At 41.7% G+C, this 576,716-nt stretch overlaps 1 protein-coding gene, 2 long non-coding RNA genes and 1 pseudogene across 4 annotated transcripts; 1 reads left to right on the forward strand and 3 right to left on the reverse strand.

The window, feature by feature from the left end:
* Positions 1-67,298: 67,298 nt before the first annotated feature.
* LOC124871116 lies at positions 67,299-72,865 on the reverse strand. The gene is made up of 4 exons (XR_007038952.1): positions 72,781-72,865; positions 72,434-72,594; positions 71,526-71,575; positions 67,299-67,467 (listed from the first exon to the last, which is right to left on the reverse strand). It is a non-coding gene; the product is annotated as an uncharacterized LOC124871116 (long non-coding RNA).
* A 50,071-nt stretch (positions 72,866-122,936) lies between these two features.
* Positions 122,937-422,858, reverse strand: cntnap5a (contactin associated protein family member 5a). 2 transcript variants are annotated; one of them, XM_047371007.1, is made up of 24 exons: positions 422,348-422,858; positions 361,379-361,489; positions 357,680-357,873; positions 319,337-319,484; positions 305,040-305,243; positions 303,351-303,535; positions 301,801-301,944; positions 295,572-295,839; positions 264,848-264,991; positions 264,565-264,724; positions 247,183-247,289; positions 240,896-241,015; positions 237,630-237,830; positions 226,917-227,073; positions 218,068-218,195; positions 213,677-213,847; positions 212,732-212,950; positions 196,324-196,563; positions 193,059-193,280; positions 177,769-177,902; positions 168,099-168,186; positions 167,720-167,920; positions 149,972-150,040; positions 122,937-126,567 (listed from the first exon to the last, which is right to left on the reverse strand). In XM_047371007.1, the coding sequence occupies exons 1-24, from the start codon at positions 422,418-422,420 to the stop codon at positions 126,374-126,376; spliced, it is 3,882 nt and encodes a 1,293-aa protein (XP_047226963.1). In that variant the 5' UTR covers positions 422,421-422,858; the 3' UTR covers positions 122,937-126,373. The 2 variants fall into 2 exon arrangements, with proteins under 2 accessions (XP_047226963.1, XP_047226964.1); XM_047371008.1 differs by lacking the exons at positions 357,680-357,873; positions 361,379-361,489; positions 422,348-422,858 and adding an exon at positions 342,173-342,391.
* Positions 331,087-331,630, forward strand: LOC124871585. The gene is made up of 2 exons (XR_007039047.1): positions 331,087-331,485; positions 331,570-331,630. It is a non-coding gene; the product is annotated as an uncharacterized LOC124871585 (long non-coding RNA).
* Positions 422,859-504,638: 81,780 nt separating the features above from the next.
* LOC124871370 lies at positions 504,639-507,723 on the reverse strand (annotated as a pseudogene).
* Between the last annotated feature and the right edge of the window lie 68,993 nt (positions 507,724-576,716).

Here is a 576,716-nt window from a genome sequence, read left to right on the forward strand (position 1 = left end):
TGCCGACCTGACTGCTGTCCAGAAGGCCACTATTGACACCCTCAAGCAAGAGGGTAAGACACAGAAAGAAATTTCTGAACGAATAGGCTGTTCCCAGAGTGCTGTATCAAGGCACCTCAGTGGGAAGTCTGTGGGAAGGAAAAAGTATGGCAGAAAACACTGCACAACGAGAAGAGGTGACCGGACCCTGAGGAAGATTATGGAGAAAGGCCGATTCCAGACCTTGGGGGACCTGCGGAAGCAGTGGACTGAGTCTGGAGTAGAAACATCCAGAGCCACCGTGCACAGGCGTGTGCAGGAAATGGGCTACAGGTGCCGCATTTCCCAGGTCAAGCCACTTTTGAACCAGAAACAGCGGCAGAAGCGCCTGACCTGGGCTACAGAGAAGCAGCACTGGACTGTTACTCAGTGGTCCAAAGTACTTTTTTCGGATGAAAGCAAATTCTGCATGTCATTCGGAAATCAAGGTGCCAGAGTCTGGAGGAAGACTGGGGAGAAGGAAATGCCAAAATGCCAGAAGTCCAGTGTCAAGTACCCACAGTCAGTGATGGTCTGGGGTGCCGTGTCAGCTGCTGGTGTTGGTCCACTGTGTTTTATCAAGGGCAGGGTCAATGCAGCTAGCTATCAGGAGATGTTGGAGCACTTCATGCTTCCATCTGCTGAAAAGCTTTATGGAGATGAAGATTTCATTTTTCAGCACGACCTGGCACCTGCTCACAGTGCCAAAACCACTGGTAAATGGTTTACTGACCATGGTATCACTGTGCTCAATTGGCCTGCCAACTTTCCTGACCTGAACCCCATAGAGAATCTGTGGGATATTGTGAAGAGAACGTTGAGAGACTCAAGACCCAACACTCTGGATGAGCTAAAGGCCGCTATCGAAGCATCCTGGGCCTCCATAAGACCTCAGCAGTGCCACAGGCTGATTGCCTCCATGCCACGCCGCATTGAAGCAGTCATTTCTGCAAAAGGATTCCCGACCAAGTATTGAGTGCATAACTGTACATGATTATTTGAAGGTTGACGTTTTTTGTATTAAAAACACTTTTCTTTTATTGGTCGGATGAAATATGCTAATTTTGTGAGATAGGAATTTTGGGTTTTCATGAGCTGTATGCCAAAATCATCCGTATTAAGACAATAAAAGACCTGAAATATTTCAGTTAGTGTGCAATGAATCTAAAATATATGAATGTTAAATTTTCATCATGACTTTATGGAAAATAATGAACCTTATGCTAATATTTTGAGAAGGACCTGTACTCCTTTCTTTTCCGACTGATTGCAATATTTAAGACAAACGAAACTTCCTGCAGGAAAGTTTTAACTCTTTAACACCTTAATTGATGCACTCTGTGCTTTTTAATCTTTTTCGTATGTTTTTTATTTTTCTCATCTCCATCCATCAACTTTTTTACTTTAAACAATTGTTTTTAACTATTTAACTTATTTACACTCAAACTTCAACTCTGTGAAAAACCAAACGTATCTTCCCAAATTAAAGCACATTTAACACAATCATCCCCACCTTTTCCTTTCATTTTTTAGAAGATGATGGTTAATGTGTAATAAAAAAAAATATATATATATAGATTATATCATACAGAGCAACTTCTCACCCAGATATATTTGTAGACAAATTGTTCGGATCCAATCGACCAGAAGCCGCAGGCGGGCACCAGGACTCCTCTCCCGTATTATGGAAGTGGACTGAGAACAATGTCTCCAGGCTGGCCAGGCGTCCGTGTCCCCTCCTGTGGTTTCCTCTGGCACGTTAGATCCTGTTCGTGACGCTAAATTGTTGTGGAATTTTCTTATCAAAATGGGGTAGAAATAACTCATTAAAAGAGCACCAGGCTTTGTCTTTATAAGTTTTATTCAAAGGCAATCAGGATTTGAAGACCCTGTCACTGAGCTTAGTCAGTGAAACAGAGCCCCGATCGACATTTAACTTCATTCCCTTCCGGCGGAATGCTACCAACCAAATTATCCAGTTCCCTTACGGCGGAACTACCTAGTCGTTTCTGATCTCCTTGCAGCGAGATCCTACCTAATTTTATTGCTATCTCCTTTCGGCGAAATAATACCTTTCCAATTGCTGTCTCCTTTCGGCGAGACACTACCAGCAACTTCCAACTGTCTTTAATATTAAACAAAACGTCTCACCTGTGAGCTGACGTCTAGGTGACTCTCCGGACCCCCAGAGTCCCCCGGCGTCGAGCGAAGCAGTTAACCTGTACCGGCCTGATGCGAATTTACACACCTGGGCTTTCAGCCACCAAGCCTAGGTGCGGCTGTGCGGTAGCGTTTCCTCGGCGTCGGCGGTCCCCAGGGTCCTTCAGTCACTGCACAAAAAACAAGATTAGGTTAGTTTAAAAAATTATCCGGCGTCGAAGGACCAAGTTAATGTTAGGTATTAATTAGTCAACTCAGAGGAAAGAAGTAATGACACAGAGTCTCTGTTTTTCTTCCGCAAGAGGTAGCTCACACTTTGCAGTGCAAATCTACAAAGTGTTGGCACCCTCTCTCTTTATTTATACATGCTGGTTCACACATAGTTCAACAAACATTCAGGGCGTGTGTGTGTGTGTGTGTGTGTGCGTGGGGTCAGAAAGGTTAGGGTTCATGTAAACAGAGAGGGAGAGGGAACTTGGTACGAGCAGCCCCTAGATGTTGCTGATAGTAACATAACTCACTCCTGTCCCCAATCTCCCTTTTTGTGGCATGTGGGAGAGAAAAGCACTTTGTCCAGACATGAGTGATAAACATGTCTGGATGGGTTAGGGTTAGGGGGTTAGGGTTAAGGCATCTGGATGTTTAGTTGAAAATAGTTCTATCCATTTAGAAAATTCATCTATAATGACTAAACAGAGCCTTTTCCCTTCGCTGTGGTTTAGTTCAATAAAATCCATATGAATTGTTCGGAAAGGGTATTGTGGTTTTGGAAATTGTTCCCTTCATGGTCTCAGATTCCCTTGTGGATTATGTTTTGCACATGTTAAACATGTTCTACAATAAGAGTTAAATCCAAATGTTGTATAATATTGATGTATCTGTCCTACCATTCCTCCCTGTTGAGACATGTGAAACACGATGGCTCAATATTGCCACCCATTTATAAAGGTTCTTTGGTAAGATGGGCTTATTATCTGGTCAAATATAGATTTCATCTTTTAATGCAGCTCCAAGTTTTTTCCACATTTCTATCTCCTGTGGTGGACTTTGTTGTTGCATTTATTTTAACACAATATTGTCTATATTATGCTGTTTTTCCATAACTAATATTTTGATTTGTCCTGATGCAGCTGCTTTTGCTGTCTTATCTGCAAATGCATTCCCTTTTATGACATCATTTTTGCCAGAAGTGTTAGCTGCACGCTTACAGGCTGCTAATTTTCTAGGGAGGTGTACTGATTTCAGTAATTTTTTAATAAATCAGCATGTGTTACTGGTTTCCCAGTAGATGTTACCATGCCTCTATTTTTCCAATATTGAGCGAATGTATGCACTGTTGCAAATGCATATTGACTATCAGTATAAATAGTTACTTCTTCATCTGCAAATAGTTTGCAGGTCTCGGTTAGCGCAATTAACTCTGCAGCTTGCGCGGAATATTGTGAAGGTAATTGCTCCGCTTTTAACACTATATCTTTCGTCACCACTGCATATCTTATTTGTGTCTTCCCTCCTCTTTTCTGTAGGAACCATCTACATAGACTATCTTGCCCTGTATCAGGGGTTGATCCTGCAAATCACTTCTTGTTTTTGCTTCTTTTTCTGCTAATTCTTGACAATCATGTTGAATTCCATCTTCAGGTGCGGGTAACAGTGTTGCTGAGTTTAAAGTAGTGCACCTTTCTATAGTTAAGTGTGGTTGTGACAGTAAGGTTGACATGCAGGACAGATGTCTAGCAGGTGATAGAAAGGTCAAATTTGTTTGCAGTAATAATGCTGAAACTGCATGCGGAACTCTTAAAGTCAGTCAGTCATTTTCTACCGCTTATTCCATAGTGGGTCACAGGGGAGCTGGTGCCTATCTCCAGCAGTCTATGGGCAAGAGGCAGGTTACACCCTGGACAGATCGCCAGTCCATCACAGGGCAACACACAAACAACCATGCACACACTCATACACCTAAGGTCAATTTAGAGTGACCAATTAACCTAACAGGCATGTCTTTGGACTGTGGGAGGAAGCCAGAGTACCCGGTGAGAACCCACGCATGCACAGGGAGAACATGCAAACTCCATGCAGAAAAACCCCAGGCCAGGAACTGAAGCCAGGACCTTCTTGCTGCAAGGCAACAGTGCTACCAACTGCGCCACCGTGTGAGTTAAAAGGTGAAATAACACTATTGTGGCACTGACTTCAACTGCCATGGAGGCAGCAATTACAGCTCTCACACAATATGGTTGCGCACACGCAACACTATCTAGTTTTGAAGAGAAATAGGCAATTGGTTTCATTTTATCTCCATGTTGTTGAACCAGAACTGAAGTCATAAAATGTCCCTTACAATCTACCATCTGAACAAACGGTTTACTATAGTCTGGTAATGCCAAAGCAGTACTGGAAACTAGAACTTGTTTTATGTTGGTAAATGCTTCTTCAGCTTCTACACTCCATCTTAGTTCAGACGTCATTTTCAGCTCTTCCTCATACATTAATTTGTTCAATGGAGTTACTATTTCTGCATAATTTGGCAACCAGTTTCTACAATAATTAGTTAGTCCAAGGAAGGACATCATTTACTTTTTTGTTACTGGTTTTGGAACTTGTAATATTGCAGTCTTTCTTTCTTCTACAATTGTGTGTCCCCCTGCGCTAAGATTGTGGCCTAGGTTTTTAACCTCATTTTTACACAACTGAAGTTTCTTTTTACTGACTTTGTGTTCCTCTTCTGCTAAATGTTTTAATAATGCTATGGTGTCATTTTTACAGGTCTCCTCATCAGGAGAGGCTAATAGCACATCATCAACATATAGTAAACCTGACTACCTCCTGGAGGGTCAAACTTGGCCATACTTGCACTCATTACCTGAGAGTATATAGTTGGACTTTCACAGTAGGCTTGAGGTAGTCTGGTATAAGTATATCTTTGTCCCTCAAAGGTAAATGCAAACCAGAACTGACTATCTTTATGACCACTTTTCTGTTATTTTTGAAAGCATCATCTGCAATGACTCAGTTTGCCAAAGAGACATGATAAGAAAACTTAAGGACGGTGCTGCTGAAACCTTTAACCAGATTTACTCTTCTACCTCCACTTTGCCCTGTAACACTGTAGATGAGCTGGTAGAAAACTTTCATTCTAAAATCTCAGACATCATTGATTCAATTGCTTCAATTAAAGTGAAAGTTGTTTCTGGGAAGAAAATGTCTCCATGGAGAAGTGCTCCAACAGTCAGAAGTGAAAAAAAGGAGTGTTGAAAAGCTGAACGCAGGTGGAGAAAGACTGGACTCCAGGTTCACTATATTAACTATAAAGAGAGACTATACAGATATAACCTACAACTGAAAAATGCAAGAGAATCTTTCTTTTCTGAGATCATCAGTAAAAACATTAACAATGCTCCAGCATTATTTGCCACGGTCGACAGGTTAACAAACCCTCCTGTAACTGTAGCATCTGAACTCCACTCTACCAGGACCTGCAATGAATTTGTTAACTTCTTCACTGAAAAAACCCAAAAGATCAGAGAGGCAGTCAGCACATCCACATCAACTCCAGGACCAATGTTGTCTCCAACTAGAACTGATTTTGACTAAATTTCCCAATTTCACCAAATAAACTACAAAATCTTAGAAGAAATCGTACAGCAACTAAACTCTTCTTCCTGCTGTCTCGATGTTTTACCCACAGCTTTCCTTCAGAAAGTTTTACCTGTAATAACATCTGATTTAACACAAATAATAAACACGTCCCTTTTGTCAGGTGTTTTCCTCCAGGCCCTGAAAACAGCAATTATCAAACCTCTATTGAAAAAGAGCAACTTGGACAAGCTGCTACTACAGAACTACAGGCCTATATCAAACCTCCCCTTCATCAGTAAGATAATTGAAAAATCTGTGTTTCAGCAGTTAAACAACTTCCTAACAACGACCAACCGCTTCGATGTCTTCCAGTCAGGCTTCCTGCTCACCACAGTACAGAGACTGCTCTTGTCAAGGTGTTCAATGACATCCGTATAAATACAGACTGTGGAAGAACCACAGTGCTGGTAATATTGGACCTTAGTGCAGCATTCGACACTGTTGATTACTCCATTTTAATAGAGCGCCTGGAAAAGTGGGTCGGCCTTTCTGGATTGGAACTCGATTGGTTAAATCCTACTTGAAGGACAGGGACTTTTTTGTGTCAAAAGGTAACTTGTGTTGGAGTTGTTTCCCAGAAACTCCTGCGCATTCGTTTGTTTTGGTAAAGCTAAATAACACAGAGTCTGCACAGTTTCTTTTACCCCGGCCGGAGGAGAGGTGTTCCAGATAAGTCACCAGAACACTTCTGACTTTTCCTCCCCAAAGACAGGGTTTTTATTCAAAAACAAGGCGTGTACAATTACAAAGAAAAAACACATATTTTTAGCTGAGTGTCTGGTTAAACTCTTACACCTGGCATTCAGCTGTCTGTTCAGACCTTCACAACATTCCTGTTATTCTACTTTTGGCTGTTATCTGAGACATGTACAGAAATATCTTCACTGGTGCCGGGCTGACCACAGCCAAGTCAGACACACACACACACACACACACACACACACACCTGTTTTGAGCAATCCACTAAGTTACACAATACATTTTATTTCACACATTATTAAACCTAACTTGAGCATAGCAATGCAGACCCTATTAAGTATTTTAAATATTTTCCAACATTTCCCCCTTTTGAAGTCAATAAGACTTCACCTTAAAATGCCCACAGATTATATTGGAAGCAACTTTAAATCTTCAGCATGCCTTCCTGCTCCTCATCATCACCGTCTACCTCTAACAGTGGCATCATGATGGGATGCTGAGAAGCCTTCCCTTATTGATTGCGCGTTTAAACATTTGCTCAGTTTGGCGGCTGTCAGAGCATGTCTGGAATGGAAGTTCACAAAACAAACCCAAAATCACTGTAATAATGCAAAAAGATATGACACACAAACATCCCATGACCCAACCCTTAGAGGGTTTTGGTCCTACACTTTGGCTCCCCATGATTATTCCTGGTAATACTTGTGAGTAATATAATCTTTGATACCTGTAAAAAAAGGAATTAATAGAGATACAAAAGTTTTAGTTCAGTTTTTTCAGTATTTTACAAGTGGGAGGGAAAACTCTACCACTTTCAGTGAGAGGGAAACTCAATCACTGCCGCCTCTTCTTCTGATGTTCTTTCTTCTCTTCAGCTCCCAGGTGTAGACTGACCTGGAGCCTTGCGTTCTCACCGCTGGGGATTATTCTGCCCCTTCAGTGGGGTGAGAAATCTGATCTTCTTTCCCGGTGTTTCCTCTTAAGTTTTCCTGGACCTCAGCGAGGGATCTCTGTCTCTGTACACTGACTCCAGTGGTACCAGGTGTCGCCTTTACCCTTGAGTCTCACCGCATGTGAGGTTCTTTCTGTGACCTGGAATGGACCGGTCCACCTGGGTTCTGACCACTTCCTTTTGATCACCTTCAGCAGGACCCACTGAGCTTCCGAGGTGGTGGTGGAGTTTCTGGTCTCTGGTTCTGCTGGGACTTGTTTAGAGAACGCTGCAACAAGACTGTGGAGAGATCTGTAATAATCACGGTGAGACATAGATTGTTCACACTCAGTGAGAAACGGTAACCTTGTTTGTGGGCCTGGAAATGGCCTCCCTATTTGCAGCTCATGTGGGGTCAAACCATGCCTCTGATTCACGGAGCCTCTTACAGACATCAAGGCTAACGGCAAGGCTGTGACCCAATTCATTTTGAGGGTCTGATTCATTCTTTCCACCTTTCCCTGGGACTGTGGATGGTACACTGTCCCAAAGGAATGTTTAAGTCCCAAAAATTTCTCCACTTCTCTGAGCTCCTCGTTTTTTAAGTGGGTGCCATTGTCTGATCTTATTTTGGCTGGAAAACCATGTCTGTGGTCCCTCAAGGGGGCTGGCTTCTAAATCTGATCTTATCTTTTCTGTCCTGCTAACCAGCTCTTCACATTGATGTGGTTCCTCCTGTGTTATTCCATCTGCCATGTTGATTCCCTCGTGAGTGTAGGTTATGTTGCTGCCTCCAAGATTTTGCTGAGCCTGTGTTGTCTCAGAGCTGTCATGGTGAAACTTTGAGAGTTCACATATGCCACCACACTGTGAGTTGTTAAAACATTCAGAGGGTGTCCCATCACTAAGTGAGCTGTTTTTTTTTATTAATTTTGCCAACCCCGCTGCATGTTGCGTGCATTGTGGGTGGTGTTTTTCCATGTTATCCATCATTACTGAAACGTACATCAGCACTCTCCTCTCCCCCCCTTTTCTCTGAAACAAAATTCCATTTACTGCCAGTTTTGTTACAGAAATATCCAAATAAAATGGTGTGGTGTAGTCTGGGAGCCTAAGTTCTGCCGCATTGGAGAGAAGCTACTTTAACACAATAAAGGCGTCCTCCGCTTCCTGTGTCCAATTAAGGACATTGTTGAGATTTCGCATGCCCTGTTCTCTGACTAGGTCTCTGAGGGGCTGTGTGAGATCAGTGTAACCTGGGATTTAGGTTCTGCTGTAGCCTGTAAGGCCCAAAAATGACCTTGAATCCATGTTTATGCAGATGTCTCAGCATGAGTTCTGTAGATTGCAAACAGAGCTCCGCTGTGGATGCTGCCAGTAGTACGTCATCCACGTACTGAATTAGAGTCACATTCTGTGGTAGGGGGCAAGTCTGTAACACATCTTTTCAAAACCTAGTTAAATATACCTGGGGAAAGGGCGAACCCTTGTGGCAGATGGGTGAAGCGCAGCTGCTCCCCACAATAGGTGAAAGAAAAAATGTCTCTGCACTCTTCTGCTAATGGCAAACAGAAAAAGCATTAGCTAGATCAATACATGTGTACCACTGATGTGAAGGTTCAAGGTTGGAGAGAGCAACATAGGGATTAGGGAGAGGAACAGTAGGAGTCACCAGAACTGAATTTATTGCTCTTAAATCATGTGCCATGCGGTATTTTCCAGTACCTTTTTTCTCTACAGGAAGAATGGGTGTGTTCCATGATGAGGCTGAGGTTTCTAACACACCTGCTGCCTTCAGGCCTTCAATGGTGTCTCTGATGCCTTCCTGAGCCTGTTGTTTGTGTGGATACTGTGGAACCCAAATAAGCGAGGGAGATGCAACCTGAAAAGAAACTGGGGCACAGGGGGTTAATCCTACATCTGTGGGCCCTTCAGCCCATAACTGATGAGGTAAGCTCTGCAAAAGAGCTGCAGCTTTGGGTTGATCTGTTTTTTCTCTTCCAGGATGATGTATGTGCATCTCACGCTGCAACAGGACTTCATCAGTAGCTGTACATTTATACAGTATGTGTCTGTGCTCTTAGAATACCTTACATTGGTGACTGAGGTGTCCTGCCAGTCCCCAGCTGCCAGAGAGCGCTTTACCACTCCTCCCAATTCCTTAGCTTGATGCTCAGGATGCAAAGAAAGAGAAACATGAGGAACAGCTTCATCTGACAGTAAATACCATTCTGCTTGGTCAGGTGTTAAATCAACTGCTGCAGCCACACCCTCAGGAGCCACATAAATATGTTTGGATGAAATAAACCATGTCCTACCTTCTACTGTTTCATTAAACAAATCCTGGTACCATTCAGTGTGACAACGGTCATAGAACAGAGTGACATGGGGCGGCGGGTCAGGCGGAGAGGTGTAGGGGCAGAGACTTTGAATCCAGGGTTTCCACAACTGATACACAGAGAAGATCCTGCTTGGAGGTTCGGTCAGCAGTCCCCAGTAGATGTCAGCATATTCCTCTGCAATTGGCTGTAAAAAATATTGTCCATGCTGATTTGTCCACATGCCAAAGAGGAACCATCTGGAAAAGTTACTGTTAACCTATCAGTACCACACAACACTGATGCTCCCAGCTTCACTAATAAGTCTCTGCCCAGCAAATTAACAGGTCTGCTGGGTGAACGCACAAAAGGGTGAGTTACTTTCTGAGTCCCAATCTGAACAGGAAGTGGTACAGTCACAGGCAGAATTTGTGCAGCCCCTGAGAAACCCATCACAGAAACAGTCTTGGTAGAGAGCTGTGGTTTGGGAGGTTGCTGTGTTACAGTGGAATAAGTAGCTCCAGTGTCCACTAAAAAATTCAGACAATTCTCTCCCACCTTTGCAGGCAACATGGGGTCTGCTGTGCCCATGCTGCCTTGGTCCTCCTCAGGGGCGTCAGTATGGGCCGTAAGACGGGTGTCCACCCATCTGTGGATACTGGCCCTGCTGGGGTGGTAGAGGTGCCATACCTACATTAGGAGGGACCGTTACTCCCTGCTGTTACCCCCCAGGTGGGGCAGGTGCGTGCCCAATGTCCAGACTGACAGCAGTGCCCTGCTGGCTCCACCTCTTCCTCTGGGTGTTCCACACCATCCACCACGACCAGCTGACCACCAACATGCCATCCGCCTCCACGACCGGGGCCACTGTACCTGTAATTATAAAATAAATAGGGTGGTGGAGGGGGTAACCCCCCTCCTGGCCACTGATCAGTCACAGACATTGGGGTGTGTGCTGCTGGAGATGCAGATGCAGCTGGAGGAACAGGTTGAGCTGCAGCTAACATTACATTTTCAGTTTTAGCAATTTTTCTCTTATTTAATTTATCTTTGGACTCTTGCAGCTGTAATTTAAGGAGCTGATTCTGTAGGTGCTCTTTCTCCTCTTTTCTTTTTCTCTGCCTCCTGAGCTGTATGTAAATGGTGAATTAAATGTTTTTCCCGCTTTGTGAAGTCTGCTCCCTGCAAATCAGGATTATTTTTCATCTTTTGACACATGACAACAGGAACTCCTTTTAATATGGCTTTTTAAACAGCTGTCCCATTCCCATGGCAATACAGTTTGTAATATAATCACTGCTTCTACAGTCACTCACACTGAAGTGCAGCCATTCGCAGCCACTCATTTGTAATCTCTTCTCATTCATATGCATAATAAATCCAGTTAGACAAATACGAAAACACAACAGGATAAATAGCTTGTGCGCGTGGAGGGCCTCAAACCCTTCCACTCAGCTGGACTTTTTCAATCTCTCCTGGTCCGACCGCTATGATGCCAAACCCGGTTTGACACCTAGGAATCAACCCTCCGTTGACTCCCTGGAATTCCTTTTACTTAATCTTATTATTACAGTTTCACCATTTAAGTATCTCAACTGTCTTCCCTCACCTGCCAGTTCAGGGTCTCGGGGTCCTATCCCTGGCCACTTTGAGGCGTCCCAATCCCTCGGGGAGGCTCTTACTAACCCCAGCCTAAATACCCCAGTCCTTGTCAGGACTGAGTTTGGATTGCCAAATCCGGAACTTATTTACTTCAACACCGTCACCATTTAAGTATCTTCGGTGAAAAGTATGTTACAGCTTCAACATTCAAGTATCTCGGCTAAAATTTATCTTGTCTCAATAAACAAATATTTTTACGCAGTATATCATTTCTTTACCGTAATACATTATTTCAACCAACAAATATTTTACCCAAAACTGATAAAGACTGTAAATTTAACAGAAAACAGATATCTATTCCACAACACCACCTACACTATTAGCAGGCAAAAGGAGAATAAATATAGATCTCCTTACCTTTTGCTTTGGGTCGACCCTGTGGTGTTGTAGAACGACGTCTGCCTCGTAGTCAATTAATTATCCTTTAGTTAGTGCCAAATCTGGGTCACGGCACCAACTGTCTGCAGGGCGTCTCCCCTTACACACTCTCACCCACTCCGCCTAAAAACGTCTTGTTTTCCCAGGTTATTTCTTCTGTGAACAGCTCATGTATTTTATGTGTTTGTGTATTATGTACTTTTCTCTGGAGTCCACTAAATGTCCTCCAAGTCTAACTATTCTTGCTGAATTATCCTATTCTAGCTCATAGTTTTCTCATGCTGGTCTTGTTACAAATGTCATTTTTAACTCACAGTCATGCTCTCACTGTTACTGGTCTTACAGATTCATACAAACTGTTCACAGTAACTTATTTTCTTCACAGGACTTATAGTATGTGCTTTATGTATTATTACATCTGTAATCTGGTTTTATCGAGGCAGAACTCGCATAAAACAGCATTCAAACCTTTGTGTTTTTGCCTGGTCTCAGCTTCTGACTCCTTTATACAATGAACAACCTTCCTAGGGACTCTAACCCTATTTTTTAAAGGCCTCAAACCTCAAGAAAACTGTTTACACTTCGGAGGTCCCCACCCTCCGGGACTTCAACCCAGCAAAATCATGAATTCTCGTCAGAAAACATGTAGAGTTGCCAAACTCAGGAAACACACTCGGGCCTCGAACCCTTATCTAGAGGGCCTCTAACCCTTTAGTTCAAAAAACATTTCTCATTTTGCTTTTCTTGACCTCTTTTACAGTACCATAATGCATTACTTTACACGTGTTAAATTTAGCAGAACATTTCACTTACTCAGACATCTGACACCAAGAATTTAGGCCTATCGACAATGCCAAAAGTGCAAAGTTCGTTTAAATAGGTTTCTGCTTACCTCGTAAGAAGTGCGGGGGTACCTCAGTGTCAGAGTCTTTTGGTGAAGTTCCGATTTAGTCGAAAGTCCTCCCTTTTCCCAAATCACGTCGGGAGTCACCAAGTTGTTGGAGTTGTTCCCAAGAAACTCCTGCGTGCTCGTTTGTTTTGGTAAAGCTAAATAACACAGAGTCTGCACAGTTTCTTTTACCCCGGCCGGAGGAGAGGTGTTCCAGCTAAGTCACCAGAACACTTCTGACTTTTCCTCCCCAAAGACAGGGTTTTTATTCAAAAGCAAGGCGTGTACAATTACAAAGAAAAAACACATATTTTTAGCTGAGTGTCTGGTTGAACTCTTACACCTGGCATTCAGCTGTCTGTTCAGACCTTCACAACATTCCTGTTATTCTACTTTTGGCTGTTATTTTCAGACATGTACAGAAATATCTTCACTGGTGCCGGGCTGACCACAGCCAAGTCAGACACACACACACACCTGTTTTGAGCAATCCACTAAGTTACACAGTACATTTCATTTCACAGATTATTAAACCGAACTTGAGCTTAGCAATGCAGACCATATTAAGTATTTTAAATATTTTCCAACACTTTACATCAGAGACCACAAAAATCACGTGGCGTTCCCCAAGGGTCCATCTTAGGGCCCCTCCTATTCAATATCTACATGCTCCCCCTAACTCAGATTTTAATAAACAACAACGTAAGTTATCATAACTATGCAGACGACACACAGCTTTACATTACGATGTCACCAGGTGACCATGAACCCATTCAAGCGCTGGGTAAATGCTAAAGAAGAAATCAATGGATGGATGTGTCCAAATTTTTTTAATCAAAACAAAACCGTAGTAATAATTTTTGGACCAAAGGAAGAGCGTTTAAAAGTTAGCACACAGCTTCAGTTAATACAGCTAGAAACCACCAGTCAGGCTGGAAACCTGGGTGTAGTGATGGACTCAGACCTGAATCTTCAGAGGAACATAAAGACAGTAACAAGGTCGGCCTTCTATCACCTAAAAAACATCTCCAGGATTAAAGGACTAATGTCTCAGCAGAACCTTGAAAAACTAATTCATGCGTTCATCTTTAGTAGAATTGATTACTGCAACGGTGTCTTCACAGGTCTGCCTAAAAAGTCAATCAGACAGCTGCAGTTGATCCAGAACGCTGCTGCCTGCGTCGTCACTAGAACTAAGAAAGTGGAGCACATCAACCCGGTTCTAAAGTCCCTACACTGGCTCCCTGTAGTTCAGAGAATAGAGTTTAAAATACTTCTGTTAGTCTATAAATCACTGAATGGCTTAGCACCAAAATACATTACAGACTTGTTGTCAGTGGATCAAACACCCAGACCTCTCAGGTCTTCTGGCTTAAATCTACTCTGCACAACCAGAACCAGAACCAAACATGGAGAAGCAGCTTTTAGTTCTTATGCTCCACTAATCTGGAATAAACTGCCAGAAAACTGCTTTAAATCAAGATTACAAACTTATTTGATTAGAGTTTTATTTCATGTACAGCACTTTGAATTGTCTTGCTACTGTCTTGCTATAAATAAACTTGCCTTGCCTTGCCTTTCCTTGCCAATATTCAAGTATTTGCTTACAATTTCCATTCAAATTTATGTTTAGACTTTGACATGAATTTGTTTAATCTGAACTCTTCTATTGTAGTTCTGACATTATGTTTTAGATCACTGTCCTGCTGGACATGGTTGCATCATGCTTGTCTAAAGTCTTTTTTAGTATCTAACAGCCAGGATTGGCCATATCCACCTTCCCATTAACCCTAATTAACTTTCTTGTCCCTGGCAGAAAAAAGCATCTTCACACCATGATGCGTCCCTTAACGTCTTTCAATGTAGAAATTGTCTGTTCAGAGTGTTAGTTTACAGCCACACATGGTGATTTGCATATTGGCCAAAAAGGTAAAGTTTGGTCTCACCTGACCAGGGCACCATCCTTCACATGTTGTGTTTGTTGTATGGCTAGTGGAATACTTAAAAATAGCTTTCTTATTGCTTTCTTTAAACGACGGCTTTCTTTTTGCCACTCATCCATAAAGTTCAGATATGTTGGGTGCACAACTATTAGTTGTCCTGTAAACAGATTCTCTGAAGGTAATTGCAGTAAATGTTTTTAGGGGTATCAGAGCAAAAGTAGTGAATATAAATGCAAACCACACCTTTGAGCTTTTTACAATATTTGCAAAAAAAAGTTAAAACCATCATCTTTCCTTCCAATACACAATTACACACTATTTTGTGTTGGTCTATTTTATAAAATCCCAACAAAATATACAAGTTTTTAGCATGACAAATGTGAAAACGTTCACACCTTATTAATATAATTGCTGGGAATTGTATAAAAGATGTAGTCTTCAAAATGTAATTTTGACCTTTACTATAATTCTTTCATGTTAGTGAGTTATGAACATGTTTATTCTCTGCATAAAGAAACAACTGAACACTCGTGATTAGTTTTCATAACAGCTTCACTTCATCGAACCAGCTTTACCAAAGCTGTCTCTTCATTCTCCCTATTTGAGCATCAACTGTGTTTTAAAAACATCAAAATTGTTTTTCACCAAATGTGAAAGTTGCTTTGCCAACGAGAAAGGAAAGGGCAGGTAAAACAACAGCAGGATCAGTTATGACAGTCTCACTGCAAGGATTTACATTTACATCTACACATTAGTAATTTTTTTATTGAAGTTGTTGGGACCACAGCCATGGTTACAACAGGAAATGCGGTACGGAGTTTTCCAGAACTTTCAAAATAAATTGCATTAACCTACTTCCGGCACAACTTAGTAATTGGGGGTAACAGCGAACTTCCCATGATGCCACTGGCCGTATAAAACCCCTATCTTTCCAAGGAATTGATCTTTTCTACGCGGGTCACCCAGGGGCCTGGACAGAGAGACACAGCGTGCTACTGTCTCTTTGCTGGCAAACAGACATAAGTCTTCAAACTGGATCCAAGGGTGTCATACAATCAGCCAATCATATGCACTAAGTTAAGTACGAATGAATTGCTGTTTGTGTATGCGGTATTCATTCATAAAAAGGGGTAATGAAGGTACAAGTGTTGCTTAAATTTCTCTCTGAGATCTGCAGAAGCAAACTTTTTCCAGAGAGTTCCCAGCAACCCGAGTGAAGCAGTTTCTGAAAGGAGGACAACAGGGACCGCATCACCGTGGTTACAGTAACTGTGCAGTTGGCCGGCCGACAGAACGAGCCGCCCAGCCAAAGCTACGGAGGTTAGCTGAAGCTAACCTTTTGTTCACAGAGCTTCTACAAACTTCGTTGTCGCCCGGACAACTTCTCCTCAGCACGGTTCATACAAGGTTAGGGGTTTGGGCAGAGAGATTTAGGATGAATTGATCTGAACGTTTTCATTTTATGAAGTTTGGTTTTGTTAGTGCTGAACTCAGCTATCTTGGTGCTAGCAGGCTTTATGCTCAGCAGGTGCTCAGTTTTGTGTTCTGTGTTTTTAAATTTAAGACAAACTTTATTTAAAGGGTGATTTTAAACAGAGAAGATTGATCATATACATTTGAACCCTTTTATTAACCTTGTTTTAAAGGTGTGTGTTTGATTCTGGTGTTAGTTCAATTCAGTTTATTTATATAGCGCCAATTCACAACACATGTTGTCTCATGGCACTTCACAACAGTCAGGTTCATACATTCCACTTTTCTGTCTAAGGAAACCCAGCAGATTGCATCGAGTCAGAGACTTGTAGCATTCACTTCTCCTGGATGAGCATGTAGAGACAGTGGACAGTCACTGGCGTTGACTATCAGCTTCTTTTGTTAGCTTGAACTGCTAACAGCTTAGAACACGTGCTTGCTGCTAAAGAATATTTACCCAGAAAGGTTGGTAGTTTTCAATCCAGTAAATGATAGTTCCCTAAACATTATTTTACTAAACTTGATAACTAAGCAAACACCATTAAGCCTCATTTCTCCAGAAAGAGTTGGCTATTTCCCAAAATATTTCCTTAAATATTTTACCATTTCCTTAATAATATTTTTTAAAATATTATTTCAATAATAAAGGCAGCTAATGAAACACCGTTGAGAATTAGTCACCCAGAAAGTTGGTTTTATTCAGCAGATCATTCTTTAAAACATTATTTTATTAAAATAATATTTTATCTGATCTTTCATTGTGAATGGTTGTCTAAATGTTTGCTGATTATTGCCTAAGTTGGTTCCAAGACTAACTGAACTTCACTTCCAGATTCTTCAAGATAATCCTTGGTTTTCAAACATAAACATTGCATGGTAATGTTGCATCACTCTTTTGGTCATAATTATCAATCATCTTTAATCAACCTGTTTATATTGTACATAGTCCATTAGTCTTCATTATTCTTTAATTCTGCTTGATAGTTTAATTGGATTGTTTTAGCAAAGTAAAGAGTTTGTTGATTGAAATATGTTTGACTTTGAGTTGACTTATTTTTGTTAATAAATTCTTGTATTTTAAGAAATTGTGTGAATTCATTCCATATATGTGCAGAGTTTATGCTGTTCAATAATGTCAGAGCTCGTCTCACACCTTTTTATTTTGTCCTAATACCATCACCTTACTGGGCTGGTATTCACAGGACAACCCTTAACAGACCGAAATAGTTTTTGATGAAATATTAAAATATTAATATTAAATAATATATTCATAATCATAAGTCAAATAAGAAAAATCTTATTGTTTTACTAGTTGAAAGAAATGTCTGTATTTCAGTGTAAGAGGATACTGTAAAAGATGGGAAATAAGCAGCACCAGTAATGCATTTTGGCATTGACAGTTTGTTGGATTTGCCTACAGGCAGTCAGGTTTGAGTGCTTCCGACTGGGCTTCATATTTATACATGAATATCTATCTTCATATATATATATATTTCATTACTGAGAGAACCAAGTCTGTCACTTTTCCTGTTTCACTTTCCTGTTTCACTTCTCCAAGTCTGCTGATTCCTTTCTGTTGCATGTATTTTTGTGTGCTGTAATTAATTAACGTCAGTGTCCCCCTCAATCCTGGTGGTCAGTATGTCTACAAATAAACAGAAGTGTTAAACAGCAGCATCTCTGGAGTTCTGCTCTACTCCACACCTCTACACCAGATAGATTATAAATGGTCAAGCTGAGGAGACACAGCAGCACTGCACTCATTATAAACATCTTAGCTTTGAAAAGTCAAATTATTTAGTTTGCAAACTTCGTCAAGCAGCTTTCGCACAGGTAGATATATAAGTGCTTAAAAGAGCATCTTCTACCCCACAGCTCATTGACTCTGAGGTTCAGTAAATGTTACCTGCAACTTTGCTTGATACTAAAAACAGCACCTGTACTCCCTGGAGTGTGTGTAGGTGGCCCAGAAGCCAAAACAGAAAGCTGTGAATCTAATAAAGATGCAGTGGAAGGGATTCTAACAAACGCATTTCTCAGGGATATAAGGTTTGTGTGTGTGTGTGTGCGTGTGTGTGTGTGTGTGTGTTTCGCTGGATGTATCTGAAGGAAGAATTTCAATCACTCAGAGGACAACAGTTGGTAAATGGGACACATGTGAACCCATCTGGGAGGATTTAAAATGAGCACCAGCTGTGAAGCTCTCCCCAGCATGGAGTCATTACATTACTTTATCAAACTGATAGACGTTCACTCGTCACAATGTGTGTCTGCTACTTTGTGCCCAATTTACCATGATTGGTATAGATGATTATGCGCAGGAATCTGTATAAACACAGATGGCGTCCTGTCACATGGCTCTGTAATCTACAGAGCCGCTCAGCTCAGGCTGTATGACAACCATGGCCACTGTGATATATGTGGCCTCAGGACACAAGCATTGGCCTCTGGCTTGGAGATGTGAGCAGAGGCAAGACCAGCTTCAGTGGGTTATTTAAGGTTGTATTTAAAAGAACAGCTGGAGCACCAGCAGAACAACAGCAGGCACAAAAATAGTACACACGAGAAATAGGCAATGCAAGTATATTGGTATAGCAAGACAGTTCAAAGTGCTTTACATAATGAATCCAGAAAACACAGAAAAATACACTGCAGTCATAATAAAGGAAAAAAAAAATTAGACAACCGTCTGAACAATGGCAGGCAGCTCTAAGCAAATGGGTTTTTACCCAGATTTAAAAGAATTAAGGGATTTTGCATTTGTGCCATTTTCTTGAAGTTCTTTCCAGATCAGTGGAGCAGAAGAACATGTTTGGTTTTGATTCTGGGGATGCAGAGTGAACTTGAACCAGAAGACCTGAATGGTCTGGAAGGATGATCCAATGACAAGAGATCTTTAACATATTTTGGTGCTAAGCCATTTAGTGATGTACTCTCCTTTCTAGGTTTTGGTGAGGATGCAGGCTCCTGGGGAGCATTCAGGGGCTAAGAGTCTTGCTCAGGGACCCAAAGTGGCATGCTGTGGGATTCGAACCAGGGTACTTGTGGCCTCTCCAAGACACGAATGCCCTGCTCACTAACCACTAGGCCACCACTTCCCATTGAAGCTGTGTTCTGACTCTTGATCGCTCCATCTTTGGTCCAAAAATGAATACCTCAGTTTTGTTTTTATTCAACTGCAAAAAATTATGGCAAATCCAAACATTAATTTGTACTATACATCCACCTAGTTCTTGAATGTCACCTGGTTCATAGCCACCTGGTGACATTGTGTGTCATCTGCATTGTTATGGTGACTTCTCTTGTTTCTAATAATTGGAGCTAGTGGGAGCATTTAAATATTAGGTTCCAAGATAGAACCTTGGGGCCCCATCTTTATCCTGAGTTTATTTTTGTCACCTCCAATGTAAAGTTGCCTATTGACGCAAATGTTGGGTGTTATGATTATTGATTGATTAATCTTGATCAGTAATCATGATTAAAAATCATAATTTGACAAAATCAATTTCTTAACCAAAATCCTCATTTATGAATCGAGACCAGAGATGTTTCTGGTGTTGTAATTGTGGCTCAACGCCTTTGACTATTACAACTGTCAAATACTCCATAATAATTAATAACTATTGCCGGAGATGTCACTGTTTAATCAACCATTTCTGCCGAAACGTGTGGAACTCTTAACCTTATCTTGACTGACGAATCACTTTTTGCACACAATAAACACAAAACGCTCTCTTTTTATCTATGTGAATATTTATTAATCTTCACCTACTCAACATGCAAAATTCTACATAACAAGGGTAACACATCTAACTAAGCAAATAAAGCAAACAGCAGTGGGTGTGTATTGAATCAACCAGCAGTTATGGCAAAAAGAAGGAAAGAGAATATGAAAAAGGGGTTGTGGTGGTGAGTGGAGAGTGGGGGGCACAGCTCCCTTGTACTCATTGATGTCCGATCATATAACTTCCCCCAACTCCTCAGCAGACAAAGCGTTATAAAACTTTTTGGCGGCAAGCTATCGAGCAGTGAGATTGGAGACAAAAGAAAATGGTGAATTTCACCATGAGGTTATTTTAACAGTCCAGTCTTACCGCGCACCTGCGTTGACTCTCAGATGGTAAAACACGCACCAAACTAGGAACGCAGCGGCTGCAGACATTAACACAACACATCAAAGTTTCAATAAACAAGGTTATATGCACATATCGTTCAGAACACATGAGATCCTAACTAGCGATTCTGATCGCTCTACAACCTCTGACCCTGCCCAGGCCTTCTAATAAAGAAAGAAAAGATTAAAATAAAAGATGGGTTTTACTTGGTGAAGCTTCCTTCTGGGGCAGCGAGTGAGAGGGAAAGAGAGAGAGGGGGGGGGGGTGTTTAAAGCGTTACTGCCCGTCTGCAGTTAAACTCTAAGAAAGCGGTCAGTCCCCGTCCTTTGGCCTTCTTGACGAAAAAGAAAAATAGGATCTGACCATCAGCAGTCGACTAGAACCAAGCAAGGAGGGAAAGTTGCATCTCCTTGAAACTCCGTGGTTTTAGTTACGTGTTAAACTCACGTCTTCGATCGGCAAAGTGAAATTTCTGGCCTTCCTAGTCCAGAAACCTCAGTTATGAATTGTTCGTTGGCCAACGAGAGAGAATAAATGAAATCCACTCAGGACTCTTCTCCAGGTGATGCTTCAGATGTTGGTGATCGGGTCACGATCTCCAGCTGAAGGCGGCGTGTTCAAAACGGATGCCTTCCTATATAGCGTCTTGTGACGTCAGACTTGGGACGCTCGTCATATCTATCGCAATGCTCGATGGGATATGTAGGAGCGGCTGTCCTGGATACCAAAATGGCCGATGCCATTGGAGAGGCACAGTGACGTCCAACAACGTGCAGATAGTCCAATACTCAGCAAACAAGTGGTCCAACACAAAGAAGTCCCTGTCCTTCAAGTAAGACATAAACCAACCAAGTACTGCCTAAAAGACAGATCTAGTTCTCCAGTTGCTCCAGTAATATATCATGGTTAACAGTGCAGAATGCTGCACTGAGGTACAGTAATACCAGCACACTGGTTCTTCCACAGCCTGCATTTATATGGACTAAACACCTTGAGGAGGGCCGTCTCAGTGCTGTGGTGACAATGGAAACCTGACTGTAAGATCTCAAAATGGCTGATCATTGTTAAGAAGGTATTTAGTAGTTGAAACACAGCTTTTTCACCCCCTTCAAATGTTATCAGCTCAGCTTCCCCTAAAATGTCAAAAAATAAGTGATCAAATATATACTGTTGTGTGTACATGTCATTGACTAAATATATGCCTAACTTTTGTTCAGAATCAGCTTCTTATCACTCGTAACGACGCGGCTTTCCTCTCACTCATTCCCGCAGCTTCACAGTGCTTTAAACAGTGGGTTCAATTGCAGCGAAACGAGACGAGACATTGGATAAATGCTGGGCTTTGTTTCCTCATTATCACAGAAAAACACAGTGGAGGGCAATAATTTTGTTTCTTCCCCTTCACAAATTGATTCTCTTGTTCATAGTGTTACTTCATCGGTGCGTGGGGCATTAGACATTGCAGCCCCCTTGAAAACGAAGGTAACTATTCATAGGAGGCTAGCTCCCTGGTTTAATTCAGTGCTGCGTACTTTGAAGCATAATGTTAGAAAATTGGAAAGAAAATGGTGCTCTACACACTTAGAGGATTCCTACTTAATCTGGAAAAATAGCCTACTGTATAAAAAGACACTTCACCAAGTTAGAACAGCTTATTTCTCATCATTAATAGAAGAGAACAAGAATAATCCTAGGTTTCTCTTTAGTACAGTTGCTAAACTTACACAGAGTCATAGCTCTGTTGAGCCATCCATTCCCTTAGCTCTTAGCAGCCATGACTTTATGGGATTCTTCTTAAATAAAATTGATTCTATTAAAAATAAAATCTTTGACATACTCCTGAAGATGATTACTTCATCCTCAGCAAGTGAGACAACATTGGAAATGACTGCATAACCTGATTTTGTTTGGACTGTTTTAATCCTGTGAAGCTTCCTGAGTTATCAGAAATATTAGCTTCATCTTCAACTTGTATGTTAGACCCAATCCCAACCAAATTATTTAAGGAAGTGTTCCCTCTGATTACCAGCCTCATTTTAGATATGATTAATCTATCTTTAGTAAATGGATATGTACCACAGGCTTTAAAGGTATCTGTAATTAAACCTTTACTTAAGAAACCTTCGCTTGATCGAGATGACTTGAAAAATTACAGACCTATATCCAATCTTCCGTTCTTATCTAAAATTCTTGAGAAAATAGTTGCTAATCAAATGTGTGGGCATTTACACAGCAATGACCTGTTTGAAGAGTTTCAGTCAGGTTTCAGAGCTCATCATAGCACTGAAACAGCTATGCTGAAAGTCACTAATGATATTCTTATGGCCTCAGATAATGGACTTGTGTCTGTTCTGGTTCTGTTAGATCTCAGTGCTGCATTTGATACAGTCAATCTCAATATTCCCTTAGAAAGGCTGAGAAATGCTTTAGGGATCAGGGGAACAGCGCTAGGCTGGTTTAAATCTTATTTGTCTGACAGATTCCAGTTTGTTCATGTAAATGATAAATTATCTTTAAACTCCAGGGTTAATTGTGGTGTACCACAGGGTCCAATCCTTGGGCCAATTGTCTTCACTATATACAGTTTATGCTTCCAATTGGTAAAATTATCAGGGAGCCTAGGATACATTTTCACTGTTACGCTGATGATACTCAGCTTTACTTATCCATAAATCCAGATGAGCCCAACCAGTTAGATAGACTACAAGCATGTTGTTATGATTTGGGGTTGTTTGGTTTTTGGTTTCTGGTTTTTTCCTTATGTTTTTCACTTCTCCAGTCTTTAATCATGTCTCTGTTTAATATTTTCCTAGTCATGCTTTAGATTTTGTCTTCTAGTTCATGTGCGGTCGAGTTAAGTTTTTGGATCTGGTTATGCTTTCGTTTCATGTTTTTCTAGTTATGTTTCTATTAGTTTGTTTCCTTGGATTTGCGTTCTGTTCAAGCCATGTTTTGCTCCAGTCACGTTTTGTTCTGTCAATTAAGTTTATTCGGTTCACCTGCACCATGTTAATCAGTTTTGTGTTCCACCTGTATCATGCTCCATTTAAACACACCTTGTTCAGTTAGTCGGGATTGTCAACAATTGTGAATCTTGCATGGTTCCCGAGATGATCTCTGAAACCAGAGATCATCTCGGGAACCATGCAAGATTCATAATTGTTGAACAAAGAGGTGATGACTTTGAAACTGTAAAAGCTGAAATGTGTGAGCAACCATGCTCAGCACAACTAGCAGAATTGAAAGCATTAACTGAGGCATGTAAACTGGCAAAAGGAAAGGTGGCAAACATTTTCACAGACTCCGCTTATGCTCATGGAGTTTGTTTGTTTGCTTCTCTTTGGAAGCAAAGAGGGTTCAAAAGAGCAGATGGAAGTCCAGTTCTACATAAAGAGCAGCTTCAACAGTTAATTGATGCAATGATGCTCCCCTCAAAACTGGCAGTGATAAAGTGTTAGACACACGCAAAGGTAATGACGTAGTCATAAGAGGTAACAACGCAGAAGACGAAGCAGCAAAAATGGCATCCCGATGCCAGATGGCTATCTTGGCACCTGTAGTGTCATTGGAACCTTTGGTTACGCCAGAAGACTTGATACTGATTCAACAAGAGGCCAACAGCAGTGAGCGTGACTTCTGGGCAAGAAGAGGCACAACAATGAGTGAAAATGGTTTGTGGAGATCACAGGAAGGCCTACTGGTGGCACCAGTGGCATTGTTAACAATGCTGATTTCAGAAGCGCATGGAGCAGATCATTGCGCCAAACTAAGGTGTTAGAGAAGTTGAGAATTCAAGGTTTTTGGTTCCCACATTCACGAGCCATGGTGGATGAAAATCTCAGTCAATGTGACATATGTGCTCAAAATAATGTTCGCAAAGGCCTAAAATCACCCATTGGACACATTCCAGTCCCTGAGGGACCATTCAAACATCTTGTGATAGATTTTGTAGACATGATCAAACCAGTTCGGGGTAAACAATACATGCTGGTAGTGATTGATCGTTTCAGTCGATGGGTGGAAGCCGTCCCATCAAAAACACTGGGAGCAGATACCGTTATCAAATTCTTAACAAGAGAAGTAATTCTCAGATTTGGGATCCTGTCTGAAATAAGTTCGGATAACGGTGCAGCATTTGTGCAGAAAACAGTCAAAGATGTTTTGCAGCAGTTAAGGATCAAACAAAGGTTTGGTGCAGTCTACCATCCCCAGAGCCAGGGAATGGTTGAGAGAATAAATGGAACCTTGAAAGCTAAGCTGAACAAAATATGTGCTTCAACTAAGCTAAACTGGGTAGACACTTTGTCGCTTGCACTAATGAGCTATCGCATGCAAATGCATAGGAGCACGCATCTAACATTGCATGAAATGCTGACTGGCAGACCTGTGCCTCAGTGGAGGCCACCATTCAAGGGACCAGCCCTTGAGCAGTTGCAAACAGAGTTGAAAGCTTATAGGGAACAACTAACTGCTATCCATAGAGCCATCTACTCGTACTCGTACTCGTCGTCTTCCGCTTATCCGGGACCAGGTCGCGGGGGCAGCAGATTCAGCAGAGACGCCCAGACGTCCCTCTCCCCAGAAACCTCCTCCAATTCCTCCGGGTGGAGCCCAAGGCGTTCCCAGGCCAGTGGGACGTGCCTGGAACACCTCCCGAGAAAGGCGTCCAGGAGGCATCCGGTATAGATGCCCGAGCCACCTCAACTGGCTCCTCTCGATCCATCTAGAGCCATCTATTTGCAGGAAAAAGCTAAAAGTTCCAGTCCAGAGACACTGGTGAACAAACCAGTGGAGCCTGGAGATCTGGTGTACGTGAAGGTGTACAGACGCAAGTGGCACGAACCAAGATGGGAAGGGCCGTGCAAGGTCAAAAGAACCACGTCAACGGCCGTTCAGTTAGAGGGAAGTGACACTTGGCATCATCTGACTTATTGCACAAAGATTCATAAAAAAGAGAAAGCAGAACTCAATTGTACGGAGAATGAACACAAGAGTCGCAATGTTGAAACTGATACAAATAAGTGTTCAACTATGGATGCTAACAGAGGTGGTGTACCAAGCAGCAGCAAAAGTGGAAATGGCCTCTTACAATCTTCAGCCGGCACTATAAGATACATCATTGCAACGAGAAGCGCAGTCAAGTGCAGAGAGGAGCAGCAGCGTGAAAGAATGAGACCATCATCCCAAGGAGACGAACAGTGACCTAATGGCATCGGTTAAAGGCAAAAGATTCACCTCCAACAAAGATGAGTACAATACAACTTATTATTACCCAGACCAGTACACACCAGTGTCCTTGCCAGCAGAAGTAGAAATAGTAAACCATATGAATGTTAAAAATAAGTCAACATCGAAAATTGTAAAACTTCGTAAGGTTAGACACGTGCATGCAGAATGGAAATGGAGAAGTAGCATTACAGATACTGAATTCAAAACAGGGTTATAGCAACAGAATATGAAGTAAAGGTAAACTGGGATGTAAGAATATTATATGGCAGAAATGTCAAAGAAAAAAATACAGAGTATGGTGCAGATCAATGTACAATTACAATGAACATAAGGGATGACGTTTTTGACGTGGAAGTGAGATTAGAAACCCATTGGAGTGAAGATAGTAATTATGGATACAACATGGTCATGAGAAATCCAGACACAACCGCAACAGTAAGAGGCGAAGGGGATTTGGAGCATATAGAGGATACAACATTAAATGCTAAAGTAGAAATGATAGGAGGAAGGATCAGGTTACACACCTCACCCCAAAAAATTAGAGATAACTATAATAAGCATAATTATTTCTAGATTAGGACTCAAAAATGACAAACGGCGAATGTGCAGTTGGTACATGGATTCAAAAGATCAGATTACAGTAAAAAATCAGGAAAATGTAAAATGTGGTTTACAAGTTGTAAAAACAACCTGTGGATGGACTGTGGAAATGGACATGATAGCTCTTAGAATAGAGAAAACGTATGAATTGAGGCTCGAAGAAGCTACAAATGGTGAAATAGTACAGTCAATTATGTTTTGGAAAGTTCCAGACAAAGAAAGCGTATTAATTGAAAACAAGTGTTATTCGCTGTTTACGGTTACTAGTAAAACTGCCACGATTGAGACAGATAGAGACGAGCAGGATGACATAATTCTACCCCAGGTACATACCACAGAAAAATTAATTGCACCCGCTACAATAGTAAGCACAATAGCAAACCCTATAAACAATACAAATATTATGCCCTCATTGGCACCCACTAAAACAACATTAAGTGCATTGATTGTTAACTGGAGAGTTGCCTTAACTAACTCCAGTGGAATCGAGGAGACCACTAAGTATGGTAAAACAGTAGAACAGGCTAATAACACTACACTTCTAAATAACACAGAATTAATCATGTTAGCAGAATTTGAAACCACAACTATATCACCAAGAACGACTGGCACTACAAACGAAACACATGCATCGGGTCTAAATGATTATGTCCTGATCAAGGTTAAAACCACTTATGCAGAATGATTCAATATATTTGCCAGAGCCTAACCAAACTAAGTACGGATGCTCTGAAAAAGGAGGTGTTAGGTATTAATTAGTCAACTCGGAGGAAGAACGATACAGAGTCAGATTTACGTGCAGCAAGGGTAGCTCACACTTTGCAGTGCAAATCTACAAAGTGTTGGCACCCCTCTCTCTTTATTTATACATGCTGGTTCACACACAGTTCAACAAACATTCAGGGTGTGTGTGTGTGTGTGGGGGGGGGGTCAGAAAGGTTAGAGTTCATGTGTCTTGATTTTAAACAGAGAGGGAGTGAGGACTTGGTAATCATAACTCACTCCTCTCCCCATCTCCCTTTCTGTGGCATGTAGGAGGGAAAAGCACTTAGACCAGACATGAGTGATAAACAATACAAACGTTTTCAAACCCTAACAGTCCCTCCTTTTTTATCACCAATAACTCATGATTAAATACATGTAAAAGAAAACACTCTTTGTGAGTGAAAAACCCACGGATGGAAAGCAGATTATATTGTGGGGAAAATACTCACAAGCCCCTCCACCCAAGGCGACCATCAACCATGGTATAGTACAATAATAATATAATAAATCAAAGAAAACAAAATGTAATAAAAGTAAAAAATTAAAACAAGCGTTGTTCATATCATCATTGTACTTTTTCTCATTTCACTTAAATAGAAACTTATTTCGATTTTCTGCTATAAAGTCATTTTATGAAAGTACAATTATGAGTACACTCAGGCGTCAAAGATATTTTCATTTACAACATGTCATCATAGGAGTAGTGGTCTTTATTTTGTAGCTCGGTAAAATAAACCTTTTCTGTGTCATCATAGTCATCTGTCTTTGGGTTCAGTGTGGTGTCAACATTTACACACAGTATTTAAAGAGTATGTGGGTGTTATCTCAACTTAAAAGAGTTTGTGCTTTATGGTCCTAGACCTTCCTCGAGTCAGGGGTAACAAAGTTATCTATGAACAGACCATCTGCTTTTCCTGAGACATCACCCAAAAGGAATGGGTTTTAACCATTAGATGTCTGATACTGGTTTTTACAGCTTCCTCCTCTAACACAGATGTTCTGAAGAAAGAGAGGTAACCTAAAGGTCATACACTTTGGAACACCTTAGAGCACTTAATACAAGAATTTCCATTACAACTCCTTTCTTCTGATTACAAGGTAATCACAATTAAAAAGAAAATTCTTCAAAACCATCACCCCTCTCAGCTAACAGATAATCCAAAGCCATTCTACTTTGCAAACTCATGTTCTAAGAGCTTGCTGCTCCTTGGTCAGAACAGTGAACCCTCTCTAATAATGGGCTGATTGAATTATAAGTTGTGACTGTTGGTAGTAAGTGAGCTAGATAACATACTCCAGACCAATTAGCAGGCAGATACAGATATGATCTATTTCCACACATCCAAACCATGTTCTTAGGACATGAGTACCCATCTCTACTAGGAAAAGTAACAAGAACCCTGGTTAATGTACCTGCCTGGTCATACAACTTTACTTCCATTTGGTACGGCTGTAAGATTAAGAGTTAACACAAAGAGATCTGGGACCAAAGATCCTGAAATAGTATGAGCAGCAGTTCTGATAGGACATGACTCAAATTTATGTCTGTTGATTAAAGCTCATGAAACAGATATAATAGTTTTGCAACCTTCTGTCTTTCCAAGGAAATAAGGTGTGTTTTCCTCCTGTGCGATACAAATATCTGTACCTATATCTGGATATCCAATTGATTCCTATTACCCCAAAATCTATAAAGAATTCCTGTAGTAGCACATATTAAATTAGTCTCACTAGAAAATCTACTAACATTTCTGCTTTGCCTTACAATATAATTCCTCACCCAAGGAAAAACAACCTCCACCAGCTGGTTATGTTGCCTATCTGGAAAGAAAGTAGTATCAATAGGAACAGGTACTAAAAATGGTTGATCATTAAAAGCACGTGAAATCAGACAACAAACATAGCAACTGTCCTTTCTTATCTTCCTCACAATTTGATGCATCAGTTGCCACCAGACATTATCAGCATGATCATGGTAGTCAGAAAAGTGATGAATCTCTCTTTGAATCAGCTGATGAGTATTATTGGTATAATTACTCAGATTAGCCACAAATTATCTTTGCTGCACCTTTCTTCAAATGAACACAAGAGTTATAAAAATACTTGCAATACCAATCATTAGTATCAGAACAGACCATCTTCCATTTAACTGCATCGTGACCTTGAAGTGGAATGTCCTTTCTTCTGATACTGAAAGCAAACAGTTTTTCTTTTCCAAAGAAAACAAATCATAAACAAAACTCAAAAATCCTGCTGCCTCTCCTGAGTGGCTTCGGCACTTCAAGCTGCCCTGTTACCAGTCTGGTACAGATGGGCGGTCGTAGGAAGCTCCTCTAGAAATATGTTTAGAAACAGGAACTCTAACCTGCTGGACGTTAGGCTTACTTTAGGCTACTTTATTGTGAACACACATCCTTCACACATGCCGGGAGAACACTGGCTAGCTCTGACATTGGATGAGAATGGTCAATCCAGCTTTTTTGACTCTTATGGATTCTCTCCGGATTTCGAGTTCTACCCGTCAAGCATCGTAACATTTTTAGAAGACAGATCCTCAAAAATATTGTATCATAATAATCAGCTTCAAAACACTCTGTCCACTGTGTGCGGTCACCATTGCATTTTTTATCTATGTCATAGAGCGTGCGGATTATCAATGCAGCAAGTGTTGTCAAAATACACCGGAGATGTGATTAAGAATGATTTAATGGTATCTAACTTTGTGAAAAAATTTGTACAAAAGTTGTACATTTTATACTCACGGAACATGCTCTTTGGAGATGTTTCTGGATTGTTATGGAATTTAAATTGTCATTTGTTTTTCATTGTTTGTTTTTTCTTATGATTTAATATTTGTGTAATGATATCATTAGTTAGTGTGTGAAGTAGAGAACGAAGCTAGACTTGAAAATATAATCAATAAATATTTTATTGAATAAAAGAAATAGGCTACATGTTTCATTTTCTTGTAACGGTTTATGGTGAAAATGTAATCCATCGTAATGTCGTCTTACGAAGAGACTTTTTTGACTTCCCATCAGCATTTTTTGGATCTTCCAGCTCAGATCTCGACCAATGGGGAGAATGAGTTATCTGCCTTCTTCTTCTTGCTCTTCTCTGCTTAACGCTGGGGGGTGTACCCCCATTTTCAATAGATGTACCCTCTGTTTTGAATCGTCTATATTCATCACGAGCATAAGGGTTAATGACTGAAGATATAGGGATGTTTACCTCTGACGAGGTATGCAGAAAGTCTGACTATCCTCGGGGTAGCCATGCTCCAGATTTTTTAAACGGAAGCATGAGATTTTTCAACAAATCAATCATGTGGGACCCTTTTACAACATTTCCTTTAAATACAAATTCACCTCGCGAAGTCCAACTCTCACTTCTTTCGGATAATTTCATCAAAATGTACTCAGCATTTTTTCGGTTATGCTTCGGTAGGCTTTTCAGTACATCCGTAACAACCTGATCCTTAGGGGCCTTGTCCTGCCCCGGGCCTTGTTTTTCTTGGGACTGCTCATGCTCAGGAACCTCTGTGTCATGCTGCAGCATCAAACTTACCCGCTGTTCTTCTTTCACACCTTGCTTGAGGAGAGTCAGATACCTCTGCAAAAGCGCATCGTATTTCTTGATTTTTTCATAAGAAGTTAAACCGGGCTCGTTTATTATTGCTCTCATTTCAGCATCCAAATTCTCCTCCGCCGTCTGTCTGATAGACGTCTCTGACTGGGTCAGACACTTGAATTGATGAGGGGAAATGAGAAGCATCTTCTGTGATGTTCTGAGAGACATTGTCTCCTGATTATACCACCCACTAGATCACCGATCAAGGGTGCAAGAGCCGTTAAGATGGGGAGAATAAAGCCACCTCCTTAACTTTTGAGAGCCAGCTGTTTCCGCTTGATACCAGTTCTTTTATCAGCCAACAATCTGATGATTGTTCTTTGCTTCTTCAATTTCCCGTGTTGAGAGGGTGATAGTTTAATGTTACCTTTTAAAATATTCAGAACAATCTAGCACAGAGCCTGAAGAAAGTCGGGTGAGCAGTGTGCGAGAATATCTTTGCGCTTCTGCGGAGTAGCCTGGTACAAAGCTCTGAATAATGGGGCATTCCTTTTTATACGTGCAGACATGATGACTTACTTTGTTTTGGGCACGTACACAGCAGGCCACTGCTGAGGAAGTATGCCTGTTCTCAGTCTGAAATGTTCTGGGCAGGTAGGCGTGAAATCGATGATTAAATAACCATGAGCTTCTCTCGTCGCATCTTCAAAACTCTCCAAGAAGAGACCCTTTTGAGATGGAAACATATGGTGGGCCAGTATATTCAGCTGGAGTTTATCTCTCGGGTTTTTAAACAACACCATATAATTAGCGTTCAGGCTGATGGTGCGACTGAACTTTCCCTGATGAAATACATTCTGAGTCAACATCATGACGCTCATATTACAATAGTGACGAAACTGGGTAAAGACTTTCATCACGTTTTCATCATCTGAGGCTTGAGCAATAACATCGTCTAGAATAATCAGATGATTCTGATCAGGAGGAAACAGGTTTTCATCTTCAAAAGAATGAGGCAATCCTTCCACAAAGGTAATATTTTTATTCATCTTCTGCAATTCAGCATACATGGGTTGAAAAGATGTGTAAATCCATACAATATTTTCTGGAACAACATCCATGACATGATTACAATTATGTAAAATACTTTTTACAAAGAAAGTTTTCCCGCAGCCGCTGGGTCCAACAATCAAACATGAGAAAGGCGCTCTAAATCTAGGATCAAAATCAATCTCCTGTAAATCCATGGAACTTTTTTATTTTTTATTATTATTATTTATTTTTTCTTCTTCTTCTTCAAATTGACCCTCTCGCTGCATTCATGCATCTGAGTGATGCCTTTAGCACGTATCACTACTTTTTACGGTTTTTAGTTTGGTATGCATAACTCTTGGGTCCTGTTGATGCAAACTCCAAAATGCTGTCAGCATCCAGCTCGTCAGTAAGATCACCCAGATCATTTCCGAGCTCCAGAGGAGTTTCACCACTTTTTGTCACATAAATCAAACTGTCCGTGTCGATATAAATCAATCTGTCCTGTAACTTCTCCATGCTGCTGAGAAGTTTTAAACGTGCATAAGCGGTGGTGAATGCTGCAATAAACACATTGTTTGCCTTGTTTGGAGGAGAGATGACACGTTTACTGAAGTTCCACTGCACTACACACATTTCAGGGTTGAAAAAATGAAAGTAGTTCACTCTATATTTACTCGAGAACATGAAGCTGAAAAACTCATCAGGGTTAGTGATGACTGTGGTCTGAGACAGATCACTTCTTTGCGCAAATTTCCCCCAAAAACTGCTTAAATACAGTTTTGCAACCTGCCTTTTGGCAGGGTTCACCTCGGTTTTCTCAGGGTCTAATTGGATACCCTGATGGAGTTTGTAGTCTCTTACATACTTTGATTTGCTCTTCTGATCCACTGCTTCAGACGGGTAGCCTGAAGCCTCCTGCTTACCTTTCAGGAAGGTGTTGATATACCCTTTAAAGATTGTGTCACTGCTCTTTTCAAAATGCCACACCTTTGTGATTTTAGCAAGGCGGTAACCACACTGCAATGCTTTACTAAACTCTACACTCACCCACACCCGTCACAGCTCTGTCCTCATCATTATGCCTGCAGGGACATGACTGGTCATTTATTTCAGCGCATGTGCGACAGAGAGTGAACACAAGTTTACCTCGGAAAGTTCTGTAAGGTAAAACGGGGAACAAGAGCCCACGTGGTGTGTAGACCACACCTTTGATTATTCCGAAGTAGCTGCTGGGGTCATCAAAATCTTTGCATATGATAGTGGGGTGACCGAGGGGAAAAACGCAGTTGGCGTTTACATAAGGGTACAGAGATGTGTAATCCACATAGTGTACAGTTTCACCCGGCCCCGCTGTGTACCACAGTCTCATAGTGCAGGTGCGTCCACCATACAGAGCATCCCGGGGTGATAACGGTTCGGGTGCGTTAACTTTCTCAAGAAAGCTGATCACCCCTTTAAGCATCCTTGAGAAAGAATTTTAACGTCATTTTTACAATAACGAATAGCTTCTTTCTTAAAGTCAAAGACCTCTTTGCTCGCTTCTCTGTACCAGCTGCTAAACACCTGTTGTTCTTGAAGACTCATGCGTTCTACAGCGTAGCAGGATGGAGGAGGAAAAGGCCCCACATACTGGAGACGTTGTTCAGAGGAAAATAGGTGGGGAAAAAAACCCTTGCTTTGATCGGTAAAGCCTAACGCTTTCGGCATGGCACTAAGCTTCATACACATGAAGGACAGGCTATCAATGTATTTTAACTTGTAATCAGGGTCGATTAAACAGATAACTTTCCTTCCCTGCATGATGAGATGAGGTTTAATACCTAACTGCAGCATAGCTGTGAGAATCAGGTAGCTGTCATACCAATGCGCGTTATGAGCTATTAAAGTGAATCCTTTGTAGATCGGTCTCCTGAAATGTAGAAGAAATTTTTGGGTGCAGTCTAACCCATAAGCGTGCCATTCATCACCTTTCAACGTTTTAGCACAGACCAGAAAGGGGGTGTGCACACCGCTGTCATTGACGAGGCATTCAAAATCATAAAAAAATCAGTTTATCATCAAGCTGATTAATTGCACTGCAAGGCTGAATGTAACACTTATGATCATCACAGGTAATGTCTAGGCCGGGAGGTACATTTTCACCGCAAATACAGCATTTTACATTACACACGTGTGGTTTATTCGGTTTACTGATTAGAATAACGTATATCCTTTGGCACACCTTGCACAGTTTTACCAACTCACAGTCACTCATAGGTCTGTTAGCACTATTTCTGTTGCGCGGTTCCCTGTGTCTGCTGAAACATGAGGAATTACGACAGATTCTTTGACAGCCTGCACAGGTTAGAGGATTGCTAATTTCTTGCATACATTTATATGTTTGACACACTGGACAATAACCTTCACAGTGGTGTGTGTTTGTATTCTCATATCTGGTGTAACAGTACCCACAGACATACCTGCACCCTATAAAACCTTTGAGATTTTTTATCCCATAGTAATGACCTTGAAATAACAGCAGAAACAGAGGGTTTGAACGATCAGGGAAACTGGTCTCAAATTTACACAGAGCAGTAGAGCCCGTGGTTCTGTGAAACACTACAATTTTTCTCTTCAGAATGTTTTCAAATTGACCAATATCACTAAAAGTAACAGCTGTCTGCTCATCGAGGCCTGCCTGGTCCTGCCATCTCCTCCTTAGTTCTACAGCACGGTCATCCGTAAGCTCAGGATCAGAGACGTGTGCGAGGCAGATTGCAAAGCATAACTGATTACCGGTATTATCTACAACATACAGGTGACGCATTTTCTTATTAATCAGTTCACAGTCTAACGTTCCTGTAGCCTTACGTTTAGACCCTACTGTTGGATTATTAACTACCTGAAGAACAAATTCCAGGTTATTATCTACAGGTACATCTGCATTCGATTGTACTAAATCATCTAGAAAGTTCTCAAAAGCAGGCAGGATCATATTTCCATCATCGGTAACAGTAAATGTGACGTGACGATTGAGATTTTCACCCACTAATTCCAGCTGCACAACGTCGTTACGTCTGGATAAAGATCTTGCGGCGTCGGCTAATTCAATGAGAATACGCATGATGTTTGTATAGAATGCCGCTAGATCTGGAACGTTACCCAGACAGGGTGGCGGGATGGTATAAGGTCTCCTTATTTCATGGTTATTAAAACTTTCACGTTCAACAACCGCTGGAAGATCTCGCCCTATTTGATCAGAGCTGACCGCTACCTCCTGATTGAAATAACCCCCATGCTGATCAGCATGTGTGATGTTGAAGGATTTTGATTACTGTCAGGTGGAGACGGTGTATTTAAATTTTCATGAATCTGGTCTAATAAGTTTAAATTTTGGTGAGGTGGTGACGGCCTGTTTAAATTTTCAATAGCCTGATCGATTAAGTTTAAAAAGTCATCGTGCTGATCTTCATTGTGGTTGTTAACAAGAGACGATTCATCCTCTAAAACATGTGCATGTGGGATTTTGTTAAGCTCAGCTACTACATTTTTTATTTCATCCAGGGCAAGTCTGATTCGGTTATCCATTTATATGAGCATAAGAAAAATCAAACAAGCCAACAACAAAAAAACACAGTGATCAGTTCAGTTTAAAATCACATTGATGTCACCAAACTGCTTCTGTAACAGAATCTGACATGCAGCCAGAAGCATTAGGGATGAGGCTTTATTTCGACGGTTCCGTGTGGCCGTAGAAACTTTCTTTCTGCGACGTTGCTGTCCAGGTCTGGAACGGATCTGTCCTACCATTAACGTTACCACTGTAAAGAGAATGAACAACAAAAAAAATATATATTGAAATAAACAAATTAAAGCTGAAAAAAAAGGGGGGAATTCAAATTAATTCAGTAGGTATGAATTAAAACGTACCGCTCATTAAGGCTCTCACTAACGTTGCTCTGGTATGCAGAGCAGAGAGTCGCTGTCTTTTGGCTGGTGTTAAATATTCTGTAAAAACAAAACAAAATAAAGTTACCTTACGCTGCGCAGCACAGCACTCATAAATAAACGAAAATAATAGTTTTAAAATAAAACAAGTTTTTTTTAAGGGGGAAGTGAACTCCTATAACATTATTACTTGTAGGTTTATAAAGGAATTTTGAAATACTATAACTGTCTGTGCGATAAAACCTCCAGATTTTGCTTCTTGTTGTACTGGACTGATGCGCTTGTGTGAAACGCTGCCTTGATCTTTGAAAAGCGACCTTCTGGTGGGCGGCTTCAGTGTCGCATCTTTGGGTGCATCTGTAAACAGATTTATATGATATTTTATTGAACTATGCTTAAAATACATATATATATATATATTGTTGTTTTTTATTTATTTTCACCCACCTTGCTGCTCGACAGCTGATGGCTGTATTCCAAGTTCGGCTTTAGCTTGCTTGATCAAATCAGCAGGCTCTTCCAGAGAGTTCTCTGTCGAATGTGTAAACAGTTTTTATCTGAGGATTAAAACAAGTCTCTAATAATACACATTCACTCTCAAAGAAAATAAACAGTTTTTAGGGCTTACTTTCAGGCCCGGGAGCAGCTGGTAACTTATCCGGTGTGTTTTCAGGGGAAATAATGATAATTTGCGGAGGCGTATTTAATGATTCAGATTTTAATTCTTTGTTAGAAGAAAGTTCAGATGTTGTCGGGTTTTCTTTTTTGGAGATAATCCGCCTTCGCAACTTTGACTGTCGATTCCTGCCGCTGATCCCTCCAACTTGATCATTCAGGTTTACCTCTCTCATCAAATCTATAAATTTGTTCAATGTTAGCTGATTTATTCGTTAACTATAAAATATTGTTGCATTTAACATTACTTACCATATTCTGATTGAGTCAAGATGAAATCCTCAAGGTCATCAGTGGTGGGTTCTAAGACAAAGAAACAGTATATATATATATATATATATCAACAATATTAGAGAACATTCACATGCATTTAATGATTTCTTAAAGATGAATACTTACTTCTAAAGATGGCATTGTACTGAGAATCATTAGAAGCAGATGCAGCAATTTCTTCGTTTCCTGAAATATGTACCGACATATTTTTCTTGTCAATACTGGTATTTTCAATGTAACAAGTTTAAACCTTTTTTAGCTGTAGCAGACTTGACGCTGATGAGGATGTAGGCAACTCTGAGGTCTCTGGGACTACTGTGAAACTAAACCTGTTTTTATTGCCAACACACTGAAATGCAAAAAAGAGGTCCAATTACCATATTAGCTATTCATTGCACTGTTTCTTGTGGACAAAACTCAGTGAGCTCTGACATGGGAAGCTGTCTCTATAAACTTTACCAAAGTGAAAAACAAGAATTTCCTTTCAGAAGCACGTATTAGCAATGAGAAACCAGCAAACTTTGATATTCATCAGGCCCTGGGGGTCTCACCTGTTCATGAACTTATGTATTGACTCTTTTGGAGCGGGGGGTTCAGAGAGTTCTAATTACTTTATTGCCTTGTGTCACACACTTGTTCAGGAAATTGAATCAGAAGGCTGATGTTGACTGGTATTTCAGTAAGTCTCTCAATAACATTAGAGAATTTAAGTACACCCTTTTGTCAAACTTTTTGACAGGTGGGCGGGACTTCCGGTGAGGGTGGGACTTCCGGTTGGCGCCATGTGGGGGCCATGTGGGCGGGAGGTCACGTGGTCAAGCAGGGGGGTGTGTCCAAGGGGCGTAACAGTGGATGCTGATTGGTTGTCATCATTAGGGGCGATACCTTAAGTGAGTCAATTAAAACACAGGGGTGTGTTTAAGGGTGTTACGGGGAAGGCCTTAAATGAGCCAATTAAAACACACAGGGGTGTGTTTAAGGGTGTTATTAATAATCTGTATGTTTTTCAGGCGTTAATACATCTAAAAACAAAAAGACATGCATCCTTTTATATTTTAAAGGTATAATCAACTTAATGTTGACCTATCACATGAAATCCTAATAAATGAACTGTGTAACCTGACAGAATTATAAGTTCATTTTGCTTTACAGCAGGACCTATTTGTTGAATATATGAGCCAGTCTAAATCAGTTCAAAATAGAAAAGACCTAAAAAAGTAAATAAAAGATTGTGCTTCCCTACATCGATGGAACGAGAAAACCTTCAGCTTCTGCGTCAACAGACAGGAAAGCAGATGAAAGAGGTAAGACGAATATGAGATTAACAGAAAAAAAAACAACAAACTTTACAATCCCTCAGTATACTGTTTCCAAGTTATAAATTGACTCTAGCAATGATGTGTTTGTTTTGAATCATGAGAGACTCCATTTTAGGAAAAAGGAATGATAATTTTAGTTACCTGTAGCTTTTCTAAAACATTTACTTTTTCATCTTAGAGTAAAAGGTTATTCAGGGAGTTACAGTTATTCTATATCCAACTGTTAGGGGCGATGTCAGGAAGGGCAGTTAGGTCTGTTCCTAGATAACCATATCACCTTTGAACTCAAGAAGGGTTTTGGTCTTAAAACATAGAGTCTTTGCAGTTGAGATAACACATGAACATTAAATGTGTCCTCCATTCAAAGTAGGCATCATAATCCGGTAAATTATGCCATGTATGAGGATATGAAATCTCGGCTAATGCAACCATCCATTGGCCTTCTAAATCAATATGTTGAGCTAAATTTACACGGAAACTTGAACTGGTATTATTTATAAACACTTCCATGCTAGCATTAGATGGAAGAGTAACGTAAAAGCCATCATCCTCTACCTGACGGTTCATGATGCTGTGTCAACTGTGAGGTTTAGTGCAAACCTTTTTATACGTTTCGAAGTTCATCAAACTTGATCCAACTGTTGAATTTCTCAGGCCAGTTTTTCCAGCTTACAAAAACCTGTTTGACTCCCTTAACCGTACGTCGTTTTAATATTTTTTCCACTTGATACATCTTGTCGTTAAATATTTTTACTTTTTGAAGTTCCTCAGCGTAAAAGGAACCCTCGATAGGTTCTCCGTCCAAATCTTTGAGTTTGTATACAGGAGGAGATCGGGGTATCCGCTCATACACTGTAAACACTTCATCCGTAAAACTCTGTTCATATTTTTTGTCAAACACTCCACGGACCTTGGATATTCTGACAAGATCCCCTTGTTTAAACGTTGTCACTGAGTCCTTGCAATATCTGTTGGACTTGACATCATACAGATTCTGAAACACTTGAAAGGCATTTTCTGAGGTCACTTTCATAGGGCTCATTTTAATGCTGGAGTGGTAGGAATGGTTGCAGCTTCTAGCTAGGTTTTGCAGTACATCAACGTACCGCCGGGTATTGTTAGCTGTAAAATATCTCCACATCCTTGTTTTTAATGTGCGGTTAAATCTCTCGACCACTGAAGCTTTTGCTTCACTCGCTGTGGCAAAATGTTCAATACTGTGTTTCTCCATTAAAACCTTAAATTTCTTGTTAAAAAATTCTTTACCGGCATCAGTCTGAAGTTTTTTGGGGATCTGACTTTCTGTAAAAACTGATTCAAATGCCTTTACCACCTCAGCGGCGGTTTTCCTCTTCAAAACTCGTACATACGCCCTTTTTGAAAAGATGTCAATGACTGTTAATAAATAATTATAACCATCATTTTCCTTGGCCAGAGCTTGCATGTCACAGAGATCAGCCTGGAACTGCCTCAATGGTCTGGTGACAAAAACTCTGTTTCTCGGGAACTTTATTCTTGCAGGTTTATGTAGAGTATAGGTATCTTCTCCTGATAAAAAATCTTTAACTTTTTCAACCGCAACCTTCTTTCCCGTTTCATCTTGCATAACCCTCCTCAGCCTATCTACACCCCCAAAACTTCCCGGATTTGAAGGGCTATAATATACTTTCTTCATCAGCCGTCTTCCTGCCATCTCTGCCTTATGCTCACTCTGCCGATTACTTGTTAAATAATGAGAAAAAACACACAGGAGGGTAGATTTATCCTTATTTTTTTATTTTTGTATTTAATATTAAAAAACAAAAACAAAAAAAAACAAAATTAGATAAAATGCAGATTAATGTAGATGAATTCAAACACTACTAGCTTTTAAACAACACTTTTGGGAAAGGTTACTATGTTCCTACTTTAATTGTATTTAATAGTAAAAAGAAAAAAAAAGAAGAAAAATCATTTACAGGTCCTTCTCAAAATATTAGCATATTGTGATAAAGTTCATTATTTTCCATAATGTCATGATGAAAATTTAACATTCATATATTTTAGATTCATTGCACACTAACTGAAATATTTCAGGTCTTTTATTGTCTTAATACGGATGATTTCGGCATACAGCTCATGAAAACCCAAAATTCCTATGTCACAAAATTAGCATATTTCATCCGACCAATAAAAGAAAAGTGTTTTTAATACAAAAAACGTCAACCTTCAAATAATCATGTACAGTTATGCACTCAATACTTGGTCGGGAATCCTTTTGCAGAAATGACTGCTTCAATGCGGCGTGGCATGGAGGCAATCAGCCTGTGGCACTGCTGAGGTCTTATGGAGGCCCAGGATGCTTCGATAGCGGCCTTTAGCTCATCCAGAGTGTTGGGTCTTGAGTCTCTCAACGTTCTCTTCACAATATCCCACAGATTCTCTATGGGGTTCAGGTCAGGAGAGTTGGCAGGCCAATTGAGCACAGTGATACCATGGTCAGTAAACCATTTACCAGTGGTTTTGGCACTGTGAGCAGGTGCCAGGTCGTGCTGAAAAATGAAATCTTCATCTCCATAAAGCTTTTCAGCAGATGGAAGCATGAAGTGCTCCAAAATCTCCTGATAGCTAGCTGCATTGACCCTGCCCTTGATAAAACACAGTGGACCAACACCAGCAGCTGACACGGCACCCCAGACCATCACTGACTGTGGGTACTTGACACTGGACTTCTGGCATTTTGGCATTTCCTTCTCCCCAGTCTTCCTCCAGACTCTGGCACCTTGATTTCCGAATGACATGCAGAATTTGCTTTCATCCGAAAAAAGTACTTTGGACCACTGAGCAACAGTCCAGTGCTGCTTCTCTGTAGCCCAGGTCAGGCGCTTCTGCCGCTGTTTCTGGTTCAAAAGTGGCTTGACCTGGGGAATGCGGCACCTGTAGCCCATTTCCTGCACACGCCTGTGCACGGTGGCTCTGGATGTTTCTACTCCAGACTCAGTCCACTGCTTCCGCAGGTCCCCCAAGGTCTGGAATCGGCCCTTCTCCACAATCTTCCTCAGGGTCCGGTCACCTCTTCTCGTTGTGCAGCGTTTTCTGCCACACTTTTTCCTTCCCACAGACTTCCCACTGAGGTGCCTTGATACAGCACTCTGGGAACAGCCTATTCGTTCAGAAATTTCTTTCTGTGTCTTACCCTCTTGCTTGAGGGTGTCAATAGTGGCCTTCTGGACAGCAGTCAGGTCGGCAGTCTTACCCATGATTGCGGTTTTGAGTGATGAACCAGGCTGGGAGTTTTAAAGCCTCAGGAATCTTTTGCAGGTGTTTAGAGTTAACTCGTTGATTCAGATGATTAGGTTCATAGCTCGTTTAGAGACCCTTTTAATAATATGCTAATTTTGTGAGATAGGAATTTTGGGTTTTCATGAGCTGTATGCCAAAATCATCCGTATTAAGACAATAAAAGACCTGAAATATTTCAGTTAGTGTGCAATGAATCTAAAATATATGAATGTTAAATTTTCATCATGACAATAATAAATTAACTTTATCACAATATGCTAATATTTTGAGAAGGACCTGTAATGCAGATTAATTAAAGTACTGGAATACTAAAAAAAAAAAAAAAAATGATACAAGTCATCAAACATGTGAGATCAGTTTGTCAGTCCATAGCACTCTGAAACAGAGTTAAGTTGTTTGAGATGTTTCTCATCGACCATGCGATCATAAACGTGCGCTATTGCACTGTGGATGCCTTGTACCGATTTCAGTTGATATAAAACCGTCTTGGCAATCGTCTTCACTCTGAAGTCATCCGCTTGTATGCGTCGAAGTACCAGAAGGTTCTGAATAGCAGGAACGAGTTTGGGGGTTACGAGTCGTCGTACGATGCGTTGAAAGTTGACTTGGTAATAATCCTCCTCCAATACCTCCAGGCAATGGTGCTGACGCTGGCTCGGGTGGTTCGTTATACACCCATAGCAGGTTTCTCTGAGATAGTTCAAAGAGGTTATGTTGAATAAATGAAGTATCGCTGTTTTCACCATATTGATGAGGGTGGTTGAGAACCAACCGTCAATTTCGTCCTCCTGGTTACTCTCATCCTCTGCTGAAGGCTGAGCGTCCTCCATCGGTTCCAGAGTTTGTGTAGGGGCTTCGGTAGAGGGTGAGTAGCCGGTGGCTACCTCCTCCTCCACGACCACCTTCATGTCTTCAGGCAGGACATTCGCGTCTACAGACTCAGCCATGAATAGCGGTGATGGTGAGCAGAGGTCTGGAGAAAGCGGTAGATATTTCATGTTGTATCCTGTAGATGATGCAGGACTGAAGTGGTTCTCTGAGAATGAGGACGTTGAGGTGGATGGTGAGAAGAGGTCAGGGGAAGGCGGATGATATGGTCCAATGTTGAAGCTTTTATCGTGCTCAGGAGAGAAGTGGATCTCTGCTCGGTGGTTGTAGAGATCCCTGTATGGTGTCGGTCCACTCATTCTCATGATACGATTCTCAGTGTCTGTGAGCTTGCAGTTATCCCCCCGTATATATATCATAGGAAGGGGCGTGTCCTCAGAAGAGGGTTCGTTCTAAACGTAAAACAGGAAACGTCAGGGTTTTTTTCACTGACATGACATCGATCCAACTTCGTGACTTGTGGAAAAGGTCGGAAAGACGATGTCCAATTTCACTCACCTTCTCTGCCCAAGCTTCAAACGGCAGAGCCAGCATTGTCTTGAATATGCCGCAGTCCTGATTGAAAGCCTCCAACACAAACAGATCTGAGGGACTTGTCCGGTTGTTCCTGCGTCTGCTTGCCCGAAAAGACCAGCGGCCATTTGCTGTGGTTTTTGACCCCCACACTGCGCTAAAGAGAGGTTCTCTCTCAGCTATTTCAACATCGGACGGCATATAAAACATTCTCGCCCGTTTTACAGGTCGAGGAGACAGTTCATTTTCTTCTTCTTCTTCCTCCCTCTCCTGCCTTGAGACTGTTTCAGGGGTATCATTAAGGTGCGGGATTGCAAGCCTTAACACAGCCCAGTCGCTGTGGGTGAGAGTACACAGAGCCAGTGATCCATTAAATACCTCATCTTGATCCAATTGATACAGGCAAAGCTCTCCTATTTCATACATGAAAATATAACCCCAGCTGCCAACCAGGCCATATGGCTCCAAAGACCATTCTTCCTGCAGAGTGTCGAAGGGGGGTCTTTGTACCCTGCAGATGTAATATGTTGATTTCTTAGGAGCATTCAATTCACGGGATGAATGCTGGTAGACGGTCACTGGGGTTTCGCACAGAACTGAGATACCTCTTGGCCGACCCGAGGTCTGATTTTCAACCATGGTTGTTGAAGTTGATGTTGGATCCTCATCATCGGTAGAGTATGTCATGACGGGAATTCTGATAGGTATCTCAGATGAGGAAGTAGATGATGCAGTTGCTTGTTCATCATCATCTTGGCATGCGTTGCATTTCTCCTCCGCTTGACGATAAACTCTCTTAACTCTAGCCATTGTTGAACGGGTGTTCTTTTTCCAACGAATGCTGCATGTAAAGTGCAGAGTTTTATCTCTGTATTTAAAGTAAACACTAAAGCACGCCCTATTGTTTTCATTGGGTTATTCAAGGTTTAACGATGCTTACAAACACACCACTCTATTTTTAATTGGTGCTGATGCCAAACAGTTTCCGATAATACCATATTTGTCTTGTTCTATTTATAACAAACACACCTCTGTGTTTTAATTGACTCATTTAAGGTATCGCCCCTAATGACGACAACCAATCAGCATCCACTGTTACGCCCCTTGGACACACCCCCCTGCTTGACCACGTGACCTCCCGCCCACATGGCCCCCACATGGCGCAAGCCGGAAGTCCCGCCCTCACCGGACGTCCCGCCCACCTGTCAAAACGTTTGACGAAAGGGTGTACTTAAATTCTCTAACATTTGCTCTAAGAAAAAAAAAATGTTTTAGAAAAGCTACAAGTAACTAAAATTATCATTTATTTTCCTAAAATGGAGTCTCTCATGATTCAAAACAAACACATCATCACTAGAGTCAATTTATAACTTGGAAACAGTGTAGGGCTCATAAAGTTTTTCTGTTAATCTCATATTTGTCTTACCTCTTTCTCCTGGTTTCCAGTCTGTTGATGCAGAAGTGGAAGGTTTGCTCGTTCCGTCGATGTAGGGAAGCACAATCTTTATTTACTTTTAGGTCTTTTCTATTTTGAACTGATTTAGACTGGCTCATATATTCAACAAATAGGTCCTGCTGTAAAGCAAAATGAACTTACAATTCTGTCAGGTTACACAGTTCATTTTATTAGGATTTCATGTGGTTCACAGGTCAGCATTAAGTTGAGTATACCTTTAAACATTTAGATGCATTAACGCCTGAAAAACATACAGATTATTAATAACACTCTGAAACACACCCTTGAATTATTATTGGTTCATTTAAGGTATCGCCCCTAATGACAACAACCAATCAGCATCCAGGGTTATGCCCCTCGGACACACCCCTGTTGACCCCATGACCTCCCCGCCCCCATCCCCCATGACCCCCTTAAGGTCAAAGGTCACCTGTCAAAAAGTTTGATTGAAGGGTGTATTTTAGTCTCTGTGGGGTACATAGTGTTTCTCTGACAACCACCGTGTTGCACCATCCTTTATTAACGTAAAGACATAAGCCTCCACCAAGGGATTTCCCTGTCACTTTGTGTTGGATGGGTGTGAGGACTTGTTATCACTCATGTAAAAACCTTGGGTTGCAAGGCACCTGCACTATGCCTTCCTCCCTGTGTGTGTGAGATCATTGTTATCTCTGTGTGAACCAGCCTCCTTTCCGTCTCACACACATACACCCTGTCTGAACTGTCTGTTGAACTGTGTATATAAATAAAGAGATAGGGTGTCAAAACTTGGTAGTTTCACTGCAAAGTGGGCTACCCTTGTCACAAGTAACTCTGACTGTATCGCTCTTACCTCTGAGTTGACTAAATAATACCTAACATTTATTGGTCCTTCGAAGCCGGATTAATTCAATAACCTTATTTCTCTTTGCTTTAACAGTGACTCTGGGATCCGTGGGGGAAGCCTGACGTCGAGCGAAGCACCGCTGCACAGCCTCCTTTAGCCGGAGTGGCTGAAAGTCCCGGTGTGTGTGAATTCACACCTGGCCAGTGGGTTATTGCCTTCCTCTGCGCGGGGTGACTCTCACAGGGTCCAAAGAGTCACCAAGAAGTCAACTCCGAGGTGAGACAGTTTTAAAATACAGTTCATAGGAAAAGTACTTAACAGTCGTTGGTAGTGCGTCGCCGGTAAGGACGCTGCATTAGGATGGTTTTATTCCACCGTGAAAGGGATAGTGACAAATTTGGTACAATTCCGCCGTGAAGGGGATTAAAGAAAACGACTGAGGATTATTCTCCTGAGAGGGAATAGAGTAAGCGCTATATAAATAAAAGAAGAAAAGTACTTAAAAGTCGTTGGTAGTGCGTCGCCGGTAAGGACGCTGCATTGGGATGGTTTTATTCCACCGTGAAAGGAATAGTGACAAATTAAGGTAGGGCCCCGCCAAGAAGGGGGCCAAATAAAACGACTAAGGGTTATTCCCCTGCGAGGGAATAGAATAAGCGCTATAAAAGTAAAAAGAACGGAGTAAATTGAGCTCATAAAATAACACCAAGTTAACTTAGAAAAATTACAAGGTACCTGAAACTAACTGTGTGACTGTGTTGTGTGTATATGGAGGACTAAGCATTTTAATAGAATCATAGCAGGATTCTGCTAGTCCTGTGTTTTCTTTTGCCCAGATTAAAACTACGTACTGGTGACTTTGGAGATTCAGGTCGGATTTCATTCCAGAAAATTAACACCGCTGCGAATTAGTCGCAGTAGAAGGCCGTGTTAATGTCCTCTCCATAAGTCTCATGCCAGTGACCTTTTATCTGGGACATTTATACTATAATTAAACTAACATAAAACATAATGGGGAAGAAACAAAGTGAACTAATTGACTTAGAAGGGGAGGTAAAGTTTATGGAGAACTATGTAAAAGGAGCAGGTATGATCTGTCATAGATGGAATAAAAAATAAAAAACATGGGTTTTTGGGCAAATTAGATACAAAGGATGTCTTAAAATTACAAGGGGATCTAAAATTAGCAATAATGAAAACTAAAAAGAGAAAAATAACAAAGAACAATGGGGAAGAACAGAGAAAAAGCTCTGATTTAACAGAAATATGTACACGATGGCATAAAAATACGGATTTTCAGGTAACTTAATTATCACTGAAATCCTAAAACTACACGGGGATCTTAAACTGGAGATTATGCATTCAAAAGATTCAAGAGACAATAAAAAACCTTGCCAGATTATAATTTCAAAGGGGACTTTTCAGTCCCTGAGTGCTCACAGTTGATAAACAGATTAAAACAAAAAGATGAATTAAAAAAACAACAATAAGAGCAGCTTTTAACTGACATAGCCATAATACTGAGGCCTTAAGAAAAGCACAGGAAAAAACTTTCAGCTTAACTGAAAACAAATAAAGGGGGGGCGGACTGCCACCCATCCCAGGTTAGAATACCAAGGTAGCCCCAAATTATAAAGACTAAGAGGTGGTTTTAGAGGACGTGGTAAAAGAAGTTAAAAGAGGAGGTGACAATGTGGACAACATGGAAACTGTCCAACTGGACAACCCAGTGAACAATGACTAGAGTTGTTAAAGAAGTAATCTGAGAGTAAAAGATTTTGTAGGCAAGCATTAGTGAGAAACAGGTGCTTTAAAAATCATTCTATGGTGTTATACTACCAACAATATCATGATAAAATGCAAAAGATTCATTTTACAGGGAAATAATTCCATATTTGGCTCAGATTGTTTGCATTCTTGATTTTTCCTCTTTGAGAGAAGTTCAATTTCAGCTCTGTGAAACGACCTTGATAAAGAGATGCAGCTGCCTGAAAACAAAGATAAAACTTCTGCAAACAGCAGAAGTCTGTCTCTGCTGAAAGCTCTGATGAAGATTGTAACTCTACCCTGCATGTGTCAAACTCAAGGTCCGCGGGCCAAAACCGGACCCCAAAAGTTTAGTGATTCTCTAGAAGTAGAGCCTTTTAATATGGTGATTGTGTGCTTGAATGTTATTTTGTCAATCAATAAGCAGTTTTGTCTACATTCTGCCACAATCTGCCTTTTGAAAATGTTTTGAATCTTGCTCTTTATGTATAAAAAAAAAAAAGAAAGAAAAGAAAAATTGGCTAAAGTCTGCAGACACAAAATGAACTTGGATTGAAGCTCTAACTATGTTTATTTAATCTGAGATCCTCTCCAAATGCAACAGTATATGTCAGTCTACATGAGATACTAACAACTTCACCTACTGGTATAATATAAAGATCTGAGTGAATATGTGAAACAAACAATGATGAAAGTTTTTCAACAGGTGATGCTCATCCAGGAGGAAGACAGTGTTCCTAGGAAATGCAGCTCATTCATTAACAATCAATTTTTCTCCTATAGGTGGAAGTTTTGCTGACTAATCATAGGCTGGATCTATGAAACATTATGTGCACAGAACAAATGACCAAGGTTCTGACTGACTTATGAACCTCACTGACCTGACAATGATAACATGACACCCAACAGACAACACCTTTAAGGTGGACCCACTAAGAACACCTTATTGATTCTTGGTGAATAAAAAAAAAGAATTGAAGCGTTCAAAACAGACCTTGTGGAAACAAAAGGGGTTATGAGGAAACAATGTGCATTTTAAGAATAATAGAAGTCAAATTATGTTCAAATTTTTGCAAATAAAAATTACTCTGACAGAAAAATAAGTAAGTAGTGTGTGAATGTGTGTGAATGGGAATGACTGATTTCATTGTAATGCATCTTTGAGGGACCTTAAAAGCGCTAATAAAGATCTGATGTTCTGATGATCTTTGCCAAATTTATATCTTAATAAGGTTTCCAGAATCTTTTCCGAAAAATCATATAAAGATAGCAAAGGTTCTACCTGTATTAAAAATACTGATAACCATAGGAAAGTTCATAGATCTGTCTTCAATTTTTCCTAATTCTTTTACAAACAGGTTATTTAAACTTTCATGTGGCCAAATGTCTGTGTTTGACTTTCTGTTTTTGTGAAATAAATGTCTGTTTCATGTTATGTAAAAATTAGAGTCCTCAACATACCATAATAATATTAGGTCAGTTCTCTATGGTAGAACAAAAAGATTTTAACAGATGTTTAGACTTTTTCCAGTCAGGTTCAAAATGATTGAATTAGACTCAAACTTAACATAAGATGAAATGAACCTTAACAGAATTACTGAACTGGACTGAAATAGAGAAAACGTGAGTTAATTGAAACAAACTTTAGTTACTTGAACTAAATACAAAGCTGACTGAAACTGTATGTTGTATCTATAAAACTGGGTAAGATAAACTAAGATTATAAGATATAATATGCCCTTCATTTTTTGTGTTCATCAGTGAGTGAGTTTTTATTTTTTATTTTTAATAAGAACTAAACCAAGCATTATTTATAATAATAGCAACTACCAAAAATATTGATCTCATTTTTAAATGTAATAAGGACTTACTTTATAAAATATGATAAAAAAGAATAATAAGAATTTGGAAAAACAGAGGCTTTAAACCTCTGCAGGAACAGCACTGACACTGTCGACAATAGATCCTAATACAGGAATCTGGAAGCTCATTCTGGCATGGATAGTCAAAGTCCATCCAAGGATACATTTAGATGAGGCAGAGGGACAAATACAGGGCTTAGCTGAGAGCAACATGCATCCTGCCCTATCTGCTGTCCCACCTGAACTGTGGTCCCAATCATCAACTGATGTAGGGCTTATAAAGGGGTTCCCACCATACAAGGTTAAACTAATATCTGAAAAAAGGCCATTAGTCCGTCAATACCCCTTAAAGCCAGAAGCTGAAGAAGGTATTAAGTCAATAATACAAGACATGTTGAAGTCAGGAATATTAAGAGAAGCACCTGACGCTACATGCAAGACATATCACACTGACATCGCTATTATTATCACAGCCAAACATAACTCTAAAAAGATGTGCCCTTTAAATCCAAGTACTCTAATACCTACTGCAGAAGATGGAAAACCACATTCTTATAAAGCAAAAGTTGAAGAAGACACAAAACCCAGACAAGACATTTCTCAAACCCTTATACCAGATTCATGTGTTGTGTTTGTAGATGGCTCAGCATCTAAAGATGAATATGGAAAGAATAGAGTTGGTTATGCAGTAACAACCATCGATAGGATAATAGAAGCTAAATCTCTACCCAATACATGCTCAGCCCAAACAGCAGAATTATATGCTGTAGTAAGAGCATGTGAATTACATGAGGGACAAATACTTACTATATACACAGACAGCCAATACGTTTTCGGATCAGTACATCACCATGCTAAGATTTGGCAAAATAGAGGTTTTAAAACATCATCAGGGACAGAACTAACTCATTTCAACCTATTAAAGAGAAAATGTCAGATCTGCTATTTATAGACACAGACGTGCTGAAAGACGCCCAACAGTCAGCAACCAAGACAGAAATAAAGGCCTGGCTAAAGAGAGGAGCACAGAAAAAAGATGACATCAATCAGATAGAAGATAAACCAATCCTCCCAAAAAGTTATACAACACAGCGGCTACAGTGACACATTGGGAAGACCCACGTGTCAAGGGGGGAATATGTCACATCTGGTAAAGCATTAATGCTACACTATAAATATTTCTGACTATGCAAATCATTTTTGCAGATCATGCATAATTTGTTGCAAACACGGGGGAAGAAATATTGCCTAATTGTAATAGATGAACCTAGTGACACATTTCTTCCCCACATATGGTATCCCACAGATTATAAGGTCAGATAACGGAACTCATTTTGTAAATAAATTAATAGAACTAAGTTCTAATGCATTAGGGTTTCAGTTAAAGATTAAGGAAAACAATGGAAGAAACAGGGAGGCCATGGCCCGAATGCCTATCCCTGGTTAATTATGGATGAGAATAACTCCAAATCAAACTGGTCTTACTCCATTTGCCACCTACTGTACATCATTGTATGGCTCCACCCACTGTGTTCTGAGTCTGAGATCACGTGACACCAAGTTGCTGATGTGAATTTGTATTCTCAAAGAAATAGTACATGGCAGACCGTTTTCTCTGCCCTCTGACATGAATGAAATAGAGAAAGCACAACAGGAACCTTCATTAGCTGAGTGGATGAATAAAATGTTGCAGACAAAAGAAGAACAAATGTCCAGTGGTCTGCCGATAATCTCTGCTCCTATCCCACAGAATGAGGCCTGGAGACCTGGTCCTGATTAAGACACTCCACCGGAAGGATTGGAGCACTCCTTGGTGGAAATGGCCGTTTCAAATACTCCTGACAACGCCCACAGTTCTGAAAATAGCAGAGAGGCCTTCCTGGATCCATAAAAGCCACTGTAAGCCAGTTTTGCCGTTACAGGAGCCAAACCAACCGACGGGGTAGCAGAGGAAGTCCGGGTTCAAAGATGGCCCAGCGTCTCAAACCGGTGAAGAAAACAGCTGATCTGCGCCCAATTATAAAATGGCTCTCTGTAACTTGTGGACAGGACTGATAAGCCTGAGCTTAATTCTGGTAGCAGGACTCTTTCTCTATCTAAAGCAGGATCCACAGGAGGTGATACCGAACCAGAAGAGATGGACATCAGACGGGACCCATCTCAGAACACTGACGGAAGAACATGACGCACATCCATTCCTACAGAATTTCTGGTATTGTTCATGGTGGCATATGCAACACTGAACTAGGTAGAAATGCACAAAAATGAAGGGGACGATTATGATGACATGTTGTAAATAAATCACATCAAAAGCCTGAGTGTACTCATACATTGTATTTCATAAAATGACCTTACAGCAGAAAATCGGAAGAAGTTGTTGCTTAAGTGAAATGAGAAAAAGTACAATGATGACATAAACAGGGCAGATTTTGAAATTCCTTTATTATGTTTCACTGTTTTCATTAATTAAGTATTATTCTTTTATTTTTATGATTTCAAGTATTATTCTTATTCTTTTATTTTTATGATTTCAAGTATTATTCTTATTCTTTTATTTTTATGATTTCAAGTATTATTCTTTTATTTTTATGATTTCTAGTATTATTCTTATTCTTTTATTTTTATGATTTCAAGTATTATTCTTTTATTTTTATGATTTCAAGTATTAATCAACATTTAACTTTTAATGGTCGCCGAGGGCGGCGGGGCCGTATGAGTATTTCCCACAAAATATAATCTGTTTACCGTCCGTGGGTTTTCGCTCATACAAAGTATTTTTCTTACTCGTTTTTATATTAAATGTTTTTACTTGTGATAAAAGGAGGGACTGTTGGATGGGTGCAAAAACTTGTTATCACTCATGTAAAAACCTTGTGTTGCAAGGCACCTGCACTATGCCTTCCTCCCTGTGTGTGTGAGATCATTGTTATCTCTGTGTGAACCAGCCTCCTTTCCGTCTCACACACATACACCCTGTCTGAACTGTCTGTTGAACTGTGTATATAAATAAAGAGATAGGGTGTCAAAACTTGGTAGTTTCACTGCAAAGTGGGCTACCCTTGTCACAAGTAACTCTGACTGTATCGCTCTTACCTCTGAGTTGACTAAATAATACCTAACACTTTGCAATCTCCAAACAAACGTATAGGCTGCCCAAAGCCTTCGACTTTCAAGTTCGACTGTAAATCATGCTCTTTTAACCATGTTTCAGTTAATGCAAATATACACGCGTTCAACTTTGCTGCGTAGTGACTGTACATTTGCCACGATGATGGTAGGAAGCGTCATTCGACAGTGACCCGGCTGTGTAATTCTCTGCCGCACGCCACCTAGTCTGCCACGCCTTGCTGAGAGTGCAAGTCATCATTGGTTAAAAAAAAGTACAGGCACACAAGCACCACCCGCTCCACTACTACTGCCTGTCGCCATAGACCAAAACGTTGCTGGAGCTGCTGGAATTCTCAAAGGGGCACTGGGGAGTGGCATGAAACCTGAATAGCCCTTGACTGAGCCCTGGAGAGCAGCGTGGAAGCTGGGAGAACCCTTGATGGAGCTCTGGATGGTGGCAATGAATTCAGAAGACCTCTGGTTGGACTACTCAGGATCAGGAAAATAAGGCAGGTCCCCCTGGACATCTTTGTTGAACAACGCAGGAACAGGAACATGGGGCACATCCAGAGCAAACTGCTGCTTCTGCATATAGAGGAAGCGCTGCAGCTGCAGACGAGAACATGGAGGCTGCTGCTGCAGCAGAACAGGACGTGGAGGCTGGCCTAATCCTGAAGGCTGCTCAGTGGTGGCAGGAGGAGGCTGGGAATAGACTCATGTGCTCTGAAGACACTTGAAACTGCTCAGCTGCACTCAGGAAACTTGGAGGAGGCTTGGCTACTGCTGCAGATAGCACAGAGGAAGTCAAACAATCCATTCTTTGCTGTAGACTACAGGACTGTGCAGGATAATTCTCTCTCGGGAATGCGGAGTCCCTTGCACTCTACTGAGGGAAGAATGGAGAAAGGCATTGAGTGCAGTTGACAGCAATAGGGTGAAAATGTGAAACAGCAGAGACAATGAGAAGGCAGGGAGGTGAGGGAGAGGGAGAACAATTAACACGGGAGCTAAACAGAGATAAAAGGAAAGACTAACTAAAATGTGCACGGAATGGATAAAGAAATATATAAAACATAATGGAAAACAGGGAAATTACAAAAAAAAAAAAAACATAAAAATGAGAACCTAAACCTAACACCTCATTATCGTGACACTATCATCTAAAAAAATTACATTGAAAGTTTTAAAGGTCAAAATTCAAGCACCCCCACATTACCTAAAATAAATAAAACTGCCATTAATCAGTTGTGCTTCATTTGTGCTGCTTGTTCAGCAAATATTTTGATTTTGATGTTTCCGTTTTAAACAGATCAGTAGGAAATTTAAGTCTAAGTAAGGATTCTGAAAACAGTTAAACGGATGGATGGCATTACCATATCATGATAAAAACTTGGAGAAAAAATGCCAACCATAATTGTTAACTTTGTTATTAGGTAAAATCATTTATCCTTAAACGGTCATCAACAATTTTCTCCAAAACCTTGAATGATGCAAAGAATAATGTTTTGTACTTAGTCTACTTTCTGCAAATTGAAAACAGAACATCAAAGCTGGAGAATGTGTTAGTCAAATAAACTGACCAATCAGAGTTGGTGGATATTCTGCTGCCTTTTTAGTGGATGTTTGCCTAATGTTTGCACAAACAAAACGTTTTGCCACACAAATAAAGCAATTGCATCCATTCCACATAATGCTTTTAGGTTTGTGAAGAGAAAAATCTGTTTTTTTTCATTACTATGATAGGTTTTCAGACCGTATAGTGCATTTTCATTATCTATATATGGACGTTCTTAGACGGTTTTGAAAATGTGACTGAAAAGACCTTTTTTTTATTTCAGAAAATGGTATTTCATAATTCCGTATATACATTAAAACCTATTCTAAAGGCTGTCTGATTTATTTATGTTCCATACTTTCACGATTTTAAGGTTTTCTGGTTTTAAACATTGATATTTGTCCTTAACCATAAGCTGCTGACAACATGTTCTAGCTGATTACAGTGGTTAGTCATCTGAGTAAAGTTACCCCGCCCAACCATCCGTCACCTTCTTCAAATCTAACAAAATTGGTGTGAAATGCGACCATTTTGACTTTCAGGGTGTCCTCTGTCTGCAGATGTCGTTATTAAATAAATCAACAACCACTCTCTTCAAATTATTCCCCTGCATTTTTACCAATATTAGTTAGAAATCTAATTGTTTTTTTCTCAGTCTCTGAGCCAAAGAAAGGAGCAAATCTTTGACTTCAGTTCCTTTCTTACTGAATCTCAGAATCCACCAAGTGTGTAGCATTACACTTAAGTGACCTTTTAGGCCTAACCAACATGGTGATGTGCAGAAACTAACTGTAAATGCCTTATAGAGTTTGAATGGCTTGCCCAGAAGGTCTCATCAGCAGAATATTTTTGATTGCTTCATGACTATTGATTATATGAAGAAAATAAAAGTTGTAGAAAAACTATCTGGCTCACACACAATAGCCATTTTGGTGACACAGCTGTTGGGAAAACATTATCACTATTCTGCGACTTTTGGTGGTGCTCTCAGTAGCCTCGTGCTCTCCATTTTTTCTTTCATACTTTTTTTTAAAATTTAAAGTCATACCTGGAAATAAATATTTAACTAATGGATTTAAAAGGAAATGTTGTAAAAATAGTGACATATGCTTTAAAATTATTCAAATAATCAAGGTCATTCAATATCATCATGACAGGTTAGTAACTTTGTAAGTAACCTGGGTTGCGTGAGCATGTAAGGTAGAGGGATCTGCGCTCACATGACCAAACACAATATTAGATTTGAGTAACAAAACTCATCTTTCAATGCTTAAAATGAAAAAAAGTTGCAGTTAATTTTTGTACATTTGGACTGTAATTTGAAGAGTTTCAGAGCTCATCATTGCACAGAAACAGCATCAGTGAAAGTCACTGAAGATATTCTCATAGGCTCAGACATGAGGCTATCAATCATTAGATTGATGTCAGTCTTTCAGTTTTCTGAAGGTCATTTAAAGTGTTCTTTTACACAGACTAGCTACTCATTTCCCCACAGAAAGCATGGAGAAACACTCAGCCATGGCTACTTTTTATATTTAGAATATGTTTTGTCAATAAAACAACACAATGTGAACATGATAAAGATGTTCAAATCTAGATTTTCAGCAGAAACATTCTGTAATGATAATCAGTCTAACATTTATTTTGTAAACAACCACACAGTGAGACAACACTGAGCCCCCATTGTTGCATTTAAGAAAAAAACGACACTGATCAAGACTGATCAAGCCAGAGGCGACTGTGGCTCAGTAGGAAGAGTAGTCGTCTTGCAATCGGAAGGTTGTGGGTTCAATTCCAGCTTCCTCCTGCTATTTGTCGATGTGCCCCTGGGCAAGGCACTTAACCTTAAGTTGCCTACCAATCTGCATATCGGTGTATGAATGTGTGTGTGCAATTGGGTGAATGTGGCTCTAGTATAAAGCTGTATGTATGACTGGAAAGGTGCTATATAAATTCAGTCCATTTACCATTTAAAAATACCCATGTTAAAATGCAATCATATGCACCTAGTGTTAACACAAGTTGATTAATTGAGTGGACATCAGACCAAGATGACAATAAATAAATGAGCACTTCTGGCTGAAGCTGATCCTTGTTTTTTTAGTTCTTCTCCTAGACCAGTTAGAATGAATATATCACCCATACACAGATTATTACACTGATTAATAAACTGTCCAAGAGGATAGTGATTAAGTATCACAACCCTACAATTTATACTGCGGCCCTTTTGTGAATGGTACAATGCACACAAACTACTTAACTGCTGTGTTCTTACTTGTTTCATAGTGCGGTTCTGACTGACCCCTTATAGAGTCAGTCATTATGATTAATACAGATGTGAGGGTTCACAGAGATGAGCAATCTCCTCCAGTCTTTTCATACAGTTGCTTTGCACAACTGCTTTATTTCCACACCAGATTCACAATAAAGACTGCACTAAATACATGGAAATTCAAACATATCCATCAAGTCCATAAGATGGGAACAATTTTAGCTTTTTTTGAAATTGTTAAATAATTTAAATCTTTGGAAAAAGACCAGGCCTAACAACATCTAATGCTGAATCCTCACACTGACTTTAGCTCTGCTGAAATCCTACTTTCTATTTCCCTATTGTATTGTCTTGGTCTTTTAAACACAGACCTCAAAATAAACACTTTCAGACCAAGATCAGCCTTATTCACCTACCTCTCTCCAATCTACCATCTACAATCCGTCGTCTCCAGACCTCATCACAATTCCCCCAGAACCTCTCAGCATCCATCAAACAGCACCTATCCTTCCCAACTAGTTTTTCCTTCTGACTCTCTTTGTTCTTCCTTCAGGCGCTGCTTCAACCTTCAATCTGCTTCAGCCAAACCAGATGTCTCTTATTTCGTAGGTAAAGAAGTTTTGTAAGATTGTTGTATTGATCTTTTTACTTCACCAACCATTCCATTGTTTTGCATCTATCCTCTATGCATAGCTATCTGCATGTAATCTGGCAAAAAGCGGATCAGTATTGACCAATAGTATCAGCTCCACACTATTTAGCAAACCCTACTGTTAACAGGCTTTTACCCAGAATTAAGTTTTATCTTCAGTATTTTACTACTGACCATACAATGTTTTTGTTCCAACAATTTATTCCAGCAGATTATAAATACCACAATTTTTGATTGGCCCGCCAAAGTTCTCTGCCAGATTCTTGTTAACAGGTACAGTCTTTACACTTTAACATTTCTTTCAGTCTTTATTCAGTTCAGTTTTATTCAATTCAGGTTATTTATGTAGCCCCCTAGTCACAACTTTAATGTCTCAAGGTCTTTACAAAATAGAAAGAAAATTCAATCGAATTGTACATATTCCAAGTCAAGTACATGCATTCCAATCAATACTAGATCACAAACAATGTATTAAAAATTAAGTTTATTATTTAAATTTGTTAAAAAGTTCTATAACAAAACCCAACAGATTGCATTGAGTGATTGACTTGCTACATTCACTCCTAATATATGAGCATGTAGCAAAAGTGGACAGTTGCTTACATTGTGTTGTTGACTTTGCAGCAAACACAGCCAAACATATAAGCCAGTTTCAAATCTAGAGTATGAAGGAAAGCAAATAGAGTTAATTGCAGTAAAAGCTCACCAAGGAGGCACTGCCAGGAGACACAATTAAATTATTTATCTTTAAAATGTAAAGTTTTGTCTACAAAACATGTCAGGAATATTTGGTTACGGATCTGAAATTTTTGGTTTTGAAGCTCCCTTTTTTTAGTTGAACTCAATGAATTTTGGGGGTGGGGCGGCTAAAGAGGAATGACGTAAGATGTCTCCCTATTTGCTGGTGCTGACTGTAGCAACAGCCTGTGATGGCTCTGCAGGTTAAGGCTTTAGGTTTTGGCCATACCAGAGAAGACCAGGCTATAAAGGCAGCGAGTGGCAAGTACTCTTCACAAAATCACACCTTACAGAACTCATGAGGACAGATTCTTTGCTTCTCTGGAGTTGTTGATATGTTTATCGCCATGGTCCAGCCAGTTAGCATAGCATGCTGGCTAAAGTTAGCATCAGATAAAGTACAGAAACTAGATTTATGTAATGTTCGTCTGACTTTATATTCCCGTTCTCGTTCTCGTCGTCTTCCGCTTTATCCAGGACCGGGTCGCGGGGGCAGCAGACTCAGCAGAGACGCCCAGACATCCCTCTCCCCAGACACCTCCTCCAGCTCCTCAGGGGGGAGCCCAAGGTGTTCCCAGGCCAGCCGAGAGACATAGTCCCTCCAGCGTGTCCTGGGCCATCCCCTGGGCCTCCTCACGATGGGACATGCCTGGAACACCTCCCAAGGAAGGCGTCCAGGAGGCATCCGGTATAGATGCCCGAGCCACCTCAACTGGCTCCTCTCGATGTGGAGGAGCAGCGGCTCTACTCCGAGTCCCTCCCGGATGACCGAGCTCCTCACCCTATCTCTATGTGAGTGCCTGGCAACCTTACAGAGGAAGCTCATTTCAGCCGCTTGTATCCGGGATCTCGTTCTTTCGGTCTAACCCAAAGTCCATGGCCATAGGTGAGGGTAGGAACGTAGACCGACCGGCTTTTCGGCTCAGCTCTCTCTTCATCACAACGGACCGGCACAGCGCCCCCATTACTGTGGCAGCCGCACCGATCCGTCTGTCGATCTCCCGCTCCATTCTCCCCAAACCAGACCCCCTCCTGCCCTTGGCTGCGCCTAGAAATCCTGTCCATAAAAGTTATGAACAGGACCGGTGACAAAGGGCAGCCCTGCTGGAGTCTAACATGCACCGGGAACAGGTCCGACTTAGTGCCGGCAATGCGGACCAAACTCCTGCTCCACTTGTACAGAGACCGGATGGCCCCTAGTAAAGGGCCCCTGATTCCATACTCCTGGAGCACCACCCACAGGTATCACGAGGGACACAGTCGAATGCCTTCTCCAAGTCCATAAAACACATGTGAACCGGTTGGGCAAACTCCCATGAACTCTCGAGTACCCTGTAGAGGGTACAGAGCTGGTCCAGTGTTCCACAGCTGGGACAAAAACCACAATGCTCCTCCTGAAGCCGAGGTTTGACTATCGGCCGGACTCTCCTCTCCAATACCCTGGCGTAGGCCTTACCAGGGAGGCTGAGGAGTGTGTTCCCCCTGTAGTTGGAACACACCCTCCTGTCACTATTTTATGTAGGGGGACAATCACCCCAGTCTGCCAATCCAGAGGCAGTGTCCCCGTCCGCCACGCAATGTTTAAGAGTCGTGTCAACCATGACAACCCCACAACATCCAAAGACTTGAGGTACTCAGGGCGGATCTCATCAAACCCCGAAGCCCTGCCACCGCGGAGCTTTTTAACCACCTTGGTGACTTCAGCCTGGGTGATGAAAGAGTCCAACCCCGAGTCCCCAGCCTCTGTTTCCACCAGGGAATGCGTGATGGCAGGATTGAGGATATCCTCAAAGTACTCCTTCCACCGCCCGATAATGTCCCCAGTCGAGGTCAGCAGCTGCCCACCCCCACTGTAAACAGTGTTGGCGAACCACTGCTTCCCCCTTCTGAGGCGCCGGACGGTTTGCCAGAATCGCTTCGGGGCCAACTGGTAGTCCTTCACCATGGCCTCACCGAACTCCTCCCAGGTCCGAGTTTTTGCCTCTGCCACCGCCCGGGCCGTGGCACGCTTGGCCCCACGGTACCAGTCAGCCGCCTCAAGAGTCCCACAAGCCAACCACACCCGATAGGACTCCTTCTTCAGCTTGACAGCATCCCTTACTGCCGGTGTCCATCACCGGGTTCTGGGATCGCCGCCACGACAGGCACCGCAGACCTTACGGCCGCAGGTGTTGTTGGTTTTATGAAAGAAAGAGTAATTTATTTCTTTTTAGTTCAGTTTCCGTTATTTTTAACAAAACAAACAAAAGGAGGATACTTAACAAAGTACAAACCGTTTGAAAATAAAAAGGGGTAAAACCCAAAATGCGTTCAGGCAAACAGGTCTTAAACTCCTCTAACAAAATTAGCTCTTTTAAGCTGAGAAAGTTTGAGACTTTACAAGAAGAACACCATCTGTCAAAAAGAGTTCCCTTTTCCCTAGTGAACTCAACATAGGTTTGACTGGGATTTTTCTTAAAAGACCTAAATTTTTGTCGGTAAGCCTCGGGGACAGGTTCATAGGCTTTTAAGATGGCAGCCTTTACCTTTTCAAAATCTAGGGTGTCTGCAAGAGGGAGAGTTGCAACAACCTCTTGAGCTTTTCCATACAGTTTGCATTGCAACAGAAGTGACCAGGCTTCAGGAGGCCACTGCAAAGCTTGTGCTATTTTTTCAAAAGCTGAGAAGTAACAATCTACTTCCGCTTCTCAGAATTCAGGCACTAGAGCAACATACTTGGTAATATCGAAAGGTCTAATTTGAGATGAAGTAGTGGAATAACCAACAAAAGAGGAGTTAACTGCAAAAGCAGGAACATTAATTCTAGTCTGAGATTCAAGCTCTAACTGACGTATTTTTATGGCAGTTTCTGCTTCAATTTCCAACCTTTTCATTTCTAGTTGGAACTGCCTTTGCTGTGCCTTCTCTTGGGCCTCAAGGTGCAGTCTAGCGAGTCGGATTTTAATCCGAGCATCAGCCTTTGACCCAGCCGAACTACTGGCGTCAGAGAGAGGATTAAACCGAGGGAGTGTGTAAGGAGTCTTAATCCCCACACCCACCTCAGCATCCACATCTGGAGAGACTGCTGGAGGTTTTCCCAAAACCTTCTTACCACCTTCATCAGAAGAAAGGGCCTCGGACTGAGCTACAGCAGCAGAAGTCAAAGCAGGTTGAGCCACAGAACTCACAGATATCTCAGAACATACAAGAACTCCTAGTTCTACCAATTTCTCCACTACAGGATTCCTTAGTTCCTTCTTAAGGAGCTGTTTAGAATAATAAATGCAGAAATGTGCTGCAATTTGTGCCAAATCATCCTTTCGACATGACTATTAGTTCAAGAGAGGGACTTTCCAAAAACTGTTTTAAGTTAAACTGTGCCATACTAAAATTTTGCACAAGTGACAACAGGGGCCTACCAAGACCTTGTCACTTTCTGAACTGACAAAGCTAAAGTTTACACTTTCAATCACAGGATTCATTTAAAGATATCCCGGACGAGCCCCCATTAAATGTTACGACCCCACTCGGTCTAGGGGTAGGGGGAAGTAAACATTCAAACCAGGTGTTGTTGGTTTTATGAAAGAAAGAGTAATTTATTTATTTTTAGTTCAGTTTCCGTTATTTTTAACAAAACAAACAAAAGGAGGATGCTTAACAAAGTACAAACCGTTTGAAAATAAAAAGGGGTAAAACCCAAAACACACAATAACCATAAATTTAACAAAATACACAACCATCAGTAATTTAACTAAAAATAATCCCCCAAAAAGAGGGACAAACTAATTCAACAGTTTCCTAAATCAAAAACGTCCCTGCTAACAACAAGCAAACAAACAAATCAAGACAAAGCCCAATCAACTTTAAAGAGACTCCTTTGAGCCAAGATGGAGTCATCAAGCGGGTGAGCACACAAAAATAACCAAGCTTCCCAACGAGCAGGTAAGCATACAAAAATAACCAAGCTTCAAAATTTTACAACACCAAAGTCAGAAGTGGCGAGCTGTTCTGTCCAAATACCAGCTGCCTTTAGTGGCAGGTGCAGAGAGTTTATATAATGTAGTCCCTTCTTGATTGGCGGCGAATTCAGAAGAACCAGGAAATGAATAGTCCAACATGAACTCCCGGAGACGTCCAGCAGGAGGAGTGCAGAGCACACAGGGAGATCAGAGTCCGTCAGGAACAGCGAAGAAGAGGGTATCCAGCGAAGAAGAAATCCGATCCTATCAGAAACAGCGGTACCGATAGCACGGAGGAAAACGGTGCTTTTCAGCGACATCGGCTGGCCAGTCTGTTGATGAAGGTACAAAACAAACACACATTTTGGCCACCAGCCGTAACAGAGGGGAAGCCTTGAAGCTATTTTAGCAGAAATATCAGCAAAGGTGTTCCCCTTTGTTTCCATGGTTTCATCAGATTGATGCGCTTTACATTTACAAAGCGCTATCTTTGCAGGTAGCTGGATAGCTAACAGCAGTCGTTTTAACAGATTAAAATGTGTCAATTCTGTTCCAGCTGATGTTTTAAACCCTCTATTTTCCCATATTTTGGCAAAATGGTGAACAGAACCGAATACATATTGGCTATCTGTGTAGATGGTTAGGATTTTTCTTCATATAATTCACAAGCTCTGATAACAGCATACAGCTCTGCAGTCTGTGCTGAGCATGTATGGGGCAGGGCCTGTGATTCTATAATTTTAGTTTCAGTGGTTACTGCATAACCAACTCTGTTTTTTCCATATTCATATTTTGATGCTGATCCATCTACAAAGATTATTTGTGAGTTTTCCAGAGGTGTCTGAGAGATATCTTGCCTAGGTTTTGTATCTTTCTCAACCTTTGTTTTGCAAGAATGTGGTTTTCCATCTTCTGCTGTTGGAATTAAGCGTGCTAGGGTTCAGTGGACCACATCTTTGCAAAGTTATATTTGGTTGTGAGAGTAACAATGAGGTCAACGTAATATGCCTTGCATGAGTCAAGAAAGGAAGTGATGTTTGTAGCAATACAGGTGGCAAGAATGAGGAACTTTCAGTGTGAGCGGGTGGCACAACACAATTTCAGCTGTCTGTTTCACAGCTTCTGCTGCTGCGATGCAGCTCTGCAGACAATTTGGAAATCCAGATGCCACAGAGTCCAGTTTTTTTAAATAAAATGCTAAAGGTCTGTTTTTGGAGCCAAATGGTTGGGTTAATACAGCTTTCATATAACCCTTACATGCATCTGCACAAAGTGTGAAAGGCTGGCTATAATCCAGCAGAGCTAAGGTGACTGTTGTTTGAAGCAGATTTTTTAGCTCTGTGAATGCTACTTCTCCTTCCTTAGTCCATATGATTTTGTCTTTTAAAGTCATGTCTTTGCCATAGATCATAGATTGCAAGGGTTGTACAATGGCTGCATAGTCTGGTAGCCATTCTCTGCAAAAATTACACAGTCCCAGAAAGGACATCATTTGTTGTTTAGTTCGTGGTTTTGGGGCTTCTTGTATGGCTGTTTTTCTACTACTTAGGAGGGAAGGACCATGTTGTGATAACATATGTCCCAAATAAATCACTTTCTCCTTGCAAAACTGCAGTTTATCCCTAGAGGCTTTGTGCCCCGTCTGGTAGAGATGTTTCAGAACTGTTATAGTAGCTTCCTCACAGTGTTGTTGAGTGTCTGAAGCTATAAGAATATCATCTACATACAACAGGACTTGACTATGTTCAGGCACCTCACAGGTGCTCATAGAGTATCTTAAGGCTTGTGTATATACATGTGGGCTTTTGCTGAAGCCTTGTGGTAGTCTGGTGTAAGTGTATTTTTTCCCTTTAAACTGAAAGCCAAATAAATGCTGTGACTCTTCATGCAGTGGTACTGTAAAGAAAGCATTGCTAAGATCTACACTGAGAAATATTTTTTATCTGGAGTTAATGAATGCAGACATCGCATGTCACACTATTTTATTTATCGGTCTAAGATCCTGAACCATCCTCCACTTTCCTGTGCTGGCTTTCTGCACTGGAAAGATAGGTGTGTTGCCTGTAGCATCAGGTGCTTCCCTTAATATTCCTGATTTCAACATATCCTGTATTACTGGCTTAATACCCTCTTCAGCTTCTGGTTTCAAGGAATACTGGCGAACTACTGGCCGTTCTTCAGATATTAATTTAACCTTATATGGTGGAAACCCCTTTATAAGTCCTACATCAGTCGATGATTGGGACCACAGTTCAGGTGGGACAGCAGCTAAGGCAGGGTGCCTGTTGCTCTCTTTACTTTCAGCTAGGCCCTGTATCTGTCACTTTGCCTCATCCAAATGTGTCTTTGGATTAACTTTGACTATCCGCCCTAGAGTGAGTTTCCAGATTCCTGTGTTAGGATCTACGTTCCAGTCAGAGCTTGTTAATGCCTCATATCTCCCTCTTTCAGCACGCTGTATAAAGTTTTCTAATTCTTTCCACTGACCCCCCACAGGTTTAGTTAATGACAGATGAGGTGTACTGCCTTTAAACTGTTGAAGCTGTCTTCCTGACAGTATGATTGAGGTGGAGGATTTCCCTGTTTTGGGGTCAACATACAGGTGCTGTATGGTAACAGTCTGATTATTTTCTCTGTGAAAAACAGTATCATACTGATAATCTGGCCCTGCAGTATTTTTATATCTCATGGTAACATGGATTTCAGTATCTAGCATGTACTGTGCCTCCTGGGAAGTTTGTTTTTCTCTGGTTCTCCTCAGCAATTCTCGAGCTGTTGGTGTGGGGCCTAGATCGAGGGACCAGTAATAATGTGGCTGTGATAGTTCATTTAGGACTAGGGCATCTTCTTCTACTACAGCTTTCATACCTGTTTCTGTTGATACTATATTTATATGCAACTTTTGCATAAGATCTCTTCCCAACAGGTTTACTGGACATTTTTGACTTATCAGAACGGGAGCCTGACAAGTAAGTTTTGTCTCAGGTTCTGTTATTGTTACTGGTGCACTTAGGTAATGTACCTCTGATGTGCCAGCTGCTGATCTAACATGCACTGCGTGCGGTGTTAGAATATTTTATTCCGGGTGGAGGTTTAGTTAGCACAGTTCTACATGCCCCTGTATCACACAAACAGCTATATCATTTGCCATTTATTATAATGTTTTTATATGGCAAATCTTGCGTCCTACTTAGTGCTATAAGTTCCAGTGCTGCTTGTATATCAACCTCCTCCATTTCACCATTGTTTTTCTCTGTTAGTGGGGGAGGAGGTGGGGGCTGTGGCTGTAATTGTCAATTCTGGGTAGAGTTGGGATTATACACCCGCTTTTCATTACATTCTCTAGCATAATGCCCTATTTTTCCACACCTCAGACACACATTGCTCTGTGTGTAGGTGTGTCGTGGCCTCCCTCCTCCTCCTCCTCTGTGACCTCTAAATCCCCTCCGTCCTCTTTGCTCACTTGCCCCTGAGCGATGCAATGCTATTAAACTGTCTTGCATTCCAAACGTATCTGTCTTCCTATCTCGTTGTGTTTTATGAGCGTGCTCTGCATATTCTAAAGCTTGTGTAACAGTTCCTGTATTTTGATGAACCCAGTGTTTATCTATATACCGTCTGAGTTCAATTTTAAGGCGTGGCAAAAAGGCTCTCTTCAACTGTTGCTGATAGGCTCCTGCCTCTGCCTCATCATATGGTATAGCAGAGTTTGCTCTAAAAACACGTCTCATCCTATCCAAGAAATCCTGTGGGTCTTCTTCCTCCTTCTGTTTGCATTGTGAGATTTTACCATAATCTGCTGTCTGTATATAAACTCTTCGAATTCTTTCAAAGAGTAAGCGTAAGGCGTCCCTTAAATTTAGTGAATTATGTGCTAGTACGTCACCATTATCATCGCATCCAGTGAAACCTCCTGCTACTCTGCACCAGCAATGACCAAACAGCTGGGTAAAACACTGGAGCATCTCTCTGCCATTAAGATGAAAACTTCCTTTGAGTTCTGTAATAGCTGCTAGAAACTCCTCTACTCCTTCCTGTATCGGTGGGATACCTTTTAAAGCAGCAGTTCTGTCTTCCTGTGTCCATGGTCTATATACTAGAATAGTTCACTTCATCCTCCGGCACCTGGACTCCACAGGAACCTACGCCAGGATCCTGTTTGTGGATTTCAGCTCTGCCTTCAACACCATCGTCCCAGTTCTGCTACAGGAGAAGCTCTCCCAGCTGAGTGTGCCCGACTCCACCTGCAGGTGGATCACTGACTTCCTGTCTGACAGGAAGCAGCGCGTGAGGCTGGGGAAGCACGTCTCTGACTCCCTGACCATCAGCACCGGTTCCCCCCAAGGCTGTGTTCTCTCTCCTCTGCTCTTCTCCCTGTACACCAACAGCTGCACCTCCAGTCACCAGTCTGTCAAGCTTCTGAAGTTTGCGGACGACACCACCCTGATCGGACTCATCTCTGATGGCGATGAGTCTGCGTACAGATGGGAGGTGGACCATCTGTTGGACTGGTGCAGCCAGAACAACCTTGAGCTCAACGCTCTAAAGACAGTGGAGATGGTTGTGAACTTCAGGCAGAACCCAGCACCACCTGCCCCCATCACCCTCTGTGACTCCACAATTGACACTGTGGAATCTTTCCGCTTCCTGGGAACCATCATCTCCCAGGATCTCAAGTGGGAGCCAAACATCAGCTCCCTCATCAAGAAAGCCCAGCAGAGGATGTTCTTCCTGCGGCAGCTGAAGAAATTCAACCTGCCAAAGACTATGATGGTGCACTTCTACACAGCCATCATTGAGTCCATCCTCACCTCCTCCATCACCATCTGGTACGCCGCTGCTACAGCCAAGGATAAGGGCAGGCTGCAGCGTGTCATTCGGTCTGCTGAGAAGGTGATTGGCTGTAGTCTACTGTCGCTCCAGGAACTGTACACCTCCAGGACCCTGAAGCGGGCAGGGAAGATTCTGGCTGATCCCTCCCACCCCGGTCACAGACTCTTTGAGACTCTCCCCTCTGGCAGGAGGCTGCGGTCCATCCGGACCAAAACCTCACGCCACAAGAACAGTTTTTTCCCATCTGCCACCAGCCTGGTTAACAAAGCCCGGAAACCACCCTGACACTGTCCCTTTCCCCCACACCCCCCCTTTTTTTGCTGACAGGACACTTGTAACTTGTAACTCTATGCGTTACATTAACGCTCAGCTTGGACTCCTGCTTTACTTGCACTGCTTTACTTGCACAATGATCACCTGCACTGTTGTATTGCTCTTGCATCTTATACTGCTCTACATTTACTCTCACTCACTTAAAACTGTGCACATATATTTATATTATATTGTAGATATGTTTATACTGTTTAATTTGTACTGTATTGCACCGACTACGCCAAAACAAATTCCTTGTATGTCCAAAAACGTACTTGGCAATAAAGCTTTTCTGATTCTGATTCTGATTCTGATTCTGATTCTAGTTGGCGGCTGTCGGTGATTAGCGTCACCTATGTTTGGATTTGCTACCTCAACTAGAGGGAATGTGTCTTCCTCTAAATGTATTTCAGATGGATGAAATTTCTGTTCGTGAGCCATTAAGGCTTCGCCTGGGTATATACTGGGGGTAGTTTTCTTATTTTGACTCCTAGATCGCACTCCTGTGTCCCACCAGGAATTAGGAGACCAGGGCTCACTAGAAGAGCTCTGTTCTTCTGTTTTAGAAGGATTACTTAATTTTTCTTGCTTACTTATAGGAGTTTTAGGAACAGCTCCTTTTATCTCTCCTCCAATTTGCTGTGCTCCAGCTGCCTGCCCTGCAGCTGTCTGCACGGCAGGGGGCTGAACACCTCGCTGTCTGGATGCGACCACTGTTTCCTCATGTGGGCACGCACCAAGACTGCAGCTGTCAGCTTCTCCTGTCGTTTCTCCTCCTTTTCTTGCCTCTGCATGTTTCTTAATTTACTTTGTTCCAGCCATTTGTCTGAGAATTTATACTCGACCTTTCTCTGTTCCTTTATAGTTGGTTTCTTGGTATTCATTATTTCTAATTTTAAATCCCTTTGCAATTTTAAGATATCGTTAATATTTAGTTTACCCAAGAAACCATGTTTTTTATTCCATCTATGACAGATCATACCTGCTCCTTTTACATAATTCGCCATAAATTTTACATCCCCTTCTAAGTTAGTTAGTTTACTTTGTTTCTTCCCCATGATGTTTAATTTTAGTTCACAATACTATAAATGTCCCAGATAGAAATTCACTGGCATGAGATTCAGGGAGAGGACATTAACACGCCCTTCTACTGCAACTAATTCGCAGCGGTGTTAATTTACTGGGATTAAACCCGACCTTTATCTCCAAGAATCACCAATACGTCTTTCTATTCTGGGCAAAAGAAAACACAAGACCAGCAGAATCCTACTAAGATTCTTCCAAAATGCTTAGTCTTCCAAACACACACAAAACAACATTCACACAGTTAGTATTTTAACATATTTACGTCCCTTCAGCAATATGTATGGTCGACCTAGCTTAGTTTATGAGCTCTCTTTATTATTTAACACTTAATTTCATTCCCTTCCGGCGGAATGTTACCAACCAAATTATCCAGTTCACTTTACGGTGCCTAGACGTTTTTAATCTCTTTACGGCGAGATAACTACCCAAATTTATCACCATTTCTTTGCGGCGAAATAAAACCTTCCCAATGCAGTGTCCTTACGGCGACACACTACCAAACGACTTGTAAATACTTTTCTTCTTTCATTTATATAGCGCTTACTCTTATCTCATGTACTGTATTTTAAAAATATCTCACCGCGGAGTTGACTTCTAGGTGACTCTGTCGGGCCTCCAGAGTCACCCAGCGCCGAGTAAGACAATAATCCACCGGCCAGATGCGAACGTCACACACCGGGACTTTCAGCCACCAGGCCTAAATGCGGCTGTGCGGCAGAGCTTAACTCGACGTCAGGCTGTTCCCGGAGATCCGCCAGTCACTGCAAAGAAAGATAAAATCAGTTTAGTTCTTATAATATCCGGCTCCAAAGGACCAAATTAATGATAGGTATTATTTAGTCAACTCAGAGGTAAGGAACGACATAGAGTCAGTTATACTTGCGGCAAGGGTAGGTCACACTCTGCAGTGCAAAACTACAAAGTATTAACACTCCTCCCTCTTTATTTATACATGCTTGCTCACACACAGTTCAAACAACATTCAAGGTGGGTGTGTGTGTGTGTGTGTGGGGTCAGAATGGTTAGGGTTCATGTGTTTTAGAGAAAGGAGTGAGGATTGGTGCCAGTCCCTAGATGTTGCTGATAATAGCATAACTCACCCTTCTCTCTTATCTCTTTGTCTATGGCATGTGGGGGAAGAAAGCACTTAGAGCAGACACAAGTGATAGACAATATGAAAAGTCATAAAAACCCTAACAAGGTGTGTCCGTGGCAAAGCAAAAAGGCAAATAGAAGCATACAGATACACACATCCTTGAACCGCCACCTTAACGTGTTGGAGGGGTTTGAATGCTCAAATGACCCTAGAGGCTATGTTGTCTGGGGCTTAAATGCCCCTGTTAGGGTCTCCCATGGCAAATAGGCTCTAGGTGACGGGTCAGACAAAGAGCGGTTCAAGGACCCCCCATGACAAATACCAAATCAAGGGACGTGACGTCGCCCGGTACGGCGGAGCCGGGGTCCCACCCTGGAGCCAGGCCTGGGGTCGGGACTCGTCAGAGAGCACCTGGTGGCTGGGTTTCTCCTCACGGGACCCAGCTGGGCCAAGCCCGAACGAGAGACGCGAGACCATCCCCCAGTGGGCCCACCACCTGCAGGGGGAACCGTGAGGGACCGGTGAAAAGAGGATTGGGCGGTAGACGAATGTGGAGACCTCGGCGGCCCGATCCCCGAATGCTTAGGCTGGCTCTAGGGATGTGGAATGTCACCTCGCTGGGGGGGAAGGAGCCTGAGCTTGTGCGGGAGGTCGAGAGATATGGACTAGAAATAGTCGGGCTCACCTCCACGCACGGCGTGGGCTCTGGAACCCATCTCCTTGAGAGGGGCTGGACTCTCTCCTACTCTGGAGTGGCCCACAGGGAGAGGCAGCGGGCTGGGGTGGGTTTTTTTGTCACCCCCCAGCTATGCCGTCTAGTGTTGGGGTTTACCCGAGTGGATGAGAGGGTCGTATCCCTGCGCTTTCAGGTTGGGGAGAGGTCTTTGACTATCATTTCAGCCTACGGGCTGAGTGGTAGTGCGGCGTACCCAGCCTTCTTGGCATCCCTGTCGGGGATGCTGGATAGTGCCCCTCCCTGGGACTCCATTATTCTGCTGGGGGACTTCAACGCCCACGTGGGAAACGACAGTGACACCTGGAGTGGCGTGATCGGGAGGAATGGCCTCCCCGATCTGAATCCGAGTGGTGTTTTGTTATTGAACTTCTGTGCTAGTCACGGATTTTCCATAATGAACACCTTGTTCAAACATAAGGGTGTCCATCAGTGCACTTGGCACCAGGACACCCTAAGCAGGAGGTCAATGATCGACTTTGTTGTCGTATCATCAGACCTTCGGCCGCATGTTTTGGACACTCGGGTGAAGAGGGGCTGAGCTGTCCACTGATCACCACCTGGTGGTGAGTTGGATCCGCTGGGGGAGGAGAAAGCCGGACAGACTTGGAAGGCCCAAGCGCGTAGTGAAGGTCTGCTGGGAACGTCTGGCGGACCCCTTGTCCAGGGATGTGTTCAACTCTCACCTCCAGGAAAGCTCTGACCAGATTCCAAGGGATGTTGGAGACATAGAGTCCGAGTGGACCATGTTCTCTGCATCTATTGTCGATGCCCGTAGCTGCGGCCGTAAGGTCTGCGGTGCCTGTCATGGCGGCAATCCCCGAACCCGGTCGTAGACACTGGCAGTAAGGGACACTGTCAAGCTGAAGAAGGAGTCCTATCGGCTGTGGTTGGCTTGTGGGACTCCTCAGGCAGCTGACGGGTACCGTGAGGCCAAGCGTGCCGCAATCTCCTCAATCCGGCCATCACGCATTCCCTGGTGGAAACAGAGGCTTGGGGTTGGACTCTTTCATCACCCAGACTGAAGTCCCCGAGGTGGATAAAAAGCTCCGCGGTGGCAGGGCTTTGGGGTTGGATGAGATCCGCCCTGAGTACCTCAAGTCTTTGGATGTTGTGGGGCTGTCATGGTTGACACGCCTCTTCAACAATGCGTTTCGTATGGGGACAGTGCCTCTGGATTGGCAGACTGAGGTGGTGGTCCCCCTACAAATGAAGGGTGACCGGAGGGTGTGTTCCAACTACAGGGGGATCAGACTCCTCAGCCTCCCTGGAAAGGCCTAGGCCAGAGTATTGGAGAGGAGAGTCCAGCCGATAGTCGAACCCCGGCTTCAGGAGGAGCAGTGTGGTTTTCGTCCCGGCCGTGGAACACTGGACCAGCTCTATACCCTCTACAGGGGACTCGAGGGTTCATGGGAGTTTGCCCAACCGGTCAAAATCTGTTTTGTGGACCTGGAGAAAGCATTCGACTGTTTCCCTCGTGATGCCCTGTGGGGGGTGCTCCAGGAGTATGGAATCGGGGGCCCTTTACCAGGGGCCATCCAGTCTCTGTACAAGCGGAGCAGGAGTTTGGTTCGCATTGCAGGCACTAAGTCGGACCTGTTCCCGGTGCATGTTGGACTCCAGCAGGGCTGCCCTTTGTTACCGGTTCTGTTCATAACTTTTATGGACAGGATTTCTAGGCGCAGCCAAGGGCCAGAGGGGGTCTGGTTTGGGGACCAGAGGATTTCGTCTCTTCTTTTTGCAGATGACGTGGTCCTGCTGGCCCCCTCTAGCCAAGACCTACAGCATGCACTGGGGCGGTTCGCAGCCGGGTGTGAAGCGGCTGGGATGAGGATCAGCTCCTCCAAGTCCGAGGCCATGGTTCTCGACCGGAAAAGGGTGGCTTGTCCTCTTCAGGTTGGAGGTGCAGTTCCTGCCTCAAGTGGAGGACTTTAAGTATCTCGGGGTCTTGTTCACGAGTGAGGGAAGAATGGAGCGGGAGATCGACAGGCAGATCGGTGCGGCTTCCGCAGTAATGGGGGCACTGTGCCGGTCCGTTGTGGTGAAGAGAGAGCTGAGCCGAAAACCGAAGCTCTCGATTTACCGGTTGGTCTACGTTCCTACCCTCACCTATGGCCATGAACTTTGGGTCATGACCGAAAGAACGAGATCCTGGATACAAGCGACTGAATTGAGCTCGACTATCCTGGAGGGGCTCGGAGTAGAGCTGCTGTTCCTCCACATCGACAGGAGCCAGTTGAGGTGGCTCGGGCATCTATACCAGATGCCTCCTGGACGCCTTCCTCGGGAGGTGTTCCAGGCACGTCCCACCGGGAGGAGGCCCAAGACACGCTGGAGGGACTATGTCTCTCGGCTGGCCTGGGAATGCCTTGGGCTGGAGGAGGTGTCTGGGGAGAGCGACGTCTGGGCGTCTCTGCTGAGTCTGCTGCCCCCGCAACCCGGTCTGGGACGAGTACGATTACGAGCAGATACACACATCACTAAAAAACTATAGAAAAACTTACAGGAAGAAAAAAAATCACAAAAATAACAGGAATCAGATAACTAATAAAAATTTTGATTTAGACAGAAAAAAGTCACCAAAACATTGCAATTACCCTTGTCTTGATATTTATAAATCCATCCAAATAGTTAACAACTGTAGCCTTGAACATATTTCAGGATAAGTTGGTTTGGTCTGTTTGGTTCAGTTGACAGCTTCAGGTCAGGGTTTTTGATGGTAACTATTCTATTACAGACCATTAGTGCCACTAACCATGTACAATAGATATCCGTAGTTATACAATAAATTGGACTGACACTGGGAATATCAAATCTGATGTGTTTAACTGATCCTAACAATACCCATACAATCCAAATACAAACTGTATGATTAAGGCAGCCCAAAAATAGCCCATTATTATAACAAGCAAAATGTACCCTGGTATACCTGAGACCTTTACTAAAAGATGAAAAACATTATGTTTATGTAACATAATCTCAAGACATACCATTTGCAGTCATCACCACGATTGAACTCCCTCCTCAACACTCTGTACATCTGAAGAGAAAAGCAGAGAGACAGTATTCTGAAAATGTAACCCTAAAAATTGTTGAAGAATCTGTAATACCAAACAACCTAAATGCTACCCAAGTGTTGAGTTAATAGACCTGTGCCATTTATAAAAAAGGAGATTTCTAAAATATTTCAGGTAAAAACTTTGTGACTTATGACTTCAAATTTTCATTTGGTTTTCAACTAAATGAAGCTATGAGATTTGATTGTGCAGGAAGGATTCTTCATAAAATGAGCATCATCTTCATCAAACTGTCCTACAACAACAGAGTGTCTTCAGTCAGAGGCTTCTTCAGATCTGCTGTAAGACGGAGCGCTACAGGAGATCCTTCCTGCCCACAGCCATCAGCATCTACAACGACTCTTTGAAGAAACCTGCAGAACATGAGCTACAACAACATTTAATGTCCCTTTAGGATTAATAAAGTATTTCTGAATTGAATTAAACCAACAGACATAGCTCTCGATTATATTCTGTAGAATCTGTTAGCAGACAACAATTCCAGCTTTTTCCCAAGAGGAACAGGTGGTATTGACCACCACCCATTAATAAAACAAAATAAACATTTATAGATGCCAATATGTTAGAGATGAGTTGACTATTACATTTCATATCTTATATTAAAGTGTAGTTATTTACTAGTTAGATTTAATTTTATTGTATGACAAATTGTTGAGGTGATTATGAGGCAACTAATAAACTTACAATGTACTTTTAATGTCATGTAAAATCTCTCATAATCCAACCACCCACCAGATGCTTAAGTACCTTTAAAATTAGATTACTTATATAGACAATATGTCAACAGTATGCCTGTCAAAATTTATGTGCAAATCACTCACCTATTTGAAAAGAAATTTGCTCTGCAGCTTTTAAAATGTCTTCTAACTGTTTTCTTCCATAGTGGGATGGCTTTTTCAGGGTCAGGCCGTTAGGTAGTCCAGAAGCATTTATGATGATGCTATGATTTTGAAGAGAACGGTACGGTAGCCTCCCACTTCATCTGAAATGAGGGGCAAATGTTTCAAAAGGTTAGAAATATTTGCAGTTAAGCAGACAGACAAGTGAATGATCACTGCAGACCTCTGATTTTATTTTTTACTTTAATTAAAGGCAATGAATAAGAATACCTCAATTTGGTCATTTCTTTTGACTTTAAATTTATTATAGTGTTATAATGCACCCTTACTGTATTTTTAGTTGAATACCTCCTGCACCTTCTTCACTAGGGCAACAACTGGCTCTTTGGCAGCAGAAGCAGAAGAAGAGCTTCCTGAAAACACAGTGGAATAAAATACTGTAAATAGTGAGTTAACTGCACAACTTGATTAGTTTGAGTTATCCATGTTAATCGGTATGTCTCAATCTTTAAAATGCAAGGCAAAACTGCTGAGGGTCTCAGTTGAATCCCAAAAAGCAGCAGCTCCTTTGCTGCTTACTTCAAGTACTTCTAAGTTGGGCTTCAACCCAAGTTGGGGCTCCACGAAGGGCTTGACCTGAGAAACGTGGAACGTGGGGTGAATCCTCATGGAGTTGGGTAATCTCAGCCGTACAGCGACAGGGTTGATGATCTTGGAAATTGGGAAAGGTCCAACAAATCGGGGTGCCAATTTCCGGGATTCTACCCTTAAAGGGAGGTCCTTGGTGGAGAGCCAAACTTTCTGCCCCACATGGTACTTAGGGTCAGGGGTCCGTCTCCGGTTGGCCATTCTTGACTGAACCAGTGTCATTCTGATCATCGACCTCCTGGCCTTTCTCCATATTCTTTGGCACCTAAGGGCAGCCGCTTGGGCGGACGGAACATTAGCCTCTCTCTCTCCTGAACCAAAAACATGGGTGGCTGGAAACCAAACACAACATGAAAAGGGGACAAACTAGTGGCACTTGATTGCATAGAGTTCATGGCAGGGCAAATTTTGTGACCACTTGGTCGGGTCTGACTCACATAAAATACAAAGTTTGGTTTCTACTTCTTGGTTGGCTCTCTCGGTTTGGCCATCAGATTGAGGATGAAACCCTGAAGAGAGACTAACAGAAATTCCCAACAAAGAACAAAACTCCTTCCTCAAACGTGACACAAACTGGGGTCCTCTATTGGAAACAATGTCATTAGGAATTCCATGGAGCCTAAAAACTTCTCTGGTCAATATCTCACTCATCTCCTTTGCAGATGGAAGCTTCTCCAAGGGCACCAGATGAACCATCTTAGAAAATCTGTCAATTATGGTTAGTAGTACAGAGTGACCATTTGAAACCGGTAAACCTGTCACAAAGTCCATCGCAATGTGCGACCATGGGCGAGGGGGAATGGGCAATGGGTGCAACAACCCCGCAGGGGGACGACGAGAAGGCTTGGCTTGACAACATTGAGTGCATGTAGAAACAAAGTCTTTGACACCGGTGATGGCCACCAAAACTGAGTTTGAACTGTCTGAATAGTTCTGCTGATTCCAGGATGACAAACGAAACGAGAGCAATGACAAGACTCCAGTACCTTAGGCACAAGGCGTTCAGGAACAAAACAGCGGTCCGGTGGGCATGACGGTGGGATAGGCAGATCCCTAATGGCCTCCTGGACCTCCCTTTCCACCTCCACTCGGGACACAGACAACCTGACGGGTTCAGGAAGGATAAACTCCTCTTCACCCGCAGACTGAGATTCTTCAGGCTCTTGAATCCGGGATAGGGCGTCAGGTTTGCCATTTTTACTCCGTGGCCTGTAAGACAGGGAGAAATTAAAACGACCGAAAAACAGAGCCCACCTAGCCTGTCTGGGGTTTAGCCGTTTTGCTGATTTCAGGTACTCCAAGTTTTTATGGTCAGTCCACACCATAAATGGCTCCTTAGTCCCCTCCTGCCAATGTCTCCACTCTGTCAATGCCAACTTGACGGCCAGCAACTCTCTGTCTCCCACGTCATAATTCCGCTCAGCCTGTGACATAGTCCTTGAGAAAAAGGCACATGGGTGAACACGATCATCCTCACCTCTTTGGCTTAATACAGCTCCGACCCCAGTGCTTGAGGCATCCACCTCCATGATAAACTGTCTTTCTGGGTCAGGAGACTAACACTGGTGCTGACGTGAAGAGTTCCTTTAACCTATTGAAGGCCTTCTCTGCATCCTTATTCCACACAAATTTCACTTGGAAGAGGTAAGAGCGTTTAGGGGAGTAGCAACCAGGCTGTAATTTCTAATAAACCTCCTATAGAAGTTTGCGAAGACCAGAAATCTTTGAAGCTGCTTGCGATCAGTTGGAACAGGCCATTCCAATACGGCCCTTACTTTGGAGGGGTCAACAATCACCTGATCTTGGGAGATGATGAAGACCAAAAAGGAAGTGGTAGTTATGTGGAACTCACATTTCTCTGCCTTGACAAACAATTGGTTTTGGAGAAGATGCAGGAGAACAGCTCTGACATGTTTTCTGTGGGTTTCCAGATCTTGAGAATAAATCAGTATGTCATCAAGATAAACAAATACAAATTGACCCACCATGTCTTAGAACGTCATTGACCAATGACTATTACTAATGCAGGAGCATTAGTAAATCCAAATGGCATGACCTTGTATTCATAATGGCCCGTAGGCGTGTTGAAAGCCGTTTTCCACTCATCTCTTTCTCTGATTTAGACCAGATGATATGAATTCCTTAGATTCAGCTTAGAAAATATCTTGGCTCCCTGGATCTGATCAAAAGCTGTGTTCAGGAGTGGTAAGGGATATCTATTTTTAACTGTTATCTCATTAAGGCCTGTATAATCAATGCATGGTCTCAATGTACCATCCTTCTTCCCAACAAAAAAGAAACCAGCACCTGCAGGAAAGGAAGTGGGTTGAATGTGCCCTGCCTTTAATGCCTCATCAACATAACTCTTCATGGCCCTGTGCTCTGGACCACACAATGAATAGGTTCTGCCTTTAGGGGGTGATGTGCCAGGAAGCAAATCAATAGCACAATCATAAGGTCTATGGGGTGGCAGAGCTGTGGCCTTGATTTTCTTAAAAACCTCCTTTAAATCATGGTATTCTTGCGGTACCCTGGATAAATCCGGATAGGTCTCCTCAACCTCATTCTCCACACTGACCTCCGTAGCAGCAGACAAAAGACAGTCAGCGGAACATGACTCAGACCAACCCAGAACTTCTTTTTTCTTCCACTCAATGTGAGGGTTGTGTTTCTGCAACCAGGAAGCCCCTAGGACTACAGGAAGTTCAGGTGAATTAATGATCATGAAAGTTACTTTTTCTTGATGATTACCTCCAACTGTTAAGGTAATCTCCTCCGTCCTGAGGTGTGAATTGTTCATACTGTGACCATCCAAAGCTAGCACGTTTCTTGTGTCAGCTGACGGAATAAGTTTTATGCCGTTCTTATTTGCGAATGTTTCGTCCATGAATTCAGTATCTGCTCCTGAATCAATAAACACGGCCCCCTGGAGAGACAAAGAAGAGGTTTGGAAATGGGCAGGAAACTAGAAGGAGGAGGCAGATAGTTGACTTCGGCTCAATAGAGACCTCCCTTCCTCTGCTGAGCCTGTCCTTTTAATGGACACCTGAGTGCTAAATGTCCATTCTCTCCACAATAAAAACAGAGCTTGAATCTTCTCTGACAATCTTTCTCCTCAGGGGTAATCTTGGTTCTGCCCAATTGCATGGGCTCACAATTATCATTTTCCTCAGTGAGAGGTGACCGACTCCTTCTCTCATACCGGTGTACAGAAACCTGAGGTAATGATGAGCGACCCTCCTCATGGCGCTTCTCCTTCCTTCTCTCTGCCAACCGAATATCAATGCGAGCAGCCAAATCCTCGAGTTGTTTCAGGGAAGAAGGATAGTCACGGGTCGCTAGCTCATCCTTGATGTCTTCGTTTAATCGTTTCATGAATGCATCCATCTGTGCTGCCTCATTCCAACGGCTCTCTGCAGCCAACAAATGAAAGTCAATTATATAGGTCGAGACAGGCTGATCACCCTGTTTGAGGGACAATAATCCTCTTGCAGCCTCACGACTTGGAATGACCGGGTCAAAAACTCGAATGAGTTCCTTGGAAAAAGTTTCATAAAGATTACAAGATGCAGACCTGTTATGCCATTCAGCGGTTCCCCACTGTTTTGCCTTTCATGCCAGCAGAGATATAACAAACGCCACCTTGGAACGTTCAGTGGGAAAGGATGACGGCTGAAGCTCAAAATGAATTTCACACTGAGTTAGAAAAGCTCGACATTGGTCTGAGTCTCCCCTGAACATCTCAGGCAGAGAGAGGCGTGGCTCCCTTACCTCTGCTGTTGTCCGTGTTCCTTGGGCATGGTTTCTTTGTGACGGTGGCGGCTCAAAGACAAGATTGCCAGAACGTAATGTGGAAATTATTTCCTCCATGCCGGAACCCAACCAGGAAAGGGTCTCATCAACGTGGGTACGCCACTGTTGTGCTGGCGATGGGTCCATTTTTGGCCAGATTTTTCTGCTATGAATCAGAAAAAGGCGGACCCAAGATTCAGCCAGACACAGTACTGAAAGTTTAAAAGGTTTATTCAGCCACAGGAAAACGTCACACAAGTAACACTCCTCACAGCTTTCAGGAATCACTGAGGCAGAAAGAGGGATTAGGGACTTGTAGTCTCTTCAGATTTTGCAGGGATCAGAAAAGTCACTAACCTGCTTTTGTCTTGAGTGGAACTTGAAACCCAGAGAGGAATCCTCAGTGGGCGGCAGGCGGTGATCTCCACAGCACAGGTAAGAAGTGACTCCGGGCTGAATAATCCGAGGGCTAGGCTGGCTCAATAATCCAAGGACAGAAACAGGGTCAACGATCGGAACAAGAGGCGTCAGGCAAGGGGCAGGCAGAGGCATAAACCAGATGCAGGAAACAAGGTCGACAACCAAAATCCAAATAGTCCGACAGGGAGCAGGCAGAGGCATAAATCCAAAAGGCAAGGCAAGGTCAAGAACAATGATCAGACAGGAAGGAACGCTGGATATCTACTGACACGATGGCTTTCAAAAATCTGGCACCGTCTGCTTGTCAGAGTCAGTATATATCAGGGAAGACACAGGTGCTTGGCATTCCACAGATTGCAATACACTGCAGCAGCCACCAGGTGCATCTAATCTGCTGATTGCAGACAGGAGACAGGGTAGAGCAGACGTGCCAGAATCATAACAGATGTGGTTTTCTTCTAGTACAGGGATAAGCAAACTTTTTGATTCATGGGCTACAATGGGTTCTAACATTTGACAGAAGGGGGTGAGCCAGGAGCGGATGAATGTAGTATTTGTGTGAACTAATATAAATGACAAGTAAAAGTAATAACATAAAAAAGGATTTCTCCTTTAATAGATAGTAAAGCATGGATATGCAAGGCTTATTGTTCAAATTATTTTCCAAATGCATTTTTTTTAACTGCAGGTCAGGATAAAATCAAGCCTGGGTTTGGCTGGTGAAACTGATCTTAATCACATTTATTTCATAATTTAACAAGGGGTTACACTGCAGTTTCACAGAGGACCAGGTTGGTTTAAATAGTTTTTTCCCTTAATGAATAAAACCAATATTTGAGAACTCGTTTTCTGTTTACTCTGGTTATCTGGTTAAGTGTGACAGAAAAGTAAACACAGAAGAAATTTGAAAGGGTACAAATACTTTTTCACAGCAATTTATATCAAAATGGTTAAGAAACATCCTTAACTATACATGACTAAAGGGTCAGACTATTTATGACAAAACTCTAACTTGAGCTGCTTAAGGTGCTTTTTAACTTTAAGCTCCCTCATCTCAGGAGTTTAGGAGTGGCGCCTAGTGCAGTATGTGGTCCAAATATCAAGTCGTCTGAAACAAACTAAAATTAAAATACCCTTTACTCATTCGGAATAGAATAAATATTTTATGTGAGATACAGTTCTGAGAGGGTTATTACACATACAAAATGTACACTCAATATTAACTCAAGCAAAATCATTATAATGTAATTATCAGTGGAATGAGCAGATAGTGTACCTTGAAAGTCAAAACTCAAGGAACCTCTCTCAAATACCATTGTATCTTAAATGATTTTATAACATAAGCTACAAAATCCTGGATGCGTTGTAAAAACACTGATGAATTCCCAGTGTGACTAGAAACTAGGCCAGACAGAAAGTGAATATAACACAGAACAATATATAGTTTACAATAACATAAGCAAGATATGATTATTCTACACACATATTATATATGATAAAAAGAACAGTGAAAAATATGTTACTTTACTCCTGATATTATCCCAAATATATTGATATGAACATGTTTCTGGTGCAATACAATAATTGTCAAAATGACAGCTTTAAAAAAACCCTTCTCTCACCCTTGTTCCACAGGAGATCCCTGCAAAAAAGATTGTAAGCTGAAAGTTCTCAAGTGTACAGTTTGGTCTTCTGTGGTTTAGGAAAGGCCGGCGTTTTTAGAGACCTTCTATAATTTCCAATCCAGTTCTAAAAGACAAAAAGAAAGAGCAAAACAACATAATAAAGCAACTTATTAAAACTGAATCACTTTGATTCTATTTTCATACATATTACACTTTTATAATAGAAATGCCAAGAAGTATCTGTAGTAACAGCATGAATAAACTTACGTCTATAACAACTGGTACCAAACCAGTGATCTCCACCGCTGCAGCTATCATTGGTGAGCCCACACTGGTCATTCCTTCTTGGAACGCAGATCTGAGGGCGTCTTTTTGCTCATCTGATATGAAAGTTCTTTTTTATCCAAAAATAATGAAAACAAAACAAATGATCATTGGCAAAGATAATACTGAGAACAATCAAATAATTTGCTCCATCTTGTTATATAGATCACCATTTAGGCACTGATTTAGGGCTGTTACACGTACCTCTTCTTGACATTGAGCCTAAAAGAAAGACAAAAACATGACTATTTCTAAAAAGAAGCTAACATGTTTTTCAGGTAGTGCTGCATGAATATTTGCAGACATGGTGCTATTTTGACAGAAAGGGTATTGAATTATGAGAGTGACCAATCACCCAGTTGTTCTAACATGAATTATAAGACAGCTCAGGTGACGGTGCTTTGTTAAGGTTATAAGGCTATATAAAGCAATTCAAAGACAGACGTCAAATCGCTGTGAGCACAGGTATGTAAATTTAATGCAGGTCCGTAGCCCAACTCATCTAACTAAAATGCTAGCAACAATTATCTTGTAAAACTGAGAATATTATTACTCAATGAAACCTAAAGGGTAACTTAGCGTTAGTTACGTTATTCGTTTCTAAACAATCACGTGGATTTGATGTTAGCATCACTCTAAATGTACCACTGTTGCAGCAATTCACCTTACTAATTGGTGATAACGACCTACTGAGCCCACTAGGAGGCACAAGACAGTAGGGACCATTTGATAGCATCCAATGGGAATGATAACTACTAATAACGGCCATTTAATGAGTTGATAACATTCGAAGCAGGTGAAATTGAACAGCGATTGCAGTCAGGAATAAACTTGCTTCTGTCATTAATACATAACCTATTGAATACATGAGTCCTGTTTGTTTTGTTTTAAAGAGCTGCAGTTACTTGGAGCTTGAACAGCTTATGTTGACCTTCCACAGAGTGTGGTAGTGTGTACAAATGATGTCTGGGCTTATCATTTCGTACCTTTCGCAGCTGTAATTATATAACATTTATATGAACAAGAATTAACAAGGGGTATGGCTCTGAATATAAATAATACCCTAAAATATAAAGTGGAAAACATCGTTCGTTCGTCGTCTTCCGCTTATCCAGGACCGGGTCGCGGGGGCAGCAGACTCAGCAGAGACGCCCAGACGTCCCTCTCTCCAGACACCTCCTCCAGTTCCTCCAGGGGGAGCCCAAGGCGTTCCCAGGCCAGCCGAGAGACATAGTCCCTCCAGCGTGTCCTGGGCCGTCCCCTGGGCCTCCTCCCGGTGGGACGTGCCTGGAACACCTCCCGAGGAAGGCGTCCAGGAGGCATCCGGTATAGATGCCCGAGCCACCTCAACTGGCTCCTCTCGATGTGGAGGAGCAGCGGCTCTACTCCGAGCCCCTCCCGGATGGCCGAGCTCCTCACCCTATCTCTAAGGGAGTGCCCGGCCACCCTACGGAGGAAGCTCATTTCAGCCGCTTGTATCCGTGATCTCGTTCTTTCGGTCATGACCCAAAGTTCATGGCCATAGGTGAGGGTAGGAACGTAGACCGACCAGTAAATTGAGAGCTTTGCTTTTCGGCTCAGCTCTCTCTTCACCACAATGGACCGGCACAGCGCCCCCATTACTGTGGCAGCTGCACCGATCCGTCTGTCGATCTCCCGCTCCATTCTTCCCTCACTCGTGAACAAGACCCCGAGATACTTAAACTCCTCCACTTGAGGCAGGAACTCCCCTCCAACCTGAAGAGGACAAGCCACCCTTTTCCGGTCGAGTACCATGGCCTCGGACTTGGAGGAGCTGATCCTCATCCCAGCCGCTTCACACTCGGCTGCGAACCGCCACAGCGCATGCTGTAGGTCTTGGCTAGAGGGGGCCAGCAGGACCACGTCATCCGCAAAAAGAAGAGACGAAATCCACTGGTCCCCAAACCAGACCCCCTCCGGCCCTTGGCTGCGTCTAGAAATCCTGTCCATAAAAGTTATGAACAGGACCGGCGACAAAGGGCAGCCCTGCCGGAGTCCAACATGCACTGGGAACAGGTCCGACTTAGTGCCGGCAATGCGGACCAAACTCCTGCTCCGCTCGTACAGGGACCGGATGGCCCCTAATAAAGGGCCCCCGATTCCATACTCCTGGAGCACCCCCCACAGGGCATCACGAGGGACACAGTCGAATGCCTTCTCCAGGTCCACAAAACACATGTGAACCGGTTGGGCAAACTCCCATGAACCCTCGAGCACCCTGTAGAGGGTATAGAGCTGGTCCAGTGTTCCACGGCTGGGACGAAAACCACACTGTTCCTCCTGAAGCCGAGGTTCGACTATCGGTCGGACTCTCCTCTCCAATACCCTGGCGTAGGCCTTACCAGGGAGGCTGAGGAGTGTGATCCCCCTGTAGTTGGAACACACCCTCCGGTCCCCCTTCTTATAAAGGGGGACCACCACCCCAGTCTGCCAGTCCAGAGGCACTGTCCCCGACCGCCACGCAATGTTGAAGAGGCGTGTCAACCATGACAGCCCTACAACATCCAGAGACTTGAGGTACTCAGGGCGGATCTCATTCACCCCCGAAGCCTTGCCACCGCGGAGCTTTTTAACCACCTCGGTGACTTCAGCCTGGGTGATGAAAGAGTCCAACCCCGAGTCCCCAGCCTCTGTTTCCACCACGGAATGCGTGATGGCAGGATTGAGGAGATCCTCGAAGTACTCCTTCCACCGCCCGATAATGTCCTCAGTCGAGGTCAGCAGTCTCCCGCCCCCACTATAAACAGTGTTGGCAGAGCACTGCTTCCCCCTCCTGAGGCGTCGGACGGTTTGCCAGAATCGCTTCGAGGCCAACCGGTAGTCCGGGAGAAGTGGAAAAACATGACAGCTTGTATTTATGTAATGTGTATATACAAAAATTTACATGCAAAAGTTGTGTGTACAGTACTACAGCATCTAACATAACTTCATAAACATAGAAATATTATTTGCCAATGTAAAGCAGTCATGCTTATTTGGAGATTTTATTATCTAAATCCAAAAGGACAAAATTATTTCATTGTGATGTACAGTTGCGCTATTATCCAGATTACTAAACTCAAGGGAATAACTCGCATAGCCACACTTAGTATATTCACTAATTATCTATTCAGTTTTCAATTCAGTTTATTTATATACCACCAATTCACAACACATGTTGTCTCAAGCCACTTCACAAAGTCAGGTACATACATTCCTTCCAGTCAGTCATTTTCTACCGTTTATTCCATAGTGGGTCGCGGGGGAGCTGGTGCCTATCTCCAGCAGTCTATAGGCAGGAGGCGGGGTACACCCTGGACAAAGTCGCCAGTCCATCGCAGGACAACACACAAACAACCATGCACACACTCATTCATACACCTAAGGGCAAATTTAGAGTGACCAATTAACCTAACAGGCATGTCTTTGGACTGTGGGAGGAAGCCAGAGTACCCGGCGAGAACCCACGCATGCACGGGGAGAACATGCAAACTCCATGCAGAAAGACCCCCGGACCCAGGACCCTGGATCTTCTTGCTGCAAGGCAACAGTGCTACCAACCGCGCTACCGTGCATACATTCCAATTAATCCTAACTGAACAGTGCAGTCAGTTACTTATTCAAATTGGATAAAAAGTTTTTCTGACTAAGGAAACGCAGCAGATTGCATCGAGTCAGACTTGCAGCATTCACTCCTCCTGGATGAGCATGTAGAGACAGTCACTGGCATTGACTTTGCAGCAATCCCTCATACTGAGCATGCATGTAGCAACAGTGGAGAGAAAAACTCCCTTTTAACAGGAAGAAACCTCCAGCAGAACCAGGCTCAGTGTGAGCGGCCATCTGCCACGACCGACTGGGGGTTAGAGAGAACAGAGCAGAGACACAAAGAGAACAAAGAAGCACTGATCCAGGAGTACTTTCTATGGGAAGGACAAGTAAATGTTAATGGATGTAGCTCCTTTAGTCGTTTCATCTAGAAAGAAAGAACAGATAAACTGAGCCAGTCCAGTTTTCAAGGTTAGAGTCTGAAAGAGAGCACATAGAGTTAGTCACAGTAGAAGCTCAGTCAATCACCATGTCTAGGAGAGAGAAAGGGTTAAACACTGAAAGACAGGGCCATGCGGATCATCGGTAGAGGGTGAGTGTTGGTTTGCGACGAAAAAAATCAGACAGAATCCAGGAATTGTAGAGCTCTGACTTTTTTTTAATGCCGTTCTTCAAACATTTCATTCCAGTTCACAGCATCACATACATTCCAACCACAGGAGGGAGAGCTTCCTCACTGATCTAACACACCTGGTGTTTAAAGCATTGGCTCCTATCTGGACTAATTAAGGGGTGGAGTCAACCTTTACATTTCCAGATAGAAAAACATTTGTACTAAACTATATTCCTAGAAAAATATTTACATAATTACAAATAACAACTTCAAAACTAAAACAAAAACAATCTGGGCCCAATCAAAATCCAGAAAACATCTCCCCTCTCTCTCAAACAATGGATTTTCCCATTGAGGCTGATTGAAAACACCAGGTCCTTGTCAGCACTGCTCATGGGCGTGCTTCCATGGCAACACAAGACCAGGTGACCTCAAAGAGAAGAGAGAATGATTAAAACAAAATATTAAATAAAGCAAATAACTTCCTCCCAACAAAGCAATACATTTACCAACTAAATAAGAATATTGGAAGTACAAAAAACAGCACCTGTTAGGGAGGGGGTAAATCCCTCACAGTGAGCATTAAGTTGTTGCCAGCAGAAGCTCGGAAAATTCCCCTCTCCAGAAAGGTGTCACAGGTAGAGACAGAGTCAAGCCAGGTGTAGTTTCTAGGAAGAGAATAGAGAGAGAACATAAAGTTAAAAGCTGAAATAACAGCAAATTATGCAAAATTGGGGAGTAGTATGAGAATATAGCAGAGAGAGTGAAAGTGGTCATTATGTCCTCCAGCAGCCTAAGCCTATAGCAGCATAACTACAGAGATAGTTCAGGATAAACTAAGCCACTCTAACTATAAGCTTTATCAAAAAGGAAAGTTTTAAGCCTAGCCTTAAAAGTAGACAGGGTGTCTGCCTCACGGACTAAAACTGGGAGCTGGTTCCACAGGAGAGGAGCCTGACAACTAAAGGATCTGCCTCCCATTCTACTTCTAGAGACTCTAGGAACCACCAGTAAACCAGCAGTCTGAGAACGAAGTTCTCTGTTAGGAACATATGGACCAATCAGATCTCTGATGTATGATGGAGCTAGATCATTAAGGGCTTTATATGTGAGGAGGAGAATTTTAAATTCTATTCTGGATTTAACAGGGAGCCAATGAAGGGAAGCTAAAATAGGAGAAATATGATCTCTCTTTTTAATTTTCATCAGAACTCTTGCTGCAGCATTTTGAATCAGCTGAAAGCTTTTAACTGCATTTTGTGGACATCCTGATAGTAAAGAATTACAATAGTCCAGCCTTGAAGTAACAAATGCATGGACTAGTTTTTCAGCATCACTCCTGGACAGGATATTTCTAATTTTGGAAATGTTCAGGAGATGAAAGAAAGAAATCCTAGAAACCTGTTTAATATGGGATTTAAATGACATGTCCTAGTCAAAGTTAACACCAAGGTTTTTTACTTTATTACCGGAGGTCAATTTAATGCTATCAAGGTTAAGTGATTGACTAAGCAGTTTCTTTTTCAGAGAATCTAGTCAAAAGATGACAACTTCTGTCTTGTCTGAATTTAGAAGCAGAAAATTTTAAGGCATCATAAAGTTTTTATATCTTCAGGACATGCTTGAAGTCTATCTAACTGGTTGGGTTCATCAGGATTTATGGATAAGTAAAACGGAGTATCATCAGCGTAACAATGAAAATTTATCCTATGCTCCTTGATAATTTTACCTATTGGAAGCACATACTGTATATAGTAAAGAGAATTGACCCAAGTACTGAACCCTGTGGTACTCCACAATTAACCTTGGAGTTTGAAGATGATTTATCATTTACATGAACAAACTGGAATCTCAGTCAGTCATTCATTTTCTACCGCTTGTTCCATAGTGGGTCGCGGGGGAGCTGGTGCCTATCTCCAGCAGTCTATGGGCGAGAGGACGGGTCCACCCTGTACAGGTCACCAGTCCATCACAGGGCAACACACATACAACCACACTCATTCATACACCTAAGGGAAATTTAGAGTGACCAATTAACCTAACAGGCATGTCTTTGGACTGTGGGAGGAAGCCGGAGTACCCGGTGAGAACCCACGCATGCACGGGGAGAACATGCAAACTCCATGCAGAAAGACCCCAGGCTGGGAATTGAACCCAGGACCTTCTCGCTGCAAGGCAACAGTGCTACCAACTGCGCCACCGTGCAGCCCTAAACTGGAATCTGTCAGACAAATAAGATTTAAACCAGCCTAGTGCTGTTCCCCTGATCCCTACAGCATATTCCAGCCTTTTTAAGGGAATATTATGATCGACTGGATCAAATGCAGCACTGAGATCTAACAGGACAAGTACAGACACAAGTCCTCATCTGAAATGCAGTTTAAGTGGGCTGCTAATAACTGGAATAATGGAATAATCATAATAATGACACAGAAATATCAATACTGAAAAAGTTAACCTAAAACAGATTATGTTGATGACTGGGTGGATAAATTTACAACAAACTCTTAATGTATCTGAATACTGATAATAACAAAATTTTCTGTTGGCTACAATTTAATTAATTACACTAAAGACTGCCAATGATTTAGCACAAAAACATTTAAAAAACCAGCTGTAGTTTACTCATTACTATGGGGTTAGGGTTACCCTAAATAATTCTGAGGAAGGAATCCCATGTCTTTTACAATATATGAGGAAATCTGGATCCACTTCGGGTTTTAATATCAATTGGTCCATCAGTGTACTAATGTTTCTGGGGAATGATAGATTAATATCAAACTGTCTCCTTAAAGTTGTAGGAGATAACATTACATATATAATATATGTATATATATATATATATATATGTAAATATATCTTATAAAAAAGGTGCATTGTATATATATATATATATACAATGCACCTTTTTTATTAGATATGTGTATATTGTACATTGTAAATTGTAAATTTGTATATTCTGTAATGCAAAAACAGAACAAAAGAGCAAAGAGGCAAATTCCTTGTTTGTATGTACGAACTTGGCAATAAAGCTGATTCTGATATGGTTGAAAATAACAATAAATATAGAGTCCTTGTTTAGATGTAATTCTGTGGAATGTGTAGATAACCTAAAACGTAAGATAGAATACTGGATGACCCTAGTGCTCTCAATGATAGGTAGAGCCAATCCAATCAAGATGATGGCTTTACCAAAATTTGTATAATTGTTACAAAATTTGCCGATATTGATTCCAGCTGGATTTTTTAAAAGCTTAGAGAAAATTATTTTAGAGTTCAAATGGGGATACAAAAAACAGAATTTCAAAAAAGCATCTGTACATACCAACCAAGGGTGGTTTGGGTCTCCCAGTATTCTAACATTACTATTGGGCCGCCAAAAATTGGAGCACTCCACTATTGGCAGAAAGGTTACCTTAAGAACGAGTAACTTTACACTGCTCCACTGTGGTTGCTACTTGAAATATGGTCGCTGGTTTAACCTTACACATCATTGGCTTCAATTTTATTTACAGGTAAAAATAAAACAATAAAAACTCAATTGGTAAGTCACAGTTTAGTTGTTCAAACTCATTACAGATTTTAACTCAAATTAAACAGCATTTTAAGATTCCTGAAATTTCATTTTATACACTAACATCAAAATTCTCTATTTTCTCCAGCTCTACAGGATAACATCTTTGCAGAGTGGTATAGTAAATGAATCAAATGGATTAAGGATCTTTATATTGACAGTAAATTTGGTTCTTTTAGGGAATTAATTTTTCTATATAACCTACCAAATTCACATTTTCTTCCTTATCTACAAATAAGGAGGTTTGTTAGAGGGAATATTACCAACTTTGAAATACTGGGCGATGGCAGTCCTTTGATGGAACTATTGAACTCACCAGTTTCCTGTTAAAAAATTATTAGTAAATGTATCAACCTCTTCACTGCATCGGAACAAGAACCACCTAAATAATTATAAGGAGGCTTGGGAAAAGGAAATCGGTAGTATATTGCCAAACAACATCTGGAGCACTGCCCTCACCCGTATTAACAACTGTTCCATTAATAGTTCACACAGATTGATTCAGTTTAAGGTGATTCACAGGCTCCACTATTCTAAAGCATTGCTTAATAAGATGTATGAGTCAGTGTCTCCAATGTTTGACACAATAAATGCTAAAATAACAAAGGTACCCTATTGCATTTATGTTGAGGTTGTCCCCTTGTGCAAAGTTTTTGGTCCAGTATTTTCTCCTTGTATTCAAATGTATACTCAATGACATTCAACTTGGACAGAGATTTTGCCCTGTTTGGGGTGTCACAGACTTTGGACGTCCCTTCACATATTCAAAATGCCATGCTCATGGGGACTGTAGTTGCTAAAAACCTAATATTGAAAGAATGAAAATCATCCTCTGTGCCATCTTTTGAAAAATGGCAACAATGAACTCCTGTCTGTTATACATCTTGAAAAACTGTTATGAAAATAATACTGTGGACAAATGGAAAACAGATCTACATAAATGTCATAAAGTGAATTAACAGAAGAGATCATCAGTAGCATCGACCAGCAGAGTGGCAGTTGCAGAGCAGGTTCACCATATGAGGAGGCTTTAGTCCTGGGTGCAGAAGTCCTGGGTTCAGTTCCCGAGTCATGTACAGCATGTCTTCCTCTTTCTCTTTCTGCCTTCCTGCCCAGCAACCAAACAAGGCCACTAGTGTCACAAAAAAAAAACTTTAAAAAAGAAACCCATTTTTTAGAAGATCCGGGGCTCCTGTCAGCTGATAGCTCAGGACAGGAGTAGGTGAGAAGAAGCAGGGTCTGAAAATATGAAACATGAAAGTAAAAAAAAAAAATAACATGTTTTCAACAACTTAATACAATGCACGGTAAATATAACAATATCTGCAAAATGTGCTTCACCATTTAATTTGTGATGTAATTCAGGGTTTGCTAATTTCTTTGGAAAAGATCACTAACCAGGTCTGAAGCAGTGAAAAACACAGTAGCAAGATGGAGGAGAGGTATGAACACAGGAGCATCATAATTATGTAAAGAAAAAAATATATAATTTCAGAATATGTTATGGCTTGAGCAATGGACGAACCCAGAATGCAGACTAGCAGGCAGCATGATGTTAAATGGAAAAATATTTAATAACAAAAAAACTCACTCACAGGAGGTGACGGCAAAAACAGACATGGGCAGACTTGGCAAGACAGGCTTCGTGTGAACAGCAGGACATGAGCATGAAAATGAAAAATGTTTCCGCGCCGACTAACTGAACAAGGTGTGTTTAACAAAAACAAAAACAGAGTTCCGGCGGGCGACCAGGAGGTCGTCCCCAGCGGGCACAGAGTTCCGGCGGGCGACCAGGAGGTCGTCCCCAGCGGGCACAGAGTTCTGACGGGCGACCAGGAGGTCGTCCCGAGCGGGCACAGAGTTCCGGCGGGCGACCAGGAGGTCGTCCCGAGCGGGCACAGAGTTCCGGCGGGCGACCAGGAGGTCGTCCCGAGCGGACACAGAGTTCCGGCAGGCGACCAGGCCTGCACCAAAGACGTGGAGGCCGACTGAGCAGAGTAGAGGACCTCCCAGACGCTCTGTGGAACTCCAGAGGCGTGGAGCCTGGCGCACCCTCAAAGGCAGAAGCTGAGGCGTCAGCCGGACGCTCAGTGGCATGAGCAGAGACTGAGGCAGAGCCTGGCGAACCCTCAGTGGCGTGAGCTGAGGCGTTGTCCGGACCCTCAGTGGCGAGAGCTGAGGCGTCGGCCGGACCCTCAGTGGCGAGAGCTGAGGCGTCGGCCGGACCCTCAGTGGCGTGAGCTGAGGCGTCGGCCGGACCCTCAGTGGCGTGAGCAGAGGCGTCGGCCAGACCCTCAGTGGCGTGAGCAGGAGCTGAAGCGTCGGCAGGACCCCCAGTGACTTGAGCAGGAGCTGAGGCGTCGGCAGGACCCCCAGTGACGTGAGCAGGAGCTGAGGCGTCGGCAGGACCCCCAGTGACGTGAGCAGAGGCTGAGGGGTCGGCCGGACCCTCAGTGGCGTGAGCAGAGCCTGAGGCGTCGCAGAGACCCTCAGTGGCGTGAGCAGAGGCTGAGGCGTCGGCAGGACCCCCGGTGACTTGAGCAGGAGCTGAGGCGTCGGCAGGACCCCCAGTGGCGTGAGCAGAGGCTGAGGCGTCGCAGAGACCCTCTGTGGCGTGAGCAGAGGCTGAGGCGTCGCAGAGATCCTCAGTGGCGTGAGCAGAGGCTGAGGCGTCGCAGAGACCCTCAGTGGCGTGAGCAGAGGCTGAGGCGTCAGCTGGACCCTCAGTGGCGTGAGCAGAGGCGTTGCCAGGGCCCCCGATGACCTGAGCCAGGGCGTCCCTTTTACGACGTCCCCTGCAACGTGTGGAGGGGGTTGAGGCTGACTTAGGGTCTGGCCTGGAGTCAGGCTGTGGTGTGTCAGGCTGAGGCCGGGGTGTGTCAGGCTGAGGTCCTGACGAGGGCTGCTCAGCAGCAGCAGCAGCTCCCTGGAGTCCTGGCGTGGAAGGAAGTGGACGGCAGTAAAACTGCCTTACTGCAGCCTCATAATCCCTCTCCATCTGCCTGATTCTGTCCATCAACTCAGGAGAGGAATATATGAGGCTGGTCTTCCTGAAGCTCTTAATCTGGCGTGCATAGAACCGTAGACGCTGCTCCAGCTCGTCAGGTGTCGCCTCAGAACACGGGGGTGGAGCGAGCGAAGACGGCATGGGCGGAGCTGCAGTGAGCCTGGGAGACAGTGCTGTGGCAGACGAAGATGCGGGCTTACTTGTCGCAGCCCTCACGTCGGCTGGCAGGGAAACCACATCTTCACCAGCCGAACCACAGGAAGGTGCTCCAGGCCGACGTTTCTTGCTGCGGGAGGAGGGCGAGGGCTTCACTGCCGGACCAGAGTGCGCAACCAGGGGAGCAGGCGGAGAACGGCGCTGAACCGCCTCACGCTCCATCTGCTCCAGCAGAAGTGGAGAGGGCACAACCTCCAGGTTGGTCGGCAGGTTCCTCATCGCCTCCTCCTTCTGCCGTTCAACCCATAGATCCATGGCTTCTGCCTTCAGCGTGTCCGCGGGGTCCGTGGTTGGCGGAAACATTCTGTTATGGCTTGAGCAATGGACGAACCCAGAATGCAGACTAGCAGGCAGCATGATGTTAAATGGAAAAATATTTAATAACAAAAAAACTCACTCACAGGAGGTGACGGCAAAAACAGACATGGGCAGACTTGGCAAGACAGGCTTCGTGTGAACAGCAGGACATGAGCATGAAAATGAAAAATGTTTCTGCGCCGACTAACTGAACAAGGTGTGTTTAAATGGAGCATGATACAGGTGGAACACAAAACTGATTAACATGGTGCAGGTGAACCGAATAAACTTAATTGACAGAACAAAACGTGACTGGAGCAAAACATGGCTTGAACAGAACGCAAATCCAAGGAAACAAACTAATAGAAACATAACTAGAAAAACATGAAACGAAAGCATAACCAGATCCAAAAACTTAACTTGACCGCACATGAACTTGAAGACAAAATCTAAAGCATGACTAGGAAAATAATAAACAGAGACATGATTAAAGACTGGAGCAGTGAAAAACATAAGGAAAAAACCAGAAACCAAAAACCAAACCATCCCAAATCATAACAGAATAATTCATAGATGTATGCCTTTTTTAGAGGAGCTTCTAATGCAACTGAGTAAAAAAGAGAGAGAGCATGTCTGTGAAATACAACAAAATCTGTTAAACAAAGTACCACCATATTAAATACAAATGTTTACAAGTTTAAACGTTTTTACTTATAGATTTTACTTAATAGGGCCTATTTTATTGTAGAGTCACCTAACCTACACACACATGTTTTTGTCATGATTTACAAGGTGTTGGAGTTTTGTTTTGGGTTTTTCTCTGATTCTGATCATGTTTTTCTAGTTGTGTTTTGGATCTCTTTCTGATCACTGTTTTCCTGGTGGTGCTTAAGTTTTTTCCTTAGGTTTAGTTTCTTATGATTCTTGTATTCTGTTCATAGTGCATCTCAGTTTGTGTTCTGCTTTATCCAGGGGTGAAAGTAGTTTTAAATTCTTACCGGTACTTAGGGGCGGAGCTAGAGTTTGGCCCACACACACACACACACATATATATATATATATATATATACATGTGTGTGTGTGTTAACTGTTACTCTCACCTGTGGCTCCCTCCAGATCTCTCTCTCTGCAAAGTCTGAACTCAAAGGACAACATTCTGAATCACTGTTACACCACCATCAGAGACGCTTATCACGCTGTCCCACGTGCTGCACTGGGCCAATCCGACCACATCATGGTCCACCTGATTCCTGCATACAGGCAGAAACTAAAGCTCTGCAAACCTGTTGTGAGGACGACAAGGAAGTGGAGCAGTGAGGCTGTGGAGAATCTCCTGGCGTGTTTAGGCTGTACAGACTGGGATGTGTTCAGGACTACTACCAACAGTCTGGACGAGTACACAGAGGCTGTGACTTCCTACATCAGCTTCTGTGAGGACAGCTGTGTACCATCATGCATCAGGGTGAGTTACAACAACGACAAACCCTGGTTCACAGCTAAACTCAGAAGGTTAAGACTGGATAAGGAAGAGGCCTTCAGGAGTGGGGACAAAGACAAATACAGAGAGGCAAAGTACAAGTTTGGCAAGGCAGTGAAAGAGGCCAAACGACTGTACTCTGAGAAGCTCCAAAACCAGTTCTCAGCCAACGACTCTGCGTCTGTCTGGAAAGGGCTCAAGCACATCACCAACTACAAGCCGAAAGCCCCCCACTCCATCAACGACCGACGCCTCGCCAACAACCTGAACGAGTTCTACTGCCGCTTTGAAAGACAAAGGGACAGTCCTGCAACCATCCCCCACGACGCCCCCCAACAGCTGCAGCCACAATCCACCACCCCCATCTCTCCAACCTCAAGAGGGGCCTTGGCACCTCCAACCCCCACCCTGAAGTTCCCCCCCCACCAGCCCCCTACCCACGCCGAGGACGGCTCTTTCCAGGTCCGGATTCTGTCTCACCAGCCAGCCTGAAGCACTGCGCTGATCAGCTGTCTCCAGTCTTCTCAGACATTTTTAACACCTCACTGGAGACATGTCATGTGCCAGCCTGCTTCATGTCCTCCACCATCGTCCCTGTTCCCAAGAAGCCAAGGACCACAGGGCTTAATGACTTCAGACCCGTCGCCCTGACCTCTGTGGTGATGAAGTTCTTTGAGCGCCTTGTGCTCCTGGACCCCCTGCAGTTTGCCTACAGAGCCAACAGGTCTGTAGATGATGCAGTCAACCTAGCCCTTCACTTCATCCTCCGGCACCTGGACTCCACAGGAACCTATGCCAGGATCCTGTTTGTGGATTTCAGCTCTGCCTTCAACACCATCGTCCCAGTTCTGCTACAGGAGAAGCTCTCCCAGCTGAGTGTGCCCGACTCCACCTGCAGGTGGATCACTGACTTCCTGTCTGACAGGAAGCAGCGCGTGAGGCTGGGGAAGCACGTCTCTGACTCCCTGACCATCAGCACCGGTTCCCCCCAAGGCTGTGTTCTCTCTCCTCTGCTCTTCTCCCTGTACACCAACAGCTGCACCTCCAGTCACCAGTCTGTCAAGCTTCTGAGGTTTGCGGACGACACCACCCTGATCGGACTCATCTCTGATGGTGACGAGTCCGCGTACAGATGGGAGGTGGACCATCTGTTGGACTGGTGCAGCCAGAACAACCTTGAGCTCAACGCTCTAAAGACAGTGGAGATGGTTGTGGACTTCAGGCAGAACCCAGCACCACCTGCCCCCATCACCCTCTGTGACTCCACAATTGACACTGCGGAATCTTTCCGCTTCCTGGGAACCATCATCTCCCAGGATCTCAAGTGGGAGCCAAACATCAGCTCCCTCATCAAGAAAGCCCAGCAGAGGATGTTCTTCCTGCAGCAGCTGAAAAAATTCAACCTGCCAAAGACTATGATGGTGCACTTCTACACAGCCATCATTGAGTCCATCCTCACCTCCTCCATCACCATCTGGTACGCCGCTGCTACAGCCAAGGATAAGGGCAGGCTGCAGCGTGTCATTCGGTCTGCTGAGAAGGTGATTGGCATCAGTCTACTGTCGCTCCAGGAACTGTACACCTCCAGGACCCTGAAGCGGGCAGGGAAGATTCTGGCTGATCCCTCCCACCCCGGTCACAGACTCTTTGAAACTCTCCCCTCTGGCAGGAGGCTGCGGTCCATCCGGACCAAAACCTCACGCCACAAGAACAGTTTTTTCCCATCTGCCACCAGCCTGGTTAACAAAGCCCGGAAACCACACTGACACTCTCCCTTTCCCCCACACCCCCCCTTTTTTTTGCTGACAGGACACTTGTAACCTGTAACTCTATGCGTTACATTAACGCTCAGCTTGGACTCCTGCTTTACTTGCACAATGATCACCTGCACTGTTATACTGCTCTATACTTACTCTCACTCACTTAAAACTGTGCACATATATTTATATTATATTGTAGATATGTTTATACTGTTTAATTTGTATTGTATTGCACTGACTACGCCAAAACAAATTCCTTGTATGTCCAAAAACGTACTTGGCAATAAAGCTTTTCTGATTCTGATTCTGATACCTGATGCTAACTTTAGCCAGCATGCTATGCTAACTGGCTGGACCATGGCGATAAACATATCAACAACTCCAGAGAAGCAAAGAATCTGTCCTCATGAGTTGTGTAAGGTGTGATTTTGTGAAGAGTACTTACCACTCAGCCTTGACCTGCAGTGCCATCAGAGGCTGTCGCTACAGTCAGCACCAGCCAATAGGGAGACGTCTTACATCATTCCTCCTTACATCTCACCCAGGATGTTCATGTTCTCAGCATTCAAAATTCATTGAGTTCAACCACAAAACGGGAGCTTCAAAACTGAAAATTTTAGATTCGTAACCAAAGATTTCTGACATGTTTTGTAGACAAAAATTTTCGTTTAAAAATGAATTATTCATTGCATTTAAAAAAAAAAGGTTTTAGATCACAAATATTTTTTTTTTCGATTGAATAATAAAAAAAGACAAGTTTCCCTTCATACAAAACGATGTAGCCTTTATGAAAAGGAAAAATAAACAGAAAGAAAGTCAAGTTAAAAGCTAAAATGACAGCAAACAATGTAACATTGGAGAGTAGTAGGAGAATGTAGCAGAGTTAGGGAAAGTGGTCATTAATTATGGAGCTTGATTATTAAGGGCTTTATATGTGAGGATATTTTTTAATTCTATTCTTGATTTAAGACAGAGCCAATGATGGGATATAGAAGAAATATGATCTCTCTTCAGAATTCTTGCTGCAGTGTTTGGATAAACTTGCATTTTGTGGATATACTAAGACTAAACAACTACAATAGTCCAATCTCAAAGTAAAAAAAAGCATGTACTTGTTTTTCAGCACCATCCCTGGACAGGATAGTTCTAATTTTGGCAATATTATGGAGGTAAGAAAAGGAAATCCTAGAAACCTGTTTAAAGTGGGGTTTAAATGACACATTCAGGCTAAACCAGCGTTCTTTACTTTATTACCGGAGGCCAATTAATGCAATCCAGTATACAGTGACCGACTAAGCAGTTCCTTTTTCAAAGATTCTGGTTCAAAGAAAACAGCTTCTGTCTTTATTTAGAAGGAGAAAATTTAAAGTCATCTTTTTTTATGTCTTGAAGACATGCCTGTAGTCTATCAAACTGGTTGGATTCACCAGGATAGATTGATACATATACAGTATCATCAGCGTAAAATTGTCATACCAATTTTACCAATTAGTTTATAGTAAGGAGAACTGGCCCAAGCACTGAACACTGTTGTACTCCACAAGTAACCCTGGAGTTTAAAGATGATTTTTCATTTACATGAACAAACTGGAATCTGTCAGACAGATAAGATTTAAACCAGCCTAGTGCTGTTCCCCTGATCCCTACAGCATGTTCCAATGTTTCTAAGAGAATATTGTGATCAACTGTATCAAATACAGCACTGAGATCTAACAGAACAAGTACAGACACAAGCCCATTATCCAAGGGTATAAGAATATCATTAGTAACTTTCACCAGTGCTGTTTCAGTGCTATGATGAGCCCTGAAACCTGACTGAAACTCTTCAAACAGGTCATTGCTGTGTAAATGCTCACACACTTGATTAGCAACTATTTTCCCAAGGATTTTAGTTAAGAACAGAAGATTAGATAAAGGTCTGTAGCTTATTAAGTCATCTTGATGGAGAGAAGGTTTCTTAAGTAAAGGTTTAATTGCAGCAACCTTAAAAGCCTGTGGTACATATCCATGTACTAGGCATAGATTAATCATCTAAAATGGGGGCAGTAATCAAAGGAACATTTCCTTAAGTAATTTAGTTGGGATTTAATCTAACATACAAGATAAAGATTTAGATGAAGCTTATATATTCAGAAAGATGAACTTGATAATGTTAATTACACAAAATCTCATAAGGTTATTACTGCTGAGAGCTGAGGAGATGGACGAACCAACAGAGATTTGACTTTCTGTAACCTTGGCAACTGTATTAAAAAAACCTTGGCTCATTCTTATTGTACTCTGTTAGTGATGAAAAATACGTTGTGATTATCAAACTTAAAACTGATTGTGGGTGCTGTTTTTGCATCTATATTTAGCAGGTTTGAAAGGCAGGTGCAAACAGGCACATTATGGTCATTGTGGCAAGAAGGAGGAATAGGGTTTGAAGGTAATTCTGGAGCAAAACTATTTGTGCATTGTGAGAATTTAAAGGCACAATGCTACAGTAGTTTTGTAATTGTAGAATATTTTCTGTCTTTCACAAACACAAAACAACACTTACATATCTTCAGATTCTTAAGTACAAGTACACAAATTGTATTCTGTAAGTCACGCTACAAAGCCTTTTACTCACATTGATTCAAAACCATTTGCACTAATTGTGCACTGTGGACTGAACCTTCATAATTAATTGTAATCATTCCCGTATTTTGAACAGATTAATATGATAGTTGATAAGTGATATGATAATATGATACTTATGTTGTCCTGGTGATCAATACACCCACTAGGACAAACACTCATTTTGTTTCTGTTATGATTTGGGGGTGTTTGGTTTTTGGTTTTGGCTTTTTTTATTTATTTCTTTATTTTTTTTCTCACTGTTGAGCTTTGGATCTTCCTTCTGATCATTGTTTTCCAGGTGGTGCTTCAGTTCCTTGCTTAGGTTTAGTTTCTTATGATTGTTGTATTCAGTGTATGTTCTGTCATTTCTGGAAGATGTTCCTCAGGTTTTATTGTGTCCTGGTTTAGTTCCAGTCATGTTTTCACTCCTTGGCTCAGTCAGCCAGTAATCAGACCTACAAATACTCTGCTGTTTTGTTTATTCCTCATAGTTCACAGTTCTATTAGTTCAAAGTTCATAGTTAATTGTTCACGTCAAGCCTATTTTTTCTGTCTGTCCATGCCTGTTTCAGCCACCACCTCTGAGTTAATTTTCCACCATTAAAGCCTGTTGCCCGTCCCAGAGTGCAGCCGCTGTCCGTCTGTCTGCATTCTGGGGTCCACCTCCACACCACATCACCTTAACGGTTGCTGATGTCAGGGAGTGCGAAACGACTCATATACCACAAAGGCCTCAAAAGTGCTTGATTTCTGTTTATCAAGGTGTGTAAGATGTAAGATAACATGTTATGTAACTTCTATTCCTCCACCGGACAATAAATGAAAATTACTACTAGTGTTTGGATTTTATGTTGTTGCAAATATTGCTGGTAAAATTATTGGTATATCTACAAGCAGCAGTTTACTTCAAAACTATGTCAGAGGGGAATTAGGCAATCTCTATTTAGACTAGGAACATCTGAAAATTCTTTAATTCTACATATTTTACATAGAATGAAAGATAAATACTGGTGTCATTTGTTGTAATAACTGGATAAAAGTATAATAGGAAAACTTATTTAGTTATTTAATGCAGTTTTAGAGTCACATTCTTTACATCAGAGATGACAACAGTGTTACTGCTGGACTATCCCTCACTGACTCCCAACATCTTCAGCAATGAATGACGAAGTGGCGTCTGCTGTAGCCATGGGGACAGAAACGTTTCCTGATATCCTGAAGAGCTTCATTCTTTTATACCAGTTTGCTGCCCAGGAAAATTACAAGTTATGGAAATCCTCCATAATTGCCATCACATTCCTGGTTTATAAACCAGAATTAGTTCTATATCACATCAACTGTCCAGTTTCATGAAGTAGGACACATAAAATCAATACAATTGCCCATTTTGGTTAGGGGGTGATGCCTCAAACTAACCGCATACAAATTTTAGATTGCAGCTCTTGTGAGTTTAAAATCAACTTGGAACCCTCCCAGTCCTGCCCACCCTCCATACTAAGGCGATGAGGAGTGTCGTGGAACTTGTGTTAGAAGTAATTTGCTGCTATGAAGGCATTTTTAGTGTAGGAATATCTTGAATAGTAGTTGGCCTGAATTGCTAAAATGAAAATAAATAACAAAAACAGCGTCAGTAGATCATCATGTCTGTAAGTTCTGGTGTGATGTAAAGACATACTAGGGACAGACAATATTAAACAGTAATGTGGTTTTGAAGAGATGAAGAACCTTTCAAAATTTGTTAGGAGAGAAAGAATCAAGAGAGCAGGATATAGAGGAGACAAATAATTAATCATGAATTACCATCTTTACCTTTGGTCACAGAAGGGGAAAGCTTACAAAATCACAGCTGTAAAGTGCAAGGGTGGTATCATCATGTCACGTGAGTGTTCTGCTGCAAGAGGGGTTGATGCACTTAACCTAATCTATGGCATGATCAGGAAGGAAATAATTTTGGAAACCGTGACTGATGTCTGGAAGCTTTGTTTTACTGCAAAATAAAAGCACAAAGACAAAATGATGTTTTCAGTGTGCACAGCCAGAACATAGAGAAAGATATTAAATTATATATCATTAGATTTTTGTATCTGGAGTTAAACATCAATAAAAAATTTGAAGGATGGACAGAAGGACAATAAGTATGACAAAAAAGCAAACCTGGGCTAACCTAGTGTGGTGGTTTTCTTCCATAGGTCAATGAAGGCTATCAAGAAGGCTATCATATTTGGTGACATCTGGACACCTCTTTTACCAGTGTGAAAATAATTAACATTCACTTTTAGATTCCTTAAAGCTGAAAAAGACCACAAAGCTGATTGAGACAATACATATGGGAATAAACTTGTGCCATCAGAAACTGAATTTGAATTACTCAGATTGAATCTATATTTGTGTAATTTGAAATTACACATTGGTCATACATTGGTTTGAAAATTAATTTCACTAAATTGAAACTGAATTTGTTTGCTTTGAAACTGAATTTGTTTGCTTTGCTTCGTATTAGAAATTCTGTTTGCCTACTTTCATTTACAGGTCTGAAATTAAATTTCAGTTTTAAAATAAAATTTTTTGTGTCACACATCGGGTCATACTTATCTCATACTTATCTCTGTGTCCTCGTTGTACCTGGTCATGCGTCATGTGCCCCGGCCTGGTTTCCCTGCCTGTTCCATGAGTGAGAACAATAAATCTCGCACAGCATGACAGAAGGACACAGCCAAATGGACCAAGCAAGGGAGATGCTGATCAAGTTCCGGGCAGGGGAGGTATTATTTCAGCGTTACTTGCGCCACCTCGCCTCTCGCAGCCCGCCATGGCAGAGGTTGGAGGAGGCAAACCAGATTTCGGACTGGCTGGGATTATGGGGAGGGTTCTATCCCCAGAATCCCCTAACTCCTGAGATGGTGGAGGGAGAGCAGCAGAGAGCCGTGGTGGAGATTGGCCCCCTTTCTCGTCCCATCCCTGGAGGACCCGACTCCGTGGGTCAACTACCTCCACTCCTGGTTTTTGTTCCTAAGTCTGTTCCGGAGGGGTTCAAGGACAAACCGCCTTCACTCCCTGATCCAGTTCCTGTTCCTGGTCCTGATCCGTAGAGGTCCGTTGACGAACTGCCCTCACATCCTGTTCCTGTCTGTTAGGGGTTCGGGGACACTCTCCCTTCACTTTCTATTCCTGTCCTGGAGGAGCTCGAGGACGAGCTGCCGCACTTCCTCAATCTGCCCCAGATCTGCCGGGCTCCACCGCAGATCTTCATGGCCTCGCCGAGGTTGCTACGCCGCTCTCCCGAGCTCCTCCGCCGCCTTCCTCATGGCCGACCTCCTGATCGGCGTCTCCGGGGGAACACTACACTCCATGACCGTGCTCCAGACCGCCTGCTCCGAGGGTCCTCTACACATCTGGGCCGGCCTCTTGACAAGCGTGGTCGGGGTGCTTCTGGTCCCGCTGTTGTCCTTCTGAACTCTGGGTATCACCGGGACGACCTCTGGGCCGAACTCTGGGTCACACAGGGATGTCCTTCCGGTCGTCCTCCTGAACTCTGTTTTGGTTTTGTTTGTGGCCCTGTTCCGGGTACCTTTTTGTTTCTAAATCTTAAAATAGAACTTAAAATACTCCTGCTCAAATAGAAAGCCCTTAATTATCAAGCTCTATCATACATCAGAGATCTGGGCCCATATTCACAGAGAATCCTAATACAAAAAGTCTCTCCTAGTGCTGTCATTTTAGAAAAACCTTTCTCAAATTCTTATGAAAACAACTGAAAAAGTTAAACAAATATACAGTCATATTCAGTAAATCAGAATATGTGTTCCGATAAGACTAGTCTGTTAGACAAAGTACCTTTTCAAAATAACAACCTTTAAGCAGGTATGAAACATTACATAAAGCCCATATTTCTGCGTTATTATTTTTTTTAACGGTCTGATGTAATATTGTAATCTTAAATGTTTTCATTAGCTGTTAGCAAATAATCATCCTAATTTACAGAAATATGGGCTTTAAAGCATCAGTCTGTCTAAAAAGTCTGTATATGTTTTACTTAGTAAATTAAGTTATTGAAATAAATGAACTTTTCAATGATATTCTAATTTATTAAATATGACTGCATATACATACACATTCTAGACAAGTAAAATAATCTAAACACAGTATACAAAGGAGGAAGATGTGCATGTGGTTAAGCAGTATTAGTTGTATTGCAGATGATGTCAACAGCCATAGCCTAAATGGTCATCAACACCCACTGCTGCTATCTCCTCTCTAGCTTATGATAGTAGCAGGTACCAGCTTCTCACATTACAGGCTAATGTATGAAAGCAGAGGGAACGACACTTTGATCGCTCAGCAATATGTTCCAAGTGGCCTTCTTTGTTCACAACCTGATCCCGGGACCAAATCTACCTTTCTGTACTCCTCTATTCTACTCCACAGCGTCACATCTAGCAATGAGGTCAACCACACCTCGTCACTAATATAGGAATTTCTGTTGTCTCCTAGCTCAGAGTATCTCTCAGCAGCAAGCTGAATCATTCTTAAGCAAGAGTCCTTGCCAGGAATCTTTTCGTTAAGTAAGAAGCTCTCTGAGAGGACACTGAGAAGACACAGAGAATCTTTGTGAATAGGGGCCCTGATTGCTGTATATGTATCTAACAGAGCACTTCGTTTTCAGACTGCAGGTTTACTGGTGGTTCCTAGGGTCTCTAACAGTAGAATGGGAGGCAGATCCTTTAGTAATCAGGGTCCTCTCCTGTGATGTCAGGTTCCAGTTTTAGTCAATGAGGCAGAAACCCTGTCTACTTTTAAGGATAGGCCTAAAACTTTCTTTTTTGATAGAAATTATATTTAGATGGGCTTAGGTTATTTTGAGATGTAGCTAAGTTCTCAAGTTCTGTAGTTAGGCTGCTGGAGGACGTACTGACCAATTTTCTTCACTCTTCTACATTCTCCTACTACTTTGACATTGTGATGGAAATTCTTGCAGTAAGCATTCCACAGTGTATGACCTTTTTTATCTTACTCCTCAGAACATCTGTGTTAGAGGAAGAAGCTGTAAAAGCCATTATCAGAAGTTTAATGGTTCAGACCCATCTTTTAGGACGATGTCAGGAAGGGCAGTTAGGTCTGTTCCTAGATAACCTTGTCACATTTGAACTCAAGAAGGGTTTGGGTCATAAAACACAGTCTCTGATGTTGAGATAACACTGTCATGTTCTGGTATAAATACTGTGTGTAAATGTTGATCGGGGCTCTGCTTAACTGACTTGCTCGATGACAGTCATTCAAACGCTGAATGCCTTTGAATAAAACTTATAAAGACGAAGTCCGGATTTTTCTCTTCTTGTGAGTCAACTTCTCTCCACTTTGATAAGAAAATTCCACAACAATTTTAGCGTCACGAACAGGATCTAACGTGCCAGAGGAGGCCGCAGGAGGGGGACACGGACGCCTGGCCAGCCTGGAGACGTTGTCCGCAGTCCACCTCCATATTACGGTAGTGGAGTCCGGGTGCCTGCCTGCGGCTTCTGGCCGATTGGATCCGAACTAATTGTCTACAAATATATCTGGGTGAGAAGTTGCTCTGTATGATATAATGTATATTATTTTTTTTATTACACATTAACCATCATCTCCTAACTAATTAATTAGGTTCTGGAGTTGCGAGAGGGAGGACATCAGCTGAGTGCCAGGTCACCCTGTAGAGGTATACAGGGAGGTTGTTATTGGTAACAATAACATAAAGCAGAACACAGGGTTTTGCGGGTGGTTTTTAGCAATTTTCTACACCTCATAAAGGAGAAAAGCCAGACGGCAGACGTGCCGCTGAACGGGTAAAAAGGAAAAAAACGGGTTCCGGAACCTCAAAGGCATCAGGGGTGTCTCCTTCTCCAGACTCTGTGATTTATAAAATAATGAAAGAAAAAGGTGGAGATGATTGTGTTACATGTGCTTTAATTTGGGAGGAAAAGTTTGGTTTTCCACAAGGTGGACGTTTGAGTGTAAATCAGTTGAATAAAATAAAACAGTTGATGGATGGTGATTGGGAGAAAATAAAGAATAAGAAAAGGATTAAAAAACAAGATTTAGATCAGAGAGAAAAATGGGTAAAATGTTGGAATGAATGGATTACGGAGGCTATGCGTAGGGAAAGAAAATCCGAATTGAAACAGATGGCAGGGGGAAAAGATTTGTCCGGGGACGTGGGAAACAGGTATGACAATGCTGGTCGTGCCGTTGATGACCCCACGTTTCCACCTCCATATAGACCTAGTGATGCTTCACCCTCCTGTCTATATCCATCTTTACAGACGGAGTTGTGGTCCCTCCAGATGGCAGACCTTGATCTAGACTCCTGTCCTCCTCCAGCAGCGGGCCAACCAGCAGCGGGCCAACCAGCAAATCTGCCCGTAAGTCAGCCAGGACAACTCGCCAGTCCACTTCAACATCAGCCCGTGAGTCAACTCACACATCCACCTGCAGTGCAGGCTGACCTCACCGAGCACAACGGCCCCAGCGGAGCGGAAGGTGTGATTATGCACCAGCCTACAGATGAGCAGCGACTGGGATCATCGAAGGACCAGAAAATACCTTTCCTCTCCTGTTAGCTTTCATGAGTTTACATAGTTACGGAGTGGAAGACAACGAGGAGAAGATAAAAAAGAGGAAGAAGAGTATCAAATGCCCTATGTTGGAAGTAGCCGGAACAAATGAGCCTCAGTTGGTGTTTCGACCGTGGACTGCAGCAGACATCCAAGCCAGCGCCGCGTTACTTCCGGATCCCGTAGGAGACGGAAGAAAGTTTGCTACGGAATTTAAAGCTTTATGCCATGAAATGAGACCTACCGGCACAGAAATTCGCCGGCTCCTTGCAGCAAAAATCAAACCTGGAGAGTTAGTTGGTCTGAGATTGCCAAATCCTGCAGTGCGCCCTGTCGAGACAACTGGAGGTGAAAATGGTGATTTAAATCATTGTAATGGACCATGGTATAATGCCATAGAACATTTGTGCACTGACTTGATCACAAAATTTCCACAAAGGAGTGACTGTGCCATGCTACAACAAGTCAAACAACGTCCTGATGAGACTGATTTTCTTTACCGGATGGAAGAAACGTTCAATAAACATTCAGGTATGGAATGCCCCCCTGACTTTACTGTTTTGGGACCCTGGGAAAAAATGGTGTGGATATATTATGGAAGGACTTCTCCTTGAGATCGCAGCACAAACTAAGACTCTTTATGTTGGTTGGAGACATTGGGGCGGTTTGAGGAGCTGAAAAGACATGCTTTACACAGCGATGATGTCATCAACGACGGGAAGAAGAAAAAAGCGGACAAAAGAGAGACTGATTTGCATAACGCTGCCTTGACCCTGTACTGCAGTACAAATCAACATGGTTCTTTTCCACGAGGCCGGGGACGCCGGGGCAGAGGTCAGGGAAGAGGACTGTGGTCCCGCTCTGATGCTTGCCATAAATGTGGAAAGTTGGGACACTGGAGGAATGAATGTCCAGAGAAACTGCAGCAGCTGGACACCGGTAACTGACGGGGGCAGGACGGGACCCTGGATCTGGCTGCCACTTGCATTGAGGAGGGGTCTCTTAAGGAGCGTGAGGTTTCACAAACACACACATAGTTGCATGATGATACTGATTCACATAGGTTGCTTACAGAGGCCATATTACACTTAGAAGGTGCCTCCATAGTTTTACCAGGCACGTATCTCCATACACAGAACTGCTATTAAAAGAATGCCTATGTTTTCTATGATGGTGATGGATGAAGAAATTTCTTTTGTTGTAGATTCAGGAGTGACACACTCTGTTTTATCACCTAAATGTATTACAGAGCAGCCAAAACTGAGTGGTCGATATGTTCATTCTGTCTCAGCTTCAGGTGAAACAGTTAGGGAAAGTTTTTCTGTTCCTCTAAAGTGTTCCACTCCACAGGGAGTGCAGTTAAAACCCTCTTTTTTGGTGTCTCCTTTGTGTCCTTTAAATTTGATGGGTAGAGATTTGATGTGCAGATTAAATATTGCTATTATTTCAAACCCTGATGGACTGACAGTTCACACTCAGAAGGACTTTGACTATGACTATACTGCAGTACATTGGGCCCCAGATCAACCCTTATATGCATATGAGTGGAAGCTTCCAGTTGGTCCTGTACCTCAACATTTTGTCGCATTGGCATTAAATGCTGTGACACCTGATAGTGAGATAATGAGTGCAGATGATCTGCATTGTACTTCACATGTATCTGAAGGACCTGATTTTGATTATGAGGCCAGTTGGTACAAAATGACAAATGAGAGAGTGCATCTCTCTGACATGTACTGGAATGATCACACAGCAGCTTTATCTGTGACTTTGCCCTCTGAACAGCTGCATTTTTTTCAAGTTTCTGGTTTGGTGTCGCATGTATTATTGGCCAAGTCTGAAAATATGGAATGGAAGGATGTGGGGTTTTTTGTTAGACGTTGTCTCCTTGCCACGGATTGGAGGGAGACAGATGTCCCATATGTGTTTGTGTCTCTTTCTCAAAATGCTTTTAAAAGACATTGTCCCTCTGTTGTTTCCTGTAATCGTACAGTGCAACTGATTTCACATTCACATCTGTTTTTAGCTACTGCTTCTTCTGCGGATGCAGATCTTGAAGAGCTGCCTGATTCATTGTGGGCTGCTCACAAATATGATGTTGGTCTTATTACAGATTGTGAGCCAGTTGTTGTTACTCCTAAATCAAACTACAGGCCATGTCAGAAACAATACTTATTGAAAAAGGAAGCTTTGGAGGGAATTCGTCCTGTTTTTGATTCCCTCCTTAGAGCTGGGGTAATTGTACCCTGTCCAAATTCACCTGTGAGAACACCGTTGTTCCCTGTGGAAAAAATTAGGCCCCCTGGAGAGCCTGACAAATGGAGATTTGTCATGGACCTTCAGGCTGTCAACCAGTCTGTTGTGGCCCGTGCACCATCAGTTCCGAACCTTTCTACGATTCTTTCACAAATTCCACCAGAAGCTAAATATTTTTCAGTGATAGACCTGGCAAATGCTTTTTTTCTGTCCCTGTACACAAGGACAGTCAGTATTGGTTTGCTATTGAGTTTGATGGAAAGCCATATTGTTTTACTCGTCTTTGTCAGGGCTACACAGAGAGTCCAACTATTTTTAATACAGCTCTGAAGGACTCTTTGGCTGATTTGACTCTGTCTCCTGGAACTGTCCTTACACAGTATGTTGATGATTTATTATTATCAGCAGGATCAGCGGATCAGTGTAGGAAAGACACCTTAAAACTGCTTCAACATCTTCATAAAAAGGGTCACAAAGTTTCAAAATCTAAAATGCAGTTTGTACAGGAAGAAGTGACATTTCTTGGTCATGTTCTCTCACATAAAAGCAGAAAACTGTCCCCTCAGCACATTGAAGCAGTTCTAAAAATCCCAAAACCTGTCACCAAGAAACAAATGATGTCATTTTTGGGTATGACAGGCTATTGCAGAGCTCACATTCTGAATTACTCTGAGCTGGAAGCGCCTTTGGCCAGTTCAATATATGGGAGGAGCTTGGCAGCTGCAGACAAAATTAAATGGACAGATGAAGCAGAACTGGCTTTCAATGATTTAAAAACAGCCCTGTCTTCTGCGCTTGCATTGGCTTTACCAAACTCTGACAAGCCATTTATTCAAATGGTGGATGAAAAATCTGGTTTCATGTCATCTGTGTTGTTGCAATCCCATGGTGATAAATTGCGACCTGTGGCTTCTTATTCCAGTAAGCTTGATCCAGTTGCAGCTGGGCTGCCTGGTTGTTTGGGAACTATTGCTGCAGCTGAGAAAGCAGTGTTAGCATCACGTGACATTGTTGGATATAATCCATTGACAGTTTTTGTTCCACATTCTGTTTCCATCATCCTCCTGGAACAAAAGACATCTCATCTATCAGCAGCAAGGTGGCTGAGGTATTCTTCAATATTATTGGACATGCCCAACATTACAATTAAACGTTGTAACACTTTAAACCCAGCCACACTTCTGCCTACTGAGGAGGATGGTGAAAGTCATGACTTGGCAGCTGTCTTAAATGTTGTTTGTACCTCTCGTCCTGACTTGCAAGACACCCCTTTGACTAACCCTGATCTTATCTTGTATGTAGATGGGTCTTCCTCCCGTTCTGCAGTGGGTCTGAACCAAGTAGGGTTTGCAGTGTGCTCTGACTCAGCTGTTTTGCGCTCAGGTCCTTTGCCAGCGCATTACTCAGCTCAAACAGCTGAATTAATTGCTTTGACTGAAGCTTGCAAGTTGGCAGAAGGAAAGATTGTGACTATTTACACAGATTCAAGATATTGTTTTGGAGTAGTGCATGATTTTGGGGCCTTGTGGGCCTCCTTTTTGAAATCAGATGGAAAACCTATCTTGAATGCTAGACAAGTGTCTGATATTTTGGATGCTGTTTTGTTACCCGCACGTTTGGCTGTGGTTAAGTGTGCTGCACACACAGGACAGTCTGATTTTGTTTCTAGGGGTAATGCAGCCGCGGACTTGGCAGCAAACACCGCGGCTTTGATGCCTTTCCCCTCGGATGAAACTTTTCTTTCTCTGACTGATCCGCATGCTGTCACTGTTCCTGAAATGCAATATTTTGCTACTCCACAGGAAAAAGAGAAATGGTGAAAAGCTGGCTGTATCTTTAACAGCAGTTCTGGCTGGCATGTTTCTGATGGTAGACCATGCCTGCCTAAACATTTTTTGTCCCTGGTTTGCTAAATGGACGCATGGATTGGATCATGTGTCCAAAGGGGGAATGCTGGATATGGTTAAAAAATACTGGTATACAAATGGGTTTTCAGTGGTAGCTGAAAATTATTGTAAAAGATGTTTGATCTGTGCTTCTCACAACCCCTCGAGGGTTCCTGCACAATCACAGGCGGCACATCCACCTCCACGGTTCCCATTTCAGCATTTGATGATGGATTTCATTGAGTTGACACCTGCTGAAGGGAAGAAATATTGTTTGGTGGTCGTGGACATGTTTTCTAAATATGTTGAAGCGTTTCCAACGGAACACGCAGACAGCAGTGCTGTAGCGAAGTCTTTGTTGACAGATTCTTCCCCGCTGGGGAATCCCAGAGGTGATTTCCAGTGATAACGGGACACATTTTGTTAACAAAGCTTTGCAAGAAATTAGTAAGCTTCTAGGTTTCCAGTTGAAGACACATTGTACTTACCACCCACAATCAGGTGGAGCAGTAGAACGAGAAAATGAAACAATAAAGAGTAAGTTGGCTAAATGCTGTGAAGAAACAGGCTTGTCCTGGCCAAAAGCTCTCCCTCTGGTTCTTATGTATATGTGGATGAGAAATAGATCCAGAGCTAATTTGAGTCCTTTTGAAATCCTTTTTGGGAGACCAGCAAATACAGGGGGAAGACCGAGTACTAACCTAAGCACACTAACAACTGCTCATTTTGAACATTCCATGTTGGAATATTGTAAGGTTCTGTCACGTTCTCTCTCTCTCTCTCATCAGACGGTGAAAGCTGCCTTACCCCAGTAGCTGACAGACCACTGCACCAGTTCCAGCCAGGACAGTGGGTGCTGATTAGAGATACCAGGAGACGTCACTGACAAGCGGTGGAGAGGTCCGTTTCAAATTCTGCTGGTGACTCACACTGCTGTAAAGGTCCAGGAACGTGACACCTGGGTCCATTTTACGCACTGCAAGGTGTTCACTGGAACACCACCCGGGCAGCATCCTGGTTCTGAACCTCCTACCTAGAGGAGCTTCCAACAACCGCCCACCTGTACCAGACTGGTAACAGGGCAGCTTGAAGCGCAGAAGCCACTCAGGAGAGGCAGCAGGATTTTTGTTTTTTTTAAGTTGTTTATAATTTGTTTTCTTTGAGAAAAAAAACGGTTTGCTTTCAGTACCAGAAGAAAGGACATTCCACTTCAAGATCACGATGCAGTTAAATGGAAGATGATCTTTTCTGATGCTAATGATTGGTATTGCAAGTATTTTTATAACTCTTGTGTTCATTTGGGAAAAGGTACAGCAAAGACAATGTGTGGCTAATCTGAGGAATTGTGCTAATAATGCTCATCAGCGGATTCGACGAGAGATTCATCACTTTTCTGACTACTATGATCATGCTGATAATGTCTGGTGGCAACTGATGCATGAAACCATGAGGAAGATAAGAAATGATAGTTGCTATGTTTGTTGTTTGATTCCACATGCTATTAATGATCAACCATTTTTGGTACCAGTTCCTATTGATACTGCTTATACTCTAGCTACTTTCTTTCCAGATAACCAGTTGGTGGAGGTCATTTTTCCTTGGGTGAGGAATTATACTGTACGGGAAAGCAGAAATGTTAGTAAATTTTCTAGTGAGACTAATTTAACATGTGCGTCTACAGGAACTCTTTATAGAATTCGGGGTAATAGAAATCCGATTAATGATCCAGATATTTGTATTGCTCAGGAGGAAAGCACACCTTATTTCCTTGGAAAGACGGAGGGTTGCAAAACTATTATACCAGTTTCATGTGCCTTGACCCACAGTAATACAGCTAGACCTTGTCCTGTCAGAACTGATCCTTATACTATTTCAGAATCTTTGGCTCCAGATCCTTTTGTGTTAACTCTTAATCTTACAGCCTTACCGGATGGAAGTCAATTGTATGGCATGGCAGGTAAATTAACCAGGGTTCTTGTTACTTTTCCTAGTAGAGATGGGTACTCATGTCCTAAGAACATGGTTTAGATGTGTGGAAACAGATCATATCTGTATCTGCCTGCTAATTGGTCTGGAGTATGTTATCTAGCTCACTTACTACCTACGGTCACAACTTATAATTCAATCAGCCCATTATTAGAGAGGAAGACAATGCTCAAACGGCAAAAGAGAGCTAGGATTCCACATTGGAAAGGGATTTTGGGTACAATTATTCCTAGTTATGGTGCTGCTAACGCCGCCCATAGGATTAATGAGTTGTCAGTTGAGTTAGAAAATCTTACTGCTTTATGTGAGGAAGGTTTCACTGTTCTGACTATGGAGCAGCAGGCTATAAGAACTATGAGTTTGCAAAATAGAATGGCTTTGGATTATCTGTTAGCTGAGAGGGGTGGTGTTTGTCATTTAATTGGGGAACAATGTTGCACTTTTATTCCTGATGTGTCTAATAATATGACAAGTAACCATGATAAATTTGAGGACTTGCTGACGACCCAACGGAAGGAAATCCTCTTGGAATCCTTGGTCTTGGTTCTCTGCTGGTGGATGGACATCTTGGTTAGTAAAGATTGGAGTGATTCTTTTATGTTTCTTTTTGATTTTGATGTTTCTTTCATGTTGTATTATTCCAATGGTTAGGGGAATGGTAATGAGACTGATACATTTTTCCATGTTAAACGTTGATAAGGATGTGAACTTAATTTCTGTTTGTCATGATTCTGCATTTGAGGTGGCGGATGGTATGGATACCGATGGATTTTATGTTGCTTAAGATGCTTTAATGATGTGCTAACTCTAAAGTGTTTGGGGAGTTACTACTGATGTTCAGCATTTTAGTGGTATACCTGGAGTTTTGGTGTTTTTTGTTTCTTTTGCGGTGTTGTTATTCTTGCTCTTTCAGTTTGTTTTCCTGGTGATTTGCGAATCTTAGCTCTTCGTGAGGGCCATGACTATACGGCGTTTGATTTATATCTTTTTCTTTTTTGTTTTTTTTGTTCTTTTGATTATTTTTCTGGGTGTTGGTTTGCTAGAATGTTTGTATGATTGTCTTATGATCATAAGGGGGGAGTGTGATGGAAATTCTTGCAGTAAGCATTCCACAGTGTATGACCTTTTTTATCTTACTCCTCAGAACATCTGTGTTAGAGGAAGAAGCTGTAAAAGCCATTATCAGAAGTTTAATGGTTCAGACCCATCTTTTAGGACGAAGTCAGGAAGGGCAGTTAGGTCTGTTCCTAGATAACCTTGTCACCTTTGAACTCAAGAAGGGTTTGGGTCATAAAACACAGTCTCTTTGAAGTTGAGATAACACTGTCATGTTCTAGTATAAATACTGCGTGTAACTGTTGATCGGGGCTCTGCTTAACTGACTTGCTCAGTGACAGAGTCATTCAAACGCTGAATGCCTTTGAATAAAACTTATAAAGACAAAGTCCGGATATTTCTCTTCTTGTGAGTCAACTTCTCTCCACTTTGATAAGAAAATTCCACAACAACATTTTGCATGATTTGCCATTTTGTCAGTGTTTAACTTCACATTCTGTCTCTGTTTGTTCTCTTTGTAAAAGTTACACCTGCCATGGTGAAGTATTTAGCTGACACCTTTTTAGAGGAGGGGCTGAACTACAGCTGCCTGTCTTTCAGTGTTTAACCCTGCCTTTTTCCTATACCTTCTACTGCGACTTACTGTAGCTCTCTTTCGTTCTAGAGCTTTTAAACTGGCTTATAACTAATCCACTTAGCTGTGTTTCCTCCTAGATGAAGCCACTAAAGGAGTAACTACTGCCAGAAACGTTTTACTTTTCTCTAATATAGAAAGTACTCCTGGTTGAGTGCTTCTGTGTTATTTTATATGCTCTGTCTTCTCAAACCCCCAGTCAGTTGTGGCAGATGGCCGTTCACACTGAGCCTGGTTCTGCTGGAGTTTTCTTCCTGTTAAAAGGGAGTTTTTCCTCTCCACTGTCACTACATGGATGCTTGGTATGAGGGATTGCTGCAAAGTCAATGCCAGCAACTGCCTAGTGTCGCTACCTGCTAATCCAATAGGAGGGATTGCTGCAAGTCACTGACCCGATGCAATCTGCTGGGTTTCCTTAGATAGAAAACAGTTTTACTAATTTGAATAAAACACAGATTTGGACTGCATTGTTTGTTAACTAGAATTAATTAAAACATATGTATTTGATTTGGAATCTGTGTCATTAGAATTGACTTTTGCTTTGTTTTGTAAATTGGCGCTATATAAATATTCTGCATTGAATTAAATTGATGGGCTGCATGGTGGCGCAGTTGGTAGCACTGTTGCCTTGCAGCAAGAAGGTCCTGGGTTTGATTCCCGGCCTGGGGTCTTTCTGCATGGAGTTTGCATGTTCTGCCTGTGCGTGCATGGGTTCTCACCAGGTACTCTGGCTTCCTCCCACAGACCAAAGACATGCCTGTTAGGTTAATTGGAAGCTCTAAATTGCCCTTAGGTGTGTTTGTGTGTGGTTGTTTGTGTGTTGCCCTGCGATGGACTGGCAACCTGTCCAGGGTGTACCCTGCCTCTCGCCCATAGACTGCTGGAGATAGGCACCAGCTCCCCTGCGACCCACTATGGAATAAGCGGTAGAAAATGACTGACTGACTGAATTAAATTGAATTACATTATAAATAGATTAAATTAAGATCTGTGATAGGAGTAAATGAGAATGGCACAATTGTTGTTTTTCCGTGGTGTATTAAAACATTTCTCATTAGTTGTCACTGACCAACATGTCCCTTTTGACTAACACTGTCAAACTTGAGTTATTTGGGTTGTTACCCATAAGTTGTTTACCTTCTGACCAACATGTGAGGTGGATGTTCTTCTTAGCTCAAAACTAAGACTAGAGCATAGATAACTAAAAACCTTCTGATCTAATAGATTAAGAATTATTGTCATCCTTTTTCCGTTCATACCTGTCATGTCCAGACCTTTTGTCTTCTGTTTTGAAGGCAGACATATCACCTCACTCACGGATAAGGGTCTGTACTCTGACATTGCCACACATTTAGAAAATCCATTTGTAAGCCTGTGAAATTGCAGTCAAAGATTTGGTCGATTCATTCAGCTTTTAAGTTTTGCCTTAATCATTGCTTCCAAATTGACCATAACATCATCCTTCAGTCCTACTTGAGTGATCACAATGCATTTTGAAGTATAGTTTCTACAGCCACCTATACTCTGCCATTCCCCTGCTGAGTTATAAAGTGCCTTTCATGTTGCAGACAAGTTTGCAGACAGTAAATGCTCAAAGAAAATTACTGTACCTTCTGATAAGAGCAGTTTGGAAATTTAGCAGTGTAAAATTGCAGCCAGGTGCAGATTTGCTATTAAGAAAGTGCAGGCGTTTTGAAAAGAAGTGATTGATGGGAAGTACACTTCATAAAAGAAAAAAAAAATACCAGAATACCAGACTTCAATTCACTCTCAGATCCTGTAATCCATCAAAACAGAAGCACTGCAGCAGTATTTGAGATTACCACAACTTTTTAAAAAGCCCGCAGTCCATACAAAGTTGTTTTAATAGTAAAGCTGGGCACTCTGTGTGCAAGAATCCAAAATTATACCAGCATTTCAAGAAATTTCATAATTGGGAATAAATTGTGTTGCTCTCAAGAGGCTGCTTCAGTATTCTGTGGAACCTTTAGCTGTTAAAATTTTTTATTTTAGGCACACTCCCTGAAAACTCATGCACTTCCTCTGTGTTTTGACCAACCAGTCGGTTCTTATTTCCAGCCTATCAGATACCTCTGTTCTGTCAAGAAACAGCAGCTTTTCTGAGATATGCACAAAGCTGCCAATTGGTATTGGAGCCACAACGCTGTGGCGGTTGTGATATTTGATGCCAGAGGCAATCTCTGGCTTATGAAGCTGCAACATAATCCATTTTTTGGAAATAAGTTATGAAATGATATTGAATGCCTCAGAAACAAATAAATCTGGGAAAGAAAGTAAGCAGCTCAATCACATGTAGGAAATAAAGAACAAGAGATTATTACACTTAAGACAAAAAGACAAACACAAATGTTTCCATTTTATTTTAATTTCTGATTTATTGGACTTCATTTTTAAAGCTGTTACCCAAGTGTGATGCATGTATAATTTTTTTATTTCCAAGGAGACTTCTCTCAGTATGGAAATGTGGATTTTCACATTAAGGAGGTCATCCAAAAGTACAGAATAATTAGAAGTCCATCTGCAGTTTATGTGTCCTTTGAAGGGTCCTAAATCCCTCATAACAGAACAGATGAAAGTTTTAGTCTTTTAATATCTCTTCAAATGCTCAATCTAGAGCTATATTACTTATACATTATTTCAATGACTTGCCAGATCAAGCAGCATCATACAGCTCTGTAGGTCTAAGCATTGTGATGCAGTACATTAAACAATAGTGATTCAGAGACGCTCAGTGTCTTTGAATGTACTGTGGGATTGTTGGAAGGAAGTTCTTTGTGACAGATCTCAGTGCCTGCAGGCATATGCTTGTGATCTTGTGGCATACCGCACTGCGTCTTGTCCTCTCCGGGTTATCCTCTGGCTTCAAGAAGCAAAGAATCCTGCACAGCATACCTTGTCTGATTTAAAACATGTTACTGATGATAACAAAGAAGTCACAACACTCTCAAATGTCAAATCAAAGCTTTTGAATCTCTCACTGCATCTCAAGGTTTTAAGGTTAAGTTAGTATTTTTCTTACATTTAGCAGCCAGAGGAAAATAAATAGCATAGATAGTTTTTGTATTAAAAAAAAATCCAGTTACTATGTTAATGTGAATTATTTGAAATCATCTAAATCTATAAGGATACATCTCTGCTAAGCTGAGATTCAGAGAGCCCCCAAACCTTGTGTACATTGGTCTCGTGTACAAAGCTACGTCCTTTAAACATTTCTAAAAACATAACTCATACGATGGAAGTTTTCTGTCTGAGGAGTTGTTCATTTTTACAACAGCCAATGGCTGCAAATATTTACAGGGGTTGGACAATGAAACTGAAACACCTGGTTTTAGACTACAATAATTTATTAGTATGGTGTAGGGCCTCCTTTTGCGGCCAATACAGCGTCAATTCGTCTTGGGAATGACATATACAAGTCCTGCACAGTGGTCAGAGGGATTTTAAGCCATTCTTCTTGCAGGATAGTGGCCAGGTCACTACGTGATACTGGTGGAGGAAAACGTTTCCTGACTCGCTCCTCCAGAACACCCCAAAGTGGCTCAATAATATTTAGATCTGGTGACTGTGCAGGCCATGGGAGATGTTCAACTCCACTTTCATTTTCATCAAACCAATCTTTCACCAGTCTTGCTGTGTGTATTGGTGCATTGTCATCCTGATACACGGCACCGCCTTCAGGATACACTGTTTGAACCATTCGGTAGTCCTTGGCAGTGACGCGCCCATCTAGCACAAGTATTGGGCCAAGGGAATCCCATGATATGGCAGCCCAAACCATCACTGATCCACCCCCATGCTTCACTCTGGGCATGCAAAAGTCTGGGTGGTACGCTTCTTTGGTGCTTCTCCACACCGTAACTCTCCCAGAAGTGGGGAAAACAGTAAAGGTGGACTCATCAGAGAACAATACATGTTTCACATTGTCCACAGCCCAAGATTTGCGCTCCTTGCACCATTGAAACCGACATTTTGCATTGGCATGAGTGACCAAAGGTTTGGCTATAGCAGCCCGGCCGTGTATATTGACCCTGTGGAGCTCCCGACGGACAGTTCTGGTGGAAACAGGAGAGTTGAGGTGCACATTTAATTCTGCCGTGATTTGGGCAGCCGTGGTTTTATGTTTTTTGGATACAATCCAGGTTAGCACCCGAACATCCCTTTCAGACAGCTTCCTCTTGCGTCCACAGTTAATCCTGTTGGATGTGGTTCGTCCTTCTTGGTGGTATGCTGACATTACCATGGATACCGTGGCTCTTGATACATCACAAAGACTTGCTGTCTTGGTCACAGATGCACCAGCAAGACGTGCACCAACAATCTGTCCTCTTTTGAACTCTGGTATGTCACCCATAATGTTGTGTGCATTTCAATATTTTGAGCAAAACTGTGCTCTTACCCTGCTAATTGAACCTTCACACTCTACTCTTACTGGTGCAATGTGCAATCAATGAAGACTGGCTACCAGGCTGGTCCAATTTAGCCATGAAACCTCCCACACTAAAATGACAGGTGTTTCAGTTTTATTGTCCAACGCCTATATATATATATTTGTATGCATATAAATCTACGTAAACTTGTTTATATTCATTTTCAAAGGCTAATATTTTAAAGCCACAAAACCAACATAATATGTATATGGGTTATGACATGATGTTTTTAACCACATCATCTGGAACCACATCACTGTCAATTGCTGTAAGCTGAAAACAGATTGCTCTATTGACAAAAATACTTTTCTAATGCAAATATGTCAATAGGATTTGTGGTTGCTATTTGGCAACACAAAAAAAAAAACCAGACGGTGAACATTCTTGCATTCCCCAAAGATCTTTAATGCCGGAAAGGATTGTTACTTAAACAGGTTACTGTCTCAATCAGAAAACAGCTGAGAGTGGTTGGACCTGTTGTAATTATTATTATGAATATATTATTTGATATATTATATTAATATTTTTAGATTTTAACAAATAATAATTCGGTGTGTTAAGTGTTGTCTGGTGAATACCAGTCCAATAAGGCAGTGGTATTAGGACAATAATGAAAGGGATGAGCCCAGATCTGACTTTACTGAACAGCAAAACTCTGTATACACATGGAATAAATTCACACAATTTCTCAAAATGCAAGAATTTGTTTACAAAAATAAGTCAACTCAAAGTCAAACATATTTCAATCAACAAACTCTTTACTATAACTAAACTACCAAGCAAAATTAAATAATAAGGAAGACCAACTATGAACAATATGAACAAGTGAATCAAAGTTGGTTAAAAACCATGGCCAATAAATGATGCAACATTACCATTCAGTCTTATTTATGTTTGAGAACCAAGGATTATCTTGAAAAGTCTAGAAATGAAGTTAAGTTAGTCTTGGAACTAACTTAGGCAATAATTGGTATATCTTCAAACAACCATTCACAATGCAAGATCAGATAAAACTTTATTTTAATAAAATAATATTTTAAAGAATGATTTGCTGAATAAAAGCAACTCTTTGGATGCCTTTATTTAGTACAATAATATTTAAGGATATATTATTTCGAGTAAGAACCAATTCTTTCTGGGTAAATGAGTCTTAATGGTGTTTAATTAGCTATCACATTTAGTGAAATAACATTCGGGGAAATATTTTCCTTGATTTGACCTAACAACCTTTCTGGATAAAGGATTTTTAATAGACTCATAAGATGACGGTCATAACATAAGTCATGTGTTACCTTAGCCATTAGCGGTTGAAGCTAAGAAAAGAAGCTTATAGCTTATTAAATTCCCTTTAAAATCAAACATGTACCTTATAAATACCAGCAATAAAAGGATCAAAATGCATAAGCATCGATGGCGCATGATGGCCGATCTGTGTTTAAAAACCACCTTTAAATAAAGTTGTCTTAACTTTAAAACACACCACAGAACACCCCATAGCTGAACAGCTAGTCTGCTAGCACTTAGCTGAGTTTTCCCAAGACAAACAAAAACCAAAAGTCATGAAACAAAGATTATTTAGATTATTTTATTCTAAACTAATCTTTTTTGCCCAAACACTACCTCTCATGTAAACCATGCTGAGGAAATGGTTTCCGGGCGACAAGTTGAGGGAAATAAATCTGTCCGGTCATCCACGTGTGGACTGAACCGTACAAGAGAAGGCACGTTCGGCTCCTTCAGTGGCTGAGGTGTGGCGGGGTAGCTCTCACTACCTGGATGTGCACACAGTAAGGCGTATAATGCTGCGGTCTCTTTTCCAGGCCGTGGTGGGAAATCTGCTTGAATTAGGGCTGCTTCTGCATGCCTCAGAAGAGATCAAGCCACGTTTGTCTTATTGTCCTTTTTCTGAAAAATGCTGGCTAACTCGAATAGCAAACCATTTCTTAACGTTATTGCATACGATCATAGTCACTTTTGGATCCAAGTTGAAGAGTCATGTCTGCTTGCCAGCATGGAGACATTTGCGCATCATGCCTCTCCGGAACAGTTACTGTCTGAGACCCGCATGGAAAGAGACCATCATGTTGGAACACAGCGTTTTTGTTCAGCTCTGACTCCTCCTCTTCTTGGGCTGAAGTGGAAGTTAGTGTGACACTGAAATGTTTAGAAAAGTTCATACTGGCAGGTGTACAGTTCAGAGTCATCCATGGCTGGGGTCCCAACAGACCTTAAAACATTGGGGTCTGAGAATGATGCCAGATACTTCTCACAAGAGGCAAAGCTGGCCCAAGGTTGAATGGAGCCTATAGGAGAATTTGATTTAGAGCCCCTCTTCCTGTTTGTATTCGCATTCTCAAGTATCCAATATAGAAATTTAGACTCCTGGCCAGTGTAAAAATTCCCAGCATTTATAGATGGTTAGTGGGCCCTAAGCAGCAGCTTGTTTTGCTGATGCCTTGGGCCTGATCTGCAAAATGTCCTGCATACCATCCACCTCATTAGGCTTTTCAGTCAACTGTGTTTTTATTAGCTGGAGTCAGGGCACAGAGGTAAAATAAATGGACTCTTCACCTGCGTTGGACCCTGTAGGTCTAGGGGTCCCAAAAGAAATTAAATTCCTAAAGCAAGTGTAATTTGAATTTTTCTTAAATAGATAATGCAAAAATAGATAAAACACTGATTGTATAAAAGGGAGCTAGTGTTGCTGTGGTAGATGATGGAGTTAACTGAGTGGACCCCAAGATGACATTCTTTATAGAACCTAAAACAAACCCCTCTTGCTGTAGTCGACCATCCAGGTGAAGACTATTTCAGCAGGTAACTGAAGCTCAGGTTTAAATCACATGACATTTGCCTAAACTAGCAATAAACATGCAACAATAAACATGCATTTAAAATTTTTGACCATGCACACAACAAATAACTACAAGCATTCATATCCTGACAAAAATATTATAGGAAAAAAACCAAAGGGCTGCAGGGAGAACATAATATAATTCCATGACTTTTTACAACATAAAAAGACTGCCTCTGAACTTGTTCTCGTGCTGCTGTTGGGTCAGGAGCTCCTTGTGTTGGTGTCATTGCACAGCATGACCTTGATTTCCGGTTCTGCTACAATAGAGCCTGTAACTGCTGCTTAGCTATGTATCAACAAAAGACATCAACAATTGCGGTTGAAAAATTGTTGCTCTCAAAAATAATCTCTGAAGGATTATAGAATGAAAGATAATCTTGTATAATGGTGTCTGTGTTCTGCTGATGATTCTGTAGGCTTTAATGAAGTTTAGCCTTGAGGACATAAAAACATAATGGACATAATGCAGGGTTCAGAAATGAAACTGACATAACCTGGAGCTTTCAGTAAACAAAAGCAACATCTGTGCAAGGTGGGTGAGGCAGACGAACGGGTTGGCAAACATTTTTTGTGTACAGTTTCAGCACTGGCATACAGTGTTTTACTAGAGATTGTAATTTGTGATTGTATTGTAATTGTTCTTCCTCATGTACAGCGCTTTGAATGTCTTGTTACTGAAAAGCGCTATATAAATAAACTTACCTTACCTTACCTAGAGCATGATAATATTACAGAAAGCTGTTGCCCACACAATGCTCATTTGGACCCAGGCTAAGACTTTCCCAAAACCTAAAGTTTGTGTGTTTGAACTTAATCAAACCAAACTCTGTCGTGAGTAATGGATTTATTTGTTGGAACTGATTTGCAAGGTTTCGAGAGGCACCAGCAATTGATGGTGTCCTACTGACAGGGGTGGCAAACGAGAAAACGATCTCAGCTCACTTGGTGGTTCTACAACTTTCGGGTTTCCTCATCAGCAGAATGAGTTCCATTGATTTTTGTCCTGCATCATTTGCTTAAAATCGACCAAGTTCAGCCAACATCACCAGAGTGCCTACTGCTCATTAGCTGTGCAGTAGTGGCACAGAGCTTCCTGCTGCACCCTTAGCTCCTGCAGTTCTGCTTACAGCAGTTTCACTCTTCCTCACCATTCTGTACTGATTCACAAAAGCACACAGCTCTAAAGCTTCAAAAAACCTGAAATATAAAAAAAAACTCTGAATTCTATACATACCAACTGCTTCTTCCTTTTTTTGTCAAAGGGAGTTCGAAGATGTTTTAACAGTTTGCTGCTCTGGATCATACAGAGTTGTGCTAACATAATGCCAAGCAGTAAAGACATCAGCAATGAAGAAATACTCCCATCAGTTTTGGGAAGGGTTGTAAGATTTCTAAACACAATGAATCTACAGTGATAAAGGTCAACCCTCTTTCTAAAAGGGGCAATCCCAAAAAAATTCAAACTTATGTCAAATTGTCCATTCCAAGAGCTTTAACAAAAACCCCAAATGCTCTGTCTCAGACTTTATAGGCCTCAGTTGCCAGATTAGTAGCATGACAAAGGTTACAGAAAGACCAAAGAAGTCTGAATTTGACACATGAGATGAGAGAAATTTAGCAGTTCTACCCAGTATCGTCTTCCTATAGAACCAAGCCCCGTAGATCAACACAGACAACTTAGTATAACTATTAACCATAGTGGTGCAGTTCAGCACCCCCAGTACCTGGGTGCTTGCTGTCATTGAACTGACTACACGAAACTATTCTGTATACCAAAGCAATCTCGACTCACATCTGAGTCCAGCGCAATGATCCCAAACACTGCACAAATCTAAAACAGAAAGGCTAAAAAAGAAAATAATCAATGTGCTGCATTGGCTCAGTCCAAATATCAGTCGGACTGATATGCTTATGCTGAACCTTTCAGAGAGCTGTGCAGAAACAAACACGCAAAATGAAATCAACTAAAGCTAATTTGTTGAAGAGAAGTAGACAACAAAATTCATAAAAAGTTATTTCTCTTGAATACAGTTCAACAGATTCAAACATTAAAGGGCACATATCATGCAAAATCCACTTTTTTAGCCCGTAAATACCTTTTGTTGTGTAGAAGTGCATAATAGCTGGATTTATTCCATCTGTGTAGATATCTATATATTCTGTTTAGGAGCTACATCCATTAACATTTACTCTTCCTTCTCATAGAAAGTACTCCTGGATCAGTGCTTCTTTGTTCTCTTTGTGTCTCTGCTCTGTTCTCTCAAACCTCCAGTCGGTTGTGGCAGATGGCCGCTCACACTGAGCCTGGTTCTGGTTCTGCTGGAGGTTTCTTCCTGTTAAAAGGGAGTTTTTCCTCTCCGCTGTCACTACATGCATGCTCAGTATGAGGGATTGCTGCAAAGTCAACACCAGTGACTGTCCACTGTCTCTACATGCTCATCCAGGAGGAGGGAATGCTGCAAGTCACTGACTGGATGCAATCTGCTGGGTTTCCTTAGATAGAAAAACTTTTTATCCAATTTGAATAAATAATTGAATCTGACTGAACTGTTCAATGATTAGGATTAATTGGAATGTATGAACCTGACTGTTGTGAAGAACCTTGAGACGACATGTGTTGTGAAATGGTGCTATATAAATAAATCTTAATGGAATTGAATTGAATTTAAGTGGTTGGATCATATTTTTCAGTCCTTTCAGTTTTCTCTATTCTCAGTTATGTTTTTTGAACTGTTACATTACAGTATTTGCTGCGGAAAAGCTAAACGTCATGGAATTCCAACTACCAATTTCGTGTTTCTGCCATTTTTATTTCTCACTATGATTTTATAGTCCAAACTCAAGTATGTTGGTGTATTAACCCACACAATTCATTGCACCATCCCCCTGCATCATAACCTCTTCAAAGTGCTTGGTATTTTTTTTTTTTTTTAGATTTTTTTGCAGCGCTAGTGGCCTTGTTTTTTTACAGTAGGCAGACAGGAAACAGGAATGGAGAGAGAGGGGAAGACATGCATCAAAGGTCACCAGGGTGGGGACTCAAACTCAGAACATAGGTTGCACGCTTAAACCCTTACACCGCCTGGTTACATTTCATGTTTCATGGAAATGTCCCCACAACGGTGAAAAAATTCTTCTTTGTTTGCACAAAGAACTTTAAAAACAAGTTCTTCTGCAACCTCCACCAGTATCTAGAAGGATTTGCTGAAAGACTTCATCTGATTAAGAGGTCAGTTCCTTCTGTCTATGAAAACGACGATGCAGCAAGGAGCTAAGCTGCAAATAATGCTAAAATGACAGGGAACTTTATTTTAGATATTATTTATTGTGTTGATATGACATCATGGCCATTGTTTTGATAGCAGTGGCATTGTGTCTTCTGCTTATTTTAGTGATATGTGCTGATTTTACTTCCTTAAGGACAAAACCGTACTGTGCGTTTTCAATAGCAGAAGAAGGCCCAGCAGAGACTGTACTTCCTGAGGCAACTCAAGAAGTTCAACCTTCCACAGGAGCTGCTGGTCATCTTCTACACTGCCATCATTCAGTCTGTCCTGTCTTCATCCATCTCAGTGTGGTTTGGCTCACCCACAAAACAGGACAGGTCCAGACTGCAACGAATAATCAGGACTGCAGAGAGAATAATCAGGGCTGACCTTCCCTCCATCCAGGACTTATACAGGTCTAGGGTCAGGAAAAGAGCTGCTAAAATCTCTGCAGACCCCACACACCCTGCACATAAACTGTTTAGGCTTCTACCTTCAGGTCGGCATTACAGAGCACTGTCTGCTAAAACCAGCCGCCACAGAGACAGTTTCTTCCCCTCAGGCTGTTTCTCTGATGAACACTTGACAGTCTTAGTTCCAGAACAACACCACGCATACTTGGACTGATCTCACATTATATTATATTGTAGAGTCAATTGTGTATAAATGTACATTTAAAAAGATATTCTTTATAATTGAGACCAAAGTGAACTGGAGTCAAATTCCTTGTTTGTCTGTACAAACTTGGCAATAAAGCTGATTTTGAAGATTTTTCTCTTAATTTTCATCACTGCTCCTGGGATAGCCCTCCTGATCTCAGTCTCACCTGCCTGTCCATACTTATACATCACCCACAACACCACTCACAGTTTCCTGGAAGGAAAGAAACATGACACAGCATAACCAAGTCACCCTTCACCATCTCCTGCTGGACTCAGACTCCATAGATTTGCTCACCTCCTTGTGGAGTGCCTCATTCTCCACCAACACTAAAATCTTTGCTTCATCTGTTATTTTATTACCCATCATCTTGCCAAGCCTGGTGAATAACCTCTTACCTCTCCTCCTTAACGCCCAACCAGAATGCTGCCAAAAACCCAGAACATCTACTTCTTTGCATACTTTCAATAACCCCGTTTAAACCATCATGCTGTTTCTATATTTGTTGCCTGCACCAGAGTCAGACCCGAAACAGACTTGACACAATGAGGTTAGAAGTGGCAGAATTCATTCACATTAAAAAAACATTTTATTTCTAAGCATGATGTAGTTAACTGTCATTAAATGTTTACAGTAGTGGTTGTTGTGACATAAAATAATTAAGTAATGTGATATTGTTTTTAAAGAATCTTTCTCCTTTAAAGTCAGTTTTAAAAAAAACAGTTAAGGATGTAGATTCTACAAAGTATGTGAATGCAGGATTACATAGATTGGGTTTCATTGGTTCTATATTGAAACATGGATAGTTTAAAACTGGATCCAAAAGTGGCTGTTGTCCTCCGGGTTTAATTCACTCAACAGCTGAGATCATTTTGGACTGTTATATTAGACTGCTACGTTAGAGATATCTAATGTGTTTGCAAGAACCCAAGCATAAAGGTTTACTAATATACTCACTTTTATTATTAAATTATACATCTATACAATAGATCCTTAATAAAACTGCAGCTATACAAATCATTAAGAAGTGACCACATGTATTACCCATTGCAATATAACCTAAACACACAGAGGTATCTATTCATTCACTGTTACAGAAAATCTGCAAACTAGCACATCTTTGAGGGATACTTGTGGGACATGCCCAGGGAGGTCCAGTGGCTGCAGACTCATCATACTTGTCTTGTTTTCCTCAATCCCCATTGCTTCATCTTCAGCTGTTGTGATGTTCCAGTCCACTAGTGCATTGGTCCAAAAGCTGAAATCAGGAGGACACATCCTCCCAAGTGTTTGTACCAATGTTTAGAATCCCAAGATGATTTAACTGAAAGATGCTAAAATAACAGAAATCACTGCATTCCTGTCTGCTTGTAAATTTTGCTTTTCTTTGGGATTAACTTTTATTTAGCCTGGTAAGCTGAAAGCATAGATGATGTTGAAAAAGACAGTTGCGGTAATGAGAGGAGCCAGACAGCTGATTTTAAAAATTGTGGGTAACATCCTTTTCTGTCATCACCTTCAAGTCAGAGCTTTCTCCTGCCTTCCCAAGCATACATCTATAAAAAGCAAAGTAGTTGCCACCCAAGATTTCAATGGATCCCAGGCCCTGGTGCTTTTTCTTTAGTTTGTGTGCACATACTCTATCTGTGTACCATTTAGAAAAAAAGATTCTGCTTGAGATACTATTTATTGGAAAAGCGGAAACATCATCTCACTCGGTGTAGGTCAGTCAGGGCATGGGTAAACTCAGTCAGGTGGCCGATTGGCTTTTTTGCAGGTTGCAGCTTTGCTGATTTGCATTGTGAAGTAAAAGACAAATAAAACCTGTGCACAGCCAGACAGTCACAGATGAACTGCAGTGGGTCAACACCCTAAAATGCAAGTCATCACAAAATGTGGATTGTGTTATTTTGTTGCTGGTTATTTTAAATTCTGATCGTTTCTCACCCAAAGCATCCGGTATGAGTAGCCCTGCACAACATCCACCACATTCGGAGAGTAGAATCAGCTCCTGGCTGCCTGCAAAGTTTATTAATTGTTCCGTGCACACATTATTATACTTATTTGTACAATGACACTTTACATTCATGTCTTATTTCTCCAACTTTAAAAACTACATTTCCCACAGACAGGCCTTAAAACTTGAAGAGAATAATGAAACCTCATTTATCAAACATCCCTGCACACAGTGCGGAAACTGTGTGCAGGATTCATGTGTTCCACTGAGCATGGAAGTTTGCTCATTTAAAAGGGATCCTGACAACAGGTAGGCAGCTAATTACAATGAGATGCATGAAGCATATTCCCCTCAGTTTGCTCCAGCCTTTCTTCATGCCTTTGTCCTTTTTTCCTATTACATTCCTCTGCAGAACAATTCCCAGAACATCCCACTGTGGCCACTGTCTTGTCTTCTTCCTATAGTGAATCCCTGTGCATCCGGTGACTCTGTGTAATCTGAAAGTAAAAGTCAGCACTTTTTATTTCTGGTAATAATTTTTAGAAGGCCACTAACATGTTTATTACCTCTGGAGCAGATTACTAAAATTAATTACATGTTCTAGTGAAGGAGGTACTGCTAACTGAACTGCTTCAGTTCACTGAATCTAGACTCCTGACTGCTACATGAACCTGGGAAAAGGTTTAATTATTATGACCACCTGTCCAGTGCAGGACTAATTACAAAACCTGCTTTAGAGTCCACCTGTGTGAGAGCTCAGCACGCCACCTGAAGGTCAGAGAGACCGGTATCAGGGCACTGTGGGGCGGTTGAAAGGTGCACCGGAACCTTTCTGTCAGACCTGATGCTTTCTATATGCTCCAGCTCACACTCTAAGGTCATTAGGTCACCAGCTTCACTAGTTCACATCTAAGTTTGTATCGTAAACCACTTATAATACTACTAAGTTTGTCGTAAAAATGATTCAAAAAGTAATAAAAAAATATAGGTTGACCTAAATGTATATTGAAGAGAACGTTTTTATTTTAAATGATTGGTTATTAAGTTCACTTTTTCATAACACAGAAAATTGCTACCTCTAAATTATGTTAGATTCACTAAAATAAAAACATAAATAAAAGGTTTTCAACCAAACTTGATGATTGATGATTTATCAGCACTAGAGTAGTTTAGATTGCATTGAACAGATTCCGGTTTGTTTATGTGAATTGTTTGTCACACAGGGTTCAGTATCTGGGTCAATTTGTTTTACTTTACAACTGTTCAGCCTGGGTAAATTATTGAGTAATGCACCACTGGGAAATCCAGACAAAACTGTAATATTTGTCTTTGAAGTTAAATAACTTAAAAATATGCTTCAGTAAATTAATTGATGGCCTTACTTTGACTTGCAGCCCAAGTTTAAAGGACTGAGTTGGACCTGTTTGTTCCTATGTGAAGTGTCACGAGATTATTTTGTTGTTTCTTTATAAATAAAATTAAACTTAGTGATTGGGATGTCTATTTATTTAATATTCATTAGAAGAAAGTTCCACTAAGCCCTGCTGGTTTCCACTTCTTCACACATATTTTTAGCCTTTCTGAGCTTGATAATTGAGGCTTTGGGTCTCCATCCAGTTACAGAGTTTGGACTTTTCTGGTTTGTTAGCTTCTGTGCCGCCTTGTTTGAAGAAATGGAAAAATCCTAACAGAAACAGTCTCCCCTGGCTTCGGTTCAGGAAGCAGAGGTTGGTTACGGCTGGGAAATTCAGCTGTTGCTGTGTTGGTCACAGCTGAATGACAATAAGCTCCTGTTAATGCAAATGTGACTGAACTGGTGCATATCTATGAAAAACATTTAAGATGTTAAAAAACAAAAGATATGTGCAAATTAGGCACTCATACTGTTTAGGCAGTTTTGTCCCTGTTTCTTCTACAACATTCACCACAACTGGAAAAAAGAAAACAATTACAGCAGCAAATGCTCGCATATCTTACAGGCCTGATCTCCAACTTCCCATCTGCATGTACAGCTCAGTGCGTCCCACCTTTCTGGAAGCAGGAGGAGCAGGGGGCTTCGAACGGAACAGCTTAAGTTGTGTTCATTTAGGATAGACAGCAGCTTCTGCTCCCTGTGTTCACGTCATTTTTCTGTCAACCCCTGAAGGACGTTTATCTTATGCTTTACATAGTTTCAATGACAGAAATCACAGGAGCTTGATTCTGACAATTTCACCAACATCAATTACACTAACAGCTGCAAAGATTCAGCCACTAGCTTGTACAGGAGCGTTGAGAGGGTGGATTGCAGGCTGCAGGTGTTTGCAGAGTTCCTGGGAGCTTCCAGAGCACTGGGATGTGTCGTTCCTGCAGCAGTGTGTCCACCTGTGAAGTCCTTTGTCAGAGAGAGGTAAGTTTGTGGCACAGGCTGCATGCTATGCTCAGATGTAGTACTCCTTCACATTGTCCCTGATGGAGTTGTGGAGATGCAGCTCAGTCCTGTAGTCTGTGTACGTGCTGTGTCTGTGCTCCTCTTTCATGCTGTTGCTCCTCTTAGCCTGGCGCTGCTGATAGAGGAGGCGGCTTATCACAGCCAGAGCACACACGGCAATGAAGACAACCGCTGTGACCACACCTGAGAACACAGCAGGGAGGGAGCATTAGAGGATGATGATGGGGGTTGAAAGTCATGCCTCAAGGCAGGAAGAGTTTTCCCTTCCAGAACAAAAACATCCCAGCACTCAGAATACAGAGTGTAGCAGCATTCTCATGTTCACTGCTGAACACACAGATCAGTAAATCCTTCATAAAGCAGCCATCTGGATCCCTTAACTGTGGCTACTTTTCAACAAATGTGTGCCTTTGTTTTCTATTTGATCTCTTTTGCAGATCCAATAAAAAAGACACAAATATCTGTTGTTCTGTGTTTAGGTTCAGTTTTTATTTGCCAGAATTAAATACATGCCAATGAGGGGAAGTTTGATCTTCTTTGTTTTGATGTACTGGGAATCCTTGGAACGTTTTCTCTTTGAAACTCAAACGCTATTTAAACAAATAAAACCATATTTTTTATGTCAAAGGGATTCTTTGTTGAAGAGGGATGTATGAAGTAGTGTGTAACAGGTGACCTGCAGCAGTCTGGTCCTGAGTCAAAACTAGCCGCTGTTGAGAACAGGCTCACCAAGACTTCCGTTAAAATCTATGTAAATAACTTAAGTCATATAAACTAAAGACAATCTGATACAACAGAGGAAATGGAAATGTCCAGGAAAATTTCACAATATTTTTCCTGAATGGCTATGACATTTCTAAGGACTGAATTCACAACTGGGTTAAATCTGTCTCTTTAGATGTCCTGCATAATAAATCAAGTATCAGTTTTGTGAATGATTATATGCTGATTTTATTTTAGAAAGCTAGCTATTATTCTGAAGGCAACTGACGCCGTTTCTCTCTTTGGGTAGCTACATTAACACTCGTGTATATGCCATTGTTAGCCCAGGCTAAAAAGAGCCTCATAACTTCCTCGAAACATCAGGGTTCACATTAATAATTTGAAAATAAATGTTTGAATTTTGCATTTGTTGGTCATTCCTAGCTGTCATGAATACACACTTTGTATGCCAATGAAATATTCAGCCTATTTGAGGGAGTCCCACTAGATGGATGCCCACATTTGTTTTCAAGAAGCATGGAATTTCTAGTAGAGTCGCCTCTCACAATATTTGCTGGAATTAAAGACTCCAGTCACTCTAGCTATTTCCAAGCAAGGACACAAATACAACTTGATAAAAATCCCAAAGCTGCTGTTACACAGTTTATTCTTTTGCCACCTATATTGGTGCATCCAAGAGGCTTTCTAAGTGGGCCCAGAAATGATGAAGAAGTGTTTTGAGAAATATTATGTCCAGTTATGTAGAGTACAGACCAAAGGTTTGGACACACCTTCTCATTCAAAGAGTTGTCTTTATTTTCATGACTATGAATATTGTAGCTTCACACTGAAGGCATCAAAACTATGAATTAACATGTGGAATTATATACTGAAAAAAAAAGTGTGAAACAACTGAAAATATGTCTTATATTCTAGGTTCTTCAAAGTATCCACCTTTTGCTTTGATTACTGCTCCACACACTCTTGGTATTCTGTTGATGAGCTTCAAGAGGTGGTCACTTGAAATGGTTTTCCAACAGTCTTGAAGGAGTTCCCAGAGATGCTTAGCACTTGTTGGCCCTTTTGCCTTCACTCTGTGGTCCAGCTCACCCCAAACCATCTTGATTGGGTTCAGGTCCGGTGACTTTGGAGGCCAGGTCGTCTGGCGCAGCACCCATCACTCTCATTCTTGGTCAAATAGCCCTTACACAGCCTGGAGGTGTGTTTGGGGTCATTGTCCTGTTGAAAAATAAATGATTGTCCAACTAAACGCAAACCGGATGGAACAGCATGCCGCTGCAAGATGCTGTGGTAGCCATGCTGGTTCAGTATGCCTTCAATTTTGAATAAATCCCCAACAGTGTCATCAGCAAACCACCCCCACACCATCAGACCTCCTCCTCCATGCTTCATGGTGGGAACCAGGCATGTAGAGTCCATCCGTTCACCTCTTCTGCGCCGCACAAAGACACGGTGGTTGGAACCAAAGATCTCAAACTTGGACTCATTAGACCAAAGCACAGATTTCAACTGGTCTAATGTCCATTCCTTGTGTTCTTTAGCCCAAACAAGTCTCTTCTGCTTGTTGCCTGTCCTCAGCAGTGGTTTCCTAGCAGCTATTTTACCATGAAGGCCTGATTCACACAGTGTCCTCTTAACAGTTGTTCTAGAGATGTGTCTTCTGCTAGAACTCTGTGTGGCATTGACCTGTTCTCTAATCTGAGCTGCTGTTAACCTGCGATTTCTGAGGCTGGTGACTCAGATGAACTTATCGTCCACAGCAGAGGTGACTCTTGGTCTTCCTTTCCTGGGGTGGTCTTCATGTGAGCCAGTTTCTTTGTAGCGCTTGATGGTTTTTGCGACTGCACTTGGGGACACTTTCAAAGTTTTCCCAATTGTTCAGACTGACTGACCTTCATTTCTTAAAGTAATGATGGCCACTCGTTTTTCTTTACTTAGCTGCTTTTTTCTTGCCATAATACAAATTCTAACAGTCTATTCAGTAGGACTATCAGCTGTATACTGTATCCACCTCCTGCACAACACAACTGGTGGTCCCAACCCCATTTATAAGGCTTGAAATCCCACTTATTAAACCTGACAGGGCACACCTGTGAAGTGAAAACCATTTCAGGTGACTACCTCTTCAAGCTCATCAACAGAATGCCAAGAGTGCGCGGAGCAGTAATCAAAGTAAAAGGTGGCTGCTTTGAATAACCTAGAATATAAGACATATATTCAGTTGTTTCATACTGTTTTGTTCAGTATATAATTCCACATGTGTTAATTCCTAGTTTTGATGCCTTCAGTGTGAAGCTACAATATTCATAGTCATGAAAATAAAGACAACTCTTTGAATGAGAAGGTGTGTCCAAACTTTTGGTCTGTGCTGTATGTGAAGTATCATTATAGTTCAGGATGTGCCCCTCCTACATGTATTGCTTCTTTATTGAAAAGAGCAGTATAAACCTTTGTGTGCCAACCTGTAAAGACAGAGTCAGTTACTTTTTGTTATGGTGTTTTTATTTTTCCATAACTATCTCTTGGCCATCTTGGGCTGAAAGCTCAATGTTCTACACACAGACATTGGTGCAGACAAATGTCTGGATAGTGTAGCATGAGAACAACTAATGCTATGACCGCATCACTAAGAGATCAGCGTGTATATTATGTTGAATGATAGGATGATAGGAATGTGCAGCTGAACTCTGTTCTTAACTTCTTTAAGGACTTTTGATTTCTCTGGATAATCTAGCTTGAGCTTAGAGTGTCTTTTTAATAGAAACTAGCTCTGTAAAAGCTCAGCTAATGTTCCCTAATGTTACTGTAGCTTTATAAAAGCCTGTTCACATGGCCACATTTTATTTTTTTAATCTAAAGCTTCAGATCTTCATACGCCATAGAAATACAGGTCAGAAACAGCAGTTTTCAATCTATTGCTTTACAGAAACAGAGTAAACTACAGAGTAATTGTTGATTTCTGTGTAGAGAATAAACCAGTGTACAAATGTTCTACATGGTGCTCAAATTCTGTATTATACAGGGTTATCTTTAGCAATCAACCTTTACCCATAGTTATTTACCAAAATGATCAAGACATTTAAACTTTACTGTGAATGGTTGAGGTGGGCATATTTCTCCAATGCAGTGTGAAAGATGCTGCGATAAAACATAAATCCACAGAAAAAATGCAGATCAATATATTTAGAATCGATATGAGTGTGTGGTAAAATAAAAAATGACCAAAAATATTCATGTTTATCATGTTCTAGAAAGCAAGTATTTTCTGTCTGTTGTATGTTGTGAAGAGCCTTGAGACAACATGTGTCGTGAATTGGCGCTATATAAATAAAACTGAATTGAATTGAATTGTCGACCTTTAAACTGATAACCTAGGCTTCTATAGGTTTACAGGCTGAAACATTCATCATTTGTAATGATCCTAACATACAGTGAAAGACGGTATACAGAATGAATGAATAGTAATTTGCACAGCAGCATGTTTTTGCTAGTCTTCCTTCTTTCAATAGAGAGCTTGGATGAAAAAAAGGATGTATGCAATACCAGTTTTAGAACCACTTATAGCAAACAAAAAATTGTAAAAGAACTATAAATGTATTTTATATTTGAAATTCCCTTTGCTGTGATAACTGAAATAATAACCTTTGGCTGTCTCTCAATGAACCTCTGGGAAGTTCTTTCAAGGCTCTTTGAAAAACTATTTCAGGTGACCACCTAATGAAGCTCATGGAGAGAATACCAAGAGATCAAATCAGTTATCAAACCAAAGGGTGACTATTTGAAGAAACTACAAATATTTGAGTAATTTTACACTTAATGTTTACTACATAATTCCATGTGTTCATTCACAGTTTTGTTGCCTTTGGTAAATAATCTACAATGTAAATAATAATGAATTAAAATGACCCGTTAACTGAGAAAGTGCATCTAAAAGGTTTGACTGGTAGTGTGTGTCTTCTTTCTTTCTGACAGGAGTTTTTTTCACTCTTCACTTTTGAACAGAAGGAATCGACCACCCCCAGCCTCTTATGTTTTTATGTTCACCACCTGACAGACATCATTACTCAACATAACTGAAAGCATCCAGTTGCTTTTTGTACAACTAGACTTGGAAAGGAACACTGACCAGATATGGACTGAATAGTTTTTTTCATGCATCGGTGATCAAATCAGAGTTGATCCCATACCTGCTGTACATTTTAATGTTCTTGGAGAAAAAAAATTATCAAACCCAGTTTTAAATGCTTTGCAGCAGCCATTTTCTTCCTCCCTGAGCTCTGTTGAATCAGCTCAGTTTGCTGCAGGTGTTGCTACACTGAGCTCTGACACCTCTCATAGATAATTTAACCAAAACAGGAAGCAGGCAATCTCAACCTGGATCCACAGTAAAAAGCCTGACCAGTACTTCAGTTATTTTTTTCATTCTCAACCTTCCACATTACACAGAGAACTGATAAGCTCTAAACATATTGTGAAATTGGTTCATTTAAAGCTCGAGAGGGGACAAGAAACACAATGTTAACATGTCACATTCAGGAACTACTCCTATATACAGGCTGACACTATAAAGCTTTACATGCAGCAGGTCCCTGAAAAAATAATCAATATACTGAACTTCAACAAATTAAAACACCTTCATCTTATCCTCCATTTAAATGGAACATTAGAAATTATTGAGAAACATCTTTTTTTCTTTCTGGGCATGACTTCAGTGAGCAGGTTAGAAACACTTTCATCTCTCTTTGGTAAACAGAAGCAGATCGCCAACATGGACACGTAGCTAGTTGCCTGGAAACTGGTCTCAAGAAACACAGTGAGAGGAAATGATCATTTTCTCAGCTCTAATTTGTAGTAAAAAGAAAAATATCTGTGGTCTACACACCTATAATAAATATCAACATTCTGGCTCTTATTAACTTTATGCACGCTTATGACTTGAAACCAGGTAGGATTGACTGTTTGCTAGTTATGTTTTGTGAAACTAAGTGTGAAACTAAGTCATTGCAAAAGGGAATGAGATAGTGCTCTAGTGAAGAAAAGGACGTAGAAACAAAGACCAGATAAAACTAAAAGAAAATTAAAAATGACCCCATGTTTCCAGGTGACTTTCCCTGATGTCCACTTTCAATCTCTTTACATGGTCCATCTTTATGAGAAGCACACATTAAGTTCTAGAATTGTGCCGCTCAAGGTGGCAGCAGGTTGGAGTAGCTCTGTTACTTTTGATTCTGATTTATTCTTTTTTGGGAACTATTCCTCTTGTGGTGGATACAGTTGATTTTTTCAATGTCGGATGCTGTACAGCTTGGAGGATTTTTCTTAATACTTTCTTTTTTTGGATATTTGTTATGATGCATTGCCATGGCAACAGGGTTGTTTCTTACAACCGGGAGCAGCTGATTAATATCTCAAAAGCTCAAATAATACTTCAGCTACAACCCCAAATCCCTGGTGAGTTGAAAAGGAGACGCCGTGGATGCAGAGCAGGAGCTAAGAGAAGGAAGAGAAGGAGGAAGTTCAAACCATCTCTTCCGTCGATTTTGATGGGCAATGTGAGATCATTGGGAAACAAGTTGGATGAACTCCAAGCCCTACAAAGGACCCAGCCAGAGTACCGGGCATGCAGTATCATGTGTTTTACTGAGACATGGCTGCAGGATCATATCCCCGACTCTAGCGTCTCTCTGCCGGGCTTTTTAACCACACGAGCAGACAGAGATTTAAAGAGGAGCGGCAAATGTAAAGGAGGTGGACTGGCAGTACTTGTGAACAACAGATGGTGTAATCCAGGACATGTTACTGTGAAGTGTCATCTCTGCAGTCCAGATATTGAACTGTTAGCAGTAAGTCTTCGTCCATATTATTTACCCAGAGAGTTCACCAGTGTTATTTTGGCAGCAGTTTACGTTCCACCTTCCGCTGTTGCTGACACTGCATGTGATGCCATCAGCTCAGTTGTTGCTAAGCTACAGACACAAAACCCCAATGCTTTTGTGGCAATTTCTGGTGATTTTAACCATGCTTCACTCTCTGCTACACTTCCAACGTTTCAACAATTTGTCAGCTGCTCTACCAGAGAAGACAAAACAGTGGATTTGTTTTATGCAAATGTCAAGGACTCATACATCTCTACAGCACAACCTCCTCTAGGCAAATCAGATCACAATCTTGTTTTTCTCTGCTCGAAATATAAGCCCCTTGTTCAGAGGCAACCTGTAATAAAGAGGACTGTGAGAAAATGGCCACAGGAAGCTGAAGAAGCTCTGCAAAGCTTTTGCTTTGAGGCTACAGACTGGGACGCACTGTGCCAGCCACATGGAGAGGACATCAATGCCATGACTGAGTGTGTAACCGACTATATAAACTTCTGTGTGGATAACATCATCCCCACCAGAACAGTGAGATGCTTCCCCAATAACAAACCTTGGATCACCAGTGACCTGAAGGACCTGCTTAACAAGAAAAAAAGAGCCTTCAGAGAGGGAGACAGAGAATTATTGAGGATTATACAGAAGCAACTTAAAGTCAAGATAAGAGACAGCAAAGAGGTGTACAAGAAGAAGCTGGAGAGCAAGCTCCAGCAAAACAATATCAGAGATGTGTGGACAGGGATGAAGAATCACAGGCTTCAAGCAGAAGGATGATCAGACCGATGGAGGTCTGGACAGAGCCAATGAACTGAACACATTCTTCAATAGGTTCAGTTCAGAAACAAGCTTCGCATCCTCCTCTCCTGCTCACAGCCAAACAGACATCCCATCCTCCTTTGACCCACAGGACCCACAGTTGTCCAGTAACACCTCAAATTATTTATCTTCCACCTCAGCCCTAGACCCTTCTACATGTTTGCCTTCAACCATATCAGAAGATGCTGATGCTTCCTTTGCTTCCCCCTTCCACCTGTGTGTCTCAAGAAGTCAGGTGAAGAGACAACTGGAGAGACTGAATAGGAATAAGGCTGCAGGTCCATATCATGTCAGCCCTAGAGTCCTGAAGGCCTGTACAGAGCAGCTCTGTCGGATTCTACAGCACCTCTTCAACCTTAGCCTGGCCCAGAAGAAGGTTCCGGTGTTGTGGAAGACCTCCTGTCTTATTCCAGTACCAAAGAAAACTCACCCATCAGTCCTCAATGACTATAGACCTGTTGCCCTGACATCCCACATTATGAAGGTCCTAGAGAGACTCCTGTTGGCCCACCTGAGTAAGCAAACAGTAAACCATCAGGACCCCCTTCAGTTTGCTTATCACTGTGGAGCTGGAGTTGAAGATGCCATCATACACCTGCTTCAACAAACCCACTGTCATCTGGACAAAGCCAGTAGCACTGTGATGATCATGTTCTTTGATTTCTCCAGTGCATTTAATACAATCCAACCTAATTTGCTTTGTCAGAAACTCCAGAAGACTCAGGTGGAGGCCTCAACAATCTCCTGGATCAAAGACTACCTGACAAACAGACCACAGTTTGTGAGACTGAAGGGTTGGGTGTCTAACCAGGTAGTCAGCAGCACAGGAGCACCACAGGGGACTGTACTCTCACCATTCCTTTTCACTCTGTACACCTCAGACCTCCAGGACCAGACAGACTCCTGTCATCTGCAGAAATACTCTGATGATTCTGCAGTCGTTGGTGGATCAGAGATGGACAAGAAGCTGAGTACAGGAAGGTGGTGGACCGCTTTGTGGCATGGTGTGGAAACAATCATCTCATTTTGAACGTGACTAAAACAAAGGAGATGATTGTAGATTTTAAGAGAAACAGGAATAAGTCAAAAACAATTTCTATCATGGGAGAAGAAGTGGAGGTGGTGGAGGAGTATAAATACCTCGGTGTTCACCTGGACAACAGACTAGAGTGGAGATGCAACTGTGAAGCCATCTACAAGAAGGGACAGAGCAGACTGTACTTCCTGAGGAAGCTTAGGTCCTTTGGTGTTTGCAGCAAGATGCTGCATATCTTCTATAAGTCTGTTGTGGAGAGTTTGATCTCTTCTGCTGGGGAAGCAGCATCAGAGCCAGGGACTTAAAAAAGCTCAACAAGCTGATAAAGAAGGCTGGTTCTGTTCTGGGGACTCCTCTGGAACCTCTGGAGATCATTGTGGAAAGAAGGATTCTTCATAAAATGAACATTATGGAGAACCCTGAGCATCCTCTTCATGAGACTGTCCTACAACAACAGAGTGTCTTCAGTCAGAGGCTTCTTCAGATCTGCTGTAAGACAGAGCGCTACAGGAGATCCTTCCTGCCCACAGCCATCAGCGTCTACAATGTCTCTTTGAGGAAACCTTCATAATATGAGCTATAACATTTAATTTCCCTTTGGGATTAATAAAGTATTTTTGAATTGAATTGAATTTTAATATGATGTTTCCTGTCATGCTGGCAAATACTGCTGGAGTTAGAGACACCAAGGAAGAGCAGGAATCTGGTACGCAGCTTTAAAGCAGTTTATTGTGTGCTGATATGTTGAAAACAGACATGCAGGGGTCCGGAAAAAGGGCAAGGATGTAGAGGGAAAAAACATTCCTCTGTGTTTGCCAAAGTTGTTTTCCATGAGCTTGTTTGAAAGGGTTATAGGGTCAAGGAGAAATAAGCAAAGCATCCATAAGCTCTCCACAGAGCAACAAGAACCCCGTCATATTAAGCTCTTCAGATAACCTGTTTTAATTACAGTGATTAACAGAGCTTTTATTTTTACATCATCTAATTAAAATCAGATTTTGCACAGAATATTTCTCAGCTATTACTGTTGCGTGTTCCAAAATGACAATACCTTCAGCATGTTTCTGCTTACGTTTGCTTCTCACACTCATGATCCTGGTCTCATATGTACTGTATATATATAATGGAGTTTAGACAAAAATTCAGAATGAAAGACTCAACTTCACCGCCTCCACCTTCCAATGACTCTTCTGTGCGTCTCCCTGCCTTCCAATCAGTATCTTGTCTGCCTGATTCTCCATCCAATCACCTCCCGATGCCTTGCTTTTAAAGGACCTTCAGCTGTGTTCATCCTTGCTTATCAGCTGAGCTCATCTAGGACCTTACGACACCTCTTCGCACTCTCTGGGCAAGTGGAAAGTGCATTAAGAACTCCTACACTTCTCCTGCTAAGTGTCGCTGAGGTGGCCCTTCCTCCTCACCGGCTCCCGCCGCTGCGTCACCCGGCCTGGTTTCTCCAGCAGTTTTTCCTTCCATCTTCATCCCTCAAACCGACCATCCTACATTTTCCCTGCTTCATTCATCTCGTTCATGGATCTCATCAGCGCTCCACGTCATCCCTTACTCACCTGCTCTGTGAGTTCGCCGCCATCTCTGCTACGCCAGCACTTCCTCTTTCCCGCTCCATCGTCGCTGCCTACTCTCCTCGGCCCCTCCCACCGGCGTTCGCCCTTGCTAACGCCCGGCCTAGCTCGTCTCTAGGTGAGATGTATCACTCCACTCTCTCTTCTCTATCTTTTCATTCATGTGCTCTTCAAGCGTGCGGTGTTTCCCACGATTGAAGAGCACATGTTCAGGTTGATCATTTACTCCCATGTATTTTACCATCTCATTCAGGCTCAACTCTAAATCCTGTGGAGGCAGCTCATTAATCTGGTTTCTCTCATTTTCCATCTCCCAAGGCTGTCTAAATGTATCGCCTCCTCTGATGATTTTCCGCCATCGTTTAAATCATCTCATCCCCGGCTTTCTGTTTGAACTACTGCACCCTGCTGCCGGTCCAACTTCTCGGAATTTCTCCGGTTCTTGGTCCCCAGAAGTGATCACACTGTCTATCTTACACTGACTCTTAAAGGAACGACTCTCAAACAGCTTCTAACTTTCAGCTCTTTTATTCTAAATTAAGCAGAGGAATGATTACAGAGATCAGCACTGAGGCTCCTGTCTCGGATCATCGCCCTATGTGAAAGAGCACCGAAAGAAGGTCAATGTAGTTTTTTATCTGGCACTCCAAAGCATTAGATGTGCACTCCTAGTGTTTATCAGTAAATTACGTGTCACATTGCAGTGTCTGTCTGATAGGTTGTGTAGTAGCTGGTGTCCATTCTTAATCTAAGTGTGCTGCGGCATTCTAATCAAACAGTTATCAGCTACTTCACTTTAAAAAACCCAGTGGCCAGCCACAGGTCATTCATCTCAAACCTTGGGCCATTTATCCCCATATGGTGTCGATGAGTATTCTTATCTTTATGGTATGAATGGAAAAATCAGCTATGCTTAATATAAATAAAGGTTATCCCTAACATTTCTAACTCTATAGGCGCTCACGGCCGTCTCTAAGACTCTAGGAAGAGTCGTCATCTTGCAATCAGAAGGTTGTGGGTTCGATTCCAGCTTCCTCCTGACATATGTCGAAGTGCCCCTGGGCAAGGCACTTAACCTCAAGTTGCCTACCGATCTGCGTATCGGTGTATGAATGTGTGAGCATTAGTGAGTGCGATTGGGTGAATGTGGCACTAGTGTAAAGCGCTTTGAGCGGTCTGTATGACTGGAAAAGTGCTATATAAGTTCAGTCCATTTACCATTTCAGAGTCGCAAGCTGCTTAGTTTCACCCGAGCATAGAATAAATTTAATACCTGTCTGTCCTTCATCGTCGTCCTTCATTTCTAACATGCCTGCTCATTTTTTCATCAGTATCTCTAGTCCTTCTCAGCCTTAGCTGCATCCACCTTCGCTCAATCAAGAGCCTGCTTAGACTGGTGTGTTCTTTCCACTGACAATTTTTCCTCATGCAAGCCATCTTCTGATTCCTGCAGCTTAGTTAGCCATCAGAGCGCCCATTGTTCTTCTCTTCCTTTTTCCAGAACTTCTGCTTGGTCACAAACTGCCAGGCTTTCCGCTCCAGTCTGCTTTCGAACTGGAACGCTATCTCCTTCTCTTCCAGTGTCATCGTTTGCTCGGCTGACTCGTTTTACGTTTTACAGTCTGTAGTGTCCCGGTTTAAAAGAAGGTCTCTCAGCAGATGGTTCACGATCCCTTGGTTGAAAGAGCCTTGCATGTGATCACATTGTAAGATCTAAGAAAATATGCAGAATGTAAATACCTCGTACTCGTACTCGTCATCTTCCACTTATCCGGTACCGGGTCGCAGGGGCAGCAGATTCAGCAGAGACGCCCTCTCCCCGGACACCTCCTCCAGCTCCTCCGGGTGGAGCCCAAGGCATTCCCAGGCCAGCCGAGAGACATAGTCCCTCCAGCGTGTCCTGGGCCGTCCCCTGGGCCTCCTCCCGGTTGGACGTGCCTGGAACACCTCCAGAGGAAGGCGTCCAGGATGCATCCGGTATAGATGCCCGAGCCACCTCAACTGGCTCCTCTCGATGTGGAGGAGCAGCGGCTCTACTCCGAGCTCCTCCCGGATGGCCGAGCTCCACACCCTATCTATAAGGGAGTGCCCGGCCACCCTACGGAGGAAGCTCATTTCGGCAGCTTGTATCCGGGATCTCGTTCTTTCGGTCATGACCCAAAGTTTATGGCAATAGGTGAGGGTAGGGACGTAGACCGACCGGTAAATTGAGAGCTTTGCTTTTCGGCTCAGCTCTCTCTTCACCACAACGGACCGGCACAGTGCCCCCATTACTGTGGCAGCCGCACCGATCCGTCTGTTGATCTCACACTCCATTTTTCCCCCACTCGTGAACAAGACCCCGAGATACTTAAAACTCCTCCACTTGAGGCAGGAACTCCCCTCCAACCTGAAGAGGACAAGCCACCCTTTTCCTGTCGAGTACCATGGCCTCGGACTTAGAGGAGCTGATCTTCATCCCAGCCGCTTCACACTCGGCTGTGAACTGCCCCAGCGCATGCTGTAGGTCTTGACTAGAGGGGGCCAGCAGGACCACGTCATCTGCAAAAAGAAGAGACGAAATCCTGTGGTCTCCAAACCAGACCCCCTCCGGCCCTTGGCTGCGTCTAGAAATCCTGTCCATAAAAGTTATGAACAGGACCGGTGACAAAGGGCAGCCCTGCTGGAGTCCAACATGCACCGGGAACAGGTCCGACTTAGTGCCGGCAATGCGGACCAAACTCCTGCTCCGCTCGTACAGGGAACGGATGGCCCCTAATAAAGGGTCCCCGATTCCATACTCCTGGAGCAACCCCACAGGGCATCATGAGGGACACAGTTGAATGCTTTCTCCAGGTCCACAAAACATATGTGGACCGGTTGGGCAAACTCCCATGAACCCTCGAGCACCCTGTAGAGGGTATAGAGCTGGTCCAGTGTTCCACGGCTGGGACGAAAACCACACTGCTCCTCCTGAAGCCGAGGTTCGACTATCGGCCGGACTGTCCTCTCCAATACCCTGGCGTAGGCCTTACCAGGGAGGCTGAGGAGTGTGATCCCCCTGTAGTTGGAACACACCCTCCGGTCCCCCTTCATAAGAAGGGGGACCACCACCCCAGTCTGCCAGTCCAGAGGCACTGTCCCCGACCGCCACGCAATGTTGAAGAGGCATGTCAACCATGACAGCCCAACAACATCCAGAGACTTGATGTACTCAGGGCGGATCTCATCCCCTATAATAACTCAATCAACATCCTGCTTTTAACCTCTTTGCCTCATTACTTTACCATAAAAGACTTATTTATCTTAAATTATGACAACCCTTTCGTCCTTGACAATCTTTCCTTGTGTTTTTTATCCTGTTTCGCCATATATTTATTATACATCTCACCTCCCTCCTATATTTCCCAGTACCATGAAATAAAATATATAATATTTCAACTGTCTGTGATTTTACATAGTTATGATATCGAAACTAGTAAACCTTCATATCGCGATTAGGCGTGCATAACGTACCACAGAATATTGGCACCCTCTACTGAAGAAAAAAAAAAAAAAAATCATTTCAACGTTGTTCCCTTATCAACCAGGCGCTAAGAAACTATTTCCTTTTTTCGATATTCATCATAACTATCTTTTCGCGTGATAATTGTGGAGCACACTTTCTGTCTGCACATTGTGTTGGCCTTGCTCTGTTCAGTGGTTTACAGCATCTCCCCGGACTATGCGTGTCAACATGAGCACTAATTGCTCTACTGCCGCAGCAGAATAACAAACTCTTATGAAACAATTTATGAACAGTCAATTTTTAGTAAGGTAATTTACATGGACGTAGCTCCGTCCATAGGTTTTGGGGGTTTTCTCAGGGCAATTCGATTCCGATGTAAGGCTTCCTTTCTTCCCCAATCTGAATCCCCAGCTTTCTATGACATCATCTCATCACTATAACCTGCTGCATTTGGGGCATTTCTGGAAGAAGCGCATTGCCGCTTTTCTGATAATGCAGCAGTGGTCAATCCCGTTAGTCAAAGCCACTCATCCTCTAAGGCAATATGCTTTACCTCCGGTGCATCCTGGCAAGTCGTAACTCATAACTTCATCATTCCTGCTCGTCACGTTCCAGGTTATTCTATTTAGTTCCTAGGTCTTCTGTTGTCTCTGCCCATCAGCCTACTCCAGTTACTCCTCTCAAGTCCTAATGTTTGATTGAATCCATCTCTTTATCCTTGCTAATATCAACCAGAATTCTATTATTCATCAGGTTTAGCCTTTCCTACTTTCAAATCCTTTTCCTTCACATGCCCCCATTTCTCACGCTAGAACGAGCCCCATGTCCGCATCCTGGTTCCTCAAATGTTTTAGGCAGGCCTTGGTTTAATGCATCATGCCCCCAGCCAGAATAGGAGCAGCCACTACTGCAGCGACCCAATGTCTCTGCCTCAGCCGCTCTCCAGCAATTGGGTCGTTGGTCTTCTTCATCCTTCTCTTCCTATGTTTGCCTGGATTTCCACTCTGTTCTATCTGCTCAATGTTTTCTCAGTTCTCAGATAAGAGCTCCCTTCAATTCCTGGTGGTGGTTAGCCTTTCTCCATCATTGGCTTAGTTCAATCGTCATGTTTCCGTTTTGCAGGACTCTTCCTTCAGCACCTGCCAGTCATGTCTAATTTTCTCCCTCACTCTAGCTCACCTATGTTCTTCGAAAAGTACTTTTCTCCTTGTTTCGCCCTGCTTTTTCTCTGCTTTAATCCTTCCCGCGGCTTTCGCTTTTCTCTTCCTTTCTTATTTTCATTCTACTTTCCTGATAGATGCCCCCTTTAGTACTCAATTAGGCCTCATCTCGGCCTCTGCCCTTATTTTGGGGGGAAGACATCTCTAAATCTAAACCTTACAAATGTTAATCTTAGCTCATGTCATTATCAGCATTCATGTCTTCCTCCCAGGTCCGATCGCCAAAGAAATATCCATGTAATTTCACATCATTAAAACATTTCTAATTGCCATCTCTTTTCTTTTTGAGTCTTTTCAGATTGAAATGATATTATGACATATCATAAGTTTTATAACAGTGTTGCTGTATGATATATGGCTGACCAGAATCATCTTCCTTCTTGAAAAAGCAATATTTGAAGCATTAGTATTTTCTCTCTTAATGATTCTGACCAGCTCCTTTCATGTGGCAGACTTGAGTACTTTCAGATCAGTTCACTCAAACAGAAAGTGTGTTGCACACAAATGCATCTTTAGCCACATGTTACATTACTAATTTGTATCATCACATTAAAACTTGGTGTAACTCAAATTACTTTGAGGTTTTGTTTATGATAACAGTTAAAAGTTGGATATTGTAATGATTTTAGTTACTAATTAAATTCAGTTGAACAAATCCATCTATTTTGTTGTTGTTGTGAGCCCTCCTGGGAATGAAGGATATGAACCACCTGATCACTAGTTATTGTTAATGTTGATAAAGAGTTAATGTCACTTGATTGAAATACCCTGAAAAATAATATACCCTCTTCAGGCTGTAGAGAGGTCCATACAAAACATTCTTCATAAGGACACCTTTGAAAAACGAGTCATTAGAAACACAGTAATTGATTTGAATATTATTACCTAACTATGGATGAGCCTGATTGTGCTATACCTGTTTTAAAAAGCTACCACTTTAAAAAAACACAAAAAAATATTCATCCCACTAGTTATCAGTCACCTGACATAGTTTCAAGTTGATTGAGTGTAGACAGCCAGATAGCGACCTTTCCCAGTAAAAAAAGTGACTTCCTGTTCTCAGGGGGCGTGGCTTTGATGATGTCAGCATATGACCCTATAGGATCGTTGGGAACCCGAAGGTCCTCCTTCATGCCAACTTGGTGTGATTTGGCATTTCTTTGGGAAAGTTATTGCATTTTTTCACTTTGAGCGCGAACGGCATTTTCATGCCCCGGACACGCCCCCTAAACATGGCTGAAAACTTTTGATAACTTTTAATCCCCCATGCCTTAACTGCATATAGACCAAATGTGAAGCTGATAGATCAAAATCCCTAGGAGGAGTTTGTTAAAGTTCGAGGTGATTAAAAGTGAAAAACGGTCAAAAATTGGCCTTTGACCCAAAATGGCTGACTTCCTGTGCATTTTTGGGCATACCCCCAAGATACTTTTTTTTGTTTGTGGAGATCTAGCAGTGTGCCAAATTTCAGATCTCTACGACTTACGGTTCAGTCTATCTCACGTTTGGGGGCGTGGCTAAAAGGTTTGACCGTGCCCACCGATGACGACATTGAGGAACAAGAATTTCACGCGGCGGACAATTTTGGGTAAAATCTTACGCGTTTTGGTGCATTGCAAAGTCCCCAAATTGTCCCGCAAAGACGCAACGGAAAAAAGAATAAGAAATCCTACGATTACAATAGGCCCTTGCAGCCTTACTGCTCGGGCCTAATAATTATAACAGCAAATTAAAGCTGCAATCAGCCTTGAAGGCCCTCGCACCTCAGCGCAACTTGGGCTGTGCAGCGACCGCGGGAGCCTGGCATCGCCTCCTACACGCCACACAAAATGACACCGCTTCACTTCAACATGTCGCCAGTAGGTGGCACTGTGAGCAACATGTCATATGATCTTCGGTCATGCAGAGTTTCGGTCTGGAAAAAGCATTCAAAATTTGGAGTAAATCGGACCTTCCAGATGGAAGCTGCAGTCACTTGTTTGTTTGTGGGCGGGGCTAAAACGACATCATCAATTGACTGTGTCAACATGTCCATCATTAAGTCATGATCATGTATACTACATTTCAAGTGGATCCGATGATGTATGAGGGAGATATAGCCCTTGAAGTGTCCTAGGGGGCGCTGTTGATCCAAATGTCAATGTAATCCAATAGAGCTTTTTAGGGGCTGACAAAGATCAACCATATTTATTTTGGAGTGAATCGGACCATGCATGCGTAATTTAGAGCCAAACGTATGGCCATGGCGTAACATCAGAACATCAGAATTCGCCACGCCATCATAGCCACACTCTACAGCTAAAGCAGTCAGTACTGGTGACTGTCTAAGACCATCATGTTGTCATTGATTAGGTGAAGAAAATCAAACATTGACTCTCTAAAGGAAAGCGTGACACTTTCTGTTTTCCCAAACAGGAAGTGATGTCAGCATATGACCCCATAGGATCGTCGGGAACCTGAATGTTCTCCTTCATGCCAACTTTGGTGTGGTTTGGCATTTTTTTGGGAAAGTTATTGCATATTTTTAGTTTGGGTGCAAATGCCAAGTTCGTGCCCCGGCCACGCCCCTTAAACATGGCCGAAAACTCAGGATTTTGATCACTTTTATGCCTTAACTGCATATTGAGCAAATATGAAGCAAATATGAAGCCGATAGCTCAAAATCCCTAGGAGGAGTTTGTTAAAGTTCGAGGTGAATAAAAGTGAAAAACGGCCGAAAATTGGCCTTGTACCCACAATGGCCGACTTCCTGTGCGATTTAGGGCATACCCTCAGTAGACTTTTTTTCTTGCTTTGAAGAGCTCTATCAGTGTGCCAAATTTCAGATCTCTACAACTTACGGTTTGGCCTATCTCACGTTTGGGGGCGTGGCTAAGTGGTTTGGCCATGGGTTAGGGTTAATTTCACGCGGGGGACAATTTTGAGTAAAAGCGTGTGCATCTAGGGGCTTGACAAAGTCCCCATATTGCCCTGCCAAAAGTCCCCGGAATAATAATAAGAAGAGATCCTACAATTACAATAGTCCCTTGCATGCAGGCTTCCTGCTCGGGCCTAACAATCAGCACATGAAAAACACCCCATTTAAAAAGCTTTTATTCAGTAGTTTTGCTTAAGTGTATTTCATGTATAACAACCATGTAATAATATTATTTAAGAGCAGCCTGAATAATCATTGTTTTTCAGCTTTTGATAGAAGTAAAAAGGTCATGTTATATATTTCTAACTTGATCTAATGATTCTATATGTTAAAGCGTGCTATTATTAATCAAGGTTATACCATTAAATTCTCATCTCGGCCCATCCCTATAAGCAACACCTAAGTCTGATGGGTCTACATTAGCTCACAGTGCTTGCACAGATTTGTCTTGTTTTAGGCAGTGGTTGACATATGGTAGTGTGAGTTCTCAGTGTCATAACCTAAAACTTCAACCTTATTACAAGAAACACCGAATGATGTGTCATTGCTAAGCTTGTGTATGTACTTATGACAGAACTTAAAGATTATAAATTTAACCCCAGTTCTCTGATTAGCGTGAGCGACTGTTTAAATAAGGGAAAACACCTCATACCTGATCTTGTGAGAAGCTTAAATATCATAAAACCACCCCTGAATGGCTGGCACCTGTGGCGTTTATGTCAGGAGGGGGCCAGATCCTCACCCTATAAATAGGGCTGACATAGCATCAGTCGCTATTCAAAAACAAGCTCCCCTCTTCCTCGCTTCCACACGAAGGAGGGTGGTCTGGTAAGAACCTTATGCTAATCAAAGAACCGTCGTTATATTCATAACATTAAGCTCTTTTTCATTACACTTACAGAGTGTCCATCTGTATTTTAATTTAGCTACTCAGGGGTCAAGCCCACAGAGCCAGCCTCTGTAGATAAGGTTGAAACGTCTCCTTGTGAACCTGGGGCAGCAGGTCCCTGGGAAGTGGTAATTGTAACGGTGGGAATTGTCTGTTCTCACCAAAACATTTCCTTCTTTGAGCTAAGGGAGAACATGTTTTAAAGCTAGATAAACAGCCATCAGCTCCAGAGAATTTATGTGAGAGAAAATTGGAGGACCCCAATTTTTACATTCATGGAACTTCCATCGAGAGTAGCATCCCAGTCTACCAGAGAGGCATTGATGGTGACCACTTTCAGGCAGAGATGGTGCCCATAGTGATCCCCTGAATCAGGAAGCCTGGGCTCTTACACTGACAAAGATCTAGCAAGCAGACTGTAGAGATTTGTACTCTGTGGTGGACATCGTGACATGGGTCCAGGTTCTGAAATGACACCCATGACTGAACTATCTTCCTATAGAGGCAACAGAATGGTATTACCACCCCAGAGGAAGCCATCAGGACTATCAGCCTTTGCAATTATTTCAGGGTAACCAAGTTCCCCGTGTAAAACAGAGCTAGACTTGACTGCATGGCCTCCACTTTCTCTTGGAAAAAAAAATGTCCAGGATCAGCCCATTAAAATGATGCATAGAACACTCTTTTCCCCATTTATCTGAAAATCTAGGTGCTCTAGGTGCACTACCACCTGGACACACAACCACTTGGTGTGATGACCCACCTCCTAAAAGGTTGGAGAAGCTGAAAGTTAGTTGTCTATGTAGGTGGCCCTTTCCCTCAATGGAGCCACTGTGCATTTTATAACCTGAAGTGTTTAACCAAATACTCGTATGCTATCCCCTGGAATTTGAAACGCAAGCATTTCTGATGTAGGGGATAATTCGGTATATGAAAATAAGTATCTTTCAGGTTGACTGAAATGAACCAGTAACCTGCTCATACCAATCTCAGCAGAGAGTTTTGAGTCAGCATTCAAAATTTGTATTTCTTCAGATAACGGTTTGGGGGACGGAGATCCAGAATGGGTTTCTGTGGTGAGTTTTTGTGTCTGAACATCCTCCCGTGCAACTATCTCTGCGATGGAGGGGCGACATTAGGCACCTTGGGATGGGGTGAACAGGAGTCAATGGATATGCTTGACGTGGACCTGAAACAGTGGCATGATGCACTTTTCTCAGAAGACAGAGTTTTAGCACCCCACCAATCGTATTTTTCTCCGAACATCTCTTCTGCATAGTGACCTTGGGGAATGACTGGGTTGTCGAGGAGCTCCTTCTACTTGGTCGTCACGTTGGTGAGCCCAAGACAATGTGTCCACTCCAAAATAGAAGAAGAGGGGACGGACATGGCCGTCGCCTTACAGCACTTCTCAGAGAGGTTACACCATGAGCAGTCTGTCTTGAAAGTTTGGATGACCGTGATAGCTTTGGATGATGTTGGATCAAAACCACTGGCTCCACCGGTGGCATCTGGCGTAAGCCTTGAACCTCCATTCTCTCAAAATCCAGCAGAGAACTCGGTGTAAGGCTTGTCTCTCCACATCACAGCAATTTTATTCAGGAGATTCATAAGAAGAGGCAGCAAATGCTTTCTAGTCTTCATAGCTTTTGGCAGTATTTTCCCGTCAAATGGAGATTTTGTTAACGTCCGTCTGAACAGCCAGCTAAAGAATACTCAGCCTTGCGACCACACATTAAGAGTAGTACACATGTCCTGCATATCCAGATTCAGGAGACACAGTGCAGTGAGCTTGCTATATTCTTCCGCTGCAGAAAGGCTTAGCAGCCTCAGGGCAGTCAACAAGGACAGTGGGTTTACTGTCCGACGTCATGAGCTCCAAGTCCTCCGACTCTACCCCGTCTTTGTTCACATCTCCTTCCAGAATCGACTAAGAAATGGGGAGGCCCTGCTAGCTCGTGCTGTAACATACGCGGACAACTGTATAGCTGGGAACAAACACCCTGTGAGAGTGAAGCGAAAAGAGGTTTTTGAATGATGACTGACGCCATGTCACCTCTATTTATAAGGTGCGGGTCTAGGCCCCTTCTGACATAGATGTGACTGGAGCCAGCCATGGTGTGATGAGATTTAAACTTCTGATTACATCACGTAGGAGGCCATAGTTAGATCATAATTCTATGAAAGAGAACTGCACCAGTCCCATTCAGTTAATTCAATTCAATTTGATTCGATTCAATTTTATTTATACATTGCCAATTCACAACACATGTTGTCTCAAGGCACTTTACCAAATCCATTCAATCGAATCATACAGATTTCAAGTCAGGTACATACATTCTAATTAACCCTAACTATCAAACAGTGCAGTCAGATTCAGTTATTTATTCAAATTGGTCAAAACGTTTTTCTATCTAAGGAAAACCAGCAGATTGCATTGAGTCAGTGACTTGCAGCATTCACTCCTCCTGGATGAGCATGTAGAGGTAGTGGACAGTCACTGGCGTTGACTTTGCAGCAATCCATCATACTGAGCATAAATGTAGTGACAGTGGAGAAGAAAAACTCCCTTTTATCAGGAAGAAGCCTCCAGCAGAACCAGAACCAGGCTCAGTGTGAGCGGCCATCTGCCACGACCGACAGGGGGTTTGAGAGAAAAGTTAGACAGTAAACAGGGCTGATGTCATTAGGGGTTAGCTGCTGTTTAGTTATAGCTAAACTTGCTGTTAACAAAAAGGATCACCCATCAGGATGTAATGTTCCATTAGTTTTCAAAAGCGGGACATAAAGAGAAAGTGCTAAATAATTCTGGTATAAATTCTGAAACTGCCCAGACCTGTTAGAGGGGTGATGCCAGTGCCTCTTTACAGAATTGTTTTTATGTACAGAATGAGGTCAGTATTGATACAGTTCAAAGGTGTCACTATTGTACTGCACTGTGGCTTTGAAAGGTCGAAGCACTCCTTACTGCACTGGGCCACATACACACACATCTCAGCTTGTGTGTTCCTGTTCTGTATACAGCAATGTGGTGTTTTTGAAAAGAAGCTGCTGGTTATCTCAGTGAACCCTGCATCAATAGAACATTTGGACAACGTTTTTTCAGATTTCCCACCTGAGTTGATGAGGTTAGGATGTCAACAGTTTGAGGTGCCTTTTTTTGTTTGTGTGTTTGTGCTTGCATTCGTTTTTTCAAGGCAGACACCTTGTGGCAGCCAACGTGGCTTCCAGTGGTCTGAGTCAAGCAGCAGCTATTGATTTGTGTTTATTAGGTTTCTGTATACCTGTTAAAACCACTGTGGTTTTTAGGATGAACAGCTCTGTCAGATCTCCCCTGTGAAATTAAGGTTTCCGTCCACCAAGCTCATATTTTCAGTTTTTCTTCTTGGATTTCATTCCTGCATGCTGTACAATACCTGGATCAGAACAACTGAGCAGCATGGAGTCTTGTGAGTTTTGTCATCTCACTTAATAAACTGAAAATAATTGTCTGGTTTAGACATAATTTGGTACACATGCAGATCAGCAATGGATATGTAAATACTTTCCTTTGCATGGTAGCTACAGAAATTAGGGGTTGTGTTACACGCAGTTTCTGACAGTTAGTAAAAACTGTAAGGAAAGGTCAGTGAACAAAGATAATGCTATTTGCATTTAAAAACATTACCAGGACAGTTTCATAGGGTTCACTTTGTGGCCTAGCATGAGGTTAGGTGGTTGCTTTACAACATGGTTTCAGTAGCAGGTCATGTCACCTTGGTTGAGGCTCTTCTTCTCCTATGTCCACCTGGATAACCGTTCTCATGGAAGTCTCAATCAAATGGTGCCCTAATGTTAAAAAGCACTGCAAATGCTCTTTGCCTGTCTTCAAAAAGTTAATAAAGTTTTTTTGTTAATCCATTTAAACTATTTTATATCTGATCAAATGTTGTCTAGAGTCCTAAAAAATTGGAAATCTGGACAGCAGATTCCTAATTTGTTGTCTGTAAAGAGATTCATTTGCAGGTAGGACTGACCAGCAACCAGCCAACAGCAACATTTGTATAAAAACAAATCAAATAGTCCTTTAGTCCTTTATAGTCAAATAGTCCTTTACAACGTCAATAAGAAATCTTAAATTAGATACTTACTTCATTGTCAGTCAGGCTTTTTTTTTTTTACCGTACTTACATTGTGCGCAAGACAGTAGAAGGCCAAGTCTTTAAATGGACATGTCAGTAAGCTGTTTTTCTTCATCAGTGCTCATGCGCCCAAATAATTGACATACCTCATGCTTATATTCATGTGGACTAAATTAGAGCCGTAAGAAACCATTAATTTATGGATGTGGCATTTGTCATTATGTTTTTCAGGCAATGCTTCACTTTTTTGTTTTCTTCTTGGTCTTGGAACTCTAAGAGTTGATTGATTCTGAGTGCTGGATTTGCTCAACAGTAAAATTAGACCTAAAGAGTAACGTTTGATTAATGATTGTGAATACTGTGTGATGTGGTAATTATCAGAGTTGTAAAAAAGCAAGAAGGTATGACTTCAATGTTCTGCTGCTTGTCTTTTCTTTCAGCCTGACTGATTGCTCTGTAATATTAAAGTGAATTTCATCTTCCCGTGAACTTATGGCAGATGACAAACTGCAGCTTTTATCTAAACCTGACAAGCATCCTCTCAGGTTGTCAGATGCAAAGATAAAGTTCAACTTGTGTTTGTTTTGAATACTGCAGTGATGATAGAATGTGCCAGTGGGTCTTTTTTAGGGTCCTGTTGATTAGCTCAGAGTGACTGTGGTTAGATTTAGATCTGAAGTGTTTTACTGATTGGTTTCTACTGTTAAAATCTAAAGAGAGGCCTTTTTATTTCCTAATCACAAAGCACACCATGAACCAAAACACTGTAAGGAGCCAGATTGAAAAGGAGCTGAAGCACAGTTATCGGACGATGAGACAAGAACATTAGGACTGTGGAAAAATGAGGAGAATAACAAACAAACAGCTGGGACTCATTTTCAATTAACGACAAGACAAAAAGATCCAGAAAAGAGGGAAAACAGACCTGCTATTACAGCCAAATCCTTCTGGGCGTTGCTGTCGCGCTGCTCCTTATCTGCATTTGCAGCTTGATCTGAAGAAGCACAAATGAGGAACAGATTAAATAATTATTGTCATAAAGAGAGATGACAGTGTGAGAACATCAGGAATCTTAATTCCTGTTTAAACAAGTTTAAAATGAATTAATATCAGCATCAATAATTTAAGTTTTTATTGTCAGTAAATTTTTTTTAACATTACAATGTTTTTTTAACATTAGGTCCATCACAGCATATATGCATACTATCTCTACAGCCACCATCAGTTCCCGGGAGTACAGACGAACATTACAGTCAAGCTTTACAATCTGTTCACATTCTCAAAAAAGCTGTTACAGAAATACCATCTTTCTATATGCATGTTCGTGGAAAATTGTAAGCTTGTGGTTGTATTTTCCATCCCATTCACATCCTTCAGTCTTTGAATCCATTGTTCTGAAGCAGGTGGGTGAGGCTTCAGCCAATTAACCGTTATCTTCTTGTGAGCTTGCAACATCATAACATAAATTGATCTCATTCCTAATACTTGAGGAGCTACTCGTACTCGTCGTCTTCCGCTTATCCGGGACCGGGTCGCGGGGGCAGCAGACTCAGCAGAGACGCCCAGACTTCCCTCTCCCCAGATACCTCCTCCAGCTCCTCCGGGGGGAGCATAAGGCGTTCCCAGGCCACCCGAGAGACATAGTCCCTCCAGCGTGTCCTGGGCCATCCCCTGGGCCTCCTCCCGGTGGGACGTGCCTGGAACACCTCCCGAGGAAGGCGTCCAGGAGGCATCTGGTATAGATGCCCGAGCCACCTCAACTGGCTCCTCTCAATGTGAAGGAGCAGCGGCTCTACTCCGAGCTCCTCCCGGATGGCCGAGCTCCTCACCCTATCTATAAGGGAGTGCCCGGCCACCCTACGGAGGAAGATCATTTCAGCCGCTCGTATCCGGGATCTCGTTCTTTCGGTCATGACCCAAAGTTCATGGCCATAGGTGAGGGTAGGAACGTAGACCGACCGGTAAATTGAGAGCTTTGCTTTTCGGCTCAGCTCTCTCTTCACCACAACGGACCGGCACAGCGCCCCCATTACTGTGGCAGCCGCACCGATCCATCTGTCGATCTCCCGCTCCATTCTTCCCTCACTCGTGAACAAGACACCGAGATACTTAAACTCCTCCACTTGAGGCAGGAACTCCCCTCCAACCTGAAGAGGACAAGCCACCCTTTTCCAGTTGAGTACCATGGCCTCAGACTTGGAGGAGCTGATCTTCATCCCAGCCGCTTCACACTCGGCTGTGAACCGCCCCAGTGCATGCTGTAAGTCTTGGCTAGAGGGGGCCAGCAGGACCATGTCATCTGCAAAAAGAAGAGATGAAATCCACTGGTCCCCAAACCAGACCCCCTCTGGCCCTTGGCTGCGCCTAGAAATCCTGTCCACAAAAGTTATGAACAGGACCGGTGACAAAGGGCAGCCCTGCTGGAGTCCAACATGCACCGGGAACAGGTCCGACTTAGTGCCGGCAATGTGGACCAAACTCCTGCTCCGCTCGTACAGGGACCGGATGGCCCCTAATAAAGGGTCCCCGATTCCATACTCCTGGAGCACCCCCCACAGGGCATCACGAGGGACACAGTTGAATGCCTTCTCCAGCTCCACAAAACACATGTGAACCGGTTGGGGAAACTCCCATGAACCCTCGAGCACCCTGTAGAGGGTATAGAGCTCGTCCAGTGTTCCACGGCTGGGACGAAAACCATACTGCTTCTCCTGAAGCCGGGGTTCGACTATCGGCCGGACTCTCCTCTCCAATACCCTGGCGTAGGCCTTACCAGGGAGGCTGAGGAGTGTGATCCCCCGTAGTTGGAAAACACCCTCCCGTCCCCCTTCTTATGAAGAGGGACCACCACCCCAGTCTGCCAGTCCAGAGGCACTGTCCCCGACCGCCACGCAATGTTGAAGAGGCGTGTCAACCATGACAGGCCAACAACATCCAGAGACTTGAGGTACTCAGGGCGGATCTCATCCACCCCCGAAGCCTTGCCACCACGGAGCTTTATAACCACCTCGGTGACTTCAGCCTGGGTGACGAAAGAGTCCAGCCCCGGGTCCCCAGCCACTGTTTCCACCACGGAATGCGTGATGGCAGGATTGAGGAGATCCTCAAAGTACTCCTTCCACCGCCCGATAATGTCCTCAGTCGAGGTCAGCAGCCTCCCACCCCCACTATAAACAGTGTTGGCGAAGCACTGCTTCCCCCTCCTGAGGCGCTGGACGGTTTGCCAGAATTGCTTCGAGGCCAACCGGTAGTCCTTCTCCATGGCCTCACCGAACTCCTCCCAGGCCCGAGTTTTTGCCTCTGCCACAGCCCGGGCCGCAGCACGCTTGGCCTCACGGTACCTGTCAGCCGCCTCAGGAGTCCCACAAGCCAACCACAGCCGATAGGACTCCTTCTTCAGCTTGACAGCATCCCTTACTGGACACCGGCTCCCTTAAGGAGCTAGTTTATCTAATATCACATATCAATGTTCAAATGCAGTTTCTAACTCCATTTCCCATTGTTACTTCCTTTTAATTTCTACTGGAAAGGTGTCAAAATGGGCAAGAGGAACCATTGCAGCTTTCTTTTACAAAGTGTTAGTAAAGCTGATGAAACACGAGTAAACTTTGAATACACCAAGTTATACACCAAGAACAAACCCAAAGTAATTTTTATTTATTGTTTTTTTTTTTTTTTCTGACACATTGATGCTGTAAATTACCAACATATAAAGATGATAAAAATAATTTTTACTGTCAGGATAAAGAGAAAGTACATCTTCTGTCAAATGTAGGGCTTTTATGTTTAAATGAACTGAGCCCGTATTCTTAGCAAGGAGAAGACAGAAATTCTTATTTTAGTGAGGAGGTGTGGTTGACCTCATTGCTAACCACCAGTCAGACCTCTTCTAAGAGGTCTGACTGGTGGTTGCAAATGACAAAAAATAAATAAAAATAAAGCAAATGTGCTCCTACAGGTCCTTCTCAAAATATTAGCATATTGTGATAAAGTTCATTATTTTCCATAATGTAATGATGAAAATTTAACATTCATATATTTTAGATTCATTGCACACTAACTGAAATATTTCAGGTCTTTTATTGTCTTAATACGGATGATTTTGGCATACAGCTCATGAAAACCCAAAATTCCTATCTCACAAAATTAGCATATTTCATCCGACCAATAAAAGAAAAGTGTTTTTAATACAAAAAACGTCAACCTTCAAATAATCATGTACAGTTATGCACTCAATACTTGGTCGGGAATCCTTTTGCAGAAATGACTGCTTCAATGCGGCGTGGCATGGAGGCAATCAGCCTGTGGCACTGCTGAGGTCTTATGGAGGCCCAGGATGCTTCGATAGCGGCCTTTAGCTCATCCAGAGTGTTGGGTCTTCAGTCTCTCAACGTTCTCTTCACAATATCCCACAGATTCTCTATGGGGTTCAGGTCAGGAGAGTTGGCAGGCCAATTGAGCACAGTGATACCATGGTCAGTAAACCATTTACCAGTGGTTTTGGCACTGTGAGCAGGTGCCAGGTCGTGCTGAAAAATGAAATCTTCATCTCCATAAAGCTTTTCAGCAGATGGAAGCGTGAAGTGCTCCAAAATCTCCTGATAGCTAGCTGCATTGACCCTGCCCTTGATAAAACACAGTGGACCAACACCAGCAGCTGACACGGCACCCCAGACCATCACTGACTGTGGGTACTTGACACTGGACTTCTGGCATTTTGGCATTTCCTTCTCCCCAGTCTTCCTCCAGACTCTGGCACATTGATTTCTGAATGACATGCAGAATTTGCTTTCATCCGAAAAAAGTACTTTGGACCACTGAGCAACAGTCCAGTGCTGCTTCTCTGTAGCCCAGGTCTGGGGAATGCGGCACCTGTAGCCCATTTCCTGCACACGCCTGTGCACGGTGGCTCTGGATGTTTCTACTCCAGACTCAGTCCACTGCTTCCGCAGGTCCCCCAAGGTCTGGAATCGGCCCTTCTCCACAATCTTCCTCAGGGTCCGGTCACCTCTTCTCGTTGTGCAGCGTTTTCTGCCACACTTTTTCCTTCCCACAGACTTCCCACAGACTTCCCACTGAAGATACAGCACTCTGGGAACAGCCTATTCGTTCAGAAATGTATTTCTGTGTCTTATCCTCTTGCTTGAGGGTGTCAATAGTGGCCTTCTGGACAGCAGTCAGGTCGGCAGTCTTACCCATGATTGGGGTTTTGAGTGATGAACCAGGCTGGGAGTTTTAAAGGCCTCAGGAATCTTTTGCAGGTGTTTAGAGTTAACTCGTTGATTCAGATGATTAGGTTCATAGCTCGTTTAGAGACCCTTTTAATAATATGCTAATTTTGTGAGATAGGAATTTTGGGTTTTCATGAGCTGTATGCCAAAATCATCTGTATTAAGACAATAAAAGACCTGAAATATTTCAGTTAGTGTGCAATGAATCTAAAATATATGAATGTTAAATTTTCATCATGACATTATAGAAAATAATGAACTTCATCACAATATGCTAATTTTTTGAGAAGGACCTGTAGTAATCAATGGAGAGAAATTAACTATTGATAGAATTTAGACTGGACTCAGAAATGTGTAAATCATGATGAAAAAACTTAGCAAAATTAAGTTAATTGTCACACAGCATCAACATGTTTGAACGTATTTTATTAACATACTGGTCATTATTTTGATCATTATTATGTTTACTCACCATGATGGTCATTATCATACTGCATCTATTTCATATTCATTAATTTCATATTAAAATTAACATTCAGCATTTTACTGTGATCTCCTGCTTGTATAACAAGTTTTTTTTTGGTAAAATGACCAAGACATAACAGAGAAAAAAGCAAAGTGAACAGAGGAGCACAGCCTGCTGGTGGAGGAGAAGAGAGGAGTGTTAAAGGTAGATTTGGTTCTGGGATCACGGTGGGAACCAACAGACATTCCCTGCAGATCAATGCGTCGTTCCCTCTGCTTTCAGCACCAGCCTGGAATGTGAGCAGCTCTGATTCCTGCTGCATTCAGAAGCTAGAGAGGAGATAGCAGCACCAGAGAACGTCTCCACAGACGGGGAGCGTTGGAGATGATCATTTAGGCTGAGGCTGCTGACATCATCATGAACAATACAGCAAATACTTATTCACCTCATTTACATTTTCCTTCTATGTATATAGTGCTTAGATAATTGTACTTCATCTCAGTTTGCCATTTGTATTAATATATGTATATATTTTTGAGTTTGTTTTCATTTTTTCTAAATTTATTTTTTGAAAGCATTTTACAATCTGTAAATATTAAAAGTTTTTATATTGTTTGTAATTTTACTCACTTTTTATTCATGGTTATTTATTATTGTTTCTATTATTTATTTATCCTTCCTAATATTACCTTAGTAGAGGTGCACCATTAACCTGCCCTGCCACCTAAACCATTTAATTTAACATCTCCTCACTTTAGGAGATCTCTTAAAGCCTAAGATGCTTCATGAATAAATTTTATCTTACAGAGGGATAATTGTAAGAAAAATATCAGGAGCCGAGATATTCTAAGATTTTTTAGAATGACGACACTAGGAGCTACTTTTATTCTTAGGATTATTTGTGAATACGGGCCCTACCAGGTTCAGAAATAATAGAAAACTAACCTTAAGTACACAAATCCACACAATTAATATCATGATTAATTCAACAAAGAAAAAATGAAAATGGAAATATATGTTGAAAACAGCATCTCAAGATACATACAAATGACATGGTAAATGGTCTGAATTTATATAGCACCTTTCCAGCCATACAGACTGCTCAAAGCACTTTACTCTAGAGCCACATTCACCCAATAGCACTCACTAACGCTCACACATTTATCCACCGATACGCAGATCGGTAGGCAACTTGAGGTTAAGTGCCTTGCCCAGGGGCACATCAACATACAGCAGTAGGAAGCTGAAATCAAACCCATAACCTTCCGATTGCAAGATGACTACTCTTCCTACTGAGCCACAGTCGCCACCCTTGATTCAAAAGGGGGCTTCCTGCAACTGTCCAAGTGTCATATTGAAGTATAATTATCAATATAGAGCACTTCCAACCATCCATCAGGTCTGTTTCATACCAGCTAACAGCCTTTCCAATTTAGTCTGTTCTCTTCTTTTGTAATGACAACAGATCCCTAAGCAGAAAATCCATGAAGCTAAGTTTTTTTAATTACAGAGTAAGCCAATCTTTCTTAGAGTTAATGTTTTCTAATACCTACTTAACAACAGGATATTGAATATTCCCGACAAATATCTTATTGCTTTTGTTGACAATCAAAGACTAAACCTTCTCTCAAACCATTCATAAAACAATGGAGTTTTATAGATTTTATTGGTGAATGCACCAATTATACTCTCTAGCCTATATGTGAAGTATGAACTGTTAAACATGAGAAAGTACTTTTTTGTAACTCAGGTGTGGAATGCTGAACAACAGAACCTTCCCAATGGAACAAATGTCACCTGCTCTTTAAGGATAGAGGAAAGGAAACTTCAGCAATCAAAACGGCAAAACAATATGATGAGCTCACAAAGAGTTCCACTTTGATTGGTGAATCCAGTGTAAACTGAATTCTGTGCCTCAGCTGAGACAGCAAACATGTTGTGCTATAACTAGCCATATAATTAGCCTTATTTAAATGCCAAATAAAGTGTTTTCCATCATGTACAACTTAGCTTTTAAGTGTTTATGCTCATTTGAAGGTTTGTTTACCCCATTTTAAGACTGGCAAAGAATAAATGTTCTTATTTTATCATGATATATAAAACATAGAATGAACCATGAAGTGAAAGGGTAAAATCTTCTTCACATCTCATTGAGGTAACAGATGACGTCAAAGATAGTATTCTTTTGGCATCAATATTTTTAGTTGACAAAAACTTTTATATTTTCATCTTATTCACTTTTTTAATGTTTACAAAAAGTCCTACCCGTTTTCTCCCTACTGTGCAGAGAGGACTATGGGTATAGTCTGCAGGTGTGTGTGTGTGTGTGTGTGTGTGTGTGTGTGAGCTTGTACATTCTGTGTATATCAGCCGAGTTCACCTATTATAAATATACACCAGTGGCGGATGCTGGTCTTTCAAGGAGGGGAAGCTCAATTTAAAAATCGCTGATTCGTTCATTTCGCTGTCAATCAAAAAGGGATTCAGCCTCAGACAGATCATCCAATCATCATGCAGAAGCTGAGCGTCCGGGCCAGCCGAGTCCAGCCCACTGCCCCGTAGACCCCCAGAGACGCTGAGCATCCGATGGGCGGGACAAAGCCCAGCATTTTTGCTTCGCTATTGGACTCACTGTTAAAAGCACTGTGAAGCTGCGGGAATGAGTGAGAGGAAAGCCGCGTCGTTACGAGTGATAAGAAGCTGATTCTGAACAAAAGTTGAGCGCGTTGTAGCGCATATTTAGTCAATGACATGAACACACAACAGTATATATTTGATCACTTATTTTTTGACATTTTAGGGGAAGCTGAGCTTCCTTTGCAGTCTTAGAGCAATTGCCTCTGATATACACATTCATGTCTTGTCCAGTTGCTTTTGATGGAATTTTATTTGTTGACCTTTCTTAGTAGCATAAACCTAATATAGAAACCAGCTGGCTCCTCCACTCTTCCTATTACCAACACATGAGCCTCCAGAAGAGATGACGTGCATCAGTGGAGGACTTTGTCTATTGAATGAAGAAGAAAATGTTCAACAACAGCAACAGTTTTCCTCATCCAAAGTGCAAAGCACTAAAACCACTTCTGTTTGTTGTTTTGTACCGTCCACCAGGCCCTTACTCTCAATTTTTAGATCAGTTCTCAGACTTACTATCTGATTTAGTGTTAAATACAAATAGGGTCATTATAGTGCAGGACTTTAACATTCATGTTGACACTGAGAGTGATAGCCTAAATATAGCCTTTAATGCTATCTTGGACTCAGTTGACTTTGCTCAAAACAATAGCAAACCTACCCACCTTTGTCTTCATTCTCTGGACCTTGTGCAGACACATGGCATTGAGTGTAAAGAAATAACAATATTTCCTCATATCTTACCGTTTTTTATAACATTTGAGTTTAATTTAACCAAGTACTCCACACCTGAAAGAAAATGCCATTATAGTAGATCATTATCAGACGATGCTGTAACAATCTTTATAGAATCTGTTCCATTTTTTATTTCCCGATTATCACAGCAAAACACAGTAGAGGGCAATAATTTTGTTTTTTCCCCTTCACAAATTGATTCTCTTGTTCATATTGTTACTTCCTCAGTGCATGGGGCATTAGACAATGCAGTCCCCCTGAAAATGAAGGTAAATATTCATAGGAGACTGGCTCCCTGGTTTAATTCAAAGCTGCATTCTTTAAAGGACACTGTTAGAATTGGAGAGAAAATGGCGCTCTACACACCTAGAGGATTCCTACTTAATCTGGAAAAATAGTCTACGGTCGCATAAAAAGACACTTCACCAAGTTAGAACAGCTTATTTCTCATCATTAATAGAAGAGAACAAGAACAATCCTAGTTTGTTTTTTTTAGTACAGTTGATAAACTTCCACAGAGTCATAGCTCTGTTGAGCAATACATTCCTTTAGCTCTCAGCAGTAATGACTTCATGGGATTCTTTTTAAATAAAGTTGATTCTATTAAAAATAAAATCAATGGTATGCTCCCGAACATGATTACTTCATCCTCAGTAAGTGAGACAGCATTGGAGGTAACTATAGAACCGGATCTGTGTTTGGACTTTGAGAAAGTAGTTACTAATCAAATGTGTGAGCATTTACACAGTAATGACCTGTTTGAAGAGTTTCAGTCAGGTTTCAGAGCTAATCATAGCATGGAAACAGCACTAGTGAAAATTATCAATGATGTTCTTATGGCCTCAGATAATGGACACGTACTCTGTTCTTGTTCTGATATATGTCAGTGCTGCATTTGATCCAGTCGATCCCAATATTCTCTTAGAAAGGCTGGGACATGCTGTAGGGATCAGGGGAACAGCACTAGGCTGGTTTAAATCTTATTTATCTGACAGATTCCAGTTTGTTCATGTAAATGATAAATCCTCTTTAAACTCCAGGGTTAATTGTGGTGTACCACAGGGTTCAGTACTTGAGCCAATTCTCTTTACTATATATATATGCTTCCAATAGGTAAAATTATCAGGCAGCATGGGATACATTTTCACTGTTATGCTGATGATACTCAGCTTTATTTATCCATAAATCCCAATGAGCCCAACCAGTCAGATAGACTACAGGCATGTCTTGAAGACATAAAAACTTGGATGACTTTAAATTTTCTGCTTCAAAAATTCAGACAAGACAGAAGTTGTCGCCTTTGGACAAGTATTTGCTTAGTCAATCAATTAATGTGGACAGCATTAAATTGACCTCCAGTAACAAAGTAAAAAACAGTGGTGTTATTTTTGATCAGGACATGTCATTTAAATCCACTATTAAAGAGGTTTCTAGAATTTCCTTCTTTCACTTCTGGAACATTGCCAGAATTAGAAATATTCTATCCCGGAGTGACGCTGAAAAACTAGTCCAACTTAATGCTCACCTTATACAGATGATACACTTGGCCATGTCTTTCAGTGTTTAACCCTGTCTCTCCTAGACATATCTACTGGCTGAGCTTCTACTGTGACTAACTGTATGTGCTCTCTTTCATACTCTAGACTTGAAAACTGGCTCAGGGGTAATCTGTCTTTGTCTCCTAGATGAAGCCCCTAAAGGAGCTTTAACCATTGTTGTTTCAGTTTTCTTCCCTAAAGAAAGTACTGCTGCTCACACTAAGTCTGGTTCTGCTGGAGGTTTCGTCCTGTTAAAAGGGAGTTTTTCCTCTCCCCTGTCACTACATGCATGCTCAGTATGAGGGATTACTGCAAAGTCAATGCATGCGACTCTCCACTGTCACTACATGCTCATCCAGGAGGAGTGAATGAGTCACTGACTCAATGCAATCTGCTGGCTTTCCTTAGACAAAATGTTTTAACCTATTTGAATAGTAAACTGAATCTGACTGCACTGTTCGATAGATAGGAATAATTGGAATGTATGTACATTGTTAGGGTTTGATTGTTTATCACTCATGTCTGCTCTAAGTGCTTTTCCCTCCTTGCATGTCACAGGAAGGGAGATGGGGACAAGAGTGAGTTATGCTTTTATGCTTTTATTAGCAGCATCTGGGGGCTATTTGTACCAGGTCCCCACTTCCCACATCCCTTGTTTGTTTATAATCAAGACAATTGAACCCTAACCTTTCTGACCCCCCCCCACCACCACCACACACACACACACACACTGACATGAAATCTGTATGATTCCATTGAATTGACTTTATAAAGTGCCTTTAGACGACATGTGTTGTGAATTGGCGATATATAATTAAAATTGAATTGAACTGAATTAATGGATGGTGAGATACATGTGCATTAGAGGAATTGTTAGGGTTTGAAAACTTTTGTATTGTTTATCACTCATGTCTGCTCTAAGTGCTTTTCCCTCCAACATGCCACATAAAGGGATATGTGGGAGACGAGTGAGTTATGATTACCAAGTCCTCACTCCCTCTCTGTTTAAAAACAAGACACATGAACCCTAACCTTTCTGACCCCATACACACACACACACACACACACACACACACACACCCACCCTGAATGTTTGTTGAACTGTGTGTGAACAAGCATGTATAAATAAAGAGAGAGCGGTGCCAACACTTCGTAGTCTGTACTGCAGAGCTACCCTTGCAAGTAAATTGACTGTATCGTTCTTGCCTCTGAGTTGACTAAATAATACCTAACATTAACTTGGTCCTTCGATGCCGGATATTATAAGAACTAAACTGATTTTATCTTTCTTTGCAGTGACTGGCGGATCTTCGGGAACAGCCTGACGTCGAGTTAAGCTCTGCCGCACCTAGGCCTGGTGGCTGAAAGTCCCGGTGTGTGACATTCGCATCTGGCCGGTGGGTTATTGTCTTGCTCGACGCCGGGTGACTCTGGAAGGTCCGACAGAGTCACCTAGAAGTCAACTCAGAGGTGAGATAGCTTTAAAATACAGTACATGAGATAAGAGTAAGCGCTATATAAATAAAAGAAGAAAAGTACTTAAAAGTCGTTGGCAATGTGTTGCCATAAGGAGACAGCAATTGGATAGGTTTTATTTCGCCGGAAAGAAATAGCGATAAATTTAGGTCGGATCTCGCCGCAAGGAGATTAGATTAGGTAGTTCCGCCGTAAGGGAACTGGATAATTTGGTTGGTAACATTTCGCCGAAAGGAAATGAAATGTTGAATAATAAGGGAGCTCATAAACTAAGCTAGGTCGACCATACATATTGCTGAAGTGACATAAATATGTTAAAATACTAACTGTGTGAGTGTTGTTGTGTGTGTTTGGAGGACTAAGCATTTTTGGTTTCACAGGGTGGAAGTTTGAGTGTAAATGAGTTAAATAGTTTAAATAGTTTCAAGTAAAATAGTTGATGGATGGAGATGAGAAAAATAAAAAACATAAGAAAAAGATTTAAAAGCACAGAGTGCATCAATTAAGGTGTTAAAGAGTTAAAACTTTCCTGCAGGAAGTTCCGTTTGTCTTAAATATTGCGATCAGTCGGAAAAGAAAGGAGTATAGTGCATGTTATGGTGGACAACTGACTGACTGACTGATAATATTTCTGTGTGCAAAATCTGAACCTATACTAAACTTTTCTTCTGCCTCTCACACACACATATATGGGATTTGAGTGCAACATCTGCGTTTTTGAGAAACCTGCCCTTCCCCTGTCTACTCCACCAGAGACGCTTCTTCAGCATGGCCTAAAGAGAGTGAGCCTGCTTGCCTGTCTGTCTGCCTGTCTGCCTGCTTGCTGCAAATGACAGTGTGAGTTTCCACCAGAAAGAAACTCAGAAGAAGTCTGGCCCCAACCCACTTGCCAGAGCCAGAAGAGCGATACACTGGATTTATATTGAAAGCATCTTATGCGGGCAGAAGAGAAACAGGCCAGAGCAAAGTTTCTTCTTTCTCCCTCCTGGAGAAGTTAAAGTGGACAAAGAATGATTGAATGTCTCACCAACAGACCTGAACGGCCTGGGTTGTTTTTTGGACTGATAGAGGACTGTGTCCCATGACAGTCTGACTCTGGAGCGATTTAGAAACTGATGGGGGTAACGTACAAACACACACACATTTGCATAAATCTTTTCCTATTTTCTGCAACGAAGAACGCTTATTAACCGCTGCTCATGTGACGCTTACTTGACGTTGACAGATATAGCGGGTTAAAATATTATTTTAGGGTTAGAAAAGTATCTTTAAAAGGGTGATAACTTAACTCGTTTGATACTTTCCAGTTAATTCTTTTAAAGAAGCAAGTTCTCTTTTGTCGTGGAATATTCAGGGTCAATTATTCTAGTTATTAAAAGTTATTAAAAGCAGAGGAAGTTACAACATCTCCAAAACTCAGCAGTAACCATGTGTTTCTATGTTATTCTCAGGACAGATCTCATGAAGGAGTATTTTTAAAACCCAGCGAATGCGTAAAACCTGATGGGTTTCTCCTTCAGGTATTATTTTCTGTTGTCAGAGTTTGTATCCCATAAATCTAATGGTTAGAGACCTCATTAAAACAGGCTTAGTTCTACTGCAGATGGTCTTCATACAGTTTCTGACACAGTACTTACAGTTTGGTGCAGTTTTTGTCCGCAAGTGTTAACTGACGCTTATGGAAAGTACAAATTCATTGTTTTTCACAGCAGCTGCTGGGAAGAGGTTATATTAGGTTTTTTCTTCCCTCTTCTGATTCATGCAGCGTGTTGATTTACACTGTACCTTATATCAGGTCCTGACAAAAACTATGAAAGGCTTGGTTCTGCAGGTTCTTTTTTCTCCCTTTGGAGAAGGAAAGGAAACCTGATCAGTTCTGTGTTGCATAGAAATATTAAAACACTTGTTGTTTTCTAAGATATCACCAGCTAAAAACTTTTAAAACTTTTGAGAGTAATTGGTTTTGTTAAACACATTTTCCTTGGTAAAACAAACCTTTAAAATGAGAATGGGAAAAATTGGGTTATTTTTGAAGGTAAGAAAGAATCTGATTGGACAGTGGTACCACACAAAAATTAAAATAGATCTAAGCCAATGATGAGTTCCAGTCATTTGGTGGCTTTGAAATGCAATAATACTCAAAATTTCTATTCTGGGGGACACAGATTGGGGTTGAAGAGTTTTGTTTTGGAACCAAGGTTAGGATTTTTATAACGGAATCAAGACAAGTAAAATCCTTCATTTTAGGAAAAGAAAATAAATAAAGGCTCTCTCAACACTAAAGAGGATGGTCGGCTCAAACTCCAGTCTCCTTGTTTGATTTCTTAGGGTTTAAAGATTAAAAGAATACATATGAGTACAAAGGTACACAAGGTAATTTCAGATTACTAATTTATAAAATATTGGAACATTTATCAGCATTTGGATTATTAAACAGGGTTCTAGTAATAATTTTCTCCCCAACTCTCAAAATGTAAATAGCCAAATTAAGGAAAATTATGTGTCTTCCCTTTGAAACGCTATGTGGGAAAAATCCAGTTTGGAGTCAAGCTTCTTATCTTAATTTCTGATTAAATCAAACACTGCAGTTTTTGTTTTGTTTGGGTAGACCATAAAAATGTCAACGCCGGCTTAAAATACTTCTTTACATTTAACCTGAGCAGAGAAATTCTTGAATACAGCTACGATCAAATTGAGCCAAACAAAAAGAGAACTATAACAATAACTCTCAGGATTGTAGTGATTATTATAGAGTTACAGTACAAAGAATTGGCAAAAGGTTTCAGCATCAGTAAATTTGGATTCATTTAAGAGAAAACTGTTGCTGTGCTTCTAAATACTTTGAGATCTCTTTGGATTATGTGCACTCATCTTAAAAAGGATCCTGACGATTGTCATAACAACATTGATCAATTATAGCATTAAAAGATATGGCTGAGAAAACATATTCTGAAAAGAGATTGTTAAACATTTCTTTGAATTCTTGAAGCTTCAAATTTGGCCATTTGTTTGTCTTTGATGTTTTGTCTTTGTTTTGATGGAATAAATGTTTGTTTATATGTTGCATGAAACAATAATCCATGTTTAGAATAATGTTTCTAAATCCCAGATTGATTAAACTTTGAGTTTTCAGGAAAGTTAAGAAGCAGCTTGTTTCTGAGGTAGGTGCATGTTAACAGTTTTGCAGTTTAAGGTTCACTAAGATGGGTTGGAATGAAGAAACTGTGGGTCCGCCCATTGGCTGTCAATCAGTGGTTAGTTCTGCCTGACTCTGCCCACCTACCAGGTAGGTTCATGCCTTTGCTGTCATGGAAACGCTCAGCACCTCCCTTCCTGAGTTTTAACACTGTTTAAGAGACAATATAATCAAAATGCTTGTAGTGATTGTTGCCTTAAAAACATGTTTTTTTGGATGTAGCATGACTTTTAGATTTATGTGTTTTACTATTAAAAGGTTAATGAAATAGCTTAAACTAATTTGAAGAATTAGTTTTGCATGCAGAATCATTGGTGATTTATTAGATTGAAAGTTTTCCCTCGTGCCATTAAGCTAGCTGACAGTTCAAGATATGCCAAAAGTAAGGAATATATTTTTGATAAAGAATCAGAGTTATGATTTCATATTTGACAGGAATTATTTATTAGATTAAATTTGTAGAGTGTATGCATCAAAATTACGTTGGATTTCCATTGATCTAATACTCATCTTCATACAAGACAAATCAGGATGATATGTGACTAATTTCTAAGTGAGACATTGATTAACTGAATAATTAAAGTTTGTGTTTTGTTGTTAATGGAACTGAGTTACAGTTAAAAACATCTGGATTTTATTTATGTTGCTTTTGTTAAATTCATAGTGACACATAGTTATGTCAGAATTCATTTCTTTGGTTCTATGTAATGTGATCTTGGTAACTAGAACATTTTTGTTCAAACCTTTTGCTGGATTGTCACATGGGTTGGACCCTGCGCCAAAAGGGGGGAATGTCAGAATAAAGTAACATGGAGTTATTGCCAAGATCATTTTCTTCCAGATCTTTGTGTGAAGATAGGATGTTGATTTACTGTCAAAACCTGTCCACTGTGTTTTCTCAAGTTTCACAGACGGTGAAGGCTGCATTACCAGAAACAGCCACTTCCACCCTCCAGTCCTTTATTCCTGGCGACTGGATTCTGATCAGAGAATCTAGGAGAAAACACTGGAAGTCCAGGTGCTGGAATGGCCCATATCAGATCCTACTAGACACCCAGGTTAGGTGCAGGAAAGCTCCAGCTCCTCCAGCTTCATCTGGCTTCCAGGACACAAGTCATCTTCCAACTGGATCATCCACAGCTTGAAAGGTTTGAGGACAGCGGACCACCACAAGACAAAGAACTGTAAGCTGATCACTGGCGAGTGATTGAAGAGGTGGTTGAAGAACACTGTTCTTACAAGGGCACAATAATCCCTTGGGCAGTGCAAAGTTATTTCAGAATCTACTTAAGGCCATTGCATTGCCTGAAAGTTAGAAATCATAAGGTCATTTGCCTCACTGCACACACACCACAGTGAGAGACACATAGGAAACATACAGGGAAGACCTCTACACATTTGCACATAACCTTTCTCTGGATGTTGGACTGGTGACGTCTGCAACAGAGAGACAGTCAAACATGCGCCATGATGCTTATTCTCCTTAATTTCTTAACATTTGGTGGCTACTAGGCTCCTTTGCCTTGACAGCAAGGGTCAGCCAAATTCTTTTCTCCCACTTTGACAGCGAAACTGACTCTGAGGAGGAAGTCTTGGATGTTTTTATCTAACTTTCATGTTTATTGCTTGATATCTATCATTATGGTACACATTTGAAATGTGTTCATTTCCACTGTTGTTTAGTTGGACTATGGAAGCCTAACTTCCAGCAGGTTAGAGTTCCTGTTTCTAAATATATTTCTAGAGGAGCTTCCTACAACCGCCCACCTGTACCAGACTGGTAACAGGGCAGCTTGAAGCCACTCAGGAGAGGCAGCAGGATTTTTAAGTTTTGTTTATGATTTGTTTTCAAACAAAACTGTTTGCTTTCAGTACCAGAAGAAAGGACATTCCACTTCAAGGTCACGATGCAGCTATATGGAAGATGGTCTGTTCTGATGCTAATGATTGGTATTGCAAGTATTTTTATTACTCTTGTGTTCATTTGGGGAAAGGTACAGCAAAGACAATGTGTGGCTAATCTGAGTAATTACGCCAATAATACTCATCAGCTGATTCAAAGAAAGATTCATCACTTTTTTGACTGCCATGATCATGCTGATAATGTCTGGTGGCAACTGATGCATCAAACTGTGAGGAAGATAAGAAAAGGCAGTTGCTATGTTTGTTGTCTGATTTCACGTGTTATTAATGATCAACCATTTTTAGTACCTGTTCCTATTGATACTACTTTCTTTCCAGATAGGCAACATAACCAGCTGGTGGAGGTTGTTTTTCCTTGGGTGAGGAATTATATTGTAAGGCAAAGCAGAAATGTTAGTAGGTTTTCTAGTGAAACTAATTTAATATGTGCTACTACAGGAATTCTTTATAGATTTTGGGGTAATAGGAATCAATTGGATATCCAGTTATAGGTACAGATATTTGTATCGCACAGGAGGAAAACACACCTTATTTCCTTGGAAAGACAGAAGGTTGCAAAACTATTATATCTGTTTCATGAGGTTTAATCAATAGACATAAATTTGAGTCATGTCCTATCAGAACTGCTGCTTCTACCATTTCAGGATCTTTGGTCCCAGATCTCTTTGTGTTAACTCTTAATCTTACAGCCTTACCAAATGGAAGTAAAGTTGTATGACCAGGCAGGTAAATTAACCAGGGTTCTTGTTACTTTTCCTAGTAGAGATGGGTACTCATGTCCTAAGAAGATGGTTTGGATGTGTGGAAATAGATCATATCTGTATCTGCCTGCTAATTGGTCTGGAGTATGTTATCTAGCTCATTTACTACCTACAGTCACAACTTATAATTCAATCAGCCCATTATTAGAGAGGAAGGTTTCACTGTTCTGACCAAGGAGCAGCAAGCTCTTAGAACATGAGTTTGCAAAGTAGAATGGCTTTGGATTATCTGTTAGCTGAGAGGGGTGATGGTTTTGAAGAATTTCTTTTTTAAATGTATTGCACATATGCTTGGTTCTAAACTATGTGCAGACTATTCTTGGAAAAGTTGTGCACACTGGTTGTGTGTGTGTGTGTGTTCTTGTACTTGTTGCTGAGTGAGAACCATTTTTCGTATTTTTATCGCAAAGTGTGGACATTTTGACAAAGTGAGGACATTTTCCTGGTCCTCACTTTTTCAAATTCCGTTCTTGGGACAGGGGTTAGGTTTAGGACTAAGGTATGAATTGAGTTATTGTTAGGGTTAAGGTTAGGTATTAACTGGTTAGGGTTAGTGTTAGGGTCAGGGTTAGGCACTAAAAATCAAGGAAAATGAATGGAAGTCAATGAAAGTAACCCAAACATCCTCATAAAGATAGTAAAACATGGATGTGTGTGTGTGTGTGTGTGTGTGTGTGTGTGTGTGTGTGTTTGTGTGTGTGTGTGTGCTTTACCTTGCAGAATGTGTGACGTGGACTCAGCCAAAGCTCCACAATTTGACTGAACCAAAGGACCATGAATAGTAATCAGGGAGCTCCCCCGATTGGTCAGTGCTGCTTTGAGTGGAGCAACATGGTTGAACTGCACCGAAGAGAGACAACCGACAAAACCTTTGGAAGCTGCTTTTACCACGTCTTCATCAAAGCTCTCCACCCCTGCAGAGACATGGTTTAGAGGAAAAAGGTCAAGCCACTGTATGATTCATTTCTGTGAATCACATTAATTTCTGATTAAACACCATTTGGAATGGTGACAGGAAATGATAAATGGTTGCAACACAAGTGGCACAAGTGTGCGGTTTCTCAGCACTTTTCCTCAGATTGGAGGACTTACTGATGACTTTGCCCAGCGTCAAGGATCTGATTAAGATCAGCTCTGCATCAGATGACAGTGTGTACTTTCTGTGGATGTCCTGGTCGATCTAGTTGAGTGGAGAGAAATCAAATAACAAGGCAATTACACGAAATGTAAACCGAGCTAACAGCTGCAGCATCAGCAGCTCACTATAATGTTTTTATAGATTGATATATGTGTTCTCTGCAGCTTCACATAAAACCTTCTCTGCCCACGGCTGAGTGCCGAAGTGATTATGACCTCTCTTCTCTGCTCTGCCATGCTGACTCAGATGTAATACTTAACACAATGATGTGGAATGAAGCACTGCAGGATTTTCTGTCCACTGCTGTCAACACACCAGGGTTCTTTACAAAGAAAACAGATTTTAAAACATTTTCTCTGCAGCTGAAAGGCCTGCGGTTTTGGAAGGCTGCAAACTTAGTCGCTTCTCATTCCTTGCGTGTCTAATATATCTAAAGTCCAAGTTGCCCAGAAATGGACTGATGTGTTAAACACTGTAGAACAGTTTGTGCTGTAATTGGTATTCTTTGTATTCTGCAAGTATAGAGATGTAAAGAGTAAGTCCACCTCTTAAAATGCAGTAAATACAACCTCAGAAGAATTCATCATTTATTTAAAAATGCTGATCAAAATGCAGAAGCAATTTGTGAAAATCTAAGCCCACCCTCTCTGCTTCAATACAAATTAAACAATAAATAGCAGCCAGGCTCTAAAAGCTTTAAATCACATAGGAACCTACAGAGACAGGGAGAGTGGAATTCACCAGTGTTTAAGCAGGCTCCTTCATACAGGTTATTCAGATGAGCCAACTACATTTAATTGGCTGAAAACTAAATCAAAGCTATCAGCAAGGATTTATTAACAATTTTATTCAAATGTTTCTAAATATGATTAGAGCACAGAACAGGACATGTTGGTAATCCTAATTGATCTAGGAAAGGAAACGTTTAGTCTGATTTAAAGGTGGACAGTGAGGAAATAAAAAGCTATGTGTCTTTTTATACAGTGGATGTACATTTCTGGATTTTTTTGTATTTTGATGAGATAAACATACATACTTTCTATTTCACAAATGCAGAGCTTCACGCTTTTATTCATTGTACCCTTGAGGTTATATTAGAAAATGTTAAACCCCTAAGATACATATTAAAAAAATAAAAGCAATAAAACTTTAAATTAAAGGTCTTGAAGAAGATTGTCATTATGTCACCTATATGTTGACTGCACTGATGGGTTCCAGCAGGGGTGACAAAGTTAATAGACAGTGGATCAAAAAAATAAATTATTTGACAAAGGTTCAGGCCAGCTTTCAGGCTTATCATAAGAATTATTCGTTATATTGTTTGGTCACAGCTACATCGACTGTGCACACAAGACAAACATGTCTTACCTTTACCTTTGTGGACAGGTAGAATGTCTGTCACTTGTCTACAAAGCTTATGTTTCCATCTTTTGTTTGGCTACTTTTGGGAGGGGTGGCTGATGTAAGTGGTAGTAGCATGAGGTTGCAATTGGATGTCAATAGAGAAGGGTTCGTGGGTCCTGATTTAAGCACCAATGCAGCAGCAGAGAATTCTGAAAGTGGTCCTGGATCAGCACTTCAGTGTTTTCTTTTTCTTTTCTTTCTTTCTTTCTTTCTTTCTTTCTTTCTTTCTTTCTTTCTTTCTTTCTTTCTTTCTTTCTTTCTTTCTTTCGCACTGCATGCTGGGTGTTGGTGGTGGAGCGTGTGGTGAGTGGACTGAGAGATTGAGAACTTCTAACTGTGCTCTTTCTATCTTTAATGTGTCTTTTTGAGTATTTGTCTTTGATTGAATTGTGTTGGTAAAGTTGATTTAAGAGTTACTGATTATTTTTCAGTAAGTAGGAACCGGCGTTTTGCTGGTTGTTTGCAAAACGCCGGGAATGGAGTTTACAAAGCTTACGAGGCAACATGGTTTTAAAATCATACCTAGTTGTCCTAGCGCTACAGTGGATTGTAGTTTGACGGTGGGAGAAGTTGTTGGTTGTAGTAGCATTAAATCTGCTGCTCAGATGAACAGTGCAGTGGTTATTTTTGTTGATAGTGTGGAGAAGGCAAACAAAGTGATTGAAAAGGGTATTGTTGTAAATGATGTGTTTTTGTCCGTTTCTCCATTGAGTACACCTGCTAAAAAAGTGACAATTGCAAATATTCCTCCGTTCATCAGTGATGAACTGCTGGTGAGAGAATTGTCACGGCAGAAAACTGCCTTCGGGTTGCAAGTCACCACTGTTAAAGCATGTTGTTTCACATAAAAGACAGGTCCTTATGATTCTGAATAAAAATAATGAAGACCTTAATTTAGTGTTCAATGTGCGAGTGGAGGAATTTGATTATGCTATTTATGTGACTTCGGGCACTTTGGTGTGTTTTGGTTGCGGGGAAGTTGGTCATTTAGTTTGAGTATGTCCCGGAAAAAGTTTTCCTAATAATAATGCGGAGCAAAGGGGAGATGAGGGAGGCGAAAAGATGCCGAAACAAACTGAAGACAAAGATGCAGAGAGACCAGAGACAAATGAAACAGATGGAACAATGTCTGAGAATCTCGCTCAGACAGAAAAACAAGTAAATGAAAATAGTTTTGAGGGAGAGGATGAAGAACAAGTTGTGCAGATTCAAAGTCAGACGGTGTTAGTTTCGCAGGGAAATCAAGAGGATAACTTTGTGGAAGAGCAGAGTCAGTGTTTACTAAAGTCTCAACAACAGAAAACGAACACAGACGATGTAGAGGATATGGGAAACAGTCAAATACTGGAACAAAATGAAATTGAGTTTTCTGCAAAAAGGAAAAAAACTGAGTATGCTATTAGCTCTCAAGCTGAAAATGAAGTCAGAAATGACACAGAAATGGAAAATTCAGGAAAGTGTCTGGAATTAGAAAGTAATATGGATGAAGAGGAGGAAGGGGAAGATGAACGTTGGAATGAAGATAGTTTGGCCAGTTCATCCTGTAAATCTTTTGTGTCCAATCAACAGAGGAAAAGTTATGATGTACAAAATGTTAAACTTTTTTTGAAGGTTGCAAAGAATATGAAAAATGTTAAAGTAGAAGATTTTTTTCCTGACAAGAAACTGTTTCTTCTGTATGTGAGATCTCAGTTGAACAATAAAAGAAAAGGGGACTATACTGACAAAGAAGTTTACCGGTTAAAAAAAAACTGATCGGAAAACTTAAACAAGAACTTAATATTGGTGAGGAGTCTGAGGATTGATAGTTTTTTGTCTTTATTAGTGTTAATCCTTACACCTTTGGGAATGAGCCACTTCAGAGTTTCCACCTTAAATCTGAATGGAGCCAGAGATGTGAGGAAGAGAATCAGTGTGTTTGAATTAATGAATCTAAAACATCTGAATGTGTTGATGATTCAAGAAACACACAGTGATTATTTTAATGAAATAGACTGGAGGAGAGAATGGGAGGGTGAACTTATTTTGAGTCATTTAAATCAGACCAGCGGTGGAGTAGCACTTCTTTTTTCTAAAAACTTTTTACCAGAGTCATGTGAAGTTGAGGAGGTGGTAAAAGGTAGACTAATGGTGGTGAAAGCAAAGTATGAGTGTTTTCATATTGTATTTGTTAATGTATATGCTCCAAATACAGGACGGGAGAGGGTTCTTTTCTTACATAAACTCGAAGATGTTTTATGTAAATGTGATGCTGAAAGTTTTCTTTTTTTGGGTGGAGATTTTAACTGTACAGAAAATGATAAATTGGATAGGAATCATTTTGAACCTCATCCAGCTTCAAAAAGTTGCTTAAAGCGTCATGATTCCAGCCCTTCAGCGCCACCTTGACTGTGCTGATTACTCATTGCCTTCACCTGCACTGGGCTGCTCGTCACCAGCTCAGTGCGAGATTGTCTGTTGTCTCTGTCACAGCTTTCAAGCCTTGATACATGTTTCAAGAGAGTTTTTTCTGGTTATCTGATCCTGCCTGTTTTTTGACCACAGATTTCTGCCTAGTCCTTCTGCTGTTTGGAAAAATCCTGACCTCACGTTGCTGAAACCTGCCTGTCTCTGACTCTGCCTCTGGATTACTGGACTACCCCTGCCTGAAACCCTCCAGTGCTTTACCTTGGATTGTCTCCAGCTTCTGCATCTGGTTGGTGGAAATATTCTCTGTCTCCTGTTTGTTCCTGGAACCCCCAAGACCTCCTGTTGTCCACTTCCCCTTCCTCCCCGGCTGGATTTCAGTTCCCTGATAAACCTCCATTCCTGTCTGACCGCTTCAGTGGAACCTCTTCTACCCAATTATTATTATTATTTTTTTATATTAAAACTTTTGGTTAACCATTCTCTTGTCTGGCTGCGTTTTGGGTTCTGGTTGAGTTGTTTCATCGTTGCATAAAGCACTTAATAGATGCTTTTTCATTAGCTGATGTATGGAGAGAATTACATATTCAAGAGAGACAATATACATGGGCCAGGAGAATGGGTAATTCTTTTTCTGCAGCTAGGTTAGATAGAATATACAGTTTTAGACATAATCTTGGTATTTTCAAAGAGTTTCAAAGAGTGGTTTAGAAAACCTCAAGTCCAAAAGAGTTGCTTTGGCTGATTTGCTGGGCTCAAGGACACAAGGTTTGGTGTAGATCCCAGAAGATTGCTTTGATGGACACCCCTACAAAGTTTTTCTTCTCATTGGAGAAAAAAAAAAAGGACAGAGCAAGTTCTTGCATGGTTTAAAATCGGCTGCCGAGGTACTTTTGACTGAAGTTGGGGACATCAGGCGGAGAGCAGCAGAATTTTATGCTGATCTATATAGCTCTGAATATGCTGAGGATGAAGAACGTTTTGACCATTTCTGCAGTGGTCTTCCGAGAGTTTCTGTGGAGTTCACTAAGGAGTTGGGAGAGCCTTTAGCTCTGGATGAGGTTCATGCTGCACTGCAAAGTATGGAAGGAGGGAAAGCACCTGGCATTGATGGACTTCCAAGTGAATTTTACAAGGCTTTCTGGTCGGACCTCTGCATTGACATTATGGAGGTTTTTGAGGAGAGCTTTGCTGAAGGACGTCTTCCTCAGAGCTGCAGGAGAGCAATTCTCACATTGCTACCGAAGAAAGGTGATCTTCAGGACATTAAAAACTGGCGACCAGTCTCTCTGTTGTGTACAGACTACAAACTGTTGTCAAAAGTGCTGGCAAACAGATTGAAAAGGGTGATTGATCAGATTGTCCATCGAACACAAACTTACTGTGTGCCTGGCAGGTCTATGTTTGATAATATATCACTTATTAGAGATTTTTTGGAGGTCTCTGGCTCATTTGGTTATAATGCTGGTTTGATTTCTTTGGACCAGGAAAAGGCTTTTGACAGGATTGAGCACCGTTACCTCTGGAAGGTTTTGGAAAGGTTTGGTCTCGGCCCTGAATTTATTGCCAAGATTATGGTTCTGAATGAAAACATTGAGAGTGTACTGAAAGTTAATGGCTGCTTGTGTAAACCTTTCAAGGTTACAAGAGGTGTTCGACAAGGTTGTTCTTTGTCTGAAATGTTGTATGCTCTTTCAATTGAACCAATGTTAAAGAATATTAGATCACATATTGATGGTTTAACTTTACCGGGATTTGATGTGTCATTTATTTTATCTGCATATGCTGATGATGTCATTGTTATTGTAAAAAGTCAGGAAGAAGTGACTAAGTTGGGGAAAATTGTTGATTTATTTTGTAAAATTTCAGCTGCACGTGTTAACTGGGCTAAGAGTGAGGCTCTAGCCATGGGAGGTTGGTTTACAGGGCTTCCTAAACTCCCTGGAGGTTTAAAATGGAAAAAAGGAGGTTTGAAATATCTCGGGGTGATTGGTTCATCTAGAGAGGAGAACTGCAACTTTTAGATTACAGTTTATTCAGAAATATCTGTTGGGAAGGGAGGAGGATGTTTTCTGGAAACCATTAGCAAGTATTATCTTGAGAAGAGTAGGAGGTTTTGAATTCTTTGTTTTTATTAAATTGTAAACTGTTATGTCCTTCTGAAATGCCAATGTTTTATAAAGGTCTGTTTAGAGCTTGGACTGTTTTTAATTGGAAAAGACTGGAACCAACAGCATCTTTGTTTTAGCTTGTAGAAGAACCTTTATTTTTCAGAGCACAGTTGTATATACAGGATGGAGCTGGAGTTGGGTTGACAAGAAGATTGCTTGAAAAAAAAGTTCTGAAATTGAGACAAATTGTGGTGGTGGCTGGACCAAGATTTCAAAACACAGAGGCAACAGCTTCTTTGATTGGGTTAAAATCAGTTCGTATCATGCAGACTATCTTAGACTTCTGGGCTGCAAATTTAACATTGGATGAAAAGCAGATGTTGATAGATTATTTTAATGGGAAAGAAATTCCTGATACTACAGATCTTTTTCCAGAAATAGGATTAAATATTGATTTTACAGAAGTGATGGGTCCTTTTTTGAACACTCATAAAGATTTAGATTTTTATATGTTAACTGGAAAATTATTGTATAAAATGTCTGTTAAAGGGTTGAATAAAAGACAGTTGAGTGGAAGGACTGATACTGTTTGGAGAGAGAGATTAAGAGTTGAAGAAAATCAGAAGCCTGTATCGAGGGTCTTTTATAAACCACCCCTGTGTAAAAGGGTAGGTGATCTACAGTGGAGGATTTTACATGGGGCAGTGAGTGTTAATAGTTTTGTGTCTAAGATTAAAAAAGATGCAACGGAACTATGTCCTTTTTGTCAAGAAATAGAAACTATTTTTCATATGTTTCTTGAATGTGAGCGACTTGTGCCTTTGTTTAATTTGTTGAAAAATGTTATTAAAAAATGTGGAGTTAATTGGTCTAAAGTGGCTTTTATTTTTGGTGTAGGCTATACAAAAAAAGAAGCCATTAAGTGGAAATTGAAAAATATTTTGATAGGACAAGCAAAATTTTCCATTTATATTAGTAGAAGAAATAAGATGAACAATGTTCCAGAGGAAAAAGTTGACACAATGTTCACTTTGATGGTTAAATATAGAGTTAAAGCAGAGTTTTTATTTTTTTCAATGATGAATAATTTGACTGAGTTTTTTTCTCAGCGGTGTTATAACAATATTGTGTGTTCTGTGGTTGATGGACAGTTAATTTTTAACTTTGTGCTTATGTGATTGTGAAAACTTTGGTGTTTTACTGAATATTCTTTGAAAAAACAAATGTGTTATTAAATCAAATCAAATCTTTCTTTCTTTCTGTTTTGTTTTCTTGATTTATTTGCTTTTTGGGTGTATGGTCTGCCTCCTCAAACATCTAGTCAGTCATAGCAGATTTTTGCTCACTCTAAGCCAAGTTCAGGTTCTGCTGGCGGTTTCTTCTTGTTTGAAGGGAGTTTTCCTTTCCACTGTCACTACATGCTCATCTGAGTGAATGCTGCAAGTCAATGACTTGATGAAATCTGCTGGCTTTCCTTAGATAGAAAACTTTTTAATCACTTTGATTGATAAACTGAATTTGACTGCACTGTTTGATAACTAGGATCAATTTGGATCAATTTGGAGAATATGTACTTGACTTGAAATCTGATTATACGATTTGATTGAATTGAATTTTCTTTTTTTGGCAAAGAGCATTGAGATGACATGTGTTGTGAATTGGTACTGCATAAATAAACAGAACTGAATCGAAACTAAATGTCCATATATTCTATGACTCCTGGGCCAAATACATTTCCATTTTCTTTGGGGGGTGGGGCAGACTTGCTCTTCTGTTTTGGCCACGTGTTCAGAGGGTACCCCACCTATCACCCACTGACTGCAGTGATACGATACAGCTACCTCGAAAAAGAGTCTGTGAACATCAGTGTTCAGATCTTGCCTCAGATTCTCAACTGAATTTAGGTTTGTCCTTTGACTGGTCCTTTCTAACACCTGAACAAATTTTCAGCATAACACATTATTTCAGCATGTGTCCCCTATGTGCCTTAAGTGCACACAGTACTTCTTATAGCTTCCTGTTAACAATGACTTTCTTCTTTTCACTCTACCATAAAGGCCAGATGATTCAAGTTATCCTGTTGACAGACAAATTCTCCCACCCCAGCTGTGGATCTCTGCAGCTCTTCCAGAGTTGCCATGCTCTCCTTGCCTGGCCTGTCAGTTCAGGTGGGCAGCCATGTCTTGGCAGATTTGTAGTTGACTCATATGCTTTCCCTTTCAGATGACGCAACAGTGTTGCATGAACATGTGTAAAGCTCTGAATAATCCATTAGGATCTTACTCTGCTTTAAACTTTACGTTTAGGGGTATGAATAATTTAATATGGAATTAATTAAAACTTGTAATGACATTTAAAATGCTTTCAACTAAAAATTGACATTTTCTTAGTTTTTAAAAAACAAAACTAAAATGTTATTGACAAGTTGTCACATATCTATAAATAATTCCATCATAGATTACTTATTTATTTCTGTTTGACAGGCATAAAATGTATTTTCCCCCCCTTTTTTTAAGTTCCATCAGAAGTCAAAAGCATAAGGGAAATGTCAGGCACTGTTTCTACATTTGGTATTCTTACAACATCCAGGCATCAGACCACTAATACCACTTAGTAAAGGTCACAGGAAAATGTGGTTACAAAGCAACATGACACCCGTTGGAAACCTTTAGCTGACCTTCAGTGGCTTATCTTGTCATCCGGCTGCAGAATACTTGTCTTGGGGTTGGGTGGTAAAACAATCTTGATAATTGCTATGAAGAAAAATCCTTCAACAATTGATGATAAACTGATAAATGAATAGGGTTAGGGTTGCAGTCCCTGTAATTTCTCTTAATGCTTTTAAGTTTGTCTTGATCCAAACTTCTTTGTGCTTTCTCATGATCTTTAAAACTTTTTCCTTGAACTGTGTCAGCACAATCACATTTCTGCTTTTTAGAGATTCTGTGAGCTACTGTGTGGAGGAGATTAAGTATGAGGTGACAGAAAAATTGGGGGAAGAATTATGAGTAAAAGCTCCTGTGGGAATAAAAAAAAACCCTGCAGACAAAAATAATACCAAGACCCGTATTGCATTTCCCAAAAAAACAACTTGATGATCCCTAAGACTTTTGGGAAAAATAGTCTGTGGACTGTAGAGAAATAAAAGTGGAACGTTTCAGAAAGTGTGTATCCTGTCACATCTGAAATAAAACTAACACATAATTTCAGAAAAAGAACATCACACCTACATTCAGTGACAGTGATGCCCCAGGGCTGCCCCAGTCAGTGTGTGAATGTGTGTATGAATGGGTGGATGACTGAATGTAGTGTGAAGCACTTTGGGGTCTCTGGGGACTTGATAAAGCGCTATACAAGTGCAGACCATTTACTATTTACATTTAAATATGATGAGGGCAGTGTGATGGTTTCCAGTGTGGCTCAATTAACAAATTCCTCAAAGAAGAGTGGGTCAGAATTCCTCCACAGCTACTCAATACCAGTTATCACAAAGAGAAGATTGCAGTTGTGGTTGGCAAGGCAACCAGTTATAATTATCCCCTAAATTTGTTACATCCTCATTTGAAACTGCTTTTGCATTTACTCATGTTACATTTATATGATATTAAATGATCCTAAATATTAAAATGACAAAAAAGGACAAAAACTTGCAGCACTGCATATTCTGAATACATTCTAAATACATCATTTCCCCCATACTCACCTGCACATAGAGGTTTTTGCCAACTCTGTGGATTCTGATCCGATGAAGACGCCCGTCTGCCAGATTTTTGGGGACAGGACTGAACACATTTGGACTTCTGTCTGTTTGAAGATGATACCAGATCTGAAGGCTTCCTAGACAGAAAGCACAGAACAACATGTAGAAATCTTTAGCACCTTGTGCTAACTGCACAAGGTGCTAAAGGTGATAATTGCACTGTTATTTTGAACTTCAAAGAATTACAACCTCAAACACTTGTTTCAAACAGGTGATGTAAGGCAGTAGATGTACTTCTCATTTCCCACAAAAGACCATTTGAGAGGCAAGGAATGATCATCTGCTGTTTGTTAATAAATACTCAAGGGAGGTATGAAAGTTTCTTCAACGTGAGAAAGCAAGCAGGTTTAACATTTCACTCTCCATAGAGCAGAATATTCTTAAACTTTTGAAGGACAAAGGAGCAGGCAAAACAAGAGAATGATTTAAATCTTCCAGATGGCATCAAGAGTCCTCATTCTACCGTAACAACATACAATGACTTACCTTGAAAAAGTAGAGTTTCCTTAAAAAATTATACTGAGAACTAGATTGTGCAATAAATAATCTTCATGTTGATATTGCCAAGATAAGATATTTTGGCTGATAAGTTCCAGAGCTGGCAGGGTTTAATTTCACAGTCAACAATATGGCCTGGAAAGCAAAATGTGGATGCAGACAGTCTATCCAGAACGCCCTTAGATATGGAATCCTTTATAAGGGAGTGTTCAGAGGAAATGCCATATGACGTGATTGGAGCAACTATAGAAGCAGTGAAAAATCAGGGCAAATCCAGTGTCTCATAGTCAATGTGTGTCTCAGCAACATCTGCAGGTATGACTCAAGCCAATGACACCAGGGCAGATTAAGGGTGACCAAAGACAAGGTTTCAGTCCTGAGACTGGTGATCCAGTTCAAGCTAACTAAAACCAAGCCAGCAGGTCCACAACTCAAGTAACTCAGCCCACAGATGAAATGCCTGCTTAGAGAGTGGGACAAGTTGATGAAAAGTGGAGTCTTGCACAAAAAAGACAGTAAGCAGAAAACTACTTGAAAATATAAACAAAATAGGAAAATATTAAAAAAAAAAGTCTTCAGGGAACTCTACGGCAAGGTGTTGGCAGGACAACACCTCTGAAACAGGACAGGCTTTGTTGGCCATTATTCATAACACTCAAATACGTTTAACACATTCTCTTGTGTAGACGTTTTAATTTCAACAGATTTGCTTTCAAGTGAACCAACTGTTTCTATGATTGCATTTTACTATCAGATCATGCCACTTAAAATTTAAAATACGTAAACATCAAGCTGTTGAGAAATCCAGCCAGATGGATCCTACATTAGAAATGACTTAATGATGAGAAGTTTCTTAAATTTGCTAGGGAAAGGATAAATAAATATTTTTGTGTGAATATTACACAGACTACTGCCTGTATTAAATGGGATGCATTTTAAGCATGCTGAAGGGGTTACATAATCAGTTACACCTCGTCAAAATCTAAAGAACAACGTTAGAAAAAACAACAGTCTAAATAAAATTACTAGAGGAGCAAATTTTAGAGATGGCATCTTATCAGCTGAGAAGTAATGGTTGCTGTTAAAAGTACAACATGAAAAAGAATCTGCAGACAGAGCTGTCTCCAACTTAAATCAGTCATTGTATGAGCAAAAACAAATACAATAATATCGATAGTAAGGGGGAAACTATAGTAGATCCAACCAAAATAAACAGAGTTTAGAATTATGAATTATGAAAAACTTCATGATTCTCAAGATACGTCTGACATAGAGGCTCAAAAGATTACATCATCCTGCTTATTTTGTACTTAAAAGGATCTATCCAGCTTTGCTTAAACTAATAGAGGAGTATGGTCACATCCCAGGGTAAACCAGGAACGGATCTAAATCATCTGTGTTATTACTGGATAAAAGAGAAAAAGCAACACTGCTTGGGGTGATTTCTCAATGCAAAGTTGTTTGGGAAGTATGGTTCTTTAGATATTTAGAAATTTAGATAAGATGTGAAAAATAACTATAAACATTTAACAAAAAATCTGCATGTTTTTCAAAATGTCCCCCTGCTGCCTCCTGCAGACTGGGTCAAAAACTTTAAGAATTTAATAGTTACATTTATAGAAAACAAACAAATTAGGTATTAATTTTGTACAATCTGTCTGTACAATGGCTTACAAGCAAACAATTAATTCACACTTGAGGCTGATACATTACAAATGGTTAATGCAGGTCTATGTTACACCAGTCAAATTAAATCAGAACAATTCTAACATAACAGACACATGTATGAATGCCCCTAAAGAAAGGGCAATGCTGTTTTTTTGCATCTGGGAATGCAGGAAAATTAGGAGGTTTTTGAGAGATGTAAAACAAACTATGGAACATTTCAAGAGACAATGATCAGATCCTGGGTTTCTAATTCTGGGTCTGGATTTGGCCGAGTTGTTGACTTGTCTGAAGAAAAAAAGAACATTTAGGGACAAGCACATCAGACACCACATCAGAGGTCCAGCAGATATTGGAGTCTCTGTTATCTCTTGACTTATTGTCTTAGCTGACTAAACTTTCAGACTTCATGTGCACACAAATAGCAAAGTAGAGGCACATTTCCAAAACTCCTGATCATATAACATTTCACCATCTATAAACAGTTCTTAATAGGTTTGGGCTCCTTAAAGCAAAACATCAGAGACGTCTCACTTATTTTGAAGTCTACAAATATTTTTCTCATAGTTCCTCACTTCAGAACTGGACAAGTCGATATGTGCTCAGTGTTTCTGGCTATAACACACACACACACACACACACACACACACTCAGACAGCTGCTGCCAGATCAAAGAGTCAGAAAGCTATGCATTGTCAAGTGGAGCTGGGTCAATATTACAATTCCCAGAGTGTAAGTGAAGGGCTTTGTGTTGTGATTCATTTCAGATACTGAGAGTGCTCCACCAGATGAAGGTCACTGTGGATAAAGTGTCTTCTTGCCCTTCACTGTTTACAGAGGCCTGAGGGACACGGGTGTTCTGCTTTAAAACACGAGTGGATTAGGAGGGTGACTAAAAACTGCACAAAGGTGCTACACATGTCACTCAATATCATGCTGTCGAATGTGGATACAGCTTAAACAGTGGCGGGTTATTGCTTCGAGGGCTGTCATGTGTCAGAGACTGAAAACGCTGGGATACTAGGTTGACAGCAAGTAACCGGCAACACAAATATAACCTACCTCTGAAAAGTGTCATAGTTTAGTTGAAGCACAATGCAGGATTTTTTTTCACTCTTATCCTTTCACTAAAGGATTTGAAGGCCATGAGAAATTCAATGAAGGTAGAGATACAGAGGAGGAGCGCAAGCATAGAGGTCAAATCTTTTCATTTGCCTATAAACACAAATATGCGGGGGTGGCTGCAGTGTTGCACTAAGCCAGCAGCTGCCTGTTCACTGTCTCTATAGCTTTCCTGTCTACAGTACATCATCAGGCTTAATTTTAGATTGCTTCACCTTTCTGTGGAGGATTTTTACATGATGTACAGTTTTGTATTGAAAAATATCATGTATAACATTTAAACAACACAGTTGTATTTGCTTCAACTTATAAGTAATTTGCTAACCATATTTATTATTGCAAAATCGATTTTACTATTCATATTTGTTTATGTATTTGTTTACTTATTTATTAAGGCATGTTTATTTCAGATTAGTAAACCAAAAACAATAATAATAAAAAACAAATATAATACCCACTCCACTCCTAACACAATCTTAAGATAAACAATGAAATTACAAGCATTCACATTAAATACTGTTGGGCCATAACCAGGTTATAAGTAAAAAAAAAAAACAGATGCAATGCTACTTTCCATTAACCTCGGAAGTCGGAACTGGAATGTCGAAGTTTACGTCATCTCCAACTTATAGCGTTCCAGTTTTCCTGCTTGTTTTCGTTCATATTGCTTGCAACTGTTACAGCAGTCTTACAACAATAACAGTAAACACCGTTCTACGCGGTTTTCTGTGCATATAAACAGCGTTGAAACATCTCGTCTTATAAACATTGAAAAGTAGTACGTGTATGACTGTCTAAATGTTCCAGAAATAATAAAGAACTGCTAAAAACAGTAAGATTGCTTTACTACTCTGGATGTGAGTAGCAACCATCTTGAATGTGGAAGTCGGGTATTGTCATGTTGCCCCGTCTTTGCAACTTGTGATTCCGACTTTCGCAGGCGTTACTGTTGAAATTTCCTACTCGCAGGTCGGAAATTCTGCCTTCCAAGTACAAATGGAACACAGCACAAGAAACAAAACACAGCGTGAAGGCAACTTACCAACACCACATTTAAACTAAGGCTGTTCATCAGCTGATTAAAGGTTTAAGAAAGTAGACCTAAAAAAATAAAAAATGAATAAAGGCTTTGTGTCTTTGAACATGGTAGGGCTGTTGCATATTGATGCACCACAACTCATAGATTACAATTCAGCATAAATTGTTCCCAAAAGGGTGTATAAGCTATAACCACTAATAGTTCTGTCCTCTCATCAAACATCTTTATGGTGCCATGTGCATTGACTCCTATTTATTAAAGCATGGACATGTTTTTATTTCAGTATTGACTTATTTCCTCCAGATAAGAATGGGTTCTGCGGTTATGCATGTGTCCTTGAATGGGCTTCTGTTTGTTCATTATCCATTGTGTTAACTGGAGTTCAGGAGGATTACAGCTGGATCCTTCTGCACTGAGTAGATTCTGCTTTTCCCCACTATCTCTATCAGCCTCCAAGTGAACTCTGAGTGTTAAGTGGACCAATTCACAGTCAAAGAAGCTATCTTCAGAGTAATTATGCAAGATCATTTGGTAACCATGACAACACATTTGTCTCAGTCTGAGAAGGTATTTTTGTGATACGTAGAGAGCAAAAGAAGTGTTAAATCAAAGAAATGTGTGCTCCTCTGCTGAACTCTGAACAGCTTCAGAATGTGTAAAACCCTCTGGTGAAGCAGCTAGGTGCTAGAATGTAGACCCCGGAGATACCGCCTGCACAGTACATTCATGTTCATTAATATCTGGATTGTTTTGTCTAGAGTGTGTAGGTGTGTTTTAGTTGTGTCCTACACCACATATTTAAAGAACGTCTTTCCAAGTCTTTCCTGACGATTACGCCATCAAGCTGTCCCACATCCATGTTGGCTGCCTTTCATGAATTGACACATGCGGGTTGTTGAGGGTGAGCATGATGGCTGATTGGATGCTGGTCCAACTCTCACAGCAGGGCTGAACTCCTTGTCCTCTTTAGCGAAAACAGCTGCACAGCTTAACGCCATCAAACACAAAAGCTCTGCAGTTGTTCTGTTCTAACAAAGCCTTGGCATGTTCCAGCTTACAGTAGCCAATACAGGGTCATTATACTCCTTAGATCATTGTGGTTGGATGTGCTGTACAGGGACTAGAGAAAAACAGAATTTTCCTAAAATTGATCCAAGAAGACATAAATTATCCTTTTTCTATTTCATTTAGGATTTGTTGCTCCCACCAACAAGCTTCTAGTATCTTTCTTTCTAAATATTTGACCACATTGCCTTATCAGAATTGGTAAAACCTATTTGAATTTGTTGATTTCCCTGCATGGATCCACATGCTTTTTCCCCTTCCACAATAAAAAAAATTCTGTTCAAAAATTACCTGCAAGCATGACAGATATTTAGAGCTATCCACCTGACCAAGACAAATGCCTGCAGGAGAAATGTTTTATGGTTAGATGAGATAAAGCCCAAGTTTCCTTGACTACAATGATGAGAACATGGGTAGGATTGAAAAAGAGATTTTGAAACCTGAGAGTTGGTGGTAGTGTTGCATTGTTCACAGGAGGATTTCTGATAAGAAGCGTGGTCAAACATCCTGACAGAGTTACTCTTGTTTTTCTGCTACCGGGTGTGATGTTTTCAAATTCTAAGCTATTTTTCTGTAACAGCAAACCTTCTGATAAAATGTATAAAATAAAAAAACAAAGGGAAGTCACTAAAAGTGTAACTGAAACCAGTGCAGCGCTGATTAATCTGAGAGGAGGTTTAACTCACGCTCAAGGCTTAAGGTAGATTTATTTTATCTGCTTTGTATCTTAAGCATGTGGATATGCACATTTTACATGATCCTAAACAGTTGCTAGAATAAATGTGATTAATAGTTGTGTATATATATTTTTCAAAACAGTTTCATTTTAATGTTTGGCTGAGGTCAAAGCAAATTTTTCAGAAACATATGGCAGAATATTAATTATCATGATATTTGGAGTCATATAGGCAAAAAATACTAATATTTTGTTAATAATGTGAATAGTTTCTTCATTCACACAATGACTAGACATGATACATCTCTGTTCTCATGTTTCTGTTCCAGAAGTGCACGAGGTTTTGAGGGCAAAGAGACATTCAGTTCACTTTGCACAAACCACTAATACACTAAATAATGATTAAAAGGCTAACTTTAAATTGTACCCTGCTGTTACACATACAACTGCCTTTATTTGTTTTTTTATTTAAAACATATTTAAAAAACTGGATAAACCATACATATAAGCATTTTTGATTAAAACAGCATACTTTATGGACGTACTGCTCATTTAGAATGCGATCAAGAAGCCTCTGCAACATCCTGAATTAAACATTATTTGCAAACTGGAACACAGAGTTAGAACGATGTCGTACACAGCTGATTAGAAATCCCAGCAGCTCTGTGTGTACATCTTTGCACGCAGAATTGGAATAAACTTTGGGAGGAAATTGTCCTGTTTCTCGGTACCATAGGACACATGAGTATTGCTCTTTTGTTTTTAAGGAATGCAGTGCTGTCAAAAAAAGGATTTTCTCCCATTTAGATTTCTGATGTTGCTTTTTATTGCACTTAAATGTTTCAGATCATCAAAAAGAGCTTAATATTAAACAAAGATAACCTTAGTAAGTACAAAAAGCTGTTTTTAATTAAGGATTTCAATTTTAAGAGGGAAAAACCAACCTGTTCCTATATGAAAAATGAATTGCTCTCCAAACCTAGAAACTGGTTTTGCCCACCGTAGTGATAAAAAGCTGCCATCACGCATTGTTGATGCAATTGGTCTTTAGCATCACTGTGGACAAATTTTGCCCCACTCTTTTTTAAAGAATTACTTTATTTCAGCCACACTGATGGGTTTTCTAGCACAGAAGGCCTATTGTAATCACTCCGTTTCTTATTATTATTATTCATCCGGGAAATTAATTGCCTTTTTGGAGGCCTTAACATATTCAAAAACTCACCAAACTTCACAGAAAGTTGTCCCCTAATGGAAATTTTCGTATTCTAATGGATTTGAAAATGGGCGTGGCCAAACGCCTCTACAGCACCACCTAAAGTGAGGTAGGCCAACTGGTAAGTCCTACAGAGTTGAAATTTGCTACATAAGTAGATCCCCCCCAAATCATGAAAAAAAGTCTCTTGGGGGTATGCCCTAAAACCAACAGGAAGTCGGCCATTTTGGGTCAAAGGGTCATTTTCAGCCCCTTTTCACTTTTCATACATGTCGAACTTTAACGAACTCCTCCTAGGGAATTTGAGCTACCGGCTTCATATTTGGTCAATATGCAGGTAAGGCATTGGGGATTAAAAGTTATCAAAATTGTGACTTTTTGTGTATGTTGAAGGGGCGGGACCAGGCCTCAAAAGTTCGCCTTAATACCACAAATTTCAAACAGCAATAACTTTCACATAAATTGGCTGAAATACACCAAACCTGGTATTATTGATCCCTCTCAGATGACCAACAATCGTATGTGGTCAAATTATGACATCATCAAAGCCACGCCCCCTGAGAACAGGAAGTCACTTTTTTCACTTGGAAAGGTGCCTCTCTGACCCTCTTGACTCAATCAACTTGAAAGTGTGTCAAAAGACAGATATGTAGTGGGTCTAACTTCGTTTGAAGCGCAGTGACTTTTCATAAATGGGCGTGGCCATGGCGGCGCGGCAAAGTCACACATCACGCCATGGCCATACGTTTGGCTTTAAATTCCACATAGATCATCAGATCTGCACTAAAATTGATATGATTGATCCTTGTCCAGTCCCCAACAGAGATCTTATGACATATTTGGTGGGCGTGGCTTAAATTCTCCACAGCATCCCCTACAAAACTTTAAAAAATCAGCCCCAAGCCATGCTTTGACTGAGGATTGTGAAATTTGGTACACATATGTAACTTCTCAGGTCCTACAGAAAAGTCTCTTGGAGCCTTGGTCCAAACCCCACAGGAAGTCAGCCATTTTGGATTGAAGTTGCCATTTTGACCCCATTTTTGCTGTTTCTAGCCCACGTATCTGAGCAAACTCCTCCTACAGCTTTTGACTTACAGACTTCAAAATCAATCAGTATGGTCTTAAGGCACTGGGGATCAAAAGTTATCAAAAGCTTTTTGATACCTGAAAGTATGTGGGCGTGGCTAAGCCTCAAAATCTGACTTCTCGCCATGAAACACAAAACTGTTATAGTGTCTACAAAGAAAGTCACAGACACATAAAATCTTCTGGGATTGAACCATATAATAACTGGAAAAATATTCAATGGTCAACTGCTGACATTATTGAAGCCCCGCCCCCTGACAACAGGAAGTGTAATGTTTCACTTAGTGTGGGGCATATTAGATCTCCTTCACCTAATCAACATGAAATAATCTCCAATGACAGATATTATGATGGTCTAACTTGGTCTCTAGTACTGACAGGTTTTGCTAGATGGTGTTGCTGTGTTGGCGTGGCGAAGTCTGATGTCACGCCATGGCCATACTTTTGGCTCTAAATTTACTCCAAGCTCAATATACAGGTCCTTCTCAAAATATTAGCATATTGTGATAAAGTTCATTATTTTCCATAATGTAATGATGAAAATTTAACATTCATATATTTTAGATTCATTGCACACTAACTGAAATATTTCAGGTCTTTTATTGTCTTAATATGGATGATTTTGGCATACAGCTCATGAAAACCCAAAATTCCTATCTCACAAAATTTGCATATTTCATCTGACCAATAAAAGAAAAGTGCTTTTAATACAAAAAACGTCAACCTTCAAATAATCATGTACAGTTATGCACTCAATACTTGGTTGGGAATCCTTTGGCAGAAATGACTGCTTCAATGTGGCGTGGCATGGAGGCAATCAGCCTGTGGCACTGCTGAGGTCTTATGGAGGCCCGGGATGCTTCGATAGCGGCCTTTAGCTCATCCAGAGTGTTGGGTCTTGAGTCTCTCAACGTTCTCTTCACAATATCCCACAGATTCTCTATGGGGTTCAGGTCAGGAGAGTTGGCAGGCCAATTGAGCACAGTGATACCATTGTCAGTAAACCATTTACCAGTGGTTTTGGCACTGTGAGCAGGTGCCAGGTCGTGCTGAAAAATGAAATCTTCATCTCCATAAAGCTTTTCAGCAGATGGAAGCATGAAGTGCTCCAAAATCTCCTGATAGCTAGCTGCATTGACCCTGCCCTTGATAAAACACAGTGGACCAACACCAGCAGCTGACACGGCACCCGAGATCATCACTGACTGTGGGTACTTGACACTGGACTTCTGGCATTTTGGCATTTCCTTCTCCCCAGTCTTCCTCCAGACTCTGGCACCTTGATTTCCGAATGACATGCAGAATTTGCTTTCATCTGAAAAAAGTACTTTGGACCACTGAGTAACAGTCCAGTGCTGCTTCTCTGTGGCCCAGGTCAGGCGTTCTGCCGCTGTTTCTGGTTCAAAAGTGGCTTGATCTGGGGAATGTGGCACCTGTAGCCCATTTCCTGCACACGCCTGTGCACGGTGGCTCTGGATGTTTCTACTCCAGACTCAGTCCACTGCTTCCGCAGGTCCCCCAAGGTCTGGAATCGGCCCTTCTCCACAATCTTCCTCAGGGTCCGGTCACCTCTTCTCGTTGTGCAGTGTTTTCTGCCACACTTTTTCCTTCCCACAGACTTCCCACTGAGGTGCCTTGATACAGCACTCTGGGAACAGCCTATTCGTTCAGAAATGTATTTCTGTGTCTTACCCTCTTGCTTGAGGGTGTCAATAGTGGCCTTCTGGACAGCAGTCAGGTCGGCAGTCTTACCCATGATTGGGGTTTTGAGTGATGAACCAGGCTGGGAGTTTTAAAGGCCTCAGGAATCTTTTGCAGGTGTTTAGAGTTAACTCGTTGATTCAGATGATTAGGTTCATAGCTCGTTTAGAAACCCTTTTAATGATATGCTAATTTTGTGAGATAGGAATTTTGGATTTTCATGAGCTGTATGCCAAAATCATCCATATTAAGACAATAAAAGACCTGAAATATTTCAGTTAGTGTGCAATGAATCTAAAATATATGAATGTTAAATTTTCATCATTACATTATGGAAAATAATGAACTTTATCACAATATGCTAATATTTTGAGAAGGACCTGTAGTTTATCTTTGTCAGCCCCTAAACAGCTCTATTAGATTACATATGAATTTGGCTCAACAGCGCCCCCTACGACACATCAAGGGCTCTTGATCCGTCATGCCCCATCGGATCCACTTCAAACTTACTGTACATCATCATGGATCAAAGCTGGACATGTTGACACAGTCAACACAGTACATCACTTTAGCCCTGCCCACTAATAAACAAATGAATGTAGCTTCCATATGGAAGGTCCGATTCACTCCAAACTGAATATGGTTGATTTTTGTCAGCCCCTAAACAACTCTATTAGAGTACATTGGACTTTGGATCAACAGCGCCCCCTAGGACATTTCAAGTGCTCTATCTCCCTCATACATAATCGGATCCACTTCAAATGTAGTATACATTATCATCGATCAATGAAGAACATGTTGCCACAATCAATTGACGACATTATTTTAGCCCAGTCCACTAACTAACAGGTGAGTGCAGTTTTCATCGGGAAGGTTGTATTTTGGCCAAATTTGGAACATTTCTTGCCAGAGCAGAACTTAACATGACCATAGAATGTATAAAAGGTGGCTCGCAGCGCCACCTAGTGGGAAGATGCGGAATGGAGTGGCGGCCTCCTCGGTGCTGTGGAGGAGGTGGTGAGAGGCTCCCGCGGTCGCTACACAGGCCAAGCGGCGCTTGGCTGCGAGGGCCGCCCAATGCTGCTTGCAGCTTTAATTGTTATTGTAATTATTATAGCTCATTGTCTTCCTTGTATTCTCTAGTTTAATTTCTCTTTTAGTATATTTGTATTTATTTATGTCTTGGCAATTGTTCCTTTGCACTCTTCTTATTTACTAGTTTTCCTTCTAGTCTTTTCAGTCAGTGTGGTTAGGTTGCTTTACTTTTGTATTCAGGTTTTCTTTATGGGTTCTTTATTTGTTCTTAGGTTGTTATTGTAGTTCCTATGTTCCCTCTAGTTTCTCTGCTTACTTTAGTTCATGGTTATTCTAGTGTCCTCATGTTTCATGTGATTATTTATTATTTATTTATTATTTAGTTTTGCTTGGTATTGTTTCTATGTTTCCTCTAGTTTCTCTGTTCATGGTTATTCTAGATTTCTTATGCTTCTTTGGTTATTTTATCTTGGTCTGTGGTTTCGTTTGGTTCTGCTTGCTGTTGTGTTAATTAGTTCCTTTCCTCATGCTTTAGCCTCTGTATTAGTTTCACCTGTTCCTTCAGCCTCCCTGCCTCCGTGTCACACTTGTTCTTAGTTCTTTTGATTACTTGACCTTTGTTACCCTCTGTATATTAGTTAGTCTAGTTCCTTTGTTCAGTGCTGGTTTGTTGCGTCACCTTCTCTGTGCCAAGTTCCCTTCGTTTCTCGTGCTCTGTTTGACCTGGACTTCTGTTAACTCTCTGATACACCCTGCCTGCCTGCCTTCTGTTTTGCCAGAGTTAGGACTTAAATAAATCACCATTTTGCTCAGCATGCCGTCTCCTCGCCTTCATCTGCACTTTGGTCCGCAACAAAAACCTCAACATATGACATTTAGATTAGATGTAATGGGACACGGATCTTCCAAAATGATCCACTTTTCTCTTATTAGTCTAAAGAATATTTTTCCAATAGTCTTATGGATCATCAAGATGTTTTTGGGGAAATCTGAAAAGGTCCTTTTGGTTCCATGTGGTCAGCCGTGGCTGTGGAACTATCCCTTGTATGCCATTTTTGCCTCTTGTTAAATCTTGAACACTGACCTTATCTGAGTTACTGAGGCCTGCAGTGCTTTAGATATTGCTTCAGGTTCTTTTCTGACATCCTTAATGAATAGTTGATGATTTACCACTGTTCCATGACTCCTGTGGGGTTCACTGGAGTCCCAAAGCCTTAGAAATGCCCTCTTAATATTTCCCAAACCAACAGATGCCAATTACTTTTTTACTCATCTGCACCACTTAAAAATGTTGTGATTGGAGCTTTTTGTATTTACTCAGGTTATCCTTGATCAAAATTATTCATGATCTGAAACATGGAAGTACTCAAAAGGGGGTCAATATTTTTCACAACACTGAATTTAAGCAGGGCTCAACTGTCTTTGCAATTAAACCTTCAAAATATGAAGCTTTTTAAATGTCAAACAGCATGTTTACCTTTTTGTGCCCTGCTATTACAGTATTTAATTTTGTTGCATTTGATCTGAATGTCTGTGGTCAGAGAACTGATGGGTTTTATGTGACAGCAGGAGATAAATGTTGGGCAGCTTTGCATCTGTCAATTTGCTTTCTCATCTGTGAGAGGCTGCAGTGCACAGAAGAGCACAGACGGATGAAGCCATATAAACACACACAAAACTCACTTCAGGAATTAAGACATCAACAAAGAGTCGTGTGGATTAGTCACTATCCACACAGATCCAGCTTTTTTTTGTCACAACATAACAGACCATTAACATGACAGTGATTCTGTCAATTCCTGAAAACATTTCAACAAAGACTGTTTGTATCCTACTTTCAAAGAATAAACTCCTGCTTTCACATCATTCTCATTAAACATCTAAGTACAACAAGATGACAACCGCTGAGCACAGTAATGGTTCAGTTCTACCTTCACTCGTTGAGATGTAGTGGTGCAGCTGCTTCTCTGCCTCCAGGTGTCAAACACTAGAAACTGACTAGAGAAGCACTTTATAAATTCAGTTAATTTACTCTAAGCAGATTATTACCGAATGTGTACGAGTTATGGAAATATGAGTTCTATAAACAGCACCTCTAAAATCTCAAAAAGTATTTTTCAAAAAATACGTTTTTTTTTCCTGTAATGAGTTTTTATAAACTTGCTGGAATTATATTCAGTATACAAATGATGAATGACAACTTGGGATGAGTTTTATTACTAGGTAACACAGGACATAGTATGGATGGATGACTTTTCTCTGTAGGCTTGGGTTTATTCTGGTCATTTTCAGAGCCGATACTAAGTTATGTAGTTTGTGAAGTCTCGCCTGTAAATCGCATATGAATATCAGCTCTTGAGCAGTGGTGTATTTATACTCAGTTAAGCAGCCCTCTGTCCAAGCTTAAAGTGTGTAGAGTAGCTGATGCATGTCAGCAAGCTGTCAAATGATTTTACAGTGGTGAAGCTTTAATGGGTTAAAAGAGTTGTTTCACTGACAATGAGCTTGGAGAAGTAACACATTTTTAATTACCATTTACTTCTCTCATATCACATCTGCTAGGGTAACCCCCTAACCCTAACCCTATGACTTTGGTGAGTCTCAGCTGTGTTAATATCTTGCAGAATATATCTGTTGTATTACAGACACATCAGCAGACCTGTTCATGCCCTGTTTGTTGCTCAGCTGATAGATCATCCTGTCAGGTGTTTTTATGTGCATTTAAAGTAAGTAACTGCGATTAGGATTTCAATGCCAACTCTGAATGTTCATGATAAACCAGATTTAGATGTATCCAAATCAGGAAGGATACATGTTACTACAAGGTCTGAACCGAGCCAAATTGCTAAATACATACTAAGTATACTAAGTACTACTGTAAGCATTCGAGCCAGCTATATCACCTTTTTGAACAAATGCAATTTAAAGCATACAGTAAAACATCTTTAAAGACAGATGCAAAAAGAAAGCCCTCTGTATTCTGAGACATCTCTTCCATTTAACATCTTGCCATCTGGAAAACACATAGCAGCTTTGCCTCAAAAACACAGTTTTATTCCATTGGTATCAGAGCTAAAAAACACATTGTGCCATCGTGTTGGCAGTGTCTGATCTCAGCCAGTCATTGCAGATTGATGTTTACTACTCTGATTACTCGGTCAGGAGTAATCTGTCTCACAGAGTAATCCAAAAATTGGGCAAAGGGCCGACAACATCTGACAATGCCAGTGGTACATTAAACACCACTATTATATGCAGCAGTGCCTTCAAAAGCTCAAAGTGGGTTATTTCCCTTTCAAAGTAATTTACCATTCTTTCCTCAGATTTTTGGGGTTTGATGGAAAATGCGACAAATCATATTTAATAGAATGACACAAACAAAACCTGCATTACATCCAGGACCATGAACACACTATGTTGAGAAAATATAGCTGAGAGTATGAAGACATTACTTCACATATATGGTGGACAGTAGGAAATTGTGGCAACATATTCTCCCAATTCATGAAAAAGATCCAAACATAATACACTAAGATGTTCTGCAGACTCCTGTTTTGTTTCATTAAGACTAAGAGTATATTCTGTGACCTGAAGTTTCAGGTTCTTATCTGACAGGAATGGCACATGGTGTGGTCTTCTGCTGCTGCAGCTCATCTGATCAAGGTTACACATGTTATCTTGGATGTAATGAGTGTTTTTTTTTAGCATCAGCTGTCTATGGCAACAGCCTGCAGATTTTCCTCTGACATCAACAAGACATTTTTATCCACAGATCTGCTGCATACCAGGTTGTTTCTCTTTTTGTTTGATTATTGTGTATAAAAATCCCAGCAAATACTTAAACTAGCCTGAGATGTGTACCAAATGACATCCAGCCTAACTGAGTGCTTTTTGTGTTTTTTAGAGAGTATATTAAGACATATCTGCATCATTTTGGATTATAAAGAAAGAGTGAAAAACAGAAGGATAAACACAAATATAGACATTATAAGGACTATACATCAGTAGGATACTACACTGCTGAACTGTCCTTTAACTGTTACTGACATTTTTATCTTTTTACACACCATCGTCCATCACTATTATATATTTCAGGTATGTATGTGTTTACATATATCCATACTTACCATTTCTGGCCAGCATGGTGATAATGTACTGCTGACTGAAGGTGCTGATGGTCAGCAGCATGGCTGGCCTCTGGGAGGTAACAAAGCTGAAGGCCATGTCCTCTCTGGCCCTGCTCTCTGTGAACGCACTGGAAGCTTGAGAGCTCCTGTTCTGCATCACTGAGAAGGGCTCCTGGAATGTGTAGGTCACTGAGGACTCTCTGTCAAAGGACACAGACACCTCTGCAGGGACAAACAGGGAGAAAAGGGTTTCTTTCCATAAAAGCAGCCTCACAGTCCACAATGTCATAAGCACAGAGATCAGAAGTGTAGATGACTTTACAGTTAAAGTGAAAGGCTTTATGTATTTCTTCAAAGACACGGTGCTTTGAAAACAAAGCACACAATGACTGCAGGGAATTTTACTAACTTCTTAAAATAGCCAACATTAGTGTCCATCTTCCAGAGGCTGGTTGCATCAAAATATGCTGTTGTATTTCATGTCTCATCACTTGGGGCAATTTATCAGAGAGATCACTCTGAGGCCACAGAAGCCTCAACATGGCTTCTTTTTCCCTCATCCAGTGCTACTTTCTGAGACCTACAAACAACTTTGATGTATAAAATTGGAACAGTTCTCGAGCCTGCCCTCCCAGACAAGCATGGCATGTTAAAACAAGCCTTGAAAGTAGAGCATGGAGGATCAGCCTTCCTTGCGCTGATGTTATATAACCACTGTGATGGAGAGCTGTGATATATAGCAAATGGAAAGTTCTCTAAAACTGTATTCTTACATACTTTCACACACGTGAAATACTTTCTTCAAGCAGATGATAATGAGGCCTTCACCACAGCGCTAATGTATTGTGCTGCAGTAACCTGAACAGGTACTGCTATAAGTTGGCTGCTTTCTTGTGTTTTTTATGCATAAGATTAAATTCCAACAACTTCAGATTCAGTTTTTGTCTAAATAAAGGATTAGAGGGATGAACAGGAGCGAGAGTCTGGTTGTACAAACACTCGCAGCTGTCTGTACATTGCAGCAACCACATTTACATTGAAAGCGGCTCATCAGTACCACAGTCCCTGCTGCCAACACACAGCAGTGAAATGGATTAAATCAAGGTGACTACTACCCTGCTGCACATCATTATTGGCTGCCAAAACTATACAAATACCACTATGCTTATGTGCTTACAACTTACCACTCAAGCAAAATGAAAGAAGATTCCGACCATAGCTCTCTATGGTACACTTTGCTCTAAGTGAAGATTTTTATTTGTTTTTTTTTATATAAGAAAATAAGAAAAATAAGAACAAATTAAATATCTTTTAAATATACATATACACACAAGTTACAAGTTACCATAGAGATAACGTAAGATCCGTTCAAGTATTCATGGTGTTGTTGTGGAGCTCTGACTGTCAAGTGTTCATCAGGGAAACAGCTTGGGGAAAGAAACTGTCTCTGATGATTATATATTCAAGAGAAAAGTCCTAAAACACTGCAGAAGAAGTTCAGTATTCAGAGCAGACCAAATGAATCTTTGGTTTTGTACCTCAGCCAAAAGGCACATTTCCTTTTCCATCTGTTAAATAGTTGGTAAGGTTTATGTGTGGTCTGCGTAGGTAAGGAAGGTGTTCAGGCTCCTCCTTGGCTTCCATGTGACTCAGCGCTTATTTTTCTTTTCTCTCTGTAGACCGCTTTGTTCAATACTGAAATAGTTTGGCTGTGCCTCTGTTTTTAGATCTGCATAGCTTGCCCCACAGAACTGCACAACCCCATCTGCTGTGCTGGTGAATTGTGACCACACACAGCTTATTAAATAGTTTTTCATGACTAATCAGTGCACCCTGAGGGGTATCAGTACAAAAAAGAACCAAAGGGAATTATACATGCTAGCTTTTTATCTAAAAACATTTAGGCCAAAACACATATCAACAGTATGTTCATATTTACAGCAGAATTGATCAACATTGCTGTGTTGTCTTCTCTGCATCAATCAATCAATCCATTGTGTTTCCTTTATTGGAGAAGGTGACAGATCCAGGAAGGAGACTGAGACATCCTTCTCCCCAACAACATCTCCAGCTTACCATGAAGAAACCAATGTGTTCCAAGGTATATATGACCCTTCAAGGTCTCCTCCCAGTGGGACAAGTTCAAGAGAATGTGTCCAGAATCATGACCGTAGGTGAAGGTTGGAACATAAACAGAACTGTACACTAATTTTTGCAACAACAGACTAGAGAAGCGGCATCATCCTTCACTCCTCCTAGAGCCTGGCTACAGAGGCCCATTTCATGTGGACCCACCATCAGCATAGAGGGCAGATGAATATCAGCTGGGAGGGGCTAGGGTCCTGGTCAGGCCAATTCCTAGCATTATAATCTGGCTCTAGGGTTCAGATCTAATCCAGATTTTTTATTTACAATTTTTTATTTTGAAATTTTTATTTGAAATATAAAAAAACGTGTAAGGGGAACATAACAGAAAACAGTGGAGAAAATGAAATAAATGATTAATAAAAACAACATTCTGTATTCAACTTATCAAAACATCAACAACACCTGGCTGTAAAAATCTGTCTTCATAGACATTTGAGAAAAGCACCAATCAGGTGCTTTTTGTGGCTGATTTATTTTTTTCACAATTGATACTCCCTTTTACATTGTTTCAGAATCTTTTAGAGATGCCTATGCCATCACCCTAATCTTTACCTCCCACCAAAGGAAGCTATGGAGAGCAAAAATGTCTATTATTTGCATCTTTTTGTGACTACAACACAAAAACGTAACTCTGGTTTAATGTAGAAATATATTTTTAAACTGAAAGACACCAGAAAACAATGCTGGAGCTCATGCTGTTTTCAGATCTCAGTTTATAAGCAGGAGCAAACTGTGGAACTGTGCAGTGTGGCTGCCACAGCTGCAGGCACAATTTTCATCCGTGTTCCCACAGAGTGTTCACTTTGTTTCTTTGTCACTTGGTCAGATTGCAGGTTGCTCAGCCCGCTCCTCTTCAGTCTGTGTAGGCTGAGGATGCTCTCTTCTCTGTGTGCACATACTGCAGGAGATAATTTGTTCTAATGCATTTTAAATGCTCCCACACTCGGCAGTTGGGACAAGTATTAATTGTCTCTTGCATTGCCCGCATTCTTATTGGTTCTCTGTAATGGAATAACCTTGACAATGATTGATTTTCTGTTTGCTACAATCAACGTTAATTGATTAAAAGAATTACACTGTGTATCTTTTGTTTACACACACTGAGAGTGGGACTCACCTTGGTTGCAGGTGGCCCCTCCATAGGCGGACTGCGAGCAGTCGCAGATGTAGCCGTTGCTCTTCTCAACGCAGCGGCCGCGGTTGTGACAAAGATTGCTAGAGCCGCTGCAGTATCCTGGACAGCCGGAGCTCACACCAGGGGTCATCTTGGCCCTCTCCTCAAGGTCAAAGGTCAAGCCGTTGACCATGAAAGACCTGATACAGCCCAGGAAACCTCTCTGCTGGGATGCTGTTCCTCCTGAGAACATATTTATCTTTAGTTAAATAATTTCGCTATAAGGAGCTACTGTAAATATTACAGTAATTATTGTTATTTATGAAGCTACTATACAATAAACAGCCAGCGTGAATCTAGGGGATCAATTTAGACATTTGAGCATAAAAACCTCATCTAGAGTAATAATGCAAAGTATTCGCCTTCATTAGTTTCAGAGAAAGACTCACACTGTACTTTGTAACTCCACGTTTTCCCTCCCAGAGATGGAAGACTGATGACTTTGGAAGGAAAATAAATTATATAGTTGTGCGAGTAATTTATCTGAGAGACAAAAAAAAATCACAAACCTAAAGGCATAATCTCCTTTCACAATCCCTTAAGGCTGATAAATGAAGCTTGTTAAATGTTGTATTGTTTCAGATGAAGAGAAGCTCTGCCTTTATTTGCTGCATGCATTTCTTATGCGTTCTCTCATTTGAAATCGAGCTACTTCAAGTAAAATCCTACCTGCCAGTGTTACTGGCAGTGATGTATTGTGTCAGTGCTGTTTTTAGTGCTATTAACCCTTCTCCCTGTTGAGATCCCTGTAGCAGAATTCTTATTACAACACGACCCACAGTTGTCATTTTTCACAGGATAAATGGATAAAAGGCATCTGATGCTACCGGGAACAAAATGAATGTTTTGTTTCCTTTTCTGTTGCAGCAAATTTATGATACTTGATGCAACTGTTGGGAATTTTTAGAACACTTTGTCTCATCTGTGTAAATGACCCATTCTTAGAACTTTTTTGTTCTCTTCATCACCATTTGCAGTCTATAAACACATTAACAGCATGACCTGTTATGGAGTTCATAAAAACATAGATAATAAGGAAATATGCCTTCATCCATAAATAGTGATAATGGGGCATTTTTTTCTGTTTTATGTGCTATAGTAATATAAACACAATACGAAATCGGTTAAAATGAGAATTGGCGGGTCAGACCTCAAAGGAAATCGGGAGTTGGCATCAGCCAGAGAAAAGTCTGATTATTTCATCTCTCTTACAGTTTTCGCCTTCATAAAACAGCTTAGATTTCCAGCTAACAGCTAGTCAGAGATGAGACAAGCCAAGTTCAAATCTGCCACGTTAAACAACTCCAATTTCACCAGTGAGCTAAGAGAATGCAATAAATGATTACACTGTCACCATGTCTGTTTCTGATATGGATAATGAGGTATGAGGTTAACACTGAAGACCATGAAGTGAGTCTCTGTCCATTACATAGAGAGAAAAAACAAATAGATGTAACATGTTTCTCCAATGTGAAACACATGATCAGAATCTGAAGAATCAGAATCAGAATGAGCTTTACTGCCAAGTTTGTACAGACAAACAAGGAATTTGACTCCAGTATACTCAGTAAGGTTTTCTTTTTTTTGTATATATAACACTGGAAATAAAGAATATCTTTTAAATGTACATTTATACACAATTGACTCTACAATATAATATAATGTGAGATCAGTCCAAGTATGCATGGTGTTGTTCTGGGACTAAGACTGTCAAGTGTTCATCAGCGAAACAGCCTGAAGGGAAGAAACTGTCTCTGTGGCGGCTGGTTTTAGCAGACAGTGCTCTGTAACATCAACCTGAAGGTAGAAGCCTAAACCTTGTCTATGTGTGAGGACCGTCTCAAGTTTTGCGAAATGGAGGTTCCTATGAAGTGAAAGTGGTCAACAGTAGATAGTGTTGTTGAGGATGGTAGGGGCTTAAGTTCCAGGTGTGGTACACCAGTGTACCAGCCGATCCACCTCCTGTCTATGCAGACTCATCACTGTCCTGGATACGTCCAATAACAGTGTCATCTGCAAACTTCAGGAGTTTCACAAACAGGTCCGCTGATGGGCAGCCATTTGTGTAGAGGGAGAAGAGGAGTGGGGAGAGAACACACCTCTGGGGGGCGCTGGTGCTGATGCTTCTTGTGCAGGAGAAGATGCTCCCTAGCCTCACCTTCTGCTTCAGGAAGCTGATGAGCCGGTCAGGAGCCAGTCTTTCAGGAAGCTGGTGATCCATTGGCAAATGGAGGCGAAGACTTTGAGCTGAATGAGCTTCTGATGGAGGATGTCTGGGTTGATAGTGTTGAAGGCTGAACTGAAGTCTACAAACAGGATCTTGGCATACATCCCTGGGTGATTGAGGTGTTGCAGGATGAAGTGTAGTCCCAAGTTGACTGCATCATCTGCCAACCTGTTTGCCCGGTAGGAAATCTGTGATGTTCTTCAACACCAATCACTCAAAGGATTTCATTACCACAGGGCGACGGGCCTGTAGTCATTTAATCCTGTGATGGTTGTGTTAGGAATAACCTTTATTAATATTACTCATAGCTGTTTTTCCCATTTACACCATAGTGATATAAAGCATAAGTTCTAATGTTTCCCTTTTGTTAGAATAGGATAAGAATGCATCGACACATATTACAAGGATAAATGGCCCAAGGGTTGTCATGAATGACCTAAGGCTGGGGCACTGGGGTTGATAGTGGAGCAGCCGGTATCTGGTTTGATTAGAAAGCCCAACACACACTTAGATTAAGGATGGACACCCGCTACTACACAACCTACCAGATAGACACCACAATGGTGACACATAGTCTATTGATAATCACTGAGGGAGTGCAGATCCATTGCATTGAAGTGCCAGATATAAAACTACATATGAACTTCTGTCAAGGTTCTTCGTCATCCTCTAACAGACGGCGACGGTCCGAGACGGGAGCCTCAGCGCTGATCTCTGTAATCATTTCTCTTTAGATTAAAGGAGCTGAAAGTTAGAAACTGTTTGAGAGTTGTTCCTTTAAGAGTCAGTGTTAGATAGAGTGTGTGTGATTGCTTCTGGGGACCAAGGACTGGAGGAACTCCGAGACGTCTGACCGCCAACAGGGTGCGGTAGCTCATACGGTTGTTTTCTTGGGTACTGGGATAATGGTGGAAAGTTTGAACCAGGAGGGAACCTCACACAGCTCCAGTTACTTGTTAAAGATCTCAGTGAAGATGGGTGCCAGTTAGTCGGCACAGGCTCTCAGGCATGATGGGGAGACATTATCAGGTCCTGAGGCCTTCCTTGTTTTCAGGTGCTGAAAGATCCTATTTACATCTTCCTCTTAGATCCTAATTGCAGGTTGGGGTTCTGAAGGTAGGGGAGTGGTTCGTGTATGGCAGGAATTTGTGTGGGAATGGAATGTGGGGGAGTTGAGTTGAGGTGTGAACTGCTGCTCTCATACCTGCAGTAGAAGCCATTCAACTGATTTGCCAGACGAGGATTCTGCTCAGGGTGGGGGGAAGGGCTCCTGTAGGCAGTCAGGTTGTTCAAACGATTTCAAACAGCAGTAGCTTTTCTTCGCTGCTTTGATCTCCTCAGTCAGTTTCTTCCAGGCCTGCTGATACACAGCCCAGTCTCCACTGCTGTGAACCTCTTCCTTATCCCTGTGCAGCTGCCTCAGATGAGAAGTGAACCAAGGTTTATTGTTATTGTATGTGCAGAAGGCCTTGTCTGCACACACGTCCTGACAGGAATTAATGTATAATGTCACCACTACAGTGAGTTGGTTTAAATCAGTGGCTGATGTTTCAAAAACAATCCAATCTGTGCAGTCACAGCAGGCCTGTAACATCTGCTTTGACTCATCAGTCTGCCTCTTAACAGTCCGAACCACAGGTTTGGAAGCTTTTCATTTTTGCCTGTAGGTTGGGATGAAATGGACCAGAGAGTGGTCAGAAAGTCCCAAAGCAGCTCTGGTGACAGCATGATATCCATTCTATAAAGTTGTGTAGCAGTGGTCCAGATTGTTTTTGTCCCTGCTGGGACATTTAATGTGCTGTCTGTTTTTGGGAAGTTCATTGGAGAGGTTTGCACTATTTGTTGTCAGAGCTTCACTAGCAGACCGGCTCTCTTCCACTCAGTGGCTGCAATCAGCGGCACCATCTTGGATATGTGACCATATGAAGGATAGAAGCTAAAAGTATACCATAGAAAATGTTGGAACACAGGTTAAATGTAGAAATGTAAAAATTATCCTATTTGATATTTGACATGTTAAAATTATGGATGGATGATATTGACTTAAAGGTTTATCACAATACTTTATGGTATGTATTTGGAAATTGTGTAGTGTTGATAATACGTATTTAAGAACCTATTGGCAGTCTACAAATACAGAAACTGCTCTTTAATTAAAATACAAAACAAACCAGGGTCGGGTGCAGTGTGCGGCGTAGCAGTAGACCATATACTGAGGCCTCAGTCCTTGACGTAGTGGTCCCGAGTTCGAGTTACGACTCAAAGACCTCTGCTGCATGTCTTCCCCCTCCTTCCACCCCACTTCTTGTCTGTCTTTTTTGAAAAAATAAAATAAATACCACTAGGGCCACAAAATATGAAAAAAAAGACTCTCAGCTTAATGTCCCACTTTGCATAAACAGCTGTGCTGTGGATTGGCAGTTGGGGCCAGCCGCTATGGGCTGTTATAGGTAAATTAAAAATATCAATATCTTTTTGACACCCATAAAACTGTGGTTAGAGAACCCTTACAAGTCTCTTCCTATAATTTTTTTACCACTACCCAAACATAAATGAACGGCAACAAATGAAATAAAGTCTGGATAAAGATATTAGTTTAACAAATATGTATATCAATTTTTAATTTTGATCCAGATGTTAAAAACTCTCATCCTATACATTTAAAAGGTAAACAAACATTGTGTGCCAGCACAAGGTGATGTGCCATTGTGACGTGAAACAAACCATGCTAACCCATGTTTGTTGTCTAGGTTGATGGTCCCCCCATTTGTCCTGACAACAGTAACCACGTTCCCCTCATAACTACCTGTCAAATCCTCATACAAGCCCTTGTGGTGTATTCTGAATTAGAGCCACTGCATTAGTCTTTCTCCCTCACTTGATAGCGGGAAGCCATTTTGCTGTTGTGTTTACCTCTAGACCTGTTTCGCATGGCTACACATCCTTCATTCTGTATCAATTTCATATTTATATTCTTTTTTAACTAATCCCTTACTGTTTAACGACTGTAAGAATGATATGCTCTAACCAAAAACACACATTATATTTAAAAAGTGTTCTTCGTGGGGAGATCAGGCCTTTAACACTTTTTGTTTTGCAGGAACTGTTTGTTGTGACAAACTAATAGACTTCAGTTCAAATAATCATAAATTTTTTTGTAAAGAAGAATGCAATAACCATGTAAAGAGTTTTGAAAATAAACATAGCATCAGCTGCTATGAGATTGTTAAGTTTGGAAGGATTTAAGGGGGTATAACTCCCCTTTGGTCTGGTCCTCGCTGTGACTACTTGTCTGCTCTAAAACCGATTTTCATTGCAGATGCAACAAATTGCATATAAGACATCGACTGATTCAATTATTATTGAAAAGTTTATTTATTTCAGTAACTCAATTGACTGGGTAAAATCAATTAAATAGATTAAATAAACACAGACTGACGTTTTCAAGCTGTTATTTCTGTTAATTATGAAGAATAATAACTGAGACGGACAGAGTAGGGGGTTTAAACCGGATATATCAGAATCAGAATCAGCTTTATTGCCAAGTTCGTACATACAAACAAGGAATTTGCCTCTGGTACACTTTGCTCTTTTGTTCTGTTTTTGCATTACAGAATATACAAATTTACAATTTACAATGTACAATATAGACATATCTAATAAAAAATGTGCATTTGCAACATCTGGATGCTGTTGTTCTGTACTCTATTAACTGTTCAACAGAGAAACAGCCTGGGGGAAGAAACTGTCTCTGTGGCGGCTGGTTTTAGTAAACAGTGCTCTGTAGCGCCACCTGAAGGTAAAACTCTAAACAGTTTATGTGCAGGGTGTGTGGGGTCTGCAGAGATTTTGGCAGCTCTTTTCTTGACCCTAGACCTGTATAAGTCCTGGATGGAGGGAAGGTCAGCTCTGATTATTCTCTCTGCAGTCCTGATTATTTGTTGCAGTCTGGACCTGTCCTGTTTTGTGGATGAGCCAAACTACACTGAGATGGATGAAGACAGGACAGACTGAATGATGGCAGTGGAGAAGATGACCAGCAGCTCCTGTGGAAGGTTGAACTTCTTGAGTTGCCTCAGGAAGGACAGTCTCTGCTGGACCTTCTTTCAAACAGTGTCTATGTGTGAAGACCATCTCAGGTCCTCAGAGATGGTGGTTCCTAAGAACCTGAAGTGGTCCACGGCCGATACTGTGTTGTTGAGGATGGTGAGGGGGGTGTATGGGGGTGGTGTTCTCCGAAGGTCCACCACCATTTCCACAGTCTTGAGTGGGTTCAGTTCAAGGTAGTTCTGACTGCACCAGTGTACCAGCCGATCCACCTGCTGTCTGTATGCAGACTCATCACCGTCCTGGATCAGACCAATGACAGTGGTGTTGTCTGCAAACTGCAGGAGTTTCACGGACGAGTCCGATGAGGTGCAGTCATTTGTGTACAGAGAGAAGAGGAGTGGGGATAGAACACACCCCTGGGGGGCACCAGTACTTATTGATCTGGATCGGGAGAAGATGCTCCCCAGTCTCACCTGCTGCTGTCGGTCTGTCAGGAAGCTGTTGATCCACTGACAGGTGGAGGCTGGGACGTTGAGCTGGGTGAGCTTCTGGTGGAGGATGTCTGGTATGATGGTGTTGAAGGCCGAGCTGAAGTCTACAAACAGGATCCTGGCGTACGTCCCTGGATGGTCGAGGTGTTGCAGGATGAAGTGTAGACCTAAGTTAACAGCATCATCTGCCGACCTGTTTGCTCGGTAAGCAAACTGCAGGAGGTCCAGCAGGGGGCCTGTGATGTCTTTCAGGTGCTTCAACACCAGCCGCTCAAAGGATTTCATGACCACAGACGTCAGGGCTACAGGCCTGTAGTCATTTAATCCTACGATGGTGGGTTTCTTGGGAACCGGGTGGATTGTTTGAGGCAGGAGAGGACCTCACATTTCTCCAGTGATTTGTTGAAGATCCTTGTGAAGATCGGAGCAAGTTGATGTGCGCAGGCTTTCAGGCATGATGGGGAGACGTTATCAGGTCCTCCAGCTTTCTTTGTTTTCATGCGCTGAAAGAGCCTGTTTACATCTTCCTCGGAGATCTTTAGTGCAGGTAGAGGATCTGATGGTGGGGGGTTGGTAGCTTTATGGGAGGAATTTGTTCCTGAATGGGATGTGGAGGAGATGATTTGAGGTGTGAATGGCTTCTTGTCATGTCTGCAGTAGAAGCCGGTCAGACGGTTGGCCAGGAGACGACTCTGTTCAGGATGGGTGGAGGGGCTCTTGTAGGCAGTCAGGTTTCTCAGACCAGTCCATAAAGCTGAAGTGTCACCAGTAGAAAGGATGTTCTTCAGCTTCTCACTGTAGCTTCTCTTGGCTGCTTTGATCTCCTTTGTTAGTTTGTTCCTGGCCTGCCAGTACCGCGCCCAATCTCCACTGCTGTGAGCTTCTTCCTTTTCCCTGCGCAGATTCCTGAGGTGTGGAGTAAACCATGGCTTGTTGTTCCCAAAGGTGCAGAAGGTCTTGGTCTGCACACACATGTCCTTACAGAAACTGATGTATGATGTCACCACATCAGTTAGTTGGTTTAAGTCAGTGGCTGAGGTTTCAAAAACAGTCCAGTCTGTGCATTCAAAGCAGGCCTGTAGCATCTGCTTTGATTCCTCAGTCCACTTCTTAACAGTGTGAACCTTGGGTTTGGAAGCTCTTAGTCTCTGTCTGTAGGTTGGGATGAGTTGGATTAGATAATGATCCAAAAAACCCAGAGCAGCCCTGGTAACAGCATGATATGAGTCCTTTAAAGCTGTGTAACAATGGTCCAGTGTGTTTTTGTCTCTGGTGGGACACTTAATATGCTGTCTGTATTTGGGGAGTTCATTGGAGAGGTTTGCTCTGTTAAAATCTCCCAGTATTATGATGAAAGAGTCCGTGCATTTTTTCTCCACATCTGTAATCAGCTCAGCAAGATGTTTTTCAGCAGCAGAAGTTCAGCCATGCGGTGGAAAATATGAGCCGATTATTATAAACGAGGAAAACTCTCTCGGTGAGTAAAACAATTTACAGATTATGGAAAATGAATCCAGATCAGGACTACATGTTTTTCCAGCACTTTTACGTCTCTGCACCAACCTTCATTTATATAAAAGCAGATTCCGTCTCCTCGCTTCTTCCCCGATAGCTCCGCGCTGCGATCCGCTCTGAGCAGCTGGAAGTCCAGCAACAGCAGTGCGCGGTCCGGGATGTTTTCACTCAGCCATGTCTCGGTAAAGCAGAGAACCGCTGATCCGTGGAGGTCTGAGGACAAGCAGCTCGTCCATCTTGTTGTTGAGAGAGCGGACATTTGCCAAGTGGATTGGAGGCAGTGGTGTGCGAAGACCTCTTTTGCGGAGCTTTACCAGCGCGCCAGCACGCTTTCCCCTCCGCCGTTTTCGGCGCAGAATCCCATAGAGTGCCGCAGCTCCGCTTGCCAGGAGCTCAGTGAACCTCGGATCGATGAAAGATGGTGAAAAAAAAACCAAGAGAGGACTCTCTGATGTTGAGAAGTTCCTCTCTACTGAATGAGACCACAGAACTGTGGCTCAAAAAACATAAAAACACACAAAATACAAAAACAAAGAGAGAGCGAAGCTCCGAGGCTGCCATCGTCGGCGCCAGACACTACCAGTCAAAAGTTTTAGAACACATTTCTCATTTAATGGTTTTCTTTATGTTTATGACTATTTACATTGTACGTAGATTCTCACTAAAGGCATCAAAGCCGTGAATGAACATAAGCAATTATGTAGCAAACAAATCATTGTGAAAGAACTTTAAATATGTTATATCAGAATCAGAATCAGAATCAGAATCAGAATCAGAATCAGAAAAGCTTTATTGCCAAGTACGTTTTTGGACATACAAGGAATTTGTTTTGGCGTAGTCGGTGCAATACAATACAAATTAAACAGTATAAACATATCTACAATATAATATAAATATATGTGCACAGTTTTAAGTGAGTGAGAGTAAATATAGAGCAGTATAAGATGCAAGAGCAATACAACAGTGCAGGTGATCATTGTGCAAGTAAAGCAGGAGTCCAAGCTTAGCGTTAATGTAACGCATAGAGTTACAGGTTACAGGTGTCCTGTCAGCAAAAAAAGGGGGGGTGTGGGGGAAAGGGAGAGTGTCAGGGTGGTTTCCGGGCTTTGTTAACCAGGCTGGTGGCAGATGGGAAAAAACTGTTCTTGTGGCGTGAGGTTTTGGTCCGGATGGACCGCAGCCTCCTGCCAGAGGGGAGAGTCTCAAAGAGACTGTGACCGGGGTGGGAGGGATCAGCCAGAATCTTCCCTGCCCGCTTCAGGGTCCTGGAGGTGTAAAGTTCCTGGAGCGACAGTAGACTGCAGCCAATCACCTTCTCAGCAGACCGAATGACACGCTGCAGCCTGCCCTTATCCTTGGCTGTAGCAGCGGCGTACCAGATGGTGATGGAGGAGGTGAGGATGGACTCAATGATGGCTGTGTAGAAGTGCACCATCATAGTCTTTGGCAGGTTGAATTTCTTCAGCTGCCGCAGGAAGAACATCCTCTGCTGGGCTTTCTTGATGAGGGAGCTGATGTTTGGCTCCCACTTGAGATCCTGGGAGATGATGGTTCCCAGGAAGCGGAAAGATTCCACAGTGTCAATTGTGGAATCACAGAGGGTGATGGGGGCAGGTGGGGCTGGGTTCTGCCTGAAGTTCACAACCATCTCCACTGTCTTTAGAGCATTGAGCTCAAGGTTGTTCTGGCTGCACCAGTCCAACAGATGGTCCACCTCCCATCTGTACGCAGACTCATCACCATCAGAGATGAGTCCGATCAGGGTGGTGTCGTCCGCAAACTTCAGAAGCTTGACAGACTGGTGACTGGAGGTGCAGCTGTTGGTGTACAGGGAGAAGAGCAGAGGAGAGAGAACACAGCCTTGGGGGGAACCGGTGCTGATGGTCAGGGAGTCAGAGACGTGCTTCCCCAGCCTCACGCGCTGCTTCCTGTCAGACAGGAAGTCAGTGATCCACCTGCAGGTGGAGTCGGGCACACTCAGCTGGGAGAGCTTCTCCTGTAGCAGAACTGGGACGATGGTGTTGAAGGCAGGGCTGAAATCCACAAACAGGATCCTGGCGTAGGTTCCTGTGGAGTCCAGGTGCCGGAGGATGAAGTGAAGGGCTAGGTTGACTGCATCGTCTACAGACCTGTTGGCTCTGTAGGCAAACTGCAGGGGGTCAAGGAGGTGATATATTGTAGATTCCTTAAAGTAGCTGCCCTTTACTGTGATGACTGAAATTTTAACCTTTGGCCATCTCTCAATGAACATCTGGGAAGTTCTTTCAAGAATCTTTGAAAAACCATTTCAGGTGTCCACCTCATGAAACTCAAGGAGAAAATACCAAGAGATCAAAGCAGTCATCAATGCAAAGGGTGGCTATTTTGAAGAATCTGTACAAGACAGGCAAAAATCCAATTCCTGGGATTTGTTTTGGCCTATCGTTAAAAACTGATGAAGCCAGTGGGTTTTCTTGGTACAGCCTGTTTTATTTTCTATCACATCTGTATTCTGAACCATGTCTTGGGACTGTCTGTCTGCCTTTAGAGCTGTACCACCAGATTTCCTGGTTCGCTCTGTACACATCTCCATAGTCTTTTCCTATTTACCATCATGCAGATCAAGTAATTATTTTGCTAGCATACCGTTTGTTTAGTTAGACTAGTGTGTGTACTATCCCAAATAATAATATACACATACTGAACTACGAATGCAAAAACCTTGTGACAACAACAGCTGTGTACATTATATCATCATGTTAACTTTATTTTGTTAGAAAAAAATGAAATGGCCCCTTTGTGCTTCATGAAAATAAATGTTCTATGAGGCCGAGAGAGGACTGCCACCTCCCTCTTTCCTTTCACTTACTTAGTAAATAATTTTTAAGGTAAATGAGCTATTAGGTGCATAAGCAGTGTCCTCAAATGGAGATTCTATTAAAAAGAACGAAAACAATGTTGTGTCATTACTGAGACACACTTAAATGTCAGAGTAAAGAGAACTGCAGCAGAAATGTGACAAAAGAATGACAGTGACTGCACACCAGGGAAGCAATGAAAGAAATAATAAAACAAATGATTTTTAGAAATAGTTTTTTCATTACAAGACACTTGAATACATTCCCACCCTACCTAAACAGCTGTGAGAAGCTATATCTCTCTGTGAATATGTAACAGATATAGAATAAGAAGTTCACTGACTTGCTTTTTGTCTCTCTGTTATAATATTTGCATAGATCATGTCTCAAATATTAGAGTCATGGAACATTACCATCAATTTTACATCCTTTTAATAAAGGAGGAAGGGGCACCTGAATTATACTGCCAGTTTAGAGGCCACATAAAACCACCAGGAATTGCCAGAATCTCATCACATATGGACGTGACCTTCAATCAGCTCCACTTTCATGGCACATTCCTGAGAGACGTCAAGGTGTGCAGAAAAAAAAGCGCTTTATAGAGTTACAAGATATAATGGTTGTAGGATTACTGGCCTGTTTAGAAATGTGAATAAAGGTGTAATTTTTTTATTTATTTGGCAACAAATTTTTGTCTTTTTATTATATTAAATATAAAACAAAAATTAAACACATTTTTCCTCATGTTTTTCACCACAAGAAATGAAAAAGAGCTCACATTTTAATTTTGTATTTTGAAACAAAAATCAAATAACTACATGTTTTTCATCTCTGGTTTTTGATGAGAAAATCCAGTCACCAGCATATGCACAGAAATTATAAGCATGGAAGATTTGTAGTAGCCTCTTTCCTAAGCAGCCGACTAGCAGTGCACTCCAACACGTGGATAGGACAGCATTTAGCAACTCCTATTTAGCGAAGCCTAATCATTGATCAATAAGCTTGGGTTTTTAAAGATGTCTTTCCAATGTTCAGGTTTCTTACATTTCTGAAAGTTGGTGATGTTGAAAATGTTTGGAGTTTTGAAAAAAATAGGTAACTGCAACATATATATTTTGTAAATTTTGTGAATTCTGTTTGGCTTCTATTTCACCTACTGGTTGTAGTACTTGTTTTTGTCACAGGGTAGTGCTATCCTCATGTATAAAGGTCCAAAGTTTCAGGAAATGCTAAAACCTCGTTTTACGTGTTCTTGCACACTTGGACTTGGAAAAGTAAGACGAAAGACGAAAGTAACAAAAGACATATTGAGCCAAGACTAGTTGGAGAAGACAATGAACAAGCTGAAGTGTTACAACAAATCAGTGAGCTAACTAGAAAACAAGAATAAGTTATGATAATCACGCCATCATTATCAACTAAGCCCACCAGGTCATACGTGTATGTATTTTCTTAGAGAAAGAGAGCAGAGTGACTGTAAAAGAAACATGAAGTTTATCTCCTTAGATAGAAAACTATTTAACCATTTAAATAATAGTCTGAACTTGACTGTAACTAGGGTCACTTGGAATTTGCGTACTTGACTTGGAATCTGTCTGTATGATTGGATAGAAGTGACATTTTTTCCCTTTTTTGTAGAGTTCATTGAGACGACATTTGTTGTGAATTGGCCATATATAAATGAACTGAACTGAAATTGAACTGAATATTTGTTATAAGCTACAAAATAACCCAAGGGCAGAATTTTCTAACATTTCATCAGAAGAGGACACAAGAATAGAGGGTAGAGCCCGGTGCAAAGCGAAACCGGCAAGTCAGCAAAAAGAATATTCTTTTTACTAAACCACTCTTTTTTTTAAAAGTTATTACTATCTTTAAACGTTCACATTTGTAAAATACACACATGACATTTTAAGTATTGGTTTTGATTCTTACAATCTATTCCAGGATAAAATTAATCATAATTAATAGAGACAGGCTAACCAGAGTAATTTAGTTAATTTCCAAATATCCCTTTTGCAATGTTTGTGCTGTTTTGGTTTCAACTTACAGATTTGTTGCAGTGATTTCTCTAAAAGCTAATGTTTCTCAGTTGCAGCAGCTGTTGCTAGTAAAACAAAATCTGTCCACCGCTCATCAGCAGCAACAAACAGCAGATGGACAAAGTCAGTGACTAGTTAGTGTGTGTATTACTAAGTGCCTGAAGGCAGGTGGACGGCTTCTCCTTTTTTGATGTACTTATCAATAATTATAGACCAAGATCCACTGATTGAGCAGAATGCCAGGAAACCAACACTGAGTCAGTCTTAGTTGCTCAGCTGATGGGAAGTCTCTTCTGATCATTGTAATCATACTAATCTGTGCAGGTGAGTCTTATCCTCTAAAACCTTTGATTTATTATTTTTCCCCAGGTTGGACTAATAACTGATCTTTTTGTCTTTACTCCCACCTCTCCTCTAAACTCCAATGTCACATTTATTTTATTCACCAGTCACCTGAGTTACTTTATGTGCTTAAATATTTTCTGCATACTTTGATGCATTGCATTGGAATATGTTAATATGTATCAAAGTCATCACAGTTCACAGGGTTACAGAGATTAATGGATACCAATATTTTCTCATTTTTAACTTGTCAAATGTAGACAATGCAGGTAGAACACCCTTGATGTCTGTTTTAGTGTGCTGGACAGCCCTTTACATTTTCAACAAACAGTGTTGTACTTAAGAAAAATGAAGGGGGGATTGCTAAGGGGATTCCAGGAAAAAAATGGCATTGAATCTGCAGTATTAGCTCCTCTTGCTACTGTTCTGGGGCCTCATGTATGAAACGTATTTACGCACAAAAACCTTGCATCCCAATTTTTTACGCACAATTTGGCATATACAAAAATTAACTTTGTGTGAAAGTGTGCGTAAATCCACACTTTCATAATCAATTATCGACAATAATAAACTACATAGAACTAAACCTCACCTTAATACACTGAAATATAACTCCATTCAGCTTATTTAAATAATTTCATTACTTGAGCTTCTATGGGCTGAACCAGAGCAATGAAACTGAATCACATTTAGCCTCATACAATAACGTAACACACATCAGACGTAAACTGTAAAACTTCCTGTGTTTTTATCACCTGTAGATGGAAATGCTCATCAGTCTGGGGGCTGAGGAGCATAAAATGCATGTGAATCATCTAAGGGATACTTTCATTCTCACTGAAAAGAAAAAGGTGTTGGGATAGCAGATTAATACCAAATAAGTCAGGTTTGATGATTCCTAAGGTGGACAACATGGAGATAATCACACATGTCCACAAATAGCTGCGTAAAGTTGCACGTTATTATGGAACGATGGCAACTGTGGCACAGCTGAAGGACATCGCCAACGGAAGAAGTCGGATGGATCTGCTGGCACATGATGATGCATGATTAGATTGCCCAGTCCAATTATTTCCGAGCTCTGCACAAAGCTCGCGTTAGTGTTACAGAAGGAAACCAGGAGGAACTGTGTGTGGCTGGTGCCAGTTCAAGCTTTTCCAACGCTGCAGTCGTTTCAACCGGTGCTTTTTAAAGGGAGCTGACTGACAGGTCGGGTATTTAAAAGTCATCCCTGAGACGGGCTATGCCAGCCATATGGGATGGCCTCATCCATATGTTGCTCAAATATATAAACTTCCCCTAAACTGTGACTCTCATTTGCAGCGAGGAGATGATTTCTGAATGTAATCAGAGCTATGGACTGCACTCATACTGCTATAAGGGCCCTATCTGTATGTGAATATACTTTTGTGAATAGAAATCATTTTCATTCATTATATGTGCAACCTATTTGTGATGCGCAAATGTGTCTTACTAATGCAATGGCACAACAGCCTCCTCAACTTATGACCCTTTATACTATAAAAATGATTATAATTAATCTAATAATAATAGTTGTTGAAAAACCAGCAGATAACCGAGGTCCCTTAGCCAGCACGGAGTCATCGAGGGTAGTTCCTCATAGCATTCTTGCAGCAAAGCCCGCGCAGCCGGGTCTTCAGGCCGGCTGGGTGACGGTACGTAGAAAGCATAGTCCTAGATCCCAGCCCACAGGTCACCACCAACCGTCTGCGTTTCTAACAGATTTTCCCCACTCAGTGATACACCCGCTGAGAAGCCAACTCTGGTAACTGGCAGCTCCATAGTCAGAAACATGGCACTAGAGACACCAGCGACCATAGTCAAATGTCTGCCAGGGGCCAGAACGGGCGACATCAAATCCTACCTGAAACTGCTGGCAAAGGATAAGCGGAAATACAGTAAGATTGTTATTCACGCTGGAGGTAATGACACCCGGTTACGTCAATCGGAGGTCACCAAATTTGCTGTTGCCTCGATGTGCAAGTTTGCCAAAACAATGTCGGACTCTGTAATTTTCTCTGGTCTCCTTCCTGATCTGACCAGTGACGACATGCCTATGTGTGACGTTGCACAGAACAACCAAGTATTGTGTGGTGCCTGAGTTGAACCAGAGTTCGTGCTATGGAACCTCTTTTTGTTGGTGGAGGGAAGCGTCATGAGTTCAAAATCACATATGGGAACCCGGAACAGGTTCCGAACCGCATTGGTGGAAAAGGTTATGTGTTTACTGAGATTAAGAGTGTGATATTCGCAGTGTTCTGCTGCATCATGACTGGGAATTTTACTTTTTTGTCACATCACCAACTAGTTTCAATTTTTCATTTTCATTTTACCCCTCTAATGTTTAACATTCGACACAGTCGATATTTTCCCCAAAGCAGCTGATGGACCAGTCTTTTCTGAAAAAAGCAAACTCACCTCAAGTGAGTGTTTATTTCATAACTATTGCTGTTTTTTATCTTCTCTGTTGCAACATTTATAATGTACAAAAAAGAGATGATAGAAACTTGGCCTAAAATAAACACCAGTAGATTACAGCATTCTGAAGACCTCTGCTGGACTTTCACCTTCACAGCTGCTAAACCTTAGTTAAAGTTTGTAGCATGCATTAGGATGTGTTTCTGATTATGTTTTGGACTTTTTCTTGTGGCATCACTGTTACAAATCACAGCTATACCAAAAATAAATATTCAATCTAAATTCTAAAAACTACTAGGTAAAAATGCTGAATACTAACTAACTTTTAACCATTCAGCCAATGCTTCTCCTCAATATAGCTAAAATAAAAATCATGCAAAGATGTATTCAGTTTAATGCAAAGCCTACCCACAAACAGCTGGCTACTGAGCCGGAGGCGGAGATGTCCGTCAGCTGGAGCCGCCAGGAGGCGAAGGGGCAGCTGGTCAACCTGCAGGGAGGCCTCTTTCACATTTCGCTCTGCCCTCACGTAGTGCCACTGTCTGTCATTCAGAGGGAGGTGAGACTTAACGGACAGGACTGCCGGACCGTTGCCCACATCAAAAGAGAAAGTCACCGCCGTTGGAGCTTGGAGACACACACACACACAGACAGAGTCAGATCAGACTGAATATGATATGAGGTTTTATATGTTGTTCTCCATCCTCCCTTTCTGATGCAACATGATACAATGCTGCTGAAAACGTGATGACCTGCATACATTTCTGAAGGGGCTCAGCTGACAGCTTGTCAATATTTCACAATGTGTCTGATGCTGCAGCAATACATAATGACTCCAAATATCCACACAACTTCCCTCACAGGTTTGAGAACAAAACACATGATAAATGTCCACCGTCACTTGAGCCTACTGTCTAAGCTTTTTGAGCTTAACACATGAGAATCAGAATCAGAGTTGTCTGCAAACTTGAAGCTAGGGTTTGTACGTTTCTTTTGTTAAGCTCAAACCTTTTGTGTAAATGTATAATTTGTTTTTTGTTGCAATAAATCAGAGAGTTTTTCCATTTTATTTCCACTTCAATCGTCAGACAAATTCATTAAGCTTTTATATGTGTATGACAGCAAGCTATTGCTGTTGACTGCACTACTGGGATTACATCATGCTGTGCAAACCTGACATGCTGCTTCTCTGGGAAATTGAACTGTCAACTTCAGTACTCCCAAAGAAGAGCAAAGTATTGTATATTGCTGATGGCTTTTGTGGGCATTCTTTAAATGTGGACACTCTGGCATGCAGTCTGACATCTCATGATGTACTGCATCAATCCTACTGTGGTGTAAACATTCACTCACAGCTCAACTCCACCCTGATAAAGTCCTTCAGGCCCTGATTCTCCAGAAACACTCCTGAGGGAGAGCTGGTCTTGAAGTAAAAGGAAATGTCTGAGGCTAGCTCTGCCTGCAGGGTGGGGAAGTACAGGTAAGACGATTCCTGGTAGAAAGAGGCTGCGTTCCAAATAGACTCTGGAAGAAGAAAAGGAAGAACAGTGAGATGAAACAAAAGAACCCAAAAAAACTCCATCCGTCCATCTGTCCGTCCATTCCACTGTTGTTACAATGATACATGGGTCATTCTGCAAACTCTACACTCTTTGGTGTGTACAGCTATCTGATGTCAATATGTTATCACTTGTAATTCATGATTTATTTAGGAGGTTGTGAAAGTTGTCATGCACATCTTCTCTTTAGGTGACCCCATACACCTAGCTTTTCTGAACATGAAACCACATTTCAGATGCATTTACTTCCAGACATGAATGCCTTATTAATTTTGGAGTTTTCATTTTTTATTTCAACTATTCTTTTTTTGCAGATTCGAATTCTTAAAGACAAAATATCAGTGATCCTTAAAACAAATGTGTGCAAGAGTTTAAAAATGAGGTTTTCTATAATTCCCAAATGATAGAATTATGTATACAAACAGGCTCAAATATATAAATATAAAAACCCACTAATGTTTGGTTGAAGTTGTCCTCTCTTTATTATTTCATCCACTGTCAGTCAGTACCACTAGCAGCAGCACATGTACATTACAACAAAATCTGTCCTCTGCATTTAACCCATCCCTTATAGGGAGCAGTGGGCTGCCATTGTGCAGCGCCCGGGAGCATTCTGGGGCTAAGAGTCTTTCTCAGGGAGCCAGAGTGGCAATCTGTGGGATACGAACCTGGCCCCTTGTGTCCCCTCTGGAACGCAAACCTCCTGTTCTAACCACTAGGCCACCACTCCCCATAATACTCCTGCAACAAGATCCTACCACCACCATGCTTGGCAGCAGGTACAGTGTTCTTAAGTTTGAAAGCCTGGCTTTGGCTCCACCAAACATCACCCTTATCGTTGTGGCCAAAGAGAAATGTTTGTCTCCACTTATTTTGCTTATCTTTGCAGGGAGCTGAAATTTCAGAAGAAAGGGATTTTGGAGCAGTCCATTACGATGTAAAATTGATTTACCTGTGTACAGTGATCCTGATGTGTGAGCACCTTCCAGTTTATGGCAGGCTTGTGCCTTAGTAGTTACTTGGTAGTTGCATGTAGAACATTTGTGGGATATGCTTTAAAGTGCCAGGAAAGCAACACATTTAAATTAACTACCAATTCTGCTAAGAAGAGTGGCCAAATATCCAACCAGAATTATTTTAGAAGCTTGCTGAGGGCTACAAAGAGTGTATGGTTAAGGTCTAAGATTTTTCTTTGCTTTTAACCGATACTTAAAGGAAAATTAATTTAAACTAGAAGAAAGAAACAGTTTGTGAAATATTTAGAATTCTTTTTTCTAAACCTTGCATTTGATTCCAGCATAATGTCTTATTAAACTTCTGAGTGATGAAGTAGAAGGCAACTGGACTTGTTATCTTGTTGCCTTCTACTTAAGCACGTAGGATTGTCATGTCTTGGATGACTGACAATCTACACCAGCAATTTATTGGGAAAGTTGTGATAGAATATTGTTTACCTCTGTGTTTCAGAAATGAGGAGACCAGCTGTCGGAGGTTTAAAAGTGAAATGCTTTCAGGATTTAAGCAGCTGAACAATTTGTGGGATTTCGTTTTTTATCATAATGCTCCAGATGTTTTCACTGTGTGACAGATGTGGACTGCATGCGGGTCAGTTTTCAAGACACAGCCAAGCTGTGGTAATCTGTGGAAAATCAGGTTTGTGTTTTGGACGTAAACAAGACACTTTATACTTTGTCGGGTTTGCTGCATATGCCACTCATATAAATACTTCTATTTTAACAAAGATTTAGAGCTCTTAATTAAAGATAAACCTTCTAAATACCAGTGAAAACTTGTAGAAAATGGAGTTATAGGAAAGATTTGATTGCTGTAATACCAATAAAAAATTCCTATTAATTAACAAGATGGGCATTAATAATGTTTTACATTTCATTTTTTATTAAAACAGAAATATATGCTTCTTTTTCAAAATCAATAGTTTCACTTTTTTTTTCTTTTCCGTTTCCTGTCTCACTTCCTATTAAAACAAACTTTTTGGTGATGACACATAGGGCTGTATAGCTAGATTATTTGCTGAATGCTGCAATAATGATATCAGTTCTGATTAACCCTCAATTTATTTTTACCATTTTCTTCCGTTTCACTTTATCACAATGTCCCACCACTCTTTGTGAGCTAAAGCATTTAACCACTAAGGTATACATCGACAAGGCAAATATATTATTGGCATGCAGAATCTGCATGCACCATAGTTCTAATATAACACCCTTTTACATTTTTTCTGCTCTATAAACTATGCGATGGCAATATTGCACACATGAATATGCAATGCGGTTCAATATATTGTGCACCTCTAGTGTCTACTATGTGCAGAATATCTGCAGAAGGGTTTCAGGTCTTCCACCATCAGTTTTAACTTTGCTATGGAGGAGGACGAAACTCAGCATTCTCCTCTGCACCATGCACAGGTTGGTTTTTTTTTGTGCAGAGCACTGCACACCATCTAGTCTGCTAACCTGCTAGCTGCACGTTTTAATACCTTTTGGTATTCATTTTTGAATGTCACCATGAGATGAGGAATATCTTATCACCTATGTCGACAGATATAACTTACAATTGGGTATTGAAAACATTAATCAGATCTATTGTCTCATGCTCCAACCTTACATGATGCCATTTTACTGAAATAACCACCACAATAAGTTATTAAATGTTCTAGCCTTTCATTTTTAAGAATCTCAGCTTACAATACAAAACAATATTAGCATCAATCACTGATAAAAAAAAAGCTGTATAAATAAACTTTGATTGATTGAGTGTCCTACCACAAGCTTCTAACAATAGTTTTGTAGAATTTTGACCTGTTCCTCTTGACAGAAATGGTGCTAACTGGGTCTGATAGTAGGCTGCCTTGCTCGCACAAATTTCTAGCCCTGCCCAAACATTCTCTATAAGACCAGGGCTTTGTGATGGTCACTCCAATAGTTTGTTCTCCTTGAGCCTTTGTTACTGACTTGGTGGTATGCTAAAGGTCACTGCCCAATGAAAGATCTTGTTACACCCACGCTTTAACTTTCCATGTCTTCAGATGCACCTTGAATATTTCCACATTATGTTCTTTCTACGTTGTCGCCATCTATTTATGAATCACTATTGTCCTACAGCACAGCACTCAGTCAACTCAGTCAACCCTTTACTTCACAGTTAGGTGGTGTTCTCTGGCTTGACAGCTTCTTCCTTGTTGTACGAAATGTAACAATGGTCATTATAGCCAGATCATTGTTAGACAGCACATCATGTCTCCAAAGATCTTTGTTGAGTGCATTTGCAAACACTAATTTGGCTTTTTAATATTGCAGCCACCAGTATCTGCTGTGCCTGTTGCGGCAGCAATCCCTGAACCCGATGGTGGACACTGGCAATAAGGGATGTCATCAAGCTGAAGGAGTCCTGTCGGCTGTGGCTGGCTTGCAGGACTCCCGAGGCAGATGACAGGTATCACAAGCGTGCCACGGCCAGGGCAGAAACAGAGGCAAAACCACAGGCCTGAGAGGAGTTCGGTAAGGCAGTGGGACTATCAGTCAGCCTTCTGGCAAACTATCCAGCGCCTCTGGAGAGGGAAGCAGTGCCTCACCAACACTGTTTACAGTGGGGGTAGGGAGCTGCTGACCTTGACGGGGAACATTATAGGGCAGTGGAAAGAGTACTATTGTGGGCTTTCCCAAATTCTTGAAAGGGAGGTATTAACAATATTAAAATTCTTAATGCATTTAATCTTCTGAATAAGTAATAATTTTGGTGATCCTAAGTTACCTAAGAGAAGGAATAGTTTCTTCAAACAATGAAGGAACAGGTTTAGTCTTTTTAACCAGTTTCTGAAAAACATTTATTTTTAACAGTAAATATAATTTATAGTTTCTTCTCCAACTTAAGCTTCACAACTTCTTTGTCAAAAACAGGGTTAAACAATAGTTGAAATACTGCCTCAGGCTCAATTTTGTTGGTAATGTTGTGCTTCTGTTCATTTGAGAAAATATTCAGACTGTATATTCCACTCTGTCAGTTATTAGATTTGCACGAGAGCAGAGGGACTCCTAACTCTTTATCCACTGACAAACACAAAAGCACAAGTCCGAAAGACATGGTGTGAATATTGTTTGTCTCAAATCTGCCTCCATCTGCAACCAAATCTGGTACAGCCGCTGCAGTGCCAAGGTGATCACCTACTGTCTCCATAACAACGCAGAGAGCCGACGCGGTAGAAAGCCTGGGATCCGGTCCTGTTGGTGTCTCCGATCACTATCTGGCTGACTGGAAGGTGATCTTTGTAGGAGAGGATGCCTGTGTCATTAGTCCTGAGATAGACAGCGAAACAGATGTGTCAATAGTTCAGCACTGCCATCAGGGACTGGGGTTCTTTATACAAGACTTGATGAAGTCATCTATTTTCTATAATCGTAGAATGTACAGTAAATATCAAAGAAATTAATCTATCACTATGTAGATAGGTGCCTGTGAAAATATGCATACTGTGCTTGGATCAGCGATTAATATGCTGTAAACAGCAACATCCAGCTCCTACTGCCCAATGCCTTAAATGAACATTTACCTACCATCAACACACAGAAATGACAATTAACTTCCATTTGTTCAAGATATAATCAATGTAACTCAGATATGTAATATATTATATCAGACATGAACTGTACTGTATTGCACCGACTACGCCAAAACAAATTCCTTGTATGTCCAAAAACGTACTTGGCAATAAAGGTTTTCTGATTCTGATTCTGATTCTGTAATTAATTATTTTATGGGAAACACTGAAATGAAAATGTTGATGAATTTTCTCATATCAAAATTCTAAAGTCATGAGAGGACAAGACCTAAATTCTATATAATAGGGTTAGTTTGTCATTAACTTATAATAAACAAAACACAAATATTCAGTGGATGTGTGGATATGGAACATTACTGAAAGTTTCACTGATATATTCACCTGATCACCATAATAAAGCTGAACGAGTGATTATTATTTTGAGAGTTTATAGTAATAGCATGATAGCAATAATTAAATTGAGTTCAGTTTACTTACATTATGTAAATTAAAAAACAAATGTCTTCTCAAGATACTTCATAAGATAAACAGATCCAATTCATCTCCAATTATATAGAGCCATGTTATGTTTTTATATCAATGTAAGTCTTAAACACTTGTGCCTATAGATGGACTTACCCTGGCAGGATTTCAGATTTTCAGGAAATCTGAATAAAAAAAAACATTTTCACTTCAAAGACAAAAGTAACTTCAGTGTTCTTGCCAGCGCAAATTGTCACCGCTGCGCTGAAATTTAGGCCGACACGTTCATTTTTTATGAGGTATCGGCCCTTTGACTGACATCTGGGCTCCCTCCATGTGGTCTTTATTTTGGCTATTGCGCATGCGCTGAGTCTGTTCGTGCTTCCTTTCACCCTATGACCCTGTGCTACCGCTAACGATAAAGCTTTCTAAAATCATGCAAGCTTCAAAGAGTGGGTATGAATGGCGTCATATCATGACGGGCCTCCAGAAGAAAATATTTTCTCATCTCCCCCCCGTCAGACATAAATCTTCTCTCCCCCCAGCTACGCTCATAAAATTTCCTGGTGAGAACCCTGAACTTTATGACAAATTAATGGCAAAATTGATTTTATGAGGAATTACTGGTGGAAAATATGCACTCATCAGCTTTGAAGCTGCTAATAAGACTTTCTTGGACTGTCCAACATGACAATGGCCCACAAAGACAAGACCAAGCCAACCTATTACTGGCTACAGAAGGGAAGGTAACAGTTCTGGCTATATCAGTCTCCTGACCTCAATATGACTGAGCCAATTTGAGCAGATCTCACACCTGCAATTCAGCCAAGGTAGCCCAGGTATTTACAGGAATTGGAAGCTTTTTTTATCATTTGAGAAAATGAAGTACATCATCCAAAATTACCACAAAACACTTCAAGCAGTCATTGATGTTAGAGTGGGTCATTTGGGTATAACTGGATTTGTCAGAGTCTGAGTCTGTGTGTGTTGGTGTATGTGCTGGTGTGTGTGTGTGTTTGGTGTACTTGTCTGCATAACCATTCAGTGTTTCACAATTGGTGCTGGAGTTCTCAGGTGCGCTGGATGACAGGTGTTTCCTATCTGCTGATTGCATGAAGGAGTACTTAACGGGAGGCTGCCAACATTTCAACGCCAGAGTGTTTGCCTTAGTGGTAACAAGCCCAGCCTCTACTGATTTTTTCGCTTCATTCATGTGCTTCTAGTAACTTTGTATTTTGCTCCCTCGCAGGTTTTTACCTGAGGCTTTGTTTACCTTGCTGAGTTCCGACTTCTTTCCAGAGTTTCTCTGAGCATCTGGATGATCAACTACTGAGTTTCGGGTCTACCTTCTTGTGGATTTCTCTCACTACCGTCTGTACCTTTTGGACACGGACCTAGCTGGCGGCTTCCAGTTTCCTTCAACTCCAGGACCAAGGCATAAGCGTCCCCTGTTCCATCCTCCATCACAAGCATCGGCACCTGAGCTCCATTTGGTTGGCACCAAGACCACAACTAAAAGACAACTGAACGATCTCTCTTCGCAAGCTAAGACTCTGGATCTCTCTACTCCTGGCGGTTCAAGCTACAGCAATTTAGTAAGCCATTTCTCAGATCTAAGTAATCGGTTGCTTCATATTATTCGTTTGTTCACCAGTCCTTTCTTCTTCCTTCCCGTACAGTTGGTGTTTCCAGTCCTCGTCCCTGATTACTTTGCTGACAATAAAACCCGTAAAACCTTTACTTCTGAGTGTTCTCTGTATGTGGGTCAAAACTGTATTGAAAATGACAGAACACTCTGGCCAACAAGACCCTGCAGAAAGACTCCGAAGAACTCTTTCTGAACATGCAAATCAAATTCATTCTCATGATTCATCTCTCCGTCTTCTTACAGAGCAGCAGTCAAACTAACCAGAAGTTAGTGTAGATTACCTCCATGCTACAACAGACTCTCAGAACCCAGTCCACCACACAGGTAGATGGCGGTGCCGCATCTCTGGTAATTCCACAGCCGCCTCTCTCTCGTGACGTCATTTCCACTAACCCTGATAAATTCTCTGGAGAAGTGGGTAATTGTAGGGGGTTTTTACTCCAGTGTGCATTAGTTTTCAACCGCTCTCCACGTTCCTTCCCGCATGATGATATTAAAATTTCATACATCATTGGTTTGTTGACCAGCAAAGCTTTGCAATGGGCCAAGGCCCAATTTTCAGTTTCCTGTAATTTTGGTTGTACCTTTGAATAATTTATTTCAGGATTTAAGCAAACATTTTCCTCTGAAGTGGACAAATTGGACACTGGACGGCAGCTGTGGGCATTAAAGCAACGCAATAGACCCCTCACTGAGTTTTCAATTGAATTTCGTACTTTGTCAGCAGCTTCCGGTTGGAATGATTGTGCTTTAAAGTCTGCATTTTCTCATGCCATAGACGAGGTTCTAAAGGATGAGTTAGCTCTGGTTGATGAACCTCCCACATTGGATGAAGTAATTTCTTTGGCCACAAGAGTGGATAACAGAATAAGGGAAAGAAGGAGAACCAGAACAGAAAGGTCTAGTAATAGACCACAGACTAACTTTTCACCCATTGCTAAACCCTTTCAGCCCTTAGCTAGTGCGTCAGAACCTACGCTAATAAGACGCAGCCGGTTAAATCCAGAAGAGAGACAGAGACGCAGACAAGCCAAGCAGTGCTTTTACTGTGGTTCTCCTGACCATTTTGTAGCTGACTGTCCTGTTTGTCCCAGGCAGCCAAAAGACAGGGTCCGCCAACCATGAAGGGGGGGTTGGTGCACCATTCTTTAAATAGTGAAGCCCCTAGACTCAGCTTGCCAGCAACTATCATAGTTAACCAACAAACTTTGACTATGTTCGCCTTGGTTGATTCCGGAAGTGAACAGAATTTAATTGACTCAGGATTAGTACGCAAAGCCGGAAATGAAATACAACCACTTGTTTCCCCGCAATCTGTGTTAGCCCTAAATGGACAGGCTTTACAGCGAATTACACATCAGACTAAACCCATTGACCTTTGTTATCAGGAAACCATAGAGAGAAGATATCCTTTTTTGTATTTCCAGTATCACAGGGCTCCTTGGTCTTAGGTTACCTCTGGTTGCGAAAACACAATCTTCATCTTGATTGGTCGGAGGGTCACGTTGAATCTTGGTCCATTAGTTGCCACTCATCTTGCCTCCAGTCAACGTTTGCTCCGAGCTTTTTAGAACAGAGTAGTAAGGAGAACGAAGACATTGATCTATCACATGTACCCCCAGAATATCATGACCTCAAGGGAGTCTTTAGTAAGAACAAGGCTTTGTCCTTACCACCCCATAGGCCCTATGACTGCGCTATCGACCTTCTCCCTGGCGCCCCCTTACCATCTAGCAGACTATATAATATCTCTCGTCCTGAACAGAAATCAATGGAGAATTATATTAGTGAGTCCTTATCTGCAAGAATAATCCGACCATCTTCTTCTTCTCTAGGGGCCGGATTTGTCTTTGTAGGGAAAAAGGATGGGTCATTAAGACCCTGTATTGACTGTAGGGGTCTTAATCAAATCACTGTCAAAAACAACTATCCTCCTCCACTACTTTCCTCAGCTTTTGAACCAGTTCATGGTGCTACAGTATTTTCTAAACTAGGTCTGAGAAATGCTTACCATCTTGTTAGGATCCGCAAGGGGGATGAGTGGAAGACGGCCTTCAAGACTCCACTCGGTCACTTTAAATACCTGGTCATGCCTTTTGGTCTATCCAATGCTCCTGCTGTCTTCCAGGCTCTTGTTAACAATGTGCTTAGAGATTTTCTGAACATTTTTGTTTTTGTATATCTAGATGACATTTTGATCTACTCAAAGGACATTGAGGAGCATCGTCGCCATGTTCGCCAAGTGCTTCAATGTCTTCTAGAAAACCATCTCTTTGTGAAGGGTGAAAAATGTGAGTTTAACCAAACCTTTGTCACCTTTTTAGGATACATTCACGAGGGTGGACAGGTACGATCTGACCCCGAAAAGATTAAGGCAGTCTTGGAGTGGCCTGTACCAGACACCCGCAAAGCATTACAGAGATTCCTCGGATTTGCAAACTTTTAGAGACGCTTCATAAGAAATTTGTCAGACAGCCGCACCTCTTACTGCCTTAACCTCTTCAAAGGTTTAATTTTCATGGCCACCTGAGGCTGAAGAAGCATTCCAGGCACTAAGGAGGAAGTTCTCACAAGCTCCCATCTTAATTCACCCTGACTCTTCAAAATAGTTTATTTTAGAGGTTGATGCCTCTGATATTGGGGTTGGGGCAGTGTTATCGCAGAATTCAAAGGATGGGAGACTACATCCTTGTGCTTTCTTTTCACACAGACTGAACAACGGAGAAATAAATTATGACGTCAGAGATAGAGATCTATTAGCCATTAAGTTAGCTCTTGAGGAATGGCGCCACTGGCTTGAGGGTGCGGAACATCCAGTTCAAGTCTGGACGGACCATAAGAACTTGGCTTACATACAGTCAGCTAAAAGATTGAACCCACGTCAGTCCCGGTGGTCTTTGTTCTTTTCACATTTTGATCTTTGTATTTCTTTCAGACCTGGACCTAAGAACAATAAACCTGATGCACTCTCCAGACAGTTTGCAGTAGATTATTCAATAAAGGAGCCAGCTCCCATTTTACCGCCCAGTTGGACGGTTGTGGCACTCAGGTGGGAGATGGAAGACAAAATCCTCAGAGCACAACAACAGGAACCCGACTCTGGCGCAGGACCACCAAATCGTACCTACGTCCCACTTCAGGTTCTTCATTGACTCATTGATTGGTTGCACACAGCTAGGTTTTCTGCTCATCCCGGAGTTAGCAGGACAATAGCTTTCATACGGAGAAGGTTTTGGTGGCCTTCAGTTAATAAGGATGTTAAAGACTTTGTTCAGGCTTGTTCCACATGTGCCAGAAACAAAACCAGCAATCAACCACCCGCAGGTCTTCTCCAACCACTCAACATTCGTGGTCGTCCCTGGTTGCATATCGCTTTGGACTTTGTTACCGGTTTACCCTTATCTTCAGGTATGACTACAATCCTCACAATTGTCAACCGATTCTCTAAGACATGCCATCTCATCCCACTCAGGAAACTTCCGTCAGCTCTGCAAACAGCCAAACTTCCCACCAAACATGTTTTTCGTTTGCATGGAATACCACATGACATTCTGTCTGACCAATGTCCGCAATTCATCTCTCAGGTCTGGAAGCAGTTTTGTTTATTTTTGGGAGCTAGATTTTCATTAACCTCCAGCTATCACCCTCAATCCAACGGACAAACAGAAAGACTCAATCAACAACTTGAATCCACTCTACACTGTCTCACTTCTACTAACCCAACAGACTGGTGCTCATACCTACCATGGGTTGAATATGGTTCGAACTCTCACGTTTCCTCTGCTACAGGACGATCCCCCTTCGAGGCATCCCTAGGTTACCAGCCGCCTTTGTTTTCTGCCAATGAGACAGACATCACGGTTCCCTTGGTCCACCATCACATCCGACGCTGCCAATCCATATGGAACTTCACCATCCAAACCCTCCAATGAACCGCAGAACAGAACAAACAATTCGCTGATTGACGACGCCAACCTGCCCCGGAATATCTGTCCGGCCAAAAGATTTTGTTATCAGCTGATGTACCACTGAAGTCTATGTCCCGAAAACCTTTGCCTCGTTTCATCGGACCTTATCAGATTGAGACAGTGATCAGTCCCTCAGTGGTTCGTCTCCAGTTACCTGCAAGCCTTAGCATACATCCTACGTTTTATGTATCCCAGATAAAGCCTTGGATCCCTAGTGCTTCCCTAACCCTAACCCTGGATGACAGGTGTTTCCTATCTGCTGATTGCCTGGAGGAGTACTTAAGCGGGAGGCTGCCAGCATTTTGACGCCAGAGTGTTTGCCTTAGTGGTAACAAGCCCAGCCTCTACTGATTTTTTTGCTTCGTTCATGTGCTAATAGTAACTTTGTATTTTGCTCCCTCGCAGGTTTTTACCTGAGGCTTTGTTTACCTTGCTGAGTTCCGACTTCTTTCCAGAGTTTCTCTGAGCATCTGGATAATCAACTACTGAGTTTCGGGTCTACCTTCTTGTGGATTTCTCTCACTACCGTCTGTACCTTTTGGACACGGACCAAGCTGGCGGCTTCCGGTTTCCTTCAACTCCAGGACCAAGGCATAAGCCTCCCCTGTTCCATCCTCCATCACAAGCATCGGCACCTGAGCTCCATTTGGTTGGCACCAAGACCACAACTAAAAGACAACTGAACGATCTCTCTTCGCAAGCTAAGACTCTCTTTACTCCTGGCAGTTCAAGCTACAGCAATTTAGTAAGCCATTTCTCAGATCTAAGTAATCAGTTGCTTCATATTATTCGTTTGTTCACCAGTCCATACTTCTTCCTTCCCGTACAGTTGGTGTTTCCAGTCCTCGTCCCTGATTACTTTGCTGACAATAAAACCTGTAAAACCTTTACTTCTGAGTGTTCTCTGTATGTGGGTCAAAACTGTACAGAAAATGACAGGATTGTCATTATGATTTTGAAAAAGCGAACATTATTTTTTTAATTCTAAATCGCTTCTTCTAACCACTAACCATTAGTGATGAAACAAATCATTCATATTCTCTGAATAATTATGTAATGTAAACCCTCTGAATACAATAAAAAACATCAGAATCAAAAACTTATTAGCACACATGTAAATATATAATTTGGTCAAATTTGATTGTGATTATAATACAAAACAGTCAAGTTTACCTGATCATATAATGGCAATTGGTAAAAGAGTATGTGTCCAATGTAGCCCAGCTTCAACCAATTAACTTCACAGCAAACTCTTTTCTTGAGCAACCCTAAGACATGCTTCAAAGCTGCAACACCATACTGTTTTTCATTTTCGAAGCAGTTCAGTTTTCTTCTGTCTGCAACGTTCTGTTATTTTTCATGTCCCGTTAAGGACGGCCCAGTCTAATCCTATATGGCAGAAACAGTTTTTAGATCAGCCAAACAGCTACAGTGATGCTATATTTGAAATGTGGTCCAGCATAATGTCAACAGCGTCAAGAACCAACAACCTGGGATACCACACAACAGTAAAAGATTACATTCTTTGCTCTTTTCAGGGATTTTTCTAAGCTCTCCAGTAAATGTCATGGTGTCAAGAAACACTGTGAGCACCAAAGCAACAACCAAGCATACACATATCCCAACATAGCTGGGATAACTATCTGCTGAGCTGCAATTAAAAACGCAAAACAAAAAATTAACAAGAAAGAATTTACAAGAAAAAACCTATTTATTTTGTTATTTTACAGAGGCTGTTTTCAAATTATTGTGTTAGATATAATGGAGCATGACATAAAATATGAGTTTAGTATCATACTTGGAATAAGAAAAATCAATAAATAATTAGGTAAGTAAATAAATAAATTCATTAAAAATCTAATAAATAAGCAAGGAGCTACATCAGTGAAAGATATTGTTCTCAAAGCCTCCTTCCTCTGCTCAGATTTATTTACATAAAACCCACTTACCACAAATGTATGAAAATAACTGTGCTGCAGCCAGAATGAACCGGGAGACACAATTATGTTCTTTCATAAATAATAATCTAGGGTTTTCTGTGCTGAACAAGACAAAGAGCCATTGAAGCTTTTTCCCTGTCAGTTAGTAAAATTTTACCAGCTTTGATCATGGCGTTCTTTTACATTCTGCCATACTGTTTTATTCAGTTAAGATAACTTGTGAGGCAAACAAGACTGGAACCATGAATTGTCAAGAAGACATTCAACAGAAGATTCCTTTGTGAGAGGGTGGGATTTGTTTTTGTGGAATAGTTCTACAAAATGTTTGTGGTGAAATATGTTAAACTAAGAGAAATAAAAAATAGATTCAATTGGAAACCAAAACAATAAAGAAGAGGAACGTCTTTATATTTTGCAAATGTTAAATGCAACATGCATACCACATGTCTGTATCAGCATCACAGTTGCAGAAGTAATTCATGTCCATGCAGTTCTCCTCCAGACTGCAGGAGCACTGCTGAACTCCAGGCAGGAAGCCTCCCCAGTAACTCCTTTTGTCTCCTTCGCGGTCCAGCCACCAGGACAGCGGGCTCCCATCTGCAACAAAAACACAGTCAGAGACAAGACCTCAATCTCTCCGTCACTTTTAGCCTCTGCCTACAATATGAAAAGGAATATTTGAGGGGGTCAAATATTAACCACTGAAATTATTAGAACATTTTAAGCGTATAGGTTTGTTTATTTTAACGCTCAATAATGGCTTAGTTCTAAAAAAAATTAATACTTCCTTGTGACAACAAATCCTCCCAAAACATTTTGACTGGAATTCAACTAAATATATTGATTCAGTCCCCTGTTATTCTCATTTGTTGTGTGAAGTGTCCAGCAGGGAACACTAAGACTATTATTGTATATATTGTATGTTAAGAAGAGTTGTGTTAAGCCACCGAAGAAGCTATGGATGCCATTATTGCTTTGATGGCATAACCTAAAATTTCTAAAATTTAGGTCACAACTTTTTACAGGTTTTAATATAAACTGAGGAACATAAATTACCCCAGAACCTCTTTTAAACTGCTTTTAAAATGTTTTATCTGTCTTTGGTTTTTAACTTACATACATTTTTGCTAACATACCTACAAGAAAAGGAGCTAGTGTTTCTAATTAAATCACATATTGAGAAAACTACATATTCTAAATGTTAATATATTCTGGCCATGTAACTTGATTTAGACAGACACCCTGTCTACTTTTAAGGTTCAGCTTAAGACTTTACTTTGGATAAAGCTTATAGTTAGAGTGGCTTAGTTTATCCTGAGCTATCTCTGTAGTTATGCTGCTATAGGCTTAGACTGCTGGAGGACATAACGAACACTTTCACTCACTCTGCTACATTCTCATATTACTCGTAAATAATGCATGATCTGCAGTTATTGCTGTTACTTTATGTCCTCTCACATTTTTTTTCCACACAGTTCCATTTGGGCTGGTGTTTTGTTTAGCTGTGGCCCATTCCTGAACGGGGGCATTGGCAGAGCTATTGTGGCCAACGACTTAATGTTTTCTACTGATATACTATACGATATGATATACTTGACCCTGTTTTTCTGTGATTTGCCCTTTCTCTCTCCTAGTTACAGCACCTGAAGGAGCTAATCCTGCAACTAACTATATGTAGTAGCCCAGAGCATGTAAGTTTAGGTTTGTTTATCTCACAGATTAAGCCACAAAAGACGCCAATAATGTTTTACTTTTAACTTAGAAAGTACTTCTGGACCAGTGAATCTGTGTCTCTGTCATGTCTTCTCAATCCCTGAATCGGTTGGAGCTCTGTGGAGCCATTTTGTGGAGATTTCTTCCTCTTAAAGGAGAGTTCTCCTTCCCACTGTCACCACATGCATGCTCAAGTATTGAATTTGAGTGTGTATGTATAAATGGGTTGAATTTAATTGTATTGGGCTTTTCTGCAAAGTGCCTTCAGGTGACATTTGTTGTGAATTAGTGCAACATAAATAAAGTAAAATGCATTGAATCGATATAAAAACTATTTGTGGGCTGTTTCTTAAGTATCTTTAATGTGCAACAAAAAATATAGAATTTTCACCAGAAGGTAAAACATTAAAGGTTTAATTTATTGCATAGATGTGGGGGTTTTTTTATGTTTGAAGTTTGGGTCATCATAAAACAAATAATCTGAATAAAATGATCTTAAGAATTACTTATATTTTTATGAATATAATTGAAGTTAGTTTAAATGCACCAAACATATTTAGGTATCTTTTACTGTCATTTAAAACGTTTTTACATTTCTTCACAGATATGTTAATTTAAAATCAACCCAAATAAAATCCCATATACAAATTAAGACAGTAATATTATTTATTTAACTGCAATCGTTTTATGTTTTATGGGAGTACTCCAGCAATGTTCTGGTACACCCTGGACAGATTACCCGTTCATTGCAGGAACAAATAGGATACAAATTTCTGTTATTACCACTATAACAGTGTTACCACAAGCAGTATAATTCTACATAAAAAGGACAAATATTTCTCAGCAGATATGACAAAGTGAACTACGTTCCATGAATTTATTCACTAACCAAATGAGCCATTTCCTTCACCTCCCAGCCAATTGACAGTAAAGCTTTAGCTGTGCTGTTAAATCATAACTTATCACACTTAGAAAGTGTTAGGGGGTCCAGCTTCAATCGTCCATCACACAATGTGACCCTGCATTGCATAGAAGCCAGCCAGCAGATAGAAGCCCATTAAGCTACATGTCACAATACATAACCAGGTGTCACCTGCTGCAATGCCCACCTCCTGCAGATATTACAGCTCCATTAAGCAAAGCTTTGTGTAGGGATGCACATGTCATGAAAGAGTCTTAGGCAGGAAAGAATTACGTGTCTCTCTTTGGGTGTAAGTGGTTGCTTTTTATAGTCTATATTAACAGAAAAATAGAGAGACTCAAATCTATGCCGTACTGGAGTAACTACAGCTACTTAAACTAACCAGCAACATCTGCATCGCAAACGCTCCCCCCGCCTTTGCAAACACATGTTCTTCTGCTTAGCTTACAAACATTGTTCAAACCCCAAACAGCTCTACAAAAAAGAAAAGGCAACGATCAATAGTTCCTGTAGGGCAGGTTGGCCTCTTGCTCAAATTGGCTCATATTGACACAACTTATTCTCATCAAGAAGGCAAATGCATCTTCCTGTTTCACTGATGCATAATGCCCGACAGGCAGACTCAACATTCAGCACAGCCACAGTACCAAAAAAGGTGAGAATACAAAGCACAAGGGAGGCTCTTATTCCAAAATGTCAATTAAAACCAAAACAATACGTTCTTCAGTAGTAATATACACCCAGTTCACCACAAGTGGAACCTTAGCAGCTTGACTTTAAAACTGCAGCATGCTGAAAACATGGGCATGTTCAGAGACATGCAGTAAAAATGCTTTATTTCAGAAATATTCACTACAGGCACTGCTGGATGGAAAGGCTAACATCCCCCTCCTGCTGCCTGACCCTGTTGTCTGTTTCCTAAACACAGTGGTATCCATTAAGGTTACTTTAACACCAGTAAGTCACAGACAACACAGCACTAAAACAAACTTAGAATTCAATCAATTAAATTGGTGTAATAATTAACTTGAATTTTATTTAGGCAGTTTTTAATATTTCTAGGTAGAAATTATTTAAGTGTACTAGTTAAGCGGATGTTAAAAATATTGTATTTCAACCAGTTTTTAAAATGAACTCACTTGACCAAATTAAATTATAACTAATTATTAGGATCAATCTGGTCATTGGGCTTGTCACTGTTAAATAGAAAAAGAGCCCCAGTTCATGTGACAGCATAAAATGTTACCAGAATACTCATGAACATTTAATATTATAACGTGGTGGCGTATAAAAAATATTCTGTTACATCTGTTGTGACTATGATTATGAATATATTATTTAATATGTAATATTAATATTTTATCAAATAATATTCCGGTCTGTTAAGGATTGTCCTGTGAATACCAGCCCAGTAAGGCGGTGGTATTAGGACAAAATAGAAAGGTGTGAGACGAGCTCTGACATTATTGAACAACATAAACTCTGCACATATATGGAATGAATTCACACAATTTCTTAAAATACAAGAATTTATTAACAAAAATAAGTCAACTCAAAGTCAAACATATTTAAATCAACAAACTCTTTACTTTGCTAAAACAATCCAACTAAACTACCAAGCAGAATTAAAGAATAATGAAGACTAATGGACTATGTACAATATAAACAAGTTGATTAAAGATGATTGATAATTATGACCAAAAGAGTGATGCAACATTACCATGCAATGTTTATGTTTGAGAACCAAGGATTATCTAGAAGAATCTGGAAATGAAGTTAAATTAGTCTTGGAACCAACTTAGGCAATAATCAGCAAACGTTTAGACAAACATTCACAATGAAAGATCAGATAAAATATTATTTTAATAAAATAATGTTTTAAATAATGATCTGCTGAATAAAACCAAACTTCTGGATGAATAATTCTCAACCTTAGCTGCCTTTATTTATTAAAATAATATTTAAAGAAATATTATTAAGGAAATGGTAAAATATTTAAGGAAATATTTTGGAAAAGAGCCAAATCTTTCTGGAGAAATGAAGCTTAATGGTGTTGATTTAGTTATCAAGTTCAGTAAAATAATGTTTAGGGACTATTATTTACTAACTTGAAAACTAACTTTTCTGGGTAAATATTCTTTAGCAGAAAGAACGTGTCCTTACTTGTTAGCAGTTCAAGCTAACAAAAGAAGTTGATAGCTTAGCACCAGAATCAAACACACACCTTTAAAATACCAGGGTTAAAAAAGGGTTAAAATGCATGAGCACGGACGGTGCGTTATGATCAATCTTCTGTGTTTAAAATCACCCTTTAAATAAAGTTTGTCTTAACTTTAAAAACACAGAACACAAAACTGAGCACGTGGTGAGCAGAAACCCTGCTATCACCAAGATAGCAGAGTTTCACACAACAAAACCAAACTTCATAAAATGAAAAACATTTAGATCATTTCATTCTAAATATCTCTCTGCCCAAACCCTAACCTCATATGTGAACCGTGCTGAGGAGAAGTTGTCCGGGCGAAGACAAAGTTTGAAGAAACTCTGTGAACAAAAAGTTTGCTACAGCAAACCTCCGTAGCTGTGGCTGGGCGGTTCGCTGTGTCCGCTGGCCACACTGCACGTTAACTGCCGTAACTACGGTGATGCGGTGCCGTTGTCCTTCCTTGGGAAACTCCTTCATTCGGTGTCGTGCTGGGAACTCTCTGGAAACAGTTAATCTCTGTAGACCTCAGAGAGAAAATCAAGCAACGCTGGTACCTTAATTATCCCGTTTATGAATGAATACTGGATACACGAACAGTTATTCATTCGTACTTAACTTAGTGCATATGATCGGCCCAAACTCCTGGAGCTAGTTTGAAGAGATTATGTCTGTTTGCCTGCAAAGAGACATTAGCCCACTGTGTCTCCCCCCTTGGAGGAACTCGCGTAGAAGAGATCGATTCCTTGGAAAGGCGGTGGTTTTATATGGCCAGTGGCACCCTGGGAAGTTCACTGTTACCCCCAATTCCTAAGTTGTGCCGAAAGCAGGTTAATGCAATTTATTTTGAAAGTTCCAGAAAAGTCCGTACCGCATTTCCTGTTGTAACCATGGCTGTGGGTCCCAACACATCCACAGTTAAGATTTGCAACAACTGCCATAGCTTGCTGGTAAACTAGCATCCAACATCAGTCACTAAATTATCTGAAGCTGCATATATGCATCAATTCTTTCTGGATTACCACATTTCATTTCACTAATCACATCCTAGCTTGATTACTGTAGACTCAAAAAAATACCTTAAATACGACTTGTGTGACAACACAATGCAGGTTTAAAAATCTTAAGAAGCAACAGAACAGAACAACTCCAGAACAACATCTAAACTCTGCAGGCCTTACTTGTCTCAGTTAAGGTCAGAGTTTGTGATCCCAGGTGTTGGGAGAGCCTATGCGCCTAAAACGTCTGTGCTGTTATTTCAAACATAACAATAAGTTCATCTGTAATAGTTTAAAAGCAACACTAACAATACAATATGAAAGTTCTGGAGTGGGCTATTCCAAATCCAGACTTAAATCCAATTGAGATGCTGTAGCATGTTTGGACGACCATCAAATATGGATGAATCAAATCAATTCTACAAAAAGGAGTCATATTTTCTCCATAGTGATGCGAAAGACCCATTAGAGCGTTCCAGATTATATTTTCATTGAACACAGTTGTTGCCATGATGGCATAGGTTGGTTTGGATAAATGATATCATCATTGTGAACTGTTTATAAGCATTTAGTCTTCTTTAGTAATCTTTACCTAATATTGTAATTTGTTTGTTGATCTGAAACATTTAGGTGTGTAAACAAAAGCCAAAACTGAGGAAGTCTGATAGGGGTTGGGGGTTAACATTTTTGTGGCACTGTATACTTAATAAAATTTAAATGGCTAATATTCCATTACCCCAAAAATGACTTTTTATGGTGCAACAGCTGCCAAACTATTCAGCTGTCAGGTAGATATCGAGGAATGTATCAGCACAAGACAAGAAGCAATTATAATACTGTTGGAAATGTTTTTTTCATGTTGTCATGTTAAATGCCGGTTACTTTTGAGCAAACACAGCTTATTGTAGCTCCTACATAAGGAAAAAGAACAATGAGCTTAAAACAGACAGATTTGAATGTTAATGACTCCATTGAAGGTTTGAGAGAACACTGAATTTAGGAAAGACATGTTCTACAGCTAAACTCAACAACTGGAGGTGAACTTCAGATGTTCTTGGCACACGGCTACATTTGCAATCCCAAAGAGGTTTTTTTGAACAGCTGCTGTTGTTGTCATTTTACTCTGGATTAGCATGAAAGGTGCTATTTTGTCACAAATCTTTAGAATATGCTGCATACTCTGTTTCTCATCAAAACAGGGATTGTTTGCTCCTACACACTCAGAAAAGTTAGGAACAAAGGTTCACTTGACTTTATCCACAGTGGATGTTCAACCACCAAAGGCAAGCATTAAAAATTCAAGCTATGCCTGAAAGTGTTCGTGCAGCTGCAAAATAGGCTGTTTCAAATATGTCTTTGATGTTCGATAATGAACTTGTTTATTTGCATACACATGGCACACAGCAGCAGCAGAAACAGGGACTTCATGAATGTTTCATGATTTAAGAGAAAATATTTAGATGTTTGGGAGCAAAGGTGCCAGGCTGTTCCAGATGAATGACTACAAAAATACAGCATCTAGCCTCTCAATGTATTATTGAAATGTAACAAGAACAGAGAACAAGCATGTGGGAGGGCCTCTGAAAAGACAACAACTCCCAACAGCAGTGAACTACAGACTGTCTAAATTTGAAAAAGCACAGATTCTTCACTACTAAAAAAAAAAACAACACAACAATGGCCATATCTTACTGCCACTAATATGGCCATTTTGTTTCTACTTTATTTTATAGTCTAGTGTAATTTAATATGAATAAATGAGAGACTAGGATTAGGTCTTTGGTTGATATTTGCCCTTAATCTGCAAATCACCATCTGCATTACATTGTCTCTTTGCATTTTATTTAATCTCCTCTTCAGGTTCAGGTTAAACTATGACAAGCTCATTTTGTTCCTTATGACATATACAGGGCTTGGACAATTAAACTGAAACACCTGCCATTTTAGTGTGGGAGGTTTTGTGGCTAAATTGGACCAGCCTGGTAGCCAGTCTTCAATGATTGCACATTGCACCAGTAAGAGCAGAGTGTGAAGGTTCAATTAGCAGGGTAAGAGCAGTTTTGCTCAAAATATTGAAATGCACACAACATTATGGGTGACATACCAGAGTTCAAAAGAGGACAAATTGTTGGTGCACGTCTTGCTGGTGCATCTGTGACCAAGACAGCAAGTCTTTGTGATGTATCAAGAGCCACGGTATCCAGGGTAATGTCAGCATACCACCAAGAAGGACGAACCACATCCAACAGGATTAACTGTGGACGCAAGAGGAAGCTGTCTGAAAGGGATGTTCTGGTGCTAACCTGGATTGTATCCAAAAAACATAAAACCACAACTGCCCAAATCACGGCAGAAATAAATGTGCACCTCAACTCTCCTGTTTCCACCAGAACTGTCCGTCGGGAGCTCCACAGGGTCAATATACACGGCCGGACTGCTATAGCCAAACCTTTGGTCACTCATGCCAATGCCAAACGTTGGTTTCAATGGTACAAGGAGCGCAAATCTTGGGCTGTGGACAATGTGAAACATGTATTGTTCTCTGATGAGTCCACCTTTACTGTTTTCCCCACATCCAGGAGAGTTACGGTGTGGAGAAGCCCCAAAGAAGCGTACCACCCAGACTGTTGCATGCCCAGAGTGAAGAATGGGGGTGGATCAGTGATGGTTTGGGCTACCATATCATGGCATTCCCTTGGCCCAATACTTGTGCTAGATGGGCGTGTCACTGCCAAGGACTACCGAACCGTTCTTGAGGACCATGTGCATCCAATGGTTCAAACATTGTATCCTGAAGGCGGTGCCGTGTATCAGGATGACAATGCACCAATACACACAGCAAGACTGGTGAAAGATTGGTTTGATGAACATGAAAGTGAAGTTGAACATCTCCCATGGCCTGCACAGTCACCAGATCTAAATATTATTAAGCCTCTTTGTGGTGTTTTGGAGGAACGAATCAGGAAACGTTTTCCTCCACCAGTATCACGTAGTGACCTGGCCACTATCCTGCAAGAAGAAGCTTAAAATCCCTCTGACCACTGTGCAGGACTTGTATATGTCATTCCCAAGACGAACTGACGCTGTACTGGCCGCAAAAGGAGGCCCTACACCATACTAATAAATTATTGTGGTCTAAAACCAGGTGTTTCAGTTTCATTGTCCCACCCCTGTACATATTTGTAGGTTTTTCATTTAAATAATCCTTTTATGCTGCTGAAAGCCACAAGCAGAACATGCAAGACATTATGGAATGACAGAGCTCTTTAGACCATGAACAGCACCCCAAATCAACTTGTCCATGAAGTGGCCCAAGTCCAGTCCTTGAGAGCTGCTATCCTGCAACTTTTAGACATATCTTTTCTCCAACACACCTAAATAAAATGAACGGCACTACAGGTACAGTGAAGCAAAAAGCACTGCCCCTTACAAATTTCTTCTACTTTTGCTGTTTTGTCAATTGTAATAGTTTCAGGACAGTTGTCAATGGATGATTATATTTATCCAAACCAATTTTAGCTATGTAAAGCAACTGGACCCCATATGACAAAGTGATTGCCCCCCTGAACCTAACAACAGCCAGTTGGTGTTTTGAGATAGGAGCCCTGAAATACAGTGTTCCTGCAGATATTAATACATTTTAATGTCACTGCAGCTAGACTGCATTTGACATTCGGGTTAGTTGGAAAGCTAGGGCTTTTTAAACTGAAGTTATGACTGATGTTGGCTCTTGTCTTCCAATTTGAAACTTGGCAATTTGAACTGTTAAGTAAAAATGGAATGCACAATTAAACTGCGTTGACCAAATATGCAACGTTAATAGTTATTTCTATATATCAAATAAAAAGTTTAAGTTCTGTCAAACCACATGTTAATATATACAATGCTCAAAAAAATCATATCAAGTCAGATAATCTTCTGGAATATTGATCTGGTGAGTTCAGTAGTAGAGAGGGTTGTTAATCAGTGTCAGCTATTTGGTGTTGATGAGATTAACAACAGGTGCACTAAAGGGGCAACAATGAGACCACCCCAGAAACAGGAATGGTTTTGCAGGTAAAGGCCATAGACATTCTCTCCCTCAATTTGTGACTGCTTTTCAGTAGGTTTGAATTTCACCAAGGTCATTTTCTCTACTGGTAGCATGAGGTGATACCTGGACCCTACAGAGGTTGCACAGGCAGTCCAATTCCACCAGGATGGTACAATAATATGTGCAATTGCCTGAAGGTTTGCTGCGTCTCTCAGCACAGTCTCAACAGCATGGAGGAGATTCCAAGACAGAAACATGAGGAGTATAGTCAAAGCCCTACAAAGTGACCTCCAACAGGCCACTGGTGTAAATCCCTCAAACCAAACCATTATAAATAGACTTCATGAGGCTGGCCTGAGGGGTAGATATCCTCTGGTAGACCCTGTACTCACTGCCCGACACCTTGGAACTTGACTGGGATTCACCAGAGAACACCGGAATTGGCAGGTTCTGCACTGGAGGCCTATTCTCTTCACGGATGAGAGCAGGCTCACTCTGAGCTAATGTGACAGTCCTCAAAGGATCTGGAGAAGCTGGTTGTTATGCTGCCTGCAACACTGTTCAGCATGATTGGTTTGGTGGTGGCTCAGTGTTGGCCTAGGGGGCATATCCATGGAGGGAAATCCCACCTAGACCAAGGGTAGGGGGCATATCCCTACACTTCAGGCCTAGGGGGCCCCCAGTGTAGAAAAGTATGGAGCCTAATTATTCACTGAACGGTACTTGTAAAAATCTGAGAACCATGATTCCAGATGCCTATTGTTTGCAACAATGTTTAGAACTGTTAGCTCAAAACAACATGTTTCTGTGCTGAAATCTGTTAAGAGTTCTGTGAGGAGTCTGCATGCCCTCTGAATTTGCATGGGTGAAACTGAACTTGCCCAATCAATTTCAGCACCTACACACACCTCCTAGATGTGGATGATATTACATCCTGTCTGCTAAAAACTGGTAAGGATGAGTCTCAAGAGGCATGGCACAGTTTTCTATATTAATTTAGCTGAATATCTGTGTATCATGTTGTTTTTGTGGCCCAACTTTACAACTAAATTGTTTACATGCAATATTTCAGTGTCTGCTCAAAATCTACAAAAATTAATCCTACTCCACAAAGGTCTCATTATGCAATCCAATTTTATATCACCATTTATCTGGCGTTGAGCACTGTGTGAACTCCCTGTTTTATTTGTGATATGTCTAAGGAATCTAACATTTATTAAACTACTACATGGATGTCAAGATTTAAAGGTATGCACATGCCTTCATAGAGGAAAACAAACCCACCTTTAGTATTAAAGAGACGGGACTTCTTACAGTTGTAAACTACTTCTTGTTGACACTGCTCTGACCCAGACACAATGGCACGTAGTTGTTCAGCTGATGCGTTGTAGCTGAATGTCATGGTGTAGGGTTGCTGAGGAGAGGAGTTCTGGACTTTTACTGGAGCCGTGCTGTTGTGGGACAACACCGTCCATACCTTCTTTTCTATAAGAAAAATAAGAATTTTACACCATTAAGTATTTACATACAGTATTTACAAAAGTTTTTTTTCTGGCATTTACCACACAGAAACAGGAAAAGTTAAAGTTTATGTGCACAAAAACATCTAATTGCACCATTATGTTCCTATGGGTGTCTGTGTTGTATTTGCTGCAAAGTTTAAAATTTGGCATCTGCAAAATGTTGTGTTGGATGGCTGAGCTGTTAGTGTTGATGGTGACATTTTACAAATGTGTTGCTTTGCATCACTGAAAAGCAAATGAATACTCGTTTCCAAGCAACAATCAGACGACCTTCTTTGTCCCAAATCTCCAAACATCTAATCCCCTGAAAATAACCTTTAGAATTCAGCCTTCACTGCTGACTTCTTCTCTTTGAACCTCTGACTCTCTTTGACTAAAACTCAAGTTTGTCTGATAAAACCAGATAAGGAGTGTGTCCTGTTCCCTCAATGGCTCACTTCATTATTTGGATTCAATGTTTGCTCTGCTTTAGAGAAAATCCCTCTCCACTTGAATTATTCCCAGCAGGTTGTATGGCTTTTAGTTATTTACATGTCTAATGGATTTCTTAATTGAGGTCAAGCTGAGGCATATCTGCTGCCGGCCTATTCTGACTCATAAGGAAAAGACTGAAAGTACAAACTGTATGATAACACTCTTCCTGTGATGACATCATCAGTACATTAACCTTGGAAAGGACAAAGCAGCAGGGAAAGCTGTGACAGTTTTGTGATAAATAGTGTACTGTCTTATATGTGCCACAGACAGGTGCATCCCTGTCTGTCAAATCTTAGGTAATATAAAGTACAGCACCTTGGACAAATATTCGTACCCCCTGGATCCTTTTCACATTGTGACAGTGCAAGCACAAACAAATGTAAATGGCAAATGGACTTTTACTCTAATTTAGATTACCCTTTTCCAGTCATACTGACCACTCAAGCTGCTACAATAGAGCCATCCAATCACATTCACAAACACACATTCATTCAGTAATATGCAGAACAGTATGCAACTTAAGGTTAAGTACCTTGCCCAGAGGCACATCAACATGTAGTAGAATGAAGGAACTAAACCCACACCTTACAGACTACAAGACAACCACTCCTCTGACTGAGCCACAGTAATCTCAAATGTATTTTATAAGGATTTTATGTGATTCCCAAACATATTGTGTACATTTGTGAAGCAGCAGAGAAACAACACATGGATACTGTTAAAGATTAAAATCAGAAAAGTATTTATAAGTATTTAACCCTCTTTACTCTTATCCCCTTCAATTAATCCCAGTGAAACCACCTGCCTTCAGAACTGACTGGTTTAGTAAATAGAGTCCATGTTTGTGTAATTTCATCTGTTTTATTCTGAACAGACAGCATCACGATAATGAAGGAAGACAGCAGACAGGTCAGTGAGAAAGCTGTGCAGAATTTGTAACAGGTTTATGTTATAAAGAAATAGCTTAAGCTTTGAGCATTTAACTGTTCAATCATGGGTATGACAAAGCTAAGAAACCTATCAAGACATGGCCGTACACCTAAACTGACAGGCTAATCAAGAAGAGCACTCTGGAGGAGCTGCATAGAACCAGAGTTCAGATGGGAGAATCGGTTGAAAGGACAACTGTTAGTTGAAAACTCCAGAAACTTTTATAGAATAGTGGTCATTATTGCAAAAAAAGCCATAAGAGATCTGATTTCAGGTTCGCAACAAGCCTGGTAAGAGACATAACCAACATGTGGAAAAAGGTGTTCTGGTCTGATCCTATAGTAAGAAACTTCTTTGCCTGTATGCGAATAATTATGTGTGGAGAAAAACTAACACTAAACATCAGGCTAGACATACCTTCCCTATGCTGAAACATGTACATGGAAACATCATAATGTGTAATGTTTTCCAGCAGGGACAGAAAAGTAGGGATTCATAAAAAGATGGATGGACCTTAATACAGGGCAATCATGGAAGACAGTCTATTAGAAGCAGATAAAGACTTAGACCGGGCTGCAGGTTCACCTTCATCTCCCTTTATCCTCTGTGGTGACACTTTGCCACCGATGATAATGTTCACTCTCCATCCATTCTGGACAAGCTTAAACTCTTTTTCAAAGAAGTTTAGTCAAAAATATCCATCTGTAGATGTGCAAAGCTGCTAGAGACATGCAGCTAAACCCCAAATTATTCATAACCTCAGAGATTTTAGGTTTAAAGTAATCTTTTAATTTTACAACATGGTTTTTCTGACAGGAAGGTATATTAACATTTTGGAGCAGCCCAGCCATAGTCCCAACTCAAACCTGAAAGTGAATCTGTGGAGGGAACTAAAAATTAGGGTGATGACAAGGAGGCCTTCCAACCTCAAAGACCTGGAGCTCATCACCAAAGACAAAATGTCAAAATACCAGAGGAGACATGCAAAAAGCTGCTCAGCTATTAAACCAGGGATTGATTAATGTAATATCAATAAAGATTCTTCCACTAATCATTGAAATGAGTGTACTTGTCATCAGCTTGCATCAGAAAGAAGTATGTTAGGTGTAAAACAATGTATATGCAGGCAGATTGGATGGTTATGAGTATATTCTTTGTGTCATCGTTAGATCAGAATGTCATTTAAATTGAAGGAGAAATTCACAGAGCCAACTGATACATCTGTGGGGGTCAACCCTTTCATCTTTAACTACCTCATGTTGCACAAAAAATCACAGCCTCTGGAGGCAACCTGAGGGTCTTTAGATCTGTAAGCCTGCTCAGCTCTAATCTTTTTTTTTTACATGGTTGCTCTCAGTGATGCTTTACTGTACTAGATGCCCTTTTAACAGAAGCAAGTTTGCATGCAGCATAAGATAAGGAGTTTAATTAATCTTCATGCCAGGATGTTCTCAAGAGTTTAGGGGGCAGAAAAGGATAAAATCACTAATGACAAATATTGTAGGTTTCTACAGAGACATGTTCTTATCTGTCATGCCCTCTTTGAGGTATTTTTACTTTTGTTAGAATCCCCATATAAGCAACATATATGTAACAAGACAAGCGCTCCCATGATCTCACCTGTCATGTTGCAGTATACCTGTGTGGGCCCCAAGGGACCGCTCCCATCTGGATCGATGAAGTAGAAACCTGAGGAGCTGCCACTCAGCTTGTAGGCCTCACAGGATGACTCGTAGATTGCTGGAAGAAGCAGAACAGAAGAGCAAAAATAGTTTATTTTTTTTCTAAGAATTGGCCCACTCTCTCCTGAGTCTGTACTGGATGAGTCACAAACACAGAGAACCTATATTTATAAACTGTGCTAAACTGATTGTGTTCAGAGTTTATGAAAAGGTTAAACATATTAAACAAGTTTCTATGATTTCCTTCATTCACCTCTGGAACATTGCCAAAATTAGAAATATCCTACCCAGAAGAAATGCTGGCCCTTGCAATTGTTATTTCAAGGCTGGACTATTGTAATTCGTTACTATCAGGATGTCCACAAAATGCAGTTAAAAGCCTTCAGCTGATTCAAAATGCTGCAGCAAGAGTTCTGATGAAAATTAAAAAGAGAGATCATATTTCTCCTATTTTAGCTTCCCTTCATTGGCTCCCTGTTAAATTCAGAATAGAATTTAAAATTCTCCTCCTCACATATAAAGCCCTTAATGATCTAGCTCCATCATACATCAGAGATCTGATCGGTCCATATGTTCCTAACAGAGCACTTTGTTCTCAGACTGCAGGATTACTGGTGGTTCCTAGAGTCTCTAGAAGTAGAATGGGAGGCAGATCCTTTAGTTGTCAGGCTCCTCTCCTGTGGAACCAGCTCCCAGTTTTAGTCCGTGAGGCAGACACCCTGTCTACTTTTAAGGCTAGGCTTAAAACTTTCCTTTTTGATAAAGCTTATAGTTAGAGTGGCTTAGGTTATCCTGAGCTGTCTCTGTAGTTATGCTGCTATAGGCTTAGGCTGCTTACTGGAGGGGGACATCAGCCAAGCTACTGCTGCCTACAGCTTAATGCTCACCTTATATAGATAATACACTTTGCCCTGTCTTTCAGTGGTTCAATGGTTGGTTAGAAACTTTTAACCAATTTGAATAATACACTGAATCTGACTGCACTGTTTGATAGCTAGGATTAATGGAATGTATATACCTGACTTAAAATCTGATTTGATTGAATTGACTTTGTGAAGGTCCTTGAGACGACATGTGTTGTGAATTGGCGCTATATAAATAAGACCAGGGGCTGAAAGTGAGCCGGTACGGTCCGGTACTGCGTACCACTAAAAGATTCTGCGCTCGAGGTTTTTGTGAACGGCCAGCCTTTAAAACGAGCACCGCTACGTTTAATGTCTGTCTGCTCGCTGCTAAATACCCCAGTTAAAAGCAAAGGGAAAGTAACTAGTTGTGTTTCATGTTATTCTGATGAATTACAACACAGTACAGCTCGAAAACACCACTTATGACCAGAGATTTCACATACACTACACGAGAGCGCATGCGCGCTTACTTCCAAAACAGAACGGTTGCCAAGGAGATTGGTGCGTTCAAAAAAACGGAAATTGAAGATGAAGTTATGCATCAGAAAATGGTTTATCATTGTTTTATACATGGCAGCTCTTTAACAATTGAAATATATATATATACATATTCTACATTGTCAAGTGATTCTAATTTCTGCCTTATACAAACAGCCTATTTACATTTTAATTATTTTGAGTTTGGACTTTGCTGAGAGAGAGAGGTCTTGAGGGGGCCACAGATGAGAGTAACAATGAACACAAACACACACACACACATTATATATATATATATATATATATATATATATATATATATATATATATATATATATATATATATATGCCCCCGGTGCCTCCCCAGCTTCTAGCTCCCCCAACCTCTAGCTCCGCCCCTAAGTACTTGCAGCAATTTAAAACTACTTTCACCCCTGAATAAGACTGAATTTAATTAAATTGTATTGAGTTACTGATGGAGACATACACTTCTGGTCAATTTAAATGATCCAATGCCAACTTCAGCTTCAGCTACTTTCAACTTCAGCAGTAACACATGAACTGTCTCAACTGACAAGCATGAGGATGTAGGTGTGGCTTATATGTGCCAAACCATGAGACAGAGAATGATGTCCACAACTTTACAACAGCTGATTATCACAATCAGTGGACAATCATTTGGAGATGACAGCATCCACATTGATCAAAAGAGAACCTAAGCATTATCTTTTGATGAAATCATGATTACATTTACGCTACTTAGTCATTTATAAAAGTATTCATACCCCCAGACTCTACACCTGAAGCTATTCGTGGACATATCTAAAGAAATAAAATAACATTCAAATAAGAAGAAATGAATATAACAAATAAATGACACTAAACATGAGGAAGAAATTTCACTAGACAACCATAATGCTGAAAGAAAGGATAAAAAGAGAAGATTTTAGTGATCATTAAATCCTCTAATGGAAGGAAGCTATAAGATGACTGCCCTCATGAAACTTTAATCTGGACCCTCAAAAAGTCAACTGTCCACAATGATGAATAAACTAAGCTAAAAAAAAAAAAAAAGCTAACAAGCTAAAAAACCTATCTGATGTAAAACACAGGCAGTGTGGTCCTGAACCTTTTAGTTTAGTCATAGAGGCTCTTCACAGTGAGACACTGAGCCAGTAAGCGTGGCAGGCCAGCTGAAAAATTAGGTCTCCAGTTGAGTAATTCATGTTTTTAGTTGAGCCAGACAATGCTACAGTGAACAGCTCCCAGGAAAAATGTCTCTTTGTTCCACAGGAGAGTCAGTTACAATCAGAATCATGGGCATGGGAATGGAAAATGGGAAGATAAAAACCATATTTCATATGTTTGGCTTCTGTATGCTTGCACTGGGTTTAAGGCACTGCTGCCTTTCAAGCTAACCATGTTTTATGTTTGTGTTGTCGTACAGATCACGCTGGTTAATGCTGACGAACTAAGTCAAATAACCATGTCTTGGTAGAAGAATCTTTTCACATTATGCTGAAGTTGAAAAGGATTTATTTTTGGTTTATTTATCTGACAATGCTGTCAGTGTGCTGATATTAGAAACAGTACAAATATTATTTAAAATTTTTCATTTTATGTCAGAAGCAGACATATCTGTTAAAGGGAGAAATCAGAACATTTACATGCTGTTAGAAAGTTACAAACACACATGCATTGACTAGTCCTGTGTTTTTAAATTTTCATCGGATCCATTTCCAAAATATTTATATATTTTACTCTTTTAACAACATTCTAATTCTTTCATTTATTCAATGTGACCTAAAAAATGTTGGCAACGAGCAGATTTTAAACGTGAAAATCAAATTGATCAGGTTGGTTCTGAAGTGGTGCTGTCTTTGTTTAGTTGTTCAGTAATTAACAGGATGATCTCCAGAAATTCAGCGCAATGCTAAGTCCTAAAGGGTAAATAAAGTCATATATTTAACTGACATAATCTGCCAAAATAATTGTGTTAGGACAGATAAAATTAAATTAAGCTGTCTAATTTTCAACACATTTCACTATTTTTTATCTATTTTTAAGATGCAGGTTTGATAGCGTCTTAGCTAGTTTAGAATGATCTCATGACTAACAGAAACATCACATCAGCACGGTTGAACAAATGAATGCTGCACTGAGTATGTTTCAGACCTTTTCATGTAAATGTGGAGACAGGCTGATGTGGGAATTGAATACATCCCTGGACAAGGGGTCCACCAGGCGTTCCCTGCAGACCCTCACTATGCGCTTGGGCCTGCCAAGTCTGTCCGGCTTTCTCCTCCTCCAGTGGATCCAACTCACCACCAGGTGATGATCAGTGGACAGCTCAGCCCCTCTCTTCCCCCGAGTGTCCAAAACATGCGGCTGAAGGTCTGACGATACGACAACAAAGTCGATCATTGACCTCCTCCCTGGGGTGTCCTGGTGCCAAGTGCACTGATGGACACCCTTATGTTTGAACATGGTGTTCATTATGGACAATCCGTGACTAGCACAGAAGTCCAATAACAAAACATCGCTCGAATTCCAATCAGGGAGGCCATTCCTCCCGATCACGCCTCTCCAGGTGTCACTGTCATTTCCCACGTGGGCGTTGACGTCCCCCAGCAGAATAATGGAGTCCCCGGGAGGGGCACTATCCAGCACCCCCGACAGGGACACCAAGAAGGCCGGGTACTCCGCACTACTGCCCGGCCCGTAGGCCGAGACGACAGTCAGAGACCTATCCCCAACCCGAAGGCGCAGGGATGCGACCCTCTCATCCACTGGGGTAAACCCCAACACAAGACGGCTGAGCTGGGTGGCAACAAGCAAACCCACACCAGCTCGCCGCCTCTCCCCGTGGGCCACTCCAGAGTAGAAGAGAGTCCAGCCCCTCTCGAGGAGATGGGTTCCAGACCCCATGCGATATCTCTCGACCTCCCGCAGATGCTCAGGCCCCTTCCCCCCCAGCGAGGTGACATTCCACGTCCCTAGAGCCAGCCTAAGCATCCGAAGATCAGGCCGCAGAGGTCTCCACCTTCGTCTGCCACCCAATCCTCTTTGCACCACTCCCTCACGGTTCCCCCTGCAGGTGGTGGGCCCACTGGGGGAAGGCCTCACATGTCTGGTTCGGGCTTGGCCCAGCCGGGTCCCGTTAGGAACAACCCGGCCATCAGGCGCTCTCCGGCGAGTCCTGACCCGAGGTCTGGCTCCAGGGTGGGACCCCGGCTCCGCTGTACCGGGCGACGTCACATGCCTCGATATATTAGTCCTCATGAAGGATTCTTGAAACTGTGCTTGTCTCCATTTAGTGCAGGATACTCCACTCATTATTTGACAAGGCCAAATGTTAAAAATTGTAAAATAGTGCAGATCCTTTTAATGCCAGGTGCTAAAATGAGCAGTGAAATGGTCCCTTGCTGCACTAAAAATCAGAAGCTAATTTTAGCATTGTTTTGTTTCATGATCTCAGAACCTTCAAATAATATTACTCGATTCCTATTAATAATAAAGGTTTAGTATTTTGTACACAAACTTCTAGAACATTAGAAAAAATGGCACGAACTCTGACTGCAGTTCAGCTGTCTGCTTCCTGGCAGTGTCATGACAGGTGAGGGTCTTTATAGGACCAACGTGCAAACAGGAGGGTGGGAGCTAAAAGGTGAGTTGAATATTTTATAATAACAGAACTTACAGCAAGGAACAGAGGCATGTAGACAGACATAGAACAGGGAGACAATGGCGACATGGAGCAGGGCACTGAACAGTACAAACCAGTGATGTGAATAGAAAACCAGGGAGACTAAATACTGAGGAAGGGAGGAGAATGGACCAATGGACTGGGAAAGCTAATCAAGGAGGGAATCGGGTGCAGCTGATAGAAGAGCGAATGCAGGAGAATTTAAGGAGAATGACCAATAAACACAGATGAGCATGGATAGCAGGGAGGTAACAGAAACCATCTGAGTGAACAGAAATAAGTAAACAAAGGGACTACCAACAGATCTACAGGAAAAATACAAACTATACATCTAACCAGGGAAGTAACAAACATCTAAACAACAGAATAAACCTAATAAACCTGAATGAACTGAAATAACGCAAGAAGGTAAACAGAACTCAAATCCAAAACCTAACACAGGCAGATTTTGACAGGCAAAGGGGAAATAAAACACTGTGGCTAAAATTGCACCAAACACATTTCCCAGTTAAAGGTGATATGGTGCATAATGATTCAGTGTTTAGTTAGATTGGGAAACAGAGTGATAATTGATTAATTCCACCAACCAACTGGTGGTATGTTTTAAGTACGCAGGTTTCCAATCTAAACTTTGACTTGTAGATAGAAAAGCTGAGTTTGATAAAAAGGACTATTTTTACTGCAGCAGGTCCTTTTATCTGCCATGATTCCTCCAAAACTGGCTGTCTGCATACAAACAAGATATCAACATTCTGGGGCAGGCAATGGGGGCTGGGGGGATTCACACTCTCTCCAGCAACACTCCACTGCATATATCAAGGCAACGTCAAAAATGACACCTGGAAGGAAAAACTCTTGCAATCACAGCCAGTCTGAAGTGGGGAGCTATTTAAGGATGCAGCAGGAAGAAAGGTGCAGATATATGTGGGTAGGAACAGCGATTGTGAGGTCATGTCAAGCTGAAACAGGACAACTTTCTGCTTCGCCTCTCAGCTGCACACAGAGAGGTAAGCTCAGAGTGAGACTGGCAGACGGTTGTGTGTGCTGAATCAAATGTGAGGCGGCTCGGAAGCCTTGGAGTTAGAGAGAGTTGTAATGGCAGCTTTGAGATAGGGCTGAAAAAATGAAAGTGCTCACAGTTGTGACATGTCGCTCCAGAGTATCCTGTTCCTGAACAGTCGCAGGAGAAGGAGCTCCACGTCTGGAAGCAACGGGCGTTGTGTTCGCAAAGGTTAGGCAGGCATCTGGGGGGAAAGGGAACAAGACCAGATCTTAGTGCAGCAAAACTAATTCCACACTTCACTTCAGAACGATTTCAGTTGCGCAAGAAAAATGCAGATATAAAAAAATACAATCCTAATGAGACCTTGTTTTTGTCTAATTAGTGCTAAAAATGAAAAGTAATCTTAATTATGATGCCATTAAAATGAAGAAGCTCCAATTATTGTTTTTAAAAGCTGCAGCCAGAAAAAGCTTGGTTTTATTGCTTATAATTAATTGATTATGAGATTAGTTGGTGATTAATTTTTTTGTCAGCTGACTAATTGAAAAATCTCCAGGATCCTCATAATATGCTTTGATCTTTATTTGTCGGGCTTTCATGCTGTTGGGGGATCAGAGCTAACTGATTACAATTAACCTGAAACTGAGTGTGTCAGATATTTGTTTTAGACAACACAATAAAGCACATTCTACTAACTCTTCCTGACAGGTAAGAAAAATCCATTTCATTTTCCTCTTTATTGTCTTCTTTGTTATTATGTATGTGAGCCTTGGAACTTGTCCAAAAGTTAATGTGATGATGATTCATGTTTTGGATGTTTAAATTAAAAATTGCAAATGACTCGAGAGTGTTGAGTTCTGCAGCCTCCTTGAAATTTGAAAAAGATGATTTCTCTCAGCACAAAAGAATCACTGTCACCTTCAAAGAATGCCTGTTAATGGGATTTTACCGCAGAAAAATTTACACCGCCATCTTCTGATTAATAGTCACTTCCTCAAGCCTCCTTCAGTTTCACATAATTGCCAGCCTTTCAAGCATGCATCTATAATTTCATACACTTTATCTCTCACCTATTAACTGCAGCACAGTGGGGCAGTCGCAACATGGATTGGGTTGCAACAATCGCTTTAATCACCATCATGCTATTTTCTGTTGGTATGTCCATGGCTGCCCTTACAGGACGTGAAATTACAGAAGGCAGCACACTTAAGCACATGCTAGCTGTAAACCGAGGTGTAATTAGACCCAGAGAAAAGGAGATTAGCTCTGATAAAAGTTAATTTTCCTCATTCACTCAGGGGTCATTAAGTAGGCCACAGAAGAGAAATGACAGCTAATATCAGGGATGTAATCACTCTCACATGTCATGTCCTCACAGTGGCACAGAAGGTTGCAGACATCAGCTATCAGAAAAAAAAAAAAACCTCTGGTTGGCTGTCTTTAGTCTGCCGCAAAGCTCACACACACACAGGCCTTTATTTGTACTCTCATTTGTTTGAAAAACTATTAACATTTCTTAAGATTAATCCCTCGTCAGCCTGAAGGTCTCTGTGCTGGGACCACCAGGCAGCATCTGTTATTAAAATGCAACCCGCTGCCATTTTGAAAATGTTGCTGAGATGGCATAATCACTGAAGAGGCCTCCTGGTGCTGCTGAGATTAAAATGGATGCAACATTTCTGGTGCAGTGGATTTGGTCAAAGTTTAAAACCATTTTTTTTTTTTTACTATTTCTTACATATTTCAAGGCCTTTCGTTACAAACTAGATACAGAACAATAATTTATTCAACATTCAGAACAACCTATATCTAAAAACAAAAGTTAGGAGATACACTGAGAGTCTTAGTGAGATAGAAACCTAAGGGTTAGAAGACACCGAAGAACATTTCATTATTAGAATATTTATCTTGTCTTCGTTGTGTGCGGAGGTTTGTAGTATTCTTTGTTTTAGGGGATTATTGAATCAATAATGTCAAAGTAGTAGATTGCATCATTTGAAATGGAAAGTTCTAAAGTGAAAAAAATCAACAGACACGCCCCTTGAAGTCGGAATTTTGACCTGAACATTCAGGTCTTGCAGAGGATCCTTGAGTTCAAAATCCAATATGGCTGCTGCCACAGTGAAGTACACTAGCTGCTCAGCTAATAATGTGTTCTGTTTAGTGTTTTTAAAGTTAAGACAAACTTTATTCAAAGGGCGATTTTAAACACAGATCGGTCATAACGCACCGTCAGCACTTATGCATTTTGATCCTTTTATTGATGGTATTTTAAAGGTACATGTTTGATTTTAAAGGAGTGGTAACAAGCTATAAGTTTCCTTTTAGCTCCAACCCCTAACGGCTAAGGTAGCACGTGACTTGCCACCATCTTATGAGACTGTAGGCTTTGTCGCCATTAAGTCAAAGATCATTTATTCAGAAAGGTTGTTAGTTTCTAATATAGGAAATAACATTCCATAAAAGTTTTTTACTAAATGTGATTAGTCCCGTAAGCCCTCACCTCCCGTGACGAGAGTGATGAAGATGATGAATTAGGCATGAATACAAGCATGGGTTCAAATAAATTTGTGTTTTCACTCTGTCTTCTGAGAGCCATTGATGACTTCAGGTGCTTGAGAGCACTTTCCTTCCTAAGAATGTGCTGCATCACCTCAAAAAACCTGTGCTCAGTGGCTTGCCTGGGGGGTCCCCCAACTGAGTGTTATTATCAGTTATAATGGACAGAGTAGCCACATGTTTTTCTTGTTCACAGTAGTTGGGTTAAAACTGAGTCCTTTTAGAATGTTTTCTTTCCTCAACTAACTCAAAGAGTGTTTGTGTTTCCTCCTCTCTCTAGTTGGGGTTCCTCTTAGAGCTCATGGCTGCAGTGATCACCTCAAATTTAGTGTTTATATACACAACTCAGTGAACAACCACCTTCAAATTTGTGACCAAGAAATGGTCGGAATAAGTACGGAACTGATTGTCTTTAGTTACATGAATATACTGAATTGTTTCAGATATTCGTCATAAAAAAGGGATAAAACATTATGGTGCTGAATGTGAACTTATCTTCACAACTTTATCTTAACATTTCTCTGAGAATATTCTTAAATAAGAAATCTGATTCAGTGATTAGTTGTTGCCTGGCATTTTCTAAATAATTCATCCAGAAACAGCTTTGTGTCACAGCAACATGTCGTAAATCAACTCGGGCACTGACACTTGACATATAGACCTACACTTGAAGTGAGAATCCGATGCTTTATAACTAACTTGATTTTAAATAGGACATTCATGTTCCAATGTGGCTGAGTTAAAACAATTCTGCAAAGACGAGAACAATATTCATTTATTTTCAATTTATTGGAAACACTTAGTGGCAGTGGTTGCAGCAACCAGTATTAGGTTGAGGGGGAGAACCATTTTAACATACAGTATGTTATGTATGGTCATATACAATAAATTCAAATATTATTGAAAAGTTCATTTATTTCAATAACTTAATTCACTGAGTGAAACACATTTTATAGGTTAATTACACACAGACTGATGTTTTCAAGCCTTTGTTTTTTGTTTGTGGAGGTTCCTCCAGCTATTTCACAGTGTTAGTATTTTGTTTCTTTCACACAGTATATCTGTTTGAGTACACTTTTTTCTATTATAATTTTGGGATGTTTGCTAATATGGGTGCACATATTTAGTAAACACTCTATGTCTGTGCAGGATATTAACTGTTTATTACTTTTGCTGAGGTTGAAGGAACTAGCTGGGGAGAGCAATTATGATGCAATACCAGGAAGTGGAGGAATCCATCAGGGTGAAGGGGGGGGGGGGGGGGGGGGGGGGTGGGACTCTGGAGAAGCTGACAAACTCTTAAAGCTCCACTGTTTAAAAGAGTTGTTGGTGTTAGGATATCTTAGTATTCATATTTGTGTTGTAATTATAATTTGTAGGTTTGAATTAGTTGTTTAGGTTTATTTATTGTTTTAGTTTTCTCTCCCCTGTATAAATTATTGTGTGTCTTGTGTGAGAAGTCAGTTCTTGTTTGTTATCCTTAGTTAGGTTTGTCTTAGTTGATATTTTCTTTTGGGCTCATTTTCCTGGATTTTGAGTAGTTTTGATGGATTTTTGTTAATATTTTTTGAGAAAAATAAATGGAGGATATTTTTTGTATGCCTTTATCCTTCACCTTACTACATGGACCCTGCCACTGTTAATGATGATTTTCCACATACAATTAATGAAAACATGACATTTAAGATTAGAATACTACATCAGATCAATAAAAAACATTTAATACAGAAATGTGGGCCTAATGAACAATGTACTAAATACCTGCTATTCTTAAAATGATTTTAATTTTAATTTTTTTAATGTACTTTTAATCTGACAAAGTATTCCCATTGAAAGGCATATTCTAATTTATTGAACAAAACTGTTTACACACACTACCGGCCAAAATGTTTAGATACACTTTCTCACTTAATGGTTCTCTTTATTTTCATGACTACTTACATTGTAGATTCTCACCAACTACGAATTAACACAAATGGAATTATATACTAAACAAAAAGTGTGAAATAACTAAACATTTTTTAATTTTAGATTCTTCAAATTAGCCACCCTTTGCTCTGAGTCCTGATTTGATCTCTTGGTATTCTCTTCATGTGCTTCATGAGGTGGTCACCTGAAATGGTTTTCCAGAGAGTCTTGAAAGATCTTCCCAGAGGGTCATTGAGAGACAGCCAAAGGTTAATTTTTCAGTTATTACAGCAAAAGGCTACCACTCTAAGGAATCTTAAATATAAAACATAATTAAAGTTATTTTACAATTTTTTGTTTGCTACATAATTCCATATGTGCTCATTAAAATTTTTGATGCCTTCATTGAGAATCTACGTACAATGTAAATAGTCATAAACATAAAGAAAACCATTAAATGAGAAGGTGGTTCTAAAATATTTGACTGGTAGTATATAAAGTATGTCTACAGCATACTAAAACGTCTTTGTATGGAGATGTTGCCATCAGTGATGTCAAATGGAGCACTGAGATCTAACAGGACAAGTGCAGGGAGGTTAAAGACAATGGCTGAGCCATTTGTAACTTCAGTTGGTTTATATGGTTTCAGAACTATGTCCAGGCTGGAAACTGACATCTCTGGTTGATGTTTAGAAAGTATTTTGTTAAGCATTTCAGAAATAAAAAGGAAGGTTGCAGTTCTAAATTGGCTACAAATGTAGATTCAGAATGGATCTAAAACCTGTAGAAGGACAAACTAATGAGAGGAAGTACTCGTACTCGTACTCGTCGTCTTCCGCTTATCCGGGACCGGGTCGCGGGGGCAGCAGACTCAGCAGAGACGCCCAGACAAACCTCTCTCCAGACACCTCCTCCAGTTCCTAAGGTCCATAAAAGTCCAACATGCACCGGGAACAGGTCCGACTTAGTGCGGGCAATGCGGACCAAACTCCTGCTCCGCTCGTACAGGGACCGGATGGCCCCTAATAAAGGGCCCCCGATTCCATACTCCTGGAGCACCCCCCCACAGGGCATCACGAGGGACACAGTCGAATGCCTTCTCCAGGTCCACAAAACACATGTGAACCGGTTGGGGAAACTCCCATGAACCCTCGAGCACCCTGTAGAGGGTATACAGCTGGTCCAGTGTTCCACGGCCAGGACGAAAACCACACTGCTCCTCCTGAAGCCGAGGTTCGACTATCGGTCGGACTCTCCTCTCCAATACCCTGGCGTAGGCCTTACCAGGGAGGCTGAGGAGTGTGATCCCCTTGTAGTTGGAGCACACCCTCCGGTCACCCTTCTTATGAAGGGGGACCACCACCCCAGTCTGCCAGTCCAGAGGCACTGTCCCCGACCGCCACGCAATGTTGAAGAGGCAACCATGACAGCCCTACAACATCCAGAGACTTGAGGTACTCAGGGCGGATCTCATCAACCCCCGAAGCCTTGCCACCACGGAGCTTTTTAACCACCTCGGTGACTTCAGCCTGGGTGATGAAAGAGTCCAACCCCGAGTCCCCAGCCTCTGTTTCCACCACGGAATGCATGATGGCAGGATTGAGGAGATCCTCGAAGTACTCCTTCCACCGCCCGATAATGTCCTCAGTCGAGGTCAGCAGTCTCCCGCCCCCACTATAAAAAGTGTTGGCGAAGCACTGCTTCCCCCCCCCTGAGGCGCCGGACGGTTTGCCAGAACCGCTTCGAGGCCAACCGGTAGGCCTTCTCCATGGCCTCACCGAACTCCTCCCAGGCCCGAGTTTTTGCCTCTGCCACAGCCCGGGCCGCAGCACGCTTGGCCTCACGGTACCCGTCAGCCGCCTCAGGAGTCCCACAAGCCAACCACAGCCGATAGGACTCCTTCTTCAGCTTGACAGCATCCCTTACTGCCGGTGTCCACCACCGGGTTCTAGGATTGCCGCCGCGACTGGCACCGCAGCTCCTCTCTTCACCCGAGTGTCCAAAACATGCGGCCGAAGGTCTGATGATATGACAACAAAGTCGATCATCGACCTCCTGCCTAGGGTGTCCTGGTGCCAAGTGCACTGATGGACACCCTTATGTTTGAACATGGTGTTCGTTATGGACAATCCGTGACTAGCACAGAAGTCCAATAACAAAACACCACTCGGATTCAGATCGGGGAGGCCATTCCTCCCGATCACGCCTCTCCAGGTGTCACTGTCGTTCCCCACGTGGACGTTGAAGTCCCCCAGCAGAATAATGGAGTCCTGGGGAGGGGCACTATCCAGCACCCCCGACAGGGACGCCAAGAAGGCCGGGTACTCTGCACTACCACTCGGCCCGTAGGCTGAAATGATAGTCAGAGACCTCTCCCCAATCCGAAGGCGCAGGGGTACGACCCTCTCATCCACCGGGGTAAACCCCTACACGAGACAGCTGAGCTGGGGGGCAACAAGCAAACCCACACCAGCCCGCTGCCTGTCCCCGAGGGCCACTCCAGAGTAGAAGAGAGTCCAACCCCTCTCAAGGAGATGGGTTCCAGAGCCCACGCTGTGCGTGGAGGCGAGCCCGACTATTTCTAGTCTATATCTCTCGACCTCCCGCACAAGCTCAGGCTCCTTCCCCCCCAGCGAGGTGACATTCCACGTCCCTAGAGCCAGCCTAAGCATCCGGGGATCGGGCCGCTGAGGTCTCCACCTTCGTCCGCCACCCAATCCTCTTTGCACCGGTCCCTCAAGGTTCCCCCTGCAGGTGGTGGGCCCACTGGGGGATGGCCTCGCGTCTCTCGTTCGGGCTTGGCCCGGCCGGGTCCCGCGAGGAGCAACCCGGCCACCAGGCGCTCTCCGACGAGTCCTGACCCCAGGCCTGGCTCCAGGGTGGGACCCCGGCTCCGCCGTACCGGGCAACGTCCCCTGTATTTACCTTATTTTGATTTTCGCTCTTTTTACAAGATGTAGTTGTCGACCAACAGTGAAAAAATCGTTGCCTGTCCACCTTTTTGAGAGTAAAACCACTCTCACCAGGGACTGAATCAAAAGTATAATTAACAGTGAATGCTTGGTGGAGAAAGCGGGTTGGGTGATACCAAGTTTTTGGGAGGAGGAGGGTGGTTTACATTACCAAATAATTATGTTATTTTGCTGATAAAAGAAAATCAACAAGTTATTTATGCATTATTTATTTATATATCAGAGTGATATGTTGTTATATTTGGTGGGGGGGGGGGGATGAAATGTAGTCCTAAATTGAGTGCATCATCTGCCAACCTGTTTGCCCTGTAGGCAAACTGCAGGGCAGTCCTTTCTTGTTTTCAGGCACTGAACGAGCCTATTTAAATCTTCCTTTGAGATCCCCAGTGCAGGGAGGGGATCTGAAGGCAGGGGGGTGGTTGGTTTATGGCAGGAATTTGTGTCTGAATGGGATATGGAGGAGTTGGCTTGAGGTGTGAAGTGCTGTTTTTCATACCCTTATTAGAAGCCATTTAGTTGATTAGCTAGGCGATGATTCTGCTCAGGGTAGAGGGAAGGGACCCTGTAGGCAGTCAGGTTTATCAAACCATTCCCAACAGCAGAAGCATTTCCATGTGAGAAGCTTTTCTTTAGCATTTCACTGTAGCTTCTCTTTACTGCTTTGATCTCCTTGGTCATTTTGTTCCTGGCCTGCTGATACACGGCTGTGAGCCTCTTCCTTATCCCTGTGCAGCTGTCTCAGATGAAAATTGAACCAAGGCTTATTGTTATTGTATGTGCAGAAGGCCTTGTCTCCATGCACGTCCTCACAGAAACTGATGTATAAATGTCTGCCTGTAGGTTGGAATAAAATGAACCAGAGAGTGGTCAGAAAGTCCAAAAGCAGCCCTGGTGATGCCCATGATATGCATCCTTTAATATTATGTAGCAGTGGTCCATAGTGTTTTTATCCCTGGTGGGACACTTAATGTGCTATCTGTATTTGGGAAGTTCATTGGAGAGGTTTTCACTGTTAAAATCATAAAGAACAATGATGAGAGAGTCTGGATGCTTTTTCTCCATGTCTGTTATTAGATCAGCCTGTCATTTTTCAGCATCTGAAGTGGAGCCTTGAGGTGGTATGTAAATGCCAAGCAGTACAAACGAACTCCCTCAGTGAATAAAGCAATTTTTAAAAAATTTATAAGAAAAGACTCCAGGTCCGGATTACGTCTTTTTTAACACTTTGATATCTCTGCACCAACCTTCCTTTATATAAAACCAGATTCCCCCACCTTGCTTTTTCCCCAATAAGTCCAAGTTGCTGTCCTCCAAACAGCTGAAAGCCTGGTCTCAGAATGGCGCAGTCCGGGATGTTCTCACACAGCCAGGTTTCGGTAAATCAGAGGGCTGAAGATCCCCAGAGGTCCAACTTTTTACAGGTGAAGAGAAGCAGTTTATCCATGTTGTTGGCCAGGGAACGCACATTTGCCAGGTGGATTGAAGGCAAGGTTGCACGTAGCGCCCACTGTCGGAGTTTCACAAACACACAGGCTCTCTTCGATCTCCAGCGGCATAGCCCAGAGATAGCCGCAGCTTCACTGGCCAGTCTCAATGAATGATGATGATCCTCAAGAGAGGATTTTAGAAGTTCCTCTCTGCTGAAAGAGGCCACATGATGGTGGCATAAAGCGCCACGAAAACACACAGAAAACGAGTAAAGCTCCAAGGCTCCCGTCAGCAGTGCCATGTTGTATTGGATAATATGGCTAGTTCCTTACTTTTGACTGGGCTCGGAATGTAGCCCACATTGGGAGTGATAGTAAGTTACAAACTATATCAGAAAAGGGTAAAACCATTATATTGTTTTGTTTGTTTTCTGTGAGCTTTTATTTGAACCACTGTGGGAAAAAATGTGGACATCCTCTCTTTAGCAACATCAAGTGCAGCATCCTCAGTTAAAATAAATTAAAATTAACTAAACACTTCGACAATGCATTAAAAAGCAGATGTCGGGAAGTGTTAAGGGATTCTTTACAAGTGTATTAAGCCCATGTTGTCTTTCCCAACTGTCTCTCACATGATATTAAGCCCTAACTAGTCATGGATTGTCCATAATGAACACCATGTTCAAGCATAAGGTTGTCCATCAGTGCACTTGGCACCAAGACACCCTAGGCAGGAGGTCGATGATCAACTTTGTTGTCATATCGTCAGACCTTCGGCCACATGTTTTCGACACTCGGTGAGAGAGGGGCTGAGCTGTCCACTGATCACCACCTGGTGGTGAGTTGGATCCGCTGGAAAGGGAGACAGCCAGACAGACTCGGCAGGACCAAGCACATAGAGAGGGTCTGCTGGGAATGTCTGGCAGAGCCCTCGGCCAGAAATGTATTCAACTCCCATCTCGGGGAGAGCTTTGACCAGATTCCGGGTGATGTTGGAGACATAGAGTCTGAGTAGACCATGTTCTCTGCATCTATTGTCAATGCTGCTGCCCGTAGCTGCAGCCGTAAGATCTGCGGTGCCTGTCGTGGTGGCAATTCCCGAATCTGGTGGTGGACACCGGCAGTAAGGGACGTTGTCAAGCTGAAGAAGGAGTCCTATTGGTTGTGGTTGGCACATGGGACTCCTGAGGCGGCTGATGGGTACCGTGAGGCCAAGCGTGCCACGGACCAGGCTGTGGCAGAGGCAAAAACCCAGGCCAGGGAGGAGTTCAGTGAGGCCATTGAGAAGGACTACCAGTTGGCTTCGAAGCGATCCTGGCAAACTGTCTGCCGCTTCAGGAGGAGGAAGCAGTGCTTCGCCAACACTGTTTACAGTGGGTTGGGAGGCTGCTGACCTCAACTGGGGACATTATCGGGTGGTGGAAGGGGTACTCTGAGGATCTCCTCAATCCTGCCATCATGCATTCCCTGGTGGAGACAGAGGCTGAGGACTCAGGGTTAGACTCTTTCATCACCCAGGCTGAAGTCACCAAGGTGGTTAAAAAGCTCCGCGGTGGCAAGGCTTCGGGGGTGGATGAGATCCGCCCTGAGTACCTCGAGTCTCTGGATGTTGTAGGGCTGTCATGATTGACATGCGTCTTCAACATTGCGTGGCGGTCGGGGACAGTGCCTCTGGAATGGCAGACTGGGGTGGTGGTCCCCCTTCATAAGAAGGGTGACCGGAGGGTGTGTTCCAATTACAGAGGGATCACACTCCTCAGCCTCCCTGGTAAGGCCTACGCCAGGGTATTAGAGAGGAGAGTCCGGCCGATAGTCAAACCTCAGCTTCAGGAGGAGCAGTGTGGTTTTTGTCCCGAAAAGGGTGGCTTGTCCTCTTCAACTTGCCTCTTAAGATTGGAGGGGAGTTCTGGCATCAAGTGGAGGAGTTCAAGTATCTCGGGGAGTTCAAGTATCTCGGGGTCTTGTTCACGAGTGAGGGAAGGATGGAGCAGGAGATCGACAGATGGATCGGTGCGGCTGCCGCAGTAATGGGGACACTGTGCCGGTCCGTTGAGGTGAAGAGAGAGCTGACAAGCATCTGAAATTAACTCCCTTAGACATAGGGTGAGGAGCTCGGAGCAGAACCGCTGCTCCTCCACATCGAGAGGAGCCAGTTGATGTGGCTCAGGCATCTAGATCGGATGCCTCCTGGACACCTGGAGGGGACTATGTCTCTCGGCTGGCCTGGGAACGCCTTGGACTTCCCCCGGAGGAGCGGAGGAGGTGTCTGTGTAGAGGGAAGTCTGGGGTTCTCTGCTGAGTCTGGACCCCCGCGACCCGGTCCCGGATAAAGCGGAGGATGACAAGTACGAGTATAATATTGATCCCTCCAATTCCAAAACAGTTTTTAATTAAGTTAATCTTCCTAGATTAAATTACCATCAGAAAAAGATTTTGGAGATACCTTCAGCAGCAAATTAATTCCAGTTACTCCAGCAAAAAGTATGTAAAGATCCCGGACCTGATGGCTTCCCTGCAGAATTCTACAATGAATTCGGGGCTTTGCTGGCCTCCACATTCCAATGGATCTTGTGCTGTGGGACAATGGGTCCTGCTATGGTTGACCCCGTCCTGCACCTCAATTTTTATACACTAGACATTTATGGCTTTGTAGTTGTGTTGGGGGAGACTGCTCGTAGCAAACAGTGGAGTCTTGTATACCCCAGCCACAACACAGTTTTAACGCACTTTAGACATCCACATCTGCATTCATGGCAGCATTTTACATTACCAAAGACACATATGCAAACAGCACGGAGGGGAGGCTGGGCTCAGGCTCAGGTGCTTTTGCTTCTGGCATGGTGCCTATGCTGGTGCTGCGGGAACTAAGAGTGTGGGTATGGCTTTGGGCCTGGTGGGGTGTAGCTTGTGTGGGGCTGGGTAGATGGAATGTCCCCTTCCTACCTTGGTCCCTTCACGTTCCAGCTGCTGCGATGTGTTGGGTGATCTGGGGGGTCTTCACTGGCTTAGTGCCATACTGTATTGCTACCTGGGCTGGGCATTGGTACAAATTGTGCGCTAGGGAGGGGATGGGTGTCCTGATTTAATAAAGTTTTTTGTAGAGCTAAACTGCCCCGGAACATATAGGTACCCATCTGCTCTATATGGTATGTCAAACACTTTTTAGAAGCCTGACATGTCTGTTTAAAATATCCTTTTTTATTGATCTTATATAATATTCTAATTTTCTGAGACAATGAATTTTGAGTTTTCATTATCTGTGCTCCATAGTCATCAAAATTACCAGCAATAAAGGCTTGAATTATTTCACTAAATGTGTATTGAATCATTGTATGAGTTGCACTTTCTGAAATGACAATGCCAAAAAATATTCAACGTTTTCATAAAACAAAATCTTTTTGAGCTGTACTTGTAAAGTGATGGTTATTGAGTGAACCATCTGAATAGCATAGATTGAGACTTTGATGATTGAGTCATTGATGTTTGAGTTGCAGTTGTGTTGTTTCTCAAACAGTGGTTCATGGTTCATATGTGTACTATAAATGGTGTGTGTGAGCTGAGGCTCTAATGTGGCAGAATTTTTTCATATATCAAAAAATGTCTGTGCTCATGAAAATGTATTGTATTTTGAAACTTTGAAAGGAGCATCCTTAAAGTGTGGATGCAATGATCTGAATGAGGAGAGTTTAATGCTCTTCTTGCCCTGCAATAACATGTTCAACAAAAGATTGTTAGATAGTCCAGACCGAGACATCGCAAGCACCAAAAATAAGTGGCAGGTTTTCTTCTCTGTTGTCAATTTGTAGTACCTAAAGGTTTAAAGATAAACAAAAAGAATCTCTTGCTGGAAGACTGGTTCAAAACCCTGAGCTTGAAGAAAAAGTTTAAATGAAAGCCTCAAGACACAGGGATCATTTAGATGAACGGGAAAACAAAGAGTGGATTTAAAGTGTCCTCATACATTAGGAACAAGTCGGTAACCATTTTTCTTTTTCATTAACCTGCTTTATGGGGAAGATGGTGTTTTGTCCTGTACTAGCTATATTTATCATCTTTTACTGTTGATTATTAAACAGGGGAGCAGCAGGATACAGCTAGACAACTGTGTGAAGCTGGACCCAGGCAAGGTTAATGTCTCTGCCCATATGGACAGAGAACCCAGGCCCACCTTTGATCAATGTAACAGGCAGGTGGAAGATAATGAGGCAGTCATTATAGCCAGCTGATTCAGCATCTGCAGGATATGAAAGGCAAAGTAAATGATAAGTTTGCCCAGAGAAGCAACCTCTGAGAATTCCTCAGTGCAGGACTCCAGCTTTGGTTTGAGAAACAGTGCTTCTCTGTTGTTAGTTGTGCAGGTCTGTTAAAGGAGGTGATTACTGTCTGACAGTTGTCAACACTAAACACTACTTTGTAGGTGAGAGTTTCTTGAATAAGTTAAAGTTAGTTGGTTACTCAATAATTACTCAGTACTAATAAGCATAGTCTCAATGAACTGTTAAGGTTTAACATTGTAATTTCTGATTCATCTCGACAGTTATTTGTGTAAAATGCAGTAAGGCAGATACTTCAAATATTGTGTTCTGTACTTTTCTTTAGATAATAGTAAATAGTTGAATTAGGATGCTTACCGGCCAGCATTGAAAACGGTAGTAATCTGAAAATTGGAATGCTGCAAATTTGATCCCAACTTCCCCCTGCCACATCCCATAGTGTCCGTGGGCAAGACAAAAGTTGATACTGGGTATTGGTGTGTCAATGTGTGATTGTAACTTGAAGTTTGAAGGTGCTTTGATAGGTTAGAAGAGTAGGATAGAAAATGATTTGCACGTTTACTCAATTTCCAAGTCCCTACAGTGATGTATGATCCATAGACTTTTTATATGTCATTATGAACTTGTTTACTGTCTAGTCTGAAGGCTGCACTAGACTAATTAGATATTTATTTTTGCTTCTAATATCCATGCATGTTTATTGCTCTGGTTGGAAAAGCCAGCATCATTGATAAAACACATCTTGCACATGCTTCCCAGAGTAAGTCCTCTAGCAGCTGTCATCAGGTCAATGAATGAAACTGTAATAGAGAGCTACTAGTTGTAGCTCTCTATTACATAGAGAGCTACAACTCTCTGGTTGACTGTCTGACTGCTCTGAAGAGCAGTCAGACAGTCAACCAGTCTTAGGACTGGTTGACTGTCTGTTGAATCTGATTATTTTAAACACAAAAGGAACATTTGTAAACCCCCAATAAACCTCCAGGAACTGAGCTTAAACCTCTTAGAATTAGTTCGAATTTAACTACAAACACTGGTAAAATTTTAGACATGGCATGTACAAAAAATTATTACAAGAATTTTGGAAAATAAGCCTATCTGAATGATCTCTTTAATATAACATCACCAAGTTTATTTTGTATGGTTCTAAGGTTAAGTTGGAAATAGTGAACACTTTAAATTCAGTCCTAAGCAAATAAGTAAATAGAGTCAGACTTTCTTAATGAAGATCTGAAGGAAACAACCTTGGACTTTGGTTCTCCAAGATCTGCCTTCAAACAAAGAATAATGGTGAAGAATGTTCGATTTGAACACTTCCAGAGTCTACCTGTTATTCTAATCTATGTTTTAGAATGCTGTAAATTCAAGTCAAGTTTATCTTTTCTCCTCAGTCCATGTTTGTGTATTTTATTAGTTGCAGGATTGATTTTTGTGATTCCAAATGTAACATTGTAGCTTTTAAGATATATTTGGTAGCAGTAGATCATTGTCTTCAGGAAAGAGAATTAAAGCCTTCTGGAACCTGTTAATTCAATTCAATTCAATTCAATTCAGTTTTATTTATATACCGCCAATTCACAATACATGTTGTCTCAAGGCACTTCACAACAGTCAGGTACATACGTTCCTACTAATCCTAACAATTGAACTTGTGTTACAATATATTAGATTTTTCATGTCTATTTATTGTTCAGAAATCTACTTTTTTCAGAAGCTTTCGTTGGTTCTCAATTTAACAACGGTTACCGTGGGCTTTTAAACAATTGTTGACTCAACTCTCTCTTTTCTGCTCTTATTATGGCTATGGATCTCCTGAATCCACTGAGAGAGAACAACTTCAGGTTGCTGGCGACAAATAACACCTTATTACACATTCAATTAGGCTGAGGAATAAGCTGCAGCAAAACTAAAGGAGCCAGTAGGAGAACCAATATTTTATTATCTTTATTGAATCTTATAAAAACAACATAGTGCAACTTGCCATGAACTTAAATGTTGTGATTTAAATGTTCAAGTATTGACTGAATTCCAATGATGATCCAAAACATGAATATTCTTTTGTTGTAGGAGGTGATGTGTAACCAAGAAATATTTCTCGCTCTAAAAGTATCAACTCTCAATGGAAACTCCTTTTCAATTATATGGATGGCAACATTCCATGCTAGTCCACCCTAGTAAAAAAATTCAGACAGATGCTCAGCGCCTCACTATCAGCTGAGCTAATCTGATCCCAGCCACATCTTGCAATGCAGTCTCTTTTCATGTACACAGTTTGTAAAGCTATATTATACATAGTTCATGCAGATTAATTTGCTAATTGAGCCTGAATTTTCTACTTAAAATGTAAACATTTTTCACCCTTTACAAGGGTTCCCAGTGAGACACAGGGCTGCTGCAGTTTAAACGTCTATTAGTTTCATGTCAAATGTAATAAGATGCACACCTTCCAAAAATGTTCCACTTTATATTTTTCCAAAGTGCCTTTGTGCTCTATTTGGTTAGCATTGATTTTTACCTTTAAACTCTTCCATGGAATCTCTATTTTTGCTGAATCACAATGGGAACAGACCTTACCTGAAAGTATTAAGGCCTAAGATGTTTTTCTGTTTTTTTTATGAGTTGTTGATGTGCTGCTGGAGTCATTTGGGAAGATTCACCACAGTCCCATGTTTACTCTATTTGTGGATAATGGGTCTGGAGTCCCAGGGCATTAGAAGTGGTGGTGTAATACTGTACCAACAGATAGATGTCTATGTTTTTTTTTAAATATGTGGTTGAATTTCTTTAGATTGGGGCATGATGCGCTGCTTCTTGGGATCTTTTAGCCTACTTAATGCAGTCGGGCAGGTCAAGCATTAATCACAACTGAGTGTGAACTGGGTGTGGCAAGAGAAACTCACCTCAGATTTTGAAAAATGTGGTTAATCTCAGTTAGACATGTATTTTTTAACCATGGGGGCAATTGTATTTTTACAAAGGGCGAGGTTAGTTAAGATAGCCTTTTGTCTTAATATATAAAATCACAATTTGAAAAAAGATGTTATTTACTCATGTTACCTTTGTCTGATATTACAATTTGATTGATGTTAAGCACTAAAGTTGACAAAAAAGCCAAAAACTGAAAGGAACATCTGTACTGCATTGTACAGACTGATAATTGTGGTCATTTAAAGACTTAAATGACCACAATTATGGACAAATAAAATAATGAATAAGAGAACTTATTTTATAAATAATTCTGTTATGTAGACATCAAACCAAGTAGTACAATTTACATGTTACACATTTCATTTCAACACTAATAACAGAGGCAGTAACTTTTAGGCAGAATTTATTCCAAGTGCACTGACCATTTTTTCTGGTGAATGCCTCAGGTGGAAAACTTGCATTCATACAGTACCAACAATATCATTCTCGGTCTGAAAACCTTAAGGAATGTTCTGGTTTCGTCTTAATCATTCATGAATTAACAATGTAAAGAAAATGTCTAAACTACCGGCAATCATTGTGGAACTTTTCCCTGCAATTTCTCTTTTATATATAAGTTTTTAGCTTTTCCCCGGGGCTACAGGTACAGTTCTTGCAAAGGATTAGTCATTCCAGTTTAGAGAAAGACTGTGCTGATACTCCAGAGCGATAATCCCATCAGAGTAAGTTTCAGGTAGAAGAACCCGATCTGACTATTTTTTTCTGCCATCCCATGGTACATCAGGTGTGATGTACAAGGCCAAAAACAACATCCGTCTTGTTTAGTTTGGGAAAATAAAACTCTCTATATCATTCTGTCTCTTCCTACAGTGCATCTCTTTACGAACTGACATGACAGACTGGCATTGCTGTTGTGTTTAAATATCTTCCGAATGTAAACAATCTGGTCTTAAATACAGGTAGTCTAAAATCTGACAATGGGGTAATTCTCACCTGGGCATGCACAAGGGAATGTGGCAGTTTGCATGTTTGCCTCGCTCCTATAAATGTTCCCCTCCGCATGCAGACATTTATGGAGCTCGTAGGTCTGCCAGAGCCCACAGCTGTGTAGGATAATGAGGGAGAGCATGCCACACAGGACAGTGGGGAACAGCTTGTTAGCATAGTCCTCTACCAGAGAAGGTGCAGCCGAGTTTCTGTTGCACTTTAATTGGAAGATCCAGTCAGCTTGTTTGTCTCTATAGGACAGAATGTCAGCGACTTCAGGCTTTGTAAAACAACACACTGCCTTCCACAAATTAACATTGGGGGCATGAATGACTCTGTGCTGCCATCTTGGATAATGTTTGACACTCAGCCATCAACTGAGAGGAAAAGTATATCTGTTCCCTCTGAGAACTGTTCTCACAATTAATTTAAGTCTGGAAAAAAAAAATTTACTACTTTACCTGTCTTTCATATTGCATGTGTCAAACTGAAGCTCATTATAATTTCCCAGCAATCCTTGCTGCACATGAGTGAGATTCACCAGGTGATTGTTGATGGATATGAGCTGCATGCACCCCTGGAAGGCAGGAGCTTGCATGTGACACTCTGTGGGTGGACAGCCTTGACGGAAGTGACACAAGAAACAACCTTTAGTTTTACTTTGCTTTAGTCACAGACAACTGTAAGTGACATTGTGGGAATTTCAAGAAAAAGACAACAAACAATGTGGGAGAACTCACTAACCTCCAAAGTAGAAGCTGCCTCTTGATTCCACCGATTCCCAAAGTTCAATGTTGGATGAAGGCTCGCCATCCAAACTCAGAGTGATCTGAAGATTCCTGCTGACAAGACTCACAGTGTGCCACAATCCATCGTTGACTCTGCGGCCTAAACAACAGTTCATAATTAGAAAAAAAGATAAAAGTTATTTCCCCCTGTTGTGTCACACCTTAATGTTTTAGATAATCAAACAAATGTTAATATCAGACAAAATAACCTAAGAAAATACTGAAAACAATTTTCACATCATTTTATTTATTAAAAGAGAAAAAAAGTTATCTAAACCAACCTAGCTATATGTGAAAAAGTAACTGCCCCCTACACCTGGCATGGCAACCCATGGTTTGCCAATGGCCACAACTTCCAAAAATGACTGAATAAAATAATTACTGGGCCAAAAAGTAGGTACAAATATAAATTAGTGTGCCATTAAATGAAACAATATAATAAAAAGAAGATATTTATTCAATAATTTATCAGACATAAATAAATATATATCCAGTACAGACCAAAAGTTTGGACAAACCTTCTCATTCAAAGAGTTTTCTTTATTTTCATGACTATGAATAATGTAACTTCACACTGAAGGCATCTAAACTATGAATTAACACATGTGGAATTATATACTGAACAAAAAAGTGTGAAACAACTGAAAATATGTCTTATATTCTAGGTTCTTCAAAGCAGCCACCTTTTGCTTTGATTACTGCTCCACACACTCTTGGCATTCTGTTGATGAGCTTCAAGAGGTAGTCACCTGAAATGGTTTCCACTTCACAGGTGTGCCCTGTCAGGTTTAATAAGAGGGATTTCAAGCCTTATAAAGAGGTTGGGACCATCAGTTGTGTTGTGCAAGAGGTGGATACAGTATACAGCTGATAGTCCTACTGAATAGACTGTTAGAATTTTTTATCATGGCAAGAAAAAAGCAGCTAAGTAAAGAAAAACGAGTGGCCATCATTACTTTAAGAAATGAAGGTCAGTCAGTCCGAACAATTGGGAAAACTTTGAAAGTGTCCCCAAGTGCAGTCGCAAGAACCATGAAACGCTACAAAGAAACTGGTTCACATGAGGACCGCCCCAGGAAAGGAAGACCAAGAGTCACCTCTGCTGTGGACGATAAGTTCATCCGAGTCACCAGCCTCAGAAATCGCAGGTTAACAGCAGCTCAGATTAGAGAACAGGTCAATGCCACACAGAGTTCTAGCAGCAGACACATCTCTAGAACAACTGTTAAGAGGAGACTGTGTGAATCAGGCCTTCATGGTAAAATAGCTGCTAGGAAACCACTGCTGAGGACAGGCAACAAGCAGAAGTTGAGCTGGACCACAGAGTGAAGGCAAAAGGGCCAACAAGTGCTAAGCATCTCTGGGAACTCCTTCACGACTGTTCGAAAACCATTTCAGGTGACTACCTCTTGAAGCTCATCAACAGAATACCAAGAGTGTGCGGAGCAGTAATCAAAGCAAAAGGTGGCTACTTTGAAGAACCTAGAATATAAGACATATTTTCAGTTGTTTCAGACTTTTTTGTTCAGTATATAATTCCACATGTGTTAATTCATAGTTTTGATGTCTTCAGTGTGAAGTTACAATAGTCATAGTCATGAAAATAAAGAAAACTCTTTGAATGAGAAGGTGTCTCCAAACCTTTGGTCTGTACTATATATATATATATATATATATATATATATATATACGTGTTTATATATTTATATATATATTTCTATTTTAGCCCACTTTTTTTATACAAACCACAAAATTTCAAATCATACATTTTTTTCTTTGACTCTATCGTTTTCCTTTGTTTATTTAATACAACTGAAATTCTTGCCATTTTATTTTTCCTACCCCTTTTATTTCACCATATTTATTACCAGTCAAATATATTTAAAACATGTTTTTTTTCTCAAAAATGTATTACATTTCAAATTATTTTACAGTCCTTTTATTTCTTCGACACCAATATATTTTTCCCTCTTATATATCCCTATGTATATTTTTTTCCCCTACGGATTTCCTTAGCCCTTTTATTTCCCTCTTTCTTTTTGACATTACTCTGTCTCTGAAAATGTTTTTTCCTTCTCAACATGCAGCTGACAATGTAAATACAAATGGGGCGGAACTGAGACAGACGGGGCGGTCTTTGGACCAGTGTCATCGCCTCAGCTTCTCTCCTATTGGTTGGGGTCAAGTCTCTAGGAAGTAGCTGCTGATCCTCTGCCTGGTTCTGCAAAGGACCTAGCAGAAATGGCTAACTTAACTTCTGTCATGTTGGTAAAGAAGTCAGAAGCATTGTGGATTTGGTGGTAGATAGTGCTGTTATTCAGGATAGTTTACTGTATCCTGTTGACTCTGAGAGAATACTTCAGTTTGCCAAAGTACTGATAGCTAGTCATGTTTACAGACACACTTCAAAATAAAAGCATGATTTAACGACGAACTGTTTTCACAATCTAACCAGAGGAAACATACTACAAGAACTTCGTCCAATTAGCAGCCCTCACAGATGGCATGCAGGTCATAACCCACAATGTAGCCCATCTGACATGCCGCAAAGGCGGATGGTGCTGCTGCTCACCATTCTTCTTGCCCTTAAGAGTGGTTTTTGCCTTGGAACTCTCTCATGGATGCCATTTTTGCCCAGTCTCTATCTTATTGCCAAAACTTGAACATTGACTTTAACTGACACATGTGAGCTCTGCAGAACTTCAGATGTTGCTCTGGATTATTTTGTTCATTGAGTTGTTGATGCTCAATTGGAGTACATTTTTAGGCCAGCCACTCTTGGCAAGTATGACCACTGTTCCATGTATTCTGCATTTTTGAATAATGGCTCTTACCATGCTTTACTGGAGTCTAAAAGCCTTAAAACCCTTTCCAGACTGACATACTTCAGTGACCTTGTTTCTCATCTATATCTTTAGATCAGTTCATGATGTATTGGTTTTTCAGATCTTTTACCCTACTTCATATTGTATCAGTGCTTCTATTTAGGTAATTTCTTGATCCTACAAGTCAGACAGTAATCAAACCCAGGTGTCCTTGGTGAAACTGAACCAAATACTCATGCTTTAACAAGAGGGAAAACTGCTTCACATTTCACAGAGGGTCAGGTTGGTTTAGATAACTTTTTCCCGCTTAAATCATCCCATGGAATCATTACTTGAAAACATATTTTTGCATTTAAAACTTTTTGATGATCTGAAACATTTGACAAAGGTTTGACAAAACATCAAACACTGGAAAAATCTGTAAGGCAGGAAATACTTTTCACAGCAACGTATTGGTGTAATAATACAAACACCAACTACTACTATATTTGTCATCTTCACGTACGTCTGGTGAGAAACTCTGGTATAGTGAAATTTTCTGTTGGTTGCAGCCATGTAAAATCATTTTGCATCTGTCTGTAAGAAGTCTTACCTTCCAACAAGCTCTTTTATGTTTGCAGGTGGTTTTTATACTTTTTCTTCAAAGGAAGCTAAAGTTTTGTTTTTCTCAGAGAGACTTAAGTTTAAAACAGTCATCTTTTGTTCGGCGCTCCTTTTTCTCAACACTTTGTGCCACATTTTTCCCGAAAATGTCTTGTACTCTCTTGGCTTTACTCTTTTATACATTCAGTGCCTCCAGTCCTGCAGCAAAACATTCCCACAGCATTCCGTACCTTTACTGTTGGTAACTTTAAGCGGACTGCTATGTCCATTATAGGGCTCAGTTTTTCACCAATAAACAAACTGTAGAACAGCGAGAATTAAAGTGGGCTGGGGGTCTGCCGACACATACAGACTTTGTTATCATAGTACTTTCCACAACTTCAACTACATATTTATTATGTTACACTGTCCTGAGACTTAAAAGCATAAGAACAAATTCTGTGACTATTACCTTTGAAAACAATTCTGTTCAGTTATGTTCATACACCTTGTCCTCAGGACTTATGACATGAGATAGGTAACTGCAGTCACACATTACAGAGCACTAAATGAGAAAAATAAGAAAGACTAGATTTTAAAACACGTCTACACCTCTGCACACTTGTACAAGATCAGAAAGTAATGGACATAACAAACTAATATTGTGAGACAGGTGGATAAAAATAAGAGGTGGAAGTACAGAAAGGTAAATTTATTAAGCTATTCCTGTTCTCAAACAGATTCACAAATTCTCAAACAGCACACAGATAAGGATTATATTTAAAGGGGAAGATCTGCTCAGAATATACACTTTTTATGGAAATTACAGCAAAATAAATAACCCAATTCACAAAAAGAAAGCACTGTTCGTGACAAACAGGTCTGCTGAAACCTGGTGCTAACAATAGAATAGCATCCTGCTAATGGAAGGTATTAAAGTATTGGTTCCAAGGTGAACAGTACCCATCCCTACCCACAATCACATCAACCAACAATTATTCACTTATTTTAACACATAGAAAAACAAAACAAAACATTGATGTCACAAAAATCCACTTTTTGGTGTGAATCGGACCATGCATATGTAATTTAGAGGCAAACGTATGGCCGTGGCGTGACATCAGAATTCACCACGCTGTCACAGCCACAGCCTCCAGCCAAACCAGTCAGTACTGGAGACTTTCGTAGACCATCATGTTATCTGTCACTTTGGACAGTTTCACATTGATTAGGTGAAGGACACCAAATATGGTCCATCAAAAGGAAACCATGACAATTCCTGTTCTCACGGGGCAGGGCTTCAATGAAGTCACCATCTGATCAGTGAATATTGTTCAGGGCTAGAGGCAGATGAATCTTAGAAGGTTTCAGGTCTCTGTGACTTTCCTTGTAGGAGCTACTGTATATCAATTTTGTCTTTCATGGCGAGATGTCATATTTTGAGGCTTAGCAACGCTCACACGCCTTCATGTATCAAAAAGCTTTTGATAGCTTTTGATCCCCAGTGCCTTAAGAGTATACTGAGTGATTTTCAAGACTCTAAGTCAAAAGCTGTAGGAGGGGTTTGCTCAAATATGCGGGCTAGAAAGGGCTAAACTGGGGTCAAAATGGCAACTTCAATCCAAAATGGCCAACTTCCTGTGGGGTTTGAACCAATGCTCCAAGAGACTTTTTTGTAGAGCCTTAGAAGTTACATATGTGTACCAAATTTCACAGTCCTCGGTGAAAGCATGGATTGGGGATGACTTTTTAAAATTTTCTACGGGTCGCTGATTAAGAATTAGGCCACGCCCACCAAATATCTCATCATATTTCTTTTGGGGACTGGACTAGGATCAATCATACAGAATTTGGTGCCCATCAGATGATCTATGTGGAAATTAGAGCCAAACGTATGGCCATGGCATGACGTCCAACTTTGCCGCACCACAACGGCCATGCCCTTTTATGAAAAGTCACTGTGCTTCAAACGAAGTTATACCCACTAGTTTTCAGTCACCTGACACAGTTTGCAGAGGATTGAGTGTAGATAGCCAGATAGCAACCTTTCCCAGTAAAAAACAGTGACTTCCTGGTCTGAGGGGGCGGGGCCTAGATGATGTCATCACATGACCCCCATAGGATCATCGGGAACCCAAAGGTCCTCCTTATTGCCAACTTTGGTGTGATTCGGCGTTTCTTTGGGAAAGTTATTGCATTTTTTCACTTTGGGCGCGAATGCCATTTTCATGCCCTGGCTACGTCCCCTAAACATGGCGAAAACTCACAAGTTTGATAACTTTTAACCCCCCATGCCTTAACTGCATATTGACCAGATATGAAGCCGATAACTCAAAATGACATTGATGATGACATTAAGGAACAATAATTTTCGTCGGGGGAAAACTTGGGGTAAAATTATGTGCATCGAGGGGCCGGGCAAAGTCCCCAAATTGCCCCGCAAAGACGCAACGGAATAATAAGAAACAAACAAACAAACAAACAAGAAACACTACGATTAAATCTTTGGGTCAGAATGACTCCCAAAGGAAAACCTTTTTCCTGTCTGGCTCTGTCTGGACTTTCTTGCAGGTGAGGGAGAGGATGATTCTGATCAAATGGGTCGACATGAGGCTGGTGTTGGCAGAAGATATCTTAGACTACTCACTGTAGCTGCACTTGATGTTGCTACTTGGGGTGGAGGAGGTTGCTTTGCTGCTTATTGAACAGATCTTTTCAGGTCTTGAAGCATCTCTATCAGGGAGTCCTTCTTTTTCTGCTGAGCTTCACCAAGCCCAGTCTTTGGCTGTTCCACCTTCTCATCTGCTTATGTCGACTGCTGAGTTTCCCATGCCGTGTCTGCTGAAGCTGCCACTTGCTCAATTTGCTGCTGGGATGGCAGCCCATTCCTTTGCTTTGCATCTGTCACGGGTTCTTCCTAGAAACTCATATGGTAGGCCTAGGCATCATCATCATGACTTCAAAATAAGAAAAAATCATGGAGGGCATGTCAGAGTCTGAACGCTGTGATTTTATTTGCATACCTCCCCAAAAACAATGGTGGTGCAAAATAGGAGGAAAAACTGGACAAAAAGTATACATTTAATAAGCGGCATTCAATATTTACAACTCTTTCTTTCTCCAGAGTAATCCTCTCAGTGCTACACATCAGTGTTACCTCCTCTGTAACCAGGCCAGACTGACTGCAGCAGGGACAGAGGCTCTTCTTACATAACCTTTGCCCCGCCCACAATCAGGTCAACCAACAATTATTCACTCATTTTACCAAAACATTGATGTCTCAAAAATCTACTAACATTCATTTCCTGATTTTATTTTACAGCCCTTATTTTCTTTCATTTACAATTATTTATAATTAAACCTGCTGGCAGAAGAATGCTCACATATAGGTACTGCTTAAGCACCAGCCGCCCAATCATAAGTATGTATGTTTAATGTGAATGTGTGAATTCTGACGTTCACGAGCACCTCGAACTACACAGAAGTAGAGATGAGTGTGTAAGTCGATCTGGCTGTGGCTATGATACAGAGGGAACTTGGCTGCTGCGTCGTACGTATTTGGTAAAGAGATCAAATGGATAGAAAAATTTAACACAACAGAAAACAAAATGCTCATCAACTGGTAGCCATAATGAATAATTTCACCTAAGATTTCTTCACTGATTGAACCTGCAGTCCTTTTTTCTTGTCTTTTATGAGACAGTTTTCACAGAGATGCATTTCTGGCTACTCATGACGAAGAGCAGTTCTCTGTCTATACAGAGGTTATTGGTTTGAAACACACACACACACACACACACACACACACACACACACACACACACACACACACACACACACACACACACACACACACATATTTTATTGTTCCCAGCTTTTATTGCAGCCAACTGTATCTTAGAGTGGCTGGTTTTTAGACAATAATCATGCATCATCTTGTTCTAATTACAGTTTGTCATACCATTTTGGTCAGACTATTCTGTGTGCACATTCATGCACTCATTCCACCCCCCAAACCAAGTTTGAAAGTTAACCTGACTTTTGTATCATTTTGATAAGCTGTTTCAATATGCTAAAACTATAAATGACTCCAACAATGACTGCACCGTAGTTGTGATTTTACAGTAACTGACTGTCAGTACATTTTAACCATAATTTTCACTTGAACATGCTTGAATACTTTATATGCAGCCATTTTCCCTCTAATTGTCAGTTCTTCTGTTTGTCCACACTGACAGTAAATAAACTTCCACTTTCTCTCCTCATTTTCCCTCCAGTGCTATCACTTGTCTTCTCAAACTTTATTGGATTATTATTTACCAGTTTAACAAAATTGGAGATTTAAATTAAAACTCACATGCAAATAAATACATGAACATATCTATTTAATACAACCTAATGGTTCTGTAATGGTTGGAAAGTCTTTGGAGGAAAATTCAGCTGTACAGGCCAAAGTGAATAATCTTTTTTTTTTTTTAACCGTGTCCTGTCCGGCAGAGTAGCGCTCAGAATTGTTGTCTGAGTGCCAAGAAAAAGCCCAACAGATTTACTTTCACAAGTGGAGCATTACAGCTAACACTTTAAAGCTCTGCTTGATATTCATAAAAAGAAGCATTATTAGAAACTGCTTTGGGATTATATCAATTGTTATGGACACGGAGACAGAAATGGAAAGGAAAAAAAAGAAGCACTAAAGAGAGAAAGGGGGGCAAAAAGGAAAAGGGGAGAGAAGGAGAATAGAAGGGAGGAAAGAAAGAAGGATGAAGAGAATACAAGATAACACCCTGCTTGCTCCTACACCTGCAGAAACGTTCGTATTACCAGCTTTTTTACCAAAAGGTGCACGGTACTTATGAATGCAAGATGTATTTAGTGGTAAATTCAGCATTTGTGTATCTGTTAACACCTGAATCTAAACACCCGTGGGTCTGAGTGTGATCGCACTTGTGTACAAGGTTTCTCCATAAAAAATATGCAATAGTGAGTGTGAGGAGCCACAGACCTGCCCCCCTGGACCTGGGACAGATAAAAAGGAGATCCAAAGGTCCACCAGAGCACAGGAACCCCAGGAGAACCACCGCCGGGACTATCGTAACCCCTCCGGGGAGGAGGAGGGGAGAATCCCAGGGGATCCACCCAGCAGCCACAGTGCAGAAGCCCCAGGGAGCTGCAGCGATGAATCCACAGGCCCTGCCGGCAGCCGTCTACGCCCGAGCAGATCCAGGCAGGGACCCAGAGACCTGAGACCCCGGGACATATCACTCCCCAAGCAGAGGCCCGACCGACCCCAGGGGGTCCAGGCCCCGGCAAGCAGCCACCGGGAATGAGCAAGCACACACCAAAGCACCCAGCCCCAGATACCGAGAACCACAAGTACACCAGCGGGCAGAGATACCAACCACCGGCAGGTAGTGTGGTGGGGAGGAAATAGGCCCCACATTCGATGGGGGCCTAAACTGATCCAGGAGAGGGAGCAGCCCAAGACCCAAACTGACAGAAAAAACAGGCACACACAATCACAATCACACATTCCCACCCTAATGCATACACATAAAAACACACCCACGCACCCAACATAAAGACAAACAACAATGGACGCTGTACACTCACTCACACTCCCCATACATACACTATACTCCCAGGTCCAGGTGCCGATACCCTATAGGGACAACCAGCCCCCAGACCCAGGAGATGGTCCCTTTCCCTCCGGGGGTGGAGACAGGCAGATTGTCCCAGCACCTGAAACGGGTCTGGGCTAGCCCAGGCTCGTGCCTGAACCTGAGCGACCCCGGCCCGGACCCCAACCCCAGTCCCAAACCACCCCCATCCTCATCCGGGGAGGGGACCATGTATAAAAGAGGTGCAAACAAGCCCACCAACCAGAGCTGCCACAGAATAAAATAGTCCCAACCCCCAATTAATTCCAATCCCAACCCCATGAGCCCTCCACCACCGTGAACTCGACATGAATCTCCCCACTGGACCACCCCCAAACAGGATACAGATATTGAACACATGCCCGTGAAACCAAACGTCATTAATCACCCCCCACAGCACATGGGCACACTCCCACAGGGGAGCTTCATCCCTGAAAAGCCGACGAAGCAACACCCACACTGCGCAAGCTCCACACACAGCACTGCTCCAAGCTCCCCTGCTGCGTCCCGCCCCACCACACAGCGTGCCGTGACAGCAAGGCAAGGGCCCCACGCACGCCGGCCCAGCCCCCACCCACAGGCATAACAGGGCAAACCCCGTCAAGCACCAAGCTCACAACGGAGCCCCCGAACCCCACACCAAGATGGGACAAACTCACCCAATAGGTCCCCGGCCAGCGGCAAGCAATCGGGCTGGCGTCCCCCACCCCACCCCCGCAACCACACCACATCACTGCCACTGAAATGATAGCCCAGGTAGAAACATTATCCAGCTCAGCTCTACCATTGCCGCTCAGCCGATCCAGATGCCGGTGACCCCACATCCAAGAAGTGGACACAACCCCCTCACCCACACATTGCAGTCCCCCACGCCACCCCTAGCCCACCACCCTGATCCGCCCCATACACAACAGCCAGCAGAGCAGCACACCGCCAAGCCTGCCCAACCATTCGGCCACCGTCCCATCAATCTGTGAGAGGGAAACACACACCAGCCCTCCAAAAATAATGCTGGCTGATCAATACTCCACACATGCCAAGAAGACTATTCCAAACATTTTGCATTTATGAGTTTAACTTGCATACTAAAAACATACATTTTTATATCTTGTAGGTGCTAGATTAAAATAAACAACACATTCTTAATTTAGCATCTAGCTGAAAACAAATAATCAAAAAATAAATTCATTTCAAAATGTACAGAAAACAAATTCAGGCAGAAAAGGGTTGAGAGCATTTCCCAAATTCTTTCACAAGAATTTGGAAAATGCTGCATTGCATATGAAGTGTTGCAAAACATATGAACTTATAACCGCATATCCACCACCTGCTCTGCAGAAGCATCATTGGAAACCTGAAAGCACTCTGTGCATTACTGATCATCAGGATCCTATCCATCATCATTACCAGGTATTCTTGAGTTGCTGAAGCTGTCACAATTTTTCCTATCTTATCATGTATGATATTGTCTCTTCAGGTAGGTAGTACTAAGTAGAAATAAAGTACATTTTGTGGAACATTAAACACTGTCACATCTTTAAAGCATGTGTAACGCTCACATTTTATGTCAAACCCCCACATAGACAAATAAAATATTAACTAGATATAAGAAATTTGATATGCATACACATACGTTCAATATATATAATAGAAAGAGATTAACACGTTACTAACATAACTACCACCAGTTAAACCTTGTGTTCGTATTTGCTCATCTTTATCTACATTCTATAGTATTTAAACAGTCATCAGTCAGTGTTATGATTCGGGAACGTATGCATGTCCTTTTCTACCCTGTCTCCCTGTCTCCCTGGCTGCAATCAGCAGATGAGATGCACCTGGTGGCTGCTGCAGTGCAGTGCAATCTGTGGCATTCCAAGCAACGGGTCTTCCCTGATATATACTGACTTTGACAAGCAGACAGTGCCAGATTTTTGAAAGCCATCATGTGAGTAGATATCCAGCGTTCTTTCCTGTCTGATCATTGTTTTTTGACCCTGCTTCCAGTATCTGGTTTATGCCTCAGCCTACCCTTGCCTGACGTCTCTGTTCCGATCGTTGACCCTGTCTGATTATTGAACCAGCCTAGCCCTTCGATTATTCAGCCTAAGGCCGCCCGCCTCTCTTGCCTGTCTGGAGTCCTAACCTGGAGGTTAGTTCCTATCCTAGCAGGAACCATCTGGAGTTCCGCTTCGTCAGCTGAGGAGTTGGATCAGTCAGAGATCCGACTGCAGCTTGCTGCTAGTTTTCACCTGCGCTGTGGAGATCACTGCCTGCCACCCACAGAGGTTTCCCCTCTGGGTTTTAAGTTCTACCCAAGACAAGAGCAGGTTAGTGACTTTTCAGATCCTTGCAAAATTTGAAGGAATTACAAGTCACTAATCCATCTTTCTGCCCCAGTGATTCCCGAAAGCTGTGTGGAGTTTAACCTGAGTGACGTTTTCCTGTGGCTGAATAAACCTTTTAATCTTTCAGTTCTGTGTCTGGCTGAATCTTGGGTCCGCCTGTTTCTGACTTGTAATAGAAAAATCTGGCCAGCACAGCACTGGCGCACCCACGTTGATGAGACCCTTTGCTGGCTTGGTTCCGGCTTGGAAGAAATAATTTCCACATTACGTTCTGACAATCTTGTCTCTGGGCCGCACCCGTCACAGAGTAACCACGCCCAAGAGACACGGACAACAGCAGAGGTAAGGGAGCCACGCCTATCTCCACCTGAGATGTTCAGTGGAGACCCTGACCAGTGTCGAGCCTTCCTAACTCAGTGTGAAATTCATTTTGAGCTTCTGCCGTCATCATTTCCGACTGGACGTTCCAAGATGGCTTTTCTCATTTCTCTGCTGGCAGGAAGGGCGAAGCAGTGGGGGACTGCTGAATGGCAGCACAGGTCTGCATCTTGTGCCTCTTATGAAGCTTTTTCCAAGAAACTTATTTAAGTTTTTAACCCTGTTCTTCCAAGTCGTGAAGCCGCAAAAGGCTTACTGTCCCTCAAGCAGGGTGATCAACCTGTCTCGTCCTATATAATTGACTTTCATTTGTTGGCCGCAGATAGCCGTTGGAATGAAGCAGCACAAATGGATGCATTTATGCAAGGATTGAACGCAGACATCAAGGATGAGTTAGTGACCCGTGACTACCCCTCCTCCCTGAAACAACTCAAGGACCTTGCTGCTCGCATTGATATTCGGCTGGCAGAGAGAAGGAGGGAGAAGCGACATAGGTGGGTCGCTCCTCATTAACTCAGGGTCCTGTACACCGGCATGAGAGAAGGAGCCGGTCACCTCTCACTGAGGAAAATGATGATTGTGAGCCCATGCAGTTGGGCAGAACCAAGATTACCACTGAGGAGAAAGATCGTTGGAGGAGATTCAAGCTCTGTTTTTATTGTGGAAATAAAGGACATGTAGCACTCAGGTGTCCATTAAAAAGACAGGCTCAGCAGAGGAAGGGAGGTCTCTACTGAGCCGAAGCCAGCTAACTGCCTCCTCCTTCTTGTTTCCTGCTTGTTTTCAAACCTCTTCCATGTCTCTCCAGGGGGCCGTGTTTATTGATTCAGGAGCAGACACTGAATTCATGGATGAAGCATTTGCCAATAAGAACGGCATAAGACTCATTCAGTCAGCTGACACACGTAATGTGCTAGCATTGGATGGTCACAGCATGAACAATTCACACCTCAGGATGGAGGAGATTACTTTAACGGTTGGAGGTAATCATCAAGAGAAAGTAACCTTCATGGTCATTAATTCACCTGAACTTCCTGTAGTCCTAGGGGCCTCCTGGCTGCAGAAACACAACCCTCACATTGATTGGAAGAGAAAGGAAGTTCTGGGTTGGTCTGATTCATGCTCCGCTGCCTGTCTTTTGTCTGCTGTTATGGAGGTCAATGTGGAGAATGAGGTCGAGGAGAGCCATCTGGATTTATACAAGGTACCGCAAGAATACCATGATCTAAAGGAAGTGTTTTAATTAATGCCACAGCTCTGCCACCCCATGATTGTGCTATTGATTTGCTTCCAGGCACATCACCCCCTAAAGGTAGGCTTTACTTGTTGTGTGGTCCAGAGCACAGGGCCATGAAGAAATATGGAGATGAGGCATTAAAGGCAGGGCACATTCAACCTTCTTCCTCTCCTGCAGGTGCTGGTTTCTTTCTTGTAGGGAAGAAGGATGGTTTGTTGAGATCATGCATTGATTATAGAGGCCTTAATGAGATAACAGTTAAAAATAGATATCCCTTACCACTCCTGAACACAGCTTTTGATCAGATCCAGGGAGCCAAGATATTTTCTAAGCTGGAACTGAGGAATGCGTATCATCTGGTCCAAATCAGAGAAGGGGATGAGTGGAAGACGGCTTTTAACAGGCCTACAGGCCATTATGAGTGCAAGGTTATGCCGATTGGGCTTACTAATGCTCCTGCTGTTTTTCAGTCATTAGTTAATGATGTTCTAAGAGACATGGTGGGGCAATTCGTGTTTGTTTATCCTGATGACATATTAATTTATTCTAAAGATCTGGATACCCACAGGAAACATGTCCGAGCTGTTCTCCTGCGTCTCCTTCAAAACCAGTTATCCGTCAAGTGAGAAAAATGTGAGTATCACATAACTACTACATCCTTTTTGGGCTTCATCATCTCCCCAGATCAGGTGATTGTTGACCCCTCCAAAGTAAGGGCCGTATTGGAATGGCCTGTTCCAACTGATCGCAAGCAGCTTCAAAGATTTCTGGGCTTCGCAAACTTCTATAGGAGATTTATTAGAAATTACAGCCTGGTTGCTACTCCCCTGAACGCTCTTACCGCTTCCAAGACGAGGTTTGTGTGGAATAAGGACGCAGAGAAGGCCTTCAACAGGTTGAAGAAACTCTTCACGTCAGCTCCAGTGCTACGGTCTCCTGTCCCAGAGAGACAGTTTATCGTGGAAGTGGATGCCTCAAGCACTGGTCGTTGTAGCCGTGTTAAGCCAGAGAGGTGAGGATGATCGTGTTCACCCATGTGCTTTCTTCTCAAGGACTCTGTCACAGGCTGGGCGGAATTATGACGTGGGAGACAGAGAGTTGCTGGCCGTCAAGTTGGCATTGACGGAGTAGAGACATTGGCTGGAGGGGACTAAGGAGCCGTTTTTGCTGTGGACTGACCATAAAAACTTGGAGTACCTGAAATCAGCAAAACGGCTGAACCCCAGGCAGGCAAGGTGGGCTCTGTGCTTTGGTCATTTTAATTTCTCCCTGTCTTACAGGCCAGGGAGTAAAAATGATTCAAGAGCCTGCAGAATCTCAGTCTGCGGGTGAAGAGGAGTTTATCCTTCCTGAGGCTGTCAGGTTGTCTGTTTCCCAAGTTGAGGTGGAAAGAGAGGTCCAGCAGGCCATTAGAGATCTGCCTATCCCACCATCATGCCCACCAGACCGCTGTTTTGTTCCTGAGCGCCTTGTGCCAAAGGTACTGGAGTCCCGTCATTGTTCTCGTCTCGTTTGTCATCCTGGAGTCAGCAGAACAATTCAGATGGTAGAAGCTCAGTTTTGGTGGCCATCGCTTGTGAAGGATATTAAAGACTATGTTTCTGCATGCACTCAATGTTGTCAAGCCAAGCCTTCTCGTCGCCCCCCTGCGGGGTTGTTGCACCCATTGCCCATTGCCTATGGTTGCACATTGCTATGGACTTTGTGACAGGTTTACCGGTGTCAAATGGTCACTCTGTACTACTAACCATAATTGACAGATTTTCCAAGATGGTTCATCTGGCGCCCCTGGAGAAGCTCCCCTCTGCAAAGGAGATGGGTGAGATATTGACCAAAGAAGTTTTCAGACTCTATGGAATTCCAACAGACATTGTTTCCAATAGAGGACGCCAGTTTGTGTCATGTTTTTGGAAGGAGTTCTGTTCTTTGTTGGGAATTTCTGTCAGTCTCTCTTCAGGTTTTCATCCTCAGTCTGATGGCCAAACTGAGAGGGCTAAGCAAGAAGTGGAAACCAAACTTCGCATTTTATGTGAGTCAGACCCGACCAAGTGGTCACAAGATTTGCCCTGGGTTGAATACGCCATGAACTCTATGCAATCAAGTGCCACTGGTTTGTCCCCTTTCCATATTGTGTTTGGTTTCCAGCCACCCATGTTTTCGGTTCAAGAGAGAAAGGCTAATGTCCCGTCCGCCCAAGCAGCTGCCCTAAGGTGCCAAAGATTATGGAGAAAGGCCAGGAGGTTGATGATCAGAATGTCACTGGTTCAGTCAAGAACGACCAACCGGAGACGGATTCCTGCCCCTAAGTACCAGGTGGGGCAGAAAATTTGGCTCTCCGCCAAAGACCTACCATTAAGGGTAGAGTCCCGGAAGTTGGCACCCCAATTTGTTGGACCATTCCCGATTTCCAAGATCGTCAACCCAGTCTCTGTGCAGCTGAGGTTACCCAGTTCCATGAGGGTTCACCCCATGTTCCACGTCCCTCAGGTCAAGCCCTTCGTGGTCCCCCAACTCGGGCCCACCTCCGGGCCCCCTCCAACCACCTGGGTCATTGATGGAGGCCCAGTGTTCACAGTCAAGTGCATTGTCAGGTCCAGGCGGAGAGGACGTGGATTGTAATACCTGGTTGACTGAGAGGGTTATGGGCGAGATCTTGGATTCCTATGAGATTCATCCTTGATAAAGATCTGAATGGCATTGAGTGTAAATACATAATATTTTCTCATAACCCTGTCCTGTCTGACCATTTCTTAATAACCTTTGAGTTTAATTTAACTGAGTACTCCACACCTGAAAGAAAATGTCATTATAGTAGATCATTATCAGGCGATGTTGTAAGAACCTTTAAAGAATCTGTTCCACTTTTAATTTCCTCATTGTCACTGAAAAGCACAGTGGAGGGCAATAATTCTGTTTCTTCCCCTTCACAAATTGATTCTTTTGTTCATAGTGTTTCTTCATCATTGCGTGATGCATTAGACAATGCAGCCCCCTTGAAAAAGAAGGTCATTATTTACAGAAGGCAGGCTCCCTGGTTTAATTCAGAGCTGCGTACCTTAAAGCACAATGTTAGAAAATTGGAGAGAAAATGGCGCTCTACACACCTAGAGGATTTCAACTTAATCTGGAAAAATAGCCTACTGTTGTATAAAAAGACATTTCGCCAAGCTAGAACAGCTTATTTCTCATCATTAATAGAAGAGAACAAGAATAATCCTAGGTTTCTCTTTAGTACAGTTGCTAAACTTACACAGAGTCATAGCTCTGTTGAGCCATCCATTCCCTTAGCTCTTAGCAGTAATGACTTTATGGGATTCTTCTTAAATAAAATTGATTCTATTAAAAAGAAAATCTTTGACATACTCCCGAAGATGATTACTTCATCCTCAGCAAGTGAGACAACATTGTAAGTAACTGTAGAACCTGATCTGTGTTTGGACTGTTTTGATCCTGTGAAGCTTCCTGAGTTATCAGAAATATTAGCTTCATCTAAACCTTCAACTTGTATGTTAGACCCAATCCCAACCAAATTATTTAAGGAAATGTTCCCTCTGATTACCAGCCACATTTTAGATATGATTAATCTATTTTTAGTAAATGGATATGTACTACCGGCTTTTAATTTAGCTGTAATTAAACCTTTACTTAAGAAACGTTCGCTTGATCGAGATGAATTGAAAAACAATTCTTGAGAAAATTGTTGCTAATCAAATGTGTGAACATTTATACAGCAATGACCTGTTTGAAGAGTTTCAGTCAGGTTTCAGAGCTCATCATAGCACTGAAAGAGCTCTGCTGAAAGTCACTAATGATATTCTTATGGCCTCAGATAATGGACTTGTGTCTGTTCTGGTTCTGTTAGATCTCAGTGCTGCATTTGATACAGTCGACCATAATATTCTCTTAAAAAGGCTGGAATATGCTGTAGGGATCAGGGGAACAGCGCTAGGCTGGTTTTAATCTTATCTGTCTGACAGATTCCAGTTTGTTCATGTAAATGATAAATCATCTTTACACTCCAGGGTTAATTGTGGAGTACCACAGGGTTCAGTACTTGGGCCAATTCTCTTTACTATATATATGCTTCCAATAGGTCAAATTATTTGGCAGCATGGGATAAATTTTCACTGTTACGCTGATGATACTCATCTTTACTTATCCATAAATCCTGATGAGCCCAACCAGTTAGATAGACTACAAGCATGTTTTGAAAATATAAAAACTTGGATGACGTTAAATATTTTGCTTCTAAATTCAGACAAGACAGAAGTTGTCGTCTTTGGACCGGAGTCTTTAAAAAAGAAATTGCTTAGTCAATCACTTAACCTGGATGGCATTAAATTGACCTCTGATAATAAAGTAAAAAACCTTGGTGTTATTTTTGACCAAGACATGTCATTTAAATCCCATATTAAACAGGTTTCTAAGATTTCCTTCTTTCATCTCCGGAACATTGCCAAAATTAGAAATATCCTATCTAGGAGTGACGCTGAAAAACTAGTCCATGCATTTGTTACTTCAAGGCTGGACTATTGTAATTCGTTACTATCAGGATGTCCACAAAATGCAGTTAAAAGCCTTCAGCTGATTCAAAGTGCTGCAGCAAGAGTTCTGATGAAAATTAAAAAGAGAGATCATATTTCTCCTATTTTAGCTTCCCTTCATTGGCTCCCATTTAAGTCCAGAATAGAATTTAAAATTCTCCTCCTCACATATAAAGCCCTTAATGATCTAGCTCCATCATACATCAGAGATCTGATTGGTCCATATGTTCCTAACAGAGCACTTTGTTCTCAGACTGCAGGTTTACCGGTGGTTCCTAGAGTCTCTAGAAGTAGAATGGGAGGCAGATCCTTTAGTTATAAGACTCCTCTCCTGTGGAACCAGCTCCCAGCTTTAGTCCGTGAAGCAGACACCCTGTCTACTTTTAAGGCTAGGCTTAAAACTTTCTTTTTTGATAAAGCTTATAGTTAAGAGTGGCTTAGTTTATCCTGAGCTATCTTCCTTATTTTTTACCTCCGTCTTCTTCCCTCCCTGTCGGTTGGAGTAAGGGGAAGTCAGGTTTAGCCTAAGCCGGCTCAGTTATGGTTGAGGTGCAAACACACCCTCCATTTCTGCTACCTGTATGACCCCTTCTCTTTTCCAATGGTTATAATCAGTCTGACAGAGAGAGGTATCCCAATCCTTGTGGTTTTTAGTATAACAATGACCATCAGTGGGACCCTTTGTGAGGTTCCTTGAGACAACATTGTTGTAAATAAGCGCCGCTTGACTAAATAATCTGAACTGAAACTATCTGTGTAGTTATGTTGCTATAGGCTTAGGCTGCTGGAGGACATAATGACCACTTTCACCCTCTTCGCTACATTCTCACACTACTCTCCAATTTTGCATTGTTTGCTGTTATTTCAGCTTTTAACCTTGTTCTCTCTTTTCTCTTTCTAGAAGCTACTCCTGGCCTGACTGTGTGTCTACCTGTGACACCTTTCTGGAGAGGGGAATAATCCGAGCTTCTGCTGGCAACAACTTAATGCTCACCCTCAACCGATGATCCACATAGCCCTGTCTTTTAGTGTTTAACCCTTTCTCTCTCCTAGACATGGTGATTGACTGAGCTTTTACTGTGACTAACTGTGTGCTCTCTTTCAGACTCTAACCTTGAAAACTGGCTCAGAGTTTATCTGTTCTTTCTTTCTAGGTGAAACGACTAAAGGAGCTACATCCATTAACATTTACTTTTCCTTCCCATAGAAAGTACTTCTGGATCAGTGCTTCTGTGTTCTTTTTGTGTCTCTGCTCTGTTCTCTCAAACCCCCAGTCGGTCGTGACAGATGGCCGCTCACACTGAGCCTGGTTCTGCTGGAGGTTTCTTCCTGTTAAAAGGGAGTTTTTCCTCTCCACTGTCGCTACATGCATGCTCAGTATGAGGGATTGCTGCAAAGTCAACTCCAGTGACTGTCCACTGTCTCTACATGCTCATCCGGGAGGAGGGAATGCTGCAAGTCACTGACTGGATGCAATCTGCTGGGTTTCCTTAGATAGAAAAACCTTTTATCCAATTTGAATAAAAAGCTAACTCCGACTGCACTGTTCAATTGTTAGGATTAATTGGAATGTATGAACCTGACTGTTGTGAAGTGCCTTGAGACATGTGTTGTGAATTGGCACTATATAGATAAAAACTGAATTGAATTGAATTCGTGAGTTTCATCGTCTCCATCCTGATCAGCCTCGTGTTCCGTCGGGAGCCGGACCTTAGAAGTGGGGTACTGTTATGATTCTGGCACGTCTGCATGTCCTTCTCTACCCTGTCTCCCTGGCTGCAATCAGCAGATGAGATTCACCTGGTGACTGCTGCAGCTTGCTGCTAGTTTTCATCTGCGCTGTGAAGATCACTGCCTGCCACCCACAGAGGTTTCCCCTCTGGGTTTTAAGTTCTACCCAAGACAAGAGCAGGTTAGTGACTTTTCAGATCCTTGCAATATCTGAAGGAATTACAAGTCACTAATCCATCTGTCTGCCTCCATCACAGGACAACACAGACACACACAGGACAAACAACAACGAACACATTCATTTGCACCTAAGGGAAATTTAGAGAAACTAATTAACCTTACAGTCATGTTTCTGGACTGTCAGAGGAAGCTGGAATACCCAAGAGAACCCACGCATGTACGGGGAGAACATGCAAACTCCATGCAGAAAAACCGCCGGCCAGGAGTGGAACCCAGGACCTTCTTGCTGCAAAGCAACAGTGCTACCAACTGTGCCACCATGCAGCCCTATATTTAAACAGTTTTCTTCTTATTCTCACTCAGTCAGAAAGCATTTTCTAAATCTACGTGTAAAACTGTTGTCAAGTCTAAACAGTGAGCATAATCCAGTGCATGCTATAAATTGCAACCCATTTAGCAATTTGCAGTTAAAAAGTAAATGCAAGAGAATGTCAGGTATCTAAATGAACAAAAAAAAGGTGCTTTATTTTGATAAGCTGGAAGTGTATCTATAAGGATGTAACATCTAACAATGAGACACTACGATGTTAGAGGTAAGTTAGGGCCGGAGTCTTCATAACATGAGCCTGAGTCAAGTCTGAATTGTTTGCGACTTAAGTGTTATTTGACTCCCAATCTGTGACTGGAGTCACCATCTGTATGCTATGTATCTTTATGCTACAGTGTCAGTTGCATAGGAAAATCCTACAGTTAAAGCGGAGGACCTTTCTACCCAACTGAAAGGCAAGGCAGATTTCCAATACTGTGGGATTGTGGGAGTAAGCTAGCAGTGTCATCTCCTCATTAATTGTTGTGGCATTAGATAAACTATAAAGAGTTAAAGAGCAGTGCTTTGCATAAATCTGAAATGTTTTCATGACATACATCATATAACAACCCCGATGATTTAAAAACCTAATCTTCATTTTCATATTGCTGCAGCTTTGAGGAACAGAGTTCCACAGCAACAGCTGGGCCTCTGTTCTGATCCAATTACTATTTTAATGTTTTTTCTCCAGTGTGGTCCGCAAGCTCAACAGGGACAGGCGATTATGCCAAATGCACCCTGGGAGTTGTTTTCAGTTAGTCTAAAATAACATCTGGCCAGGCTCTTAGGGAACTTGAGAATTTCCAGTGATGCCTGTCGCTAACGGCAAAGGCTTTTATCCTGGAAGACTGCGAGCGCCACAGGCATTTCCTCCTATCTCCATTTACTGTTTCAGCGAATAAGCCATGCAGCCATGACAGACTGCCGGAGAGCATTTAAACTGGGCTTCCTGTCATCCTTTCAGGTCATATATATATTTCATCTGCTGCTGGCCAGCCCTAAAGGGTCAGTGTAAGACACACAGATCTAATCAAATTGGTTCTCCCCTACTAAGGGAAGAATCCACCATTTGGGCTTTTTATTATCTCTTAATCTCTTAGCCTTCCTTCTGTCCAGACACAATATTATATCAGTTTTGTATTGTTAAAGGAGGGCGGAGGATGTCCTTGACAACAGATGCTGAAAAAAGTGAAGGAAACTTTAGCTCATTTTTGATATCTTTCTATGTGTCTCCTGATTTAACTTAAAGATGCTTTCTTTTGTGTAAATAATTTCTTACATGAAGACTTCAGAATTTTTTTGTGAAATTACTGCCTTTGTGCCTTCATATACCACGGAGCCAAGTTCTTCTGCCATCATGATCAAACTGAAGATTTAATTTTAGAAAAGAACATACATGAAATGTAAGAGCGCTGTGAGCCCTGGGGCTCAGTTTAATGATCTCGACTGATATTGCTGTTTTCGCTACAGTTGTAAAAGGAAAGGTGGGGAGAAAGCTGAGAATAACATTTTTCACATCTCCATTTCCCCTTTCTAGTACTATCACTACTTCACAGATCAGATGGAAAAACATTGTCACTAATTTTAGAAGCTCCAAGCAGTAACTAGAAGTTGTTATTTTAACTTTGGATGACACCAAGCCAACAGCCTGCTCATCTTTATTGAGCGTTTATGCACTACTGGATTCTGGTTGTGAGCCTGGTTTTCGCTGTTGCATAGCTCAATTAGGTTATGTTTCAGGACGTCCATCATGCAGAGAAGACTTCCAGCTGCAGTGAGTCCTGCACATGTTTCTCACAGCAGCATATCATCAATATCCTGCTGTAATTAAGGAATTTACCCCCCATGTCTGTGCAGCACGTTCTCACAGAATCAGGCTGATTCTCAGACTAGATTCAGGGGATTTTCTCTGTGTGTTTGATATTATAATCTGCCTCTTAGCTGCATGGGTTTGTAACCAAGAAGGTCTCACGGCTTTAGTTCAATATTAATTTCAGCTGTGACCTCCAAAAATGTACCAAAGGAATCCTAATAAAATAATTGACAAAATACATGTGCAGCAGTTCATATCAAACTGATATCAGATTAGTTTTTTTTAATTCATTGACAGTGAAACTTTGACTTAGTATAAGGACTCTGGCTCCTCATATGCTGCAGCTTTGAGGTGCACGTGTCCCACTGTAGGAAGGAAATCTAATGCAGCTTCAGGTAAATTATATAAAAAACCTGTGTTCCTCAGATGTGTGCCCATCTAGATTTCCCTACAGCCCAGGACCTACAGAAAGTTAGACTAAATAATCCACTTATCTATGTTATCTGCAGCATGCCCCAGACAGAAGATTGGATGGCACGTTTTTCCTTGTAATTGTGAGAAAATCTTTTCTTTTTTTAGATTATTGAGGGCAGAGATGATATTGGGCTCCAGGTGAAATTTCATAAAACACTCTATTGTCCCCAGATTTTGAATCAGGGTGTCTCTCTTCATCTGCTGCAGTAATATGAAGCTCACAGTCAAGCACCAGTAAAACAGAACTTTGTCATGATTACAACATGTTCATGTGGATGTTCATGCATTCCTCACTGCTGGGACTGAAATTGAAACTGAAGCTTGATTTCATGTCTTAAGAATGAATCTGAATATACCGACTATATACAAACAGCTGTATGGTTATGATAAATTATTTTCTCCAAAAAATTACAAGATAGATGAAGCTTTTATTTTAGCTGATTATGATAAGTGTTGGGTTGGGTTAAACAGTGGTAGTACAAAAGCCAACTTTCAAATGAGTGGAATTTCATTTGTGACTAGAATGAGATTGAAAAGGTGGGTCAGATGAGGAGCTGTAAATTCGGCTGCTATTTTTAGGAAGTAAGGCTCTAGATTATCAGGTCCTGGAGCTGTTTAATTTTTTACAGGTTTGAAGTCTTTGTGGACCTCAGCAACTGTAAGGGAGTGAAACTTAAGGTTTGATTTATAGAAATAAGGGGATCAACACTTAAATTTGTAGGATTTTTGTTAATACTGTCAAATGAATTAAACAAGGACCCAGACGCTACAAAATGCTGGTTAAAGCAATCCAGCATCTCTGCTCTGTCGAAAAGTTTTTGAGTGTTGGTTACAATGCAAGGTGGAAGCTCCGGAGATTTACTAATTTCATGTATGGACCTAATTATCTTCCAAAACTTAATTGGATTATTAAGGTTCTCAGTGGTTTGAGTGAGAAAGTGGTTTGCTTTAGCATTTCTGAAGGCAACTGTACAATAATTGCATAATTGTCTAAATTTGAGCCGTGGATGCAGAGCAGGAGCTAAGAGAAGAGAGAGAAGGAGGAAGTTCAAACCATCTCTTCCGTCGATTATGATGGGCAATGTGAGATTGTTGGGAAACAAGTTGGATGAACTCCAAGCCCTACAAAGGACCCAGCCAGAGTACTGGGCATGCAGTATCATGTGTTTTACTGAGACATGGCTGCAGGATCATATCCCAGACTCCAGCGTCTCTCTGCCGGGCTTTTTAACCATACGAGCAGACAGAGATTTAAAGAGGAGCGGCAAATGTAAAGGAGGTGGACTAGTAGTACTTGTGAACAAAAGATGGTGTAATCCAGGACATGTTACTGTGTCGTCTCTGCAGTCCAGATATTGAACTGTTGGCAATAGGTTTTCGTCCATATTATTTACCCAGAGAGTTCACCAGTGTTATTTTGGCAACAGTATATGTTCCACCTTCCGCTGATGCAGACACTGCATGTGATGCCATCAGCTCAGTTGTTGCTAAGCTACAGACACAAAACCCCAATGCTTTCGTGGCAATTTCTGGTTATTTTAACCATGCTTCACTCTCTGCTACACTTCCAACGTTTCAACAGTTTGTCAGCTGCTCTACCAGAGAAAACAAAACATTGGATTTGTTTTATGCAAATGTCAAGGACTCATACATCTCTACAACAAGACCTCCTCTAGGCAAATCAGATCACAATCTTGTTTTTCTCTGCTCGAAAAATACGCTCCTTGTTCAGAGGCAACCTGTAATAAAGAGGACTGTGAGAAAATGGTCACAGGAAGCTGAAGAAGCTCTGCAAGGTTGCTTTGAGGCTACAGACAGGGACGCACTGTGCCAGCCACATGGAGAGGACATCAATGCCATGACTGAGTGTGTAACTGACTATATAAACTTCTGTGTGGATAACATCATCCCCACCAGAACCGTGAGATGCTTCCCCAATAACAAACCTTGGATCACCAGTGACCTGAAGGACCTGCTTAACAAGAAAAAAAGAGCCTTCAGAGAGGGAGACAGAGACTTATTGAGGAGTTTCCAGAAGCAACTTAAAGTCAAGATAAGAGACAGCAAGGAGGTGTACAAGAAGAAGCTGGAGAGCAAGCTCCAGCAAAAAAAATATCAGAGATGTGTGGTCAGGGATGAAGTAGATCACAGGCTTCAAGCAGAAGGATGATCAGACCGATGGAGGTCTGGACAGAGCCAATGAACTGAACACATTCTTCAATAGGTTCAGTTCAGAAACAAGCTTCGCATCCTCCTCTCCTGCTCACAGCCAAATAGACATCCCATCCTCCTTTGACCCACAGGACCCACAGCTGTCCAGTAACACCTCAAATTTTTTATCTTCCACCTCAGCCATAGACCCTTCTTCCACCACATGTTTGCCTTCAACCATATCAAAAGATGCTGATGCTTCCTTTGCTTCCCCCTTCCACCTGTGTGTCTCAAGAAGTCAGGTGAAGATGCAACTGGAGAGATTGAATCAGAATAAGGCTGCAGGTCCAGATCATGTCAGCCCTAGAGTCCTGAAGGCCTGTGCAGAGCAGCTCTGTGGGATTCTGCAGCACCTCTTCAACCTTAGCCTGGCCCAGAAGAAGGTTCCGGTGTTGTGGAAGACCTCCTGTCTTGTTCCAGTACCAAAGAAAACTCACCCATCAGTCCTCAATGACTATAGACCTGTTGCCCTGACATCTCACATCATGAAGGTCCTAGAGAGACTCCTGTTGGCCCACCTGAGTAAGCAAACAGTAAACCATCAGGACCCCCTTCAGTTTGCTTATCGCTGTGGAGTTGGAGTTGAAGATGCCATCATACTCCTGCTTCAACAAACCCACTGTCATCTGGACAAAGCCAGCAGCACTGTGAGGATCATGTTCTTTGATTTCTCCAGTGCATTTAATACAATCCAACCTGATTTGCTTTGTCAGAAACTCCAGAAGACTCAGGTGGAGGCCTCAACAATCTCCTGGATCAAAGACTACCTGACAAACAGACCACAGTTTGTGAGACTGAAGGGTTGTGAGTCTAACCAGGTAGTCAGCAGCACGGGAGCACCACAGGGAACTGTATTCTCACCATTCCTTTTCACTCTGTACACCTCAGACTTCCAGTACAAGACAGACTCCTGTCATCTGCAGAAATACTCAGATGATTCTGCTGTCGTGGGGTGGATCAGAGATGGACAAGAAGCTGAGTACAGGAAGGTGGTGGACTGCTTTGTGGCATGGTGTGGAAACAATTATCTCATTTTGAACGTGACTAAAACAAAGGAGATGATTGTAGATTTTAAGAGAAACAGGAATAAGTCAAAACCTCGGTGTTCACCAGGACAAGAGACTGGAGTGGAGATGCAACTGTGAAGCCGTCTACAAGAAGGATCAGAGCAGACTGTACTCGTTGAGGAGGCCTTGGACCTTCAGTGTTTGCAGCCAGATGCTGCAGATCTTTTATAAGTCTGTTGTGGAGAGTGTGATCTCTTCTCCATCATCTGCTGGGGAAGCAGCATCAGAGCCAGGAACTTAAAAAAGCTCAACAAGCTGATAAAGAAGGCTGGTTCTGTTCTGATAACTCCTCTGGAACCTCTGGAGATCATTGTGGAAAGACAGATTCTTCATAAAATGAAGAACATTATGGAGAACCCTGAGCATCCTCTTCATGAGACTGTCCTACAACAACAGTGTCTTCAGTCAGAGGCTTCTTCAGATCTGCTGTAAGACGGAGCGCTACAGGAGATCCTTCCTGCCCACAGCCATCAGCATCTACAACGACTCTTTGAAGAAACCTTCATAATATGAGCTACAACAACATTTAATTTCCCTTTGGGATTAATAAAGTATTTTTAAATTGAATTGAATTTAATTTATGTGGGACATTGCTTAGAATCAAGTCAATTAAAGTAGATTTTTCAGGATTTTTGGGATTTGATCTGGAGGGACTGTCCACAATTTGAAAAAGATTTAGCGCATCACAGTGGTCTTTGAACTCATGTTTTACTGGTTGCAATCAGTTCAAATTGAAGTCCCCAGCAACAACAATTTCATTGTATTTCAGCTCTGACAGGAGCTGTATTAAAGAAGTAAAAGCACCGCTGGGAGCTGATGGCATCCTGTAACAGCCAACAACAGTTAGATGAAGATTTTTTGATATTTCTAAATCCCATGCTAAACATTCATACTGCTGAACTACAGATTTAGAGACCAAGACACTCACATGAAACCTATTTTGTATAAAAATTGCAACTGCACTTGCAATTGCACCTCCACACCCCTGGGCTGATCTGCCCTAAAAACATTATAACCCTCAAAATGAATGTCCTTGTCAGCAACAGATTTCTTAAGCCAAGTTAGAGATAGAACCATTATATATCCACATTAGTAGAATGAGCCCAGATTCGGATGAAATCCATTTTGTTAACCAAACTTCACACATTGACATGAAGAAAGCCAGGATCAGATCTTTAAAATGGTGATTTTGAAAAGGTAGACAGGAATTACGGAATCCATAATATAATCCAATGATGCTGCACAAAAATAGCCCAACAACTGCAGCTAGAGGGAGAGCAATATTACCTGGTGCCATTATATATTCAAAACTGCCAAGGGAAAGCAATAAGAATCCATTCTTAGTTATGGATTTGGTCAGCTGGTCTCTCAATGCAATTGATCAAATTTTCTTGAGAAGACAGGGTGAAGGAGAACCCAACTTGTCCGGACGGAACGTTTTCTCTGGATACACAATGGACTCCTGGCAGAAGTGGAGTATTGTGTGTTTGTCGATAATGTCAGTCGAGGATGTGGAAGATGTGTATATAATTGGATGTTTGAAATCAGGATTTCTGCTTTTTGGAGTCAGCGGTTACCTGGCATATCGAGAAATTCGGAGAATGTCAGCAGCTGTTCTGGCCTTTGTAAGGCTGCCTGGCATGTGTGATGGGATCTTCAGAGCGATCAACACTCAGACTGAGATGTTACGTGAGCTGAATCGCAGACTGGATGTGATCCTTACACAGGATCGCAGGCAGGTTGCGGTTCCTGGACTCAGGGGTGAAATGGGATAAATCTTGGAGAAAGTTGTTCGCTCGGATCCGGCAGAAAGACCAGGAATTTGGCTGTTTGGATTCGCCTTTGAGAAGCACCAATGAGACTCTCAAGGCTGACGGAAAATTAAGAGTCAGCCTAACCCAAATAATTATTGTTTTTCTGAATCTGGCTTCCCTGCATGGCCTTGATGGCTGGCTATCTTCAACTTCTCCTGGAAGTTATGTAAACATGACGCTCTGCTCCATCTGCCCCCTCCCTTCCCTGAGGACATCTGTGGAGCTGCTCAGAACTTTGTGGCCGTTTGATGAACATTCCAATGTACCATCAAGGACAATGGCCTCTGTGACAGTGCTTCATGGACTTACTTGCACACACTCACTTGCACACACACATGTTCAAGATAAACATTTGCACCCCCTCACACCACCTTCACCGTTCCCGGCATGATGTTGTTTTGTCAACTTGTTGCTTCTTTGTCCTGAGGTTTTTTTACAATCTCAAACTGTATCCTGCTAAGGATAAAGTGTGAAATATGATTTTTTCCCTCTACTTACCTAATGTGGCCTCTTTTCTCATCTAACAAGGGCAGCGCCTGTGAGTGGGCAGCAAAGCCTCGGTGACCCGTCCCCCCCTTGTCTTGTGTCATGATGTATGTTTGGATGGGTTGTACTGGAATTCTAATCTCCACTTGGGGATCAATAAAGTATCTTTGAATTTGAATTTAATTGAGAAAGAATTCCAGCTCCAGGGTAGCCCGTAGATTCAGTCCAGGTTTTGACGCTGCTACTCAGCGAGGACGTCAGAGAAAACAGGTAGAGCAGCCTGTAAACGATGCATGGATGCTATCATGAGGAAATCCAGCCCATCAGCAGAAAAACAACTTCCCATCACGCCGTGCCAGGAGAACAGATCAAACGATGCTGGCAGCAGAAATAAGGATCTGAGGCATCTAGGCACTCCAAAGTCCATAAGAAGTGCTTTCTTAGTCCCTTGAAATCACGTGATCAAGATCGCGACCCGACACAGTGTATGCTAAGCCGAGTTACCACTATAGCTTAATGCAGAAACACTGACCAGTGTTGATTAAGGGGCAAACTGTCGAGGAATTCAATGATGACACACTTTATAAAAAAAGCTCTTCAATAACTCATGGCCGGTAAAACCGTAGCGTAGAACAGGAATACAAATTACGTTTTTGCTCAAACATCACAAGCATACAGACATCGTGCTGCCATCTTGGTATGTTTATCTGTAGGTACTCTGGTACATTCCAAAAATATGACTGTTAGGTTAATTGGTTTCTTTAAATTGTCCCTTAGGTATAAGTGTGTGCAGAGTTGTTTGTCCTGTGTGTCTGTGTCCAGGGTGCAGCCTGCCTCTTGCTAAATGACAACATGAACCAGTGACCCTGAGAATGATAATGTTAATATTACAGGTTGGAAAATATTTTCAACAAGCATTATAAAGGAGAGGGGTTTAACTAGAAAACATTAGTAGGTCTGCAACAGTCACAACAGACTGCACCTGCCAAAAAAGCCTTATTTTTCTACATGCCTAGGTTAATGTGTAAGCCAGTATTTGGTTACCTGAAAGGCTCATTAGTTCCTCTCATTTTATGATACAGCTACTTTCCATGCTCATAATGAGCATGGAAAGTAAAAAGAGCATTCTTCAGCCTTTCCTAGTGTCTCGGCCACAACGCAATAAGGATTTATCTGTGAGCTACAAACACACTTTGCATATTCTCACCATATCACGCAGAGGCAAACAAAACAAAGATTCAAACTAAAGTAACAACAGATCCTTAACCATACGTGATGCAGCACTTGTTTTACTGACTTCATTGTAGGTTTTTAGCTTATTCAGATTATTTAAATAGAAACCCAAACTAAATATACTGTATTTACAAGACTAATTAATTAAAACCATGTAACACAAGTTTTAAAAAAATCAACCCCAGCAATATATTAAAGTAATGCACACATTATTGAATTAATAATTATTTGACATTACATCTATTAGTAAAATACACCTGCCTGACATTAGTCTTTAGGTGCTGAAAGTATATTTTGGCTTCACTTTAGTAGATTGTACAGTTATTTTAGTAGGACTGGAAATATAGCAGTTTACCTATCTGTAACACAGTCCTTTCACCCACAACTACTACTTTACTTAAATGTTTCACTGTTGCATGCTCATTGACATCTACAAGGGTACTACAGTCAACTGAATCAGAAATTGTGTATTCAATTTTTTCTATATAAAGTATTATGCACTGAACAAGCCTTTAGTCCATTCTGATTTAGACCAATTTCGGCTTTCAATGGTGTAAACTTTGTTTCCATTCAATTATTGAATGTAATAAACTGGATATAAAGAAACAATCTGTGGTGTCTTGAGATAATATCTTTGAATCCAACAGAATTACAGAATAACTCTACTTTATGACTCAAACCGTATATTCCTAAGATTTAGCCAAATGTTTCCTATTTTACCATATTCGATTTTTTTCAACCATGAGACAGCAGTGTCGAGGACTGAAGCCTCTATGTACATGGGTCACACTGCTACACCACCTGCGCCCTGAGACCAACGTTTTTTTTTTATGCATTTGGAGGACAAATCAAGTTTAATAACTTTAATAACAATTTTAATAACCTTTTAAAAGTGATTCTCAGTAAATATTAAAAAACTTTAAGTTTAGGTTAACTTTAAGTGCACAATTGACATACACTGATGGTGGAAAGAAAGTACACATTCTTTTCATTTTACAGGTCTACATATCAGAACATAATCAAAATGATCTGCCATCACCAGGTTCTAAAATTATATAAATAGCCCTCTAATATTTCCATCCACACAACAGATTCCACACACATTATTTGTAAAATAAAGATGACACCAAAAAGGAAAACCTCTGCCTAAAAACTAAGTACACTATTGCAGCTTCAGTTTTCAGATGGTCAAATAGCTGGTGTGGAGCATACAAGCTACACTGCCAAGGTGGAAAGATATTAACAGTGATTCCAGAGAAGCATCTGTCATTGCCTTTCAGTCTTAGGAGTGTGAAGAGGCAATTTCTAAACAATTTAAGTCTGTTGTTCTGCAGTGAAAATGTTTTTTCACAAATGAAAAAAGTTAAAACAGTTGCCAATTTGGTCAGGAATTGACAGTTCACAAAATGTATGTCATGGTCAAAAAATCTAGCAGTTCTAACTCAGACACTACAGGCCTCTGTTAGCATGCCCATCAGTGCTTTAACATTTACCATGTATGATTAAAAAACTGAACAAGTATGGCTTGGTTGGAAGGATTGCCAGAAGAAAACCTTTTGTCTCTAAATGAACATGGCAACATTACCTTGGTTTGCAAAATTGCATCTGGAACAATGAACTCTGGACAGGTGAGAGCACCCTCAATAAACTGAAGCAACATTCAAAAGAGGAGTGAAAAAAAAATCTTTTTAGCTTTAGGTGATTTTTAGAAATGGTTGGTTGTTCACACTTACCAGCAGAAACCTCTGATCTCTGTCGTCCTGTGCTACGGAGGGTCAAATGAAGCCAGCTGTTGCTGATCTGCAGCTCTAGTTTCTGTGGACTTGGGTTGAGTTGAACAGAGAGCAGAAGTCCGTCGGGGTTCCAGGTTCTGAACTGGAAGCGAACAGTGAATTCCCCTGTTGGGGGACCAGCAGATGGGAGCGACAGGAAGCTGCTGCTCGAGCTCAGTAAGGTGCAGGCCACCAGCTGGGGCGGCGAACATGAGAAGGTCACATTGCCCTGCAGAAAAAAGAGATTTACATGAATCTTTAGCAACGTGTCAGCTGAGGACCAAGGCTGCAAATGTGATGTAAAACTATGACCTTTTATTAATTATATGCAAAATCTTTTCCAGCTCTAATTAGTTGGAATCAGTGTAACATTATAATCTTAGAAAATGTATGCCACAAAATGCTATTTAGGAATAAAACCAATAACAAATGAGAACCAAAACTAAATATATTGATTATTTGATATTTCTGGTCAAGACCTTAAAAAAATATGGGAGTAAATCTGCAAATAGTTGTTCTGACCCATATTTTCAAAGTATGAATCAATAAATAAAACATTGTTTTAATAAAAACATTCAGATTTGTGTATAACATTACCCTAACGTCTAACAATATTAAACTGTTAGCAAACAATCATCAGCAGAGTGCAAAAATGTAAATGCAAATGAGGCTGTTAGTTTTTATTCAGCGCCATCCTTATGTGGACACTGAATTGTCCACTTGTGAAATCAAAAACATCCCTCTGGGCTGCAGCTTTTGATCCAATCCAAGTATACATATAATCTTAATAGTGTGTCGGCTGCAGTCAAAATCCAACCAGTCATGACTGCTGAGGTCAGACTCCTATCAGTCCCAGAGCCTGCAGGGCAGCACACAGCAATCACAACTCTCAGACTCTCAATGTGATTCCCTCCCATCAGCCCCGGGGAGATGGTCCCATTGAAATTCCATTACAGCTTCCATCATTCCCGTCTCCTCCACCTCTGCCTCTGTAGTCAGCAAAGGCCTTTAATGCAACAGTTAAAGGCGGTGGGTGTCTCAGATGAGATGTGGCTTGTAGCTTTTCGACCAACCCTTCTGATTGGTGTGGGAGGAGACTCTCAAAATGCACTCAGACTTAATCACAGAGTAGCCAGGTTCACATTGGATGTAATGATTGTTTACTCTCCCTCTGACAATCTTTATTCAACGATTGGATAATCATAAATCATCAGCAAAGGGGGGAAAGTGAAAGCAACAGCACAAGAGCCCAAGTATAGTGCCACCATCAGGCCAGCATTTGAATTGTCTAGAGAAAAAAAAACAAAAAAACATTTCTCTTAGTCTTTGTGTTTGGTGTTAAATGTAAATACATTTAAAGTGCTGAGGAGAAGAAGGTGAACATTAGGCCTGATGAATGTATCCATTACACCGTGTGTAGGTCACCATGTTTCTTTTCATTTCTACTCTTTTTTTTAATTTATAGTATTTTTAAAAAGAAATTCCCACTCTCTATTGTAATTCTGGATGTAGGAGCAGTTCTGCCATCACAACAAAGAAAAAAGCCATAATCTTATAGATTTTCTTCATAGAAATTTAAGGCATACTCTATAGTTACTCATAGAGGAATAATTTGCTTGAGCACCTTCCAGTCTCAAAGAGAAGTGGAGGAAAGAGAGGTGGAGTCAAGTTAAGCAGCTAACGCGACTCCTTAGTATTGGTGTTTAAAAAAACCTGCTGATCCATACTTGTTTTGTCACAAACATTTTAGTATGACCTTGTGTTAAAGTATTTCGCTTTGGTTCCTTCATCTTTTAAAATGCATATATTGCTTTTAGTTACCACAGTTCATGTGCTTCATCAGACGATGGTAGTTTGTGTTGGTAGTTGTAAAATTCCTCGCTAACAGTTTTCTTCAGAAAAGCTCAAAAATGAAAATAATAAAGATTGTACATTTACTGCAGAAGAGGCTGTGGGAAGACTTCTGGCAGTCTAAAGGATTATTGATGTGAGAGGCATTAAAATGTCATGTTGATTCTTAGGCCTAACTGCTGTTAAACAATTTTTCATTCCAGTTTGTCTCTGTTTAACATGACAGATTTCTAATGTCTGTTTACAAATCATTCAATCTTCTAGAGGTAACAGGGTTTGAGCTAAGAGTGAATGAAATTAGAGAAAACAAAGGAAAACATGAAAATGAGATGCTAGGCATGAAAAGGTTCAGTGTTAGAAGCACTACTGCAAAGTAGCTTTTAATGCACTTTATTACTGTGAGATTTTGATCACTTGTAAATCTGTGAGTTTATTCATTTTTCTCTTTACGGTTTCTTGGAGGTTTGTCCTTCATTCTTGTATTTCTTTTTATTTTAGTGGACCTTTATGAAGCACTGCGGCTACTAGTGGTGTGACCAACACTGGCAACATTTATCATGTGACACTTTTCTTAACTCACTGCACTGGCTCCATAATTGTAAACACATAGATTTTAAAATTCTTCTATTGGCCTATAAAGCACTTTGGAGGAAAGCTGTGGGTAAAACATCGAGACAGCAGGAAGAAGAGCTTAGTTGCTGTACGATTTCTTCTAAGTGTTTGCAGTTTATTTGGTGAAATTGGGAAATTTTGTCGAAATCAGTTCTAGTTGGAGACAACATTGGTACTGGAGTTGATGTAGATGTGCTGACTGCCTCTCTGATCTTTTGGGTTTTTTCAGTGAAGAAGTTAACAAATTCATTGCAGGTCCTGGTAGAGTGGAGTTCAGATGCTACAGTTACAGGAGGGTTTGTTAACCTGTCAACCGTGGCAAATAATGCTGGAGCATTGTTAATGTTTTTACTGATGATCTCAGAAAAGAAAGATTCTCTTTCATTTTTCAGCTGTAGGTTATATCTGTATAGTCTCTCTTTATAGATAATATAGTGAACCTGGAGTCCAGTCTTTCTCCACCTGCGTTCAGCTTTTCGACACTCCTTTTTTTCACTTCTGACTGGTGGAGCACTTCTCCATGGAGACACTTTCTTCCCAGAAACAACTTTCACTTTAATTGAAGCAATTGAATCAATGATGTCTGAGATTTTAGAATGAAAGTTATCTACCAGCTCATCTACAGTGTTACAGGGCAAAGTGGAGGTAGAAGAGTAAATCTGGTTAAAGGTTTCAGCAGCACCGTCCTTAAAGATGCGTTTTCTTATCATGTCTCTTTGGCAAACTGAGTCATTGCAGATGATGCTTTCAAAAATAACTGAAAAGTGGTCAGATAGAGCAACATCAGTTACAGACACCTTGGAAATGTTTAGACCCTTAGTGATGATCAAGTCCAAAATATGTCCCTGTTTGTGCGTTTGCTGTTTAACATGTTGAGTCAAACCAACATTTCTAAGAGTGTCACATAGATCTATTGGACTTCTGTCTTCAGGATTGTCCATGTGAATGTTGAAGTCTCCCACAATAATTAAACAGTCATAATAAACACATAACACAGATAAAATAGGATTAAATACACGATAAAAGACAACTGTGACACAAAATAAGCAAATTTCGATGTTAAATTTTGCAAGCCCAGAGTCGCCATATAACGTCAAAGGGGAAGTTTCTGGTCATTCATCGTGTGAACGTCAATGGTAAACTGTTCAGGTAAAAGCCAAGTTGCGTTAAAAACAGTGTTAAAAAGGTGAAATGGTCCATTGCCGGTGGTGGCAGCAATACTACCACAGCAGCCATTACTCTGCACTATTTTCCTGAGGCGAAGAGAATCAGAGCTGGAAAACTGACAAGGGACAGGTGAGCTGGTCCCACCAAGCACAGCTGGTTGTGTTGTGGAGGACTTCTTGTTAAACTGCTTCGAACAAGAAACCTCTGAATTCCTAAGAGAAATTATGTCAGAGATCGGGATATCTCCCAGATGAAGGAGAATGTTGTAGCAAAGTCTATAGCCTCGCCTTTCAGAGCATCTGATGGGAAAAGATCACCAAAGAAAAGGTTGTTGCTGCTGCTGCTAAACGGATCAAGGCTCAGCAGGTAGGAACACTTCCTTGTCACAAAAGTACATTTAGATATCTGCAGTTATTGTGAACAATTTAAAATACGAACTTTTTATTTTATTATTAATAATACAACATTTTTATTGTTAAAACAAGATAAATCACACACACACAATATATTTATATAACTGTTACTCTAAATATTCTAATATAAAGTTTAAAAAAGTGACACCAGGTAGTGTCTTCAGGGCTTGAATCATCCCGCGTGTCTGCTGCTACTGCTCCACGATGCTCACTTCAGTGCTGTATTTACTGTAACCCTGGATTTACACGGTATCTGCTCCAGTCCAGTCTGGTCCGCTCCGCTGTGAAGCCCGGAGGAGCTCCAAGAACCATACGCAGATCACGCAATAAAAGCCAGTGATAAATGCGGCAGCAAGTCCGAAAGAACTCATTCTGTGGAAGTTAAACCAGTAAAAGTGCTTCATTTTTCATTTTATGCATCCAGATATTTTCATGTGTTTTGTTCTACAATGGGTGAGTTCACTGAGTGTAGAGAAGCTGTATTTGTTGCTCACTTGGGTGGATTTAATGTTTAATTGCTCGGTTTATAATACCTTAGTAAACCCAGTAACTGATCTAATGTTAACAACTGTACACGTGTATATATAAATATATGTGTGTATTTATTAATATAGCGAGATCTGGTCTGTCTTTAGTGAATTATTTTGAAAATCCGGATGTTGTGCTCGTTTTGTTTCTTGTTGGTGTGCATACGGTATGATTCATGCATGATTCATACTCCAGCCGTGTTCCGGCATTCTGCAAAAATAGACTCCGGTGGAATTAGATGGCCGTCGCAGCACTGGTGCTCTGCCATCTGATGACAGCGGACTTTCTTCTCCTGACTGTTGCGTCTCCCTGTGATAGTGACTGAAATATATCTAAAGAAATATCATATTCTTTGTTGCTGTCTGTGTTGCTGCCATTGTAGCAGCAGTCAGTTTACCTGCAGGGGTTTCCCTTTGACGTCATAAAAGAGCGCAACAAAATCGCAAAGGAGCAGTCTGGAAATGCCTTTTTAGTGAAATTTATGAACCTATATCTCAACAACTGTTCATTTCAGCAGCATGTATTTTCTTTTTGAAATATTTCATTCATATTTTCTTTCCATTAATGTAATTGAATTTATCATAAAAATTTAATGTCACATGCACTTTAAGAATCATGAAGGCCAGACAAGTCAACGAGCTAAAATCTGCTTTTGTAAGCAAAAGTTTTAGAAGTGTTTATCTCATACGGGGCTATCAAGTTCAGGCAAACAGAAAATAGCTTTTTCTTTTCCTGCTGGGTGTCCTTAAACTCTAAGAGTACAAATGACGTTAATCTGCATGTGCAAGGCTGTTCTATCATGGGCATTTATAGAGATTACAATCTGCATTAATTTGACTTTTCTGACCCAAACCACAAAACCCTTGGACTTTTAAGATGATCCTTTCTTTATTTTTTTTTTTTACTCTATTTATTACTCCTACTACTACTTCTATAAATAATAATACTAATAATAATTATAATAATGATAATACTGAACTTGTTAGTGTACATACCCAAAAACAGGGCCTGAAGTGCCCACAGGTTTTACAGCCACTGTATATGAATTTTCACCACAATGTTTGGGTTAATCTCTGAATGTTCTTTTCAGAACCTATTTCCGGTCTGTGGTGTAGACCAACACACATTCCTGAAACAGCATCCTGTGAAATGATACGAAAGTGCTATATATGATTACAAAAATAAATCGTTAACAGATTTTTTTTCTCCAGTTAAATCGCCCACTCTGCAGCTCGCCTACACAAGCTTATTCTCTATCTGTGCTCTATCTCTCTATCATTCCATTGCTTTCCCATTCTTGAAGAGATGCACTCTGCTGTGAGATAAGCTTCACATAGCAAAGTGATATTTCACATTTCTATCTTTATAAAGGCAGTTATGATTCCTTTGAAGAGTAGCAACAATCAGAGATAAAGTTGACAGTATGCTCAAAAACATCATTTGCAAATCTAACCTGAAGTCTGATGTTTGATCATCAACAAAGCCATAACAGCTCCATAAATTGGTCTGAATTTAGTTACAGAACTTGACTTTCAGTATTTTACTTCCAAAAGAGGAAACTTTTCAAAGAGAGGAGTTTTAAAATGATTTGTGATTATGTAAACTAAAGTGTAACTCACCACACTGTGAATCTGTAGCTTGCGTCTCTTTGCCAGGTCTATGATGTTGATTCCATTATAGTAGAGGTTCTCAATGCAGCCATGGAAGTTCTTCCTTAGGAAGGTGCCAGGTTTTCCAGGCAGAGGTATGCCTCCGAAACTCAGCTGTGATGAGGAGACAACAAAAGATAAATTATCCTTAGAAGCACAAACTAATGGGCTCACACATGCTTGTTTTTTGACAATGAAATGAAACTCGCTCTCTGCTCTGCATTGTGTGTGATGTACAGGTGACATGAGTGTAACCTGAATGCCGAACACACACATTCTTACCAGGTTGTGCTTGAACAACTGAGCCAGTTATTCAGCAAGTGAGAAAATATCACCTTCTCACCACAGCATCTGAAGGATACGCTGTGCACTGCTGCTCTGAACCTGATTTCATGGTTCAGTGTGCATAGGCAGGTCAAACTACAGACAGAATACATACTTTCACACATCAGGCATGATTCCACATCTCTGTGCTACAGTGTTAAAGAAACGCCTCTGCTTTTTCAACCCCTGTATTCTCAGTAGGAAATATTCTAACATGGAGGAATTGAACTGGCCTGAAAGGAAACCTGACTTCAGCCCAGAATCAGGGCCTGAGCAGGCAGACTGGTAACAAAGCCCAACAATAGAAACAGCTTGTTTTACACATTTTTTAAACAATCTGTTTAACAAGGAACTCGAATAGTTAAAATCACACCAGAATAATTACACAAAGCTTAATTAATTAACTATAATAATAACTATTAATTCTGGAATTATTTTTCATAATTAGTGAAGGCCTTACATTTCAATGCTAATGGTTTTAAATAAAATTCAAAAAAGCTTCAATTAATTGAAAATTGCAGAAATCCTGCTTAGTAGTAACTATTCACAGTAATCCATACAACTAAAGTCTACTTGTTATTAACGAGTGATTGTGTTATTCAACAGGATTATTCCACCTTTATTCTTTTGTTTGAAATTTCTCATAGTTGTAGTTGGGTATTACAGTGCCATTGTTCTTGTTCTGATCAAGCTGTTCTTTACACTTTAAATGTGACATGGGAGGCTTTGAATTCTTCTTGGTTTTTTTTACAGATCTCATTCTAATATAACAGCGGTACCTGGTACTCTCAAGATTCCCCCACTTTGGTTTTTGTTGCTTCCAAACAGCTGTGGAGCTCTTACTGACAGACTATGGGTGCATTTTACCAGCCAGAAATGTCAAACACAGAAAGTGACTTCAAGCACTGAAGCAAAAGGGTTTCTGTTTACAAGGTCAGAATACAATGGAACAGTCCTTGGATGATGCCAGTATTGTTCAATAACAGCAAAATGTCTTTTTCTAATTTTCAATTTAAAAGGAGTGCTTCCAGCAGTTACACGGAGCACACTTTGTTTACTCCACTGCTGCAAGGCTCCCCTCTGATGCTGCTCATCAGTGTTCTATTCATGATAAGGTTGCCTGCGCCTCTGTAGAGCAATATTTACACAGCTGTTCTATCTTCTGATCAGGTTATTCACTTTGGCTGAGAACTCACCTCATAGTCCACCTCCAGAGACAGTCCTTCCCCACTGGTTTGGAAGTGCTGTGTGTGGGAGTCCACAGTGAGGTTGACCTGCCTGTTGAAGCGCTCGATGTGAGCAGAGTGCCAGTGTTGGTCATCCAGCAGGCTGCCCACAGTAACTGGAACACGACGGCTGCTGAACCTCGACCTGCTATCATCTGAGCAAAAAGGAAGAGAGCAGCAGGAGCTCAGTGAGTTATCAAACATGTTATGATGGGTCTGGTGGGAGAACAGTTTCATCTTATTCAGAATTCCCACTGAATATGGAAAAATGTGATTTAATGAGTATTATTAAAATGTTTTTTTGCTTATTGCATATGTTTTTTGAATAAGTGAATAAAATCATTATTTCAGCCAAATAGTATAAGCAACAGATATTAAACATATCAGTAAAAATACGTAAGTATTCATACCCCTTGAACTTGCCACATATTGTCCCATTACAATCACAAACATCAAAATATTTTATTGGAATTTTATATGAAAGATCAGCACAAAGTGCCATACTATTATGAAGTGGAAAGAAAATTATACATGATTTCTTTTTTTTACAAATAAAAAACTGAAAAGGGCATCATGCAAATGTATTCAGCCCCCCTGAGTCAATACTTTGTGAAACCACCTTTTCAGCTGTAAGTCTTTTAGGGTACGTCTCTACCAGCTTTGCACATCCAGTGACTGACATTTTTGCCCATTCTTTGTAAAACAGCTCCAGGTCGGTCAGATTAGATGGAGAGTGTTTGTAAACTACAGTTTTCAGAACTATCCACAGATTCTCAATTGAGTTTAGGTCTTTTTAGCCAAAAACATCCTCATTGATGTTCATGTTTGTTTTTGTTCACATTTAGCGCTCTCATGAATGAATTAACTCTTTAATGTCTGTGATTTTTTACTTTATATTTTCTGGTATCAAATGACATCTTGATCTCTTGTAATGTACATAGTGGTTGTATTGTGCCAAAAATTGGCATAAAACAACCTCAGTCCACTTCATGTGAAGCTCTCTCAAAATCTTGAATGGATTTTGCTTGACAATCCTCCCAAGGTGGCTGTTATCCCCGTTGAACCTTTTCTTACCACATTTCTCTTTCCACTTAACTTTCTGTGAATATGCTATACTTTTTTACCATATTCTGGGTATTTTGGGTTTTCATTATCTGAAAGCCATAACCACCAAATTACAAGAAATAAAGAGTTGAAATATTTCTCTATCAATCAATACAGTGTATGAGTTTCGCTTTCTGAAATGAGTGACAAAAAATAATAATAAAATGATATCTTTTTCGCAATAGTCTAATAAGCTGTGCTTGTATAGCATTTGAGATTTCTTCAGTTAATACCAGTAAAACAATTTTTTTCAGTTGCCTTAAACAAACTGTTGTTTTTTTGCTTGTTAAAAAACTGTTTAGCTCTGCATTCCTGTATTAAGATTGAACAGTTTGAACAAATATCTTTGGTCTTCTTCTATCTGTTGAATAAAAACCACAAATAAAACATCAACTCAATCATAGAGCAATTCCTGGAAAATACAGCTCTCAAATCCTCTCAATCACTTCCAATCTCTAGCTCAATCTCAGGCAATAATTCTCACAATCACCACAAGGAACAAAAGGAAAGAAAACAAGGGATTTTCATGAGAGATATTAGGAAGGTGCAGTTCACCTAAGTTGAGATAAAGATCCAGCCTTCCTCGGTGCAACTCCAGTGTGATGTAGTCTCCTCTTTGCCCCTCACCGTGCAGTAGGACACCCTCAGCCTGGTAGCTCTTAAAGCGCAGAGAAATAACATCCTTCACTGTTGACATGGATTTCTGGTTGAACCGATACAGCAGTGAGCTTCTGCCATCAAAATCAGCCACATACGATTCTGTGGAAAAATAAGAACCAGTGTGGTAGGGTGTTTTCTGTTAACTGGAAAAATAGGGTTAGGGTTACGGAAACAAAACTGGAGTATTGTACACCAATGACTACAAATGACTACAAATGTGAAAGTTAAATTTTATTGATCTGATTTTAATTATTTTGTTTTCATTTCCTGTCATGTCTACATCTTTGAAGGAGTAGTCAGCTGCCAACTGGGAGGCTATCAGCAAGATTCACCACAGCAAGACCCTAAACACCAGGCTGCCTAGCTGTGTGAATTACAATGTGAGTGTGTGTATTAGTGGTCAGAAATACTAGAACGATCAACATAAATGGCATCAATTTACTGCAGGAAGCAATTGAAATGTAATTTCTTCTTGCTTTTACATAAACGGTCCTACTCGCTCATACACTCCGCTTGCACATACACCATCAGTATAATAAGAAATGTGAAATACTATGACAGTGTATATGAAAGCAAGACACAGAAGGCAGATCTAATGATGCAGTGGTATTTCTCCATTTTTGAAACAGTTTTGTCCCACTATTTGTTCATTCCTGGACTGGGTTTACAAAGCAGGTTGCACTAAATACACATAGGAGCAATCCAACCCATCAAGTGCAATAAATGAAAGCAATTTGCTCCTTTTTTCTTTAATCAGGTCCCAGATGTTCTTTTCTTAGCCAGAAGCAATGGATCCAGAAGTGATGGGAGAAATGTTTCACTTTTTGATTACTTCTTTGATTAATTCCGCCATGACATTTTTGCATTTTCTGAATTTTATGTTTGCATAACATTGACTGTGTTGCTGTAAATGGAATCAACTTTGGCTAGGTTGAGTATGGGGTGAATTTTAATTGGTCAAAATGTTTTGAAAACTGCTGACTCCCACTTTTTTGTCAATATATTGTTCTAAAATAAAAAAAAGATTATTCATTTTGTTTTCATTCCCTGATGAATTTGAAATTTCTTCAAATGTCCTTTTAATTGGTTTTCACTAGGTATATATATATATATATATATATTTTATGTACTGTAAGTATTCAAATTATAATATATAATAATAAAAATACTGGAAAAAATACTGTTGCTCTTAAAAGAATTGTCATGACTATAAATACATTTACTATAAAGTTTATCAAATTCCTCTAAATAAAAAAATATTTAGGTAGCCCTCACTAGAGGGAGTAGTGTAGTAGTTTTGCTTTTGGAGAATGGGGAATTATTTGCTTTGGCTATTATTTGTAGAATTATAGATAAACATGGACAGCTTTTCCCTTTAAATATATGCATTAAGCCTTATTTAAAATGTGGGTCAACTGCATCAGAGCAGAGACATTCTGTTTGCTCTGTGAAACAACATTTTTAGAAAATCTACCTTTAAACACAAATGGAAGCTTGCAAGCATTTACCACGTGCTACCAGCCTGTCTCTATACTTCTAAGCATTTGGACAGAGTTCAGTGTTTATTCTCATCTGACCTGAGCAGGTCCCTTTCACATTTTTGCTGTATTTTCTTCATGGTTTGTTTTGCAAAATGCAAATAGTTTTCTTTCAAAAAAGCATTTTTCTTGCCACATATCTGCTGCAGAGCACTTCAAACAGATTCTCCCACCTGAGCTGCGGATCTTTACATCTCCTTCAAAGTAACTCAAGACCTTGTGGCTGCTCCTCTGATAAAAGTTATCCTTACCTGTCCTGTCAGTTTAGGTGGATGGCCATGTCTTGGTAGGCTTGCAGCAAGGATCGTTTGGTTACAGCTAACAAGGTATACCAAAGATTTAAAAAGCTATAATTTTCAAGCCATTAAAATGTCCATCATACCCCTCCTACTGTTTAAGGTTGCCCAGTGAAGGAGTTGGAAGAAGGACATTTCAATTAACTGCTTCTGCTAAATTTAACTCTTGAATGTTATTCCCAGAGATTTTGCTGTAGTCTTCCACCTCTTTGTAAATCTATTAAAATGATCCAATGTTTTAGCTAAAACTGACTTAAACCCTATTGGAATACTTGTGAAGTAACATAAAGTAATATTTAAATCTTAATATTTCCAAATTTCTTAATTTAATTTAATTTACTGTCATAAGCATAAAAGAGGGCTAACTATCAACACTTTTTTTAATAAAGAATACATGTCATAGACAACGTTATATCTGTAATAATAATATTTAAGCAGGAGAAATGTTTTAATTTTTCTCTTCAGTTTTAATAGTAATTTGATCATATTATATATTGTTGTTTTAAAGGCTTGTCTAAATACAATGATGCTGTGGTATTTTCAGTCCAGGTTATCATTGTTGATACCATGATAATATCATCGGCACTAGAACTTGTTTTTTGTATTTACGAACCACAGGACATGTCATTCTCTCATAGTAAGGTTAAAGCAGAGAAAAGCTCTGCTTGGACCAGCGGCGCTGGAAGAAACTCGGACAAAATTGCACTCAAGAGAGTGGCCTCGATGCTCTGCTGTACCATGTGGCGCTTGGCTATCATAAAACTCCTGACTGTGGTTTGTTCTGATACTGTTCCACAGTGCAGTAATTCTCTGGCTCATCTAGTTAGTGCCGCCTCACAATGCGTGGGTGAGGTGTGCCAGTAAATCCCCATTAAATGTCTTATTGAGGACTGCTCAGAATATAAATGGAAGTGCGCTTGTCCTTTATCAATGTGCACAGCCACACAAGTCTGCTTTTTGCTTCATCACAGTCAGAAGTTTAGGGCTATCTTAATGAATCCTTCGACAATATAAAATAATATTCTGATAAATAAGTGTTACATATATTATTTAAAGAATTACAGCAACTTTCCTTATTTTAAGATAGTTGTATGAAGCAAAGTATTAAGGGTAACACATAGAAGCATGTGAAGCACTTAGAAACACATACACAGATTGCTTTCAGTGCAAACCCTTGCTGTCTGGGCATGAGTCATTACAGGCAGGTGCACAAGAAAAGCAGCTATTTGCATATTTGCTTCAAGGAGCAGCAAGCCGCTGCTACTGTACTGTTACTGCTGCTTCTTCTTCCTGTGTGGCACCTCTGGTGTATGTAACAGTTCAAAATTACATTCATCAACTCACTGAGGGTGGCTAGAGTGTGGAACTTCTATTTGTGGATTTTACTGTCTTTAACACAGCATGTACTTGCAGGACAGTGTGAAAACATCTAAAGATACAATAAAGAGATCATAGTATGGTCTAACTGGTTTAATCTGCATTTGTTTTAGTTTTTGTGCACAAACAGGCGTAAATGAAAAAGCTACAACAGAGTACGTTTTCTCCGACAAAATGTACGATACATTCTGAAATGCCCCATTCATGGCCCTACATATCCATGGTGGCGCTCAATAAACAGATAGCATTAGTGTCAGAAAGCCCTAATGCTATATGCATGGTTTGATATAGCAGCCAGTTAAATACTTTTACGAAATGTTACATAAACCAAAAAAGCTATAAATAATACTTCTGTCACCAGAGTGTCATCAGATTTTCCAATATCAGCAGCTTTCACGTCATTTATGCAGCTTGTGCACCACTGCTACAGCCATCCGGGAGAGGCTCGGAGTAGAGCCGCTGCTTCTCGACATCGAGAGGAGCCAGTTGAGGTGGCTCGGGCATCTATACCGGATGCCTCCTGGACGCCTTCCTCGGGAGGTGTTCCAGGCACGTCCCACCGGCACGTCCCACCGGGAGGAGGCCAAGGACACGCTGGAGGGACTATGTCTCCCGGCTGGCCTGGGAACGCCTTGGGCTCCCCCCGGAGGAGCTGGAAGACGTGTCTGGGGAGAGGGACGTCTGGTCGTCTCTGCTGAGTCTGCTGCCCCCGCAACCCGGTCCCGGATGAAGCGGAAGACGACGAGTACGAGTAGCAAAATAGTTCTTTAAAAAAAAAGGTTTATTTTCACAGCACAAACTAAGTTCTCTGGCGTCGAAGGACTGGTGGCTTGGCTCCTACGTACTCCTCCAAGGCATCCACAATCAGATGAAGATCAGGGACACCTGTGGAAGGAGTACACCTAGCGGCTCAAGGGAGACTTCTGGTGGACAGGATATTCCCAAGCCCCAACAGTACCCCCCCCTCAACGACCGCTTCCACCATGTTGGAAGAGAAGCTATGTAGTCGGTGATCAGAGAACGGTCACAGAGAAAGGACCGGGGAACCCAGGTACGATCCTCAGGGCCCTAACCCTAACCCTGAGAAACATGGAAGGTAGAACAGCCACGGGACTGATGATCTTATCGATCACATAAGGACCAATAAATTGGTGGGACAGCTTCTTGGAAAAGGATTTCAGGGAAATGTTACGAGCAGACAGCCATACCTTCTGTCCTTGGAAGTACACTGGCGCCGGGACGCTGTGTCGATCCGCATAGTGGCGATTTCTGTCTGTAGTGTGCAGCAGCGCTGCCTCGGTGTTGGCCCAAATTCTTCAGCAGTGGCGAATATGGTGTCGTACAGAGCTCACATAAATCTTCTTCCTCATCAGCAGGAAACAGTGGTGGTTGATAACCTTAGGATACCTCAAAAGGGTACAACCCAATGGCAGCAGAAATGTGGGCATTGTGTGCATACTCAATCCAAGGAATGAATTCACTCCAGGTAGTGGGATCAGTGGTAGTTAGGCAGCGTAACATGGATTCCAGCTCCTGATTCATCCTTTCAGTCTGGCCATTAGTTTGGGGATGAAAACCTGATGATAGAGAAACTTGAGCGTTAAGTGCAAGGCAAAACTGCTTCCATACCTGTGAGGTGAATTGTGGGCCACGATCAGGTAGGATTTCTTGTGGAATGCCATGGAGATGGAAAACATGTTTGACCAGTAATTTAGCTGTCTGGAAGGCAGACGGAAGTTTCTTTAAGGCAACCAGATGGCAGGATTTGGAAAACCGCTCCATCACGGTGAGAATAGTGGTCATGCCGTGTGAGGGAGGTAATCCAGTGATGAAATCCAGTGCAATATGTGACCAGGGTCGTTTGGGTATAGGTAATGGTTGAAGTAGCCCAGCAGGAGGCTGATGAGAGGGCTTACTTCAGGCGCAGATGGTACAGGTGCCCACAAACTCCTTAAAATCATTGTGGAGAGTAGGCCACCAGAAGCGGCGGGTTATTAAAGCAATGGTGCAGGGAGAACCCGGATGTGCAGAGAACTTTGAGGCATGAAACCACTGAATCAAATGGGAATGAACAGACGGGGGGACAAAAGTCTTATTTGGGGGACAGTTGCTGGGACCAGGGTCATTTCGTGAGGTTAGGGTTGTGAGGTTGTCAATCTCCCAGGTTAAAGCGCCGATCTTGCAGCTAGGTGGTAAGAACGTGTTAGTAGCATCATCAGAAACATCAGGAGAGAATTGACAGGACAGAGCATCTGGCTTTACATTCTTTGATCCAGGATGGTAAGAAATAGTGAGATTAAACCTTGAAAAGAATAGGGACCACCGGGACTGTCGAGGGTTCAGTCTCTTAGCTGACTGGAGATACGACAGGTTTTTGTGATCTGTCCAGACCAGTACTGGTTGTGTGGAGCCCTCCAGCCAGTGACGCCACTCCTCCAGGGCAAGCTTGATAGCCAAGAGTTCACGGTCGCCTACATCATAATTCCTTTCAGTAGAGGTCAATCTGTGGGAAAAATAGGCACAAGGGTGGAGTTTAGCATCAACTTCAGAATGTTGGGACAATACAGCTCCCACCCCGATTCTGAGGCATCTACCTCCAGGATGAACAGCTTAGACGGGTCAGGTTGTTGCAGAATGGGTGCCTGAGCAAACCTCTCTTTTAAGGCATTGAAAGCTGCATTGGCTTCGGGAGACCAAGTGAAGGTTAACTTAGCAGAGGTGAGGTCAGTTAGAGGAGCAGCAATATGACTGAAGTTCCTGATAAAGCGACGGTAAAAATTAGCAAAACCCAGGAATCATTGCAGTTGCTTTCTGGAATCAGGTACGGGCCACTCTAGAGCTGCTTTAATCTTAGCAGGGTCTGGACACAACTGACCACTCTTCAGGACAAATCCTAAGAAGGACACAGTGGACTGGTGAAATTCACATTTTTCTGCTTTTATGTATAATCTGTTTTCTAATAGTCGTTGTAGTACCAGGCGGACGTGGGTCTGATGTTCGGCCAGATCTTTGGAAAAAATGTGTATATAGTCGAAATATACGAAAACAAAAATATTCAGGAAGTCGCGTAGCATGTCATTCACCAAAGCCTGAAAGACTGCTGAAGCATTGCAAAGACCAAAAGGCATTACCAAATACTCAAAGTGACCTAAGGGTGTCGTGAAAGCTGTTTTCCACTCATCCCCCTCTCTAATGCGTACCAGATCGTATGCGTTGCGTAAGTCTAGTTTGGTAAAAATAGTTGCCCCTTGGACAGGTTCAAAGGAGGCTGACAAAAGAGGAAGAGGGTATTTGTTCTTGGTAGTGATTGCATTTAAACCCCTATAATCTATACACGGCCGCAGAGACCCATCTTTCTAACTAACAAAGAAAAAATCTGCCCCTAACGGCGAAGAGGAGTGTCTGACTAGACCAGCAGCTAGAGACTTGGTAATATACTCTTCTAAAGCTTGACGTTCTGGATGTGAAATGGGATATAACCTGCTGGTGGGTAAGGGTGCTCCAGGGAGCAGGACAATGGCACAATCATAGGGTCGGTGTGGCGATAAGGATAGGGCTTTTTGTTTGCAAAATACCTCTCTTAGGTCGTGATAAACAGTAGGAACATCAGTCAACTCACAGGGGTCTGCCTCCTTGTGAACCACCAATGCAGCAGCTGGGGGAACGACTGACTGCAAACAGGAGGAAAGACAAAATGAAGAACAGGAGTGGAGTTTGGACCTGGACCAGTCCAAATGCGGATTATGCCCCTTCAACCAGCTAAATCCCAACACGATGGCTGATTGAGAGATGGGGAAAACATAAAAAGAAATGGGCTCACGGTGATTACCTGAGAGTCCTAGTTGAATGGGTCGTGTCCGGTGTGTGATACGGACCAAGTCTTTTCCATCCAAGGCAGTTACTCTAAACGGTGTGGAGAGTACTTCGGTAGGCAGTCCTAATCGGTCCACTAGCCCACAATTAATCGGGTCCTGTTCACAGCCAGAGTCTATGAGGGCTGACAGATCATAGGTGGAATCCGGCAACAAAATCTTAGCAGGCAGGACTAAATGGGGAGTTGCGGAAGCAGAGTCTTGGTCCGTCGGGCTCCTCGACATCACTGACGGACCCGATCTTTTGGTTGAACAGGGCAGGTGACTAGAAAATGCTCAGGCGAGCCACAGTACAGACAGAGATGTTCATTCAGCTCAAATTCTTCTCCTTTCTCTGATACGGTTGTCAATCTGTATGGCTAGGGCGATAAACTCATTTAAAGGTTCAGGTTCATCCAAAACTGCCAACTCATCTTTCAAAGGTTCATTTAATGCATGAAAAAATACTGCCTTTAAAGCGCTGAAATCCCAGCCAGACGCTGCCGCCAAGGTACGAAAATCAACTGAAAATTCAGCAACAGATTTAGTGCCTTGCTTTAAGCTCCATAAGTGGCGTGATAAGCCAGTTTTATCAGTTTCCTTGGAAAAGGTAAGTTTAAATTCATCGATGAAGTCTACAGTAAGAACAACCAAAACTGGAGGGATCATGAAATCTAGCCTCAGCCCACTTTAAAGCCTTTCCGGATAGCAAACCCAGGATATAAGAGATCTTGGCATTGTCATGAAGAAACGAATGAGGACATCGGTAGAAAACCAAAAAACACTGTAACAGGAAAGCCACCACATCCTACCTCACCCGAGAACTTTTCTGGGTTGGGAGAGGTGACGTCACAATGGGTAATCGACTGAGGCATCTGTGGGGCCGCAGCGCCTCCTGCTGGCATGGGGATAGGAACAGCGGCAGGCTGTAAGTGCTGAATGAGCCCCTGCATCTGCCCAGCCATCTGTTCCAAACGCTGATTAGAAATTGCAAGCTGATCATGAAGCTACCTGAGCATGGTGTCATGTGACTGGATTAGTTGGTGCTGATCTACCAACTCTCTCCTGAGTGAGTCTGCTTGGTCTTGTTGGCCAGATTGTTCTGCCATCACTTTAGGTAAATGTCTGACCCACATGCAAAACCTCACTCAGGAGCAAAATAGTTCCTTAGAAAAAAAGGTTTATTTTCCCAGCACAAACTAAGTTCAGGTCTTTCTCAGGTCAGTCAACCACGGGAGGGCACAAAGGCTTCTTGGCTTCTCTGGAGAGAGAGAGAGAAGTTACTCCGGGAAGGTCTTTTTAGAAACTGTGTAAAAAGCCTCTTGCTTACTGGGTTCCTGTCAGGTAGACAGCTCACGGAGGTTACAGTGGAGGTTGGGAATCCGGGAATCCAGGGGTCTTAGGGAGCCAAACCAGACAGCCAAAAATGAAAAAGATCCAAGGTCAAACAGTTGGTATGAAATACAGGTTAGAACACGGTTCCGGATAAGTGGATATGCCCACACCTCACAGGTACTAAAAAGAAGCAGGGAAAAACAGGTACTGGTTAGAACACACAGTAGTGTCAAGCAAGAATTACTTCAGCTAGGGATTTACCACATGGGCAAAACACTCTGGCGTCGAAGGACTGGTGGCTTGGCTCCTACGTACTCCTCCAAGGCATCTACAATCAGAAGAAGATCAGGGACACCTGTGGAAGGAGTACACCTAGCAGCTCGAGGGAGACTTCTGGTGGACAGGATATTCCCAAGCCCCAACATCTTTACTATGCTAAAACAATCCAACTAAACTACCAAGCAGAATTCAAGAATACGGAAGACCAATAAGTCAATCAACGTATGTTGACAACCATGGCCAATAAAGTGATGCAACATTACCATTCAATGTTATTTATGTTTTAGAACCAAGGATTATCTTGAAGAGTCTGGAAATGAAGTTAAATTAGTCTTGGAACTCGTACTCGTCGTCTTCCGCTTTATCCGGGACCGGGTCGCGGGGGCAGCAGACTCAACAGAGACGCCCAGACGTCCCTCTCTCCAGACACCTCCTCCAGTTCCTCCAGGGGGAGCCCAAGGCGTTCCCAGGCCAGCCGAGAGACATAGTCCCTCCAGCGTGTCCTGGGCCGTCCCCTGGGCCTCCTCCCGGTGGGACGTGCCTGGAACACCTCCCAAGGAAGGCGTCCAGGAGGCATCCGGTATAGATGCCCGAGCCACCTCAACTGGCTCCTCTCGATGAGGAGGAGCGGCGGCTCTACTCCGAGCCCCTCCCGGATGGCCGAGCTCCTCACCCTATCTCTAAGGGAGTGCCCGGCCACCCTACGGAGGAAGCTCATTTCAGCCACTTGTATCCGGGATCTCGTTCTTTCGGTCATGACCAAAGTTCATGGCCATAAGTGAGGGTAGGAACGTAGACCGACCAGTAAATTGAGAGCTTTGCTTTTCGGCTCAGCTCTCTCTTCACCACAACTGACCGGCACAGTGCCCCCATTACTGTGGCAGTCGCACCGATCCGTCTGTCGATCTCCCGCTCCATTCTTCCCTCACTCGTGAACAAGACCCCGAGATACTTAAACTCCTCCACTTGAGGCAGGAACTCCCCTCCAACCTGAAGAGGACAAGCCACCCTTGTCCGGTCGAGTACCATGGCCTCGGACTTGGAGGAGCTGATCCTCATCCCAGCCGCTTCACACTCGGCTGCGAACCGCCACAGCGCATGCTGTAGGTCTTGGCTAGAGGGGGCCAGCAGGACCACGTCATCTGCAAAAAGAAGAGACGAAATCCACTGGTCCCCAAACCCGACCCCCTCTGGCACTTGGCTGTGTCTAGAAATCCTGTCCATAAAAGTTATGAACAGGACCGGTGACAAAGGGCAGCCCTGCCGGAGTCCAAAATGCACTGGGAACAGGTCCGACTTAGTGCCGGCAATGCGGACCAAACTCCTGCTCCACTCGTACAAGGACCGGATGGCCCCTAGTAAAGGGCCCCCGATTCCATACTCCTGGAGCACCCCCCACAGGGCATCACGAGGGACACAGTCGAATGCCTTCTCCAGGTCCACAAAACACATGTGAACCGGTTGGGCAAACTCCCATGAACCCTCGAGCACCCTGTAGAGGGTGTAGAACTGGTCCAGTGTTCCACGGCCGGGACGAAAACCACACTGCTCCTCCTGAAGCAGAGGTTTGATTATCGGTCGGACTCTCCTCTCCAATACCCTGGCGTAGGCCTTACCAGGGAGGCTGAGGAGTGTGATCCCCCTGTAGTTGGAACACACCCTCCGGCCACCACCCCAGTCTGCCAGTCCAGAGGCACTGTCCCTGACCGCCACGCAATGTTGAAGAGACGTGTCAACCATGACAGCCCTACAACATCCAGAGACTTGAGGTACTCAGGGCGGATCTCATCCACCCCCGAAGCCTTGCCACCGCGGAGCTTTTTAACCACCTCGGTGACTTCAGCCTGGGTGATGAAAGAAGTCCGACCCCGATTCCCCAGCCTCTGTTTCCACCACGGAATGCGTGATGGCAGGATTGAGGAGATCCTCGAAGTACTCCTTCCACCGCCCGATAATGTCCTCAGTCTAGGTCAGCAGTCTCCCGCCCCCACTATAAACAGTGTTGGCGAAGCACTGCTTCCCCCTCCTGAGGCGACGGAACGGTTTGCCAAATCGCTTCGAGGCCAACCGGTAGTCCTTCTCCATGGCCTCACACCGAACTCCTCCCAGGCCCGTGTTTTTGCCTCTGCCACAGCCCGGGCCGCAGCACGCTTGGCCTCAACGGTACCCGTCAGACGCCTCAGGAGTCCCACAAGCCAACCACACCGATAGACTCCTTCTTCAGCTTAACAGCATCCCTTACTGCCGGTGTCCACCACCGGGTTCTGGGATTGCCGCCGCGACAGGCACCGCAGACCTTACGGCCACAGCTACGGGCAGCAGCATCGACAATAGATGCGGAGAACATGGTCCACTCAGACTCTATGTCTCCAACATTCCCCGGGATCTGGTCGAAGCAGGTGGGAGTTGAATACATCCCTGGCCGAGGGCTCCGCCAGACGTTCCCAGCAGACCCTCACTATGCGCTTGGACCTGCCAAGTCTGATCGGCTTTCTCCTCCTCCAGCGGATCCAACTCACCACCAGGTGGTGATCAGTGGACAGCTCAGCCCGTCTCTTCACCCGAGTGTCCAAAACATGCGGCCGAAGATCTGATGATACGACAAACAAAGTCGATCATCGACCTCGCTGCCTAGGGTGTCCTGGTGCCAAGTCCACTCACCTTATGTTTGAACATGGTGTTCAGTTATGGACAATCCGTGACTAGCACAGAAGTCCAATAACAAAACACCACTCGGATTCAGATCGGGGAGGCCATTCCTCCCTATCACGCCTCTCCAGGTGTCACTGTCGTTCCCCACGTGGGCGTGAAGTCCCCCAGCAGAATAATGGAGTCCCCGGAGGGGCACTATCAGCCAGCACCCCCGACAGGGACCGGCCAAGAAGGTCCGGTACTCTGCACTGCCACTCGGCCCGTAGGCTGAAATGATAGTCAGAGACCTCTCCCCAACCCGAAGGCGCAGGGATACGACTCTCTCATCCACTGGGGTAAACCCCAACACGAGACGGCTGAGCTGGGGGGCAACAAGCAAACCCACACCAGCCCGTGGGCCACTCCATAGTAGAACAGAGTCCAACCCCTCTCAAGGAGACGGGTTCCAGAGCCTTGGAACTAACTTAGGCAATTATTGGTATACCTAAAACAATATTAAATAAAACAATATTTTAAAGAATGATTTGCTGAATAAAATCAACCTTCTGGATGACTAATTCTCAATAGTGTTTAATTAGCTGACTTTATTTTGTACAATAATATTTAAAGAAATATTACTGAGGAAATATTAAAATAATATTTAAGGAAATATTAATTTAAATAAGAACCAAACCTCACTGGATAAATGGGTGTTAATGGGGTTTAATTTGTTATCATGTGTAGTAAAATAATATTTAGGGACATATTATTTCCTAGACTGGCAACTAACAACCTTTCTGGGTAAATATTCTTCCGCTGACTCATAAAGTGGGCGAGCACGTGTTCTTAGCCGTTAGCAGTTAAAGCTAACAAAGGAAGCTTATAGCTGGTTACCAGAATCAAACACAAACCTTTAAAATACCACTAATGAAACGGTTGAAATGCATAAGTGAAAACGAACATTAGTTTGATTATTTCATTCTGAACTAATCTTCTCTGCCCAAACACTACCTCTTACGTGAACCGTGCTGAAGAGGAGTTGTCTTAGGTGTTGAAGAAACATCAACGTGTGGGTAAACAAAGGGTTAACTTGCAGCTAACCTCTGTAGCTGGCCTGGCCGAACCGTACAACAAAGGCATGTTCGGCTCCTTGAATGGCCGCGATGCGGCGGGGTAGCTCTCGCTACCTGGACGTGCATGCAGGAAGGCATGCGATGCGGTCCTGGGCTCCTTTTCCAGGCCGTGAGGGATATCCGCTGTGATTAGGGCTGCTTCTTGACGCCTCAGAAGAAAAGTAACGCTTCTCTCATTACAACCTTTATATGAATGAATGCCGGACACTTGAAAAGTAAATCATTACTTAACTTTGTTGCATGTGATTGTAGTTACTTTTGAATCCAAGTTGAAGAGTCATGTCTGCCGGCCAGGAAGGAGACATACGCGCGTGTGATGCCTCTCCTGTCCGGCTCCCGCCTTGAATCCGCATGGAAAGGGGTCTGTTTGTTGGAACACGAGGTTTTATTCAAACAGTGACATCACGGGAAGTCCGCTGTTACTCCTGTTCCTGGCTGAGTTAGAAGTAAGTACCTGTGATTTATTTTGAAAATTCCAGAAAAGGTCAAACCTTTAAATGTTGTAATCCATGGCTGGACCCAACAATATCTTTCATTTTCTCGTTTAGACCTGTATAAGAAACGTTTTTCAAATCCTCACCATACATGGCAAGACAGGAAACAGTGTGACAGAAGTTTAAGACTTATAAGGTCAAACAATGTACTAAAAAAGGAATATTAGAAATGCTCTTCTTTGTTCAACACAGGAAGATTTCTTTATGAAGCTACAGTGAGTGTCGTCTACATGAAGGGACTGTATAAAAGGCACCATCATACATGGTGATAACACAACTGGTTACTAAAGGACCTCCACTCAAACATAATTGTAGTCCGATGCAGTGCTGTCCCTCCCCCACCTGCTCTGAGACTATAGGCAGACTAATTAAGCAGCTAAAATCAGAATGACACCAATGTAAAAAATTATGCGTAATAAGCCCTTAAAAAACACCTCATTTAGTGAAGGTTTGTTCCATATTTATGCTTCAACCAAGTTAAAATACATAAAAAAATGTTACAGATAATACAAAAACTAATAATAATAGTAATATGTAATTTATAATATGTATGAAAATAAATCTGCCAAACACATGGATCATTAAAGACTCTGGACTTCAGCACAACAGGAAATGGTACACTGAGCTTGCTGGTACTGATGCTCTTCTAACACATTCGAGACTCTTGCCCGAAATACTAAAACACAGCAGGTCATCTGAGAACCACCATTACAATTAAACTTACAATCATATTCAGTAAATTAGAATATGTGTTTGTTCCACTGAGGCATATTTGTCAAATTAAAAGTACCTTTTAAAAACAGCAACCTTGAAGCAGTTTATCTCTCTCTCTCTCTCTCTCTCTCTCTCTCTCTCTCTCTCTCTCTCTCTCTCTCTCTCTCTCGATAGACAGACAGACAGACAGACAGACAGACAGACAGACAGATAGATAGATAGATAGATAGATAGATAGATAGATAGATAGATAGATAGATAGATAGATAGATAGATAGATAGATAGATAGATAGATAGATAGATAGATAGATAGATAGATAGATAGATAGATAGATAGATAGATAGATAGATAGATAGATAGATAGATAGATAGATAGATATGTCTATATATATACCACTTCAAACACCTTACAATAAAGAGGAAATGTTTTTTATTACTATCCATCAAGGGTGAAAAATTGTACAAATCTAAGCAGGAGGTGAAACTACATAGTGCTGAGTGCTTTAAAGTGTATGATGAACCACAAGGTGTTGGTTACTCACTGTAGGAACATCCAAACACCTCCACTCTCAGGCCCATCCACCCGCTGGGGTTCCAGTCAAGAGGGACAAAGCGCAAGAAACGTGTCTTCACAGGGTGGGACAACTTGTTCTGGACGACAGTCTCTGAATTCACATTCCCGTCAAACCTCTGCAGGAAGAGGGAGGACAGAGTAGGTTTTATACAGAACAAGCCACCAATGGTCTACTTAGATCTGGTGAGGGTAGTAAAAGTGTCTCCAGAGTGGAGAAATGTATATCTCCTGAGCACATTGAACAGAAGCAGAGTGAAAACCTAAATCCCTCAGCAACCAAGAAAAACATAATATAAGCAGGGCCAAGGCAAGGCCAATGTCTGTTTCTGTTTCTTGAATAAACTATCTGATGTAAAGTGATAAGAATAATGGTGTGTTGAGAAATGTGAGAATATCCATTCTAACAGCACCATGAGAGGTGGTGGAGAAATGACCATTGAGGCAGCCTGAGGCAAACTAAGGGCTCTCATATCATGTTTTTCTCCCCACAGAGCTAAAAGCAAAGACCAGTACAACGATGATATGTCATTCTTTTTTGCTTTTTTCCATCCCTTGCTGACTTCCAGTCTGCACCAGACAATGCCAGAGGACATAAACAGTGAAACGGACTCAAAGATGGGGGCTAGAACAGAGAAAAACAACCTCTCCTCTAAAATGACTGATTACCAGCTCCACCATAACCGATTTCTGGGCAGGTGACATATCAAATCAATAAGCACGAAAAAGAACCAAGATGATAGATCTTTGACAGATAGGCTTCAGGCTTTTAGAAATGGTTCAACACATTCAGACAGGAAAAATCATTCAGCTTGCTTTTGGCAACAAGAGAACACAACGGGAAAGACCATGGAATGACCATTGGATGCTTGCAGAGAGCTGTGGAACAGAGGCATCATTAAATGCACCAGGACCCAGCTTCTTGCTGGATAATCAAAGCAGCGGCAGAGTGCTGTAGCTGATTTATGCCACTGCTTTCACCATTTTGAGCCATGGCCTGAGTGCAGCCTGGTGGCAGTGTCTTAAAACAGGAAGAGCTGAGCTTATTACAACACCCACTAAAATTTACATCAGCACAGGAGGGATTAACTAATGGCAAATGGTCTTTCTTATGTGGTTAATGTGTGTGCATTACCTCAGCTCCGCTGTGGAATGCCTCTGAAGGAAATTAACCAGGCTAAAGAGAATGTCATTAAGATGTACAGTATGAAGGATGGAAACAATTGGATCAATGTTTTGATGAAAACAGCCTACTGTGGATGTTAAACTGAGCTGCAGTTATAACACTAATTTAATTTAACTGCTGTTAGGTACTTAAAAGCTTGTATTATAGCACTGAAAATTAGAAATCAAATCCCAAGAATTTTCAAATCAACTATTCATCCACAAGGATAAGTAAAATGGGAAGTTGAAGGAAAATAGGCATTCTGAGCAATAATTTATGAGTAAGAAATTGTGAAGCAGGAGGAGGATGAGGCTGATTTTCTCTTTGAGGACCCACTGCTGGGCCAACACGCCTGAATGACTTCTCAGCATTCAGCCAAATTCTACAGAATGCTGCAGATGACCTAATTATTTGATTCAGTTGTGTTGAAGGACACTCGCCCTCAAGAACTGGAGTTTAAAACCTCTGGACCATTGGATGTGCTATGACCCTACAGCACTGAGGATGCAGGAAATACACCGTAAGCTCTGCATGTTTCCTATGAATTCTTGCTCCATCCCAGCTGATGACATCAGCTTTTCTTACTTGACCTACTCAAAGTTACCGTCTACAGTTCTCTATATTGTGCAGATCTAGTGGGCAATTTATCAGCTCCTAGGGTTGTTAAAGAGTTGTGGACAAATAAATACTAACAAATATAAATTGTAGAACTTTATAGTGTTATATAAATTGCATGCATCCATGCCATAACATTTAGCTAAACATGCCTGATCACAGCTGCAGAGAATACTCTACACAGATCAACCAAACTGGACTTTGTCTTAGTTCACTGGTCTTAAAATTACAGTGTATGAAAAAGTATAACATTAAAACCTAATTTAAATTAATATTCAATCCCTCTGCTGAACAAATTCTGTTTTAATTCCACCACAATGAATTAGTTATACTCTTTTTGCAAAGCAGATCTTTCTACACAGAAGAGCAGTCTAATTTACTACCATGAAAATCACACAGATTAGGTATTCTTCAGAGGGAGAAAAAGAAGAACAATGTTTAGTACTCTATTATTGAAGAAACGTTTTCTCATAATGCAAGAACAGGAAAAACTGCATAAAATCCCATTTTCCAAAACATGTAATCATGATGAAATCAGGTTAAAATAATAATAAACACTAGGTTGTGTTTTCCTGGATGGGTAAAATGCCTGAAAATAATGCTGCGATTTTTAGCTTCATAGTGGCAGTTGTGATTACTGACATCTCCAATATTAAAAGTCAGTAATGTTCCTTTAAAAACCACATAAATTTGAGCACATTTATTCAGTCAAGGAAAAAGACTCTATTTAACAATTATTGAAAACTAACAATCCCCATAAACAAATGCACTAAAGCAAACATTTTTTTTTAGTTGATCAGAATTTGTAGGAACCTCTAATTAGCAAACTATAACTTTCTGTTTAAATGGAGTATTAATATGATATGACACAGAGGCCCAATTATTTTAGACAATTATCACTAGGCTGGAGGAAAACAAAAAAACATCTAGATGATGACCTGTTAGGCATGTTAAGATCCCAAGTTTATACGTGTAAAATTTGCTATATGCTGTTTCAGGTCACTAATTAAAACACATTATATAGATTAAATACGCAGACTGATCGAAATCAATATTCATTCATTAAAATTTTTGTCCTGAGACCTAAATCCTGCAGTTAAACATGGCGGTCAGGTGAACAGAAGATACTCTAGAGGATCTCAAGAGAACCTCTTGGAATGGCCCTCTCTAGGTATTCGCAAACCTTGTAAAATATCAAAGGACAATACTAAATACCATCTTGTTGATAAAAGCAGGTTGTACAAAGTATTGACACCTGAGGTACCAGTGAGAGTGACAATGGTAAATTCTGTTATTGGTCTAAACATGGTATATTTTCCCCTGTGATGGCCAAACCCATGGACAGACTATATTTAAGTCGGTAACTCCCTTATGCATTATTGTTCATTTAAACACAACACCATTTTAGTTTGCAATAAAATGTTTATTGGTCAGTTTAAATACATTTGTTCTATTTGTAAGCGCGCACATTTAGTTTTTACTTATTTACTTATGTATGAACCATGGGTTATGAACCCATTTAACTAAACATGCCTGATCAGATGCTAGTCAGGGCTGAGCACACTTAAACACAATGGACTGATTGGACTGCACCACCAGTTCCTGCTGGAGGGGGGGCTTGGAGTTTTTTGGTGAAACAAGCTTTTCCATGTAAGTGAAAATTTGCATTTAAAGTTTAAGACTTTTGTTTTCTATTTTTTGGTGTTTAGTTTATTGACAAACTTAGCTGTACTGTGGTGTAGTTAGTGATTGTATTCTCTTTATATATATATATACTCCTCCACTTGAGGCAGGAACTCCCCTCCAACCCGAAGAGGACGAGCCACCCTTTTTCGGTCGAGAACCATGGCCTCGGAATTGGAGGAGCTGATCCTCACCCAGCCGCTTCACACTTGGCTGCGAAATGCCCCAGCGCACGCTGTAGGTCTTGGCTAGAGGGCGCCAGCAGGACCATGTCATCTAAAAAATCCACTGGTTCCCAAACCAGACCCTCCGGCCATTGGCTGCGCCTAGAAATCCTGTCCATGAAAGTTACGAATAGGACCGGTGACAGAGGGCAGCCCTGCCGGAGTCCAACATGCACCGGGAACAGGTCCGGCAGGCCAGCAATGCTAACCAAACTCCTGCTTTGCTTGTACAGAGACCGGAGGGCCCCTAGTAAAGGGCCACCAATTCCATACTCCTGGAGCACACCCCCACAGGGCATCATGAGGGACACAGTCAAATGCTTTCTCCAGGTCCACAAAACACATGTGGACCGGTTGGGCAAACTCCCATGAACCCTCGAGTACCCTGTAGAGGGTATAGAGCTGGTCCAGTGTTCCACGGCCGGGACGAAAACCACACTGCTCCTCCTGAAGCTGAGGTTCGACTATCGGCCGGACTCTCCTCTTTTCATCATTTTATTTAAGAATATTTTGTGTATGACTCGGCGCTAATGGTGTAGGGGTTAGGCGCGCGACCAGGAGGCTGTGGGCTGTGGTCCTCGATGTGGCTGTCCTGGGTTCGAGTCCCAGACCCGGCGACCTTTGCCGAAAGTCTTGTGAATTGAACTGAACTGAATTGAACTGAGACTATCACAGAGCAGGTGCATTTATACGGAGACTTGATTACACACAGGTGTATTCTATTTATCATCATCAGTCATTTGGGACAACATTGGATCATTCAGAGATCCTCACTGACCTTCTGGAGTGAGTTTGCTGCACTGAAAGTAAAGGGGCCGAATAATTTTGCACGCGCCACTTTTGAGTTTTTTATTTGGTAAAAAGGTTTGACACATTCAATAAATTTTATTCCACTTCACGATCAGGTACTGTCTCGAAGTAAGAAAGGTTATTGTGACCAGTCCAGACCAGGTACTATCTTGAAGTAAGAGAGGTTATTGTGACCAGTCCAGACTACAATGGGGTGAGTTATGCCCTTCAGCCAATGTTGCCATTCTTCCAGGGTCAGTTTAATGGCCAGGAGTTCTAACCCTCCAACGTAGCTCCTTTTAGGAGGAGAGAATGTTTAGAGAAAAACACACAGGGATGGAGCTTACTCTCTGATGAGGATCTTTGTGAAAGCACAACTCCAACCCCTGTGTCAGTAGCATGCACCTCTGGGACAAACTGATCTTTAGAATCTGGGTGGATGAAAATGAGGGCTGAAAAAATCTTTAGTTATAACAGCCGATTCAGCTTCATTAAGTGGTTAAAGCCCTGATCTTAAACCTATAGAAAATCTGCACTGACATTGAAAGTAAATAAGTAAGTATTTATGTTGCACCTTTTACAGAGGAGAGTATAAACATTTAAAGAACCACAAATTCATACACGACTAAAATGACAAATAGCAAAATGAATGAAACTAATTATTAGAAACTAAACGCCTGGTTGAATAGGAATGTCTTCCGCTGTGTTATAAATGAGTCCAGACTCTGAAGACAACAAAAACCTGGTCCTTGGGAGTATCAGTAGATTTTGGTTTGAGGACCTGAGGGCTCAGGTTGAAGTATGTGGCCTTAACTATTCAGGAGGAGCTTGACCATGCAGGGCCCTGACAGTTAAAGAGGAACAAAACCCCAAATAAACTTTTTTAGCAGATAAACTGTATAAACCTGGCCTTAAGTGTGCTATCTTTATGTTACTGTGTTATTGTTTTAAATTTCATGTAAACTTGTTTAATTCTGCAATTATTGTCCTAAAACCCTCTTAGTGCTGACCTCTTTGGGTTGAACGGTGGTTACTGCAGTTGGATTTTTCTATTGGTTTGATAGGTACAGCTTGGTTCATGCTTATGTCACAGCCCCCGTGTTTGGGTATAAAATCATCTCAATCCAACATGCCCCCATAGCGATTCAGGAGTTGGAATTGGTTCTCCACTGCCTAGGTAGCGCCGACTTCAGGCATTGCTGAGTCAGAGCCTTGAGCCAGTGGCTTGAACTGATAAGGCTCAGGCCTGCTGGGCTCCAGAAAGCCTCTCTACAGGTCCTTATCAAAATATTAGCATATTGTGATAAAGTTAATTATTTTCCATAATGTCATGATGACAATTTAACATTCATATATTTTAGATTCTTTGCACACTAACTGAAATATTTCAGGTCTTTTATTGTCTTAATACGGATGATTTTGGCATACAGCTCATGAAAACCCAAAATTCCTTTCTCACAAAATTAGCATATCATTAAAAGGGTCTCTAAACGAGCTATGAACCTAATCATCTGAATCAACGAGTTAACTCTAAACACCTGCAAAAGATTCCTGAGGCCTTTAAAACTCCCAGCCTGGTTCATCACTCAAAACCCCAATCATGGGTAAGACTGCCGACCTGACTGCTGTCCAGAAGGCCACTATTGACACCCTCAAGCAAGAGGGTAAGACACAGAAAAACATTTCTGAACGAATAGGCTGTTCCCAGAGTGCTGTATCAAGGCACCTCAGTGGGAAGTCTGTGGGAAGGAAAAAGTGTGGCAGAAAACGCTGCACAACGAGAAGAGGTGACCGGACCCTGAGGAAGATTGTGGAGAAGGGCCGATTCCAGACCTTGGGGGACCTGCGGAAGCAGTGGACTGAGTCTGGAGTGGAAACATCCAGAGCCACCGTGCACAGGCGTGTGCAGGAAATGGGCTACAGGTGCCGCATTCCCCAGGTCAAGCCACTTTTGAACCAGAAACAGCGGCAGAAGCGCCTGATCTGGGCTACAGAGAAGCAGCACCGGACTGTTGCTCAGTGGTCCAAAGTACTTCTTTCGGATGAAAGCAAATTCTGCATGTCATTCGGAAATCAAGGTGCCAGAGTCTGGAGGAAGACTGGGGAGAAGGAAAAGCCAAAATGCCAGAAGTCCAGTGTCAAGTACCCACAGTCAGTGATGGTCTGGGGTGCCGTGTCAGCTGCTGGTGTTGGTCCACTGTGTTTTATCAAGGGCAGGGTCAATGCAGCTAGCTATCAGGAGATTTTGGAGCACTTCATGCTTCCATCTGCTGAAAAGCTTTATGGAGATGAAGATTTCATTTTTCAGCACGACCTGGCACCTGCTCACAGTGCCAAAACCACTGGTAAATGGTTTACTGACCATGGTATCACTGTGCTCAATTGGCCTGCCAACTCTCCTGACCTGAACCCCATAGAGAATCTGTGGGATATTGTGAAGAGAACGTTGAGACTCAAGACCCAACACTCTGGATGAGCTAAAGGCCGCTATCGAAGCATCCTGGGCCTCCACATCAGACCTCAGCAGTGCCACAGGCTGATTGCCTCCATGCCAAGCGCCGCATGGAAGCAGTCAGTTCTGCAAAGGATCCCCACCAAGTATTGAGTGCCATAACGGTACTGATTATTGAAGGTTGACGTTTGTTGTATTAAAAACACTTTTCTTTCTTGGGTCAGATGAAATATGCTAATTTTGGAGATAGGAATTTTGGGTTTTCATGAGCTGTATGCAAAATCATCCGTATTAGACAATAAAAGACCTGAATATTTCAGTTAGTGTGCAATGAATCTAAAATATATGAATGTTAAATTTTCATCATTACATTATGGAAAATAATGAACTTTATCACAATATGCTAATATTTTGAGAAGGACCTGTAGACGATTTGGTGATGAGAGGGTGAAAAATCCTCAACTTCAAAAGATCTATCTGTGGCAAAACTACCAGCGTCGATATGCACACTCTTAATGTCAGTCAGTCATTTTCTACTGCTTATTCCATAGTGGGTCGCGGGGGAGCTGGTGCCTATCTCCAGCAGTCTATGGGCGAGAGACAAGGTACACCCTGGACAGGTCGCCAGTCCATCGCAGGGCAACACACAAACAACCATGCACACACTCATTCATCTAAGGGCAATTTAGAGAGACCAGTTAACCTAACAGGCATGTCTTTGGACTGTGGGAGGAAGCCAGAGTACCCAGTGAGAACCCACACATGCATGGGGAGAACATGCAAACTCCATGCAGAAAGACCCCCGGATGGGAATTGAACCCAGGACCTTCTTGCTGCAAGGCAACAGTGATACCAACTGCACCACCATGCAGCCCAAATCTACCAGCGTCGACATGCACACTCTTAATGTTTTAATGTGAAATTAAGCTGGCTGCCACTTTTCCTCGTCATCCTGATCACACCCCCGCTTAACCCCCTGCGCTCAACCCCACACTTTGCACCGCCCACTTTGGTGGGATTTTTCAAAATTGGTCTGGGGGCGGAGTAATTCTTTTACATGCGGTTTACTTCCACTTGAAGGTCAGGATTTTAAAGTGAACTCAAAATGAAACAGGTGACAAGTGCAACAGCATTGAAATACAGAAATATACTGAAGTAATTGTATGTGCTCTCTTTGATAGCCACTAAAGGAGCTATAACCATTAATGTTTATTTTCTTTCCTATAGAAAGCAGTACTGGATCAGTGCTTCTGTGTTCTGCTTCTTTGTTCTCTTTGTGTCTCTGCTCTGTTCTCTCAAAGCCCCAGGCGATCGTGGCAGATGGCTGCTCACACTGAGCCTGGTTCTGGTTCTGCTGGAGGTTTCTTCCTGTTAAAAGGGAGTTTTCCTCTCCACTATAGCTACATGCATGCTCAGTATGAGGGATTGCTGCAAAGTCAACGCCAGTGACTGTCCACTGTCACTACATGCTCGTTCAGGAGGAGGGAATGCTGCAAGTCACTGACTGGATGCAATCTGCTGGGTTTCCTTAGATAGAAAAACGTTTTTAAACTAAATCTGACTGCACTGTTTTATAGTTAGGGTTCATCGGGATGTATGTACCTAACTCGAAATCTGTATGATTTGACTGAATTGACTTTGTAAAATGCCTTGAGACGACATGTGCCGTGAATTGGCGCTATACAAATAAAACTGAATTGAATTAATTTGAATTGAATTGAACTGAACTGAATGTAAGAATGCTGATATACTGTCAAACGAGGCTAATTTTTAACACAGCAAGCTGTCTCCATCTTCCATTGAGAATTTCTTCTGAAACAAGCAAAACTGCAAATTAAAACGTGTTTATGCATGTCCACACTGCACACAAAAACACTCGATAATACTGTAAAGACCACGTTACACTAAACAAACGGCAACTGGTGTTATAAAATAGGTTTTATATGTAGATCACTACACACTGCATCCCTGCTAAATTGTCCACATTCTTGTTATTTGATCCTCATTATTAAGTTCATAGTATCTGGATCTGAGCCATATACCCTCTAATTGACTCGGCACTCTACTTACTCACATAACAACGCTCAGATGTACGTCATCCAGAGTTATTTGTATTCTAAAGACATCCCACCATAGAAGCAGCTCAGTAGCCACTCTGATGTTTATGTGGAAAATGTTGCAGCAGAGCTTGCTGTGGTAACATGTGGGAGATGAAGTGTAGTCTGTAAATAAGGACTTGAGGGTTCAAAAAATGTTCCAAAGAGCCAGAGGAGCAGGGTCAGTCCCTATCCACCAAAACAGCCTCACCCTGTGGTGACTTCATTATTTCTATTTATGTTGCTGTCACTGTGGAACAGTTCCTCCCTGTTAATTAAGACTCTTTATGCTTCCTCTCCAGTGATGAGCTCCCTTGTGTCAGTTTTTTTTTTTTGCATACCAAACAAGCACATACGTTTATTTTAATCAATTCACTTGGGGACAAGTTTTGCTGCTGGCACTGCCGACACTACAGTATGTTCTAGAAGGTTAGTGGGAAGTTAAACAGCCAGAGGCATTACCACGTTAAGAAACACAACAAGAGCAAAACCATGCTGAGAGAGGAAATACTTTAGTGATCCCTGATCGTCAGTCTGTCACCTGCAAGTCTCTTAACTCCATTGACAGTCTCAGATATTTCTTCAGTCTAAGCACATAATAGGGAACCTTTCCTGTTTTCCTCATGGTGTTTTGGTTGAAGCTGTGTTACTCATTATTCACAATCCTTGAAGTTTTCACTTCTTTAGCACAATATAAACACAAAATTCAATGTATGCCTTTGGGGTTTTATGTGATAAAACAACACAAAGTACTTCATGATACTGAAATGGAAGGAATTGACACAGGGGCTTTTCAAACTTTGCTTCAAATTGAAATCTAAAATGCTGTGGCATGCATTTGTGTTCAAATCCTTGAGTCGATACTCTGTACTCCAATTACAACTGCAAATCTTCTGAGCTATGTTTCTATCAGCTTTGTACATCTAAAGATAGAAACATTTGACCAATGTTCTTTGCTAAAAGCTGGAGCTCAGTCAGATTGGATGGAGAGTGTTTGTGAAAAATGTTTCATTTATGCCAGACCTAGTGGCATAGGGCAGTATGTAGCACTGTAAAGAGTCTAATATCTGTGTCCCAACTGCAAGCATAGATGTTTTATTGTTCTGTGATGAAACCATAGAAAAACCTGCTATCTAAGCTTAGCTCACTTACTTGTTGGTTATAACAACAAGCCACTGTAATATCTGCACTATTTTTGGCAATTGCACAATAGAACCACCTGGCCTCATACACAAAATAAAACAAAAACACCAATGAAACTGTTGATTGATGGTTATGTGTGCTGGTACCGATGCCCGGTACCTGGAAATCGGTATCTGTTCTCAATGGTACAAATGTTGATGACCTTCAATTCTTCCATTCTTTTTTTTTTCTGCAGTCTGAAAACTTGGATTGCTCACTTCCTCTTGGGGGCCATCTCAACTTTGGTCTAAATGAAGAATTAGACAGGCTGAGCACAACTGGGACTCAGCGCAGTTGGCAATCAATAAATCTAGTTAAACAGTACATGAGTGATTACGGACTTTCTGATGCATGGCATCCTCTTCATCCAAACCCACCCCAGCTAACTGTGGTTTTGGAAACTCTTTCATTAACTGGTTAAAATTATTATACAGTTCCCCGGTGGCATGTATCAGGACAAATAACCAAACATCTTCCATCTTCTATTTTCAGAGGGACACCAGGCAGGGATGCCCACTTTCTTCCTTATTTATTTGTGATTTTGCTACCACTAGTGGCAGCAATCCGGCAAGCTAAAGATATTAAAGGCATAAAATGCATGAATATCTGAATACCTGGAAAATATATTTGGAGAACTTCAGTTCATCCCATTTAACAGATTAATTATACAATATGGGATGGACAAGAATACATTTTTAGAATATCAAGAAATTAAATCTATAATAAAACATAAATTTAGGCTTAAAAACTTTGGGTTACAAATGCCATCAATTGTACTAGAGTTCCTAAAACTCACGCACTATTGTTATGTACACCCTATCAGAGGTTCTGGTGCCTGATATGTGAAGACTTCTGAAAGTGTCTGAGACGTAGTATTTCACCTTCTCCCTCAGTTTGCTTGTTGGGGGTCTATGGGTTTGGGGTTGCTGGGGGTCTGGCGCCAGGGGCTGTGGCCCCAACTGGGGTGGGGCTTTTGTAGCTCTTGGGGGCGGCATGTGGTGGCTGCAGGCGATGCTTCTGGGGAGCCTGTGTAGGCAGACATAGGTTACTGCCCTGGTGGCCGTGCTGCTCCTGGGTGGGTCTGGGCTGGGCTTGGGGGCTCTGCGTTCCTGGGGCGTGTTGCCCCCGAGCTGGGGTCCTGACTGGGCCAGGAGGGCTTGGGTGCATCGGTGGGTGTAGGGGTGTAGGGGGTACCATTTTGGGTGTACCATTTTCTATGGTTGACACAGGCAATCCATAATGAAACAAAATCCTCTCTGGGACACAGAACCTGTCTGTTAACATTATGATAGGTGAACATCGCTATTCTCAGAGTCTGTGTGTGTGTGTGTGTGTATATGGTGTACGTTTCATGGCTTCGGTGTTTCTCAGTTGGTGCTGGAGGTTCTCAGGTGTGCTGGAAGACAGGTGTGACCTATCTACTGATTACATGGAGGAGTACTTAAGCGGGAAGCTGTCAGTACTTCGATGCCAGAGTGTTTGCCTTAGTGGTAACAAGCTCAGCCTCTCCTGATTTTTGCTTCGTTTCATGTGCTCTTAGTAACTCTTGAGTTTGTTCCCTCGCAGGTTTTTGCCTGAGGCTTTGTGTACTTTGCTGAGTTCTGACTTCATTCCGGAGGTTCTCTGAACAATCTGGATAATTATCTACTGAGTACTGGATCAAACATCTTGTGGATTTCTCTGCCTACCGTCTGTACCTCTTGGACACGGATCAAGCTGGCAGCTTCTTGCTTCCTTCAACCCCAGGAGCAAGGCATAAGCGTACCCTGTTCCTCCCTCCTTAGCAATCATTGGCACCTGTGCTTCAACTGGTTTGCACCTAACCAGCAACTGAGAAGACAACTGGACAACCCCACTTCACAAGCTAAGACTCTGAATCCCTCTACCCCTGGTGGTTCAAGCAACAGCAATTTAGTAAGCCATTTCTCAGATCACTAAAATCAGTTACAATATATTGTTCGTTTATTCACCAGTTCCTTCTCCTTTCTTCCCATACAGTTGGAGTTTCCAGTTCTTATGCCTTATTACTTCGCTGACAATAAAACATGTTAAAACATTACTTCTGAATGTTTTCTGTATGTGGGTCAAAACTGTGTTGAAAATGACAGCTATATTATACTTGGATGTTATTGTTTGAACAGATGAATGTGGCACCTTCAGGCATCTGGAGATAGACATTCTCTGCCTGATATCTTGAGTTATTTCTCTGGATTTTCCCATGATATCACACAAAGAAGCACAGTGTTTGAGGTGTTATATTTAAATAGACCCACAAGTGATCCTTCATTTAACTAAGAAAGCCATGAAATCGTCATCTTAGCCTTCCCAAATTGTTTAAAGACATAGGAATTTGGTGTATATAAATGTTAAAAAAGTTAATAAAATGATGTCTCTGTTTTCTTGTAGGAAATAGGAGTAAATTTGATAACCCTAACTGACCTTAAATATGCAATGATTAGGGTGATGTCAGAAATTAGAACAAATGGTCTGCTTGTTTTATGCAGTGTATGTGAATATCTGGTTTCAACTGTATTTGAAGAAAATAGCATTTTATTGAGGTTAAAGGTTGGATGTTTTAAGGGCTTTGAATTTATTTTCTCAGTTTGCTTTATCCTGATTATCCAGCACTATACCGTGACACCCTCTGATCATGTGTTGTACAATTAAACTTAATGTTTCTGTAAAAACTTACATGCTTGTTTTGTCTCTTACATTCCTGACAGTGCTAACCTCATCATTACCCCCTACCTCTCCTCTTTATGTGAGCAATATCTTAAAAAAAACACAACTGAATATTATTTCCTCTGAATGAAAACATGTATAGTGTGGAGCAGCAGGGAATGTTTGAGAATGTCTAAGAAACATACATCTGTTTTTCAAACCTTTGACCGTTTGGTTTCTGCAGTTTAAATAAATCCTTTGGAAATAGCAGTGCCTGCTTTAACCAAAGACCCTGTATGATGTGTGCAATATCCTTCTGAGGTTATTAACTGTATGGTCTCTGCAAAAATCCATGGATTCGAAGACAGATGTGTTTTAACAGGAAATTTATATAATTCTTCATTACCCTTACAAAGCCTTATTTAATAATCTCTTTTTAATGCAGCAGTATAATAAATGTGTGAAACAAATTCTTCTTCTTGGGGGGTATTTAAACATTAACTTTCATGCATGTTAACGATTCAGGTAGATAAGGATCTAAGGATTAAAATGTGTTTGCCTGAGCGCCAAAGAGTAATTTTATGCAGCTAATTTCCTTTCTCCAACCACAGTGGTAATGGTGCTTCTAACTGGACCAATGTTGCACAGCTTACAGGAAATTTGAGCTACCCTTTGGTCACTATATTTGATAGATGTTGGTAAAATGAAGGGTTTGCACTGTCGTCACTAAATTGCATTGTTCCAAACATCTATTTTGAAAGAATCAGCCATTATGAGTAGGATTGTTGGAACATATTACAGAGGCTGTTATGGTTCTCAAAAGACGAGTCACATTGAGGACATTTGTTTGCTTCAACTGTTTTTGGCAAGATCCTCATCTGATGCAGTGATACTACATGGGCTAGAAGGGTTCTAAGGAATTACCTCCTACTCAAGGAGAAACATTTTGTTTTTATGGTGAAAAGAAAATCATCAATTAATGCATCAATTAATGTGTTCATGTGTCTACATGCAACTTAACCCTTAGAGGTGAGTGCAGGCACCAGAGGTTAGGTTAATATAATACCCTCCCTCTTGATGCCATTGAGCGTGCCCACCCCCAAGGCCCTACATGTGATTGCCATGAAAATGTTATAAATGAGAGTGTCTAAGTTGTCCAATACAATTGGGGCACAGGCTGCCATGGGACTGCAGAGATGGAAAACCCTTGCGGGACTCAAATGGCGCACCGAAGGCCCTACATGAGTGGTAGTGTGATGGAGTGGACAGAGGGAGGTGTCCGGGGATGAGGAGGGAAGGACTGGGGGACAAAATGCTCTCCCAGGGAGCCAGCTCCCCGACTGACCGCAGTAGGCAACCCTGTTCGCTGAGTTCCAACAAAGGACAGTGGCATAGACACATCCATCGGACAAAAGGCTAGGAACAGGGACCAGACCCTGAGAACCGACCAAAAACCGGAACCAACACCCCCAGGAACCACCCAAATCCCGATCCCCAGCCCTGACACCCAGGCCCCGACCCGAAGAAGCCAACGACCCCCAACAAAATGGAGCCAGCTGGAAGCGTGCGCATCAACAACCAACAGTGCGGCCCAACTACAGCAAAAAGGGCAGAGCAGTGCAACCAGAATACGCCACACAAAGGAGGGCACTTGACCAACATGCCCAACCACCCCCAAACCCACGGTGCAAAGCCAACAGAGCATCCAGTCCCCGATGCCTGGCACTGAACCGCAGCCACAACCAGGCAAGCGGGGCAACAAAACACATCCCAACCCAATATTTGCAGATTTTTTTCGTTAATCAGTTTCTAAAATTTGCTATTGTTTTAAAACTTAACATTAGTTTTTTTTTACGTGTTAGCTCCTTTAGATTATTCACAATGGAACTAACCTCCTCATTAAGCTAGTATTTTAATTCTTGGCCACTAGTGTTTATGTCTTACCTCCTCCTGTATGAACAAATATTAACTTACATAATTTTGCTTCATTGGCTGCCAGTGCTTTCTTATTTTTTATACTCTCCCTCTCTGCTCCTCATTACCCTTTGGCTGTTTCTCTGTGTGGCTCTGCACGGCTGTAACAGACAGAAAGGAGGGGAGGGGGTGTCTATCCTCAGTTTGGGAGTTTCAGCAAGGTAGATACCTGAGTGAGACACACAAATGGCATGGATTGTTTACTTAAAAAATCAAGCACGACCAAAACTGAGCCTTTGGTCCTGCCACTCTGCGACAGATGAGCATGCCAGACCAGCGGCCAGGCCAAAGGGAAATGTAACGGCCAGTCTGCGTCTGGGCCTAGGTGACAGGACTTATATGAACCCTCTTTTAATAGCCTGTAACAGTTTAGAAATCCCAGAATTAAAGCCAGAAACCAACAAACAAATATCTGCAATTTTTCCAGCTTTAATTTGAGCCCTATTTTATAAAACTCATATAAGAAATAAGGGCACTACAACCGTTTTTCTGACACATAACTGTTAATGCTGCGTTGGAACAACATGGTTTTGTTGACACTACTAGAATTATGCCACTCAGGGTGACAGCATGTTGGAGTAGCTCTGTTGTTTTTGCTCTTATATGCTATATTTAAACTCACATTCCTACTTTTGTGGATGAAGATAGCTTTTTTCAGATAATTGTTACCTCTAAGTGTTGGATAGTATTCAGATGGAAGGGTTTCTGCTGAAACATTTTTACGTCTGGACATTTGATATGATGCGTAACTAAATATTTCATCTCCATAGTTTGACCCGGCTCCAAAAGCCTTAGATCTCACAGTAAAGTCAGCAGATTCTGTTGTCTCATTAGTTCCCTTCTGTTCAGTTGTTGACAGTAAGCTGTTACCTTTGAGCTTATAGACGGGTGTGAGATGGAACCTGTCAAAAGTTCTTAGAGTGAGCTGAAGTCAGGCCAGGTCATGGGCTGCACACAAACTGGCTTTTAATCACTGCCATCCATCCTTCAAGTGAACAGAAGTGGTGCCTGTACAAACATGCACTTATTACAGGAAATATGAAGGCTGCTCATGACCGATTTAAATGTTTACTTTTCTTTAGACGCTTTAAAAGGTTGCCCAGGATTAGTGAAGTCTGAATGAAAGGAAGTCAGCCTCTGTCATCAGTCAGTTACAGTGTAATAGCTCCGGGTCACACCACTGATGGGTACACATATTACCTTATCTTGTCTTTGCATTACATCTTCAATACCATTTCAGACATAATATGAGAAAAGACAGTTCTTTACTGTTTACAAGAATTTAAAAAAGTATGTTGTCTCATAATGAAAACATATTCCATATTACTCATTTAAAGTGGTTATCCATCTTTATTTTAGAAACACTTATTGAAAGATACTGTAATTTGTAACAATAAAGTATGCTTTTTCAACCATATAAACGTTATTTTAAAAAGATATAAATTATTTAAACAATCTTATATCCTGACTGTAACAGTTTCTGAAATATTCTCCCAGGTGTTTTAAACATCTTGAATACTATGTTTTTTAGTTTGTGCTTATTTTATTTCTTAGTATAATATATATCTGCAGTAGAGTCAGGTAAATATTATGCATTATGCTAAAGAAGTTTTGTTTTTCACAAATAAACCACACTTTATGACATGGCTCTCTATTTCATTCTTTTTTTTTTTTCTTTAAACATGTCATCTCTGTCAGAGTAACACTAAGGCAAGATCAGGCAAAGGGTTAGGGTTAGTCAAGGGAAAAAGGGAGGGAAGAAATAAGGAATAGAGAGAAAGAAGGATAAACAGAATACAAGAGACTAGACTGCTTTTACACCTGCAGAAACTTATACAACAGCAACAGAAAAGGGCACATGTGAGTGTGAGCATGCTTGTGTGTATAAGGTTTCTCCATACAAACATCCAATAGCGAGTGTGAGGAGCCACAGACCTGCCCCCCCACCTGTGGCCACGGAGGAGGTCTGAGCCACAGTCATCCAAAGGCCACCCAGAGCATGGGAACCCCAGGAGGACCATGGCTCCCCATATTTACTCTATCCCCCCAGTTCGAGGTACTGATACCCCAGAGGTGCAACTAGACCCTGGACCCAGGAGGTGTTCCACTTACTTCCGGGGGTAGAGACAGGCAGCCAGACAGACTGCCTGTCTCCAAAATAAAGTATGCTAATGTCTTGCCAATGGAAAATGTTCAAAGTCAGTATCACCAGTTATCTAAAGATTAAAGGTTAGAAAAAAACACCAGGATGTTACTAAAATACAAAGTTTAAAAAAAAAAATAAAAAAAAATTAATGTTACCGAATACACAACAAACAGCAAAGTAGCTTAGGCTCCAAGTGTTGAAGCATGTTGAGCTGAGGAATATAGCTCAGCCAGAGGGAGTGTCACAGCTGACAGGAATTCAACCCTTTCTTTTTTTGAAACCTTAATATGAATCTGATGAGCCATGATGGATGCAAAAGTCTAGGGCTTTTAGGATTCCAGCAGTGGCGATCGTAAAAGGTGGTCTGGTCCTCCCTTCCCAAAGACCTATGCGATGTAAGAGGCAGGAGTTCTACCTCCAGGATTGCTAGTCACCCGGTCACCATCCTCAATGACCACTCAAGGAATCCCTCTTCTGACACCACGTTTGTGGCAGAAATTAAACATTTAAATAACATTGTAAAATAACCAGTTGGTTATAGTAAGATAAAACATTTATGAGATGGTTCAGCAGGAGAGTGCAGAGAAAACTGTCAGGCTTTACAATGACACCCTGAAGCTCAGCTACCATTCAGAATCTTTTATAGCCATTATCAGCCCCCCACTGCAACCCACACACACACAAAGCCATACAACATGGGAATGTGACAACCTTCTGAACTCCAGCATCTTGTCTCCGCAGGCATGTGTTTAGCCGGTTCCTAGTTCCTGCCCAATGGATTCACAGATAACCCCAACTTAACCCCTAGCTCCCTAATTGCACATTGTCACACAGGTCACACACAGGCTGCATTTAAACATACTGATAAACATTTTGTAAGAATATATAAGGATTAGCAAAAATAGGTCATTACAAAAATTCCTCTACACAAAGGCTAAGCCAGTGGTGACAAGTATAATCATCTTCTGATCTTGAATTGATTTAAATACCTTTTTCTAAGTTTATCATTTGATTAATTTCCACATATGTTTGCCACTTGTTAATGATGCTCAATTATGTGACACGCCAGGTGCTAGGTGATCATTCTGAGCAGTTGTGACAAATGAAGCAGGAGTTCAAATAGCTACAAAAACTCTTCTGTAAATTAACTAACTTTTATCTAACTTTTCTTAAGATATTTGTACAAGGAGATGTTTGCTGAGGAGCTAGGCTAACCTTAGCTTGCTTTCACTCTGTTTTGAAATGACTTATTGATAATTCAGTTAAAAATGTATTTATTTAGTAGCAATTTATCAAGTGTTGACTAAACGGACAGTATGTTGTTGTCATGTTTTATAATCATAGTCCATTTTTAACGGACATTTTAATGTCATTTTATTCCTTTGACATGGGATTATATAAATTATGTTTCCTCTTATATTTTGGAAAATAATTAAATTTTGTGATATCTTAGTATTTTTGTGATTTTCTCTTAAAATACCTAAAAATAGGTAATAATAAACTGGTAAACTGGCAATGTACATGGAAGTATGACCTTATCTCCAGAGAATAAAACTAGGTCTAGATGAAATGATAACAGCTAGTCTTGAGATATGAGTACAAACTGACAAATCTGGCAGAGGCGCTTTACTTTGGAATTTAAAAATAACATACTGGTTTTAAAGGAAGTGTAGATGTGATAATGTAGAACTCTATCTTTAATAGCTTTAATAGCTAATAGAAGCTTTACAGTCAAATATTAATTTTGCTACGAATTGATAGCTTAAACTGATTTCCTTTTTTTTAACTGCTTAAACTGACATTTAGAAGCCCAAAAAAACCCAAAATAACACAAGTGTTGCTAACTTGGCAACTTTGTCACTATGTTTAGCAGGTGGTAACACCTCACTCGTCAACTTTTCTTTCAGCAGAATTGCAAAAGACATCTGGCAACTTATTACTGGCACTGCCCCACATGTGTGAGGTCCTTCTCCTTATTCAGGAACACCTCACTGTGCTTTCCTCTATTCTGACAGTGAGCTGCAGAAATGCAGCAACACCTGCAGTGTTGCCCTTGTGGTGCCTTAGAGCACTGTGGACCCATGTGATACAGTCTGTCACTTTCTGTCTGATTTACCATTGCACTTGTAAATAAAGCAAACATTGCACAGATGTGCCTTGTGTGGCTCTCTTAGACAACACTGCATCTGAAGAACATAAGAGCTTATTCATTTAAAAATGGCTGCGATAAATGTATGACGATTATGTTCATTAGCAGTGGCCTCCTTTGGAGACATGAATGCCTTTTCTGACAGATTTAAGCTACATTCTATGAAAAACCCTTTGGCTGTTTGTCTTTTGAGGAGGGAGGTTGTATATACACCTTTGATGACAGGTTTGATGCCTTTGCACCCCAGCCATACCTAGCAATAACTGTATAGCTGAACATTGCACACTTTTTGATCCTACTAGGCTTGTGGAAAAAAACGCCAGCCTGGTTCCAAGTGAAAACTTTCTTATTTTAGTCTCTTGCTTTCTGATTCTTACATTTGAATGCATTTCAGATAATCTATTTTTAAAAAGGTGCGGAAAAATAAATAATTCAGACCAGTGCTACACATATTGTTCACCCTCTCATCTCTTTTAATTTCAGTACAATAAAAAAAACACTTTGCAACAGCAACATGCCAGTAGGCAACTACCCATTCTGCTAATTGGACTGTCAAGTAGAAAAAAATGTGAATTACAATTTAACATCCTGTTGGCAGCCTTTGACATAACTAGGGCAAACACAATAAAGAATTAATGACAAGTGCCAACATGGGGCTATTTCTTAGCCTCTGAATCCAAGAACAGGCTGTTGGGAGTTTACATGGAGGACAAAAAGAGGCAGCATAATAATTGCGTTGACAGCCGACACTTCCCACACCTTGAACAGTGTTCGAGAAAGTGAGAGGATGTTATTTGACACAGACCTACCATGCTGTCGAGGCTGCAGGGCCTTCAGAGCACAGAAATAAATGCAATATCCTGCAACACAAGACTAAAGGCAATTCTTTGCCTATTCTTCTTGACAACATAGAATTAGCCGGCCTGCTGTATGGTGGTACTTTTTTTATTTGCTAATTCTCAAACCAAACCCTATTTTGTGTGTATGGCTATCAATATTATTGGCCATGCACATTACACTGCTTGTGTGGGAAACATGCCGCGTGTAATATTCATCATAATTATGCTGTTCAAATAAAGCCCTAAGTTTATGGAACAGGACAAAAACAAACTAACATTAGTTTACACAAGATATTCTGGAAGCACATGGTAATGTTAGGAGCCAAATTAGGAGCGTGCAAGCTAGCATAAACCCCCACACTCCTTTCTTAAAAGCTGCATTAGGAAGACGAACAGAAAATCTAATATGCATCAAGACTGCCGTGACATAACACATGGAAATCCAAAATGGTACACGTGTTGCCCAACCACAGGATGAAATGTGGAATGAACTGTATACAAGCAAAGAGACTGGTAAAAACTCCCTAAATGAATCCTTAAATTCATAGCATTTACCTGGTTTTAGTACAGCTCAGGAAGGAGGAGTACCAGCTAGAATCTTCATGATGTCATGGAGCCACTAACAAAACACTTCTCTCAACCACACCTCTTTCTCTTTTACCCACAGCGGTACAGCTGACAGCATCGGGGAGACAGCATGCAACCACCTGACTGTTCTTGAAACTTGATGGCGAGTAAGACTTCAAAGAATCCTGGAATCCAAAGTTGACTTCGATCTGATGTTCGTGTATCCATCAGTTGAAGAATGTCCATGTATGTGCATCCAGCAAATCACGGGGGTAATTAAGACAATGTGTCTTAACCTTTTATTCTGAACTTTTGCACAAAAAGAATCTGAGCCAGAGATTCCACTGGAAGGGAAGACGAAGCGGTTTTCCCACTGACTGAAGAAGACAGCTTTGAAACAGCAGCTCTGCATGCCTGAAGCATACAGACCGAGCATAAGGTTTCTCCCCTCCCAGCTGCTACTGAGAGCAGCAACCATTACTTATTTGTTCCGCCAAGCAACTAGAGCTGAAACAATTAATCGATTTAATCGATTAAAATTGATTATTAAACTAATTGTCAACTAATTTAGTCATCAATTAGTTGCTTTGTAATCACGTTTTGCCGTATGAGGTCTATTTTTTAACAGTCATTTACATTTGTGGCCAATGTGTGTCAGTAATGAACCACCAAACACTGTCATCTACCGTTAGAGCAGTAGAAGAAGAAATCAGCTGATAGTTGGCCTTGTTTTCCACGACATTCCACGCACATGGATCTATACGCGGCACAAACACATTTGCACTGAGGAAGATGGTGGAGCACGAACACTTAAGGAAGAAAAGGGGGACAAACGAGAAAACAGAAGGAAAAACAACACGAACAAAGACATCGAAAGTATGGGAGCACTTCACCCTAGATGCAGTAAATAGACGAGTGACCTGCAAGATATGCAAAAACGGTCTGGCATGGCACAGAAGCACGACTTCTCTACATGAACATCAGAGATGAAAGCATGTCGGAGTTGAAGCGGGAGAGGAAGACCCAGCGCGGTAAAAAAAAACATATACCTAATAAGAAACCAAACATGCTAAATACTGTTAATTTAATTAATGTTAATTTAATGTTGCAGATGTGGGCGCTGCTTTGTTAATGACAGAAACAGTAAATAAATAAAAAACGATTAAACGATTAATCGATTAATCGTAAAAAATAATCGACAGATTAGTCAATTATTAAAATAATCATTAGTTGCCGCCCTACAAGCAACCAAGTGGCCACACAGATTGTTTTTAACTCGTTTTAAAACTAATTTGACCCAATTTACAAATTCCTCAAATATAAATGTTTCTCACATATAAATATCCACACTGTGATACTGCATCATATTGGTTCCATTTTTCCTTCATTTGTAAATAGTTCATTGGATTTCCTTATTCCCTCATGTTGCTTGGTAGTTTTAGTAGAACGTTCTGTGTTTATTTCATATATGTGCAGAGCTTGATGTTACTGAACACCAATGCTCAAATAATGTTCTTTCATCTGTTGTTCGTAATTGTTCATAATTGCACAATAGGTACAGAAAAGCTGAATTATAAAACAAAAAAGCACATTTCTTTATAATTTAATTGACTACATAAACAATCAATAGAATAATGTTGTATCTTAACAGGAACAATATTCCCAAATATTACAGGTGAAATATCGACAACAACACAGGACCACAATGGCTGCTTTATTTCCCAGCTTTACTTTCCCAGCTGCACAACAACAAAACCCTAATGCCAGGACATTCATCATTGGGAATTTAATTACTCCCCCCTTGTGGTTATTAATAAACGTCTGCTCCAGTAAAAAAAATTAGAAACTGCAAAAACATTTGCTTGACCTTAGCTTTTGTATCTAAGCTTCGTGTTTTCTCAGTGCTTCCACTAACCTACGTGTATCTTCCTCCTCAGGTTGCTTTTAAGCCCTGATTAAGTTTCCAGTTCGATTCCTGATTTGTGGATTCACTGTTTCCTGACTCCTGGATTAAGAACGTTCTGGGTCTAGATTCAAGCCTCCAGTTATTTCTCCGGACAAATTTCAAGCTGGCAGCTTCCTGGCTCTGCAATGAACTGGCCTCAATCATAAGCGAACCCTGTTCACCCTCCAACGTGCTCTCGTGCAAGTACCTCCACTGGGCGCTCCACACAACCATCTCACACACCACAGACTGTGCTTGACCTAACTTCCCGAGCACCACCTTCAAGTATCCAAAGACCAGCTTACCTTGGATTAACTTACCTCCTCAATCATCTCCGGTCTTGTGCTCCAAGACTCCACATCTCTCTTTCCCCCTGGTGGTTCAGTCATCTCTCCCTATAAGCGACACATATTACTTTAGTAACTATATTCATATTATCACTCATGACTTACCTGTTCTCCCCTTCTCTGTGCAGTTGGTGATCTACCGGTCCTGGTTCTCTCCCCATAATAACTCCTGTGAAAATAAACCTCTTTAAATCTGTGAATTTCTCCTGAGTGTATTTCTGCATGTGGGTCAAATCCGTACCTGGAATCATGACAGAACACTCAGGCCAGCTAGACCCAGCAGATGTGCTCAGGAGAACCCTTTCTGAACACACCCACCAAATACAGTCTCACGGCTCTACTCTTCGTTCCCTTTCAGAGCAGCAGAGGCACACTAACCAGCAGCTTGAGCAGATTGCTTCAATGTTACAACATACTTTGAACAGAAAGACCCTGCAACTGCAGATGGTTGCGGGGGTCTGCTACGGCATCCCCGGTCTCACAGCAGCTTCCTCACTCACACGACATCATTTCCCCTAACTCGGAGAAGTTTTCCGGTGAGGTGGGTAATTGTGGGGTTTTCTCATTCATTGTACTCTTGCTTTCAACCGCTACCCACAATCTTTCCCACATGATGACGTGAAGATATCTTATATGGCTACCCGTTCTGCTGTTTCTCTCTCTGAGTCTCCTCCTCTCTCCTGCTCTCTGTGTCAGATGTTCAGTTACTCTTCTGCTTCCTTTAGTGATAATGATACGTGTAATAAATGTAGCATTTTTATAGTTTTGGAGGCGAGGGTGTCGGAATTGGAGGCCCGGCTCCACGCTGTTGAAAAACCAGCAGATAGCCGAGCCCCCTTAGCCAGCACGGAGCCACTGAGGGTAGCTCCCCGTAGCAGTCGTTCAGCAGAGCCCGCGCAGCCGGGGCCTCAGGCCGGCTGGGCGACGGTACGTAGAAAGCATAGTCCTAGATCCCAGCCCACAGGTCACCACCAACCCGTCTGCGTTTCTAACAGATTTTCCCCGCTCAGTGTCACACCCGCTGAGAAGCCAACTCTGGTAATTGGCTGGGGGGGAAGGAGCCTGAGCTTGTGCGGGAAGTCGAGAGATATCGACTAGAAATAGTCGGGCTTGCCTCCACGCACAGCGTGGGCTCTGGAACCCATCTCCTTGAGAGGGGTTGGACTCTGTTCTACTCTGGAGTGGCCCACGGGGAGAGGCGGCGGGCTGGTGTGGGTTTGTGTGTTGCCCCCCAGCTCAGCCGTCTCGTGTGGAGTTTACCCCAGTGTGGATGTGCAGTAGGGTCGTATCCCTGCGCTTCGGGTTGGGGGAGAGGTCTCTGACTATCATTTCAGCCGACGGCCGAGTGGCATTGCGGAGTACCCGGCCTTCTTGGCGTCCCTGTCGGGGGTGCTGGATAGTGCCCCTCCCGGGGACTCCATTATTCTGCTGGGGACTTCAAACGCCCACGTGGGGAACGACAGTGACACCTGGAGAGGTGTGATCGGGAGGAATGGCCTCCCGATCTGAATCCGAGTGGTGTTTTGTTATTGGACTTCGTGCTAGTCACGGATTGTCCATAACGAACACCATGTTCAAACATAAGGTGTCCATCAGTGGCTTGGCACCAGACCCCTAGGCAGGAGGTCGATGATCGAGTTTGTTGTCGTATCATCAGATCTTCGGCCGCATGTTTTGGACACTCGGGTGAAGAGAGGGGCTGAGCTGTCCACTGATCATCACCTGGTGGTGAGTTGGATCCGCTGGAGGAGGAGAAAGCCGAACAGACTTGGCAGGCCGAAGCGCATAGTGAGGGTCTGCTGGGAACGTCTGGCGGAGCCCTCGGCCAGGGATGTATTCAACTCCCACCTCCGGGAGAGCTTCGACCAGATCCCGGGGGATGTTGGAGACATAGAGTCCTAGTGGACCATGTTCTCCGCATCTATTGTCGATGCTGCTGCCTGTAGCTGTGGCCGTAAGGTCTGCGGTGCCTGTCGCGGCGGCCAATCCCAGAACCCGGTGGTGGACACCGGCAGTAAGGGATGCTGTTAAGCTGAAGAAGGAGTCCTATCGGCTGTGGTTGGCTTGTGGGACTCCTGAGGCGTCTGACGGGTACCGTGAGGCCAAGCGTGCTGCGTGCTAAGTCGGACCTGTTCCCAGTGCATGTTGGACTCCAGCAGGGCTGCCCTTTGTCACCGGTCCTGTTCATAACTTTTATGGACAGGATTTCTAGACGCAGCCAAGGGCCGGAGGGGGTCGGGTTTGGGGACCAGTGGATTCGTTTCTTTTGCAGATGACGTGGTCCTGCTGGCCCCTCTAGCCAGACCTACAGCATGCGCTGTGGCGGTTTGCAGCCGAGTGTGAAGCGGCTGGGGATGAGGATCAGCTCCTCCAAGTCCGAGGCCATGGTACTCGACCGGAAAAGGGTGGCTTGTCCTCTTCAGGTTGGAGGGGAGTTCCTGCCTCAAGTGGAGGAGTTTAAGTATCTCGGGGTCTTGTTCACGAGTGAGGGAAGAATGGAGCGGGAGATCGACAGACGGATCGGTGTGGCTGCCACAGTAATGGGGGCGCTGTGCCGGTCCGTTGTGGTGAAGAGAGAGCTGAGCCGAAAAGCAAAGCTCTCAATTTACTGGTCGGTCTACGTTCCCACCCTCACTTATGGCCATGAACTTTGGGTCATGACCGAAAGAACGAGATCCCGGATACAAGCGGCTGAAATGAGCTTCCTCCGTAGGGTGGCCGGGCACTCCCTTAGAGATAGGGTGAGGAGCTCGACCATCCGGGAGGGGCTCGGAGTAGAGCCGCTGCTCCTCCACATCGAGAGGAGCCAGTTGAGGTGGCTCGGGCATCTATACCGGATGCCTCCTGGGCGCCTTCCTTGGGAGGGACGTCTGGGCGTCTCTGTTGAGTCTGCTGCCCCCGCGACCCGGTCCCAGATAAAGCGGAAAACGACGAGTACGAGTACGAGTACAGTAAGATTGTTATTCACGCTGGCGGTAATGACACCCGGGTACGTCAATCGGAGGTCACCAAAGTTATTGTTGCTTCGGTGTGTAAGTTTGCCAAAACAATGTTGGACTCTGTAATTTTCTCTGGTCCCCTTCCTGATCTGACCAGTGGCGACATGTTTAGCCGCATGCTGTCATTCAACCGCTGGCTGTCTAGGTGGTGTCCAGAAAACAATGTGGGCTACATTGATAACTGGCGAACATTTTGGGGAAAACCTGGTCTGATCCAGAGAGACGGCATCCATCCCACTTTGGATGGAGCAGCTCTTCTTTCTAGAAATCTGGCCAAATTTATTAGTTCTCCAAAACTCTGACAACCCAGGGTTTAGACCAGGAAGCAGGGTCGTAGTTTAATACTCCTCTCTGCAGCTTCTGTACTGTTACCCACCCATTACCCTATTAAGACAGTGTCTCGCCCACGGCCAAAATTCAATAGATTAAAAAATAATCTAAAAGGAGGAAATCAGGAAAATTTTATAAAAATAAACACAACTCAGACTAAAAAGAAAAATAAAACAATTAAATGTAGCTTACTGAACATAAGATCTCTCTCTTCAAAGACTTTGTTAGTTAGTGACCTGATTTGTGACAATCAGATTGATTTATTTTGCCTCACAGAAACTTGGCTGCAGCAAGAGGATTATGTTACTATAAATGAGTCAACTCCTACTAATTGTTAAAATTTTCACATTCCTCGAAATACTGGGCGAGGAGGAGGAATAGCAACCATCTTTCAGTCCGATTTATTGATTAGTCCCAGACCAATCAATAGCTACAACTCTTTTGAATATTTAATCCTTAGTTTTCCTCATCCAAATTGCAAAGCACTAAAACCACTTCTGTTTGTTGTTTTGTACCGTCCACCAGGCCCTTACTCTCAATTTTTGGATCAGTTTTCAGACCTTTTATCTGATTTAGTGTTAAATACAGATAAAGTTATTATAGTGGGGGATTTTAACATTCATGTTGACACTGAAAGTGATAGCCTAAATATAGCGTTTAATTCTATCTTAGACTCAATTGGCTTTGCTCAAATCATTAACAAACCTACCCACCTTTGTCTTCATTCTCTGGACCTTGTGCTGACATATGGCATTGAGTGTAAAGACAAAACAATATTTTCTCATAACCCTGTCCTGTTTGACCATTTTTTAATAATCTTTGAGTTTAATTTAACCAAGTACTCCACGCCTGAAAGACAATTTCATTATAGTAGATCATTATCAGACGATGCTGTAACAACCTTTAAAGAATCTGTTCCACTTTTGATTTCCTCATTATCACAGAAAAACACAAAGGAGGGCAATAATTTTGTTTCTTCCCCTTCACAAATTGATTCTCTTGTTCATAGTGTTTCTTCATCATTGCGTGATGCATTAGACAATGCAGCCCCCTTGAAAAAGAAGGTCATTATTCATAGGAGGCTAGCTCCTTGGTTTAATTCAGAGCTGCATACTTTAAAGCACAATGTTAGAAAATTGGAGAGAAAATGTCGCTCTACACACCTAAAGGATTCCTACTTAATCTGGAAAAATAGCCTACTGTTATACAAAAAGACACTTTGCCAAGCTAGAACAGCTTATTTCTCATCATTAATAGAAGAGAACAAGAATAATCCTAGGTTTTTCTTTAGTACAGTTGCTAAACTTACACAAAGTCATAGCTCTGTTGAGCCATCCATTCCCTTAGCTCTTACCAGCCATGACTTTATGGGATTCTTCTTAAGTAAAATTAATTCTATTAAAAAGAAAATCTTTGAAATACTCCCGAAGATGATTACTTCATCCTCAGCAAGTGAGACAACATTGGAAATGACTGCATAACCTGATTTTGTTTGGACTGTTTTGATCCTGTGGAGCTTCCTGAGTTATCAGAAATATTAGCTTCATCTAAACCTTCAACTTGTATGTTAGACCCAATCCCAACCAAATTATTCAAGGAAGTGTTCCCTCTGATTACCAGCCCCATTTTAGATATGATTAATCTATCCTTAATAAATGGATATATACCACAAGCTTTTAAGGTAGCTGTAATTAAACCTTTACTTAAGAAACCTTCGCTTGATCGAGATGACTTGAAAAATTACAGACCTATATCCAATCTTTCATTCTTATCTAAAATTCTTGAGAAAACAGTTGCTAATCAAATGTGTGAGCATTTACACAGCAATGACCTGTTTGAAGAGTTTCTGTCGGGCTTCAGAGCTCATCATAGCACTGAAACAGCTCTGCTGAAAGTCACTAATGATTTTATTAAGGCCTCAGATAATGGACTTGTGTTTGTTCTGGTTCTGTTAGATCTCAGTGCTGCATTTGATACAGTTGATCATAATATTCTCTTTAAAATGCTGGAATATGCTGTGGGGATCAGGGGAACAGCGCTAGGCTGGTTTAAATCTTATCTGTCTGATAGATTCCAGTTTGTTCATGTAAATGATAAATCATCTTTAAACTCCAGGGTTAATTGTGGAGTACCACAGGGTTCAGTACTTGGGCCAATTCTCTTTACTATATATATATATGCTTCCAATAGGTCAAATTATTTGGCAGCATAGGATAAATGTTCACTGTTATGCTGATGATACTCAGCTTTACTTATCCATAAATCCTGATGAGCCCAACTAGTTAGATAGACTACAAGCATGTCTTGAAGATATAAAAACTTGGATGACTTTACATTTTTTGCTTCTAAATTCAGACAAGACAGAAGTTGTCGTCTTTGGACCGGAGTCTTTAAAAAATAAACTGCTTAGTCAATCACTTAACCTGGATGGCATTAAATTGACCTCCGATAATAAAGTAAAAAGCCTTGGTGTTGCTTTTGACCAGGACATGTCATTTAAATCCCATATTAAGCAGGTTTCTAAGATTTCCTTCTTTCATCTCCGGAACATTGCCAAAATTAGAAATATCCTATCTAGGAGTGACGCTGAAAACTAGTCCATGCATTGTTACTTCAAGGCTGGACTATTGTAATTCGTTACTATCAGGATGTCCACAAAATGCAGTTAAAAGCCTTCAGCTGATTCAAAATGCTGCAGCAAGAGTTCTGATGAAAATTAAAAAGAGAGATCATATTTCTCTTATTTTAGCTTCCCTTCATTGGCTCCCTGTTAAATCCAGAATCGAATTTAAAATTCTCCTCCTCACATATAAAGCCCTTAATGATCTAGCTCCATCGTACATCAGAGATCTGATTGTTCCATATGTTCCTAACAGAGCACTTTGTTCTCAGACTGCAGGTTTACTGGTGGTTCCTAGAGTCTCTAGAAGTAGAATGGGAGGCAGATCCTTTAGTTATCAGGCTCCTCTCCTGTGGAACCAGCTCCTGGTTTTGGTCCGTGAGGCAGACACCCTGTGTACTTTTAAGGCTAGGCTTAAAACTTTCCTTTTTGATAAAGCTTATAGTTAGAGTGGCTTAGTTTATCAAGGAGGGAGCCTTCCTCCCTCCCTGTTGGATGGACTAAAGGGGAGTCAGGTTTAGCCTAAACCGGCTCAGTTATGGTTGAGGTGCAAACACACCCTCCATTTCTGCTACCTGTATGACCCCTTCTCTTTTCCAATGGTAATAATCAGTCTGACAGAGAGAGGTATCCCAATCCTTGTGGTTTTTAGTATAACAATGACCATCAGTGGGACCCTTTGTGGGGTGCCTTGAGACGACATTGTTGTAAATAAGTGCCGTTTAACTAAATAATCTGAACTGAAACTATCTGTGTAGTTATGCTGCTATAGGCTTAGGCTGCTGGAGGACTTAATGACCACTTTCACCCTCTTCACTACATTCTCACACTACTCTCCAATTTTGCATTATTTGCTGTTATTTCAGCTTTTAACTTTGTTCTCTCTTTTCTCTTCCTAGAAGCTACACCTGGCCTGACTCTGTGTCTACCTGTGACACCTTTCTGGAGAGGGGAATTGTCCGAGCTTCTGCTGGCAACAACTTAATGCTCACCCTTAACCGATGATCCACATAGCCCAGTGTTTAACCCTTTCTCTCTCCTAGACATGGCTACTGACTGAGCTTTTACTGTGACTAACTCTATGTGCTCTCTTTCAGACTCTAACCTTGAAAACTGGCTCAGAGTTTATCTGTTCTTTCATCCAGGAGGAGTGAATGCTGCAAGTCACTGACTGGATGCAATCTGCTGGGTTTCCTTAGACACAAAAACTTTTTATCCAATTTGAATAAATAACTGAATCTGTCTGCAATGTTCAATGGTTAGGATTAATTGGAATGTATGAACCTGACTGTTGTGAAGAGCCTTGAGACGACATGTGTTGTGAATTGGCGCTATATAAATAAAATGAATTGAATTGAATATTCTAGGTTTATTGACCGGCAAGGCTTTAAAATGGAGTGAAGCCCGCTTCACGAACTACAGGTCCTTCTCAAAATATTAGCATATTGTGATAAAGTTCATTATTTTCCATAATGTAATGATGAAAATTTAACATTCATATATTTTAGATTCATTGCACACTAACTGAAATATTTCAGGTCTTTTATTGTCTTAATACGGATGATTTTGGCATACAGCTCATGAAAACCCAAAATTCCTATCTCACAAAATTAGCATATCATTAATAGGGTCTCTAAACGAGCTATGAACCTAATCATCTGAATCAATGAGTTAACTCTAAACACCTGCAAAAGATTCCTGAGGCCTTTAAAACTCCCAGCCTGGTTCATCACTCAAAACCCCAATCATGGGTAAGACTGCCGACCTGACTGCTGTCCAGAAGGCCACTATTGACACCCTCAAGCAAGAGGGTAAGACACAGAAATACATTTCTGAACGAATAGGCTGTTCCCAGAGTGCTGTATCAAGGCACCTCAGTGGGAAGTCTGTGGGAAGGAAAAAGTGTGGCAGAAAACGCTGCACAACGAGAAGAGGTGACCGGACCCTGAGGAAGATGGTGGAGAAGGGCCGATTCCAGACCTTAGGGGACCTGCGGAAGCAGTGGACTGAGTCTGGAGTAGAAACATCCAGAGCCACCGTGCACAGGCATGTGCAGGAAATGGGCTACAGGTGCCGCATTCCCCAGGTCAAGCCACTTTTGAACCAGAAACAGCAGCAGAAGCGCCTGACCAGGGCTACAGAGAAGCAGCACTGGACTGTTGCTCAGTGGTCCAAAGTACTTTTTTTGGATGAAAGCAAATTCTGCATGTCATTCGGAAATCAAGGTGCCAGAGTCTGGAGGAAGACTGGGGAGAAGGAAATGCCAAAATGCCAGAAGTCCAGTGTCAAGTACCCACAGTCAGTGATGGTCTGGGGTGCTGTGTCAGCTGCTGGTGTTGGTCCACTGTGTTTTATCAAGGGCAGGATCAATGCAGCTAGCTATCAGGAGATTTTGGAGCACTTCATGCTTCCATCTGCTGAAAAGCTTTATGGAGATGAAGATTTCATTTTTCAGCATGACCTGGCACCTGCTCACAGTGCCAAAACCACTGGTAAATGGTTTACTGACCATGGTATCACTGTGCTCAATTGGCCTGCCAACTCTCCTGACCTGAACCCCATAGAGAATCTGTGGCATATTGTGAAGAGAACGTTGAGAGACTCAAGACCCAACACTCTGGAGGAGCTAAAGGCCGCTATTGAAGCATCCTGGGCCTCCATAAGACCTCAGCAGTGCCACAGGCTGATTGCCTCCATGCCACGCCGCATTGAAGCAGTCATTTCTGCCAAAGGATTCCCGACCAAGTATTGAGTGCATAACTGTACATGATTATTTGAAGGTTGACGTTTTTTGTATTAAAATCACTTTTCTTATTTCGGATGAAATATGCTAATTCTGTGAGATAGAAATTTTGGGTTTTCATGAGCTGTATGCCAAAATCATCCATATTAAGACAATAAAAGACCTGAAATATTTCAGTTAGTGTGCAATGAATCTACAATATATGAATGTTAAATTTTCATCATGACATTATGGAAAATAATGAACTTTATCACAATATGCTAATATTTTGAGAAGGACCTGTATATGAGTTCGATTGCCCTTTTGAAGAGTTTGTGCAAGAATTTAGGCAAACATTTTCTTGTGAAGCAGATAAGACGAGTACGGCTCACCGTTTATGGTCCTTAAGGCAAAGATACAGACCTGTCTCTGAGTTTTTCCGCACTTTAGCGGCTGCCACTGGTTGGGACAATTGTGATCTCAAAACAGCCTTTCTCCAGTCTTTGGATGAGACTTTAAAGGACAAACTAGCACTTTTAGATGAACCTAAGACTCTCAATGAACAGATCGCCATAGCCACAGGGGTTGATAACAGAATGAGAGAGAGAAGAAAGTCCTGAATAGAGCATTCAGCTGTGAGACCCCAATTTCCCGTTAATGTTTCTCAAACCATTAGACCTCTACCACAGACACCCAGTTCCGACCCGGAACCCATGCAGGTGGGGCGCACTCGCCTTTCCCCTGAAGAAAGACAGATGCAGGCAGGCTAATCAGTGTTTATACTGTGGCTCCTCAGATCATTTCTGCTGATCATCTTCTGATCACTAAGCCTGACGCCCTGTCCCGACAGTTCTCTGCAGATGACTTGGAGAAGGAACCTGCACCTATTCTGCCCCCCAAATGGACTATTGGTTCACTCACATAGGAGATTGGAACTGGACCACCCAATCGAACCCATGTGCCTTCGTCTGTCCGCCCTCGACCCATTCACTGGTTCCACACTACAAAATTTTCAGCCCATCCTGGAGCCAGCAGGACCACCGCATTGATCTCGAGCAGATTTTGGTGGCCATCATTACACAAAGATGTCAAGGAATATGTTCATGCCTATACTATCTGTGCCTGAAATAAATCTAATAATCAACCGCCTTTTGTCTTCTCCAGCCCCTTAGCATTCCTAGACGGCCCTGGTCCCACATCGCCCTTGACTTTGTGACCGGCCTCCGTACCTCGCAAGATATGACCACCATCTTAACCATTATTGACCGTTTCTGTCAAGCCTGCCATCTTATTCCTCTAAGGAAGCTTCCATCCGCCCTCCAGACAGCTAAGCTACTCACCAAGCATGTCTTCTGCCTGCATGCCATCCCCCAGGTCATACTTTCAGATTGAGGACCCCAGTTCATCTCACAGGTATGGAAACAGTTTTGCTTAGTTCTTGGAGCTAAAGTGTAATTAACGTCTGGCTACAATCCACAATCAAACGAACAGGCCGAGAGAATGAACCAGCAGCTGGGGTCTACTCTCAGATGCCTCACATCCACCAACCCAACAGACTGGGGCTCATTTATCCCTTGGATAGAATATGCCCATAATTTGCACAAATCCTCTGCCACCGGCTTCTCACCCTTCAAGGTTTCCATCAGCTATCAACCACCCCTTTTTCCTGCATATGAGGAAGAAATTGCAGTCACCTCAGTCCTTCACCACATCTGCTGCTGTAAGAACATCTGGGAATCGACCATTCAAGCTCTTCACTGCACTGCAGAACAGACCAAGAAATTCATTGATAAGAGGCGCAGGCCCGCTCCTGAATATCACCCCGGTCAAAAGGTCTGGTTGTCGTCTCAAGACAGTCCCCTCAAGTCCATGTCCAGAAAGCTTTCTCCCTGTTTCACCTGGCCTCATAAAATAGAGACCGTGGTCAGTCCCACTGCTGTCCGTCTGCATCTGCCTTCAAGTCTTCGTATCCATCCCACATTTTATGTCTCCCAGATCAAGCCCATCATGACCAGCTCTTCTGGACCAGCATTCTGCTTCTGCTGCAGATTGTTTAGCAGTTATGCAGACTTAATAAAGATGGTTTAGTTTCTACTGGCTTCAGCAATTGGAAAAGGGGTCTAGATTCCTATAGAGACCATGAAAAGGCCTTTTTACACAAGGTCTCTGTGACAGCATGGATGAGCATCAAAGTCAGCATGATTCATGGTGATATAGTTGTTCCGCTTCAAACTGCATGTGTAAATGAAATTAGTGAGAGAAGAGAATCTCTGCTGCATTGTTTCAGTTATCACCTTTTTATCAAAACGGGGCATTCCTCTCTGTGGTCACAGTGAGGTAGAAGGTAGTTCCAATCAAGGAAATTTTCTAGAGACTACAAAACTGTTGCAAATGTTTGATCCCTTCTTACAGAGATATAAGACTCCTGATAACACCACATACCTTTCACCCTCCTCTCAAAATGAGCTTATTACTTGTTGCTCCACAGAAGTCACCAACCAAATAATTCAGGAGGTTAAAGAATCAAAGATGTATGCTGCAATGGTGGCTGAATTCATGGATGGGCGCACAGATCAGCTTGCTGTATGTATTCTTTATGTTCAGCAGGACGGTAAAATAAAATAAAGATTCTTGGGCCTGAAGAAACTGGAAGGCTACTTGTCTGCATTTCAAAACAGCTGTTCATGACACACTGATAAGCCAGCGAACATCGCATGTGGCTGAAGAAATCAATTTCATGGCAAAAACTGTATGCAAAGAAAACAACATCCAGGAGCCTTGCTTGGGTTCAAAAAGGAAACAGAAAAAGGTGGAAGGCTTTGTTGTGGAGGGGTATAGTGGATCCAGCTCTGACCAGCTGAATGATTCAGAGCCACTCATGCAGAAACCTTTCTATCCCTGTACTGATTCAATGATAACTGCGCTGGACAATCGTTTTCCCAGCCTTTCCAAAGACATCATGATTGGGATCCAAGCATGTAACCCAACAGCAGAATCATTCCTTTGTGTGCTCTTCCTTCAGAAATTAGCTTCACATTACAACATCCAGCTTGCTCAAGAAGAGGTCTTAGTTGCTAAAAACATTTTAAGCAGAAAGGATCCAGAAAGTATTCCAGACATTGAGAGTGTGTTCAGACTCCCTGATCCCATGATGTTTCCATCACACAGGGCACTTTTACAAATAGCTCTGACCATCCCAGTGAGTAGCTGCAGTTGTGAGAGGTCATTTAGCGCTCTCCGACTACTCAAACGCACCATGGACCAGGAGAGACTTAATGATTTGGCAGTGTTGTCAGTTGAAAGAGAGTTGGTTGAGGAATTAAATTAAAAAAAGTGATTGATAGATTTGCCAAACTAAAACCAAGAAGAAATTAAATGTTCTTGCATATTCTGAGAGCCAGCAATATTGCACAACCTCAGTAGATTACACTGTAAAATATGTGTATTTGTTTTGTCAATTGTCTTGGCATCTTGCTTGTTAATAGTAGAGAAGAAATGGAGTGTTTGTCAGTTGTTGTTTTTTTATTATGTGATGAAATCATATGCAATTCTACATTTTGGTAAAAAAAACATGTATTGATTAAATCTAATCAGTGAATTCATCTAATTGTGTACTAATTTTTAAAAATGTATTTAAAGTATATTCCTATTTAAAGCTGTTATGAAAAATGTAGGAGAATGGCAGACAGCAGACAAACCAGATGAGTACAGCAGTGAGTCATACAAACACCTGAAGTGAAAAACAGGTGAGAAACATTGAAAGAAAACTGGTAAATTAAATTGTACATCTGCAGGATAGTATCAGCCAACAGGTGGCAAAATCTGTACCAACCAGTTTATTGGATGTGATGCTTGCCCTGTGTGCCACTGTAGAGATGCCAGTTCAAGAGTACAGCTGGTCATTTGTTTATTTGGAGAAGCTTCTTGAGCCAGTGTTCAGTATTTATTGTAAATGCACTAAAATTTACACAGTGATTTTAAATATTGCGTTCAGATTTTTTTGCGCTTTGCACTGTAACTTACAATGCTTTGGTATAGTAGGTATTTTATTTTAAAGTAGAACTTGTAATAAATTATCACTATTTTGTGACCTTCCAACTAGAGTTGAATGGTTACTAGGGAGCGCTTGGCAGAAATTAAGTTGTTCTTGTTTATGTATTATATCAACATTATTATTTGCAGTTATTACTATTTCTATATTCTTATTTGCAAGTTATTTTACTTTGTTACCATAAACGATCTGATATTTGTTTGAGTTTATGTTTTCACCACAAAGATGTTTGAGCTACTGAGAAGGCAAAGAACTCAATCAAGCTCAAATGGTGGTCTGGCTGCAATCACCCTCCTATTTGGTGGCTTTACTTCCCTCTGCAGAACTATCTCTATATATCAGAACACAACAGATCCAATAGTGTAGTTCAGAGTTCTCCATTGGTAGCAAATGAGCCTGGGTTACATCTTTAAGTCTATTGTTACATAAAAGAAGCAAATACTCTGAGAATATGTTTATTTGACTTAAAAAGTACATATAATAACAGCTGGTGATGGTTTTCATAAATGTTCTTTTCAACCGCTGGCAAAAATGTGTTGACTGCGCACAGTGTAATATCTTACATATTTGATATGTAATTACATTTTATCCAGTATTACTAATAAAATTACCAGACTAACAAAATAGAATAATAGTTTGAAAAATGGATAAATACAGAGTTGAAAGGGCACTTTTTAAAGAGGGAGGGCAAGGAAAAATTGGTCTGGGCTAAAGCCCCCAGTCTTTGAACACCTGAAAAATGCCCCTGGTTTCAGCTAAGATGTATTCAAATATCTCAGAAGAAGGTAAAAAGATCTTTTGAAAAAATAGGATCCGTGTTGTCTGATATTTATTTTCAAAGAATAAAAAAATAATAAAATCTGCTCAAATCAGAGATTTATCATCCAACCAGAAAAGCTGTTCATAACTAACGATCATTTGCAAGTTACTTTTTGTTAATTAAAACTTTAAAAAAAAATTAGTTAAGCACACCTAATTTGCCAGTTTGACTTAATATTTTATTCAAAATGTTTTCAAAAATTTCCTCTTGGTAAGCTTCAGGATGCACAGCCAGTTTTTAAATTCCTTTTTGTTAAAATCCTGTTGGCAAAAAAGTTCAAGCTATCTCCATTGATTTAGGTCTGCACTTTGACTAGGTCATTTTAACACATGAATAGGCTTTAATCTACACTTTAAACTCCTAGATCTAAACATTGTGACTCTGGCTGTGTGTTTAATTCAATTGAGTTCAATTCAAAAATACTTTATTATCCCAACGGGAAAATAAACGTAGCTCATAGGTGACAGAGTTACTCCAACCTGCTGCCACGTTGAGCAGTGCAATTGTTTATGGTTGTGGTCCTGATGATAGGTGAACCCAGAGTTCTTGCCAGTCATTTCAGTGTAGCGGGCCGATACTGCCGACACGCTCATTTTTTATGAGCATATCGGCCCTTTGACTGACATCTCGGCTCCCTCCGTGTGGTTTTTATGTCGGCTATAGCGCATGCGCTGAGTCTGATCCTGATTTCTTTCACCATATGACCGCTAAAAGTAAAGCTTTCTAAAATCATGTTAGCTTTGAAAGGTGGGTATAAACGGCATCATATCATGACAGGCCTACAGAAGTTAGACAAAATCCCCGTTTTCTGCTACATATAGCACTTTAAATGTAGACCAAAGATTCAGTTTGAGTCTTATCTTACCAGAGCACCTGCTGGTGGCTTATAGCAAACTCAAGCTCAGTCAGATTGGATAGAGAAGGTTTTTGAGATGAATTCTTGTCACTTTCTTCTTGTCAATCTTCCATAAAGGGATTTGGGGAGTGGATGACTTATGGATGTCAACAGGTGTTTTTCACCTGAGTTATGGATTTCTACAGCTCCTCTAGTGTTAAGGCCAATACAACCTCCGCAAGAACAGAGAAATTTGTTATTTTTCCGGGGTCCAAAAGGACAAAATGATATTGTTCTGTCCTTGCAGCCCTGGTGTAGGAGCTCTGTTTACAATGGCAATTCTGAAGGCAGTTGGTTGAACTGGGTTTTCTTCAGGGGTTTCACAGTAAAGGGTATGAATACAAATCCACAACCTACTTTTAATGTTTAATTTACAAAAAATTTTGAAAAACAACAATGCATTTCTTAACCACATGTAAAAATCCCAATAAAATATACAGATGTTTGTGGTTGTTGTCTGACATGGGGAAGTCTGAGTGGTATGAATATTTTTGCAAAGCACGGTATCAGACCTCCACTGTTGAATATTAGTATTATTTTTATACATTTCTGCAATAATTATCTGGTGCTCTTGAAATATGTTATTTACTTTCTCAAAGGAATTAGACCTGTGTGCTGAGATTATCAAGGTGGAAGCATTGAAGTCAGCCATAGCTTGAGCACCAGCTCCCTGCGAAACCACAGCTTGACATTTGCTCATTTCTATTCCTCTATAGATTATACAAACAGTTAGTGACCTTTTGAGCCCAGCTCCCTTCCCTGCTACCAGACTTTATGCTAATTTATTCTAATGAACTCTGCAGCTCCACACGTACTGAACACACGCACAAGTGTTACTGACCTTTTTTACCAACACTCAACAAAGAAGCAGAGGCATTTTATCCAAAACATTAACCTCGTCCATCAACAACAAAGAACCCACAATCCACCACAAACTGTTGAACCATTCCCAACAAACAAAACAACATTCATTTTAGGCAGATTCAGTTTTTAAAAGCAAATAATAAACAAGTCCCAACTGGAACATCAGAGTGTGGAGTCACCTCCAATCCATCCTCATGCCTGTACTGCTTCCAGATACGACCTGTGTCACTGTAGAGCAGCAGGTAACTAGTGACCCAGTCCGAGCTGTCGTAACGTCCCTGTGTAGCTATAGCCGTCACCTCCATCTGCTCCCGGAGGTCCACCTGGAGCCAGGGGTCTTGGTCTGTCACCATGGGAGACCAACCTCCTGCTTCTGGAACAAGACAGAAAACACAGTAAGCATTTGTGTTTGGTTAAAGAGAAAGTGGGAAAAATGTTGCTGGAACAATTTGAAAATTCCATTCCTGTAAAGTATCTTGTCTTTTTACATTAAATTAAAAGAGGGGAGGGTATACGGTTGAGAACAGACATGATGATTTGAAGCCAGGTATTAACATACAGTGACATAAAACCACAGATCAGCTTTAGATTTGCTCTGTTAGGATTACCAGAAATATTTATGTTTGCTAAATGCCAGAATAATCAGGAAGATGTATGACGCAGAGAATCTGACATTCCTTTTGATAACTAGAGGAAGAAAGAGTTTAAACATCCTCCTTCTTCTGCACTCTTCCCTACAAGTGTGCAACATCTCCTTTCCAAATCATCATAGATTTGAGGTCCATATTCTAGGCATTAGTTTGGCATTACAAAGCTTTTTTCAGCTGCTCTTGCTTTTATCTGAACTCTACAGTTGACATGGTTACTTGTCAAAAAGATGCAGGACTGAGAATAACTAAGGCTGAACATCCGAACAATCCAGAAAACAGCTTTAGTTGGATAAATTTTGGTTAAAAGCCCCAAGAAAACAAAACGAAGATCATAATATAAAGCAAATGCAACAGCCTGCCAATACAGCAGCACTATCTTAGTGTTGTTGTAACATCATACTCAGAATCTGAATTTAAAAATTTATAAATAAAAAACAGGCTTCTCAAATTGTAAAAACCAACAGGATTGGAGATGGAGGAAATAGAGGAAGGGTCTAGAACACTCTGGTTTTCTAGATAGTTAGGCCATTAGTCATTTCATATAAAAAATATATTTTAGAATATATGCTATGGAATAGATTTCCCTCTTATAAAGGGCTGGGCTGCCCTTTATAAGAGTGTTTTAGGGAATTCCATGAGATCTTATTATAGCCGTCAATGAGACACCTTTCAGCCATTTCACTCAGTCAATGAAAAAACTGTTTGACTGCACCCCACGGGATGCTAGATAAAGACAAGAGTTCCCTGAATCACTGAACATTTCTCTGTTATAGAACAATATTTAACAGAGAGTTTGTCACTTTTGACAACTTGACTGAAATAATGCGATGGTCACGATCACTGAGGCCCCTCAACAAAATCTCTTCTAATTATTTTCTACCTGAAGTCCCAATGTAAGGAAAACAAAGTAGAAGTTTCACTTTGATGGAGCAGTGTGTAGGATTGCATTTGGTACACTGAATGATTAATAAAGGACAATACTGTTATGAAAATCTCATATCTTCCTTACATGAATTGTGTGTTCTCTTGTTTTCCAATGTTGAAAGGTGACTAAGAGAAATGGAGCATGGTGTCACATCTTATTTATTCACAAAAAAAAACAAAGTCATGAATCTAATTCTAACTCTCCAGACACTGATGAACCCAAAAAAGTAAAGCATATATTTAAAAAAAGCTAGTTATTTTTATTTTTACAATTGACCTGCTGGATAGACTTTTTCAATTAGGGATGGCCCTGGTTTTGTAAAAAAAAAACAGCTATTTACAGGATTGTGCTACTATAAATAAAGATTTATTTGTATTATGGCTTTTTCTCAATTTTTACTTGGAGTGTCAGTCAGCGTGTACAATACTGTATATGTGGCGGCCAGTCATTAAGAGAAAGAAAAAGAGCAAAATTCCAAAGATAATGCTTGAATGACCCGTAGAATGCTTTGAACTCTTGATCAAAACTTGTGTTTTTTTGCTTATAATGACTAAAGTTTCACTTTCATTGACATACAATTTTAAGAACTTCAGATATGTTAATTTGTTATGAACACTTCCTTTTTATTTTAACAGGATGTAATGTGTTGCTGCTGCCACTGGATGATGATCACTGGCCTTTAGTATTTCTGTTTGTCAAACACAAAGACCAACATCCTTCTACCTTACATGAATGCCATGGTCTTTTGTCTTTCCAATTTTGAAGAGAAATCAACCTCTTAGTCATGTCATATCTAATATTAGCTTCATATTAAAACATTAGGTTCATACCACTTTCACTCTCTTCGCTACATTATCACACTACTCTCCAATTTTGCATTATTTGCTGTTATTTCAGCTTTTAACTTTGTTCTCCCTCTTTTCTCTTCCTTGAAGCTACACCTGGACTGACTCTGTGTCTACCTGTGACACCTTTCTGGAGAGGGGAATCGTCCGAGCTTCTGCTGGCAACAACTTAATGCTCACCCTCTACAGATGATCCACATGGCCCTGTCTATTAGTGTTTAACCCTTTCTCTCTCCTAGACATGGCTACTGACTGAGCTTCTACTGTGACTACCTCTATGTGCTCTCTTTCAGACTCTAACCTTGAAAACTGGCTCAGAGTTTATCTGTTCTTTCTTTCTAGATGAAACGACTAAAGGAGCTACATCCATTAACATTTACTTTTCCTTCCCATAGAAAGTACTCCTGGATCAGTGCTTCTTTGTTCTCTTTGTGTCTCTGCTCTGTTCTCTCAAACCTCCAGTCGGTCGTGGCAGATGGCCGCTCACCCTGAGCCTGGTTCTGGTTCTGTTGGAGGTTTCTTCCTGTTAAAAGGGAGTTTTTCCTCTCCACTGTCGCTACATGCATGCTCAGTATGAGGGATTGCTGCAAAGTCAACGCCAGTGACTGTCCACTGTCTCTACATTCTCATCCAGGAGGAGTGAATGCTGCAAGTCACTGACTGGATGTAATCTGCTGGGTTTCCTTAGATAGAAAAACTTTTTATCCAATTTGAATAAATAACTGAATCTGACTGAACTGTTCAATGGTTAGGATTAATTGGAATGTATGAACCTGACTTGAAATCTTTATGGTTCGATGTGAATTGGCACTATATAAATACAACTGAATTGAATTGAACTGAATTGAATTGCTGGTTGTCCTCCCTGTAGAACCAAGCCTGGCTGCAGCCCACATCATGAGTTCAAGGCTTGTCAGCCCAATATTTTGTGTAGTTTTTATTTTTCGACATGGGTGGCATGGTGGTTTGATGGTTAGCACCAATGCCTTAATCTAAATACTAAACTGAGCTGAGCTGTGTTAGTGTCTATGTCTCTGTGTATGTGTGTTTAAGTGTGTGTGTGTGTGGGTGTGTGTGTTCAAGATTGAACATGTGTGGACTATGAATAAATATACTTTTATGCATGTTTTCTGATGACTGTGAAGGATAAAAACAAGCATAACTGTGAAGTGAAAATGACTGAGAAAACAGTTGTTAAACAGTTTAATTGTAAATAACACATAGTTGAAGTGTTACATGTAAAGATTATTTACCTGCAAACAAATTGTTCTCTAGAACCCATTTAGAACAAACAAAAACGGTGGAATGAACTGAAATCTCATAGGGCACAGAAGGTGTTCTCCAAAGTTCTGAAACACAGTGTCGCTAAAAGAAGAGATGATGCCAGAATAAATTTAGAATGAGTAGATATTTCTCGAAGGACTTTTTTTTTTCCGAAATAAAGCCATATACACCCACCGTCTCTCCTGTTGAGCTTGGCGTAGAAGGCAGAATAACTGGCCGAGGACTGAGATGAGCTCTGAAACGATGAGTGTGGTAATGCTGATGCGAGAGGACCATTGCAATTATCTGGAAAACAAAACAAAAACACCGCAGTTCAGAACCTGTTATTGTCAGATGTGAGCAGTTTGAATCTCGTTGCATATGTAACTTCCCAAGCTGTGATTCGCTCTGCAGACAGTAATTATGTAAAATGTTCCAGGCATTGTTACACATTAGTTCAAAGGGTTCCTCTACCTGCCTGTGGTGGAGTTTAAATGCAGAAAACCTGAAAAATACCATCATTGTTTCACTCATCTATTCCCAGATGCCTGCAACAGTCTGGTAACCCCTGCAGTCCCTTACAAACTGCAGCACAAACACTGTGCCCACTTCTCTGTTTTTGTGTGTCTGTGTTCTTAATCCAAGACTGTGAGATTACATCACATACAACCAGCAGCAGATTAGGAGTACTGTGTTCTAGAGCTGTCAGTTTATTGCGTTCTGATCCTTCTAGCCTATAAGAGCCTCTTTCAGTGTGTTTGAGCTGCATTAAGGCCTGGGTCTGAGATCATAATGAAAACTGGCACCAGCCTGATTACAATTATCCCTCAGCCTTCTCAATCAGTCGTCTGGCTGAGTGAAGGGCAGTCCTTTGTTTTTGGGTGTCACTCTGCTTGGAGCTCAGATGGATTCTGGGCACATCTGGAGCAGCAATTGGACATCCATCTGGCCGACAAGAGCTCAGCAGAAGTGACAGCGTGATCTGGTGCGCTTTTAGAATGTCCTGCTGAATTTCAGTCGACCTGACTTGACTTCTCTCACATCATTTGCCAAGAGATTTTTCTAATCCTTATTTCAAGTGTGACTAATGTGGATCATGCTGTTTTTTCCTGTTCTCAAATTACAGTTGAGCTGTAGTGCATTTCACGTGTTCATGGGGAAAATGAAAGCGCTGGCACGACATCTTAACAGACCACAGAAAGCAGTGGGGTTATCATTCAAGAAAGGTTCTCCTTATCTATGAAGTCTGCTTGATGCACTGTTTGCTTCCCACCCACTATTTATTACTCCATCCTTTCATTCTGCACCCATCTTTTTAAGTTTCTCTCCTCTTTGACGTGAGCTTCCCTTCATTCAAACACTATTCATAGTAAGGTCTTGACAGCTTTACAGAAAGGAAGGAACTTGAGCATCAACAGTCTCATGTTTTGTCATGGTTTGAAAATGTTGCGTAAGTGTAGTGAAAGTTAGCAGACTGTTATCACAGATTTGTTCTCAGGCGTGATGTCCAGCCTGTGAAACTCCGAATGACTTATGGACATAGGATGATTTGCCTGCAAAGCACTTCGAGGCCTGTGGGATGGATCAAAATCTTCTGAAGCAGACTCCAAATCTGTGCGCTGACCTCAGGGGCTTTTTTTTTTTTTTTTGCTAAATGATAACACACTTGCATCTTGGTGAACAGATATAATACATGCATGGTGGTGGCAGAGAGAGAACCTTTCATTAGTCTTGGAATCTACACGTCAGCTGCAAGCAAACAAGACATGGGTTTTCTGCTGAAGATGTACTGTATGTTGGCTCTTGTCTGTGTCTGGGATAACAAACACATGTAAAAGACTGGAAGGAAGCTTGTTTTGGGTTATGTTTGGAATGCTATAAATAAAGCTATATGAACAGTGTACATAAAACTACCAGATTTTGTGGCACCCAGCCTTTAGATGTTTGGTTCATGACACATGATGTTGACCAAGAACAGAAACTGCTGTTTTTCAAGCCCCAGTATAATGTGGTGTTGTCCTTTAACAGTTCAGTATTATTATGCATTATTAACATTATCTTAAACGTTTTCTTTTCCACATTATGTTTTCGTCATTGTACGGAAGAGTTGAGCTGTTTACTGCAAAAGAATTTCATATGAACATTAAGGGTAAAATAATAAAGAAATAAAACATTATCCACACCACTTGGACTCAAATAGTATTTATGTTTTGTTTAGACTTTTTTAGCAGAAAAAGGAAAAGAATTACAAATAATAAACTTCTGATTCAAGGTTTGGATTCAGGAAATTATTCATTCAGCCTATTCATTCATTCAGAAAGCATTGCATTCTCCTTCATGTTATGTAACCTTTTTACTGCTATTTGCTTTATTGTGCTCAAGGTTGTGCATGGGATGAATTTTAAGGATTTGTAATGTACTGAAATCTATCATATTTAAAACCAAATAGAGTAATCTGTCCCTTTGCTTAGTTGTGTTACATTGTCTCCAAATAAAAATGCTCTATTAACACACTTTTATTGCAAGTAGTTATCAGTCAGTCATTTTCTACCACTTATTCCATAGTGGGTCGCGGGGGAGCTGGTGTCTATCTCCAGCAGTCTATGGGCAAGAGGCAGGAGACACCCTGGACAGGTCGCCAGTCCATCGCAGGGCAACACACAAACAACCATGCACACTCATTCATACACCTAAGGGCAATTTAGAGTGACCAATTAACCTAACAGGCATGTCTTTGTACTGTGGGAGGAAGCCGGAGTTCCCAGGGAGAACCTACGCATGCACGGTTAGAACATGCAAACTCCATGCAGAAAGATTCCCGGCCGGGAATCAAACCCAGGACCTTCTTGCTGTAAGGTAACAGTGCTACCAACTGCACCACTGTGCAGCCCATAAAACAAATTCAATTCAATTCAGTTTATTTATATAACGCCAATTCACAACACATGTCGTCTCAAGGAACTTCAGGTTCATACATTCCAATTAATCGTAACCATTGAACAGTGACTGTGAAATTATTATATGCAGTCGATACAAATATGATTCAAGCATAAAACCTTTGAAACACTAGTGTGTGATCGTAGTTTTTGTCATTGCTCTGTGCTCGCTCAGTCGCCCATTTGCCACTTCCTGCATCTGACCCCTAGGGGATGCAGCACTGACTTCAGAGGACCCAGGTTAAGAGTGCTGCCTGCTGAGCTTCATCCGCCACCACTTTACTTTTATCCACTGCCTCTTCTTTCTCTATAGAGGCCGAGAGATACAGCTAGATGTGGCTGAGTGAGAGGACACAGCAGTAGCAAATGGCTTTTTGACCCACTGTTTCGAAGCCTGTGGACCCCATTGGCGTAAAGATGGAAGTTTCATCTGAGATCCCAGCCTTCAGAGAACAGTTCAACAGCTTTCCTTCTACCCCAAGTAGAAAAGAGCATGTTCCAAAGTCCCTCACACTTTAATCTAATAGAAAATATTGTTTCCAAAATTGGACAAGTTCTCATTCAGCCAGTGTCTCCTAGTTTATTTAGTACTCTCAGACCCCTGAGGGGCTGACTCAGAGGGAAGAGAGTGTAAATGACTGACTGATCGACGGACAAGTCCAGCTTTTTGAAGTGATTTACTGAGTTGATGACCAGCACTGTACATTACTCCTGCTCACAGTACGGGCCATTGGAAAGAACCAAAGCCTTGAAATTATTACATGTCATCATTTTAGTGTTTTCTTTTCAACGCAGTGCAGGTTTTGATTCTATGAGCTGCGATAGCCACAAAATAGGATTGAGGAAGACTAATTCTAGGGTGTACATATTTCTAAATAAACCAGGTTTGTTTCATTGTTTTATATGATTTAAAAGCCAATATAAAGTACACAGCTTAGAATGAATTGTGTACCATTGTACTTCTGATATTTGGACACCAATGTAAGTGTGTGTGTGTGTGTGTGTGTGTGTCTGTGTGTGTGTTTGTGTGTGTGGTGGGAGTGCATGGATATGGGTATGTCTGTGGATATATCCTTGGTTATCTGCCATGATAACACTACAGCTCTCAACGGCACAGAGCAATAAGCTTTGAAACATCAGGCTCAGCTACACAAGCAAACCTTAATAATAGGATCAATTCTGCTTACTGTTGGATTTTTCACTGCATTTTCTGACAATAAAAAAACATGAAACATTTCAAAGATTATCTTTAATGTCTATAAAGAACCCTTGCACCATTTGCTGCTTTCATTTCAGAAAAGAAACAAGGTTCCTGTCGTTCTTTCCTAAATCAATGATAGCAATTATGCTTAGATTCAGAAAGAATTCAGGCTGCTCTTTGTCCTGTTCTTTATCATTTATTCGATATCAGGGTCATGTGGAGTGAAAATCTGTAATTAACTTTGTACAAATTATCTCGAAGGACACGTGGCACAGAGTGGGACAGGAAAGCTGTGTGGCTGCAGGTTTGGCTTCAGGCTGGAATAAAATTTTGTTTCTTTTTTGCTAGATCCAGAGCTTCTCCCAACATACAAAGTGATGCTGTTGCATAAAAAAGCCAACAAATGTTTCACACAATAAAGTGATATTTGTGCATGTAGGCAGATATTTAGGTGCTGTAGTCAAAAAGACTCTTCTACATACCAAACTCATGAAGCCTGAGTTTCGGCTTGGAAACTGAAATGAAAAAAAGATGCCAAAGAAATATTCCTAAAAATAGAACATGGAATAGTTGTAGGCAAACGGCAGTGCTAGAAGAAGGAGTCTGTCCTGATCCTCTTTACTGGAAGGATGAAACCCGCGTGATTAAAGTTACTGCTGTCCAATCAGAGTTCAGCTCACACTGGTAGCTTTGAGGAGACCCAACAGAGAAAGTTTTCCTAAGACAGCAGCAGGAGTCGGTCACAAGTCGTCTAGATGGCAAAAGATTACAGTTTCTAATCATGCAAGCAACTTCTTCTCAGCTGGCAACAATTAACACTGAAAGTTCTAAAGAGGCTTCCTGTTAATTTAACCAATCCATGCAGTTTCACTTAGTGGAAAATACCCATCTCATTTAATATTTAAGGCCAAAATGCTGCATTCCCTGTGATGTTCAAGGGAATTAAACTTACACAGGTATTCATGATGATACAGTCTGTCGTGTGTGGTTTTATGCACTTTATTGAAATATTTCTAGAGTCTAGATTTTTTTTTTACAATAACTTATTTCAGATTATATGTAATATAAATACTAATCAACAACTTGAAAGTAAAAGAAATGATAAAGAAAGAATAAGAGATGTGACAAATTAATTGCCCCCTGACCAACCACTGGTTGTGCCAGCCATGGTGGCCAAAAAGTGTTTGTATGACCTGCAATGAGTTTTTTAAGTCAGCGTGGAGGATAACTTTGGACAACTTTTTGGTGAATTGTTTTAATTAAGCCATATTAGAGGATTTAGAACATCAACAGTCTGTTTATGAAAACACCACATTATTTTTCTTAGACTTAGGTCAAACTTGGTCCTTCAACACCTTAATTTTATAAGCCATTCAGAGGTGGGTTTCATGGTCTGCTTTGGATCAGTATCCAGCTGCATAACACATAATCTTAAGGTCACCAACTGGTGGCCAGACATTGTCATTCTGGAATTTTTGCTAAAAAGCAGAACTGATTGCTCCATAAATTACAGCAAGTAATCTGTGTGTGTCCCTGACACTGCAAAGCAATCCCTGACCATCCCACTAACAACATGTTTAATTGTAGGTATGATGTTCTGTTTTAAACAGTTTTCTCTTCTATCCACAGATTATTTTCCACAAGTCTTGGCGATCATTGAGATGTTTTTAGAATATGGCCTTGAAACTCTCTCATGGAGGCCATTTTGCCCAGTTTATTTCTTAATAATAAATTATGAGCTCTGACCTTGGGGTAGGTGAGGTATGCTGTGTTTTAGATGTTTAGATGTTCTGTGACCTCCTGGATGAGTGGTTGATGCACTCCTGGAGTGTTTTTGGAAGGCCTGCCACTCCATGGAAGGGTTTCCACAGTTACATATTGTGTCCATTTGCAGATAATAGCTATAATTGTGGTGTGCAGGAGTCCCACAGCCTTAAACATGGCTTTGTGACCATTTCCAGGTTGACTGATGCCATTCACTTAGTTTCTCATCTTTTTTTTAATTTCTTTAAATTATGTGTTGCTTTTTGAAGTCTTTTACCCTACATGTTTTCCAACAGGTTCTGTTGAAGTTATTTTTTTCATTTTGCAGGTCAGAAAGTAATCAAGCCCAGGTGTGGCTGGTGAAAGTAAAGTCATATCTTCTATAAATGTCTTTAATCACAATTAATATATGATTTAATGAGGAGGTGATACGATTTCTCTATATAAATGAAATCATCAAGCATCCGACCATATGCAGAGGGTACAGTCCTCGAAGCGGCCGTCCAGAGTTCGAGTCCCGGACCCAACGACGAATGTCTCCCCCTCTCTCTACCCCTTTTTCCAGTCTGCCTACTGTCAAAAAAATTAAAAATAGGCCACTAGTGCCGAAAATATATCTTTAAATGAAATCATCAATTGTAAACTGAACTTTGTATGTTCTTCGGTTGTCTTTATCTGATAAAAACATAGGAAATCTGTAAGGGGAGAAATACTCTATAAGTTCTGTCATTACTATGTTTTTACTACTATTATTCTGTCAAGAAACCAAATCAGCAAGGATTTCTTCTCAATCTGTAGTTGTAGTCCTGGTGTTAAAACCCATGACCAGTTTTACAGAACTGTGGATGAACTAGGTGGAGATGTTTTACAGTAGATGGGTGCACCCTGCCATGTGAAGGATGCTGCCCTTTACAAAAAAACTCAGAAATATTGTTCCCTTTGTTTTTTACCATGGGTTACCTAGAAACTGTAATATGTGTAAACCAGGATGCGTGTAGAATGTGGGTAAACCTACCTACAGTTAAATCACATACTCTTTTAAACAGAGCATCTTTTCATGCTATTTTCTCCTGACAGTCAGCAGCTCTAGGATTTCATTTAGTTTAGTTGCTGACTTAGCAGCCCGGTCCATTCTGCTGAAGGAGACCATGTGTCACAAACATGAATTTGTTTCTTCTGCGGCCATTATATTCTGTTGAACAATCTTTTGAACTGAGTATTTAAAAATATTTTGAGATCTCAAATATTTAGACTTCTCTTAACCCACTCAAGACTGTGGAGAAGATGGTGGACTTTTGAAAAACACCACCTCCACACACCCCCCTCACCATCCTCAACAACACTGTTTCTGCTGTGGACCACTTCCGGTGTCTACGAACCACCACACTAGAGTCAATTGTGTATATTTGTACATTTAAAAAGATATTTATTATTGAAAGCAAAGTGTGCCGCAGTCAAATTCCTTCTTTGTCTGTACAAACTTGACAATAAAGCTGATTCTGATTCTTCAGCCAATTCTCAAATTTATTTAAACCTCACAATGTTCTCAAACATTTCCTATCATTTAGTCTTTACTATACATTTTTGCGTAACTTAAAAAAAAAACGTTTATGTGTATATATATATATATATATACATATATATATATATATGTATATATACATATATATATATATATATATATATATATATATATATATATATATATATATGTATATATATATATATATATATATATCCAGTACAGACCAAAAGTTCGGACACACCTTCTCATTCAAAGAGTTGTCTTTATTTTCATGACTATGAATATTGTAGCTTCACACTGAAGGCATCCAAACTATGAATTAACACATGTGGAATTATATACTGAACAAAAAAGTGTGAAACAACGGAAAATATGTCTTATATCCTAGGTTCTTCAAAGTAGCCACTTTTTGCTTTGATTACTGCTCCGCACACTCTTGGCATTCTGTCGATGAACTTCAAGAGGTAGTCACCTGAAATGGTTTTCACTTCACAGGTGTGCCCTGTCAGGTTTAATAAGTGGGATTTCAAATAAATGGGGTTGGGACCATCAGTTGTGTTGTGCAGGAGGTGGATACAGTACACAGCTGATAGTCCTACTGAATAGACTGTTAGAATTTGTATTATGGCAAGAAAAAAGCAGCTAAGTAAAGAAAAACGAGTGGCCATCATTACTTTAAGAAATAAAGGTCAGTCAGTCCGAACAATTGGGAAAACTTTGAAAGTGTCCCCAAGTGCAGTCGCAAGAACCATCAAGCGCTACAAAGAAACTGGTTCACATGAAGACCGCCCCAGGAAAGGAAGACCAAGAGTCACCTCTGATGCAAACGATAAGTTCATCCGAGTCACCAGCCTCAGAAATCGCAGATTAACAGCAGCTCAGATTAGAGAACAGGTCAATGCCACACAGAGTTCTAGCAGCAGACACATCTCTAGAACAACTGTTAAGAGGAGACTGTGTGAATCAGGCCTTCATGGTAAAATAGCTGCTAGGAAACCACTGCTGAGGACAGGCAACAAGCAGAAGAGACTTGTTTGGGCTAAAGAACACAAGGAATGGACATTAGACCAGTGGAAATCTGTGCTTTGGTCTGATGAGTCCAAGTTTGAGCTCCTTGGTTCCAACCACCGTGTCTTTGTGCGGCGCAGAAGAGGTGAACGGATGGACTCTACATGCCTGGTTCCCACCGTGAAGCATGGAGGAGGAGGTGTGATGGTGTGGGGGTGCGTTGCTGGTGACACTGTTGGGGATTTATTCAAAATTGAAGACATACTGAACCAGCATGGCTATCACAGCATCTTGCAGCGCCATGCTATTCCATCCGGTTTGCGTTTAGTTGGACCGTCATTTATTTTTCAACAGGACAATGACCCCAAACACACCTTGGGGTGAGCTGGACCGCAGAGTGAAGGCAAAAGGGCCAAGTGCTAAGCATCTCTGGGAACTCCTTCAAGACTGTTGGAAAACCATTTCAGGTGACTACCTCTTGAAGCTCATCAACAGAATGCCAAGAGTGTGCGGAGCAGTAATCAATGCAAAAGGTGGCTACTTTGAAGAACCTAGAATATAAGACATATTTTCAGTTGTTTCACACGTTTTGTTCAGTATATAATTCAATTTGAAAAGACTCACAAAGAGAGGGTTGGCAATTAGAAAGGTTTAATGATGTGAAATTAAACGGATATTTCTTTGGCGCTCGGACCTGGGAGGAAGACATGAATGCTGAGAATGACATGAGCTAAGATGAACATTTGTAAGGTTTAGATTTAGAGATGTCTTCCCCCTGATCCGACACTGGTGGTGGATTGGCGGCCAGGGAGCGAAGAAGCCAGGAGTAGATGTGAAGGAAGATGGTGGGGAGGAGGAGGGATGAGCTCGGCTGAGAAACGAGGAGGAACACAGCCGAAGGTCCTTCAAAAACAAGGCATCGGAAGGTGATTGGATGATGAATCAGGTGGACAGGATGCTGATTGGAAGGCCGGGAGACGCACGGGGAAGTCATTGGATGGTGGAGACAGCGAGGGTGAGTCTTTCATTCTGAATTTTCGTTTGAACTCAATTTCCACATGTGTTAATTCATAGTTTTGATGCCTTCATTGTGAAACTACAATATTCATAGTCATGAAAATAAAGAAAACTCTGAATGAGAAGGTGTGTCCAAACCTTTGGCCTGTACTGTATGTGTATGTAGTTGCTACAATGACGTTAGAAAAAAAAAAAAACGTCAATTATGTGATGTTCCTAAAAGCTGTATTTTTTGTAAAATAAAGCTGGTGGTTAACCTTTGTGCCATCCTAGTCAAATGACACATTTGTGTTTGTGATATGCAAGTTCTTCTAATCTAAAAAAACTAAAAAATGTTCCCTACATGTAAATTTACTTTGAGTCATGCACATTTCTTAATGTACGTGCCTTCAGGGATATGCTTCTTCTTCAGCCTAGAGTATGTAAGATTTCTTCAGTGTTGTTATTTAAAATCTGGAGCTTTTAGGATTATTGCCTATTTTACCACTATTAATGGTTGCCTCTCGTGTACGTTTCACATTCTGCTGTGCCCTGCCATGCCTATGGAGTTACTGTCTAAAAAGGTTTGAGATTTTTCTGGATCTTTATTTATTTTTATTGCTGTGTTTGAGTTGCCACTGCGGATCCACGTGTCTACACGGGGTCCTCTATCTTTAGTCTTAGAACTCTTCTTTTACCAAGTTCAGCTTTTAAAGAAATAGTTCCAGAAGGGCCCTAAAACAAACTGCTCAACACGTACATTCAATTCTAAAACAATGGTATGTGGAAATGCAAGTACAGTCAATCACACCAAGCATAAGTATAAATCATAAAAGCTGGTGAATACATCCTCCAACTTAAAAACGGCAACATTTAATCAGCATTCTGAGATAAACTAAGTACATCCAGTGTTTCAGATGGTTGTTGGATTGTCTGTTGCAGTAATAACTAATTGTGTTTCGAATGACCTTATCGATGTCCCTCCACCCATTTTTATTTTTATTTTACAATATAAAATGCAAATATAAAATAACCGTATAAGTAAACTAAAATAAATACAAAAAAGTATTAGATACAAAACCATCATAAATCCCATAAAACCGATGTAACACAACATTTAACTTTTAAAGAAAACAAGGCTAACTGAATCTAAACATCATATTTGATATTTAGTGGACTATTGTTTTTCAAGAATATTCCTAGCCGACAAACTCAGGGGGCATTCCTGCTAGATCTGACTGACACACCAACATACTTGTCTCTGTACGGGGACACAAACTAGAATTAAAGCTGAGACATGGCACTTATGACTTTGTTAAAAGCTTATATGTATCTGTTTTTATGAGCTGTGACAGAGCCTAGAGAGGTGGTCTGCCGGAAGAGGGTGCAGAAGTTAATCAACACACAGACCACAGAGTCAATATTATCAAAGGGTACAGAGATAGTATCTGGTATCAGAGTAGCCTCAGACCTCTGTGTGGTATTGACAAAGCTTCATACGATACCCTGCTTGGACTAACAGCTTGGTGACCTCTGCTTAGCAATAGTCCAAGTGGAGCAGAGGTATCAGTTCACAATTAGCTCTGAACGTCGGCAGAATTCAGGAAGCACACATCAATACAAATGATTGAGAAACATGGGCCACTTTACTGTAGTGCTTTATTTCGCTGAACCCAGAAACTAATCTAAAGGGACCTGGCAGCATTTACAGGCAGCCTGCAGTGTGATTTATCAATGACTTTAATGATGATAAAAACATGAATTATTTAGCCTTCAGTCAGGAAGCCGGTGAAATAAGAAACAGGTTAATTTTCCTCCAGAACTTTGAATCACTGTGGAAGATTCTTATTATTTTCCAGCTCAGTGCAGACAAGGTGATACCGGGAGAATGACAAAGAGGGACCGAGCAACAACAAGGCCCGATTACAGAAATACGCCTGCAGGCTTATTGTGGTAATAACCGAAAGGAAAGTTGGTCCTTCCATTTAAAAGTGGATGCTGAGGCTCAAAATATCTAATAATTTTGTGGCCCAAAAGAAGTACATATGTCAAGTAACCAGATGCTGTCTGACATTAGAAAGTAGTAACATAACAGGGTATTTTTAGTTTGTTGTTTTTTTCTAAAGACACAAATAAAAAAGGAAGTAATGTTTATATCCACTGGCACTATATTATTTGTTGAATACATTCCTTTTGTAGTCACGAGTCAAATTTCCAAGTTCCAAGTTGGAAAATTATACAGAAATGGCAAAGGTTTGCCACCATACCTAAAAATATGGCTGCTGCTTGTTTAAAGCATAGCTGCAGTAATAAACTATTTCAAACGTTTTTATCTTAATAAAATGTACAAATACATGTACAAAATCTGTTAGTGAACAAGTTTCTTTGGTTTTTGAACGAACAAAAATAAGTTCACTGTTTATCCCACTGGTTTTAACTCACAACTGGAACATGGTTGAGTTTGATTTGGTGCTGTTCCCAAACTCATGCTCCAAATTTAGGGGTAAATACGTAGCTACCCGCAGTTCTTCTAGGTTGACACTAGCTATGTTTACATTGACACCAGTAATCAGAATAAACAGCAGATCGTACTAAAAATGTGTCATGTAAACATGTCAGTCGGAATATTCTGATCGGATTCAGCAGGATCGGAATGAAATTGTAATCCGATTGAGAGGGGTGGTTTATGCCGATTGACAATCTGATTGGCATGCATGTAAACACTTTTACAGGCTCAAGTTATTCTGAATGACGCAAACTGACCTGAGTGCGCATGTGCACCCCTCGTCAATGTGATGTATTTCCAGAGCGACTAGCCACTCAAGACCTCAAAAATCAACACTTAAATTGGTGACTGAGCAATAAAGACTTTGACATCTATCAGGCTGGAAAATGTTTCAAGGCCATTTCTAAGGGGTTCAGATCCTGTGAACGACAGGAGGCAGAACAACTTCCCGGGAGTGGCGGGCCTATCAGAATTACTCCAGTAGCACCTCCATAACTTATCCAGACCAAAATCTAAAGAACTGCAGAGTTCACTTGCTTTGGTTGAGGTCAGTGATCAAGATTTAACAATAAGAATGAGACTGAGCAAAATGGCATCCATAGGAGAGTTCAGAGGCTAGAGCCACTGCTGACATAAAGGAACACAAAGGCCTGTCTCACATTTGCCAAAAAAACATCCTGATGATCCCCAAGACGTGTGAGAACATATTCTCCTGATTGATTAGAGAAAAATGAAACATTTTTGAAGGTGTGCTTTCTATCACATCTGGTGTAACTCAGCATTTCACAGCAATATACCAACATGGTGCTGGTAGTGTAATGGTCTGGCACTGCATATATCTGCCCATCATTTTGTGACTCTCAAGCCCAAACACACTTGAGAATCACCGCCAGCTATCTCAAATGATTGATGACAATATTGCAACCAAGGGTGGCACAACCGGATATTTAAGAGTTAGAGTCAGGTTGGAATGAATAAATAAATGAAATAAACATTTAAAAGCTATGTTTACTCGAGTTATCTTTGTCTGATTTTAAAATGGTTTGGTCATGTCTGCATTGTTTAACAAGTAGAAGAGTAGAATGTATGCAATTCATTTTTAATCTCCATGTGTGATTAGACTGAAATGGCCATGTATTCAGTAAATAAATTAGGTTTCTTTTGTGAAGTGCTTTGAGGAATCATACTTGTAGTCATCCTAGTCGTCTTCCGCTTTATCTGGGAAAGGGTTGCAGGGACAGCAGACTCAGCAGAGACACCCAGATGTCTCTCTCCTCAGGCATCTCCTCCAGCTCCTCCGGGGGGATCCCAAGACGTTCCCAGGCCAGCCGAGAGACATAGTATCCCCCATGGGCCTTCCTCCCGATGGGACGTGCTTGGAACACCTCCCGAGAAAGGTGTGCAGGAGGCATCCGATATAGATGCCCAAGCCACCTCAACTGGCTCCTCTCGATGTGAAGGAGTAGCGGCTCTACTCCGAGCACCTCCCGGATGACCGAGCTCCTCACCCTATCTCTAAGGGAGTGCCTGGCCACCCTACGGAGGAAGCTCATTTCAGACGCTTGTATCCGGGATCTTGTTCTTTCGGTCATGACCCAAAGTTCATGGCCATAGGTGAGGCTAGGAACGTAAACTGACCGGTAAATCGAGAGCTTCGCTTTTCAGCTCAGCTCTCTCTTCACCACAACGGACCCCTCCAACCTGAAGAGGACAAGCCACCCTTTTCCGGTCGGGAACCATGGCCTCGGACTTGCAGGAGTTAATATTCATCCCAGCCGCTTCACACTCGGCTGCAAACCGCCCCAGCGCATGCTGTAGGTCTTGGCTAGAGGGGACCAGCAGGACCATGTCATCTGCAAAAAGAAGAGACGAAATCCACTGGTCCCCAAACCAGACCCCCTCCGAAACTTAGCTGCGCCTAGAAATCCTGTCCATAAACGTTATGAACAGGACCGGTGACAAAGGGCAGCCCTGCTGGAGTCCAACATGCACCGGGAACAGGTCTGACTTAGTGCAGGCAATGCGGACCAAACTCCTGCTCCGCTTGTACAAAGATGGGATGGGCCCTAATAAAGGGTCCCCGACTCCATACTCCTGGACCAACCCCCACAGGGCATCATGAGGCACACAGTCGAAAGGCTTCTCCAGGTCCAAAAAACACATATGGACCGGTTGGCCAAACTCCCATGAACCCTCGAGTACCCTGTAGACGGTATAGAGCTGGTCCAGTGTTCCACGGCCGGGATGAAACCACACTGCTCTCCTGAAGCTGAGGTTTGACTATCAGCTGGACTTTCCTCTCCAATAACCTGGCGTAGGCCTTACCAGGGAGGCTGAGGAGTGTGATTGGCATGTAGTTGGAACACACCCCCCGGTCACCCTTCTTATGAATGGAGACCACCACTCCAGTCTGCCAGTCGAGAGACACTGTCCCCAACCGCCATGCAATGTTGAAGAGGGTTATGTAGTATGTGTATGTAGTAGCTGCATATAGATGGGCATGTAGTAGCCTCATGTAGAAACTGCATGTAGTAGCTGCATTCAGTAGTTGTATGTAGTAGCTGCGTGAAGTAGCTGCATGTAGTAGTGACATGTAGTAGTTGCATGTAGTAGCTGCATTCAGTAGTTGTATGTAGTAGCTGCATGAAGTAGCTGCGTGAAGTAGCTGCATGCAGATGTGTATGTAGCAGCTGCATATAGATGTGCATGTAGCAGCCTCATGTAGAAACTGCATGTAGTAGTTGCATGTAGTAGCTGCATTCAGTAGTTGTATGTAGTAGCTGCGTGAAGTAGCTGCATGTAGTAGTGACATGTAGTAGTTGCATGTAGTAGCTGCATTCAGTAGTTGTATGTAGTAGCTGCGTGAAGTAGCTGCATGTAGTAGTGACATGTAGTAGTTGCATGTAGTAGCTGCATTCAGTAGTTGTATGTAGTAGCTGCGTGAAGTAGCTGCGTGTAGATGTGTATGTATTAGCCTCATGTAGTAACTGTATGTAGTCGTTTCATGAAGCATGGATCAGCTGTGATATGGCAAATACATTTTCATGACTCTGTACATTTAGATAATGCATAACTGCTAATGCACTCACTGGCAGCTGGAAGTATTGTTCATCCTGGAAAATGCTTTTATCATGATTTTATGATGTCTAGGATTTTACTGTATGTTCAACCTTACCAGCAAAGCAGTGTGTCTCACTTTGAAGTTTTGCTTTTTGACTGTTAATGTAGACAGAAACAGACAGACAAGAGAATGGTAGCCCAGTCAAAAACAATAATGTCATCTTGGACACATTTATGAGAAGTGTCATTTCTTCTCCACACATTATGGTCAGTAAGCTGTGAGCTGTTTTCCCTCTGGTGTACCAGAAAAAGATGCTTGTGCTAACAGCCGATGCCACATGTGATGTCGGTAGCTCAGCTATTGTCAAAGCACAACGTCCCAAAGCATTACTGGTAATCTTTGGAGAATTCAGTTCAGCCTCCCTTTTAGCTAACCTTTCACTAGTTTTTGTTAACAGATTTTCACTCTAAGCAGCAAAGAGGAGCGGTGATATGACAGAGCTACCACAGAGACACAGGAGAAAACCATGCAAACTTACAATGGCTCTTATGGTCAAGACACCCTCAGTAATGAAACATGCAGTTAAAGAATGTCAAAACATCTGGAGAGGAAAAATATTAATGTATGAGGAGATCAATCAAACTCCACACAGAGGCCTGCACAGTCCACATTTACATAATGACATTTTTACTGCTGGGACAACATAATAAGGAGCACTATAATTGAATTAAATCCATATTTTTAGCAGAACAGAGTTTTTGCCTAAAGAGATCAACAAGCAAACACACAGACACATAAATAGGACATTGTTCTACTCATTAGATCAAATTTTATGTCAAATTATCTAAATATGAAATAGTTCTTAGGTTTATTATATAAAACTGTCATAAACAAGAACCCAAAATTGATAACATATGGTAATTGGATATTATTGTAAGTTGTTTAATTGTCATTTCATAATGTGGCAGCCTTAATCAGTTAGATTGAACTCTATTACAGATGGGGAAGAGCAATTGTGGGTGATTCAGCACACTGCTGACTGGAGAACATAAAATGGCTTGTAAATACCTGAGTGGAAAGATCTCCAAGAGTAAAACTGCAGAGTGGTCATTAACTGTGAAGTTGTGCAAAGATCTCTGCTAGTGAAATTAGACACGTGTTAAATGCTGGGACTAATCAGAAACTGTGCTTTAGTCAGTCTACATAACAAAATCCGTTGCACTTTGTTAAGTGTTTCCAACGGGTTTTCACGGTCAGATACCCCTTCTCTGGGCTCTCCTTAGTTACCATCATAAAGCATGATATGGTTAGGGTACAGTTTGACATTTTTTAATTCTGTAGTTAGTCCTTCAGGTTGAAATACTTATGTAGACATTCAAGGAAAGCTGACATGCATTTTTCAGATTACGTTAAATATGTCACTTTGTTTTGGTGAAATCTAGGCAGTGGAGAGCTGTGCCTCTTACAGCTGGCGGATCCAAAAGCCTGTATTAGCTTTGCCACCAGAGTCAAGACAGGCATTAAACATTAATGAACCACAGTTGAAAGGTGAATAGGAATAACATGGGGATAACCTAGTTCTGGTTCAATAAAACAGAGTAAAATGACTTCAGCAAAAAATGAAAGACCAAAACAAAATCTGTTTTACTCACTATTGATGCTACATTGAAACCAAAATCCCCTTTGCTACTTTGGATCAACCTGTCAATGATCGTCCGTGTGTTACAAAATGTGTGACTGTAATTGTGATCCTAAGCTGTCTTTACAACCTTGATCAGCAATCAAAACTAAGAGTCTAAAAGCCTTTTCAGTTCTACACCACCTCTGTAGTCCTGTGATTTCTTTCCATCAACTCAAACATGGCTAACAAATCTATAAGTAAAAAATTGAATGCATTACGCAAACATTTAAACCATGCACATGATTTAGTCGTTTAAAAAAAGGGTAAATTTGAACATTTCTCCACAATTTTGTATCCTCCTGATAATATTGTCAGTGTCCCTAAATGCCTGTTAATCGCACCAGCTAAAGATCCTACTTGGGGCTTTAAATTGGCAGCTGACCCAACTAGATTAACACCACCAAGGTATACTGAGGTTTGAAAAAGTTATGGTTTCAAACATATTCAATATTCAAATCTATGGTTTAAAGTACTTTTAGCACAATGCCAGACAAAGTTCAGGAGAGAGCTTTTTTCTACAACTCTTTCAAGCAAGGGTATCCCCGACCTCTCCCTCCCCCACCTGCTACTGGATGCTACTAGTAGTCCCTACACTTTTCTCTTGCTTTAACAACCAGACAGCGTTAAAGGTCATGGCGTGGTGGCTCTGTTTCGAAAGTTCATTTGGCAAATCCATGACAGTGGTTTGCCAGCAGACTGATGGCTTTACCCAACCAAGTAACTTGAACAGATAATATGGTCTCATTGGACTCCTGCTATTAAGTCAAAATACCAATACATACAGTACTGTGCAAAAATTTTAGGCAGGTGTGAAAACAAAGAATGCTTTCAAAAATAGAAGTGTTCATCATATAGTTTCATCAATCAACAAAATGCATTAAATGAACAAAAGAGAAATCTAAATCAAATCAATATTTGATGTGACGACCCTTTGCCTTCAAAACGGCATGAATAGATGTTGAGCTCAGGGCTCTGTGGGGGCCATACCATCACTTCCAGTAAGTCTTGTTCTTTACGCTGAAGATTGTTGTTAATGACTTTGGCTGTAGGTTTGAGTTCGATCACTTAGCTTTTTGTAAATTGATAGAAATAAACAATCATCCTTTATTTTTTCTGAAAGCATTCTTTGTTTACAGCAAGAGATTATAATTCAATTCAATTCAATTCAGTTTTATTTACATAGCGCCAATTCAAAACACATGTTGTCTCCAGGCACTTTCAAAGTCAATTCAATCGAATCGGACAGATTTCAAGTCGGGTAAATACATTCCAATCAATCCTGATCTAATTACTAGCGGGTAAATTTGCTATTGCAAAATATACTGAGTTTAGCAAACAGAATTTAGGTATATATTTTGGTCACACAGTCTTTTATACCTTCTCCACTTTCAGCGTCTCTTCCAACAAATAAAAATCACACCATTTTCAGTATGTTTTGCAAATTTAGAGCTTGTCTGTCTTCCTCTGACAATGTGTTGTGAAGGTGACTTTCATTTATAATGTCTGTCAGTGTGTTGTCAGGATTGGAGCTGTATCAGCTGCCTGGAGGAACTTGATTGGAATATGAAAAGAAATATCCATCCCAATGTGTGTCTTTACAAAGCAACCAAGGAACACTGTCCTGTACCCGAACAAAACTGCATTCAGGTACAGAGCATGGACAAAGAATTGCTTTCATTGGTTCTTCTAAGTGGGTTGTTAAGCTCTCGCACATTTCTGCTTCTTTTAATTATGTGATCCTGCTGTTGTTTTTAAAGTTGAATGTTTCTTCTTACAAAACTAATAACAGGGTTCATGTACAATAACTGGTTTGATTATGTCTTAACAAGGAACATAAAACCTACTATGATTTACTAATCTCAGAAACCTAAAGGAGGATCGACTATTTTCTTGAACAAAATATAAGCAGGGTAGTCACTGGGAGTCATGAGTCATGTCACCTCATTAACTTCAATCTCATGCAAAATGAGAGCTAAGAAAAGGTTCCATTTGTCCAGAGAAAACATGACACAACGAAGAGAAATAGTGAGCAGATACTACAGAATGACACTGTGCACATTGCTCTATTCAGAAGGCCAAACTACAGCAGTGCACAAACAGGCTGTTAGCACAGCTGCTCTGTTAGTCTACAGTAAAAGCTGTGAAGTTCATTCATGCACTTATGCTTGACTCTATGATGCCACCTTTATGTGATACCTTGTGTGATATTTAGGTGGATATTGAGATGGGCAGTATGGCCTTCAATTTCGTATTTAAATACTGTGTGGCATTTATTGTGTTAAAAATACTAATTATGATAAAAATTATGTTAAAATTCAACAAAGCAGTTAGGACCAGAATTATTAATACCCTTGGAAGATTTACGTTTAAAAGTACTTTCACTCAATCAAGAACATTGTTTCTAATAGGACATGAAACTGGGATCACTGTTTATATGCAAAAGCAATATTAATAAAAATGTATCTTTCTTATATTTTGAACAAAACTTTTGACCTCTGTAACTTCATTGGCATTACAACAATCAAACCCTTATAACAGTTGCTAATGAGCTTGTTGGAAGATTTTTGTTGAGAATTAAGATCATGTACTTTCATGCTATTAGCTTAGTTTGCATGTGGGAGCATTAAACTGAGATTTAACATGAGTGAGCCTTGAGGAGAGATCACAGCAGGAGTCAGGATAGATAAAGGGTGAAAAAGAGGTTAGGAAGTTCTCGGCAGCTGCAAGCAGTAAAAGCTGGCTGTAGGGACAATAAAGCAATAAATGTCAACTTTTGGGTATGGTATAGATACCACAAGGGAGCTTGGCTGATTTACAACATCTGATGGAAAAAAGGGGAAGGCACAGTCAGTAAGCTTTGAAGTCAACTGTATAAAGATGTTCTGGAACTTGTAAGGACAGAGACATCTGGGTAAAGACAGCCATGCTTTGCTGAAAATCCATCTCTCTCTGTAAGGGTCCTTATGTAAATTTCTTTCTTGTGTTATTCTGTATGTATTCATTTTGCATTAGAAATCATTGGACTTATGATCTTCAATTCAATTCAATTCAGTTTTATTTATATAGCGCCAATTCACAACACATGTTGTCTCAAGGCACTTCACAACAGTCAGGTACATACATTCCAATTAATCCTAACAATTGAACAGTGCAGTCGGAGTTAGCTTTTCCAAATTAAACTTGTGTTAATCTTAATTTCCTGCTCTTCATCTGTTCTTTCTCACGACATCCAGACTGGGAGAGGTTGAGGCCACAAGAATATCGGTGATAGCATTATTTAACCTCAACATTTTGGTGCCGTGACCCGGATGTCGTGAGCATAACCGAAGGAGATCACATCATCAGCGGGGACGAAGGTAAGTGGTTTTTACTTGGCTGTTTCCCTGCTGTATGATGTGATGAACCTGAGGTGCATTTAAAGGGCCGCACTGAGGCGGTTTAGAAGAGCGGTTAGGATAAAAAACTCTGTGCCCCAGAGCTGGTCGCTGGCCTAGCCCCCCTTCTACCGGACGCGGAGTTGCGGATCTTGCTGAGAGTTCCACACTCGGGAATTGGCTCACCCAAAAGGTGGATATAGTTTAGTTGGGGACGTTTGGACTTAGGAACGGGTTGGCTCACCCGGAGGTTTGTGCTCACCTCGAACAGGATGCAGTTATAGGACGGTTTGCCCCGCCGGAGTCGATAAGCGACCAAACGTGTGGCCGCTGAGGTCGGGAGTAACTTCCCTGGTCAGGACCTAAATGTTACACTCAGTTAACTGAGAATCTTTCTCTTTGTTGCTGGTAACCGTAGGATTTCAACTGTCTGCTCTGCTTTCTTTTATTTCCCTTTTCTCTCCTTGCTGTGCACAGTGTGTGTATGTGTGTGTTTGGTTGCAAGTGGTGACATCATCACATGAGCTGTTTGTGAAATTTTGAGGAAACAATTATTGTGATTCGAACACTGGTTGGTTTTGTGCTGCAGTTATCAAATAGTAACATGGAGGAGTACAGGTCCTTCTCAAAATATTAGCATATTGTGATAAAGTTCATTATTTTCCATAATGTCATGATGAAAAGTTAACATTAATATATTTTAGATTCATTGCACACTAACTGAAATATTTCAGGTCTTTTATTGTCTTAATACGGATGATTTTGGCATACAGCTCATGAAAACCCAAAATACTCTGCCGTTTTAGAACATCATCAGCTATCTAGATAACATGGCAGAGAATTAACTGATCACTCTGACTGAGGCTGTTTATCCACTTGTCCACCACATGTCTTCCCCATTTGGCGAAACCAGTACCCACACTCTCCTGCTGCAGAGGCAGGAATTACTGACACCATTGAGGGGCTATTAAAAGCAGGCAGGTCAAAACCCTGCCAGTCTGCTTGGAACACCCCCATTCTGCCTGTAAAAAGGAAAGTTATAGGTAACTGCAAAATGACTCACGATTTAAGATAAATGAATAGTTCTGACAGCTGACTAGCTGAACACTACAGGGACGTCTTTTCGTTCAGTTATAGGAATCAGCACCTGAGAGACACTAGGTTGCCTCAAGATTTTGACTTATCCCGGGCCGGGTTCTCAAATCAGGTTCTCAAACAGCAGCTCCAGGACAGTAAGTTGCCAGCTGAGGTGGTTTTCTGATTACAGCCCGAACAGCAACCGCGTGTATTGAAGCTACCAACTCTATTCTTTTACATCTTGCAGAAAAAGGTGTCGAAGTGAGTAAAATGAAAAACAGATTGAAGAATACAGGTTACTTTTTAGGACTAGTTATTTCATCAACAGGAATCCATATTTTTCTGCACAAAAATCTGCCATTTTACATCATCCCAAACAAAGATTTGTTGTCATTTTTGGGTTTGACTGCCAATAGCAGAAACTATGTCCTTGATCACACTGGATTGACAGCACCACTGGCTCATTTGGTAAAAAAGCAGGGTATGAGAAATCGTAATGCATCACTGAAATGGAACACAGACACGAGGAATCGTTCATTAAGTTTAAACAGCTGCTGTTGTTTGCTGCACAATCGCTCTTTCAGGATTACTGTCTGCCTTTTTATTTAGATGTTTCTGTAACAACAATGTTGTTGCAGAATAAGGGGGATATAGAGGTGATTCAGTATGTTAGTTGTATGCTAGATAATATGGAAAAAGACATGTTGATTTGAAACAATGGTTGAGAAGTGGATTTGTGACTGCAGCACAGAAGCCAATCAATCAAATATTGCTGTTGCCTAAAAAAGTAGCAGGTTGTGTACGCAGCTTCAATTTAGTAAGTGTTGAAGCTGAGAACTTTGAACATCTAAACTTTGAAAAAATCAAACAACATCACAAAAGGGGTTCTCCACTTGAGGAACTTACTGTGTGGAAGAGAAAAGGCCCTGGTGATAAAAGTTGTGAAGCCACCAAAAATGAGAGAACACATTTCGGAAGAGGCACATGGATCATCACATGTAGGTATTTTGCAGGTGCCTATCAACCCGGAACAATGGTGGCATCCATATTTAAAAGATATGGTGAGAGAGAAGATCAGGAACTGTTCTATTTGTGGACAATTTAATCCAAAACCTACTGTACATCAATTTCCAGGTAAGTTTAAAAACTACACCCAACCTGGGAAGGAGATCATCATTGACTTCACAGACATGGTATCCATAGCAAGAGGATATACAGTGCCTTGTGAAAGTATTTGGCCCCCTTGAACTTTTCAAACTCTGGCCACATTTCAGGCTTCAAACATAAAGATATAAAATTCAAATTTTTTGTGAACAATCAACAACAAGTGGGACACAATCGTGAAGTGGAATGAAATTTATTGGATGTGTCAAACTTGTTTAACAAATAAAAAACTCAAAAGTGGGGCGTGCAATATTATTCGGCCCCTTTACTTTCAGTGCAGCAAACTCACTCCAGACGTTCAGTGAGGATCTCTGAATGATCCAATGTTGTCCCAAATGACTGATGATGATAAATAAAATCCACCTGTGTGTAATCAAGTCTCCGTATAAATGCACCTGCTCTGTGATAGTCTCAGGGTTCTGTTCAAAGCGCAGAGAGCATCATGAAGACCAAGGAAGACACCAGGCAGGTCTGAGATACTGTGGTGGAGAGGTTTAAAGCCAGATTTGGATACAAAAATATTTCCCAAGTTTTAAACATCCCAAGGAGCACTGTGCAAGCAATCATATTGACATGGAAGGAGTATCAGACCACTGCAAATCTACCAAGACCCGGCCGTCCCTCTAAACTTTCATCTCAAACAAGGAGAAGACTGATCAGAGATGCACCTAAGAGGCCCATGATCACTCTGGATGAACTGCAGAGATCTACAGCTGAGGTGGGAGAGTATGTCCATAGGATAACAATCAGTCGTACACTGCACAAATTTGGCCTTTATGGAAGAGTGGCAAGAAGAAAGCCATTTCTCAAAGATATCCATAAAAAGTCTCATTTAAAGTTTGCCACAAGCCACCTGGGAGACACACCAAACATGTGGAAGAAGGTGCTCTGGTCAGATGAAACCAAAATCGAACTGTTTGGCCACAATGCAAAACGATATGTTTGGCATAAAAGCAACACAGCTCATCACCCTGAACACACCATCCCCACTGTCAAACATGGTGGTGGCAGTATCATGGTTTGGGCCTGCTTTTCGTCCACAGGGACAGGGAAGATGGTCAAAATTGATGGGAAGATGGATGGGGCCAAATACAGGACCATTCTGGAAGAAAACCTGTTGGAGTCTGCAAGAGACCAGAGACTGGGACGGAGATTTATCTTCCAACAAGACAATGATCCAAAACATAAAGCCAAATCTACAATGGAATGGTTCACAAATAAATGTATCCAGGTGTTGGAATGGCCAAGTCAAAGTCCAGATCTGAATCCAATCAAGAATCTGTAGAAAGAGCTGAAGACTGCTGTTCACGAACGCTCTCCATCCAACCTCACTGAGCTCCAGCTGTTTTGCAAAGAAGAATGGGCAAGAATTTCAGTCTCTCGATGTGCAAAACTGATAGAGACATACCCCAAGCGACTTACAGCTGTAAATGCAGCAAAGGGTGGCGCTACATAGTATTAACGCAAGGGGGCCGAATAATACAGGTCCTTCTCAAAAAATTAGCATATTGTGATAAAGTTCATTATTTTCTATAATGTAATTATGAAAATTTAACATTCATATATTTTCGATTCATTGCACACTGACTGAAATATTTCAGGTCTTTTATTGTCTTAATACGGATGATTTTGGCATACAGCTCATGAAAACCCAAAATTCCTATCTCACAAAATTAGCATATCATTAAAAGTGTCTCTAAACGAGCTATGAACCTAATCATCTGAATCAACGAGTTAACTCTAAACACCTGCAAAAGATTCCTGAGGCCTTTAAAACTCCCAGCCTGGTTCATCACTCAAAACCCCAATCATGGGTAAGACTGCCGACCTGACTGCTGTCCAGAAGGCCACTATTGACACCCTCAAGCAAGAGGGTAAGACACAGAAAGAAATTTCTGAACGAATAGGCTGTTCCCAGAGTGCTGTATCAAGGCACCTCAGTGGGAAGTCTGTGGGAAGGAAAAGGTGTGGCAGAAAACGCTGCATAACGAGAAGAGGTGACCGGACCCTGAGGAAGATTGTGGAGAAGGATTCCAGACCTTGGGGGACCTGTGGAAGCAGTGGACTGAGTCTGGAGTAGAAACATCCAGAGCCACCGTGCACAGGCGTGTGCAGGAAATGGGCTACAGGTGCCGCATTCCCCAGACCTGGGCTACAGACAAGCAGCACTGGACTGTTGCTCAGTTGCTCAGTGGTCCAAAGTACTTTTTTCGGATGAAAGCAAATTCTGCATGTCATTCGGAAATCAAGGTGCCAGAGTCTGGAGGAAGACTGGGGAGAAGGAAATGCCAAAATGCCAGAAGTCCAGTGTCAAGTACCCACCATCAGTGATGGTCTGGGGTGCCGTGTCAGCTGCTGGTGTTGGTCCACTGTGTTTTATCAAGGGCAGGGTCAATGCAGCTAGCTATCAGGAGATTTTGGAGCAGTTCATGCTTCCATCTGCTGAAAAGGTTTATGGAGATGAAGATTTCATTTTTCAGCACGACCTGGCACCTGCTCACAGTGCCAAAACCACTGGTAAATGGTTTACTGACCATGGTATCACTGTGCTCAATTGGCCTGCCAACTCTCCTGACCTGAACCCCATAGAGAATCTGTGGGATATTGTGAAGAGAACGTTGAGAGACTCAAGACCCAACACTCTGGATGAGCTAAAGGCCGCTATCGAAGCATCCTGGGCCTCCATAAGACCTCAGCAGTGCCACAGGCTGATTGCCTCCATGCCACGCCGCATTGAAGCAGTCATTTCTGCAAAAGGATTCCCGACCAAGTATTGAGTGCATAACTGTACATGATTATTTGAAGGTTGATGTTTTTTGTATTAAAAACACTTTTCTTTTATTGGTTGGATGAAATATGCTAATTTTGTGACATAGGAATTTTGGGTTTTCATGAGCTGTATGCCAAAATCATCCGTATTAAGACAATAAAAGACCTGAAATATTTCAGTTAGTGTGCAATGAATCGAAAATATATGAATATTAAATTTTCATCATTACATTATAGAAAATAATGAACTTTATCACAATATGCTAATTGTTTGAGAAGGACCTGTATGGCACGCCTCACTTTTCAGTTTTTTATTTGTTAAAAAAGTTTGACACATCCAATCAATTTCATTCCACTTCACGATTGTGTCCCACTTGTTGTTGATTCTTCACAAAAAATTTGAATTTTATATCTTTATGTTTGAAGCCTGAAATGTGGCAAGAGTTTGAAAAGTTCAAGGGCGCGAGTACTTTCGTAAGTCACTGTAGATACCGGTTGGTCTGTGTGGATGGATATTCAGGATGGCCTTAGGCATGGCTCACAAGAAAGGAAGACAGTAAGTATGTGGTCAAATGTTTAATTAATCATTACATTCCCAGACATGGCTCCCGGAAAAGATAAGATCTGAGAATGGAAATTATTTCAGGAACAAGGATCTACAACAGGTGGAGCAAATGTTGGGACTGAAACATGCTTTCGGTACGGTATATCATCCTCAGTCACAGGTTGAAAGAATGAACCAAACATTGAAAACAAAATTGGCTAACATCTGTGCACAGACCAAATTAAATTGAGTGGATGCTTTGCCAGTGGCTTTAATGTCTGTCAGGATGTCTGTTAATCAGTCCACAGGTTACACCCCACATGAACTACAGACTGGGACCAGCACAGCGGATACCAGGACAAACAGGTGAATCTGCACAATTATCTTCTAACACATTCTTTAATGAGTTGCAGACACTTGCGGCAGAATTCTCCAGAGGACCTGAGGAAACAAGAGGCTCCCCTGTGGTACCAGGAGTCAACTGGGTCTGGCTTAGGGTCATCAAGCAGAAGTGGCAGGAACCCAGATTCACAGGCCCGTTCCAAGTTCCAAGAAAGAACATCTCATGCGGTTCGTCTGAGAGGAAAAGGAGAAATCTGGTATCATTGGAGCCAGTGTGCACCAGCTTGGTTTTCAAGAGGATTTATCCACTACAAGGAGTCATTCGATTCAACTAATCAACAGATAAATTCAGGACTGGGAATTGGAACATATGTGACTCTAGATTTTGATCATGTGATCATTGAATGTGGTGTCTTTTCTGTCAATTCATCTTTGGAGCATTGGTTTTGCTATTGTTGTTTTATGTACCATACTTGATGTATTGTTAGAATTAATCTTGTTTCTTCTATGGCCAAAGGACATGAAATAGAAACCCCTGTGGTTCAAATAGACTATAACACCTTAACCCTGGAAGATGTTATCCAAGGGGCTCTGGGATTTATAGAGTCCAATTTGCGGTTAACGTGGATGGCTCAGACAGCACGTGAGTCGGCCATGAGCAATTGTATTGCATGTGCGGCGGCTAGACCCACTCTGGTCACTGTACCTGCTCCCATATATGAGAACGCGGATCCACTAGGATTTAAATGCATGATTCTGTTAACTCATGGTAAAGAAAACCCTGCATGTCATACCTTAGCAAAGGTGTTTCCAGTTATTAGCAATAGCTCACTGGTAGGCCCTTTTTCTCCTAAGTGTGAGAGATATGATTATCCCTGTTTCAATTTTACAGGGGTTACTGAAGAACCACAGTTAAAATTGGGAATTGTCTCTCCATCATGGTGCAACAAAACTTACCCAGCCGGCACTGCAGGACACTGGGCCCGATATGGTTTATATTACTATTGTGGTGGAAGTATTTTATTAGCCCAAATTACCCCTAGGGCAGTAGGAAGCTGTTGCTATGGTGCGGCTAGTGGCTCCCTTACTGCTGTGGGGGGAGAAATCACCACATGGAGGAATGGTGAGGAAGACCAGATCCTTTGATCTTATGGACAGCTCATTAACTTATATTGATGCAATTGGTATTCCACGTGGAGCTCCAGAACAATTTAAATTAGTTGATCAAGTGGCAGCTGGGTTTGAAAATTTACCGGTAATTTCAGCAGTTTTTCCTGTAACCCCAAATAAAAATGTAGACAGGATCAATTACATACATTACAATGTCTTAAGGTTGGCAAATCTGACACGAGATGCGGTTGAAGGATTGTCAGAACAGTTGGCGCCTACTTCTCTTATGGCTTTGCAGAATAGATTGGCTCTGGACATGTTGTTGGCTGAAAAGGGGGTGTGTGTACACTATTTGGTGACAGGTGCTCCAATTCTGCTCCTGATGGTTCAATGATTTGAGCATTAGAAGTCAATGGTATAAAGATGTTCTGGAACTTGTAATGACAGAGACATCTGGGTAAAGACAGCCATGCTTTGCTGAAATCTGCGATCTCTCTCGGTAAGGCCTTATGTAATTTTCTTTCTTTGTGTTATTTTGTATATTCATTTTGCATTAGAAATCATTGGACTTATTATCTTCCAAATTAAACATGCATTAATCTTAATTTCCTGCTCTTCATCTGTTCTATCTCACAACATCCGGACTGGGAGAGGTTGAGGCCGCAAGGATATCAGTGATAGCATTATTTTACCTCAACATTTTTCACAGGTATTCCAAGTCTTTCAGGTTGGAAGGCCTCCTTGCAAACATCCTAATCTTTACCTCCTTCCCCATTAGAGGTGTTCAAAATCTATACTTCAATGCGCCCACATACAGACATGGATGATTCAGACTTCATTAACAAACCTCAAAACTTGATAGTTTTAGTGTTAATTTATGACCTAGTTTTAAGGAATGGTAAAAAAAAAAACGGAACTTGAAAGTGTGTAAGTGCAGCACCAGGACAGTTTATGTTGAACACATAAAGTCACATACACTGCACCGTCTGCGTCAAAGTGAAAATGAATAGGCCCACAACATATTAACTGAGTGTGAAACTTTGGAAATGTTTTAAAACATGAGAAACCATATTGCTTGGTTCCACCCGGTGGTAGAAGTAAAACAGCTGCTGCCGTAAACTGGAGACCATGGAGCTAGCTATTTCTAAGCCCCCACTAACTCAGATTAGGAGAAGCTAATTTCAAAGTTCATTGCAATTATTACCATGAAGAACCTGCTAACACAGAGTGTAATTGGAAATCAGGGTTTTTGCACTTTGGACCTTTGTGTGCATATAACACCCCACCTCGGAGATAGTTCACTCTCCACCATGTACTACAACAACACCAAGACAAAGGAATGGGATCACAAGCAGGTATGATAGCTCTAACTTGTGAGGCATGACCAGCAATTGCCTATGAATCATACATCAGCTTACATTTATGATGTGTAACAATTAGCATGCAGGGTTCAAAAGCCAGAACGAGGACCAGTTCCTCACTGAACCCCTGTAGACTACGAACAGGAGCTAAGGCGTCGGCGGGACCCTCAGTGACGGGATCAGGAGCTGAGGCGTCGCCGAGACCCTCAGTGGCGTGAACAGGAGCTGAGGTGTCGCCGAGACCCTCAGTGGCGTGCGCAGGAGCTGAGGCGTCGGCGGGACCCTCAGTGACGTGAACAAGAGCTGAGGCGTCGGTGGGACGCTCAGTGACGTGATCAGGAGCTGAGGCGTTGCCGAGACCCTCAGTGGCGTGAACAGGAGCTGAGGCGTTGGCGGGACCCTCAGTGACGTGATCAAGAGCTGAGGCGTCAGCGGGACCCTCAGTGGCGTGAGCAGGAGCTGAGGTGTTGCCGAGACCCTCAGTGGCGTGCGCAGGAGCTGAGGCGTTGGCGGGACCCTCAGTGACGTGAACAGGAGCTGAGGCGTCGGCAGGAACCTCAGTGACGTGAGCAGGAGCTGAGGCGTCGGCGGGACCCTCAGTGACGTGATCAGGAGCTGAGGCGTTGCCGAGACCCTCAGTGGCGTGAACAGGAGCTGAGGCGTCGGCGGGACCCTCAGTGACGTGATCAGGAGCTGAGGCGTCGGCGGGACCCTCAGTGACGTGAACAGGAGCTGAGGTGTCGGCGGGACCCTCATTGACGTGAGCAGGAGCTGAGGCGTCGGCGGGACCCTCAGTGACGTGAACAGGAGCTGAGGTGTCGGCGGGACCCTCATTGACGTGAGCAGGAGCTGAGGCGTCGGCGGGACCCTCAGTGACGTGATCAGGAGCTGAGGTGTTGCCGAGACCCTCAGTGGCGTGAACAGGTGCTGAGGCGTCGGCGGGACCCTCAGTGGCGTGAGCAGGAGCTGAGGTGTCGGCGGAACCGTCAGTGATGTGATCAGGAGCTGAGGCTTCGGCAGGACCCTCAGTGGCGTGAGCAGGAGCTGAGGCGTTGGCGGGACCCTAAATGGCATGAGCAGGAGCTGAGGCGTTGCCGAGACCCTCAGTGACATGAGCAGGAGCTGAGGCGTTGGCGGGACCCTCAGTGACGTGATCAGGAGCTGAGGCGTTGCCGAGACCCTCAGTGGCGTGAGCAGAAGCTGAGGCGTTGGCGGCACCCTAAATGGCATGAGCAGGAGCAGAGGCGTCGCCGAGACCCTCATTGGCGGACGCAGAGGCTGAGGCGTCGCCGAGACCCTCAGTGGCGTGAGCAGAGGCTGAGGCGTCGCCGAGACCCTCAGTGGCGGACGCAGAGGCTGAGGCCTCGCCGAGACCCTCAGTGGCGTGAGCAGGAGCTGAGGCCTCAGCGGGACCCTCAGTGACGTGAGCAGGAGCTGAGGAGTCGCCGAGACCCTCAGTGGCGTGAACAGGAGCTGAGGTGTCGCCGAGACCCTCAGTGGCGTGCGCAGGAGCTGGGGCGTCGGCGGGACCCTCAGTGACGTGAACAAGAGCTGAGGCGTCGGCGGGACGCTCAGTGACGTGATCAGGAGCTGAGGCGTTGCCGAGACCCTCAGTGGCGTGAACAGGAGCTGAGGCGTCGGCGGGACCCTCAGTGACGTGAGCAGGAGCTGAGGAGTCGCCGAGACCCTCAGTGGCGTGAACAGGAGCTGAGGTGTCGCCGAGACCCTCAGTGGCGTGCGCAGGAGCTGGGGCGTCGGCGGGACCCTCAGTGACGTGAACAAGAGCTGAGGCGTCGGCGGGACGCTCAGTGACGTGATCAGGAGCTGAGGCGTTGCCGAGACCCTCAGTGGCGTGAACAGGAGCTGAGGCGTCGGCGGGACCCTCAGTGACGTGATCAAGAGCTGAGGCGTCAGCGGGACCCTCAGTGGCGTGAGCAGGAGCTGAGGCGTTGCCGAGACCCTCAGTGGCGTGCGCAGGAGCTGAGGCGTTGGCGGGACCCTCAGTGACGTGAACAGGAGCTGAGGCGTCGGCAGGAACCTCAGTGACGTGAGCAGGAGCTGAGGCGTCGGCGGGACCCTCAGTGACGTGATTAGGAGCTGAGGTGTTGCCGAGACCCTCAGTGGCGTGATCAGGAGCTGAGGCGTCGGCGGGACCCTCAGTGACGTGAACAGGAGCTGAGGTGTCGGCGGGACCCTAATTGACGTGAGCAGGAGCTGAGGCGTCGGCGGGACCCTCAGTGACGTGATCAGGAGCTGAGGTGTCGCCGAGACCCTCAGTGGCGTGAACAGGTGCTGAGGCGTTGGCGGGACCCTCAGTGGCGTGAGCAGGAGCTGAGGTGTCGGCAGAACCGTCAGTGACGTGATCAGGAGCTGAGGCGTCGGCAGGACCCTCAGTGGCGTGAGCAGGAGCTGATGCGTCGGCGGGACCCTCATTGACGTGAGCAGGAGCTGAGGCGTCGGCGGGACCCTCAGTGACGTGATCAGGAGCTGAGGTGTCGCCGAGACCCTCAGTGGCGTGAACAGGTGCTGAGGCGTCAGCGGGACCCTCAGTGGCGTGAGCAGGAGCTAAGGTGTCGGCGGAACCGTCAGTGACGTGATCAGGAGCTGAGGCGTCGGCAGGACCCTCAGTGGCGTGAGCAGGAGCTGAGGCGTTGGCGGGACCCTAAATGGCATGAGCAGGAGCTGAGGCGTCGCCGAGACCCTCAGTGACGTGAGCAGGAGCTGAGGCGTTGGCGGGACCCTCAGTGACGTGATCAGGAGCGGAGGCGTTGCCGAGACCCTCAGTGGCGTGAGCAGAAGCTGAGGCGTTGGCGGGACCCTAAATGGCATGAGCAGGAGCTGAGGCGTCGCCGAGACCCTCATTGGCGGACGCAGAGGCTGAGGCGTCGCCGAGACCCTCAGTGGCGTGAGCAGAGGCTGAGGCGTCGCCGAGACCCTCATTGGCGGACGCAGAGGCTGAGGCCTCGCCGAGACCCTCAGTGGTGTGAGCAGGAGCTGAAGCCTCGGCGGGACCCTCAGTGACGTGAGCAGGAGCTGAAGCCTCGGCGGGACCCTCAGTGACGTGAGCAGGAGCTGAGGCGTCGCCGAGACCCTCAGTGGCGTGAGCAGGAGCTGAGGCGTCGGCGAGACCCTCAGTGGCGTGAGCAGGAGCTGAGGCGTCAGCGGGACCCTAAGTGGCATGAGCAGGAGCTGAGGCGTCGCCGAGACCCTCAGTGGCGTGAGCAGGAGCTGAAGCCTCGGCGGGACCCTCACTGACGTGAGCAGGAGCTGAGGCCTTAGCGGGACCCTCAGTGACGTGAGCAGGAGCTGAGGCGTCGCCGAGACCCTCAGTGGCGTGAGCAGGAGCTGAGGCGTCGGCGGGACCCTAAGTGGCATGAGCAGGAGCTGAGGCGTCGCCGAGACCCTCAGTGGCGGACGCAGAGGCTGAGGCGTCGCCGAGACCCTCAGTGGCGTGAGCAGGAGCTGAAGCCTCGGCGGGACCCTCAGTGACGTGAGCAGGAGCTGAGGCGTTGGCGGGACCCTCAGTGGCGTGAGCTGGAGCTGAGGCGTCGCCGAGACCCTCAGTGGCGTGAGCAGGAGCTGAAGCCTCGGCGGGACCCTCAGTGACGTGAGCAGGAGCTGAGGCGTTGGCGGGACCCTCAGTGGCGTGAGCTGGAGCTGAGGCGTCGCCAAGACCCTCAGTGACGTGAGCAGGAGCTGAGGCGTTGGCGGGACCCTCAGTGGCGTGAGCAGGAGCTGATGCATCTCTGAGACCCTCAGTGGCGTGAGCAGGAGCTGAGGCGTCGCCGAGACCCTCAGTGGCATGGGCAGAGGCTGAGGCGTCGCCGAGACCCTCAGTGGCGGAAGCAGAGGCTGAGGCGTCGCCGAGACCCTCAGTGGCGTGAGCAGGAGCTGAAGCCTCGGCGGGACCCTCAGTGACGTGAGCAGGAGCTGAGGCGTTGGCGGGACCCTCAGTGGCGTGAGCAGGAGCTGAAGCCTCGGCGGGACCCTCAGTGACGTGAGCAGGAGCTGAGGCGTTGGCGGGACCCTCAGTGACGTGAGCAGGAGCTGAGGCGTTGGCGGGACCCTCAGTGGCGTGAGCAGGAGCTGAGGCGTTGCCGAGACCCTCAGTGGCGTGGCCCTAACCCTAACAACACGATTATTACTCTGAAAAAGACAATTATAAAATAATTATAAAATAGGCTTCTTAAGTAAACCAGCCATACAGGTCCTTCTCAAAATATTAGCATATTGTGATAAAGTTCATTATTTTCCATAATGTCATGATGAAAATGTAACCATCATATATTTTAGATTCATTGCACACTAACTGAAATATTTCAGGTCTTTTATTGTCTTAATATGGATGATTTTGACATACAGCTCATGAAAACCCAAAATTCCTATCTCACAAAATTAGCATATCATTAAAAGGGTCTCTAAACGAGCTATGAACCTAATCATCTGAATCAACGAGTTAACTCTAAACACCTGCAAAAGATTCCTGAGGCCTTTAAAACTCCCAGCCTGGTTCATCACTCAAAACCCCAATCATGGGTAAGACTGCCGACCTGACTGCTGTCCAGAAGGCATCTATTGACACCCTCAAGCAAGAGGGTAAGACACAGAAAGAAATTTCTGAACGAATAGGCTGTTCCCAGAGTGCTGTATTAAGGCACCTCAGTGGGAAGTCTGTGGGAAGGAAAAAGTGTGGCAGAAAACGCTGCACAACGAGAAGAGGTGACCGGACTCTGAGGAAGATTGTGGAGAAGGGCCGATTCCAGACCTTGGGGGACCTGCGGAAGCAGTGGACTGAGTCTGGAGTAGAAACATCCAGAGCCACCGTGCACAGGCGTGTGCAGGAAATGGGCTACAGGTGCCGCATTCCCCAGGTCAAGCCACTTTTGAACCAGAAACAGCGGCAGAAGCGCCTGACCTGGGCTACAGACAAGCAGCACTGGACTGTTGCTCAGTTGCTCAGTGGTCCAAAGTACTTTTTTCGGATGAAAGCAAATTCTGCATGTCATTCAGAAATCAAGGTGCCAGAGTCTGGAGGAAGACTGGGGAGAAGGAAATGCCAAAATGCCAGAAGTCCAGTGTCAAGTACCCACAGTCAGTGATGGTCTGGGGTGCCGTGTCAGCTGCTGGTGTTGGTCCACTGTGTTTTATCAAGGGCAGGGTCAATGCAGCTAGCTATCAGGAGATTTTGGAGCACTTCATGCTTTATTGGTCGGATGAAATATGCTAATTTTGTGAGATAGGAATTTTGGGTTTTCATGAGCTGTATGCCAAAATCATCCGTATTAAGACAATAAAAGACCTGAAATATTTCAGTTAGTGCGCAATGAATCTAAAATATATGAATGTTAAATTTTCATCATGACATTATGGAAAATAATGAACTTTATCACAATATGCTAATATTTTGAGAAGGACCTGTATTAGGTAGTGCAACATTACTGCTAAACATTACACAATATTTGCATTTAATCATATTTGAAATGTATTAATGTTCAACTAGAACTAACAGTGGATAAAAAAGTAAAAACACCCAGTGTTTGTGTGTTGCATACATCATCGATAAGAGTTTATTATTATAATGATAAACACAATTTATGTCACAATACCTGTTTTTCTCCTAATAACAATAGAAGCTGCAATAGATTGCCATCCCCAGTTGGTATACTAGTGGTGTAACAGATTTTAAACTCATGAGAGTTTTTATCTTCATTTCATTTCACTGAGCACCTGCTAATAAAACCTTCCTTTACCCACGCTTTTTGAAAACATATTGCAACACGGAAGGTTCAGAAATAGCAAGATTACTAATATCTTATTATTAAGGGTTGTTTGGTTTGCAAATGATACCAAACTAAGTCTGCTTGTCTCATTTCAAGGCATTTGCAAGACACAGCCTCCTGACTAAACACAGACAACTTGTTTTCTCTGCAGCAAGCCACAGCAACAAAGTTAACAGCAACTTCAGGTTTGCTTATTCACTATTTAATTCCATTGTGGAGGAAGCTTTTATAGTAGCTAACAGGGTGACCACCTGCAAACAATGGTGACGCACATTGCTAGAGGCAACACTGACACTGACAGCTCATGGAAGAGAGAGTCGGGTAGGAAAGAAGAACTTCTGCTCCCATCAACTGTTTAACAATCTGTCAGAGAAAGGTCAGAGGAAGAAGGCACTTGGTCGTTTCTTTGTAAAATACAGGGGTTGGACAATGAAACTGAAACACCTAGTTTTAGACCACAATAATTTATTAGTATGGTGTAGGGCCTCCTTTTGCGGCCAATACAGCGTCAATTTGTCTTGGGAATGACATATACAAGTTCTGCACAGTGGTCAGAGGGATTTTAAGCCATTCTTCTTGCAGGATAGTGGCCAGGTCACTACGTGATACTGGTGGAGGAAAACGTTTCCTGACTCGCTCCTCCAAAACACCCCAAAGTGGCTCAATAATATTTAGATCTGGTGACTGCAGGCCATGGGAGATGTTCAACTTCACTTTCATGTTCATCAAACCAATCTTTCAACAGTCTTGCTATGTGTATTGGTGCATTGTCATCCTGATACACGGCACCGCCTTCAGGATACAATGTTTGAACCATTGGATGCACATGGTCCTCAAGAATGGTTCGGTAGTCCTTAGCAGCCCATCTAGCACAAGTATTGGGCCAAGGGACTGCCATGATATGGCAGCCCAAACCATCACTGATCCACCACCATGCTTCACTCTGGGCATGCAACAGTCTGGGTGGTACGCTTCTTTGGGTCTTCTCCACACCGTAACTCTCCCGGATGTGGGGAAAACAGTAAAGGTGGACTCATCAGAGAACAATACATGTTTCACATTGTCCACAGCCCAAGATTTGCGCTCCTTCCACCATTGAAACCGATGTTTGGCATTGGCATGAGTGACCAAAGGTTTGTCTATAGCAACCCGGCCGTGTATATTGACCCTGTGGAGCTCCTGACGGACAGTTCTGGTGGAAACAGGAGAGTTGAGGTGTACATTTAATTCAGCCGTGGTTTTATGTTTTTTGGATACAATCCGGGTTAGCACCCGAACATCCCTATCAGACAGCTTCCTCTTGCGTCCACAGTTAATCCTGTTGGATGTGGTCCGTCCTTCTTGGTGGTATGCTGACATTACCCTGGATACCGTGGCTCTTGATACATCACAAAGACTTGCTGTCTTGGTCACAGATGCGCCAGCAAGACATGCACCAACAATTAGTCCTCTTTTGAACTCTGATATGTCACCCATAATGTTGTGAGCATTTCAATATTTTGAGCAAAACTGTGCTCTTACCCTGCTAATTGAACGTTCACACTCTGCTCTTACTGGTGCAATGTGCAATCAATGAAGACTGGCTACCAGGCTGGTCCAATTTAGCCATGAAACCTCCCACACTAAAATGACAGGTGTTTCAGTTTTATTGTCCAACCCCTGTATATGTTGTTCAGGGGGAACACACCTTCAACATATGGTTAAAGTAGTTGAGCCACAGTACTCCTGCCAACACTGCATCACCTCTGTAAGTCCTAAACTTTGCAGAGACACATGGCACCACATTTTCTGAAATGTACGACACATCAAATCTAGCCTTTAAATTTCATTCAAAAATGTCTTAAAGGTGCTAGAAACTGCAGAGTTTAAGCCAAACATTTCAAGCTTTTTTAGGCTGATATTCGAAAGGTTTTTAAAAATCAGCAATGTGTCACCATTTAATGTAGAAAATCACCACCAGTTTCACCTCAGAGTGTCACAGTGGTGGGCCTAAAGCCAAATTGCCTCCTTCTGTTACTTCTTCCACGACTACATGACATGTTCCTGTGAGTAACGGATAATTTAAAAACATTATAAGATGGATTTAAGTGGTGTTTCTGGAGTTCCATAAATCAAATCCAGTCCAAAACCATGAACTATTCCATATATGGACTGTTCCAGCCCTAAACCCTGTCCATGCCAATGAAACAATAATTTAAGATTAGCTAAAGGGAAAAACAATTCAAAAATAGATTTACATTTTAAATTTAAAGAACAGGACAGTTTTAAATAATGTAGAACATGAGGGTAACAGTTTTAGGGCTCAGAAAAGGTCAACAATGAAACTGTCTCATTGTGCACAGAAAGTGGTACGGCCATGTGTCAGGCATGTATGTATTTTTTCAGCTTGGTATCATTAGATCCTTTGGCTGCCATTTTTTTGCAGCGAATCCAACAAATTAACTTTTGTTTTTAGAAATGAATGACAGAAATAAAAAACTAAAAAACACTGTGGTGCTGGTGCTTTAACTCCTGTACAACAACCTAGTTACATTTTGATATCATATGAACCTTTTGCAGAAGGCATGTGCATTTTTTGCCAAATCAATTTTTTATTTTTTATTTATCTAAAGCAGCAGCAGCAGCATTTAGCCATCAAAAAGGTAGTCAGTTAATTTCTTCAGATTCTTCAGATAACTTCAGATTCTGAGACACTGATGTGGATTAACAACATGACATGCCAATGTTGATACTAGGTGGTGTCTGGAGTTCACAGACGGCACCTCTCAAAACATCTCTACAACCACCTGAAATTAAAACACAAAGTGATGTGTTAACAACTGTAGTAACACAGAATATAACTAAAATTTATGGAATAAATTTAGCTAAAATCTAAAGAAAGGAATAGGATCTTTTAGTTGCTGCACTAAAATGTGAGCAAATATATTTATATAAAATAACTAATTTATTAATAATTCTACTACTCATTTTCTTATTTTTCTTATCATTAATATTTTTTTGTAATATATGTGATGCGTCTTGAGAAAAGTAGGAACAAGTCAGCAGAGAGCAAACGGAGAAAAATAGGAAAAACCATCCATTTCTAAGAAAGAGGAATTTCATTTTATGCAAAATGTGCAAGTTGAAGTTATGAAGTAACCCCTCAGTGCTCTAAATGACAGTTTTGGAGGTTTTAAAACAGTAAATTTGTGTTTAAACTTATCGCATATTGGGGAGGGAATACCCACAGCTCATTTATATAGCAGCGCTTAGCTGTGGGTTTAGCTGTTTACATGTTCACCGGGACCGATGACGACACCGGACTCTCTTCAGATTCTGCTCAGAAGGAGATGAAGCGGAAGACATTGATGATAGCGACTGCATAACTTTGGAGAACATTCCTAGTTTCCAGCTGACGCAAACCCAAGACGAAGATGACAAAGAAAGCTCTGGACTGGCAGCAGAGGAGCTAGGACGTAGGATATCAGAAGCTATTGCCATGATAACATGTGAAGAAGATAAAAACAGCAAAATGGTGAAGATCCGTAACTTTAACTGCAAATGCTACGGGAGGAAATATTAGAATTCTTCACTTGGGATACAGTCCTGTACCAGCAAACTTTCTCCAGAGCTGATGTACAACATACAGATGGATTCTTTAGCCCAGAAAGGGAGTGGCAAGACATGAGAATCATCGGACATCTTGAAGCAAATCGGCGTACAGTAGAAACTTCAGCGTTGACAACATCCACTAAGAAGACACCAAGGAAAAGAAAACACCCCAGGACAACTTATTTGATCGGATGCTTCAAAGTCCGCAGGAATACCTTTCAGTTTCTCATGGGGTGAGTTTGACAACTTTTTAAAAGAACAATGTCTCAACATTTTAATTTCAGACCAAGTTGCAGTCATGATGCAATTTGTAGACACACATAACATGAAGAAAACAAACAAACAAACAAAGACTTGACATTTCTCAATTTTGTAAATGTCAAGTGTTTTAAGTTAAGTTTTTTACTTTCACTAGTTTTTCTTGTGTGTGTGTTACCATTAAACTTAGTGTTGAGATTGTTTGGACAGTTGAAAGATGTTTGTGAAATGCACACAAATATTGTAATGCAGTGCTGTAAATGATCTTTACATAAATAAATAGTGCTGTGAAGTTAATGACAGTGCAGTCAGTTGCATTAGAGCTTCTGTTGACAAACATTATTGGGGGACGTGTTGCAGCAAGCTAGAATAAATCTATTCAAATTAACAGCTTTTGTTACCGCCCAGTTTTCAGGCTAATTCTGACAAAACTTTGAAGCCTGTTTTCTTCTTAATGTACATTGGAGAATGCCAGCATTCAAATGGTCATATCTTCTTTAATTCTTTTTCGATTTCCACAAGTTTGACATCATTGGAAAGCTTAGACTCCACTCATTCTGGATCTGTAAATAACTCAAAACGACCCCGGGTAGACTTGTTCCTGGTTTTGCCACAACCTGTCACATATATTGTCACATATATGTTAACATGTTTTAGTTTCTTATTTTTCCAAACTCAGTGAGTAATCCTTTGAATTATCATAATTTAAATTTTGACTGAAATAACTGATTGTAGTTTTTACCATATTCAAACAGCCCCAGATTTATAATAATAACAAAATGAATAGGCAGAACAGGTAAAGCAAGAGAATGTAATGATGGTGCAAAGCCAGATTGCCATCTATTTTGTCTTCCACCGTCTATGTTTGCTGCAACTTGCTATTGGCTGCAGCATCATGCGGATATGAGATGGAAGTATAGTTGCAGACTGTCACTAGGGCTGCATGATATTAGGAATGTGATATTTAATAATATTGGTGAATGTTAACAATATGACTTCCTTGCATCTATCCCCTCTACCACAGATAATGAGGTTTCTATCCAGCTAGGAGAAAATCTTACTTCTGGTCAACATCTGCATTTTAAGAACTGAAACAACTTATTTGTAGTCTCCTATTGACTTGACCACCTTAGTACATCTATCTTTTAAAACATTTTCTGCTCTATGAAGCACCAAATGCCACCAAATATATGGCATGCATAGGGAGCCTGAATGTATGCCTAAATAAAACAGCTTTTCCAGCTGCTTAATCACACACATGTAAAGGTACACAGAAGCTTTTAAAAAGCATTACAAGAGGAGAGATATTGACAACAGCTAAATGTCAGGTGGGTGAAAGAATGAGGGCTGATGTTTCCTCTGGCTGTTTTTACGGGTTCTTTAAACAGATTATGTAAAATTTCTGTAATTATATAATAATTCTGACAGCCATAATTGCATGGAAAAAACACAGTTTAACCTGCGGTACATCCACCACATGAAAGCGCAACCCTACAGGAGCTCAGCAGCACACAGCTCAGTCACAACCCTCAGAAAACAGCCATGTAATGCCAAACACACAGTCAAAGCAATAATCTTAACAAGTAAAGCACAGGCCGGGCTCCACTCTTAATCACAGCTACAGCCGCCCTCAATCAGCCCAGCAGCAGGTGGTTATAGCCTAATAACACAGTGTAAAGAGCCACATTAAGTATTTCCATTTGCAGATGCTGCCAGTTATCTTTAGGCAACAAAGACACTTAGATGCTGCAGATAACAGGCTGTGATCTGAAAGAATGTGGATGAAATGCTGTCAAAAATGTGATTGCATCTTGATCAATATCACATCAAACAGTGCCAACATGCAGCTGTATGCATAAAATCTAATTATATAAATGTATAAACTGTGAAATCCAGCCAGTCTCAGAAAGCTTCTCCAGTTTTTGTCAAAATGTATCACGCAATTTGTTCTTTCTCTTTTCTTGTTCTTGGTCTAATTTCTCCCTCAGTATAAATGTCCCCACACATTTTTGCCTGCATCTTATTGGCATAGTCAATACAAAGTGGGTGTTTATAATCCTTTCAAACCCTCTGCCAGTAACAGTGAAATAAATGGAGGACGAAAGTTACAGGCTGCACAGCTATTTGCAGCACGCTCTATAGATTGGGAGCTGCTGCTGCGTCACTGTGTGACCAATGGAATTGGAAAGCGAAAGGCCTCTCCTGGCGCCGCATTCATCAAGATGGATTTTTTTCAGTTTCTAAGAGACGAGGCAGAAATTATTTCTCTAAATAGTCTGATATCATGTAGCATAGTATTTTCTTTATTCCAATCAAAAAGCATGTTGTTCTGTATACTCGATCTCCAGAGGACACCAGCTGCCTTTTAACCTTCTCTCTCTTCAGACCAGAATCTGACTGTGTTCTCAGGGAGGTTATATAAAGGTGAATTACAAGATCTGATTTTATCTATTTATTGACTTTGATTCATTCCCGGCTCATGTCTTCAGACTTTTGTTCAGCTTAAACTAGTTTTATTAATTGGATACCTAGCAATTTATATGAATGATATAAGAAAAATGAAAGAGAAAGAAGATGATTGACAACATTGACAACAGTTTTCTAGGAAGGTGTTCTGTGTAAGAGAATATAATGATGCTATCTCATAGGCACTCAGTGATAGCTCCAGCTGTTAAGAAACTTCAAAGCCTCCCTTTCCTCATTATTTTCTAAACCTTTACATTTTCTTTAATATTTAGCTTTTACATAACACCAATATGTAATATAGCCTACATAGTACCATAGCCTATAGACACAATGCTTCACCAATATGCTGCAGGCACAACACCTTCCTCTAACCTCATAATGTACTATCAAGGTCAAAGAAGGCTCTGGGAAATAATATTTGGGGTCATTTGATTAAAATAGTAAATAAGAAGGTTGATGCAATCGGATTGTGAGTACATATGTTTTTAAATCTATAAATATTAAATACCAAATGTCATACGACTGAGTATGGGCTGGTTTCCGGCATCTAGGCATACCAAAGTTTTAACACGCTACGGTTCCAAACCACTGCAATTATCCGTCAAACCATTCCTACTGTTTAAAGTAGGTGGACCTACCCACTCGGATTCAGATCGGGGAGGCCATTCCTCCCGATCACGCCTCTCCAGGTGTCAATGTTGTTCCCCACGTGGGCGTTGAAGTCCCCCAGCAGAATAATGGAGTCCACGGGAGGGGCACTATCCAGCACCCCCGACAGGGACGCCAAGAAGGCCGGGTACTCTGCACTACCACTCGCCCTGTAGGCAGTTATTGGACTTCTGTGCTAGTCACGGATTGTCCATAACGAACACCATGTTCAAACATAAGGGTGTCCATCAGTACACTTGGCACCAGGACACCCTAGGCAGGAGGTCGATGATCGACTTTGTTGTCGTATCATCAGACCTGCGGCCGCATGTTTTGGACACTCGGGTGAAGAGAGGAGCTGAGCTGTCCACTGATCACCACCTGGTGGTGAGTTGGATCCGCTGGAGGAGGAGAAAGCCGGACAGACTTGGAAGGCCCAAGCGCATAGTGAGGGTCTGCTGGGAACGCCTGGCGGGGCCCTCGGCCAGGGATGTATTCAACTCCCACCTCCGGGAGAGCTTCGACCAGATCCCGGGGGATGTTGGAAACATAGAGTCCGAGTGGACCATGTTCTCTGCATCTATTGTCGATGCTGCTGCCCATAGCTGCGGCCGTAAGGTCTGCGGTGCCTGTCGCGGCAGCAATCCCAGAACCCGGTGGTGGACACCGGCAGTAAGGGATGCTGTCAAGCTGAAGAAGGGGTCCTATCGGCTGTGGTTGGCTTGTGGGACTCCTGAGGCGGCTGACGGGTACCGTGAGGCCAAGCGTGCTGCGGCCCGGGCTGTGGCAGAGGCAAAAACTCGGGCCTGGGAGGAGTTCGGTGAGGCCATGGAGAAGGACTACCTGTTGGCCTCGAAGCGATTCTGGCAAACCGTCCGGCGCCTCAGGAGGGGGAAGCAGTGCTTCGCCAACACTGTTTATAGTGGGGGCGGGAGACTGCTGACCTCGACTGAGGACATTATTGGGCGGTGGAAGGAGTACTTCGAGGATCTCCTCAATCCTGCCATCACGCATTCCGTGTTGGAAACAGAGGCTGGGGACTCGGGGTCGGACTCTTTCATCACCCAGGCTGAAGTCACCGAGGTTGTTAAAAAGCTCCGCGGTGGCAAGGCTTCGGGGGTGGATCAGATCCGTCCTGAGTACCTCAAGTCTCTGGATGTTGTAGGGCTGTCATGGTTGACCCGCCTCTTCAACATTGCGTGGCGGTCGGGGACAGTGCCTCTGGACTGGCACACTGGGGTGGTGGTCCCCCTTCATAAGAAGGGAGAGGAGAGTCCGACCGATAGTCGAACCTCGGCTTCAGGAGGAGCAGTGTGGTTTTCGTCCAGGCCGTGGAACACTGGACCAGCTCTATACCCTCTACAGGGTGCTCGAGGGTTCATGGGAGTTTGCCCAACCGGTTCACATGTGTTTTGTGGACCTGGAGAAGGCATTCGACTGTGTCCCTCGTGATGCCCTGTGGGGGGTGCTCCAGGAGTATGGAATCGGGGGCCCTTTATTAGGGGCCATCCGGTCCCTGTACGAGCGGAGCAGGAGTTTGGTCCGCATTGCCGGCACTAAGTTGGACCTGTTCCCAGTGCATGTTGGACTCCGGCAGGGCTGCCCTTTGTCACCGGTCCTGTTCATAACTTTTATGGACAGGATTTCTAGACGCAGCCAAGGGCCGGAGTGGGTCTGGTTTGGGGACCAGTGGATTTTGTCTCTTCTTTTTGCGGATGACGTGGTCCTGCTGGCCCCCTCTAGCCAAGACCTACAGCATGCGCTGTGGCGGTTTGCAGCCGAGTGTGAAGCGTCTGGGATGAGGATCAGCTCCTCCAAGTCCGAGGCCATGGTACTCGACCGGAAAAGGGTGGCTTGTCCTCTTCAGGTTGGAGGGGAGTTCCTGCCTCAAGTGGAGGAGTTTAAGTATCTCGGGGTCTTGTTCACGAGTGAGGGAAGAATGGAGCGGGAGATCGACAGACGGATCGGTGCGGCTGCCACAGTAATGGGGGCGCTGTGCCGGTCCGTTGTGGTGAAGAGAGAGCTGAGCCGAAAAGCAAAGCTCTCAATTTACCGGTCAGTCTACGTTCCTACCCTCACCTATGGCCATGAACTTTGGGTCATGACCGAAAGAACGAGATCCCGGATACAAGCGGCTGAAATGAGCTTCCTCCGTAGGGTGGCCGGGCACTCCCTTAGAGATAGGGTGAGGAGCTTGGCCATCCGGGAGGGGCTCGGAGTAGAGCCGCTGCTCCTCTACATCGAGAGGAGCCAGTTGAGGTGGCTCGGGCATCTATACCGGATGCCTCCGGGCGCCTTCCTCGGGAGGTGTTCCAGGCACGTCCCACCGGGAGGAGGCCCAGGGGACGGCCCAGGACACACTGGAGGGACTATGTCTCTCGGCTGGTCTGGGAACGCCTTGGGCTCCCTCTGGAGGAACTGGAGGAGGTGTCTGGAGAGAGGAACGTCTGGGCGTCTCTGCTGAGTCTGCTGCCCCCGCGACCCGGTCCCGGATTAGCGGAAGACGACGAGTACGAGTACGAGTGGACCTACCCAGAGAAAGGACCAAAATGACTGTACTTTCTCTAGGGGTATGAAGCATAAAAACAGCATGCTGCCTCTGGGGGACCTAGTTGAAAACAGGAGTCACAGGAATTTTTCAAAAAATAGGGTTTTTATTTTAACCCAAAAATTGAAATTACAAAATGCTGAGCTCATAAAAGAGGTCAAGGAAACAAAGTTGAACTCAAGCAAAAACGTGAACAAACAGACTAGCTGCACAAACAAAACCTAACTGACATAACAAAGGAGTGACACACAAAGATATATATGCTGGCTGATCAGACCATTAACACACAATAGGCGTAACTGGAGAATACAATCACTAACTACACGACAGTACAGCTAAGTTTGTTAATAACCAAAAAACACCAAAAATAGAAAAAAAAAAGAAAGCAAAAGTCTTAAACTTTGAATACAAATATTAACTTAAATGGAAAAGCTTGTTTAACTGAAAAACTCCAAGTACCCCCTCTCTAGCAGGAACCGGTGGTACAGTCCAAGCAGTCCATTGTATTTAAGTGTGCTCAGCCCTGGCCAGGATCTTTTGTCAGGCAACTCCCAGGGATCACAACAGGTAAGTACCCGTAAAAGAAACAAAAATTAATCAGAAGCACAAACAAAGATAAAACATGGGTTGAGAAAAATACATAATTAAACTAAATGTGCACGCTTACAAATAGAACAAATGTATTTAAACCAACCAATAAACATTTCATTGCAAACAAAAGTGGTGTTGTGTTTGAATGAATAATAGTGCATAAGGGAGTTGCCGACTTTAATGGAGTGTGGCCATGGGTTTGACCATCACATTGCCCCTCCCCTACCTGTTGCAGTACAGTGTCTGTCAGGTGACCTAAAGAAAGTTCCTATGCTTTTTTTCGCTTGCAAGAAAAATTTAGCTGTTAGAAAATATTTCCGGTCCCACGTATGGCTCAGGAAGCCTGCTGTAGCCTCTACCTGACCTAATTGGTTAATTAGGCCTAATTAACCAACTTCTAAAATTTTTATTAAAAGCAGGGGTCAAAAAATATAATACTGTGTGCCAAAAGTACTTCAAAACTACTTTTAAATTTAGCAGGTGTTTGTTAGTCACTGATGCTTCAGTGTATGTATCAAAATCAGAAGAAAAATACATAATATAAATAACACTATTTAATAGGAGACCGTTAGTATTTTAATATATAGTAAATATATATGATATATAAGATATAGGGTTTTGTGGTGTTACAGCAATAACATAAAACCTTTTGAGAAAAATAAATAACATGATATAACACATCTGAATCGTGGACTTCAGGCGTTATAATCACTTCTAGTGCCAAAAGTGTATAACTTTTTATAACATCCAGCATCCAGGGATGCAGAACATTTCTAACATTTGTGGAAAAAATGGGTTGCTCTCAGGAGCTCAGTGAACTCCAGTGTGATACCAGGACAGCATGCCAACTATACCAACAAGTCAGGTTGTGGAATGCCCAAGCTACTAAACTTTCCACAGTCTTATGGTATTGGTATTATTACAAAGTGGAAGCCATTGGGATCAACAACTCAGCCACAATGGTAGGCCATGAAAAATCACAGATCAAAGGTCAGTAGATGCTTATGGACATGGTGTCCAAGGGTCACCAACTTTCTGCAGAGTCAATATGTAGAAACCTCCAAAGTTCATGTGACCTAAAGATTAGCTCAAGAACAATACATAGAAAGCTTCATTGAATGGGTTTCCGGGGAAGAACAGCTGCATCTAATCCTCACACCTTCAATGCAAGAGTTAGCCGCAGTGGTGGAAAGCAAGGTGCCACCGGACTCTAGGGCAGTAGAGATGTGTCCTTTGGAGTGAATCTCGTTTCTCTGTCTTGCAATCCAACTTATAATTCTAAGCTTGACAGTTGCCAAGAGAACAACACTTCCCTTACTGTATTGTGCGGAGTTTAATGTTTCGTGCAGAGGGGGCTATGCTGTTAATCATATGTAGGCCCCCACCCCTTAGTAATAGTAAAATAAACTCTTAATGCTTCAGCATATCAAGACATTTTGGGCAATTTCATTATTCCAACCGCGTGGGAACAGTTTAAAAATGGTCCCTTCCTTTCCCAATGTAACTGTGCTCCGGTTCACAAAGTGAGACCCATAAAAAACATGGATGATGTTGAAGATCTGCATTAAATACAGACCTCAACGTGAAAAAATAAATTAGATCAGAGATTGTGAGCCAGGCCTTCTCCTCCAACATCAGTGTCTAACCTTACAAAATGCTCTTCTGAAACAATGGTAAAAGAAAATCCTATAAACACTTCGACAGACTTTCCAGAGGAGCTAAAGCTGCAAATGGTGAGTGAACGCCATATTAAAGACTTTCTATTCAGAATGGGATGTCATTAAAGTTCATGCGTGTGTAAAGGCAAGTGATGCAGTACTTCCGGCAATGTATTATGTATTTATTATTTTGATTTGGTACATAAAGTGAAAAACTATCATATAAACAGTATGTAAGAACGATATGATGCAGAGTGTTAGTAGTTCTGAAACTGTAAACTTTGTATACCAGTAAGCAGCCCATGAATTACAAAACATGTTGCAACATTACGCTAATAGAACATTTCAATCTTAAAAGACTCACACAGAGAGGGTTGGCAATTAGAAAAGTTTTAATGATGTGAAATTACATTATTATATCTTTGGCGCTCGGACCTGGGAGGAAGACATGAATTCTGTGAATGATATGAGGTAAGATGATCATTTGTAAGGCTTAGATTTAAATATGTCTTCCCCCTGATCCGACACTGTGGGTGGATTGGCAGCCAGGGAGCGAAGAAGCCAGGAGTAGATGTGAAGGAAGATGGTGGAGGTGGGGAGGAGGAGGGATGAGCTAGGAGGAACACAAGCGAAGGGCCTTTAAAAACAAGGCGTCGGAAGGTGATTGGATGATGAATCAGGCGGACAGGATGCTGATTGGAAGGCCGCGAGACGCACGGGGAAGTCATTGGACGGTGGAGACGGTGAGGGTGAGTCTTTCATTCTGAATTTTTGTTTGAACTCCATTTCAAACCACGACGTGAATGTTTACACTTCTCTACTTACCAATGATATATGGGAATAAGTCATTTTTCTAAAAGTGTCATAATGTGGGTTTCTGTTGGACCAATATGCGGGGAAGATCTCCTGAAGCTCGAAGTTTGCAGGTAAGACGACGCTTTATTGCTCATAGCTGGACATGGACAGTGTACCAGGCGTGCACACAAACACAAACAACACACAAGGAACCAGCGGGGAACAAAGGAAACAAACGGGCTTAAATACAAAACTGGACAGCAGGTGGAACCAATAACAGACGTGACAAGACAATCAGGGGAAAACACAGAACAGGTGTGGGTTTGGGGTGCAGGGAGACAGAAAACAAAGGACTAGACCAGGTAAAATAACAAAAACACAAACTCAAGAACTAAAAACACAAGCAGGTATGACAAAAAGGTGTTGCAGCTGTGAGTCGACATGTTGACCCATTAAACAGCATTAAACACAACCCTCTGCAGAGTCAGCTGTGAAGATCAGGTGGCTCTGGTGGAAAATAGGGCTGAGGCAGAAATACAGAAAGATCCTGAGAGATCACCAAGAAGGATGAGGTGCAGACACACTAAACAAGAATTTAAAAAAACATGCCAATACATGCAGCAGACACTGCAGGGTATTGAGAAGAGTTGATTATGACTGACTCTCACATTGATGGTATGATCATTCATGAAAAAAGAAAGGCAAATGTTTTTTTGTGGAGGTGATGCTGAAAACATGATTAATTCAATTTATTTAATCTCAGAGGATGTTATCAGAATATTTCTTTAGAAACAGTCTGTAGAGGAATGTAGGTTCGTATTTTCTCTGAGCCTTTTTCACAAGATCAGCTGTACCAAACGCAATGAACGTGAGAGAGGTTGGGCCGATCTGTCTACAAGACATCATCATGTCCACTTCTATTTAAGCATTTATTATTTCAAGCTTTCTTTTTGTAGCATCCTGACCGCATGAGATAGTAGCGCTGCGACAAAGGCTCTCAGAGGCTGAGGAGATTTAAACATTTAAACATTCTGGGTTTTGTTGTTACTGAACTGTTTTAAAGGTTTTAGTAAGCAAGAATTAAATCTGGCTGGACAAGTTATTTTACAATCAATGAATACCCTGAACTCTATACTATAAGAGTGTACCTTCAGAAATATTAATCAACAAATTACAACAAATAATGACAATAAACAAATAAGAAACATAATGCAGATGTTTATAATGTAGAATATATATAGTAAAATAACTGATGGTAATGTCATGTTACATAACCTCTGTGCCATGTGTCACGGTTTACTTGATATTGGACCCCAGAATGCAGACGAGCAGGCAGCGTGATGGTAAGTGAAGAAAAGGTTTAATTACAAAAACTCACACTCAGCAGGATGCAGGAACAAAACAAACGGGCAGGCAAGACATGCATGGCATGATCAAAAAGACAAGACTTGGTTAGAGAACTAGACATGAGCATGAGAGTAAATGCTTCTGCGACGACTAACAGAACAGGTGTGAATATATGGCGTGAAAACCAGGTGGAGCAAGGAGACAGATTAACTTGAAGCAGGTGAACTGAATAAACTTAACAGAACAAAACGTGACTGGAGCAAAACAGAGACTCTTGAACACAAACTAGAAAAACATGAAGCAAAAGCATAACCAGATCCGAAAACCAAACTCGACAAAACATGAACAAGACGACAAAAACAAAAGCATGACCAGGAAAATAAACAGAAACATGATTCAAAACTTGAACAGTGAAAAACATAAGGAAAAACCCCGAAACCAAAAACCAAACAACCCCAAATCATGACACCATGCTGTAATTTAAAAACATAGAACCAAAATATAAAATAGCCTTGTGAATAAAAACTAGCACATTTATTAGATAATAAAACATTTTAATTGAATGAACACACATCAACAAAATGTTCTATCATTTATTTTCCAATCCAACACAGCTGTGTGTTTTAATCTGCAGAGATCAAGGAGGAAATCATGCCGACCAGACAGGCTTTTACTGCAGTGATACCCAACACTGATGACCACAGCCAGCCACATTGTGGCTCCAGCACCGCTGGAAAATTTTATCATCGTATTTTCAAAGTTGCTTTAGTCATGTTGTCCATTAATTAACATCATTCTCTTCAAATTTCAACAACTGCCAAATTCTAATTGAAAATTCCATACCAGAGACAACATTTTATTTATTTGCATTCTCTCTTCTTCTATTTACTTTTATTTCTTCTCTTCTTCTATTCTGCATTCCCTTCAATGATTCCGGTATCTGAAAACTACAGCATTCATCAAGCACAGCCCGCAACCATGGAGCAGTGTGCAAACCTCTTGATGAGCAAGTTTAAGGCTTAAGGCAACAACACATCAAGATCACAACTTGTCACTGTGGTGGTTTTAACCACATCAAGTTCCTACCATTAGCCAAAATGGCATCAGGCTTAAGTGCGTTAAAAAGGAACAGATCAATTGACTTCCCCCATGGTTATTTCTATAGGAAGAAACTTGTGCCATCAGAAACTGAATTTGTTTTGGTGTAATTTGAAATTGAATCCATTGGTTTGAAAATGAATTTCACTAAACTGAAACTGAATTTTATTGTTTGAAACTGAATTTATTTGCTTTTAAAATGTATTTGGTTGTATTAAAAATTCAGTTTGACTACTTTCACTTTCAAGTCTGTAATTCAATTTGAGTTCGAAAATTCAGTTTTTTGTGTCACACATCCAGGTCCTTCTGGATAGCCACAGATTCATCAAACGCAGATTCATCGATTTATGTTTCACATCAGGTTAAACTTCCTTTACGGCATATTGAGCTGCAGCAGTGCAGCATACAATTCAATTCAAAAATACTTTATTAATCCCAAAGGGAAATTAAATGTTGTTGTAGCTCATTATAAAGGTTTCTTCAAAGAGCCGTTGTAGATGCTGTGGGCAGGAAGGATCTCCTGAAGAGGATGCTCAGGGTTCTCCATAATGTTCTTCATTTTATGAAGAATCCTTATTTCCACAATGATCTCCAGAGGTTCCAGAGGAGTCCCCAGAACAGAAACAGCCTTTTTTATCAGCTTGTTGAGCATTTTTAAGTCCCTGGCTCTGATACTGCTTCCCCAGCAGATGATGGAGAAGAGATCACACTCTCCACAACAGACTTATAGAAGATCTGCAGCATCTTGCTGCAAACACCAAAGGACCTAAGCTTCCTCAAGAAGTACAGTCTGCTCTGTTCCTTCTTGTAGATGGCTTCACAGTTGCATCTCTACTCTAGTCTGTTGTCCAGGTGAACACCGAGGTATTTATACTCCTCCACCACCTCCACTTCTTCTCCCATGATAGAAATAGTTTTTGACTTATTCCTGTTTCTCTTAAAATCTACAATCATCTCCTTTGTTTTAGTCACGTTCAAAATGAGATGATTGTTTCCACACCATGCCACAAAGTGGTCCACCACCTTCCTGTACTCAGCTTCTTGTCCATCTCTGATCCACCCCACAACTGCAGAATCAACCGAGTATTTCTGCAGATGACAGGAGTCTGTCTTCTACTGGAAGTCTGAGGTGTACTGAGTGAAAAGGAATGGTAAGAGTAACGTCCCCTGTGGTGCTCCTGTGCTGCTGACTACCTGGTTAGACTCACAACCCTTCAGTCTCACAAACTGTGGTCTGTTTGTCAGGTAGTCTTTGATCCAGGAGATTGTTGAGGCCTCCACCTGAGTCTTCTGGAGTTTCTGACAAAGCAAATCAAGTTGAATTGTGTTAAATACACTGGAGAAATCAAAGAACATGATCCTCACAGTGCTTCTGACTTTGTCCAGATGACAGTGGGTTTGTTGAAGCAGGTGTATGATGGCATCTTCAACTCCAACTCCACAGCGATAAGCAAACTGAAGGAGGTCCTGATAGTTTATTTATACATGAGCTTGGTGGATGTCAATCACCAAGTCAAATGATCATCTACGAGAAGCGTCATATAAACAAATGACGGTCAAACAGTAACACTTATTCTACCTGTAGCTACTAGCTAAACATGCCAGATTAGCATAGTGCCGCCGCTGTTACGTAGGTCTGCGTTTCTCTTGCCCTTACCTCAGTGTAACTTCTGTTGCCTAGCAACCATGTTAGCGCGAAGCGCAGAGCTGTGAAGCCAAACAAATGGAGCCTGAAGGTTAATAAGCTGTCTCTACTGTAAATAACTACACGGTTTTTATTTACCCTTTTATATATTGCTGATGGCTTATAATGCTGTTTTGTTTTAAAATGTTAATGTTATGTTCATTATTCAGCCATTTAAAATGTTGAAAATATTTTTTGTGTTCATAGATATAAATCTAACACTAGATAAAATAAATTGATGACAAATACTATTTGTTTAATATATTTGTAAAGCTTTCAACAACTTAAACACTAACATATTAACAAAGTTTAAATCAGTTTATTTGCAGAGCATAATAATAATTATTATTATTATTATATTAAATAAACCAAACATTGGTGAAACCCAGCAGGATTTTGAAAACAAGGTGCCGGGAGTCAGCTGTTCACTCGGGGTTTAGGCTCCTCAACCACCCGGTCAGCTGACAGCTGGCGAGGCGAGCGGCTGCTGGGGCAGCGGACAAACATATCGGCGTATTTGTGCGATTAAGCGATATCTTGATAAACTGATCAGATATTTTAGGTTTACACAACTACATTTTTGTTTAAAAACATTGTAAAAGTTCAGTTGTTTCACAGAATGTGCAATATATCCAATTTTATTCACAACTTTTCTCTCTTCTCCGGCCTTTGCTACTTCCGTTTGAACAATCTACTTCGGCCCTCAATGAATCATGGGATAGGGTGGGACACGGAGGATTCACCGGACCCATCCTTCATATGCGGATAAGAAGGACGCATTTGTTGGAACCTTGGAGATTGGACAGCTTTCGTCGCCTCATCCAGGACGTTATCGGCCTACAAATGCGTCCTTTAAAGGATGCAGTCCTGAATCTGGACACAGCAATAGTGAATGACATCCGTGAATCAGTAAATCTGTGTTTGATTAATCTGTGGCTTCAAGAACCCGGATGTGTGACACAAACAACTGAATTTTGGAACTGAAATTGAATTTCAGACCTGAAAGTGAAAGTAATCAAACTGAATTTTCAATACAAACCAAAGCAAACAAATTCAGTTTTAAATCATTATATTCAGTTTCAGTTTAGTAAAATTCATTTTCAAACCAATGTATTTAATTTCAAATTACACAAAAACAGATTCAGTCTGAGCAATTCAAATTCAGTTTCTGATGGCACAACTTTCTTCCCATGTAGGTCCTTCTTTAAAAGGTGACACTTGAAACTAGAAGAAAGCTGAGAATAATTGGTAGGCAACACACCATGGAGCGGTGGTCAGCAGCCAAACACCTGACATAATTATTAATAACAGCCTCATGCACTGCCCGTATGTTTTACCATAACGTTTCTGTAATGCTTTGTAACAAGGCTTAATGAAAACCATTTCAGCTGTGTTTAGCAGTCATAATAGATAAATCAATGAGATAATGTTGAGGTTGCCACCAGATTTAGCACTTGATTAAAGGACTGTTTCACTGGTTTTAAGAAATCTCTACCATGTTTGATAAATATTAGCTACAAATCTAAAATTATAAACTGATAAAAGGTAGACTGGATTATTCCACACCAAAAAGATTTTTTTAAAACACACTTACTGATTTGTAAAAGCTTTTATTCTATTAGCAAAAACAATGAAATCCATCAAGAGCGGAGTGATCCTGTTTATCTGCATTGCACAATCCATGTTTGACCAGACCTAAGGTTATATACATGCCAAATAAAACACTTTACATTGTTCTTACCTTAAGCAGATAGGAAGTATCTGTGTAAAATAATCCAGATTTTAAGAAATTTAAAAGTTGTTTTAAATTTTAGATTTGATGACTCATTTTCATTTACTGTGGGAATGTTTGATATATGATTATATATAGAGGCCTCAAAGTGAACTTAGAGGTGTGCAGACATGACATGGTGTGATAAAACATGCTTCAGTACTGAGTACAGAAGCTTTACCCACAGAAATTAGAAATGCATTAAAATATTCGTTGAGTATTTAGGTTTTCAGAAAGATTCTGACGGATATTATTCAGTGTACAAGATGGAGCAGAGAAGTGAATAAAACTAGCCCTCTAAGGTTCTACGCACTAAATTACTAAAACATGAAAACAAAAAATGTAAACATATTTTTACATTAGATGCAGTCATTTTTAAAGCCTAGAGTGGAATAAAATAAAATAATTCAATTTGTTTCTTTTGTTCTTTTTGTCAAAATTGTATGAATAAAATACAAATCAAAGCTGAGTATAAAGCATAGCATTTTTTTTATTTAAAATATATTTTTGATTCCATACTATTCAGCTGTGGCTTACATTACATTGTGCTCCCACAATTTGTCTATGTGTTTCTGTACAATTCACCACAGGCTTCCTTCTAAGGGCTTATTTTTCAACCTGTCCTTCCCCCTGGATTCAAGGCTTTTACTGGTTCAATATTTTATACTTCAAACCTTATTTCTACCCCTGGCTCCGCTGCTGTGTAACCAAGATCCTCCAAAATGTCTGTTCTAGTTTTCCTGCTGTCTACATTTACACATAAGGCACTGTTTAAATGAGGCAAATTATTAAATGATTAAGGAGCAGAAAGTTAAACTTAAGAGATTCACATTTCAAGCAACTGAAACAACACAACTCTTTCCCTGTGTTTCGATGAGCCTACTGTCATTCTCACATTCATTATTTCAGGAATTACATTATCTCTTTGATGGCACGCTGCTTCCACTTGATTTTGTCTCTCAAAGGATCGGTGAGTCTGAACGTGAGAAGAGGCAGTGTAATGCCACGGCGCTTTGCCTCATTTACCATCTGATAAATTCATCAGGCCCTGAATGTGTACAGCTGCAGAAGTTCACTGAGTGGCTGCTGCACATTCATTAGTGAGTGAATCTGCAGCTGCATCTCACACACATGCACACACACCTCACCGCTGCTCCTATGAAGCTGCATGCATGCTCTGCATCAACACCTTTCCCGGAAAATAATTAGTAGTGAAGTATATGCTCACTGAGCTAACTTGAAGCATAAAAGTTTAAATAAATGTGTGTGTGTGTGCGTGTAGTGAGGGGGGTGGGTGTTGCCACCCCAGAAACCGATTCCATCTCATAAAAAATAGATGGCTGGTGAAGCGGTCTCCTGTGAGGAGATCACTGGAAGCGAGGCAGTATTCCTCCCACAGACTCACACTGAAGACTGTCATATCAGCCACTAATGAAAGCCTTTTTCCCTCCGAATCAGGCCTCATGTGGGCTGACAACTGTGCCTTCCCTGGCCTTATTAAGGAAGGAGATTAAGAATTTTGCCACTAAATGTGCAATAAATGTTACAAATCTATAAATATGTTAAAATCACATATACCCAGAATTACAGATCACTTAAGTTGTTCCACATTTTGTTCAATCAATGTTTTTTTAGAATCAGAACATTTTACAAAAAACTGTCCACAAGTGAAAGACGGGGCTCTAAATGCATACCGGCATTATTAATTAAGGGATTTCAGCTCCCTATCCCAGCTCTGCTCTAACAGCAGACACTCTGAGTGACAATCTGTGGGTTAACAGGCAGCCAGAGATGTGGCAGTGAGGAGGCTCTGACCCCGACAGGCATCTCATCTATTCCTGACCGCACACAGACAGACCAGACACCAAATTCCCCAGCACCAAATCCAGCGAATCTATGCTATTTCCCTGATTTCACAATAGATATAAGAATGAAATTGGCTTTCTCACAACAGAGAATGCAACCTCATGGATCTCTGTAACAGTTTAGTGAGAGTAGGAATTAATTTTTGAAAGTCTTAATGGGTTTCAAATCATTTAGCATTGTTATTACTGAGAGAAGATTGTGTCATTTATCAGCGCCGGCCATGGGGGCAAGGAAAATGATATTTTGGTATTAGTCAAACAGAATAGTAATACTCAACATTTCTAGTTATTTCTGACAAATATTTACTTTTAGAAGAAAACATTTTGTAGCTTCTACAATAAGATGGCACGTTTAATTGTAAAAAAAAAAAAAGTTTGAACTTCACAATTTTAACATTGACTTAACAATACCCTGCAAATTATTTATACCACCTAAATTTCTATAGTTTTTTGTTACACTATAGCCACAAAAATATGGATTTAGATCAATGGATTTTCTTGGCAGTTTATATGACAGACCAACAATAAGTAGTATGTAATTGTTAAATTGAGGTAAAATTAAATACTTTTGAAAAATATAAATAAATGCCACTGAAAAGGGTGGTATGCAGGTGTATTCAGCCTACTGAGAAGGTGGTTCTATAATACTTTGTATTAACTTCTTTGTGTTTTTCTTTCAAATCCCAGTAAGTCGTTAGTTGTAACATTACAAAATGGGAGAAGGTTTAGGGAAGTTTTAGAAGGAAGTACATAGGTGACATCAGAATAAGGAGCAATCTCAGAATAATCTTCACTTTGTAGATCAAATAAAGCGAAGTCGAAGAGACATGATGAGTCTGTCCCAAACACAAAGTGAAAGCAGTGAGTGAAGAGGCTTTACAAGGCCATAGCTGTCAGAAATGGTTTCGTTTAATTAAAAAAAAAATCCAAACACAATCCAAATAAAAAAAGCTAATAAAGAGAGCACAGAGCCCAAAATATTGCAAAGGTGAGAGTTAATTAAGCTACTTAAACTGACACTGCATCAAACTGCACTAAAAGCTGCATCTAAAGAAGTGCTGATAAATGCACACATATCTCACAGTTAAATATACTGTAGTTTAAACATGAGTTCTGTTTTATAATAATGACAAAAATAAAATAACTCCTTGTTTTGAATGATCCAAATAAAAGCTCCAGAGGAAGAAAATGCCACTGTGACTAAAAACCCCAAAACATTTGGAAAAATCAACCACCTTATTTCTTTTGACTTTTGTCAATTGATTAAATCCTTAAAAGACAAATGGGATCAACTCCCCTTTTTCCTCTTGAGAATTGGTGGCGTTTATTCTACAGCTGACAGAGAAAGAAGAAAGGAAGTCTTCTTCAGAAAGGGTTTTTGTAATGTTCCTGTTCTCCCCTATTTTCTCTGAATATCGGTGACTCCCTTCACTGTACCATGACATCTTGCTATTTTAGCATTGGGCATTTTTTTCTATTGCTTTCCTGACTGGTAACTTTGGACAGTGAGATCAATATGACCTTATGTACACTCTCTGGAATCTATGGTTTTAGCCAAAGGAAGCAAATTTGCAAATGTTAGAGACATCCAAATAGTACTAGTAAAGTTTGGTTTTTTAGGTGCTGATATACTCCTGCTAAAGAAGACTGAATGCAGAAAATGAATCAGAAGGTGCTTCAGCAAAGTATTTATTAGGGGTGCTCATATTTATGCAACAAGGTTTTCAATCTTTTTATTTTACACCCAGCTCTTTTTTCCAGTTGGGTTGTTCAAAATAAATATCACATTATATCTGGAAAAATGTTTTAAAATAATTTTACAAAGTCCAACGTTTCACATCCCAACACCTCGGTAGAACCAGTGAATACATTAAATGGTCCAGGCCCGGAATCACACCTAGTACAGCTGTACCGAAGGCTCACTGCCATTGAATATCCTGCAGCCACTCAAACCGCTGAGCCCGCGGCGCTCCACTGCCTGGGTACTTTAATCTATCTCCAAACATGATTTTTAAGCTCATCAGCAAACAGTTCATCAAATGGGATTAACAAAATCAGCAGCCACTATTTGAACATAAAATCAAAATTAAAACTCAGAAATAAGCCTTCCATTAATAGCTGCTCCTACTTCCTGCTGGCAGCATAAAAAGCAGCCTGGGCTATGAAGAGCAAATCAACATCATGCGAGCTTAGTCTATCTCATTTAACACACTAATCAATGCTCACACAATACTGCGACAAATCCCAACCGTGACAGAATTTCTCTGATGATGTAAGATATCACCCTCTGAGCGTCCATATGAGGATGTCTGTGGGCAGACCTTCTCAGAATCACAACAAAACCCTATTTTAAAAGAAATTCCACAAAAGGGCAATTTAAGAATGCGTAATTAAAGAGGCAGCTCTGATCCATTAACTGTGGGCCTACAGGAGGATCTTGTTCCAAGGGGACATTGAGTGCAGATGTTTTTGGCTACAGGGTGGGGCCTACGTGAAGTCCTGGACTATTTATGATTTTGGAACTGGTTCTGAGCCATGTTTGGAGAGTAACAGGGTCATCTAACACATGCAGGGATTCATGTCAGAATACCTGCAGTAGTTTTAGTCTTGTGACTGATACAGAGAAAGGTGGGGGAAAATTCCAGTTCCCCATCGTGTAGGTCTCAGTAATATACAGTCTAAAACAACAGCAGCAGGGTCATTAAAGGCCTCAGACGCAGCTGTGCACAACTCAGTATGTTTGAAAGAAAAGCACTCTCACCCCCTGCAGTACATAATCACTTCTTCTTATTGTTGAGACTGCTGGAGGGCACCTCACGGTTTGCTGTTGTCGAGATACATTTCAAGTGTGGCTAATGAAGCTGGATTGTATGGTCATAATGCAATAATTGAAAGAAAATCGTTACTTTGATATAATTGTAAGTAATTCTTTTAATGTGATTGGAAAACCCACACCAATACAGAATCAATTAACTCCTGCTGCAGAATGACCCATCAAGTGCTAGAATCCAATGACACTCCTGTCACATCTCATTAAAAAGTCAAAGGACTTTCCTCAGAGAGGAAATGGCTGCCATTGTCTGTGCCTCCTGACAGAGCAGCTGTGACACCGCTCCACTAGCCTCCTTCTTTCTCCCATTGGTAAATATGAGAGCAGCACTTTGACCTCCAAGAGCATCTGAGTGTTTCATCACAGCACTGTATGTCAGGCCTGATCACTGCAAACATTTGAGAAGCACATGACTGTCATGGATGAAGAATGTAGCTGTCAGTTCAGCTCTCTTCCTCACCTGAACATGACCAGCTTAAACACTGATGTCACACCCAGCCTATAGCTCAGGGAGGCAAACAGATCAAATGGTGGCAGGCGTCTGGTGGATTTACTGCTGGGAGCCCCTTTTAGCTTTTAACGTGAAAAGAAAGGGAAACTCAATTATGATATTTAAATAAAGGCAGACGCCCATTGTACCAGTTATGATATAAAACAAATCAGAGAAAAGCTGACTAAACCAGACAGTGATTTAAATGTTTCATGTTATTTTTTGTTGTTAAAAGCCTTTAAAACGTTTTTTGAAATTATCTCTTGTATCAGGCTTTATAGAATTAATCTATTTTAATGCATTCACAATTTCAGCTCTGTCCTATTTTTACTTTAGATAATACAGTAAAACTTTTAATGAGGTATTTTATATTGTTACCTAATTTAATCCATTTGAGTTGTTTGAATCAGGGCAGAGACATTCAGGGACCGGGTATCCAATGACAGCAGGTACTTTGGATAGTTCTAAGTCAGATTTACAACTTATTTGTAACTTTAGCCTTGAAAAGCCAAAGCAACAACCCAACTCTACAACACAACACTGCAGTTTCACAACTAATCCACTGATTATGGAGAAAAGATAGGTTGGCAACAGGAATTTATTCATGGCATTTACAAAACAAGTCTAAACATGAAACAAAAAAAGAATAGCTGCAATTATCTCTGCTTTTGCCAAAATGATACACTAATTAGTACATTTATAATAATATCTGTGACATTTATTGTATTATTATTTAGAATTTGACACAAAATAAAGATTCTATGCAACTTGACCGACATGCTGCTTATTGCTTCCAAACTGTAGGTTTTTAATCAGAGTTGCCTCAATAAGAGTGAAATGTTGCATCCCTGCAGCATAATGCTGCCACCATCCTGTTTATTAAATTTCCACATCATGGCTGTCTGTGCTTTTAGTAAGCAGAAAAATGTGAAAAACAGCTGGAGACATCTTTCATGTATGCAAAAGAAAAGTGTAGGATCCTTCTTTAAGCCATCTGATTAGCATTGTGCAGCAGCAACATCTGGGGAAGGGACACCCAGCCCCATCCAGCTGCAGAAAACTCTGGTCACTCAAGCCTTCTCTCTAACATTAGGAAATACTTTAAACCAAAGAAATGGTATAAAGGAAACTTTTAAAGGTTTATAAAATCTGATATATCTGATACCAGTAGCTGCTCCCTCCTTAATCAATGGGCTGGGAAGTTCAAGGTTAGCCAACAAAAAAATGATAGTTTGCAGTTTTCAACTGCAAACTATCATTTTATTAATATTTGGATAGTCGTGTGTCATGGTTTTCACCATGTTGCACTACCCTACATAAAACAACTGCCTAGTTCAAGATAGCCATCCCATAATAAAGCATGAGTATTGTTAATGACTATTAGGGTCCCCCAACTCCCTTTTCCTACCTCAATGCATACTGATAATCAGTCATGAGCCCTATACTGCTTCCAGCCCATGTCTACAGCTACTACTCAAACTGATCTACAGTGTACATCAATAAATTAGCTGGTGGAGAATGTTATACTATTCTGCTCACTTTTGAACAAATGACTTTTATTAAGTAAGAACTCATTACTGGGAATAATTACTTGATTACTGAACATGGAACTAGTGTTCCAGGGCAGCCCCCAGCATTACTCTGGAACAAAGCTCAACAATACAGCAAAAGTACCGATGGTATAAAGGTTCTTACTTAAGGCTGGGAGGAAAATCAAATCACACTTAGTCATTAAAATATGTTTTCAAAGCATTAAGAACTATTTTATGTTGTAGCTCAGAAAATCCTAAATGTTTGGTTTTATGTACACCTTGTGCATTCTAAGCTAAGAACCAGGGTTCAGGGGCCAGGAGTAATAAGTCATACAAAAAAAGTGAATCTGATGACAAAATCTGAGAATATTTCAGACAGCAGACATAAAATAATTTGAACTGAATAACTCAGAGCAGGACTAAAAATGTGTTGTTTATTACACAATTTTTCCACCTTTTTCCATCTTTAACCAGGACTTGTGGTCCTTCTGCTTTGTGCAGTGACCTTGGTTAGGGACAAAGTATGTACTCTTGATCTGAACCCAGAATCTTTGAACATTGGGATCTTGTCATAATCGATGCCTTAATAATAAATGATCCTCATTTCTAATGTTTAACAGAACTGTTTCCTGTGGTTTCCACCCAACCATCTCTCTGGACTGGACATCCAAAGGTGTATATTTGAATTAGTGTATGACATAGCTGTGGCAAACAGAATGTCTCATTTTACATTTTAGCAGACACTCATTCTTATTACTGCCACATTGAAACCTCTTGCTGAAGCACACAACCCAACATTTTTATTATGTGTTCAATGTATAATCTCTTTAATATTTTATAAACAATATCAGGTCTGTCTGGACAAATTTCTGAGATTTTTTCAACAAGCTGTAGTTGATGCTGCATTTTACTACTTTGAGAAGAGGTCTTAGATGGGCACTCAGTTTAGAACTGAAGAACTATATCTGTCCAAATACAGTTTCCCAGTTCCATCCTTCCAGTGAAACCAACAAAGCTCCCTGCCAGTTTATGAGATGTTCATAAAATAAAGGCAAAACTGAAAAACCTATTTTTAACCTTTTGAAAGATGACTACTTTGTGTGAAATGAAGGTTCTAACAATTTTAATTCCTAATTTGAATTTTCTTCTTTAACTATAGGAACAACTCAATAAAAGTGACTAATTAAAAAACAGGCCTGCTAATCAACAAGCACTCATCACATAAATACTGATTTTCATTTTCAGCAGTAATTCCAAATCTAACCTTAAACAACAGAATCAAACCAATTCCAACGTGTCCAGCTAACCGGAGCCGGAAGCTTAGTAAACCATATTTATCGTATGTTTTAAAACGTCACTTTTGTTGACATTGGTTAAATCAGTGTTCTGAACAGCCCAGACTGGCCCAAATACCGCAGTTAACAGAGGGGACAACATGTTGGAGTGAATGTTCAGTGAGAGGCTGCAGGTTGTCTGGTGAAGATGCTCTCCTGCAGGAGCCGAACCCCAGCAGAACATCCAGCTGTGGCCACTCAGCACTTTGATCAGCTCAGAGACCACATGAAGCAACGGAACAGAAACGAACCTGTTTGCTTGACCTTCATTCTCTCGATCCGATTCATCAACTTTTTCACATGTACAAGAAAAACTAGCCCGACTGTGAGAGAAGACAACCAACAACATCAGCCACCGTCACGGCACCCCTCCAGCCGGGCAGCATCAGCAGCTCCAGCCGGGCAGCATCAGCAGCTCCAGCCGGGCAGCAGCAGCGCGCTGACAGGTGCCATACTCACAGTGAGACGCGGCTGATGCTCCGCCGAGGACACTCCCAGTGCAAAGAAGAACCGCAGGAAACAGAAAATCCATCTTCTCGGCTGTGCGACGCTGTTATCTATCGATAGTCTACACAGATGGAAACTGCACACAAGGTCCAGCTTGCTCCTCCAGCTCGGAGGGATGGCAGGAGTCTGGAGTGGAGAAGCAGACCTCTCCCGCGATGGCACGCCCTCCCTCCTCCCTGTGAGGTACAGCCCACCTCTTCTCCATCTACACCCCCTCCCTGGCTTCTTCTGTGTGTCTGTTTCAGGCTTTATTGGCAGAACAAGTGAATCATTGCTGTAAAAGCAGAACAATAGCAAAGATCCACAAAGAACAGCAACGGTGCCTGCTGTGGCTGTGCATTAATAAAACCTATCAGACGATAACAAACTGGGAAGAGCAGTCTGGGCATGAATTCATTCATCCTGACAAGCGGTCAGTTTTTTTTCTTTTTTTCTTCAGGCTTTATTTAAAGAATAAACATATTCCTACTATTTGTGGCTCAGGTTTGACATTTGAATTTTGTAAGATATGATGCTGTAGTTGTAGTAAACTACATCCTCATTGATCATAAAGCAGCTCTCAGCACACACGTGTTAAAATTTTAAAATTAAACTTTTGAAACTTTCAAACAATTAATAGTTATGTATACTTTATGCACCACACAAATTAATTACAGGAAATAAACATAAAAAGCTCAGTAAATTTAAGTGTGCACACCAATAAAATGAAACACCATTTGACTCAGTTTCAGATTCACACCTTCCATCAAAAATAATGAATCTGATTCATTACAAATAAACTTTAACTGGCATCAGTTTCCTCAAATCCTGCTCATTTAGTTCCCTTACAAATGGTCAAAATAATGAGACTGTACAAATGTATCAGTTAGGAGATCAATTCCCAAAAATATACAGTTGTGTTCAAAATAACCGCAGTCCAACTAGACCAATCAGTTCAATCACTGTTTCGGTAGAAATCAGATTACCACATGGTAAATAATTCCCTAGTAGGTGTAGTAGGCTCAGCGAAAACTAACAGAACCAGCATTTATTTAGCAAGTGTTGAGGTATAACAATTCTACCACTAATAACAGAGCCTCAACCTCACCCAGTCCGGATGTTGTGAGAAAGAACAGATGAAGAGCAGGAAATTAAGATTAACACAAGTTTTATTTGATACATGAGTCCAATGTTTTCCAATGCATAATTGAATACAAAACAATAATACAAAGAAGAAAAATTACCTAAGGGGCCTTAGGGAGAGACTCTGGTCAGCAAAGTTTATGGCTGGATTCACCGAGTGGTCTGTCTCACTATCAGTGTTAAAGCTTTTTATACCTTTAGACAAACTTCAAAGCTGACTGTTGAAACCTCCTCTTTAAGGAATCATTAATGAAGCCACATAATGGAGTTTTCTACATTCCTGTGTCACCACTGTGAATCATTGTCACCTATGTGACTACTTTATTACCTATACAATGCCTAAAAGCCGGCATTCACTGATTACAGATACAGGCAATCATCCTGTCATTGGGTTGACCATTCTTCCAGCCTAAAGCCTGCTGTCCCCTCTCTCCTCAAGGTCACAACTTCACCAAGCAGACCATAAACACAACACATGATATAGTTCAGATTTATGCCTACATATGCATACACAGTGTGAAACTAAATGATTTAAATTCTCAACAATTCCCTATTTTGACCTCTGCATGAGAGGTCAACATTCAAAGATGTAGCAATGACAAGTAACACAAAAAAAAGAATAATAAGGTCAACATAGGCACACCAAAAGATTAGTACTCTGCAGAGCAATAAAATAAAACAATGAATTACAACTGGGCCACTAATTCCCAACCTTCAGCAACAACATTTTGCACCATATTAAATGGAGGTGGCCGATGAGTGAGTGCCCCTTTTTCAATAGTTGAAAGTAGTATCGTTTATAATAGTTTATAATAGTTTATAAGTCTTACTGTATGTGAGCGAATACATGGCACACAAAAACATCCACACGTTACTAGAATACTCAAAAATACAGACAATGAAATCAGCAATGAGATAATTATACTCTTCCACTTACCAATGGTGTTGGTGAACCACTCTTCCAGTCCCCCCTGCCAATTTGTTGAATATTCATGAATTTCCTTATTTAATGTACGCAAGCCTTCTAACGCTCGAGTCACTGAACAATCGAGGGCCGTGTTATTAGGAATAAAGGTACAGCACATGTCACCAAACATTGCACACACACACCCCCTTTTCAGCCAACATGTCCAGAGCCAGTCTAGTCTGCACCCCCATAAGAGAAGTAGGCGCCAACTGTTCTGCAAACCCTTCAACCGTGTTTCGTTTCAGATTTGCCAATCTTAAGACATTGTAATGTATGTAATTGATCCTGTCTACATTCTTATTTGGGGTTACAGGACACAGTCACAGAGTCATGAGATGCTGGCCCCCTCTAGCCAAGACCTACAGCATGCACTTGGGCGGTTCACAGCCGAGTGTGAAACGGCTGGGATGAAGATCAGCTCCTCCAAGTCCGAGGCCATGGTTCTCGACCGGAAAAGGGTGGCTTGTCCTCTTCAGTGTGGAGGGGAGTTCCTGGCTCAAGTGGAGGAGTTTATGTATCTTGGGGCCCTGTTCACAACTGAGGGGAAGAATGGAGTGGAAGACTGACAGAGGGATCGGTGCGGCTGTAATGGAGGCGCTGTGCTGATCCGTTGTGATGAATAGACAGCTGAGCCGAAAAGTGAAGCTCTTGACTTACCGCTCGGTCTACGTTTCTACCCTCACCTATGGCCATGAACTTTGGGTAATGACCGAAAGAACGAGATCCAAGCGGCTGAAATGAGCTTCCTCTGTAGGGTGGCAGGGCACTCCCTTACAGATAGGGTAAGGAGCTCAGCCATCCAAGAGGGGCTTGGAGTAGAGCCTCTGCTCCTCCACATCGAGATGAGCCAGTTGAGGTGGTCCGGGCATCTATACCTTCCTTGGGAGATGTTCCAGGCACGTCCCATCAGGAGGAGGCCCAGGGGACGGCCCAGAACATGCTGGAGGGACGGCCGAGCCGAGCCGCTTCAGTTGAAAGCACCCATCACGAGGGTTGAGTCCTTGACAGATAAGGGTTTTCCCCCGGTTCCTGTGTGAGCCCAGTCTTTCCACTGTTTTTGGAGTTAGGACAGCCCAGCACGTCGGACGACGGCCTCTGCCCCCTTCTTCCAGCAATCAGATTATGGCCAGACTGACAGATTGCTCCCGCCAGTGTGCCACTCAACTCATCTCAAAGAAGGCTCGGGAGATGGATTTGCCCCCAGATGATGTGGTGGATTTCTGCAACTTTGCAGACACCATCCTAAACCTCTGTGCGACGTTGTTTTATTCCGCCCGAATTCCTTAAGAGGGAACTACTAGAAGGGTGGATCAGTCCGAATGGGCTGTTCGGCCCTCATTTCCAGACTGTGCTGGAGCAGCTGCGGACGGCCCAGGATGAGATAGAACGGGTTAAAATACATGGGTCATGGGCAATCCCGGGCACTGGTGAGATTGCCGTGATCAGCGGCATCAGCAGAGGCGTTCCAGGGCTGCTGTTGCGGTTCTCCACCTCCCAACTCTAGCCTGCTGCATCCTCCACTCAATCTTAGCCACGCTAGCATAACAGAGGCAGGCAGTTAGCATGCGCCTGGTCCAACTCTATGCAGGAGTCATGGCAGAGGCTCAAAAATTGACTTTTTGGGGGGATGTGTGTGAAAATGCTGATTGTTTTGAAATAAAACACAGAAGAGCAAGTTTCCGGTAAATTCTGACTCAGCCAGATCGTATGATCCAGCTGTGTTTTCCTTACATGCGTTCTCCACACGAAATGAGATGGATTCTTTTAAACAGCTGTTTAAAACCACCCCTTTTCTGTTTCTCCATCTGAACATGACCCCACAAGAGCATCTTATGCTGCTCCTGTTGAGGCGCGCTCCCTGCCTTCTCCTTCCTCCCCAGTTGTCAGCGGGTGAGATCACAGAGGATGCGCAACTGCAGCTCCCTATGAAGCGGCGCATGAGTGATGCCCCTGCTCAATACCAAGCTGCGAGCCTATCGATCAGAGCCCCCCACTGGTTATCTCCACTCAGAATCAGAGTCGGGTAAGGGCGTTAGGGGCTTTAGCCTGGCTTGTATCGATGAGCACCACGGCACGACAAATAAATGCGCGCCCGCTCTCATAGCACTTGTGAGAGTGGCGGCGCCTGTGTTCCCTGGGCAGGTTGAAGGACAGAATGATCAGCAGAGGCTACACATTGCAGTTACTGTCACATCCCCCACAGTTCAGAGGGATTTTGGAGACAATCCTGTCCTCCCCGGAGCGGAGCTCTGTTCTCATGTCAGAACTGCAGGAACTCCTGATAAAAACATCATTTCCAAGGTTCTTCTCGGAGAGGAAAACACTGGGTTTTATTTTCTTGTTCCCAAGAAAACAGGAGGAATGGGACCAATTCTCCATCAGCCCCCGTTCAATAAATCGATCATGAAGAGACGTTTCCACATGCTGACAGTCAGACAGGTGCTAGAGAAAGTTTACCAGAACTACTGGTTCGCTTCCATAGATCTGAAGAATGCTTATTTCCACATCTCCATCATTCAGAAACCCCGCAAATATCCGCGGTTCGCTTTTCAGGCGATCTCATATCAGTACAACCGCCTGAAATTTGGTTACTTACTCGCCTTTACGAGGCTGGGTCCAGAGAGGAAGCGGCGGTGAAGACGAAGGCGCTGGCTACACAGACCAACTCTCACAGCCGAGAGCTGACACGCCGTCAGTGCTTCTCCTTTATATCAACTCTCACAGCGTAGTGACAGCTTTGTCACTTATGCGATTCCTGGGAAGGATGTCAGCGGCTGCTAAACATTGCCAGGCAGCTGCTGTGATTGTCAGAATCAGAATCAGCTTTATTGCCAAGTTCATACATACAAACAAGGAATTTGCCTCCGGTACACTTTGCTCTTTTGTTCTGTTTTTGCATTACAGAATATACAAATTTACAATTTACAATGTACAATATACACATATCTAATAGAAAAGGTGCATTTGCAAATTGTATGCTGTTGTTTTGTACTCTATTGAATGTTCATCAGAGAAACAGCCTGGGGGAAGAAACTGTCTCTGTGGCAGCTGGTTTTAGTGAACAGTGCTCTGTAGCAACGGCCTGAAGGTAAAACTCTAAACAGTTTATGTGCAGGGTGTGTGGGGTCTGCAGAGATTTTGGCAGCTCTTTTCTTGACCCTAGACCTGTATAAGTCCTGGATGGAGGGAAGGTCAGCTCTGATGATTCTCTCTGCAGTCCTGATTATTCGTTGCAGTCTGGACCTGTCCTGTTTTGTGGATGAGCCAAACCACACTGAGATGGATGAAGACAGGACAGACTGAATGATGGCAGTGTAGAAGATGACCAACAGCTATGTGGAAGGCTGAACTTCTTGAGTTGCCTCAGGAAGTACAGTCTCTGCTGGGCCTTCTTTCGAACAGTGTCTATGTGTGAAGACCATCTCAGGTCCTCAGAGATGGTGGTTCCTAAGAACCTGAAGTGGTTCACGGCCGATACGGTGTTGTTGAGGATGGTGAGGGGGGTGTATGGGGGTGGTGTTCTCCGAAGGTCCACCACCATTTCCACAGTCTTGAGTGGGTTCAGTTCAAGGTAGTTCTGACTGCACCAGTGTACCAGCCGATCCACCTGCTGCCTGTATGCAGACTCATCACCGTCCTGGATCAGACCAATGACAGTGGTGTCGTCTGCAAACCTAAGGAGTTTCACGGACGAGTCCGATGAGGTGCAGTCCTTTGTGTACAGAGAGAAGAGGAGTGGGGATAGAACACACCCCTGGGGGGCACCAGTACTTATTGATCTGGTTCGGGAGAAGATGCTCCCCAGTCTCACTTGCTGCTGTCGGTCTGTCAGGAAGCTGTTGATCCACTGACAGGTGGAGTCTGGGACGTTGAGCTGTGTGAGCTTCTGGCGGAGGATGTCTGGTATGATGGTGTTGAAGGCTGAGCTGAAGTCTACAAACAGGATCTGGCGTACGTCCCTGGGTGGTCGAGGTGTTGCAGGATGAAGTGTAGACCTAAGTTAACAGCATCATCTGCCGACCTGTTTGCTCGGTAAGCAAATTGCAGGGGGTCCAGCAGGGGGCCTGTGATGTCTTTCAGGTGCTTCAACACCAGCCGCTCAAAGGATTTCATGACCACAGACGTCAGGGCTACAGGCCTGTAGTCATTTAATCCTACGATGGTGGGTTTCTTGGGCACCGGGATGACTGTGGCTCGTTTGAGGCAGGAGGGGACCTGACATTTCTCCAGTGATTTGTTGAACATCCTTGTGAAGATCGGAGCGAGTTGATTTGCACAGGCTTTCAGGCATGATGGGGAGACGTTATCAGGTCCTCCAGCTTTCTTTGTTTTCATGCACTGAAAGAGCCTGTTTACTTCTTCCTCGGAGATCTTTAGTGCAGGCAGAGGATCTGATGGTGGGGGGTTGGTTGCTTTATGGGAAGAATTTGTTCCTGAATGGGATGTAGAGGAGATGGTTTGAGGTGTGAATGGCTTCTTGTCATGTCTGCAGTAGAAGCCATTCAGACGGTTGGCCAGGAGACAACTCTGTTCAGGATGGGTGGAGGGGCTCTTGTAGGCAGTTAGGTTTCTCAGACCAGTCCATACAGCTGAAGTGTCACCAGTAGAAAGGCTGTTCTTTAGCTTCTCACTGTAGCTTCTCTTAGCTGCTTTGATCTCCTTTGTTAGTCTGTTCCTGGCCTGCCTGTACCGCGCCCAATCTCCACTGCTGTGAGGTTCTTCCTTTTCCCTGCGCAGATTCCTGAGGTGTGGAGTAAACCATGGCTTATTGTTCCCAAAGGTGCAGAAGGTCTTGGTCTGCACACACATGTCCTCACAGAAACTGATGTATGATGTCACCACATCAGTTAGTTGGTTTACGTCAGTGGCTGAGGTTTCAAAAACAGTCCAGTCTGTGCATTCAAAGCAGGCCTGTAGAATCTGCTTTGATTCCTCAGTCCACTTCTTAACAGTGTGAACCTTGGGTTTGGAAGCGCTTAGTCAGTGTCTGTAGGTTGGGATGAGGTGGATTAGATAATGATCCGAAAAACCCAGAGCAGCCCTGGTAACAGCATGATATGAGTCCTTTAAAGCTGTGTAACAATGGTCCAGTGTGTTTTTGTCTCTGGTGGGACACTTAATATGCTGTCTGTATTTGGGGAGTTCATTTGAGAGGTTTGCTCTGTTAAAATCTCCCAGTATTATGAAGAAAGAGTCCGTGTATTTTTTCTCCACATCTGTAATCAGCTCAGCAAGATGTTTTTCCGCGGCAGAAGTGCAGCCATGCGGTGGAAAATATGAGCCGATTATTATAAACGAGGAAAACTCTCTCCGTGAATAAAACGGTTTACAGATTATGGAAAATGCCTCCAGATCAGGACTACATGTTTTCTCCAGCACTTTTACGTCTCTGCACCAACCTTCATTTATATAAAAGCAGATTCCGCCTGCTCGCCTCTTCCCCGATAGCTCCACGCTGCGATCCACTCTGAGCAGCTGGAAGTCCAGCAACAGCAGTGCGCGGTCCGGGATGTTTTCACTCAGCCATGTCTTGGTGAAGCAGAGAACCGCTGATCCGCGGAGGTCTGAGTTTTTACCGGTGAGAAGAAGCAGCTAGTCCATCTTGTTGTTTAGAAAGTGGACATTTGCCAGGTGGATTGAAGGCAGTGGTGTGCGAAGTCCTCTTTTGCAGAGCTTTACCAGCGCGCCAGCACGGTTTCCCCTCCGACGTTTTCGGCGCAGAATCCCATAGAGTGCCGCAGCTCCGCTTGCCAGGAGATCAGTGAACCTCGGATCGATGAAAGATGGTGAAAAAGGGAGGACTCTCTGATGTTGAGAAGTTCTTCTCTACTGAATGAGACTACAGAACTGTGGCTCGAAAAACATAAAAACACACAAAATACAAAAACAAGAGAGAGCACAAACCTGCTCTCCATCAGAGCAGTGTACATCCCCGCCATCCTGAACAGAAGAGTGGACATCGTGTCCAGAGGTGGGCTTCATGATGGAGACTGGAGTCTTCATCCCGAGCTGATTGTTCAGAGCTGGAGCAGATTCGGAAGAGCAGCTGTGGATCTGTTCACCACACAGGAGAACGCACAATTCCAGTTGTGGTTCTCATTGAGCCCATGGGAGGATCCACCGTTAGCCGTGGAAAGCTTTGCTCACAGTCCGTGGCCAAAAAGACTCCTTCACACTTTTCCTCCTGTTCTGCTGATTCTGCAACTCCTGGATTGAGTCAAAGAGGAACAGCTGACAGTGATTATTGTAGCCCCCAGGTGCAAAGGCATGCTGTGGGTCCTGAACCTGCAGTAGCTGGTGTTAGGCCACCCGTGGCAGCTGCCGTTGAGGGAGGATACACTCCTCCAGGCAGGAGGGGCAATCAGGAGTGTCCCAGAGATAGGTCAGCATCTTTGGGTCTGGCCCCTGAACAGGAGTGCTTACAAAGGCTGGGCCTCCCGCACGATGTGGTGCGCATGATTCAAGGCACACGAGCCGCTTCTACCACAGCGTCACAAACATCAAAGTGGACAGCTTTTTAGCGCTAGTGCACAGAAAAGGCGAGGAGCTCATTTCATGTCCTGTAGGCTGCGTGCTGACATTCCTACAGCAGCTGATGAACAGGAATTTAACTTTCAGCACCATTAAAACCTATGCTGCAGCTATTTCCTCCTGTCCTGATGGTTTCGGTGACAGAACTGTTTTTCACCCCCCGTTGACCTGTGTCATGCCCTCTAGTTCTTCAGTGGGATTTAGTGCTCGTTCTGCGCTCACTGGTTAAAGCACTCTTTGAGCCTTTAGATCAGGCTTCACTTCAATTTCTGTCCTTTAAAACAGCCCTGCTGTTAGCTCTGACATTTGCAAAGAAGGCGAGCAATTTATTTAATACGGGCAGACGGCAGCTCAGGTGTAAGAACCCTGCTATTACACCTGAAAGCATCACAAGCTTGTTCAGATCGAGAGTGATAACTCTGGATGGTTTTAATCCTGCTCCTCAGGCCACCTATCATCTCCTCTGTCCCGTGCGTGTGCATTCATGTTATGTGGCAGCAAGAGTTCTGATGAAAATTAAAAAGAGAGATCATATTTCTCCTGTTTTAGCTTCCCTTCATTGGCTCCCTGTTAAATCCAGAATAGAATTTAAAATTCTCCTCCTTGCATATAAAGCCCTTAATGATCTAGCTCCATCATACATCAGAGATCTGATTGTTCCATATGTTCCTAACAGAGCACTTCGTTCTCAGACTGGAGGTTTACTGGTGGTTCCTAGAGTCTCTCGAAGTAGAATGGGAGGCAGATCCTTTAGTTATCAGGCTCCTCTCCTGTGGAACCAGCTCCCAGTTTTAGTCTGTGAGGCAGACACCCTGTCTACTTTTAAGGCTAGGCTTAAAATGTAACGGTTTACTTGGAATTGGACCCCAGAATGCAGACGAGCAGGCAGCGTGATGGTAAGGGAAAAACAAAAGGTTTAATAGCAAAAACTCACACTCACTACAGGAGGCAAGAACAAAACAAACAGGCAGGCAAGACAGGCATGGCAAGATCAAAAAGACAAGACTTGGTTTTAGAACAAGACATGAGCATGAGAGTGAAAGATGTTTCCGTGAAGACTAATAGAACAGGTGTGAATATATGGCGTGAAAACCAGGTGGAGTAAGGAGACAGATTAACTTGAAGCAGGTGAACTGAATAAACTTAACAGAACAAAAAGTGACTGGAGCAAAACAGAGACTCTTGAACACAAACTAGAAAAACATGAACAAGACAACAAAACAAAAGCATGATCAGGAAAATAAACAGAAACATGATTCAAAACTTGAACAGTGAAAAACATAAGGAAAAACCCCAAAACCAAAAACCAAACAACCCTACATCATGACATAAAACCTTCCTTTTTGAGAAATCTTATAGTTAGAGTGGCTTAGGTTATTGTCAGAGACACACTGATAAACTCAGAGAAGGTATGCAATGAAGACACAAGTGAGTCAAAGTTATCTTTGGCTGCCAGGGAGAGACAGACATTCTCTCAGAGGAGCTGTCCTGTGTCACAGCCTTTTATTAAAGAAAGGAAAAAAAACGCTCATGTTACAGCATCGTGGGTGTGGCTACACACAGTTTCACAAATACAAGTCCTACTGCATAAAACTGGTTCTGTCCAGATACTGATAAAGCACACACGTCCACATCTGGCATTCAAGGACACAGAGATTGGCTGGGGTGCGAACAGCCCTCTTCCCAGAACCCCCCCGTACACAAGTTCCATCTCAGTCTGCATAGCAACCACCCAAATGCAACTCTAAGACAAGATGACAATTTGTTTAATAGTTCATAAAAGTACTTTAAAATAAATGTGAATAGTATTCACACCACTTCTATCAAAGTTCACCAAACTAAATAAATGAAAATGTCTTTTAATGGTAAATCATATGGATAAAGAACCGTTTTAAACTAAGCAAGATCATTTATGTACAAATCTTCCAACAGTTATCCTGAGGAACATAAGGAAAAACCCCAAAACCAAAAACCAAACAACCCTACATCATGACAGAACCCCCCCCTTAAGGGCGGATACCAGATGCCCACAATAGTCCAAACAAAAAGAAAACAACCCGACCAGGGCGGGCGGTGCGGGTCTCGGTAGGAGGGCCAGAAACAAAAACAGAGTTCAGGCGGGTGACCAGGAGGTCCTCCCGAGCAGGCACAGACTTCAGGCGGGCGACCAGGAGGTCGTCCCGAGCAGGCACAGAGTTCAGTCGGGCGACCAGGCCTGCACCAAAGATGTGGAGGCCGACTGAGCAGAGTAGAGGACTTCCCAGACACTCTGTGGAACTCCAGAGGCGTGGAACCTGGCGAACCCTCAGAGGCTGAAGAAGAGCCTGGCGAACCCTCAGAGGCCGAAGCAGAGCCTGGCGAACCCTCAGAGGCTGAAGCAGAGCCTGGCAAGCCCTCAGAGGCTGAAGCAGAGCCTGGCGAACCCTCAGCTCTGGGTTCAAAAGCCAGAACAAGGAAAAAACGTTCCTTAAACTCCTGCAGACTAGGAACAGGAGCTGAGGCGTCGGCCGGACCCTGAGTGGCGTGAGCAGGAGCGGAGGCGTCGCCGAGACCCTCAGTGGCGTGAGCAGGGGCTGAGGCGTCGCTGAGACCCTCAGTGATGTGAGCAGGAGCTGAGGCGTCGGCCGGACCCTCAGTGATGTGAGCAGGAGCTGAGGCGTCGGCCGGACCCTCAGTGGCGTTTGCAGAGGCGTCGCCGGGGCCCCCGATGACTTGAGCCGGGGCGTCCCTCTTACGACGTCTTCTGCGCCGTTTGGAGGGGGTTGAGGCTGACTTAGGGTCAGGCCGTGGTGTGTCAAGATCAAAAAGACAAAACTTGGTTTTATAACAAGACATGAGCATGAGAGCTAGACATGAGCATGAGAGTGAAAGATGTTTCCGCGAAGACTAACAGAATAGGTGTGAATATATGACGTGAAAACCAGGTGGAGTAAGGAGACAGATTAACTTGAAGCAGGTGAACTGAATAAACTTAACAGAACAGAACGTGACTGGAGCAAAACAGAGACTCTTGAACACAAACTAGAAAAACATGAAGCAAAAGCATAACCAGATCCAAAAACCAAACTTGACAAAACATGAATAAGATGACAAAACAAAAGCATGACCAGGAAAATAAACAAACATGATTCAAAACTTGAACAGTGAAAAACATAAGGAAAAACCCCGAAACCAAAAACCAAACAACCCTACATCATGACATAAAACCTTCCTTTTTGAGAAATCTTATAGTTAGAGTGGCTTAGGTTATTGTCAGAGACACACTCATAAACTCAGAGAAGGTATGCAATGAAGACACAAGTGAGTCAAAGTTATCTTTGGCTGCCAGGGAGAGACATACATTCTCTCAGAGGAGCTGCCCTGTGTCACAGCCTTTTATTAAAGAAAGGAAAAAAAACGCTCATGTTACAGCATCGTGGGTGTGGCTACACACAGTTTCACAAATACAAGTCCTACTGCATAAAACTGGTTCTGTCCAGATACTGATAAAGCACACACGTCCACATCTGGCATTCAAGGACACAGAGATTGGCTGGGGTGCGAACAGCCCTCTTCCCAGAACCCCCCCGTACACAAGTTCCATCTCAGTCTGCATAGCAACCACCCAAATGCAACTCTAAGACAAGATGACAATTTGTTTAATAGTTCATAAAAGTACTTTAAAATAAATGTGAATAGTATTCACACCACTTCTATCAAAGTTCACCAAACTAAATAAATGAAAATGTCTTTTAATGGTAAATCATATGGATAAAGAACCGTTTTAAACTAAGCAAGATCATTTATGTACAAATCTTCCAACAGTTATCCTGAGCTATCTCTGCAGTTATGCTGCTATAGGCTTCGGCTGCTGGAGGACATAATGACCACTTTCACCCTCTCTGGTACATTCTCATACTACTCTTTTCTCTTGCTCTCCATTGAAGATACACGTGTTTTCTCTCCCTTCCTCCCTCCCTGCTGGTCCCCGATTCCCTGCTTTTTGTCTGTGTTTTTCTCAGAGCCTCGTTTTGCATGTCCTCCAAACTTGTAAATTATGGATTTGGTCAGCTGGACTCTCAACGTAATTGGTCAAACTTTTTCGATGGGAAGACAGGGTAAAGGAGACCCTTTTGTTCAGACAGGACATTCTTCTCTGGATACACTATGGATTCTTGACAGCAGTGGAAGATTGTGTGCCTGACTACAATGTCGGTCGCGGACGTAGAAAATGTGTACATATTTGGACTTTTGATAACAGGATTTCTGCTTTTTGGAGTTGGTGGTTACCTGGCTTATCGAGTGATTTGCAAAACGTGGGCGGCTGTTCAAAGCATTCCAAAGCTTCCTGCGATGTTAGATGGAGTCTGTAGAGCGATCAACACTCAGACTAAAATGTTAAGAGAGCAGAATCGCAAGCTGGACACGATTCTTAAACAGAATCACAGCCTGGCAGCAGTTGGACTCAGAGGTTAAAAAATATAATCTTGGAGAAGTTGTACGCTCGAGATCTGCGGAAAGTACCAGAAATTTGGCTATTTGGATTTGCTATTGAGACATACTAGTAAAATTCTTAAGGTAGTTGGAAATTCACAACTGCCTGAACCATAACATTTATTGTTTTTCTAAATCTGGCGCCCCAATGTGGCCTTGGCAACTTCTGCTAACTGGCTATCAACAAAATATCTCCTGGATGTTATATAAACATGACACTTTTCCCCGGCACTCCCCTACCAGCTGTGTGCTGATAGGACTATGCGGCCGATTGATAAAACTTCCACCTCTCTTCTCAAGGACAATAGCGCTTCTATCTGTGTTGACAGTCTAATTCTTGCAAACACACTCAGACTTATACATTCGCACCCTCAAGATTCCACCGTACCCTTGCTAAATCTTTACTTATGTGTGTGTTGCTTACCCCTGCTGAGGATTTTTGTACTATTTCTGACTCTATTCTGCTCAGAATAAAGTGTGAAATATGATTGTTTTTTCTCCTATATTACCTTACCCAAATGTGTGATTTCATTACTTTTCATAGATTTTCAGATTTCTCAGGATTACCAGCAAAAGCCAACTACTATTAGTATTTGAAAATTTGGACTAAACCTGTTTTTACACCAATGACCATAGATTATTAGATTTCTTAGAAGGATTGTATTACAACTATTTCATACCAGGGAAAGCCAAACATTTTTAGTATTTGAATGTTTGGACCTAATCTATTTTATACCAGTGACTCAGCTTCTTTACTTAGACTTCAGAGAGTGCTTGTTACTATTTGAATGACGGGACCACAACTGCCTCATACCAGGGACCTCTAGGATTAATATTATGATTTTTCTTCTAGCACAGGATGAATTCCTTACCACAGAGGACATAATAATCTAATTAGCTATATTAGAAAGATTGGATTAGAACCAGCCCTTACCAGTAAACTCCCAAGGATTATTAATGTCATTTGATTTGTTTTTCTGTGTTTGATTTTCTGTATCATTGTAATGTTTTTCCTCATGTACAGCACTTTGAGTGCCTTGTTGCTGAAAAGCACTATATAAATAAACTTGACCTGACTTGACTACTCTCCAGTCTTGCATTATTTGCTGTTATTTCAGCTTTTAACTTTATGTTCTCTCTCTTTTCTTTTCCTAGAAGCTACACCTGGCCTGACTCTGTGTCTACCTGTGACACCTTTCTGGAGAGGGGCATCGTTCAAGCTTCTGCTGGCAACAATTTAATGATCACCTTCTACCGATGATCCACATGGCCCTGTCTTTCAGTGTTTATCCCTTTCTCTCTCCTAGACATGGCAACTGACTGAGCTTCTACTGTGACTAACTGTATGTGCTCTCTTTCAGACTCTAACCTTGAAAACTGGCTCAGAGTTTATCTGTTCTTTCTTTCTAGATGAAACGACTAAAGGAGCTACATCCATTAACATTGACTTTTCCTTCCCATAGAAAGTACTCCTGGATCAGTTCTTCTTTGTTCTCTTTGTGTCTCTGCTCTGTTTTCTCAAACCTCCAGTCGGTCGTGGCAGATGGCCGCTCACACTGAGCCTGGTTCTGGTTCTGTTGGAGGTTTCTTCCTGTTAAAAGGGAGTTTTTCCTCTCCACTGTCGCTACATGCATGCTCAGTATGAGGGATTGCTGCAAAGTCAACACCAGTGACTGTCCACTGTCTCTACATTCTCATCCAGGAGGAGTGAATGCTGCAAGTCACTGACTGGATGTAATCTGCTGGGTTTCCTTAAATAGAAAAACCTTTTAACCAGTCAGTCAGTCAGTCATTTTCTACCGCTTATTCCATAGTGGGTCGCGGGGGAGCTGGTGCCTATCTCCAGCAGTCTATGGGCGAGAGGCAGGGTACACCCTGGACAGATCGCCAGACCATCGCAGGGCAACACACAAACAACCACGCACACACTCATTCATACACCTAAGGTCAATTTAGAGTGACCAATTAACCTACCAGGCATGTCTTTGGACTGTGGGAGGAAGCCGGAGTACCCGGTGAGAACCCACGCATGCACGGGGAGAACATGCAAACTCCATGCAGAAAGACCCCAGGCCGGGAATCGAACCCAGGACCTTCTTGCTGCAAGGCAACAGTGCTACCAACTGCGCCACCGTGCAGCCGGTGGCGCAGTTGGTAGCACCAATTCGGAAAAAAAACAAAAACTGAATGTGACTGCACTGTTACATAGTTAGGATTAATTGGCATGTACAGTACAGGTCCTTCTCAAAATATTAGCATATTGTGATAAAGTTCATTATTTTCCATAATGTAATGATGAAAATTTAACATTCATATATTTTAGATTCATTGCACACTAACTGAAATATTTCAGGTCTTTTATTGTCTTAATACAGATGATTTTGGTATACAGCTCATGAAAACCCAAAATTCCTATCTAACAATATTAGCATATTTCATCTGACCAATAAAAGAAAAGTGTTTTTAATACAAAAAACGTCAACCTTCAAATAATCATGTACAGTTATGCACTCAATACTTGGTGGGGAATCCTTTTGCAGAAATGACTGCTTCCATGCGGCGTGGCATGGAGGCAATCAGCCTGTGGCACTGCTGAGGTCTTATGGAGGCCCAGGATGCTTCGATAGCGGCCTTTAGCTCATCCAGAGTGTTGGGTCTTGAGTCTCTCAACGTTCTCTTCACAATATCCCACAGATTCTCTATGGGGTTCAGGTCAGGAGAGTTGGCAGGCCAATTGAGCACAGTGATACCATGGTCAGTAAACCATTTACCAGTGGTTTTGGCACTGTGAGCAGGTGCCAGGTCGTGCTGAAAAATGAAATCTTCATCTCCATAAAGCTTTTCAGCAGATGGAAGCATGAAGTGGTCCAAAATCTCCTGATAGCTAGCTGCATTGACCCTGCCCTTGATAAAACACAGTGGACCAACACCAGCAGCTGACACGGCACCCCAGACCATCACTGACTGTGGGTACTTGACACTGGACTTCTGGCATTTTGGCATTTCCTTCTCCCCAGTCTTCCTCCAGACTCTGGCACCTTGATTTCCGAATGACATGCAGAATTTGCTTTCATCCGAAAAAAGTACTTTGGACCACTGAGCAACAGTCCAGTGCTGCTTCTCTGTAGCCCAGATCAGGCGCTTCTGCCGCTGTTTCTGGTTCAAAAGTGGCTTGACCTGGGGAATGCGGCACCTGTAGCCCATTTCCTGCACACGCCTGTGCACGGTGGCTCTGGATGTTTCCACTCCAGACTCAGTCCACTGCTTCCGCAGGTCCCCCAAGGTCTGGAATCGGCCCTTCTCCACAATCTTCCTCAGGGTCCGGTCACCTCTTCTCGTTGTGCAGCGTTTTCTGCCACACTTTTTCCTTCCCACAGACTTCCCACTGAGGTGCCTTGATACAGCACTCTGGGAACAGCCTATTCGTTCAGAAATTTTTTTCTGTATCTTACCCTCTTGCTTGAGGGTGTCAATAGTGGCCTTCTGGACAGCAGTCAGGTCGGCAGTCTTACCCATGATTGGGGTTTTGAGTGATGAACCAGGCTGGGAGTTTTAAAGGCCTCAGGAATCTTTTGCAGGTATTTAGAGTTAATTCGTTGATTCAGATGATTAGGTTCATAGCTCGTTTAGAGACCCTTTTAATGATATGCTAATTTTGTGAGATAGGAATTTTGGGTTTTCATGAGCTGTATGCCAAAATCATCCGTATTAAGACAATAAAAGACCTGAAATATTTCAGTTAGTGTGCAAAGAATCTAAAATATATGAATGTTAAATTGTCATCATGACATTATGGAAAATAATTAACTTTATCACAATATGCTAATATTTTGATAAGGACCTGTATGTACCTGACTTAAAATCTGTATGATTTGATTGAATTGACTTTGTAAAATGCCTTGAGATGACATGTGTTGTGAATTGGTGCTATATAAACAAAATTGAATTGAATTGAATTGGCACGCACGACTGCACTGCACCACTCACAGCATCTGTTAGTGCATTACAGAGATAACTCTGCTGGCCGCCCCTTATCTGTCCAGCGCCTCTCACACTTGCTGCGTGAAGCTGTTTCACAGGCTTATATTTCCTCTGGACTGGATCCTTCAGAGAATCGCAAAGCTCATTCAACAAGAGTGATTTCATCCTCGACGGCTCTGTATGGAGGGATGACAATGGATGACGTTTGCACGGCAGCTTCCTGGTTATCCCCGTGCTCATTTATTCGCTTTTACCTGCATGTTGTGTCAAGTTTCTCCATAATTCATTCTGTATTCAGGGTTCTGACAGAATGATTATTATTTCGCTGCATTTTATTATTGAGTCACTCATTCCTGCATGCAGACGCAGAGTGCCATAATGTTTAGTTGTCAGCCAGGGTTCGTGATTTGTGCTGTTATTGTCACTGTGGCTGTTGTTTCATTAAGCCTCCCTATGACCAGAGGTTATTCTCCTCTGCTGTGTTGCTTGTGAGACACAGGGTTTGTCATGCTGCATCACTGCGCATGATCCAGCAGTTGATCTGTTCCATGTTCCTCCTGAGGAGTTCCTGACCTGCTCTGCTCATCGTTACACTGTTACAGTTCGTAACCTTCATTTTCCATTCACAACAACAGGTCTGTTATATCAGCTTTATTTTCTGACCAGAGACCTGACCTTCTCGGTTCTTATATTGCGCAGTATGCTTGGAGTGCATCATTACTCATTCAGAAGGCTGAGTCTGGTTTATTATATGCAAGAAGATAATTCAGGTTGTGGTCTGGATAGACCCAGTGAGGCATAGACTACATCCTGCTTTTAACCCACTAGCGATAGCCTTAAAGGGCTGCGCCTATACTCATAGAATCTGGGGTTACAGTATGTAACTAATGAACCTGTCTCCTTTCCCTGTGGTATGAGGGTTAGACATTCCCAGGCTATTTCAACAGATAAACATAGCACTTTCAGTTATGTGATTCATAGGATGAACCAGACCAGGCAGATGAACCAGAGGTCCACATTCGTCTTCCTGATATCTTGGCAGATTTTTTGTTATGTATTTTTTTGTGATGTGACACAGGGCAGCACAGTGTTTGAGATGTTTCCAGACGTAACCAGAAAAAATTTGAAAAATGCCACCAAAGTGGGCAGTGCCAAGAGTGGGAATGAGCGGTGGGGGTTAAGCGGGGGTGTGGTCAGTAGGACGAGGGAAGATGGCAGAAAATGGAGAGTGAGCAGAGAGACTCTGGTAGTTTCACAACGAATAGCTCTTTTGAGGTGGAGGATTTTTCACCCCCCTTGTCACTGGAGGTTGAGTGAAGCTTCGTGGAACCCAGCAGGCCTGAACCTTGTCAGTTCAAGCTGCTGGCTCAGGTTGGTGACCAGTGATGCCCGAAGCTGGCGCTGCCAAAGCAGTGGAGGACATAATGGGTCCAGTCACATAAATGTGGGGCTGTGATGTTGACCTGTACCAAGCTGTACCATTTAAACCAATAGGAAAATTCAACTGCAGTTACTACCGTTCAACCCAAAGAGGGGAACACTAAGAGTGTTCTAGGACAAATATTGCAGAATTAAACAAATTTACATGAAAATGTAAAAACAATAAACAGTAACATAAAGATAGTACTCTTTTGGCACAATTTCTACACTTTATCTGCAAAAAAGTCAATTTGGGGTTTAGTTCCACTTTAAACTACATTCATAAGTGTGCTGCCAGTTAAATGAAATATTATGAATCAACCTTGACGCTTACAAAGATGTAGTTATATTATTGTATGTAACATCTGGATTTTAAGTAAATTTAAGTAGTAGATTTTAAAGCAATTTTAAAAGTTTGATTGTGTCATTGTTCTGCCATTTAGAGAATAGGATTAGTTAGTGCCATCCCAGCTGACCTAAAACAGGAAAAGCTTTGACACTAAGGAACATTGTTATGTGTGTTTTTACACAGTTTTTACACAGTATGTAAAGATAGTGGGACCCATGCAGTAGAGGAGCACAAAACAAATTACCTGAGCAGACAGATTTGGCAATCCTGGTCATCACTGATCCATGCATAGTTAGGTTGGTTTATCTTTTGCATCCATGGCAACAACAGTTTTATCAAACTTATGTTAGGGCTTACTTGATATAGGACCACAGAATGCAGACTAGTAGGCATCATGACGGTAAATAATTAACAAAAAACTCTCTGCCAAGAAGAGGCAGGAACAAAACAATAACAGGCTGGCTAGACAGGCATGGCATGGTCCAAAAAGCAAGACATGAGCATGATCTGTAAACAAGACATGATTTGAGAAATGCTTCTCTGCCAAATGACAGAACAGGTGTGTATTTATGGAGTGTAAACCAGGTGGAGCTAGGAGACAGATTAGTTTGGAGCAGGTAAACCGGATAAAGATAATTAACAGAGAACACAACGTGACAGGAGCAAAACATGACTTGAACAGAACGCAAATCCAAGGAAACAAACTAATAGAACTATAACTAGAAAAACATTAAACAAAAGCATAAACAGGAAAATAATAAACAGAAGCATGATTCAAAACTTGAGCAGTGAAAAACATAAGGAAAAAACCTGAAAACAAAAACCAAACAACCCCAAATCATAACAACTTACTTTGTTTTTGCTGTTAGAGTATGTAGTATTCTTAGTGTTTTGTTTTCTAAAGTCCTTCATTTGGCATGGGGGCTGTGTTGGCAGGTTCCAGTCAGTCTGTTCTATCAGAGTTGCCAAGATTTGCTGTGACAAGCCATGTCAATGGCCAATTTGTGGTCACTCGGTCTTTTTTGCTGCTCTGTATGTTGTGTTTTAACAGCTGACTAATGCACTTGTTCGCTTTTGTCAGCTCTACACTGGTTGGTGAGTGTTCTGAGCAGTTGGTTTAACTGCTATTCTCAACATCCTCATCTCTTTGCACCAAACAGATTTGTCTTGGTAGAAAATCTAATCCTCTTCTAGAAGCCGCCACACATAAACACAGATTAATAGGAATGTATAAAGACAATTAGCAAGAATTAGCAAGAAAGCCACAGAATTCATAGCCTAAATGCATTTTTGCTTACCGGTTGGCTTTAGATAAAACTATATAATCAAATACATTAAAGATAGTAAACCACAGCTTTGGAACATTAAACAAGAATAAACTGTAAAAGAGTTTGTGTCTCATTTGGTAAAATGTGAGGGACAAAATGTAATGTCTGTCTGTCCATCTGTCCCACCGTCCATCCATATAATGTTATCTACCTAAGACCTAGTATAATTGTGTGGGCTATTTAATTTTAACTTCATTGGTGATGTAAAACTATTTTACTACCAGTATTATTTCTCATGTTTGATTTCTTTTATGACAGTATGGGTAAACTCAAGTAACACACTTGCTTTTCTACCCTGAAAACACCATCACATGTGCTAACGGCACATCCATTCACATTGCTGCTTTGGTGCTCATTAACACTAACAGTTACAGAAGTTGCTATGCCAAATTTAATTTGCATTCACTGGTCACCTGTCAGTTTTAAAATTATTTTATTATTTTATGAAACGTTACATAGCCACACACCTGAAAGACCTCCCTGTTTAAAGTTTCTTCTTATGCATCATTCAGAAACCAAGCAAAAAGATTTCTTAAACTGTTTTCTTATTTCCTATAAAATTCGTAGTACACATGCTAATATACATAAGTCTTTTATTTCATGCAAACATAAACTGTATGTTGAGATGAATGCATTTGTTCTTTCTGTCAATGATTATTATATTTTATTCTTGAAATGATGAGTGATTATGTAGACCAAATCTTATATATATATATATATATACACATTTATATATCTCCCTAGCAAAACACATGTTTTATTTTGTTTATTGTGTCTCTTTTTAACAGTAAAAACAATCAGTTTTATTGCTTTTTTTTAATTATTACAAATATATTTTTGTTGGTTTGTCTGTGGATTGGCTGGGCATGGTGAGTTAATTGAGTTAGAGTGTGTATTGTTGATTAGTTAGTTGGTTGGTCAGTTGGGTGTTCATTTGGTTGATGGAGCTCATTGGTTGTTTTTTTTTATTGCTGTTTGGCCTATTTGACTTTCTTAGTTTATTGGTTCTCTGATGTGCTTGACAAGGATGGATGGATGACTAAATTGATGGAAGGACAGACGGACTTAAGCCTTTTAACCTTCAGTAGACATCTGCTTTACCAGCACATCTTTTCATTCAGAGCCATGTTGTTAAAACATACTGGTACATAACTGGTACAGTATTGAGGGGTATCATTTTAGCGAAACATGTCCTTCAAGGTAAATACATAAATACAGAACATATAGTCACTTAAAATTAGATTTCACAGTGTCTCATGAACTGGGAGAAGCTAACAGGAGCAAGAAGATGAGAGATTTCCAAGTAGCTCAGTAGAATTCCATGTGTTGTTCAGTTGCTTTTCCCTCAGGCTCCGACATTGTTTCTTTGCTTCAGTCACTTTATTCCCTAAGCACATGCTGAATTTAGATTTGGGCTCAAAGTGTATCCAGTCTGAGGCATCTCATAAACATATACACAACAAATAAATAAAACAAATCACAAATATAAACAATTCTGAACCTTTAAAAAGTGTACATCATTTTCCCTAACAGCAGCTATTTGACTCAGACAAGTAAACTAATCATAATAATCCTAATATCTGAATGACATTTTTTTTCAACCGTTGTGCTTTTATTGGTAAACCAATAAAACAGAAGACATATATCTGCTTATTTTCTATAAAAAACATTTATCCATTCCCTCATCATAGAGTCGCGGGGGACCACTCCTAAGGGCAATTTAGAGAGACCAATTAACCTAACTTACAGTACATGTTTTTTTGGACTGTGGGAGGAAACCAGAAGACAACATGTAAACTCTAGGAAGAAACTAGGTCTGGATTCCAAACCAGGACATTCTTACTGCAATGCAACAGTGCTGACAACCCCACCACCAGTTCCCACAAAAACGTTAATTAGAAGAAGATATATTTTATTCCTTATGATCTATATCCTTTAATACTATTATTTACTCCATTTGTGCTCTTGAGTCCCACTTTTCTACTCCTGGTTAGTGTTAACATTAGTGGTAAGAGAGAAAATGGCCCTTTTCTCTCTACCTCTGCCATATACCTGCCTGGGTTTTATGCTCTATAGATGATAGCAGCTTGTATAGCTGACCTTACTTTCCAAAACAGCAAAACATGCCCACAGGTCCAATTACTGTACTCTGGGAAAAGTGGGCTAAAGATCACAGTGTAATTGTTGCCTAAAAGCATCTTTGAACATTGATAGATCGTCCTTTTGGAGAAACACAGTGACATGAAACTGTTATCAGTGGACCCACATGTAACCTTCCCATTCCTTCTGCTGATCTGACTTTGAGTAGTGTAACTGACTATCCCAGATATAAAAACCTTGCAAAAATACATATGTTAACCTATTTTGCTATACTGCTAGAATATTCAACGATTGTACACACATTGTATCTCAGATGTGTTATAAATGAGTAACGGTGCAATAGAAGTTCACCATGATCACATACAGGATCACATACAGCTTCCTTACATCACCAAATTTAATCTAACGTCCCATTCCAACCCAGTGCAGCAGGAAGAGAAGCATAGCCTGGATCCTACTGTCTCCAACATCTTTCAGCTCCTGCTACTGCTTCCAGACCAGCTCAGGGAGACAATCCCTCCAACAAATTTCTGCTCAGCCTTGGAGCTTCAGTCTGATTCACACATCAGATGCCTGCTTTCATCCTAACGTGAAGGCAAACACACCTTCTGTGAACTTCTCTCCTGATCTCAGAGAAAAGTCTTCATGCTGAGTCTGCTTCAGTTAGCTTGTAATCATCATTTAATGAAGGCACACAGACCAAAATGAAAACATGAAGTTCCTTCTGCTCCACCAAGGTCTGTCATCAATGTCTGATAAAGCAGCTGCATCTCTGGTATAACTTATACACTCACAGAAATGATTCATGGCAGAGTTACTTTTTATGGATTTACATCTGTTTGATTTTATTTAAAAACTCTAATATTACTTATAATTTATTTAATTGTATGCATTAAATTAATTATAATCTTCATAATTGGAATAAATTCTAAAAGGTATTAAATGTAATGGGTTAATACATACTAACATGGTTTAAATAAGTGGTTCCCCACCTTTTTTGACTTGTGTACCCCCTGAGCCACCTTTTGCTCCACACACTCTTGGCATTCTGTTGATGAGCTTCAAGAGGTAGTCACCTGAAATGGTTTTCCAACAGTCTTGAAGGAGTTCCCAGAGATGCTTAGCACTTGTTGGCCCTTTTGCCTTCATTCTGCGGTCCAGCTCACCCCAAACCATCTGGATTGGGTTCAGGTCCGGTGACTGTGGAGGCCAGGTCATCTGGCGCAGCACCCCATCACTCTCCTTCTTGGTCAAATAGCCCTTATACAGCCTGGAGGTGTGTTTGGGGTCATTGTCCTGTTGAAAAATAAATGATGGTCCAACTAAACGCAAACCGGATGGAATAGCATGACGCTGCAAGATGCTGTGGTAGCCATGCTGGTTCAGTATGCCTTCAATTTTGAATAAATCCCCAACAGTGTCACCAGCAAAGCACCCCCACACCATCACACATCCTCCTCCATGCTTCACGGTGGGAACCAGGCATGTAGAGTCCATCTGTTCACCTCTTCTGCGCCGCACAAAGACACGGTGGTTGGAACCAAAGATCTCAAACTAGGACTCATCAGACCAAAGCACAGATTTCCACTGGTCTAATGTCCATTCCTTGTGTTCTTTAGCCCAAACAAGTCTCTTCTGCTTGTTCCCTGTCCTCAGCAGTGGTTTCCTAGCAGCTATTTTACCATGAAGGCCTGATTCACACAGTCTCCTCTTAACAGTTGTTCTAGAGATGTGTCTGCTGCTAGAACTCTGTGTGGCATTGACCTGTTCTCTAATCTGAGCTGCTGTTAACCTGCGATTTCTGAGGCTGGTGACTCAGATGAACTTATCGTCCACAGCAGAGGTGACTCTTGGTCTTCCTTTCCTGGGGTGGTCTTCATGTGGGCCAGTTTCTTTGTAGCGCTTGATGGTTTTTGCGACTGCACTTGGGGATACTTTCAAAGTTTTCCCAATTGTTCGGACTGACTGACCTTCATTTCTTAAAGTAATGATGGCCACTCATTTTTCTTTACTTAGCTGCTTTTTTCTTGCCATAATACAAATTCTAGCAGTCTATTCAGTAGGACTATCAGCTGTGTACTGTATCCACCTCTTGCACAACACAACTGATGGTCCCAACTTCTTTATAAGGCTTGAAATCCCACTTATTAAACCTGACAGGGCACACCAGTGAAGTGAAAACCATTTCAGGTGACTACCTCTTGAAGCTCAACAACAGAATGCCAAGAGTGTGTGGAGCAGTAATCAAAGCAAAAGGTGGCTACTTTGAAGAACCTAGAATATAAGACATATTTTCAGTTATTTCACACATTTTGTTCAGTATATAATTCCACATGTGTTAATTCATAGTTTTGATGCCTTCAGTGTGAAGCTACAATATTCATAGTCATGAAAATAAAGAAAACTTTTTGAATGAGAAGGTGTGTCCAAACCTTTGGTCTGTACTGGATATATTCAATTCAATTCAATTCAGTTTTATTTATATAGCGCCAATTCACAACACAAGTTGTCTCAAGGCACTTCACAACAGTGTATATACTGTATGTATATATATACATATAGTATATACACACACATTGGCCACTTTATTAGGTACACCTTGTACACCCCCCTTTGCCTTCAAAACTGCCTTAATGTTTCGTGGCATATATTCAACAAGGTACTGGAAACATTCCTCAGAGAGTTTGGTCCATATTGACATGATAGCGTCACACAGATGCTGCAGATTTTTCGGCTGCACATCCATGATGTGAATCTCCCATTCCACCACATCCCAAAGGTGCTCTATTGGATTGAGATCTGGTGACTGTGGAGGCCATTTGAGTCCAGTGAACTCATTGTCATGTTCAAGAGACCAGTCTGAGATGATCTGTGCTTTATGACATGGCGCGTTATCCTCCTGGAAGTAACCATCAGAAGATGGGTACACTGTGGTCATAAAGTGATGGACGTGGTCAGCAAAAATACAATTGACACGATGCTCAATTGGTAGTAAGTGCACCAAGAAAATATCCCCCACACCATTATCCAACCAGCCTGAACTGTTGATACAAGCCAGGATGGATCCATGCTTTCATGTTGTTGACACCAAATTCTGACCATATGAATGTCGCAGCAGAAATCGAGACTCACTAGACCAGGCAACGTTTTTCCAATCTTCTGTTGTCCAATTTTGGTGAGCCTGTGTGAATTGTAGCCTTAGTTTCCTGTTCTTAGCTAACAGAAGTGGCACCCGGTGTGGTCTGCTGCTGCTGTAGACCATCTGCCTCAAAGTTCGACATGTTGTGTGTTCAGAGATGCTCTTCTGCATGCCTTGGTTGTAACGAGTGGTTATTTGAGTTACTGTGGCCTTTCTATGAGCTCGAACCAGTCTGGCGTTTCTCCTCTGACCTCTGGCGTCAACAAGGCATTTGCGCCCACAGAACGTCCGCTCACTGGATATTTTCTCTTTTTTGGACCATTCTCTGTAAACCCTAGAGATGGTAGTGCGTGAAAATTCCAGTAGATCAGCAGTTTCTGAAATACTCAGACCAGCCAGTCTGGCACCACCAACCATGCACCGCTCAGTCACTTAAATCACCTTTCTTCCCCATTCTGATGCTCGGTTTGAACTGTTGAACTGCAGGAGATCGTCTTGACCATGTCTACATGCCTAAATGCATCGAGAAATTTGCGTTAATGAGCAGTTAGACAGGTGTACCTAATAAAGTGGCCGCTGTGTGTATATATATATATATATATACATACACTGTATATATATATATATATATGTATATATATATATATATATATATATATATATATTTATATATTTATACTAGGCCCAAAAAAATAAAGGGGACACTTAAACAACACAATATACCTAAATTTAAATCAAACTTCTGTGAAATCAAACTGTCCACTTAGGAAGCAACACTGATTGACAATCAATTTCACATGTTGTTCAAATGGAATAGACAACAGGGGAAAATCTTTGGCGATTAGCAAGACACACTCAATAAAGGAGTGGTTCTGCAGGTGGGGACCACAGACCACTTCTCAGTACCTATGCTTTCTGGCTGATGTTTTGGTCACTTTTGAATGTTGGTGGTGCTTTCACACTCGTGGTAGCATGAGACGGACTATACAACCCACACAAGTGGCTCAGGTAGTGCAGCTCATCCAGGATGGCACATCAATGCGAGCTGTGGCAAGAAGGTTTGCAGTGTCTGTCAGCGTAGTGTCCAGAGCCTGGAGGCGCTACCAGGAGACAGGCCAGTACACCAGGAGACGTGGAGGAGGCCGTAGGAGGGCAACAACCCAGCAGCAGGACCACTACCTCCACCTTTGTGCAAGGAGGAACAGGAGGAGCACTGCCAGAACCCTGCAAAATTACCTCCAGCAGGCCACAAATGTGCATGTGTCTGCACAAACGGTTAGAAACCAACTCCATGAGGATGGTATGAGGGCCCGACGTCCACAAATGGGGGTTGTGCTCACAGCCCAACACCGTGCAGGACGCTTGGCATTTGCCAGAGAACACCAGGATTGGCAAATTCATCACTGGCATCCTGTGCTCTTCACAGATGAAAGCAGGTTCACACTGAGCACATGTGACAGACGTGACAGAGTCTGGTGACACCGTGGAGAGCAATCTGCTGCCTGCAACATCCTTCAGCATGACCGGTTTGGCAGTGGGTCAGTAATGGTGTCGGGTGGCATTTCTTTCAATGTGCTCACCAGAGGTAACCTGACTGCCATTAGGGACAGAGATGAGATCCTCAGACCCCTTGTGAGACCATATGCTGGTGCGGTTGGCCCTGGGTTCCTCCTAATGCAGGACAATGCTAGACCTCATGTGGCTGGAATGTGTCAGCAGTTCCTGCAAGATGAAGACATTGAAGCTATGGACTGGCCCGCCCGTTCCCCAGACCTGAATCCGATTGAGCACATCTGGGACATCATGTCTCGCTCCAACCACCAACGTCACGTTGCTCCACAGACTGTCCAGGAGTTGGCAGATGCTTTAGTCCAGGTCTGGGCGGATATCCCTCAGGAGACCATCCACCGTCTCATCAGGAGCATGTCCAGGCGTTGTAGGGAGGTCATACAGGCACGTGGAGGCCACACACAATACTGAGCACCATTTTGACTTGTTTTAAGGACATTACATCAAAGTTGGATCAGCCTGTATTGTGTTTTTCCACTTTAATTTTGTGTGTGACTCCAAATCCAGGCCTCCATTGGTTAATACATTTGATTTCCATTGATGATTTTTGTGTGATTTTGTTGTCAGCACATTTAACTTTGTACAGAACAAAGTGATCAATGAGAATATTTAATTCATTCAGATCTAGGATGTGTTATTTGAGTGTTCCCTTTATTTTTTTTGAGCAGTCTACTTCTCTCTCCCCAAAACACAACGTCTTACGTGAACCGTGCTGAGCAAATGTTGTCCGAGGCGACGAAGCTGAACAAAGGGTTAACTGCAGCTAACCCTCCGTAGCTGTGGGGAGGGGCCGCTCGCTCTGTCGGCCGGCCAAACTGCACGTTACAGCTGTAACCAGAGTGATGTGGTCCTGTTGTCCTTCCTTCAGACTGGGAAAACTGCTCCACTCTTTGTCGTAAAGACAGGGTCTCTGCTGGGAACTCTCTGGAACACAGTTTGATTCTGTAGACCTCAGAGAGAAAAGTCAAGCCATGCTTGTACCTTAATTACCCCCATTCATGAATGAATACCAGATACACAAACAGCAATTTGTTAAATGGTAAATGGACTGAACTTATATAGCGCTTTTCCAGTCATACAGACCGCTCAAAGCGCTTTACACTAGAGCCACATTCACCCAATTGCACTCACCAACGCTCACACATTCATACACCGATACGCAGATCGTTAGGCAACTTGAGGATAAGTGCCTTGCCCAGGGGCACATCGACATACAGCAGGAGGAAGCTGGAATCAAACCCACAACCTTCTGTTTGCAAGACGACTACTCTTCCAACTGAGCCACGGCCCCCAAGTTCCTACTTAACTTAGTGCATATGATCGCGTGATTGTATGATACTCTTGGATCCAGTTTGAAGAGTTATTTCTGTTTGCCTTCAAATATACATTAGCGCACTGTGTCCCTCCGTCCTGTGTGGAAGAGGTCAATTTGTTGCAAAAGCTGGGTTTTTATTCAGACAGTGACGTCACGTGAAGTTCGCTGTTACCCCATTTCTGGCCGTGCTGGAAGTAGGTTAATGCGATTTACTTTGAAAGTTCCAGAAAAGTTCTTATCATGTTGTCCCCATGGCTGGGGTCCCAACAGAAGGAATAGCCTGGTCCATAGTTTCATCTGATTGCAGCCTGTTTAAGTTGTCTACATATTTGACAGAACTTTCCTAGGGAAAAAAAAAACCCTGAAATGTTCTTTGTTCATCTTCTACCTACTGTAGTTATATATAATGTCTATATCTTTTTTTTTTATCTGTTTTAACGGGCCCTCCATCATTCCCTATTTATCCATCTTTCTGTCTCTATCACATCTTTTATCTGTATTCTGTGGTTACTGGACTTTGGTTGCATGTCAGAGGCAGGGAATGAAACACTCGGGCTATTTTGTGTACTTGTACCTTCGCCATGTATACGAGGAGTAGGAGAGTTTGCCCTGCTGCTACTCGCAGGAGCAGAAGTGCTGACATCAAAACAAAATTTGGCGCTTTTAAAAACTGCAGATATACAGTACTTGCCTGCTTTCCAGGATTTAGCGGCATATTTTCCTGTCTGCTCTCTCTCTGCTGTTGGGAGTGTGTGCAGGATTCTCGACAACTCATTTCAGCGTAGCTGGTTGGAGGGGAGTTCCTGCCTCAATTGGAGGAGTTCAAGTATCTTGGGGTCTTGTTCACGAGTGAAGGGAGAATGGAGCGGGAGATCGACAGACAGATCGGTGCGGCTGCCGCAGTAATGGGGACGCTGTGTCGCTCTGTTGTGGTGAAGAGAGAGCTGAGCCAAAAAGCGAAGCTTTCGATTTTACCGCTCGGCCTACTCACCTATGGCCATGAACTTCGGGTCATGACCGAAAGAAAGAGATCCCGGATACACGCGGCTAAATTGAGCTTCCTCCGTAGGGTGGCAGGGCACACCCTTAGAGATAGGGTGAGGGGATCTGTCATCCAGGAGGAGCTTGGAGTAGAGCAGCTGCTCCTCCACATCGAGAGGAATCAGTTGAGGTGGCTCAGGCATCTATACCGGATGTCTCTTAGATGCCTCCATTGGGAGTTATTCCAGGCACGTCCCACTGGGAGGAGGCCCAGTGGACATCCCAGGACATGCTGGAGTGATTATGTCTCTCGGCTGGCCTGGGAACGCCTTGGGCTCCCCGAGAGGATCTAACTACTGAATCGGTTCCATTTTTATCTTCCCCATTATCACAGAAAAGCACAATGGAGGGCAACAATTTTGTTTCTCCCCCTTCACAAATTGATTATCTTGTTCATAGTGTTATTTCCTCATGGCATGATGCATTAGACAATGTGGTCCCCTGAAAAAGAAGATAATTATTCATAGGAGACTGGCTCCCTGTTTTAATTCAGGACTGCGTACCTTAAAGCACAATGTTAGAAAATTGGTGAGAAAATGGCACTCTACACACCTAAAGGATTCCTACTTAATCTGGAAAAATAGTCTACTGTCCACAAAAGCTTATTTCTCATCATTAATAGGAGAGAATAAGAATAATCCAGATTTCTTTTTAGTACAGTTGATAAACTTCCACAAAGTCATTGCTCTGTTTAGCCATCCATTCCCCCAGCTCTCAGCAGTAAACATTTTATGGGATTCTTTTTAAATAGTATAGATTCTATTAAAAATAAAATCTTTGACATACTCCCGAACATGATTACTTCATCCTCAGTAAGTGAGACAGCATTGGAGGTAACTGTAAATTTACCTGCTTCTCTAAACCAATTACTGAACAACTCTTAACAACATATAAACCATCTGTTTACAGCAAACACATTCACAGCTACAATACATAAAAATATTAACTCAATATTACCCAAAAACCCCTAGACTCTTGCCTGTATGATGATACTCACATTAAATCAAATATTCTAAAAGTAACATATGTCGTGGAGCCATATTTAAACTAAATGAAACATGCTGAGGTCCGCCATCTTTACCAATACACACTAATAGTAAATCACACTCGCTAATACAGGACACAATAAGTCTCCTTTTCTAATTTAATAACTTATCTTCAGGAATAGAAGTCAGCACATTGGGAACTAAAGGCGTTCTTCAACAATTAGGAGTGATTTGGGACCAGCTACTAACCTGTGTTTTGCAGGAAAAAGAACAGACGACACGTTAGATGCGGTCTGTCGGCAGGCAGGCTCTACTCTGAGCTCCCAGCAACCGCCACACCCAGCACACACCTCTGGGAGCAACTCCCTCTGCTGGCGAAATAGGGGAATTGCAACTACAGCCCAACTAAAATCAGGACCTTCTTCATTAATAAAAGAACATATTAAATTATTCCGCAATGTTTCTACCTTGGAGGGTATCACAATAGCATGGAAACAGGACTAGTGAAAGTCATTAATGATATTCTTACGGCCACAGATAATGGATTTGTGTCTGTACTTGTTCTGCTAGATCTCAGTGCTGTATTTAAAACAGTCACAATATTCTCTTAGAAAGGCTGGAAAATGCAATACGGTCAAGGAAACAGCAGTGGACTGATTTAAAACTTATCTGTCTGATAGATTCCAGTTTGTTCATGTAAATGATAAATCATCGTCAAACTCCACGGTTAATTGTGGAGTACCACAGGGTTCAGTGCTTGGGCCAATTCTTTTTAATATATATATGCTTCCAATAGGTCAAATTATTAGGCAGCATGGGATACATTTTCACTGTTATGCTGATTATACTCGGCTTTATTTATCTATAAATCCTGATGAGCTCAACCAGTTAGATAGACTACAGGCATGTCTTGAAGACATAAAAACTTGGATGACTTTAAATTTTTTGCTTCTAAATTCAGACAAAACAGAATTTGTTTTGATCAGGACATGTCATTTAGATCCCATATTAAACAACTTTCTAAGATTTCCTTCTTTCACCTCTGGAATATTGCCAAAATTTCGAAATATCCTATCCAGGAGTGACGCTGAAAAAGTAGTCTATGCATTTGTTACTTCGAAGCTGGACTATTGTAATTCTTTACTATCAGGATGTCCACAAAATGCAGTTAAAAGCCTTCAGCTGATCCAAAATGATGCAGCAAGAGTTCTGAAGAAAATTAAAAAGAGAGATCATATTTCTCCTATTTTAGCTTCCCTTCATTGGCTCCCTGTTAAATCCAGAATATAATTTAAAATTCTCCTCCTCACATATAAAGCCCTTAATGATCTAGCTCCATCATACATCAGAGATCTGATTGGTCCATATGTTCCTAACAGAGCACTTTGTTCTCAGACTGCAGGTTTACTGGTGGTTCCTAGAGTCTCTAGAAGTAGAATGGGAGGCAGATCCTTTAGTTATCAGGCTCCTCTCTTGTGGAACCAGCTCTCAGTTTTAGTCCGTGAGGCAGACACCCTGTCTACTTTTAAGGCTAGGCTTAAAACTTTCCTTTTTAATAAAGCTTATAGTTAGAGTGGCTTAGGTTATCCTGAGCTATCTCTGTAGTTATGCTACTATAGGCTTAGGCTGCTGGAGGACATAATGACCACTTTCACTCTCTCTGCTACATTCTCATAATACTCCCCAATTTTGCATAATTTGCTGTTGTTTCAGCTTTTAACTTTATGTTCTCTCTCTTTTCTCTTCCTAGACGCTACACCTTGCCTGACTGTGTTAACCTGTGTCACCTTCCTGGAGGGGGGCATCATCCAAGAGTCTTAATGTTCACCTTCTACCGATGATACACTTGGCCCTATCTTTCAGTTTTTAACCCTTTTTTTCTCCTAGACAAAGCTAATGACTGAGCTTTTACTCTCACTAACTGTATGTGCTCTCTCTCTCATACTCTAAACTTGAAAACTGGCTCAGAGTTTATCTTGCACTGAACCTGGTTCAGCTGGAGTTTTCTTCCTGTAAAAAGGGAGTTTTTCCTCTCCACTGTTGCTACATGCATGCTCAGTATGAGGGAATGCAAGCCACTGTGCACTATCCCTACATGCTCATCCAGGAGGAGTGAATGCTGCAAGTCACTGAGTCAATGCAATCTGCTGGGTTTCCTTAGATAGAAAACCTTTCAACCAATTTGAATAATAAACTGAATCCGACTGCACTGTTTGATAATTAGTATTAAATGAAATGTATGTCCCCCCCTGGGCTGCCACCTAACTGTGGTGGAGGGGTTTGAGTGTCCCAATGATCCCAGGAGCTATGTTGTCAGGGGCTTTATGCCCCTGGTAGGGTCACCAAGGCAAACAGGTCCTAGGGGTGGGACCAGACAAAGAACAGCCCACAGACCCCTTATGAAGATTGCCACAAATGGAAACAGTGTTCCCGGACACGGGTCATCCGGCCCCACTCTGGAGCCAGGCCAGGAAGTTGGGCACGCTGGCGAATGTCTGGTTGCTGGGCTTTCACCCATGGGGGACCCAGAGGAAACCTGGGTCCCCCTTCCGATGGGCTCAATACCAGTGGGAGGGGCCAAAGAGGGTCGGGTGCAATGTGTTATGGGTGGTGGCCCAAGGCGGAGACCTTGGCGGTCTGATCCTCGGCTGCAGAAGCTGGCATTTGGGATGTGGAATGTCACCTCTTTGGTAGGGAAGGAGCCTGAATTGTTTGTGGGACGTAGAGAGGTTCCGGAAATAGTCAGGCTCACCTTGATGCACATCCCTGGCTTTGGAATTAGTTTCCTTGAGAGGGGTTGGACACTCTTCCACTCAGAAGTTGCCCCTGGTGAGAGGCGACGAACTGGGGTGGGCATACTTGTTGCCCCCCATCTCAGCACCTGTACATTGGGGTTTACCCCAGTGAATGAGAGGGTAGTCTCCCTCCGCCTACGGGTGGGGGGACGGGTTCTGACTGTTGTTTGTGCTTATGCACCAAACAGCAATTCAGACTACCCACTCTTTTTGGACTCCCTTGTTCTGCTGGGGGACTTCAACGCTCACGTTGGCAATGACAGTGAGACCTGGAGGGGTGTGGTTGGGAGGAATGGCCCTCCCACTCTGAACCCAAGTGGTGTTTTGTTATTGGACTTCTGGGCTCATCAGGGATTGTCCATAACTAACACTATGTTCAAGCATAAGGATGTCCATATGTACTCTTGGCACCAGAACACCGTATGCCGCAGTTTATGCCGACTTTATTGTCGTGTCATCTGATCTGTGGCCGCATATCTTGGACACTCAGGTGGAGAGCAGAGCAGAGCTTTCCACAGCCCACTACCTGGTGGTGAGCTGGCTCGGATGGTGGGGGAGGATGCTAGCCAGACCTGGCAGACACAAACGAATCTTGAGGCTCTGCTGGGAACGCCTGGCGGAGACTCCCATGAGGCGGAGCTTCAACTCTCACCTCTGGGAGAGCTTCAAACACGCTCCAGGGGACATTGAGCCCAAGTGGGCCATGTTCCGTGCTTCCATTGCTGAGGCAGATTACCGGAGATGTGGTCGCAAGATTGTTGGTGCCTGTCACGACGGCAATCTTCAAACCCGCTGGTGGACACCGGCAGTGAGGGATACTGTCAGGCTGAAGAAGGGACCTTTCGGGTCTTTTTGGCCTGTGGGACTCCGGAAGCAGGTGATGAGTAGCGGCAGTCCAAGCGGCATGCGGCTCGGGTGGTTGCTGAGGTAAAAACTCGGGTATGGGAGGAGTTCGGAGAGGCCATGGAAAATCCTGCATCTTGGGGGGGAGGAGATATACCACCAACACTGTTTACAGTGGGGAGGTCATGCTGTTGACCTCAACCTGGGACGTTGTGGGTCAGTGGGCAGAGTACTTCGAAGACCTCCTCAATCCCACGGGCATATCTTCCCCTGAGGAAGCGGAGCCTGGGGACCTTGGGGCGGGCACTCCAATCTCTGGTGCTGAGGTCATCTAGGTGATTAAAAAGCTTCTTGGTGGTAAGGCCCCAGGGGTGGATGAGATTCGCCTGGAGTTCCTTAAGGCTCTGAAAGTTGTAGGGTTGTGTTGGCTAACGCGACTCTGCAGCATAGCGTGGACATCGGGGGCAGTTCCACTGGATTGGCAGACCGGGGCGGTGGCCCCCCTATTTAAAAAGGGGGACTGTTGAGTGTGTTCCAACAATAGGGGAGTCACCCAGATTGATTCTCCGAGACGAACTGGCCCAAGTGGCTGGGGAGAGGGAAGTCTGGGTCTCTCTGCTTAGGCTGCTGCCCCCACGGCCCGACCCCGTATAAGCAGAAGACAATGGATACATGGATGGATGGATGAAATATATGTACCCGACTTGAAATCTGTATGATTCGATTGAACTGACTTTGTAAAGTGCGTTGAGATGACATGTGCGGTGAATTAGTGCTATATAAATAAAACTGATTTGAACTGAATTGATACTTTTTCATGCCAGTTAAAATAACTACTAGTAACATCAGTAGCTAAGCAAGCCGGATAGCATTCCATTTGTCCACCACTTTTAGTCTATTCATTTTTGTAAGACAAAAATGAATAGGCTATAGCATTATTTTACATTAATTTGCTTAAAGGTTAACTTGTGAACTCCATGGGGTGGTTTTGGTGGGTGCAAACTCGTTACCTATTGGCGAAATTCAGCATTTTGAATGCAAAATATGGCATTTCTGTGATTCGTACAAATTTTTAATTAAACTATTTTAGGGCGAGGGAGAGTTAATGTTAACAAATCGCTTTGTTGCAGTGTTTTCCAAACTAATTTGGTCAAATTGTAGCCTCTTTCCCGCCTTTTTTTCGTAATATGTGCTGCCCTGCTCGTTGTTACATGTCGCTAGTCATGCTGTCTTTTACAGTGCGCTCAATTTCTCCATTTCTTGTGGTGGCTATGACACAATTCTTCTGACTGTCCGTGATACGTAGTGTGCTGCTCGTCTGTTTGTGTGTGTCTGAACATGGAAGGAAGGATTCATTACAGTCCATTGAATTCATCAATGATCTGAACATTTTCCCTAAAGGTTTTCGATTGTTGGAAAAATTAGTTTAGGTCAATGATGCAATCATTTTCATATAGTACAATGAGCTATTAAACTGAATGTCGGGGGTCACATAAGCCATTTTGGTCAGGTAAACAACTACTGCCCAGCTCAGCATTTGTCGCAGCAACTGACGTCACAGTTTAAAAGGCGTTGAAGCTCTGACGTCATCAGAACTTATAAAAAGCAGAGGAAACAAACCTTTAACTGCCATTTTCAGTTGTAGTTCACGGCGTTAGGGGACATCTCTGGAGAAAAAGAAGCTTGCGGCTGGAATTACTTTTCCTCCACACTGGCCATTCCCGGAAGAGCATGAAAGATGGAAATCTGTCTGATGCCAGGAATAGGGGAAACCCACAGAGGTTTTGTTTCCGAGGAGATGAGTTTCCTCCTTGTTTTTCAGTCGACTGCAACGGTTCCTCATATTTTTCCCATTTTGGACGGAGGAGAAGTTTACACTCTAGTTCCCCCCAGTTTTTTTTCTTCAGACCCACGACCCATCATCAAGAAGGTGAAGAGAATAAATTGACGTCAAAGTAATTTTGTTCTTTTTATATAAAATCGGATTGGTGCATTTAGAGGTCTGGGCAGGGCAAAGGCATAGTTACGGTGAATTAGGATCACCATGAGTTAATTCAAGGTATTAACTAGTTGCATGCAATATTGATTGAAGTGTTTTATGCTGTTTTGATTTTTCATTTTAAACAGACTGCATTCTGGACCTCGTGGCCTGGCCACTCTATTGTTCGTTCCATCATTTTATTACCCATGGGGTTTTTCCACCGAGCTGCTGCCTCAGAGATTTACAACCCTTTATTCGAGATTTGGGGCTATCAGGTTTTAGTGGTTAAGGGGCCGGCGGCTAGATGCTCTGCATCCTGGGCGTGGTCCTACCCTTCTACCAGCTGATAGCTGCTGTCGAGACGCCTACATGGAGAAAGGCTTCATCGTGTAATGGTTTAGTTCCACTTTCTAAATTAATCCAAATTGTCGGTTTTTCTCAATTGTCCACAAACTGCTGGTTTGAAATTCAACCACTGTCAAACACATATCCTTACTTTTGATTATAAGTTTTTGTAGAAAAGTGCATGCCTAATGAGGTAAATGTTGGACCAGAATAGTTTGACTGTAAGAGGGACCATTGGTTTAATAAATTTACACATAGATATAGAGACAGCGTTTTTTTTTTATTTTGTGTGAGAGCGATTATTTGTCAAGATAAGGTTAGAATTCCACCATTCGTAAAATGGTTGATAACACAGTGACATGTGGCATGGTTTTGGTTAATAATGATCAATTATTAATGATAATTAGCTAATTGTAATTTTTAAATGCTGTGAACCCAATAATCACACCAACAGAGTGTGTCTCTGATCTTTATTCGTAACAAATTAATTTTGGTCAGAATGTATTTCTTCTAAGTTATGATTTATTATAATTTTTGATAAATCAAGAATCATAAGTCTTACATGCAATTAATTAAACAAAAAAATTGAACAAGAATTGGACAGAGTCAAGAAACAGGACTCTAATATGTTAGCTAGTGTTAGCTGAGTCACTGCCTTATAGAGTACTTTATTTAAATACTGGTTTGGATTACATCAGGATGAAATGTTTAGAGTAAGCATGTTAAAAGTATAATTTGATTTACAATACAAAAAACTCATTAGGCCAACAAATTCTGGTCTCAGACAAGGTTGGGTATGTTGGTTTTACAGCTTGTTTCAAAAAACTTGGAGAACTAACCACAGATCTTCTGTGGATGTAAGCTTTCTCACATCCTTCTGTCTCTTCATGTAATCCCAGTTCCGGTAGCTGCTTGCAGGGCCTGGACCCCTGGCCTCTGTCGGCCTCTGCTTGGGGAATGATATGTCCTGGGGTCTCAGGTCTCTGGGTCCATGGCTGGATCTGCTCGGGCATAAATGTCTGCCGGCGGGGCCGGTGGGCTCGTCGCTGCAGCTCCCTGGGGCTTCTGCACTGTGGCTGCTGGGTGGTTCCCCTGGGACTCTCCCCTGCTCTTCTCTGGGGGGGTTGCAGTAGTCCTGGCGGTTCTCCTAGGGTTCCGGTGCTCTGGGGGGCCTTTGGATGTCTGTGGCTCGGATCTCCTCCGTATCTGTCCCAAGTCCAGGGAGGCAGGTCTGTGGCTCGTTACACTCACTAGTGCATATTTTTATGGAGAAATCAGAATCAGCTTTATTGCCAAGTTCGTACATACAAACAAGGAATTTCACTCCAGTACACTTTGCTCTCTGGTTTTTGTTTTTTGCATTAAAGAAGATACATATATACAATATACAAATATACACATATATAAATAAAAAGGTGCATTTGCAACATCTACAGGTCCTTCTCAGAATATTAGCATATTGTGATAAAGTTCATTATTTTCCATAATGTCATGATGAAAATTTAACATTCATATATTTTAGATTCATTGCACACTAACTGAAATATTTCAGGTCTTTTATTGTCTTAATACGGATGATTTTGGCACACAGCTCATGAAAACCCAAAATTCCTATCTCACAAAATTAGCATATCATTAAAAGGGTCTCTAAACGAGCTATGAACCTAATCATCTGAATCAACGAGTTAACTCTAAACACCTGCAAAAGATTCCTGAGGCCTTTAAAACTCCCAGCCTGGTTCATCACTCAAAACCCCAATCATGGGTAAGACTGCCGACCTGACTGCTGTCCAGAAGGCCACTATTGACACCCTCAAGCAAGAGGGTAAGACACAGAAAAACATTTCTGAACGAATAGGCTGTTCCCAGAGTGCTGTATCAAGGCACCTCAGTGGGAAGTCTGTGGGAAGGAAAAAGTGTGGTAGAAAACGCTGTACAACGAGAAGAGGTGACCGGACCCTGAGGAAGATTGTGGAGAAGGGCCGATTCCAGACCTTGGGGGACCTGCGGAAGCAGTGGACTGAGTCTGGAGTAGAAACATCCAGAGCCACCGTGCACAGGCGTGTGCAGGAAATGGGCTACAGGTGCCGCATTCCCCAGGTCAAGCCACTTTTGAACCAGAAACAGCGGCAGAAGCGCCTGACCTGGGCTACAGAGAAGCAGCGCTGGACTGTTGCTCAGTGGTCCAAAGTACTTTTTTCGGATGAAAGCAAATTCTGCATGTCATTCTGAAATCAAGGTGCCAGAGTCTGGAGGAAGACTGGGGAGAAGGAAATGCCAAAATGCCAGAAGTCCAGTGTCAAGTACCCACAGTCAGTGATGGTCTGGGTGCCGTGTCAGCTGCTGGTGTTGGTCCACTGTGTTTTATCAAGGGCAGGGTCAATGCAGCTAGCTATCAGGAGATTTTGGAGCAGTTCATGCTTCCATCTGCTGAAAAGCTTTATGGAGATGAAGATTTCATTTTTCAGCACGACCTGGCACCTGCTCACAGTGCCAAAACCACTGGTAAATGGTTTACTGACCATGGTATCACTGTGCTCAATTGGCCTGCCAACTCTCCTGACCTGAACCCCATAGAGAATCTGTGGGATATTGTGAAGAGAACGTTGAGAGACTCAAGACCCAACACTCTGGATGAGCTAAAGGCCGCTATCGAAGCATCCTGGGCCTCCATAAGACCTCAGCAGTGCCACATGCTAATATTTTGAGAAGGACCTGTACATCTTCCTCGGAAATCTTTATTGCATGCAGAGGATCTGAAGGTAAGGGGTTGGTTGTTTTACGGGTCAAATTTGTTCCTGAATGTGATGTGGAGGAGATGATCTGAGGTGTGAACGGCTTTCTGTCAGGTCTGCTATAGAAGCCATTCAGACGATTGGCCAGGCGAGGATTCTGTTCAGGATGAGTGGGTGGGCTCCTATAGGCAGTCAGGTTTCTCAGACCAGTCCATACAGCCGAAGTGTCACCAGTAGATTTGCTGTTCTTCAGCTTCTCACTGTAGCTTCTTTTGGCTGCTTTGATCTCCTTTGTTAGTCTGTTCCTGGCCTGCCTGTACCGCGCTGTGATGGAAATTCTTTGAAAAACATTCCACAGTGTATGACCTTTGGGTTACCTCACTCCCCTGAACCTCTGTGTTATTGGAGAAAGCTGTAAAAGTCATTATCAGAAGTTTAATGGTTAAGGCCATTTTTTAGGGTGATGCCTTTGGGAGAGTAGATGGTTGTTCCTAGGTAACCTTGTCACCTTTGAACCCAAGAAGGGTCTAGGGTCGTAAAACACAGACTCTTTGCAGTTGAGATAACACTGTCTTGTTCTGGTATAAATACTGTGTGTAAATGTTGATTGGGGCTCTGTTTCACTGACTAACCTCAGTGTCAGGGTCTTCAAATGCTGAATGCCTTTGAATAAAACTTATAAAGACAATGTCCGGATTTTCTCTTGTTATGAGTCAACTTCTACCCACTTTGATAAGAAAATTCCACAACACTTTTAGCGTCACGAACAGGATCTAACGTGCCAGAGGAGACCGCAGGAGGGGACACGGATGCCTGGCCAGCCTGAGAGTTGTTCTCAGTCCACTTCCATGTTACGGAGGGGAGTCCTCATGTCCGCCTGCGGCTTCTGGACGATTAGATCCGAACTTTTTGTCTTCAAATATATCTGGGTGAGAAGTTGCTCTGTATGATATAATGTATATTATTATTTTTATTACACATTAACCATCATCTCCTAACTAATTAATTAGGTTCCAGAGTTGCGAGAGGGAGGACATCAGCTGAGGGCCCAGTTACCCTGCAAAAGGAATAACAGGGAGGTTCTCATTGGTAACAATAACATAAAGCAGAACACAGGGTTTTGCGGGTGGTTTTTAGCAATTTTCTACACCTCATAAAGGAGAAAAGCCAGAAGGCAGACGTGCCGCTGAACAGGTAAAAAAAAATGGTTCCGGAACCTTGAGGCATCAGGGGTGTCTCCTTCTTCAGACTCTGATTTATAAAATAATGAAAGGAAAAAGTGGGGATGATTGTGTTAAATGTGCTTTAATTTGGAAGATAACATTGGTTTTTCACAGTGTGGAAGTTTAAGTGTAAATAAGTTAAGAAAAAAAAAAAGGTTAAAACTTTCCTGAAGGAAGTTTTGTTTGTCTTAAATATTGCGATCAGTCGGAAAAGAAGGTAAAAGTGAAAAGGGACATTAGAGATGCGAAAAGAAAGTTGTTTTACAAAGGAGTATAATGCATGTTGTGGAAGGAAGTGACAGGCAGGTGGACAACTGACTGACTGACTGATAATATTTCTTTGTGCAAAATCTGAACCTATACTAAACTTTTTCTTCTGCCTCTCTCACACACAAATACACACATATATGGGATTTGAGTTCAACATCTGCATTTTTGAGTGTGGATTTTAGAAACCTGCCCTTCTCCATGGCTACTCCGCCAGAGATGCTTCTTCAGCACATCCTGAAAGAGAGAGATCTGCCTTCCTGTCTGTCTGCTTGTTGAAAATTACAGTGTGAGTTTCTATAAAAAAAAACAAAAAACTCAGAAGACGTCTGGACCCACTGAGATGGACAACGATCCATGCTCTTTGCAAGAGCCAGAAGAGCGATACACTGGATTTATATTGAAAGCATCTTATGCGGGCAGAAGAGAAACCGGAGCAAAGTTTCTTCTTTCTCCCTCCTGGAGAAGATAAAGTGGACAAAGAATGATTCAATGTCCCACCAATAGACCTGGGAAGGGCCTGGTTGTTTTTTGAACTGATGGAGAACTGTGTGCCTGACAGTCTGACTCTGGAGCGATTTAGAAACTGATGGAGGTAACGTACAAACACACACATATTTGCATAAATCTTTTCCTATTTTCTGCAATGAAGAACGCTTATTAACCGCTGCTCATGTGACGCTTGCTTGACGTTGACAGATATAGCGGGTTAAAATATTATTTTAGGGTTAGAAAAGTATCTTTAAAAGGGTTATAACTTAACTCATTTGATACTTTCCGGTTAATTATGTTAGAGAAGCAAGTTATCTTTCGTCGTGGAATATTCAGGGTCAAGTATTCTAGTTATTAAAAGTTATTAAAAGCAGAGGAAGTTACAACATCTCCAAAACTCAGCAGTAACCAAGTGTTTCTATGTCATTCTCAGGACAGATCTCATGAAGGAGCATTTTTATAAAACCCAGCGCATGCGTAAAACCTGATGGGTTTCTCCTTCAGGTATTATTTTCTGTTGTCAGATTTTGTATCCCATAAATCTAATGGGTAGAGACCTCATTAAAACAGGCTTAGTTTTACTGCAGATGGTCTTCATACAGTCTCTGACACAGTACTTACAGTTTGGTGCAGTTTTTGTCCGTAAGTGCTAACTTACGCTTATGGAAAGCTGCTGGGAAGAGGTTCTATTAGGTTTTTCTTCCCTCTTCTGATTCATGCAGCGTGTTGATTTACACTGTACCTTATATCAGGTCCTGACAAAAACTATGAAAGGTTTGGTTCTGCAGGTCCTTTTTTCTCCCTTTGGAGAAGGAAAGAGAAACCTGATCAGTTCTGTGTTGCATAGAAATATTAAAACACTTGTTTTCTAAGATATCACCAGCTAAAAACTTTTAAAACTTTTGAGAGTAATTGGTTTTGTTAAACACATTTCCCTTGGTAAAACAAACCTTTAAAATGAGAATGAAAAATTGGGTTATTTAGAAAGACTCTGATTGGACAGTGGTACCACACAAAAATTAAACTAATCTCATGTTTCCTAAAAGACTGCATGAAAAGGCCTTCAGAACCGTGGAGTTATTTTCCACCACAGTACCAAGTTTTTTAAGCATGCTTTTTCTTTATTTTAAAACAGATCTGGTTTTTGTTTTGTTCTTGTTTTTTAGCATAATGTTTGTCTGAAGCTTCTTATGAACTGTGTTAGGAGCAAATATGATCTGAGGTAAATTAGGAGCTGTGAACTAATAATTTTATATCTGATTATGGTCCAAGCAGAAACAATATATTTAGCCAATCCTTCAATCTCTGCAGAAAGTTGACACCATTGTTCAATGCAGTAGTACTCAACTTGTGGTTCCTGGACTCCTGAAGCCCGTGAGCCATAGATTTTGGGTCCATAAAGTTATAATATTTAATTAAAGGTAGACCGATTACCTATTAAAATAGATCTAAGCCAATGATGAGTTCCAGTCATTTGGTGGCTTTGAAATGCAATAATACTCAAATTTCTACTCTGGGGACACAGATTGGGGTTGAAGAGTTTAGTTTTGGAACCAAGGTTAGGATTTTTATAACAGAATTAAGACAAGTAAAATCCTTCATTTTAGGAAAAGAAAAGAAATAAAGGCTCTCTTAACAGTAAGAGGATGGTCGGCTCAAACTCCAGTCTCCTTGTTTGATTTCTTAGGGTTTACAGATTAAAAAAATACATATGAGTACAAAGGTGATTTCAGATTACTAAGAGATAAAATATTGGAACATTTATCAGCATGTGGATTATTAAAGAGGGGTTCTAGTAATAGGTTTTCCCAACTCTCAAAATTTAAACAGCCCAAATTAAAGAAAATGATGTTTGTTCTTTTTGAAATACTATGTGGGAAAAAGTCCAGTTTGGAGTCAAGCTTCTTATCTTAATTTCTGATTAAGTCAAACACTGCAGTTTTTGTTTAGTTTGGGTATAACATGAAAATGTCAACGCTGACTTTTCTAATTTCCCCTCGGGGATCAATAAAGTATCTTTGAATTTGAATTGAATTAAATTAAAAATACTTCTTTGCACTTAACTGAAATTCTGCAATACAGCTGTGATCAAATTGAGCCAAACAAAAAGAGAACTATAACAATAACTCTCAGGATTGTAGTTATTATTACAGAGTTACAGTACAAAGAATTAGCAAAAGGTTTCAGCATCAGTAAATTTGGATTCATTTAAGAGAAAACTGTTGCTGTTCTTCTAAATACTTTGAGAATTTTTGGATTATGTGCACTCATTTTTAAAAAAGGATCCTGAAGATTGTCATACCAACATTGATCAATTATAGCATTAAAAGATATGGCTGAGAAAACATATTCTGAAAAGAGATTGTTAAAAATATCTTTGAATTCTTGAAGCTTCAAATTTGTTCATTTGTTTGTCTTTGTTTTGTTGGAATTAATGTTTGTTTATATGTTGCATGACAATAATTCATGTTTAGAATAATGTTTCTAAATCCCAGATTGATTAAACTTTGAGTTTTCAGGAGAGTTAAGAAGCAGCTTGTTTCTGAGGTAGGTGCATGTTAACAGTTTTGCAGTTTAAGTTACACTAATGTGGGATGGGATGAAGAAACTGTGGGTCCCGCCCATAGGCTGCCCATCAGAGGTTAGTTCTGCTTGACTCCGCCCACCTACCAGATTGGTTCATGCCTTTGTTGTCATGGTAACGCTCAGCACCTCCCTTCCTGAGTTTTAACACTGTTTAAGAGACAATAGAATCAAAATGCTTGTAGTGATTGTTGCCTTAATAACATATTTTTTTTGGATGTAGGATGACTTTTAGATTTATGTGTTTTATTATTAAAAGGTTAATGAAATAGTTTAAACTAGTTTGAAGAATTAGTTTTGCATGCAGAATCATTGGTGATTTATTAGATTGAAAGTTTTCCCTGGTACCATTAAACTAGCTGACAGTTCAAGATATGCAAAAGTAAGGAATATATTTTTGATAAAGAATCTGAGTCATGACTTTATACTTGGTGGGAATTATTTATTAGATTCGAATTTGTAGGGTTTATGCATCTGAATTACATTAGATGTCCATTAAACTAATACTCATCTTCATACAAGACAAATTAGGATGATATGTGACTAATTTCTAAGTGAGACATTGATGAACTGAATAATTAAAGTTTGTGTTTGGTTGTTGATGGAACTGAATTGCAGTTAAAAACATCTGGATTTTCTTTATGTTGCTTTCGTTAAATTCATAGTGACACATAGTTATGTCAGAATTCATTTCTTTGGTTCTAGGTTATGTGATCTTGGTTACTAAACATTTTTGTACCAACTTTTTGCTGGATTGTCGCATGGGTTGGACCCTGCGCCAGAAGAGGGGAATGTCAGAATAAAGTAACATGGGGTTCCAAAAGTTTTAGCACTCATGGAAAAAAGGGTAGCTCAGACCTCCAGTGAGGACTTAGTGTCAATGCGAGAGAGACGTTGTACTTTGTTCATATAAATGGTGCATAGCTCCCTAAGACCACATTCTGAAAACCTCTCTGAAATTATGGTGTTGATTCTTTTGTGAAATTTTACATCTCCACAGATTAGACCATTTTTGAAATTCTTTTTGGGTATTCTGAAACTATGAAATATTGACCTGTAATCAGACCTTCCACAAACATCATGTCACATTTTTGATATTCAGAATATTTAGCTGATGGTCACTGCTAGTATATCAGGTAAAGTCTGAAGATCAATTCTTTGGATTTTGTTGGATGTTTTGATGAAGTTCATGTAGTTAAGCACTTAGGTTTGAGAATGGGACTTTGAATTGAAAATTAGCCAAGTGTTGTGAAGGCTCTACCTATTGTTCTCACTTATATGAGATTGAGACAAAGGACACAGGCAATTCTCAGTCCTTTTGAAGTGCTGTGTGGCAGGTCTCCTAATTTGGACATGCGGATATTGCCAAGATCATTTTCTTCCACATCTTTGTGTGAAGATAGGATGTTGTTTTACTGTCAAAACCTGTCCACTGTGTTTTCTCAAGTTTCACAGACGGTGAAGGCTGCATTACCAGAAACAGCCACTTCCACCCTCCAGTCCTTTATTCCTGGCGACTGGATTCTGCTCAGAGAATTTAGGAGAAAACACAGGAAGTCCAGGCGCTGAAATGGCCCATATCAGATCCTACTAGACACCCAGGAAAGCTGCAGGAAAGCTGCAGGAAAGCTCTAGCTCCTCCAGCTTCATCTGGCTTCCAGGACACAAGTAATCTTCCAACTGGATCATCCACGGCCTGAAAGGTGTGAGGACAGCAGACCACCACAAGACAAAGAACTGTAAGCTGATCACTGGCGAGTGATTGAAGAGGTGGTTGAAGAACACTGTTCTTACAAGGGCACAATAATCCCTTGGGCAGTGCAACGTTATTTCAGAATCTACTTAAGGCCATCGCATTGCCAGAAAGTTAGAAATCATAAGGTCATTTGCCTCACTGCACACACACCACAGTGAGAGATTCTTTCTTCCCACTTTGACAGTGAAACTGACTCTGAGGAGGAAATCTCGGATGCTTTTATCTAACTTTTATGTTTATTGCTTGATATTTATCATTATGGTATTATTACAAATTTGAATGTGTTCATTTCCACCGTTGTTTAGTTGGACTATGGAAGCCTAACTTCCAGCAAGTTAGAGTTCCTGTTTCTAAATATATTTCTAGAGGAGCTTCCTACGACCACCCTATCTGTACCAGACTGGTGACAGGGCAGCTTGAAGCCACTCAGGAGAGACAGCAGGATTTTTGTTTTTTAAGTTGTGTTTATAATTTGTTTTCTTTGGAAAAAACTGTTTGCTTTCAGTACCAGAAGAAAAGACATTCCACTTCAAGGTCACGATGCAGCTATATGAAAGATGGTCTGTTCTGATGCTAATGATTGGTATTGCAAGTATTTTTATAACTCTTGTGTTCATTTTGGGAAAGGTACAGCAAAGACAATGTGTGGTTAATCTGACTAATAATATTCATCAGCGGATTCGAAGAGAGATTCATCACTTTTCTGACTACTATGAACATGCTGATAATGTCTGGTGGCAACTGATGCATCAAAACTGTGAGGAATTATAGTGTAAGGCAAAACAGAAATGCTTGTAGATTTTCTAGTGAGATTAATTTAACGTGTGCGTCTACAGGACCTCTTTATAGAATTCGGGGTAATAGAAATCCGATTGAAGATCCATATATTTGTATTACACAGGAGGAGGTAGACCTTATTTCCTTGGGAAGACAGTAGGTTGCAAAGCTATTATATATGTTTTATGTGCTTTAATCAACAGACATAAATTTGAGTCTTGTCCTATCAGAACTGATCCTTCTACTATTTCAGGATCTTTGGTCCCTGATCCTTTTGTGTTAACTTTTAATCTTACTGCTTTATCTGAGAAAGGTTTCACTGTTCTAACTACTGAGCAGCAAGCTATTAGAACGATGAGTTTGCAAATAGAATGGCTTTGGATTATCTGTTAGCTGAGAGGGGTGATGGTTTTGAAGAATTTTCCTTTAGTTGTGATTATCTTGTAATCAGAAGAAAGGAGTGTGATGGAAATTCTTTGAAAAACATTCCACAGTGTATGACCTTTGGGTTACCTCACTCCCCTGAACCTCTGTGTTATTGGAGAAAGCTGTAAAAGTCATTATCAGAAGTTTAATGGTTAAGGCCATTTTTTAGGGTGATGCCTTTGGGAGAGTAGATGGTTGTTCCTAGGTAACCTTGTCACCTTTGAACCCGAGAAGGGTCTAGGGTCGTAAAACACAGACTCTTTGCAGTTGAGATAACACTGTCATGTTCTGGTATAAATACTGTGTGTAAATGTTGATCGGGGCTCTGTTTCACTGACTAACCTCAGTGTCAGGTTCTTCAAATGCTGAATGCCTTTGAATAAAACTTATAAAGACAAAGTCCGGATTTGCTCTTGTTGTGAATCAACTTCTACCCACTTTGATAAGAAAATTCCACAACAGCGCCCAATCTCCACTGCTGTGAGGTTTTTCCTTATCCCTGAGATGTGGAGTAAACCATGGCTTGTTGTTCCCAAAGGTGCAGAAGGTCTTGGTCTGCACACACATGTCCTCACAGAAACTGATGTATGATGTCACCGTATCAGTTAGTTGGTTTAGGTCAGTGGCTGAGGTTTCAAAAACAGTCCAGTCTGTGCATTCAAAGCAGGCCTGTAGCATCTGCTTTGATTCCTCAGTCCACTTCTTAACAGTGTGAGAAAGAAGAGAATGATCCGAAAAACCCAGAGCAGCCCTGGTAACAGCATGATATGAGTCCTTTAAAGCTGTATAACAATGGTCCAGTGTGTTTTTGTCTCTGGTGGGACACTTAATATGCTGTCTGTATTTGGGAAGTTCATGGGAGAGGTTTTGCACTGTTAAAATCTCCCAGTATTATGATGAAAAAACCTTGTATACACAGGCACACTCATACTCAGACCCTCAGGTGTTTAGATTCAGATATAGAACACAAATGTTCTATATTGAGCCGCATTTACCACTAAATACATCTTGCATTCATAAGTACCGTGCACTTTGTGGTGATAAAGCTGTTAATATGAACGTTAATATGAACGTTTCTGCAGGTGTAGAAGCAAGCAGGGTGTCAGCTTGTATTCTCTTCATCCTTCTTTCTTTTCCTAGATTCTTTTCTTTGTTTTTATGCATCATTAAGATTGCATGTACTGAATGGAAAATAATTAAATAAATGTGATGCATTTTGATTAATTTGGTTTATTACATAAGCATAAATGACATGTAATTCAAACAAATATATGCTATTTATCTTGTAGAGGTAACCTGATTATTATGCATTTTGGGACCCCAGCCATGGGTCACAACATTAAAGGCCAATATAAACCTTTCTGGAACTTTCGAAATACATTGCATTAACCTACTTCCAGCTCAGCCAGGAACAGGAGTAAGAGCGGACTACCCATGATGTCACTGTTTGAATAAAAACCTCGTGTTCCAACAAACAGAGCTCTTTCCATGCAGATTCCAGATGGCATCCGGACAGGAGAGGCACCACAGGCGCGTATGTCTCCTTGCTGGCAAGCAGACATGACTCTTCAACTTGGATTCAAAAGTAACTACGATCACATGCAACAAAGTAAATAATGATTTGCTGTTCGAGTTTACGGCATTCATTCATAAAGGGTGTAATAAGACAACCGTAACTTGACTTTTCTTCAGAGGCCTCCAGAAGCAGCCCTAATCGAATTGGATTTTCCTCACGGCCTGGAAAAGAAGGCCAGGATCGCATCACATGCCTTCCTGCATGCACGTCCAGGTAGCGAGAGCTACCCCGCCGCATTGCCGCCACTCAAGGAGCCGAATGTGCCTTTGTTGTATGATTCAGCAGGGCCAGCTAAAAGCCTTTCCCCACAGGTGCAGGCTAGCCCTTTGTTTACTCACACGTAGATGTTTTCCTTAATGCCCAGGACAACTTATCCACAGCACGGTTTACGTAAGAGGTAGTGTTTGGGCAGAGCAGATTTGTTTAGAATGAAATAATCTAAACAATGTTTATTTTATGATGATTGGTTTTTGTTTGTGTTGTGTTTTTGAAGTTAAGACAACTTTATTTAAAGGGTGGTTTTAAACACAGAAGATCGGCCATAATACCATCCACGCTTATGCATTTCAACCTTTTTATTAGCAATATTTTAAAGGTATGTGTTTGATTCTGATAACAAGATATAAGCTTCCTTTGTTAGCTTTAACTGCTAACGGCTAAGAACACATGCTCGCCCACTTTATGAGTCAGCTGAAGAACATTTACCCAGAAAGGTTGTTAGTTTCCAGTCTAGGAAATAATATTTCCCTAAATATTATTTTACTAAATGTGATAACTAACTAAACACCATTAAGACCTATTTTTCCAAAAAGGTTTGGTTCTTATTCAAAATATTTTCTTAAATACTATTTTAATATTTCCACAGTAATATTTATTTAAATATTATTGTACTAAATAAAGGCAGCTAATTAAACACTGTTGAGAATTAGTCATCCAGAAGGTTGGTTTTATTCAGCAAATCATTCCAATTTTTGCCTGAGTTGGTTCCAAGACTAACTTAACTTCATTTCTAGATTCTTCAAGATAATCTTGGTTCTCAGACATAAATAACATTGAATGGTAATATTGCATCACTTTATTGGCCATGGTTTTTAACCATCCTTGATTCACTTGTTCATATTGTACTTAGTTGGTCTTCTTTATTCTTTCATTATGCTTGGTAGTTTAGTTGGGTTGTTTTAGCATAGTAAAACGTTTGTTGATTGAAAAATGTTTGACTTTGAGTTGACTTATTTTTGTTAATGAATTCTTGAATTTTAAGAAATTGTGTGAATTCATTCTGTATGTGTAAGGGTGTGGCATTCTGGACTTTGTTTGTGGTTTCTTGTGATGGTTTCTTGTCTAGATGCTTCTGTTTTGGTTTTTGTATCATGTTTATTAGTTCTTTTGCTCCCTCTACCGCCTCCTAGTGTTTTCCTTCTTAAGTTCTTTTATGGTGGTTTTCTTATTTTTTTGTATGGTTTTCTCATTAAGTATCTCTGTGTTTATTTATTTTAGGTATTTGTTCTCTCTCCTAGTTTAGTTTCTCGTTTCTCGGTTAGTTTCTATAGTTCCAGCCTCCCTTATAGGTTAGCTTCAGTTATTGTTTACATCCTGGTTTGTGTTTATTCTAGTCCTCACACTCTCTGCTTCATTCCCTGTTTATTTCAGTCTGTGTTGGTTTAGTACTTAGGGTTTCTTTATGGTTTCTTTGGATAGATCCTAGGTTGTAGTGTTCTTCTGTTCCCTCTACTTTCTCTGTTTACTTTAGTTAATCATCATTCTAGGTTTTTCTGTCTGGTCTCCATAGCAACTATTCATATTCCCTGGTTCACACCTGTATTCCATTCTCTTCTGATTTCCTGCCTCTGCCTCTCATTGGTTCATACCTCACTCCTCTCTGCTTATAAGCTCTCTGGTTCTCTTTGTTCTTCGCTGGTTCCTTCTGTTCGTTCCGTTCACTACCTATGATTAAGTTCTGTTTTGCTACGTTCCTGCAGTGAGATCTCATGTGAATTTTGGTTTTCGACTCTTGTTTGTATCTGCAGTGATTTTGCTACATTTTGCTACGTTTTGGAAGCCTTGGAATAAAAGCTTAAGACTTTTACAACATGCTGCTGCCAAGCTCTTGTCTGCGCTTTGGTCTGACTCAACCACAAACTGTGACAGAATGTAGAGTTTTGCTGTTCAGTAATGCCAGAGATTGGCTCATCCCTTTCAATTTTCATCGATGTAATACCTGGGGAGACTTTCAATAAGTTGTCTTAACCTGCTTCTCACAGAATGACTGTTACTTCTAAAAAGAGATTTCATGATTTATGGAAGATAATGAATGTTTTATTTTATATTTGCAACAATTGGGTTCCTCAGACGCCTAATCACAGCATCCATGCTTGAAATCGGGAAGATCTCTTTACATTCAGGAACTGTAACTTATTTCCATTTGCTTTCTGCTTAGTATGACTCCGATTGTGACGGAGAAGTTTCCCCTCAAGGACGTTATCAGCAGAAGTGCTCAGGCCTAAATGTGAGAGTTCTTTGCATTTGAAAAGTCCTGCTCATCCATCATCTGCGAGAATTAATCTCTCAGCAGTGCCTATGATTCCCAAATAAAATTCTCCACCGTGTCTGAATCGGAGGACGATTCGCTCTGTGGTTTGATAGCAGAGAGAGGATTCCACGAGAAATGTCATCAGAAAGTTGTCACAGATTCAGGTGATCTGAGAAGGGAAACATGGATTCTGCTCCACGGAACATTTGAGAACTGAGAAGTGGACAGAGGACTTGGAATTCCAACACCACAAAAGACATTAGATTTAGTCAAAATGAGCTTTGTATTTTTTGGTTATCCTGATAGTATGCAAATTGACTTTTCGAATTATCTCCAGTTGTTGTCATTGGAACAAAGGTTCATAAATGTTCTGCTCATCTGTGCAGAGCTGAGTCATGAAAGGATCAAAGGGACTTGCACTGCGAGAAGCTGCACACCAGCAAGCTCACAATAGGAAAAGAAAGCAGTCTAATGACATTGTCAGCCACTTCATTTTAATTGCAGGGATTATGAGATCATTTCCAAACCCAATGTTTCTTCTTTGACTGCCAATCCTGTTCTCTGCTTTTGTTCTTCTGAAAATCTAATTCTGTTCTTTCATGCTTTCATTCAAATCTTGTGGCTATTTCAGTTCATCCAATAATATACCCACATTGGGAACAAGAAAGTGGTAGTCATTACAGAGAGGAATCCACCGAGGTAGTCAGAACAATCTTTTATTCTCTCAAAAGCCAAGAGGAAATTACTCAAAAAAAATCTAAATCTTGTATTCACCAAAGGTTCCTCCTTTGGTGTGACCTGATTAATAACTTCATTTTCTGACAGACCTGGCCGCTAGGCTATAACAGAGAGTCTTTGGAAAAGTTCAGGCTTGCTCTACAATCATGAAATCAACTCAAGGGAGAATATACTAATCAAACGATTGCAGACACAGAAAAAGGAAACAAGATACCGTGCAAAAAGAAACACAGCAGGGAGAAATCGAGGAAAATAGTCTGTGGTCCTTTTCAACTTAGGAAGATAAGTAAAGAATGAAATCCTACAGCAGTAATCTATTCTTGCAACAGATGAGTATTTCTATATCTCTCTGTACTGTGACCTCATAAATCACAGTAACACATTGTAACAAGCAGCATATGTTATACCATAGGTGGATTTGCACTTCCTACATGAATCTAAATATTGTTGCAGACATGGAGCACCCTCCAGCTATCCAATTATTTCCAAAGACAAAACAAAAAACAACAGTTTTCTCCAGCAGCATCAAATGTTTGCTCTTCCAGATCTCGGTAATGTCATATCTGCACTGCTCCTTGAAAGAGATCGGTGTACTCCAGGATGGAACAGCTGAATTAGACACGAGAATGAGCAGAGCAGCATCTTCATCAGCCTCCCTCCGCTGAGTGCACAGTGTGGGGCTGTCAGCTCACCCTTTTTTTTCTGCTCCATAAAACAAACATTAAAAACATTACACTTCCACCTGGTGCCTGCATGCTGCACACTTTCATCTCACTGACTTACAAAGTGTGAGGGCTTTTCCTAACACACATTGCACACTCACACCTCATCACAATCACATAGTTTAATTTGACATATTTAATAAGTGATGAAGTTAATGCAGTTATGCTTCCCTTTTCATTTCTCATCTCTTTTATTTCACACATAGAACTTTTAAAGACTGTTATCCAGTAAAAACAGAAACAGATAATTTGAATCACACACAATGAAGTCTAAATACATAAGAACAGCAGTAAATGTACAGAACAGCTACTAAATGGAACCACAGCAAACTGCACTTTTATAAAAAAAAAGGGAAATTCTTCACCATTTAGATAAAGAGGCTTTAAGTTTATTTATTTATTTCTGATGGACAGTGGTCTTACTGGAAAAGACAGCCTTATGCTACAAGAATATTTCTTGTCAGAAATTAGACTGTGATTCTAGCACATGGTTTTTGATTAAACTGCTCTGGTTAAAACAAAATGCAGAAAAGAACAAATAAAAGCAATAAAAAATTCTGGCCTCAGACATGCCAATAAAGCATTTCAGGTTGTTTTCAGCCCAAATGCTCTTCATACACATCTTAACCCGTTAAGCCCTTGTTGTAATTATTATGATTATATTATTTAATGTTTAATTAAATAATTATTCGGTCTGCTAAGCATTGTCCTGTGAATACCAGCCTAGTAAGGTGGCAGTATTAGGTCAGTAGAGAAAAGGTTGAGTCAAGGTTTGGCATTACTGAACAGCAAAACTTTGCAGACATATGGAATAAGTTCACAATTTCTTAAAATAAAAGACTTTATTAAGAAAAATAATTCAATTCCAAGTCGAACACATCTCAGTTAAACTTTTTACTATCCTAGAACAATCCAACTAAAACTACTAAGCAAAATACCAATGAACTATATATAAATGAGGAACAAGGAAACAAGGGAATCACAGATAAAATGGTAAGAACCATGCCCAAGGGAGTGATGCAACATTAACATTCAATGTTATTTATGAGGTTTAGTTAGTCTTAGACAATAATTGGTACCTTCAAACCACTATTCACACTGCAACATCAGATGAGCAGATAAAACATTATTTTAATAAATAATATTTTAAAGAATGATTTCCTGAATAAAAAACAACCTTCTGGATATTTAATTCTCAATGGTGTTTAATTAGCTGTCTTCATTTAGTGCATAATATTGAAAGTGCCTGTGACATACTTTTCCCACAAATGCAGAAATTGAAAGAAAACATCTTAACATTGAAGTTGGGCAGTAATTGACATGATCATGTCATGATGTGTGGTTTGTGGTAGGACCAAAGTACAGAGAAGGTTCCAGGAGCCAGCAGAATGAAGGTAAGTAAAGTTTAAAATTATCCTTATTCACATGACAAGGTAGACAACAAGGAGTATGATATGCTCCAACCAGACTAGAGTACAGAATTCTAGACATCAGGGTATGGTACGGTTATTGAATCAAAAAGAAACAAAAATTACCTGGAACAGGGCCAGATACACAAAACTACCCAAATATGGCCAGGAAACAACACCTAAAACATCCTGACCAGAGCGTGCGGACGGGGCGTTGGACAGACCACAAAACAAAACAAAACAGAGTTCAGGTGGGGGACTCAGAGGTTTTTCTCGTGCAGACAAAGAGTTTAGGTGGATGACCCGGAGATTGTTCCGTGCAGACACAGTGTTCTGGCGACGACCCGGAGGTCGTCCCAGGCAGACACAGAGTTCAGGCCGTCTAGGACGATGGAGCAGGCTTTCAGGAGGCCGGCGGCAGAACCAGAAGCACCCATGGGGATGCCTTTCAGGAGGCCGGCCCAGACGCGTTGAGGACCCTTGGAGACGCCGATCAGGAGGTTGGCCACGAGGAAGCCGATGGTGGAGCTCGGGAGATTCTGAAACATGGTGAAGCCCTGGTGAGTGGTGCAGAATCTGCTGGGACCCTGGCAAGCGGTGCAGGAACCACTGGGAGCCTTGACGTGGCTGCGGAGATCTGCGGCGGATTAGCAGGTGAAGGCAGTGCATCCTCGCAACTCTCACAGACAGGAACAATAGGAGGCAGTTCGTCCTCGAACCCCTCCGAAACAGGAACAATAGGAGGTAGTTCGTCCCCGAATCCCTCACGGGCAAAAACAGGATGTGAGGGTGGTTTATCTTCGGACCCCTCCGGAACAGGAACAGGATCAGGAGTCGGCAGCAGTGACGATGGCCGATCAGGGGTTAAGCCAGGAGCAGAAGTGTCGCGCTGACCCTCGGTGGAGAGGGGAGTGGAGGAGAGAACAGGAATCAAAGTGGAGGTAGTCAACTCACAAAGTCAGGATCTTCAGAGATGAGACGAAAAAGGGGGCCGATCTCCGCCACGGCTCTCTGCTGCTCTCCCTCCACCATCTGGGGAGTCAGGGGAAAGAAACCTCCCCATCCCTCCCCGGCTCTGAACCCCATTTGCCTCCTCCTCGCTTGGTCTATTGGGCTGGTTCTTTCTGTCATGATGTGCGGTTTGTGGTAAGACCAAAGTGCAGAAAAGGTTCCAGGAGCCAGCAGAATGAAGGTAAGTAGAGTTTTAGTTATCCTTATTCACATGGCAAGGTAGACAACCAAGAGTATGACATGCTCCATCCCAACCAGAGTACAGATTTCTAGACATCAGGGCATGGTACAGTTATTGAACCAGACACGACTGAACGACAACACAAGAAACCAGCGTGGAACAATGGAAACTAAAGAGCTTGAATACAAACAAGACCAGATGGTGTTCGTTCTGTTTCCTGTTGGTGCGGTATGATTCATGCATATTGATACGGCCATGCTGGCATCCTCCAAAAATGGACTTTGGTTCAATTAGATGGCCATCTGCACGTCGCAGCACTTGTGCTTTGACATCTGATGACAGTGGACTTTCTTCTCCTGACTCTGCTGCGTCTTTCTGTAATAGTGACTGAAATATATGTAAAGACAAATCAGGTTCTTTGCTGCTGTCTGTGTTGCTGGCAATTGTGGCAGCAGTCAGTTTAAGTGTGGGGGTTCCCCTGTGACGTCGTAAAAGAGTGCAACAAAATCGCAAAGGAGAAGTCTGGAAACGCCTTTTCAGTTAAATTTATGATCGTATATCTCAACAACTGTTAATTTCGGGGGCATGAATTTACTTTTTAAAATATTTTATCAATGTTTCCTTTCCATAGATGTAATAAGTTTTATCATGAAAATTCGATGTCACAGGCACTTTAAGGAAAATATTATTAAGGAACTATCAAAATAATATTTAAGGAAATATTATTTTGAATGGGAACCAACAAAGTTTTTGTAAATTATTCTTAACGATGTTTAATTAGCTATCACATGAAGTAAAATAATACTTAGAGATATTATTTTCTAGATTGGAAGCTAACAACCTTTCTGCATAAAAGATTCTTAATGGACTCATAAGATGGCAGCGAGTCACGTGTTACCCTTTCATTGACTGGCGCTAGCCGTTAGCAGTTTCAGCTAACAAAGGAAACCCTATAGTTTTCTTAAAGTCATGTACCTTAAAATACCATTAATACAAGGATTAAATGCATGCAATGATGGCAAGCAATAAACATTATTTAGATTATTTTATCCTAAACAAAATTTTTTCTGCTCAAATACTACCTCTTGCGTGAACTATTTCTGAAAAAAAATGTTGTGGGAGACGAGTTGAGGAGCAAAATGGTCCCGTTCATCCACATGTGGACGGAACAAAGGGACTAAGATCTAAGAGACAATTGTGCGCTGTGCCTCTCGTGTCCGGTTCTCAGAATCAGAATCAGAATCAGAATCAGAAAAGCTTTATTGCCAAGTACGTTTTTGGACATACAAGGAATTTGTTTTGGCGTAGTCGGTGCAATACAGTACAAATTAAACAGTATAAACATATCTACAATATAATATAAATATATGTGCACAGTTTTAAGTGAGTGAGAGTAAATATAGAGCAGTATAAGATGCAAGAGCAATACAACAGTGCAGGTGATCATTGTGCAAGTAAAGCAGTGCAAGTAAAGCAGGAGTCCAAGCTGAGCGTTAATGTAACACATAGAGTTACAAGTTACAAGTGTCCTGTCAGCAAAAAAAGGGGGGGTGTGGGGGAAAGCGACAGTGTCAGGGGGGTTTCTGGGCTTTGTTAACCAGGCTGGTGGCAGATGGGAAAAAACTGTTCTTGTGGCGTGAGGTTTTGGTCCGGATGGACCGCAGCCTCCTGCCAGAGGGGAGAGTCTCAAAGAGTCTGTGACCGGGGTGGGAGGGATCAGCCAGAATCTTCCCTGCCCGCTTCAGGGTCCTGGAGGTGTACAGTTCCTGGAGCGACAGTAGACTGCAGCCAATCACCTTCTCAGCAGACCGAATGACACGCTGCAGCCTGCCCTTATCCTTGGCTGTAGCAGCGGCGTACCAGATGGTGATGGAGGAGGTGAGGATGGACTCAATGATGGCTGTGTAGAAGTGCACCATCATAGTCTTTGGCAGGTTGAATTTCTTCAGCTGCCGCAGGAAGAACATCCTCTGCTGGGCTTTCTTAATGAGGGAGCTGATGTTTGGCTCCCACTTGAGATCCTGGGAGATGATGGTTCCCAGGAAGCGGAAAGATTCCACAGTGTCAATTGCTGAGATCTGCGTGAAAATCCTCCATCATCCAAACACTTTGGGGTCCAAACATCTTTCATTTGTTTTTTTACATTTAATTAACACACAAGCTTTTGTTTTTTAACTACTAATCAATTATTCATATGCTTATGAAATAATCTGTTGAAAAGTGCAATCCGTTTTAAATAATTTTAAACACACTTTGAATGGCACAGTTAAGCTGGGTCTGTACATCTTCTCTCGTTGCGCTTGTGGCAGGCATGGCAATTTGCTTAACATTTTCCTTTAGTTGTTGTCCTTTTCCATTTAAAAAAAGTGTTTCCACCACAGTTTTCTTGCACTCTTTGATCATTTCCCAGTCAGTTCAACGCTTTTTGTGTTTTCCTAAAATCCATGGTACTCACAGTTAATACTCATATGCTCACTGTTGTACTGTAAGAGATTGTGTTATCAGCTGTGTAGCTCGATCATACTGTCCCCTGAGTTCATTTGTTGTCCTTGTCCTATCATCAGACCCAGGTGGAAAGCTTTGGTTGAAGTTCTGATATTTGGTTTCATAATGTCTCTAGATTTCCACTCTTTATAAGTCCAACTGATTCAGAACATATACGGCAGACTGGCCTTACACCCAACAGAAATTAAAAGGAAAGTGGCATAACTCCAGGCGTCACTGGGTCAGTGGAAACACAACTGGTACTGTACAGAATAGAGAGAGACCAATTGGAGCTGCGTCACCTAAAATGAGCCAGTGGAAAAGGGGCATTAGCAACCCATGTTCAACGACCCTGCATAGCTTCTCCATTGTTGTTTTCTGGCCGTTGGCATACACTCTAAAAAGTGTGACTGGGATGAATTAATATTTTAATTATAAATGCTAGTAGTCCATTCATAAAAATATAAAATACTTTTTTGTATATTATTTTGTATATCATTATGTTAATTTGCAATAATGTTAATTATTTATCAATTTCACTTAACTTTTTTTATATAAATTGTATCAGCTAAAATTTACTGAGTAAAATTTTATTCTATTTTATGAGAAAGTCCAAAATTGAAAAATAATCTGTATATTCTAACCAATGGGAATTCTTTGGATTTAATCGCTGCGCACTTCCGCCCCAGAAGATGCGCCTCACAAATGTTTTCTACAGTCAGTTGACTACGAAGCTGTAGTTGGCTGCCATTCATTCAATGTAAGGCTTAAATAATATCACTTTATATATTTGTTATATATGCCTCCACCAATTTGACAATATAGCTAACAACTGAGCATGAAGGCACACCAAACACGTTTTTACCCCCGTTTATTCCATGTTATTGTTACCGGTGCCAGCCCTAGGGGTAAGTTGGTTGGTAGCAAGTGGCACACAGCTAGTGTAGACTGCGTTGCCTAAATGAGAGACTATGGCTGTTTAGATTAGATTATTACTTCAGTTTTGTTTTGATTCATCTGCAGAAAAGTTTGGCCCATCCATGCTTTGATTTCTTCTAAGCATTTACCCAGCGCTTGAATGGGTTAATGGTCACCTGGTGACATTGTAATGTAAAGCTGTGTGTTGTCTGCATAGTTATGATAACTTACGTTGTTGTTTATTAAAATCTGAGTTAGGGGGAGCATGTAGATATTGAATAGGAGGGGCCCTAACATGGACCCTTGGGGAATGCCACATGTGATTTTTGTGGTCTCTGATGTAAAGTTACCTACTGACACAAAAAAGTCCCTGTCCTTCAAGTAGGATTTAAGTCAGTTGAGTGCTGTACCAGAAAGGCCGACCCAGTTTTCCAGGCACTCTAATAAAATGGAGTGATCATTTTGGGTTTTTTCAGTGAAGAAGTTATCAAATTCATTGCAGGTCCTGGTAGAGTGGAGTTCAGATGCTACAGTTACAGGAGGGTTTGTTAACCTGTCGACCGTGGCAAATAATGCACGAGCATTGTTAATGTTTTTGCTGATGATCTCAGAAAAGAAAGATTCCCTTGCATTTTTCAGTTGTAGGTTATATCTGTATAGTCTCTCTTTATAGATAATGTAGTGAGCCTGAGCCCCGCAGTCCGAGACCGTTATTCAACCCTTTGCGAAGCTTTAAGGGAAGAATATTCTGTGTACACGGACCGGGCCTCCGTCACACTTGGTGCTTTCACTATCCAGCAAAAGAAAAGCGAAGCACCCAGGGAGTATTACCGGCGCTTGAGAGCTGCTTACTTCCAAGGATGCAATGCACCCGGCATTGAGGAGGAACATGCTTTTAAATCCCTGTTCCTCCACCACCTTCATGAAAGTGTGCGATACGATGTTACTATATATTGTGGAACCAAGGCCATGAGCATGCAAGAGGTCCGCAAATAAGCTCAGATGGCGTGGGAAACACGTGCTCGTCCGACCAAGGTATTGGAGAGCGAGGCTAGGGTAAAGAACCATCCTTGCGTTAGAAAGTCAGGAAATGCCTTCAGCAGGAACCCACGTTAAGAACAGGTTCAGGGAACAATGTAGGTTTGGTCAGCTGGACTGGGGGGGGGGAGTGGTACTGAATACTAACCACAGTCAAAGTTGTCGGACCACTTCCGGTCGAACAGACGACCTGGCCATCACGTGAAGCCTAAAGGTAAACCTGATGGAAAAGGGTGCAACCGACATGCAGAAGGGATTATGGGGAAAGAGATGTAGGAGGCCTTACGTAAGATGGTGACAGAAGCGGTGCGTCAGCCCACCACACCCCCACAACCCTTGAAACAGGAAGCCGACCCTCCAGTTAAACCAGACCCAAACTTCCCGTCAGCATGATTAGTCGTGGACCCAGTCTCCACAGTCTACCTGATCGGATGGGGAGACAAACCCGGGAAACTCCAAGTACCCCTTGGGACCTCCCCAGCAGAAACACCACCAACCATCTTTCCAAGGTTCTCAGGTAAACTGAACCAAAATGGACATGCACGTCGTCTATACTGTCCGACAATTATAAAGGGGTGCGTTAAGGCGAACGCACTCCTGGACACAGGATCAGAGATCAACTTGATGTGCTCAATTGTGTTTGAGGAGGTGAGTAGAGCCATGCTCTCCTTCAATTAACCATTTCAGGCTGATGCTTGTGATGTAAGCATCACCAGCCACACCTAAAACCGATCATGCATCACTAGTTGGGTGGAGATAGACATCACACTCGAAGACATGGCTCTGGTGCACCCCATCTATATGTGCACATTAAACAAAGAGCTTTTTCTTGGTGACCAGGACCTGCTGGACAGGCTGGCCCCACTCATTGACTGCCACCAGGACCAACTCTGGATCCAGGTAGATGTGCCAAACCCACTGGGTGCAAGCATCGAACGATCCGTTGTGATCAACCAGATCACCAGCTTAGAGGAGCCCAAAGAGCCTCTCAGGCCCTCGTCAGAACCAGTCATGGGCACCTCTAGGACACAGCTGCACCCAGCAACCCAGAAAACTCCTCCCAGATGCAGTCATGCATCCTTTCTTTGCTCTTTAAAGAACCCAGGTGTGAAAACTTACAACCCCAAAGTGTTGGAAGGTGTACACCTAGAATCCATGTTCATACCAGAAATGCTTCTAGCATTCTGGCTGGAAAATTCATCAACCAGTAGAGAGCTGTATGACCGTTTGTGCCAAGAAGACCCCCTCGTAACTGAGGCACAACACAGCCACACACTCCCTTTAGTAGACGGGCTCCGCTCTCTCCTTAAGACAGACAGAGTGTGCACCTCCAGTGTGCAGATTGGCATCAAACAGCTCTCCCATGCTGTGGACATTTTTCCAACAGACCAAAGGGGGGTCACATTATCCTACGCCCATTACTCTCCTGTAGGATGCCATAGGAGCTACAAAGCCACACTCCACACCCTCCAACAGATGTCGCACTGGCCTCCAACATCTCACGAAACCCAGGTCTACATCAAAGGATGTTTAACCTGCTGCCAGTTTCAGCCATCCCAGCCAATCAGTCAACCTCCTCTTCAGCGAAGGGGGGTTACATTACCTTGGTTCCACTTTCAGACCAACTGGGTCGAACCAGCTCCAAAATTAACAGGAGGTAACAAATTCCTCCTAACTGTGACATGCAGCTTCATTACGTGGGTTGGATGCTTGTCAGAAAAGGTTGACACCATCATCCCAGCTGCTGCGCTTTTTCTGAACCAGATAAAGTTCTATGTCAAACTCTCCTCCCCAAGAACAGAGCTTGTCTGGTTGAAAGGTGAGACCAGTGCGTAGGACTAGTTAAATACGTTCATGTTTCATGAACACACACTAGCATGCACTAATCTCTAACAACTTTCTTCAACAGAAACAGTTAAACCTATAACTACCATTCTAGGACACAGTATTAAACTGTAAGTTGGCGCAATATTTTTCCCATTAACACTCATGCACAGCAGACCTCACAGAAGTGATTAAGAATGATGTAATGGACACCAACATTGCCAAAGATTTCATGCAAAATCTTATTAAAGGAGGTTGGTTCATCTGTAGACAGTCCCACCGAGGCACAGATACCCACTGGCCTAGTTCTGCTGAACTTAGTAGAGAAATACTAAGTCCACCACAGCAGACACCTTGCAACCTCCACAAACACACCTGGCTTATAGCCTAAGTACTGCAATTCATTTATTCTTTTTCTCCCTCTTTTCGCATCTAGATAGTTTAGAGACAGGAGTCATATTAAAACCCATCAGCATTTGGAAGAGCTAATGGTTTAAGCCTAAACCTGTTTTAAACATTCGGGTTTTTTTAGGCAGGTTAAGCGTTTACAGGTCAGGATTGATTCCCTCACTTTCATTCCCCCACGGTTCATAGCACCACTTTTGCCAATGACACAGCCAGGTTCCAGTGCCTACTGGAAGTTGGTTGGACAAATAAGCTATGAACCATGATATATATACAGGGGTTGGACAAGGAAACTGAAACACCTGTCATTTTAGTGTGGGAGGTTTCATGGCTAAATTGGACCGGCATGGTAGCCAGTCTTCATTGATTGCACATTGCACCAGTAAGAGCAGAGTGTGAAGGTTCAATTAGCAGGGTAAGAGCACAGTTTTGCTCAAAATATTGAAATGCACACAACATTATGGGTGACATACCAGAGTTCAAAAGAGGACAAATTGTTGGTGCACGTCTTGCTGGCGCATCTGTGACCAAGTCTTTGTGATGTATCAAGAGCCACTGTATCCAGGGTAATGTCAGCATACCACCAAGAAGGATGAACCAAATTCAACAGGATTAACTGTGGACGCAAGAGGAAGCTGTCTGAAAGGGATGTTCGGGTGCTAACCCGGATTGTATCAAAAAAACATAAAACCACGGCTGCCCAAATCACGACAGAATTAAATGTGCACCTCAACTCTCCTGTTTCCACCAGAACTGTCCGTCGGGAGCTCCACTAATATACACGGCCGGGCTGCTATAGCCAAACCTTTGGTCACTCATGCCAATGCCAAACATCGTTTTCAATGGTGCAAGGAGCGCAAATCTTGGGCTGTGGACAATGTGAAACATGTATTGTTCTCTGATGAGTCCACCTTTACTGTTCTCCTCACATCCGGGAGAGTTACGGTGTGGAGAAGCCCCAAAGAAGCGTACCACCCAGACTGTTGCATGTCCAGAGTGAAGCATGGGGGTGGATCAGTGATGGTTTGGGCTGCCATATCATGGCATTCCCTTGGCCCAATACTTGTGCTAGATGGGCGCATCACTGCCAAGGACTACCGAACCATTCTTGAGGACCATGTGCATCCAATGGTTCAAACATTGTATCCTGAAGGCGGTGCCGTGTATCAGGATGACAATGCACCAATACACACAGCAAGACTGGTGAAAGATTGGTTTGATGAACATGAAAGTGAAGTTGAACATCTCCCATGGCCTGCACAGTCACCAGATCTAAATATTATTGAGCCACTTTGAGGTGTTTTGGAGGAGTGAGTCAGGAAACGTTTTCCTCCACCACTATCACGTAGTGACCTGGCCACTATCCTGCAAGAAGAATGGCTTAAAATCCCTCTGACCACTGTGCAGGACTTGTGTATGTCATTCCCAAGACAAATTGACGCTGTATTGGCCACAGAAAGAGGCCCTACACCATACTAATACATTATTGTAGTCTAAAACCAGGTGTTTCAGTTTCATTGTCCAACCCCTGTATATATATATATATATATATATATATGAGACTGGACTGTTATAATAACCTCATGGTGAAATTCCCCATTTTCTTTGTCTTCAACCTTACTGCTTACTAGCTTGCTGCCAAAAGTTTTATAACTCTTTGTCTGCTCAAAAATTGGGGGAGGTTTTATGACTGAGTATAACTGAGTTACAGTGGAGCTGCGCCCCACCCTCCACTCACAACCATATCCTTTGTCATATTATCATTTTTGCCATAACTGCTGGTTGATTCCATACACACCCATTGCTGTTTTGCTTTATTTTGTTCAGTTAGATATTTTACCCCTTTTGTGTAGAACTTTGCATGTTTGAGTAGGTGAAGATTATTAAATCGGAAGAGGGAGTGTATCAGGGATGTGATTTAATAAATATTCACATAGATGGTAACAGAAGGCGTTCTGTGTTTATTTTGTGCAAGAGTGATTCGTCAGTCAAGATAAGGTTGAAGTTCCACACGTTTCGGCAGAAACGGTCGATTAAACAGTGACATCTCTGGTAATAGTCATAAATTATTAATGAGTATTTAACGGTTGTAATTATCAATCTGCACCAACACGCCAAGGATTGTTTTGTTTTGTTTTTTGCTTTCAAACGGTCTTCTGTGATGGTACCCGAAGCTCTCTCACCAGAGAAGAACTCATGAACATCAGGGCTACTACACCAGAGGAGTTATTTCCCACTTTTCTGCCTACTGCTCTGGAATTTTTGGACATTCTGGTCAAAGGTACGCTCACTTTTGTTCACGCGGTGAAACGCCGGAAGAGAGGGAAACGGGCTGGGGTGCTGGTACGACTTCGCCAGCGTGGACTACGAACACCGTTACCTGGAATATTTCTCTCTAACGTGCGCTCACTTCCCAACAAAATTGAGGAAGTACAACTGCTGTTGGGGAAAAACAGGGACTTTTATTCATCGGCAGTTTTGTGCTTCACGGAGACGTGGCTGTGTGGATTAATACCGGACTCTGCGCTGCAGCTGGCAGGATTCCAGCTCTACAGAGCGGACAGAGACACCGAACTCTCCGGCAAAGTGAAAGGTGGAGGAATCTGTTTCTACCTCAACAGTGGTTGGTGCAACGACGTGACAGTGATTCAGCAGCACTGTTCTCCAGACCTGGAATCCTTCATCATAAACTGTAAGCCTTTCTATTTCCCCTGTGAGTTCGCTTCGTTCATCCTGGTCGGTGTTTACATCCCGTCGCAAGCTAACGTGCAGGTCGCACAGCGCATGCTCGCCGACCAGATACTGAGTGTGGAGCGGACCAACCCGGACTCCTTAGTTATTGTCGTTGGCGACTTTAACAAAGGTAATCTCACCCACGAACTCCCCAAATATAGACAGTTTATAAAATGTCCGACCAGAGAGGACAACATTCTGGATCACTGTTACACCACCATCAGAAACGCTTATCACACCGTCCCACGTGCTGCACTGGGCCAATCCGACCACATCATGGTCCACCTGATTCCTGCATAGAGGCAGAAACTAAAGCTCTGCAAACCTGTTGTGAGGATGTCAAGGAAGTGGAGCAGTGAGGCTGTGGAGAATCTCCAGGCATGTTTAGGCTGTACATACTGGGATATGTTCAGGACCAACCAACTACTACCAACAGTCTGGACGAGTACACAGAGGCTGTGACTTCCTACATCAGCTTCTGTGAGGACAGCTGTGTACCATCATGCACCAGGGTGAGTTACAACAACGACAAACCCTGGTTCATAGCCAAACTCAGAAGGTTAAGACTGGATAAGGAAGAGGCCTTCAGGAGTGGGGACAAAGACATATTCAGAGAGGCAAAGTACAAGTTTGGCAAGGCAGTGAAAGAGGCCAAACGACTGTACTCTGAGAAGCTCCAAAACCAGTTCTCAGCCAACGACTCTGCATCTGTGTGGAAAGGGCTCAGGCAGATCACCAACAACAAGCCAAAAGCCCCCCACTCCATCAACGACCGACGCCTCACCAACGACCTGAACGAGTTCTACTGCCGCTTTGAAAGACAAAGGGACAGTCCTGCAACCATCCCCCACGGGGGTGGTGGATTGTGGCTGCAGCCACAATCCACCACCCCCACCTCTCCAACCTCAAGAGGGGCCTTGGCACCTCCAACCCCCACCCTGAAGTTCCCCCCCACCAGCCCCCTACCCACGCCGGGGACGGCTCTTTCCATCCAGGAGAGGGATGTCAACAAACTCTTCAGGAGACAGAACCCCGGAAAGCTGCTGGTCCAGATTCTGTCTCACCAGCCAGCCTGAAGCACTGCGCTGATCAGCTGTCTCCAGTCTTCACAGACATTTTTAATACCTCACTGGAGACATGTCATGTGCCAGCCTGCTTCAAGTCCTCCACCATCGTCCCTGTTCCCAAGAAGCCAAGGACCACAGGGCTTAATGACTTCAGACCCATCGCCCTGACCTCTGTGGTGATGAAGTCCTTTGAGCGCCTTGTGCTCTCACACCTAAAAGACATCACCAACCCCCTCCTGGACCCCCTGCAGTTTGCCTACAGATCCAACAGGTCTGTTGATGCAGTCAACTTAGCCCTTCACTTCATCCTCCGGCACCTGGACTCCACAGGAACCTAAGCCAGGATCCTGTTTGTGGATTTCAGCTCTGCCTTCAACACCATCGTCCCAGCTCTGCTCTAGGAGAAGCTCTCCCAGCTGAGTGTGCCCGACTCCACCTGCAAGTGGATCACTGACTTCCTGTCTGACAGGAAGCAGTGCGTGAGGCTGGGGAAGCATGTCTCTGACTCCTTGACCATCAGCACTGGTTCCCCCCAAGGCTGTGTTCTCTCTCCTCCACTCTTCTCCCTGTACACCATCATCTGCACCTCCAGTCACCAGTCTGTCAAGCTTCTGAAGTTTGCGGACGACACCACCCTGATCGGACTCATCTCTGATGGTGACGAGTCCGCGTACAGAAGGGAGGTGGACCATCTGTTGGACTGGTGCAGCCAGAACCACCTTGAGACAGTGGAGATGGTTATGGACTTCAGGCAGAACCCAGCCCCACCTGCCCCCATCACCCTCTGTGACTCCACAATTGACACTGTGGAATCTTTCCGCTTCCTGGGAACCATCATCTCCCAGGATCTCAAGTGGGAGCCAAACATCAGCTCCCTCATCAAGAAAGCCCAGCAGAGGATGTTCTTCCTGCGGCAGCTGAAGAAATTCAACCTGCCAAAGACTATGATGGTGCACGTCTACACAGCCATCATTGAGTCCATCCTCACCTCCTCCATCACCATCTGGTACGCCGCTGCTACAGCCAAGGATAAGGGCAGGCTGCAGCGTGTCATTCGGTCTGCTGAGAAGGTGATTGGCTGCAGTCTACTGTCGCTCCAGGAACTGTACACCTCCAGGACCCTGAAGCGGGCAGGGAAGATTCTGGCTGATCCCTCACACCCCGGTCACAGACTCTTTGGGACTCTCTCCTCTGGCAGGAGGCTGCGGTCCAAAACCTCACGCCACAAGAACAGTTTTTTCCCATCTGCCACCAGCCTTGTTAACAAAGCCCGGAAACCACCCTGACACTCTCCCTTTCCCCCACACCCCCCCTTTTTTTGCTGACAGGACACCTGTAACCTGTAACTCTATGCGTTACATTGACGCTAAGCTTGGACTCCTGCTTTACTTGCACAATGATCATCTGCACTGTTGTATTGCTCTTGCATCTTATACTGCTCTATATTTACTCTCACTCACTTAAAACTGTGCACATATATTTATATTATATTGTAGATATGTTTATACTGTTTAATTTGTATTGTATTGCACCGACTATGCCAAAACAAATTCCTTGTATGTCCAAAAACGTACTTGGCAATAAAGCTTTTCTGATTCTGATTCTGATCAAAGGCGTTGTGCCGCAATTACAAGACCAGAAGACATCTCTGGTCTCGATTCATAAATTAGGATTTTGGTTAAGAATTAAATTTTGTCAAATTATGATTTTTAATTATAATTATTGATAAAGATTAATTAATCAATAATCATTATTCCAACACTGTTGATACCCCATGTCCTCTGCTGAAGGTCGAAGCTGGTGGCGGATTATTTACTGAATAGAAGAGATTAGATGTGAGATGTCTGGCTCCTGGCTTGTTCAAACAGAAACCATCTTGCTTGAAGAGTTGTCTTTTTTCCCAAAAAATATTAAAGTTGTCGATGAAGTTCACAAGTGTGGTGGCACATGTTTTTTTCAAACACTTATTAATCATCAGAAGTCTTGAAAAAAACTAATCTCCACAGAAAATCGGTGCAAAGGGTCCGCTGAGAAACACCTTGATATTGAGACCTCCAACAATATTCAGAAGACGAGTGAAATCCTCCTTCAGTCCGTCTGATTTTTTCTTAGCCACGTCATCCATGGCTCCACAGTGTATAATAAGGTTTTCTAGAGACGGGCGCTTTTCTGTGATTGCAAGAATATTCTCTGCGATATCAGAGACCACGTAACTGGTACCAATCATAACTTTTGTGTTTTTCTTGTTGCAGAAGTTTTTAATCCCCTCCACAGCTGTGTTGCCCACTATGAGGGTTCTTGGTCCGGTGGGGCGCTCTTTCTCTGGCAGCTTAGGAGAAGACTGTTTAGAATGAAGGTTGTTCTCAAACCTTTTATTGTTCTCAGAAGATGGATCATTGTCCTGGTTTTCATTCTGTTGTGGAGCAAATCTGTTTTGGAGGGAACTCCATTATTTCCAGCTGTCTCACTCCTATCAGTTGTTGTGACAACATCTCGCTGTCGAAGTCTCCTTTTCCCAGGGGAAACGGGGGCATTTCTCTGTAATTCTGGCCATTCTAATTTATTTAATTGCTGAGATCTTCCAGTGAGTCGTCCACCTTGATTTTTTGGGCATGTGCCTAAAACATGCCAGGGGGGGTCTGCCGGTAGGTTTATTCTCAGTGTTCTGATTGCCGACTGAGTCGTTGAGCTGGCTCTCACTGTTTGGGATCACAGGCAGAGTTGAATCATCGTTGTACCCCATATTCACCTCCACATTCACTTCTAGTCCATGCATTTTCATCTCCAAAACAGCCAATTTTGGTAAAAATTTGTCGAAGTCCTCTGTGGTGAAGGGAGTCATTTTGTGCTGATTAGCTGGCGTCAGCTTGTCCTTCTTTCGAGTTCGATTATAAAAACATCAAAATCCTTAGAAAAAAAAAATAATAATAATAATCCTTGGGAGTCGCTGGTAAGAAGTAATTTTAGTCCAATACTTCCGTAATTTTGGCTAAGAGATAAAAAGTTAGGAGTAAAATAATGCAAGCAAGCAGGGAGCTTAGGAGAAAAGTGTCTGAGCAGGCAGAGAAGCGGAAGTGGAAAAAGATAACAATTTTTAGACATACCTGTGGACAGACAAGAGACACGTAATCATCAGGCCATAGCTCATTTTACTTATGAGCTACACCTGCGTGAAGTCCCTCTATGCCCACAGTGGCACTACTGCACCCCCCCTGCTGGTGTGGATATACATAGTAACCTTAACTTTATAAAATACACGTTTGTATTCCAACAAAAAATAGGGGTGTCTGTTTTCATACAAAATGTATTATGTAGCGTTTTTTCAACGTACTACATTATCGTGTTTTTAAACTGTTGTTTGGAAGTCGTGGTGACAAAACATTACACTGACGCCATTAATGTGAGATGAGATGAGGTTAGTAGGTTGGCTACCACATATAAAGGCATATAAAGGCTGCACAGCGCGGACTCCACGCTGTTCGCGGGTAAGATTTCCTTGTCTAGCGTACCAATTTCCTACTTCTCCAAATGCCTTAAGGGCTGCATTCTTCGACTGAAAATAAGAAGACCAGATGGGAATGGCTGTGAATTTGGACAGTTTAGTCTTCCCTTGCTGTTCCCCCCCTTACCTCAGAGTAACTTCTCTGTCACCTAGAAACCCGTGAAGTACAGAGCTGTGAACAGGAACAAATGGAGCAGGATGGTTAATTCTGCTGTCTCCATTGTGAATAACTGTAGATGGTTTTTATTTTCCCCTTAACATATTTCTGATGGCTTATGATCTTGTTTTGTTTAAAATGTTGATTATGTTTTCTTTTTATTCTCATTCATTAATCAGCCATTTGAAAGACAAAATACAATAACTGTCTGGGCAAGTTATTTTCACACAAAGTGTAATATGTCCAACTTTTTTACTATTCGCTATTTACAGCTCCATCCCCCACCCGCTTATGTTTGTTTTCCATGCAATGAATAATGGGTAAGCGTTGTCCACGAAAGACACACCATGCCCATCCTTTATATTCAGTGATAAATATAACATTTACATGTTTTGGTTTTATGGAAGTTTTCTTTCCAGGACTAGTCACTTTTTGGAGCAATTGCACATCCTCTGAAACCTCCGTTAGGGGAGGAAGTGTTTCATAAGACTTGCCACTATGGCAGCGCATCATTGACAGTGGTTTCTTTAAATCTAAGCCGCTTATTGTTAAACACTGCACCATGACCTTTGGAAATATTTGTTATTTTAGGCTCCTAACAATACTTCGTTTGACTTAACCAGATAAACTCTCATCAGATGTCTCATATTGTATCTCATCTGCTGATGAGCTTTTTAGAGAGTGTGATGCAAGTTAAAATTCATATTTCATTTTTTTTGGGCTCATCTCCTTTAGTTTTACAGTCTAAATTACAAAATGTTCTTTTTTTAGGATAAAGATCAAAACAGTGTGGCACAGGATCTTGCTCTACAGCATCCAGAATAATCTCTCAAATGGTACAGAGGATATCGGTATTGTGATAGACAGAACAAAGACTGATTTGGGAAACTTTCCAAGGGCTTGTGCCATGCTCATGGTGTGATCTTTGCAGTGAATCTTGCACACCCCAATGAGCTCTGGTACACTTTTTAGGGCTTTTAGAAACTCTCCCTCGAGCTAGAATGGTCAAAGATTTCCCCAAAAGTGAACAGCCTCAAGAGCATGCTATGGACTAAAGAAAAGGACCCCTAAACACACCGGAGGACTCAATACATTGTGCTGCAGCTACGTCTTCAAGTCTTGTTCAGAAAAAAATGCTATCTGATTTGAAAGGATGTGATATTATACATAGGACAGAGACAGGTTCTATGGAGGAAACTTACTGCCAAAAATCAAGAGCACATATTTTCAATTTGAGAGCAGGATTTAATTCTGCTTGTACTCAAACATAGTAATGCTTGCACTCAAAACTTCTTTCTTTCAAATATACTCTGTTCTCTCTCAAATCTTTGTTTCTGTGCTCTGATGTAATGCTTCTTGTATAGATAATTTTTCCTCCTGCTTGCTTCATCCTCCATGCGCACAAACTTGCTTTCTGCCCGGATCAAAACTACGCTCTCAAGTTTCTTCCCTGCTCGCAAATTCTTTTTGTTCTCTCTGTGATTAAAGTCGTATCATTTCCTAGCAACCATATCTTGCCAATGGAATGACAGTGTGCAACTGCTAGGTCACAGGTTTAGTTGGGGTGCGCTTGTTTCCTTCTACTGAGTGTACCTGTTGCTACTTCCCTGACACCAGTCATACTGAGAAAAATCTGAAAGGAGAGTTTCTATGCATCTGGTGCGCGTCGCAATTTTGTGAAATAGGTCAATCTACTTCAATGGATAGCTCAACTCAGCAAAGTACAATGACCGGAAGTAAATGATTTTAAACATTCAGTAGTTTAATATGTACGTTTGTTTCTATCAACATTAACAACATTAAAATAAAATATTACAATCAAACACATCTTTTCAGTGGAAGACATATTTAAGAATTGCATTCTAACTTTGCTAATTCATCTAATATATCAAAGGTAAAGTTAATGATTTATAATATCACTGTTATAACAATATTTTCAGTAAATGGTGGCAAAGCTAAGCTTATATTTTAAGGGTTTGGTCCTTGTTTACCTCTACTGACTGTGCTTGTGTTGCTACAATTGATGACTGAGAACATCATGCATTTATTGTTTACCTCTTTTCAGCAATTGCTGAGCCAAATGCATTATGTTCTCAGTCATCAATTGTAGCAACACAGGCACAGTCAGTAGAAGGAAACAAGCGCATCCCAACTAAGCCTGTGACCTCGCAGTTGCACACTGTCATTCTATTGGCTGATATGGTTGCTAGAAGATGATACGACTTTAATCTGAGAAAGAGCCAAAAGAATTTGCGAGCAGGGAAGAAACGTGAGAGCGCAGTTTTGATCCAAACAGAGAGCAAGTTTGTGCGCATGGAGGATGAAGCAAGCAGGAGGAGAATTTATCTATGCAAGAAGCAATAGATCAGAGTGCAGAAACAAAGATCTGAGAGAGAAAAGATTATATCTGAAGAAAGCAAAAGTTTTGAGTGCAAGCATTACTAAGTTTGAGTACAAACAGAATGAAATCCTGCTCTCAAATTGAAAATATGTGCTCTTGATTTTTGGCAATATATTTCCCCCATAGAGGTTCTTCAGGATTAGACTATTACCACTTTCCTGACTAGGATATATGGATACTAGTGACACAACAAAGTCAACTTTCACAGAGGTCAAATGCACACACTCCTCTTGTTTTTTGTGATTCCTCTGGTTGTTTTTTCATCAACATGCAGTTCTAATATAAGATTGACAATATTTTGCTGAATCGTCATCTGTGTTTTGTGCAGTTGTTGGTTGTGAGCACTAATCTGAAGCAATCTGTGCAATTGGCCTGCCTCAAATAAGAGCCTTTACCTGCCTTCAGAAATATTTTATAACTCTATTTGCAGGCCTCAAAGTACCTGTCGTTATTGAAAGATAATTTTAAAATATACTTCGGTTTCATCTGATGAAGTATTTTGATGTGTCAAAGTGTTAGGAAAAACCTTGGTCACTATTACTTATAGATGAGATTTTACACACACACACACACACACACACACACACACACACACACACACACACACACACACACACACACACACACACACAAACAACCATAATGATAAAGTATAAATGCTAACGTTTTCACTTTTGTTAGGATAGGATAAGAATCCTCTCTGAGGCATGTCATATTGGCAAATGACCTACAGTTTAGTGCATTGGGTTTGATTATGGAACGCTGTGTAACTGGGTTGATTAGAATGCTACAGCTACACAGGTTCAGGGTTGGATACCTGCTATTACACACTCTATTAGATAGACACCAGAATGGTGACACATAGACTACTGATAAACACTGAGGGAGTGTACATACCTTGAAAATGAGTAACAGACATAAATACCATGTGTGACCTTCTTTTGGGGCTGTTTTGTCACGTCTATCACTAAAGAGGTTAAGGACGGGAGCCATCCATGCTGATCTCTGTAACCATTACTCTACCTTATTTAGAATAAAAGTGTTAAGAGTATAGAGCAGTTTAAGAGTCATTCCTTTAAGAGACAGTGTTGAAGACAGTGCTGTCGCTTCTAGGGAAAAGGATTCCGGGGAGCTCCGAGGCGTCTGACCGCCAACAGGATGCGATAGCCCGGACAATAGATTGTGGGTGTTTGTCAAATGTCTGTGACATGAGTCTCAGTGCTGCAGTTAATGTTCAGGTGCGTTCAGAAAAATTTAAATTTTCTTACTTAGTTAGGGGCTTGCTGTTGTGATTCTGTAGCACAGGAGAGATACATATGTTGCATGTTTTAATAGATTAATCTTAAAATTGCACTGATGATTTTTTTTAGCACCACTTTGGTTGGTGAACGACCAAACCAAATGAAGTACGAGTTTCATCCCGGACTTGAGTCTGTCAGCATAGGGTTATTTTGATTTCTTTTAACCATCTAAAACATTTAGAACATTACAAATTGAGTATTCATTTATAATTAGCTGTTTTGCCATCTGACAAAAATTTCGTAATATTAACAAAAAACCTTTAATCGCATCAAAGTGTTTTGTCCCTAAATGCCAACAACAGATGGGCAGATAAAATTTACAGATCTTTCAGCATTTCTTGCAATAGTGATATCACTTCTGTTGTAATTATGAACATGAATATTATTTAATATTAATATTTTAATATTTTATCAAATAACATTTCGGTCTGTTAAGGGTTGTCCTGTGAATACCAGCCCTATAAGGCGGTGGCATTAGGACAAAATTGAAAGGGATGAGCCAAGCTCTGACCTTATTGAACAGCAAAATTCTGCACACACATGGAATGAATTCACACAATTTCTTAAAATACAAGAATTTATTAACAAAAATGAGTCAACTCAAAGTCAAACATATTTCAATTAACAAACTCTTTACTATGCTAAAACTATCCAACTAAACTACCAATCAGAATGAAAGAATAACGAAGACAAATGGGCTATGTACAATATAAACAAGTTGATTAAAGATGACTGAAAATCATGACCAAAAGAGTGATGCAACATTACCATGCAATGTTTATGTTTGAGAACCAAGGATTATCTTGAAGAATATGGAAATGAAGTTAAGTTAGTCTTGGAACCAACTTAGGCAATAATCAGCAAACGTTTAGACAACCATTCACAATGCAAGATCAGATAAAATATTGTTTTAATAAAATAATGTTTTAAAGAATGATGCTGAATAAAGCCAACCTTCTGGATGAATTCTCAACGGTGTCTCATTAGCTGCCTTTATTTATAGAAATAATATTTAAAGAAATATTATTAAGGAAATGGTAAAATCAGTCAGTCAGTCATTTTCTACCGCTTATTCCATAGTGGGTCGCGGGGGAGCTGGTGCCTATCTCCAGCAGTCTATGGGCGAGAGGCAGGGTACACCCTGGACAGGTTGCCAGTCCATCACAGGGCAACACACATACAACCATGCACACACTCATTCATACACCTCAGGGCAATTTAGAGTGACCAATTAACCTAACAGGCATGTCTTTGGACTGTGGGAGGAAGCTGGAGTACCCAGTGAGAACCCACGCATGCACGGGGAGAACATGCAAACTCCATGCAGAAAGACCCCAGGCTGGGTATTCGAACCCAGGACCTTCTTGCTGCAAGGCAACAGTGCTACCAACTGCGCCACCGTGGTAAAATATTTACGGAAATATTTTGGAAAAGAGCCAAATCTTTCTGGAGGAATGGGCTTAATGGTTCGTTCGTTCGTTCATCGTCTTCCGCTTATCCAGGACCGGGTCGCGGGGGCAGCAGACTCAGCAGAGACGCCCAGACGTCCCTCTCTCCAGACACCTCCTCCAGCTCCTCCAGGGGGAGCCCAAGGCGTTCCCAGGCCAGCCGAGAGACATAGTCCCTCCAGCGTGTCCTGGGCCGTCCCCTGGGCCTCCTCCCGGTGGGACGTGCCTGGAACACCTCCCGAGGAAGGCGTCCAGGAGGCATCCGGTATAGATGCCCGAGCCACCTCAACTGGCTCCTCTCAATGTGGAGGAGCAGCGGCTCTACTCCGAGCTCCTCCCGGATGGCCGAGCTCCTCACCCTATCTCTAAGGGAGTGCCCGGCCACCCTACGGAGGAAGCTCATTTCAGCCGCTTGTATCCGGGATCTCGTTCTTTCGGTCATGACCCAAAGTTCATGGCCATAGGTGAGGGTAGGAACGTAGACCGACCAGTAAATTGAGAGCTTTGCTTTTCGGCTCAGCTCTCTCTTCACCACAATGGACCGGCACAGCGCCCCCATTACTGTGGCAGCTGCACCGATCCGTCTGTCGATCTCCCGCTCCATTCTTCCCTCACTCGTGAACAAAACCCCGAGATACTTAAACTCCTCCACTTGAGGCAGGAACTCCCCTCCAACCTGAAGAGGACAAGCCACCCTTTTCCGGTCGAGTACCATGGCCTCGGACTTGGAGGAGCTGATCCTCATCCCAGCCGCTTCACACTCGGCTGCGAACCGCCACAGCGCATGCTGTAGGTCTTGGCTAGAGGGGGCCAGCAGGACCACGTCATCCGCAAAAAGAAGAGACGAAATCCACTGGTCCCCAAACCAGACCCCCTCCGGCCCTTGGCTGCGTCTAGAAATCCTGTCCATAAAAGTTATGAACAGGACCGGCGACAAAGGGCAGCCCTGCCGGAGTCCAACATGCACTGGGAACAGGTCCGACTTAGTGCCGGCAATGCGGACCAAACTCCTGCTCCGCTCGTACAGGGACCGGATGGCCCCTAATAAAGGGCCCCCGATTCCATACTCCTGGAGCACCCCCCACAGGGCATCACGAGGAACACAGTCGAATGCCTTCTCCAGGTCCACAAAACACATGTGAACCGGTTGGGCAAACTCCCATGAACCCTCGAGCACCCTGTAGAGGGTATAGAGCTGGTCCAGTGTTCCACGGCTGGGACGAAAACCACACTGTTCCTCCTGAAGCCGAGGTTCGACTATCGGTCGGACTCTCCTCTCCAATACCCTGGCGTAGGCCTTACCAGGGAGGCTGAGGGGTGTGATCCCCCTGTAGTTGGAACACACCCTCCGGTCCCCCTTCTTATAAAGGGGGACCACCACCCCAGTCTGCCAGTCCAGAGGCACTGTCCCCGACTGCCACGCAATGTTGAAGAGGCGTGTCAACCATGACAGCCCTACAACATCCAGACACTTGAGGTACTCAGGGCGGATCTCATCCACCCCCGAAGCCTTGCCACCGCGGAGCTTTTTAACCACCTCGGTGACTTCAGCCTGGGTGATGAAAGAATCCAACCCCGAGTCCCCAGCCTCTGTTTCCACCACGGAATGCGTAATGGCAGGATTGAGGAGATCCTCGAAGTACTCCTTCCACCGCCCGATAATGTCCTCTGTCGAGGTCAGCAGTCTCCCGCCCCCACTATAAACAGTGTTGGCAAAGCACTGCTTCCCCCTCCTGAGGCGCCGGACGGTTTGCCAGAATCGCTTCGAGGCCAACCGGTAGTCCTTCTCCATGGCCTCACCGAACTCTTCCCAGGCCCGCGTTTTTGCCTCTGCCACAGCCCGGGCCGCAGCACGCTTGGCCTCACGGTACCCGTCAGCCGCCTCAGGAGTCCCACAAGCCAACCACAGCCGATAGGACTCCTTCTTCAGCTTAACAGCATCCCTTACTGCCGGTGTCCACCATTGGGTTCTGGGATTGCCGCCACGACAGGCACCGCAGACCTTACGGCCGCAGCTATGGGCAGCAGCATCGACAATAGATGCAGAGAACATGGTCCACTCGGACTCTATGTCTCCAACATCCCCCGGGATCTGGTCGAAGCTCTCCCGGAGGTGGGAGTTGAATACATCCCTGGCCGAGGGCTCCGCCAGGCGTTCCCAGCAGACCCTCACTATGCGCTTGGGCCTGCCGAGTCTGTCCGGCTTTCTCCTCCTCCAGCGGATCCAACTCACCACCAGGTGATGATCAGTGGACAGCTCAGCCCCTCTCTTCACCCGAGTGTCCAAAACATGCGGCCGAAGGTCTGATGATACGACAACAAAGTCGATCATCGACCTCCTGCCTAGGGTGTCCTGGTGCCAAGTGCACTGATGGACACCCTTATGTTTGAACATGGTGTTCGTTATGGACAATCCGTGACTAGCACAGAAGTCCAATAACAAAACACCACTCGGATTCAGATCGGGGAGGCCATTCCTCCCGATCACGCCTCTCCAGGTGTCACTGTCGTTCCCCACGTGGGCGTTGAAGTCCCCCAGCAGAATAATGGAGTCCCCGGGAGGGGCGCTATCCAGCACCCCCGACAGGGACGCCAAGAAGGCAGGGTACTCTGCACTACCACTCGGCCCGTAAGCTGAAATGATAGTCAGAGACCTCTCCCCAACCCGAAGGCGCAGGGATACAACCCACTCATCCACTGGGGTAAACCCCAACACGAGACGGCTGAGCTGGGGGGCAACAAGCAAACCCACACCAGCCCGCCGCCTCTCCCCGTGGGCCACTCCAGAGTAGAAGAGAGTCCAACCCCTCTCAAGGAGATGGGTTCCAGAGCCCACGCTGTGCGTGGAGGCGAGCCCGACTATTTCTAGTCGATATCTCTCGACCTCCCGCACAAGCTCAGGCTCCTTCCCCCCCAGCGAGGTGACATTCCACGTCCCTAGAGCCAGCCTAAGCATCCGGGGATCGGGCCGTTGAGGTCTCCACCTTCGTCCGCCACCCAATCCTCTTTGCACCGGTCCCTCATGGTTCCCCCTGCAGGTGGTGGGCCCACTGGGGGATGGCCTCGCGTCTCTCGTTCGGGCTTGGCCCGGCCGGGTCCCGCGAGGAGCAACCCGGCCACCAGGCGCTCTCCGACGAGTCCCGACCCCAGGCCTGGCTCCAGGGTGGGACCCCGGCTCCGCCGTACCGGGCGACGTCACGTGCCTCGATATTGTGTTCTTCATGAGGGGTTCTTGAACCATTCTTTGTCTGACCCATCACCTAGAACCTGTTTGCCATGGGAGACCCTACCAGGGGCATTTAGGCCCCAGACAACATAGCCTCTAGGATCATTTGAGCACTCAAACCCCTCCACCACGTTAAGGTGACGGTTCAAGGAGGGGTTAAACACCATCATATTCACAAATACAGTTCTGAAGCCAGGGTCATGTCCTGAAGCACATAATGGTGATGGTAGGGGGTTGCTGGTACTGCAACCATTTAGGACCACAAGGCTTCATCCTAGCACTGTGATATATTTCAAGCATACTCTCATTTTTAAGGGATATTTGTCATAATATCATGTCGGTCACATCCATCCATCCCCCCAGTAGAAGCGTTTCCTTGCCCACTGGGTCATCCTGTCAAACACAGAGAAATCCACACTGTGTCATACTTGGGTTTTCACCATCTTATATTACTGAAAGAGAGAGAGGAAATGGAACAACCTTGGGTGAAAATCACAAAGCTGAACCGGCTGGAGCTGAGGTTTATCTGCTGCAATTAACTGTGTGCAGCTGAGTGGATGGCTGTGTTTGTTCACATAAAACAACAGATTCTTCTTTTAAAATGAAACCTGTAGAAAGCAAATATAATAAAGACTTTCGAACAGTGCTGAGCCCAATGCTTTATTGACACTGAACAGTCAACACAAGTAATAAATCAAAATTAATACATTCTATTGAAAGAACATTAAAGTGCATTATTGTAGCACGATTACATGTGTCTAGCTACAACACTAATTAGATACACACATAGAGACATACTGGCAAACAATAGCTGCCAAATATATTAGGATCTAGAGAAAATCAACAATGATTCTACACTCTGAAATTCTGTTGCCATGTATTGACCTAAAGCCTTACACATTTATACTGCAATACATCATGACATATCATTTCCAGACATACAGTATAGTCATATTTAATACATTTATTTAGAATATGAGTTCAGATTAGTCTCGTTTGATAGATTTAAAGTACCTTCTGAAAACAGCAACCTTTAAACAGGTATTAAAGCATACTTTTCATTAAATCTACATTTCTGTATTAAAGTTTTTCTATTGATATGATGCAATTTTCTCTTCTTAAATCCCGTATGTTTGTTAGCTGTAAGCGGAAAATAATCATAATTTCCAGAAATAAATGCTTGAAAATATGTATGCGTGTAATTATTCAGTTTCATAATGTGTTACACTTAGTGAGTTGAGCGGGGATTCAAACTTTGAATATTGGTAAAAAGTTCATTCATTTCAGTAACTTAGCTCAGTGTAAGTGAAACACATTATATAGATTAACTTCACACAAACTGATGTAAAAAAAACATGATAGCCAAATCATCAACGCTTTGTGTGTCTGTTACTCCTACAAAGGCATCATCAGAATCAAGAAACAAAAAAAATATGGTGAATGTAATGTTCGTTAAACAGTAAGGAAAACAGTGGTAAAATCGTCAAAATCACCACCATGAGTTATTGAAGCTGCCAGAATCATCAGTGCCATAAGGAACCACCTTCAGAAATATGTTTAGAAAAAGGAACTCTAACTTTGTGGAAGTGAGGCCTTCATAGTCCAACTAAACAACGGTGGAAATGAAGATATTTCAAATTTGTAATACAAAAAATGATAGATATCAAGCAATAAACATGAAAGTAAGATTAAGAGATCTGAGATTTCCTCCTCGGAGTCAGTTTCGCTGTCAAAATGGGAGCCTATAAGCAATGGCATCTGGAAAGGTGGATGATTGTTTTCTTTTGATAGAGCAGTCATAATAAGTCTATTTATCAGGGTTCTCAAGCAAGGAATGAGACAATAGACAACAGGTTAAAATTGCTGCAAACACAGCAAGGGAAGTAAGAGCTGCTAAAACTAAAGCCTTGTATTTGCTTAGCATACCTGTAAGCCAATCGTCAAAGGGATCCTCAGTGCCAGAATGTTTAGTCATAGAACTTGTCAGAGTTCGAAGGCCATCTAGAGGCCGGGTTACAGAACCATCAGGGGCAGTATTACTTGGAATAAACCGTACAACACATTGGGCCAAACATCGCACAAACATCACCCTTTTCTGCCAACAACATATCCAAAGCGATACGGTTTTGTATTGACATTAAAGAAGTGGAAGCCAGTTGTTCAGACAGCCCAACTATGGCATCCCGAGACAGGTTAGCCAGACGTTGTACACTACAGTGAACATAATTTATGTGGTCAACATTCTTATTTGGAGTAAACCACAAGAAAATTGATTCAAAAGCAAAAAAATATATTTTAGCTTAACACTTGAAAATTGATTCAAAGCAATAGGACCGGGTAGTTTAAACTCATGAGATAACCCATAAGGAGTGCCTATTGCATCAATGTAAGCAGGAGTATTCTTAGTCAGATCAAAAACAAATGAACGCTTTGAAAGATGATGAAACCTAGCGTAGGGAAAGTTGATGCGGTCCAAGGAACGTGATGGGAATAACTAACCTCACTAATGTGCAAACTCCACTCCAGGAAGGTGGTAAGATATTTAACAAGGTTTTATTTCCACAATCACAGCAAAATCAGCAGTGTTAATTCAACTCACAGTGTTAAATTTAACACTTTTTCCTAGTTTATATAATTCTCACGGATTCCGAGTTAAAATTACACTTTGAAAAGTGTTAATATTTTAACTCTTTAATAGTGTTAAATATTTGACACCCTTGGAGTTGTTTTATGACACTATATAAGTGCATGTTTAACTCAAAATTGTGTTATTCTTTTTCACTGTAAGTGTTAAAAAATACATAGTGTTATTTTATGACACACTGAAGTGTATTTTGACACAAAAATGGTTGCATTTCCTTTCACCAATGTTTTAGTGAAGAGTGCATTCTGTGTGTGCCAGCCTAACAAAGGTCACCAAATCTGAAAATTCCTGTAGTCACCTGCAAGGTTACAGAACATACACAACATACTCTTTACAGTTACATCATAAGTTCAAGTGTGTTGACCAGCAACAGTAGGCAAGTAAAAAAAAAAAAAACTTTTTTTTTTAATGAAAATAGTAAATAACTTCTCAGCACCATAGGAATTAGCACAATAAGATCAGGCATGACAACCATTTACAAACAAAATAATGGCACAATATATTGGCTCTCATCTCCACCATAAGCACTTTGTAAGTCAGGATGTCTTGTGATACAGACTCAACATGCAAAGCTTGAGCCAACAGATCGCCATACTTCTCATTGTCCACATAAATAGATTTCATTGGTCCAAACTCCAGACATTTTGAACGTGATGTCTCCCAATGACATGCAATAGAAATTTGATATTTTTTTGCAAGAGATTTTATGATGTTTTTGAAGTTTTTTAGAGTATTTTTAAAAATCCTATGTTTTGCCACAAATCTCATGCTCCACATATGTATTAGTGGTCCAATTTTCCGGATCCAAGATATCATAAAGTGATGTTTCGGGATCAGGTTTTTATCGGGATACAGCTCTTTGAAGAACTGCATTATCAAATGCTTAAGAAGCACAGTCATGCCAAATGTTACAGATGGAGAAAAAATAATGTTCATTATCTGCAGTAAAAGCAGCAGCAAAAACCAGTTCTGGCTTCCTTCTGGCACAATGTCACCAAAAAGTAGAGGAATGTTTCTTACATGACAAAGAGTCTGAACGGAATTGAGCCCTATATTATTGCCACTAATGTCCAAGTTAATCCTTGTTGGTTGATTTTTACGCTCCACATAACCATAGTCAAAGGCATAAATTCTAGACAACAGATCAGGTTTCAACAAAACATTTTCTGAGATATTCCAATAGTAATTTCAGCTCATACCGAGCCACACCTTCAAGAATGTCATGCATAATGTCCCAGGAAACATTATGACAAACATGAAAGAACTGTAGGTTGTTAAGAGTCGAGTTCTTTTTTAAACCAAATGTCATTAATCAGTGGCTCTGGAATAGGACCAAAGCCATATTTTTTTTAAATCTTCAGTGTGAAACAATGCAACCACATGAATATTCATCAAAGCAGAGTTGAACTTTGGTTGCAGATTTCTGAGGACAAAATACAAAGCACCTATTTTGCGAGCACCGCGTTTTGAACCCAGTTGGTTAGCAGTCTCAAAGTAATCATAGAACAACTGGATTTGTAAATAATTCTGGTATTTAGAGAACAATGGATGCATCTTAGAATAACTTCCATCACAAAAGTCTTCGTATCTGTCTGGTCTTGATGTACAAGTTTCCCCAAGCAGATTACAAATATCAGTGTTTTGGCACATGAATTTTATAGTTTCCAAAATTGGTATGCAAACAAATGTAATGTTCACTGGGACTTGATCATAAATACCTCTTTGTTTATTTCACCTTGTATCAAATCGAATTCCTAGAAATCTTTCGACTGGCTCCACAACACCCCGTTTTTGTTGAAATAATTCCACCTTTTACTTTCAGTATTGAAGTTAATAAATGGGTTTTCAAAAGTCTGCAGATCTGTTTCTAATGTTGCTTTACAGGATTATCTTTAGGCACAGCAGACAGTACTTGCTGCTTAACCTGAGAGTGCAGTTCAGTAGAAAGATCATCCAAATCACCAACAACTGATGAAACAACACTATTTGCTATGTCACTTCCTTGTAGTTTAGCAATAATTGAAGCACAAATATTTTCTGTCTTTTCTTTGTTTCTTTTGCCTGATCCATTGTCCTCAAAATACTCAGACTGTGTTCTGCATGACACTTGTTCCAGCAACCTCTGAGGTATCTTGGAGCATGTGGAAATTAGTTTCAAAGGACCCTGGCCTTGCTGCATCTCAATCATTAGAAGAAACCTTCTCATGAGAAATAATTAAATGTTTTTTTGAAACCTGAATAGGTTGAAAACTGACGCCTACAACAATCTTGTACACAAACTAATTTAAACCTGGTGCTAGGATAAAAACTGTGGTCAAGTCTTAAATGAGAAATCAAGGCCTGGCAAGGAACATGCAAAGCTTGACAAATGAAACACTTAAACATTTAAGTACTATAGTTGAAGACTTTAGCACGAAACTCACGAACTCTGGGAGACTCATTTGTTGTTGCTACATCGATATTGTAGACTGTGGTTTGTATGAAGGTGAAGAGCTGGTCCAGGTACTCATCGTACGACAGATTGAACATGTAGTGTGATTTAAATAGTTCATCAAATGCACCCAACAAACGTGTAGCTTAGCAGGGGATGAGCTGTTTGTCCACCACAATGTAGAAAGTGTCAATCCTGTTCCTGGTTTGACCAACAGCAAGGATATATGGTCGTCTACCATCTCTTCTCCGAAGGTGTTCATCCAAGCTGCAGCATGACTGAAAACCGAAAGATAACACCTTACACTGAAGTTTAACTGGCCACTTAGGTGTCTACACCAGAAAAGTTTAGATGTTTTCTGGCAAACTGTGTGTGTGTGTCAGTCAAAAAAGTCCTCACTGTTGAAGATTTGTTGGAATTGTAGCCAACATGAAGCTGTTCAGTCCTTTGTTTGCCTATGCCTTTCCAAGTAATTTTAAATTGAGTTACTACATATAAAAGTACTGGCTGATTGGATATAAATAAGACCAGCATACCTTGTGAAAGTGCACCATTTTGTCCACTGCATCACTGGGGCTTATCTTGGTCTTTTTCCCTCCAGCTGTGGGTGGCAGGAAATGGAGGAGTAGCAGCAAGGAGTAGCAGCAGAGAAGCCATGTCACTGTCCCAGGCTATCAGGAGGAAAATGAGGTGAAAGAAGCCATTATCGTCATAAAAAAATAATTTTAAAGAATCATATTGATCAGCTTACTGGTGTCATCGTGCTCAGTTCTCAGCAGCTTTTAGAAGTTGGCATAGCTGTGACATCTAAAAAACGTGGAAATGTTTTAAAGACATCTGTTGGTCTCTGTGGGTCATGCACAAGGTCTTGGCGATATATTGAAAGGTCATCTTCATCTTCTGAAACACTTGCCTCATTCTGAGAGTGAATGAGAAATGATATGACTTCCCTGCAGGCATCTCCATCAAGCTGCTCGGGCAAAGTGGCTGCCAATCTTCGGCGCTTTGGTCCTTGTGCTTGAGCCACTGTAGGCATCTGGGCTGGTCTTTTTACAGCATTTCTGGATATAGTCTTAAGCCGCCATGATAAACATCCAGTGCCTTTCTCTGCATCATAGAAGTGCTCCTGTTAAGATATTTATAAAACATTACAAATGTCTTAAATGGTTTTACAGAAAATGTGGTAACAGTATTAATAAAAGGATAATCATTTTAAAGTAGGTTTGCCAATTTCTAATTCATGTGTAGTACTCCATTGACCAAATTAATTCAAATTGCAAGAGACCATTTTCACTCATTTTGCATCCTAATGACAATCCTTATGGCAGAGTTGAACTTTCTAGCATATTAAAGTTTCAACTATTTTGCTAGAAGTAGGTGGTGTCAACTATTATTATTATTTTTTTAAATATAAGAATGTAGGTATGTCATATCTATTTTGATAAGTATCTGAAGCAGCAATGTTTTTAACCAAAGTCCCAAGATAACTGTCAGTATAATTGGTGTTTTCTGGAAGTTATGTTTTAAACTTACATTGCCCTTTGGAGAAAAGGGATCCTTTAGTGAAGGGAAGAGGGTTATGATTCCCCCGGCGTACTTCTCCTTATGTTTACGGGAAGGCATCCTCCTTTAGAAATAATATTCCACATCAGCTAATACTGCATCAAACTGCAATGGATGTTATCTAATGATACTGCTCATATAAACTGAAAAAAGACCACATTCTTAAAATACAGAAACATACAATTGAAAAACACCCCAATTACTATGTTAATTCAATGCAATGTAATTTGAAAATTCATAATTGTAATATGTTTACAATCTAACAATTCACTTAACACTCACCCATGGCTGTCAGTCATATGGCTAGCCAACATGTTGACAAGCTTTCTCCGGGTGTGGTGAGTGAGTGACTTTTCTGCCTTGTACTCCTCAATGATATCCTCACCCCCAGGTTTGTAAAGCAAGGCATTTTTTACCATCTATTTAAGTAAGAGAAAATAATAAATAAATAAGAGAAAATAAAGTTTTCAGTGTACAAATCAGTCTTTCCAGATAAAATTATTAGTAATATACCATAAGATTAAGAGTAAAAGTAGAAAATCACTGGTACCTTCCACTGAAACGTATTCTTGTGTTGTTGGACTTGGACCAGGATCAACCTGCATCTCAAGAAAGATGTCTTCCACCAATGTCTGAGCTAGGTAGTTAATAGATGTCATGTAATCAGAATCGGATTACAAAAAATAACGACACACTTTTTATCAAATATAAGATGGAGTAAAGAATACAGTTAGACTATAAAAGGATTGCACTAAAGTCTATTAAACGCAGCTATTGTCAAGAAATGAAATAGCATAATCAGACGTATGCCGGAAGTTTATTTTTTTATTTTCCATACCTGATTGATTTGGCCAATTCTAAATTATGATAATTATGTTCTAATGAATATCAAAGTAGGTAACTACTCACTTTTCACTAATGGTGATAACCAATATCTGATTATTTTTATTTTTTAATTGATTTATAGATTACAGAAATGTACCTACCAGCATCAGGAATTCTGTCACGCACTGCCAGGCATATATCCGGACTGGCCTTTATCAGTTCAGAAAATTTCTTCTTCACCTACTGTGTTGGTTTCATCAAAAGCATCAAGCTCAGTGGCATCAGGGAGGCCAAACTTGTATTTGACTGGAAGACAATTATGAAAACGGAAAAAAAATAAAATACATGATGCTGATCTTAAGGTGCAGTGAGCAATTTGCATTTCTGAATATAAAGTTTGAATAGCTCTACTTTTTAAATTTAGGTCATTAACAACACCAGTAATACAATACAAAAACAATAAGGATTTGTAAATTGAAAACCAAAAATTTATGTATTTAGCCATCCTAAATACATAAATCCTTGTGCTCATTTTTTAAGAGGGCAGCTTTGAGATGGCTACTTACCTTGAGCGATCATATCCAAAAAGGTGAAGCCTGACAGTAACTGGATATACTTCTTGGTATTCTGGTACTTCACCTTGAGCAACATTGCCACATCTTTAGAATGCACCTTGTAGAAAAGGTGGAGAAACGTGGCTGTTAAACTTTATTAGATGCAAGGAATTCATTTCTGAGACCAAGATGGGCATATTGTGGTCCACTGAAGCAAAGAACAAACCGTCTCTTTTAGGAATTGTAACGTGTTCTGACCTCCAAAATGGAGCAGGCGGCGAGATGTCAGCTATATTTCTGCATCCTGCTTGTGATGTAATATTAACAAACAAACCGGTTCAGCTCTTTATAACGAGGGGAACCGATCTATTTGCGCCCCCTTATTTAACATCAGCACAACAACATCCCATTTCAAGCAGTTTTACTTTACAATCATTTGAATAAAAATCACTTTAGTTAATCCACCTCAGGTGTAGACCTTTATTTTAGCTTAACACTTGATATTTGGCCGGATAAATAAGTTGCCTCTCAAACATGAACGTAATTAACAGCTTGTGTTACGGGTCCCGAATTAGTCAGGGACCATGACGACGATTTTTTTTCTTTTCCCCCGTAAAACATGCGGATAGTCTAACCGCTTTATGCCGGCAGGAGAGCTTGACCGCAATAGTAAAAAAGGTTCTGCTTCTCTACAATATTTTTACAATTTCTACTAAATGAATTTGTAATAGTAATCATAGTATTAATTGGATATGTAATAATAATTATAGTGTTAAATAAATGTGGTTACATATTTTGGATGTAGGCCTACCACACTTACCTCAACTAGCATCAGTGACAATTCAGTCGCTTCACACTCCATGGTATGTTATCACGACTTACAGTGATTACCATCCTGTAAAAGTAAATATATTCGGTTCTTACCTTCCTTAAGCCGAAAAATTCACATAAGTTCTTCGCCGTCTTCTTCTTTCACCAACCAATGTAAGTGAAAAGGCGCGCACATCCAAACCGGATGTTGCGATCAACTTCACCTGGAGTGAATTTAACTCAGTCATAGGTGTTAACATTTAACTCGCCTGACTGACAACGCTTGCAGAGCGTTTAGATCGCTGCAAGTGTTAAAACAACTCCAAAATCAACACCCACCAACTCAAAATTATTAACACTGAAAAAACAACACTACAGATTTTGCCATGATACCAAAATAAATCAGCTCCAGCTATAGACAGAGTGCTATCATTAGCCCAAGAAGTCACATTTATAGTGAAGGTACACCAGGAGGTGGGCATCTGTCCAAGGTGAGTGGTATTATTCCTAAGGAGACAAGTATAATTTCCTTTCCTAGGTGTAAAAACAGGAGGAATCACATTTGGCTTAGCAACTGGGAAAAGAGCAGATAGAGTGATACAATGTGCAGGGTTAGGAGTCATGTGTAAAAACATTATGCAATCAAAACCAGGCTTGTCTGTGTAAAGCAAAAGAGGTGCCGGGGAAATGCATAAAGTTGGGCAAGCAGTTGAACATGCCACACAATCAGTCATGTTACAGCTCTGTGCTGTAAACTTCTACCAATCTAACCAAGTGTTTCTATCAGCATAACCCGTTTCAATTTGGAGAGGCAGGTGTGGGTCTGAGAAGTTTAGATAAGAAACCAAAGCTTCTTGTGATGGAGGAAGAGTAGAAAAAATATCAGGGGACGGGGTGGAAGATTGAGCAATAGGAGAAGAGGGACTGAGCTGCACCTTTATGAGAGCTTGTGGTGGGTCTGCACCTCATATAACACCTAGAGCCAACATAAAATCATAGCCACCCCAGGGGCTGGCAGGTTTAAATGTAAGAATTAGAGGATTATGCTCAGTACCAGTTGGGGACCTCCTGAATGATCACTGATGAGTGCTATCTGTTGCTTGAACTGTTGCCATTGAAGGGCTATTTGACCAAGAAGGAGAGTGATGGGGTACTGCGCCAGATAACCTGGCCTCCACAGTCACCGGACCTGAACCCAATCGAGATGGTTTAGGGTGAGCTGGACTGCAGAGTGAAGGCAAAAGGGCCAACAAGTGCTAAGCATCTCTGGGAACTCCTTCAAGACTGTTGGAAAACCATTTCAGGTGACTATCTCTTGAAGCTCATCAACAGAATGCCAAGAGTGTGCGGAGCAGTAATCAAAGCAAAAGGTGGCTACTTTGAAGAACCTAGAATATAAGACGTATCTTCAGTTGTTTCACACATTTTTGTTCAGTATATAATTCCACATGTGTTAATTCATAGTTTTGATGACTTCAGTGTGAAGCTACAATATTCATGAAAATAAAGACAACTCTTTGAATGAGGTGTGTCCAAACTTTTTGTCTGTACTGTGTATATATATATATATATATATATATATATATATATATATATATATATATATATATGTATACACGCTGTCATAACGCGGGGTTGTTTTGGACCATAATGCAGATGAACACTCTGAAGCCGCATTGCCATATTGAGAGGATTTTTCTTATTCAATAGTAAAGGTAAGCAACACTTACATGGATCTTCAGTACACGGTCATGAAGCAGGATGGCAACATGGGGAGTAAACAGGAGAACCAAGCTATGAACCCCCCACAGCGACAAAGGAACAGGCGATCAGGAGGCCGGCAACGAAGGAGCTGACGGTCTGGAGGCCGGCGACGAAGGAGTGGTTGGTGTGGAGGCCTGTGGTGAAGGAGCCGGTTGTCAGGTGGCCGGAGACGACCAGAGAGAGACTAAATGTACATCCTTCAATCAAACGAGGTGTGAAAATTTTGACAGGACTTCCGGTGGCTGGGACATCCTAGGGCGGGTCTTCTGGTGGTGGGCCTTCCTGTGACGTAACCGGATATCGTCATTAATCGGATGTTGTCATTAATCGGATGTCGTCATTAGCCGGATGTTGTCATTAACCGGATGTTGTCATTAGCCGGATGTTGACATTACAAGGAACCGAATCTTTCTAATTGGATGTTTTTAGATGTTTTTTACATCTAAAAACAAAACATGTAGTTTATCCACTTTAAAAGGTCACTCAGGTTATTGCAGGCACATCACACGAAATTCTGATAAAAACAGAGAACCTGACAGAATTGTAAATTCATTTTGTTTTAACACAGGGGTTATTTAGATGTTATTTAGAAAAGAAGGATGAATTGGCTTCTGTTGTAGAGATTAACTGAAAAAAAAAAACATGTAGTTTCTCCACTTTAAAAGGTCACTCAGGTTAATGCAGGCACATCACACGAAATTCTGATAAAAAGAGAGAACCTGACAGAATTGTAAATTCATTTTGTTTTAACACAGGGGTTATTTAGATGGATGTTTTTACATCTAAAAAACAAGGAGACAAAAAGTAGATACAGAATCTTTCTTCCTCTGCTCAAATATTTGAGAAATCTAATCTGCACCAGTAACTTGTAGAGATGATCTAAAACAGAGAAATAAATTAACTGAAAAAATAAAAAATAAAGGTTATAAAATCCTCAGTCACTGTTTATTGAATTAAGGCATCCACAGCTGTTTCTTGTGTATTGTCTCAGTCAATACACATCCACTGTTTAATGAATAGGTGACCACACCTCAGACATCCGCAGCTGTTTCTTGCGTATTGTCTCAGACAGTCTTCACACCAACTGTAGTCAAAGTAATTAAGACGACCGTGCTCCTTCCTGGCTCAAAGTGTCGAGCATTGTCTGACAATTACCATCCACTGTTTATTGAATTAACACGTCTGTGCTGAGGTGTCTCGGGGGGGTGTGGCCAAGGGGCGTAACTATGCGCGCTGAAGGTAGCGTAGTCAGTCATCCTGGTTCTATCGAGAGATACAGCGCAATCTTTACTGGGAGATAGGCTTCAAATCTGGTAGCTCAAAGTTTATTTTTGACCAATTACACTGAAATATTTTTTAGAACACTTGTAAGGAGAAGCAGAAAAAAAAATGTCGGAAAATATTTCAGGAAACGAAGAAGGTGGTGAACATTCTGCTTCTATCGAAAGATACAACGCAATCTTCAGTAGTAAGTATTCATCTTTAAGAATTCTTTAAGTGCTTGTGGATGCTCGTTGGATAATAATAATGTTTAACTTATATTCTTTAGAACTCACGAGTGACGAGCTGGATGGTATCATTTTTACACAGTCCGACTATGGTAATTATTAACTGCAACAACATCTGGTTTAGTCAACTGGTGAATGCTATTTTGTGATTTAAAAAATAAATGAAATAAATTCTACTTACAGTCTGTGCTGTTGCTGAGGTCTCGGGGGGGATACCTATCGGAATTCCTATCGTAACATACTGTGCAGATGATGATTCAACTTTCACCAACAACAATGGATAGAAAACAGGCCTCAGGTCAGCTAAGACGTACGTCTCTTCTGTGTGAAACCCCAGTAACCGTCTACAGGCATACGCGCCGTGAATTGGATGCCCCGAAGAAATCAACATATTACCTATGCAAGGTGCAAAGGACTCCGTTCGACACTCTACAGGAAGAGTGGTCTTTGGAACCATATCAGAATCAGAAAAGCTTTATTGCCAAGTACGTTTTTGGACATACAAGGAATTTGTTTTGGCATAGTCGGTGCAATACAATACAAATTAAACAGTATAAACATATCTACAATATAATATAAATATATGTGCACAGTTTTAAGTGAGTGAGAGTAAAAGTAGAGCAGTATAAGATGCAAGAGCAATACAACAGTGCAGGTGATCATTGTGCAAGTAAAGCAGGAGTCCAAGCTGAGCGTTAATGTAACGCATAGAGTTACAGGTTACAGGTGTCCTGTCAGCAAAAAAGGGGGGGGGGGTGTGGGGGAAAGGGAGAGTGTCAGGGTGGTTTCCGGGCTTTGTTAACCAGGCTGGTGGCAGATGGGAAAAAACTGTTCTTGTGGTGTGAGGTTTTGGTCCGGATGGACCGCAGCCTCCTGCCAGAGGGGAGAGTCTCAAAGAGTCTGTGACCGGGGTGGGAGGGATCAGCCAGAATCTTCCCTGCCCGCTTCAGGGTCCTGGAGGTGTACAGTTCCTGGAGCGACAGTAGACTGCAGCCAATCACCTTCTCAGCAGACCGAATGACATGCTGCAGCCTGCCCTTATCCTTGGCTGTAGCAGCGGCGTACCAGATGGTGATGGAGGAGGTGAGGATGGACTCAATGATGGCTGTGTAGAAGTGCACCATCATAGTCTTTGGCAGGTTGAATTTCTTCAGCTGCCGCAGGAAGAACATCCTCTGCTGGGCTTTCTTGATGAGGGAGCTGATGTTTGGCTCCCACTTGAGATCCTGGGAGATGATGGTTCCCAGGAAGCGGAAAGATTCCACAGTGTCAATTGTGGAGTCACAGAGGGTGATGGGGGCAGGTGGGGCTGGGTTCTGCCTGAAGTCCACAACCATCTCCACTGTCTTTAGAGCGTTGAGCTCAAGGTTGTTCTGGCTGCACCAGTCCAACAGATGGTCCACCTCCCATCTGTACGCAGACTGGACTGAGCGGTAGCTGGGGGTATATTTTCATGTACAAAATAGGAGAGCTCTGCCTGTATCAATTGGATCAAGATGAGGTATTTAATGGATCATTGGCTCTGTGTACTCTCACCCACAACGACTGGACTGTGTTACGGTTGGCAATCCCACACCTTAACGATAACCCTGAATCAGTCTCAGTGTACGAAAGGGAGGATGAAGATGAAAGCTCTCCTCAACCAGCAAAAAGGATGAGAATGTGTCCTTCTGATGTTGAAATAGCTGCGAGAGAACCTCTCTTTAGTGCAGTGTGGGGGTCAAAAACCACAGCAAATGGCCGCTGGTCTTTTCAGGCAAGCAAACGCAAGAATAACCAGACGATCCCCTCAGATCTGTTTGTGATGGAGGCATTCAATCAGAACTGCGGTGTATTCAAGACTGTGCTGGCTCTACCGTATGATGCTTGGGTTGAGAAGATGAATGAAATTGGACAGCGTCTTTCCAACCTTTTCGAAAACTCATGCTGCTGGATTGATGTTAGTGACGTCAGTGAAAAGAATCCTGACGTTCCCTGTTGTGGATCTAAAGCCCACCCTCTTTTTAGGACCCAATCCCCTTCTTGAGGACCCTCCCACCTTCCTGCGCTATATATCAGGGTCTAACTGCGAGCTCACAGACTCTTCTTCTTCATAACGGCGGGCGGCAGACCTTGAGAATGTATGGAGCGTACGGGAAAACACCATACTGGGACCTCTACAACCAGCAAGAAGAGACCGTCTTTTCTCCTGATCATGATGATGAAAGCTTCAACACCGGGCCGTATCATCCACCTTCTCCAGACCTCTACTCACCAGCCACCTCATCGTCGCAGCTCTTTGAGTCCCTATTCAGTCCAGGGACACCGACAGGATACAACCTCAGATCGTATCACCCGCCTTCACCCGACCTCTATTCACCGCTATGCATGGCTGAGTCTGTACACACAGATATCCAACCTGAAGACAAGAGGTTGATCGTGGAGGACGAGGCAACCATCAGCTATTCACCCTCCCCACAAACTCCAGACCCGATACCTGCCCCTCAGCCTTCACCAGAGGAGGAGGAGAGTAATCAGGGTGATGAAATTGATGGCTGGATCTCAAGCGCTCTCATCAATACGGTGAAAACAGCAATACTTCATTTATTCAACATAACCTGTTTGAACTATGTCAAAGAAACCTGTTACGGGTGCATAACGAACCACCCGAGCCAACGACAGCATCAGTGCCTGGAGATATTGGAGGAGGAGTATTACCAAGTCAACTTTCAACGCATCGTGCGACGACTCGTAAACCCCAAGCTCCTTCCTGCTATTCGGAAACTTCTGACACTTCGACGCATACAAGCAGATGACTTCAAAGTGAAAACAATTGCAGAGACGGTTTTATATGAACTGAAATCGGTACAAGGCTTCCATAGTGCAATCATTGATATGTACAATAAGATGAGCGGTAATGACTGTCTCAAGCAGCTTAACTCTGTTTCAGAGTGCTAAGATCCGATCTCAGATTACTGATGACTTGTTTTGTCTTTTCTGTATTCTCTCTCGGCTTTCTACTGGTATACATATATAACAGTTTTGTTTTTCAAAGATTGCAATGTTTGAATTGATCTTTATTATCTGAATGTGTTTTTTTTCTGTTTCTCTATTAAATACGGGTACAAAATAAAAAAAAGAAGTATAAATATACCCTCAGGTGTTTCTTTTTTTTCATTATTTAACAAGTAGTTGTCAGAGTGAGCATAAAACTGGGATGTCTGAAAGAAGGATCATGAAAAATGTATATTACAACCCATCAAATCCGGGAAGTTTAGGGGGTTTAGAAAGGTTAAGGAGGATTATACAAGATGAAACGGGGAAGAAGGTAGCGGTTGAAAAAGTTAAAGATTTTTTATCGGGAGAAGATACCTATACTCTACATAAACCTGCAAGAATAAAGTTCCCGAGAAACAGAGTTTTTGTCACCAGACCATTGAGACAGTTCCAAGCCGATCTCTGTGACATGCAAGCTCTGGCCAAGGAAAATGACGGTTACAATTATTTATTAACAGTCATTGACATCTTTTCAAAGAGGGCGTATGTACGTGTTTTGAAGAGGAAAACTGCTGCAGAGGTGCTAAAGGCGTTTGAATCAGTTTTTAAAGAAAGTCAGGTCCCAAAAACACTTCAGACTGATGCAGGGAAATAATTTTTAACAAGACATTTAAGCTTCTAATGGAGAAACACGGTATTGAACATTTTGCAACAGCAAGTGAAGCAAAAGCCTCTGTGGTTGAGAGGTTTAACCGTACGTTAAAAACAAGGATGTGGAGATATTTTACTGCTAACAACACCCGGCGGTACATTGACGTCCTGCAAAATTTAACTAGAAGCTACAACCACAGCTACCACACCAGCATTAAGATGAGCCCAATGGAAGTGACCTCAGAAAATGCCTTTCAAGTGTTTCAGAATCTGTACAATGTTAACTCCAACAGATATTGCAGGGCCTCAGTGACAATGTTTAAACAGGGGGATCTTGTCAGAATATCCAAGGTCCGTGGAGTGTTTGACAAAAAATACAAACAGAGTTTTACAGATGAAGTGTTTACAGTGTATGAGCGGATACCCCGATCTCCTCCTGTATACAAACTCAAAGATTTGGATGGAGAACCTATTGAGGGTTCTATTTACGCTGAGGAACTTCAAAAAGTAAAAATATTTAAGGACAAGATGTATCAAGTGGAGAAAATATTAAATCAATGCACCGTCAAGGGTGTAAAACAGGTTTTTGTACGCTGGAAAAATTGGCCTGAGAAATTCAACAGTTGGATTAAGTTTGATGAACTACGAAACGTATAAAATAGGTGTGTGCTAAAACCTAACGATTCATACAGCATCATGGACAGCAAGGCAGAGGATGACGGTTTTACATTATCCTTCCCTCTAATGCTAGCATGGAAGTGTTTAAAAATAATACCAGTTCGAGTTTCCGTGTAAATTTAGCTCAACATATTGATTTAGAAGGCCAATGGATGGTTGCATTAGTAGAGATTTCATACCCTCATACATGGCATAATTTACCGGATTATGATGCCTACTTTGAATGGAGGAAGGTTGGCGATGTGGAGATCAATACGCAAAGGATCAGAAGTGGCTACTATAACAGCGTTATTCAACTCGAGACAGAGATGGAACTGTTTTTCAAAAAAATGAACTCGGGTATCCGCATTAAATTCAGCAAAGTTCAAAAGAGATTTGCATTTCAAGCAAACAGTCCGTATGAAATACGCTTCTTCAGCACTCTAGCTTATATGATGGACGTGAAACCAGGGGAATGGATTCATGTATCTGAACCAAAACTGGCTCCTTTTCCGGCGGATATAAAGGCTGGTTTCTATCACCTATACTGTTACAGCGACGTGGTCAGCCCGCAAATAGTAGGCGACACTTTTGCGCCTTTACTGCGGACCGTCAAAGTACAAGGTCACTTCAGTGATATGGTTACTCTGACGTTTAACCCCGCCCACTACCTTCCAGTTTCCAGAAGACATATTGAAAATATCCATATAGAAATTAAATCGGACCAAAATGTTCCTGTAAATTTCGTCTATGGTAAGACCATCGTAAGACTACACTTCAAACTGGTGATATCACAACGTAGCCTGAGATAAATTTTATTTGTATAAACAGAGATATGTATAACCTCTAAGACTGATTGATTGTCATTCATATTACCCTGGTCCTTCAACACTGCATCAAGCAGGCAAGAGAGAACATGGCACAGCTAAGTCTGAGACGTGATCCAAATCGCTTTGTAAATTACTATGTAAGTCAATCAGGCGGTAATCTGCCAGGTTTTTATGGGGCTCCGGTAATGTATGGAGTCGGAATTGGATCATTATTTTCAAAATTATTCCGCTTTGTATCCCCTCTGGTTAAAAAAGGATTTGCTATTGCAAAACCCCATCTTAAAACGGCTGCATCAAATATTGCTGCGGATGTCATCGGTAGAGCCGTGAGTAAAATGAGTGGTTCTACACGCACCGAAGGTCAAGAAGGTTCAGGAATTATGGTTTTATCCAAAAGACCCAGAACAAGACCCCCTGGTGATCGTTTAAGGACAGTTAAAAAATGACAAACGCGAAAAAGGAGAACAGTTGGAGCTGACAAACGAAGAGGAAGGAAGTCATCCGCAAGTTTTGATATATTTAAATAATGGCTCTTTTACATAACAAATCATCAGAGTGCACGCTGGCAGAGTTGGACTTATTTTCTGCCCCGATGACGCAGCTATCGATCGAAGATAAAATTTACACCGAGATCCAGCCTTTATCAGCAATCACTGATGGAGGGCCGATCGAGTTTTTCATTCCGGGAGATGGAGAAAAGTATCCGGATCTCAACGATACGCTGTTGCATCTCAGAGTGAAAATTACTAACGAGGATGGAACAAACCTGCCAGATGATGCACCTGTAGGGCTCATCAACTACCCGTTAAACACCATCTTCAGTCAGTGTGACGTCACTCTCGGAGATCGATTGATTTCACAATCCAGCGCTACACATCCATATAGAGCCATGATTGAGACATTGTTAAACTTTTCTGAGGATTCTTTAAAAAGCCAGTTTAGCTCTGGTCTTTTTTATAAAGACACTGCAGGGGCTCTGAACTCTATTGTTACAACTAACGGCCCTAACCAAGGTCTTAACATCAGAGCAGGCTTTACGGCAAATTCCAGGGAGGTACATCTCCTAGGCCCCCTTCATGCAGACATATTTTCCTGTGAGAGACTTCTTTTAAACTCTGTTGACCTTAAAATTAAACTTACAAGAGCCAACGATGCCTTTTGTCTCATGGGACTCTACTTTCAAACTCAGGATATTAGGAGCATCTCTTTTCATCAAAAAAGTTACTGTCTCTCCAGCTGAACGACTGGGTCACACTACAGCTTTAATGAAAGCAAATGCTCTGTATCCACTTTCACGTGTGAATGTAAAAACATATTCCATCCCTGAAAATTCAAGGATGTGCAACCAAGAGAATCTTTTCTTAGGTATCTTTCCCAAGTATGTGGTGATTGCATTACTGGATCATGACGCTTTTACAGGAACACGCGATCTCAATCCGTTTGACTTTAATAATTTTGATATGGAATATTTAGCTTTGTGTAAGGATGGCAGACAAATTCCAGCTAAGGCCTTCCAGCCCAATTTTAACCAAGGTCAGTCAGTGAGAGAGTATTGCAACTTGGTTACAGCTACAGGACGACATCTAAAAGATCTTCCGCTGAGTATAACACGTCAGGAATTTAATCAAAGATACTCTCTATTCACATTCAATCTTAACCTGGGTGAGGACACAGATGCTCTATCTCCAGTTTCCAGTGGGAATTTAAGATTGGAAATGCGTTTCAGAAACCCGTTGCCTCATACCACCACGCTGATCATCTACGCTTGTTATGACTCTATTTTAGAGATTGAGTCAAAGAGGCGTGTGCTGGTGGATAATTATTAATCTAATCAGACATAAATAATCATGAAATTGAGAACCTGCTGCATCATCTGCTGGGAGATTTGTTTTGTGGTGTGTGGCCGTGCGACCAGCTGCCGCTGCTAGCTGACAAATTCCCAGGGCCGGCCTACTTTATTGTGAACACACATCCTTCACATGCCTGGAGAACACTGGCTAGCTCCGACTTTGGATGAGAATGGTCAATCCAGCTTTTTTAACTCTTATGGATTCTCTCCGGATTTCGAGTTCTACCCGTCAAGCATCATAACATTTTTAGAAGACAGATCCTCAAAAATATTGTATCATAATAATCAGCTTCAAAACACTCTGTCCACTGTGTGCGGTCACCATTGCATTTTTTATCTATGTCATAGAGCGTGCGGATTATCAATGCAGCAAGTGTTGTCTAAATACACCGGAGATGTGATTAAGAATGATTTAATGGTATCTAACTTTGTGAAAAAATATCAGAAATGTGTCATTAATCAAAGTTGTACATTTTATACTCACGGAACATGCTCTTTGGAGATGTTTCTGGATTGTTATGGAATTTAAATTGTCTTTTCGTTTTTCATTGTTTGTTTTTTCTTATGATTTAATATTTGTGTAATGACATCATATGTTAGTGTGTGAAGTAGAGAATGAAGCTAGACTTGAAAATATAATCAATAAATATTTTATTGAATAAAAGAAATAGGCTACATGTTTCATTTTCTTGTAACGGTTTATGGTGAAAATGTAATCCATAGTGTCGTCTTACGAAGATACTTTTTTGACTTCCCATCAGCATTTTTTGGATCTTCCAGCTCAGATCTCGACAAATGGGGAGAATGAGTTATCTGCCTTCTTCTTCTTGTTCTTCTCTGCTTAACGCTGGGTGGTGTACCCCCATTTTCAATAGATGTACCCCTGTTTTGAACCGTCTATATTCATCACGAGCATAAGGGTTAATGACTGAAGATATGGGGATGTTTACCTCTGACAAGGTATGTAGAAAGTCTGACCATTCTCGGGGTAGCGGTCCTCCATATTTTTTAAACGGAAAGAAGAGATTTTTCAACAAGTCAATCATGTGGGACCCCTTTACAACATTTCCTTTATATACAAATTCACCTCGCGAAGTCCAACTCTCACTTCTTTCGGATAATTTCATCAAAATGTACTCAGCATTTTTACGGTTATGCTTCGGTAGGCTTTTCAGTACATCCGTAACAACCTGATCCTTAGGGGCCTCCTACTGCCCCGGGCCTTGTTTTTCTTGGGACTGCTCATGCTCAGGAACCTCTGTGTCACGCTGCAGCGTCAAACTCACCCGCTGTTGTTCTTTCACACCTTGCTTGAGTAGAGTCAGATACCTCTGCAAAGGCGCATCGTATTTCTTGTTTTTTTCATAAGAAGTCAAACCGGGCTTGTTTATTATCGCTCTCATTTCAGCATCCAAATTCTCCTCCGCCGTTTGTCTGATGGACGTGTCTGACTGGGTCAGACGCTTGAATTGATGAGGGGAAATGAGAAGCATCTTCTGCGATGTTCTGAGAGACATTATCTCCTGATTATACCACCCACTAGATCACCGATCAAGGGAGCAAGAGCCGTTAAGATGGGGAGAATAAAACCACCTCGTTGCCTTTTGAGAGCCAGCTGTTTAGTTTTTATTCCGGTTTTTTTATCACCCAACAATCTGATGATTTTTCTTTGCTTCTTCAATTTCCAGTGTTGAGAGGGTGATAGTTTAATGTTACCTTTTAAAATATTCAGAGCAATCTAGCACAGAGCCTGAAGAAAGTCGGGAGAGCAGTGTGCGGAGTAGCCTGGTACAATGCTCTGAATAATGGGACATTCCTTTTTATACGTGCAGACATGATGACTTACTTTGTTCTGGGCACATACACAGCAGGCCACTGGTGAGGAAGTATGCCCGTTCTCAGTCCAAAATGTTCTGGGCAGGTAGGCGTGAAATCGATGATTAAATAACCATGAGCGTCTCTCGTCGCATCTTCAAAACTCTCCAAGAAGAGACCCTTTTGAGATGGAAACATTTGACGGGCCAGTATATTCAGCTGGAGTTTATCTCTCGGGTTCTTAAACAACACCATATAATTACAGTTCAAACTAATAGTGCGACTGAACTTTCCCTGATGAAAAACATTCTGAGTCAACATCATAACACTCATATTACGATGGTGACGAAACTGGGTAAAGACCTTCATCACGTTTTCATCATCTGAGGCTTGAGCAATAACATCGTCTAGAATGATCAGATGATTCTGATCAGGAGGAAACAGGTTTTCATCTTCAAAAGAATGAGGCAATCCTTCCACAAATTTAATATTTTTATTCATCTTCTGCAATTCAGCATACATCGGCTGAAAAGAAGTGTAAATCCACATAATATTTTCTGGAACAACATCAATGACATGGTTACAATTTTGCAAAACACTTTTTACAAAAAAGGTTTTTCCGCAACCGCTGGGTCTTATTATAATACATGAGAAAGGCACTCTAAATCTAGGATCAAAATCAACCTCCTGTAAATCCATGGAACTTTATTTTTTATTTTTTTTATTTTATCTTTCTTCTTCTTCTTCTTATGCTCTAATAACCAAAAGGCAGAGTTGTCCCGTCAGAAAAAAGGCATCTCTTGTCATACACCAACCGAAACATTTTAACAAATGCAGCATTTCTTAAGAGGAACCTCTTTTTATCCCTCCTGATCGTGTGCTGAGGAATTTCAATGACACCCTCACTTGACCCCTGTAAGTAGCCCTGGACCAGCCCTTTGATGCTGTCAAAATTAACCCTCTCGCTGCATTCATGCGTCTGAGTGATACGTTTAGCACGTATCACTAGCTTTTTCTGGTTTTTGGTTTGATATGCATAACTCTTGGGTCCTGTTGATGCAAACTCCGAAATGCTGTCTCCCTCGAGCTTGTCAGTAAGATCACCCAGATAATTCACCAACTCCAGAGGAGTTTCACCACTTTTTGTGACATAAATCAAACTGTCCTGCAATTGCTCCATCCTGCTGAGAAGTTTTAAACATGCATAAGCGGTGGTGAATGCAGCAATAAACACATTGTTTACCTTGCTTGGGGGAGAGACGACACGTTTGCAGTAGTTCCACAGCACTACACACATTTCAGGGTTGAAGAAATGGAAGTAGTTAACCCTGTATTTATTCGAGAACATGAAGCTGAAAAACTCATCAGGGTTAGTGATGACTGTGGTCTGAGACAGATCACTTCGCTGCACAAACTTTCCCCAAAAGCTGTTTAAGCACAGTTTCGCTACCTGTCTTTTGGCAGGGTTCACCTCGATTTTGCCTCCGTCCAATTGGATACCCTGGTGGAGTTTGTAGTCTGCTACATACTTTGACCTGCTCTCCTCATCCACCGCTTCAGAAGGGTAGCCTGAAGCCTCCTGCTTACCCTTTAAAAAGCAGTGAATGTAACCTTTAAAGATTGTGTCACTGGTCTTCTCAAAATGCCAAACTTCAGTGATTTTAGCAAGGCGATAACCACACTGCAGCGCTTTACAAAACTATACATTCACCCACACACCTGTCAGAGCTCTGTCCTGAGGGACCTGACTGGTTATTTATTTCAGCACATGTGCAGCAGAGAGTAAACACCAGTTTACCTTGGGATGTTCTGTAAGGCAAAACAGGGAAAAAAGAGAGCTCGTGGGGGAAGACCACAGCTCTGACGAGGCCAAAGTAGCTGCTGGGGTCATCAAAATTTTTGTAAATGATGGTGAGGTGCCCGAGGGGAAAGACACAGCTAGCATTTACATAAGGGTACAGAGATGTGTAATCCACTTAGTGTACAGTTTCACCTGACCTCGCTGTGTACCTCAACCTCATAGGGCAGGTGCATCCACCATACAGAGCATCTCGGGGTGATAGCAGTTCGGGTGCATTAACTTTCTCAAGAAAGCTGATCACCCCTGGGTCTGATTTTTTCATTTCAGTCCACTCATGCTCCCAGATGACCTCGAGACGAAGGCCGTACACAGTTTGGAGTACCTTGCTTCTCTCAACAGTGGCTGCATATAACTGTTCAAATGCGACCCCTCTCAATGGACATTTGTCATGAGGCATGTAACACTTTTTACAGCCGTGGAAAAAAACAGCCGTAAAATTCAAACGCAACTTTGACACCGTTAATCTCTGCATACCCATCCACAGAATATGGACCAATTTTATTTTCCCCCATGCATGGTCGATGTCAATTTTTCTGCTGTCTGAAATCAGTCAAGCCATTGAATGGACGTGCTGGAAAACGTCTTACTATTACGCCTGTAGTCCAGAGGTGAGGGGATGGCCAAGGTTTTAGGAGGAAGGAAATTGGTTACAAAAACCTTCATGCAAGCTGAGGCTATCGTGACGCATTTAAGCGGATCCACACTTGTCTCCTTAAAGAACTCATCCCCGAATTTAACACAACCTTGAAATAGAATGTCCACATCATTTTTACAATAACGAAGAGCTTCCTTCTCAAAGTCAAAGACCCCTTTGCTCGCTTCTCTGTACCAGCTGTTAAACACCTGTTGTTCTTGAAGGCTCATGCGTTCTACAGCGTAGGAGGATGGAGGAAGAAAAGACCCCACATACTGGAGATGTTGCTCAGACGAGAATAGGTGGGGGAAAAAACCTTTGGTCTTATCACTAAAACTTAATGCTTTCGGCATCGCACTAAGCTTCATACACATGAAGGACAGGCTATCAATGTATTTTATCCTGTAATCAGGGTCGGTTAAACAGAGAACTTTACTTCCCTGCATGATGAGATGAGGTTTAATGCCTAACTGCAGCATAGCTGTGAGAATCAGGTAGCTGTCATATCCACGCGCTATTAAGGTAAAGCCTCTGTACATCGGTCTCCTGAAATGGAGAAGTAATTTTTGGGTGCAATTCAATCCATAAGCCTGCCATTCCTCACCTTTCAGCGTTTTAACACAGACCAGATAGGGGATGTGGACACCGTTCTCATCAATGAAGCATTCAAAATCATAAAAAAACAGTTTATCATCTAACTGATTACAGGCTTGGGCGGTTTGAATGTAACACAGATGACCATCGCACCTCACATCTAAATCAGGAGGTATATTCTCACCGCATTTTACATTACACACGTGTGGTTTATCCTGCTTGCTGATTGGAATAACGTATATCCTTTTGCACACCTTGCACAGTTTTACCAACTCACAGTCACTTATGGGCCTGTCAGCACTAGGTCTTTTACGGGGTTCCCTGTGTCTACTGAAACAAGAAGAGTTACGACAGATTCTGTGACAACCTGCATAGGCGACAGGTTCGTTAATTTCACACATACATTGATATGAGTGACACACCGGACAATAGCCTTCACAATGGTGTGTGTCTGGCTTTTCATAGCTCCCGTAACAATATGCACAGATGTATCTCGATCCTATAAAACCCTTGAGATTTTTTATCCCATAGTAGTGACCTTGAAATAACAGAGCCTGTAACGCTTCTGTGAAACACTACAATTTTTCTCTTAAGAATGTTTTCAAATTTACCAATGTCGCTGAAAGTTACTGCTGTCTGATCATCTAAACCAGCCCTGTGTTGCCATTCCCTCCCCAGCTGTAAAGCCTGATTATCAGTAAGGTTAGAGTCAGAGACTTATGGCAAAGCATAACTGATTACCAGTATTATCTACAATATACTTGTTTCTGTGAAGATTTGGATAGAACAGAATTTGAATATAACTATAACTTACTCCGTACACAGGGTATTTGAACGGTTCCGGGCGGTTCCAACTCTTCCTGCACTGAACTGGTACAGTTCTGCTGAATGTTATCCAGGCTTGGATTCTGGTTTAAATCATTCGATATATTTGTAAAATATTTTATCAGGGGTTAAAACAATAGACCTGTGAAAGCATATGCTTAGAAATATATATATAAATACAGGTCCTTCTCAAAAAATTAGCATATTGTGATAAAGTTCATTATTTTCCATAATGTCATGATGAAAATTTTACATTCATATATTTTAGATTCATTGCACACTAACTGAAATATTTCAGGTCTTTTATTGTCTTAATACGGATGATTGTGGCATACAGCTCATGAAAACCCAACATTTCTATCTCACAAAATTAGCATATCATTAAAAGGGTCTCTAAACGAGCTATGAACCTAATCATCTGAATCAACGAGTTAACTCTAAACACCTGCAAAAGATTCTTGAGGCTTTTAAAACTCCCAGCCTGGTTCATCACTCAAAACCCCAATCATGGGAAAGACTGCCGACCTGACTGCTGTCCAGAAGGCCACTATTGACACCCTCAAGCAAGAGGGTAAGACACAGAAAGAAATTTCTGAACGAATAGGCTGTTCCCAGAGTGCTGTATCAAGGCACCTCAGTGGGAAGTCTGTGGGAAGGAAAAAGTGTGGCAGAAAACGCTGCACAACGAGAAGAGGTGACCGGACCCTGAGGAAGATTGTGGAGAAGGGCTGATTCCAGACCTTGGGGGACCTGCGGAAGCAGTGGACTGAGTCTGGAGTAGAAACATCCAGAGCCACCGTGCACATGCGTGTGCAGGAAATGGGCTACAGGTGCCGCATTCCCCGGGTCAAGCCACTTTTGAACCAGAAACAGCGACAGAAGCGCCTGACCTGGGCTACAGAGAAGCAGCACTGGACTGTTGCTCAGTGGTCCAAAGTACTTTTTTCGGATGAAAGCAAACTCTGCATGTCATTCGAAAATCAAGGTGCCAGTGTCTAGAGGAAGACTGGGGAGAAGGAAATGCCAAAATGCCAGAAGTCCAGTGTCAAGTACCTGCAGTCAGTGATGGTCTGGGGTGCCGTGTCAGCTGCTGGTGTTGGTCCACTGTGTTTTATCAAGGGCAGGGTCAATGCAGCTAGCTATCAGGAGATTTTGGAGCACTTCATGCTTCCATCTGCTGAAAAGCTTTATGGAGATGAAGATTTCATTTTTCAGCACGACCTGGCACCTGCTCACAGTGCCAAAACCACTGGTAAATGGTTTACTGACCATGGTATCACTGCGCTCAATTGGCCTGCCAACTCTCCTGACCTGAACCCCATAGAGAATCTGTGGGATATTGTGAAGAGAACATTGAGAGACTCAAGACCCAACACTCTGGATGAGCTAAAGGCCGCTATCGAAGCATCCTGGGCCTCCATAAGACCTCAGCAGTGCCACAGGCTGATTGCCTCCATGCCACGCCGCATTGAAGCAGTCATTTCTGCAAAAGGATTCTCAACCAAGTATTGATTGCATAGCTGTACATGATTATTTGAAGGTTGACGTTTTTTGTATTAAAAACACTTTTCTTTTATTGGTCGGATGAAATATGCTAATTTTGTGAGATAGGAATTTTGGGTTTTCATGAGCTGTATGCCAAAATCATCCGTATTAAGACAATAAAAGACCTGAAATATTTCAGTTAGTGTGCAATGAATCTAAAATATATGAATGTTAAATTTTCATCATGACATTATGGAAAATAATGAACTTTATCACAATATGCTAATTTTTTGAGAAGGACCTGTATATATATATATATATATATATATATATATATATATACATATATATTTGTTTTTTTGACTTACTCTCCTCTTCCGGAGCTGTTAATTTTTCCGCCGCACGGTCATGGGACCACATGTGGCGCATGAATGGCTTCACCCTCTATTTCATGTTTAGCTGGGATCGGATTGTCTTTTTTAAAGACAAGTTTCCGTCTTAACTTTGATTTTTTCGGAGGCAGACGGTTACAAACGCTGACCTCTCCAACGTTCAGGAATATGTCTCTTGTTAAATCTGTAAGTAGAATTTATTTCATTTATTTTTTAAATCACAAAATAGCATTCACCAGTTGACTAAACCAGATGTTGTTGCAGTTAATAATTACCATATTCAGACTGTGTAAAAACGATACCATCCAGCTCGTCACTCGTGGGTTCTAAAGAATATAAGTTAAACATTATTATTATCCAATGAGCATCCACAAGCTCTTAAATAATTCTTAAATATGAATACTTACTACTGAAGATTGCGTTGTATCTTTTGATAGAAGCAGAATGTTCACCACCTTCTTCGTTTCCTGAAATATTTTCCGACATTTTTTTTTCTGCTTCTCCTTACAAGTGTTCTAAAAAATATTTCAGTGTAATTGGTTAAAAATAAACTTTTAGCTACCAGATTTGAAGCCGATCTCCCAGTAAAGATTGCGCTGTATCTCTCGATAGAACCAGGATGACTGACTACGCTACCTTCAGCGCGCATAGCCACACCCTCCCGAGACACCTCAGCAACAGCACAGACGTGTTAATTCAATAAACAGGGAATGGGAATTGTCAGACAATGCTCGACACTTTGGGCCAGGAAGGAGCACGGTTGTCTTAATTACTTTGACTACAGTTGGTGTGAAGACTGTCTGAGACAATACGCAAGAAACAGCTGCGGATGTCTGAGGTCTGGTCACCTATTCATTAAACAGTGGATGTGTATTGACTGAGACAATACACAAGAAACAGCTGTGGATGCCTTAATTCAATAAACAGTGACTGAGGATTTTATAACCTTTATTTTTTATTTTTTCAGTTAATTTATTTCTCTGTTTTAGATCATCTCTACAAGTTACTGGTGCAGATTAGATTGCTCAAACATTTGAGCAGAGGAAGAAAGGTTCTGTATCTACTTTTTGTCTCCTTGTTTTTTAGATGTAAAAACATCCATCTAAATAACCCCTGTGTTAAAACAAAATGAATTTACAATTCTGTCAGGTTCTCTCTTTTTATCAGAATTTCGTGTGATGTGCCTGCATTAACCTGAGTGACCTTTTAAAGTGGATAAACTACATGTTTTGTTTTTAGATGTAAAAAACATCTAAAAACATACAATTAGAAAGATTCGCTTCCTTGTAATGACAACATCCGGTTAATGACAACATCCGGCTAATGACAACATCCGATTAATGACGATATCCGGTTACGTCACAGGAAGGCCCACCACCGGAGGTCCCGCCCTAGGATGTCCCAGCCACCGGAAATCCCGCCCACCTGTCAAAATTTTCACACCTCGTTTGATTGAAGGATGTACATTTAGTCTCTCTGACCAGGCAGTAACCTGGACGACCAGTGAGGACCGAGCAGAGTAGAGGACCCTCGGTCAAGAGGCCAGCCGAGCAGATTAGCGGACCCTCGAAGCAGGTGTCTGGGTGCTCGGCAGCGGCTGAACAGAAGTCTGGGAGGCCGGTGCCTAGACCAGGAGTACCCACGAAGATGCTTATCGGGGGGTCTGCGATAACTGAGCACTGTAGAGGACCCTCGGATCAGGAGGTCTCGAAGTCTCCGGCGGCAGAGCATGGTGGAGTCTGGCCTGAAGTCTGCTCGAGAATCAGGTTTAAACTCTGTTGGAGAGTCGGTAGCAGTGTCTTGATGCTTGGAGTCATGCTGAGAGTCTGATGGTTGAAAGTGTGGAGACTTGGAGTCTGAGTCAAAGTCGAGTCTTAAGTCAGTCTGCGGCTCTGGAGGCTTAGCTGCAGGCTGGGGCTCTGGAAGCTTAACTGAAGGCTGGGGCTCTGGAAGCTTGGCAGCATGCTGGGGCTCTGAAGGCTTGACTAGAGGTTCATCCATGAACCCCTCTTGGAACTCTGGAACTTGGGTGAGAGGCGGTTCAACCTTGAACCCCTCTCGGAGCTCTGGAATTTGGGAAAGAGACCTATCACTTAGCTGGGGCTCTGTCCTCTTGTCGGGTAACAGGGGCTCAGGAGGCTTCGCAGCTGGCTGAGGCACAGAAAACGTGGCTGCCTGCTGAGGCACTGAAGATGTGGCTTCCAGCTGAAGCACTGAAGACTTGGACCCACGGTCATTCTGGAAAGCGATGCAGAAGCCGCCAGAGCGCTGGGAAGCTGCGGGAGAGCCTTGCGGTGGAGCCCTGGAGATATGCGGTGGAGCTCTGGAGATCTGTAATGGAGCCCTTGAGATCTGCGATGGAGCCCTAGAGAAGCAACTGGAGTGCCTAGTTGACCTTCAGCGAGGACTAGAGCTGAAGTGTCCGCAGATTCCTCAGAGGAAGCTGGGTATGAGGCTAATGTGGATAGGTCTGCAGGAGCAGAGGTGTCGGACCGACCCACAACGGAGTCAAGAGCTGTGGCACCGGCAAAATCCTCAGTGGACACTGAAGCAGAAGGTGATGATGATGAAGGTGGCTGAAAAAAAAAAAAAAGAAAAGAAAATATGTATATTTTTTTAAGGACCAAGTATATATTATTATGGCATATATATATATATATATATATATATATTATGGCATGCTGTTCAGGAAATTATTTATATTTATATTCAAAAATCTGAATATATGGAATGAATCATGAATATATGAAATTAAAGTCATCAAGGAATCAACGGTAATGTGGTCCGTGGTCCTAAACAGAGAAGGGAAGGGCAGAAACTTCAAGTTTTTATACTATCATGACGTTGTCGCTAAATTAAACATTTTCCAGATGTGTTAAGCAAGAAAATAGGCCTTAATATGTTATCTGACCAGTGAGTTTATCAACATTGAGCATAATTTGAAATTTAGTCTGGGGTTTTCGAAACAGCAGAGCTCGGTTCACAGATCCCCTTGGCTGCTGAACTAACCGAACAGTTGGAGTGGGGTTTCCCCTCTCACGTATCGTATGTTGGATAAGCAGGTTGTCATTTCCCGTTACCCGTTACTCGTTAGTGGCGGTTACATTTCAGTTTTGTGGCGAAAAACAGCAACAACCAATTTTTGATATTTTCATTTAATTTTCACATTTTGTAATCTCTCAACTCAAATAAATTTTTTGTATGTCCCCAAAATAATTTTGGGTCAAATTCCTAGAAACCGTATGTATGTATGTTGTATACCGTGGTGATCAAACACTTTAACCGTTCCTTGTACATAACAGAAAAAAAAAAATCTCTAAGTTTGACTTCCTGTAAACCCACCTTGTGTGAACTCTTAATTGTTTTTGATTTTTTTTCAGGAGGATAGACCACATTTCCAAATTTGAATCTCTCATCTTTTTACCTTGTAAACATTTGTAGACAAAAGCGAAATAATCAAATTCAGTCTCTACAATCAGATAAGTGAGTTTGCAGAAGACTCGTTCTGGATAAAATGAATTGACAAACAGGTCAGGAAAAATAATTAAATGTAATAATTTTCTAAACTGCCTTAAGATGTCCACAAGCAGAGTTTGGACCTCAATCCTTTGATCTTAAGTGGTTAACACCATCCATCCATCCCGTTTATCTTTTTGGGGTCGCGAGGGTCTACTGGTGCCTATCTCCAGCAGTCATCGGGCAAGAGGCAGGGTCCACCCTGGACAGGTTGCCAGTCCACCGCAGGGCAACACAGAGACAGACAGGACAAACAAACAACCATGCACACACACACACACACACATACACACTCACACCTAAGGATAATTTAGAGAGACAAATTAACCTAACAGTCATATGTTTGGACTGTGGGAGGAAGCTGGAGTACCCGGAAAGCATCCACGCATGCACGGGGAGAACATACAAACTCCATGTAGAAAGACCCCAGGCTGAAATCGAACCCAGGACCTTCTTGCTGCAAGGGCTAACATAATACAAAGCAAAAATGTAATGCCAACCAAATCCCACACTCTGCACTTGGCACTACTAAACACTTATGAACACACAAATATTTCTTTTATTACCATCTGGTAAATGTTGGGAGGATAATGTGACACAAATGAAATATGTAAACTGAGTAAAAGTATTAAAAAATTTAGGATGAAAATCATACATTTTATAATTTGGTACTTGCAGTTATTCAGGTTTTGTCAGGTTATTGTCAGGTAGTCTTTGATCCAGGAGATTGTTGAGGCCTTCACCTGAGTCTTCTGGAGTTTCTGACAAAGCAAATCAAGTTGAATTGTATTAAATGCACTGGAGAAATCAAAGAACATGATCCTCACAGTGCTACTGGCTTTGTCCAGATGACAGTGGGTTTGTTGAAGCAGGTGTATGATGGCATCTTCAACTCCAACTCCACAGCGATAAGCAAACTGAAGGGGGTCCTGATGGTTTACTGTTTGCTTACTCAGGTGTGCCAACAGGAGTCTCTCTAGGACCTTCATGATGTGAGATGTCAGGACAACAGGTCATTGAGTACTGATGGGTGAATTTTCTTTGGTACTGGAACAAGACATGAGGTCTTCCACAACACCGGAACCTTCTTCTGGGCCAGGCTAAGGTTGAAGATTCGCTGCAGAATCCCACAGAGCTGCTCTTCACAGGCCTTCAGGACTCTAGGGCTGACATGATCTGGACCTGCAGTCTTATTCCTATTCAGTCTCTCCAGTTGTATCTTCACCTGACTTCTTGAGACACACAGGTGGAAGGGGAAAGCAAAGGAAGCATCAGCATCTTCTGATATGGTTGAAGGCAAACATGTAGAAGCAGAAGGGTCTAGGGCTGAGGTGGAAGATAAAAAATGTGAGGTGTTACTGGACAGCTGTGGGTCCTGTGGGTCAAAGGAGGGTGGGATGTCTGTTTGGCTGTGAGCAGGAGACAAGGATGCTGAGCTTGTTTCTGAACTGAACCTATTGAAGAATGTGTTCAGTTTATTGGCTCTGTCCAGACCTCCATCGGTCTGATCATCCTTCTGCTTGAGGCTTGTGATCTTCTTCATCCCTGTCCACACATCTCTGATATTGTTTTGCTGGAGCTTGCTCTCCAGCTTCTTCTTGTACACCTCCTTGCTGTCTCTTATCTTGACTTTAAGTTGCTTCTGTATACTCCTCAATAATTCTCTGTCTCCCTCTCTGAAGGCTCTTTTTTTCTTGTTAAGCAGGTCCTACAGGTCACTGGTGATCCAAGGTTTGTTATTGGGGAAGCATCTCACTGTTCTGGTGGGGATGATGTTATCCACACAGAAGTTTATATAGTCGGTTACACACTCAGTCATGGCATTGATGTCCTCTCCATGTGGCTGGCACAGTGCGTCCCAGTCTGTAGCCTCAAAGCAACCTTGCAGAGCTTCTTCAGCTTCCTGTGACCATTTTCTCACAGTCCTCTTTATTACAGGTTGCCTCTGAACAAGGGGCTTACATTTCGAGCAGAGAAAAACAAGATTGTGATCTGATTTGCCTTGCGGAGGTCTTGCTATAGAGATGTATGAGTCCTTGACATTTGCATAAAACAAATCCAATGTTTTGTTTTCTCTGGTAGAGCAGCTGACAAACTGTTGAAACGTTGGAAGTGTAGCAGAGAGTGAAGCATGGTTAAAATCACCAGAAATTGCCACAAAAGCATTGGGGTTTTGTGTCTGTAGCTTAGCAACAACTGAGCTGATGGCATCACATGCAGTGTCGGCAACAGCGGAAGGTGGAACGTAAATTGTTGCCAAAATAACACTGGTGAACTCTCTGGGTAAATAATATGGACAAAAACTTACGGCCAACAGTTCAATATCTGGACTGCAGAGTTGACACTTCAGAGTAACATGTCCTGGATTACACCAGCTGTTGTTCACAAGTACTGCCAGTCCACCTCCTTTACATTTGCCGCTCCTCTTTAAATCTCTGTCTGCTCGTATGGTTAAAAAGCCTGGCAGAGAGACACTGGAGTCGGGGATATGATCCTGCAGCCATGTCTCAGTAAAACACATGATACTGCATGCCCGGTACTCTGGCTGGGTCCTTTGTAGGGCTTGGAGTTCATCCAACTTGTTTCCCAACGATCTCACATTACCCATCATAATCGACGGAAGAGATGGTTTGAACTTCCTCCTTCTCTCTCTTCTCTTAGCTCCTGTTCTGCATCCACGGCGTCTCCTTTTCAACTCATCAGGGATTTGGGGTTGTAGTTGAAGTATTATTTGAGCTTTTGAGATATTAATCAGCTGCTCCCGGTTGTAAGAAACAACCCCGTTGCCATGGCAATGCATCATAACAAATGTCCAAAAATAGAAAGTATTAAGAAAAATCTTCCAAGCTGCACAGCATCCAACACTAGAGTGGACAGTCGTCAAAAAAAAAATCAACTGTATCCACCACAAGAGGAATAGTTCCCAATAAAGAATAAATCAGAATCAAAAGTAACAGAGCTACTCCAACCTGCTGCCACCTTGAGCGGCGCAATTCTAATCCTCGAGGGCAGTCCGACTTTCATTCCATATATTCAGACTTTCATTCCATAGACTTTCATTCCATATATTCAGACTTTCATTCCATATATTCAAGGTTCATTCCATATATTCAGACTTTCATTCCATATATTCAGACTTTCATTCCATATATTCAAGGTTCATTCCATATATTCAGACTTTAATTCCATATATTCAGACTTTAATTCCATATACTCAGACTTTCATTCCATATATTCAGACTTTCATTCCATATATTCAAGGTTCATTCCATATATTCAGACTTTAATTCCATATATTCAAGGTTCATTCCATATATTCAGACTTTCATTCACCACAAGAGGAATAGTTCCCAATAAAGAATAAATCAGAATCAAAAGTAACAGAGCTACTCCAACCTGCTGCCACCTTGAGCGGCGCAATTCTAGTCCTCGAGGGCAGTCCGACTTTCATTCCATATATTCAGACTTTCATTCCATAGACTTTCATTCCATATATTCAGACTTTCATTCCATATATTCAGACTTTCATTCCATATATTCAAGGTTCATTCCATATATTCAGACTTTAATTCCATATATTCAAGGTTCATTCCATATATTCAAACTTTCATTCACCACAAGAGGAATAGTTCCCAGTAAAGAATAAATCAGAATCAAAAGTAACAGAGCTACTCCAACCTGCTGCCACCTTGAGCGGCGCAATTCTAGTCCTCGAGGGCAGTCCGACTTTCATTCTATATATTCAGACTTTCATTCCATAGACTTTCATTCCATATATTCAGACTTTCATTCCATATATTCAAGGTTCATTCCATATATTCAGACTTTCATTCCATATATTCAAGGTTCATTTCATATATTCAGACTTTCATTCCATATATTCAAGGTTCATTCCATATATTCAGACTTTAATTCCATATATTCAGACTTTCATTCCATATATTCAGACTTTAATTCCATATATTCAGACTTTCATTCCATATATTCAGACTTTCATTCCATATGCTCAGGCTTTCATTCCATATATTCAAGGTTCATTCCATATATTCAGACTTTCATTCCATATATTCAAGGTTCATTCCATATATTCAGACTTTAATTCCATATATTCAAGGTTCATTCCATATATTCAAACTTTCATTCACCACAAGAGGAATAGTTCCCAATAAAGAATAAATCAGAATCAAAAGTAACAGAGCTACTCCAACCTGCTGCCACCTTGAGCGGCGCAATTCTAGTCCTCGAGGGCAGTCCGACTTTCATTCCATATATTCAGACTTTCATTCCATAGACTTTCATTCCATATATTCAGACTTTCATTCCATATATTCAAGGTTCATTCCATATATTCAGAGTTTCATTCCATATATTCAAGGTTCATTTCATATATTCAGACTTTCATTCCATATATTCAAGGTTCATTCCATATATTCAGACTTTAATTCCATATACTCAGGCTTTCATTCCATATACTCAGACTTTCATTCCATAGACTTTCATTCCATATATTCAGACTTTAATTCCATATATTCAAGATTCATTCCATATATTCAGATTTTTGAATATAAATATAAATAATTTCCTGAACGGCATGCCATAATATATATATATATAAACATTTTTTGGTTATATTGTCTCCAATATAACTGTATAATTGTGTTTTATATGTGACAACAATCTCCTGTAATATTCATTTATCTGGACTCTGGAGTAAGTTTTCAAGAAACCTGCATTTTGTCTCAAAAAAGATATCCTGGCATGGCTGTAATTTCCCTAAATATTAGATAATTGGGTATGATCTGACATCAGTGATGCAGACACTATAGAATTTAATGTTTAAGTCTTGTAGGACATTTCAGCAGCCTATGAATTTGTTGTTCATGTCTTTATTAACAGACTGAATGATTTAAATGGGATCTCTGGAACAATCTTACCTTTCGAATAAAAACGACATTGTCTGAGTAAACCACATTGTCAAACTCTACTGATCTGTTATATGGGGAACCCCCAAGTGTCTTTACCGACTCTGAGCGTGGACATAATTACTTGTGACATGTGCGAAGCAAGGTTGAATATAGACTCGATCCGCTGGATGGAACTGGACTGACATTGAGGAAGAGAGAAGAAATCTTATCGTTTGTTGGGTGGAGGTTATGGAAAGAATGTAGGATTAGCGTGGTCAGCTTTCTGTTGATGCTGGATGATGGTTAGTTGGAGGAGGTAAGTCTTTCCCACAGCGACTGACTTTGGCTGGAGAAGTGGCTCGGTGGTTTTCGGGGCTGGTGTTCTTTGTGTTTACTGAGCAGTTGTGCCTCAGTAGAGCATGTGGCATTGGAGGATGGACAGACAGGTGAGCAAAGGTATGGTGTTCCCCATGAGGTGTTCTCAGAGACGCAGGGCTGGAGAAAAGAGTGGAAGGGAGACTTACGGCTGGAGAACAGTGGCGTTCCAGTAACTCGCTTGGGCATGACACAGAATGCAGGATTAAGAAATCCAGGACGTGGTCACCAGAATGATCAGATCTGTGGGCAGGGTAAGAAACTCCGTTAGAGTGGGTCTAAGGACCAAATATAGAACTGCAGAACATGATCAGGTTACCATGCTGGTAGCAACAATGGGCTGACACCTCCTTCTAGGGTCCAGCTTCTTATTAAAGCACTGCTGATTGGGCTCAATGAGAAGCACCGGCGCAGCTGCACCTGTCAGTCACACCCTGCAGGAGGAGAGAAACAGCACAGACACAGAAACCTGCATACAGCCACTGAGGGTGACATGAAGACTCTTTTATAAATAGACTACTGGTCAAAAGTTTTAGAACACCTCAATTTTTGCATTTTTGTTTATTCACAGCTTAGTACTTCAAGTCCAATGATTAGCTTGAAATGCTACAAAGGTTAATGGTGAACGGCCAGAGGTTTTAAAAAAGCTACACGCGGGCCTTTTTTAAGGCAGAAAAAATGGGTCAACTTGAAGCTGCTATGTAGAAATGTTGGTTGATTAAGCCTTCAACGTTGGTGTTACCAATTCCTACAAGTGTCTTTGTTTGTCTTGATAACTTACAACTCACTCTGTCAGTACAAAAGTGGTGTTGGAACACACTGTGTTACCATATCCCAGTGAGCAGTATTTTAACTGTTTTGTACTGCAGAAAGAAGTGTGTTTCTATAAAAATGGCAAGTAAAATGCAATTAATGATGGAAGAGAGATAGACCATCATACAACTTAAAGGAGTAGGTCTTTCGTACAGTGAAATTCAAGGTGTGGGTCAGTAGTTTCTATTAACATCTAAAGGCACTCTTATGGTGTATTCAGACTGACCGTGATTTCAGCACATTTTTTGCCTCATTCGTGTGCAGCAATTTGCATGGCCAACGCCTGACAACGCACCAACCACTCCATTCCCTTTGGCATGTCATCAAATAGAAGGAGCCTCTATCTGCTGCTTGCCGGTTTCAACTGAACATGGCGGACCTGGATTTTACGGAGCGAGTCACTACGCTTTATTTATGGAAAGCCGTACAACGCCACCTGAGTCGACGTCTCTGGGTTTGCCAGATTCTCCAGTAACGGAACCAATTTGGAGAGTACCACCACCTACTCCAGGAGCAGCGTCTGGATGACGGTTGCTTTCACCGGTAATTCCGTCTATCCAGGACCCAGTTTGAGGACCTGTTGCTCCGTGTTGGGGGACGAATCAACCTCCGGGACACCAACTACAGGCGCTGTTAGGGTTTTTATGACTTTTTGTATTGTTTATCACTCATCTAAGTGCTTTTCCCTCCTTACATGTTGCAGGAGGGGAGATGGTCACAAGAATGAGTTATGCTTTTATTACTAGCAGCATCTGGGGGCTATACACCAGGTGCCCACTTCCCACCTCCTCTGTTTGTTTATAATCAAGATAAATGAACCCTAACCTTTCTGACCCCACACCCACACACACACACACGTATACACACACATATACACACACACACACACACACACACACACCACCAATCTGAATGATGTTTGAACTGTGTGTGACCAAGCATGTATAAATAAAGAGAGAGGGGGCTAATACTTCGTAGTCTGTAGTGTACAGCTACCATTGCAAGTAAAACTGACTCGGTGTCTTTCCTTACCTCTGAGTTGACTAAATAATACCTATCATTAATTTGGTCCTTCGAGCCGGATATTATAAGAACTAAACTGATTTTATCTTTCTTTGCATTGACTGGCGGATCTCCGGAGACAGCCTGACGTCGAGTTAAGCGCTGCCGTACAGCCGCATCTAGGCCTGGTGGCTGAAAGTCCCGGTGTGTGACGTTCGCATCTGGCCAGTGGATTATTGTCTTGCTCGATCCGACAGAGTCACCTGAAAGTCAACTCAGAGGTGAGACCATTTTAAAATACAGTACATGAGATAAGAGTAAGCGCTATATAAATGAAAGAAGAAAAGTACTTAAAAGTCGTTTGGTAGTGTCTCGCCGAAAGGAGACTGCATTGGAAAGGTGTTATTTCGCCGCAAAGAAATAGTGATAAATTTAGGTAGGATCTCGCCGCAAGGAGATCAGAGACGACTAGGCGCCGTAAAGTGAACTGGATAATTTGGTTGGTAACATTCCACCGGAAGGGAATGAAATTAAGTGTTAAATAATAAAGAGAGCTCATAAACTAAACTAGGTCGACCATACATATTGCTGAAGGGACATAAATATGTTAAAATACTAACTGTGTGAGTGCTATATTATTGTTCTTCCTATTTTTATTACACATTAACCATCATCTCCTAAACATCAAAGTGGGGATGATTGTGTTAAATGTGCTTTAATTTGGAAGATAACATTGGTTTTTCACAGTGTGGAAGTTTAAGTGTAAATGAGTAAAAAAAAAAGTTAAAACTTTCCTGAAGGAAGTTTCGTTTGTCTTAAATATTGCGATCAGTCGGAAAAGAAGGTAAAAAAGTGAAAAGGGACTTTAGAGATGCGAAAAGAAAGTTGTTTTAGAAAGGAGTATAGTTCATGTTGTGGAAGGAAGTGACAGGCAGGGGGACGACTGACTGACTGACTGATAATATTTCTTTGTACAAAATCTGAACCTATACTAAACTTTTTCTTCTGCCTCTCTCACACACAAATACTCACATATATGGGATTTGAGTTCAACATCTGCGTTTTTGAGTCTGGATTTTAGAAACCTGCCCTTCTCCATGGCTACTCCGCCAGAGACGCTTCTCCAGCTCGGCCTGGAAGAGAGAGATCTGCCTTCCTGTCTGCCTGCTTGTTGCAAATCGCAGTGTTTCCACAAAAAACTAAACTCAGAAGTCTGGCCCGAACCCACTGAGATGGACAAAGATCCATGCTGTTTGCAAGAGCCAGAAGAGCGATACTCTGGATTTATATTGAAAGCATCTTATGCGGGCAGAAGAGAAACCGGAGCAAAGTTTCTTCTTTCTCCCTCCTGGAGAAGTTAAAAGCGGACAAAGAAGGGTTGAATGTCTCACCAACAGACCTGGGAAGGGCCTGGTTGTTTTTTGGACTGATAGAGAACTGTGTGCCATGACAGTCTGACTCTGGAGCGATTTAGAAACTGATGGGGGTAACGTACAAACACACACACATTTGCACGTTGACAAATATAGCGGGTTAAAATATTATTTTAGGGTTAGAAAAGTATCTATAAAAGGGTGATAACTTAGCTCATTTGATACTTTCTGGTTAATTCTTTTAGAGAAACAAGTTCTCTTTCGTCGTGGAATATTCAGGGTCAATTATTCTAGTTATTAAAAGTTATTAAAAGCAGAGGAAGTTACAACATCTCCAAAACTCTGCAGTAACCATGTGTTTCTATGTTATTCTCAGGACAGATCTTATGAAGGAGTATTTTTAAAACCCAACGCATGCGTAAAACCTGATGGGTTTCTCCTTCAGATATTATTTTCTGTTGTCAGAATTTGTATCCCATAAATCTAATGGGTAGAGACCTCATTAAAACAGGCTTAGTTCTACTGCAGATGGTCTTCATACAGTCTCTGACACAGTACTTACATTGGGGTGCAGTTTTTGTCCGCAAGTGCTAATTTACGCTTATGGAAGGTACAAATTTATTGTTTTTCACAACAGCTGCTGGGAAAAAGTTATATTAGGTTTTTTCTTCCCTCTTCTGATTCATGCAGCATGTTGATTTACACTGTACCTTATATCAGGTCCTGAAAAAAACTATGAAAGGTTTGGTTCTGCAGTTTCTTTCCCTTTGGAGAAGGAAAGAGAAACCTGATCAGTTCTGTGTTGCATAGGAGTCTTAAAACACTTGTTGTTTTCTAAGATATCACCAGCTAAAACTTTTAAAACTTTGAGAGTAATTGGTTTTGTTAAACACATTTTCCTTGGTAAAACAAACCTTTAAAATGAGAATGGAAAATGGGGTTATTTAGAAAGAATCTGATTGGACAGTGGTACCACACAAAAATTAAACTAATCTCATGTTTCCTAAAAGACTCTACATGAAGAGGCCTTCAGAACCGTGGAGTTATTTTCCACCACAGTATCAAGTTTTTTAAGCATGCTTTTTCTTTATTTTAAAACAGATCTGGTTTTTGTTTGTTTTGTTTTTTGGCTTTTTAGCATAATGTTTGTCTGAAGCTTCTTATGAACTGTGTTAGGAGCAAATATGATCTGAGGTAAATTAGGAGCTGTGAACTAATAATTTTAAATCTGATTATTGTCCAAGCAGAAATAATATATTTAGCCAATCCTTCAATCTCTGCAGAAAGTTAACACCATTGTTCAATGCAGTAGTACTCAACTTGTGGTTCCTGGACTCCTGAAGCCTGTAAGCCATAGATTTTGGGTCCATAAAATTATAATATTTAATTAAAGGTAGATCGATTACTTATTACAACAGATCTAAGCCAATGATGAGTTCCAGTCATTTAGTGGCTTTGAAATGCAATAATACTCAAAATGTCTACTCTGGGGAACACAGATTGGGGTTGAAGAGTTTAGTTTTGGAACCAAGGTTAGGATTTTTATAACAGAATTAAGACAAGTAAAATCCTTCATTTTAGGAAAAGAAAAGAAATAAAGGCTCTCTTAACAGTAAGAGGATGGTCGGCTCAAACTCCAGTCTCCTTGTTTGATTTCTTAGAGTTTAAAGATTAAAGGAATACATATGAGTACAAAGGTACACAAGGTGATTTCAGATTACTAAGAGATAAAATATTGGAACATTTATCAGCATTTGGATTGTAAAAGAGGGGTTCTAGTAATTTTTCTAATGTTTCTTCCCAACTCTCAAAATTTAAATAGGCCAAATTAAAGAAAATTATGTTTGTTCTTTTTTAAACACTATGTGGGAAAAAGTCCAGTTTGGAGACAAGCATCTTATCTTAATTTCTGATTAAGTCAAACACTGCAGTTTTGTTTAGTTTGGGTATACCATACAAATGTCAATGCTGACTTTTCTAATTTCCCCTCGGGGATCAATAAAGTATCTTTGAATTTGAATTGAATTGAATTAAAATACTTCTTTGCATTTAACCTGAAATTCTGCAATACACCTGCAATCAAATTGAGTCAAACAAAAAGAGAATTATAACAATAACTCTCAGGATTGTAGTTATTATTATAGAGTCACAGTACAAAGAATTAGCAAAAGGTTTCAGCATCAGTAAATTTGGATTCATTTAAGAGAAAACTGTTGCTGTGCTTCTAAATAGTTTGTGCATTCATCTTAAAAAGGATCCTGAAGATTGTCATAACAAAATTGATCAATTATAGCATTAAAAGATATGGCTAAGAAAACATATTCTGAAAAGAGATTGTTAAAAATTTCTTTGAATTCTTGAAGCTTCAAATTTGGCCATTTGTCTGTCTTTGATGTTTTGTCTTTGTTTTGATGGAATGAATGTTTGTTTATATGTTGCATGAAACAATAATCCATGTTTAGAATAATGTTTCTAAATCCCAGATTGATTAAAACTTTGAGTTTTCAGGAGAGTTAAGAAGCAGCTTGTTTCTGAGGCTGCCAATCAGAGGTTAGTTCTGCCTGACTCCGCCCACCTACCAGTTTGATTCATGCCTTTGCTCCCATGGTAACGCTCAGCACCTCCCTTCCTGAGTTTTAACACTGTTTAAGAGACAATAGAATTAAAATGCTTGTAGTGATTGTTGCCTTAATAACATGTTTTTTTTGGATGTAGGATGACTTTTAGATTTATGTGTTTTACTATAAAAAGGTTAATGAAGTAGTTTAAACTAGTTTGAAGAATATGTTTTGCATACAGAATCATTGGTGATTTATTAGATTGAAAGTTTTCCCTCGAGCCATTAAGCTAACTGACAGTTCAAGATATGCCAAAAGTAAGGAATATATTTCTGATAAAAAATCAGAGTTATGATTTCATGCTTGGTTGGAATTATTTATTAGATTCGAATTTGTAGGATTTATGCATCTGAATTACATTAGATGTCCATTAATCTAAAACTTTTCTTCATACAAGACAAATCAGGATATGTGACTTATTTCTAAGTGAAATATTGATGAACTGTACGACGACTGAAGTTTGGGTTTTGTTGTTAATGGAACTGAGTTACAGTTAAAAACATCTGGATTTTCTTTATGCTGCTTTCGTTAAATTCATAGTGGCACGTAGTTATGTCAGAATTCATTTCTTTGGTTCTATGTAATGTGATCTTGGTTACTAGAACTTTCTTGTTTAAACCTTTTGCTGGATTGTCGCATGGGTTGGACCCTGCACCAAAAGGGGGGAATGTCAGAATAAAGTAACACGGAGATATTTCCAAGATCAATTTTTTTCCACATCTTTGTGTGAAGATAGGATGTTGTTTTACTGTCAAAACCTGTCCACTGTGTTTTCTCAAGTTTCCCAGACGGTGACGGCTGCATTACCAGAAACAGCCACTTCCACCCTCCAGTCCTTTATTCTTGGCGACTGGATTCTGCTCAGAAAATTTAGGAGAAGACACAGGAAGTCCAGGGCTGGAATGGCCCATATCAGATCCTACTAGACACCCAGGAAAGCTTCAGGAAAGCTCCAGCTCCTCCAGCTTAATCTGGCTTCCAGGACAAGTCATCTTCCAACTGGATCATCCACGGCCTGAAAGGTGTGAGGACAGCGGACCACCACAAGACAAAGAACTGTAAGCTGATTACTGGCGAGTGATTGAAGAGGTGGTTGAAGAACACTGTTCTTACAAGGGCACAATAATCCGTTGGGCAGTGTAACGTTATTTCAGAATCTACTTAAGGCCATCGCATTGCCTGAAAGTTAGAAATCATAAGGTCATTTGCCTCACTGCACACACACCACAGTGAGAGACACATAGGAAACATACAGGGAAGACCTCTACACATTGCACATACCCTTTCTCTGGATGATGGACTGGCGACGTCTGCAACAGAGAGACAGTCAAACATGCACCATGATGCTTATTTTCCTTAATTTCTTAATATTTGGTGGCTACTAGGCGCTCCTTTGCCTGGACGGCGAGGGTCAGCCAAATTATTTTCTCCCACTTTGACAGCAAAACTGACTCTGAGGAAGAAATCTCGGATGCTTTTATCTAACTTTCATGTTTATTGCTTGATATCTATCATTATGGCACAAATTTGAAATGTGTTCATTTCCGCCGTTGTTATAATTTGTTTTCTTTGAGGAAAAAACTGTTTGCTTTCAGTATCAGAAGGAAGGAGTTGTAATGGAAATTATTTTATTAAGTGTTCCAAAGTGTATGACCTTTGGGTTACCTCACTCCCCTGAACATCTTTTAGTGGTGGAAGCTGTAAAAGCCATTATCAGAAGTTTAATGGTTAAGGCCATTTGTTAGGGTGATGCCTTTGGAAGAGCAGATGTTGTTCCTAGGTAACCTTCTCACCTCTGAACCCGAGAACGGTCTAGGGTCATAAAGCACAAACTCTTTTAAGTGGTGATAACGCTCCAAGATGGCGCCGCAGATGGTCGCCTCGGCGTGTTGGTGCGCATTGTTTTGTTTTGTTTTGTGCTTTAAAACGGTCTTCTGTGATGGTACCCGGAGCTCTCTCACCAGAGAAGAACTCATGAACATCAGGGCTACTACACCAGAGGAGTTATTTCCCACTTTTCTGCCTACTGCTCTGGAATTTTTGGACATTCTGGTCAAAGGTGCACTCACCTTTGCTCACGCAGTGAAACGCCGGAAGAGAGGGAAACGGGCTGGGGTGCTGGTACGTCTTCGCCAGCGTGGACTACGAACACCGTTACCTGGAATATTTCTGTCTAACGTGCGCTCACTTCCCAACAAAATTGAGGAACTACAACTGCTGTTGGGGAAAAACAGGGACTTTTATTTATCGGCAGTTTTGTGCTTCACGGAGATGTGGCTGTGTGGATTAATACCGGACTCTGCGCTGCAGCTGGCAGGATTCCAGCTCTACAGAGCGGACAGAGACAGGGAACTCTCCGGCAAAGCAAAAGGTGGAGGAATCTGTTTTTACCTCAACAGTGGTTGGTGCAACGACGTGACAGTGATTCAGCAGCACTGTTCTCCAGACCTGGAAGCCTTCATCTTAAACTGTAAGCCTTTCTATTCCCCCCGTGAGTTCGCTTCGTTCATCCTGGTCGGTGTTTACATCCCGCCGCAAGCTAACGTGCAGGTCGCACAGCGCATGCTCACCGACCAGATACTGAGTGTGGAGCGGACCAACCCGGACTCCTTAGTTATCGTCGTTGGCGACTTTAACAAAGGTAATCTCACCCACGAACTCCCCAAATATAGACAGTTTATAAAATGTCCGACCAGAGAGGACAACATTCTGGATCACTGTTACACCACCATCAGAGACGCTTATCACGCCGTCCCACGTGCTGCACTGGGCCAATCTGACCACATCATGGTCCACCTGATTCCTGCATACAGGCAGAAACTAAAGCTCTGCAAACCTATTGTGAGGACGACAAGGAAGTGGAGCAGTGAGGCTGTGGAGAATCTCCAGGCGTGTTTAGGCTGTACAGACTGGGATGTGTTCAGGACTACTACCAACAGTCTGGACGAGTACACAGAGGCTGTGACTTCCTACATCAGCTTCTGTGAGGACAGCTGTGTACCATCATGCACCAGGGTGAGTTACAACAATGACAAACCCTGGTTCACAGCTAAACTCAGAAGGTTAAGACTGCATAAGGAAGAGGCCTTCAGGAGTTGGGACAAAGACATATACAGAGAGGCAAAGTACAAGTTTGGCAAGGCAGTGAAAGAGGCCAAACGACTGTACTCTGAGAAGCTCCAAAACCAGTTCTCAGCCAACGACTCTGCGTCTGTCTGGAAAGGGCTCAAGCAAATCACCAACTACAAGCCGAAAGCCCCCCACTCCATCAACGACCGACGCCTCGCCAACGACCTGAACGAGTTCTACTGTCGCTTTGAAAGACAAAGGGACAGTCCTGCAACCATCTCCCACGACGCCCCCCAACAGCTGCAGCCACAATCCACCACCCCCACCTCCCCAACCTCAAGAGGGGCCTTGGCACCTCCTACCCCCACCCTGAAGTTCCCCCCCACCAGCCCCCTACCCACGCCGAGGACGGCTCTTTCCATCCAGGAGAGGGACGTCAACAAACTCTTCAGGAGACAGAACCCCCGGAAAGCTGCTGGTCCGGATTCTGTCTCACCAGCCAGCCTGAAGCACTGCGCTGATCAGCTGTCTCCAGTCTTCACAGACATTTTTAACACCTCACTGGAGACATGTCATGTGCCAGCCTGCTTCAAGTCCTCCACCATCGTCCCTGTTCCCAAGAAGCCAAGGACCACAGGGCTTAATGACTTCAGACCCGTCGCCCTGACCTCTGCGGTGATGAAGTCCTTTGAGCGCCTTGTGCTCTCACACCTAAAAGACATCACCGACCCCCTCCTGGACCCCCTGCAGTTTGCCTACAGAGCCAACAGGTCTGTAGATGATGCAGTCAACTTAGCCCTTCCCTTCATCCTCCAGCACCTGGACTCCACAGGAACCTATGCCAGGATCCTGTTTGTGGATTTCAGCTCTGCCTTCAACACCATCGTCCCAGTTCTGCTACAGGAGAAGCTCTCCCAGCTGAGTGTGCCCGACTCCACCTGCAGGTGGATCACTGACTTCCTGTCTGACAGGAAGCAGCGCGTGAGGCTGGGGAAGCACGTCTCTGACTCCCTGACCATCAGCACCGGTTCCCCCCAAGGCTGTGTTCTCTCTCCTCTGCTCTTCTCCCTGTACACCAACAGCTGCACCTCCAGTCACCAGTCTGTCAAGCTTCTGAAGTTTGCGGACGACACCACCCTGATCGGACTCATCTCTGATGGTGACGAGTCCGCGTACAGATGGGAGGTGGACCATCTGTTGGACTGGTGCAGCCAGAACCACCTTGAGCTCAACGCTCTAAAGACAGTGGAGATGGTTGTGGACTTCAGGCAGAACCCAGCACCACCTGCCCCCATCACCCTCTGTGACTCCACAATTGACACTGTGGAATCTTTCCGCTTCCTGGGAACCATCATCTCCCAGGATCTCAAGTGGGAGCCAAACATCAGCTCCCTCATCAAGAAAGCCCAGCAGAGGATGTTCTTCCTGCGGCAGCTGAAAAAATTCAACCTGCCAAAGACTGTGATGGTGCACTTCTACACAGCCATCATTGAGTCCATCCTCACCTCCTCCATCACCATCTGGTACGCCGCTGCTACAGCCAAGGATAAGGGCAAGCTGCAGCGTGTCATTCGGTCTGCTGAGAACGTGATTGGCTGCAGTCTACTGTCGCTCCAGGAACTGTACACCTCCAGGACCCTGAAGCGGGCTGGGAAAATTCTGGCTGATCCCTCCCACCCCGGTCACAGACTCTTTGAGACTCTCCCCTCTGGCAGGAGGCTGCGGTCCATCCGGACCAAAACCTCACGCCACAAGAACAGTTTTTTCCCATCTGCCACCAGCCTGGTTAACAAAGCCCGGAAACCACCCTGACACTCTCCCTTTCACCCACACCCCCCCTTTTTTTGCTGACAGGACACCTGTAACCTGTAACTCTATGCGTTACATTAACGTTCAGCATGGACTCCTGCCATACTTGCACAATGATCACTTGCACTGTTGTATTGCTCTTGCATCTTATACTGCTCTATATTTACTCTCACTCACTTAAAATTGTGCACATATATTTATATTATATTGTAGATATGTTTATACTGTTTAATTTGTATTGTATTGCACCGACTATGCCAAAACAAATTCCTTGTATGTCCAAAACCGTACTTGGCAATAAAGCTTTTCTGATTCTGATTCTGATATACTCTTTAAATTCTGTGTGTAAATGTTGACACCACACTAAACCCAAAAGCAGATGATTATGATGACATGTTGTAAATGAATATATCTTCAATGCCTGAGTGTATTCATAATTGTACTTCATAAAATGACCTTATAGCAGAAAATTGAAAGAAGTTGCTGTTTAAGTGAAATGAGAAAAAGTGCAATGATGATATGAACAAGGCTTGTTTTAATTCTTTTATTTTTTATTCTTACATTTTGTTTCTTTGCTTTATTATTGTTTTACTCTGCCATGATTGGTGGTTGCCTGGCGGAGGGACCGTGTAAGTGTTTCCCACAGAATAATCTGCTTTCCGTCCTGTGGGTTTGTGCTTACACAGAATGTGTTATTTTACATGTACAGGTCCTTCTCAAAATATTAGCATATTGTGATAAAGTTTATTATTTTCCATAATGTAATGATGAAAATTTAACACTCATATATTTTAGATTCATTGCACACTAACTGAAATATTTCAGGTCTTTTATTGTCGGATGATTGTGGCATACAGCTCATGAAAACCCAAAATTCCTATCTCACAAAATTAGCATATTTCATCCGACCAATAAAAGAAAAGTGTTTTTAATACAAAAAAGTCTCTCAACGTTCTCTTCACAATATCCCACAGATTCTCTATGGGGTTCAGGTCAGGAGAGTTGGCAGGCCAATTGAGCACAGTGATACCATGGTCAGTAAACCATTTACCAGTGGTTTTGGCACTGTGAGCAGGTGCCAGGCCGTGCTGAAAAATGGAATCTTCATCTCCATAAAGCTTTTCAGCAGATGGAAGCATAAAGTGCTCCAAAATCTCCTGATAGCTAGCTGCATTGACCCTGCCCTTGATAAAACAGAGTGGACCAACACCAGCAGCTGACACGGCACCCCAGACCATCACTGACTGTGGGTACTTGACACTGGACTTCTGGCATTTTGGCATTTCCTTCTCCCCAGTCTTCCTCCAGACTCTGGCACCTTGATTTCCGAATGACATGCAGAATTTGCTTTCATCCGAAAAAAGTACTTTGGACCACTGAGCAACAGTCCAGTGCTGCTTCTCTGTAGCCCAGGTCAGGCGCTTCTGCTGCTGTTTCTGGTTCAAAAGTGGCTTGACCTGGGGAATGCGGCACCTGTAGCCCATTTCCTGCACACGCCTGTGCACGGTGGCTCTGGATGTTTCTACTCCAGACTCAGTCCACTGCTTCCGCAGGTCCCCCAAGGTCTGGAATTGGCCCTTCTCCACAATCTTCCTCAGGGTCCGGTCACCTCTTCTCGTTGTGCAGCGTTTTCTGCCACACTTTTTCCTTCCCACAGACTTCCCACTGAGGTGCCTTGATACAGCACTCTGGGAACAGCCTATTCGTTCAGAAATTTATTTCTGTGTCTTACCCTCTTGCTTGAGGGTGTCAATAGTGGCCTTCTGGACAGCAGTCAGGTCGGCAGTCTTACCCATGATTGGGGTTTTGAGTGATGAACCAGGCTGGGAGTTTTAAAGGCCTCAGGAATCTTTTGCAGGTGTTTAGAGTTAACTCGTTGATTCAGATGATTAAGTTCACAGCTCGTTTAGAGACCCTTTTAATGATATGCTAATTTTGTGAGATAGGAATTTTGGGTTTTCATGAGCTGTATGCCAAAATCATCCGTATTAAGACAATAAAAGACCTGAAATATTTCAATTAGTGTGCAATGAATCTAAAATATATGAATGTTACATTTTCATCATGACATTATGGAAAATAATGAACTTTATCACAATATGCTAATATTTTGAGAAGGACCTGTATTTACTCATGACTTATTCGTGATAAAACAGGGGGGAACTGTTAGGGTTTTTATGACTTTTTGTATTGTTTATCACTCATCTAAGTGCTTTTCCCTCCGTACATGTTGCAGGAGGGGAGATGGTCACAAGAATTAGTTATGCTTTTATTACTAGCAGCATCTGGGGGCTATACACCAGGTGCCCACTTCCCACCTCCTCTGTTTGTTTATAATCAAGATAAATGAACCCTAACCTTTCTGACCCCACACCCACACACACACACACACACATATAAACACACACACACACCCACTCTGAATGATGTTTGAACTGTGTGTGACCAAGCATGTATAAATAAAGAGAGAGGGGGCTAATACTTCGTAGTCTGTAGTGTACAGCTACCCTTGCAAGTAAAACTGTCTCGGTGTCTTTCCTTACCTCTGAGTTGACTAAATAATACCTATCACGCTGTATCCCCGCTGCAGAATGCCTGCCCATCTGTCTTCGGTGAATAAATAAATCTCAGTTCAATAGACAGCTGTATGTAATGGCCACATGTGTGCTTCACAACTTCATGTGTGCCTTATTAACCAGTCCTTTCAGGACAAAATTTCAACGGCTTTTTTCAAAGCCACCCGGAATCCTCTCAGGGCAAACCTTCCTTTATCCTATGTGTACATGAATGTTTCTGTTTTTTTTTATACATTTCTCAAGAAATAAATAAAGGGAACACTCAAATAACACATCCTAGATCTGAAGTGGACAAAAACATTTAAAACAATAAATATTTAGTTTCTCGTTAATTTAGGTATGGTTGCTGTTACATTTTTGGAGTTTAAGGTGTGCGACAAAAATATATTGCTTCTTATCGTTATTATAGGACAATCTGCAATTTGTTTTTCTCTTTTTTTCTTGTTTAGATGGCAACTAACATTTAGATGTTGAAGAGACAATAGATTTGCGTCCAGTCGAATTAATGCTCACATATAATTCAAATGATCCATATTATTCACAATAGTGTTTTTTTAGTGTTTGAAGACAATCCAAATACAATCCAAATGTTTTATTTACTGCTGAATTCTGCAATATGTACCTTTTTAAAATAAAGAAAAGGTAGTTTGAACACTTAGCTATATGTCTTTCGTCTGTTTTTAGGCGCTTTATATTCAAGTGTTCTCCTGTTATGTGTTCTTTTTTCTCTGTTCTTCCTGCTTCAGTAGACCCTGATTGACCACAGTTTTAGACTCTCCCTCACTGTATCTGTCCTCCAGTCCATGTTGACATGGGCAGGAGGACAGATACAGTAGAAACATTTTCTCACTCTCTCTCTCTCGACTTTCCCTCACTGTATCCGTTCTCCTGTCTGTCTGTTAGATATGGATTGGAAGACACAGACAAGGGAAGGTAAGAGAAAGAGTGTCCACCATATTTTTCCTTCTCCTCTTCTCTGTATTTGTCTGTCATAAATGGAGTTAGATCTGCTGTACATTTCATGTGTTGATACATTTTTCCTTTCTTTATCCTTTAGCAACCCTTCGATGAATTCAGCAGCAGGACCTGGATCAGTCAACTTTATATTCAAAGATGTGTTCAGGACTCAGTATTTGTTCACATTGGTTTTGTTTGGCTGTTAATGACTTTTTAAAGTGGCTGAAATGTTAAAGATGTACCAGAAGGGTTGCAGTGTGCAAAGGTATGTGACATGACAAACTTGTAAAATCTTGTTCATGGTTGAATAGCAGTTTGTTTGGAAACTTTGACCCATTGGCACTTTTATTTTCCAGGTTATTTAACAGGTGGTATGCATTATAATGTTATTACCATGCGAGTTATGCATTTAAAAAAATGTTCGTTCGTTCGTTCGTCGTCTTCCGCTTATCCAGGACCGGGTCGCGGGGGCAGCAGACTCAGCAGAGACGCCCAGACGTCCCTCTCTCCAGACACCTCCTCCAGCTCCTCCAGGGGGAGCCCAAGGCGTTCCCAGGCCAGCCGAGAGACATAGTCCCTCCAGCGTGTCCTGGGCTGTCCCCTGGGCCTCCTCCTGGTGGGACCTGCCTGGAACACCTCCCGAGGAAGGCGTCCAGGAGGCATCCGGTATAGATGCCCGAGCCACCTCAACTGGCTCCTCTCAATGTGGAGGAGCAGCGGCTCTACTCCGAGCTCCTCCCGGATGGCCGAGCTCCTCACCCTATCTCTAAGGGAGTGCCCGGCCACCCTACGGAGGAAGCTCATTTCAGCCGCTTGTATCCGTGATCTCGTTCTTTCGGTCATGACCCAAAGTTCATGGCCATAGGTGAGGGTAGGAACGTAGACCGACCAGTAAATTGAGAGCTTTGCTTTTCGGCCAAGCTCTCTCTTCACCACAATGGACCGGCACAGCGCCCCCATTACTGTGGCAGCTGCACCGATCCGTCTGTCAATCTCCCGCTCCATTCTTCCCTCACTCGTGAACAAGACCCCGAGATACTTAAACTCCTCCACTTGAGGCAGGAAATCCCCTCCAACCTGAAGAGGACAAGCCACCCTTTTCCGGTCGAGTACCATGGCCTCGGACTTGGAGGAGCTGATCCTCATCCCAGCCGCTTCACACTTGGCTGCGAACCGCCACAGCGCATGCTGTAGGTCTTGGCTAGAGGGGGCCAGCAGGACCACGTCATCCGCAAAAAGAAGAGACGAAATCCACTGGTCCCCAAACCAGACCCCCTCCGGCCCTTGGCTGCGTCTAGAAATCCTGTCCATAAAAGTTATGAACAGGACCGGCGACAAAGGGCAGCCCTGCCGGAGTCCAACATGCACTGGGAACAGGTCCGACTTAGTGCCGGCAATGCGGACCAAACTCCTGCTCCGCTCGTACAGGGACCAGATGGCCCCTAATAAAGGGCCCCCGATTCCATACTCCTGGAGCACCCCCCACAGGGCATCACGAGGGACACAGTCGAATGCCTTCTCCAGGTCCACAAAACACATGTGAACCGGTTGGGCAAACTCCCATGAACCCTCGAGCACCCTGTAGAGGGTATAGAGCTGGTCCAGTGTTCCACGGCTGGGACGAAAACCACACTGTTCCTCCTGAAGCCGAGGTTCGACTATCGGTCGGACTCTCCTCTCCAATACCCTGGCGTAGGCCTTACCAGGGAGGCTGAGGAGTGTGATCCCCCTGTAGTTGGAACACACCCTCCGGTCCCCCTTCTTATAAAGGGGGACCACCACCCCAGTCTGCCAGTCCAGAGGCACTGTCCCCGACCGCCACGCAATGTTGAAGAGGCTTGTCAACCATGACACCCCTACAACATCCAGACACTTGAGGTACTCAGGGCGGATCTCATCCACCCCCGAAGCCTTGCCACCACGGAGCTTTTTAACCACCTCGGTGACTTCAGCCTGGGTGATGAAAGAGTCCAACCTCGAGTCCCCAGCCTCTGTTTCCACCACGGAATGCGTGATGGCAGGATTGAGGAGATCCTCGAAGTACTCCTTCCACCGCCCGATAATGTCCTCAGTCGAGGTCAGCAGTCTCCCGCCCCCACTATAAACAGTGTTGGCAAAGCACTGCTTCCCCCTCCTGAGGCGCCGGACGGTTTGCCAGAATCGCTTCGAGGCCAACCGGTAGTCCTTCTCCATGGCCTCACCGAACTCTTCCCAGTTAAAAAAATGTATAGATTTATAATGTTTTTGGATCAATTCTTGTCAGAGTATTTTTACATTCAGGTTGTGATACTTTTAGACATTTTTGTAAAAAAAAGCAAATGTTGTTTTAAAAAAATAAATATCTTGTTATACTGCTGTTTATTGGATTTAAATTGACAATGTAATATAGTAATTTTAAAAAAGTATTGCTTTTTTTTCCCTTGAAGTTACAAAAATCACTGACAGGACAGTTTGTTAAATTAAGTTGAATATTGACATTTGTACTTCAACTGCTAGCAATAGCTGAAGTATGCCCAGTCAGTTCAATTACTGTTGAAATTACAATTTAGGAGGTGCTCTTAAGCTAATGTAAAATAAAATAACTTTTACTGTAATTCTATTACAAGATTTCTGTAATTTTATGACATTTGTTCATATCATAGAATTACAGTAAAATTGTAATAAAATTACAGTAAAATTGTAATAATATCACAGTCAAATTGTAGTAGGATAACAGTTATATTGTAATAACATTACAGTAAAATTGTAATAGGACTACAGTAAAATTGTAATAAAATTACGATAAATTGTAATAGGATTAGAGTAAAACTGTAAATAAACTACTGTTAGGTTACTGTAAAAAATTACAGCAATAACCCTGCTGCCAGTACTTTACTGTAAATTTTACAGTTACTTTCTTTACAATTTAGAGTTGGAGGCACAGCTCTAAACAGCTGTATTTACCTCAGCAAACTCATTCACACTCAACGCATTGTGCACAAGGAGTGCACAAGACAGTTTTTAAATTTGTTTATCCTCCAATGTAAAGCTGTCAGGTATAGCAGTCAGGTTTGGTATGGCTGGAACAAAACAGAAATTCAAGGATACATACTAATCGGGAAAACATAACGTACAGAACATGAACTTGAACACAATAAGAAACTAAAGCACAGGAAAATAATAAACAGAAACAAGATCCAAAACATAAACTGGAAATAAGAATAACTTGAACCCAAACACCCTCAAATCATGACAATAGCCTATGTGTGTGTGAAAGCACAGACGTGTAGGATCTTCTCAGCAATAGATTAGTGGCATAATTATGCAAATCCTTTCATCAGTACTACATCTGATAATGAAAGCCATTTTTTAAATTGACTTAAACCTCATAATGCATTAGGCAATGGGTTGTCTAAAAGGCAAGACAGCCAGTGGCTTTATTATGTAGCACTTTAAGCTTGGTATCTGATTTTTTATTATTATTGCTGGAGTGTTGGAGTTTTGAGACAAATAGACATATTTTGCATCTCAGAAGCACCAAGGAATTCAACAACAGTTTCTGCAGCCCCCGGAATGAAGAAGAGATCAATTACACTTTCAAAATGGTGCTGACAGAGAAGCAGTCATCTCCACAAACGCTTCCATTTTCTTCATCATTTTAACCTGACCTTTCTCTTACTATTTTAGCCATCTCTGCATTCCATCAGGAAAAAAAAACATAATCTGTAAGGATTATGTCTAATGATACTTGTCTCTCATCTATCTCTGAGGACAGACATTTGTGGAAATGCACAGGAGTGAAAATGAAATTGATTAGGAATTTTACAAATATAAGATAAGGTGGGACATTTTAAAGTACACATTTGGACAGAGATCCCTACTTCTACAAGAGTCTGCTGACATGAAGCAATTGCCTTTTTTTATGAGCAGCTGGAGGTTATGAGGTATGAAAGCTATCCACCTATCAGAAGCTTACTGTTTCAATTCTCAGCTTTTCAGTTCACATGTAAAACTGACCTTGGCCTACATGCTGAACAGGATAATTGGTATCAGAGTGTGTGTGTGATAAAAAATGCTTTCAAGTCATAGAAAAAAATTACAATGAATGGGCTTTTTACTGGAAAATTCGTAGAGCTTTCAACATGATGAAAAAAGCACAGCTTAAATGCAGTCTATATACTCTTGTCTATATACTCTAGCAGCAGTGAATCAAACAACAGTAGTGTGAGAGTTTCTTACAGCTTATAATAAAGTGGAAAGCACAATATTGTAAAATGTCAGCTTTTTTATGGCAGGTAATTCATCTATCCATCCATTTTCCATACCTACTTTGTCCTGTTCATGGTCACAGGAGCATATAACAAAAATCACAGAAGGAGATGTGGGATACAAGCTGGACAGAGGCACACAGAGATACACACCACAACAATTCCCTCCTTAGGTTTGAATCACTGACTATGCTTAAAAACATGAATAAGGGCCTAGGGAGTAAGAAAAAGAAAGGCAAAAAAGCAATTTAACAATAGAAATGAGACAAAATATGTGTGTATGTCCTCAGATAGACTCATGTTGATGGTGCATGGAATCAATGCTTTAGCAAGAGCTTATCAGAGCAATGGTCCAGGGACCCTAGTATACAGGAACATTAGACATGATTGAAAAATTGGTTTATTTTTTAACTGCAGTGAAGGTGTGTGAAAGTCTGTCAGGGGTGAGGAAGAGAGATTTTAGCTGTTAGTAGTGATAGGATGTACTGCAGCAAAGCTTCCATACAAGCTTACAACTGATGATGAAAAAGGAAATAATGGATTAATTTATGAGCCCAAACTTATTATAAAATCATCAAAGTAGCAACCTTTAGCAGATGTAACTGTGAAAATCATATATTCTTCAGAAAGTCCTTCCCAACTCTGTTGCAGTTCCCATAAATATGAGGCAAGTGTAAGTTGCAAGGCTTTCACTTTTCTGTCAAGTTTGGTCCAGCAAAACCTTCACCTAAGTAGAGACAAGAGTTCAGGAGCGGCATGGTGAGTTGAATATTAAATAATGAAAAAATGGTAACTTAAAGGCGAGGTCTTAAAACACAGGCAGGGAATCAGACATGAAACAGGTTTAAGCCAGGTAGCATACAGATGGAACCAGTGGAGAACAATGAAAACCAGAGTATAAATGCTGAGGCATGGTGGAAAATGGACCAATGAACAAGGGGAGCTAATCAGAAAGGAATCCGGAACAGCAGGTAGAAGAGAACACAAATGAGTCTTCATCAGACAGAGTGTCTTCAGTAAGAAAGCATCTTCACATCTGCTGTATGACTGACCACAACAGGAGATCCTTCCTACCCACAGCCATCAGCATCTACAACAGCTATTTAAAGAAACCTGTATAAAAAGAGTATAACAAATGAGTACAACATTTAATTTTCTTTTGGGATGAATAAAGTACTTTTGAATTGAATTGAATTGAAAGTAACTGAAGGATAGAGTCTAATTGACACGAATGAGCAGGGAATCCAGGGCAATAACCAAAACATCTAAGTAAACAATGAAACTAACTTGAAGAACATAAATGATTAATTTAAGTAACATGAAATTAACTGAAATAACACCAACTGAAGAACATTGCATGCAGAGAAAACAGAACTCAAACTCAATAACCCCTAAAACACACAGATTATGACATAATGTGTTTAGTTCAGGAGTGTCAAACTCCAGTTCTCGAGGGTTGGTCTCCTGCAACTTTTAGGTGTGTTCCAAGTCCAACACTCCTGAAATCAAATGACCGAAATACCACCCACTGCAAACAGGTTTTAAGTCCTGCTAATGGCATGATTTCAGGTGTGTTGGACTGGGCATACATTTAAACGTTGCAGGACACCTGCCCTTGAGGACTAGGGTTTGACATCTGAGGTTTAGTTCATCCCAAAAGAGTTTGACTGGGATTAAGACTGGAGACTGTGCTGGCCACCCCATCCTAAGGTAATTCTGACATAGCCTGAACTTATGTTTAAGGTCATTATCTTGCTGTAGTGTGAAGCCCTGACCAAATAAACGCACACCAGAGGATATTGCATGATGCAGCAGAATGCTGTGAAAGCCGTTTTAGTTTACAGTGCCTCTCCCTTTGAACAAGTCAGCTAACCTGGATCCAGCAAAACACCCCAGACCATCAAGATTCCTCCTCCAGGTCTGACAGTTGATGCAACACATGGAGGAACCATCCCTTAGTTGAACTGATTACAACAACAGTGTCTTCACAGGTCCGCCTAAAATGTCAGACAGCTGCAGCTGATCCAGAACATTGCTTCCTGTGTCCTCACTAGAACTAAGAAAGTAGAAAACATCACCCCATGTTAAGGTCCACACACCAGCTCCCTGTATCTCAGAGAATAGACTTTAAAATTAGTTGTTAGTTAATAAATCACTGAATGGCTTAGCAGCAAAATACATTAAATATTTGTTGTCATTGTAATAACCTTCCAGACCACTTGGCTCTTCTGATTTAAGTCCACTCTGCATCCCCAGAATCAGAACCAAAAATGAAGGAGCAGTATTCAATACTTCCGCTCCGCTAATCTGGAACAAATTTACAGAAAACTACAAAAATGCTAAATCCCTGAGGTCTTTTAAATCAAGCTTAAAAACCTATTTGTTTAGATTGGCTTTTGAGTCTAATATAAAAGTTTAAAAGTTCCTGCTAATCAGATTAAAGGTTTAAAATAATAATGCAGGTTTCTAATGGGGACAAAGGTTTTTGGGAGTTTCTACCTTAGAACTGAGCAGGGCGGACCCAGCTGTGTGCAGTGAATAGCAGTTCACTGGCAAAGACTCCTCTTGGTGATTGAGTAAGGCTCTCCTGAGATGTTGCATTTTCTTGGAGAAAGGCAATTAGAGTACCAGAAAGCTCTCAACTGCTGTGGAGATGTCTGCAGGTTTTAAAGCAATATTCCCCCATTATCCAGACATGTAAGAGGATAGAAGTAAAGTTTTGTCAGAGTTCTGTTAGGAGACAGAAGCAAAGTTTTGAAATGGGACAGAAACAGAATTCTAAGGAATTACTTTCTCCCTAGGGAGAAATGTAAACTTTATGGCAATAAATATAGACCGACATGTATAGAGTGAATCAATGAATGCGTTAAGAATTACATATCAGCCCTAAAATATTAAAACGTATTAATTTTAGTCCATAGTATATATTTTCTTTACTTCTCTTAGCTTTCACTGCAATGTACTTCTTTATGTTCTTGGCATTGCAAAGTTGTAAAGCACTTGTTACTGAAATGTGCTGTATAAATAAATGTGCCCTGCTTTGCCTCACTGGATGGCATACAAAAATCCTGAACTAGAAGCACATAAACATGGAGGAACAGATCTACAAGGACATACAACCTGAACTGAGCTGAAGATTTTAAAATTTTGATTCACCATTCCATAACATCTTCTTTCAGTCTTCAACAGTCCACTGGCAAGTATCTTTTTCTTATTTTGACATTTAGCAACTATTTTTTTTTCAGCAACTTAACCTGTCAAACCTACGACTAGAAGTCTTCTCTTTACAGTTGAAATTGAGATTTGCTTACTACAAACACTATTAAGATGTGTAAAACATTCAACCAGTAGTTTCTAAACTGTATAAGAGAACCTTGGCGACAGATCAGTAGAGTTTGACATAATGTCGTTGAAAGAGACACTGGAGCTTTTATTTGAAAGTTAAGATTTTAACTACTCTAAAACAGTTTCAGAGACTCCATTTAAACAATGCATTCTGTTAATAAAGATATTATGATCAATAAATTCAAAAGCTGCTGAAATTTCGAGCAAAACTAAAACTGTAAATTCTACAGTGTCTAGATCACTGATGTCAGATCATACTCCATTCTCTAATATTTAGGATGATTACAGCCATGCTACGATATTTTCTTTGAGATAAAATGCATGTCTCTTGTAAACTTACTCCAGAGTCCAGATAAATAAATATTACAGTAGATTGTTGTCTCATATAAAACACAAACAGTACTTAGATGAACTGCAGTGTTGCTGTCAGCTCCATGGGTTTTTATCAATATTACTGTTGTTCTCATTGTATGCTTCTACACCTTTGCACAAGGAGAGTATTTTCATCCACTTCTACTTCCGCCTCACTGCCTGCTCAGACACTTTTCTCCTAAGTTCCCTGCTTGCTTGCATTCTTTTACTCCTAACTTTTTATCTCTTAGCCAAAATTACAGAAATATTGGACTAGAATTACCTCTTACCAGCGACTCCCAAGGATTATTATTATTATTTTTTTTTTCTAAAGGATTTCGATGTTTTTATAATCGAACTCGAAGGAAGGACAAGCTGACGCAAGCTAATCAGCACAAAATGACTCCCTTCACCACAGAGGACTTCGACAAACATTTACAGAAATTTGCTGTTTTGGAGATGAAAATCCATGGACTAGAAGTGAATGTGGAGGTGAATATGGGGTACAACGATGATTCAACTCTGCCTGTGATCCCAAACAGTGACAGCCAGCTCAACGACTCAGCCAGCAATCAGAACACTGAGAGTAAACCTACCGGCAGACCCCCCTGGCATGCTTTAGGGGCATGCCCAAAAACTCAAGGTGGACGATTCACTGGAAGATCTCAGCAATTAAATAAATTAGAATGGCCAGAATTACAGAGAAATGCCCCCGTTTCCCAAGAGAAAAGGAGACTTCGACAGCGAGCTGATGTCACAACAACTGATAGGAGTGAGACAGCTGGAAATGATGGAGTTCCCTCCAGAACAGATTTGCTCCACTACAGAATGAAAACCAGGAAAATTATCCATCTTCTGAGAACAATAAAAGGTTTGAGAACAATCTTCATTCTAAACAGTTTTCTCCTAAGCTGCCAGAGAAAAAGCGCCCCACCGGACCAAGAACCCTAATAGTGGGCAACACAGCTGTGGATGGGATTAAAAACTTCTGCAACAAGAAAAACACAGACGTTATGATTGGTACCAGTAACATGGTGTCTGATATCTCAGAGAATATTCTTGCAATCACAGAAAAGCGCCCGTCTCTAGAAAACCTTATTATACACTGTGGAGCCATGGATGACGTGGCTAAGAAAAAATCAGAAGTATTGAAGGAGGATTTCACTTGTCTTCTGAATATTGTTGGAAGTCTCAATATCAAGGTGTTTCTCAGCAGACCCTTTGCACCGATTTTCTGTGGAGATGAGGTTTTTTCCAGACTTCTGATGATTAATAAGTGGTTGAAAAAAACATGTGCTACTACACCTGTGGACTTCATCGACAACTTTAATATTTTTTGGGAAAAAAGACAACTCTTCAAGCAAGATGGTTTCTGTTGAACAAGCCAGGAGCCAGACATCTCACATCTAATCTCTTCTATTCAGTAAATAATCCGCCAGCAGCTTCGACCTTCAGCAGAGAACATGGAGTATCAACAACAACGCTGCCTCCAACAGCTCCAGCAGAGACAACCGGCCAGTGGGCTGAGAAAGAGGTCATCACAAAAGGTCTCCCTGTCGAAATCCACAGGAGAAGTGGACCCCCCCATTATACCCCCATCCCCAAACCCAGACCCAGACAGACACCCCCGGTAAACCCCCCTCAACCCAGACCCTGACCCAGACCGCACAGAACTCTCCCATTTCCCCAATGAGCCCGCTTTTTTGCTTTACTGGATTCTGATATGAAAGGAGCTCTTAAAATCGGGACCCAAATGGTTCTGACATCTTCTCCATTCAACACCCCCCATGGCCGAGGCCCTGCTACTAAACCAACATCTTCCAAATGCCGCAGACCTCCACCACCTCCTAATCTATCTCCTCCTAATTAGGACCTTCAAATCACTTCTCTGTGATACAGTCTGAGCCCCAGTGGTAACTCTATCAGAAATGAGCATGTCCAGGAAAAACGTGGGCCCCTAATAAGAGATATTTGTAAAATCTCTGTGCTTATATGTGACAGAAAGAACAAAGCTAAAAGGATAAGAGACAGTAATAAACAATCAACAAAAGCCATAAACTGTCAGGTACAACCAGACACAGAGTTAATATCAGCAACTAAATCATATAAACTGGCTTTATTGAACATTAGATCTCTGTCAGGAAAATCATTTTTAATCAATGACTTCATTACTGACCACGATCTTGATGTTCTGTTTTTAACAGAAACATGGTTACATGAATTTAATGAAGCTCCCATTCTTATAGAGGCGACGCCTCCGAACTACAATTTTCTTTGTGAGAGCAGACAGCAAAGAAAAGGTGGAGGGGCGGCCACTTTGTTTAAAAATTTATTAGAGTGTAAAAAAGTATTTCTGGGCAAATTTGACTCTTTTGAATATTTGGCTCTCCAGATAAAGAGCCCGGTCCGAACCATGTTCTTGAATATTTACAGGCCTCCTAAGTCCAAAACAAACTTTATCAGTGATTTTAATGAGCTTTTATCTGTGATTTGTGTTTATTATGACTGTTTCATTATTGTGGGAGACTTCAACATTTACATGGACAATCCTGAAGACAGAAGTCCAATAGATCTATGTGACACTCTTAGAAATGTTGGTTTGACTCAACATGTTAAACAGCAAACGCACAAATAGGGACATATTTTGGACTTGATCCTCACTAAGGGTCTAAACATTTCCAAGGTGTCTGTAACTGATGTTGCCCTATCTGACCACTTTTCTGTTATTTTTGAAAGCATCATCTCCAATGACTCAGTTTGCCAAAGAGACATGATAAGAAAACGCATCTTAAAAGACGTTGCTGCTGAAACCTTTAACCAGATTTACTCGTCTACCTACACTTTGCCCTGTAACACTGTAGATGAGCTGGTAGATAACTTTCATTCTGAAATCTCGGACATCATTGATTCAATTGCTCCAATTAAAGTGAAAATCGTTTTTGGGAAGAAAATGTCTCCATGGAGAAGTGCTCCACCAGTCAGAAGTGAAAAATAGGAGTGTTGAAAAGCTGAACGCAGGTGGTGAAAGACTGGACTCCAGGTTCACTATATTATCTATAAAGAGAGACTATACAGATATAACTGTTGGAATAATTGAATATAGAATTATCTTATATTTTCTCCTATTCTTTAACTTGACTATTTGATCTCATAACCTTTCATGATGTTTGTGTGAGTAAAGGAAGTGTGAGTTGTCTGCAGACAAAGATCGTAAATGGAGCTGAGCTAGCAGAGAAGGAAGCAGTCCAGTTGAGGAGGTCATAAAGATGAAAGCTGATTACACTCAACAAAAGGCACAACTGGCCCTGGAAGCTGAAAGGGGACTGTGGAAATGTGTTCTTAATGTATAAAGCTGTTTATGACCTGTTTACGATGCAGCTGTTGTTTTCCCCCATCCTTTAGAGAACAATGTTTTTGTAAAAAAAGATAACAAAAGAGAGGATTCGGACAGATGCTGTTCAGAGTGGTGCAAGATCTGTAACTGAGCACATCTGACCGTCTCTCCTCGTAAAGCGAGTAAAAAACTAATACTTTGTCTCTCTTTTCTTTTTGTGATGTTAATAAGTATTGTTAGGTTGGTTAAACCTGACATTAATTTGGTCCTTCGAGAGCCGGATTTCAACTACGCCTGATGATTCCAGCGGGTCGGTAGACTCCAGGAAAAGACCGTGCGCACCGCTGATTTCAACAGGGAGACACACAGACCCTTTCCGGGACTGGATTTCGGCCCGCCCGCTGGGATCTGACGGCTGACGGAACTCTGAGAGAGAGAGGAGAGGACAAAGTGGTGAGTTGAATCTGGATTTAAAACAAAAGTGTGACGAATGACTGAGGGTCATTGCGTGAAGTAAACAAACCCTGTGAATCCTAGGCACTAACAGGTAACAGCAGTGCGCCGGAGTTCTGCTTAAAGTATAAGTAAAAATACTGAAACTTCCATGATCCAGGACGGCGGAGTCCTTTGAGTGTTAAGAAGTATTTTTAAAAAAAACAACAGAAAATACTAAGAAAAATCCGCGTTTAAATGTGTGTATGTGAGAAATGAATGGAGGATTTAAACCACTAGGTTTTGCCTCATACCAAAGCAGTGGGATTGAAAGTGACTAACTTTTGTGGATGCAAAGGCAAGAATTCTCCACTCGAAAGAGTTGAAGTGAGAATTACCACAAACAAAGATTTTTCTGTCACCCTACTGAGCAGAAAAATCCAGTATTTAGAATACCCTAGGTATTTATATGCTCGACCAAATTTAAATAAAAGAAATGGGAAAAGGGTGATTTAAATACACTAAAATGAATAATAATGTAAATATTGGAAATTTATAGAAGCACAGGATCAAATTAAAATATAAAAATTTAAATATTTAGATAAATGGATAACCACATATCATTATGATGGTCGTTTAAACTTTAAAAAATTAGGTGATCTATAGGATGCAATGATTAAAAGTACATTAAAAGTAAACGTGATTTAAAAAAAATGGACAAAGAAGATGTATAAGATTATGAGGATGTAGATTATTGCTTAAAAGTAACTAAAAAGAGAGAGATGTGATGCAGGAGAAAATAATGGACGTTTTTGTGGAAAGCAGAAAAGGTCAGAGGGCTAAGAAGTAATTTTTGATGGATTTACAAAGTAGAACAGCAGGACAAAAGAAAGGGAGTAAAAGAGTAGGTGGAAAGTTTTTGTTTTGTACCAAAGATCTGATGAGGTTTGACAGGATTGGATGGACTAAAATGAGTCCCTTTGGTGAATAAATCCATCCCCACCATGGCTATACCTCATGTATGTTTTATTTGTGTTTATTTTTTATTATTATTGTTTTGAGAACCTGGAGGCTTGTCACGGAGGTTCATGGCATGACATGGTTTTGTTTTCTGTGTAACCTTAGAAAATATTTTACTCTTTTTAATAGCCAGAGTGAAACAAAAAGAGGAATAACCTTTTGAAGAATATAGGATTAGACTGACAAAAGTGTTTAAAATACATAGTGGTCTACAATAAGATGAAGACAAGCAAGGAGCTTATTGACAGCAATTAAAAAAAATGCACTACATGCTGGTTCCAGGGATGCAATTAATACCTGGGTAAGGAGACATTTTATAGGGTTCCCCACAGCAAAGTCAGTAAAAAGAAACTTCAACTGTGTAAAAATGAGGTTAAATACTTAGGTCATAATTTTAGCGCAGGGGGACGCACAATTGTAGAAGAAAGAAAGACTGCAATATTACAAGTTCTAAAACCAGTAACAAAAAAAGCAAATGATGTCCTTCGTTGGACTAACTAATTATTGTAGAAACTGGGTGCCAAATTATGCAGAAATAGTAGCTCCATTAAACAAATTAATGTATGAGGAAGAGCTGAAAATGACGTCTGAACTAAGATGGAGTGTAGAAGCTGAAGAAGCATTTACCAACATAAAACAAGTTCTAGTTTCCAGTACTGCTTTGGCATTACCAGACTATAGTAAACCGTTAGTTCAGATGGTAGATTGCAAGGGACATTTTATGACTTCAGTTCTGGTTCAACAACATGGAGATAAAATGAAAACAATAGTCTATTTCTTTTCAAAACTAGATAGTGTTGCGTGTGTGCAACCATATTGTGTGAGAGCTGTAATTGCTGCCTCCATGGCAGTTGAAGTCAGTGCTACAATAGTGTTATTCCATCCTTTAATTTTAAGGGTTTCCCATGCAGTTTCAGCATTAATACTGCAGAATTAGAAAAAAAAGAAGAAAGAAAAAATTAGAAGTGATTTGCAGGATCACGAAATAGTTTATGTGAATGATTTCTCTAAAAAGATGAGAGGGAGAAGACACAAACAGGATATGCATTGGTGACAATGGATATAGTGTTAGAAAAGATGCAACAATAAAGCTCACTACAGAAGATAGCAATGTGGAAAAAACATGGAGCTGCATTAAAAAATGAAAACTATATTTGACCAGATAATAAACCTGTCCTACCATAGAACCTATAAAGGGAAGCAATATTTGAGCCATCGTGTTACATAATGTCTCAACAGGGGGGAATAGTAGGATAGATATATTAAAATTATATAACATATTGATTAAATTCTAAAATTCTTATTAAAAAAACATTTTTGTAAAACATGTTTAGCATGTGTAAACATTATCCACAAGGGAATTTAAGACCACGAAGGGGACAATTTTCAAAACCAAGATACCCTTTTCAAACAATTCATATGGATTTTATTGAGTTAAACCACAGTGAAGGGAAAACGTTTTGTTTAGTCATTATAGATGCATTTTCTAAACGGATAGAACTATTTCCAACTAAACATTACAAGCACTTCAGGGCTAACACCCTATGAAATGTTATTTGGAAGACCATACAGATTACCACAGTTAAAAAATAAGTGGGAGTTAGATGAAGAAGCTAATTTAGCTGATTATATGAGGAGTATGTTAGAAACCAACAGAAATAAATTTAAACTATGAGAAATGTTCTATTTCCCAGCAGGAAAACTAACTAGTGAAACCAGGAGACTGGGTGTTAATAAGGAGTGTAAAGAAGAAGCATTGGTATTTCACCTAAGTGGGAGGATCCATATTAGGTATTATTAACCACTGCAAGGGCAGTAAAATAACTGAGAGATCAACCTGGATTCACCTTACACATTGTAAAAAGATCATTTCGGTTGAAAGCTCCGTCAGGGGAAGTGATTTACAGACTGATAATAGGGTGGACCCAGACATTTAGAGTCTGGAGAGACCCGAAAGTCAGTGAAGACAATTAAGACACTGGAACCATTTAGAGGAGTGAAAATTTCAGCCAAAATGATTTCTATTTGGATGAACAATGCTTTCCGATGCTGGGTGGTTATATTCTTTTTTCTTATATTGATTTTTATTTTTCTGGTATTTCTGGAAACCAGTCAAGATGAATTAGAATGTAACAACATCTGCTATGAGTCATATGAAACAAGTAGCGTTAAGTCAAGGTAGGCAAGATAACCTATGTGCACTAAACAGACTTCTTATACTTATGGTATTCAAGTGTGCATGAAATCTAAAACCATAGCTGTGGTGCTGATCCCACTCATTAGCTTGACCAAACGAGGAAGGAAAGGGCAGGATTATAGAAGTTATAAATGGTACTTAACTAAAAGAAGAGACATCTCATGGTCCATGATGGTAGCTGATGAAATAAATAATTGGACACCAGAGTGGGGCACCACTGCTTATGCTAGTCATCAAAAGAAGTTGTTTAAGTTCCATAAAGCTGATAATGCAATCCAGGTAACAAAGCGAAGAGAGTAAAAATTATGTTAGGAAAGTTAACCACAGATGACTAAGTTCCAGGTTATTACTGGAGTATCAGGAACAAATAATAACTGGTTATTGATGGTAGAGCAAGCAGCTAACATGACTAAAAGAGATTGTGTTGTGTGTATGGGTTCAAGGCTTTTATTATAAATAATTCCAGCTGTGATACCACAACTCTGTGTGATGGAAGTAATGAATCAAACTAATCCTAATGAAATGTGTTAGCACAAGGATTCTGTTTTTCCTGTAATTAGAGCAGATAAGGATAAATCAGTTTTCCATAAGCGAGTCACCACTGGAAACTATACCTGTATAAATATGACAGAGAGAGGTAATAAATTGGGAAATCTCATTGCAGTATAGTGTACTACAATTGTAAAAGTAAACAAGTGTTTTAAACCAGTCTCTAGAGGAGACATTTGGTGGTGGTGTGATGACGACAGGTTGTTTGATTGATTACCTTCAAAAGTAACAGGACTCTGTGCTTAATTACTTTATGGTTATATCCTATCTATGTTAGTAGATGAAGTAACAGATGGACTATTTAGTGTTAAATCCACATGATTGGTGTGATAGGAAGTGCAGAGAAGTAGTTTGGCAGACTGAAGGAGACTCTACGTACATAGATGCTATAGATGAATATAAATTAACTGATCAAGTAGCTGCAAGATTTGAATCAAGTATCTGTTGGTGGTGTACGTTGAACAGAAACGTAGACAGGATCAATTATATCCATTACAATGTACAAAAACTAGTAAATTGGACACAAAGCGGATTTGAAACTGTCCATGACTAATTGGCTTCAACTTCCCTGATGGCATTCCAGAATAGAATTGCTTTGGACATGTTGTTAGCTGAAAAAGGAGAAGTTTGTGCTATGTTCGGAGAAAGATGTTGCACATTCATACCTAACAACACTGCTGCTGGCTGATGGCAGCCTAACGAAAGCCATAGAAGGTTTGAGATCTCTAAATGGCAAAATGAAGGATCATTCTGGAGTAGACACCTCGATGTGGGACTCCTGGCTGGATGTGTTTGGGAAGTATAAAATTTTAGTATCATGAGTAATAATTTCCTTTGCAGTGTTTGCTGCAATTTTGATATTGTGTGGATGTTGTTGAATTCCCTGCTTTTGTACTGTTAACCGTCTTATCACCACAGCTATTTCTCCTATGGAAAGCAGAGTTACACAACTCTATCCGTTATTTAAACATCAGGATGATGAAGATGACGAGGATGTGACTGACCACTTTTCTGGCCTGTATCCAGATCCATTTCTATATGATTCTGTGATTTAAATGTCAGTAAGTACCTCTGAGTATAATTGTCTTTGTACTCATGAAAATAATCTTACAGTTAAAAAAATCTGACAGAAGTGGCTGTTAAGTAATATGGGAATATGAGCAGATATAAGATATACAAGGGGGAAATGTTGGAATAATTGAATATAGAATTATCTTGTATTTTCTCCTATTCTTTAACTTGACTATTTGATCTCATAACCTTTCATGATGTTTGTGTGAGTAAAGGAAGTGTGAGTTGTCTGCAGACAAAGATCGTAAATGGAGCTGAGCAAGCAGAGAAGGAAGCAGTCCAGTTGAGGAGGTCATAAAGATGAAGGCTGATTACACTCAACAAAAGGCACAACTGGCCCTGGAAGCTGAAAGGGGACTGTGGAAATGTGTTGTTAATGTATAAAGCTGTTTATGACCTGTTTACGATGCAGCTGTTGTTTCCCATCCTTTAGAGAACAATGTTTTTGTAAATAGGGACCCCCAAAGATAATAAAAGAGAGGATTCGGACAGAAGCTGTTCAGAGCGGTGCGAGATCTGTAACTGAGCACATCTGACCGTTATCCTCGTAAAGCGAGTAAAAAACTAATACTTTGTCTCTCTTTTCTTTTTGTGATGTTAATAAGTATTGTTAGGTTGGTTAAACCTGACAATAACCTACAGCTGAAAAATGCAAGAGAATCTTTCTTTTCTGAGATCATCAGCAAAAACATTAACAATGTTCGTGCATTATTTGCCACGGTCGACAGGTTAAAAAACCCTCCTGTAACTGTAGCATCTGAACTCCACTCTACCAGGGCCTGCAATGAATTTGCTAAATTCTTTACTGAAAAAACCCAAAAGATCAGAGAGGCAGTCAGCACATCCACATCAACTCCAGGACCAATGTTGTCTCCAACTAGAACTGATTTTGACAAAATTTCCCAATTTTATCAAATAAACTACAAAAACTTAAATAAAAATCGTACAGCAACTAAGCACTTCTTCCTGCTGTCTCGATCTTTTACCCACAACTTTCCTTAAGAAAGCTTTGCCTGTAATAACATCTGATTTAACACAAATAATAAACACGTCCCTTTTGTCTGGTGTTTTCCTCCAGGCCCTAAAAACAGCAATTATCAAACCTCTATTGAAAAAGAGCAACTTGGACAAGCTGCTACTACAGAACTACAGGCCTATATCAAAACCGACAGTTTTATAATAGAATAAGCGCTAAGATAAGAAAAAGTCGTTGGTAGTGTCTCGCCGCAAGGAGACAGCAATTGGATAGGTTTTATTTCGCCAGAAGGAAATACCAATAAATTTATGTAGGATCTCGCCGCAAGGAGATCAGAAACGACAGGAGGGGACACGGACGCCCGGCCAGCCTGGAGACGTTGTACTCAGTCCACCTCCATTTTACGGAAAGGAGTCCTGGTGCCCGCCTGCGGCTTCTGGCCGATTGGATCCGAACTATTTGTCTACAAATATATCTGGGTGAGAAGTTGCTCTGCATGATATAATTTATATATTTTTATTATTTTTTATTTCACATTAACCATCATCTCCTAAAAAATGAAAGGAAAAGGTGGGGATAATTGTGTTAAATGTGCTTTAACTTGGGAAGATAAGTTTGGTTTTTCACAGAGTGGAAGTTTGAGTGTAAATAAGTTAAATAGTTTAAATAGTTTCAAGTAAAACAGTTGATGGATGGAGATGAGAAAAATAAAAAATATAAGAAAAAGATTAAAAAGCACAGAGTGCATCAATTAAGGTGTTAAAGAGTTAAAACTTTCCTGCAGGAAGTTTCGTTTGTCTTAAATATTGCGATCAGTCGGAAAAGAAAGGAGTATAGTGCATGTTATGGAAAGAAGTGACAGGCAGGTGGACAACTGACAGACTGATTGATAATATTTCTCTGTGCAAAATCTGAACCTATACTAAAATTTTCTTCTGCCTCTCACACATACACACATATATGGGATTTGAGTGCAACATCTGCGTTTTGGAGTCTGGACTTTAGAAACCTGCCCTTCCCATGTCTACTCCACCAGAGATGCTTCTTCATCATGGCCTGAAGGAGAGAGAGCCTGTCTGCCTGCCTGCCTGCTTGCTGCAAATCACAGTGTGAGTTTCCACCAGAACAAAACTCAGAATCAGAATCAGCTTCATTGCCAAGTTCGTACATACAAACAAGGAATTTGACTCCGGTACACTTTGCTCTTTGGTTTTGTTTTTGTATTAAAGATATTGTAAATATGAATCTGAGAATATTATTTAATATTTAATATTAATATTTTAATATTTTACCAAATAATATTTCGGTCTGTTAAGGATTGTCCTGTGAATACCAGCCCTATTAAGGCGATGGTATTAGGACAGAATAGAAAGGTGTGAGACGAGCTCTGGCATTATTGAACAGCTTAAACTCTGCACACATATGGAATGAATTCACACATTTCTTAAAATACAAGAATTTATTAACAAAAATAAGTCAACTCAAAGTCAAACATATTTCAATCAACAAACTCTTTACTATGCTAAAACAATCCAACTAAACTACCAAGCAGAATTAAAGAATAATGAAGACTAATGGGCTATGTACAATATAAACAAGTTGATTAAAGATGATTGGAAATCATGCAATGTTTATGTTTGAGAACCAAGGATTATCTTGAAGAATCTGGAAGTGAATTTAAGTTAGTCTTGGAACTAACTTAGGAAATAATCAGCAAACGTTTAGACAACCATTCACAATGAAAGATCAGATAAAATATTATTTTAATAAAATAATGTTTTAAATAATGATCTGCTGAATAAAACCAAACTTCTGGATGAATAATTCTCAACATTAGCTGCCTTTATTCATTAAAATAATACTTGAAGAAATATTATTGAGTATTTTGGAAAAGAGCCAAATCTTTCTGGAGAAATGGGGCTTAATGGTGTTTACTTAGTTATCAACTCTAGCAAATGATGTTCAGGGACTATTATTTACTAGCTTGAAAACCAACAACCTTTCTGTTGACTAGCCTTAATGCTAGCACACGTGTTCTTACCGTTAGCAGTTAAGCTAGCAAGAAGCTAGCACCAGAATCAACACATACCTTTAAAATACCAGGATTAATGAGAGGGTTAAAATGCATAAGCGCGGACGGCGCGTTATGAGCAGTGTCCTGGTTAAAACCACCCTTTAAATAAAGTTTATCTTAGCTTTAAAACATACAAAGAACACAGAACCGGCACATGCCGTAGCTAGCCTACAAGCGCTAAACTCATTTGATACTTTCCAGTTAATTATTTTAGAGAAGCAAGTTCTCTTTTGTCATGGAATATTCAGGGTCAAGTATTCTAGTTATTAAAAGTTATTAAAAAGCAGAGGAAGTTACAACATCTCCAAAACTCAGCAGTAACCATGTGTTTCTATGTCATTCTCAGGACAGATCTCATGAAGGAGCCATTTCAAAACCCATTGCATGTGTAACACCTGATGGGCTTCTCCTTCAGGCATTGTTTTCTGTTGTCAGAGTTTGTATCCCATAAATCTTATGGGTAGATACCTCATTAAAACAGGCTTAGTTTTACTGCAGATGGTCTTCATACAGTCTCTGACACAGTACTTACAGTTGGGTGCAGTTTTTGTCCGCAAGTGCTAACTTACGCTTGTGGAAAGTACAAATTCATTGTTTTTCACAGCAGCTGCTGGGAAGAGGTTATATTATTATTTTTTTCTTTCCCTCTTCTGATTCTTGCAGCATGTTAATTTACACTGTACCTTATATCAGGTCATGACAAAAACTATGAAAGGCTTGGTTCTGCAGGTTCTTTTTTCTCCCTTTGGGGAAGGAAAGGAAACCTAATCAGTTCTGTGCTGCATAGGAATATTAAAACACTTGTTTTCTAAGATATCACCAGCTAAAACCTTTAAGATTTTTGAGAGTAATTGGTTTTGTTAAACAAATTTTCCTTGGTAAAACAAACCTTTAAAATGAGAATGGGAAGAATTGGGTTATTTTTGAAGGTAAGAAAGAATCTGATTGGACAGTGGTACCACACAAAAATTAAAACAGATCTAAGCCAATGATGGGTTCCAGTCATTTGGTGGCTTTGAAATCCAATAATACTCAAAATTTCTACTCTGGGGGGACACAGATTGGGGATGAAGAGTTTTGTTTTGGAACCAATTTTAGGATTTTTATAACGGAATAAAGACAAGTAAAATCCTTCATTTTAGGAAAATAAAATAAATAAAAGGCCTCTCAACACTAGAGGATGGTCGACTCAAACTGCAGTCTCCTTGTTTGATTTCTTAGGGTTTAAAGATTAAAAGAATACATAGGAGTAGAAAGGTACATAAGGTAATTTCAGATTACTAAATCATAAAATATTGGAACATTTATCAGCATCTGGATTATTAAAGAGGGGTTCTAGTAATAATTTTCTCCCCAACTCTCAAAATTTAAATAGCCAAATTAAGGAAAATTATATGTCCTCCTTTTGAAACACTATGTGGGAAAAAGTCCAGTTTGGAGTCAAGTTTCTTATCTTAATTTCTGATTAAGTCAAACACTGCAGTTTTTGTTTTGTTTGGGTAGACCATAAAAATGTCAACGCCGGCTGAAAAATTCTGGAATACAGCTGCAATCAAATTGAGCCAAACAAAAAGAGAACTATAACAATAACTCTCAGGATTGTAGTTATTATTATTATTACAGAGTTACAGTACAAAGAATTGGCAAAGGGTTTCAGCATCAGTAAATTTGGATTAATTTAAGAGAAAACTGTTGCTGTGCTTCTAAATAGTTTGAGATCTTTTTGGACTATGTGCACTCATCTTAAAATGGGTCCTGAAGATTGTCATAACAAAATTGATGAATTACAGTATTAAAAGATATGGCTGAGAAAACATATTCTGAAAAGAGATTGTTAAAAATTTATTTGAATTCTTGAAGCTTCAAATGTGGCCATTTGTCTGTCTTTGATAATTTTTCTTTGTTTTGTTGGAATAAATGTTTGTTTATATGTTGCATGACACAATAGAGACTAAATGTACATCCTTCAATCAAACGAGGTGTGAAAATTTTGACAGGTGGGCGGGACTTCCGGTAGCTGGGACATCCTAGCGCGGGACTTCCGGTGGCGGGCCTTCCGGTGACGTAACCGGATTTCGTCATTAACCGGATGTTGTCATTAGCCGGATGTTGTCATTAACCGGATGTTGTCATTAGCCGGATGTTGTCATTAGCCGGATGTTGTCATTACAAGGAAGCAAATCTTTCTAATTGTATGTTTTTAGATGTTTTTTACATCTAAAAACAAAACATGTAGTTTATCCACTTTAAAAGGTCACTCAGGTTAATGCAGGCACGTCATACAAAATTCTGATAAAAAGAGAGAACATGACAGAATTGTAAATTCATTTAGTTTTAAGGCAGGGGTTAATTTAGATGTTATTTAGAAAAGAAGGATGAATTGGCTTCTGTTGTAGAGATGAACTGAAAAAAAAATAAACATGCAGTTTCTCCACTTTAAAGGAACAGTCAATTTAATGCAGGCACATCACACAAAATTCTGATAAAAAGAGAGAACCTGACAGAATTATAAATTCTGTGCTCAGTACGCTGTTTCCAAATTAGAAATGGATTCTACAGCCAAAATACTTTGTTTGGAATCATGAGAGACTCCATTTGGTAAAATGGATGATAATTTTAGTTACCTTTTCTTTTTTCATATTAGAGCAATAGTTATTGAGGATTTAGAGAAAACAGTTTTCTCCTCATCCCACGTGGGAGCCAGAGGTTGTAACCTGTATGGCTATGTACAACGTCACAAGAAACTGAAAAAATAAAACTTATAAAGTCCTCAGACATGTCACTGTTTATTGAATTAAGGCAGACATCCACAGCTGTTTCTTGTGTATTGTCTCAGACAAAGTTTTAACACTGACCGTGCTCTTTTCCTGGCCCAAAGTCTCAACCATTGTCTCAGTCAATACACATCCACTGTTTATTGAATAGGTGATCAGACCTCAAACATCCACAGCTGTTTCTTGCGTATTGTCTCAGACAAAAGTCTTCACACCAACTGTAGTCAAGGTAATTAAGAGGACTGTGCTCGTTTCCTGGCCATAAGTCTCGAGCATTGCCTCTGACAATTCCCATCCCCTGTTTAATGAATTAACACGTCTGCGCTGTTGCTGAGGTGTCTCCGGGGGGTGTGGCCAAGGGTCGTAACTATGCGCGCTGATAGGATTTCGTCATTAGGGGGCGAATCTAGAATCAACAAAATAAAAAAAACAGAGGGGCGTTGTTCAGTGTTTGTTTTAAAAACTAGCTGAAAACGCAACAATTTACCTGCAGCATTTGCTGGAAAAGAACACTCATTGAACAATGGTTAGTGTTAAGAGAGTTTTTCATCAAACCGGGGAGAAAAGCAAGGTGTGCCAAGATGATGAGCAACCATCTACATCATCTATTTCCTCGTCTGAGATACCTATCGGAATTCCTATTGTAACATACTCTGCAGATGATGATCCAACTTCAGCAACAACAATGGATGAAAAACAGGCCTCAGGTCAGCTAAGACGTACGTCTCTTCTGTGTGAAACCCCAGTAACCGTCTACAGGGATACGCGCCGTGAATTGGATGCCCCGAAGAAATCAACATATTACCTATGCAAGGTACAAAGGCCTCCGTTCGACACTCTGCAGGAAGAGTGGTCTTTGGAACAATATGGCCTGAGTGGTAGCTGGGGGTATATTTTCATGTACAAAATGGGAGAGCTCTGCCTGTATCAATTGGATCAAGACGAGGTATTTAATGGATCATTGGCTCTGTGTACTCTCACCCACAACGACTGGGCTGTGTTATGGCTGGCAATCCCACACCTTAACGATAACCCTGAATCAGTCTCAGTGTACGAGAGGGAGGATGAAGATGAAAGCTCTCCTCAACCAGCAAAAAGGATGAGAATGTGTCCTTCCGATGTTGAAATAGCTGCGAGAGAACCTCTCTTTAGTGCAGTGTGGTGGTCAAAAACCACAGCAAATGGCCGCTGGTCTTTTCAGGCAAGCAAACGCATGAATAACCACACGACCCCCCCAGATCTGTTTGTGTTGGAGGCATTCAATCAGAACTGCGGTGTATTCAAGACTGTGCTGGCTCTACCATATGATGCTTGGGTTGAGAAGATGAATGAAATTGGACAGCGTCTTTCCAACCTTTTCGAAAACTCACTCTGCTGGATTGATGTTATGTCAGTGAAAAGAATCCTGACGTTCCCTGTTGTGGATCTAAAGCCCACCCTCTTTTGAGGACCCACCCCCTTTTGAGGATCCATTCCCCTTCTTGAGGACCCTCCCACCTTCCTGCGCTATATATCAGGGTCTAACTGCGAGCTCACAGACTCTTCTTCTTCATAACGGCGGGCGGCAGACCTTGAGAATGTATGGAGCGTACGGGAAAACACCATACTGGGACCTCTACAACCAGCAAGAAGAGATCGTCTTCTCTCCTGATCATGATGATGAAAGCTTCAACACCGGGCCGTATCACCCACCTTCTCCAGACCTCTACTCACCAGCCACCTCATCGTCGCAGCTCTTTGAGTCCCTATTCAGTCCAGGGACACCGACAGGATACAACCTCAGATCGTATCATCCGCCTTCACCCAACCTCTATTCACCGCTATGCATGGCTGAGTCTGTACACACAGATATCCAACCTGAAGACAAGAGGGTGATCGTGGAGGACGAGGCAACCATCAGCTACTCACCCTCCCCACAAACTCCAGACCCGATACCTGCCCCTCAGCCTTCACCAGAGGAGGAGGAGAGTAATCAGGGTGATGAAATTGACGGCTGGATCTCAAGCACTCTCATCAATACGGTGAAAACAGCAATACTTCATTTATTCAACATAACCTGTTTGAACTATGTCAAAGAAACCTGTTACGGGTGCATAACGAACCACCCGAGCCAACGACAGCATCAGTGCCTGGAGATATTGGAGGAGGAGTATTACCAAATCAACTTTCAACGCATCGTGCGACGACTCATAAACCCCAAGCTCCTTCCTGCTATTCAGAACCTTCTGACACTTTGACGCATACAAGCAGATGACTTCAGAGTGAAAACAATTGCAGAGACGGTTTTATATGAACTGAAATCGGTACAAGGCTTCCATAGTGCAATCACGGAGATGTACGATAAGATGAACGGTAATGACTGTCTCAAGCAGCTTAACTCTGTTTCAGAGTGCTACGATCCGATCTCAGATGACTGATGACTTGTTTTGTCTTTTCTGTATTCTCTCTCGGATTTCTACTGGTATACATATATATAACAGTTTTGTTTTTCAAAGATTGCAATGTTTGAATTGATCTTTATTATCTGAATGTGTTTTTTTTCTGTTTCTCTATTAAATACGGGTACAAAATAAAAAAAGAAGTATAAATATATCCTCAGGTGTTTTTTCTTTTCATTATTTAACAAGTAGTCGTCAGAGTGAGCATAAAACTGGGATGTCTGAAAGAAGGATTATGAAAAATGAAAAATGAAGTTCAGGGGGTTTAGAAAGGTTGAGGAGGGTTTTGCAAAATGAAACGGGGAAGAAGGTAGCGGTTGAAAAAGTTAAAGATTTTTTATTGGGAGAAGATACCTATACTCTACATAAACCAGCAAGAATAAAGTTCCCGAGTTTTTGTCACCAGACCATTGAGACAGTTCCAAGCCGATCTCTGTGACATGCAAGCTCTGGCCAAGGAAAATGACGGTTACAATTATTTATTAACAGTCATTGACATCTTTTCAAAGAGGGCGTATGTACGTGTTTTGAAGAGGAAAACTGCTGCAGAGGTGCTAAAGGCTTTTGAATCAGTTTTTAAAGAAAGTCAGGTCCCTAAAAAACTTCAGACTGATGCAGGGAAATCATTTTTTAACAAGAAATTTAAGCTTCTAATGGAGAAACATGGTATTGAACATTTTGCCACAGCAAGTGAAGCAAAAGCCTCTGTGGTTGAAAGGTTTAACCGTACGTTAAAAACAAGGATGTGGAGATATTTTACTGCTAACAACACCCAGCGGTACATTGATGTTCTGCAAAATTTAGCTAGAAGCTACAACCACAGCTACCACGCCAGCATTAAGATGAGCCCAATGGAAGTGACCTCAGAAAATGCCTTTCAACTGTTTCAGAATCTGTACAATGTTACCTCCAACAGATATTGCAAGGCCTCAGTGACAATGTTTAAACAGGGGGATCTTGTCAGAATATCCAATGTACGTGGAGTGTTTGACAAAAAATACAAACAGAGTTTTACAGATGAAGTGTTTACAGTGTATGAGCGGATACTGCGATCTCCTCCTGTATACAAACTCAAAGATTTGGATGGAGAACCTATTGAGGGTTCTTTTTACGCTGAGGAACTTCAAAAAGTAAAAATATTTAAGGATAAGATGTATCAAGTGGAGGAAATATTAAATCGACGCACTGTTAAGGGTGTCAAACAGGTTTTTGTACGTTGGAAAAATTGGCCTGAGAAATTCAACAGTTGGATCAAGTTTGATGATCTACGAAATGTATAAAATAGGTGTGTGCTAAAACCTAACGATTCATACAGCATCATGGACAGCAAGGCAGAGGATGGCGGTTTTTACGTTACCCTTCCCTCTAATGCTAGCATGGAAGTGTTTAAAAATAATGCCAGTTTGAGTTTCCGTGTAAATTTAGCTCAACATATTGATTTAGAAGGCCAATGGATGGTTGCATTAGCAGAGATTTCATACCCTCATACATGGCATAATTTACCGGATCATGATGCCTACTTTGAATGGAGGAAGGTTGGTGATGTGGAGATCAATACGCAAAGTATCAGAGGTGGCCACTATAACAGCGTTATTCAACTCGAGACAGAGATGGAACTGTTTTTCAAAAAAATGAACTCGGGTATCCGCATTAAATTCAGCAAAGTTCAAAAGAGATTTACATTTCAAGCAAACAGTCCATATGAAACACGCTTCTTCAACATTCTAGCTTATATGATGGGCATGAAACCAGGGGAATGGATTCATGTATCTGAACCAAAACTGGCTCCTTTTCCGGCAGATATAAAGGCTGGTTTCTATCACCTATACTGTTACAGTGACGTGGTCAGCCCGCAAATAGTAGGCGACGCCTTTGCACCTTTACTGCGGACCGTCAAAGTACAAGGCGACTTCAGTGATATGGTTACTCTGACGTTTAACCCCGCCCACTACCTTCCAGTTTCCAGAAGACATATTGAAAATATCCATATAGAAATTAAATCGGACCAAAATGTTAGTGTAAATTTCGTCTATGGAAAGACCATCGTAAGACTTCACTTCAAACCGGTGATATCGGAACGTAGCCGGAGAATAATTTTATTTGGATAAACTATTACAGAGATATGTATATAACCTCTAAGACTGATTGATTATAATTCATATTACCCTGGTCCTTCAACACTGCATCAAGCAGGCAAGAGAGAACATGGCACAGCTAAGTCTGAGACGTGATCCAAATCGCTTTGTAAATTACTATGTAAGTCAATCAGGCGGTAATCGTCCAGGGTTTTATGGGGCCCCGGTCATGTACGGACACGGAATTGGATCATTATTTTCAAAATTATTCCGCTTCGTATCCTCTCTGGTTAAAAAAGGATTTGCTATTGCAAAACCCCATCTTAAAACGGCTGCATCAAATATCGCTTCGGATGTCATAGGTAGAGCCGTGAGTAAAATGAGTGGTTCTACACACACCGAAGGTCAAGAAGGTTCAGGAATTATGGTTTTATCCAAAAGACCCAGAACAAGACCCCCTGGTGATCGTTTAAGGACGGTTAAAAAACAACGACAAACGCGAAAAAGGAGATCACTTGGAGCTGACAAATGAAGAGGAAGGAGG

The sequence above is a fragment of the Girardinichthys multiradiatus genome, chromosome 7, assembly GCF_021462225.1.
Source record: "Girardinichthys multiradiatus isolate DD_20200921_A chromosome 7, DD_fGirMul_XY1, whole genome shotgun sequence".
Lineage (NCBI taxonomy): Eukaryota > Metazoa > Chordata > Actinopteri > Cyprinodontiformes > Goodeidae > Girardinichthys > Girardinichthys multiradiatus.

Excerpts from the sequence above, each read along its gene's own strand:
- cntnap5a (XM_047371007.1), bottom strand. The coding sequence starts at position 422,420 with ATGGATTTTCTGTTTCCTGCGGTTCTTCTTTGCACTGGGAGTGTCCTC. Across the intron at positions 357,874-361,378 it reads CAAGCTCAACAGGAGAGACG|AAGCAGGAGGTTGGTCTCCC; the intron begins GTGGGTGTATAT and ends GTCTTGTTCCAG. Across the intron at positions 218,196-226,916 it reads GATGCTGATACAGACATGTG|GACTAATGACACAGGCATCC; the intron begins GTATGCATGTTG and ends TGTCTATCTCAG.